Source organism: Onychomys torridus, chromosome 13, assembly GCF_903995425.1.
Source record: "Onychomys torridus chromosome 13, mOncTor1.1, whole genome shotgun sequence".
Lineage (NCBI taxonomy): Eukaryota > Metazoa > Chordata > Mammalia > Rodentia > Cricetidae > Onychomys > Onychomys torridus.
The window spans coordinates 64,279,390-64,720,094 of NC_050455.1; the positions used below are offsets into that span (position 1 = coordinate 64,279,390).

At 45.6% G+C, this 440,705-nt stretch overlaps 2 protein-coding genes and 1 long non-coding RNA gene across 5 annotated transcripts; 2 read left to right on the forward strand and 1 right to left on the reverse strand.

The window, feature by feature from the left end:
• Positions 1 to 2,444: 2,444 nt before the first annotated feature.
• Positions 2,445 to 258,604, forward strand: Zbtb7c (zinc finger and BTB domain containing 7C). Of its 2 annotated transcripts, XM_036205282.1 has the most exons (4): positions 2,445 to 2,661; positions 125,540 to 125,601; positions 248,134 to 249,360; positions 256,160 to 258,604. In XM_036205282.1, exons 3-4 carry the CDS (start codon positions 248,150 to 248,152, stop codon positions 256,809 to 256,811), a joined length of 1,863 nt encoding a protein of 620 aa, XP_036061175.1. In that variant the 5' UTR covers positions 2,445 to 2,661; positions 125,540 to 125,601; positions 248,134 to 248,149; the 3' UTR covers positions 256,812 to 258,604. The 2 variants fall into 2 exon arrangements, with proteins under 2 accessions (XP_036061175.1, XP_036061174.1); XM_036205281.1 differs by lacking the exons at positions 2,445 to 2,661; positions 125,540 to 125,601 and adding an exon at positions 170,939 to 171,224.
• LOC118595019 lies at positions 193,615 to 199,990 on the reverse strand. Its single transcript, XR_004946434.1, has 4 exons — positions 199,063 to 199,990; positions 198,366 to 198,767; positions 197,784 to 197,944; positions 193,615 to 194,143 (listed from the first exon to the last, which is right to left on the reverse strand). It is a non-coding gene; the product is annotated as an uncharacterized LOC118595019 (long non-coding RNA).
• A 92,310-nt stretch (positions 258,605 to 350,914) lies between the features above and the next one.
• On the forward strand, positions 350,915 to 429,154 carry Smad2 (SMAD family member 2). 2 transcript variants are annotated; one of them, XM_036204927.1, is made up of 11 exons: positions 350,915 to 351,007; positions 382,559 to 382,846; positions 410,405 to 410,494; positions 411,484 to 411,677; positions 412,411 to 412,545; positions 415,643 to 415,717; positions 421,973 to 422,026; positions 423,336 to 423,548; positions 425,387 to 425,524; positions 425,724 to 425,868; positions 428,004 to 429,154. In XM_036204927.1, the coding sequence occupies exons 2-11, from the start codon at positions 382,611 to 382,613 to the stop codon at positions 428,125 to 428,127; spliced, it is 1,404 nt and encodes a 467-aa protein (XP_036060820.1). In that variant the 5' UTR covers positions 350,915 to 351,007; positions 382,559 to 382,610; the 3' UTR covers positions 428,128 to 429,154. The 2 variants fall into 2 exon arrangements, with proteins under 2 accessions (XP_036060820.1, XP_036060821.1); XM_036204928.1 differs by lacking the exon at positions 410,405 to 410,494.
• Positions 429,155 to 440,705: the final 11,551 nt, after the last annotated feature.

Consider the following 440,705-nt stretch of genomic DNA (forward strand, 5'->3'; position numbering starts at 1 on the left):
TTAGGGTGAGCGGAAGTGGGGAGGCTGCTTACAAAGCGGGCGACAGACCTCCAAGGCCAGAGGATGGTGAGCTCTGGGGCTGAGCACGAGGCTGCCCTAGGTATCTCTCGCCCTTGGGAAAATTGCCTTTTCGTATGGTTGGGGGTGGACATTGCAATTTTTCTTTGAGGGTTAATTGTTTGGCTGACAGCACAGATAATTAGGAATGAGGATCCTGGAGAGAGGGTGACAGCACCATCTGCTGTGAATATGTTTCAGCCCCACCCCACAGGAGGGCCAGGACGTGCTGTTCCCGCACACATATGCACACACACACACCAGTCAGCAAAGATGTGGCTGTTCTGCTGTTTGCTGTCAGTCCAGCCAGATGATCTGGGTGACTGTGTCACCAGTGGGCCAGGATAATGACTTCCCCCCACGGCACCTGTGCACACAGTGGGGCTCATTTAGCAAGTAGCACTCCTACCAGGGGCTGAATTTTTTTGTTCCTTCTTGTGCTCTAATGTGTCGTGCCTGGTCCTCTGCTGGCTGGAGGCAGGCATAAGGGGCTGCACAAGCTACATGGAGGCGTTGTTGTTTGGGGACATCTTCCTGCCTCGGTCAGGATCTGCTGCCTGCCCTGGCTGGCTAGCCTCGGGCCTGGGCTGCTTGCTTCCAAGTCAGGCTAGCCATGGCTGTCATGGCTAGTGAAGCCACTTCAGAATTAAGCTGAGAAGCATTGTCTGGAGTAGGAGCCCTTTCTTCACATGGGCAGAGTCCTGTGGGCTTATCCTCCTCCTTTTCAGTTCTCATGAATAGATCACATATGTAGGAGAGCATGTGGGTGTATACATGCCTTCAAAGGGAAATAATAGTATCATCTTGCCTTCCAAAGCGGCTCTATGTCCACCATGCTGCTTGCTGCTTTTGAAGACGGTCCTCAGGTGCAGAGCTTTCGGGAGGTAGCTGGAAGCTGGTAGTTATGTAGCACTTAGTCATGGCCAGTTCTCTTTGGGCCTGAGATGCTCTTCTTGCCTCAGTATCTCTCCAGCTCATTTTCCCTGCTCCTCACCCTCACTCCTCTTCTTTTTGCTCTTCTTCTTAGACTTTCCTTTGGAGAAGGGACCAAAGGCACGTCTGTCTTACCTACTCCCTAATAGACGAGTGGCCTCTGGCTTCCCTCCCACTCAGCCCTCATTCTCTGTGGATAACTTGACACTTAGATGAAATTAACCTAGCACAGGGATGCTTCCCGGAAAAAAAATGATAAATAAAAGTTGGAAATGCCGGCCCTGACCTTCTCCAACTTACTGTGTGGTGCTGGGCAATCATCTCGACCTCTCTGCACTTCTGTTGCCTCATCTTTGAGATAACTCTTCACAAAACGACACAAAACAGGGTGCAAAAGCAATCTCTAGGGTGCAGCCATTACATTCGTGGGATGTAAGCTGCTGTCATCCTGCTTCAGTAGTCCATGTAGGCCAGAGGGAAGACCGTGTACTTCGGTTCCTTGGCTACCTGCTTCCTGTGCCTGGTGCTTCCTCTTCCGGAAGTGTTGGTCACCTGGGCTGCTGTTCTCCATTCACAGCCCCTTCTCAGCACCTGATCCATTGAGGCTGAGAGGACCCTTTGTGGATCTCAGCCATGTGGGCAGCAAGCTAGAATCCAGGCCTGATGAGAGGGTCAGGGCTGCAGCCAGTGTGGTCCCATTGTCCAGAGCAGGTGGCGTAGCTGCAGCTGGAGGCCTTCTGACTCCTTGCATAATAGAACCCATAGTCTTGGCCCTGAAATGTCAGGACTCAGTGGGACCAGTATCAGTGGCTTTGTCCCTTGTGCTGGGGGGGGGGGGGGGTGGGTGTATCTCGTTTCTTGTCTTGTCCTTTGAGTTAAAGGGCTGGAAAGACATTCATCATGAATCACAGGTAGGGTAGTCTTCCTGGAACTTCCAGCCTCCAGCAGCCCAAAGCCTTGCCCCAGGATTTGGCAAGGAGAGAAATGTCCTGTTCTCTGACCTTCCCACTGGCGGAGTGAGAGTATGCATTTCCTTCTTCTCACGGAACACTAGGACAGCTCAGGGGTCCTGTTGGTGTTCTGAATTGAAGCCTGAATGACAGCTAGCATGTGGATACCTGATTGAAAAGGAGTCTTTCAAGTGGGTAGAATGAAGTATGCAGAGGTAAGAAGTCAGGAATGATGGATGTGTGTGTGTGTGTGTGTGTGTGTGTGTGTGTGTGTGTGTGTGTGTGTGTACGTGTACGTGTACGTGTACATGCATGCTTCATGTGCTGAGCACTGTCAGGGGGGACTGGTATACATGGTATAACCAGATAAGGCTCTGTGGGATCTAATAGTAAAGAACAATAAGAGGCCGGCTAGAAGATCCCAGAACAGTTCACGTCTGGACTTGTATGTCTGGGCCTAATTGTGATGGAGACCTCTGTTCTCCTTGCAGGTACCCTCCCCCCCCCCCCCCCCGAAGAAGCTGGGAGCTCGAGTCTCCCCATCCCAGAGGATTAGGCCAGCCCGAAGAGGAAGAGAGAATGGCTTGGGGCTTACCCAGGGCTGAGCAGTGAGTCACAGCTTCTTGGACCTGGAGCTCCGACTGGGAGGCTATACTGTTGGAGTGACTCAAGAAGAATTGATGCTCTGGCCCCCAGCGACATGTACATGGTGTAATGACAGGTAATGAACCTGAAGCTGGGCTATCCTTTATCAATGATATGGCAGGTAGGGGAATACATCAGCCTGTATTCCACATACAATGTCAGCCTGGAGAAGATAACTGTGCAAACAAAGCCCGTGAAGCCTGATAAGATGATAGATGGACACCTTAGAGCTATTTGTTTTCACCCATGTGCTTGCTGAAGCCAGGTACCAGAAGATTTAGCATCAGCTGAGTTCACTTCCTAAACCATGTGGGAAGGCCTGGCACCGTGGTTATGCATGTAGCATATCTTATTTGAGGGATTCGGAGTGCAAATCAAGGAGTCACTGTTGTCATGTTGGAAACAGGGAGGTTGTGTCAGCAAGGAAATTGAAGTAGCAAAGGGCAAAGGAACTCTTATATACCCCGTGACGCATGAGGGGTAGACCTGGAGCTTTGCACCTTGGGACCACCTCATGTTTGGTTCAGATGCCTGGAGTTTTGGTACTGTTTGGTGTTGCTCGTGAAAAATAGAAGAGTGGACTGTGCCCAGCTGTTCCTTCAAGGCAGGAGGGGGAAGGCTGAAAGTGCCTGGGGAGGTCCTGTGTAGGGGTGTAGCAGGTTCTAGCCGCTTCTTTGGGTCTAGCTGTTAGTCCCAGGATTTAGGCAAGACAGGAAGCATCAGGCAGATCCCTAGGACCTAGAAGGCATGGCCTCTTGAAACTGGAAGGACAAGGGACCCATAGGGCTGGCTATGACCGAACTGCTACTACTGGTTGTCTGGTCTGTACCGCATGCACCAAGAGGGTGGCACTCTGGCAGCCTCCCCCATGGGGAACAAAGAAGGCTGAGACAGAAGCAAAAATAGCTTGAAGTCTTGGGAAATGACCTGGGGCAATGGGAGAAAGGCCAATGGCTAACAGCAGGAGGCCTGAGAGGGTGAGGCAAATTCCATCTAGCTCAGACTAGGGTTGAGGTCTTGGTCAAAGCCAAGGGCTGGGGAGGAGCAGAGCATTAAGACTCCTGGGTGGCCTTGTTTTAAATCAGTCAGAAAGAATACATTGAAGGAATTTAGCAAGCTAAGCCCCTCTCTAGAAAATGCATAGGCTACAAGCCACAGCTAGGGGTGCCCCGGACCCCTACCTACTGGAGGGAGTGGAAAGGAAAGGAACTTGCATGCTTGGAGCAGTGGGGCCTGGCTTTGCCTTGGGATGGGGGAGGCAGCTCCTCCCGTTCTGGGTTAAACAGGAGCATCATGGTCCACATTCTTGCTCTGGGTGGAGCAGCTGATCTACACATTTCAGACTGGGCTGGAGACTGGTGAGGGCTGAGAAGGGTGTTTCATAGGAGGAAAGTTGGGTATGAGTAGAGGCAGCAAAGGTCCTGCCCTGCAGGGGTGGGCTAGGATTCTGGTAGCATGCATTTTCAAGGATCACAGCTGCACCATACTGATTAACCAATATTTGCCAAGCACTTATTGTATTAGTTGCTTTTCAGTTGCTGAGACCAAGTAACTGACGGAAACAGCTTCAGATAGGAAGGTTTTAGTTTGGTTCGTGGCTTGAGGGGATGTAGTTCATCATGGTCTCAATGCTGCTTGTTATCTGTGTGAACGAGGAAGCAGAGAGCTTGGACTGGAACCAGAGCTAGGGTGCATGTTGTATTTTAAAAATGACCTGGTGGCGGCCTTGGTAGGTGAAACCAAGGGGCATGGTGGAAAGTCATTCACACTATGCAGTACTCACATGGAAAGTTTTATTATGGGGGGGAAGGGAGGGGAAGAAAGAGAAACAGGAAGGGTCTGAGGAGAGGAGGAGGAGGAGGAGGAAGAAGAAGAAGAAGAAGAAGAAGAAGAAGAAGAAGAAGAAGAAGAAGAAGAGAAAGAGAAAAGGAAGGGAGGTGGTGCACACTACTTCATGGACAGAGAGACAGAGAGACAGACAAAGACAGAGACAGAGACAGAGAGAGAGAGAGACAGAGGGGGGGAGAGGGGAGGGGTTTTCTCTTAAAGAGGAGTCTAAGTAAGATGACATTGTCAGGGCGCTGGACCAGACATGCTAACAGTATAAACCCCAAACCGCACCACTCTGGCCTTACATCAGCTGGCCTATCTCAAAGGTTCTATAGCCTCACAAACAGCACTGCAGCCCGGGACCAAGTCTTCAAACACTTGAGCCTATGGAGAACATTGAACATTCAACTGTTAACACCTCTCAAGTTACAGGCACTGAAGCCAGAGCCTCAGACGTCAAGATTAGTTAGGGTTTCTACTTCTCCAACAAAACACCATAGCCAAAAGCAACTTGGGGAAGGAGGGGCTTATCTCATCATATATATAACACACACACACACACACACATTAGTCCCTTATCCAGGGAAGTCAGGGTAGGAAATCAAGGCAGGAACTTGGAGGCAGGAGCTGATGCAGAGGCCATAGAGGGGTGCTGCTTACTGGCTTGCTTCTCTTGGTTCTTGGCTGGCTCAACTTTCTCTCTTTTCTTTCTTTCTTTCTTTCTTTCTTTCTTTCTTTCTTTCTTTCTTTCTTTCTTTCTTTCTTTCTCTCTCTCTCTCTCTCTCTCTCTCTCTCTCTCTCTCTCTCTCTCTCTCCTCTTTTTCTTTTTCTTTTCTTTTTTTTTTTTTTTGAGACAGGGTTTCTCTGTGTAGCTTTGGTGCCTGTTCTGGATCTCGCTCTGTAGACCAGGCTGGCTTCGAACTCACAGAGATCCACCTAGCTCTGCCTTCCAAGTGTGCCACTGCTGCCCAGCTCAACCTGCTTTCTTACACCCTCTAGGATCACAAGCCCAGGGGTGGCACCACCCACATCAATCACTAATTAAGAAAGTGCCCCCCTCCCCCAGGCTTGCCTACATGCTAATGTGCTGGGAACATTTGCTCATTTGAAGTTTCCTCTTCCCGAAAGACCCTAGCTTGTGTCAGATTGGCGTTGTGGCAATGGGCCAGAGGAGTTAGCACAGAACCTGGTCCAGGCCTTAAGTATCTCCAGACACTGTCTTCATATGAGGGAAACTTGGTCTTACTTTGGTGGCTCAGGAGAATTCAACAAACAGAATTTGCAAAGCATTTACCTGAGCATCTGGCCCCATAATAAGTCATCAATGCATTGAAATTATGTCATTATTGGGCTCTCATGGGGTAGCAGTGGGGCTTGGAGAATTTCACTCTACCTGCGGCTTCTGGTAGAGAACAGATTTACAAACCTGGCCATCAGAGGTGCTCCGGCCACAGGATGGGGGTCAAGGTAGAGCCTAGTACTCAGAATTGCGAAGCATGTTTTATGTGCTGCCACAGAAGCAGGGCTCAGAGCAAGACAGGAGTCAGGAGGGGCAGTTAGGAATTTGGAGAAATGTTGAGCAGAGAGAACAGTTTCAGAATTCTTGGAGAGTCTGCCTCCCTACATCCCATGTAGTTTCTCAGAAGGGGGGCCACAGAAGCCAAGTTAGGTCTGGAGATTGGGACCAGCCATGGGTATAAGCCATGGTAGTCACTTTAAATTTGTTAGTAGTCATTTTGTAAAATGGAAAAAATTAGCTAATGTCATTGATTGTAAGAATGTGTTTCACTGAACTCAGTATGACTAGACCGCCGTAACTTCAGCATGTAATCAATATACATTTACAAAGGAGATGTGTTAGTCTTCTTTCTACAGAGACTTTGACATACTGGACACATTTTATACTTACTGGTCCATCTCAGTTAGGACTGGCCACATTTCCAGAACTCAGTGGCCATATATGTCTGGTGGCTACTGGATTGCCCAAGACGGTAGTAGAATCTAGAATCTCTTTCCAAGGAGCAGCTGAAGGCCAGGTGGGTCCAGAGCCAAGCAAGAACAGAGTTTACCATTAGGTGGCTTTCCTACAAAAGATCTATAGTGTCTCTAGAGAAATTTGTGGAGGAGACAGGAGATGCCTTTTTTTTTTTTTTTTTTTTTTTTAAGATAGGGTCTATGTAGGCCTGTTTGGTCTAATTATGTAGCTTAAGAAGACCTTAAATTCCTAATCCTCCTGCCTCTGCCTCCCAAGTTTAAGATTTCAGGTGTAAGCCACTAAGCCTAGCTACAAGAAATGTCTCCAGTCACTTGCTAACAATGATGACTTGTGGTCTCAGGAGCCAGCTTGGCTCCGGGTTCTCCAGATCATTGCCTCAAGTCTCTGCCGTGTGTGAGCTCTAGACTGCCTTCAGGCAGGTTCTAAAATGCCCTGAAGCATTCAGAGCTCCATTGAGAGCAGCAGTAATCATTTCTATTGTGCCGGGTAGCCATGAGGACTAAATAAAATGGTGAGTAATTGCTGTGCGACACTTGGTGTCAAGAAAGAATTCTTTTTATTTTTGTCAATCAAATGTAAACAAATCTGAGTTCCTTTACGGGTTGAGGTTGGCAGACTTCCTAGCAGACGTCTCTGCAGTTCTGCCTCTGCCCTACCCTTGCATGAGAACCTTGGTATTTTGCGACTCAGGAAAATGGGGGGGGGGTAGGGGCAACCTTCCAGACCTTGGGGAAGCTTTGGCCCCCAGTGGCTATCTGGGGCAGCCTGTGTTCATCCTCTCTAGGGTGTCACCATCACCAGAGAACACCCAATATAGTGAAGGCTTCCAGCCAGTGCGGGGTCCAAGTCATCCTACTATCTTGAGGTCCCACGCAGCGATCCATCAGTGAGAATTTCCCATCAGTCTTTGCTCTTCCGCTTTAGTCTCAGCCTTTGAACCAAGGACTCAACCCCTCCCTCCACAGCCATAAAGATGCAGCTCCTTAGGATAAGAAAGCCCATATTTCATTGTCAAAAAATATGGCCGCTCTCTCTGGGAAACAGGGGACAAGGTACACTTACTATTCTGTGACTAGCATCTGCAGTTGCCCCTGGCACCCAGCAAGCGCAGAAAGCAGTAATTGCTGTGTTTTTATTAACACAGTGTCCTACATGTGTCGCTGGAACTCCTGCAAGGTCAAGTTCCCCTATGCACAGGCTCCATCCAAAGAATGCATTAAATAAAATTCGCCTTCTGGGGTTTTTCTGAGACTCACATGAGCTCCTGTGTAAGGAAGGCTTTTGTAGAAATAGTGTTTATGAGACTCTGGGTTCCTCCAAAGGTTGTCTGGCCTGAGAGCTGAGATGAACTGTCTGCCTTGATTCCGTGTCCCTGATTTGGAAGATGTCTCTTCTCTACCTTCTATTATCAGGCTATGCTTCAGGCCGTGTCCTCTCAGCAGAGTGCTCCACCTCCAGGGTGAGATCCTGTTAGTGGTGACTGGTGACTAACCAACCTCTTTACCTCCCCACCCTCCCCCACTAGGGGGTCTCTCTAGCCAGACGGATGTGGATTCGCTCAGATAGTTGTGGTTGTTCACAATCTGGCCTTCTGTTCAGAGCAAGGCTGTGGATCTGGGGGAGCCCTGAAGGTCTTCCTGCCTCTTTAGTGTGGGCTTGGGGCCTGTAGGCAGATAGGTGCCCTGCCTGGTGTGGAGGGGACAGGATCAGGGGGTCCAGGAAGGCAGAGTAGAAAGTAGCTGGGCATGGGCTGTAAGGGTGAGGCCTAAAGCAAATGGACACTTCCTAGGCCTCTGGCCCTGAACTGCACTCTCCAGGTTGAGCTCTCTGGACCATGGGTAGTGGAGTGAGGGGCCTCTGATGCTCCCTTGTGGTGGCATTTGTGTTATTTTAGAGTAGAGGTCCTCTACTACATCCCAGCAGGTCCTGCTTCCTGCTGTGCTTGATGGTCCCCAGCTTTTGAGTTGTTAAGAATCTTCTAAAACCTGCATTGTGGTGGCTTATGATCTGTTTTAGAAGGTAGTGTGGCATACTTGGGAGGCAGTGTGTGAGAGAGGGTGTCACAAAATCCAGCACACGCAGACAAGAGTGTTAGCCTGACTTCTTCGTTGACTGGCTCTGTGCAGGTCTCTGAACTGCTCTAGTTGTAAAATCCCTCACCATTAAGCAAATGTGAGGAAGTGTGGAGCTGTGATTTCACCCCGTGTCGAGGCGCACTTACATCTTGAAAGAAAGGGGTCTCATGGCCCAAGGCTGGGGAGAACTGTGGCAACCCCCTTTCCATGCTGGGTCTCCAGTACACTGCTCTCTGCCAAATCAATGGGTGGTGCTTCCTGGGGACCCACAGGGAGCAGCTACCCATGTGTTACCTCAGGCTTTGCAAAAGGGAGAGGCAGAAGCCACATTGCCCTTGACTGACAACCTTCATACATGTACTTAACAATTTTAATTTTTCATGATTCTTCTGATAAAAATAGTGCCCAACTAAAAACAAAAACATTTGTATTTTCCATCTCCTTAATTAGTTTCTAATTTGGGGGTGCTTATTAGCTTAAAAATCATCTCACTGAAATGGCCCTCAGATGAGGAAAGAAACATGCAATGCACAATCAATTCCAGAGAGATCTTCCTATTTAATTATGCTGATTGGCGCACTAGAGACCCCTGCAATATGAGCCTCTCAGAATAAGCTTGATTTGTGCGATTTGGTTTTTAAAATTTTGGGGATGCATATTTATCATGTTCAACCCTGTGTTGTTCTCCTTGAGATTCTGACTTATCTTTTGAAAGTGGGAAGAAGATCCAAGGGACTTTAGCTTGGACCTTCTCCATGGCCTTCCTTGGGAGGACCTAGCCTGCTGGAAACACCTACCTGTTCTCCCATTTGTCTGGCAGTCAAGAGGCAGGCTAGGGAAGAGTGGGCTGGTAGAACTGTGGAGCTGCATGGTGGAGGAAGTCTTCCATGAAATCATTAAAAAGGGCCAATCCTGCCATGTGGTGGTGGTGCACGCCTTTAATCCCAGCACTCGGGAGGCAGAGCCAGGAGGTTCTCTGTGTGTTTGAAGCCAGCCTGGTCTACAGAGAGAGATCCAGGACAGGCACCAAAACTACATAGAGAAACCCTGTCTTGAAAAACTAAAAAAAAAAAAAAAAAAAAAAAGCCAATCCTGAATCAAAGATGTTTCCAGAACAAAATTCTAGAATGCACTCTCTTCAAAGACACTACGGGACACCAGTTGATCAAAGAGAGTTGTCTCTCACCTTCCAAACTCATGGGCCAGTATCAGCTTTGCTGAAAATTGGGTAGCCAGATAGGGACTATAGTATCACCCAGGTATTAAAAATAAATCTTGAAAGAAAGAATTGGAGAGAGCTCTTCTGTGTACCCACAGCCTTCTAGCAAATGCTCAAATGTTCTGGGCCTCCGTCTTCCCATCGGTAAAATGAGTTTCAGATCACCTGTTCCCTACTTCACAAGAATGGCTTCCTACAGCAAAAAGCCCAGGATCAAAGGGTGAGTTGTGAGTGTATTTGGTGCTGATTCTAGAAGACGCTTTGATCTGCACACATTTGCTTGCAGGCTTGTATTGCCTGGCTCTGTGGTAGAGTGCCATCCTATATCGTGTGTCAGGCCCTGTGTGCAGGCTGCCATCCAATACAACCCAGAGGATGGTCATCAGTAGGTGCTACGCACTACCATGTGAGACAGTCAGACAAACTCCCTGCTTCTGGAGAGCTTGTGGTGGAGTTAGGCCTGCCATAGAATCAGCAGGAGGCCTGGAAAACCACTCTGATGTGGATAAATCAACAGTCCTGATTCGGAGCAAGTCAATAGCGCTCTTAGCTAGGATGGTCTGTGATGGTCACTTGGATGGGTGATATTGACTGGGAGCCACGTACGATTTCTGATAAGGATATCTCAGTTGCAGTACCACTCCTGCCTCATGCCTTGACACCCCACCCCCCCCCCCCCCCCCATCCCCATCTCCCCATCCCATCCCGCAGCCCAGTTTATAAAGTTTGCATGCATTCCTCCATGATAGGACTTGGACACCCAAGCCCTTCCTGTGCAGAGTACGGTTGAGGGTCTCTGTCTGGCCCTGCCAGCCTCTCCCATCCCCCACCCCCATTCTGTCTCCATCAGTTTCCCAATATGGTCTAGGGTTAAGCATCCATCCACACTGCCTCACTTCTGCCCTCTCTTTAAGCCATGGACACAGAGCAATGTAGTGTGGCTTGGACACTCAGCATCATCAAGCTACTCCTTAAGTGCCAGCAGATCACTCAAAGACAAAATCACTCAGGAGTCGGGTAGCATTGGTTTAAGTAGAAAAGGAAAGTAGGTGAGGCACTCAGACAGTGGGCTTGACTTCCTGGGTGCAGAGAGCTGCTTGGTGCACGGACTCTCCTGGCTCATGGAGTCACTAGCACTGGCCATTTCCAAACCCATGGTGTCCTTTCATTTGTATGGCAGAAATGAAAGCGAAGGCTATGGAGAAGGCCATGCCGAGGTGGGTATGCAGCAAGGTGGAACTGGCACTCTAGCCTATGCCTGGATTTACAGACCTGCCCTTGGTAGGACTGGATGGACAAATCTTAGCTCATGAGCTGGGAATTGTTGTCAGTACTGATGTTTTGGGATGAGACCTTCACAGCATCTGGCCCAAAGTTAGACCCACTTGTGAACCTACCAGAAACCAGAGAGCATGTGTGTTCTCAACTGTGATATGGGGGACCGTGTCTCCCTTCTGGCATTGTGGTGGTGGCCAGGCTCTTGGTTTCAGGACCCTCAGCTACATTCAGTCTTTGCTTCTTCCATTTCTGCCACCCAGAGACACAAGCCACTCTGGGCCTCAGTTTCCATCCCTGGGAACAGGAAGGAACCGACACCCTTTAACTGTTTAAGAGATTAAACAATGGACAGTGCATACTCAGGCTCTTCATGGAGTATGAAGAATTAGTTAAACATTAAAAAAACAGCTGCATGTCCATTCGTCTATGCAACCCCCATCCCCACCCCAGAAACTGCACCTAAAAGACAAAAGCTCAGAGTAGCAAATATGTGTCTGCCCACATTGTGGGCAGGTGGGAGAGACATTAGCAACTAAGTTCCTGGCCTAGCAGCCCCACCCTGTCCCCAGTGTGGCATGGAAGAGCTGGACCCTTGCTCTGCTTTTCCAACTGAGCAAGTTGCATAACCACCTTAAGAATAAAGGTGAAATGTCAATAACACACACAGGATCTAACAGGAAGTAAAGTGAAACCTTCCCATGTTGCTAAGACATGATTGACAAGTTAACAATATTTGTTAATTGATTCATGAGCAACCTGCCTTTCCAGCTGACTGATTATTCTGTTAGAGAGACACTCCTTGAGGAAGCCTCCCTGGCTCCCTGCTACCTTTGGAGGCAGTGGTCTCCCCACCCTTTGGATAACATCAGAGGGCTGCTGGGGCTGACACCAGCCATGCACTGACCCACTTACTGCAATGAAATTTGTGACTCAGCACTCACTTCAGGCTGTGACTGGCAGTTAATGGTTCCTCTTTAAGTGAACACTTGTCTGGAATCTTCCATCAGTCAATGGCTGACGTTTAGGAAGGGGGTGGTAGTATTGACTTGGCAGTTGTGGATGAGCTCTGGAGTACCAAATCTAGCTGCTTGCTTTTTCTTTTCCTTTACTCTGTCCATCTTTTTTCCCTCCCTCCCTCCCTCTCTGTGCTGGCTAGTTTTACATCAACTTGATACACGCTAGAGTCATTTAAGGGGGAACTGCAATTGAGAAAATGCCCCCACCAGATTGGCCTGAGAACAAGTCAGTAAGCGGCACTCTTCATGACATCTGCTTCAGTTCCTGCCTCCAGGTTCCTGCCTCGAGCTCCTGCCTGGACGTCCCTTCATGCTAGACTACAACTCTAAGCTGAAATAAACCCTTTTCTCCTCAAGTTGCTTTTGGTTATGTTGTTTTATTACAGCAATAGAAACCCTAACAAAGATACTTCCTCACTTCCTTGTCCCCTTACTGTGGTAGTTGGAATGTAATTGGCCCCCGTAAGCTCAGAGGGAGTGGCGCTATTAGGCCTGGCCTAGGTTGGAGGAAGCGTGTCACTGTGAAGGTGGGCTTTGAGGTCTCTTTTGCTCAAGTTTTGCTCAGTGTGACCCTAAGACCATTTCCTGCTGTCTACAAGATGTAGGACTCTCAGCTACTTCTCTGGCACCACATCTGCCTGCATGCTACCCTGTCTCATCATGATTATAATGGACTAAACCTCTGAACTGTAAGAAAGTTACCCCAATTAAATGTTTTCCTTTATAAGAATTACAGCAGTCACGGTGTCTCTTCACAGCAATAGCAACCCTAACTAAGACAGAAGTTGGTATTAGGGTATTGTTATGATTGGCCTGGCCATGTTTTTGTTTGGAAGAATTTGGACTTTGGTACTTTGTATTCGGAAATCAGTGGATACTTTAAGCTCTACTTAATGGGCCACACCAGTAGGAGGATGGAATACAGTGGTGCTGAGAGTTCTTTGAACTGTTGGGGGCTGGCTCAAAAGGTTTCAGAAAAGTTACATTCAAACTTACTATACTTGCCTACTCTATCCCCAACACTCTTCTATCTCACTCTTTTTTTAATTGAGTTAGAAAAGAAATCCAACATCATGATCCACTTTGAAGGCCACAGAGAGTAAGGGCACAAACACAGGCAGGCTGTGAGTCTGGAGAAAGCTCTTAGCCCCATTCACTGTAGGGTGCTAAGGAAGACAGTAACAGGTTCCCACTGGGCTTTGGGTCCTCTCATATGGGTTGGAAGAGGAGTTTCTCTTAAGCGTCCAACTGAAGGCCAGCCCAAAAGTGTGTAGAAAGCCTTCTGTCAGTCAGGAATATCTTTGCTCTGGTTACAGAAGTAAATTGCATACACAGAAGAAATTAAAAACCACACAATGATGTTTAACTGAGTGAAGGAACTTGCGTCCCTCCACAATCACCTAAGGTGATTTGGGGGTTACTATTTGATGTATATCCATATAAATCTGTTTTGGTATCTATCTGTATCACAGGTCTAGAAAATACTTCCATATTAAGCAAATGAGATATCTAGCTATATACTACAAAACTTGTATTTTTGCTTGATATTTATTTTAAAAACTGCTCACACACTTTACTCTAATTCTTTATAATAAGGCTTTCTATAACTGGATATAATTTATTAATAGGGTAGAATTAATTTAGCTCCTTGATGGATGTCTGGGTGATACATTAGATTCTAAGATTTACTGTTTGGCTCTTTTCCTACCTTGGAGGATCAAAGAAGAGGCTAGGGGATGGGAGGTATCTCCATTCTTAGAAGCCTCCACTCTCTCACCTTTCCAGATCCTTCTCAGGTAAGCATAGTGCTGAGCATGTATAAGCACTTGGTGCCACGTCAAAGCTAGTTGGAGTCTGGGAACGCAGTGAGGAGGCCCTGGGCAGGGAAGAAGCAGTGGGTGGAATGTATTGGGCAGGGGGGCTTTGAGAATGTAAACACATGCTTAGTGTATGTGGGATGCTCCTAGAGCCCAGGCCAGGAGCTGCACAAGCCAGATGTGGTCATGAGCAGATGTAGGCACAGCCCTATAGAGAAGTACGGGCCTGAAGCTGTGTGGGCCTCAGGTCAGTGAGCCTTTCTGGTCCTTCCAGAGGGGTGCAGGAAGACAAGGTTACCACGGATAAGCTGAGCACATGGCAGCACCCCCAGCTCCCTATGATCACTAACCTTGTTCTGCACCAATGTGAGGACGAGTTCCCTGGCAGGACACTGTTAACACCCTTGCTCCCAAGAAGACAGGAGAGAGAAAGTTGTGGCTTTTCACCTGCAATAATTTTCTGTCTCCTCGCGTTTAATTGAGTTAGAGTTCAAAATCAAAATGCTGGACCAGGCATGGCAGCGCCATGTGTGATCGATCCCAGCACTGGGAAGGCAGAAGCTGGAAGGTGGCGAGTTTGAGGCCAGCCTGGGCCACAGAGTAAGACTGTGTTTTAAACCGAGCGTTTTAAACCACACATCAGAAATGTTGTACTGCCCAAAGGTGTACGGGCACCTCCTTACCTCGGTTTTATTTCACCTTGTCTCTGTCCCTGCAGCGGCTATGGGTTACCATGTTTTATTTCACCTCGTCCCTGTCCCTGCAGCGGCTACGGGTTACCATTGGTGCTGCCTTGTGACTTACCCTCTAGTGTTTCCTTGTGCTATTAGAATGTAGAAATCTGAATGCATATTCCTAATTTTCATTTTTTCCACAGAGAATATAGCCTACTGAATACTCTATAGAGTATGTTGATTTTTATTTCCTTAACTATGTGCCCTGGGAATCTCTCCAAATTAGTATACACAGGATTTCTTTAGACCCTCTGTGTAGTATACGTAGGATTTCTTTAGACTCTGTGTGCAGTATACGTAGTATTTCTTTAGACCCTCTGTGTAGTAGTCCACAGTATGCATGCACCATATTTGTTGGTCATGTCCTGTTTTCTTTTCTTTTTGCTGTTAAAGTTATTTGTTTGATCTGGTATCCATCTCAACTGTTTTGTTTGTGGACATCTAATTACAAAGCAGCCTAAGTCCTTGCTAGAAGTAGGTAGAGTATACATTATCTCTCTATCTATAGGTATACATATAATATATCTAAGTGAATAATAAGTCTGATGTCACTGTCTCTGCCTGGGCCTTGTCTGTGTGTCCTGGCACCTGGGCGGCAGAGTGCTTTCTGCTCAAACCTTGATTCTGTGTGATCACATCCATTTGGCTGCAGACTGTGAAGCCCTGTCCTCACCAGGGCATGAAAAAGGGATATTTCACACACACTTCACATTAGCCCCACGATTGAGCGTCTGGGTGAATAAGAATCAATGCAACAGCCAATGCCACCCGAGCCCATTTAGAGTGGATTTAGAGTGGAATCTGCAGCCCCAACTTTGACTGCCACCTTGTCAGATGCCATGTGGTAACTGGAGTAACATCTTTCTTGTGCTGGCCCTTCCCAGGACTGTGGGCCTGTGCCTGTGCCACGGTGGGCCTTTCCCGTTCAGGGGATGTCTGAGCCTATCAGTGAGTTTCTTCCTGGTCGGTTAGTAGGTCATCAGCCAGTAGAGCAATTGGTCCTGTAGCCCCCATGCCATTTTCTAGAGCTATGCAAGCTCTGTGTCCTTGTGGGGGTACTCAGTATCGTCGCACATCTGAACCTGACTTGCAGCAAACAGCAAGGCCCCTCCAGCTTTAGCACGCCCCACCCACCCCCTGCACCCTCTCTCTAGTCAGTAAGGGCTTCTGGAGCCTGTACTACTTTTCAGACCTCATGTCTTCATGACATCCAGACTGCCACCACTTTCCCAGTCACCCAGCAGGCTTCCCATTGAGCTTTCAACCTACAAACCATGCTCGGCGTGCTTTCCCAGTGGAGATGCTAGGGCCCTGCTGCCTATAGGTGGAGGTGGAGGATGTCACCAGGGCTCACCAGCTCTGGCTCCTCTGTCAGCCTCTCCTCTAATCCTCTTCTTTTTGGCTTCTGGAACAGCAGTGCCTCCCTGCCTGGGGATGTGAGTGCTCTGTGCTTTCTGGGTAGTGACATCATTCTTTCTGCAGGTTAACCCTGGCCTACCACAGAGAACAGGACCAGCTTTTGCTTCCCTAGATATCGGCTTCATGTTAGGCCCTACTGAATGAGTTTCAGCATTATCACATTACTGAGACCATTTAGACTTCTGTAACGAGATGCCAAAATAATAGGTTTTGTTGTAGTCTTCCAGTTTGTGTGTGTGTGTGTGTGTGTGTGTGTGTGTGTGTGTGTGTGTGTGTTAAAGCACAGAGATTTGAATGTGTGTCTGTGCTTTCTATTTCTACTTTATCATGTATAACATAGCCTTCTCCTATTGAGCCAGGCCTGGGGCTCACACCTGTAATCCTGGCACTTGAGAGTCAGGTAGGAGACCTGCTGCAAGGTCCAGGCTAGCCTCTTTTAGTTCCGTGTCAGCCTGGGCTACACACAAAGAGAGACCTGACTCCAAAAACCAACCAAACCAAAAGCCAAGCAGCCTATTGTGTCTGCCACTCTGCAACTTACTTTGTCTTCTTGTCTAGATATCCTGGAAATCTCATCATATTAAAACATACCCTTGCCTCATAAACCACAGGAACTCTGCTCACAGTCTGAAAGGGAGAGCGGTCCAAAGTCAAGGAGCCAGCAGATTAGGTCGCCACTTCCTCCACAGGCAGCCCCTCTGGCTGTATCCCTCCCCCCACCCCCGGTGTCCTCTAGGCAGCCCTCTGGAGCCTTCTGTGAGGGCACTTGTCCCATGCACAAGGACTCTGCCCTCATGATAGAATCACCCTTGGAGTTCTCATCTCCTAATACCATTACTTATGGCTAGGATTTCAATGTATGACTTACAAGGGGACACAGACATGCAGACCATAGTGTCCTGGCTTTTAATAAATATCTCAAAGGCTGTTTACTGTCTTCCCTCACTAGAATGCAAACACCATATCCCTTTGGCGGCTGGACCCCAGACTCCCAGTACAGAGCCTGAATGTGGCAGGAGGAAGCAAGTATGGGCAAGCTGGGTCCTGAAGAGTGGGGATTATAGCTCCCCCAGTGAGGATCCCCTCACAGCAGCAACATAAAAAGAATGGCAAAGCAGTGGGACAGCAGAAAATTTCAGAGGCGGGGCTTGACTTTGAGGGCAGGAAAACAGACCCCATAGGTTAGTCCATGGGCTCTGGTGCCAGCTTGCCTCTTTCTGCTAAATGATCCTGAAGGATCTGCCTACCTTCTTGAAGCCCGCTTCTGTCTGAGAAACGGGGCCAGTTCCTCCGTTCTCTCTAGGAACACTGAGAATGGAGGATGTAAACCCAGGCAAAGCACTTAGCACCATGCTAGCTCTGAGAGCCAGACGGTGAGTCCCCAGAGGGCGACTTCCTGAAACAGCCACGTAGAGCTTGGTCTTCCATCCCTGCCAGCCACTGAGCTCTCAGCTGGGAAACAGCTCTTGCCCTCAGACCATTTCTAGTCACATGGCTATAGCACAGTGCTGCTCAGCCAAGGCCAAGTGCCCACCTTCCTCCAGGGAACATGTGATAGCTGCAGACATTTTCCAAGTGTCAGGGACCTACGGAGGGGGATGATATTGGCGTGGAGCAGAGGCGCTGCCTAGCATCCTCCCACACATGAAATACCCCCCTCCCCCCTACACACACAATGACACCCAAGCTGCCAGCGGGGGCTGAAGTTGAGCGGCCTTGCAGAAGGTTTAGAGCGGGCCTCCAGGTGAATGAAGTACACTGGAAACTAACCCAGTGGAGGGCAGGATAGTCTTAGCCCACACAGGAGAGAACATTCTCTCCTGTTTACAGCTCAGAGATGGAGATGTGGACCCACTGTCTGGCTCTCAGAGCCAGAAAGTAGCTGTTGGGAGCAAGAAGACGCTCTAACGGGGGTGGTCTAAGCAGACGGGGTGTTCTGGGCAACAAGAAGCATTCCTTTGAGTGACATCTTTGATGCCAGCATGCCCGCCCACTCCTGATCCAGGGGGCCTTTAAAGATGGAGTGGGGGTGCGGCAGAAGCAGAGGTGCTACTCCTCACAGGGCCAGCTAGATCCATGTGTGTAGGCAGCCCAGCTGCAGCGGCTCTTCTAGCGAGCATCCAGCATCCCAGTACTATAGCTGCCCTTGGGAGGTGTGAGGACTCTGGGTAAGGTGTAAATCACACTCCATCCAGCTTCTCCACCCCCAGCCCAGCACCATTTTCACCTAGAAAAAGTCTAATAAAAATGCATTCCATGTCCTACTCCTAAAGGAGCAAGAGCTGGGAGGAGCTGGGCCTGGGACTCAGACCGGTGTCGCTCTGATTATGTGAAGCTGAGCCTCAGGGCTTTTCAGGTCTCCGAAGATGCTCTCGGGGCCTCTGGAAGCAGTGGTTACCAGGTGTCTCTAAACCTGTCTCTAAGCCTGTAGGATGGCCCTGCAGAAAGTCTCTGGGTCCTAGCTATGGTGTGGATTAGGTGGCAAATATCCTGCCAGGCACTTCCTGCCTGCACAAGTGCAGTTAGCTCTTGCTAGGCTGGATAGGCTGCCCTTCCGTGGGAAAGACTACTCAGAGCGTTGCTTGGGAGAGCAAGTGGCTAGAGAGAGGCTTGAGGCCAGTGTATCATGACTGGTAGAGACAGGACACTAGAGCAGGCGTGTGAGCTGGGGTCCTTAGGCCTGCCTGTACATTAGAATCACCTGGGGTCTTTAAACAAACTCCAATGCCAGCCTGGTCCATGGATTCATTCCAGACAGCCCTGGCAGCAGTGGGTCTCTTGGTTTTTGCTGGGGCTGTCAGTAAGAGTCACAGAAACCTGATTGAAAGTCTTCCTGGACTCCAGCACATCGGGCATGTGCTTGGCTGTAACGAGGACCCCGGGGAACAATTGGAGCTTGAGGAGGAAACCCAGGGGCTCACAGACCAGGGCAGGGAAGACTTGTCATCCCTCTGGATACACAGATAGCCAGCATCTCTGGTCAGACTAGCCACAGGGACACACGGGATGTAGCACTACTCAAATGTGGCAGCCAGTGAAACTAGGGTCTAAAGCATAGTGCCAGCTGCCAGCATGCTTCCTGCACTTGTCAGGGGGCCCTTCAGGGTGGCACAGGACAGGGGAGGATGCAGGAGGTGTTCTGATGCCAAGTGGGTAGCTTTCCTTCTGTAGTTATTGAGATGGGATTTACTTTGGGGAGGGGCCTTCACTGAAACTGCTGGAGAGGGGCAGTGCATTGCAATGACATCCAGGGCTCGGCCATTTCCCTCCCCAGCTGTCACCTTTCACCTGGACTATTTCAGTCTCTATGGCATCTCGGCCTGTGCTGCAGCTTTCCTTCCCCAAGGCAGTAACCAGCTGTGCCTATGAGAACGTCCAGTGGCTGCCACTCTGTCACTCAGTAGAAGCTAGATGACCTGGTTCTGACTCCATCTCCCCTCCTGACCCATCTACCTACTTCCCTCACTCACTCCACTACAGTGCACAGACTGCCTCTGGTCCTCCAGCTCCTGTCCCAGGGGCCTCTGCCATGTCTTCTTGTATTTGCAGCTTGGACCAGAAATCTGTATAACCCCTCCTTTCCTTCCTTACCTCATGTCTTGGCTTGAACATCATGTTTCTGGTGATCCTTACTTGGCTATTTGCTCCCATCTCTAAAAATTGTCTTCATTTCTCTAAATAACATTACGTACCAACAGTTTTGTTTGTCCTCCTATGCTAGCATGTGAGCCCCAGGAAGGAAGGATTTGTGTGTGTGTGTGTGTGTGTGTGTGTGTGTGTGTGTGTGTGTGTGTGTGTAGGGGCGTTGATGAGTGTCCACAGTGCACATATGGAGGTCAGGGGACAACTTTGCACTGATAGGCTGGGGGCTCAGCCTGAGACCTTGGGCCTGGCTGCCTGGAGAGGGACCCGGCAGGCGCTTGTGTCCTTGACCCATGGGAAGAAGGCTCTGCTTAAGAGAGTTTGTTTTCCTCCACATCAGGACACAGGGACTACAGGGCTTCAGTAGAGCTGCACATATATTACATGTTGCCCATCCTGAACAAAGGCTGAACCTTTTGAGGAACAGCTAGCTATTGGCTGGCCTTTCCTGGCCCTGCAGCACCCCTTTTGGGGAGGGTAAGAATTGTTTTTCTTAATTTTAGAGACAAACAGAAACAACAAAGAGATGAAGAGCTGGACACAAGATTGGTTAAACTCTTGATGCCGTCCCTAGAGCAAAGGAACCTGCCCAGGGGAAGGAGATGTCTATGCAGCATGGTCACGGTCATACAAATAAATGAATGCTGGTAGCCTTACTCCCAATCCCAGGATCGGGCTTGCTTGGGCCAGGCTGAAGCAGAGGAAAAATGAGTCTACTATTCCAGTCTGAGACCTGTCTGACTGCCACACCTGTGTCTGTCTGTCCAAGGCTTGGAGCAGAGAGATCCAAAGAGCTTCTCCAGAAGCCAGCAGCCTGAAGACCAAGGGGGTGAGCAGGTCTCCAACAGAGATGAGTCATCTGGGGGAGGTGGGCAGGGCTGGGTTCGAGCAGGCCAGGAAAGGGGCTCCAGATCCATCTGGTGGGTGGGGGGAGAAGGGAAGCTTCCATCAACAGAGGGTGGCAGAGCTCAGAAGACAAGAAGTTAGGTTTCCACTGTTGGCCAGAAGCCCACCTTCCCCCTGCAGTTTCTCTTAAATGTCTGTGGACCTGGAAGCCTTCTAGTTGAGTATGTACATGCCTGTGTATATGCCCCCCCCCCCCGTGTGTGTGTGTGTGTGTGTGTGTGTGTGTGTGTGTGTGTGTGTGTGTGTGTGAAGGGGCTGCAGTCCTTTGGGAGTGTTTGTGCACTGAAATATGACTCCCTGAGACAAATGGTGAGAAGACAGGCAGGGAGTCCTTGGACATGGGAAAGGCTATCCAGTAGGCTTGACTTGGTGGCCTTCATTGTTCTTACACCCTAACCTACCTGGGTCAGTGGGATCAGAATGACTAGGGAATGACTCAGGAAGTTGGATGTTTCAGTGTCCCAGGTTTGAGAGCCATTAACATAATCACAGCCACCAACTTTCACCCCAGTGGCTGCCAGAACTGGGACACTGGCTGGTGCCACCTACAAAATGATGATGCCGTGGCTCATACTAACACTGTGATGTCCCAGGCAGGATTCACTGGGGTATATGTGTGGAACATCATGCATCTATGTGCTTAAGAGCAAGTTCTGTACCTGGCATCTTCTAGGCAGGACAGCAGGGCCTGGGGACAGGAAACACATAGAACATTTGAGGAGATCTCTCATTTCTGGAATTAGCTCTGTGTCAGGACAGCCAAGGGTCCTGGGTCAAAAAACTATTCATTGTCCTGTACCAGAGGTCTGGAATGAGCTGAGTACAAGATGACAGTCCTCTCTCTTCATTCAAGACCTTGGCCTCAGTGTGACATCCAGCTGGTGACAATGGCTTTAGCCAAACTCCTAGAAAGGCTGCATCTGTAGGATGTCTCCTGTGGACTAAACACGTTCACATTTGTTTCACCCAAGTCTCACAGAAACCAAAAGTAATAGGCAGACTTATCCATGTTTTTATGGACGGAGAAACTAGGGCCCAGAGAGGTCTGCCATCTTGCTTAAAGTCACACGGTGGGGACCCAATCTTCTGATATTTCAAAACCCTTCATACCTCTGATGTCTTCTGCAGAAGGGGGTCTGGGGTCCCTCTTCCTAAGGCCCCACTTGAAGGGAAGGTACATTTTATTCAAACACACACACACACACACTTTCTCTCTGTCCTGTCTGTGTGTGGGGGTTAATGTGTGAGAGTGTGAGTATACACTAGCCACAGTGCTTTCTCTTGAGCCTTTTTTTCTTTTTTTTTAAACAAGCTCTCATATATCCTAGGCTGCTCTTGATATCACTAGGTAGCTGGTGATGACCTTGAATTTGAATTCCTGATCCACCTGCCTCTACTCCTCCCTTACTCTCTACCTCCACCCCTGTCCCCAAGGCTGGTATTAAAGGTGTATACCACCATTTCCAGTTTATGCAGTGCTGGAGGTGAGCCAGAGCTTCGTGCATGCTGCGAAAACATTCTACCAACCTAGCTCCGTCCCTCGTCTCTGTTTTCCCTCCTAGCCTGTTTGTTTTGTGAAGATTTTTAGGAGCATTCTTTTGAAAACACTTCTTCTACACCATCTGCAAGAGAGGGAAAGAATGAGTGGGAGAGTGTTCTGCAGAGGCCCAGCAGGCAGTGTACGCTTCTGGGAAGGGAGTTGTCTGGGTGGGAAAAGACAGAGCCTTGGCCAGGGTGAATCTGGCTGATCCAGCCAACTCTCTTGCACTAGAGGGCAAGAAGTTCAGGGGTGTAAGAATGGGGTATTGCCTGGTGAGGGCTGGTCTGTGGCCTCCAGTGCGTAGGTGAACCCCAAAGTCTGTTCTTCATATGTAGGGTTGCCTCTATGTCAGTATAACTCTTTCTATTTTGGGTTCCACTGTGGGCCCAGACATGAAGCTAGGTCAGACCCTGGAGGTCATCTAGTCTACAGACTGCACAGCTAATAAGACAGGGTCTAACCCTGTGGCCCTTCCACTCTGACAGTCCTGCGGGTGATGGGTTTGGGGGCTACCCCCCCTTTACTTCCCACTCTACCCCAAATCGAGGAAACTGAGGCCCTAGATAGGAAGTAGATTTAATGTTCTCCAAGCTGGTGGGTGCAAACTGTTAAGTCCTGAGTGGAGCACCAGATCAGTGAAATTCACATTTGAACAGGATTGGTGGAGGGGAGGAGAAGAAAGTAAGATGACCCGGGTGTCAAACTCTCCTGTGGGATGGTTGGACTTCACTGAGAAGTGAGGCCCATGAGCCCCGTGTTTCACTCTCCTCTGGGGTCACAGAGGACTTGGGTAACTTTCCCGTGTCCTGTTAGGGTTTTGATTTTTCAGAAGTCCCTAAGTCCTGTGAGTCTAATTGAGACTCCCGTACCAGCCTACCCAGGCAAGGTTCTAAATGTTGCCAGCAACTGGGGCTTCCCTCCAGGTGAGCTCCCATCACACGCTCTAGTCAGAGGTGTCCCCACTCAACTGGCCTCTGAAATCACACACATTATGCCCTACTTTAATTGGCAGTCTTGAAGACATTCCCTAGGCAGATCCAGGCAGGCTTTGACAGGCAAGAAGAACCCAGGAGAGCATTACTATGCCCAGGGTCACCATACCCTTCATCAGGGACTCCTTTCATCCCAAGGGTCTGTGTGGACTAGTGAGAAGGGGGAACCGAGGGACTCAAGACCATTAACAACAGCTCAGCTCTCCCCTGCTTGTCCCACACAATGCCTGCCGCCTTCCTGTGAAGTCCTTGGAAAATGGCTCATTACGAGCGAAAGCCAAAGGCAGGGCAGGCACCTCAGGTGGTCTGCTGCATGCACCCTGCTCCTAGCTGTCTGTCTCTGGGAGATGGGGCCAGTCTGGTTGGGAGTGCCTTTTTGCTCCCCTTCTCTCATTTCCAAGGAAGCTCAGCGGGAGATGCTTTCCAGAAGGGCTGGGGCTTAGCCCTGATGGAAAACCCAGCTCTCCTGTACCAGATGCCTCCTGATTTCCTGCCTGCCCTAGTCTAGCAGCTGTTGGTACACCTGGCTGTGATTTGCAGCAACCACACCTTCTTGTCTCCCTGGGGCTCCCTGTGACTTTGTTCCTTCACTGGTGCTCACAGGCAGAGCCCCAGATGCAACAGGATCTCCAGTTACATTTGAATTCCAGGTGAGCCACACGGAAGAGTTGGTGTGGTCATTGCACGCTTACTACACAGGACAGATATACACTGAGAACCGGTGTGTCTTTTAGCTGAAATTCAAATGACACTGGATGTCTTGCATCTTTGTCCATTTAAACCTATTAAAGCCTGATTTACAGAGAAATCTCTCTGTGGCAGAGTTGAGCCCTAAAGAGGTGACAGCTGTGTTCTGTGGCTCCTAGGCCCTTCAAGGCCAGTTTTACTTGATGACATCCTGGGGACTATCATTATGGACATTCTGAATGCAGGTTCTGATGCAGGAGGTGAGTACAGGCAGAGCTTTTCTAACAAGCACAGCGGTCTGTGCTGCTGGACCAAGGAAACACAGGACAACAAATATCAGAATCACAGGTAATGGGGGAGCAGCTTAAAAGCCCTGCCTTGTGGTCTCTACCATACTCCATTGGCTTAATTTATTGGCTATAAGATGCTCAAATTAATTCCCCCACAGACCTGAGAATCATTGCCCTGGACTCTTCCCTGGTAACGTCTACTTCTCTCTGTTCTTACTGGCCTGAAGCCCCTGAGTTTTGCTAGGAACAGGGCAGACCCCCTCTCTAACTCCATGGGGCAGTGAGCATGCCAATGCTGCCCCCAGGAATGGGTCTGGGAATCAGGTAGCTTCCTTTTGAGTTCATGCTTTGGTACCATGTGATTCTGAATAAATCAGTTACGGACTCTAATCCTCAGATCCATTCTTAGAAGGGGATGGGGAAGTGGTAACTGTAACAAAAGGAGGAAAGACGTGGTGTGAGATGAATTTTGGGTCTGCAATGAGCCCTGGAAGTGTCACACGAGGACAATGAAAAAAGCCCATGCAACACCACCTCTGTGGTAAAGACTCAGACAGAATGGGTTAACATGTGCCCCTGACATCAGGGAAGAACTTGTCTTATTTTTAAAACCCAAGACCTTAGTCCAACACCAGCATTCTTCCCAATACACGTTGAACACTCAAAAGCACCACTGCTCCAACATGTGACTGAGACCGTCCTAGAAGCTAGAGGTGGCTAGGTCTGTCCTGGGGTGTGGTCCATGAGAAGTACTGGCTCTGGTGGTGTGCTTGCCATGCCTCAGGCTCTCTGCCAGCTCTGGTGCCCTGTCATCACTTGGTTTTCACCTGAGTGCAGAGAACTGAAGCCACTTGCCAGGAAGCAGCCAAGTCAGGGCTGGGAGCTAGGTGATCTGTCTCCGGAACATTGCCCCATGCTTTCTTACTAGAAAGAGCCACCTGAGTACCAAGGTGTGACATAGAAGGGCTGTCACTTAGATACAGCCTGGAGGAGTAGACGAGACTCGCAACTGTGAGGTGGCAGTGGTGGAGGTGAGAGAAACCTCCAGGGTGAGGCCAGTGCTGGGAAGGTGGGGCAGACAAATGGGCAAAGTGGCCTGGACAGTCTGAGCAATTCCGAGGCTGGGGTGCCAGGTGCATAAGCTGGGAGCTCTTTTTCTCTGCTTGAGCAGGAAAGGCTGTGTAGGTGTCAATGAGGGTAAGAGAATGCCTCCCTGGCTTCACAGAGGACATGCACACGCTGTCCTTGAGAGATGGATAGGATGGCAGCGGGTTAGAAATGACAGAGGAGGGACATGTACTGAGGGTTGAGCTTCTGGGCTTCAGATCAAAGCCAGCAAGTAATGGGCACCTCAGCAATGGCAGGTGGCTCACCAGAAAGAAATATTTGGGCCAAGGTGCAGATTTTCTTATTTATCATGTTAATGAAGGAAAATCTGAGTAAGTACAAATTTGTGATGAAAGGTTAGTTTTAAATGTCACGACTTAGAATCACCTGGGAACTGGGTTGAGTTTCAATTCAATAATTGTCTTCATTATGAGCACGTCTGGTGGGAGACTGCTTTGATTGTTAATTGATGTAGGAAAAACCCAGCCCATCAAGGGTGATACCATGTCATAGGCTGGGCCCTGAACTGGAGCCAAGAAAAGGATCAAGCAAGCAGGCAGCATGGAATCGTCCATTTCTCTCTGTCCTTGACTGTGGATGTGATGTGAGGAGCCCCTTGAGTTCCTGTTTGACATCCTGGACATGATAAGACTATAACCTAGAATTATAAGACAAATTGCTTTCGTTTTTATGGGGCAGGTCAGGGTGTTTTATCACAGCAAAAGGATAAAATTAGAACAGGCCCTAACATTATTAGCATCAGCCATGCTAATAACTGTTGAGCCAGTGAGATGGTCAACAGGTAAAGACATCTGCTGCCAAGCTTGATGACCTGAACTTGATTTCCGAGGAAGGAAAAATCTGACTCTTTCAAGTTATCCTTTGACCTCCACATGGGACACACACACACACACACACACACACACACACACACCACACTATATACTACATACACTGTACATCACACATATGTATATTACATACTACACACAGGCACACACAAATAAAATAAAATAAAATGTAATACTAAAGAAGGTCCCTAAAGAGGCCACATTCAGGGGCAGACACGGCTCGGTCCGAGAAGGGTTACTTTACTCCCTGGGATGGGACGGAGAGCTGAATTTCCTGGAAGCTGTTCCACCTCATGGAAGCTCACCCATGACTGGAGACTCTCTTGAGCTTTGCATGGTGTTGAGAGCATATCTAGCCTGTTTGGTAGGTGCCAGCAGCAAACCTACCTTCTGAGTTGGGCACAACCAAAAATGTTTCCAGACATGTCCAAATGTCCCACCAGAGGCAAATCTGTCCATGGAGAGCTGTTCTAGCAAACCATGGCTTTCTATTAGGCAGAAAAAGCTACACTTCATTCATTCATATTTTCATTTATTCACTCACTATTTACTTACAGGTATAAAGGCATGGTATAGTTTGCAGGTACTGGGAGATTTGTGGTAAGCAAGGGAGCTACCTGTTCCAAGCACTTCTCACCCAGGGAAAGATAAGTGAGAAGACAAGAGAGGGGCATCCATCACTCTTTGGCAATGCTACTGTGGGGTGCAGAGTGTGTCCTGGGAATTTGCTGTTTATGCCCGGCACTTCCTCTGGAGGGCATGAGGCATGGGGTTAGGCACAGCTTTCAGGGTACTGGCCTATGTTTGCCAGAGCCTCTAATTATTGGTGGGTGAACCTGGGAATGGTGAGCAAAGGCTGCCCATGGCACAGTCCACTGCCACAGCTGGCTGAAATGTACAAAAGTTTGTTGAACAGAGGACCAATTGTTTTGTGTTGACATTGGTGGTGTAGGAGCCTCCTGATGTGTCCCCCTAGGAAGGCTGAAGTATTGAGAACAAGCAGGTTGCTTGGGTAACTTCACATGGCACTTCTGTCGCTACAGCCTGAGTTGCCCAGAGCCTGGGACATAGAGAAGATCATCTCACTGTTTAGCAGTAGATATGTCTTAAAGGGAAATTCAGGAAAGAGTTTCCCTGCCTCAAACGAGGGCTGGGGTGGCCATGCCTTTCAGGGCCTTCTGAATGAAGATTACACACTATTCTTTGGAGGAAGTCTTTCCCGTCCTTACCTTCCTCAGCACTAAGAAAGAAAGGCTATGTGTCCCAGCCACAGCGGCTCCTCAGAAGCCTTGGACACAGCTCCTCTTTCAGCTTGGATCTGTTTCCTACCATTTCTGGTTTGGAAATCCCCCTCTGGGTGAATAGTCTGGAGAAGTGTGAAGCATGGTTTTTACTTGCTCAAGACTGGCCAGAAGTGCAAGCTCCTAAAATTGCTAATAGTCACAACACCAGAGCAAGAAACAAGACAGTGATTGTAAGAACAGTAGCGGGTACCCAGTGGGCACCAGGCTCGGAACCCTTCCAACCCTCACCGATCCTGATGAACACGTCTGTCCCATTGCACAAGTGAAGCCTGATACTGCACAGTATTACCTTCCAGTGGAGCCAGGATGCAGGATGTGGGTTTGAGAAGAAATGAGGACAATAAGCATAAGTCTGTCCTTTATTGAGAGGCTCACATTTCCCCAACACTTTTGGTAGTAACATCCATTATCTTTGTATGATAACTCCAGAGGCAGAACAGAGCTGCATGGAAATCTGGTACCCAGCTCCTGTCAAAGGATGGACTTTCTGGTCCTCCGAGAGCCCTATGTCTAGTAACTCCCTTACTCATGACGCTGTAAGTCACACCCGTGAAGAACAGCTCAAGCCGCTGTTCTTGGAGAAGCAGCCTTTCTCCAATTCTGTGCCTTTCTGGCCTTCTTGTATTTTATGAGTGGGATTGTGGATTCATCAGAGAGGAAGAGTGAGGAGAGAGCAGGAAGAACGATGAGAGGCAACCCTTAGGGCAGCAGTGGTTTTTAAAAAGATTGTAATTCTGATGAAAATTGCTGGAGATGATTGTGCAGTCCAAGCAGCATATGCAAATGATATGCAAATCACGCTGCCCTCCTGTTTTATAACCTGGAAATAGCCCATGGGAAAATGCTAATGGAGACTGGTGGTCTCCAGCCAGACACCCTGGGTGATCTCTAGGAGTCTGGACCTAATTAAAGAATGTTTTCCCAGCAGAAATCCTTAGTTTTACACCCTCTTCCTTCCTCCCTCATCTGTCCAGTCCTGTGGCCAAGCCTGAGGTGGGTATTCTAATTCCATGGAGACCTCACTTAAGAAGGTTCTGGAGTCTTCAGGTCCAGTTCTCCCATGGGGCTGCCAGCCCAGACTCACGTTGAAGGCAGAGACTATTTTAAGCACTGTTTTTCCAACTTTAGACCGTCAGGATCATGTGGAGTGGGGAAGACAGACAGACGCTCCACCCCAGAATAACAGATTTAGTTCTGGATGGGACTGAGGAATCTGAATTCCCATCCAGTTGCCAGCTGATCCTGCTGCTGGCCTGAAGACTGGGAGTTGAGAGCCAGTGGTCCAAAGCGAACAGGCCACGCTAACTGCGACCCGCTGGTACTGCCTGCTGCCAGTCTGGACACAAGTACCAAACGCTGAGTGAAGAGCTGGAAACCTAAGCTGAAGTCTGGGCTTGCCCCAGCACCCACGCTCCTGCTTACTGAAAATGCAGCGTTTTGTCTTGCCACTGATAGGAGCTCACTAATGGCTGAGTCAGGGCAGCTCCAGGGCCCACTGAAAAACCAAGCGTGGGGACGCTGCCCCAGAATGTGCTTAGAAACCCGGGGAGAAGCAAGGTGCTGCTGGTCACAAAGACTAGTCTGGAAAAGGAGAAAGTGGCCTGGAATGGCTCTTATGGGTGGTTTTCATGACAACTTGCCACCAATTCGAAGCACCTGAGTGGGGAGCCTCAGCTGAGGATGGTCCTGACGACCTTGACTGATGTGAGGAGGCCACCCTGGCTGTGAGCAACACCTTCAGGTAGTAGTCCAGACAGAGAGGATGGGAAGGAAGAGCGGCTTGCCTTTTGCTGGCTCAGAGTTGATTGGTTCAGTTGTTGTTGCTGCTGCTGATGCTGCTGCTTTCATTGAGCGCAGAATCAACATTTCCAAGCTTCATCCTGAGTAACAGGCTGTCATCACCCCCAAGTGAGAGATAGTAAATCTGGGACTACTCTGACTGTGAGACATTTGGCCTTCAGGACCAAGCACTAGGTTCTCAGTGCCTCAGGTGTAATGGGCTGTCATTACTATTTAAAAGCTAAACACTCACACACACACACACACACACACACACACACACACACATGCACACTTTTTTTTTTCTCCCTCCATCCTGTTGGTTCTGCTCCTCTGGTGTGTATAAGTCGAGGCCAGCCTACACATCAAATGGCTTAGAAGGCTCTGGCAACAATAAATATGACACTCAGTGCATGGGTTGGAAGGCCCAGCAGGTCTCATAGCCTGCAACTAGGCAGCTCATTTTTTGCATAGGCTCCAGCACCCCACCTAAGTAAGCCCTTTTCAAACAAGAAAGTTGGTTCTGAAATTCCAACCCGCCATCTTTGCAGGAACTGTTTGAACATCTTAGGATGACACCTTGAGAAGTAATTAGTTGTCCTGTGCCTTCTGGCGCAAGAGGAAAACACTGGTTCTTCTGGGCCACAAAAATGTGGCACCCAGAAGGGCCTTTGCTGTTCAGAAACCCCTCATTTTAGAGGGGTGGAAACTGAGGTCCTGCAGGCCCAGAATCTCCCCCCTGTCAGTTGAGACGGGCAGCCTGGCCTATTGTTGGCTGCTTACCATGTAATTAGTGGGATTTGGAGTAATTATAGGGAGTAAAGCCCCTCGTTTGCCTCTCATGCCAGGCCTGGGATTCCTGGGGAGGGTGGAGTGGGAGAGAAATGGAAGGTGGGAGGGAGGTGACAGATAGTTGGCAAATCATCCTTGTGGGGCCCCGCTCCTTGGAACCTGGTTTCCAGAGGATTCTGTTGTGAGATTCTCTCTGCTCCTGGTACCACTTCTGCTGGCCTCCGCAGTACCTCACTGTTGGTGTTCAGTGCAGGGTGCTGCAGAGCCTGCCCTTCTGCTGTGTTTTACAGTTCACACTATAGAAAAGGTTCTCTGCCCCTTCCGGTACCTAGAGACAGCTGCTGAGCTAGTGCTGGATGTTCAGTCCTGGGCGTCAGCACATTGGTTTTAAAGTTATGTGGAATTCTGTGTCAGCGCCAAGGGGCTGCCAGGCACCTGGATACGGACTGTTCAAATCAACAAGTCTTCCTTGGACAGTTTTCCTGTGCTAAGTGGGGAGAAAGTTCTAGAGATGGGTAGAGGTGGTGGTTGTGTGAGTGTGCAAGGTGACCCCAAACTGGATGGAATGGCAGACACAAGCCTGAAGAGATGGCTCGGGGGTTCAGAGAATGTGATGCTCTTGCAGAGGAGCCAGGTTAGGTTCCCAGTACCCACATGGTAGCTCACAACTGTCTGTACCCCAGTTCCAGGGGACTTCAGTCCTTCCCTGGCACCAGGCAGGCACATGGTACATATAAATGTATGCAGACACACACTCATACACATTGGTTGGGGGCCTGGAGAGAGAGTGTGGTTTACAGGCCCTGCTGCTCTTCCAGAGGACTAGAGTTTGGTTCCCAGCACCCACATCAGGCAGCACAAGACAGCCTGTGATTCTGACTCCATAGTATCTGAGGCTCTCTTCTGGCTTCCACAGGTACCTACCCCCTATATGTGGCATATACTCACATATACACAAAAATAAAAATATTTTTAAAATGATGGAAACTACATCTTATGCTATATATAAATAATGCTATATATGCTATATCTATATCTTATGCTATAGATATATATTAAAATTGTGATATATGTATATGTATATATGTGTATGTGTATATATATATATTTTAAAAGTCAGGGCCAGGTATAATATGCATGCCTATGATCTCAGCACAGGTGTACAAGTTGTCGGGCAGTCTACATACTAAGACCCTGTTTCAAAAAAAGTAAATAAAGCAACAAAATGTAACAAAACAAAATAAAGTTTCCTTTCTGGAAGTAGATGGTATTCTGGAAACTTCTCATCTGTTGCCAGGAAGCTGGAATGTGGAGGCTACTGCAACGTGGAGGGGTCAGGAGAAATGTTAGAGGCCTCAGGAAATGGCCAGGGAAGGCTGAGGGACAGGCTGAAGGGCCACCCACTTGTGTGCTCATTAAAGTCAGTGCCTGTGCACCCACGGGTGAGACTGTCCCTCAGATGTATTTCTTGCTAAAATGTAAGGCCTGGCCAGAGTAGGGACTGACCTCATTTGGATCTGTCTGGGATTATTTTGTTCACAGAAATTTATAGGTGTAGAACATTGGGTTGAACTCCTGATGGCATCACAGGCTTGGACTGAGTTTTCCTCTTTCTAGAACATGTTTCTTGGCCATTCTCTTTCAAGCCTTTAGTGAGTGAGACCTTGACTTTTAATATGTCCTTTGTGTTAGCCATTAATGCCTGTGCTACCCTGGGGGACAGAGGGAGAAGCCTGGCACATGACTTCAGCTCTCTGAGCCTTAACTCCTCTTGCTGAGCCAGACCCCAAGGAAGTTCAGAGCAGAGCGGATGGCGTGGTGGAGAGCCCCTCACCATGGGCTTACAGATGTCACGATTTGTGACTGGCAGCTCTGGGTGAAACTCTCACATGGGTCAGCACCTCCTGCCTTGGACCCAGCCACATGCTGTTATTAACATTTCTCTATGTTGATAGTCTGTCTGCTCAGACTGTATTGCTCCTGGAAGCTAGCACCCCTCTGTGTATCCATCATGTAGTAAGTGCTGTACTTACACCAGGCCTGTAGTAAGTGCCCAGTGAGATCCAGTTGACTCTGAAGAGTTTGTTGGCGAAACCAGAATCTGTGTTGGATTCCCAAGAACAGACCTCTCAGTGACCCAGAACATCCCTGCTGAAGTCTCTGAGCTGGGGACAGTTCTGGGGGTGGAGTTGAGGGGGGAGGCAGACAGTTTGTCCTGTGGGAGGTATCCAACAGCTATTTAACCTTTTCATTTGGGAACGGTAGCTCTGGCCTCCTCCCTCACATGATCTCAGGTCCTGATGCGGCACCCAGCAATGGCTGCTCAGATAATTACATGGACTTCAAATTGTTCACCACTTTATGTCCTCAAAGCAATTTCAGAATCAATTTGAGGTTTGACAAGGAGCTAGTGGCTGCCTCGAAGGCCTAGAATGACATGCTGGGTCTGCTTAGCACTTGTTATAATTCCAGTGGCAGGCCCTGTGCACCCGGGGGAGCAGGGGGCTGTCCCCTCTGCAGCTCAGGAGAGAAAAATCAATCCATCAATCAATGTGAGCACACCTAATTAAAGGTAACTAAGGTACTGGAAGCTTTGGTCCTCCCCACAGTATCCAGCCTGCCCAGCTCTAGTAGGAGACTGGCGTCTCACCCAGGCTCCAACACAGCCTGAGCCTCCAACACTGAATCCATCCATCAAGGTCCTCTTGTTAGGGTGGGGAGAGCTTCCCTGCTCTGGAGCACAGAACCCCTCCTTGTGATGTTAAGGTGAATTTAGGAGTTATTCTGACCTTAGTGCGCAAGTGGACATTTGGAAAAAAAAAAAGACTTAGGGTTACTTTTGTATGTGATTTAGGGGTATATCAGGCACACCATGCCCCCGGTGACCCGGACTGCAATGTTTATTTCAGAGACTCTAGCTTGTAATCTGTGTCTGCCTGTCCCTGTACACAGAGTAGAAAAGTGGAAGTGTTGGCTTTGGACCTAACTTGTTGGGATCTCCCCTGGCTGAGATCCTTCAATCTGTGCTACGGGGCTGGTCCCTGCTTTGATGTCATGACTTAGCATGTGGTGACAGCTTAGGACAGTCCCTGCCTAGGCTGAAACTGGGCTTCTTTTTTTTTAAATCACAAACCATATACCTAACAAGGGGACCGCAAAAAGATCCTTGATTTCACAAGAAATGAGATTAGTTTGGTGTCACCTGGGATGAGCTAACCCAGTCTCACAGAGCAGAGCGGGAAAGGAGGGATCTGGAGCCAAGGTCTTATCACCTGGAATTGGGACCAGGCACTACATATTTGTCCTTGTCTATCTGGCCTTGACTTGGTGGCTCCCTTCCTCCCAGGTACATGGGCTCTGATCTCCAAACTTCTTTCAAGCCTAGCTTCAAGCTCTCCTGCCCTCGCCTCTAAACTCAGAGCATAACCCCCTGTTGGGTAGCTGGTGTTTCAACAAGACCAACCTCTCCTACTTCAGGAATTAGTCTGTGGTGTCAGGAACCTGCTCCCCAGGTGCAGAAGTGTAGAAAAGTGAGACAGAGCTGGGGCCGGCTGCCACACCACATGGGAGACTTGACCTCCTAGTTCCCTACTTCTCACTGGCCGGTCCCTGGAGACCTTGGAGGCTAATGGAGCCCTCTGATCTTGTTACAGGGAGGCAGGGAGATTGAGGGATCCTGAGGATTGTGAACTCGCTATTGTTCTTCACCTTGTCTTTGGAAACTTTAGACTCACGTGTTTGCCCCATTTCCCTTTTCTCCATCCAGAAGTCAATGAGTGAAGTCATCAAGAGGCCAGGCCGCTGCTCCCCTCATGGGTACACATCAGTTTGGTTGCACTTGTAAGTGTCACAACTCAGTGACAGAGAAGGTGAGGAAGAGGCGGGAGCCCTGGCAGCTGACCTCCACTGTAATGAGAACCTCAATGGTCTCTCTATCTACCAACTTATTAAGGGGTTCTATGGGGAAAACAGACTCATGAATACAAGATAAAGTAAATCCAGTTGCAGAGTCCTTGGAAAGCTGGGGACCAATCACAAGTTGCTTTCTCCTCCTTTTTAAGTGGTCAAGTAGGCAGGTAAGAAGCACCACCTCTATTAGGCCAAACAGCCCAAGGTCATGGGTGGAGCAAATTCCCACCACACCTCCACTGCACAAAACTGCCAGCCCCACCAGCCTTCAGGTCCCTTCACTCATCATTTCTACCACTAATGGGCCTAAAACCTTTCAAAACCAGAAGCTCAGTGTGAACCACAGGCTCTGGGGTTGCAAAGAACGGCTTCTTCCCAACAAGTTTTCACCAGAGAACACAACAGCAGACTGAGCCAAAGAACAAAACTGTGAATAATGGTCCACAGATGCCTCCTGGGTTGTAGCTTTGTTGGGACTTACTCAGCCGCCACAGTGCTAGGAACCCACAGTGGAACATAGCTTTTGGAGAGAGACTTTTGTGGAAGGGTGGGTTAAGAACCCACTTGTTCAGATTGGAACATCCACATCCTGCCAATCCATGTGGGCTGATGGGGGTGGGGGTGGGGAGGCATTGATCTGCTGAGCTCTGTTGTCGAACATTGTGCAGAGATGAAAAATGATTATTTTGCCAACTGGTGAGAAGGAACTGCTTTCACTTAAGAGCAACCTTGATGGGTCATCTGGGTAAGAGATGAAGCCTAAGGCCATGAATGGAAAGAGAGGAAATCTACACGGAAAGGAAAGGATTTCTATCTAAATCCAACAGGGGCAGCAGTGGATGGAAGAGAGGGGACAAATCCTGTTTGGAGTTCCAGGCAATGGTCACCAGGATGGCATGCTGTGGGAGCTTCTCTTCTGTAGGTTGAATGCCCCAGGGCTCTCCCTTCCTGTAGCTCTGTCCTCCCAGTTTATCTGCCACACATCCAGCTGTGCCTGATGTGTGGGTGCAGGGAGCAGCTGATAGAAAGGGCTGCCTTTTCTTGGGTTAGAGCCGAATTGAAGGAGCAGCGTCAGTTCTGAAAGAAAGAAGGGGAATTCCTTGGGAGCCTTGAGACAGGTGGAGCTAAGCAGGGGAATTCTCAGGAATCTTAGAGCTGGGTATTGGTTTCCCCACAGGCTGCGTGTTGGAGTGTGGGTGGGTGAGAGCTGTTAAATGAATCCTTTGGGCATCATCCAGCAGCAGCAGGGCGCTCTCATTGGCTGACCCAGATGCTAGCTGGCCTCTGTGTTGGATGCTGTGGTCCTGAGGAGGACCTGTGAGCATGTCTCCTGGCTGCTTTGTCCCATCCTTTCGCATCTGAACAGGGGAGAATAATCCAGGGTAGAACTGCACCCCATAAGGCTACACGCCCTCAGAGCTGGTAGAAACCACCTAACAGCGCTTCTCTAACCTCCTTCTGCTCAGTCAGTCTCTGAGTTTCCATGACAGCTGGCAAAGCTGCCTCCACTCAGGCATTCCACCAGAGGTTCCCCGGGCTGGAGGCAGACCGCTCCACTCTCGGGAGCTGGGATTGCTGGCAAGTCCTTAGTGTGTGTGACTGAACTACATTCTGCACCTCTGCTGCCCCACCCCACACCACCCTGCCACCTTCTGCTCTCTGCTCTGCTTCCCTTTGTGTACAAAGAACAGCTCTCCTGGCGATGTCCATGGTCGCCTGCCTGTCCTTCAGGTTCATTCTGAACATCCCGTGGCTTCCCCCTTCTTCCTCTCTCATGGCTGCCCAACAGCAGACTGATAGTGACAGTCCTTGCTGACCAGGGAATAGCACTCTGGGGTCCTTAGAGGGCATTTGCATTTGGAGGTCAAGGATGCAATCTTTTCTGTCTGCTGGAAACTTGTTAAAAGCCAGGCCCAGACTGTGACCATTCACATCCTCTCAGAGGTATGGTCTCAGCCCGGGATAGCTTTCACACTGGAGGAAAGCTGACTGGCAAGCGTCTGGTCCACCCTTCCCTGGCCGTGGCTCTGTGGACTCGAGGTCAGCTCTCCCTGTGCCATTCCCAGCAGCTACCCAGGCTGGTTCTTTATGTGGGCAGAGCAGCCACAACTGAAAACGTGGTCTAAAAGGAAGTCAGGGTGACCTCCTCTACTTCCTTTCCCAAGATTTTTCTTTGTGCATTTAAATATATTTATACACAATATATTTAAATATATATGTATACATATTTATATTTGCTTTTATAACCAAACACCACAGCCTGGGTGATTCAGACTGAATGGGAGGTTTGACAGATCCTGGTTCTGGAGGCTGGGGAGTCTAAGTACATGGCAGCCATTCTGGTGAGGGCCCTTGTCATTGTGTTGTAACAGGATGGAGGACATCACCGAACAGACCAGCTCAGGTCTCTGTTTCTCTACCTCTAACACCACTGATTCCAGCAGGGCACTGTCACCTCCGTGACCTCGTCTAATTAGTCCCCAAAGGCTTCCCTCTGAGTACCATTAATATATGGATTGGAGGATTTAATTTTCAGCACATGAAGCTTCAGGGGCCACCTCCAATCCATAGTGATGTCTTCCATTATGTGAAGTCCCTCCTGGCACCACCCCACCTAGCTCTTTGTCTTTCGGGGACCTTGTGCCTGTCTGGGGAGTGCAAAGAGTATTCAGTTTCCATTTGGGGCCACAGGTCTGGCCCTGGCCCTGCCACTTCCCAACGGTGTAGTCTCAGAACTTCAGTGTTTTCAGATGCCCTGCTCTGACTACCTGTGGTTTCTACTTCAGGCAGAAAAGCCTGTTTTCCCTTTCTGGAGTCTGCGCGCTCCCTGCTGATCAGGCTCCATTCTTGGGGAGACTACTGTTTGCTACTCACTTACCAGGCAGACTTGACTGATATGCTAAGCTACTCGTCCCAACTCTGGCTTCGCTTTCACATCACATGGGAAGCCCTGGGCCTTTGCTTCCCCTCCCCAGCTCCTCCCAGACTGCCTGGTGGACTGCCTGGTGGACTGCCTGGTGGACTGCCTGGTGGACTGCCTGGTGGACTGCCTGGTGTAGTTAGACTGGGGTGGGGCTCCAGCATCTCTGTTTTCAAAGCTGTCCAGGTGACCTTAATGTGTTTCAAACTTGGAACCTTTTCAGAAATGTCTCTGTCTCCAGCTTTGCTGCTGCAGTAAGAGCCTCACTAAGGCAACAGTGGCCGCCAGGAGGGACATTGCAGGGCCAGATGCAAAACTTGACTGTCTGCTCTCACAAGCAGAAAGTACATGGCAGGTTTCCTGGGTACCCTACAACATTTAACTTTTGGGATGAGTCCATTTCACCCCTTCCGTGTGGTCTTTGAGGCTTCCCTCAGCCTACGTCTGTTTCCCATATGTGGCCAGCAAATCCATTTGGGAGGTAGATAGAGGATAAAACAAACAACAAAGATCTCCAATTCCAGATAGTATTGATGTGTCTAAGAGTAGACGAAGCAGCTACACTTTATCTTTGCTTCCCGGAAATTGCCAGGCTCTGCTCCCAGGGCCTTTGCTTGTGCTGTCTCTGCCTGGTGTCCTGCATCCTCCCTGTAGCCCCTCCCCTTCCCCTGGCTGGTTCCCATTACCAGGGGCAGGCAGACTGTTTCAGCCCCAGCCCCATCCTCCGCCACCCGCTCCTCTCTCCCACAGCTCTGGAGTCTTAACCAGAGCAGGGAGGCAAAGGAGAACCAAGCCTGGTTTGGACATGTAGCCTCCTGCGTCCTCTGTTTCTTCCCCTAATTTTCCTTGTTTCATCATGCAGGAAGAGGCCAAGGATGCTTTTTCCTGTTTACCTCATTGAGGGTTGTGAGGATCCTCTGCAAGGATAACTGACTACTTCTTAAAGAGGACTGACCAACACACGTCAGCCATTCTCTTTCTTCTCAGAGCTAGAGCAGGAAGGGGGCGGGGCAGAATGTGGTGACTTGGAGGACAGAGCAACCTTTAGTCTTTCCCTGTGGACACATAGCTCCCCACTCCCCCAGAAGTGTCTGGATAAGATGGCACCTCCTCGACCCAGGAGAACCTTCCTATCTTCTCTGCTCTCCCCTTGCCCCTTCATCCCAGTGCCAAGCAATGGCTTTCCATCTCCAGTATTCTGCTCCTCTGCAGGCTGTCCTGGACCTCAGTTCCTGTTCAGTTGCCCTGCTTGTTGAGTGGGATGGGGAGATGGCCTCCTTGTTCCTCAGACACATCTGCCTAATTCTGGATTCCCTAGACACAGGACAAAAACATGTCACAGCAACAATACACACACACACACACACACACACACACACACACACACACACACAACCACTGCTTTTTGCTTCTGGAAAGAACCTAAGAGCTTAAGAGTGAGTCAGTATTGCCAAGGAGGGATCCAGGAACCGGAGTGCTGGTGGGGATGAGGTCAGTACAAAAAGCTGTGCAAAAGAAACACTCCTCCCCACCTGTGAAGGCTGGCTCTGCTCAGGGATGCTGCCACTCTCAGGGAAGCAAGAGGTCAGCCTCCTAGATACCCTGACTCCCTGGCTCTGGGTCTCAGCTGCCTCATTTGACAGTGTTCACTGAAATTATATCTGAAGCACTGTCAGCTGAGTAGTGTGATATGGCATTGGTCTGGGCCATCAACAGGGTGGGAGCACTTCAGTGACAGAAACCTAGGCAAAGTAGCATTGAGTGTGGCTCATGTGGCCCTATGAACTGGAGTCTCAGTGTGGTGGTGAAGGTCAGGATGAATGAGCTTGTGTGGAAATAGCCCGGGACCACTCCAGGGACCCCTGGCCACCACACTGATACCCACTGCCATCTCTACCCACCAGGAAAGATTGGTGTCCTGGATGGCAAGAACCATGGCCAGCTCTGTACTCAGCTCCAGTTTCAGGCATCAGTCACTGCTACCTAGATACTAGGACATTTGGTGGCTCATAGAGACAAGGGAGAGTTTATGTTTCCTAGATGTTGACACCGACCGCACCCAAAGGAAGGCATGCACTTTCTACAGGACCATATCCATATCCCAGGCAGCAGAGCCTGACCCAACCCAGTGACATTTCATCCTGTTAGTGAGCTTGTAAACAGAAGAAGAATTCATGAAGTCCAGCTTTCTGCCTTCCTGCAGGACATTAGCAGCATTGATTTTTAGCCGTGATGTATGCCATTTGCAATGACTTCTGATGGGAAGAAACAATACTGTTTGGAACCTGGGAGGTTTAGCATATCCAGTGACTGCCCAGTGGGGCAGCAATGCCAAGCCATGCTCTCAAGCACCTTGTCATTAGGTGACAGGGTTGACTAGGCAGCCTGCTGTCTGCCAGTAACAGCAGCCCTTCCCAGCCTAGAATGATTTCCTTGGGGACCAGGGACATGGAAAGAGGAAGGGACAAGAAGAGACAATAAACAGCAGGTTGTGGTAGAGCTCTGGGCAGGAGAAACAGGAATCTGGGTCCCCAACCAGACCAGTAACATTTTATTTCTAAAAGAAACCAGCCAGAGGGAAATGCACCATCATCATATTAAGCCACAGTGATGACGGGCAGGATTGCCAATGCTACTTCTCTTACTCAGGATTTGTCAACACAGTTGGAATATTTTAGGATTAAGCAAAAAATGTAAGAAAAAGAAACAAGGTGTGAAACCATGTGTCTAGCTGGGCATTCAACATGTGGGCAGATAACGTCATATCCTTCAAAGGCCCCACATGTAGAGCAGAGACAAGCTACACCTGTCATTCTTTGTGCTTTTCTGGTTTGCTCATGTTCTTCCAAGGCCTTTAAAAATAACACTAGTGTCTTCCAATGTGTAGGACAAAGGAGAGAAAAACAAGAGACCTCAGGGGTCAGCGAGAAGCAGGCAGAGGTTTGTGAGTGTAGGAACTCAGCTTGGGTACTCGACAGTGACATCGGGCAGATGCTTCAAAGTTCCGTCATTGAGGAACACCTTCTGTGGCCCGTGCTTCTCTGTGTAAGAACAGGGAGAACAATGCCCAGGGCAGGCATGCCTTCTGCCCCTTCCTTCAGCAAGCTGACCATGGAGGAGCCCACATCTGGGGTGCCTGCTTCTTACTAAGCTGCCACCGCTGCCGTCTAAAGTGAGGAGGAGAGGAAATAGCAGAGGTAAATGAGGAAGTCACAGATCCTATGGGAGAGATCTAGGCTGAAATCTTGGCAGCTAATAACTCAGCTAGCATGGAGCTGGGATGGGTTGCTCAGTCCTTCCCTATGCTAGGAGACAGCTTGAACAATGTGTTCAAGCTGGAGCTGGAGGTGGTGAAGCGCTTAATTGCAGGGGGTTGGGGGTGGGGACGGGGACCTGGGAAGACCAGGATGTGAGACAAGCATGTACCTGTGTGTGTGTGTGTGTGTGTGTGTGTGTGTGTGTGTGTGTGTGTGTGTGGTTCCTGCTTCACCTGGAGGTGGTGTTGGTGGTGGGAGCAGTTGAAGCTGGTCCCTCTCAGCAGATGCAAAGCTTAAGTTTAGCAGGTCCTTTTACAAGGCCTTGCTTGCTGTACCCAGCGCAGCAGGAGCTCCATAGACGCCTGGGAATTGTGTTCTTTCTCAGCACCCACACCCGAGGAGCAAGCCTAGGGCTTCTGTCAAGGGATCTCTGTGGAGGCCCATGTTGTAATGTGATCCAAGAGAAAGCCACCTGGGAATGGGCTTTGGAGTGGGAGTGGACACAGAATTAATTTAATTAAGTCCTGCTTTGGGGACCAAGCTAAATTTAGCAGTTGCATTGGCTGCTGGTTTCACTCGGTCCCTGCAACTCCCTCCAGTCTGCCTGCTTCTGCAGGTGATTAATTCCTACTCCAGGCTGGCCTGTGTGTGCATATGCGCACACACACACACACACACACACACACACACACACACACACACCCCTGCAGACTGCCTGGGCCCCTCTGCGGCCTCTGCTTTGTTCCCTCCCTGGTCTCCTGGGGCAGTGCACTCTGAAATAGGAATGACTGCTGCCTTCTCCAGAGAGCTGAACGCAGCGGCAGCCTAATGACTCCTGCAGTGGCCCAGCACACCCATTCCGGAGCCAAGCACCTCACCGAGGAACCATGGTCACCCTGGGCCCAGATCCCAAGCTACCTTCCCTTCATTGTTCTCAGAGGAGTCTTAAAGACAGGTTGAAAGCATGCTGTGCTCTGGACCTCAGTGACTGGTACTGGTGTCGCTTGTGGCTTAGAGGAGGAGATGGAAGAGTGGTATCTCTGCCACACCTCACGGTCAAGGCTGCCTTCTGCCCCTTCAGCATTCACACTTGGCTTTTTCAAACTTTTTCTACTGTTACTGTTGCCCCTCTTCAGACCATACTAAAACGTGTTAGACTCTCCATCAGTTGAAACAGTCTCAATAATAAGACTGGATAAGAGACGAGCACGTCATAGACACCAAGTGGTGATTTAGGGTGACTGTGTGTTTGGGTTCACCCAAATTCATGCATTGAAGCAGGAACCCCCAGTGCCAGGGTAATTGGAAGTGGGGCTCTTAGAAGTGATTGATTGTGGGGCTGAGCAGGGTGGAGGCCCTACCTGCCAGGAGCTAGCTGTAGGAACAGGAGGTGTCTCCTGGCTCAGGGTTGAGTCAGCACAGGGCCTGCCACTCAGGGAATGACAGGTGTCCCTAGGAGCAGAGCTGCTTGGGTGAGGTGGTAAGTGTTCCCTCACATATTACTGCGGTCCACTGGCCAGTTCTGGTGTTAGCTGGGGCCCTCTGGAAGGCAGGCACCTAAATTCAGGCTCTTATCTTCCAGGTCCCTTTAGGGGCTGGTGCTTTGAGGGTCACAGAGACTGCAGGCCATGGCAGAAAGCTTTGGAGGCAAGGAAGGACCAGACTCAAACATCTATCTGTCCTTATTAGTAGTTTGCCAGGGCAAGTGGCTTAGCCTCTTGGGTCTCATTTTTTTCCCACTACAAAATGGGACAATGGTACTGTCTCCCTGTTTACAATCATGTATGTACAATGACTGAAGTATTGTAAGTGCTTATGGATGGTAGCATGGTTTTTTTTAATGTTTTCTTTTAAAAGACCTGTCTTTCTGTCTTGTCTGTCTACCTACCTATTGATCAGTGTGTGTGTGTGTGTGTGTGTGTGTGTGTGTGTGTGTGTGTGTGTGAGAGAGAGAGAGAGAGAGAGAGAGAGAGAGAGAGAGAGAGATCAGAGGACAGCTTAGGGGAGTTGGTTCTCTCCTTCTACTATATGGCTTCCTAGGATGGAACCCAGCTTGTCAGGCTCAGCAGTAAGCACCTTTACCTACTCAGCCAATGCATGGTTCAGCATGTTTATTTTTCAATTTGTTTAAATAGTTGTTTAAATTCTCTCTCTGTCTCTGTCTCTCTCTATATATATGCATATATATATGCATATGTGGGTACCCACAGAGGTCAGAGTCATTAGATCCCCTGGAGCTGGAGTTACAGGTAGTTGTGAGCCTCATGTGGATGCTTGGAACTGAACTCAGGTCTTCTGAAAGAGCAGTACAGTCTTTGTAACTAAACCATCTCTTCAAGCCATCTAATTTTAAACTTTATTTAGTGTGTGTGTGTGTGTGTGTGTGTGTGTGTGTGTGTGTGTATTTGGAGGTCAGAGGTCAACTTCTGGGAGTCGGTTCTCTCCTACCATTGTAGGTGCTGGGGCTCACAACTGGGTTGTCAGGCTTATGTGGTCTGTGTTTTTACTCACTGAGATGACTTGCTGGCCCAGGTGGCAATCATTTGGAAGAGGCTGCTTTTTCCATTAGAGTTTTTGGTAACAGAGGTCTGCATCCTATGTGGACAGGTTCTGGAAGCCTTGATAGATTTCCCCTAACTGCTAACCACCATCTTCTATCTTCCCCTCCCCCATGCCACCCTCCTCAGTCAAGGGCACTGGAGGATGGCCGGTGATGATAATGGCTGTGGTTACATAATTGTTCCATATTTTGATTACTTACAGGTCTGCAAATAAAAATTACGTCAAAGCACTTTTTAGATCTGTACTGCCACAGAAGCATTAGTGTAGTTGCACAGCAGATAGGCCAGATGCTGCCTGCCCAGGGGATGAGGAGGCCTTGGGACCATGAGCCTGAGTCCTGTGAAGTATTTCCCTTGGGGCCTTACCGTGCCGGGACACCTTGTCACCTCTGAGCCCACATGGGCTTGAACCTTCCAGAGCAAGAAGCATTTTTGTGTGGATGGAGCCTTCTTCATCGGCTCGTGAGCCCAGGCCAGCTGAGTAAAGAAGACACAACTGTTAATTTCTCCTCCCCAGAGGCCTAACACCTTCCCGCAGGAGCCATGCTGCCCTCCCTCAGGCTATGAGATGCCTCACCTCAAGGTGAGAGGATCTGGGAGGTTCTGTTGCTATCAAGTTTGCCTCATGCGTGGTCCAGACCCAAGACTGCAGAAGCTAGTTAATAAGTGAGGTCTTCTCAGACAAGCCCTACAAGTCCAGCCACAGACTATTCTCAGTGGAGGCATATTCACACTGGAGATGGTTGTGCATTCAGCCAAGGAGAATTGCTGTGGTGACAGAGCTAGTGCATACCCTGGTGGCAGTAGGCACCCATCTCTTTTAGCTTTCAAGCCAGGAGCTATGACTTGAGACGCCTCTCCTGAGACAGTCTGGAGATTGTTCCTTCTGCATGTTCTAGGAGGGAATAAATTCTTGATACATTGGTTTGGCAGGGAAGTCTGACCTCCAGCGGTTGCTTCTCCACATAGAACCTAAGAGAAGAGGGGATGCCCTGGTTTTGCCAAGTTGTCCTGTCTGTAGTCACATAGAATTTGTAGGAGGAGAATCTGGCCAGAAGCCCCACCCCTGAGGAAGTCTTGAATTCTTATTCAAAGAGCATAGGCTCATCCCCAGAAATAACCAGGTAGGTCTGCAGCAAGGGCCTCTGAGAGCCATCTGGCTCTCCTTTGCACACCACCATTGCCCACCGACCCCCCCCCCCAAACAGGAGCCTGTCACACCTCTCAAACTTGAGTGGCCCCAGAGAGAGACCCTGTCACAGTGTGGAGCCTTACAGAAAGCAAGATGGAACTGTTTCCTGAGGCCCAGTTACCAAGCCGTTGTACTACAGAGTCAGTCACCTTCCTGCCAAATATATAGCATGGCAGTGGTGGGGTGGGGTGGGGTGGGGTAGGTAAAATAGTATCATCATGGTTCTGGCTTAGGTCTCCTCTCTGCCCCTTTAGTCTCTAGCTGTCATCCATTGAGCATGCACTGTGAGCTAATTACTATATAAATTACACACACACACACACACACACACACACACACACACACTTCTTTTTTGATAGTAGGTCTTTCTATATAACCAGGCTGGCTTTGAACTCACAATCTTCCTACCTCAATCTTCTGAGTGATGGGATTGCCAAGTGAGTGATCCTTTGAAGGTACATAACCACCCTATAAGAAGGATAGTAGCCTAAATGTTGCAACCATTTTAACCAATCATTGAACCAACCTTTAGCAAGCATAGGTGACCAAGGCTTGTACTGCTACCATCCCCATCCACATTGCCACCTAGCCATCAACTCCATGTGCTTTAACTAATGAGTGATGCTGTGCTGTGTGATTCCCACACTGTTACCCATTGTCTTAGTTAGGGTTTCTGTTGCTGTGAAGAGACACCATAATCATGACAACTCTTATAAAGGAAAACATTTAACTGGGGCTGGCTTATGTTTCAGAGGTTTAGACCATTATCCTCATGGTGGAAAGCATGGCAGCATGCATGCAGACACGGTACTGGAGAAGGGGCTGAGAGTTCTACATCATGATCCACAGGCAACAGGAAGAGAGAGACAGCCGTGGGCCTGGTGTGGGCTTTTGAAACTCCAAAGCTCACACCCAGTGGCATACTTCCTCTAACAAGGCCACACTTACTCCAGTAAGGCCACATGTCCTAATCCTTTCAAATGATGGCATATGAGCCTATGGGGGCCATTTTTGTTCAGACACCACATTCCACACCCTGGCCCCTATAGGCATAACATAATGTAAAATGCATTTACTCCAACTTCAAAAGTCCCCGTAGTCTCTAACAGTCACAACACTGTTTAAAAGTCCAAAGTCTTTTTTTTTTTTTTTTGATACTCATGGCAATCTCTTAACTGTAACCCCCTATAAAATCAAAATTAAAAAGCAGACCACATACTTGTACATACAGTGGCACAGGATTTACATTATCATTCCAAAAGGGAGGGAAAGGCACATAGTGAGGAAGTACTGGACCAAAACAAGACCAAAAACCAGCTGGGCAAACCGGAAACTCTGCATCTCCATGTCTGATGTCAAAATGCTCTTCAGATCTCCAACTCCATTCAGCTTTGTTGAATCATCTTACTGGCCTGAACATGTTCCTCTTATCACTATTGTAACCCCTGAATTTAATACATGCCTGGCACTTAGTAACTGTTCATAAATATTTTTTAGTAAATACATACATAAAAACACAATTATGTTTTATGAAATTAAAAATCACACCATATTTATCTTCTGTTAGGAGTTTAATTTTCTTTGCTTAGCTAAGAGTTCTTCCATGTTGGCATATGTGAATCTGCCTTATTCTTTTTCCCTGCTACATAATATTCTATGGCTCATTCAATGTCTGTCTTGTTGTTGGGCCCTGAGATTGTGTCTAATTCTTTTGTCGTTACAATCTTGAGATTAATATCCTTGAACTCATCTGCTAGGGTACAAATCTGAGAGATTAGAAGAAAGAACATGTGCTGTGGGATGTTCTGTATGTCAAATGTGTTGCTCTGATTGGTTAAATAAATAAAGTGCTGATTGGCCAGTAGCCAGATAGGGTAGACAGGACAAGGAAGAGGAGAAAGCTGGGAACAGGAAGGCTGGGAGGAGACACTGCCAGCCGCCTCCATGAGAAGCAACATGTAAAGACACCGGTAAGCCACAAGCCATGTGGCAAAGTATAGACTAACAGAAATGGGTTAATTTAAGATTTTAAAAAAGTAGATATCAAGAAGCCTGCTACAGCCATACAGTTTGTAAGCAATATAAGTTTCTGTGTGCTTTCTTGGTTGGGTCTGAGCGACTATGGGACTGGCAGGTAAGAGAAATTTGTCCTGACTGTGGGCCAGGCAGGAAAACTCTAACTACAAATGGCACCCAACGTGTTGGCAAGAATTTCCACCTAAAACCTAAAAAAAAAATTCTAAAATGGAGCTAAAAACAGCTTCCTAATTGTCTCTCTCAAGTTAGCGGCAGCCTGCCTGTTTGAGCTACTATGGCGGGTTCCTGGCGTGTGCGTCTGACCTGCAGTGTGGCGGGAATGAGGAATCTACAAGTGATACTTTACTCTGCCACATGGTGGATTTAGCCTTTGCAAGTTTAAAAAAAAAAAAAAAAAAAGGTTTCTGGGCTATGCACTGCTTTGATAGAACTGCTTCTGATAGTTGATGTTACACATGGCTCTAGACCCAGAGCTGGCTGTAAACTGTACCACCGCCATGTTGGGAAGCTGAGGTGGGCGGAGCCAGCAGCCACAGCGGTGTTTCAGTCTTACAAAAATGGATATTACACAGAGAATCTGGTTTGTCTTGTCTTTGGGATTTTTAACTACAAAAAAAGATTTGATCATAAAAGCTGTTGAGTTAAACAAATATGTAAATTTTAAAGGTACCTTGACTTCAAAATTTGGATATAAGGATATGTTGCTTTGGAAAAGAGTCTCTGCTTTTGTTTCCACAAAAAGCCAGAGGCAATGGATTTGTTCCAGATTAAGATACATCAGGTTTGATCAGCCAAGACCACCTGAAAGGTCTCCGATGACACCATGGCCCAGATGATCCGACATCCAGAATGGTTTCAAGGCTCAGAGGTTTACCCTCACGGACTACTCCATAATCCTAAAATTTTCTTTGTGTCCCCATAAGATACAGCGCCCCCCTTCAGCAGGAAGTAGTAAGAGAAACTACGCCCAAATTCCCAACTGGCTTTGGAGGTGGAATTGGCTCACTCCTTCTCTAAACCCAGGCATATTGTTAAAAAAAACAAAGGTTAAGAGATTCTTGTGTCCCAAATCAGAAGAGCCCTCTGATGTGGGACAGAGAAAAACCAATAGTTTTATTTAAAGCAGGTTGATTATAAATGCGATCTCTTTCTAAAGAAGAAAAGGGGGGCTGGAGAGATGGCTCAGAGGTTAAGAGTGCCAACTGCTCTTCCAAAGGTCCTGAGTTCAATTCCCAGCACCCACATGGTGGATCACAACCATCTGTAATGAGATCTGGTGCCCTCTTCTGTGAACATAATAAATAAATATTAAAAAAAGAAAAGGGAATATGATATAGATATAATAGTCTAAAAGGGTAGATTAAGGAACTTACTTCTAAAGAACAACAACTCATTTAAAATGTTTTACATTGGTATAGATTTTAGTCTATTGATAGAAACTTAAGGTTAATTTTGTTATACTGTGTGTATATTTCTACTCTTGTTTAAGGTATTATGTTTGTACAGCTCATTTAAAATTGTAATGGATAATTAAAAATAGATTAATAACTGGCCATCTATGATAATCATACTCAGCCATGTTAGTTACATCTTCTAGGTATACACAGAGATATTTCAGATAGACAGGTAATCTTCAAACACTTCAAAGGTCTACAGAATATGGCATTTAAAATATTTTTAAAATTTAGACTTTCTGGACAGTGAGACATGTCTGCTCCTGGCAGCACCAATTTACTTCAGAGAGGAGGATGGCCACTGAAAACACTTCATATGGAGTTTATCTTCACCTTGGCAAAAATAGCCATTTGGGCAAGAAACTGTTCTTGCCTGGACTGCTTGATCGACTGGATGTGCAGGACCCATAGAAAGGTGACCACTAAACTTTGCTTGACAAAATGGTCCTTCAGGTTCCTGCTTCGCAGAGGAAACTGCCAGACATTCTACAGGTCAATGAGAGAAGTGACCGAGAGACTCTAGCCCTGTGGGCTGAAGACAAATGCCCCAACTTTACAAAGGAACATTAGATGACTGTCCAGGCTGCCAGCTGTCTCTGTCTACTCTTGCAAGACTCCCAAAAAATGCTTGCATCCTTCTCCCAGTTCTCAGGTAATATTATATCCTTCTGAGGCCTTTGATATAGTTGAAGACTAGATAGTTATAATTTCCTCAGTTATGATAAAAGATAAGTAGATATAAAACCTTAGACTCACAAATATAAGGTAGATAAGATATCTTCTTTAATATTGTAACTGTAATTCTTGCTTGATAATTATTTTATTATCTGAAATTTTACTATATAAAAGTTAAAACCTTGCTTTTTAAAAAAAAAGAAAAGGGGAAGTGCTGTGGGATGTTCTGTATGTCAAATGTGTTGTTCTGATTGGTAAAAATAAATAAAGTGCTGATTGGCCAGTAGCCAGGCAGGAAGGATAGGGTAGGCGGGACAAGGAAGAGGAGAAGGCTGGGAACAGGAAGGCTGGGAGGAGACACTGCTAGCTGCTGCCATGAAAAGCAACATGTAAAGACACCGGTAAGCCACAAGCCATGTGGCAAAGTATAGACTAACAGAAATGGGTTAATTTAAGATAAAAAAGTAGATAACAAGAAGCCTCCCACGGCCATGCAGTTTGTAAGCAATATAAGTTTCTGTGTGCTTTCTTGGTTGGGTCTGAGTGACTATGGGACTGGCGGGTAAGAGAAATTTGTCCTGACTGTGGGCCAGGCAGGAAAACTCTAACTACAAACATGTCTAGGAGTGACTTTGCTAGGTCTTAGAAAGCACAGTTTTCTCCTTATTAAGTTACACTGCCCAGCTGCTGTTCAGAATCTTAAATCCGGTTACATCCTGAAAGAATGAGTGAGCTCACTTACCCAGTCAGTGTCTGGTCCCATCTGGTCATGGGAGTGGAGTTGCTTTCTGTGTATCCTTGCATTTGCCTGATCGCTCAGTGAAGTTCAGTGAAGTTCAGCTAACAATCTCCAGTTTCCAATTTCAGTGAATGTTTAGTCTTCTACTATTAGATGATGTCTTTTAAGATGATACTCTTTTAAAGATTAAGACTTTCTCGGGTATATAAAAATGTAGTTGATTTCTTTGTATATCGACCTCTGTCTTAGTTTGTGGAGGCCACAATAACAAAATACTGTAAATGGGGTGTTGACGAACAAAAGAAATTGCTTCCTTATAATTGTGGAGGTGGGGAAGTCGATCCCAGTGCTGGCAGGTCCAGTGTCTGGTGAGTACTTTCTGGCTCACGGCCTCTTCTCTAAGCTGTGTGCTGATGTGGCAGAGGGGCCATTGGGCTCCCTTGGCCTCCTTGATGAGGCACTAACTCCTCAGGAGGGCTCCCCCTCCATGACATGATTGTTCCCTCCTAACAGCATCGTGTAACATTGTGGGGGGGTAGGGTCTCTGAATCTGAGGAGGATATAGCATCAGTCCATGGTGCTCTTGTCATGTTTGTCCTTCATCCTCACATTCATTCTAGCCTGGTGCTCTGTGTTCTTTTAGATAGCAGAGTGGGGATGGGGAGGTGGTGGTTCCATAGGAAAGTGCTTGTTGTCAAAGCACAAGGACCAGAGTCCAAGTCCCTAGAACCCATGGAAATGTCAGGTGGGTGTGGCACTTAGGATTCCAGCTAGGGAGTCTAGCCATATCATCAAATTCTGTGTGTGATTGAGAGACCCTGCCTCAATGAGTCAGGTAGAAGAGCAATTGGAGATGCTTTCTGACATTTCCTTCAGATCTCCACATGCATGAGGAGGGTTAGAGGGGGAGAGAAAGAGGTGAAAATGATGTAAATATAGTGCTCATATATGAAATTTACAAATAGATAGCACCTAAGCTATTATACAGACAACAAAACAGGTTTGTTTTTTTTTTTACCAAAAATATGTTAAACTCTCCATATATATATCATATTAAAACAATTTGAGGGAAGAGGGAAGAAAACGCTTACGTGCCATTGGTAAGAGACACTCAGAATTTAATGACACAGAATCAGACAGCTTCAAGTGCAGACACCCTCCAATGCAGACGTGAGAACAGCTGGTGCCGCGTGGCATTGGATATTGTCGATTACAGGAGAATGTTGAAAAGGACAGAAAGGCAAGCCTGCCAGGACACCTATAATCAGGGTGGTAATTTGCCTATAACAGAAATGGTCTCTGGGTAAGAGAGGAGACACAGAAAGAATGAGGAGGGGAAAGGACAAATCCACAGTTACTTCAGGAGATTTGAAAGCACACTTGACGGAAATACACCAAGAGATACAAACTGCTAGTCTCAGAAAGCATAAAGAAATGAGTGATACACACGCAGGAGCAGGTGCGTCCGGGACCTGGCCCCTCACAGTGGGAACTGCACCTTCTTCTCAGGCATGCATCTGCAGCGCTGGAAAGCACGTCTGCTCCCCCCACCCTTGTTTACCGCATGCATGGAAACACAATCCTGATGCTGCCGCCGAGCCTGCTCACTGGAGCCTCCTTTGTGGCTGAGCATGTCCAGGCGTGGCCTCCTGGAGAACTTGTACACTCATTTTCCAGATGTGCAAGCTGATGAGAGACACTCACCGGTTTTTGTTTGTTTGTTTTTGAAGCCAACAGTGGAGCTGATTCAAATGTGTGTACTCCGTTATCAGCTCAGTGGCTTTGCTCATTGCATTAGGTGTAACTCATTCATACTCTCTGACTAGAATGAGGTCCTGAGAACAGACCCTCAGCCAGGCTTCTTACTACCCCATGCCTAGCAAGGAAAGACTCCAGTGCGTTCTTGTGGGGTGAGTGCTGGATTGATTGGTTCATTTCTGAGAGGGTGTTATATCTACTTCTAAGTTACTGTGATCGTGCCAAAAGTGGTGCGTGTTGACTATAGGGAAGGGGGGAGAAAGATGAAAATCTCCCATAATGTTCTCATTAAATATTTTATTAAAATGTATTTTAGTGGCTGCACAATAAGAATACCTGTGCTCACTATGTAGCCTATTTCCAAATTGTCCCTATAACAAATAATTCGGCTACAAATGCCACTGTAGCCTCATTATTTCTTGAAGACAAATTCTTAGAGCTAGAATTACTAGGTCAAAGGCCATGGCATTTTTAAAGGTTTTGATAAATATTTCCAGCTTCCCTTCCATAAAGTTTAATTTGCATTCTGAATGCAAACGAGCATTAATTTCTGTACACGCTCATTAATACTACTCTTTCCCTTCTTCCCTCTTTGGTCCACATTTTACTGTGGTACTATATACACAGTAAAGAAAACCTGTCACAGGTGAACGGCCCTGCGCATTTACAAGTCGGCCTCTGTATCCTACAGCGCAGACTTTCAGCAACACAGAACCTACCCTGGTGACCCACTGGTCATTACCACATTATCCACGGTAGCCACCACCCCAGCTCAGCTCCCAGCTCAGCCTTGCCTATGTTTGAACTTTATACACACTTTGTAAAACCATATAGCATCGGTCTGTGGTGTCTGTCTTACTTAGTTTACTTAATGCTGTATCTGGGCATTCACCAATATCCCTGTGTGTGGTTGTGATTCATGTGTTCTCATCCCTGTGTTGTGTTTTGCTTCACTATAATTTAGTCCACACACTTTAGGTGGCTCTTGGATCACTTTCTGAGTTACACATATAACACTTGGCCATGACATGGATATTCTTGAAGATGTGTGGCAGTGAGTGGTCCTAAGCATTTCCTTATGTGCCCAGAACAGACACTGCTGAGTCAGAACATGGAGCCTCTAACCAAATTGCTACCTCAGAAAACTGACAGTCATGTTAAAGAACAAGGGCTAACAGAGTTTCAGTCTGTCTAGTTCAGCAGTTCTCAACCTGTGGGGTCAAGACACAGGCACTGCAGTGTGTCTTTTGTGGGGACTTTGCTCCAAGTGAATATCTGTGGGCCTGGGTAGATTGTGAGAAGGGAGAGCAAACACTGAAGTAAGTATTATATAGGTGGTGAGTTGACACTGAGGGAGGGCTTTTGAGCGGGTGTGCACCTTCACGGAGGAACACGTTAGACACGTATGGGGCAGTGAATGCAGAAAGGCACTGGCTAGGATTTGGGAGCCCAGGGAGGGGAGTTAGTATTCTCAATGACAGGCAGGTCCCAGGATCCTTTGTGCCCCATGGACTGCCCTACAGGGTGCTTCCAATTCTACACATGCATCTCCTGCCTGCCCCTCTGCTGCTGCTACATCATCATCCCTTAAGAAGTGCTCGCCAGCTCTGCTCCTACATTGCAGCACTTGCCAACAATATTCTAACTAGGGATGAACTCTTTGGGGCAAGAGCTGGGTAGGTCCTATTTATCAACCTGTCCTAGCTCTAAAGCATCACCTGGTAACAAACACTGTAGACCAGTCAATGTCTTCATGCATCACACCAACTTCTCCTCTGCCAAACTCTTTGAATGACTCCCATCTTCTCGCTCCTCAGCTGTTTGGCTTCCTTCATCCCCATTCTGTGCCCAACAAAAACACTGTGTGGGATAAATGTGTCCCTGTTTTCTTTATCTTTTTCTTTTTTCATACACTAACATGGTATGAATGGTATGAATGGAGTAGGGTTAAGGGGCTTGGAGCATCCCAGCCAGTAGATCTGTCAGCCTGTCAATTCAGACTGCAGAGGGATCCACTGGGGTCTGTGAGGGCTGGCTATACAGGATTTCCTTCCGGGGCATTCCTCCAGATGCAGTTTGCTCAGAATAGTCCGTCTGTGTCCTGAGGAGAGGAAAGGGTGGACACAGCCTTCGGTGCTGGGTTGATGTTGAAGGCCCCCCCCCCCCCCCCCCGCATGTATGACATCCGTGACGGTGTGCCCAGAGCCCTGCTCCCCCGCCTGGTATGTTTAAGGACTCCAACCATTCACTTGTTCCAAGTGAGATTCTCCAACTGATGAATTCAAAACAACACAACACAGAAACAATCCCGAAATAAAATCAAAACCCAAATTCCCTGCAGCAGAGAGCAGACAGATTGGTTCAGGAGCATTGCTACATACGAAGGTTTTCATGGTGCCCTGCCTAAAGCAACCATTTACTATTGAGTGGGCCAGGAATTCGGGCAGGAGGCTATGGAGACAACTTTTTCTCTTGGACTACTCACTCCCTTATCCTCAAAGAAGACACTGATACCAGTAGAAAGGGGTTTGATTTTTTTTTTAATTGTGTGTATCTATTTTTATGATTAAAATTATAAATTCTAGAACTTCCTTGTTCTAAGGGTTTCAAAATGTAGCCCTTAAGAGATGCCTTCTGTTAGCCATCCTTAATCCTTCCATAAGGAAACTTGCAGAGTCACTGCAGAGGAGGCCCTCTTACAGAGTAGCTCAGCAGCCAGGATTGTCCTCAGCTATCAGCTATGCATACAGAAAACTCACACCTTGCACACTTGTTAAATGGCCCATAAATGGTTCTAACCTTCCTTAGAACAGCTGTGAAATTTAAGTTATCAAACTATAAGGTAAATGGCTCTTTATACTCCTTTGGGACCAAAAGATCTTGTTGTAAACCTAAGAACACCCCCGCCACCTTATTTGGCCATCACACAACAAACAATGAGAGTGAGACAGAAGGGCTAAGCTGCTTTCACAAGGCACGGGGAACTTACAGCAGGAGAGTTCTCAGAGGTTCTGTTTTGTTTGTTGGTTTGGGTGTTTTGCCCCTACATGTGTATGTGCACCACATGCATTCCAGGAGTCTGTGGAGGCCAGAGAGGGTATAGGGTTCCCTGGAACTGCTATGTGGGTGCTGGGAATTGAACCAGGATCCTTTTGAAGACCAGCCAGTGCTCTTAACTGCCTAGCCATCTGTCAGGCCCATCACTTCAATTTTTCAAATCCAAGCCTGTCTCAGCGACCTATATCATGATGCTCATTGCTATTTCTGACCTCTGCTCAGACCTCCTCCAGATCCTCAAATCCCCTCTGTCCTTCTCCTCAGTTTCCTGCCATGAATCTACTTTTAGGATCCTGTACCTAAATGTTCCCCAAATTGAGTCTCCAAAACCAAACTTTCACCCAGTGGGTGAACACGGGTATGTTGGTTATTGGGCTCTGCTCTCTTTGGCTGGCACCATCACAGTCTGCCACAGGTGGAATTTTGCATTGCAGGGCTTTTGGAGTCCATTGTGGGTGAATGTCACATCATTCAGTGCTGAGGGAAGAAAGGGGAGGCTTGAGGCTGTGTGCACCTCCGAACCACTCTGTGCTTCTACCTGCTTCTGGGGTGTGCTGAACAGTCATAAGTCACTTAGTGCAGGAAAACACACCAAACGCTGGAGGGAGAATGTGTTTGCTGCGTGTTGTGTCGCTTTAGATAGACAAAGAGGTATAGATGGAGTGAGAGACCGCAGTGTGGTGATCTTCGGTCTGTCAGAGGGAGCCCTGGGGTCCTGAGAAAATTTCTAGACTTCTTGGGCTTTGGATTTTGCATCTTTAACTTGAAGATTTGAACTCAGTCCATTCTGTCAAATGATGGGTCAGGTATTGTGAAAGATGTTCTGTCCATATCATGAGCTGGGTTATGTCTTGCCCACAAGGAACTGCTATGAATGTTCTCTGTAGTCATGGGAATTCCCCAGCCCATGCACATGTGGCTTTAACAAGCAACATGGGCTTTGTATAACCAGGACGAACAACTCTGGCTTCAAGTCAGAGATGGCGAGGCCTGAGAGTGAAGTGAAATTCATGACCAACAATCATGAACATCTTGATTGTAACTGATTTTCAGGGAAAGGATAGTGGCCTCGGTCACGGCAGTGATAGGGGAATGGAGTTGACACAAATGGAGATCACTAAGATACATCTTAGAGGCAGGCTCTCCCCCACCCCCACCCCCACCCCCCGGAATGAATTGGATGTTAACTATAATGGGGAGGAGTGGAACTGGGAAGGAAACAGGGTGTCAGAGATGCTCCTGGACCTACTCCTGTGTGGGCCACACGGCACTAAGAAGATTGGAATGGAACACATTTGTTGGCAGTATTCAGTTAGGAGTTTCTTGAGCATTGTCTTGGAGAGAAACCACTCTTACCAGAGGTCAAAGTAGAGGTGATACCTTTTGTGAAACAGCAATAGCCTTCTGCTATTAAATGATGCCTCTGTACAAAAACAGGATTCAAGTTCAATGTACCAGGTTTTCCAGTTAAATTCTCATTGCTTGGCAACTGGAACAGCCACCCAAGTTGAGACCAAGAACACTGGGGTTCAAAGAGCTAATCTGGAGCAGCAAAAAAGCAGATTAGGGGTCCCAAGGAATAACTACTGAGTCGTCACTATCTCTAAGGAACCACAGGAGCTAAGACAAGCTATTTGTTGAAATTCTTGGCCTGTCTACTTCACACATGTATCACCACAGATGGGTGGATATGTACAGCAGAATATTATTTTAAGGTGTGTTACTTTTGTTTATGTGCATTTGTTTAACTTTGTGAAGCTGTGTTACTGTGCCTGTCTAATACATCTGATGGTCTAATAAAGAACTGGCCAATAGCAAAGCAGGAGAAAGGATAGGCAGGGCTGGCAGGCAGAGAGAATATATAGAAGGAGGAATCTGGGAGAAGAGGGATCCAGGAGCCAGAGAATGGTGAGAACTCCAGGGGCTAGCCACCCAGCTACACAACCAACGATGGAGTAGGAAATAAAGAAAGGTATACGGGAATAGAAAAGGAAAAGCCCAGAGGCAAAAGATAGTCAGAATAAGTTTAAAAAAAAAAAAGGCTGGCAAGAATCAAGGCAAGCTAAGGCCGGGCATTCATAAGTAAGAAAAAGACTATGATTTATTTGGGAGTTGGGTGATGGGTAACCCCAAAAGAGTAGAAACCCCTAAGCAACAGATATGTTGTAGAAATAGAACATGCTGGGGCTGGAAAGATGGCTCAGAGGTTAAGAGCATTGACTGCTCTTCTAGAGGTCCTGAGTTCAATTCCCAGCAACTACATGGTGGCTCACAACCATCAATAATGAGACCTGATGCCCTCTTCTGGTGAGCAGGCAAACATGCAGACAGAGCAATGTATACATAATAAATAAAATAAAAAATCTTTCCAAAAAAAGAAAAAAGAAACAGAACATGCCATGAAGCTTACAGAAAATGCCATTTTATGCCCATTGTAATGTGGGTTACTAGCAAGGTAACAGTAGGAAGTGGGTTGTTTCCTTTTCAGAACAGTTTTAATATTCTCCATTAGCATAATATTACTTATAATAAAAAGGGGGAAATATGAAAAATGGAAATAAGGAGGAAATTCATGCACATGTTTTACTACTCTGAGAAAATGATTCTTAATATTTTGGTATATTTCCTGCAGGAACATATTAATGTGACTTCAGTCCACATGCTATGAGCTGTAAGAAATCCATCTTAACATTTTGGCAGCATTCCACTCAGGTCCCTCCCTACTGAGAAACAAAGTATGATAGCTGTTATCCAGTCTCCGTTTATCCATGCCCTTCCCTTCCAATCTCTCCTTTCCTCTTAGAATATAATACCTACTGTGTAGTTTTTAATAAACTGAATGTAATATGGTATTTTCTTGTTGCCTTAATTGGGGTAAAAAATACCCCTCCATTTGGGGGTAAAGTTATCAAATAGATCCTGCTGATCACAGCATGCTAATTTTACATTCATCTATGGGATTTTTCTAGGACAGTTACTTCTTCTTGGCTTAAATGCTAATCTCTAGGCTAATTACATGTCTTATTATGAAGTTTGCTAATAAGCTTTGATATATAGTAGAATCAATCTTTGGGTTTTGTACTTTTCAAAATTGTCATAACAATTCTTGGTTTCTTGAGTTTTATGATCAATGATGCATACCACAAAAAATTTTCATAAAAATTTACTAAAGTTGAGATATAACTTACATACCATAAATTTCACTCTTTAATGTACACTCCAGGGGCTTTCAATATTTCACAAAGTTCTGCAACTACTGCTACAAATTCCAGAACATTTTCACCACCCCCTAGAAAAAAACTTACACCCTTTAACAGTCCATTCCCAACACCCTCCTCTCACCATGCCAAAGAGTGTGGCGAAGCCCTCATCTTTTGTTTTCTTAGATTTCTCTTTTCTCTACATTTTAAAGTGAAATTGCACATATATAGATTTGATGTAACATAAGATTTTTGTGTTTAGATTATTTCACCTAGAATAAAGTTTTCAAGACTCATCCATATTGGATCATGAATCAGTACTTTGCTCCATTTTTATGGCTGAATAATTCTCCATTGTGGAAATATGACATATTTTGCTTACCCACCCAACAGTTAATGTACAATGGGGTTGTTTCTACTTGGCAGTTATTGTGAATCATGCTACTGTGAACATTGATGTACCAGCTTTTATATGAACATTTTTTTATAAGTATTAGGTATATTCCTAGGAGTCAAATTCCTGGGTCCTTTGGAGATCCTAAAACTGCCCAACTGTTTCCCAAAGGGGCCATGGCATTTTATATTCTATATTCTAGTAGATGTGAGGTGGTAACCTCCATAGCATTTCAATCTAATCTCATTGGCTTCTAAATTGGTTTGTGGAGATTAGAACCTTAGTATTGAGTCTTCTCATCTGTAAGCCTGGAATGTATCAATGTAGCTTTCCATTTGGACCAGTTTTCTTATGGCCATTCTGATCATGGTATTGAATTATCTCCTCCTCCTCCTTCATCTTTCCTCTTCTCTTCTTCCTCCTCCTCCTCTTCCTTTTCCTCTTCCTTCTCCCCTACTCCTCCTTCTGGTTAGGTTTAGGTGTGTATTAGCCAGGAGTCTCCAGAAAAACAGAATAAGATACACACAGGATACACCCCCCCACAGACATAGACACACAGACACACACACCTCACACACACACAGACAGACAGACAGACACACACACACTCCCCCCCCCCACACACACACATACACATACACGATTGCTTGGGATAGAGATTAGCCACTATGTAAAGATATTGTGAAACCTACTATGGTTCTCTGTGGCTATGATAAAACATTGACCAAAAACAAACAAACAAACAAACAAAAAACAAAAACAAAAAAAACAACTTAAGGGAAGAAATAATTTATTTCATCTTGTAAGATCTGTTTACCTGATCACAGTCCATCAATGAGGGAAACCAAGGCAGGAACTCAGGCAGAGCAGGAACCCAGAGGTAGGAACTAAAGTGGAGACCATAGAGGAACACTGTTTACTGGCTTGCTCCCTATGGTTTGTTCAGCCTGCTTTCTTACATCACCCAGGCACTGCCAATGGTGAGCTGGCCCTTCCCACATCAACCATTAGTCAAGAAAATGCCCCCACAGACTCTGCTTTGAGTATGCCCAAGATGCTTTAGCCCAAACTCCATTAGTGCACAATTTGGCAAAGTTCCTGGTGCTGGACTCTTTCTCAGTGGGAACTTAAGCTTGTCTACCTCTTCATCCTCCTCCCCACTTCCAGCATGGTACTGATCTATACAACAGGGTCTGAAATGTCTATATCCTTTCCAAATCCTTATCTCAAACCTAAGGTGATGGTTTTAAGAGACAGAACCTGGGGTTGGGGATTTAGCTCAGTGGTAGAGCACTTGCCTAGCAAGCGCAAGGCCCTGGGTTTGATCCTCAGCTCCCCCCCCTCAAAAAAAAGAGACAGGACCTGGCTTGATGCAACGGCTCAACAGGAAAAGACTCTTGCTTGCACATCTGGCAACTTGATGTCAATCTTTAGGACCCATGAAAAGATGGAGGAAGAAACTGACTCCACATAGTTGTCTTTTACCTCCAGGTACACCCCCCCCCATCACACATACATATACACACAGAGATAATAAATTTCAAAACTTTTTTTAAAGATCTGGGACCTTATGGAGATGTTTAGGTCATGAGGGTGGAGCCTTCATGAATGAATTAGTGTCTTCATTATTTAACAGACCTGAGGGAGCCCGTTTGTTCTTCTATATCTGAAACAGAGAATGGATCTTCATCAGACAGTAGATCTGCTGCTCTACCTTGCTCTTGAACTCCCCAGCTTCCAGAACCATGAGCAATAAGCGTGTTGTTTTCAAGGTGTTTTGTTAAAACATCCCAACAGATTAGGACAATATGCATGTGTACATAGACAGATAACATAGAGATATTCATATATTAATATTAATTTTGTAAACTGAAGTTTTCAGAAAAACAAACAAAACCCATATGGGTGGTAAAGATTCTACTGGGTTGATTGTCCAATTGGAATTTCTGTAGCTATAGATAGTTGTATGTTGGAGGCCTGAAGCCAAGATGTCTTGGGTTATCATCAGCTATCTTAGCAGCCATTCACTGCCTGTCTCTGAGCATATCACATATATATATATATGAGTATATATGTCATGTAATATCCTGTGATGTGTTGCCTGTTGGCATGTATTAACAGATCACTAGCTTCCAGCAAGCCCCAGACTAAGAATGTCCTTGGGTGGCATCTGAATCCTCACCAGAGTTCATCCACTGCATTGTCATCCACTTACCCAAAGTTTCCACCAATGTCTTTGAAAAATGCCTATTGGCTTATGATTTTCTTTGTAACTAACTTAACAAAACTGATCATATTGGAACACAGCATTTGGAATAGTCTGAACCTACTTCCCCAGACCATGGTCACTCAGATTTGGCTCTAGAATAACTTACTTAGTATTCTCTTTGAGGTAAGGGGTGTGGTTTTGCATGGATAATGTCTATGTCCATGTTATTTACATCTGTGTATCTTCATCAGGAAGACATTTCTGCCATGACCTAACCGCAAGCAGCTCCCTTTGAATCTTCCTCTAGGTTGACTTTGAACTTAGCCAGCTGAGTCCAATTTTAGCAGGAAATCTTGCTCAACTGGATTATCAAGACTCCCCCACCCTGATGTCTAAACCAAGGCCTGCCTCTAGGCAGGGATCTTGTTGCACTGGGTTAGCAAAACTCTCACCCTTGATATCTAATCGAGTTCTTAGATGTTTCTACCCAGAGCAGCCCCCTCCTTCTGCTCCTTGACTATAAGCATCCAGCTGTTTTTTTTTTTAAATCACATTTAGAATTGAACTCAGATCTATGCAGAAGTCTCTTCACCCATTGCATTAACTTGAATAAAATCTGTCGACACTTTTTACATTAATTTAGTTATCTATATTAATCCATTTCTTTATTTTGTGTGGGCATGCAAGCACACACATACCATGGGTCATGTGTGGAAGTCAGAGGGTTCTGGGGACTGAACTAAGGTCACTGGTCTTGAGGCCAAGTGCCGCTGAGTCATCTCACTGGCCCCGGCATGCCATTTTTATGGCAGTGCAGATTTTTTTTTTTCTTTTACAGCCTTGTAGAGCTGCATCTACATGGTGAATGAGGTAGTGAATGGGGAATATGGGTTGGGAGAATTACTCGTAGTGCTGTCAAACATGTCCTGTTAGACTTTAAAATGGACTGCTTAAGGGAATCCAGGACGTACTAATCCCAAATACTCCACTCTAAACTTGTTCTCCCCTCCTTCTGGAGAAACGTTTTGTGAAATGCTGTGTCCAGTTGCTAGAGATGCTTCTGTGCCCACTTGCCTGAAGGCCTGTGGAGAACGCTCGCATTTCATGCTACATGTGATACAGAGACGCGTAGAGGCTGGAAACTGAAGGACCTGTTACCTCACTTAATTAGGGTGCTGTAAAGAATGCCACAAACTGGATTACTTATAAACGAAAACTGTTTTTCATAGTTCTTTAGACTGGGAGATCCAAGGTCAAGGGGCCAATAAATTTGTTGTCTGGTAAGCAAGCAAAATAAACAAACAAAAAAGTTGTTTGCTGGTTTATAGGAAGCTGTCCTGTGGTGGCAAAGGTGGTCTCTCTTATAAGGCCATGAATTCATCCAGAGCAGCCCCCTCCTGCTGCTCCTTGACTGTAAGCTTCCAGCTGTTTTCGTTGCAATTAGAATTGAGCTCAGATCTATGCAGATGTCTCTTCACCCATTGCATTAACTTGAATAAATCTGCTTTGCTCCATCCTCAAATGCAGATCACCTCCCAGATGGCGACACTCACCCAACACCATCACTTACTCACACCATCACCTTGATGGTTATGAATTCAACAGAAAAATATTGGGGAGGACACCTTCAGCTTACAGACCTATGAACCTGAAAACTCCAAAATGATGTATTCAGAGATGCCTAAGGAAAGATGCCAGGATGGGTCTTGAGAGTGGAGGAGCCCGATTTCCCTCCCTTCCTCTAGGATTGACTGTCATATTGATGAAAATGAAGGTCCTGTTGCAAAAACACTTTGCTGGTGGAATAAAATGCATTCCTGTTTGCGCACACCCTGGCTGAGGGTGCTGGGATGGGCTCCACCTTGCTCCTGCTAAACGGAATTGTTGAGGAGCCTAGGTCTAGTCATAAGCGCTTGCTTTGTTGGCTGGGAGGAACTGCTGCCAGGGATCACTCTGTCATTGATGTTGAGAGGACCTGGGCCAAAAAGGAAAAGCTGTTACTGCCATAGAGTACCCATGATGCTTAGGGATTGACCAGCGATAAAGGGTCTGGGCTAGAAGGAGAAGACCTTGTGCACTGAAGTAATCTGACCCACTGTAGAAACTGTCATGAGCCAAGGAGCTGGGTTGTTCACTGCAGCTTTGAAAAATGGAAAATAACTTAAGTCATGTGAATATTCATCGGGAGAAGAACAATTAAGCTGTGGAATACTATGTAACTATTTAAAGGAATGAAGCAAAGAGCATTGGATAGAATGAAAGATCTCAACTGCAGAGTCCGTGACCCCTTTTATAACATAGAATTTATGGTACTTCTCTGCTAGTCTTAAGTAAAACTCATGAATGCATATAAATCTATCTACACACAATTCTTAAAAATTATCCCACCCATCAAAGCCTTCTGTATATAAAAGAGAGAACTTAAAAGGAAGATTATAACAAAATCATATGTATCTAATTCTGTGGGTACTTAGGGAAGGCTAGCCTGAGACACAACAGAGTAGATGGTAGTTTGCCGTTAACATAGAATCATCCACTTAGTACCAATGCTGGGGTTGTATGAATAGCTTGGTTACTGACAGAAACATTGTGGTGATATTTCTTTTGGCATTGTGAATAATTCCTGCTAACTTATGAACAAAACAGAGGGCAATATCTCTAAGTGTGGGCACGCAAGGGGAGTCTCAACTGTGTGGAATTGGGGTGTGCTGCAGGACACTGAGTACTGGCATTCACAGGCGTCTAGGGTGACCTCCTTAAGACTCTCAGGCCCTGCTTCCTGTGTCTGAGAGAAGGTTGATTGCTGTGTGGAGAGAGGAAGGGGCTTCTATGGTCAAAGGCAGAATGAGGACTAGATTCTGAGGCTATTTGGGTGGCTCTTATTAATTACCTCCTGGGTGCTTTCCATTTGCCAAGGAGTGGGTAGGGAGGATGCTGGTCCTGGCACCCAAGGCCTGGGTGATGAGACCTCACTTGGCCAGACCACTAATGCCTTTCTGAGCATCAGCCTCTCTCAGTTTCTCTTATCTTTGAATATTTATTTTGAGATGTTCCCAGTCTTATAGAAACAGTAAAAATAGATAAAATACAGGACAGCAAATTTTCTCCTACTCCTAAGCCATTTGAGAGAAGGCTGCCAACCTGATGTCCCACCATCCCACAGTATTTGGGCATGTATTTCTTACAGACAAGGCGGTCTTCTACAGAACCTGGGGTCTTACATGGTCATCTTCCTGTTCCAGAATCTTTGCCAAATGTCTCACTAATGGTTAGAAGTCAAAGGACCCAGTTCAGAATGCCATGCATGGGGATGTTGCATCTTTGGTCTTCTGAAGTCTGAGCCTTCTCTGCCTTTCTCTGACTTCCATGACTGGGACACTTTTCCTGGTTGAGGATGTGTCTGATATTGGCCTGATAGGAGATACCCTTTAACAGGTCAACCACAGACAGGATGCTGTATTCTTCCATTGCCTGCTGTGTTAGACATGTAAGGGGCCTGCCGATTGCACCCCATTGCACTCACTGCACTCACTGCACCTCACCCAGGTCAGCACTGGCCTGCTTGTCTTGGTGTTCTGCAGGATGCTCTTACTTGACTCTCCTGTGGGTGACCATCATTACACTGTTCCAGAGAGGGCTCAGAGAGGTTCAGTGACCTGGAGGCTTCAGTAACAATCAGGGGTAGACATAAGACTTGAACTGAGGCATTTGGTGCCTGGAATATATTGACTATTGTCAGAGAGAAGAGGTGAAGCCAGCCTCTAATTAGAAGCGATTACAATAGGCGAAGAGAGTTCAGGATAGAGCTGAGCTGAACCTCAAGTACAAAGACAATCAGAATGTTTAGCCAAGGAGCAGGAGGAGTAGAAAGTCACTAAAAGGAGCTGTCAATGTGGGGGGTGGTGGTGGTGGTTCTTGTTAAACGAACTTAACAAGATTCTTGCGGAATGCAGGCTGGGGTGCTCAGAGATCAAGGGTAAAGACATTCTTGTTAAAACTGAAATGTTCTGTTGTAGCAAAGATGGGTGCTATGGTGCCCCGGTGGAGAAAATGGCTCAGAGCAGAGTTTGGTCAAGGCATCCTTCCTCACTGTCCCATTGAATACTTCTCTGTGTTTTGTATGTTTACATTTTAAACATACACACAAGTGTCCCTACTTGCTCAAGTCAGACAGTGATCAATATGCCCCTTTGAAAGATAGAAACTCAGAAGCCCAGTGATTTCTGAGAGGTGTGGTCAGCTATACCAGGCTGGGACCTGGCTGAGATCTCTTGGTTCCCCTCAGTGTAGAGGCTGAAACTGAGGTGGACTTGGCAAGGAAGTTGGGGATGAATAGGCCAGGCAAGTTTTAGCCAGGTCGGATTGTGGTGCTGAGGATAGTGAGTCAGATTACCAAGAGACATGAATGAAAATGTGGATTCTAGAACCCTCCTGGCCTGAAACATGAATGAGAACATGAACTTCAGTGCAGTCTCTGAGTCCAGCAAGCCTAGCCATCCTTGAAGATGACTTCCAGGAGCCCAATTCCAGAACCTGCATTCCCGATGTCTAATAACTTACTGTCCACAGTCCTCACCTTATGGCCTGCAGAGTTATGGGTGGGCAGAAGGAGTGAGCAGCTGGACAGGAGAGGTGTACACCTCCCCCATGCATCCCCACCCCTACCTCAGACCTTAGGGCCTGGACTAGTCAAGCAAGATGTGAATAGGAGACTCACTCCAGGACGCCTTTCAGGAGCTCAGAATTTAGGGACAGTTGTAAATTAGAACTCCTGAGCCTGAATGAGGATGGCAGACACCCTGCAGAGAGACAGGCTGGAGCCTCTGGGACTGCCAGGTAGGCCCCAGAATTAGACATTTGCATTGGCCCCGCCCTACTTCTAAGCCTATAAAGCCACCTCGGGATCCAGCTCCTGTCACAGAGTGAGGCACTCCCACTGAGTCTGGGTGAGCTAACACATCGCATCTCAAGCTTGATTTGGAGGTGAGGGTGGAAGATGCAGATGTCTTCCTTCCCCACCCAGCTGTTCTGCACCTCTGCAGACCTGCAGCTTGGCCCAAGTACAAATTGCATGATCCCCTCCTTCCCCCACTCAGGCATATATGCTGTGATGGGCTGTTTGCTCATTATGACGGCAACGCATTTGATCTGTGTATTCCAGAGAGCCGAGGACAGGGCTGCCTGTGTTTAACAGGAGCCCAGAGAAGATCACTCCACTCGCACTTGGGGGGCTGCATCCGAGTCACCACTTCCCTCCCAAGCCCTCCTGGTAGGGGAGCAGTTGTACTTCAGACCAGAACCATGTAGAACCCTGTGGAGGGAATGCTCCGTGTGGAAGAGGAAAGCTGAGAAAAATGACAGGGGAAACGGAGGCTGTTAAACTCCATGCCGTTAAAGGGACAGCTGCTCTAGCGTTGGAAGGAAGTATTTGAAGAAACAGTGACCTTGTGACCCTGGACTGTGACTCGAGGTGCTGCTCTCTCACAGCGCCAGCCCTTAATGCCTTTGAGTCGTTGAGGTTTTCACCAGGCTGGGAGGAAGTAAGAGAAGCGGATGGAGTTTTATTATACTGACTATGTTCATTTAAAGGGTCATTCTTTATGTTGTGCTTCTTTCTGTCTTTCCTACTCCTAGATAGCTCCGATGTCCTCTTTGCAGGACTCATCCTGATTTGTACATGTGATGTTCACAGTGACAATAAGCACCAGGTTTTAGTATAGCTTAGAAAATCTGGTAAACTAACATCAGAAATGCCATTTTCGTTTTACTGTGGTCAACATAATCCAGACGACCAAGACCTCTGGCTCTGGTTCATCCTGTTCTTCTGCTGTCCAGCAAGGGTAAATGTGATGCCCAGGTCACACAATAGTGTGCGGTACCACCAGGAACACAGCACAGGACCCCTCTCATCCTACCTTCTCCCACTGTTTCTTTGCTAGAGGAGGATCTCACTCTTCTTTGAGCTCCCCAAGAGGCTAAACTCCATGTCCGCCTATTTCTCATCTGCAGCCGCTGTCCCCACACTTGTGGTGGTGGCAGGGAGATAATGAATGGCAGAGAGTTTCTTAAGGATTGCTGGCTGCCCTGCTGGTGCCCTCACATACACAAGCCTGTGGAGGAGTGTCAGCCACATGAAGAGGCAGTTAGTCATATAGTCCCTGTGCGTGCACACCAGTTGGTGGGGGCTGGCTGGGTTAAGGGGACAGTGATGCCAGGGAGGTTGTTGCCATAGTGACACGGTGGCAGCCTTCCTCGTTTTCCTAATCCCAACCTCTGCAGCCAGCCTTTTGAAACCCTGCTTTCCAGAACATGGACAAGCTGTATCTACCTCTGTGACCCCAGGATTGTGTGTGACAGCCGGACCCCAGCCACTCAGGAGACCCCAGAAAGGCTCTGGCTTCATGTAGCTGGAGGGGGTGAGCCTGGCTGGGTCTGTGAAGACGTGCTGTGACACAGAGCTAGCTGTGTGAGGGGACATGTAGTGGGTGTTCCTTTCTTTGTTTTCTTGATTTATCCTAGCTTTACTCATGAAGGTGATTTGATTCTGGTCATTTAAAAAAGCGACTCAGTTTTCTTCACCCAGTGATTCCAGCTCAGTTCTGATGGGGACTGATGCTGACCGGGCTGGCTAATGTTATATCTTATGAAGATTGGTTCATTAATTGACTGTAGAGATGTCACCCACGCAGGAAGGTATTAGCAATCATCAGCTTTAACAGTGCTGACTCAGCAAGGCAGGGCTGCACATTTCTGTTTGTTCCTTTGGGGTGAAACTTCAGCAGTGGATTACTAGGTTATAATGCACAAATATCTATACGGGTCTTGAAGTGTTTGATAAATATTTCTTTCATATATTATACTAGATTTTAATGTCATTCACCACTTATGAATGTTCCAATTTCTTCATAATCCTATTAGTGTTTGAGTTATGAATTCCATTTTGGTACTAATTTATAAGTATAAATGCTGTATTATTGCTGAAGTTTGCATTTGGGGGACTTGAGTCATTTACTTTGCATATCTTTGATTACAAATCTATTCTATATAATTTGCCTATTTGTGTACTTGGCTTCTCTTGCTGACTTTTATTAATCATCTTTATTGTCATTAAGGAGAAACATGGCTATGAATCACCTCTTTCCCGGTGCTCACAGCACAGGTGGTCCATCCATGTGGGCACACTACTCACCCCTCAGGACTCTGCTATGGAAAGCAGAACCTGGAATGGGGACAGAGAGGTCATTCTGAAGATGCCAGAGAGCTCAACTTCTTGCATTTACTCATGTTTTTAAAGACCTTCCATTCTCCCTCACCTCTGTAGGTGGGGGTGAAGACAGCAATGACCATGGAGTGGAGCTGCCCTTGGGCTGATGTCATCATGGGGTGTGTGTGTGTGTGTGTGTGTGTGTGTGTGTGTGTGTGTGTGCATGGCTAGCTGACTGATGACACGGGCCTGCCTGTGATGGTTGCCAGGAGAGAAGTGGAGTGATATTGGAGGCCCAGAAGAGAAGGGATTCATGGAAGTCAAGAACATGGAGGAGAGACCAAAGAATGGGCAAGATCAAGCCAGATGGAGAGACTAGAGGTGCCTGCTAGGTGGGGGAAGCATCCTCCAGCATAGTGGTGAGGCACTGAATCAGCACACGGATCCCACTGGAGCTGGAGCCATGCTAGGCTAGGGAGGACGCTGAGCTAGACCAAATGAAGGTTAACCGTGAGTGGCTTTCCAGAGATGGGCGCGGATACCTGTGGCTACCAGGTGGATGGCTGGTAAGGAGGAGCCATCAGGTCTCACCAGAGGTTTTGAACTGCTACATCTAGGTTGGGGATATATTGTAAGCCAGCCATTCATAGTGTAAAGACCAGGTGTGAGTGACACAGGATTGGCTTGGAGGAGGGATTCCAGCATCAGAAGAGCTGAATGGGAATAGGTCTCCGTGAGTCTGGAGTATCCCTGCAGCCAGCCTCTAATTTTACAGTATGTTGTCCTAGGAGAAAGCAGTTTTCTTTGCAGTGGTCTATCCTGTTGTTCTGGCAGTGCTGGGCCATTATTATGCACTGTGGCAATAAAGATCACCGTGATAATCACAATACGACATTTGTTCAGTCTCTTAACTTGAGCATAAAGAAGACTACCGATCTGGAGCGAGTGCCAGATCTGGCCTATCTACCCCATCATCACTTAATAACGATTATGGAGCCTCCCTGGGCACACAGTGCCCTGCCCAGCACTTGTGATATTAAATCTACCTAGAAGCAGGGTATAATAATGCTGACCCCGCAGGGATGTTCCAAGAATTAATTCCTGTGGGCTCTTCATTCCCCTCTTCTTCAACACATTCAATCTTAGGAACCCAAGGGCTGGTGACGTTTATGCCATGAATTAAGAGATTCTGCCATTGCCCCTGGAACTCTTCATTACGGTCCCGAGTCGATCAATGGCAAAGAGGAATACTATTTATTAGTTAAGTGGATGCTATTGAATTCTTAATTTAAGTGGCTTTTAATTCAGTGTTTTACTCGCTGTCCTTCACGTTGCCCTTGCTCATACAAATTTGCCCATTAGAGCCCTGTGTGGGACCATGCTGCTGCCTTCCATCATGATTTGGGGGGTTTTGTTGTTGATATTTTTGGTTTTTCCTGGAGAATGGTTTTCATTTGGGAGAGTGATGCAGGATTCTCAGTGTGGGCCGAAGCCAGCCCGCCAGGCAGGATCAGGCCTGACAGCTCTTTTCTGTCAGGAAGTAGATAGTCTGGAAGGCATGAGCCGCAGCAGCCTTCCAGACCAGGTACCACAGCCCAGCCGGCATTCTTTGGCACTCCTACTGTGTTTGGTTAAGTTGCAAATTTCACGACAACTGTCCCACTCAGACACAAGGCACAGATACAAAGGCAGAATGCACGGAATATCTATCTAACCAAGAGGATGCCCAGCCTGGCTCCAGGGCAGGTACAGTTGTTGATCCTTATCCTGACCTTTCATTTACAAGACATCCAAGGGTAGCAAGGAACAACTATCTACTCCCCAATGCAGTATACATTGCTTTAAACAGCTTTATCCAAGTGCAGGTGAAATATAACACATTGTACATGGTTAAAACAGACAATTTGGTAAGCCTGTCTGACATATACACTGTGGTATCATCACCATAATAAAAATGAACATGGCCCTAGTTTGCTTGTCCCTTCTTGCAATTCTAGCTTCCCACTCCTAACCCATCCCAGGGGCAGGGGATGTTCTGTGACATAGCTACTTTGTCACTACACATTATTTCTATCTTCTAAATTTTATGCAAATATAATTACACAGTATAATATTCCTTTATGTAATTTTTCTCCCTCAACTTAAGTTCTGTGAAATTCATCCACATTGTCATATTTCACTCATTCTTGGTGCTGAGAAGTTGTTCTCTGGCATGGGCATACGTAACTGCTTATCTTTTTTTTAAAGATTTATTTATTTATTATATATACAGTGTTCTGTCCGCATGTATGCCTGCAGGCCAGAAGAGGGCACCAGATCTCATTACAGATGGTTGTGAGCCACCATGTGGTTGCTGGGAATTGAACTCAGGACCTTTGGAAGTCAGTCATGCTCTTAACCTCTGAGCCATCTCTCCAGCCTGTAACTGCTTATCTTTAGCCTGTTGATGGATATTAAAATTGGTTCCCATCCTTGCCAATTTCAAGCAAAATTTCTATGAATGTCCATGCATGAGTCTCAGTGTGGATATATCCTTTAATTTCTTTTGGCTATAGATCTAAGAATGGAGTGGCTGCACTATGCAGTCTATGTGTCTTCAACTTATGAACTGCTTTCTCAGATCATTATGCCATCACCACCCACCAACAATGGATGAGCGTTTCTAGTCACCTCCACCCTCCTCAACACTTGCCATTCTGTTTTCTTCATTCTAGATGCTCTAATTATTATGCATTGAGTTCTTTTGGCTGGTGCTGGATTGTCTCTGCAAAGCCCAAGCTTCCCTTGGATTGATGACTCTAGTGTCTCAGCATTCTGAGTGCTGTCATTATGGTTTTATTTACACCTCTCTTTTCTCTGCTAATGATGTTAATATCATTCCACACACTTGGCATTCATGTATCTTTTTTATTTTTGCAAAGTGCCTCTCTAAGTTTTCTGCCTGTTTAGAGAGGAGATTTGATTTCTTGTTATCCAGTGTCGGGAGCTATCCATCTACAAGTTCTGAACAGATAGGAGTTGCAAATGTTTCCCAGTTCTGTGGTTTCTTTCGAATCTGTTAATAATGCCTTCCATACTTCTAAATTTTGGTAAAGTCCTGTCTATGATCATACCACCCTGAGCATGCTCGATCTTCTCTGAACTTTGGGAAAGCCCAGTGTTTTATTCATAATGCTGTTAGAGTCATTTTAAATAATCTTTCCCTAACTCCAGGAATGAAATATTTTTCCTATATTTTGGACTAGATCCCATATCACCTTGGATTTTAGATTTAGGGTAGTGCTTCATTTTTGGGGTTTAAAAGATATGATACAAGCATACATCAAAGTTCATTTTGTGTGTGTATGCAGATATGTAAATTTTTCCAGCACCATTTGTCAGAAAGACTGTCCCCATCCCCCTGAGTTGTTCTTACGCTTTAAAAAAATGGGTCGTTGAGTCATGACTGGTTGTATTCATAGGCACACTATCCTGTTGTGTTGCTTGTCTGTCTTTGTGCTGTTACTGACCTGTGTGAGGGCTGTAGCCGTGACTGTCTGTGACATTACTGACCTGTGTGAGGGCTGTAGCCGTGACTGTCCGTGACATTACTGACCTGTGTGAGGGCTGTAGCCGTGACTGTCTGTGACATTACTGACCTGTGTGAGGGCTGTAGCCGTGACTGTCCGTGACATTACTGACCTGTGTGAGGGCTGTAGCTGTGACTGTCCGTCTTTATGCAGTACTAACCTGAGTTGAGTACTGTAGCTATGTACACTTTGAAATCAGACACCACAAGTTCTGGTTTGGATTATTCTGGGTCTTTTTCTTTTTCCATCTAAACCTTAGGTTTACCAAAAGAAGATGAGAAAGAAGCTGCCATTGCCTTCTGGCGATTTTGACAGGGATTTCATTGAGTTTATAGATCCATTTGGGGAGAATTGATGACGGTCATCTTCTATCCCATGAACACAATGTGTCTCCGTCTGATTAGACCATTATTTCCATAAGTACTGTTTCATATTTCTCCAAGCAGGTTTTACACACAGTGCCACATTTATTACTAAGCTGTTCATGTTTTGATGCTGTCTGTCCTAAAAGATGGCATTATTTTTTAAATTTCCACTCCAGTAGCTTGTTGCCTGGACCTAAAATTACAATTGAAGTTTGTATATTGATCGCATCTTATAAAGCTGTCACATTTCTCTTCTTCATTCTAGTAGCTTTTTTATGGATTCTATTGTGTTTTCTAAATAGACAGTGATGTTAGCCATGAAGCCAGCCAGCTGTACCTTCCTCACCGCAGTCTGGGTGATTTTTATTATTTCTCTTGTTATACTTCCTGAAATGGTCAAGACAATGTTGAATAAAAGTGTTGATCATGGATACCCTTGGCTCTGTGACTGATAAGAGAGGCATTTAGCTGTGTACTATTAAGTACACCAGGTCAGTAGATAGAAATGTGTTAGCCAGTAAGTACAGGTGTGTTTGTAGATGCTCTACAGCAGGTCACAAAGTTGTATTCTAGTCTACGTTTAGTGATAGATTTCCTTTTCATTATTGTACATTATATTTTACTTATCAGCATTTGTGTGTGTGTGTGTGTGTGTGTGTGTGTGTGTGTGTGTGTGTGTGTGAGTGACAGGGGCAATACATGTCACAGCATGAGTGTGGAAGTCAGAGGACAATATTTTGGAATCAGTTCTTCCCTTCTAGGGGTCTGGGAATTGAACTCAGGCTGTCAGGTTTGCACAGCAAGTGGTTTACCTGTTCAGCCATCTTGCCAGTCTGACACAATTGTTTTTCCTTCACCAGCAGTGAATGAATTTTTGGTCAAGTGCGTTTTCTGCATCTGCTTCAATGATCATAAACTATAGTCCTGAAGTTTGGATATTAAATGCCTCTTCCCCCAAAAGGCCCATGGATAAAGGTTTGGTCTCCAGAGAGGAAGTGGAGCCTCTAGGAGATGGGGTCTAGTGGAAGATGGGGATGATAGAACTCCAGTCTCTTCTTTGCTCTGGGCATGGCATGAGTAGCTTTGGTCTGCCACGTGCTTTTCCTAAGATGTGCTGCCTAACCACCTGCCTAGGACAGCAGAGCCGTCAATCATAAACCGAAGTCTCCACAATGCAATACAAAATAAGCCTTTCTCTCCAAGCTGAGATCCTCGGGTATTTGTTACAGTCATGGCAGGCTGACTGACACAGGCTGTTAATAAGTTAGCTTTCTGATTTTTAATGCTAAACCACCTTGCTGTCCCTAGGTAAATAACCCTTGGTCAATATTGTTGAATTCAATCAATCAAGTTTTATTGACAGTTTCTAAACCGTATTCATGGAGGATATTTTTCTGTAGTTTTCTTTTGGTAATTCACCTCATGGAATATACTAGAAAGAATTCTCTTCTGCTCTCTGGAAGAATATGTAAAATTGTTATAAAGTCTTTTTATTTATTTATTTGTTTATTTATTTGTTTATTTATTTATTTATTTATTTATTTATTTATTTCCTGGAACTCACTCGGTAGCCCAGGCTGGCCTCGAAATCACAGAGATCCGCCTGGCTCTGCCTCCCGTGTGCTGGGATTAAAGGCGGGCACCACCAACGCCTGGCTAAAGTCTTTTTTAAATGATAGAATTTACCAATGAAGCCATCTGGACCTAGACTTTTTTTAATGGAACTGGTTTCAAATACAGATTTAATTTCCATAATAGGTACATGACTATTACCATTATCATTTTCTTTAGCTTTTCTCCAAGGTTTCAAAGCTCTGTTACTAGGCATCTAATGGTTTTGGAGGAGGGTTTGTATATCTGCTGATGAGTAGGGTTTTTTTTTTATCATTATGAAATTCCCTTTTTTTCTTGGTAATATTTTTGACCTGTAGTCTACCTTGTCTAAAATGAATGCAGTTATATCATCTTTTGGTTAGTTGTAGCATGGTACACATTTTTGATCACCTGATTACTTCTTTAAAAGTGGGCTTATGTAAGTAGAAATAGAAAAATAGTTGAGTCTTTTTATTCAGTCTAACAATCAGTACATTTTAGTTGCAGTGTTTGGAGTATTTATACTTAATGTGATTATTGTTTTTTTCCATGTAAATTCATCATCCATTGTTATTGTCAGTCCCCTTGCTTCTTTTCTCCCTTCTTCACATTATTTTTTATGATGCATTTCATTTATTTATTCATTTATAGCTGTAACTCTTTGCCTTGTAATAGTTGCTTTCAGTTTTATAGCATAAATCTTTAAAAATTATAGCGTACCTTCAAATAAAAGTGTATTACTTGATATGTAGTATAGAAACTTTAGAACAGTACATTTCCACTTCTCTCTTCCTGACCTTTGTGCTAATGCAGTTATACATTTTAAGATATAATTTTCATCTTACACTGTTATTGTTTTATATACATACTCAATTATATTTTGAAATATAGATATATTGAGCTGGCGAGATGGCTTAGTAAGTAAATGTGCCTGCTGCCAAGCCTGATGACCTGAGTTCAATATCTGTTATCCACATGGTGGAAGGACAGACATGAATCTCAACAGCTGTCCACTGTGACCTCCACACACGAGATGCGGCACCTACACAAACTAAATCAATGAATGCAAGTGAGTAGATTAAATGTCGGTACAAATGTGATCTGTAGCCCTTCTGTTGCTACAGTGGCTCTGGGTAGGGCTGTGTTTCTGCCTGATGTCATTTTCTCCACTTCAAGCACCTACTATTATGTTTCTTATAGAATGAGTCTGCTTCCAGCATATGTGTGTGTGTGAGTGTGTGTGTGTGAGTGTGTGTGTGTGTGTTGCATATGTGTTTATGTGTTCATGTGTGTGCACGTGTATATGTACGAGTGTGTGAATATGTGTGCCTGTGAGTTTGTGGGTGGAAGCCAGAGGTTACTGTACAGTGTATATTGCTCTCCACCTTATCTTTGGAGACGGGGTCTCTCACCAAGCCTGGAGTTTGCTGCTTTGGCTAGTCTGGCTGTCAGGCAGGCTCCAGCATCCTGTTTCTAATTCCCCAGGTGCATGTAGACACCCTCGTATTCTTTTTTTCCTTTAACTTGGGGGCTAAGGATCCAAACTCAGATCCTCATGCCTATCTGGGGAGCACTGTACTGACTGAGCCATCTCTCTGGTTCTTCCCCAACTTTTATATGACTGAAAAAGTCACTATTTCACTTTTGCTTTTGGAAAACATTTTACTGTGTAGACAATTCTAGGTTGACCATTTTTATTAAAGATTTTGCCCATGTTATTTTTATGAAAAATCTGTTATAATCTTTGTGTTTGTTATTCTGAATATATTTTTTCTTTTGACTGCTCTTAAGACATTTGTCTTTATTGATTTTAAACAACTAGATTACTGTGTCTTGATATACTTTTGTCTCTTGTAGTTTGGGATTGCTGAGCTCCATGGACTTGTGAATGTGTTGATTTGAGAATTTTCTAAATCAAGGGTAGTTATTTTCTGGCTATTATATTTTCACATACTTTTCCTTATATTCTATCACTCTTCCTCTGGAGACTTCACACACACACACACACACACACACACACACACACACACATACACACACACATATACACACACATGAGTGTACAACACACACACATGATTGTATAACACACATACACACATGAGTATACAACACACACACACACACACACACACACACCACTGCCATTAGTTATCACTGCTACTCTGTACTTTTTTTCCATTCTTTTTTTTCTTCTGTGTGATTATTTCTAGAAAACTCCTATGACTATGTGTCCATGCGTTTAAACTATTTTTAAAAAGATCTAGTCTGGATTCTGTTCAGTGTGGTTTTTGTTTTAAACATGGTGCTTTCCATCTCCAGAAGTTTGACTTTTTTCCTTTTCACATCTTACATTCTATACCTTAACTTTTTGAACATATGGCTATAGCTTTATTGTTCTCCTCCCTGGTGGTTCTAACATCTGTATTAGTTCCCAGTCAGTATACCTGGCATCATAGGAAGCAAAATGTGCTCTGACCTTTGCTAAGTTTTAAAAAGCATTTTAAAGGCATTTTCTTATTTTTCCCTGAAGCATCTCTGGCACATGAAGGTTTTTCTAAAACTCTCTTTAAAAAATGTTTATATTGGTTCTTTGAGAATGTCATGTATTCATACATTGTATTTTGATCACATTGACTACCAGTAGTCCCCCGACTTTTCCCAGATCCATCCCCACCTCCTCCCAACTTTATGCACTCTTTTTCTTTTTTAAATAACCCAGTGAGTCCAGTCTGTGCCGCCTGTATACTAATGGGCGGGGCCATCCACTAGAGACTGACCTACCAGGGGCCACCCCTTAAAGAAAACTGACTCCTCTCTCCCAGCAGCTATCAGCTCCTCATGAGCCCCTCCCCACTCCATGCTAGATTACTGATTGGCTCGATCTTGTCCAGGTATTGTGCAGGCAGCCATAACTATTGTGACTTCGTGAGTATAGAGGTCCTGTCATGTCCAGAGACACTGTTACACTCCAGTCCCCCACCTCTTCTGTGGCTCCTGTAATTTTTTTTCTCCCTCTCTTCCAAGATGTTCCCTGACCCTTGGGGATGTGTGTGGGGGGGGAGGGGTACATGATATAGATTTCCATATAGATGAGCAATATACACTTAGTCTCTGTACTTTGGTCAGTTATGAGTTTCTACATTAATCACTGTCCACTGTACAAAGAAATTTCTCTGATGATGTCTGAGAACTGCATTAACCTATGAGTATAGAGATAATGAATTTAGAGGACCGCTTGATACAGTGTCTGTTTAGCAAAATGGCAGCAGTAGGTTCGTCCCTATGGCCTATGAACTCCCTAGCCATGGGTTCTTGGCCAGATTCATAGTGCCAGGCATGCTGCTGTGGAGCATGGCTAAGATCCATTAAGAAAGCAGGTGGTTACCCCCACAACGCTTGTGCTACTATAGTACCAAGGTACATATCTTGCCAAGACAGTCATTTTTGTATGTTCCAATATCATAGGGTTCCAAGTGGGCAAGACTATCGATGACTTTTCTTCCCCAAAAACCTAATAGTATCTTTTGGTATTACAGAAGTTAGCCATGGGGTGGGGAAGGATTTCTGGTCAGTACTAACTTGATTTTGTCCCATGACCAACATGCATAGTGTCTTCAGCAATGGGATATTAGATAGTTCAAAACAAAACAAAACAAAAAACCCTCCTACTTATTAGATGAGGTAACTGATGCCTAGAGAGAGGACATGAGTTTTTCAGTGCCATAAAAAGATTCAACAGTGGGCTGGAGAGATTGCTCAGACAATAAAGCCTAGGCTCACTGTTGGGAAATATTATTTAAGGTGTGTTACTTTTGTTTGTGTGGTATTTGTTTAACTCTGTGAAGCTGTGTTACTGTGCCTGTGTAAAACATCTGATGGTCTAATAAGAGCTGAACGGCCAATAGCAAGGCAGGAGAAAGGATAAGCGGGGCTGGCAGGCAGAGAGAATATATAGAGGGAGAAATCTGAGAGGAGAAAAAGAAGAAGTAGCCAGAGAGGGAGGAGGGCTCCAGGGGCCAGCCATCCAGCTACACAGCAAGCCACAGAGTAAGAGTAAGATTTACAGAAGTAAGAGAACAGGAAAAGCCCAGAGGCAAAAGGCAGATGGGATAATTTAAGTTAAGAAAAGCTGGCTAGAAACTAAGCCAAGCTAAGGCCAGCCATTGATAATTAAGAATAAGCCTCCATATATGATTTATTTGGGAGCTGGGTAGTAGGACCCTGACCCCCAAAAGACCAAAAAGAGTAAAATACCAAGAACAACAGCTCACAACCAAAAAAGAGTCAATAGTAAGAAGTAGAAGTAAAATATTTTGAAGACAATGTGTCTCATTCTCTGAGTAACTTTCCCCTTTCACATTAACTGCAGTGGGCTGTGTTTCCACAGTGCAAGTAAGTGGAAAGTCAAGAAAAGGAGTAACGTTCTGAAACCCACACAGCTAAAACCAAGTTTTGGCTCCATAGTTGAACCCAAAGCCAGTACATAGAGCCATATAGTGCTCTATAATTCAATCTCCCAATCTTCCTGGCTAAGAGTAAGTGTCATTTTTAGTGGTGTGGGTGCGGGTGTATGTGATGTGGTATGGTATATTCATGTGTGTGCCCACATGGGCATGCATGCAGAGGCTAGAGGATATTGGGTGTGTTCTACCACCCTCTACCTTATTCCCTTGAGGCAAGTCTCTCGTTGAATCTGAAATTCACCATCTTGGCTCGCCAGCAAACTCATGGGGTCCAGCACCTAGGTTTCAGGCACACATGGCCATGCCTAGCCTCTACATGGGTGCTAGGGATATGAACTCAGTCTCCATGTTTGCACAGTGCCTTAGTTAGGTTTCTGTTGCTGTGATAAAGACCATGACTAAAAGCAACCTGGGGAAGAAAGGGTTTGTTTTAGTGTACAGATTACAGTCTATCATGAAGGGAAGTCAGGACAGGAACTCAGGATAGGGGATGGACCCTACCTTGTCAATCATTTATTAAGAAAGTACCTGCAGACTTGCCTGTCAGCTAATTTGATGGAGGCATTTTCTCGGTTGAGGTTCTTTCTTCCCAGATGACCAGTATCAAGTTGACAATAAACTAACCAGCACACACACTGTCACTCTTACCCACTGAACCATCTTCCTGGTTCCTCAGTTGGTTTTAAAATTTTACTTTTTCCCTTTATAAATTTTTCACTTAAACATTTCATGTATCAGTAGCAATGTTAAGCTCTAAATTAAAATGTGAATAAAAAACACACATCTCTCCCTCCAAATCCCTCCCCTAACATGAAAATTAAAGAAGAATAGGAACAAATGCTACACGTTCTTCCATGCACTGTAATAGGTTGTGGGTATTTTCAGATGTTTGGTTCTTAAGCCTGCATCATGGTCTTACTTCAAGCAGGTCATAAGAAAAGAGGTTTAAGCGGCCGACTCAGAGGTTGCCTCCACAGGAAAATTATACAGAGACACAGTCTGATTAGATAATCACCATTACACTGCCTGCAAAACCAGGATTGTTTCAAAATCATTAGCTCTTCCTTGCTGACAGTCAGCTGAGTGGGTGGGTAACTGGCTTCCCAGAAGAGGTCTTAATCTTATTAAAGTTTATCAGAAAATTGCTTACGCATTTATCAACACTAATTTATTTTCAGAAAGATGTTGGGAATTACATCATGCAGAGAGGCAGTGTCCCCCAGGTTTGGGACCATTGCCTTATCAGCCACGTGTTCAAGAGAGAGGGACAGAGGAACTGACACAGCATGTTACTCCCTCAATTCTCACACAGTTCTATGAGACAGGAGTTTTACTAACCCCACGTTACAGAAAAATGGTTTCCTTTCTGTTGCTGTGACAAATGCCATGACCAAAATTCAACTTAAGGGAGAATGTATTGAAACTACACTTCCAGGTCACAGTTCATCACTGAAGGAAGTCAGTGTGGGAACTCAAGGCAGGCTTGTTTGCTATGCCACACAGCACTACCAAGGAACTCACCTCATAGCCAAGAGTTTGTAGCAGGAACCATAGGGGATACTACTTACAAGCTGGCTGGCTCACTGGCACGTATTTAGCTGGATTTTGACCACCTGCTTGAGGAATCATACTGCCCATGATGGACCCCTACGTCAATTAAGTTAGCAATTGAAGGCATCCTCCCACAGACATTGCCACAGGCCAGCCTGACCTAGGCTTCACTTGGGACCTTCCTTCATTTGGGACTCCCTTGAATTTGACTCTAGACTGTGTTAAGTTGAAGCTACTGCGACATTGTTCAAGATCCTAGAGCTAGGATGTAGCCATGTTCAATGAAATGGGTTACAACAGTTTAATTTAAAGATCTTAATTGGCCTTATTAGCCATTCCAGACTGTGACAACACTTCATTCCTTAGCATAGAATAATTGTTCCCACAAGCCAAGCAGTAGCTGGTTTTATAAACAAAAAGCGATTAAAGATGAGTGTGTCACAAAATGAGAAGCAGATCAGGTGTCTCAAAGTTTCTCTCCTTGTAAGAGAGAGACAGGGAGACAGACAGTAAGAAAATATCCCATCTTGTTAGAGTGAGGACCCTTTGTGTTGGGATTGAGGTAGAGGGAGCGTCATTGGCATGTCAGGGGGCCAGTTTGACTTCTGATTTCTAGGCAGGTCAAACTCTGGAGTTTGTTTACATAGAACTGAAACATGGATAACACTGTGTTGGTTTTTAGTTTGGTTTCTTGGGGTCCTTCGCAAGAACTTAGGTCTGATTAACTTCAGAAAAGTCCCCAGGATGTCATAGGATAGGTTCAAGGCTCTGCCCTAGGTGGAGCACAGAGAGGAAAGCTTCTGGGCAGATGGTACCCACACACTCTGTGTGATTAGGATCTCTGGCTCTGGGTCTTGAAATTCCCAGAAAATCCATTATGGGCTGTGACTTTGGCTCTAGTGGTGGCTCTTTCACATTCCAGATAGGTTTCCAGACCACGTTCTGCTCTGGGCCAGGGTGCCCGCCTCACCTGGGAGCTCTGGGAACAAAGGCAAGCATAGACATGAGCTCAGCTGGCAGGGGCAGAGGGAGGCCTGGCTCCAGCCTGACTGTCCTGTTGTTGGACGGACATCTCTGCATCTTTGCACTAAGCACATCACTCAGCAGAGGAAGAATCTGAAGTAAGGGTAAGGGGTCAGTCCCACATTTAAGTGCAAATAAGAACAAGAATCACGTGGATTTCACCGGAATGAGTCCAAAAGGGGAGTTTGTACAGTTCCCCACAAAACCAACCCTGCTCTTAGCTGCACGAGCTTCTGGGTGAGAACTTCAGGAAAACATTTAGAAATATGTCACCGGCAAAATTACTCTACTCCCAATCCAACTACAACACAATTTTTATGTATTATCTCTTCTACACTTCTATACAGGCTAGGAATTTTGTCCAAGGCACAAACCTGCTATCTTGCATTTGGCTTGTTTTCAATGACCAGTGGATCATAAACATTTTTCATGTTTCTGCATAATTATCATTTTAATGACCACATAATATTCCATTGTGCAGAGGTAGTGTAATTTATTAAGCCATTCCCCTTAATGTTGCCCATTTATATGTTTTCAGTTTGGGCCGTTTATAGATAACACTGCAGTGAGCATCTTTCTGTAAATAGTGTCTGGCTGCTGCTGAATTTCCACAGGAATAATTCTTAATAGAGGAATTGCTAGGACACAGACATGTATATGGCTCCTTTCTGTACTGCCGAATCACTTTCCAAAAATATTTTTTAATACAGTGTCATCACTCTGGAATGAATCTGCTGGTTTTATTTCAACTTCAGCAGCAGTTAGCAGGAACGTTTCCTCCTAATCTAACAAAGTGGTGTTGAATTGGCTGTCATCGCAGTCCTGTGTTTGCTAGTACCAGCTGCTGTCTTACCAGGTGTTTGCTTATGTCATGTGTGGTTTTCTATGTGTTATCTGTTTATCTAATGTAGTACTGATTGTCTTCTTATAAATGTAAATAGGCTCTCTGTAAGTCATTAATATTAATCATTTTTGTCCCATTGGTTCAGGTGTTTAGTTTGCCGTCCATTCTTAGGTCTCCATTTTCACTATAGGGAGGCTTTATTCTGCCACGTGTGGGGGTTGTCTCTGAGAATACTAAAAAAAAATTTTTTTGAAAAGGAGAGAAGGCGGTTCTCCTCAGGTCTTTGAAGCATGTAACATGCTCATCATTCAGTCCTTCACTGATACACTGCCTTTTGTGGGCAGATATCTTTCCAGACCCCCAGGACAGAATCTTCTTGGAGATGATACGCTCACGAGAAAACAAACAATAAACAAAAAACATAACTCAGATGTCAGCAAGGAATCCTGCATAGAAAAATGAAGCAGGGGCAGAGGACAGGGAATGACAAAGGAATGATTTAGTCCTCAGGAAAGGGACATTTGTGAGGAAAGACAGGGAGAGCCTCTCCCAGAAGGTGACACAGAGCCAGGACATTGAAGGAGGTGACAGGGGAACATGGGGCTGAGATGGGAACATATGTGGCCTGTTGAGAAATAAGGGAAGTCCTGTGGCTGGACTGAATGGATGAGTTGGAGGGTCAGTCACCAGGTGATGGGAGGCCAGGGACACAGGACACCTCAGGAGGCAGACAGCATGGGGGAGATATGATCTATTTCATGGTCTAACTAGATCACTCGATAGTTTTATATTTGAATCATTTTCTAGGAATATAATCATGTCATATGCAAGAGATAATGTTGCCTCTTTTTCAGTATTTATTCCCCTCCTACTGTCTTTAATGTTTTGACAAGAGCATTCAAGAAAATGTAAAATAATTACATCTTTATTAATAATTTCAATAACAATGATAATAGTAGGCATCTTTATGTGCTCTGAATTTAGAGCAATTATTACTAATTTAAAGTCGGATGCTTTATGATATTAATGAAAGTTCCTTTAATCCTACTTCTTAAAGTTTTATAGGGAACGATAGTTGAAGTCTATAAAATACCTCTTAAGTATGCAGTAAAATTGTAAGATGCTCTTACTGTTTAGCATCTGAATGTGGTGTAGCATATTATAATGGTAGAAATTTCTATCCTTGCTGATAACCCCAGGGTAATGCTGTTTCTGTCCTGGTATGATTTTAATGGTTTTTTTTTTTTATTTAGTTTTGTTTTGTTTTGTTTTTATTCAGAGGGGTGAGGTGTGTGCCATAGCACACACATGGAGGACACAGAACAACTTGTAGAAGTTGGTTCTCTCCTTGCACTATGTGGGCTCCAGTATCAAATGTAGGTCATCACGCTTGGGGGCAAGTGCCTGTACGCACTAGCTCACAGTGTTTTCTCTTATCATCTGTACTCAGGCCAGCCCCTTCATTACTGTTCTGATTGTTTTGTCTGTCTTAAGAGTTGACACATTTAATTGCTTATTTATTTGTGTGGTGCTAGGGATCAGTCACAGGAATTTCACCTTCAGGACAGCTACTGAACCACCACGTTACACCCCAGTTCTAGTTTTTGTTTCTAAAAGGTATGTCTCCATAGTTCAAGGGATCACATAGCTTAATAAAACTTATTATGAAAAATAGCAATTTCCCACCTTTCACCGGTTTCCCTTTTTAACTGTTTTCCTGTTTTAGAGTCAGCTTTCCTATCTCTAAGAAGTTGGCCAACTAGGTTTTCATTTTTCAGCTGGAAACATGGTAGTTTATTGACTCTCCTTCCCTACATCTACACAAGAAGCTCACCACCACCACCACCACCACCACCCCTGCTCGCATTATCCCATCCTTGCATCCCAATCCAAGTCAGGTGGCAAGTGTTTGTATAATTAAACATCAGCCATCCCTTGCCTGTCAGAGTTGTACTTGATTCCTTTCATGTGTAAGTTTTTGTTTCGAAAATTCATGATCGCCATGCTTTTTGTCTCTAAGTTGTTGCTTTGCTTTGATTTCTGTAGATTTTCTTCCCCTGTGTATTTATCATTGATTCAGCCTAGAATTCCTTTAACTAAATACGTACCTTTCTAGTACTTTCTAACAGGCCAGGTAATGTGCCAATTTCAGCTGCTTTTGAAATCTCCCTGGAAACTTCTTCCATTCTTGTCCGATGGCTGTGATGTAAGGCTGTCAGCCGGGGGCGGGGATGGGGGAGTGGGGGGTTGGAGGGTGAGGGGTGGGGGGTGGGGGCGGAGGGGGTGGGGGGTGCATCTTTCGACATCATCCAAGGATTCCCTTTCCCACTTATATCTCCAGTTTCCTGGCTCTTTCACATTTTCCTTTCTTAGCTTGCTCTCTTTTTGGATGGAATACATCCTCCTGTAGTCTCACGAGTAATGATGCATGGTACCTTTTCTTTCCCTCTATTACTTTGTTTAGCTATTTTTTACTCTTAGGCACATATCACTAGAGAAGTACATGGGGGCTGAATAATAAGTATAATGGCATAGATGTATAAAAATGTCTTAATGTAAATCATTATTTTGTATGCTGGCTTAAAATAATAAAAAGGAAAATTAAAAGAAGTACAATAATATGGCCAGTTTAATATAAACACTCAAATAACCGTCAATAAAATGGACATTATTGGGCACTCCAGAACCCTCCCCCCTTATTTTTATGGTGACAATTTTCTCACTTTATTTTAACTGAGTGTGTTTTCATCTTTATTACATATTTGTCTTGTTTTGAACCCATTACAATAGAATTGTTATATTTTATATGTATTCCTTTAGCTCTTATGTTGGTGAGAATCACCCATGCGGTTGTGTGTTCTTGGAGTTCATTTTCATTGCTTATTCCATTGGGTGACTATTTGAGAATCAACACTAATTTAAAAAAAAAAAAATCTCTACTCTTGACCAGCTCTTTCCAGATTGGGGCAAACCAAGCAAGCTGTTGTAAATCTGAGCACGTTTTCTGGTCTCCATGTACACATGTCACCCTTTCATACACCATGTCAGCCAACTTCTCTCACTCTGGTGAAATTCCTGAGGTACTTGAAGAAAAAAAGGTGGGGGTTTGTTTGGTTTTTCTTCTTATTCCCTGGTGGTTTCATAGGCTTCAGGAATGGTTACTTGACTATCTTGGGTCTGAGACACAGTAAACGTTGTAGTAAAGAGGACGGTGGAGCAAAGCTTCTTGCTTCTTGGTGGCCAGGAAATCAAAGACAGAGAAGCATAGCCATGACCTGCTTTCTCCAACCATACGCCACCTTCTAATGCAGCCTGCTGGGCTATGAACCATTAGTTCATTAGTTGCTGATGTTGCTGCTGACCCAGTCACTTCTCAGTCCCCTCCACCAGCTAGGAGCCGAACCCTCAGCACATGAACATTTGCGAACATTCCATGTTCAAACCACAAAATATGCCCTGCTTCTCACTAGACAGCTTTAAACTGCTTTTTAACCGAAGTGGTTTTATCAAATGTCACTCACAGAAGCAGGGAGACAGTATCCGAATTACAGTCTGTGCTGTTCCCCCTTCTTGTCAGCGTTGGTATTGCAAGGGCCGTCTCTGCTGGCTGTCATAATAATATATTCAGCCTAGTTTCGGCTTACATTTCCTGGATGTTGAGAATGCATATCTTCTCTCACATCTGCTGTCTGTTTGAATGTGTGCTGGCCTCCTGCTTTCCCTAGCCATTCTGGTGTGAAGTCTCAGTTCTCCATCTCTGAAGTGTTCTTTGGGTCCACCAGTCATCTTGGGTGGGGCCCATGTGTCCTTTGCCTATTTGTAATTGCTATGACTCCTGATGACTTCTGGTCTGTGCTATGTGGCAGACAGATGACCCTGTCAGATTCCATTGCCCAGTTTTCTTGATCATTTGACTTTTGGCTAAATTTGGCCAATGCAAGATACTAACAGATTGGGGAACTTGCGATGGGAGAAATCATAATAGTTCGCTCTTTGCTTCGAGTATCATTTCCTGCTGTGTCTGTGGCTTTTCCAAACCTGCAGTTCTAGCTGATGGAGTAGTGCTGGCCTCTGAACTCCCAGTAGCATAGTCTTAACCTGTTCTCCTCCATCCTTTGGGTTGGGTCCATTAGAATGTCACTATTCTCCAGTCTCAGCAATCAGCTGCTTGGCTTTTCAGTCCTAATACTTTTGCAACTAATTCCTATGTAACTCCCTCTCAGAAGCTATCTGGCCCAGGCTTTGTGTCTATGCCTGGCCCCTAACTGAAACAGACTTTCTTGCCCAAACTTGGCGATCAAAGGATTGTCACCACGTCGCTGCCGATAGGATATAGGTGAAGTCCTTTTAATTTTCGTGATCTGATTCAACCTTAGCTTGGCACTTAATCCTCGATCTTCATGAATCGACCTGCTGCTCTTCTTCAGCTGGTCTCCTGCTCCAGGTTAAGTCAGGCCACACCCCCGCCACCCCAGTAATGCTCTTTTTATGTTCCAAGGCTCAACCCAACCACAATTTCTTTGAAGTCTTCCTTCAAGTTAAACAAAATCCTGAAATTCTGTTCCCTGAGGCTAGAGGGGGTTGGAGGTGGTGCCTTTGTTGGCTTCTGGAGTGATAAGTTTGTTTCTCTAAGGTCCCTACACCTGCAGAACAAAGATTTATGAAACCTCTCTCACAGGCAAAGGTCTGTTTCAAATTTGTGGCAGTAAGCATTCATTTGTGAGTTTAAGTGCCGTGGCGCAGTTGACATTGGCCTTACAGCAAAGTGTGGATTTACTCAACCAGAGTGATTTTCCAGTGGACTCTTTATAACTTGGCCATAGGAATGGGGATTGATGGGAAAACATAGGCATGGATGCAGAAATGAGGAAGTCATTCTGAATGGAGCTCAGAGGAAGAAAAAAAAATGAGAAACTATAGGACAGGCTAGCAGATAGCAAAGGCTGAAAAAGGGAAAGCTAACACTTGTTAGGGAAAGAGAAGAGTGAGAGCAGATGGGATAGCGTTAGAGAGCATGACATAAGATCCCCAGGATCGAGGGAAGATGTGTGACCCCCGATTACAGAACTAACACGAATTCCAAGAAGATGTTGTAATTGTAAATTACAATTAATTGCAATTTGTAAACTGTAAAACCTGAAAGTCAGACATTACTGAATTCAAATTTAAATTGATAAACCTCCCTAAGTTCAGAAACAAATATTTTATAGAAGTTGACAGAATAAAGTCTTGCTCCTTAAGCCTCCCCCTCTCCCCCCCAAAAAAAAAACTTGAAAGTGAATTTTATAATATTTAATGCTAGAAAGCTTTTAAACCAGCCAGGGAGGAAAAGACAGTAAAATAAATAAAATGGACAGAGCTGGCTTCTTCACAGCAACTGTGGCAGCTAGAAGACAACTTCAAAATGCTGATGGTATTTCATCTTGGAATTTTATACAACTATGAATAATGTAGAAATACGTACTTGAATGAACAAAACCTCAGAGTTCATATTAGAAGGTAGTCATCAAAGGATCCCTCAGACCTGTGCTTCAGAGAGGAGCCTCACTGCAGAGGGCCACAAAAAGGCCAGAGAGAATGAGGAGCAGAGACCTTGGGAAGCAAATGGTTAACTGTATAGCAAAGGCTTCTCAAACATCTTTTGACTTGCAACTCCCTATTGCCCAAGAAGATGTTACAGTGCCCCAGATACAGAAGACTAGAAAGTGAGTATACTAGTAATAAATGATAAGGAAACTTACTTTTAAAAAATTCTTTGTCATTCATATAATTTTACCATTTGTTAAAGAGAAAAAAATTGCACACTAATGAGATGGAAGTAGTTCGCTTTTATGTACAGAGTGAAATCTTAGCTGAGTATTTGCTACTTCAGGATTTAGTTTCTTCAGTGTTTTTCAGTGTTCACTATACTTTTGATTTTACCATTGCCGGTTCTCAGTGCATGTCACACGTAATTGTGTAATAGAAAATGGCAGAAGTGTGGTGACAGCCATTTCAGAAATTGTTGGATATTCTGTCCTAATTTGAAATTCATTTAATGATTTTTGGGTGTGTGTGAAACTCAAACCAGAAAATCAAATAGCAATTAAAAGCTTTTTTTTGAAATTAAAATATAATTACACCATTTAGCCCCCTTCCCTTTTCTCTCTCCAACCCCCATGTACCCACATTCTCTTAAACTCATGGTCTCTTTTTCCTTCATTGCTCTTTTATGTGTCTATCTAGATATTCATAAATATATAAATACAACCTGCTCAGTCCATACAACATTATCTGGTATGTATATTATATAATTTTTAAAATCAAACATTTAACACAATGCAACCTAAATATACACTACTCTCATGCTTACTGAATGAGGAAGTACTGTAGGAAAATATCAAGAGTCTTTGTTTTCTTTAATAAACCATTATGCTTTTAAAAGAGCAAAAACTTGTACACGCAGCAATTCATAATAGACAAGCCTAGAATCTGAGCTGAGGCACTTCAGGCGGCCTTCAGTGGCTCAGTGTGACGTGTCAGCCTGCACATGTGTGTGCACACGTGTGTGTGCCCAGAACCAAGGCTGCAGTAAAGCCACAGGACACAACATGGGTGAGCACTGCCTGACACACCTCAGATTCATTATGCATATGATTTTGAAATTATTTTTGCTTGTTTTACATTCAAAATTCTTCAAACTGTTATCAGTTTTTCTTCTCAGCTCCATAGGGACAGTTACTCCCTATGGAGTTGTGACCCACAGTTTAGTAAGTTTAATAAGCTAATAAACGATATTAACTTTATAAAAAGCATTGATATTAATGGTTAGTGATAGAGAGATATATTAAACTGAGAGTCGGAAAGAGACAGAGAGAAATCCAGGGTCCAGGCATTAAAACAAGGAAAAATGAACAAGTCCACCTTTGACAGAACACACCAAAACATAAAGCAAATTCAACACGTGAAAGTCATGATACTTAATGTAGTGGCCACATATCCACCACTGGAGAATGTATGTCCTTCTCTAATGCACATAAGCAATTCCCAAGACCAGCCTTATGTCAGGTCTTTATGAAAACACATCATGTAATGAGCGCACAGTGTGCCGCCATTTGTATTTAGAAGGTAAACATAGGGAACCAGGTTGCCAAAGTGTGTACATGCTCAGAGGACCTAACTACAGATTGACAACACCTTCTTCTGAGGCAGAAGACTAGGAACTAGGTTGGACAAAGGCCTATTTCTCATATGTGTGTTTTTAATTTTTTCTGTCAGCATACCTTAGTTTTTATTGAAAGGATGAATTACAAAAATGGGCATCTGTAAAAAGAATCATTAAAACAATAGATATATATGACAAAACAACATGTCGTCAATGTCAGTGTCTGCACAGTAGACCACTGTAAGCCCAGAGAGAATCAGTGTGTGGATGAACTAGCTACGGAGGACTTCAGAAAGAATGGATTGTGGCAGTTTAGCGGGAAGGGGAAGACGTTCTGGGTGATTAAACCTCTGGAGTTGGTATGTTGCTCAGTCAGTAGATTGCTTGCCTAGCATTGACGAACCCCTAGATTTGATCCTAGCACCATGTAAAACTGAATTGTGGTGGCACACACCTGTAATCTCATCCCTTGGGAGGTGGAGGCAGGAGGATCAGAAGTTCAGGGTCATCGTCAGGTATACAGTGAGTTTGAGGCCAGCTTAGGTTCTATGAAATCCTACTTAGAAAACTAAAACAGAAAAAAAAAAATCCCCTTGGGAGCAATCCATTTTAGGAATTGACTGTCATCAATGGTCCTGGACACTCTCTGGCAAAGTTTTCTCTAGAAAGGAGGAGAATTGATGTCTCAGTGTGAATCAGAAATATCCCCCAAAACTCAAGTGCTTGGATGCTTTGCACCCAGCTAGTGGAATGCTAGGGATCCTTTGAGGACAGAGGCATAGATGGTAGATGTGGCTCACTAGACAAGGGGCTTTGAGAGTATAGCCCTTGTCTTAACAACAAGTAACTAATACAGCGGACATAATGCCCAGTGTGAAAGTAGCAAGCCAACTATTCTCAGAGAAAACCCAACCACACTTGAGAGTCTCTGAAATGTGTTTCCTGGTGTTGCTGTTGGCATCCCCAGATGTGGCCCTCTGCAGAGGAACTGGCTGCTGTTCCTGGTAGATAAGGTTGGGTCTGATCCATAGCCTCCTTGGAGCGGTCCTCCTGCCTAGATGGGGCCTGAAGAGGCAGCCACACCCCTAGCCTGAGAATGAAGAGCTCTCTCTACACTGCTGTACTGAGAGCCTCGGTAGCTGCTCATCACTCCTCTTCTTCAGCTCTCCTCCCTGCTCTGGAGGTGACCTCCATTGCCAGATCCCCATGCCATCCCTCTCTGGTCTGGCAAATTCAGTTCCCTCCAATTAACATGGGCTGGTACTAATTACAAATAAATCAGCTGTCCGAGACATATTGGCAATTCACAGGTTATGCAATGGGGGAATTAGAGAGAACTCTTAAGCAGCTGTGTAGTCCTTTGGATTTATTTCATAGGGCAAACAGAGGAATAGAGGATAGGAACACAGGCTGGGGCCGGGGTGGGGGAGGGGAATCCAGTCAGTGAGAGGAAATACGGCACCCCTCTGTTCAGTCCTGACAGCCTCTAGACCCTTGTCCTCAAGCAGCTTCAGGTGGGTGGTTTTGCTACCTTGAGGTAGCTATTCTGGCAATATAGCTGGGACCAGTCAGCTGAGACCCAGGGGTGTGCTTCCAAGCCCTCCTCAGGTTGGCCAAGCCCTCCTCAGGTTGGTGCACGGTAAAGCCTGCCAGAGGGAATGTTGATTCCGCAGTTAGGTTCCCTTTATTGCTAATCTGCACAAAGAAATGTTAATGATTTTAATTGCAGGGTTGGGTTAATGCATCATGTAAATGATTTTATTTAGAAAGTGCAAACTAATCCTCCTTGCCGAAAGGGTTTAACCCCCCCCCCCCCCAGAACCCTCCCAGGAGCTTGCCTGTCCTCTCTGGGATAGGAGGTGGGGGTAGCCCATGTCAGGACTGCTTCCTGCTTCCACTGAGCCTGCCTGCTACATGCACTCTTCATGTGGAGGCCACCCGGGGCCTAGTTCCTCCACCTCCCCTTGTCTACCTCAGTGTGTGGACTGAAGGTCAGTGAGGGAGATAGGAATCCCCCCCACACACACACACACTGTTGGATCTGGATCCCCCAAGTTACCCCAGCTCCTGCCTGTCGGCTCTAAAGCAGTTCCCTCCAACCAGGCTGATTAGTCCATCATTTGTTCCAACCTGAAAATAAAGACAGATAAAGGGAAATATTCCGGGAGCAACGCCAAGCTGAAGACATTAAATTATTAAGCGATCTCTATCTGAGTAATGGATTTATGGCCTTTAACAACTTAAAAAGAAATACAATGTTTTTCAATACCCTCTTTTAGGGAACTTCTTATAAATGAACTGTCCATTTTATTAGTATTAAAGGAAATAGGGATTGAATTGGAGCTTCCAGGGAGGATGATTATCCACAGCTTTCTCCTTAGAGCTGGGGAAATTAACCATGTGGAATAATCCACACAGCTTTTTTGTTTGTTTGTTTTTTGTTTTCTAAAGGGCACTTTATAAGCAATTGTACAGTAAATTGGAAAATGTACAACTATCCATCAAGGCAAATCTTGGGAATAAAATAATTAGAAACCACACAGCCGTGGCCAGGGAAGATGAGCGCTAAAATTAGACTTTGTGTGGCCCTGTTTGATGTCACCCAAGTGGATCCTGGTGGAGTCCTGGTGGAGTCCGGCAAGCCTCAGACAGGCCAGGAGTTTGTGGAGAGCTGTCCCATAGACATGTGAGGCCTGGGAGCACTTCGAGTCTGGTGTGTGGGAGAAGCACATTGGTTTCACTGGAATCTGGCGGCCGCCCTGGTTTTCCCTTCCCTTCTGATCCCGGCTGCCTGCACCTCAGTCCTCCTCCTTGTCTTCTGCTTGTCTTTCCAGATGGTTTGAAGCTCTGTGGTTGCTACCCCAGAGCCAGATGGACTCCTTCCGTGGGGGTCAGGGGACAAACGAGGACGAGAAAATATCCTCCTCGTGCTGAAGTCTAGTGTGTGAGAGAAGATGTGAGCGTGGGGGTGGGTGGGGGAGGTGAGCACGAGCGCACAGGTGTGTGTGAGAGACAGAGAGGGAAATAAATTCTGAGCTAAAAGGCATATGGGCTTGACTTCACAGAGCCTCCTTACTGTTGGCGTCCAAGAAGGGTTGTGGGCAGATGTGCCGGGGGGATGGGGTAGCGACCAGTGTGGCTTCTCCTCTTTCTGCCACAGTCTCCGCCCTTGGCAGCTGCTCTCCAGCCAGTGGGTGGGGTGGGGCACTGAGAAGGGGTCCTGCTGGGGAGAAGGAGGCAGAAGTGAGGGCAAGGAGAGGGCTCAAAGGATCTTCCCCTCCCATGAGCATCCAGGCTCCAGGCCCACAGCCTTTCCCCAGGCAAGGATCAAGCGCAGTCTGCATAGTCCTGTTGGAGACAGCTGGGGAAAGTATTCGCTCTCAGAGCGACTCTCTGCAAGTCATGTGCTGCCGGATCCAGCCACTAGTCAGAGCTGATGTAGTCCATGCCTCCTGTGGTACAGGCAAGGGGGTGAGGGGTGTTCCTGCCATCATCGGGCCATGGCTGCTCTGCATTGTCAGAGAGAGTGGCTGCTTCTGTCATCAAGGCCCTCCTTCCCACACAGGCTGGTTTCCCGGCTCAGGGGCTGGAGTACTGACAACATTCCCCACCCATTTAACTTTACCTGAGACCATCTTCTTGTTCAAGGTTCAGATGCACCTTTTTGTGCTTCTCCATCCTCTCTACTTGGTATCCATTTCCTCCCAACCATGGCTTTATTGCTGAACCGTTGTGATGGGCTTTTCATTCCACAAGAAGCAGATGCCTTTACTTACCCTTCAGGATGTTTCCCTGAGACTCCTGCCCTCTACTCAAAAGTGGGGGGGGTGGAGAGAGAGAAAAGACTCGTTTTTGTCTGCAAAGATGCTAAATTGTGACGTTACAGTACCCCACTGTGACATCACAATGCTGAATTGTGACATCATAATCATTGTGCCATCAAATGTGACATAATTGTGACATTTCAATGTTCCATTTTGATCCCACAATGCTGAATAGTGATATCACAATGTGCTTTGTGCTACTATAATGCTCTATTTTGATGTCATAATGCTGAATAATGACATCATAATGTTCTTTGTTCCACTATAATGCTCTATTTTGATGTCACAGTGATGAATAGTGACATCACAAAGTGATACCACCGTGCTCAATCATGACATCACAATGCTGGACTATGACATACAATTTTCACTGGACCACCAGATGATCCATTATATCATCACAGTGGTACACTATGACATCACAGTGCTCCATTTTTATCATCACAATGCCCCATTTTAATGTCATATTGCTGAATAGTGATGTCACAATCTCATACTTCCTAGGTTGCTCATTCCTTTTCTTCCCCTCATGTCCCAAATTTCCCTTTAGTCCCCAGGGCAGAGATTACTGCCAGGATTTCTGCTGCAAGCTCTTCTGGGCAAGCAGGACTCAGTTCAATCAGACTTCCGCTTCACCAGAATCTGAAAGAATCAAACAAACTGTAAAAATTGGTCAGCTTGTTTCCTATTTTCGATTTTGGTCCATTCTAATAATGGCAGTGACAATAATCACCAACTAACATACAGGAAAACACCATGGCTTTCAGGATCATTTGCATTTCCTGTGCCAAAAGAGAAACTAGAAGCAAAGAGATGGAAGAAAATCAAGTAATCTAATCTAGTGTCCGTGGAGGCCAGGAGAGACAGGAATACACTCCCTCCTTTAGAACTTTAGAGAAGAGATGTAAATGGAAAAAAGTGTATCTACTTCTTCCCTGCTCCCCTCAGGCACATCTACCTGCAAGGATTACTGGGAGAAGGCAGGTGAAGGTGCTCTTCAGGGTCCAGCCATAGGAGATGTCTGTCAGGCATTCCTGGTAAGCACACTGGCATCTCTCTTCTCTGATTGTAAGCAGGGTGCAGTGACCTGTTAGTTCCAAGACACTTGTCCAGCCACTCCTGGTCCAGAGAACTTTCTCAGCTGCTTCTTGGGATGGCTATTCTTGAGGCTAAAGGCAGTGAGGGTGAACTGTCACTGGCTTTAGTGCCTCAAGTAGAGGACTGTCCCCTCACCAGACACACACACACACACACACACACACACACACACACACACACACACACACATACACACAGAGTCTGCCAAGTTGGAAACAGTAGAGCTACTCCAGAGAACATATCCTGACCACGCCACAGATGAGTCCCCTTGGAGGATGCAAAACTATTTCAGGCATAGTTCCCTGCAGGCACTTCCATTTGCAGATGGAGTCAGCAAATAATAGGAGAGAGAATACCCCAACCAGACATTTTATACCACCAAATAAAACCTCCAATGCCAGGAGTGGGTTACATCTTATTGATTTGTTGGCCAAAGGGGTCCCATGGAAACCCCCAAACATCACACGCTATTGCCAAGGCCATTGGCTGTTCCCTATAGCCTGATGGTAAAGACCTATCCTACTGCTGATGATAGCACTTACTTCCATCATCAAACATAGAGAAGCTGAGCTGGTGCCTAACTAGAAGCCTCACCTCCAATAACTTTCTTACAGTTTTGAGGCAGGGTCTCATGTAGCCCAGGCTTGATTCAGACTCACTATGGAGCCGGCTTTTCCTAAGGAAACAGGGAGCTCTGTGCACAGGGCTAGGTGTGAAGTCAAAGGCTGATGTCTAGCTGGACACTCCTAGGTCTCAGGAGGTGCTCTGAGTGGCTGCAGCTGAGGTATATCCCATCAGGACCCTAAGGACAGGCCAGTACAGATGCCTAAATGCTAACATTCCTTCCTTTTGTTTATTGTAAAAAGGTGAGGCATTAGAAAGGGGTAGCAGGTGAGATGGGAATGAGGGCGCCATGTTCTCAAGACTGCTTCCTGCTGATCTGGGTGTGTGTGTGTGTGTCGATCATCTTTGGGGGATCTGAGAAAACTAGGGTGCTGGCCACATCCTTGGGTTAGCTGGCTGATTCACTTCCCTGTCCAGACTCTGAGAAACCATCCGGCACTGCTTGGACCTGGCAAGATGCTGTTCAGATGGATCCAAGTTGACTCCTGGAGCTCACAAGAAATCATGAGGTCACCAGCAAAGATGGAGGAAAGCCACGTGGTTAATAGTTACATGCACTTACACACAGAACTAAACAGGAATTGAGTAAATAGAAAGGGAGAACTGGTATGTGCTGTGCAAGATGAAGCTGGCTTCTTCATCTCTGGTTCGCACATTGCAGCAAACAGAACATTGAGGGGGGGGGAGCGCAGACAGACATAAGCAGGTTATAACAAAGAAAAGGGAAGAAAATGGAGAATTCTTTCTCAGTTCCCCAACTGCCTGGTCCAAAGAATGGTCAGTGGGTCTCCAAAAGACATCCCAAGGGGAGCAAGGAGGTATACGACACAGTTCCCAAGGATGAGGCAGAGAAAAGGTCCAAAAGCCTGTTCTGTCATCCCAATGATTCAGGGAGGATCAGATTAGGTGGGGACAAGCTGTTCAGTGTACCATCATGCAAGAATAGGTGCTGAGGACTAAGAGCCCAAGAGAGACACAGTTGCCTGGTACCAGGACTTAGAGAAAAGCCAGAAGGCGAGAAGAGGACTGTGCTTGAGAAATGAAGCCTCACATCTAGGGGAATGGTCAGAGGCGGGTGGCCCCACCAGAGACCCAATTGTTGGTATTAAGTGGAAGGCAAAGCTATTGGTGAATGAGAAAGCAGATTTATCGAAGGTGGAAGAGAGAGGATCAGAAAACAGATTTGTGGCAGGTGAAAGAGAGCAGAGCTGCTGTGGGTGGAGCAGGTGGGTAGAGTCCTAGCGTGAAGTGGGTACCTTTGGCAGGCGCTGCCAAGGTATGCCACTAAGCAAACACACCACACACAATAGAGTTAGTGCAAGAAGTTTGAGGGAGGGGGGAGCAAAGAGTGAAAGGCTGCATCAGAGTAGGGACTTGAGAAGAGAAAGCTTGAAAGCAGGGTACCCCTTTCTGTCCATCAGATCACTGGCAGAAGTTACAAAGGTCCTGTGAAATACCAAGATATGGGGTGCCGGAAAGCAGCCATTTTATAGGACCAAGTCTGACTGTAAAGGTGGACAAGTTAAGCCCTTAAATCAGGTGCTAGATATGGAGTTAGGCACATTTTCCATGAGCGATGTAGAGAAGGTCTAAGGGCTGGAATCTCTAGCATCCCAGAGATTCAGTGAGGACTGATGAGGAGATACAAGCTGCTCAGTGGATCGTCATCTAAAACAGCAGGGGCTGATGGGCTAGGAACCCTAGTGAGATACAGTTGCTGGTACCAGGACTTCGAGAAAAGCCAGAAGGCAAGGACTGTGCTCGAGAAACAAAGCCTCATTCATGGGAAATGGTTAAAAGCAGGGGCCTTACCAATCGTCGGTGTTAAATGGAGAGTCCCAGCGATCTGTTAGGTAGGAAAGTAGGGCTGTTGCAGGCAGACCAGGTTCCAGAGTCCCAGTATGTTTCAGACTGCTGGGAAAGCCTTCCCATATGAGGAGCCAATGTTGTATTTTTAAAAACGGCATGCCGGGAAGAAGTCATACCATACAACAGGGCCCATATAGGAGGTTTATTGATGGGAGGGGAGAGAAGGGGACAGAAACCTGTCCCTGGGGATAAAGAAGAGAAAGAGAAAGGAGATGGGAGGTAGGCAAAGATGGCCTCTTAGAAGGAAATGTAGCGAATGCACACTGGAGGTGCTCTTAGTGGCTGCAACTGAGGTGTATGCTGACAGGGCCTAAGGGCAGGCCAGTACAGATACCTAAATGCTAACAGGGACTCCATGTGCCTGTGTTCCCTGGGGGCAATCTTGCTCCTCACATCTGTAGGGTGGCAGGCCTGGTCACGGTCTGAGACATCGAAGACCCACACCTTTCCCCCACAATGCTGGCACTGGAACGCAGCTTGGCAGGTACACATGGATAGAGTCCTTCTATTCCTCTTCTCTGCACTCAGGGTCTGTCCCTGGTTTGAGTATGCCCCAAATGCTCTCCAGGCCATGCCCACTGAAAGTGGACTGTCCAGTCTTGACTTCAAGCATCTTCCATATTCAACTATGTGAGCTTGTGGAGGGCAGAGCCTCTGCTTTCTGGTCCAAGTGCGAATTTAGTGTCCTCCAAGATGTTCAGCCAGAGGTGACGACTTGGCCAGCAAGGCTGTGGGCTCTGCACTACATGCATGGATGACAAGTTAGTGGGACAAAGATTGGCTGGCGTTCCAGGGCCAGCCTGTCTTCCTGGGGAAAATTGGGGCCATCTTCATTGTTCCATGTGGCTTTCATCTGGACCATTTGCCACCTCATCCTGACCAGTCTGCATTTCCATCTCCTCAGCCATCTGCCCTCCACTCTGATCCCAGTTACCCTGCAGGGACCTGTTCACCCACCCTCCAACTTCATTAATCGAATTCACTCTGCTGAGGATGGAGACACTGCTCTCTGTGCCCCTTGATCAGATGTCCCCCTTCCCTACCCTGTAGTCATGTCCATTTGCCATTTGAGGCTCCGCAGGTGCCCTGTTGAAATGTAGATGCTAGTAGCCCATGTCAGCTACAATTTGTAAACATAGCTCTGTAACCTGCTGCCCAGGGCCTGAGCCATTTCTCTCCTGTTTACAACTATGTGACCTGAGAAGGAACTTACACATTAGTGTCCCCAGCTGGAACACAGGAGGGTCATAGTCCCTGCCTCACAGAGAGGCAGCTGGGAACAATGATGATCTTTGCAGGTGTTTGAATTTGGGCCCTGTGCAGCATTGAATCTCATGGGTGTTTTGGATGGTCATGGTCATCACTATTTTCTCTGGCTAACTGAGGTGGAAATTTTGATGAGAGTGAGTTGGCAGTTTGGGGGATAAGAACAGTAGTGTGTGTAGTGTGTGCTGTGTGGAGAGATTTGGCATGGCGACTTAAGAACTGGTCCTGATGCAACAAGCCACCGGTTGTAGATGGCTTACTTAATGCTTTGGCTGCTACATTTGTGAGATGGAAATGTGAGAAGTTATATCCTAGGCTCCCTCATTCAGATTAGGGACTTTGATGTGGAGGGTCCTGTGCAGGAGATCCTGTACTCATGGAGATTGTTGGAAGGTAGGAGCCTGTTGACATGAAGAGCAAGTGATGGGGGCTGGAGAGAGATGGCGGCAGTTATGAGTACTTGCTCCACAATTGTGCTTCTGGCATGCATATGTTAAGCTGAACATCCCTATGAATGCCTGTAATCCTAGTTCCCAAGTGGGTAGAGACAGGAGGATCACTGCAACTTGGTTTCCAGTCTACCCAAGAAGGCAAGAGCCCCAGAGTCAGGGAGAGGCCCTGCCTAAAGGAATCAGCAGAGAGTGATGGAGGAAGACACCTATGCCCTCTTCTAGCCTCCTTGTACACACACACACACACACACACACACACACACGTAAATAAATCCATTAAAAAAGATTAAGCAATGACTGTGAGCAGGACTATGGGATTGGGATTGGGTTTAGCACAGATCTTGGGGAAGATTAACTGTCATTTTATACTGAATTCATATATATATGAATATATGAATATATATATATATATATATATATATATATATATATATATACATATATGACATTCTGAGTTTTAAGTGTGTGTGTGTGTTTGAGAAGATGTAAAAGGTGTAGAGATGGGTGGAGGAGATGATTATACAGCAATCTATATGCACTTAATGCTACAGAATTTAGAGTATACTTTAGAATGGTTAAAATGATAAAAATTTCCTGCTACATATACTTCATAATGAAAATAGGCATCTAAATCCAGCAAAAGCACATGGTTTTGCACCCTGTCTCTTTACTATTGACTAAAATACGCTGCCTTCTTTTGGGATTTGGCATAAGTTAAAGTGTTTGCTTCGTTTCTGCTAAGAGTAATGACATGCTAATGAGTGCAGGGTGTTCTAAAAACATAGAGGTGTTATTGAGAAAATACAATAGCAGCCATTCGCTCTCCCTATGCATGTGGGAGAAGCCATCCAGGGATCTCCTCTACGATGGAGGGGGGTGGCGGTAAAGGAAAGGATGGTAAGAGAGAGCGCTAGAGGGGAGAAAGAAAGACAGATACTCCATATTTTATCTCATTTGTAAACTATAGCTTTAACTGCACAGATACATGTGTAGGGGGTGAGCAAAAGGGAAGGTGTGTGGGGAAGGAATGGGTCTAGAGAGGAGAAGGGCTGGGTTTATTTGCACCATGTGTATCTTCCATGCCAGTGGAGGCCAGAGGGTGTCAGGTCTTCTGGATCTGGAGTGACAAGTAGTTGTGAGCTTGAGGTGAGTGCTAAGAATCAAACCTGGGCCCACTGCAAAAGTGGTAAGTGTTTCTAACTGCTGGCCGTCTTTCCAGCTAGGAAAAATGGGGAGTGGATCCACCTCAGTGTTGCCACGGGGCATTTTGTTTCCTCAGGAGTGATTAGGGTCCCATTGGGATTCTCCTGCAGTGAGCTGTTCTGGTCAAGTTAATTTCTTGGCATTGAGTGTCTTGGGGGATGAGAAAACCAATCAGCTGTGTAGCCAGGAATTAACCATCCCTAGGGGGCCGCTCAGTGGTTAAGAGTTCTTGTTGCTCTTGCAGAGGACTCAGGTTCAGTTCTCAGAACCCATATGGTAACTCACAACCATCTGTAACTCCAGTCCCAGGGGGTTTGATAACCTCTTCTGTCCTCTGTGGGCATCAAGCATATACATAGTACACATACATACATACATGCAGGCAAAACACTCATACACACAAAAAAATTGGATGGTGATGATGATGATGATGATGATGATGATGATGATGATGATGATGATGTAGCCTGCAAGGCTGAGGACAATGGCATTTAGAGTCATGTCTGGGCTGTATAGTGCCCTGACCTGTGTTCTGTTCCTCTATCACATCACCTTTATTCCTTTCCAAAGGCTTTGGAATTGTCTCCTCCTGCTGAGAAAGATCAGACCTCTGTCCCAATGTCACCAGCCTCTCCTAAAAACAGGAAGAGTGGCTGGCTTGGCCTACCCAGTGTTCTGTTATGTTTGTGCAGCACTTTACCTTCTCCTGGATGCTGTTATTGCTGCCCCACTCCCACCCCTGGAACCACACTGGGCCGGGCAAGCATGTCCCACTCCCTCTGGCTCCTTGACACCGGGAAGGGAATATGTTCTCTAGATAATGGGATACTGGGCCCGCTGAGAACAGTGGGCAAGCAGAGTATGCAAACCATGGGGATCATGGAACAAAGAAGCAGCCTTGGTCTTCTGAGGGGGAAAGATATGCCCCGTAAGTCTGAGTCAGGTCTTAAGGGGGTCCTTGTGATGCCCTCACACTTGCTGTTGGTCTAGCCTAGAGGCACAGCAAGGAAGATTGGTAGATTCCTTGAACTTGGCCTGTGATCCTTTGCTCCTCTCTGGCATTGACTCTCCTTTCCAAATTCACCCCTTCAAGACCCAGCAGGATCTCCTTGTCCACAGTGACACTCCGCTCTGGCCTCCTTCCTGTCCTTTGCACCAGCTCCTCAGCTATTAATTATTAACCTACTTGGGCCATTTTGTCTCTTGGCTTGGACTTTTAAAAATTAATAAAATTTGCTGGGCAGTGGTGGCACATGCCTTTAATCCCAGCACATGGGAGGCAGAAGCAGGCGGATCTCTGTGAAATCAAGGCCAGCCTGGTCTGCAGAGTGAGATCCAAGACAGGCACCAAAGCTACACAGAGAAACCCTGTCTTGAAAATTAATAAAATTTATCTTTTGAGTGCACTTTTTATGTTTATAGGAAAATTGAGCAGAAGGTGCAGAAGTTTTTCTGTAGATCTCCTGCCTTCACTCCCTCTCCCCTCCCCCCACCATCACTTCCTCATCATCATTTCCCATCAGGCAGTGCACGTGTTTCGATCAATGGGCCTACGTAGGTTCTTCATCATTACTTGATTGCCATGGGCTACACTGGGGCACGTTCTGTGTGTTGACCATTCTGTGAGTTTGAACAGTGTGTTTGAAACAAGCTAGGGTTATCTGGAAAGAAGGGATCTTAACTGAGAAAATATCTCATTATGTTTGGCCTGTAGGCGAGTCTGTAGAACAGTTTCTCGGTTGATGACTAGTGGGATGGTGGGGGAACCCAGCTTATTGTAGGTGGTGCCACTCCTGGGAGGTTATAAGAAAGCAGGCTGAGCAAGCCATGGGGAGTAAACCAGTACATGGCACTACTCCATGACCTCTGTATTAGTTCTTGCCTCAAAGTTCCTGCCTTGGGTTCCTTCCCTCTGATGCCACTGGGTGATAGACTACAAGCTGTAAAATGGAATAAACTCCTTCCTCCCCAAGATGCTTTGGGTCATGGCGTTTCAACACAGCAAAAGAAAAGCTAAGACACATGCACTATCATGGTATTGTTATAGTATCATAAATACATAGTGCCTTCACCTAGTCATCCTTCCCGAACCCCTGCCAATTACAAATATTTTTACTGTTTCCTTAGTTTTCTGTTTCCCATAGTGCCATTTAGTTGGACTCATACAGTATTTTGACTTTTCAGACTGGCTTCTTTCACCTAGCAATACCCATGAAGTTTCCTGCATGTTTTTTCCTGGCTTCCTAGCTCACTTCTTTTCAGCACTGAGTAATATTCTTCAGTCTATATGTCTTGTAGCTTACGTCCCCTTCATCTACTGAAGGACATCTTGGTTACTTCCAAGTTTGGAAGTTATAAATAAGTTGCTAAAATGTTCATGTGCAGATTTTTGTGTGTACGTAAGTTTTTGGTTATCTGCATAAATGAGCTGACTCAGATAATAAAAGAGTATTTAGTTTAACAAGGAACTGCCAAACTATCTTTCAAAGTGATTTTGTCATTTTCCATTCATGTGTGTGTGTTATATGTAGGTGTTCATGTGAAAATGTGCACTGTGTGTACAGATGGGTATTGATGTGTGTATAAAGGACAAAGGTTGGTGTTGGTGTCTTTCTTGATCATTCTCTACCTTATTCTTTGAGACAGGGTCTCTTACTGAACTTGGAGCCCATTGGTTTGGCTAGATGGCACAGTGATATCCAGGGATCCACCTCTTTCTGCCCTCCTAGCAATGGGATTATAGACATAGACAACTGTGCCTGACTTTTATGTGAATGCTGGGATTCCAAAATCAGATCCTCACGCTTGTGTGGCAGCCACCTTCCTGACTAAACCCCACCTCCCCACCCCCACCCCCAGCCTCCATTTTGCATTCTTGCCAGCAGCAGATGACAGTTTGCATTGTTCCACATCCTCACCATGATTCCACACTGTGAGTACTTTGATTTGACGCCATTTCTGTGTGTCTATGTTACATTTCATTTTTGTTTTGATTTCTAATTCTCTAGTGACATATGGTGTTGTGCATCTTTTTCATATGCTTTCTTGAGTTATAATTTGGATTTGGAATGTTCTATTGAAACTCATGTGTTGAAGGTTTGTTCCCCAATGCAGCAGTGTTCAAAGGTAGGGTCACTGGATCACAAGGGCTCTAACCTTATCATTGGGTTCATCTATTGATGAATTTATAGTTGAGTGGGCCCTTGATGAGTGAGAAACTGTAGGAAACAGGTTGTAGTTGGAGGAAATAGGTCACTAGGGGTATGCCCAGTACATGTGCATACTCTTGCAGGCTCGCCTCCCTCCCCAAACCTTTCCTCCTAGACTGTCATGAGGTAAGCTGCTTTGCTCCACCATCGGCTCTTCATTGTGGAGATCAGCTTCACCACAGACCCAGAAGCAACAGAGCCACATGACTATAGGCTAAATACACGAGTCAAAATAAATTTACATTGCTTCTCTTGTGATTTGTCACAGTGAGGGAAAGCTGACTAACATGCTTACCATCTGCATATCTTCCTTGGCGAGGTGTTTCTTCATTTCTTTTGCCTGTTTTTATTGGATTGTTAATTTCTTATCGTGGACTTTTAAGAATTCTTTGTGTGTGTTGGATAATAATCTTTATCAAAATGTCATTACGGTACTTTCTTCCAGTCTGTAGCTTGTCTTCTCAATCACGTGGCAGTGGTGTTCAGAGAGCAGAAGTTTTCATTTGAACTTCACCTTTCAGTCATTTCCTTCAAGTGCCGAACCTTTGGTACTGTAAGGAGACGTCACTACCATACCCAAGTTCATCACGGTTTTCTCAGTTATACTGTGCGGTTTTATGATCTTACATGTTGCTTTCATGCCTAGGATCTGTTTTGATTTGGGGGAAGATTGTAAGCTCCACGTCTAGAGTTATCATCAGCATCACTTGCAGATGAGCTCTGATTCTGCATTGTACTGCCTTGGCTCTTTTGTCAAAACAGTTCATTTAAGTGTGCCTGTTTCCAAGCTCTCTGTTCTGTTCCACCGATCTATCTGCCAATGGTCTCATTGATATCACACTGCTGTAACTTTATCAATATCACTAACTTTATAGCAAGATTTAAAATTGGATAGTTTCAGTCCCCCAATAACTTTCCTTTCTTCAATACTGAGTTGATTATTTTTGGTCTCTCTGTATAAACGTCATAGATTTATTTATTTATTTCTGTGAAAGTGAGTCAAGAGATGGTTTCAATCTGTACCAAAGATTGGCCCTATATTTTTGTTGTGAGCCTAGCCTTTAATGGCTGAGCCATCTCTCCAGCCCCAGATTGGCCCTAAACTCACAGTAATTCTCTTGCTTCAATCTCCCAGTGTTGGGATTATAGATATGACCCACCACACCCACCCATTATTTACTTAATTTTCTGTGCTAACCCAGGACTTCATGAATGCTAGAAAGTCTCTCTCACTGGGATCTAATCTTCTACAAGTTTTTGTTTTTTCTTAAATGGCTCAGTTGAGATACAGTTCGCTACAGTGGTAGTTTTTCATCTGGGACTGCCAGCCTGCAAATAATGACACAGAGACTTATTATTAATTAGGAATGCTTGGCCTTAGCTTAGGCTTTCCCCAATTAGCTCTTATAACTTAATTAATCTGTTTTTATTAATCTACGTTTTATAGCAGCCTTACTTTGGGGCCACCAACCAGCTCCCAAATCATGATACAGAGGACTTATTATTAGTAATAAATGTTCACCCTTGCTTAAGTTCTTTTCTTGTTAGCTCTTATAACTTAACCTGTTTCTCTTCATCTAGGTTTTACTTTGGGGCATTCTCTCTCATTCTCTCTCTCTCTCTCTCTCTCTCTCTCTCTCTCTCTCTCCCCCTCCCTCCCTCTGTCCTATTTCCCTGCTTCTCATGTCTGTCTGTCTGTCAGCTGCCTGGCCCTGGGAGTGTCCCTTTCCTTCTCCCTCGTTCTCTACTCCTTCTTCTCTCTTGAGATTTCTCCTCCTACTTCTTCTCTCGGCCCACCAGCCCCACCTATCCCTCTCTTGCCTACCTATTGGCTGTTCAGCTTTTTACTAAACCAATCAAGTGCCTTAGGCAGTCAGGATGAAACAAATGCAATACATCATTACATAATTAATAAATATACAGCACAAATAAATGTAACACCTCTTTACATCATTAATAAAGGCAGCACAAACAAATGTAACACATCTTTAACAAAGGCAGAAGAAACAAATGTAACACATATTTGCCTAGTTAAAATAATATTTCACAACAATATTCTACCATGTGGCTTGCTCACCTCTCCTCTGTACCATATATCCAACTTCTTCAGTGTCTTCTGGCATCTCCATGTGCCTAGATTCAACTCCCCGAGTTCCACTCTTTCCCTGGAAGTCCTGCCTGTTCTCTCCTGCCTAGCTATTGGCCATTTAATTCTATATTAAACCAATCAGAAGGTGTCTTAGGCAGAGACATATCTTTATAGTGTAAACGAATATTCTACAACATTCCCCCTTTTTTGTCTAAAAAGGAAAAGTTTTGACTCTAACACAGTAAAACTATATACAATAAGAACAATTACCAGGTAAGAATTACATTCATAATTTCTACTCCATTTGTATTTGGCATATTTAGAGAAAATACTCTATTGTCTATCCTATCTTGATGAATCCAAAGTTTTATATCTAAACCACTTTCTATCATAATGTTTATTACAACCTAAAAATATCTTTTTAGACCATAAAACATTTTCTTAGATTAAACAACTTAAGATTTTATGTCTCTCAACTTTTGTAAGCTTTACAACTTTTTTTGTAAGTTTCTTTTTTTAATTTGGTAACAAAGGAAATGGTATAATTATCTAATCTTCAATCCCATCAGAGACCCAAGAAAGATACAATATTACCTGAATAAACAAGAAGTGTAGAGCAAATAACTTTCAAAACAATAGAAATGAGAGAAACAGCTAGCTGCCTGGACAATCACCCAAGGTTGCTTTGCAACATTGGGGCACCTATCTCTGGCCTATGGGCTTAGAATAGCTGATAGACTTTTCTGTGAGGCAGAAATTTGAAGGACTATCTTATCTTGTCTTGGCAAAGTTTGGAAGTTGCCTTCTTTTGTGTCTGGTTTGTCTAATTTGGCAAGGACAGTTTCTTTGTCGAGTGGCTACCTTTGTCACAAATAGAAACAAACTCCATATGGAGGTTCTTCAATGCCCAACATCCTTTTTTGAAGTAGATTGGTGCTGTCAGAAGCAAACATATCTCACTGTCATGAAAACCCTTATGTCATTAAAACATCTTAAATGTCATATCCTGTAGGTCTCTGAAGTGTTTGAAGACCATCTATCTTTCTAAAATGTATATCTGACCTTGAAAACATACCTAAAATGACAAGTTTGATTGTTTTATATGTGTGTGTATATGTGTGTTTATGTATGTATATAAAGATAATATATATAACTATATATATATATATATAATTATATATATATATTTGGTTTTTTGAGACAGGGTTTCTCTGTGTAGCTTTGTGCCTTTCCTGGAACTCACTCTGTAGCCCAGGCTGGCCTTGAACTCACAGGCATATGCCACCACTGCCCAGCTTGTCTTTTTTTGTTTTATTTTATATTTTTTAATTATCATAAACAGTCTATAATAATTGTATTTAAGGACTAGAACTTTATATTACATTTTAGAATGAGCTGGATAGGAAAAACACATTAAACAAGAGTAGAAACATATATACAGTTAGTTAAAACAAAACCTTAAATTTGTATCAATATGTAAAAATCCATACCAATGTAAAATATTTAAGACTAGTAGTTGCTTTTTTAATTTAAAAGTAGATTTGATATTCTACCTTTTAATCCTATCATTCCTATATTCTCCCCTTTTTAGAAGGAGATCACTTAACCTAATCCCCTTTGCTTAGTTTCTTCCCTGAACATGACCAATAATAACTTTCAACCAACCCCCCTAAATGATAAACATCCATAATCCATCAAATTACCAAAATCACCCATCCCACTTCTTGGGAATGTGGGTATCATGTTCTTTAGACTGCTTCCTGTTGTCTGGGGGCAATAGCATCTTTGGGGGACCCTGAGAAAATTGAGATAATTGTCAGGTCCTGGGGGAGCTAGCTGTATCATCCATTGTCCAGTCTCTGTGTAATGGGAAAGTGTAGAACTTATCTGAAGTCTTGGTGAGAGTAGTCTGTGAGGTGGGACCCTTTGAATTTGTTCTGGATGCAGATTTTTGAGGAATCTGTAACGGAAGTATTTTGAGAGGCTGGATTACCTAGGCTACTTGTCTTCATTAGTGTCTGGTTCTTTGTTCTGAAAACATACAAACTTTTAAAAAGTAACATATCTATATTAACACAAGTATGTGCAGTGTGCACAAATCAGTTAAAGATGATTCTCTGTTTTATGTTGAGCACAAAAAAAGGCATCTATCAACTTTATAAGTCTGGACTATATATCCAACCAAACTGTTATGAACACTCTGTAGCCAATAAGATTTATCATGTTTCACCCCATCTCAGCTGTTCCCAGTATATATGTAACCCATCTTGTAGTTTTTTATTTTATTTTATTTTTTTGTTTCTTCCTTCTTGTTTGTATTCAAGATTTTCAGGAGGTCTCTCCCAATTGAATCTGATCTTTATTAATTTTGAAGACAGCCATAGCTTTTGTTTCCTGTAGAAACAAAGGCATTATCTCTGTCCCAATGCAACACATTTCTTGACTTCCATTATGAAGTTAAGATATTTTTTAAAAATATGGGTTTGTTTAATTTAGCAGTTTTTTTCTACAACCCAATGTCTCTCAGCATTTACCCTTTGCTCATCAACATCCAAAAAATTTAAAATCAACAAAGCAACATACAGGATCCAGGCATCCTATGTATTTCCCATCCTATGTTGCTTATTATCTTTTATATTACTTTACTATTTCTTTAAAGACTTCATTATTTTAAACTATTTGTTTGTTTGTTTATTGATTGATTGATTATGACTGTCTATACTCATTTTTTTCCTTTAGCACCTAAGCACATTTTTAAGCACACTGTAACCTGTTCGGAGGTTTTCTTGGCCTAGACCTGGCTTTACTAAGAGCCTGCAGCATTCTCTGACTGTGTGAGACAAAGCTTAATCTGCTAGGTGGCTACTAGGCCCTCTGCTGCATGACTCTGGTGTATGGCTCTGCCCATCCCCTTGGTTCCCTGAGAGCCTAGCTTCACCTCAGCAGGTCCTGGTGAGAGCCACATTTACTGCCCCAGCTCTGGGAAGTTGCTGAGCCAACGGCAGCTGATTGTTGTGAGTGCTCATGGAAAGGCCCAAGTGGCTACTGCAAAGGCACTGCATGGTGTGACTTCTCCATCCCTGTGGTCATGCCGCACATGGAGCACCAAATGTAGTAGTACTTTCTCATCAGGGAGCACCAGCCTGCAAATAACAACATGGAGACTTATTATTAAGAAAGCTTGGCTTTAGCTTAGGCTTTTCCCAACTAGCTCTTATAGCTTAATTAGCCTGTTTTTATTAATACTATGTTCTGCCACATGACTTGGTTACCCCTCCTCTGTACCATTGTCCAACTTCTTTAGTGTCTTCTGGCATCTCCACACACCTAAATTCCTCTCCCCAAGTTCCTCTTTCCCTAGAAGTCCCATCTATTCAGTCCTGCCTAGCTATTGGCCATTTAGCTCTTTATTAAACCAATCAGAAGGTGTCTTAGGCAGAGACACATCTTTACAGTGTAAACAAATATACCACAATAGTACATGGCATAAAATTTGCCCACCTAAAACATATAATTTAATAGCTTTTTAGTGCATTCATAAAATTAGACAACTGACATTTATCTAATTCCAGAACATTTGAGACATCCCCAAACACACCACATTCTTGATAGAAACCATTTCCCATTCTCTTCTCCTTCTAGCCTTGACAACCATTTATTTTACTTTTTGCCCCTCTAGATTTGTCTATTCTGGATAATTCATATAAATGGAATTATATGGCTTATGGCCTCTTGTGATTTACTTTTTCATTCTGTGTAATGTTTCACATAATCCATATTGTAGTATGTTCCAAGTTTTAATTTTATGGCTAGACAATTTTCCATTGTATGACATTTTTAAATTTCATTTATTACTTTTAGCTTTTCAGTGTTGTTGTGATAGTATATACAAGCTTATAGGTAGACATATAATTCCTTTGGGGGTGTTTCTATCTACCTAGGAGTTCAGTCACTGAACATGTGATGGCTCTGTGTTTAACCCAGGGCTTCATGCCTGCTCGGTGTAGCACTGTAACCATCAGACTATCTTTGACAGTGACCACACCATTTTATAGTCCCATCAGCAGTGTATGAGGGCTCCAATTTCTCTACTTTGTCCACTTTTGCTATTCACTGGCTTGTAGATTCTAGATATCTTTTTTTTTTTCTTTTTGGTTTTTCAAGACAGGATTTCTCTGTGTAGTTTTGGTGCCTATCCTGGATCTTGCTTGGTAGACCAGGCTCCTCTTGAACTTACAGAGATCTGCTTGCCTCTGCCTCCTGAGTGCTGGGATTAAAGGCATGCGCCACCACCACCCTGCAATCCTAGATACCTTAATGGGTGCATGGGACAGCTTACTGTGGGTTTAGTTTCCATTGTCTTGGTGCCAAATGATGTTAAGCATCTTTGTATGTATTTACTGGCTTTTTCGAAGAAATATTTATTCAAATTCTTTATCATGTTGAAAAGTTGGATTGTCTTTATGATCTCCTATTCTGTAGGCTGTTTCCTTCTCTGCCTCCTTTCTTTCCTTAAAAAAAAACCTATTTATTCAGTGTGCATGTGTGTATGAGTGTATGCATGTGTTGTATATGCAGGATGTGAAAGCCAGAGGAAGACATTGGGGGTCCTACTTTATCATTCTTCACCTTATTTTCTGGAGACAGGCTCTTCCAATGAACCTGAAACTTGTCATTTGGACTTTTGGCTGTACCAGCAGCCAGCAAGTCCTGGCAATCCTCCTACCTTTGCCCTCCCCACTGTACCAGGGTTATGGGTACCTACATGCCCATTTCTGGCTTTTTATATAGGTGCTGGGCATCTAAACATGGATCCTCCTGCTTGCAGAGCAAGTGCTCTACTTACCAGGCTGTCTCTCCAGCTGTCTTCCTGTCTTTTTCATAGCATCTTTCTTATGTAGCTCAGACTGGCCTGAATTCCTACCTCTGCATCCCAAGTTCAAGGCTTATAGGTGGAAGTGGCCAGGCTGCCTGCCTCTCACCTTCTTGATGGTACCGATTGAAACAAATATTTTAACATTTGAAGAGATCCACTATGCTTCTGGTGACATGTGACTTGGGTGTTTTAAATAAATGTTGTGTGATCTTTCAGCAATGTCATATTTTGTTAGTTTGGCTGCTGCTTTAAGCACCTGGCAGAATCTATGTACAACCTGTGTGCTTTCTGACACTGACATCAGGACCTGGCGGCTTGATTTGCAGTTGACTTGCTCTCTAATCAAGATGCAAAACTTAGAGGCTCCAGAGACCGGATGCTTCTGAGGCCTCTTTTCACTTGTTCATTCCTATTTCCAGCCCGAGGCCTGAGCAACAGGTGCCTGGAGCATCAACTGCCACCTCTGCATCAGAGAGCATTGAACGATCCCCATTGGCTGGGGCCTCTTCCTTCTTGCTCCATAATATCCATCTCTCTAGAAATACATCCAGGGGAGTGTTTTAAATTTTTCCGTATGGGCAACAGCTGCTGTTTTTGCAGGCTGTCATCTATTTCATTGTTATTTTTCCGACTTTATTTTTAAACAGTATAATGTGGAGCGCCGCAACACTGCTCACAGGACAGATGGAGAGCACATCCAAACAGACTACAAAGCCGCCCTAACGGAAGACACAGGGGTGGGAGAGGAAAGCCAGACTGCCAGATTGCAGGCAAACAAGTGTCAGTAAATCACACATGAAATGGGGAGGGAAGACCAAATAAGGAAGTGGTACCGGAAGTGATCCTTTTTCAACCTCAAGTCTTAAAATGAAGTGGGTGAGGTAAGGTCCACAGGGTCTCCAGAGCCGGCCAGGGAGCCAGAATGTGGCCAATGAGAAGCGCTGACCAAACTCTGTGGGGGCAGTCGACACATTCTGCCTGGTATTGGTGGAGATGCCCAGGAGCTTGCAAGTTAATAAGCTGCAAAGCCACAGCACTCTTGCTCAGTAAGGCCCCACCCAGGCCAGGGGTCAGCAGAGATGTGTCTCTGCCCTATCCCCTGGGGAATAAGAAGTTGAGGTAACTGAGTCTGTACATCTCCGTTTTTCAAAAGGAAAATAAAATTCACTTCACCAGCTTCTTCTGCTGTAGTCCAGACTTGATGCAAAGCAGGGACAGACTGCTGTGGTCCCCAGTGTCTGTCTGTGGTCAGGTCCCTATGGAGGCAGCTTAGCACCATGGCCCAGGGAACCCACTCTCACCTCTTTGTCACCTCAGAGTGGGTGGATATTGGTGAAGTTGCCATAGTATTTGGGGAGCTGCCCCTTGGGCATTATTAGCCTTGTGATTAGAATTCTGTTCTGTTCCAAGACTCCTGAGCACAAGGCAGGCCATGGAGGCCAGCTGTCTACCCTCATTGAAATCTGCTGGTGTGGTATTTGTCTATCCTGTCCCTAATTGTGACCCTGTCTATCCTCATTAAACCCTCCAACATATATACCTTTTTGATAAAGTGTCCAAATCTTCAATGTTTAACACACTGAATTTGTACATAGATAAACATTCTCAGAATCAAACCATAACCATGTTCTAAATTGGACTTGCCATTCCAGACAGCTCCCTCTTGCCTCTTAGAAGTCAATCCCCTCTCCATAGTGACTATCCTGACTTCTTTACGAAACAACAGCTTCTGTTTTGAACATGCTATAAGTGGGGTCCCATCATATTCATCTGTTTTGTATTTCCCTGACAACACACCCTTAAGACATATACATACACACTGTAGACCATGCTGGGGCTCACTCTTCTTACTACAGGATTCATGGTGTGCAACCATGACACATTTTTTTTTCTGCCAGTTCTATTGTTGATGGACATTTGGGTCACATCTCACTCGAGACTCTTGTGCTAAAAGCTCCCATGAAGACATTTACTGATGGTTTTCTTATGTGTGTACGTAAATATCTTTCCTACTGCTTCATACATGTGGACTTGCTGGGTTGTATGTGGCACACGTCTCTAGGGCTTCTATAAGTGATGCCAAATATGCTTTGAAGTAGGTGTGTTGATTGACACTCTTCCTGGGAGTTAGAGAGTCCCAGGTGCTGCACACCCTCACCAGCCTTGATACTTTAGTTTGCTTTTTTGGCCACGGCGTGCTATGTCACTGTGGCCCCGCTGTTTTGTGTCTGCACAGTTGTATGCTTATGGGGCACTCTGCTATCCTCTTTTGTGAAAAGCCTGTTCAAACATTCCCTGTTTTTAAATCAACGGCTGTTTGACGTCTTTCTTGGTATCTCTGGATGAGTTCTTTGCCATCAACATTTTCTCACTGCCTGGCTTTCTTTTATTTTTTTAATCTTGTCTTTTAATGAACAGACATTCTTAATTTAAATGAAGCCCAATTTATCAGTCTTTTTGCTGATAGCTAATGCTTTTCCTGGGCTGCTAAGGGACTTTCTCTCCCATTCAAGGTCTTGGATATATTCTCCAAGGTTTCTCTTGCAGCTTTATTATCTTGTTTAGGCTTACATTCCCTCTCAAATTAATTTTTCTTGAGCATAAAGTAGAGCTCAATGTTTAATGTAGACATCCAACTGGCTCAGCACTGCTCACTGCAAACCCATCCTTTCCCGCTGGAGTGAGGTGGAGCCTTCATTCTAAGTCACCATGAATGTGTCTATTTCTGTGTCTTCTTCCAGAAGTCCCTTGTCTGCCCATTCTGTAGCTTTATGGCAGAAGTATTGTCATCTGATCATGTCGGCTCTGTTCTTGGTTACCACCTTAGGTAACCCATGTCCTTTGAAGTGTCATATAGTTTTAGAATCATGTGTCAGATCCTCCACACATGTACAGACACATGCACGTGCACCCTGGCATAAATCTGGGGTTTTGATAAGCATTACACTGAATCTACAGATCAGATTGGAGGAAATAGACATATTATCACCACTTTCAACCTGTGAAATTATATTTCCATCATTTATTTAAGTCGTTGATTTATCACGGTGTTGTTTCGTATTTCTCAGTGAAAGCTGTGCCCATATTTCATTGGATTTATTGCTTGAGTGTTTACTAAGAGAATGTGATGAAAAGTGGCATTTTTTTCAGTTTTATCTTCCATGTGTTTGTCACTACTTGTCTTAGTTATTGTCCTTGTTGCTATGACAGGATCCTTGACAAAAGCAATGTAAGGAAGGAGACATTTACTCTGGCTGAGTGCCATGGCGGTACAGCCCATCTTAGCGAGGAAGGTATGGTGGCTGGAATGGGTCGACTCATGGTGACCAGAGCTTATCGTGGCAGCTTGTCACACAACACCAGTCAGGAAGCAGATAGCTCATCTGGCATCAGAGGTGAGCTATCCTTCAAGGTTGCACTTGGAAGCCTCTGTAAGCTAGGATCTGTGTTCCAAAGTTCCCATCCACAACCTTCCCAAATAGTGGCATTAGCTGGGGGCCTAGTGTTCGAACACAAGAGCCTGGGGATATGGCAGGGATGGGGTAAAGGTGTCCTGGGAGTAGAAAGAGGTACCAGCCTTTCTAAATTTTGCTCTCAGAGGGCTTGACAGTCCTCCATGGTCTGCTGAAGGGTCATAGACAGGCACAGTAAGGGTGGGGCCTGGCAACATAAAAGACCAAATGGACATAGACTTTGGCAGACTTAGGGGCAGTCTGCAGCCCCCTATGGATGTAAGGCAGGGGTTATCCTATCCTTGAACTTCCTCCTCTGTCTTGAGATGTAGGTGCCAGCCCCAAGGAACTCCAGGTCATTGAATACCCTTGATCTTCTGGGGGCAGAGGCTGCAGGAGAGAGTGCTACTGGAGGAACCAGGTTCTGCTTTGGGTTCTTAGTCTTGTTGATAAGAGAATTTAGAAACAGACACCAAGGGAACCTTGAGAACAATTTTATTAGAGTTTGGGAGAAAAGCAACAGGGCAGGCAGGCTGGAAATCCCAGCATCCTCCAGGAAGAGGGAGAGGGGGAGAAAATCATGCCTTTTAAAAACAGGCTGGAGGTCAGTAAAACAGTGAGAAAGCCCAGAGTCTTAGAGAAAGCATGTTTGGGCGTTTGGTCCGCATCTGAAAAAGTCATAAAGAGGAGGCAACGGAAGGCTATGTCTAGAGCTGAGTTCAGAGGGTTCCGAGCCTAGGACAAAGGATCGCACCGGATACACATGCCTAGAGATAGAATCAGTTTATGATGAAAGGGAAAGCCAGGCACTCCCGAGGTGGAAGTGGGCTACTGAGACAGGGGAAATCCCTGAGATGTAGAAGACATTTACGCTCCACCGGCCCTTCTCAGGTTCGTACAGCCTGGACTTGGCTGGCCCTTGCTCCATTCTTTACACGCGGCCTAGGTGAGGAGGTGCTCCAGTCTTCTCTGTCAGCTGGCTTCTGTCACCTGTTCATCCTGATGACTCCGTCTCTAGTCTCTACTCTGTCGCCACCAGAGGGTATCCAGCAAGTCATTTTCCACGCTGACCAGGCAGTGCTGATGCCAACCGTCCTGCCATCTGTCCCCTTCCAAGGCCTGAGCTTGGCAGGAGCAAGGAGAGATGGAAGGAAGCACTCAGTCACCAAGGGCTCCTGGAGGGACACACCCTCCACTACTGAGGGCCTGACAGAGGGTCCCACTCACTCCAGTGCAGCTAATCTCATCCCACACCTACTCCTGGCCCAGCTCCTTTCTCTGCCCAAGCCAGGCAGGCCTCTCTCACCTGCAATGTCCTGAATGGTCTCTCTGCCTCTGTAAACACTGCTCAGCCTTCTGCACTGCCGACTTGTGTCTAAGTGGAGGACAAAGTTTCCTCCCGCCCCCATTCCTGGGCACTTACAGAGGGGTCCAACGCCCTAGTGAGGTAAGGAAGTGCCTCCAGCTCTCAGCTCTCCTCTGACCTGCTGTGTGTGAACCGTGGTGAACTTCTAGGAAGAATAGAAGAGGGTGCTAATGTGTCGTCTCAGAAGGCGCAGGGCCTGGGGTTAGAGAACCACTTCTCATTTATGCTGTGGTTGTGTGTCTGCAGGTGCCATATTCAATTATTTGCCTTTTCATGTGTCTGGGATATTTCAGAACAATCTTTTCTTAAAGGAAGAGGTGCTCAGGGCCACCTTTGATGGCGGGGAGAGAAGCCTGGGAAAGGCATGCCTCTTAAGGATATGTAAAAGGAGGACAGGATTCTAGCAACGAGATGGAAGGAAGTATGTGGAAATCTGAATCCTGAGTCCCTGGGACCCCAGGGGCTTACCAGAGCATGGTCAGGCCAGGCCAGAGCCAGGGTGTCATCGTGGGCATGGGCAACAGAAAAACGTATCAGCTTTACAAGGCCGCAAGAGAATCCCCTCCTATGTGGTTCAGCAGCTCCCCAAGTTTCAACCCCCAGCTATGGCTTTGTTTCCAAAGTTTTTTTCAGGGGAAGGGTGGGAATTCCCTTCATGAGAATTGTTCTCATGTTTAAAGCCTAATTCAGGCATAGAAGACCCGTGGGTTCTCCGAGTCTGGCTTCTGAAGGATGGGGACCTTAGCTGTCCCTGGGAACCGAGGACACTTACGGGGAAGTGGTCACTGGAATTGACTAGAATAGCGATGCTTTTCTTGGCTCGTGAGACTTGGGGTGTTTGGATGCTTGTCTCCAACCTGGCCTGGGAAGGAGCCTGCGCCTGCCCAGGTGCAAAGCCCTCACCATGCATTGCTGTGCCCTGGATCTGCTCTGGGCTTGCAGAGGTGAGTCCTGATACGCACTACTGTTCTCTGCCTCTTGCCACTGTAGAGTCACACACTGATAATTCTCCCCCAGCATCTGGCACCACATCTGCCTTCAGACAATGGGAGGGGACTTTCCCACAGAGGCCCCACCCACTTTCTATGGAAGAGTTTTGCAATGTCCCTCAGGGTGCTCTAAATCCACCTGCTGCACCACCCCCACCTCCACTCCCACCCGCCAAGTGGCTGGGACCACGGGCACCTGTCCCTGCACCTGACTTATGCCCCTACTTTCGTTGCTCCTATACAGAATCTGGGCTCAGCTGAGACTAAATCCTGAGGCTTTGGATCATGCCTCTGCAGGGACATGACATGTCTACTGCTTATCTGACTGAGGTGGTTTTGCAAACAATAATTCATTTCCTGCTGAAGGACACCTTTCTGCTGGGGGATTCATCGGGTCTCATTTTCTTTCTTTTCTTTTCTTTCTTTTTTTTTTCTTCTTCTCATATATTACATCCAGACTGCAGTTTCCCCTTCCTGCTCGGGCTCACCCTACCCCCCTCCCCCGTCTCCCCCAGATCCACCCTTCCTCTGTCTCCCCTCAGAAAAGAGCAGGCCTCCCAGGGACATCAACCAAACATGGTAGATTCTATCAAATCACAGCTGGATGGGGTCTTGTCTTCTTTATGAGGAAATGGTGATAGCAGGCCAGGGATCCCAGGTGTGTGGGGTCAGATGTCCCATCTGTGTCCTGCTTGGGGAGGCACATGGGTCGGTGTTGGTTAGCTTTGCCTTCTTCATCTTGCTGGGGTATGGTTGCACACACAACAGCCACACATGGCTAGTTATGGAGTTTCTGACATAGGACCATGAACGTGACCAGTCCAGGGATGTGATCCACCTCTGACCTGTTCACTTGAGGGTTTCTTGGGGGACACTGCAGGTCCAGGGTGTCCCTCTTTGCTGTGGATGAGTCCCTGATGACAGTACTTGGTTAAGCTGGTAGAAGTGTGGCTGTGGGCTGGCAATGCCCGTGGTGCATGCTAGAAGGCTCTGCCTGCCTCATAGAAGGCAGTGTGCGTCCTGAGGAAAGGAGAGGCCTATGGACTTCAAATGTCACGAACTGGATGGCCAGTCAGAAATGGGCAGCATAGCATGTGACAAACCCTAACAAGAGCTCCCAAAGGCTCATGGAAGTCTTCAGCTTTAATGTGGGGAAGTGGTCATAGGCACTCGTCTTTGGCTTTTTTCCCCCTTTTTATCTTTTTTTTTTAAAACAAAGTTTTTCAAAATATAGTCCAAGCTTTGAACTTGAGATCCTCTTGCCAATCTCTGGTGGAGAGATTGCTGTGCTAACCATGCCTGCCTGACTGTGTCTCATTCTTTTTTTTTTTTTTTTTTTTTTGAGACAGGATTTCTCTGTGGTTTTGGTGCCTGTCCTGGATCTTCCTCTGTAGACCAGGCTGTCCTCGAACTCACAGAGATCTGCCTGGCTCTGCCTCCCGAGTGCTGGGATTAAAGGCGTGCGCCACCACCACACGGCTCTGTGTCTCATTCTTAAACATGTTTGATGGTCAAGGACCACCTGATAGTTTCAGAAATAAGAAAAGGCAGAGATGGAGGCAGGGAGGGAGGAGAAAGCAAATGAACAGGGAAGTCACCATCCAAGGCTGGAGGAAAACTTCCAAACTGCAATGGGGGTCTCCCCAGAGGTACCAGAAGATGTTGTTGCCATGAAATGAGACCAGAGGTCATAAAAGGGTTATTAAAAGTCCATGGACAGATGATAGGGACATGCACACAGAAAGGCAGACGTTCAAGTTGCCGTGGAAGGTTTGTGAGTTGGAACTGAAGGATTCTGTCAGAACATGACGGTACCAATGTGGAGACAGGAAAAGAAAAACTGAGTAAAGGTCAGTGCAGTGTGGCCAGCTGGAGGAGCCCTGTCCTGAAGAAGAAAGACACACATGGGAAGTATCAGAGATGTTTTAGAAGAGGCCCCAGGCCTGGCTTCCAGATTGCCTGGGCAGACCTGCCAAGAGACACCTAGAAGACCAGAGGGCAGTGCCTTCAACCTGTCTGGCCTGCTCTATCCTGGCTGTTCACTTCCAAACCAAGGCACCAGGCAGAGAGCAGGAGAAGCAAGCCATTGCAGACAGAGTGGTCTCAATGTGGTGTGCCCACCAGTCCTTCCCAAGGCTACACCAGGAAGATGAGTACTGGATACAAGAGTGGAGGGTGTGGTAATCAGACACGCTCACCTCCCCAACTCAGAGCCCATGAAAAAGGCAGGTTTCAGGGCAAAAGGCCCTTCCAGTTACACATGGTGTGTAAGCTGCCTGCGAATCAGCAGCCCAAGGTGGCAAGAGGGCCCTGGATTCCATGGACACCGGGATAACCACTTGGCCTTCATGAGCAAGAGGAGATTGAGAGAGCAGTAGAGAGTATACACCGTGGCAAGTGGGGCTCCTGTAGCCACTTCCTTTGTGGTGCTTGGGGGAACAGCACCAGAAACTGGCGTTCAGAGGTCTGGCGGAGAATTCCCTGGTGAAGGTGCCCGAGGCAAAGCAACACTTAGTCAAGATAGAGTGAAGGATGGGAACACCAGATTGGACGGCTCCAGAAAATCCCCAAGGAGCTGACTGATTCCAAAGGGATTTTACAGGCCTCGGGGCAGCTTCTGTAGGAGTAGGTGCTTATAGAACCATTTTTAATGCTAGAGAAAATGTAAGTGTTACAAGGAAGGAAACATTTCATGGGACTCACCCACCGGCAGTACCTGCATGGGTGCACTACTGTGAACATCGCTGGCTGATTTCATGAAAACATGGGAAATGGCATAGTCAGGAACCATTTGACTGAGGTAGGGTAGGGATAAAATGGAGAGAAGGCACGCTGCCGTGGTGGGACACTGAGGGTGATGTGAGACAACTTGGAACTGGAACCCACCATGTTGTGATCTGTACCGTGTCCCCTCTGTCTTGCTCCGGCAAGAGCAAATTGTTGTCCAAGCTACTGTTCTGTGGCATTTTGTTATAGCATCCCTAGCTGACAAATACACTATGTTATATAGAAATAGTCCAGCCAAGAGCACAAGGCATAGCTAGAACAGTTGAGAGAGGTCACCTCTAGGATTGGGGTTCAGTGTGGGGAGAGCTAGAGTAAAGGCTACCTATTTTCATTAATTTTTGCTGCTTTCTATTTTTCAAAGCATTCGTATGCATTTGGATGTTAACTAAGTCGCTAAAAATGGGGGTAGGGTGGGGAAGGCATTTTATTGACTTAGGTGGATGAGAAATGCAAAAGCAGAATTATGAAGTCTTCAGTTCCTTTTTTCTGTGGCCTCTTCAGTGTGGTCCCCGAGGCTCCTGTTGATAACAAAAAGGCTGTCACAGTTCCAGCCCTTGCAGGCCCCTCCCACATTATCAGTGATGGCGTCTTCTCCAGAAGCCCCTAGAAAATATGTCTTTGAATCTCATGATAAACTTAAGATGAACTGATTGGTCTAACTTAACCATGACCTACCCCTGGAGCACACTGGCTACAAGGGGGTGAGGGAAGGTAACTGAGAGGGACATTACGATGATCTGACTGAGAGGAAAGGAGGAGAAATGGTCGGCGGCTTCAAACAGCAAGTCCACTGTGGACGTGTTCTGGTGAGCATTTCCCTCCCCCAGGAGCTGCCAGTGCCTGGCAACACTGGCTGGTTGGTGCGCTGGTTAGAAGGCAGTTAGGCTGACTGTGTAATCCATGAGCCAAGGAGAGCTTCTCATATGAAGAAAATGACTCTGTTGGGGGTGAGGAGGCATAGTGTCCCACAGGATAAGGGATTTGGGAATTTGAAGAACTAAAAACCCAGAGGAGCCCATAGCAGCATTTTAGAAGAAGTGTGTAATGCTGGGCATAACTTGGACATCTAGACGGCAAGACTGAAGGACTTGTGGATGGCTCACTTGACCTCCTCCCTCCCAACTCTTACTGAATACACCTGGAATGGCGTGAGTGGAGAGTCCTCTGGGAGAGATACCCACTGGTCAAGAGAGGGCTGCATCACGCTGTCATTTGTCACTGAAGCTGCGGAGTTCATTGGAAAGACCCTGGCAGATAGTTTCCTGGGGGTGGCTCTTTAGTGAGGCAGGGCTGGGCAGAGTGCACAGGGAGGGGGGGGAGCCCTCTCAGCAAGCACAGCTGGAGCTGGGAGGAGGGTTCCCCAGGTACAAGGAGGCCCCAGAGAATTAACCTTCATCTCAGCTGCAATGAACCACCTTGCCAGATCTACCAGCATCCCCCACTCCCCGTGACTGATACCTCCAGCTGGAGGAGCGCTCGGATCAGGCAGGCTGCTATCCAAAACTTGCCCACGTCTGCTCCCAGCAGCTGAGCCCAGGGCCTCCCTGGAACAGCTGGCCTGGCGCCCAAACCTGTTTATGCCAGTGAAACTTGCTATTGTAATTATGCAATTTAATTAAATAGTATACAAATCACTTAAATACTGCTGCAAAAGAAAAGTTGCTTCTGTGAAAACTGAATTGAAGCTTTGAAGAGAATGAAAAAAAAACTGGTCATTTAAAAAATAGATACATATTGTTGAGTTAGAGGTAAAATAATGAAAGCTTGGGGAGATGTTAAAAAAAAAAACTTGGACTTTTTATTCACATTTTTTTTTTTTTGGTTTAGTTTCTGTTTTTCGTGCGACTGGTTCTCATGTAGCCCAGGCTGGCCTCCAACTTTCTATGTAACTGAGGGTGACTTTGAAGTTCTGATCTTTGTTGTACCGCCCGAGTGCTGGGATTCCAGATGTGAAGTACCATGCTCAGTTTACCAGATGCTTGAACCCTGGCCCTCGTGCAATGCTAGGCAAGCACTCTACCAACCGAGATTGACTCCAGGTGACTTTGTAAGAATATGTAATCCTTCATCCCACTAGAAAATAGAATACTGAAATCAGAAACTGTAGGCAATACTGTTTGAGTGTCCCTTACTTATAAAAGATGACAGGCATGATGCGATCCAGGAGACACAAGGTTAGTTAGAGGCATCATCAATCTGGAGAGCTCGGTTATTGGCTGTGGAGTGTCCTTGTTGGGCTCGGTGTTAAGAGGCTTCAGGTGACTGACCAGCTGTACCAGCTAGCCACTGACTTTTACCCATTGGGTTCAGCCTAGTATGAGTAAACCTCCTCCAAGCCACATGGGGTTAGCTGGGTAGGCTCCTTAGTACTGGCTGAATTGGAAGTAGACGCAGGGAAGCAGGAAGCAGAGGGTGGCTTCTGCCTAGCCCAGTTCCTCTGCCTCTCCTAGAGGTTTCCTTGGGTCCAAAAGCCAGCCCCACATCATCCTTCCCCAGATGGTTAGCAGAGGTGGAGTGGTGACTTCATAGACTCCCGGATCTGCCTGCTTAGAGCTGAAGCCTGTGTGCCCTCTGCTCCTGAGACCTGGTGACCCATAGTTTTAACTGTGGCTCTTTCCACCTCTGCATCTCTACTCAGCAGCTCTGCTTGTACCCACATTTGGATCTTCCCCATCCTTCCCCACTCTAGAGCCTATCTGCTACCTCAGAAACTCGGGGTCAGGAAGAGAGGAACAAGCATTCCAGAGGCCAAATGCTAGTCCGTTTCCTCTTGATCTGCGGGAGAGATGGCCACACGTGTTCAGAAACCCATGCTCATGAGACGGGGGTGCTCATAGAGTATTCTAGAAATGTATTCAGGTAGCATTAGGGAGAGCCTTTGGAGTATACCGAGGCAGGCCGTGTTTCTTCTGGGCCGGTGACAGTACTGGTGACTTCATGATGGTTTCCACTGACACACCATCTCCTGTTTGGAGGACAGAATGGCAGCCCCAGGAAGAGCCCTGAGCTTTTCCAGGTCCCAGAGGTGGGTGGTACTGGTGGGGGCCACACATGGATGGTTGGCATAGCTAAGCCACCTTTTACCTGCTACCCTGGGTGGCCTTCACCAGTGTCCCCTCGCACTCTGAGAAGTGGCCCGCTATATGCATATGTGATCCCCTTCTGAAACTACACTGCATGTTGGGTAGAATCCAGTTCTGAGGGGTCAGGTAAGGTGGGCACTTCAAAGCAGCTGTCTCCCAGCAACACTTCAGCACCTCAGCTGGAGGAGCCCTGCCCTCTCTACCCCTGTGTGTGCCCTAGGCTCCTCTTCACTCGGATGGATCCTAAAGTGTAGGGTTCGGAAAACGCGGCTTTCCCTTCCACCTGGAAGGATGCTTTTGCTCTGAGAGGAAAAGTGATTGACTGTCACACCGGACACCAAGTGGAGATAGAACTTTCTGGAAAGTAGGTTGAGATGGAGGAAGGAGTAACAGGACACAGACCCTGGGAAATGAGACAAAGATAAAAAAAAGGTCAGAGAGATCACCAAAGCCAGAGCTGCTTGGACCCACATCACCCAACACATCTCGTGCTGTGTGAGCTCAGAGTAGCCAGGCAGCTTCCCCCCACCCAGCCCGATGCCTCCTCTGCAGTCCCACAGGCCACGGGACCAGGCAGGGCTAGGGTCACCGCCAGGGGACCCCACAGTCATGATCATAAACAGCATTCCTTGGAGACCTGGACTTGGACACAGAGAGCCTGCTGGGCTGCTTGAGTGAGCAGGACTCCTCAAACCTCACCCGGCAGGGGAAACATGGAGATGGGCTGGCCCGGGAGACACATGATGTTACTGCACGTAAGTAACTTCCTTCCTTCGTATCCAAACTTTTCCTTTCCCAAACTTAAACTGCCATTCAGTGTGATAACACTGACTACCCCTTGCTTGCTGGCAGGGATCGATGGGGTGTGGGAGGGTCTAAATAGTCTTTCCTCTTTCTCTCAACAGCCCCAGGCCTCATCTGCTGGGATTCAGTTTTACTCAGTCCAGGAATACACCTCTCTGAGGCCAGAAAAAAATGGGGTGTGCGTGACTGAGCAGAAAGCAGGGTCGGGGGGCACCCTGACCAGGGATCGTAGATTACACCTTTGTTCCTTAAACAGTCTGCCTGCCCCTTGCCTCCACTCCCACACCTAGGTTCTGTTGTTGATCTAGCTCTGTTAGCTGTTCCTTTCTCAGGGCCATTTTAAGATTCCAGGCCAAAGTCATTGAGACTCTAAAGAGCCATCATCACCCAAAGCAAGGATAGAAGGAGGACTCAGTGGCCTGAGAGGGCCATGCCCAGCCCCTCTCCACCACATACCACCCTCATTGATTCAGAAGGAACCAAACCAGCCTCACACCACGTGGACTATGTGGGATGGCTTAGACCCCAGCGTTCCCTTTACAGCCACTTGGGTAGAAGGCCCCCATGTATGCAAAATTTGAGATGAAGTCCAGAGGACACCCAGTAGGCCTCTTTCTCCTCACTTCTTGCCCAACTTCCCAGAGTTAAGATGGTGAACAGAGGCCAGGGCTTTCAAACCACCATCCACTGGGCTCATGAGCTCCCAGTAGCATCCCTCTTGGTGCATTTGCTCTGTGGGTTTTGACAAATATGAACATACAGAAAAGGTCTCACTGTCCCTGAAACCCTCTGTACCCTCTATGTTCCTCCCTCCCTCCCACAGTCCCTAGTAACCATGACCTTTGGGTTTGCTCCCTTTCCCAGAATGCAGCGCAGTTGCCTTCTGGTTAGGTTAGCTCCTTTATGCTTCTCAGCTTCTTCCTTGTCTTCTCACAGCTGATAGCTCATTTCTCATCAGCAGATATGAGTCTGCTGTCTGGACTGGCTACATATCTATCCATCTGCTTCCTGAAGGGTGTGTGGGTGTCTTCTGTATAAAGAAACATTGGCATGCAGGTCTTTCTGCGGGTGCACATTTCCAGCTCATGTGGTGGGTGCCTGAGACTGTGGCTGCTGATCTCGCCTCTGCGGGAACTATGGGAGTGGCTACTGAAAGTCTAATGCACAGAGACGTTAAATAACTTACCCAAGGTCACACAAATGGCTAGTGGCAGTTGTCTGGTCTAAACCACAAGATGTCACAGCTTCTGGAGCTGCAGACCCTGCCATAGGGACAGTTGTCTAAGAGAACTTCTGTGGCCTCTGGCACTCCACACTTGTTCCTAAATGGTGTGTGCCTGTGTTATGCACCTTCTAGCATCAAAGGCACGCTTGTCCCTGCTGATCAGCTGCTAACGCTTGTCACGGGAGGGGAAAATCAGCAGAACATGGCTTGAATTTGAACTCACCACCCAAGTCCGTGGCGGTGAGCTTGTGAATGGAGCTCTGGTCTGGTCTTCAGTGTGGCTTGGAGCTTTTGTCCTCATTGTGCTGAGGGGATTTTAGGAGCTGAGTGGGGAGGGGGAGGGATTTGCCAGACTCCTCTGAGCACGGATTTCTCTCCTCTAAAAAAAAAAAAAAAAATCCAACAGCAACTCCAAAACAATACCAGTTTTGTGTTGCATGCCAATTGTCTGTGTTCTGCCATTTCCTTAAGGACACAGATGTCAAATTTGCACTGGTTGACCCCCAGACTCCACACAGTCTTCCCAGGACAGGGGTCTTCAGGACAGGCTAAAGGGTGGGGGGCCCAGGCTGTGTCTTCAGGGGGCTCTGCACCATGCCCAGCCCTGGAAAGGCACATCTTGTTTCTCTTGGAAAGGGCCAATGAGGCAAAGGTCATGGCACAAGCTTTCTGAGAGGAGTGTGGCTAGAACCTGCCTTCTTATGACTGCATCCCTGGCAGGAAGCAGGCCTTGGACTCAATGAACGGGCTGAAGCTAATTCACCTGCCTGGAAGGTGCACGGGACCAGACTAAACCACAGAGCATCGGCCAAATGGTAGCTAAGTTAACATCAGTGTTAACTCCACTCTTCATCTCTCTTTAATTTACAGTGCATCTTACTGCCACTGAAAGCCACGAGTGTTCCAGAAGTAGAAACCTGCGTGTTTGTGACAGACACAGGCTTCCCATCCTTCCCTTTGTCTGTCTGCACCAGGACAGAGGGAAGCAATTACAATGACCAGGAAACAGAGCCATGAGAGAAAACCACAGTCATCAGCCCCGTCTCTCTCTCCCTGGGATGGCAGACTGCAGCCAGAGCTCTCTGTTCACTTCCATTTCATCTGGCCTGTCTGGGAGAGGCTGAGCATCAGTTCTGCTGCAGCCAGCCTTGACAGACAGGGCCACTGGTTACAGAGCCAAGGGCTGGAGGGCTGGAGCCTAGACGATGCCCTTTGGCCTGTTTCCAGCCATTCCTGGAGATTCAGGAAAACAAGTCATTAGTCTGGAGGACTTTAATGATCAAATGGGAGCCAGGAGAAGCGAGGTCATAAGCTTGAAAGCACCAGGGCCAGTGTCCGGGAAGACAGTGAAATGACTGCAAACCTTGTCTTGTCCAAAGAGGGACATGGCTGGCACCTTGTCCCCAGATAGTGGTGTCTAGCACTAGGGCAATGTCGGGTTAGAGTGTGTAGCTTGGAAGGTTACTAGCCGCCTTCGTCATTCTCATTTCCAGCCATAATTTTATTATCTGTTTGAGTTGGAAGCATCTTCTGGATCATGCCCCATTTATCGACAGGGAGGCAGAGAAAGCTTGTCCAGAGCAGTGGTCGGTCTCCTCCCATCTCTCCTTAGAATCCCTCCTCCTTCTTCTTCCTTCTTTTTTCTCCCCCTGTAACACTCTGTTTTAAGGATTATAGCACCTTCCAGGAAAAAAAAAATCTAGGACACTGAAAAAAATTACCTATACTGTTTATTCATTCTAGCCTGGAGAAGCCATTCGCTGTAGTGACCCTTCCAAATTAATCAGACCTGTAAATACTCATCTGCGGGCTGCCTGGGGAGAAGCACCTTCTTCCAGCCACTGGTGGCAGCTGCTAGCGGGTTCTACCTGGAGTCCTGAGTTTCAGGGCTGCTCAGCACAGCCTGCAGACCTGCTCCATGCCAGGCATCCCCTCAAAAGGAGGCAGAGGAGCCCAGGAGCTCTTGGAATGGGGATGTGTGGTCCTGAGGCAGGCACAGGCCCTTGGTTTTGGTCCAGGGCTTCCCTGGGAGGGGCACCACTCAGACTAGAATGCAAAGCAAGACTGATGCAGTCAGTGCAGGCTGCAGCAAACAGCAACACTGGAGGGGTCTGGAATCTGGAAGACTCCTGACGGATGTGGGATTTGATGTGAGCCCAGAAGAGTGGGCCGAGGTACAGAGGGCAGGCAAAGGGGAAATGCACTGGGACCCTGTCCTTAGGGAAGTGGTTCTCAACCTTCTTAAGGCTGCAACCCTTTAATATAGTTCCTCATGTTGTGGTGACCTCCTGCCATAAAATTATTTTCATTGTTACTTCATAACTGTATTTTTGATACTGTTATGAATCATAATGTAAATGTCCATGCCTTCCAATGGTCTTAGGTGACCCCTATGAAAAGGTCATTCCACTCCCAAAGGGTCACGACCCACAGGTTGAGAACCACTTCCTCAGAGGGCCGCAGATGCTCTATGCAGATGTGCAGAAGGACTCAGCCTCTCAGCAGGTAGGCCCTGGGTGCAGCCTCATGGCACAGGCCCATGCTTGTCAGCTGCCCTGAGCAGTGTGGCCACCACTACCATGTTCAAGCTCGAGAAGGACATGGGCCACTCTGATTTCCAAGATGAAGATTGACTCAAGCCCTGAAGAACCTCATGAGCTCTGCACCAGTGTTACAGATGGATTTTCCAAAATTGAAACAGAATGTGTGTGTGTGTGTGTTACTTAGCATTTTAGTCACTTTTGGGTGTGCAGTTCAATGGCATTAAGTTTGTCATTAAGTACATTGCTGTGTATTCATCCCCATTAGAGCTCGCTCTCCTCTTCCTTACCTGGGACTCTGCTCATACTGCCGCTACTAGCTCGGCCATTCCTGTCAACCCTCCCTCATGCCCTCCCCACACTTCCCCATACCTTTTGTCTCAACAAATGGAACTAGTCTGGACTTGTCAAGGAAAGGGAATTATGCAGAAATGGTCTTTCTGTGACTGGCCTTGGGGTTTTTTCCACAGTATAGATGTATAAGAATTTCTTTCTTTTTGAGGGGTGAATGATATTCTCCATATGACTGTACCTTCCACATTTTATTATTCACTCGGTAAATGTGTTAGAGACTTGGGCTGCCTCTGTCTTTGGCTATTGGGAATGAGTCTGTTTTGAACATGGCGCACAATGGCATTCAAGCGGTCAACCTGAGCTCCGGCTGTGACTCCAAAGGGCCTTCCTTCACTTCTCACCCTGAAATACATCAGTTGTGTGGTATTTGTCTCCTTTACCAAGTTCTTCCTTTACCTTCTAAAATGTATTTAAGTGTGACATGGTCTAGTCCCAGCACCTCAGAGGCAGGGGCAGGAAGTGTACCCAGGAGTTTGAGGCCAGCCTGACCTGCATAGTGAGTTCCAGGCTAAAGGCTAAACAGTGCTACAGTGAGACTCTGTCTCCAAAAAAAAGAGAGAGGAGGGGGGGAGGGGGAGAGGGGAGAGGGGGGGAGAGAGAGAGAGAAAGGAAATGGTATTTAGCCATGTTTGAAAAAATCCAAGAAAATTCACTTTCAAGCTTCTTTTCCTCTGAAATCGTCCCTCCCCTGTTCCCCCCAAAATTGAGGTGCAAGTCAGCAGAACCAGAGGGCACCCCGTCTTGAGGCCTCCCTACCTCCTCGCATTAATTGCCCAAACTTACATTACAACGCATTTCAGCAGTGACACGCTCAGGCAGAAGGCAGGAGAATTCACAGTTCAGGTTAGCGTCGTCATTAACTCAAGTCTTTGGTGTCAACTCCCTCCCACAGCGGAGCGTCCCTGCGTGGCCTCGCAGTCAACCTCCCCGATGCATTTTCTGGCCTTTGTTGGTTTGTGTCAGCTCTTGAACATTATTTAAATGTAGTTTGGGGTCCATGAATGCAATTACCATTGTGTTATTATTCAGAGGCAGATTGTTAAGATGCAGGCAGCTGTACAAGGAGATGCCCTGTGCTGTGAGGTCCAATTTAGGAGGGCCTTCTGAGCCCGCGCGCACCGTTGCTAGGCAACCCCATGCTACAGAAGTGGAGGCCTCGCTGGCTCCGGAGTGGGAAGAAGCCCAGTGCCTTCAGGGAATTGGAGGCAGTGGTCAATCGTAGACTGGCAGGGCGCCGGGAGCGGGAGGAGGCGGCGTGGGCAGAGCCTACAGGCCTGCAGGGGTGGGGGCGCCCACCCAACAGAACATGGTGTTCCCAGGGAGGGGAGGGGAGTGCTGCAGGAAGGAACGTGTGGAGAAGGTGTGGAGCCTGAGGCCAGCCAGGAAAGCTTGAAGGATATCCAGAGCAGATGCTAATGCGCTTCTCCCTGCCTGTCCCTCTCTTTGCAGGAAATGAGCGGGTTTGCAGAAAAACTGGTGGCCTGAGATTGAAGCCTAAGGAGTCGGTGCTTGTGAGTATGAATTTTGCTTGTTGAGTTTTGTGGTTTTAACAATGTTTCTGGGAATTGGGCAGTTTCCCTGCTAAGGGCAGGAACTGTGTGACCTGGGTGGAACTGACTTTGGATTCTTCTGGAAGGTCCCTCTTACTGGGCAGGGCTGGTCCCAAGCACATAAGGCATCAAGTTGAAAGAGGATGCCCTGAACCCTGCTCTGCCCTCTAAGTAGAGAACACCCCTGGGGGCTTCCCAGACTGAACTCCGTGGCTGTGGATCTGTGAGTGGGCAGTGTGGGACTACCCCGCCACACCGAGAAGCTGGGTCTGCCCTGTGCTAAGTTTGCTGTTTGGGTGTCCCTGTTGGAACACTTCTTTCACACGCCACAGAACAGTGTGCTCAACCCAGAGCAGCGAGTCAAACTAATCCTGTCATCAGTGTGGGAAGACATGCATGAGACAAAGAACCTTCTAGAAGGGCACATGGACCTGCTCTGGCTCCCGTGGCACAGAAAGAGACTCCAGTGATGGGGAGTGGTCAGGGAGAACCCTCTGGGGAACGGCAGCCTTAATATGGGCTGTAGGGGAGGGAGGAAGGCAGAGCAGAGGCCTCACCAGGGAATACATTGAGGCCTTTGTGAAGGGCAGCACAGGCCGAGAGGGGTCTGATGGGTGGAGGAGAGGTTGCTGAGGTTGGGCAAGGTGCTGAGGGCCCAGAATGGCTCCGTGAAGGGTCTAGATGTGAATGAAGAACCAGCATGCAGTGAAGTATCCCTCACCTGTGTAAATAAAAGTAAATTTCGCCCAGTTTGTCTGCTGTTCCATTATGTGCAGATAACTGTGTGGATTTTTTTTTTTTTAAACAAAACTTGAGACTGACCTTGAGATCAGCACATATTAACACTGGATAGATACAGGAAACCCATGTTTGAGATCTTCCCTAGGCCTTAGAACATGTCTCTCAAATACACACAGAGCCATCTGTAGACAGCCGCAACTAAGGGCCACTACCACCCATGAAGCCAGCACTGGGGACACACTAAGCTTTAAGTGGACTGTCACCAAGATTGTGCTTGTTCTCCTGGAGAGCCAATGGTGCCCAGACTGAGGGACAACTGAAATCTATGTATCTAACAAATGCAAGCTAGCAGGAGGGACTGGCTATTTGGAAATGCCAATAAAAGTATTTACAGAGCATTAGCTGTTTACACACATTTTACAGTCTTGCCTCTCAAGAGTGTCACAGGGATTCCAGGTATTCCTCTTGTAAAACTAGAAAAACTGATACTGGCTAAAAATGTGCGCAGGTTCACTGAGCTGATATGGAGCACTTCTGAAACATTCACCCCAACCTGCTGCTGCAGGAAACTGGATCTCTCTGATTAAGAAGCAGGTCCAGCTGGGGCTGCCTGTAACCCCATTGGAGAAGCAGAGTAATGATGATCGCATGGTCCCCAGGTCCTATTGTCTGGATTCTCTTCTTTCTAAGGCAAGTGTATTGTGTCTCTGGCTTTCAAAGGCAATACATTAGCCCAGTGGTCTCTGATAGGAAGGATGGACAGTGGTTATTCTGCTGTCCCCAAAGCAGAAGGCCACGTGCACATCTAACACTAGGTGCTAGTCTATTAACATGAGAGGGCTCCATATGCAGCTATTGGTGAACAACCTGTTAGAGTTTCCTGGGAATGGAGCCTGAGATGGTATGAGGCCGATGTGACACATTAATAGAGAACACTTGCCAGGGAGACAGGGCAGCAAGGGTGAGAGCCAGGCTCTCATCAAGGATATATGCTAGGGTGAGTCTCCTCGGTTCCATATACAGCACTGTGGTGATGTATGGGTTGGAGACAAGGCTCAGGACTTATATATCCCATTACTCCTCAGCCATTTATAGAGTGTGACCACTTCTGTGACATCACCTGAGTAAAGAGCCAGGAGTCCAGAGACTTTCCCAGTCAAAAGCCTCGTGCTATACACTCAGCAGCTGGGTAGGCATTTGCTGGAAGGTAAAGAGCACCTGGGCCTGACACTCGTGGCATCTACTTCCATGCCTAATTAGCATCTCTGTTGTAAAGACAGCCACGTGTCACAGACACTTGACTTGGCAGTCATCTTGACTACCACTACTTTTGTGTTTTAGAAGCATACGCTGGAGATAATGTGAGATAGTGATACTGAAGAAGCAGCCTCTAATAGTGATGTTTATCTGTACTGAAAATGTGTGTTTTTATTAACTGAAGTCTTATTCTTGATTGGTGATAGTCTCGTGGTTCTTAATTGGAAAGTACTAGAAGGTCTCCAGTAAGCAGCCCCTTCCCAATCCCTAGCCCCCAGCCTCTATTCTCCTAGAGATACCCAATGTTATTACAGTTGTGTGTTGCTTTTCACATCGACAACAGCATGATTTAGGCGCCCAAGTCTGGTTACTTTAGCGCCATATTGAGCAATACCACCTTCTTGTGACTTGGACTCAGCCATTGGAGCTATTTCAGAAGGGCCAAACTGAAATGACCCTTTTCTTTGGAGAGGAAACTGTTCTCTCTGGAGGATGCCTCAAATTATACATGCTTTGTAGATGTTCCAAACTCCTTAGAATTTCTTCTGTGATAAGTGATATGACAAGTGATATGCGGTATGACAGTCACTCTCTAATTGCAATAATTGTTTAAAGCAAACCATACAGTTTGAGAATGCTGTACTAAAGCTCTTGGAATTCCCAACCCTTTAGAATAACGTATTATTTCTCCAAACTCATTATTTAGTGCAAATCACTGAGGCATTGCTGCACACATTACCTGCCGTCGTTTGCGTCTTGTTTAATGGCTTCCTGTTGTTCCCAGAGTGCACAGGGATGAACTGCATTGTCGGCACCTTGTGATTTCCTTGGGTGAGGTGATTTGAGCTTAGTCTGGAGGCACAGTTGGTCAGGGATGGGGTGGGCTCCTTTACTTCCCTGTGGTAGGAAGCTCTAACATAGTATTGAGGCCATCTGTCAGCAAAATGGCCCAGATCTCCACCATGTGATGGGCTAATATGAGAAACCTGTATAGCCCTGTCACAGCTGGACTGGTTCGTGTGTCCTTATTCCTACACCACTGGATCCCAGACCCTTTGCTCACTGCACACCTGTCTTCTGAATTAGGTCTGATGGGTTTGGGCTAATGCTTATGAATACTCACATAGCAGTTACTTGTGTTCTTGTTGATCTAGCCTGTGTGTTTCTCCCTTGCAGTCAAACTCTCTGCTCTTAGTTCACCCCCCACCCCTGGTATATTCTCTAAATTACAAGAAATCTTCTAACTTGAACATGGCCTGTCCTAGCCCCAAGAGGGATTTTGGTGGCACCCCCTTAAAGACTTGAAAAAAAAATCTCATTTCCGTCCAAGAAATTGAATCATTATCTAGATTGAAATAATATCTTTCCTCAACCTGCAACAAGATAAAGGATCAAATTGGTGGAGTTTCCTTATCACTGCAGTTTGCAGGACACAGAATAATGGCCTGTTACTGCCTCTGGCGGGTGGGTTCTGTAATACAGAGCCCATGGTGGCTCCTGACCTGCTTTGCATGGCTCAGTGTCCATGGCGATGTAAGACAATGCCGTTAATGACAAGTGCCATTATATGAAAAGGAGTAGTGTGGGGCCCAGAACAGCCTGAGCAATGTTCTACCCTATGGTAGCTGTACCCTGGCAGACAGCACTCGTGTATGTGGGAGCCAGCAAAAAAAAGGTGCACATTCTTATTCTTCCAGAGTGTGGGTGTGCCAAAGCCCTAGGCTAAGCTTCGAGAGCTGCAGTTGGAGTGAAGAGGTGACAATCTGAGAAGGTGGACTAGACCGTGCTTACACTGGTAGACAGACCAGCTGTGGACAGACCACCTACGGACATCCCAGGGAGAGAGCCGAAAGATAGTCAGGCTTCCGATCTCATTCACCGCTGTTATGGGCCAGCTCTGATCCCTTGCACTTCAAGCTCCTCCTTTTTCAGAGGAGGGTGGCACCAAGGAGGGCATCAGGAGAAAGAGTCGAAGTCATGTTTACACGTAGTCCATGCTCCTGGCTGTTCCCCTCCGCCCTTCCTGCTCCACTAGCTGAAGAGGCTTTGCCAATCCCAGGGCTAGTCCTGCAGGTGTCAAAACGTGGATGCAAGCAAGGACGCTTTTCTCACACTGCTCAGCCCCATGCACTCCTGCATCCAAAAATAAGTTCCTAGCCAGGTGGTGGTGCACACACCTTTAATCCCAGCACTCAGGAGGCAAAAAACAGGTGGATCTCTGTGAGTTCAAGGCCAGCCTGGTCTACAAAGTGAGTTCCGGGACAGCCAGGGCCACACAGAGAAACCTTGTCTAAAAAAAAAAAAAAAAAAAAAAAAAAAAAAAAAAAATTTAAAAAGAGAGAAGAAAAGCTTCCTTAGCATCTGTGAATAAGGCCAGACTTTCTCATCCGGCTGGCCCCATGGCCTGGCCTCCCTCTGACAGTATGGAAGTGGTTAAGGAACACCAGTGTCCGACTGTGGAGGGCTTTCCTTGCACCAGCACTGTTCTAATGCGTTTGCAGACTTGATCCATGCATGCAACTGTGTACTTTAGAAGTGTTTAGCATCCGCCTTTAATGGCAGAGGCACAGAAAGGCTAATTAACTTTTCCCGAGAGTCACTAAGTGGTAGAGTAGGATCTGAATGAAGCCGAGTGGTCTGCTTGAAACCTTTTCAGACTCAAACTATCAGGGCTAAACAATGTGAAACCACCGGGGCTCTCATCAGACCCTCCACCATAATCCTATTGCAGAGAACAACAATAATAACAGTCAGGGAACAAGAATAACAGCCACGTGTCTGTGATGTCCCAGGAGGCCACAGCGGCGAGAGGTTGAAGGATGATCTGTCTAGTCAAGGTGCCTACTCATGGGTGCGGGTAGCTGAGGTATAGCCTTTAGATTGTGTCTTCTGAGGCTATTCTCAGCTAGCCTGCCCACCCTCTGACCCAACGCCCAGCTTCCTGCAGATATCACCTCTCAAGGCCCTCGGGGCTGTGCTACCTAGCTGCCTGGGTCTCCTGGGAAAGGACACCATCCTCCAGCCTCACCCGGTGTCCCTTCCTTCCCCTTCCTCCCCAGCCAGGTGTAAGTGACATGAAAGTGCCTATCAGCAGAATCTTGTCTTCAAGAGAAGTGCTGGCCTGTCAGCGAGCATGCCTGATTGCCATGGTAATCACCAGCAGAATGGAATGATTTCATAATACATTTTCATCTGAAACAGGAACAGGTGTGCGGGGCGGGGGTGTGTGTGGAGAATCAACATTGATCAACAAGACCAGTCTAGGGAGATTAATAGCGAACTTAGGGTTGCTCAGGGAAATGAAGGGAAGAGAGACATATGCTGGCTTGTAGTCAGTATCCTTCCAGCTTGACCTCTGACCTTTCCTTGACCCTCACTCTGTTCCTATCACCCAGATCTCTGAGACTTTCTGTTCTTCTTTGTGCTTTTCTGTCTTCACTGTCCTCACCATGCTTGCCCCCCACACACCCCATCCATCCCACCTCCCTGAGAAGCAGCCCTAGGCCCACCAGCCTGACCCTGGGAGTCCCGCCTCTACCAGCTACCTGCAGCCTCGTGACAACACTTGCTCCTCAGCTCACTGAAAAATCCCCTAACATGCATGTGTCTAGTCTGTGACCCAGGCCACCTGGCACAAAGCCCTGCTCAGCCATCCTCACTTGGGGAACCCTCATGAGCTAGTCGCTCCACAGGACCAGCAAAGCCCTTCACTGGCCACGGCCTTACAATCATCCTATGACCTAGTGATGGCCTGGGCTCCAAATGGGAAAAGCTGATTCTTCACACTGGACTGTAATTTATCTGCATTATGTCATGCCTTACAGAGACAGGGCTGCAAAGGAGAGCCAGAACACTGTCCAGCAGTTTTGATTTTTAAACAAGGTCTCTGGTCTCTATCTACTTATTTCTAAATCACTGCTGGCCTTGGATGTGAGAGTCCACCCTCCTGGGACCAGGAAGGCCATCCTGGCTGCTCTCTTGCTGCCTTGAGGGGCTCCAGTACCGAGCAAGTTGGAGGCCACCTCACTGGTGAGTCCTGGCACAGTGGGGCATGCTGTTAGCTCCACTGTTTTGTCTTGGAGCTGACAGTGTCTCTGGCACAGGGCAGGAGACAGAATGGGCCTGACAGTACCATCCCATCAAAGGCCCTCTCTGCTTTCAAACAGATAATGCAGCAGAGAAGTTTCCAGGCCTGCTCTAAGGACACGGCAGGCACTAGCTAATATCTTGATTTTAATAGATGAATAATAAGAAGCTCCAAGTGTCTCTCAGAACCAATTTTGAAGGACATGCTCAGCCACGTGCCCACACCCTTGTTGAATCTGATTCCTAAAGCACTCCCAACCAAGAGTTTGGCCCAGAAGAAAGGTTTTCCTCCCCCACCTTTGCTCTCTTGTCAATCTTTGCGGCTTCCCGGTGAACAGTAAGTCATGAAAAGATGAAGTCGGAAAGCAGTGCTCCTCAGAGGGAGGCCTGGAGTGGCAGCCTGGGCATTTGTTGGGTAGCACACACTGTCTTCCATGTGGATCTCCTCACCTAGGCTGCTGCACAGATATCCACATATTCCTATGGGAAGGAGTGGACATCCACAGGTGTCCGTCTGCGTCAGGGCATCAGGAACCCAATGGCATGCTCAGAGTGGACTCTATGAAAGGAGTTGAGGTCAGAGACCAGTGAAGGTGTGGAGGGATTCATGAGACCCAGGAAAGCCACCAGGAGTTAAAATGGGGTTCTGTCTGTCCTGGGACAGAAGAGGTGAGCAGGGAGAGGCATACTGCCAGGAGTGTCAGGAAGGGTATGAGGAGGAGCCTCCTTCCCTGGGCTGTGGTGTCTAATCCAAGAACAGAGCCAGCCGGAAGAAAGTGAGACAAGGCATTAAACATCTTACCCTCGCTCTGGCCTCTGCTGCTTTCTTCCTTATTGCGAATCAACAGGAAGCTCCCATGATTGTGGCCTGCCTTTGGGGGCAAAGTGTCTACTGGAGGAGGGTGATGAGCAGGGCAGAAGGACACAGGGAATACAGCCCAACATACCTGCCCCTAAATGATGGGCCAGAAGACACCATACCCAGAGGCCTCAGCAGGGCAAGCCTGGCCTAGGACCAATTTAAAGGCCTCCAGGAGAACTCCAGGCCCCCAAAGAGAGAGAAGAGAGCAAGCAAGCCTGTTTTCAGGTGATCGTACCTGCCCCTTCTTTTTAGGAGGAACTTGGGAGCAATGGTACTGGTACAGTACCATGGTGCTTCTCTTGGGAGAAGCAGTGGGGTATCAATGAATCCAAACTGGAATGCCTCATTGTGTCCTTCCATGAAGGAGCCCATAGTGAGGATTCAAGTACCCTTGCAGAGGCCCACAGAGGCCAGGGCAGCCTTGAAGCAAATCAACCCCCCCAAAAAAGCATGTTGCCAGTGGGAACCAGTGTAGGTCAAGGCCAGAGTGCAAGGGCCTGCATTCCTAAGGGTTGGCAGAGGCCCACAGCCCCAAAATGGAGCTTTGCCAGGTGGAAGCCGGCCAAAGGCCATCCCTGAACAGGTCCTTGTTCTGGGATCCCAAGTGCTTCTGGGAAAGGTAGACAATTCTCAACTATGACCATGAACACATCTGATGAAACGCAATGCTGCCAAGTAAAATCTGGCAGTGGGTGGGGCCACCCTTCCTTGACCTGGCCTGAGCTCGGTACTTGCAGGTATGATGGCTTTTTAAAAATTGCCCAAGTGCCCTTAAGTGAGCATCACCCCACAGAAGTAGGGGCAGAGACCCCGAGAGTGGCCATTTCTCCAAGGCCACATGTCCAACCAGACTAGCTCAAATCTAGAACTGTCCCCTAGCTGAGGACAGCCTGCTCCTAAATGAAGGAGTGCCTTACTAAGGTTGGGACATACATATATATATATTTTTTTTTTATTGAGCTGAGGACCGATCCCAGGGCCTTGTGCTTGCTAGGCAAGCGCTTTACCACTGAGCTAAATCCTCAACCCACATTTATATATTTTTAAACCTAGAAATAATTTAAGTTACAGAAGAATGGGCTAAAAATAAGAATAGTCCCTTTGTATCCTTATGTCCCAGATGTTTACTGTGTCGTCTATATCATGTCTACCATTTACACACACACACACACACACACACTTGGATGTACAATCATGCATAATTTCTAGACCATAGGAGGATATGGTAAATATGCCACAGCCCTTCATAGCCCTAACCTGCCCAGCATGTGTGTGTAATAGAAGGCCCATCCCCTGCTGAATGAAGCCACACTTAGTGTGGACATACACTCTTGCCTAACCCGCCAGGTACTTCATTATTGTCAGATAATACTTTTTTGTTTTGTTTTGTTTTTGTTTTTCGAGACAGGGTTTCTCTGTGTAGCTTTGCGCCTTTCCTGAGACTCACTTGGTAGCCCAGGCTGGCCTCGAACTCACAGAGATCTGCCTGGCACTGCCTCCTGAGTGCTGGGATTAAAGGCGTGCGCCACCACCACCTGGCCAACATTTTTATAGACTTTGTTTTTTATGACATTGACATCTTTGAAGACTATGACGCCCTCACTTTTGATCAATGAAATTCCCCCATTTAATCTAATGTTTCTTTGTGATTAGATCCAGGTTGTGTTTTGGGTCAGAATCCTGCACAGCTCCCATCTTTCTGGGTGATTTTGTTTGTGTGTTTGTTTTGAGACAGTGTCTTTCCATGCAGCCCAGGCTGGCCACAGAATCTCAATCCTCCTGCCTCTGCCTCCCAGCACAGGCCCTCTTCTTGGAGAATGCCATGTAGACACACTCAGGAGCCTTCTTCCTGCTGAGGATGACTTTGGCTCCCTTTCTAGCTATCATCCAATTTCCCATTATGTAACTCTTGCCTTCTCCCATTTCTCATTGCGATAGGATGAGGCAGCAGTCTGCCGGAAGTCATTCTCTCCTACGTCCATTCACCCACACATTTCCAGTTTGCCCTGGATTTCCAGTTCCTAGTTTTCCTCCTTTCTTACCCAAAGGGTAGTACATCGGATGTACTTTTTTAAATCTTCATTCATTCAGTAGTAGCTGGTGGACCACACTTCACACTAGTTCCCAGAGGGCTTCCTCACTGTCTCTCAGCTGTGAACTCCTCCACTGTGGGTAGATACTCTGGCTTATTCGCTGCGCTCTTACGTGTGACAACATAGGCAGTGTGTCCTGCGCACTGCACTGAGATATTAAGCCACCATGCCTGTGACAGGTCTCTTCTGTTTGGAATGTACCTTCAGGGTCTGTTTCTAGGAATCAGATTGTGGTTTTCTCAGTGTCCCTTGATCTCCCCCAGAGCGGTGCCGTCCTGCATCCTCACCCACCTGCTTCTCTCCAACAAGAAGTGCCACCCATTCCTGGAACTTTGGCCAATCTCCTGACCATGAAACAGCATCTTACTGTTGTTTTGACTTTCATCTCCCTATGAATGGAAGTTGAATGTATTTTCCTATGTTTAAGGATGATTTTAATATCTTTTTTGTGTAAATTTTCTGCTTGTATCTTTTGCCCATTTTCCTTTGCTTACCTATGTCTTACATCACTTTTTATTAGATTACAATGAATTAGATTTCATCATCACATTTTTTTTCAAACAAAATCCAGGCTTATTGTTTATTCCCCCACTTTCTTCCCCTCTCCCGGCTTTCTCTTGTACCCCCCCCCCCCACCTCTCAGAAGCTGCCTTCCATTTTTGTGACATGACCTTTTGCCCTTCCCAGCCTTTCTGGACACCTCCCGACCCCCTCACAGGATCCCCTACCTAGCTTCACAGTCTATGCCAACCCTCACAAACTCTTATTTACATACTTGTAAACATAGAAGAAGCAGCATGCCACTTTGCCTTTCCAAGACTACTTTTAGCCATTTTCCACCAGGCTTTCAGATCTCTGCTTCTAATGAAAATGTTTCACTTTTTAAATATTAAAATATGGTGGTATTATTCTCTCCGCTTCCAGTTCCTCCCTCAAATCTCTCTTATGTAGCACCCACCCCCTGAAATAATTTGTCTCTTTTTGTGTTCCTCTCTCCCCCCCACACACACATACCCCTACTTAACCTAAGTATGTAAATACAACCTTCTCAGAAACCTTTTATACATATTAGTATTAAGCCTTTGTCTACGATGTCTGTGTCAAATGTTTTCTCTTGGTTTATCATTTTCCTTTAGTTTTACTTTCCATGGGGCTTGGTGTGCATGCCCCCCCCCACCGTGTGTGTGTGTGTGTGTGTGTGTGTGTGTGTGTGTGTGTGTGTGTGAGAGAGAGAGAGAGAGAGAGAGAGAGAGAGAGATTCAATCTTTTCTTACCTCTGTATTTGTAGTTACAGTGGAGAAACCTCATCATGTACCCAAGCCATAGAAGAATTTATCTACATACAAACACAGTTTTTAGTAGCTACATATTTCACTGAAAAGATAAACCATAATTTTAAGATCAATTCTAAAAGATGGATTTGTAGCCTCAAAATTCAGTGTAGAGACGCTGAAGCCCGAACATTTTTGGCTTTAGGAAAAGGACAGAGGAAGCATGGTCCCTGCCCTGCAGACATGGGTACTTGGCACAAGAAAGCGAGCTACATGGGGTAAACATAACCCCTGTTGCCATCCAGTGGCAGGCGCATTTGGAGGAGGGAGAAGTCCTTTGGATGGTGAGAAACACAAGGACAGGTCAGGGATAAGGCAATGTTTAAGGAGTGACTCCCTCTGAAAGCCTTGCCTGAGTGGGGCAGCTACCCAGGGGTGGGGCAGCTACCAGCAGGTGAGCTTTATACAGGCTGTGAAATGTGGAAGGGCAGAGGAGAGTCCGTGAATAACAATGAGACAGCAGACTGAGCAGCCAGGACGGCAGGCATTGGCCAAGTCAGGAGGTCAGGAGTGAGGGAATAGTGTGGTGCTGAAAAGATGGGTGGGAGGTACCTGGACTTCATCCCAAAGGCTGTGGGAAATCACTGCAAACTGAAGAAAGGAATTAGACCCTGGTGGGGAGAGACGGGAACGAAAGTAGCCTCTTCCCAGAGCTGATGTCAAAATTAAATAAGATAATGATTGAAACCATTTCCGTCGCCGTTAGACTTGCTTAGAGAGCTTCGACAATTTGTTCTTGTGTTTTGCGGGACCTACTGATTTTCTTAATCTAATTTCAAGTCCAATGCCCATGACACTCACCTATTCACATCACAAGGCTGGACAAGAAAGCTAATACAAGGGCTGGAGAGAGGGCAGGGGACCAGTGATAGAGCTCTTGCCTGGCATTCCCAGGACTCGAAGCAAAGTTAAGATCAACTCAGGTCTAGAAACACCTCGGGAGCAGGGGCCTTGGTCAAGGACTAGAGAAAGCTGGAGTTGGCAGGAGGGGTCTCAAACACATTTTGCAGAAGCAGGAGCTTGGGACTAAAGCATGGGGACTCTCACAGAAAGTCAGTGGCCTGCAATCAGTTCAGCCTTTGTTCACAAGCAGCCTCTTCCTTCCTCTGTCTGTGTCGGAGGCCTTGCTAGACAGCCTTGAGAATGGGAACTTCTCCTTGTACAGGGCTGACCCATCTCCACAATAGAGAACAAGGGAAGAGCTGGGAGCTGGCAGAGGAGCCAGGGATTCTGGTGCTTTCTGTACCCAAGGCTGTCCCTGAGGGAGGGTTACCCAAGACCCCAGGGATTCATTGATCCTCTCCCCCAACTCGGGGGAGGGACCTAGTAAATAGCCCAGTGAAGGCCTTTCTCTGTGGCCCCATGGGTCATGTCAATCAAGTGTGTGAGAAAAATAATAAGTCTCAGCAATGTGGCCACTGTGTCCTTTCGAGCTGGCTTATCTGCTCCCCTGGCTCCTGCTGATGAAGGCCAAGAGGTTGCAGAATCTTCCAGAAGCTTAGTGGAGGGGGGAAGGGCAGATGAAGACTGTACTCTCACCCTCATGCCCCCTTCAATCCTGCAGCTCCAGATGAGAATTAAACATCCTGGCATATTTCTCACACCCACCTCCAGTCTCCCCACCCTACCCTGCAGCCAGCCAGACCAGAAGCTGCGGAACTGGCTATGTTGATTTATTTCCTGGGTGCTGGGAAGGCTCATCCCACCAGGGGCTCTTCACTAAGGCAACACTTCAGACCCCTTTGCCAGCTTCTCCAGTCCCACCCTGTCCTAGGCATGGCTCTGCAGCCTGTCCCAAATGCCAGTCAAACTCCAGAGGAGAGCAGCCAACCCTCTCCCTCTGCAATGCCCCCTGCATGGATGTAGCACTCTGTCTCCTTTGTGTCAAAGGTAGTTGTGGAGTGGGACAGCGCTTACTCCACTTTGAACCTCAGCCACAAATGAAGAGAGTCGTTCTGGACAGGAAGGAGTGACCTTGAACTCTGGCCTGACTCTTGCTGATTGGCCTCAGGGGAGCCATGTACCCTGCCTGAGCCTCTATTTCCTCATTCACTACAGGGTCCACTGGCATCCGACTTGCAGGGCCCCTGCACCAGACAAAGCAGGAAGTGCCTGGACCAGCAGCTGCTGCCAGCTGACTACAGCAAGGCATCCTTGTCTTTCACTCACCAAGGAGGGCTATGCACCTGTGCTCCAGGGCAGACCAGGGGGGCAAGCTGACACTTGAGGGCCACTTTTAGACCTCTGTAAGAGCTATCCAGCTGGCCGGGGCTAGTCTGTGGTAATGATTACAGTGTCTCTGTCATCACACTTAACCATCTCCCCTGTCACAAGGAGAGTGACTTGTCCCAGTCCTTATAGCCATGATTTTAGGATGAGTGCCCAGAAGTTGTTGAAAGACATTTCTGAGACATTGATCACAGAGAGGCAGGGCCCTCTTAAGTAGGGGGGCATGGGGCACTGTGGGAAAGGGAATCTAGAGGTACCTGTTGCTATGTTCTCAAGTTCTCGAGATCCCCACTGCACAAGATATGCCAGAGTGACCCGCGTCGTCCTCCTTGGGGGTGGGTATATCCAGCATGGGAAAGAGGCTACAAGGGCTGCTTTCTTCCCTTGTTTAGTGTGTGGCCAAGCCTGAGAGCCTTGGACATTGAAGCTCCATGGGCTCAGGCAGGGACAGAGAAAGTGCCAGGGAGATCTGTTGCCACAGAGATTTGGGAGAAAAGAATGGAACACCCCCTACACACACACACACACACACACACACACACACACACACACACACACACACATCCCATGTTCTTATGCTCCACCCCCAGCTGGGCACTGAGTTCCATGTCAAGAGCAGTCTGTGTGCTGAGTCAGGACGGGAAGACAGCTGCCCTAGGAATGCAGTGCTTGGGCCAAGGGATGCACCACACTCCTGTGGCATGCCCGGAAAGCAGCAAAAGGAAGTCCCTAGAGCCACATCATATCTTCTATCTTCCTTCTGTCATCTGTTAGGACAGAGAATGGCCATGGGATGGGAGGGGAGGTGAACTGGGGCAGAAAACCCTGGAAGGTACCTGTGGAGGCGTTAAACTGTGCGTGGATACATGGGAACCACATTAACCGGCTCCCTCTAAGCAAGAGAACAGCCCTGTCCTCCCAACCCATCCGCTAAGATGCAAGAGAACAGGTCTAAAAGTGGTCATCTCTGTGTCTGCCCCTTGGCCAGCTCTCCCAGTAGGATGTCTGTCTTCATCTTGCTGTCTCTCTGATGCTTTTGACCCAACACTTCTCTGTGAAGATGAAGCTCAGCAGCCTCTGCTCTTATCGAAGCAAGCCTGAACGCTAGAAATGTTGTCATCTCCTCCTGACCTGGGAGCTGTGATGAAAAGTCCCTGTTCACCCCTGACGGACCAAGACATCCCCCAAATTGAAGGCTAGTAGATTCTGTTTGAGCCAGGATGCTCACAGTAATCCAGTTCATTACGGATGTCACAGCCAAGCCCAGGTCTGTTGACTCCCAGGCAAAGCCCCCAGACACTCCATCACACAGGCACCCATGATGGCTGGCCGCTGTCTTTCTCAGGTTTGCTGGGGGAAGGAGTCTTTGGGTGAGCCATGCTCACATGGGGCTCTCAATGACTAGGGGATGAAATGGCTGGTCAGTTGAATTGTGGCAAAGGTTAAGATAGTTGTCAAGTGAGAAGAGAGATAGAGTCAGGAAACAGAGTCTCTTCCCCCCCCCCCTCTTCCTCACCACAGGGAAGACAGACAGTTCATTTTCCCCAAAGGGCATTCTGAGGAAAAGCAGGTACAGAGTGGGCATTTTCCTGGCTAACAGAAGACTCCATGAGCCAGTGTATTTGGCTGCCTTATCTCTTTCCATTATAACCATGACAAAGATTGGCTTCCCAAACTATCTGGGTCACTAGAGTCCTGTAGAGCTGTAGCAAGTCCCTAGCCCCCCTGACGCTTGCCATCCTCATTCGTACGTCTCACCCCTTCAGTGTATAGATACTATTCCGTGGCTTCTATGGGTGAGACAATTGACCAAATACTACAAGTCTACAGATGAGACCATAACCTTGGTCCAGCACTTCAGCCTTGGGTCCCCTGTCCCTTTAGTGACACTCCAGAGACACTCCAGCTCATGCCCATGTAGGTAGCAGGGTTTTTTTTTTTTGTTTTTTGTTTTTTGTTTTTTGTTTGTGTGTGTGTGTGTGTGTGTGTGTGTGTGTGTGTGTGTGTGTGTGTGTGTTTGGCAGGGGAGCAAGCAGTTCTATAAGAGCAGGGCCAGGCTCTCTCTGAAGTGTGCCCAATGGTTTGGTAGGGACATGTCCCAGGTGCACAGGATAAGTCCGATTTATTGCAGAGGAGACTGACAGACGGACGTAGAAGTGTGCTTCTAGAACTTGGGTGAGCAGAGATTCAAATCAAGCTGCCTGGCAGGAGAGCCCTCTCCCTTATTCCTCTCCTTTCTAATTTTTACTCTGTGCCTGGTTCCCAGTCCTCAGGTAGCCACCTGGACAGCAGATCCTGGGGTGCAGGTAGATCCCAAAGAGGCAGGTACAGAACCCTGGGCCAGTGGCAACACTCACCATGGCTGCTTGGGGACTACCTGCCAATTCCCTCCTCTGCTCTCAGGTCCACAGCAGAGGAGATACAAAGTCTGTTTCTGATCAGTGTCCAGCATCGGCAAGGATGGGGGAGAAAGTGTACTAAGTCCTCTGAGGGATGTCAGGAGGGGGTGGTCAGAGACCACTTTCATTTTTGGTGCACAGGTCACAAGACCAATACCATTCTTGATTTGGTTCCATTAAAATATTAATGGAAATTAATATTCCTAAATAATAGGAAGCTGTTCCACACAGGGAAAATGATTTGCCTGAGGTCTCACAGGCCAGGTAATGTGATCCAGAACAGTCAGTCACCTGTCCCCATCCCCCCTTTTTCATATGCACTTAACAGTTATTTTCATATTTTAAAACATCAAAAATAAGCAGTTAAATAATTGTCATGGTTCAGATGGAAGCCTCAAACATGCCGTGAGCAGTCTACCACTGAGCCACACCCCCATCTCCTAGTTTAAGAATCAGCAGGCATTTATATTTGTTTCCTCATTGGTTTTTAAAAGTTTCTTACTTATCAATTTCAACCTTTATCTGCCATATTTAACATCTCCTCTGTTTTGAGCCCAGATGTGTTGTAATTGTCACACCATAGTTTTTCCCTATGAGCTACACATTTGCCATGGCAGATCTATAAACTTCAGGAGGCTGTCCTGTCCTGAAGGAAGGAGGCTGTCCTGCAGCAGCCTTCACACAGGAGGTCCGCACATCTTATCAGAGTGACCCTCACCCCTGTTCATGTCTTGTGCCAGGCTCTGCCCTGGCTTCCCGAGGGTCTGGGCTTAATGATATGCTCAGTGAAGCGAATCCTGACCATGACAGCTTCTGGGTATGTTTTCCTAGTCACTGAGGTCAGCTCACAGGCAGACCTGGTTTCTTTTTGAGTGGTGCTCTTCACTCCCCTCCCTCCTGAAACCCTATGATGTGGGCGGCACCTTTATCTGCCTGTGGCTGCTTCTGTGAGAAACTTTTCCCCAAGCTGAACACAGAAAATTATCTCTTCAAACATACCATTCAGTGTGATTTTTATGAGCTCTGCAGTAATTGCCCTCACATCTACTCAAAGGAACCTTGAACCCCGGCTGCTGCCGTGTTCCAAAGGATGAGAGATGCGTGGGTGACCAGAAAAGGACTTTCCATCCTCTTGGGGCTCATGCTTACTTATTGGTAAGGCTGGAAGGACTGCTTCAAAAAGCATCTTAGGCGCACAAATCTAGAGTCTGTTATCAGCCCCTTCCCTTCCTCCCCCTTCCCTCCCCGCCTTCCCTCCCTCCAGCTCAATCCAGCTGTTAGTCAGTGGTTCCTGACCAACCAAGCAGGGAACTTTGGTATTAGATCTGTACTGAGTCACAGGTCTTGGGTCCTCTTTTGTCTTAGTGCCTCATGCTCTCAGGGTGTGCCCGGGATGTGTGTGTGTGTGTGTGTGTGTGTGTGTGTGTGCAGGGCTAGGTAACAGTTAACTTTGATGGAGCCCCCATCAAGGAGGAGCTGGAAGGAGGAAGGCACTCAGCCAAAGGCTCAGAATAGCCGGCCCCTGGCGTCAAGGGCTGAAAAGGGCAGAGGAAATGGGTAGGCCAGCCCCTGGGAGGGGAAGCAGGAGCATGGACTTGTGGCTGTGGCCTGCAGCACAGCTCAGGTCCATGAGAGTATGTGAAGGGAGTTAGAGTTCAGGAATAATACATGTGAGGCTTGTGAGACTAGAAGAAGGCTCTAGGTGTTTCCTCTGGCCAACGCAGGATGGTCACAGTGCTACCTCCAAATAGTCAGTTGTGGATCTTGGCACAGGATCTTAGTGTTGCTAGAAGGGTGGGTTGGAGATCATCAGGCTGGGCAGGAATTTGTGCCGGCTCAGCCTGGACCTTGAAGTGGGGGGCATGGCTCATGATGAACGAGAAAGGAAACAGCAAAAGCTGTTTCTGCGTCATGGGTCCAGTACTGACCATACAAGCTAGCCACCTTCTTGCTCAGTATACCGGAGGCACTCAGTGTAACTGGCTTCCCTGAGTTTCAGAGGGCTTGTTCTACTGCGGACAGCAGCTTTCAGGCCCACTTAAGCAAAACCATCACTCAGTGCCGCAGGCAGTACAGTCAGCACCAGGCTGTCCCTGGCCTGTGTCAGCTTGGTGCCCGTGCCCTAGGAGTGCTGCGTCTTCCCACCCGAGACTCCCTCTTCTTCATCTGCTCCTTCGCCGTCATTCCTGTTGCTATGACTCTGGACAAAACCACTTCTTGTCTTCGAGGAAGCAGGGACTTCCAGATCCCACCCTTGGCCCTCTCAGGATGGTGTTTCTCAAGGTGGCTTCCCTGATGGGGAGGTTTGATTTGGTTCCTGGGTCTGTTTGGCAGGTGAGACACTAAGGGCCTGAGAGACTGGGGACTCCTGCTGTAGCAGAACCTGGTGTGTTGAAACAAAGCACTTACATGGACCATCTAGCACTGATACTGTGTGCATCCACTTACATGGACCATCTAAGACAGTGGGCTCATAGGGATGGAGGGTATCACTGATACTGTGTGCATCCACTTACATGGACCATCTAAGACAGTGGGCTCATAGGGATGGAGGATATCACCAATGCTGTGTGTGTCTGCTTACATGGACCATCTAGGACAGTGGGCTCATAGGGATGGAGGGTATCCAATGCTGTGTGTGTCTGCTTATATGGACCATCTAGGACAGTGGGCTCATAGGGATGGAGGGTATCACTGATGCTGTGTACATCCACTTACATGGACCATCTAGGACAGTGGGCTCATAGGGATGGAGGGTATCACTGATGCTGTGTACATCCACTTACATGGACCATCTAGGACAGTGGGCTCATAGGGATGGAGGATATTACCAATGCTGTGTGTCTGCTTACATGGACCATCTAGGACAGTGGGCTCATAGGGATGGAGGGTATCCAATGCTGTGTGTGTCTGCTTATATGGACATCTAGGACAGTGGGCTCATAGTGGGCTCATAGGGATGGAGGTGTCACTGATGCTGTGTGTGTCTGCTTATATGGACCATCTAGGACAGTGGGCTCATAGGGATGGAGGATATCACCAATGCTGTGTGTGTCTGCTTATATGGACCATCTAGGACAGTGGGCTCATAGGGATGGAGGGTATCAGAAGCAACGAAGGCCAGGGAACGGGGAAGTGAAGGCACGGCTTAACAGATAGAGCCTGTTGGGAGTGATGAGTTGCAGGAGTGATGACAGTCATATAACACTGTAAGTGAACTCAATGGCATTGAGTTGTACACTTAGAGTGGTCCAAATAGCAATGTTTAAATCTTTATATTTACCACAGTTTTAAAGTTATTATCCTAAAAAGAGGCAAAGAGTAGAGGTCCAAAATTATGGGGGAAAGCCAGGCATGTACATGCCTATAATCCCAGCACTTAGGAGGCAGAGGCACAAGGACTGAGTTCAAGTATTACCTGAACTACATGGCAAGACCCTTTCTCAAAAGCTGTTTTGGGTAGTGTTTCTATTGCTGTGAGAAACACCCCAACCAAAAGCCACTTGGGGAGAAAGGGTCTAACCAGGTCACAGTCCATCATGGAAGGAAGTCAAGGCAGGAACTGAAGCAGAGACCGTGGAGGAACACTTCTTAATGGCTTATTCCCCATGTCTTGCTCAGCCTGCCTTCTTAAAGCAGTCAGAACACCCCCTCTGCCCCACCCAGGCATGGCACTGCCCACGGTAAGTGGGGTTCCTCCCACGTCAATCACCGATCAAGAGAATGCACCACAGGCCAGTCCGGTGAGGGGGCACATTTTCTCAGTTGAGGTTCCTCTTCCAAAATGACTCTAGCTTGTGTCAAGTCGACATAAAACTAGCCAGCACAGCAAGAGATGGAGGCGAGTACACTGGAGAGATCATGTTGTTGGTAATTTTCAAAAGAAAAGGACACCTGTGTTTGAGTCCAGACCCCACCCAGCACTAGCTTTGTGTCCTGGGCGGGCCACCCACCTCCCTTTACCAGTTTCATTACCTGTAAAATGAACCTGCTAAGGGGCTGAAGAGGAACCACAGTCATACACCAGGCCTGGAACAGCACAAACGCCTCCAAGAAGAGCTGCTGTCTTGGTTGATGACTGTGCCACTCATTGATGCTAAACATTAATGTTCACAGACTTACGGAGGAGATGTGTGCTGGCCGGCATCCAGGGCTCTATTTTGAGGCCAGAGCATTTGGTAGTGAGATTTGGTAAGGAATAGGACTGGACTTTGAAAGTTCGCCGTACAAAGATGGAACACGGGCCTTGCCTCCTCAGGTGGCCAGGCAGGTTAAGTAAGGCAGAGTAGATCAAGGACCTTGTAGGCCACTGTTGTAGGTCACTCAACAGAGCGACTCCCCCAGCCCCAGAGACTCAGGTCTCTAAAGGTTAACTTAGCCCTAAACACAGGAGTGACTGGAACCTACAAGGGTCCCAGGGAGCTAGAGCTGGGCACCAGCAGAGGGCAACCTACTCTGTCGAAATTGCTTTGTGACAAGGGACAAGAGCTTTATCATGCTAGTTTACAAAATCCTTCCTCTGTACAGTGCAGGGTTGGCCAGTGACCCTTGCACCCCAGCATGGGGCCCCTAGCAGTGAGGAGATGCTGTCACAAGAGGTAATGACACCACTGTGAATCGCACGGCAGCCTGTGGAACTCTCACGTGTGAAGTAGCAGGAAGCCGTCCTGGGTCCTCTACCAAGTGGGTGGCCTAGCCAAGTTAGTCTATCTTTCTGTGCCTTAGTATTTTCCTCTTTAAAATAAAGACAAGCTGGGCATGGTGGCATATGCTTGTAATCCTAGCCTCAAGAGACGGAGGTAGGAGGCCAACCAGAGCTGCAGACAGACACCCAGTCCCCAAGTAAAAGGTCAGTGATTCCACCTGGGGCTGTGATGAGGACCGAGTGAAGTAAAGAGTGTAGAGTCATGTGAGTCCTGCCTGGAAGTGGGGGTGAGGCGGGTAGAAAGCACTTGGCCAGAGCCAAGCTAGGCAAACGGAAAGATGGGGGTGTTCCAGCTGGTGGGTGGACAAGTCCATGTGTGTGCGGGAATGTGAGTGCTGGTGTAATTCTCTGTGCATGAGTGCATGTAAGCTAGAAGCGTAACCAAGGCAGATCCCTGAGTGAGGGGTCTGGGTCTTGGGCTTCCTCCCACTGCAAGCCCCTCATTTTTGGTTGAGTGGTAGCCACCTGTCCCTTTGCCTATGCCTGTGACTGGAACACGCCTGCCTGCCTACAAGCACAGAAGCAGGCCCTTGTGCAGAATCTGGGGTGTGATTAATTTAATTATTTCAAAAGCCCCTTTGGTATTTCATGAGGGTCATGCCCCTAGCTGTGGGCTTGAATACAACTGCCGCAGGTTTCAATAAAATCAATTAATTTAATTTGATTTGGTTTTATGTACTTGGAGCTGGTACCTCTTGAACTCAGTATGAAAATTATTGCAGAATAAAAATGCATATCAGGACTCGGAGCCCTGTGCCCTTGGATTCTCTTCGTAGAGCCCTGCAGCGATGATCACAAGGCTAATGCCCCTCAACTGGCAAGGGCTGCTGTCCACTGCCCACCATTACCATCCTCCAGAGGGTGGTTGCTGGCTGCTCAGGGTGCCTCTCTCACTTTCCGAAGCACCTCCCGCAGTAGAATGAGTGCACCCTAAGTGGTGCCTTCTCCCCTACATTCCTCCAGCTCTGACAGCAGTACACTTTCAGGAAGTGAGGAGGGCTGTAGCTCAGCATCCCTACCAACATCTCCAATACAGGGTCTTCCAAGCTCCCCTCAGAAAGCCACCACCCAGGGCAGCAAACAGCTTCTGTCATAGTCTGCGGAAGGCAGAGATTTCCCACAGGGCTGATGTTCCAACTGTCCTTTCATTCCTTTGCCAGGATGAGAGGTGGCAATGTGTTGGGGGGCCAGGGCAACAAAGCAGAAGCAGAAACAGCCGTCACTGATGAGGGACATCACCATTCCTTCATGGGCCCAGTGCCTGCTACCACCTAGCTTTGGTGGGAGGACACTTGAAGGGCTCAGCCCCGGTCATCCCCCGAGGACATCTGAGATCTGCCTTCAGCTTTCCCACTGACCACAGAGCTCGGTCTCCTTCCCATTCCAGTAAAGCAGCCGGGAACCTGTGCTTCCCATCTCCGCCTTCTTTCCAGCCCTGCTTATTTTCTGAAAGACACATACTGTGTGCTGAATGCTTCCCTGGACCATCCCCACACGATCTCATTTAACCCAAGCTTTGGCTCTGCAAGATTTTCATCACTGTGCAGGCAGGAGAAATACATTTCTCAAGGCTGCACTCAGGTGCAACCCCACACCTAACTGCAAGATTTGCAGCACCCCAAGTGGCCTCCTATGCAAACACAGCCGGGGCCTCACGGTTCAGCATCTTCGACCCCTTCTGACCAAGATCCAAGGGCAGGAAAGGGGTCACGGTGACTATTACTAGTGAACTCACAAAATCCCTGAAGGCATGATTATCTCCATTTCACAGACGCAACAACTGAGGCTGAGAGAAGCAACAACATGCCCAAGTCACTCTGAAAATAACTGAGCTGGGCTTCAGCCTCGCCAGACTCTCTGTAGTCACAACGCTTCACCTCTTGTGCCCAAAGCACAGAGGCCCCGCCAGGTGGCGGCGTCTGGGCCTCGGGGGTCACCCAATGATAGCGGCAGCCTGGCTGGCGGTCTGCGGGCCGGAGCCTGTCCTCGGTTCCCCCGGGTCAATGCAGGTCCCCCGTTCCTGGGCAGCGCTGGCCTCTCCAGCCCAGACAGCAGGCAGGAGAGGCGCCGAGCCCGGGTCCCCCAGGGAAGGGGCGGGTGAGAGGTCGAGGGCGTGGTGGGGCTGCGGAGGAGAGGCCGGAGGCTGGCGGGATCGGCGGGAGGGTCCGGGCGTCGGGGAGCGCCGGGAGGGCCCGGAAACGCACGCTGGGCACGGAGGAGAGGGGAGCGCGGGCCAGAGGGTGGGGCAGGTCAGAGGAGGTGTGGCATGGGGAGGTGGGCGGGTCCAGGAGACGGAAGAGGGGTTAGAGCTAGGTGGGGGCGTGGCGTGGCGGAGAGGGGGCGAGGTCACGACTGAGGGTGGGGCAAAGGGCGGGGCCAGAGGAGGCGGACTTGGGGAAGGGCCTGAGAACACGTGCTCAGTCCCGGGGTTGGTGGCAGCTATCTTAACATCGTGTTCCCCGGTCTGCTTTCTCAGGGTTTCAGCCAAAGGGCCTGGCTGAGAGAAGGCGGCGGGCTGGTCTGGACAGGCAGGGTAGCTGAAGGGGCATGGGAGGGGTGCTGCCCCGCACTCTCTACTCTTCCGGCCTGAAGAATCCTCTGTGAGTCCGCCCAGTTGGTTGTACAGTTTCCCCACTGCTGGCTCCACCCTGTCTTCTGAGCCTCCCTCCCTTCCTTCCCTCTCGGGGTTACATCCTCTACTGCATGAACTCAGCCAAAGGCAAACACTGTGTCCTCCACTCCCAGTGTGCCGCCTGCTGGCACACCCCTTGACTTTCTTTCCCTGCCCAGCTCCCTGGGTCCTCTGGAACTGAATTCAAGGTTTTCTAACTTGAATTCATCCTGAGAGGCCCTTCTTTCTTGCGGCCTCCTCGGGGCTACTACCTCCCTTCCAGCATCAGGCTCTTAGCCTCTGCCTGGCCAGCACAGAGGATTCCCATCTGAGCCTGGTGGGACCAGCATCCTTCCCTGGCTGTCCACCTTGGTCATACAGAGCCTTCAAATCAGAGATAATTCAACTCCAATGTTATCTCTCTTGAATGGTGGAATCCCAGAGTAGGAGCCTAGATTGGAGAGTGGGGAGCAGTTAGTTATTTGAGGCAAGGAAAACCTTTCATGGATGCCTTCTGTCACACGAAGAAAGCTACCGTATAACTCATAAACTCCCTGCTGTCCCTGTGTCTCTCTGTATGGCTAGCTCAACGTCTCATTCATAGCAAAGCTGCATTTCCAGACATCAAACTTCCCTGTGACCTGGGGGACATTGGTGCATACCTCACTTGCTTTTTGCGTGCTTGGAGTTTCTTGAGCAAGATGGTCACTATCTACACCTACACCACATCAGATGTTATTCAACAGATTAAATAATCAGGATCTTTAACAGAGCTGGGCCACAGGCATCAGCAGCCAAGCCCATGGTTTTGTAAGTGGAGCACTTGAATCTCAGAGGGAAGTGACCCGTGGGCACACTGCTTGCTAGTGACAGAGTTGGAACCCTATCCAGCTTCTTAGCTGCTGCCCTACCATGCCTCTTTACTATACCATTGCTTTACTTTTAGGGCATCTCCATGCTAGGGGTAGAGCATGACAAAGCTCATGCTCAGGGAATACTGATGATGTAACCATACTAGCTCTCAACAAGATGGTTGGCCTACTATTATTTTGGGAAGAAGTGAGAAGACCCTGGGCTGCCCAGAGGTGCCTGGAATCCTAGCCCCTTCTCATCCACAGTGGCAACAAAATGTTTCTCCAGGGCAACCAGCCAGTGGTGACTGTTAGCAGAGCCTGGCATCACCTTCCTTCCCTTCAGACCCAGTCACTGTGCTGAGGACAGTGTAGATGGAAGGGGAGTCTAAGTGTGAGCCAAATTGGCAACTTCAGATTGGAACGGTTAACATGGCGACTTTTCCATTCATTATGCTCAACCAATATCTGAACAAGTTGCACAAGACTGGGACATGTCTGCTCCTGTAGGGGTGCTTGTCATCCTGCAGGCCTGCCAGGCATTGTACTGGGGGACCGTGGCTCCAGAGAGCTGAACTTTTGGGGACTAGAGGCCCTGGCTGTCATCTCTGGATTGTTCTAGGAACCTGCTGTCCCACATGCCTGTGGGTTCTACCGTAGCTGTTAGTGAGCCCTGCTCCGGTCCACACATGGGAAGGGGCAGCATCCAGGAAAAGTACAGCAGGAGAGCTGCCAGTCACCCAGGCCACTGTTGTGACTTTTAATAAAGTATTTAGAGAGGAATGGGGCTGAAATGAGTGAGTCTAATATGTCTGTTGATGGGAAAAGATCACGGACTCAGACACCAGTCATCTGGACCCCAAGGTCACTGAGCTTCTGACATCTATCTTTGTATTGTCCTTGACCATAGAGTTCAGATGAATAAATTACCAATACTCTTGTGATTTGGAGCAGGAGGAAGGCACATGGGTAACTTGCTCATGAAGAGAGATTTTGATCGGAAGTAATTTGTCTCTATTCATATTCATAAGCCTTTTATTTATAAACATTCACTGGACATCCTGTATCTGCCCAGCCCTGGGCTGCATAACCTATGATGGTTACTTTAGTCCATACTTCATAAGAATCTAAGAGGTAGCATTGATTGTTCTTTCCATTTTATGGTCAAAGTAACTGAGGCCAGTATGTGGAAGGCCTCTAGATTTTACACCAGGGAAGTCTGGCTCTACAATATATACATATGGATTTTCAAGACAGGGTTTCTCTGTGTAACAATCCAACTGTCCTGGCATCTGCTTTGTAGACCAGGCTGGCCTGGAACTTACAGAGATCTGCCTACCTCTGCCTCCTGAGGGCTGGGATTAAAGGTGTGCCACTACCACCCAGCATGTGCATATATTTTATATGTTAGGAAAACGAAGGGTAAAAAATAATAATAATTTATGACTACCTCCTCCAGAATTTTCAGACCCATTTGGGAGAGATGGATGCAGGGCCTGGCATTTAGGAAACACTCACTAACTGAGCCAATTAGTTACATCGAGCTATAGGCTACACTTGTTGAGGACCGGTTAGGTCCCTCTTATCCCCTGCCCACCCCACAATGTTTGTGCCTAATACAGAACCTCGGGATGAGGCTAGGGTGTAGTTCACTTGGTAGAGTGCCTTCCAAGCATGCATGAATCCCCGAGTTTGAACCTCAGGACCCCATAAACCTGGCATGCTGGTGCACAGTCCCAGCAGTCAGAAGATGGGGGCGAAGAGATAAGAGATTCAAGATCGTCCTCAGTTATATAGCAACTTCATGGCCAACTTGGGATACAGGAGACCTGACAGAGAGATAAAGGGGTGGAGGTAGGTGGGGGACTGTAGCATGAGGGTACAGTATATGAGAGGCTTACCTCAGGGAGAAAGGTTGCTGATTTGAAACCCCACACTGCTTTCTAATTGGCTGATCGAAAGCAGATGTAGGGCTGAGAAAGAAGGGAGTAGAGGCTTTGGCTGAGTCCTCCTCTCTTTCCCCTGAAGAGCTCGCACTATAGAGGACGCCTTGTGAACGTTCTCCTAGCTTCCTGCTAACCCCTAGTCTGCCTGCTTCCCTGAAGCTACATGTTGGCCCCAAACCATCATTAATATAGGTGTTTTCAGAAGCCTCAGCTGGATGGACAGGGCAGTAACATGGGGAAGACCATGTGCGATATTCTCCTTTGCTTATCATCTTCCTTTTTTGCAGCCTGCTCCCCTCTGAGCCCACCGAGGCAGAGCCAGAGACGCCAAGACACTCTCTGCACTTGTTGAATGAATGAACACCCCAGTGTACTGCCAAGTCAGTAATAAAAATTGAGAAAGTCTTGCAAAAAAGAAGCCAGGGGCCAGGAGAAGTCAGGCTCAACGGCAATAATTAATAACTCTGCCCAGAAATGAACAGCCTGGGCTTGACAGATGAGGCATGTGATCCAGCTAAAGATCCTGGTTATTTGAGCTTAATGTGAGTGGTGGCAGCTTCAACCAAGGAGTTCCGGCCTTCGAGAAAGCATAGGTTCGGCCATGTAACATGCCCCCTTTGCCCTGTCCATGTCCACAGGCATAGAGAATGTCCCTGGTTTGCTACCTAACTTCTGAGGACTTTGCCAAACTAATGGATGAGAGAGCCAAAAAATTTCAAGTCCATCTGCCTCTCTCAGCCCTCCAGACCCAGGAGCTAGTGAGGACCAGGAAAGCCCTTTCCCAGGGACATGCACTCATAGACGCAAGACTAAGGCTAGAAGCAGGATTTTTGTTTGTTTGTTTGTTTGTTTGTTTGTTTCACGCCACAATTGATACCCTGCTCCTAAGGTTTTAGGTCTAGGACTTCAGAAACCACTGGCCTGTTAAAGCCAAAATGATGAGAAAGCTAGCCAGAGATTGTTTGCCTGATTCCTTTGCAGCCCTCCCCAAAGGCAAACCAGCGGTCACTTCTGATGGGACTCTTGGCAGGAACTAAAACAAATCCACCAAGAGCAGTAAGAAGAAGTAAGAGGAAGAGAAGGGACCCTGCTGGGAGCCAGAGTTTGCCCAGTGTTAACCTGGGCATATTTAATGTATCAGCTTGTCTGGCCCAGATACCTTTTTGTTCTTGTTGGGCGTGGGCTTAGCCAGCCTGTGTGTTCCTCCTTGGCAAAGTTCTAAGAGAGGAAACAGAGACTGTTCCAGAACACTAGGGAGAATTTCCAGGTTCCTGCTGCCTGCATCCCTTGGGCTTTAGCCCCTCTCCACCCTGCACTGACTGCCTTGACCAGTATTGAGTGGGATTCTCCTGCAGCATGGGGATATATTTAGGACCTTGCCATTGGCCCCCTTTGGTGTAGGGGCTGGGAGTTTCTGCATCTGGCACTCTGATGTAGCACTCTGTATATGTCAAAGGGCTATTCTTGATGCTTTCCACATACTGGCTTGTGTGATTTAGCCAGCAGCTGTTATAGATGAGGAAAAGAGATAGAGGGGGGCTAAAGAACTTGCCACAGGCCACATAGTGAGAGTTGACAGAGCTAGGCAGAGTCCCACTCCAGAGTTTGGCAGTTTGGGGAACGGCCAAACCCTTGTCACATGACAGTTCAGTTCACCAATCCCAGGTTCAGTCTCCACCTCTGTACAACCAGGATGCTAAGTCACTGTTTGTCAACACCCAGGATAGTCACTTTGGGAAACATGGAGGGCTTCAGACAGGAGGACCGGGTCTTGTCTTACTTAGCTCTTGGCTTGGATAGGTCCACCCCACTGCTGACTCATCTCGGTAGAGAGAACCCCTTTTCCCCATGGTTGAACTAAAACCGAACATATTGTATATGTGTTATTGATATGATGTTTATGTGAAACATTTTGTTACTAATGAACACTTCTGCTTATTAAAAAGCTCCCCTCTGTTAGCACCCTCAGTTTACTGCCAAAGACCACATTGGGGAAGCCAGACAAAACCCTCCATGCTTGCCCACAGTTCTTTGCCCCACTGTTTGAAATTACACCTGACTGCCCTGGATCTCCAGTTAACTTTCAGCTAACATCTTGCTCTTCATTCTGAAAGTGAGTTATCCAACCCCAAGTCTCTTGAGTGACAGTTCGGTCCTTTGCCTGCCATCTTGCAGCAGGAGAGTCCCCTAAAGGTGTGAGGTTTTCTTCCCTGATACTCTTTCTTCCTGTTATCCCACATCATTCCTGCTGCAGATGATAGAGGATCTTAAAGGAGATCTAGACCTTACACTGCAATCTGATGTCCCTTCTAGGTGCCTTAACATCTCCCAGTTGAAGCCAGGAGAGGGACACACAGAACCATGGTATATGCCCACCCCCTCACACACATATAATAGATGGGTGTAATTTGGGCTCAGAAAAGGTCGTACATGTTTTGGATGGTCCCCATGTTTGTGTGACGTCTTTGAGTATCCATTCAGAATTATTGGCCAATGGTAACAGCTTCAGTCAAAGCATCCCATAGACCTGAGCAGTGTAGGAGGCATTTTTTGTTTTTGTTTTTGTTTTGTTTTGTTTTGTTTTGGCCAGAGCTGAGGACCAAATACAGGGCCTTGCGCTTGCTAGGCAAGTGCTCTACCACTGAGCTAAATCCCCAACCCCAGTAGGAGGCATTTTTAAGGAGACAATAAAGTAACAGGATAAGCAACCCTTCTATATGTTTCATACTTTACCTTTCAATGTAATTTGATCTGCACAGAGATTTGTCCTTTTGATAGACTGGTACATGGTGAGTGAGAGGTCCTAGAGACTAAGGAGGCAGAGCCCCATAGGCTAACACAACCTCCTCCTCAAGACTCAGTCTGTAGACATTGAGGACTTGTGGGTGTTCTTCATGCTTACCTCAAGCCTAGCTCCATCTGATCTGCTTTCCCTTACCTCATTTGCTTCCTGAGTTCTGATGTCTCCCTTAAACTGCAGTCATATTTGGGTGCCGGTCCCAGTCACTTTCAGATGAAGGTGGGGTGTAACTGCACACATCCCTCCCAGGCTTCTGTGCATCATTTCATAGATCTCTACAGAGGAGACTGATTAGACACAGGTGTCTTTTGTAACCTTGCCACATCCCACTTCCTTGGGAGTATAGTGAGGGGATACAGGGTCTCCCAGGAGCCTAGTGACTGTGACAGCCCGAGCATGCTGTTTTCCCCCACCTCATTAGGATCACACAGCTGGATGAAAAAGGGTGATCTAAAAATCTGGTTTTGCAGGGCATGGTACCACACACCTCTAACTGCAGCGCTCTAGAGACAGGGACAAGAGGATCAACAATTCAAGGCTAGTCTTGGCTATGTAGCAAGTTCAAGGCTACATAGCCTGGACTGCATGAGACCTTGTTTCAAAAGAACAAAACAAACAAAAGCCTGTTTATCAGGGCTACAGTTTATACTAAGCTTGTGACTATCCCCTTGACCAGAAGAGTCTGAGTTGTCCACACCATGCAAATATCCTAGTGACAAGAAAGCACTAATTAAAATTTCAATGAAATAAAGTCCCATGTAATCCAGTAAAGAACATGTGCATTCCAGGGAAACTCAGTCCCCTGGCTTGCCAAGAACCTGAAGGAGAATCAAACAATTTTGAAGCTCCGGAAGAGGCCATGGAACACAAGTCTTAACACACAATCTCCTGAGACCCATTGACCAGGATGTCAAGTGCAGGGCTAGGTGCTTCTATCTTATGCACAATCCTAACATACTTAGCTTCCGGATTTCTGAGTCTTCATGGCACCAAGTGGCAAATGGGAGTGGAGGTAGATGCCTGCTGAGGAAAAGCCATTTGGTATCAGCTCTTGCCTCATTTGGGATCCCTGAGAGGCTGCTTTGGTGAGGGCTGCAATAGGGTAAGGGTGTAAGGGTTCATGGGTTTTCTATTATGCAAACTTCTTCAGATCTGGTAAGCAATTCTCCTGAAGAGAGCAGGACTTGAATGTTTAACAGGATAGCTCAGAGGACCACCACCGGTTTAAGCTGCCCAAGGCACCTGAAGATAAGATGGCAATGGGAAACATAGGGATAGAGGATGAGAGAAGTGCATCATGGGTTAACGGCCATCATAGAGTCGTAACTGAAAAAACAAAAACAAAAAACAAAAAACAAAACAACAAAAAAAAAACACAAGATAAGAAACATGCAAGGTTTCTTTCAAGATTAAGAAGCAGTTTTCATTTCATTTCAAAAGTGAAAGAAAACACAGCCATGGGATGACTGTGGAGTGAGCCTCTAAGAGCCAACAGGGAGATTATTATGGCAGAAAGGCTGGTGTGGGGTCAGCCTGATTTCTGGGTCACAGTCAGGACTATAACTACTCTCCCAGGCCACACCCCAACCCCATCCTGCCCCCTTAGCATGAATCTATAGCTCAGTACCTCCACCCATGAACTACCTTCCTTACCTGGGTCCCCAAAGGTCACTGGGTCATTTGGAAAGGGCTACTCTTACCTCACTTGGACTTGGATCCATTCCCAAACTACTTCACTGTACCTATTCAGATGGACTCGGGACCCAGGTCACACACCTGGAATCATGCCAGCTTTGACCCCTGCCTGACTTCTTGGAGCACTGGCTGCATGCTCTGACACTGAGGACTGTAGCAGTAACTGTCTTGTTAAATAAGAAACACAGAGCCAATTGCAGAGTTAAAAAGCCAAGAGGTCAGAGCAATAGCTGAGAGCTGAAAACCTTACCCTTCACGGCTGCTCTGTCTTTCCTATCCACAAGAGACCTACTTCTGTGTGTTTTTTCTTTTTTTATAGACTTTCTGTTCTGCTTTCTCATTGGTTGTAAACCCAACCATATGACCTCCTTGTCATTGCGTGTCTGTACAGACCTCCAGGTCTTCTATGGTTGGTATTGAGATTAAAGGCCTGTGTCGCCATGCTGGCTGTATCCTTGAACACACAGAGATTCGCCTAGCTCTGCCTCCCAAGTGCTGGGATTAAAGGCATGCACCACCATCACCCAGCTTCTGTTATGGCTTGCTCTGACCCCAAGGCAACTTTATTAATATACAAATAAAATCACATTTCAGCACAAATAAAATATCACTACAGAGGACCTCACAGATTCTGGGTCCAGCTTGGCTTCTAGAGTTGGCAAGACCTACCCAGGCTGCCCTGTCCACTCATATCTGCCGATTCTGTCCTCTGGGTGCTGTCCCTACTGCCTGCTGTACTTCATGGCTTATAGGCCCTAGGGCTTCAAAAGTCAAGGTCAAATTCTGCGAAAGAAAAGAAGCTTTAGAGCCACTGATTTTAGCCAAAGGATCAGACTTGTCTTCATAGGCGCATATAACGAAGCAGGGAGCTCTGACCTCAAACCGTAGTCCAGAGGATACAGTGCATACCTGCGTGTATTCTGCAGTGAGTGGCTCATTGAGACCCAGCTCCATGGCCAATGCCACTTTCATGAAAGGTTTGGGAACTGCAGCTGTGTATTTAGGTCATCCTCAATATTTTAATGACTCCCAACACGTATCCTGTACTCATCCAAGTTTCCCTTCCCCTCCTCTGCCTCTTTCCTGACTCCTTGCCCTCCCTCCCTGTCCTTCCTTTCCCTTTGCTATGGCAGGGAGCTTTTCCATGCCCCCGTCATCCAAAGGAAATTCAGCAAGGAAGCTAACCCTTGCATCTCTAGGTCCTTTGCTCACTAAGAGGCCAGAAAGCAGAAAGAAGATGGGTACAGTCAAGCCCCACCCCTTTGCTAGCTGACTTCAGGTAGGCTCTCTGGGCCTCCTTTTACCTCTTTACCCCATCAGTGAAACGATAACCTCAGAAACTTGCTAAACGGGTGGCATTAGGAAAATGACTCATCTAGATGGCCAACAAATCAGAAGTATTGGCATACTTGTATGAACTACCAGGCAGAGTAGTTTTAAGTGCATGCACAGCACTGTCTTTGCAAAAGCAAATGGAGCTGTAGGCCTAAGACATTCAGAACCCAGCCCTGTTATGGAAGACAAAGATGGAGCTGATTTAGACCACAAGATATCTCCTCTATAGCAAGGGCGCCCAAGTACCAACCTTGCTGTGGACCAATCCAACGAGCTCCCAGTACAACTGTTACACTTCCCGCTGTTTGCTTTGGGGCAAATGACATGACACCTCTGGGCCTCCGTTCCCTCCCTTGTAAAATAGAAGCTCTAGGACTGCTCAACCTGCCTGGGCTCCAATAAGAATAAACAAGATAATACTTGTAAGGCGATTCGCATGGCGTCCGACCGCTCAATAAGGGATTCTTGTCAAATGTGTCCCATCTTACGCAAGAGACAGTTCTGGAGAAGTTGTGAAACCAAATCCCATTTTCCCACAAAGTGACCTCATCACTACAAGGAGGCTTTAATCTTTACCTCCCATCATCCTTGGAGGGCAATGGCTCTGGACATCTCTGCAACAGGGACCTGAATCTTCCCTGGTTCCATGTCACCTACTCATGCAGTGGAAAAGCAGAGCACATGGGTGGTAGACATGGTGATTCCTTGCTGCCCCTATATGTCATGAGTAGGTTTGTTTGTCTTATTAACGTGACATCTTGTTCATATTGATGTTCATCTTGCTCTCATGGAAACCTTTTAACCTATCTGGCCTATCATCTGTCTGAGAAAGACCCTCTCTTTCTGACATGGGAAATATGTATATAATGCATGTAATAGTTACACTTGTAGCTGGCTTCCATCCTTTCACCAGAAGGGTCTTCTTGAAGTTTTAGGAGTTGATAAACTTAAAATCTAATGTATTACATGAACTGTTTCTTCCAGACAAAGAAACATGCTCCATACTCAGTTCCACTGATTAGGTAGGTTTGCAGGAGCCCTTGCAGCCTGCCACGGCACACTGGCAAGGAACCTGATAAACCAGAGTCAAGGCCCATGATTGATAGCCACGTCCCAATAATGGTTATTCAGGAATATATTTGTTCTTACCTTTCCCCAGTATTTAGACTCCACAGTGTGACACCGTCACCTGGTTCCACCCATCCTCCCATACATTGTCCCGTGTATGCACACATGGTTCTGATCAGGCTGGTGGGGTGGCTGACCTTTGTCCCTCTTGGCTGCCACCTCATCTTTGTCCCACTGATTCTCCACTCTCAGGAACACTACCCACAACCATTATTTGTTTCCAATTCACAGCGCAGATGCGCATAACCTCCCCCTGTCTGACCAGAGGAAGAAACATGAAAGATGGGCAGAGCAGAGAGGCCTTGCCCTCCAAGCAGAAATGCCAGGAGGAGCAAGGAGCTGTAAGCTGCCAACACAGGAGGTTGTGTTCAAGGCAGGAGCTGAAAGAGTGCCTAGGACCCAGACTGATGGTCAGCCTTGATACTTTCCTCCAGCCTGGTGGGAGATTGGAGAAGTAGAACTAGCGAACTCCCTGGCCCATGAAGTCCCCAGGTACCATCCCAACCATGGCATTGCCTAGGTATAGTTCAGCTAAACTCAATTACCCGCCAACACTGTTTCATCCACAACCCCTGGGAAACCTCTGAGAATACAGATTTGGGGTTCAAATTCCAATTCCGTGGGCCCATGTGGGTCCCAGGAATCTACATCCTACCCATGTGTCCAGAAGAATCGGCTATGGCTCCAAGAGATGCTGGTGCCTCTATTGCTGCATGGCATGGCCACTAACTGCACTGTTCTCTCCTCGGTGAAACTTGTTTAAACGCATGTCTCCATAAACCTGCTGGACAGAAAGCTGTTGCTTCTCTGTTAGCAGATGCCCCCAAACAGCATCCACAGCCTCAAGCAAGGGCCTTGACTCATGTTCTCCTTCTGCTGTGATTAGCAAAGCCTGCCTTCTACTTTGCTTTGGTTTCTCCTATTGCATTAAGAACCCCAAAATAGCCAGTTCCCCGTGATTGCGGCTGATTTCAGAGTTGGTGAATGTGGGCTGAGTTCAGATCCTGGCTCAAAGTTGTCCTTATGTAAAAAAGAAAATAATATACTGACTTTATGGGGTTGTTGTTGACTATAAAAAATAATAATAACATATGCAACGCTCCAAGCACAGTTACACAGCAGTCATGATTATTTTCCTGTCTCTGGGGGTGAACAATTGTCTTTTCTTTCATGTGGTTTTTTCAGGAAGCCAAGTACACTGTTTTGATCTTGTAGTGGTCGTTTAGTTCTGCTCTGTCCTTCTATCTATCCTAGAGGGCTAACCCGAGACTATAGAAAGTGTCTAGCTGCAATTCAGATTCCCATCCCATTGGCCTTGCAGTAAGACCAGGGTCATTTCACAGAGCCACTACATCCTCCAATTTGTCTGGCCTTGTGGAGGGATTGTAGACAGCTCAGCCACACGCAGTATCTTACACTAACCAGCTAACCAGCATAATGGGTGAGTCCAGTCTCTGCCTGAGTACGTGGGAGCCACCCAGAGCACATGCTCCATTTGGTGTGGATGCCACAGAGAAAGTACAGGTAAATATCCTTGTCCTGTTCAGCAATGAGCTACCCAGACAACTACTGGTCCTTCTATCAACCATGCCTCCTCACCTGTACCTGCACCCATGAGTGTGCGTGTACACACACACACACACACACACACACACACACACACATACATACACACACCTTCCCTTTTAACCCCACAGCTGATGAAGGACAGATGCCGCTAGACTATAAGGGTGTACTAGTGTTGAATTACAAAATTACCTTCCATAATTGCTCTCTACTTTTTAACAAAAACCATCAGTGTAAGATTATTCTTGTTTATTAAATAAGTCTGGTCTCATATGATTTGGCCAGATTGTGAACATGGGTGAAGCAAGAATGGTAACTGATAACTTGTGATTTTTTTTTTTTTTTTTTGAGTTTGCTAAGCGGGAAGTTAACCTATGGACTCTGAGGCTGCACCTTGACAAGCTTCTCATTGCTGGGAAGTAAGCCAGTAACTTGCCAGTAACTTACTACCAATGTGCCCATGGGAGAGATGTGTGTGTGTATGTATGTACACTTACATATGTGTGTGTGTGTGTGTGTGTGTGTGTGTATCTCACCTCTTTCTCCTTCTCTCTCTCTCTCTCTCTCTCTCTCTCTCTCTCTCTCTCTCTCCACACACACACCCCATTAAATATCCAAATATCCTAAAATTCCTGGGCTACTCAGAAGTGACCTTTGTTATGCATATACAAGCCAGGTTCTGGGTTGATTTTCCCCAAGAGGGCTCTGAAAGCACTGACTCTATGAAGTCACCCTTAGGTCCTTGGAACCCCTGGTCATATCTCACACCACATCCTCAAATGTGACAGTCCAGCCAGTCTTATATACAACCAATGTTTCTAATCACGTCCTGTTACAAAGAGAGCTAATTCTTACTGAATGTGTACCCATAGTGGAAAACACTCGGAATTACGGACAGATCAGACACAAGGAAAAGGTGGATGTTTCATCATCTAAACAGCTGGTTCTGGATAGCTCAATGCAAAAGGAGAAGGGGCTCCTCCAAAGCAGCGGTAACACAATGAGCAATGCCAGCCCTCATCCTTCATCACTCTGCTCAGTCTCCTCATCACTCCTGGGTTTGCTTCCCTGGGGTTAATGGGATTATGGATACAGTAGCCACTGTCCTACAAGTCTGAAGTCCTGATTTGCTCTAGTGGTAGGGCTCACAGTTCCTTAAGGACAACAACCAGAAGCCTGGACTCCAGAGAACCTACCACATGGGGCTCTGCCTACCACAGTTCTTCCCTTTGGGGCTCTGAGAAATTCCCTTTCTGCTGAAGACAGAGAACTCTGGAAGCCGTTGGTGGCAATGCCTTTCAGAGAAGACACAGTAAAGCGGAAGTTTTCCACATGAAACAGCAGAGTTAAGAGGGTCAAGGTCAAAGATCTGATGGGAATTCATTTGCTAGGAAGTCTGGTTACTTCAATGGCATGGTGTTTGAAAACAGTTTTCAAAGTTATGGCTGATGACATTATCCCAGGCACGTCACAAACAAGGGTTGTTCTGAACAAGGCTACATCTGAAGCCTTTATGCAGCTTCCAAAATGTTTCCACTAATGCCATTTACCCACATACAGACGCCACACAAGAAAAATGAAATATCTTCTTGTATTTGATAATATTTTTCATGCAAGTTAACTCATCAGATAAACGATTGTTGTTACTGTTTTGAGACAAGATCTGACAGTGTAGCACAGACTGCCCTAATACTCACTGTATAGTCTAGGCTAGCCTCAAATTGATAGCCATCCTCCTGCCTCAGACTCTCAGTGCTGGGATTACCGGTGGGAACCACCAAACCTGACTCTTAATTGTCTTTTAGCATGTCTTTTCTTATTTTTTTTTAACAAGGTGAGAGAAAATATCCTTTAAAATCAAATTAATGTCAGTATTTCATTCAGGATTTGAAATAGATAATCATCTATCACATGCCAGGATTTTGTAGCAAACTAGAAAATTTATAAGTACATTATCTCACATTTTTATGAGATATACTGTTTCACAGCACAACTGCTATGTGGTATAAAGAGTATTTTTCTGGACATATTCAATCTATAGAGCCTTCCTGTACTATATAAAAGTGAGGGCCTCCAAGGGCATAGAAACGTAAGCTTGAGCTTAGTGACTCGGGTGCCTCAGTAGTTTGTCTTACTTAGAAGTAACCTAGGCCCTTAATGAAGATCTGTTACTTGATTTAATTTAGCATAGATCTAAGGTAGCACGTTACTAAGAAGATTTTGAAAACTATTTCAACCAACCTACAACATAATTATTATTGGAAAGTCTATTCATAAAATGTTTATCCCACTTACAGTCAGTACACATGTTCATAGTGGCTAGGCTTTGGTTGTTCATGAAAACTGTATAAGACATTAAACAGAGCTGTCTATTAATTTAGGTTATTTCCCTCTTAGCTGTTTTTCTTTTTTAATAGCACATGCATGTTAGTATATATATATATAGAGAGAGAGAGAGTATGAAAGAACAAAAAGAACATTAAATTCAAAATATATGCTTGTATCATACTTAATGCATTGCTAGTTTTATGAAACCAGCAATATTAAAATTGTCTTATTTACAAAAAGTTTGCCTAAATTACATGAACTTGGAAAACATTTGAATAAACTCGTATGCTTGAGAGTTTTAGGAATATTTATTTAATCTCTATAAACACAATAGTATGTTCCAAGACTCCCACTGAATTCCTACAAACCAATATACTATTTTTCCTATCTTTGCATGCTTTTATAAAGTTTAATTTGTAAATTAGTCACAGGAAGAGATTAGCAACAACAATAGCTAATAATAAAACAGAACAATCATAAATAAAACTCAGGTAAACGCAGTCTCTAGTCTCAACATACTTTCCTGTATTATGCTGTGATGATGGAGGCCTGAAATACAACACCTACATGATAGGATGAGCTGAGGTGAACAGCACAGTTTGTTCAATATGTGTTGTAACGTTAGGCTGCTGTTTACCTCCATGATCCCCAGGACATCATTCTGTATGGCATGATGAAATCTCATGCCTTCCCATTTGTCATGCCAAGGATGTGAATCCTCCCTCCATCCAGTGTATCCCACATGTGTATGCTACCCACCCACTGGTTACTTAGTAGCGCTCTCAAATACCAAATCAAGTGTTACAGTATCACAGTATTTGTGCTCAAATAACCCCCAACACAAAATATATTTTAAAATTCAATGACTTGTTCCTTTCTGGAATTCTTCATTTGATATTTTTGGATTCAAGTTGACTGTCATTAGCTAAAACTGTAGAGAGTGAACCCACAGACAAAAGGAGACAAGTACACTTAATATCTAAGCCAGTTTGAATACAGCTAGCTGTCTTAGAGGGTTTTATAAGTTAATTTGATAGTACCACCTGGAGGTAAAGGGTACCGCATATGTATGGTGTGCACACCTGAATACATAAACAGACACAAACAGATACAATAGTTCTGCTTCTTAAGTCTCAACTGTAAGTCGTGCAAATGTAGCATGTAAACTCCTTGGTTTGCACACTCGAGCTGGCCCTCGACTTCGCTCCCTTTCCTGTTCATCAGAGTTGGTTCCTGACAGATGGAAGGAGCTAAGGTTATATGCTTAGTACTCAATAGGAAGGCCAGAGCATGCGACCAATATTTATGGAGGAGACCTGCAGGATTGTCTTTTACCCTGACATACAGTTGCTTATGGTCCCGTCAGGAAGGTCAAGAGTCTAAAGTTCAAGTGACTGTGAGAAGTTGAAGGGGCTGAAGTGGGAGGAATAACAGAGATGGAGGAAGGAGGGGCTCACAGGGGAACATATGGCCAGGCTGGGGGAGTCAAGGGGAGACTGAAGGAGTAACAGGAGGAAGAAGACCTCCAAAAGAAGCCATTAAACTTCAAAAGTCTCCTGATCTAATTATGCCAACAAAAGGGGTGGAGCTAGCGCTGTAGTGGTGGGGCTGGAGCGTGAGGTCGGCAGGGCTGGGGTGGGGTCAACCTAGAAGTTCACCTACTGGGACCTCCCAAACCAAGAAGCTCTGGCCTCTGGCTCTAACGGGTCTGCAGTTTGCCCCTGACTCTTAACACAGCTCCTGGACTCAGTGCCTCACAAAAGAGCCGGAAGTTCCTGCTCTGGAGTCAGGAATAAATCACCAGAAGAGAATCAAAGGTATTTCCATCCAGAAAGATTTGTTTCAAACAAGAACCTTTCTGCCAAAGAAGTTTGGAGTTCTACCTTAGCCTGGGAGAGCATTTTCAGAAACTTAAGGATAAAAATGTACCCTGAATGTGCCTCATAGGACTGTTGCCTGGAACTCTGTATTAGATCAGGAGTGGGTCTCTCTGGTCACTCCATCAAAGTAGAAACTTGGGGTGCTTGATGCGAATCTGAGGGTCAGAACTGAATGTAACTTTTAAAAGAACAATTATTCATACAGTTGCTAAAACGGCTAAGAAAACTTTTATAGGGGACATTTGCAATAGGCAGGTCAAGGAAACCCTTATTGGGGCTATTGCAATAGGACAGGTCTTCTGTCTTTACTTAACTGTAGTGGAGCCAGGGCTGAACAGGTGAGACACTGGGCTCAGCTCTGAACGGTAGGACACAAAGGGAGAGTATGCGGGAGTGGCTGTGGGTAGAAAATAATAAGAGAAAGCATCAAATTCTTGCTGAATGAACTTAGGACTCTCCCAGAAGGCAGCCAGAGTGTTTTCATATCAGGAATGGGTAGACAGCATTCTCTCCAGATTTAACAGGTTTTTGTTGAAACTGGCCTAGGCAGACCCAAGACTGAGTTTCAGGACATGGCCTAGTACAGAAGGCTTGGAGGACTGTGTCTAAAACTTGGCTAAGGATAGACTCTTCACACCCAGGGAATATTTCTTATGTCCAAAGGATCCAAGAAACCTAACTGGGCAATGGGAATTCACAGATGCAAAGGACCCAGAGAGGACAGATTTCGCCATGTCTACCCAAGGGAGTGTGGGTCAAGGCCGGAGAGCAGCTGGACCCATAGGGAGTCTGTCTTACACAACAAATATTCACTTAATGTTAAACAAATTCACAGCTTTGTCTAGGTTGAAGTTCTTTGTTCATATGTTTTCTTAATTTTCTATGTACAAATGTTCCCTTAAAAAAAATATTGTCTGTAAGAAGCAGATTTAAGCCTCCTCTGCTGGGGGAAGAGGGCTGGTAACAGGAACACTGGGCAGGGAGTCAGGCCTACTCCCAGGGTGACCTTGAATAAGTCACCTCCCCACCCTCCATCCTATTTCCTCACTGTATATAGGCGTTATAATTCCGGCTCTTCTGGTGTCTCGGGGTGAGGATCAGCTGAGGTGAAAGGTTTTGTGCTGAGTGCAGAGTGGCCTGCTGAGTTCGTAGTAGACACTCACGTGTTTATTGTCCCTCTGCAGGAAGGTCGGCTCTGGGAGGCGGCCAGCAGAGAGGTTTGTTTTGTCATCTTAGAGCCAAAGCCGAAGCCCAGGTGGGAAATGGAGAACAAGGTAGTGTATACCTGTGAAAGGAAGGGAAAGAGGGGGGAAGGGGGAGATGGGGGAGTAGAAGGAAGAGTGAGGTGGAGAAAGAAGGGAAGCCCACCCACCCCCAGCTGATGTCCCCTCTCCCTACCATGGCCCCACCTTGGCCAGGATCTGACCTAGCCTCCTCCTCCCCTCTGCTACCAGCCTGCTCTGGTAGTGACAGGCCCAGCCCCACCCCATCCAGGCTTAGCTCAAGCTCCTGGTTGGCACCCTTTCCTCCTGCTGCCCTGAGTGTCACATACAATCTAAGAGGAAGTCAGACCTTGGGCAGAGGCCTAGGACACTGCTCTCCCTCCCTGCTACCCACACAGTCAGCCAGGGTCGGAGCCCAGCCTTGTCCCGGTGGCCTAGTCCCAGCTCCACAGAGTTCTTTACTTCACTTTCCCAAGGGCAAACACTCCAGCATCTATGCTTAATCAGCACCTCCCCTCTGAAGCTCCCTGGCCCCAGACAAGCACCAGCTGGCCCAGGAACAAGAAGTGAGAGGCAGTCTCCAAAGACATTCAGTCCTTCCCTTTGGGGCCACAGTCTCCCACTCTCATCTTCCAACTCCCACCGGTTGGGACAGCTAATGGCCAGCCAGCCCCAGGGATCTATTTCTCTGGATAATTGCTGGGTGCATGGAGGAATGAAGGAGTTTGGGGAGCTTGGCAATGACTGGGTCTGCTACTGAAACGCAGTGGCCCGAGAGTGTACATCAGCAGCTGGCAGATTCTGATACCCTGGGTGGCCACATGCAGGACTGTTGAAGTAAAACTGAAACTGTCCATGGCTTCCTCTCTGGTCTTGATGACAAACAGCAGTGGCGTCTTATTTCAAGTTGACATTTAATACACTTGAGTAAGCTCTGGTTGTGGATCAGAGGGATAGCACAGGAGCCCTCAGAGACCATCGAAGCTTCAGAGTCAAAGTCTTGACTTGTTAGCGTAGAACCCTTGAGAAGCTACCAAGAGAAAGGCTAGTAGGGACGTCTGGGTGGATCTTTGTGGGAAGGGACATAATCACCCTATTACTCCTACTCCTGGGCTTCTGTTTTCCTCAAACTTTGGTTAAATAGTTGTGCTCCTGACAAGTTCAAGGTGGGCTGTTGTCAAGTGCAGACTGTTCGTAAGAGAGGAAGAAGGGAGGCCAGCTGCTCATGCTGCCGCAGATATCCACCTCTCTCATTTTGGGTGACCTTGCTTCAGTTCCTTAACTTTTCTCTAACATGGAAAAACGCCATATACATTTTTAATAGGCTCCGAATCTCAATCTCACTTCAAGTTTTCCTTCTTGTTGCCGATAGGCTCCTTTTTCTGCCATTCACTTTTTAATCTGGACCTTGGTTTCCTCATCTGCAAAGGGATGCAGGTCCTTTTAGGACTATTGTCAAAGACTGTTGGAAAAGCCCAAAAAAGGACTGAGGATGTGACTCGGTGGTAGACCAGTTGTCTAGAATGCAGAGCGCCCTTAGATTTGATCTCTGGCACTACCAAATAATAATAGTAACAACAACAATAACAATAATAAAGATAGCAGGTGTAGAACACTACTGAGAAGCTAAAGTGAACATATTCTGTCTGTGTGTATTCCAGTTGTCAACACCATAAATCTGGACCCTCAAAGCCAGTGTACTGGGAGCAAATGGTGATTGGGAAGGCAATCATCATGCTGCGTCTATCTCCAGAGGAGCTCAGTTTCCCAGCGTGAGTGGCTTGTCAGCAGTGGGGGTAGGCTAGCATTGCAGACAATCACTAAGTCCTGTATCAGGGATATGATAATGCTTTTCAGTCCTTCAGTCCCTTCAAATTGCCTTGGACAAAAAGTCCAGGGTCTAAACAAAGAGAAGTCAGGCCCTGCCACAGCCAGACCCAGAGCACTGTAGCCAGGATACTTCATGTTCATCATCCCCTTCCACTAGTTCTCTCAGGATGAGTAAGTCTGGATGTGGAACATCTGTGTCAGAAGCATCACACTCAGCATCACATCTGGGGTCCTTATTTACAGAGGGTGAGGCTGAGGACCTGGAGAGGCACATGCTATCACCAAGGGTGCAGAGCATCCTCAGCGGCACACAGCTCACCCATGGCAAAAGCCAGATCAGATCCAGAGCTGTGCTTCCCAGGCGATGAGTTTTCTTAAACAGCAGCTGTCACACACAGCAATCCCGTGCCGACCACATGCCAGGCCTGAAAGATACCAGGTCCTGGACCTCAGGGAACATCCGTTCTAAAGGAGGGATGGTAAAAGAATGCAGTCAGCTGAAGCATCCCGTAAAATAAAGTATATCAGTGACATGATGGTTTGATCAAAGGCTTTGGACAGGGGACAGGGGTTTAGCTGTGTGGTCTGGAAAGCCCTGTTTGAGGGGGTGACATTTCTGTGAGACCTGAGGTGGAGGAAAGCATTTCAGGTTAAGAAATGAAAGCCAAGGAAAGGGAATGTGACTTGCCTGCCTATGACAGGAGTATGGGGCAGCAGGGCGGTGGTTTGGAGAGAGCAGCTGGGATTTCAAAGTGCCTTGCGGGCTTCATACACAGCCCAGAGAGGAATGCAAGTGTCCTGTACATGAGCTGATTTTTTAAAATAGTGCTAGTGACTGAACCTGGAACCTCATACATATGAGACAAACATTCTGCTATTGACAGCCCAGGACTGGATTCACATTTCAATCAGATTCTGTGGACAGTCATGTGGCATGGGGCTAAGGAGCAAGGCAGGGATGGTTCAGAGAGATAGGCTAAAATGTGTCTACAGAAGTCAATGTGAGGGTTGGCGGGGGACACTGGGCATGCAAAGGGGTAATGGAAGACATTTGCAATCTGTTATGGAAATGGACTAGCTGGTGGGTGATTGACTATAGGCAAAGCAGGGGCCACGAAGGAAGAGACAGCAAAGTTGACTTTCCCCAGCTTGAGTGACACCAGTTCCCTGTGACAAGAGCATTCTCCAGAGCTACAGCCAAGTCTAACCCTTCTGTCTAATAATACCCTCTGGGGTCAGTAAGAGACATTGTCCTCATGTTCAGCAGGTGGAGAAACTGAGGCATGCATGGGCCAAGCCCAGTTCTACAGAAAACAAACAATATATCTAGACAAAGATCAAAGACTTGAACTCCAGGGCAGCCCTTTGGGCACCAGAGCCTTGAAGACCAAGGTGTGGTGACCCGTTTCATTATGTATCATGCAGTGTGACCTTGAGCAAGTTCTAAGACCTTGTGGGGCCCCAGTTTCCTCGTCAATATGATGGCAAAGCAATAGGAATGCCTGGTGGATTGATGTGAAGACTGAATGAGGGAGTAGACCCTTGACAAATGCTCTGTTGCTTCACCATGGGCCCAGCTCAGGTATGTGTCTTGCTCCTATGTCTGCACATATGGACACTGTGCTCCTGTGTGGCCCACACATAGCAGCTGTCTATGTTACCACATCATGGTGACAACCAGGCCCTGCCTGGGGTTCCTATCAGGACAGTAGCTCACTTGATTGCGGGACGTCTACATGTCCCAAGCCATGCCTGTGACTGAGGTAGGAAGGAGCCCTTATGTCACTGTATTGTGAAGAGAGATGAATTGAGGGCCAGCAAGAATCAGCATGTCTGTGAATCCAGCCTGCTTGCTGGCGCTTTGGCTAACCTGACCTGGGATGATGGGACAGGAGTCAAGGGTCATGGGGCTAGCTGATGGAGGGCAGGAGGGAGAGAACAGAAGAGCTGAGTGAGTAAGAGGGAGGGGACCATGGAGAGCCTGAAGGAGGAAGGGACAAGCCTAGAAGGAAATGGGCAATCATAGGTCTAGTCTGCCCTGCCCAGAGCCCCTTCCGTGGGTGGTTTGGGAGCCTCCCTATGCCCCTCTGCCTACCAGCTCTCTCTGACTTGCCTTTATTTATGTTCCTGTTCCCAGGAGGCAGCTGGCAAAGAGTAAGGCTAAAGGAGTGGTGTTCCCCCACCCCCTTTTTTTGCCCAAAGCTATTCCAAAGGGAGTGTCCCAGCAGGGCGCACACAGTGATTAAGAGGGAGGGAGGCATGACACCGACCGTCCACTACAGGACCCAGCGGGTAGACTGGACATTGGCCAGCTCTCCTCCTGGCTCTTGGCTGTAAATTCAGTGGCCCTGGCACCACCCAGACACTCCTTTCAGAGCTGGCTGGAATCCTGTGAGGAAGGGCTGCTTGGGACAGGCTGGGCCGGTCATTTTCCCTCTTCTATCCCTCCCCATGTCAGCCCTCCTGTATCCCCTTGCCCACACCCTCCTTGCATACCCCTGCTTCATCTGGCTTTGGGAAAAAAAATGCTCCAAACCTCCCCCTCTCTTCTCCAGAAAGCAGGCCCTACCCTGCACTGAAGCTGTATCCATGAACTGGCTTTACCCCATAGACCCCCCATCTGCTGTTTGACCTACTAAGAGGACCCTCTGAGCCAGGCCAGCTGTCTGCTTGCCCAGGACTCCACCTCCAGGCTTCACTCCCCAACTCTCCTCCTACATAGCCTCCTTCTCACAGCTGCATAAACTTCTGGCCTGCCTGTGCGCATAGGCCTGTCTTCTTGTCGCCATGGTCCCTTGGCACTCTGTAGAAGTCACACCCTGTTCCTCAGGGGATGATGTCTTATGCACTTTGCCCCACACTTTCCCATCCCCCACCAGGTGCTTTATCTGCCCAAGATATCTATCTGCCCAAGAGTGCCCCCACTGCACCCCATTGCACTGTCCTGTCTACTGCTGCTGAGGCGAATTCCTTGGGTACATATACAACAAGCATTTCTGGATGGGTACCAGCTCCATCGGGATCTTGTTTTGGCCCATTTACCTGCCCATGTCTGGGAATGGAGCACAGTTCCCCTGGTTATTTATTTATGTAACCAGTGACTATGTGGGCAAACGTGTCATTCTTTGGTTTTCTTCTGGGAGTGTGTTGTTTTGATGACGATAGACTCATTTGATCTCGTAGTTGAGACTAGCTACCTGCTCGGATGATGTGCCCCTTCGTCCCCTCAGCACCCAATTCCTCATTCTGCTCTAGCCCCCTCCCTCACAGCGCCTCTGGGTTCTTCTGCTAATGCTTGGAGAAGCTAGCAAGTTCATTCCAGGCTATTTGGGAACCCGTGTGTCCCGAGCACTCTGGCTTTTATCAGAACTACAGAGAGACCCTTTCTATATGCCTGCCTGGATGGGTTCTGCACAGGACACACTCCAAGAAGACATGAATTTAACGTGGATTTCAGGCAGGAGTGACCTGATGACAGTCCTATTTTAGTGGGACCATCTTCTGGGGAGGGGGTGCTGCTCTTCAGCTCACGGTACCAGTGCTAATTCTTTGTGGGTTACTGTCCCTTGGCTGCTGGACATGAGAGGGCTTCTGGCCTGCCTGTGGAAGAGTGACATGAAAGGCCAAGCATCCCAGGGTCTCCTGTGGTTCACACATCTGTTCAACAAAGACTCCCTCCCTGGCTCCTCCCCCATTCCCAAGAACAGCCAGCTGTTCAAGAGTTAATAGCCATTTCCCCCAGGTGACTAGACAGCTCCAGAGGAAGGAGCCCTCAGGAGTCAGCCAGCCAGAGCCTCCCAGATGGCAGTTTGCAAAAAGGGTGTGGTGTGGCAGGCTGGGGAGAGGGTGCTGGGCCACACCTCTGTGATGGTGGCTGGCCCACCCCAAGTGGGATGGCATTGAGTCAGACTGTGAAGTGAGTGTTTGTTGATGGGGAAAGGAGGTAGTGGGTGCTCCTTCCTTAGGCCTCATGACCCCACCCAGGCCAGACCCCACGACCTCCTAGGATCTGCAGTTCTATGCTTACCACTGGCACACACACCCCCCCATACGTTTTTTGTGGTTTGAGTGATTGCTATACAGTGTTTGATTTGGTTAAGTTACAATCACGACCCTTTAAGGATAAAACATATAATTCTAGTAATTTTATTGGGCTCAGGTTTCAGGCAAATGGAAACAAAATTGCCTCTAAAAATAAAACACAGACACAGAGAATTGAATAAAACAATAATAATAAAATGCCTCCCTTGCCTGGAGATAAGTGGTAAGGCTTTTGTGAAATATTAGAGAAAAGGAGGGGGGGTTGGACCCGGGAGAAGAGAGGAGGAAAGAAAAACTCCCTGGCTTTCATTTCCTTCTGTTTCACCTTCCCTGAAGGGTTGATTTACGTATTCTAAAGAAATACAGAAAAAGCCACGGGAGCAATTGGTCCTTGTCCCGCGTTTAACAGTACAGGTGGACGAAAGGGGCCGGCTGCCAAATACTTCTGGTTGGAGGGAGGGGTAGGAGTGCTCGCTCCAAACCACTCCTGGAATGGCTTAACTCGCCCAGCGCAAATCAATGACAACCTCTGCCCGGCAGCCGCAGGCTCCCGGAGCAGCGCTGCCGCGTGGACTTCCCAGCCTCGGACCCTGGTGGAGCTCAGGACACGGCCCCGGGCACGACCTCGACTTCCCCAGGGTGGCCAGGTGGGTCTGCGGAGGCCTTGGCCGGGGATGGGGATGTGATCCGGGCTCCGGGGCGCAGGGGCCGCGGGGAGAAGGTGTGAGGGAGCCCGGCGGAGAGCCCGGGGGGGGGGGGGGGGGGGGGCTCGGCAGGCGCCTGGCTCGGCAGGGACCCGGTAGCCCGGGAGGCGCCTCCGGGCACGGAGAGGCTCCTGCCGCTGCTGGCAGGCGCGGCGGCTGAGTCGGTTTCTCACCCTAGCCTTGCTGGATGAGGGTGCGGAGGTGTGAGGCCCCAACCTGGGACAGAACCTGGGGAACTCTGCGGCACCAACCGTGGCCTCCCTTCCGGGCAGCCTCCTTAGAGACCGCTAAAGGCGGTTGCAAATAAGACCAGTTTAAACTGCACACCCGCGTCCAGGGTGTGTGTGTGGAGGGGGGGGGGGGAGCGAGTTGGTCTGTCCGACTCTCAGATGCAAAACTTAAGGAACAAAACCGTGGCAATTTGGCAGAACTCTTGGTCCCCAGACGTGATCAGAAAAATAAGACGTCCTTAAGCATAGCGAAGGAAGTGCTATCACGGTCCTGGAGCTTGAATCTGGAGCTGAAGGAGAGGAGGAACCTCCCTGCCCTCCATCCTGAGTGGGCAGATGGTGAAAACTCTCTGGTCTAGTGAGTCAAGCTGGGGTCTTGCAGCTCTGGCGGTGTGGCAACCAGGAGTGAGTGCAGGGAAACCTACTCACAAGTCGTCCCGCCCGCCCCCTGCCCCCCCCCCCCCCCCCCGCATCTTTCCCACTTCTGTCGTCCTTGCAATACCTGGGTCCCCAGGGACTGAGGCGGGATGCAAGAAAGAGTGGCCCACCATCCAGCCCAGCCCTGCTTGGAGCTTCTCAGAGCAGGTCCTGTAGTTTTCATGCCTCGTGGTGAGGATTCCCAGGCGGCAGACTCTCACCCTGGCTTCTACCACCCCGGCCTGTGGCTGCCTGGCGCACAGACAGGCAAGGGGCAGCTGCCCTCTTGGTGGAGCAGCTGGTCCTGGCTCTGTGCAGTTCCGGTGCTGGCTGGGGTGATGCCACTTCCAACCTCCTTAAGTGCGGGATTTTAGAATGTAAAGGAAGTGATCGAAGCAGTGTGGCAGTTTTCTCCAGACTCCATAGGCTTTTGGAAGGGTCTGGAGGATGGGAGTGGATGTGTTGTGGGGATGCATGAGGGATAGGGGTGAACTTGCAGAGGTTCAAGGTTTAGCTCCGCTCCTACCCGTTTTCACTAAGTTCGCAAGAGCCCCCTCTGGGTGGAGTCCCAGGAATTAAAAGCAGCCTGGGTACTGCCACCGTGACCCCTTAAAGCCCACTGTGACCCCTTAAAGCCACTCTTCCAAAAAGCTGTTTCTCTCTGATTGGTATGGCATTCCTATGGTGCTGTTCCCCAAGCTCCCCCAAACCACCACCACCCCCATCCACTCCATTTTACAGGTGAGAAGGATGGGAGAGGTCCTCCAAAATCACACTGGAGACGGCAGAGGAGTCCAGAGCCCCTTACTCAGAACAGTGGGCATCTGTACCAACCAGGTCCTAGAGACACCACCCTCCCCGCCATGGAGGTGGCACATTTGGTATAAGTGGTAGACTAAGACATTGTGGAGCCCTGCTGAGAGAGACACGGAGTTCTGGAGTTGGATTCTCCCATCCCCCCCTCCATGGCATAGGATGAGACCTTGTGTCACTCTACGTGAAACCCAGAGGAGGAAAGGCTCTTCACTGACTGCCAGAGGACTTCGGGAAAGATTTCAGAAAGCAGAGGACACGGGGCCAGGGACTCTAAGTAGGAAGACCTAGACAGCCCAGGCCTGCGGGTTGCCAGAGCAGGAGCCTTGGCCTGCCTGGTCAGGTTCAGTGTTGAAGATAAAGCAGAGACTGGAGGCCAAGGGAAGAGGTGGAGCTCAGAGAGACACACTGTGCCAGAGAGCGCTCGTTCACACTCTGTCTTGTGGACAATTCAGTTCAGCCCCACTGGATCAGAATCATCAGACCCACTTCGCAGATGAGGGAACTAAGTCAGGCTCACAAGCGTTAAGTAACCTAGCTGTCCATGAGCCTGAATTCAGAGCTACCCATCATACCCTCCATCTTTTAGACTCTTAGGTCATAATTGAGGAGATTGTTTCAGTTACAGAACAACATAAAATAGTATGTAAATGTTACAGATAGAATTAATTTATTTTTTTGAAAACTATGTTCCTTTTCCAGTCAGACCAATTCAATAGCTATTGTACTGTGTGCTGTATGGCTCTGGGCACTATGATAAATTCTGAGCTGCCCTCAGTAAATGAAATCAGCCAGACCCTGACCTCTGTCAGTGGGAGTTGTAACAGGAATGCCGGGCTCTCACTGGGAATTGGCTGACTAAGTAAGGCCGGGGGTGGGAAGATGTCATGGGAGGCCTGAGTGAAAAGGAGAAATGGGAGAAGGCAGGGAGGAAGGTGGTAATAGGCGCCGGACTCACAACTGTCCCCATACAGCAGTCACAGGTACTTGTCTCTGGCCCAAAGAGTGCACACAAGCATGATCAGCACTGTCCTGAATGCCCAGCAAGATGACTGAGCCTTGGCTGTTTGCTGGTTTCAGGCTTAAAGTCGTGGGTTCTGAATCGAGCCTGTAGTTTTGACACAGGAGAAGCAGCCCTGTCCAACTTCTGAGAGGACTGGCCTCGCTCTCTGGAGCAGCGCCAGGCTGGCTAAGAACACTCCTGATGTACCAGTCACATTCCGCAGTAGCCAGGATGGTATATCCCATGCTCTCAGGGCTCACATGCCGTTCTAAGACCTTGACCTTACCATAAGACACGAGCGTGCCCACCATCACAGGACTTGGTAGCTTATGCTAGCCTACCCTGGAGGTTTAAGGGCTCCACCGAAAAGATCACTGTATCAACTGTATTGCCCGACACTCTGCCCTCTTTGTTAGCTGACCGGACATATCTGTCCTAATAGAATGATGTCCCATGGAAGACACAGAAGCCATACATGTTTCAGGATCTGGTCTGTTGACTCTCCTTCCATCTCAAATGGCATGATAACTACCTCAAACGTTAGCTGTCACTTCTGGGAGGACCACAAGCTGATAGATATCAATCATCACTCCTGCCTGGCTGGGTGACGCTCTAGGCTCTTGCCTCTGTGGAATTCACAGTACTCTAGCCAGGATGATAGCTGTTTTTTTTTTTTCTTTCTTCTTCTTTTTCCTGAAGGGGAAAAAAAAAATCTGAGCTTGAGGTTACTGGATCAGATTGCATTCTGTTTTGATATCCCACAGTCAGAATATAGGCATTTTCTTCCTAGTACCGAGATGGTGGTCGACTTGATGAGCGCCGGCTGGCTGTCCTGTGTTTACAGCAATTACACAGGTGTATAATTGCACAGGGATGTTTGTTGGCTCAGCCCTGCTCAGCGGTGCAGCCCCACAGGTTGGGCCAGAGAGAGGGCTGTTCAGTTTGTTTTCCTTTGGCTGGGAACTGAGGAGATGAATAGAGGGAGGGAGCTGGTTGAGAGATTGTTGCCAAGAGCAATTTGGAGTCTCCTTCGTATTAGTCAGAGAGATGTTTTCCTTTCTGAAGCCACCACATAGCAACTTCCACGAAGGGCTCTGCGCGCGTGTGTGTGTGTGTGTGTGTGTGTGTGTGTGTGTGTGTGTGTGAGCGTTAGCTTTTGTTTTGGTTTTTAACTTGCTAGACTTCTCATGACTAGGCAAAAAAGAAAACCGAAGAAAAGAGGAAAAAATAACAGCTTGGAGGATGGAGTGATGAAACCAGCCTTTGATACCATACATCCTACCTGTCATTACTTAATAAATCTGAATACGGATCGACCCTGATGTATTAGGATGGAGTGCAATCAGTAATTCCTTTGAAGAGAGAAATGATCCTTGTGGATGACATTGGGGATTGAAGCATGATTTCTGTATCCCTCTGTGGGGCTTGATCCTGGCTTTAGACAAGGAGGGATTCTGGTGGCCTTTGTTTTTGCTCCATTTGGAAGGTCCTGGGCCTGGTGCGGATCCAGCTGGGATCACCTTTCTATCCTACCCTCATGTGACAGGGATACTCAGGGAGCAGGGCACAGGGAAGCCTGCCCAGCACAGCCTGCTGGTCCTAGGACAGGAGCCTGGGGACAAACAGTAATCCAGTAGTCAATAAGCAATCCAGCCACAGAACAATTAGTGTAGAACAACTCTGAGATTCCAAACCGGAAAAGTAGCTTAAGAAGGTGTGCGATCTCTGTGGGCTTTTCCAAGTTACATACAAACTAAATGCAGCCAAACACATGACCCTCCCAGAGCTATCATGTGACTTGCCTTGACCTTCAGCAGTGTCTGTGCTGCTACACATGTGTAGGAAGTTACACATGTATGACTCCCACTGATTTTTGTCTATGGAGCTTCTCCATTCTTTTACATTGTTTTTTATTTTAGTATGTGTGTGTATGTGCGTGCGTGCGTGCATGCGTGCGTGTGTGCGTGCGTGTGTGTGTGTGTTCATGAGGGGGGATACAGATATATATGTTGGAGAGCACACGTGTTGGTAAGATGACAACCTGGGGAGTCAATTCTCCCCTTCTACCATGCAGGTTTCTGGGATGAACCTCAGGCTATCAGGCTGTCAGGAAACCCTCTCCTGATGAACCATCATGCTGGGTTTCTGACAGAGAATTCTACTCAGTGATCTAGAGATACCCAGTTACCCCAGTGGTCTCTGTGAAGTTGCTAGTGCAGGCTGCAGCAGAAGGGACAGTGGGCCCAGCTCCTGTGAATGCTTGCCTTCCTTTGACATGAGAGAAGCGTAGCAGAGGCCACCTTTAGAAGGCAGAATGGAAACAAGAATTTGTCTAGAGGATTGTTTTGTTTTAGATTTGGGGGCTGAATTGTGGACGGGTTTGTCTGGTTTTTAAACATTCATCTATTTTATTTTTATGTGTACGACTGTTTTGCCTATACAGAAGAAGTCATCAGATCCCCTAGAGCTGGAGTTATGGATGGTTATGAACCACCATGTGAGTCCTGGGAACCAAACCTGAGTCCTCTGTCAGAGCAACAAGTATTCTTAACTGCTGAGCCATCTTTCAGCACGTTTGTTTTTGGTGTTGAGACAGAGACTCATGTAGCCCACGCTTGTCTCAACTTCCCTACATAGCTGAGGATGTCCTTGAACTCCTAATCCTCCTGTCTCAGCTTTGAAATACCAGGATTACAGATGTGCTTTTGTTTTTTGAATAGTAATTTCATTAAATTGTAGTTCACATACATACACTTTATTCATGTAAGGTATACACATCACTTCTTTATAAAAGGGGTCATGCAACTATTACTATAATCAACTTTAGAGTATTTTTATCACACCAAAAAGAAGTGCTGTACCCATTAGCAGTCACTGCCCACTTCATGTGAGTAGTCTATCCTCTGTTTCTCTAGACTTATTTGTTCTGGACATTATTATAGATGGAATGATATCATATGTGATCTTTTGTGATTTCTTTAGTTCATTCAATGCTCTTCAGAGGCATCTACTTGGGAGCGTGCCTCAAAACTTGATATCTTTTTCATTGTCAAATGGTATTTCTGCCAGGGATCTATCACATTTTGTTTGTCTTCTCTCCAGCTGAAGGATATTTGGATTGTTTTCATGTTCTTATAAAGAAAACTTCTGTGATCATCGGTGTATGAGCTTTTGTGTGGCCCTCGGTTTCATTCTCTTGGGTATATTTCTAGAAGTGGGATTTCTGGTCACATAACAACCCTGTTTAAGTATTGGGAAACTTCTGGGCTGTTTGTCATGGCTGTAGTATTGCACATTGCTATTAGCAGTGTAAAAAGGCTTCTGTTTCTCCACAACCTCGTCAATACTGCTGTATAATATTGTTCAACTAGTCTTCCTATTTCCTCTGTTCCATCTTGCTTTGTTTTCTGAGATGGGGAGAGTGGTGCTATATAGCACAGGCTGGCCTTGGACTCTTTCCTCAACCTCCTGAGTCTTGGGATCATAGATGGGTGCTTCCCTCCATTCCTGGAGGCCATCCTATTTACTAAGGGTTTCTTTGTCTAAGGAAGCAATATCCTTAAGTCTGGAGTGAGCTCAGTCACATTCGCCATAGTTATCATGAGAACCATTTGCCCTCTGGGAAGTCCTACTTATCTGAACTCATACCAAGTTTCCCCTCTCAATTTCTATGTAACAATTCTGTAATTTCTGTGTGGCTAGGTGCTCTGTTGTCAGTGGCATCTAAGGTCTGCATTGATATAATTTTTGCAATTGCTAGGATTATGGAAAGACTAACACTCTTGCAACAGAAGTTACTGGGACCTGTGGTATAGGGGGACTCACTTTACTTGAATACTACCAAAGATTGCAAAAACCTGCCTTTCATCCAAGCATGCCGAGTGCAGGTTGTTAGACATTCTGTGGCTTTGTGAGCCAAACCTCAGCACTAGAAGGGGATTCCAGTAGCTCCCTGGGGGAGTCACTATGTTAGAATTTGACTAGTGTGGCCCAAGAATAAGCTGGAGCAGGCTTTGTACCTTCAAACCAGCGCGTGGTTCCCCAGCCCCCAGACTTGAGCATGCATTGTTCTCATCTCAAGGCCTGAGAAAGAGAACCAATGAAGAACCAGTGGCAGCCAGGCTGCAGGTGATGGTGACGAAGTTTAAGAACCCACAGTCTCTCCCTACCTTGGCCCCCTCCACTTCAATGTAGATTAGGCTCTTCTTTCTCCAGATCCACACAGCTGACTCAAGTAGAGCAGTTCAGGGCAAGCCTGGCCCAGTACAACATTTAATTCCTGAAAGGAGTTTCTGCCACTTTGAGCAACTCAGGGTCCTTGAATGGAAAGAAGCCTCTGACGTTTAGCTTCGACCATTCCAGGTGTCACGTTCTCAGACGATAATTGTTCCAAATTCTTGGAGCAGGAGTTACGAAATGGAACTTACGTGCTCAGAGTCACGCTCTCTGAGGACAGGGACCAGATGCCCAGATTGTCTACTGTAGCTGCTCTGGCTGGTCTGGGGGAGGGGAGGGGGTGAAAACATCTGGGGTATGACAGAATTGGACTTGGTGCCACTTTCTGCTCTGTCCCCTCCCCCCGTGAAATCCTACCCACTTCCTTGGAAAGCCTCAGAACTTTCCCTGCCTTATTTTACTAATAAATCTGATAGCAGCCTAGAGCGCCGTTCATTCATTCCTCAACCATTTCCCAACCCTGTCCTATGAATAGCAAATCAACCAAAGCTCAGTTTCTGCCCTCGGATAATGTACCAGCACATTTTAAGCCGAGGGCCATCCTGAGACTGATTTTAGACATCCCTGACTTAGATGCATGAGAGCCAGGGAGACCTGAATTCCCGGCGCAGGGAAGGCAGCTCTGCCTGTAAACCTGTCTTCGAGCTCTGCTCCCCACCCTTCCTCACTGTGGCTTGGCCCTAGGCAGATTGCTCAAAAAGAGCCTCTGCCTGTTGCAATGTGTTAGCCCCTCTGCATAATTGCGCAGTAAACACTGATGTGCAAACATCTCTGCGCTAAGTTCCCCTGGTACAAAACGCAGGGTGGTATAGCTGGGTTGTATGGCTGTGCTATTTTTAGCTGATCTCCATAGTAGCTGGACCAGTTGACACTCCCATCAGCAGTGCCTAGACATCGTTCATGGTTGTTATTTGTTTCCTGGATCTTAGACATTAGACTGGGGGTGGGGGAGGGGTATAATCTTCAAATAGTTTAAATGTGTGTTTCCTAATGGCTAGGATGTTGAACACTTTTAAAAATATGTATTGGTCATTTATGCTTCTTAAAATATAATTCCCAGCCGGGTGGTGATGGCGCATACCTTTAATTCCAGTACTCAGGAGGCAGAGGCAGGTGCATCTCTGTGAGTTGCTAGCCTGGTCTACAAGGCAAGTTCCAGGACAGCCAGGGCTGTTACACAGAGAAATCCTATCTCGGGGAAAAAAAAAAATTATATATATATTTCCCACTAACTTTCAGAAGCCCTCACTTACTACATTTTTGATGTGTGTGTGTGTGTGTGTGTGTGTGTGTGTGTGTGTGTGTGTGTACTGTATAGTTCATGTGTGGGGCCAAGGGACAATTTGTAAGAGTCAGTTCTCTCTTTCTACCACATGGATCCCAGGAATTGAACTCAGGTCATCAGGCTTGGCACCAAGCACCTTTCCCCACTGAGCCATGTCACCAGCCCCCATTTATGTTCCCTCTTTTGAGAACTGTCTGATCAACATATTAGCCCATTTAGTGATTAGAAGATTTGGTGATGGTCAGTTTTTTCCCCAGTTCTTTATCTATTCTATATATTAAAGTTGAATTGGCAAGGACTTTTCTCCCATTTTTCCAGCTGTCTCTTCACTCAGGTGTTATTTGCTGTCTAGAGACTGTTTAACTACAGTACTACCATCTATCAGTTCTTGGTGTTCCTTCCTCCAGTACCAGTGTCCTTTTCTGCCTACACCTATATCTTAACGTGGTCCCTTTAGCAGTGTCAGTATTTCAGACCTTATATTAAGTCATTGATTAATTCTGAGCTGATTTTTTGTGTAGGGTGAGGTATATTTTTCTACCTTTTGCTTGTGGATGTCAGTGTTCCCCACCCTCTTTGTTGAAGAGGCTTTTTATCTGATGTATATCTTTGATACAGTTATCAAAAGTTTGGTGGCTGGAGCTGGGTAGGCTTATTTCTCAATCCTCGTCCACTGGCTACATGTCTACTTTTGTGTTGGAATCATGCTCCCTCTGTCCTTGGGGCTCTGTGGTATACATTGAAATTTGACATTGGAAGTTGGAAACATGGTCCTCTCTGTGTAGGATGGCTGTTGCTATCTAGGGTGTGTTGCATTTTCATAGGTGTTTTAGAATTTTTCTCTAATTTGATGAAGAATGTTATTGGAATATCCATGGGGATTGTATTGAATCTGTATATTTGATTATACAGCTACTTTTTTTTAACCACATTAATTCTGTCACACAACAGTGTCTTCTTCCACTTTCATCCTTTATTGTCTTTCAGTTTTAATTGTAAAGGATTTTCATCTCCTTAGGTTTATTTCTAGACATTTTGTTTTAGTTTTTGAAACTATTGTGAATGAGAGTTTCTTCCTGAATTTCTCAGCATGTTCCTTTATTGTTACATAGAAAGGTTATTGACCTTTGGGCGATTTTGTATTCGGCTGCTCTGCAAATGTTGATCAGCTCTGGTGTTTTCTGGTTGAATCTTGCAGGTTCTTTAAGCGCGGGATCGTGTCCACCCGGTCAAACCCTGAGGACATTTGACTCCTCCATTCTTTCCTGTAGCCCTTTCTCATGGCTGCCTTGAAATCTTCAAGTGCTGCCTTGAGCAAGGGTGGAGAAAGTGGGCACTCTTGTCTTGTTCCATATTTTAGAGGAAATCTTTCAGTTCCCCCTATTTGCTGTAATGTTGGCTCTGGGTTTGTCTTGTGCGGCCTCTCTTATGTTGATCATGGCCCTCTGTTCCTAATTTCTTCAGGGGTTTTTCATGAAGGGATGTCGAACTCTGTCAAATGCCTGTTCTGTGTCAATTGCAATGATTGTGATTTCTGTCTTTAAGCCTCCTTCCATGCTGTATTATTGCATATGTGTTTCTGCACTGATTTGTATATGTTGAACCACCCTTGCATCCCTGGGGTGAAACCAAGCTGGTCATGATGGATGATCTTCTTGTATCTATCTAAGGATAAATGGATAATGAAAATGCGGTACCTGTATACAATGGAATTTTATTCAGCCATAAGAAAAATTAAAGGATGACATTTGCAGGGAAAAGAGTGGAACTGGAAATTACTGTGTTAAATGAAACAAGCCAGACTCAGAAAGACAAGTGCCACGTTTTCTTTCATATGTGGGCCACAGATTTTAATTTTTCTATTTTCATATATATATATATGAATGAGAGTGGAGGCTATAAAACTAGAAAGTGGCCCTTGAGAGGGGAAGCAGAAGAGCTCGTAGGGGAGAAGCTAAGGCGGGAAGGGGATAGAAACAGGGTGGGGGAGTAGAGATAGAGGACCAAAAAGAAGAAAGTATGCATGAGACTAGTTTTTAAAGAGTGCTCCTACAATTCTGATCTCGGCCTCGCCAACTCCTCGCTCCCCTGCTGGGCCACGTGGTGGAGGAGGGAAGAGCTCTGAGCTCTGAGCTTCAGCCTTGGCTCTCACCCTGTTACCCTGACTGGACAATTCACAGGACAGCTGTGCTCCGAGGACTGAAATAATCAGCATTTATGAAAGCCCTTGAAGGGGGGCCTCAGGGAGGAGGTAAAGAAGGGTCGCATTTCTACTTTCCAACAAGGGAGAGCCAGGTGAGGAAACCCGAGGCAGCTTCTTATGCCCCAGCTGAGCCCTGCCCTCCCTTCCTGGGAATGCACACGGGACTGCAGCTTTGAGAGGGTGGGAGACGTCTTTCTCTTTTTAATGAAGGACGAGCCTTGAAGGTTCATTTGAATAGGGATTAATGTCCCCACGGCCTGGACCTGCCGAGAAGGAGAAATTCTAGAAGGGTAGAGGTTGTAGTAACAGGAAATGGACTTGGCCCGTTTCCAACTGATGAGGAGGTCTCACGTTTGTCAGCTTTGAAAGGAACATGTCTGGGGTAGTTCTCTGGGCACAGCTGCTGCCCTCTGCAGTGTGTGTGTGTGTGTGTGTGTGTGTGTGTGTGTGTGTGTGTGTGTGTGTGTGTCTCCTGACTGAATGCCTAAACTCTAGTTGAGGTGACTAGCTTATCTAAAGGTAACTAGGTAAGGGAAACGCTGGGAAGTGGGAAGCCACCCTGAGTGTTCTTGGCCCTGGTTTGCTTTTGTGTTTCAGCGCAGGGTTGTACTCTACAGCCTGAGCAGGAGAATCCTCCTGAGTCCTCCCTAATGCCCCCCAGCGCTTGTACCTCCGTGCCGGCCTCAGCCCTTGTTTTTGTTTGTTTTGTTTTTTTGTTTGTTTGTTTGTTTGGTTGGTTGGTTTGTCTTATTTTATTTACGTATATATGCGTGTGTTCACATACGTATGTGAACATGTGTGTGGGTGTCCATGAGGATCAGAAGAGGACATTGGATCCCCTGGAACTGGAGTTATAAGGAGTTGTGAACCACCTCATATGGACACTGAGAGCCAAATTCTGGTCCTTTGCAAGAACAGCAAGTGCTCTAGACCGCTAAGCCGTTTTTCCAGCTGCTGGCCCTTGGTTTTGTCTGATTTTTCTCTCCCCTTAGCATCTTCCTGGGGTCCCAGAAGCAGGCATTAACACAAACTGTTTACCCAGCTTTCCCTCCACTGTTGCACTGCCCTCCACCCCACAGGCACCTGCCAACCCCAGCATTATTCTCTCTTCCACAGTTACCCTCTACATGCTCTTGACAGACTCTATACGCCCTGGCTCTGATGAACCCACTTGGTTCTAGGAAAACCCCGCTATTCCCCCTCCCGGTTCAGACTGTGTGGTGTTAAAAGAATAAACTGGCTGGTCCACCCTCCTCTGCTCTCCAGTAAGGAGAACAGAAGCAGATGCTCTGGGCAGTACGGGACCAGCCATGCCTCTGAGGAGGGAACCCTGGACCCACGTGAGTCACAGGACGTGGGAATGGCTTGTGAGGCCTGTGTTCGGGATCAGCGGCAGGAGGCTGAGTGGCAGGCAAGGAGGATGGGGGACCCCAGTGAGGGCGCTGGACAGGACAGCAGTTGGTGGACCTGGCCAGGAGGGCCAGGAATAGCTGAAGGGACAAACTGTACTGTAGGAGCAGTGGCTTCCTCTTCTGTGCAGTGGGCTTCTTCCAGGTACGTGGGGTGTGGCTGCAGGCAGGTAGGGGTCCAGCAGAGCCTCACAGCTGCTCCCATTCCAGGGCTAGGGCCTTGGGAAGGGAGGCCTCAGTGGGTGGGGTGTTCTAGCCTGCTGCCTCTTCCCACTCCCTTCTCTCCTTGCCGAGCGGCAGCTTCCCACCCTGCTCCCTGCTCCTCCTTCCCCACTCCCACGGTGTAGCCTCTGAGTGAACCTGGCCTCTAGCTCCTGGAAGCTTGTCCAATAACAAGGACATGGAGGAGCTCTACAAACACAGGCGGAGGAGGGGGCGGGGCACTGGGCAGCCTGAGCACTGACTGGGAGGAGAGGCCCAGTGGGCCTGGCTGGAGGGGATCTGTGGAGAGGACACAGGGGGTCCTGGAAGGAGAGGTGCAAACTTCTAGGCCTTCCCACTGCCAACAGGGCCATCACGGGAGGGACCTGGTCAGTTCAGTGGAGACAGAGCAGCACCCCCAATTGTCCAGGCCTCTCTTGGCCCAGGGGGCCACGGGTGCAGGGCTCGGCCCTGTCTTCTCAGTGGCTGCCATCTGTCTAGACAGGTAAGATTGAAAAGGAAGCGTGAGTCTACACAGTCTGCTCGCCCTCAGCTGACTGGTCCACGAAGGAGTGCTGTCCAACCGGATAGAGCTTAAGGAGGTGCTCTGAGATGTGATGATGATGATGATCAAGGCCAAATGACACCGGCTCTTAGCCCATAGACTCCGGTCAGGGCCTGATTCCAGACTCTGCTCTGTCATTAATAGGCTCTGTGACCTCAACCACTAGATTGAGCTGTCTTTAGCTGTCTATTTGAGCTGTCTAAGCTGAGGTTTCCCTATTTGCGAGGAGAGCGAAGCCCCTCGGGGGGGGGGGGGGGGACTCTCAATGCCGTGACCTGTGAAGCACACCCTCTGCATGGTACCCTTCATTGTTTGGAAGGAGCTTGCTACACTGAGCACATCATGCCCACTGCTCTCCCTTGACCCTCCCCGTTCCTATCCGCTGCTCTTCCTTCCCCCCAGCCTTTCCCATCACTTTCTCTTTGCCTGAAGGTGACTCCCCTCACCTGTAGCCAGACAGGAGGGTATATGTCCCCTCCTCTGCGTCCTAGTGCTGGAATGTTCGGCTTCTCTCAAGTGTTCACCTCAGGAGCAGTTCCCAAGGGTCGCTGCTTCTGGCTGCTCAGCTCCGAAGACTCAATGTGGAGCTGTGTCCCCTCCCATCACAGGTCTCTCAGAGCGACCCATGAAACCCAGAGTAATGTAAGCATCCCGTGGAATTCTCTTAAGAAAGCTAGACTGGTCACCATGGACCACTCAAGCAGGGGTTCCTGGGAATGTGAAGCTGGTAAGGGTTCTCACTTAGACAGCATCCCCCAGGGGCCTCAAACTGTTCGAAATTCTGGAAGACAAGGGGGCTTAAGCTCACAATCAGTCCTGGGTGATTGAATTCAGGAGGGGTTGGGGGTCACACCGGTGGGCTCAGAGCATAGCTCTAATGTGATGGACAACACTCAGTTGCATTCAGGTCTAAGGTGTTGAGGATACTGTGTGTTTAAGGCAGAGTTATTCTATCTGTGTGACCAGAACCCCCCTGGATCTGACTAACAAACCTAGATCAGCACTTCGGCTTTTGAAACATTAATGAAGAATTATGTAGTAATGAGCTTCTCAAAGTCATTATTGCCGGGGACTAAATCAGAAAAGGTAATACTGGAGGGCGGGGGATCAGCGTGAGAGGCAAAAAAGGAAATAGAAAACATTAGCACCGGAACGCAGACTTTGGAAATGCTATCCTTTGATAAGAATCAAATGTTATAAAAATAACGGATCACCAAAGACTAATCGGGCCAAATGCGTGGTGCTGCCACGGCCTGATTGCGGGTGCATGTGCGTTCTGATCACAGCTTAGCAGCTGCCTGCGTTTCCTCTGCTCTTGGCAGTACCCAGGGAAGGAGTTACAGGATGTGCCACATTCTTAGAGTGCACAGCCTCCTCCTGTCCTGCTTCCATCTCTCCTTTGGCAGGGCTGCTGCCCTGAGTCACCTGATCTGCCAGGGCCACCAAATGAAGTGACTGTAGCATTTCCCTGGACACCATTGCCACCATGATAGTGCGTGCCATCAACCATTGTCTGCCTGAGGCTATTTCCTGATGATCCCCGTAGTGGCCATTGCTGCTCACAGAGAGGCTGGGAGAGGGGGTGACATCGAGGGTCCTTCTCCCAACTAGTGCTTAAAATCCTCCAGTCTTGTGTCCCCAAGAGGTGCCTTTGCTGCCCTAGTTTCTTACTCTTCCCTGGGCTGGCTCAGCCCTTCACATACCAAGAATGCCGTCAGAAGGTGAATGCCCTCCTTAATCCTAAAACCATTTGTGAGTCCTCTGCATCGCTGTGTCAGAAGACCCAGGACACCCAGATTCACACCCCAGCTCCAGCTGGCTTCTCTCTAGTAAAGACTACTTGAATCAGTAATAAGATAGACAATAAATCAGTAGTAAAAGTATCCAAAAGGGTAATTAGCAACATATTGTGGGTCTCAAGAGTTGGCTGTGCTTAGTTGCTCTCTAGACAGTGGTGCCAGACTCTATTCCAGGCTGTGCCATTGATTTCAAGGGTATGTGCACCCTGTGTCTCTTGGATCTCCCCTGGGACACCCATTCCCATTTCAACACCTGTTCCCAATCCCTCTCATCCCAGTCTCACAGGTCACAGTCAGGAGTACAGACCTCAGGCTTTGCTTGGACTCTTTCATCAAGCCAGAGCATGTGATGGTTCTAGATAGAGGTCACCTTGCCCCAAAGTAAGTGATGGCAATTAAAGGGACCAGTCTACCTGGAGAAGCAGAGACATGGCACCCAGCCTGTGATCCCCAGGTTGTAGGGCTAATCTGACAACTAGGCTGATTCCTTGTAGACAGATTTGCTTTAATCAGTGTTTCTCCTGGCTCACTGAATTCTGCAGGGAAGAAACCATAGCACTGTCTCCAAGCTACATCACTTCCTGTCCATCAGCGATCCCAAAGCTGAGCCACAAACATAAAAAGTAAAAGGAACAACTCTTCCTATTAATAAATGAGGCTGCAATGGACACGTGTTTTTTGTTTGTTTTGTTTTGTTTTTTTTACAGATTCATTAAAAACAAAAACAAAAACAAAAACAAAAACAAAAACAAAAAACATATGTTAGCATTCCAGCATAAGCTGTATTTTAAGGATGTGTCTTGAAACCCTTATTTCCATGTCAGCCATTCTTACAGAGCTTAGATTTGGAGCTACAGAAACTGTGATACTTTGAATGAGAATGGCCCCTACTGGCTCTTGTATTTGAACTCTTAGTCATCAGAGAGTGGCACTATTTGAGAAGGATTAGGAGGTGTGGCCTTGTTGGAGGAAGTGTTTCACTGGAGGTGGGCTTTGAGGTTTCAAAAGCTCACACCAGGCCAAGAATCTATCTGCCTACTGATTGGCTCTCAGTTACTGCTCCAGAGCCATGAGGGCTGCCATGCTCCCTACCATGATGATAATGGACTGTCTGAAACTGTAAGCAAGCCCCCAATTAAATGCTTTCTTTTATAAGGGTTGCCTTGGCCATAGTGTCTCTTCACAGCAATAGGACACTAAGATAGAAGCCCCAGGTGTTCCTGTGTGAATTGTTTTTCCAATACTGTGTTCCCTCTTTCTCAAAGGTTGGGGGTCTCTGGCAACAGACCAGGAAACAGTGTAATATATGGGATGTTTGAGGGATCGACTCATGCACAGAGCAGGGGGCACAAGCAGGAGAGGCCAAGGAGAAAGTGCAGTGGTACTCACAAATTCAACCAACCCCGTGGTGACCTCTGGAACAGTTATGGCCCCTCAGGTTCTTCCCAATCTGGGCCAAAATGCCCAGGCCTTTATAGAGTCTCCAATGCCTTCTGCAGTTATTAGATATGATCAGTTCATGGGAAGGTGTTACTTTGGGTTAGGTGGCATTCTTCCTTGGGGCTGTCCTGACCACTGACTTCCCTCCTAGCAGCTGGAATTGTGCCTGGGTCCCTCCTTTCCGTGGCCTCTGCAGTCTGTCTGTTTCCTCATCAGTTTCTTACCTCCCTGGAGGCAGGAAACAGCCTATACTTTCTCCCTCTGCTTGCCTTTTGGTTTTCAGCCTGCAGCTGAAAACTTGGTAGGTAACCACGCAGCAGCTAGTGATCCAGGTGAAGGCATAGCATGGACTCCAGGCTCTCCAGGCCTGGCGACAGATGACATAGGCACCCACAACTGCCAGAAATGAGAAGTTTAGGTATCAGCCTTTTCCAGACAGAGCCCCAGAGATAGGCTCCCCAGAACTCTGGATCCATATCCTCCCCTGGTTTTTCTGGGGGTGGTGGTCAGGGATTAGAGTGTGTGGGGAATACAAAACCCATTCCCACCCATTTGTTTGTTCCTTCCCTTAACTCCCAAGTACCCACAGTATTGCTGTGCAAAGCTGTAGACTGCAGCAGGACTGTGCAGGCCACTTGCCTGGAATCCTGGAACCCCACCCTCTTGCCAACCCAGAGAGCACTGGATCTTTCTGTCTGACCTCTGGTTCCCACAGCTTCCTCTCCCTTGAGGGTCTCTCCTCTCCTCCCTGTTCCAGCTCCACCCTTGTGCCCTTTGCTGCCCATTTCAGGCATTTCATGGAGCTGCTGAAGCATGTTCAGTCAGTCCAATCCCGATAGTCGCAGCTCCTTGGTTTCTTCCCTGCAGAGTCTGCTGTGGCTGTGTGACACTGGGATTTCAATGGTGCCACTGGTTGCCAGGCCTCCAACACGAGGAGCTTACACAGTCAGGACAGAATATTCAGTCCTTCCCCCCGACTTCCTACATGCCCAGCTGCACAGCTCTGTGCCTATAAAATACAGATAAAGCAACCATTTCATCTTTATAGAAAATGGGGGGGGGGAATAATTTACAATCGGTGTATGTATCTAGAAAAGATAGCAGTAACGTAAGTTGTCCTTGTACAATCAGTTCAACGTCAGGCACCATTAAAAGGGTCAGACAGGGTAGGTGTGGTCATACATGCTATAATCCCCAAACTTGAGAGGCTGAGGTGGGGGGAACCTCAAGTTTGAGGCCGGTCTGAACCATATTGTGAGTTTCAGAGCAACATGGGTTACACAGCACGCCTATGTCTCAACACTCTAGAACATTATAAATGAACAGCCGTTGCACATTACAAAGTGGCCGTTTGCAGAGGAGACAAGCTGGGAACGGTACAGCCTCCGCGGCTGTGCCTACACCAGCGTGGCCATCAGTCCTACTGGGCTTGGTTTCCAAGGTCTCCTGAATAGGCTTGCTCACAGCAGCGTTAAGAGAGAGCTTGGGGTGAGTCCAGCTCAGCTTGCCCAGCTACAGGGAGCCTGGCACCTCCTCTGCTCCTGCAGAAAGCCTCCAGTTATGCGTCAAGTCCTCGGGGACAGAAGGGTCTCCAAGGCCCCCCAGTACTGGCCAGCCCCAGCTTTAATGCTTCACCCCTATCTTCCCTCCTAGCTGTGTTAAAGGGGGAGGTTTCTGGTATACACATCTTTCAAATTGCCATTCAGTTTTTGTTGGCGGTTGCTTTTATTTATTGAGACAGGCTCTTGGTATGGAGCCTAAGTTGGTCTTAAACCCTCGATCTTCTTGCCTCAGCTTCCCAAGTGTTGGGATTTAAATTTTCCTTTTAACTTTTAAAGAGGGCTGTAAGGGCAATTTTAAAGTGGTAGAAGGTAGTAGAGAACTCAAGCTACTCATTTAAAGCAGCCAGAAAGTCCTCCTGCCCCTGATTCTGATGACAGTGGCAGGGCACTGGTGACCTGGGAAGATGCAAAAACATCCATGTCTAAGAGCTGCTCATGTCCTGTTTTTTGCTACCAAGTGGCTGGTCCACCTCCACCTTCACCCAGCAAAGTTGGATCTGGATGATGGCCCAGCTCATGGCCTGGATCTGTCTATTGGAGGCAGGAAGTACAGGAGTCAGTATGAGAAGTGGCTGCCTTCCCTATAGCAGAAAGCAGCCCCAGGAGGACTGAGCAGAGACCAGAGAGGTGTTCCTGGCTCTCCCGGACCCCCGAAAGCCACGAGTACCACAACCCCACTCTCCTAAGCCTGGTGTTTCGGAGAAGCAAGTGTGTGCAGGCTGGCAGTGCTTCTTCCCAGCATGCTCAGCGGGGTCAGGGGAGGACTGATGTTCAGGCTGAGTTCGTAATGCTGGAAGTTGGAGTTGTACAGACTTACCTCTGCAGGCACTGGTCTGGAGCCTTTTTCTAGCTCCATCCACCATCATCCTGTAGCATCTTGTCCTATAGCCTGCCACCCAGGTTCTTGTATCCATTCTCCACCTCCTCTGCCGTTTCCTTCAGGTCCAGCACCCTCGGCTGCCACCTAACTCTTGCCTCCCACGTTCTGCTTTGAGCTCTCCCACACATTCTTTTCCCCACAGAACACAGCTTGTGTATTAAAAATTAAAAGGCAAATATGTCACTTGCAGCTCCAAACTCCTCAGTGGTGCCCCAGAGTAATTAAATTCAATTCTCAGTTCTTTACTGTGCGCTAAGGTCTCAAGACAGAGGAACCTACCCAGGGACCAGCAGCTTGGGCCCCATTTGGGAGTCTATTATACATGTAACATCTCAGGCTCCACCCCCAAAGCTCCAGCATCAAAAACCCTGTGCTATCTGCACATGAGAGTTTGAGAGACAGCAGCCTGAGGGAACCTCACGACCTCCTAACCTGCCCCTTTGACTTCACTTACGACCAGTACAATCCAGATTTGGAAGACTTTCTCTGAGCACCCAGCTGGAGGATCCCCTACCAAGTCCTGTTATTCTTGTCTTATCTCCTTCCAGGTGTGTATGCCGTGGAGGGGTGCTGTGTACTAGTTGGCTCCTCGTGGCTTGCTCAACCTGCTTTCTTATACCATCCAGGTCCACCTACCCAAGAGTTGAACAGCACTCGATGGACTGGGCCCTCCCACATGAATCATTAATCATAGAGTGCCTTATAGACTCGTCTACAGGCCAATCTTACGGAGGCATTTTCTCAATTAAGATTTCTTCTTTGCACATAACATCTAGGTTTGTGTCGAAATAACAATAGCCAACCAGCACAGCCCATCAGTGAGCTAGATCATTACCTCCAATGTGTCCTTAGATGTCTTAGCATGAATGCAAGCTTCATGACACAGGACTGGGATAACAATCATTGTCACCTGTGTTCTCCCATCCCATAACAGTCCTGGAGAGCAGGTTGGACACAAGCAAGCTGCATGTTTCTTAAGGGACCTGTTATATGCCTAAGCAAGATGCCTGAGCTCTCTGAATGTAAAGTCAGGCAAGAGGGATCTGCCTGATACACATGAGGCTAGTTTAAAATATGAAAACTAAATACAAATGGGAAGTGGTCCCCATTCTCCAGGTTTACTTAGTGATAAATAGGAAGAAGGGGGGTGTCTGGTGCATCCTGAGCAGCATCATGTAGAAGGTATGTTTTCTGGAATGTGGGGCTAACAATGGGATGAGCCTTACCATGCTGGGCTGGTGGCAATATTCTGGATCGTTCTTTCCTGGTGAAAACTGTCTTCAAAGATTAAAATCGGGGAATATATTTCATGTCCTTAGTTCAGATGGAGACAAGGCCACAAGAGAAGAAATACCTTAATAGTGGAGCCATGACTCTCTAAGGATACCACCTAGTCCAGCAATGGCTGCTGGTCCTGTTAATGAGGAACTTTTCAGAAATGCAGAATCTCAGGCCCCACCTTTGGACCTGCTGATTCAGAGACTCTAAGGTATGATGTAGCAGCTTCGAGTGTGTGTTGTGTATGCATGTGTGCATGTGTTAAGTGCACACATATACAGGTGTGCATGCAAGTAAATGCCAGAGATTAACACGGGGCATCTACCTCAGCAGCACTCCGTCCACCAGGCTCCATCTTGTTTTCTGGGACAGGGATGTCACTGTACCCAGAGCTCACCAATTTGGCCAGCTGTTCTCGAAGCTCCAGCGATCCACCTGTCTCCTCTCCCTCAGCTCTGGGGTTACAGGCATGTGCCATTATGCTCAGCTTTTTATGTGGGGGCTAGGGATTTGAACTCACGTCCTCAGGCTTGTGTGACAAGCACTTTATCCCGAGCCCCAACTGCTCTGTTTTAACAGCTCTCCTGGATAATTTTGTGCATCCTGGAGTTGGGGAGATGGATCTGATCAAAGTATGCACATCTCTTTTCTACTGATAATTTATAGAAAACTAAGAAAGTCAGAAGGCAAGAAAAGATGAAAGCATCAGGAATTCTCATACTAGAAATAACTCCCATTCACACTATTAGTACTCTGGTGTGTCTTCTAGCAAACTTTTAAAAATCATACATATTTTTCTCTTTAAAAGAATTGGAATTACTTTGGCCCCTAAGCTACATTTATCCTAGCACTTTATCTTCAAGCTAGTCATTTCCAGGAAATCACTTTGATGGCTACTGGCTACATACTATTCACGTGTGAAATGTAATAGCTATATATTTAGATTACTTCCTAATTCCCGTATAATATAGATGGCATGAGAACAAGTACTCTATTCTGGCCTGTGCACTGATTATTGTATTAGACAAAGACAAGTCAAAGACCAAATAGTCTAGGTTTCTTAATAAACATTTTATCATTAAGAAAAAATTAAAACTTACGCACTTACAGCATCTATGGCAAAAAAAAAAAAAAAAAAAAAAAAAAAAAAAAAAAAACTTTCCACATAAAAAGAACTTTTAGAAGCTTAGACTAGGGCCCTGTATTTTAGGGACATAAAAAGGAAGTGATGGGTTAGAAATGTAGCAAGTGACTCTCAACTGTGCAGATATGAACAGCAGTGCAAATATGTCAAATGACCAGTGTGTATATGAGAAAAGGGTGCAGTCTAAACTCCAGGATCCCCCCTTTTATAAACCCCCTTCAAAGCCCTGCTCTCCAGACTGATATAGGACTATAAGAGTTTGACAGACAACTCTTTATAGGATGCATTTGGACCTGGCCTGGCATCGGAGTGATGCTGGGCCAGCTCTATGGGATTCCTCTGAGAGCTGGGCCCTGGGCTGCCTGGCCTGGGCAGGATATATAAAAAAGTCAGGAGCCCAGTGAGAGCAGAAAGGGCTGAGAATGTGGAGTTCTGGACCCCTAGCAATTTGGTTGTGTTAGAAAGATTAGTTCCACATGACAGGCAGATAGTGATCTGCTCCATGTTGTCAGCAGCAGAGGAGGTAATGAGAGAAACAGACTCCTCCATCTCCCCCTGACACACACGCTTCCAGCACTGTTCGCTCCTTACCCACTAACCATGTCATAGGCTCCATGGCCCTTTTTGGGGTCTGTTCCCATCCAGCCCACAAAGGGAGCAGATCAGGGACTTACCCTGACTGAGTCTAAGTATGCATAAAGCATAAAAGCTGTACACCCGGAGAGGGCCTAGCTCAAGGCTTCCAGCAGCTAACAGCTAGAGGGGAGGGGTCCAGAGGGGACAGCAGAGGTCCTGGTGACAGGTGTACAGGACAGGTGCAGGCAATAAGGGAATGGTCCAACCATCCACGGGACCTACCGGCAGCCAGCACCTGGCTGCTCCCAGTGCAACTGGCTTAGAGATAATGGCAACAGAAGGTCACAGAGCCACAGCTGCCTCTGAACCTGCCTGAGGTCAGATTGTGTGGGGCATGGTGCTGTGAATTGTGGAGGAGCACAGCTGGCTGACCCTATACAAAGACTGTTGATAGATTCGTTTACTTATGGAGCCAATGTATGTGCAGCAAGTATTCTATCCCATGCAAGTCCAAAGGCAACCAGTGTCTATGACTGCCCTCCAGGAGGGCGCAGACCAGACAGGACAGCATGAAGCTGTTGACCAGGGCATGCTAAGAACCGTTCTGCTCAATAGAGTGGTGGCCTCCCCTTCTTCCACCCAGTGACCCCAGGGAACATCATCCATACTGATGTCCTGTGGAGGGAGGATATGAGAACAAACATGTTTCTAGAGCTTTAAAAAATATCATCTGTATACATGTGAAAATATACATGTAAAAGAAATTTATATATATATATATATATATATATATATATATATATAGAGAGAGAGAGAGAGAGAGAGAGAGAGAACAACAAATGTAGCCAATGATTCTCAACTATGCAGATGTGGACAGCAATGCAAATATGTCAAATAACCTGTTCATGTATGAGTAAAGGGTGCAATCCAAACTCCAGGACTCCCCCATTTTTATAACATGCCTCTTTGACGCTATCCAGACCCATACAGAGATCATGGAACTCTGCATGTGTACATGTATAAGTCCATATGTACATACATAAATACATACAAAGGTCACCAGAAGCCAAATGGAGAATTAGTACTTAAGCAATACCAGGTCTTTGTCTGGGTGATAAAAGGTTAGAAATAGGTAGTAGTAATTGTGTGTGTGTGTGTGTGTGTGTTTATTTAAATTTTTTAATTAAAATTAATATCCTTAAAAGTGACTAAAATAGGAAATTTTATTACACATATTTAATTTATTTCTATGCCCAGTCTTTGGACTGGACATAAATCAAATCAAACTGCATTCTGTAGTCAGCTTTTCTCGGTGGGTGTCATTTCTTCAGTTCATCTGTGGTAGGGCATCAGGCTGTCCTCCATACCGAGTAGCATCTCACCATTTGAACTAAACCACAGCCTACTCACCCTTTATCTTTTAAATGAGTGACATCAGAGATATTTCCAGGGCTTTTGCTCTTAAAAACAGGGCTTCTGGGAACATTGGTTTCTGTTCTCCCAGAACACACGCCCAGGAGTTTTTCTGTTCTGCATCAGGAGTTGGGTTGCTGGGAAAGAGGCTGTGCACATGTTCAACTTCATAGCACAATTCCAGGTTGTTTTCCATAGGCCAGTACCATGGTCATCTTGAAGCTATCCATCAGGTCTGGGTTATGCCATGTCCTCATCAAGAGCATCAAGTCTTTTCTTGAGCTCCAAATCTGCCATCCATGAGTTTATAGCATACCCATTGTTGTGGTGGCCATCGTCAAGGATAGAACTGTTTCCTCCAGGCCAAGTGACCCAAGATCTCAAAAGTGGGACAACACAACCCTTGCTCTGTAGACAAGAAAACAAAAACTCAGAGTGAAGGCAGACCTGGTATCTGGTCAGGGTGTCCCATCAGCCACCTGGTGTACTAGCAACAACCTGCTTCGTGGAATGTGTGTCCTGCTAACAGAGGGGAGAGCCCCGCTTCAAACAGTTAGCAAGCAGAGTTACTGGTACCACTTGCCTGTGGCTGAGTTCACACTGCTGGTAGCCAGAAAACCTCTTGAGATGAATCTGTGTCTAAGGCTGATCTGGGATGAGTTCATTGTTTGCACATGTCCTAGAGGAAATTCTAGACTTGGGAATTTCCTCGGCATTCCCCTTGACTTAGAGCGAAGTGAAAATGGCCACACCCCAGTACCTCTAATGAGGCCAAGTGACCTAGGCCAGCTGGGACACCTAATGGCTGGTCCCTTTCCTCTAGCTGCTGCTGAACAGAGTAAGTTCCAAGCTGGCCAGAAGCCAGTTTCACTCCTGTCTTACCTTTTCTTGGTTTTCCCAGTAACTAAGCACCAGAGCTGGAATCTGGTGGAGTTTCACTTTCTCAGGCACATCTATAGCCCGAAGAAGAGGTAACCATCTCTACTTAACAGATGGAATAACTATTTGTTTTTTTTTGGGGGGGGGGTTCCTGTTGTTAGAGGGTCTCACAAATGAGTCTACTGGCCAGCAGTTCCAAAGACTAGACCGTCGTCTTGTCACATCCCATCCTACAACAAAATGCCCATCCCAAAGACAGGGACGCACCCAAGGCTGTCAAGAGTCAGGACCTGCCAACTTGGGGTTCGGTGGGCAGATTTGTCTATGTTGTACTGACAACCCTGTGTTTCTCCCTCGGATCCTCTGAGTCTCCTGCGGGCACCCAGCATTTGGTCCCACACAGTTACAGAGTTCGAAATCATGGTCACTGAAGGGCACATGTCATTAATAAAATTTTAAGCAGAAGAAGAGGGAAAAGTAACCCCAAAACTTAGAAATGCACCCCCATGGCCCTGTTAGCACTTGTTTTTTTCTCTACTTTTCCCTCTGTTACCTAACAAATGGGGTGTTTTACTACATGGACACTTCCCAAACATTTTTTCCACTCAACCATTTATAGGTTACCTTCTCCCATGAAAAATCTGGGCATAATTTTAAACTGTTTTAAGTTAGAAAAGTGACACACTGGCCATTGTAAAAATGAGAAAAGAAGGAAGCAAAGGAGGAAAGATGGAGGGATAAACAAGAAATGAAAATTAAACTTACAATCTTATAGTTCTTCTGAATTATATACATACACATACATCATTACATATATATATACACACACACACATACATACATTACATCTTTTTTTAAACATAATTTTTTTGTTGATTCTTTGAGAATTTCACATCGTGCACCCCAATCCCACTCATTTCCCTCCATATCCACCTTCACCCTTGTAGTGCCCCCACAATGTCTCTTTTTGAAAACAAATGGGCCAGCTGGAGAGATGGCTCAGAGGATAAGAGCACTGGCTGTTCTTCCAGAGGTCCTGAGTTCAATTCCCAGCACCCACATGGTGGCTCACAACCATCTGTAATAAGCTCTGGCGCCCTCTTCTGGCCTGCAGAGATACATGTAAACAGAACACTGAATACATAATAAATAAATAAATCTTTAAAAAATAAATAAATAAAAAGTAAAAATAAATGGGCATTATTTTGTACACATTGTGCTTAGACATGTCACAACCTAACCCAGCATATTGATATGTCAATAAGACACTGAACTATGTTGTTTTAATGGCCACAAGTCATTTCACTGTATAAATGTACAGTCCCACACTTTCTATTTAACTAATGTGTCTTTTTGTTGAACATTTAAATTTTCTCCACAACATAGCAACACTGAGGTTAATGCTATGTAACAAAACCATTGCATACGCTGAACTATTTGGATAAACAAATATAGAATTGTTTGCTCAAAGAAAATGTAACTAATCATTTTGAGGTCTTAAGCTACTTAATTGCCTAGGCCCCCCCCCCCAAAAAAAATGCTGTGTTTATTTTTCCCCCTCTCTTGGTGTGTCCTCCTGCTCCCTAAGATGGCCATGTCTGAGTTTCTACTGAGGAGTGTGTGTGTGAGGGGGCTCAGCCTCGGGCCCCTGTTAAGCTGAACTGCCTCTGGGGTGACCTCACACTCAGCAGAATGACAAGAACCAGAGAATGCCTCCCAAAGCCCTTTGTTGCCCTCCACACTTGAGGGCTCCTGGTTTCTCCCCTCAGCCTCCCTCCTCTAGATAACAGCATCAGGACTGCCCTATGTTGCTGCTCACTGTGATGTACCAAGTGTTTAGACATCGCAGGAGTGGGTAGTGTCTAAAGAATCTTGAAGTTATCTACATTGACTTTTAAAATTTGGAACTAATTGTTCTTTTCACAAATACATCATGAGTGCATTCCACTCCTTAGAAAAAAAAACTAAAGCATAAGGAGCAACTCTTCCCTGACATTATCTCTAGTCCAAATGTTCTTCTTTGCATGACTGTGGGACCATGGTCATTTCCAAGCCTGTGGGACCATGGTCAGTTTCTATGTATGTAGGACCATGGTCATGTTCTGTGTATGTGGGACCATGGTCATGTTTTACACCTGTGGAACCATAGTCATTTTCAATACCTGTGGGACCATGGTCATTTTCTGTGCATATAAGACTGTGATTTCTTGTTGAATTAGAGTGTGCTTTTATTCTGACCCAAGTTCACAAACATTGTGTGCTATGGGGCTGTGGAAGGTGCTGAGGTCACAAGCAGGAGGAATGAGACATAGCCTTGGCCTTGGTGGAAATGGGGGGAGGAAACTAATGCTGAAAACCCACAGCTGGAGGCCAGTTTGCCACCCAGGCAGTTCAGATGGTCCTGTAACTGGTGGAAAGTTATTGTGCAGTCTTCCACACAGCCTACACATTGGCTGTCATCTGTCCACCTGAGCAAAGGAAGAGAGCCTCACTGCAGTTTTGGGATCGCAGAATCTGCTATTCCCTTCTCCCAGGCTCCAGCTGAGTCTGGGCAGAAAGAGCGACGGCTTGCCTACCTATAGCAACTTATTTGTTGCCCAGGAGAGAACTGTGAATTCCAAGAAAGCCACACGATGAAACAAATTAGCTCTTAGGGATTCTGATTGGAATGAAGTGATTAAGAATCGCAATTAATAATTCGATACCGACAAGGAGCTTGATGGCAAGGAACCATCAGGTGCAATTGTTTCATGGTCTCGCTGCCTTTCTAGGGGCCTGTGACTTAAGCTTTCCTCTAAATGTACTAATTAGGCAATTAACTCCCCAAAGATCACTTAGGAGTGAAGACTGAGTAAGACACACCTTTACAGCACAGCTCTCTGAACAGTTGAGGGGCAGGGGATTGCTGAAGTATGGATGACAGATGCCGACATGGTCAGGAGTCTCTGGACATCCTTGATGCGACTTTCCCCTCTCTGATCAGTTCCTACTAGTGTGTAAAGTGCATGTGTGCAATGACCACTCCTCAGCCGTGGTAGAAATGGCGCTGGGCCGACAATGATGCTGATGCTAACAAATGTCTTGGGGACCAAGCCTCCAATACAGAGGCCTCTGGGGACAGCTCCAGACCACAGCCAGTATGCAGAGTAGAAAGGAGTGATAAGCTTACCTGGTCTTTGTCTTTGCGACTGTGTCAAGTCACTTCACCTCACCGTGCCTCAGTTTCCTCACAGTTGAATGGGTCCTTCTCCCATTCCCGTTCCATACTGACTGAGCCCCTTTATGAGTACAAGTTCCTGAGGATTGTCCCTGCTAGGGGAAGATTCTGGGCTACCCAGGTTGCGGGAAAGGTAGAGAAGGGTTTATGAGCAGGGCTGCTGTTAGTTCAACTTCACTAGGAAGGTCTTCTTCTGACAGAGTGCAGCACGTTTTTCCCCTTTTCGTAAGTTACGTTTATTTGAGTCCACTAACAATAAACCATGCTATAAGCCCTGCTCCCACCCTCCCAGGCCTGCTCCCACCCTCCCAGGCCTGCTCCCACCCTCCCAGGCCTGCTCCCACCCTCCCAGGCCTGCTCCCACCCTCCCAGGCCTGCTCCCACCCTCCCAAGGCCTGCTCCCACCCTCCCAGGCCTGCTCCCACCCTCCCAGGCCTGCTCCCACCCTCCCAGGCCTGCTCCCACCCTCCCAGGCCTGCTCCCACCCTCCCAGGCCTGCTCCCACCCTCCCAGGCACTGTCTCAAACAGCCTACCCTGTATCTTCTCTTCCACTGGTCTTCCTATGCCTGTGCTGTTTTGTGTGTTTGTTTGCTGCAACACATAAGTGATTATTCCGCTTACAAATTCTGTGTCTCGCCCTTTAGTTCATCTTTGCTCTTTGTTTTTTGGGTGTTGTTGTTGTTGTTGCTGCTGCTGCTGTTGTTGTTGTTTTTGTAAGGGAATGTGGCAGTCAGAGGTCTCCCGAGGATCCAACTCAGGTTGTCCGGCTTGCAGCGCGTTTACTGACTGAACTATCTCACCAAAAGTATTTTTCATAAGCACTGCTTTTCAGGACGGAAGTTGCCTCGGATCTTTCCAGGTCTAGAAAGGGGCAGGCTCCAGGGAGGCCATGCACATTGCGAAACCAAGAATGGTCGGGGCTGGCAGAGGCCCCTCTATTGGGAGGACACAAGACTTGAGTTCCCTCCCCTTTCCTTTCTCCCCTTGGCCCCCTGACAGCTCACTCCCTCTCCCCATGGCCAGGTTCCCAGTGGTGGACTTGCTTCTCCCCTCCTCCACCATGAGACATCCCAGTGTGCGATGTACCCCCTTCCTCTCCAGAAAGCCTACTCACTCCAGTACCCTCTAAAAATGTGTCCCGCTGGGCACACGCCCGCCTGGCTGCTTCCACCCTTACACCACCACCACCCACCCACCCTGCCCTCCCAACTATTTTACACAGATATTTACCGGGTCCTGTAGTTCACAGATCCATGTCCCTGAGGCACTCAAGGCAGAGCACAGAGAAGGACAAAAGAGGACCCTTTCTACCATCCAGTCAGTCCAAGAAAGCAAGCTTGGAGAGGCAGACCTCTGGGTGTCCCTGAGCCTAACCCCAGGAGATTTCCCACAGGTGACAGCTCACCATCCCAGGCCTCCTGCACCTTCTTCCCTACCTCCGTCCCCTTCTTTCTGCTAGGTTTCTGATGCCTCTGACCTCGCCTTTCCAGACAACCTCCTGCCTCCACTCCATACTGCAAACTCTTCCATCTTCCTACTCCATCTTCCCCAAAGAAGAAAACACACCCCTTCTCCAATCCCAACTGCTGGACTTTTCATCCCTAGGGCACCCGGATAAACCGCACAGGGAAGGGTACCAGGGCTTTCGAGTCAGACACCTGTGACCATAAGTGTCACCTCACGCCCCAGCTCCAGCCACCACTCAAAGGAAACATCCTGCTGGAATTTCCCATGCTCTGTCAAATATTTGAGGGGTGAGGCTAGGCATGAAAGACCCTGGGGAGGGGTAGTCTATTGAGAACAAGGGAGATAGGGACTAACAAGATAGCTCAGCCAGCTAAGGTTTTTCTCATAGTGGCTGCTAGGTCCAGGTTAGGCCTCGACTCTCCTGAGTACCTGTGGTCCTGGGCTAGACTGTCTGGGTACCTGAGCAAAACTTATGACTCCGAACTGTTCTTGTGTGAACATACCTCCCCCTCTGTGAGGAGGGGACCTGTCAGGAGGGCTCCCACACAAGTGGGACTCGCCACCTTGGATCTCCCGAGTGGCTCCTGACAGCCTCATTCTAGGAAAGACCTCCCCGAGCTCTCTCTCCCTTTTCTCTGCCACGTGGAGGGTGTCAGCACTCATAGGAATGCTCCCTAAGGATCCAGGGGCAACCTCTGGACTCCCTGTGTCGGTCCCCCCTCTCCCCTCCTCAGTGACTTTTCCCCCTCTCCTCTCCTCCCTTCTTCCACTCCTCCTTTCTCCATCCCTTCGAGCGGTTCTGCCCGCCTCCCCCTGCCTAACCCATCTCCACCGCCTCCTCCCTCTTCTGCCCTGGCCTCTGCCCTTCTTCTGCTCGGTTCCTCCCTACATCCTCCCCCTCCCCTTCCTGGCTCTACCCCTTAGGTGAACTGTGGTATTCTGCTATTTAGATTCCCCTCCTTTCCTGGTTCAGCTGAAGCTCTGATGCCAATTAAATCACCTTCACCCAGCAGATAGTTCCGGGCAGTCTGACACTTGCTGGGTTTCGCTGGTTTCTGCAGGACTGCATTATGTAACCGGTTCCTGGTCCTCCCCTCCTCCCCTGCTTCCCCCCCCCCCCCACCGCCCAGCTCCCAGCCCCTGCTGTGTAGGGGTGGGAGTTCAAGGAGATCCCATCCCCCACTGCTCCAAAACCCCTTCCCTGTCCCTCCCCAAGGCCAGAGTGGCTTTGTTCCAAGCTGGTGGCCGCCCATCTCTGCAGTTTGAAGCAGTTTTATAGATATAATTGATGTACAATAAACCTCTGCATTTCAAGTGTGGTTTGATAGGTTCTGGCTCATGGAGATTCCTTGGAAACCATCGCTACCATCAGCTGGTGAGCCAAGCCTACAGAGTTCTCCTCCTGCCTCTTCCCACCCCCTACACCCTCACACCCCCACACCCCCCCACACCTCCACCCCCTACATCCCTACACTCTCACACCCCTACACCCCTATATCCCCACACCCCCACAACCCCTACACCCTCAAACCCCCACACTCCCCACACCCCCACACCCCTACATGCCCACACCCCCACACCCTCACAGCCCCACACCCCCACACCCTCACAGCCCCACACCCCTACACCCCCCACCACCCCCCACCCCTTATACCCCCACATGCCCACACCCCACCTGACTCCCCTGCCTGGGCAGTGGTTTCAAATCTTCTGCTTTAAGGTTGTTCTCACTTTCTTGCCTATACAACTTACCCTTCCTATCCCTTCCTTCTCTCAGCAGGCTTCTGGCCTCCCACTTCTCTGACAGTTGGCTCTCTTGGAGGGACCAGCTTTACATGGCTGCTTGCCAAGCTGGCATCTACAGAGACTCTCGGGGCTATCACCCTCCTGCCTCATCTCCTTCGCCACGCCACTTACGACACTGCTTCAAGCTCCCTTAGAGGGGATGCACAGTCTGCATCCCCAGGGGATAAGGCAGCTTTGGGCCTTTCTGAAGGCTAGAGGCCAAGAGGCCAAGAGGATTCCTGTCCAGGCAACTGGCTCAAAGCCAAGGCAATGAACCACTGGGTGGGGGGTGGGGGTGGGGGGGTTCCTGAGCCTGCTTCCTCAGCCCTTCCCAGAGTGTTGCAGCAGCCACCAAGGCCAGCTTCCCGGGTGGACTGGAGGAAGCAGGAAGCTCCTGGGGTCTAGGTCCCTGCTCCTTACCTGCCGGACATTAACAGCCTTACCAGTTGCTAAAACCTTTCTTGTGTGACCAGAACCTGGCTCAGGCCCAGGATGGGTTATCAGGACTTTTAATCATAATAGTATTATTTGGTTCTAAAACATGAAACCACAGAAACGATTGTTTTGTTTTGTTTTGTTTTGTTTTTTGGATTTTTCAAGACAGGGTTTCTCTGTGTAGTTTTGGTGCCTGTCCTTTTCATTCAGCCTGCCTTTTAAATGAGTGCCTAGCCTAGTACAATAGAAATGAGATGCTTGGCTGGGGTCGCTGGTGGGACCTCTCCCAGCTGGCCAGCTCAGCCAGTTATTGCAATGCTGTGAACCAGTTGTTCCAAACTGCCGTGCTTACAAATACCTGGGCCAGGAGTGTGTACCCCAGGAACAGGCCCCGGACCCTCCTCACCTTTTATTCTAGTGGGTTAACTTTCACTAGCACACCAGGATTGGGGCTCAAAAGCCTCTGGGATGACCAGGAGTACACCGCCACACTGGCCGCTCCCTAGAGCAGTCCCCTCCCTACCTCGAGAGTCTAGAAAGTGGGAGTGGGGTTTCTGCAGTCATCCCACTGGGGGCCACTGCTAGTATCAAGTAGATAAGGACCATGGATGATAAATGTTTTTACCATGGTCCGTCACGTGCCCCAAATGCTAACACCCTAGGTGCAATAGTGCTTGTGTGGGTAGCATTGAGACTCTCAGCCAAGCTTCCAACTTTGGAAATGAAGGTCAGAGATCCAAATCAATTCCGAGTACATTAGGCCTTCTGTGGCCATGGCAAAGATGAATGACATATGGCTCTGCCTGGTACCACTTTGCTTTCTGATGGTCTGTCCGTGGAGGCCACAGGAACCAAGATCACCCATAGCCTGAATTCCATTCCCTCCTCCTGCCTTGCCCTGGTTACCTTCCATCCTGAATTTGTTTGGAATCACATAGGACACTCGCTTTGAGCATGTTGGTGAGGGGTTTCCAGAGAGGTTTAGCTGGGGAAGGGAGACCCACACTGAACATTGGCAGTGTTAGCCCATAGTCCAGTGTGTGCATGGATGTGGTGGTGGTGGTGGAACCCCCAGACTGAATCAAAAGGACAGAGTGAGATAAGCACCAGCGTTCATCTCTCTGCTTCCCAGCTGTGCCGGCTGCCTCACACTCCTGCCACAGATGAGCGGCTCTCACTGCCTACAAATGCCGAGCTGAAGGAAACCTTCCTTAGCTTGTTTTTGTTACAGATTTTTGTCACAGCAATGGGAAAAGTAACTGATAAACTCCTCAGCAGCAGAACTGGAGAGCAAAAGAAGGGCCACCGTCTGAGCTTAGCCTTGAGGCAGGTGGACCTGTGCAAGCAGGGGCCTTCCAGCATGAGAAGAGCTAGGGGAGTGTGCTCAGCTGGTCAGACTCAATCATCCTGAAGCAGTGGGCAGGGGCTCCTCTTCTGGCCATGCCCGGCCTCCTGGAACTCCAGGGCTCCTGCACAGGAAGGTAGGTTCCTTGGGACTGCCTGACCAAGGATGTCACACAGAGGGAGAGAACCTGAGTCCAGGCCTGCCGTGCTTCCTCTTCTGCCTGGGAGCACCTGCGGCTCCAGACGAGTTATTTAGACTCTCCGTGCCTCAGTTTCCTCATCTGTGACCTGGGCAGTAGTAGCTCCGTGATGAGATCACACATGTTAACTGTAACGATTAGAGCCTGGCACAAAGTAAATGTTCATTGATGGCTATTGATGGGGAAAACCAAAGCATAGGTGAGCTCTGAGGTAGTGTCCTTTCCAAAGTGAGAAAGGAGATAAGGTTTAGGATGGAAAGAGACAACAGTAAACTAGTTTATAATCCAATTTAAACTATTTATTATATATTGTAATGATATTTTGGATATATTGGCTTAAGTAAAATAAGTTAACTTTAAATTTCCATGTTTATTCTGACTTCTTTAATGTGACTTCTCGCATATTTGGGCTCACATCCTCTTTCTTGCGGACGATACTGGTCTGGATCAATAAAGAGGAGCAAAGATACCAAAGTCTTGGCTATTCCACCTGGGAAGGCTAAGGATGGACTCTGGAGTTGAGTGGGTGGGCTGCAAGATGGTGGTTGTTGGAATCTGATGAAGGACTGCTGGGAAGGAGGGTTGAGTTCATTCAGATGGTTCATTCAGAGAGGCCAGGGCCTAGGAGGCATCTGCTCACTGGATCTGTCCAAGGCAGCAAAGAGGAACCGATGAGGGTCAAGGACACTGTCCATGATGGACAAGAAAGCCAGAGCCCCCAGGACCACTGTCCTTCCTTAGTCCCCAGCAGGACTGGGATGGTTCCAGCCCTACAGCCCTCTAGGCAGGTCCCCTCTCCCTCTGCTGTTCCCTCCTCCTAGGGCTCCAGCTTGATTTGCGACCTTGTTTTCCAAAGGCAAGCCTGACTTCCCTCCCCCATTCCCCACGGGGTTGCATCCGCCTCCATTACCGAACCCTGTGACAAGAAATGCGGCCCCCTTATTAAAATAATGTAATGTCTAACTAAAATAGAAACCCCAGATAACAGTTTTTGATGTTTTAATGACTGGGCTCATTAGACAGACTTCCCACTTAAAGTGTCTGTCTAGCAATTAAGGCTAAAAAAAATCATAAATGATGACCACACCTTTTGTGGCTTAATGGTTACTCTGAAGGCTGGTCTTATTATCTCGGTGATACAGTCTGTGATAAAGAAGAATTTAAGATACTCTCCCAAGATTTATTTCCCCATTAGCAAGCTCGAGGAGGAAGGTTAAGAGTACTCTTAAGGTCAGAACTGGAAGGGAGCGAGTGAATAATAAGATGCCTAGAATTTTCCTCCAGTGAAACCAGCCTCCTCCTCAACCCATGGGGAGGTCCCTCTCACTGAGGGGGGCTTAACTTTTGCCTGTCACGGGAAAGTCTGTGAATTGTTACTCCAAGTGACCCCGAGCAGTTTATTTAGCTAATTGTCAAGCATGCGGGCTGAACTGTAGAATCACCTTCTTCCACGTAAATGATTTCCAACACTAATCTGCTGACGCTGGCGGAACAGGGGAAGGGAGAGCTTGATGAGAAAAACCTGGGAGATAGCATCCAACTCCCCCAAACCAACGTCCCAGGGGGAGTGTGCTGATGGAAAGGAGAGAGGGGAGGCAACAAGGGAGATGTCTTGCCAAATCTGTGGTGGTAGTAGTGGGGAGGTGTGTGTGTGTGCAGCCATGCACGCTCATGCTCACACTTGGTCCTTCTCCTGGGATGGTGCTGGGCTCAGCCATTTGAAAAGACACTTGTCAAGGCTACAGCTATAAGGTCAAAGGCGATGGGGATAACCTTAGGTGAAATGTGTTCAGAAATAGCTCTTGGGGTGCACTGGTTACCTTGTTATTATGTTTCCCCCAGGTGATGAATGACATTTACACTACTGGGGTAATGGAGCCTTGGTACCTGTCCTAGTGGGTGGAGGACAGCTGATGGATGCATATGGATGAATGGATGGTTGGGGGGGGGGGGGTGACAAACAGCTTCTTTATCCAAGAAGCCAATTCAGAGGACCCTGCCAGGAATACCTGACCTCTCTCCCTACCCTACCCTGCAGAAGCAGTTAGGTGGGAATGCTCTGTGGGTTTAATGTTGGGAACCACAATAAAGTAGCCACACCCAGTCTCTCAGATGAATCTGTCACCCTGAAACCTCTCCTGAGCTCCTGGTAGGGCAGACTGGGCAGGCAGGCATGGAGGTTCTCAAAGGTATTGAGGGGCATGATACCGGGAGGGGGCCAGGTTTAAGGTCAGAAAGGAAGCCCGCTTCAATGCAATATTCAAGGCGGGCTCCATTGGGCTGGCTCTAGGTGTGGGTTGCCAGGAAGAGCCTACAGGGAAGGTAGCATGGACCACTGGAGGTATGTGTGTTTTTATCTCTGGTTGCACCCATATTATTTATTTATTAAGAACCTCCTATGTGTCAGGCACTAGACTAGAATAAATTGTGTGAAAGATAAGAAAACAAACCTCGAATTTCTTTTCTTTGGAGAACACAGACACCTCATCCTAAAACCATTCACTGGAGTGCAACTGTAGGCACTCGGTTATTCTTGGCAAAAGTCCTATGCAAAGGAAATTGTTACAAACGCCATTTTACTGATGAGGTAACTGAGTCAGAGTATACGAGGCTGTTTTTGCATGCAAGAGAAAGCAAAACAAAATGGTACGGGCTATAGCACGCAATGATCCCATCCGTCAAGGCCAGACTCGGCTACCGGGGCAGCAGGTTCAGCATTCTGGTGTGGTTGCCTCCCAGCTCTGCTTTCCACGTGGATGGATCGTTTTTCACTCTGTGCTCCACAAAAGATGGCAAAAGACAGCATCAGAGACAACCTCTCAGGCTCTCCCATTCAAAGTCCTGTAGGGGGCGGGAAAAAAAACCACTACTTTTGGAGTTGTTTAAAACCAAACCTTGGGGAGTGGGGTGGGGGGAGCTGTGGCTGATCCTGATTGGCTATTTAAGGTCACATGTCTGTCTCTGAACCAACTCCTGTAGAAAGAGAATGGAACTCTGGACTTTTACCCAGTCACAGGCTTTACCCTAGAACCAGGTATGGAAAACCTGGTTTCACAAAACACAATCAGGAGCTGAGGATAGAAAGTGGAGCGGCTTCTGGGTAGTCAAAACACAGCCTCCGCTAGAGAGGGACCACGGGTTACAGAGCCAAGCCTGGAAACCCAAGACGACCCGAATGGTTTGGCTCTTCCCCAAGCCCCACAGAAACTGGGAAGCAGAGAGAGAACCAGCAGCGGAGCTCCGGCCAAGCCAGCTCTTGCGTTTGTTCGTATCCCTTTTCAAGTGGATCCTTCTAGAATTTAGATCCTAAACAACAGTAAGAAAAACGTCCCAAGATCTAGAGTCAGCTTGGTAAAATGTGGCTAAGAGACATTGAGGTGAATTGTGGGCCCATTCCCAAAGAGTGCAGTGACCCATACCCGCCTCTGGTGTCTCCCTCAGCCCTGATGTGTACCCTGTCCATCACTGAATTCCACACTTAGAAGGGCCCATCAGATTGAATCCCTCCCTCCCATGTGCTTCTACTGTACCCTCTGTCCTCTCACTGCAGACTCTGGACTAGTCAGTAGTTTATAGAGGTTTTTATTTGGTTTTTAACTTGCCTGCTAACTTAGCTCAATTGGTAGTGACTGCCAGATGAAGGATTCTGAGGCTTAGCAGGACGGCTGCTGTGATTGATTAGTGATGCCTGCTGAGAGCCAGGGTGATGACACATGTATTGTATTTGTTAAGAAGCTTTTCTCTGCAAGTATAGAGCATCGGGACTCAAACCAGCTTAAGCTGAAAATGCCATTTATTATACGGACACAGAGGTTTGTTATGGGTCTTAAAAGCAGGAAATTCACCAAAGCGAGGGGCAGAGACTTGAGCCAGGAAAGCTTGGTGACCAATTATTTCCTCAATATGCTCAGGGGCCATATGCTCCTAGCTTCTTTACCCCTACCTCTCTATAGACAATGCTGTCTTGGTTTTCCTTGTGCATGAGAGAATGCACAGGGCATTCAGGACCCATGTTTACAAAGCAACCAAGTCAAGCATGTGCAGACAGAGTCTCAGCTGGCCTTTGCCAGTGACCCACCTCTGAGCCAATTCACCTGGGGTAGCAAATGAGGTTAACTGACAAGGAGAGGAACACTTCACCGGGAGAGCGAGAACTATAAAAGAGAGCTGGATTAGTTACTTTTTTATTGCTGTGATAAAATGCCACCACCAAAAGCAACTTATAGAAGAGAAAGTTTATCTTGGGCTACAGTTCCAGAAGGAGAGTCCATAATGGCCTGGGAAGTATGGATGTGGGTGGCAGGGGGCAGGAAGCTGAGAGATCACATCTCAGTTGTGCACAGAAAACACAGAGAGAGTAGGAAGTGGCTGGGGTGAGGATGTAGATTCCCAAATTCTGCCCCTCCTCCCCTCCCTCCACAGTGATTTACCTCCTCCAGCAAGGCTGTACCACCTAAAGGTTCCATTATCTCTCTACACATCACCACCCACTGAGGACCAGGTGTTCAGATATGGGAGCCTATGGGGGACATTTCTCATTTAAACCACGAGAGCCATCAGGGGGTGAATCTCCCACAGGAGACTCCTTTGTGTGTGTTCTGTCTATTTGCTGACCATTCCTCATTAGTAGCCTTGGTGGAAAGGCCAGTAGCAACAGTAGTAATGATGGCAGCAGGAGCAACATCCAGAAGTAAAAACAACTCAGGTCCTGTGAGGGGCTTGTGGTCTAAGAGAGGCAAGTGACCCGTACCCAACCATGCAGTTTGATAACTAGTGAGAAATTGCTGGAGCTGTGCGGGGGTTCACTACGTTGACCTAGGCATCGTCCTTGCCCTCTCCTCACCCATTCCTCTCCAACCCTACACAAGATCAGACAGTATTTACTCACAGGCTTCACAGTCTTGTTGGAACTTGGACTTTTGGCCATTGGTGGAAATGTGACGTCACCTGTCACTTCCCCACTCTTTGTTGCCAATGCAGCGGTGTTGTCTGAGACACACGCAGCAGTGTGGCACCTCAGTGACGTCAGCTGGCCCCAGCCCACTCTGCCATCTTCTGCTAACACTCTCACATCCTTATTATTATTTGAAAAGAAAGCATGAAGTTGTACAGGAGCACAGGAAGCCACCAGTGGCCCCTGGAGCCACATTTCCTAAGTGTCCTGCCCAGGCAGCATATTTGTTGTCTGGGACTTTTTCCTTGAGCAATTCAGCACTTTCATTCCAAGTTACCTCGGGGATGGGGAGGGGTGTGGGGGGGGAGCTAGGGAGATGGCTCAGTGGATAAATCATTTGCTATTGCAACTTGAGGACTAGAGTTCAGATCCCAAAACCCAAGTTAAAGTTGAGCAGTCATGGGAGCCATCAGCAGCCCCAGCACCCAGGAGGCAGACAGCAGATTCCAAGCTGGCTACCTGGAATTGGAGAGCTCCAGCTTCAGAGAGAGACCAATAGAAGACGTCACTCAAAATCAACGTCAGGCCTACACACATATGCATGCACACTTGCACATGTAAACACTGACATACTTGAAACAAGAATACATACACTCATACACTGGCAATAAAAAATAAAACCCTTCCCCCAGAGTCAAGTGCAGTGGCATACTTCTATAATCCCAGCACTGGTAAGCCTGAGGTAGGGAGATCTAGAATGAAATTAGCCTTGGCTCCATAGTGAGACCCTGCCTCAAAAACAAACAAACAAACAAACAACAATAACAACAACAACAACAACTTATCTCAATTCATCCTCCCTTGTTCAGGAGGAAATCAGTTTCCCTTCATCTACCCCCTTCCTCCCTCCCTCCCTCCCTTCCTCCTTCCCTCCCTCCCTTCCTTCTTTCCTTCTTCCTTGTCTACTTTCTGGCTTTCCAACCTTTCCCTGGACGTTTGCAATTGTCCCTTTCTTCTTTTTATTTTCTGGATAAAGGAAGGTGACCATATGCACCTTCCCAACCTGAAGCAAACATCTGTAAAAGGACAGAGGACATTCATGGGACCAGGATCATGAGACCTGATAAAGGCAGAGCTCCCGGAGCTAGACCGATGGTGATAGACATCTCTGTTCTTGAACAGAGCCTGGGTGCTCGCGGGAGCAACCTTAGTGCCTCAGGGTTGGCCTGGGGAAAGGGTTTCCACAGCTGCTTACCAGCTGGAAACCATGGGATTCCCACATCTGGCTCCTCAACAAGAAGCAAGGGCAGGAGGAGCCAGCCATCTGCCCTGCAGCTGTGGGTTCCAGGACATCTTGGTGAGGTGTAGCCATCTGTCCATTCCTTCACCAGATAACCCTTCTTATGATCCCTGTACCAGGGCTGCCCTGACAGGCTGCTCTCTGAATCCTGCCTCCTTTAGCATCCACCACTAGACCCCAGGCAGGATAGGGATGCAGGACCGACTATACATGGCTTTATATCCACAGACCTTTGCTCACTTCTCAATAAGATGCCACGTTGTGCTTGCCGGGGAAGTGCCTCCAAGTAAACATGATCATTCAAGGACTGCTGGTTTCTTCCAGACCTCAGCATATACCCGAGACCCAATGCACAGCAGTTTGAGAGCACAGGGGACATCTCTTCCCTTACTTAGCTAGCGAAAGTTAAAATGTAGCCACTACCAGGAGGGATCTGGGGTGGGGGTGGATTTTGACACCAAACTCACCTGCCCCAGAGAAAGCGAGATAATCCAGAAATGCCTTGCAGGCTGGAAGAGCTCTGCAGTCTGGGTGAACTATATGTCCTTCCTCCTGAACAGAGCAGCTGACACTCCTGGGCTGAGCCTTTAATCACCTTGACTGCAGTTTCCCTAGAGCTGTAGCCAGGTGGAGGAATTCCGCACCATGCTCCTTTCTTCATTTCAGGGTGTTCAATTTTAATGAAACACATATGAGGTCGGGGAACAGAAGTCACTTAAGAAGTAACTGCATATGCAAACCACTGCGTAGCTCACATAACTGGAAACGCAGTAAAACCTTGATTAAGCACCCCCAAGTAACCAGGCCTCTGAATTACCTGGGATGTAGTTTTTAGAATTCTGCTTTTAGTGGGGAAAGTATCTGAATGACGTGGGAGGGTGTATCTTCTCTCAAGATTTTATTTTCGGAACTGAGAACCCCCAGTACTGCGAAACCCTTAACCTAGGACCTCACACCTTAGGCAAGCGCTCTCCAACTGAGCTCTGTCCCCAGCCCCTTTAAAATATGTATTTGCTTTCTACCAGTGCTGCCAACTGTGGCCCTCCCCATTCCAGGTCACGGACAGCCCTGGGTCACAGAGCAAAAAGGAATATGCAAGGCAGGTGAAGCAGAGCCTACAGGCTCAGCAGCAGCCCAGACGTTAACTCAGGACTGTCCAGGGCCAGCTTGCCCACTGCAACTTTCCGTTTCTAGTTGGCCAGAAAGAGCAGAACAGAGACAATGGCATGGGGTGGTTGAGAGGTCAGACAGCAGGGTGTGACTGTGGCTGTGCCACAGTCGGAGCCAGAGAACGCTGGCACTCTCAATGCCGAGACCTTTTCTGGGCCTTTGTCTGTAGCTGAGACAAGGCACATGGGTGCCGTCAGCTACAAAGTACACCCCGGCCCAGCTGACAGCCTACTCCTCAGAACTGAATGTGTGTGCTCCCTAGAAAAAAGGCTTGGTTTGGGGGCTCCACAGAGCGAGGGAAGCTTAGTGTTTAGATATAAGGGGAAAATAAATAAACAAGGTTGCTGGTGCAAAAAGTACTTTTATATTTGAAGACAGGGTCTCACTAAGTTATCCAGGCTGGCCTTGAACTTGTTTTTTAGCTCAGGTTTTGAACTTGCCATCCTCCTGCCTCAGCTTCCTGAAGGTGGCTTAGATAACAGGCTTGTGCCACCAGGCTCAGCTGATCTTCGGTTTTTAAAAAACTCCTTCTGAAGTGGTCCTGTAACCTATCATCTATTCCACCCCCCTCTCCCTCTTCCTCTCCACATGGCAGCGTGGGGATAAAGAGTGATAGCCTGGCATACAGTGTCAGCTCAGTTTCCTCGCTGTACAAAAGAGGGCCCTGAGACCCCACGAGGTGCAGACAGTTGCTCCAAGACAGCTGTGGCCACAGCTGTAATAAGCCTATAGGATGCTACTCAAATGCTACAGCTGTTGCATGCAGCCACTCCCAATCTTGGCTGCATCATTTGGGGAGAGCTGTAACAATTGGCATAAGTGCCCAGGACTGGTGAGTATGGCTAATACAGATTTATTTATCTTATGCGTAAGAGTGTTTTTACCTGCATAACTGTTAACGAACCACTATCCTGGACAGTAGCACCCACACGGCAGCTCACAACTGTCTGTAACTCCACTTCTAGAGTATCCATCCCTGTCTTCTGACCTCCACAGGCACCAGACACACACAGTGCACAAATATACACTCAGGCAAAATACTTACACACATAAAATAAATAAATCTAAATTAGCCACATTCGCCAGCCATGGCAATGTATACCCAGAGCCCTGGCATTGAAGGCTGAATAGAATTATTGTGAGTTCAAGGCCAGTTGGGGATACATCAATCAATCAATCAATCAATCAATCAATCAATCAATAAAAATAAGCCAGCTAGGCACCCTTTGAATTTGGGTTATCATAAGCAAGCACCCTATTGACTTAAATTTTTCTTTTAAAAACTGAGAAGCCATCTAGAGGACCTTCCCAAAGCAGTTTGCTGTCTCCACCTTCCTGAGCTCCAAGTTGTCTCTGGCCCATTTTTCCTTCTTCATCATCCTCCAGGCCAGCCTTACCCCAGCAGCCATTCCCATCCCAGTCGTGGGGTTCCAAGAACACAGCCCCCTCCCTGCTCTGGCCTCAAATATTCGCTTTTCCTTGCTGAGTGTCTTAAATTCCACTCTGAGTCATTTTGGACTTTTTGGATTTCAGGAGATCTGGGACAGGCCTGTGCTTGTTGCCCCCAGATGCCCTCACATTTCCCCCTGCTCTGTAGCCTGGGGCCTTCCCTGCCAGCTGTACAGCCCTTGCCAGTGGGCTTCTAGCTCAGTATGAGGACAAGAGAAAGGCAACTGGGTAGCAGCATGCCTAGTAAGTGAAGTGCCGTCCAGCATCCAATCTGTGCTCAGTGGAGATGGGCTGTGCTCCATAAGCCTTTCTGTAACTAGCACTACTCTGCAAATATCTGACAAGCCAGGCTTTGTCTGCCTGATCCCAAAGTGTCATCTAAAGCAAGGACCAGAAACCCAAACCAGGCAGGTGGAGGGGTGTGTGCATGCCTTTAATCCCAGCACTTGAAAGGCAGAAGCGGGTGGAGTTCTGAGTTCAAGGCCAACTTGGTCTGCATAGTGAGTTCCAGGACAGCCAGTGCTACATAGTGAGACCTACATAGTTGTCCCAAAACAAGACGAACAAAAGAAATCAAAGCGACCTGGTGGCACATCCATGTAAGAAAGCAAAAGCAGGAGAATCCTGAGTTTGAGACCAGCCTGGGCCACATCATGAGAGCCTCTCTCAAAAATACTAGAGCAGAAATCAAAGCTGCCTCTACACTTTACACAGGCTATTTAGCAGAGAGCTGGTAAGCCTAGATGGTACCATCAGTCTTTGGGTGAGTCAAGACCTCCTATCTGTATATAGATCTAGGGGCTGGGGTACTCCGCTGTGGTTTCTGCATGAGCCTCTGTGTAAAGAATCTTCTGGGGTTCCTAGAACGGATTGGTCGAAATGATGCCAGAACTTAGAGGCATGTGCAAAGCATATTTTAATTAAAGAATCCATCCAGGTCTCTGGTTCGCTTCCCAGTATTTTATTATCTCATCCGCTCCCAATTCAGCAGTGAAGTTTGCTAGTAACTCGCTTTTGAATCTGCCCACTTAGTTTGCATGAAATCTCCTAGCACTCTCTGTGAGTGCTTCTGTCTCATCTGTTTCCATTGTAACAAGAATGGCGAACATGAACAGGTCCAGTGCTGTTTGCTCCTTCCTAGGTGTCTAGCTCAGCTGTTGGGTGCAGGTGCCTGAGCAAGCCCAGTAGTGTCTGGTATCTAGAATGTGTTTAGTGGGGTTTCTAGGCAGAGCTGGCCAGTGCCACTAGTCCAGCAAGTACAGGCGGCTCTCCTGTAACTCTGGCTGGTGACCGGAGTCAACTGTAGAGAAGTGAGCATGGAGCTGATTGGATGCATGGCTGTCTCATGGCTGCAGCATCAATAGGTGAGTGATTCCACAATGACTCCACCCGCCACCATTATATGAGTGACAGCCACACACACCTCTTTGCTCAGGCTTCTTCTTCCGGTAGCTATGCCTTACCACCCAGGCCTGGAGGACTTGGAGGCCTAGGCAGGCACTGGTATAATGTGAACATCTGAGCCCTAGACTATATATACCAAGAGGGATAAGTGGAGATCACCAAGTATCCTTGGGTTTCCAGAAGGTCCACAGAGGGTGTGGTAGCTGAGTCCACCCGTACAGACTGAATCAGAGCACAAGAAAAGTCCTCAGATTCTTGTTTGGAAGGTGAGGCCTGTGGCCAGCCAGACCCTGTGCTGGAACTGACCTGAATGCCTCTTCCTTGGGGACTAGCTTTCATGATACCTGAAGGCACCATGCAAGCTTCAACTATGATGCCTATGAACTACAATGGCCCGCATGGCATGATAATCCTAAGTGTGCCACAATGGCACACATACCTTTCTAGTAACCAACGGCTCTCTAATTGAACTTAAGACCTGCTCAACAAGAGGAGAATTGGTTTGCTACTGGAAATCTAGCCAACTATCCAGGGATAACAAAGTCACGGGTCTACCCCACGGGGTGGAGAGGCAGTAGTGCTGGAAGTTGGGTGGGTCTAATTCTAATTATAGAGAGAAGGCTGTCCCTCTGGCTTGGGGAAGGCATGGATAGGAAACATCCACCCACAGCCAATGGTCTGGGTGATCAGCCTTTTTGGAAATGAAGGCTTAGAAGGGACCATGGAGATCAAAAGCCAGCCAAGAAGCCAGGCCTAGGTCCTGCAGAGCGTTCACAGTCTCAAACTCTCTCCACTCCCCTGGTTCCACGGCTTATCTTCTGTCTTCTATCTCCCACTAGGAGACTCCTCCCTGAGCATGCTCAGCCCATCCTAGAGCTTTGGGCATAGAGAACTAACTGAAAAGAGACTTGGTCCTCTCGTCCTACCTAACTTGTCTATGAGGCTAGTTCAGCATGATTCATGTGGGGACTGTGACCATTCTGGAAAGTTCAGGCTTGCACTTGGGACCTTATAGGTCCATTATAAGGATTTCTCTTTGATACTGTTGAGACCCGCCCCCTCAGGATTAGTCATCAGAACCAAAGCATCTGTGGATTGCTACTGTTGAACACACATGCCCATTCCCCTGTCTCAGCACCCACACTTCATCAGTATGCAGCACCAGCCATACATGGGACTGACTTAGGGCATGCTGCCACCTTGCCTTTGGCTTTTATGACCTGAGAAAACCCAGAGACACATCCTTCCTCTCATGTTTTCTCCGGGAGGGCTGGGGGAGGGTGCAGAGCGGGGTGGTGTTCCCAGCACTCTGGGTCTCATGCAATGGGAACATTTCTGAGCAGCAGCTGTTGGTGGAGGGTAATAAAGGTCAGTGGTAAAGCCTGGGAAGATCTCCGGAGTGGAGTAGGAGGATTCCTCTATGCAGTGCTCCCAGGTTTGTGTCACTGTCAAACACAACTTTGCACTCAAGATTTGAGTGCGGGTCTCTAGAGTGAGTGTGTCACTGGGATTCTGGGTAGCACATTTTATGGGCAGCTTGAGCAGGGGGGAGCATTACTCATGAATCCAGGCATGGAAAATGAGGGGAATTCCGAGAATGAATCAAGATTTTCCTAGCACCATTTACCCCCCTTTTCTGTCCTTATATAGGACTTTTGGATGTGACATGGCATCAGATCCGTGATGGCAGCAGGCACACTTACAAAGCTAATGGCATAGAGATGCCATTGTAATGAAGCAAGGGATAGTTGTCCAGATGGCCCTGTTGGTCCCAGGGTGATCTAGTTCCTTACTGTTTGAATGATCACATGGTGTCCTGCTGTAAGACAGCTCTGTCACTGTCAGCCTCCTACCATTGTTTAAGTATCTCCTTGGACCTATGCAGCCTACGCCAAGCTTAGGGATGCCCAGCTCACCACTCAGTGTACTGGCCCCACCCACACTTGGGCTCAGAGCTGAATCATGGGATCACTCCTGACAGTCTTGTGATGAGAGAAACACCTACCTTACAGAGCTCCAGGATTGTGACTCTCAAGTACCCCAATGCTCAAGAAATCTTTTCTTTAAACTATGCCCCAGCATCAAGACCTCACCTCCAGAGAGTCTGACTCATTAGGTGGGTGGATACATTCTTGTTTTAATTGAGGGGTTTTTGTTTGCTTGCTTTTACTTTTCTATAGTGAAGAACAAGTGAGGAGCACAAATCTTTACCACTTTTCTACTCCAAGTGTGGCCCTTGAAGGGACAGTATCTGCCTGAACTGGGAGCTGATAGAAACATGAAGCCCCACCCCATTACCCAGTCAGTGTGCAAGTAGGGAGGTCCTGGGTTCCATGTGCACAGTCTTCTTGCCATGAGACAGTCATCTACGGAGCCAGGGGAGTCTGGAATTCTGAGCCCTTATCTCTGAACCTGGCTCTTAAGTCTGGGCAGGAGAAGGGTTCCTTGCTAAAGAAGCATCCAGATGATTCTAATGAGTTGGAATAATGGATTTAAAGCTCTTTTTTTTTTTCTTCTCTGGAGAATGTGCACACTGTCAAGTGAACTGTGTTTTCAATCTGTTGTTCTTGCATCCAAATATTTTCTGCTAAGGCTCCTGTTGCCTGCCAAAGTCAAGTCACACCCCTTGGCCTGGCATTAGAGAAGCTCCATTCATCATCATCATCATCATCTTCTCCTCCTCCTCCAATTCCTTCTCCTCCTCCTCCTCCTCTCCTCTTCCTCCTTTTTCTTCTTCAAGACATGGTCACATTCTGTAAATCACTCTGTTGCCTAGGCTAGCTTGGAACTCACAGCAGTCCTCCTGCCTCAGCTGCCCAAACGCTAGGATTAAGGACATTAGTCAATGTCCAGCTCTTTTTCTGCCTGAAAGTTATCTGTCCCTAAGTGTTGCCTATCTCCAAAGGCCATTTTTTTTCTGTCAGCCCCACAATGTGTCCCCACTTCAGGCTCATGAAGGACCAACTTAGGATTGTATCACTCCCTTGGTGGGAATGAGTCCTGTAAATAACAGGATGTGACCCTATGGGGCAGTAGATGGAAACATAGGCTGTGGAACCTGGCCTCTTTCCCTGAGCATGGATTCTTTGAGCTCTGTTAGAGTGTGATCACAAGAAGTCACAGATCACAACCTTGTATCTTCCCTGCCACCACTTCTAGCTTCTTGTCAGGGTTAGTCGGGAGTCTATTGCTGTGAAGAGACACACATGACTATCGCAACTCTCAGAAAGCATTGAACTGGGGGCTTACCTACCATTTCAGAGATTAGTCCATTATCATCATAGCAGGGAGCATGTCAGCATACAGACAGGCATGTTCCTGGAGCTGAGAGCTTTATATCCTGATCTGCAGGCAGGCAGGCAGGCAGGCAGGTAGACAGACAGCGAGACAGAGAGACAGACAGAGAGAGACAGAGACAGAGAGAGAGACTGGACCTAGCATGGGCTTTTGAAACCTCAAAGCCCACCCCCAGTGACACACTTCCTCCAACAAGGCCACACCTCCTAATCCTTCTAATCCTTTCAAACAGTTCCACTCCCTGGTGACTAAGCATTCAAATATGGGAGCCTGTTGGGGCCATTTTATTCAAACCACCACACTTCCTAGCATTTAGCCCTGCAGCCTCTGCTCAGATCATTTCCATCAGTCTCTGACTGAAGGTGGGTTTCAGGGTGAAGCCCTGATGAGGATGCTGATGGTGTCCATCCCACAGACCAATATACTTTCAAATTCATATAAATCTACAGTTCGAGTCTCTTCAGAAAGTACCAGCTTAAAATACAAAAGGGAAAGAATAAAGTAAAATGGGGGAAAGTTAAAGCTGTTTCAGAAGAAGTAAGAAAAAAAACAGGAAAGCACACGCTCTGGGACTCATCAGTTGTTGACCCGGGCTCCCATGTCAGCAAGCAACAGAGAGTGTCACAGCTCAAGCTGCTTTGAGTCTAATTGGAGAAGGGACAGAGTGAATAAAAACATAGTCCCTGTGGGTATGAAAGACATGCGTCCTGTGCTCCAGGGGCAGCAGGAAGTGTGTTCCAACGAGTCATGGTGTCCACTCCTCCGAGTCCCCTTCACATAGAAAAGCCAGTGTTTCCCCGGCCACCTGTACACACCGGAGCACTCTAAACCTTCTTGTTTTGTTATGTAATTAAAGTATCCTCTTTGCCTTGGACTCCGCACCCGGAAGCATAGTAGACCCCTCATAACAAAGTCCAGGCTGAGTGGCCGGCACCAGGAGACCTCAGGTTGGACCCAAGTTCTGACATTAGTTATTTGATAATCCTGCATGGGTCACTTAATATTTCTGACCCTCCACATTTTTATCTGAAAAATAGAGATAATTTGAGGTCTTCCCTCTTTTTTTTTTTTTTTTTCAGAATAGTTAGGAGGAGCTCTTTAAAAAACACATTAATGCATTAGCACCATGCTGCACGTGGAATCGGCACCTAACAAATGGAGAAGATTACTATTATATTATTATTTGAAAACTTGGGGATAACACCGCACACTCTAACACAGTTGTGAGTTTAAACAAGATGGGAAATATGTGTTTGCAAAGCTGAAATCCTGTCACGTTAGCCCAGTGTCATAGACTCTTGGGATAGTAGAGGAAAGGCATGTGGGGAGCCTAGCTTCTGGAATTCAGTTCCAGCTCCAGTTTACTGTGTGATCTTGAGTCCTCCCCGCTTTTTCTCTTCTTTTCTCTTCTTTAATTATTTCATGGGTATGGGTGTTTTGCTGGCATGTATGTCTGTCTATGCAACAAGTGCATGCAGTGCCCACAGAGGCCAGAAGAGGGCGCTGGATCCTCTGGAACTGGACTCGCAAACCGTTGTTAGCAAACATGTGGGTGCTGGGAATGGAACCCAGGTGATCTACAAGAGCAGAAAGTCCTCTTAATCACTGAACCATCTCTCCAGCACCTCTGAGTCTATCTCTTAATCGAGCTGTGTCTCATGGTAGCTGCTTTGTGAAGTTAGTGTGAGGATTCAGTGAGAAAGCACCTCAGGGTCAGGGCTGGCCCCTGGCTGAGAGCTCAACAGGAGCTTGCTTGCTGAGGCCCCCATGTACTGAGCAGCAGCGAGATGCAGAACAAAGGCAAAAACAGGAAGGAAAACTGTAAGATAAATGAGGGGCTAAGGCGTTTTCCTCCATGTCCTGATGGGACCCATTGAGAGTCACTGAGCAAGAACAACACAATCCCGGTCATTGGCTCGGGGAATAAGTCCGTTAGCACTGAAGAGCAGAGAGGTGTGGGGACCAAGAGGAGGCAGCCTCTGCATGGTCTAGACCACAGACCTGCCCCCCTTCGGAACCAGAGTCACCGTATGTGCAGGTGGAGAAAGCAAGGAGGGACCACTGAGGGACCTGGGCATTCCTGAAGGATATGGCAGAAAGGCTGTGTGATCCTTGATACTTGCCACTAGGAAACAATTGCAGGCATATGAGGCTGTCCCTGAGGTGACCCCGAAGAGACCAGCCACCTTATGTTGTGTTTAAAGGTTACCCTCAGCCAACGCTATTCACAGTGTGTTGTGTGCGATCATGTTTCCCACACCCTCAGCTTCTGAATGCTTCGGGACCATATATGATATTGAATTGAAGAAAATAAGATCCCAAACCGGGTTGGTAGAATAGGCTCTTTATAACTTCCTCATAAGAAGGGACGATGGGGTTTCCTGCTGCAGGCACATTTACAGCCAGAGGAACTTCTTGTCTTTCATTTTTTCAGGGCTCTGAAATGTTTTCACTACTAGATTGGGTAGTAAACCCTGTTAGGACAAATTCTATTACCGAGAAGTGTTCAGTCCTAATAGAGAGATTTCCATGTCAGCAGTCGGCCTGTGGAGTGGGGCTCTATTAGAGGGGTCGGAGGCAAACTCTGCCCCGTGGTCCCTCCTCCCCTCTCTGGCTCCAATGTGACCTTCCATGGAGAGAAGTGTGTGTGTGTGTGTGTGTGTGTGTGTGTGTGTGTGTGTGTGATACAGGTGAGGGAGGGAGGCTCAGGAACAGGGGCTAAAGAGAGGATGGACAGATGCTGACAGGCAGGAAAGCAGGGTAGAGGCATGGCGCTTCAGAGTTCCAGTCGCTCATGTTAGCTCTGGAGAGCCGATCCAAACCCCGTTGTGCAAGATAGTATTTACAGACTACAAGTGTTATGCTCTTATGGGCCATCTGATTGATCCAGCAGGCAACAACCTCCAGCTTAAAAAGAAAAAAAAAGAAAGAAAAGAAAAGAAAAATAGAATAGAATAGAATAGAAACCATCCAAGTGCATCACAGGCAGAGTGAAAATTGGTCAATAAAACACCGTCCAGGGCTGGGCAAATAGCTCAGTTGGTAAAAAATGCTTGCTGTGCGGGAATGGAGCCTGAGTTTGGATCCCCAGCACCTACCTAAAGTCGCACAGAGACAGCAAGTGTCCTATTCCAGCACTGGTGCAGTAGAGAGCAGATCCCTCGAGTTCACTAGTTAGACAGGCTAGCCAGCTCTGGGTTCAGGGAGAGAGACCCAGTCTCAAAACACAAGATAGAAAATGTTAACTGAGGAACACACTTAACCACTGACTTCTGTGCCCATGCACAGAGATATACATGTGCACACACACATAAATACACACTCACATAATCACACGGATTTGTGCACACACACACACAACTATAAATAGGAATAAAAAAGTTCTTCCAGTTTTCTGTATGTGGAGATTTCTATACCAGTCATGAAGAAAAATGTTCTACTGTGTCTTGGTTGGCCCACCTTTGGGAGTTTCCTGTCATTGTCACCTACAGTTGGATTTTAGGAACCCTGAGATTCAGTGAGGCAAAGGTACCCAACTTGTGAAATTCAAATCCAGGACCAGGGCCTGGTTTCTAGGTCAGCCCTCATTCCTCCAGCCTCTTTTGCTGTTAGATCCCTTTCAAGATGGGGATGGGACTGTTGTGACCACATTGTGAGACCCCCGAGCAAGACCACCACAGAGCCGATGCAAAACACACAGGGGTTTATTAATAACAAGCAAACCCAGGCTTGGTCTGTGTCCAACACTCAGACGCAGCAGGTGGAGGAGGGTGGGCCCTGAGCTCTCAGGGTGAGGGGTTTTTAAAGGGAAAAACTGCAAGCAGGGTGGTACAAGCCTTTGCATCATATGATTGGGTGAGGGTGTGTAACCTTTGAACTTACTGGTTGGGGCTTACAGTTTGCATTTTTGGGCAGGCCTGGATAAGTCTCAGGCTTTGTCCTTGAGCTGCCATGAAGGCTGGCTGGCCTAGCACATTCACATTGACCCATGCACGCACGTAGCTCTAAGTTGGTGAGGGGTCCCAGACAGTAAACAACTGGCTGAACCTTGAGCACATGCAGAAAGGGAGCTACCACAAGGACTATGTCTTTTGTTCATGGTCCTCCCAGAAACTGCTTGCTCAAGTCTCAGGAAACTGAAATTGAAGCCTGATCTCTGAGAGAAGACTGAGCAGCCTGTTATGGCGTCTGCTTGGTCCTTTCAGGGTGGAGATGGGATGAGGTGGGATGGGGATGTGGCTCCACAGCCAAAGCTACCTGCTCTGGAAATTGTCTCAGTCACTCAATCAAGTGGCTTGTGCTCACCCACTAAAGCTATTGTAAAGATACTGAAACACGTGAAAGCTTGGCATCTCTGTCCTGTGCCTGAGGGACAGTTGTACCATCTGGCTGGTCTTGCTGTTCCATTGCAAGGAGGTTAAGTAGGGTACTTGTTAGTTATTTTGGCGCTTTTGCCCCGCAAGGAACACGTCCCGAACACAACAAATCCACAGAAGAGCTGTTTATTAATGTAGGATAGAAGAGATGTGACAGGCCTTTGGGAAACACACACACGTGGACAAGAGAAAAGGAAGAGAGGAGAAGAAGAGAAGAGGGACCTGTGCAAAATGGTGCTGGCTTTTTAAAAGAGAGGACCGCGCATGCGTACAGGACTGCCTGTGGCAACTCCACGCATGTGCATAGATTACATGGCTGCCATAGATTACATGGCTGCGTGCGCTTTATGCAGCCATGCAAAGCCACGGAGTCCTAGTCACTCGAGATGTTTTGACTTGGAAATGGCTATTTTGAACCGGAAATAACTAGGCGGTCCGCCAGGCAAGCCCAACCGTGTGGGCATGTTGTGACTTCCTATCAGTACTAGTAGCTAATCTCCGGCTGAGGAAGAAATAGAGTCCTTTCCCTCCATCCCCTAGAGGCTACATGCATGAGGTCCAGGGGTTCCTGTAGTGTCCCATAAAGTAGACAACCTGACACCAAGAAAGTGCAGTGATTCAGATGGCCCAGCCAAAGGGCTTGAGCCCACACCTCCTCCCAGTGTGAGACATATTTGTGATCTTATGGGCCTGGGATGAGTCAGGCTGCCCTCTCCTGGGTCACCGGAACTCCAGAGAGCCAATCACTTTCACCCTCTGTTTAGGTGAGGGACGTGGTCACGTAGCCCAGAAGGGACAGTCAGGAAGAGTGGCAAGCACCCAGGTCCGGTGGGGACCCGAGGTCATCTCATTTCCTCTGAGCTCATTTATCCTTACCCTTTGGGCTGCCAGGTGCTTTGAACCCCGGAGCGGCACCTCCCTCTTCAGAACAGATAATACAAAACAGAACAGGGTGCAAATGTTTGCTTTCTTTCATTCACTCTACAAATACTTGGCGCTTGCCATGCTCTGGCCATGCAGAACCCTCCCAAGGATACTGAGTCGTGATTTACCTGAGGCGGAAACACAATGAGCCCCTGGGTGCTGGCTTCCGGTTTCACCGGGTCACCCAGCAAGTGTTTGTTGAATTTGCCCAGCAGGTGTGAGGAAGGGGAAGGGCGGGCGAGAGGGCATTTCTGGGCCTGTGTGCCAGGCCCCTCTTAGAGCCTGGAGATGGATTATGTGTTCACTCTAGAAGGAAAGCTAGACTCCAGAGAGCAGGCATTGAGGAGGATGGGCGTCGCCAGCCATACTTCTGGTTTCTGCAGGTGCTGAGGGATTAGCCATGGGGTAGGTGGGCCCCCCGAAGGCCTTCTATTGCCATTCAAATGGCAGAAAGGACAAAACTAAGGCTTGGGAAAGCATTAAGGAGCCACCTGCCCCTCTGCAGCCTGGAGCGGGCCTGAGTGTTCCCAGTCCCCCTGTGTGGGCCATCAGGGAAATCCACTCAGAACTGCAGCTTCTAAGCCCAGACTCAGCCAAAACACACAGTGTGGTAAGAGAGGCTGTTTGGGGTTCTCTGTAAGTCCGCACATCAGAAGATCTTGTGGAGGAGGTTCTGGAAGGTTCTTTCTCTTTAGACTAGCTGCTGCCACTTCTGTCTTGCTTCATGTTGGGTTCCCGAAGAGAAATCCTTTGTCCCATAGACAGAAATGCAGGAAGAGGCTGTGAGAGCTCCTCTGGGGCTTAAGGTATTTTGTCTCCGATGGTGCAAGATGGAACTTGGAAGGCAGAGATGTTGGTGGGGTGAGCCAAAGCCTGCTGAGTAGGCTATCCAGCCTGCGGCCTGTGGCCTCACACGTGCCTGTCTATGCACTATACACGTGTGTGCTTCCTCTTGACCATGCCCACCACACTGCAGAGTCGTAGGGGTCAGGATAGAGACAGCAGAGGGCTGGGGATGAGGCCAGACCCCTTTCCTCTCCCATACCTGTGCTGACTCCTTCCTCTTGGGACACTTTAAAGGAGGACTATTTTGATGCTGGCAAGGATATGGGTTTAATTAATAAGAGGGGTCGAAAGGTCAAGGGAAATCTGAGACTAATGAAAACAGGATCGTATATATACTGTGTGGCCCATCAGAAAATCACCGCTGGACAAGGAGGACTTTGACAGCAAGAGGACTTGGAGTCTTTTGAGCCCAAGTGCCCTGGCTCCATCTTCTTCTGTTTTGGGGGTGAAGAGCTCCGTGTTTGCCGTGAGGCATGTGTAGGAGAAATGCCATCACTCTCCTGCCCCTTCCAGGTGGTTCAGGGGGGGCTAAAAACAAAATAAGGTCACAAACCTTCCTAACAGGCCTCCTCTTGACACAAGGATGTCTGCGAGGCATCCCCAAGGCATTGGGTGTGTGTGCTAGAGTACTCTAAACCACAGTGCTCTGCATGGGTCACCCCAGTACCCAGGGTTTCTCCCCTGTGATATGATAGGTATATGCTATCCACTAAGCCCCTACTACCTACCAGTCCTCTGCTGGGGTGGGGGGTGGGCACGAGAACCGCTAACACAAGGAAGACCCATGCTCCTGAAAGCTTATGTTCCTCAGAACAGAGTCCCACAGATAAAGAGGTGGCCGCTCAGAAGGCTGACACAGGTGGAGGATGATTCTGGAAAAGGCTGAGGTGAATGATGCCTGGGTACTTCCTGCAGCTGGGGTCTGGCAGGCTGCACAGAGCCTTGGCCTAAGGAGCCAATGTTTCTGCTGGAGACAAAGCAGAGAGGCAAGGACAGCTGAGGAGAGGGGCTGGGGTATGAGTTACCACAGTGCAGTCTGGAAACCCAGCAGAGTTGGACAGGGACCGAAACTCCCACACCAGACCTTTTCTGCCAGCCGCTGGCTTTTAGAGAAAGGTGGTGGGGAGCAGGGCTCAAAACCAGGGCAGCTCGGCTGCAGCCAGGCTTAGCCCCAGATAAAAAGAGTAGCACAGTCTACCAGCCAGTGCAAGGGAGCAGGGCAGGGGAGGGAGGGAGGAGAGCAGGGGAGGGAGGGAGCAGGGCAGGGGAAGGAGGGAGGAGAGCAGGGGAGGGAGGGAGCAGGGTAGGGGAGGGAAAGACCTTCTCCTATTCGGATTTGGGCCCTGTTGTAATTCTTGGGCCTTAAAAGCCAACTGCCAAGATCCTGTCGGTACCTGCCAGCCCCCGTGCCTGTCTCAGCCCCATGCCAGTCCCAGCCCTGTGCCTGTCCCAGCCCCGAGGACTCTTCTGTTTGCATTGTTTCCTGTACCCCACACCCAAGCCCAAGAATAAAGATAGCCAGCCCTGCCCACCCTGCCCGCCCTCCCCACCCGGTGACTCAGGCTGGGTGCCTGGTGGCAGCAGCTCTGCTCTCTGGCCTCCTGCTCAGTTGCCTGCATCTGCTCTCGATTTGCTGCCCGAGTCTCTGTGACCTCAACGAGGGTGATTCTCCCTCCCTGGATTTAAAAGAAGTGATACCTTTCTCCCCCTACTGTGGTATACAGATTATTATAGCGTCTGCCTGTTTCAGGGGTCTGAGGAGGAAAGTGAACTCGGACAAGGCCAGTTTAATTGCGATGTACAGCTGCCTGAGGTCCCCTGTCCACTCTGGCCAGTCCTGAGCCAAACCAGTTTTCCATGGCCAAGCTGGGCCTGGTTTCCACATGGGTTCCTGTCAGGAAGTCCCTCCGCCCAGTGTGTGCTGTTAAATAGGATCATTTTCATCCCTTTTCCTCTTATAAACCTTCCTTTCAGGTCATCCTGAAGGGAGAGTGGGGATGTGGCAGGGGCTAGGGGGCGGCTGCAGGCTCCAGTCCCAAAAGGGAAATGCCTGGCAGCAGCCTGGCCTGGGTCAAATACCCAGGGCCCTAGTCCAAAGACAATGCCTAGAGCCACTTCCTTCTTGCAGAGTGTGCCAGCTGACCCCCCCCCCCAATCATCTAGTACCACCTCCTTTCTCTTCCCCACAGGAGGGGTAGGGTAATGGGAAGAACGGCCCATCCTAAAAATACTTCCCACCTTCTCCCATCCTAAAAATACTTCTACCACATATTCCCCACAGAGAACGAATTCTCTCTTCCCCTCTTCAAGTCCTGTTTGTCTGTCCCAGGCCTCCATGCTGATGGGCCCACTTCTTTCCAGCTGTGCCCTTGGCTCGGTTCCACACGGATAGGCCAGCCTTCCTCTCCTCCTCTTCCCTCCGCTGCCTCTGATCCTGGACCAGCAAGTTGACCCCGCCCACCCCCATGAGCTACACTGTGTATTCATTGTGGCTTGGATTGTTCACTGCTGCAAGTCTGACAATGCTGGGCACACAGGGCATGTGCTGAGTGATGGGCAAGGCGTGTCCCTTTCTGCCTCTGTGATGACTTTGATGTCCCTGGAAGTTACCTGGGCTCCTCTCTCTGCTACACAGGAGCACTGATGCCTTGGGTGAGTTGCTTCAGCTCCACAAGCCTCTGCTGCCCTGCCTGGGTAATAGCTTTATGATTCCAGGATCCTCCAGGCTGCATCTAAAGCCTGTGCACAGAGGGCTTGGGGAACACCCGAGGTATCTCTGTCTTCCATTTCTGTTGCACATGCTGGATCTAATTCTCTCCTCGTTTCCAGCCACTCAGACACAGGCCTTGTTGTTGGCGTCCTTTCCGAGAGAAGGGCTTTATTCAAACATATTAGCAAACCTGTAATAAAGCTATGAAAGAGCAGGGACACTTGTTGGCTTTATATAATCCCTCACAAAAGATTGAATGTAAAATCTCATTGTGAACCTCATTGTGAACCTGGGGTGAACTTGTAGCTGGGAAGGTGGGTGGCAGGGTCTCCCCCTGGCCCCGTTTGAAGTTTTATTTCATTTTTATTTCCACATATGATTGTACATATTTATGGGACCATGGTGCCATGCTTTCAACCCTTGCACACCCTGGGGAATGGTCATATCAGATATTTAGAATGTCCATCTTCACCATTTATCATTTTTATGGGGAAACACTGAAAACCGTCTTTTCTAGTTGTTTTGGTATACACAGAATAACATTGTTGACTCTAATCATACTTTCTGACTTGTGCCTTTGGTACAGTGGTACCCTATATCCTGCTTATGTCAAGGTCAGGGCAGAGCTTTCCTTGGGACCCCATTCTCGGTGTGTTAAGAGCCTTACACTTTGCACTCTGGTAGAAGTAGAGTTCAAGATGATATATGTGCAGCACAGAGCCTGGCCCCCGACAGCAGAGGATACAATAAATGGCTTACTTCCTGGTACTTCCATTGACCACAGGCAGAGAGCCCTCTCAGCTTCTGGCAGTGTCTCATGTGGACAGGCTGCTCTCAGTCTGGAGAAGACAGGGCAGGAAGGTGAAAGGTCTTGGGCACCACTGTAGGGAGTGCCCTCAAGCTGATGCCCACAAGCTCATCCTGCTGGTGGTGTGATGAGAACCAGTGGAGGGAAGACCAGATCCAGAGGCAGTGGCAGCTCCTGGGCCCTGCACAAGGCTGGGAGGTGAGGCACCAAGGATGGGAAGGGCATCTGATGGAGGCAGGGCAGAGTTGGGCAAGGCCAGAGGAGTGCCACCCACAGAGACACCTGGACAGGGCCCAGCTGGCTGACAATGGAACAGTGTGGGCACAGATTTAGTCAGGCAACAGAAATGCATGGGCCCTGTCTCTAACTTCTGTGGATATTCTAAATGAAATACATGTGTCCAAAGCTTAAAAGCTAAGATGGACAAATAAGAGAAAACATTCAACGTTTGTTCGTCTTTCTGAGTCTGGGATACCTCATTCATGATGATTGTTTCTAGCTCCGTTCATTTACCTTCCAGTTTCATAATTTCATTTTACTTAACAGCCAAATAATATTCTACCACATTTTCACTACCCATCAGTTGATGGAGACCTAGGCTGTTGTTACCAAGTTCTGGCTATTATGATTAGAGCAGCAATGAACGTGGATGAGCAGGCATCATTGTAGTAGGATGTAGATTGCTCTGGGTATATCCAAGAGTGTTATAGCTGACTTTGATGGTAGATATAGTCTCACCTTTTTGAGGAACCTTCACACTGATCCCATAGTGGCTGTACCAGTTTGCACTCCCACTCACAATGGATGAGTGTTCGCTTTCTCCCACATCCTGGCCAGTATGTGCTGTCATTTGTTTTATTAATCTTGGCCATTCTAACTGGCGTAAGTTGAAATCTCAAAGTCATTTTAAATTGAATTTCCCTGATGGCTAAAGACATTGACGCCTTTATTAAGTGTTCCATCTTTTTTGAGAACTCTCTGTATAGTTCTAGACCCCATTTTAAAAACTGGATAATTTGTTTTCTATATGTTCAGATTATTTTTTAGTTTTTATACATACTAGATATTAACACTCTGTCAGATGTATGATCAGTGAAGCTTTTTCCCCAATTCTGTAGGCTGCCTTTTTGTTCTAATGATGGTGACCTTTGCTGTACAGAAGTCATTTAGCTTTATGAGGTCCCATTTATTTTGGTCTTCATTCCTGTGCTACTGGAGTGCTGTTCAGAAAGTCCTTTCCTATGCCTATGAGTTCAAGCCTATTACCTACTTTCTCTTCTATGGGATTTAGGGTATCTAGTCATGAGATCATTGATCGACTTGGAGTTGAGTTTTGTACAGGGTGACAAATATGGTTCTATTATTATTCTGGTCCAGTTTGACCAGCACCATTTGTTGAAGATGCTGTCTTTTCTTCTGTGTGTATTTTTTTTTTTACTTATTTATGAAAAATTGGGTATCCATAGGTATGTGGAGGTATGTCTTGCTCTTTGGTTCTATTCCATTGCTAAATGTAAATGTTAATCTCCTCTTTATAATAACAAAACACTTTACAGCTATATCTGTTTGAATCGGACCAAATAACTGGGTGCCAAGCTAAGTTAGTACAGAAAACCGACCATTACAGCCTTAGATGCACAAACAGAAGCAGGTTACCAGGCCATCTGTTGGTCCCTTGCCACTTCAGCCCCTATGAATGGACATTCAAGGCAAAACCTAACTCAGAAAGGCTACTCTTTCCAAGTCATACATGCTGGCAAAGAACTGAGCTAGGTTTTAAATTTGGCCCTCGACTTTCAGTGGCTGCTCCTTCCTGTCCCCCACAAGGCTAAAGGAGAAGGACCCTTCTTCATCAAACATGTGACCATGCCCAGATACCAACCTGCATCCTCACCCCTTATCCTCCTAGAAACAGGAGGGAGACTCTAAGTTGACTCTGTCTCTGAGTAGAATGAAGAATTTGAGGCCTCCATATGGTTGCCAACTCCCTAGATTGATACCCAGGTCCTGCCAGCGTCTATAATTTTGTAGCTCCTTCATTTATGCTTGGATTCACACCCTTGATGCTATAAACTACACATATGTTCTCCACATACTCATCTCTTGCTCCACATTAAATAGGATGTGCGAAGTCAATTTTTCTTTAAATCAAAACCCAGTTGTATTTATTGGTCTTGTTTGTAACACATCACCCCCACTCCCCAGGAGCTTGTCAGCATTCCCATCCATAGAGATGTGCATGGGATGTGCTACTGTCTCAAAAAACAAAACAAGCAAATAACAACAAAAATCCCAAACCAGTCAAAGCAACCACAAAAGCAAAGTGAGGGGACCAGAATATGCAGAGTTAAACAGAGTTTGGTGGGCCCTTTATTGAGGGCTTGCTTGGGGGTAGGGTATGCATTTCAGACAGGGATCTGAAATTGAGGTGTGCATTCAGTTCTTGGTAGCCAATGGGGCTTAAACTATGGCTGCTCAATGCTGCTTCAGATTCACAGCCCTGGTGTCCGTGTGCAGCTGGCCGGGCCCAGTGATGAGCTTGTGAACTCACTGTGAGGAGTGAGGGTGATAGAAGCCTGTCCCTCAGTGGGAAGCTAAGTATTATTACTTCCTACCGTGAGAGCCCAATGAGGCCCCTTCCAAGCTGAAAGACGTGCCTGGTACTTGGGTAAGGGGACTGTGTGGGAAGAATGTCACTTAAAGCTCAAGTATTAGATGTCACTGCAGGGTCCACTCTGTCCTCTTTTGCTCCCCTTCACAGAGAGGCTGGCCATGACTCTGGCCAGCCTCTCTCTCTGACCTCACATGTGGCCTGTGATATGTCTGGGGGGCCCAGGTCTAAATGTTTCCATGGCCTTCTAAGGAGACAAGCCATTGATCTGATAAACTCCCATGTTTGAGTCTGAGGTCAGCCCAGAAATCCTGGACTAATTTAAGTGCAGGGTGTCCTGTTCAGCTCTCTCCTGCTGAGAATTCCCAGTGGCCAGAAGGCAGGCTGGGTAGCCTCAAGTCTGGCTGCTAGAAGGCTGGGTTGGGTGGAGCTCAGAAAGACACCCTGCAGTTACCTCATCTAGCACCACCTACACATGGATGGAGCCGATCCTGATTCTCCTTCCCAAGGGATTGGGCCACCTCCTCATCTTCCTGCCTAGGTTGCTCAAATTTCCAAGATAATTACCCAACCTTGTGTTGACATTGACTCGGAAAGACCTACTTAAGAGGACTGTATTGCCAGAGATTGATATCACACCTGTCACCGTCCTTATTAAGGAACACTTAGGATGGTGCCACATGCTAGAGACCAGGAAAGTTCTCAGAGGTCCCTCAGGATCGCTGCTGTGAAGGTCCTCACCTTCCTCTGCATAAGCTCCAGAGGGTCAAAGGATAATGCTGAGTCTGGTCACCCCGCAGCCCCAGAGAGCACCTATGGACCCCATCCAGTCCCGGCTTCGGCCATCCATGTTTTAGCCATGTTGTCACCCTGCCTTTCTCTCTTCTGTCCCCCTTTGTCCCTGCTTCCCTTTGCTCACCCTTCTCCGTATTTCAGTTCCACTCACCTCCCTCATCCCTTCTCCCCATTCCCATCACATTCTGCCTTCCCACCTTTGTCCTCTTGGGAGCAGACAGGGGGCTGCCCCCTCATAGCTAAGGTGGAAAGGGCCAGAGCTGAGTAATATAGATGACAGCAGTTTTTGGACATCAAGTGGGGCAGGTAGTAATTCAAGGTGTGGGCTTCAAAAAGCCCACTGTGTTTCATGGAAGTAGAGTCATGTGATCCTTAAAGGCCAAGAAGGTGGGTGGTGTGGATAAGAAGGTAGAAACCATCTTGGGTGACCAACTGTTACAGCTTGCCCTAAATGGAGATTTGTGGAATGTGGGACTTTCAATGTACAAGCCAGGAGAGTCCTGGGAACATGGAGGCTTGATCTCATCTCTAAATTTGACAAGTGAGACGGAGAGGAGGTAAAGGTGGCGTCTTTAGAGCCCTTTCTGGGGCACTGGGAGGCAGAGACACCAATTTCTCCCACCTCTTATTGCCTGGGCAAACTCTCTCAATAAAGAGCTGAGCAGGACAGACAGCAAGGCCCTGGAGGAAGTGGTGTGGTCTCTGGGCCAGCGCAAGCATCCTGGTGAGAGTGAGGAGAACATGATGTACTTTCTACAGTCTTCCTCTGAGCCTCTACATCTTCAGCTGTGAAAGGTCCCATCCCACTGCACCACCACCAGACCACCTGATGTTTGCAGTCAGTATCCTCAGTTCTCTCAGCCATCACTTCTTTTCTCTATGGAGATCCTGGGATGGCTCAGGCCTTGATCTGCTGCAGTGACCTTAATTCTTGCAGCCTCATCCTTGGTGTAGGAAAATGGGAGTGAAGATCGCCATCCCTTAGTATCCACGTGAGGACAGAGATAATAAAAACAAAAGAGCCAGAATCACTACCTGGCACATAGTAGGTGCTCAAGAAACTATGGTTCTGTGCCCTCCCAGGTCCCAGGGTTCGATTCCCTTCTGAGTTGTCCCTCACATCTCAAACTCCGAATGCAATAATGCTGAGGCTTTGTCTTCTGCAGTTTAAGTGACCCAGGGGTCAGCCACTGTCCTGAAATATTAAATAGAAACATCCAGAAATGAATAATTCATACATTTTCAATAACTTTTATTATAACACATTGTTATAGTTATTCTCACGTATTGGTATTATTGCTCATCTCTCACTTGACTAACTTCGAACCTGAACTCTAGTACAGGTCTATGCACATAGGAAAAACTGAGTGTGGGCGCACCTCCCACAGTCCTGGCATCCTGGGTGGGTCTGGGCTCATATCCCCCAGGATAAAGGGAATACTGTGCTGAGGAACAAAGTGGAATGTTCCACAGTGGCTGCTTTGGAATTATCACCACATTGAAGCATTGTTGGGCCCCAAAGGCTTCCGAAAAAAATCCTTTCCCTCCTGATTTACAAAGTGTTTAATGGGAAGAATTAGACTCTTGGGTTAGTTGGTTGCTTGCTTTCTTGTAAAGATTTAGCCCATGTTTAATACATGCTCTGGTTTAGCTTGTCACTTGTCTTACCACAAGTGGGCAGATGGACGGTGTGTGTTGGGCTCAGCCTTCTTGGAAGGGTAACACCAATGCCACACTTACTAGTTCCTCAATATTATTCCCCCCAGTCCTTTCCTCCTCACTGCAGCAGAGGGGACTAAGTGTGCTCAGCCACTCAGTCCCCAGACGCTGGTACCGGCTAAGGAGAAGCCACAGATCCTGGACTGGAACAGCCTGTGCTCCTTCTTGAGGCAGACACAGAGAAGCCATTTTTTTAGACTCTTCTCCTGTGGGCCCCCTGCTTTTGATAGAGGGAAGGACAGGAAGCTGAAGGATAGAGAACTAGTTCCACCAGGCTTCCTAGAGGAAGCGATCCCTGGGCAGGTCTTAAGGGGTGAACAAGTGTTGGTATAGGAGTTGAGCGTTGAGCAGAGACTGCATTTTCCCTGGCACGACAGAACAAGTAATGTTAAAGTCGTAGAAACTGGGTCTTCTGGTGATCGAAGAAACCAGCAGAAGGCGAGCAAACTAGCAGGCAAGTTGAGCATGGGACGCTCTGGGAGCCAGAGGCTAAGGAGAGAAGGACAGGTAGTGTTTGAGACACAACCTGGCAACAATGGGCAGCTAACTGGGCAACAAAAGCACGGTTGGCAGATGTGAGGGTGACTGTCCCCAGCTGTGGTCCTTCTGTCCTTTCTTTGAAGAGCTGGAGTATGTTTGTGTATTCCTGACCACCCCCCTTCTCCCTTCTGCCTTCCCCTCTGGCAAAGACTCCCCAGAAGATCTAAAAATTCATTTCATCCAACCCAAATCAGAGGGCGGATGAGCTGGCACTTTATTTCCCTGGGATAAAATGGTCTTGTGGGAGAGGATGGGCTCCAAACTAATTGCGTCTGTGGTCACCTCCACCCACCCGGCCGAGCTGGGCCTAAGCTGCCTCCGTTCAGAAGTCATCATGCAACACAGCTCCCCTCCCGGCTTTCACTGTGTTCCTCACCCTAGAAACATCTCCCACCAGCTTATGAATGAACTAGAGCCCAAGCAGGAAGGGGCGCGTTCTCCTGCATTTTGTCTTTAGGGAAAAGGCCTGGGCTGGGAGGTGTGTCTAGGGATGTAGCAGGTGACTCCATGTGGTGCTGCGCCAGGGCTCTTCTGGAAGCTGTAGTAACCCTACCCCCCACTCCACCCCACCTCACCCCCTTCACCCAGCACTTTCCTTGATTCTTGGGTTCCTAGATTGTTGTGTAGGGTTAAGCATACTATCTATTTAGAACTGACCATCAGGAAAGCCGAAAGGGGGCTTGTCAGTCTGGCTTTAAAAAAAAAAAAAAAAAAAAAACTATTTTTGGAAAGGGTGTGGAGTAAGTAAACAAATCATGAAAAGCACTGGCTATAATAGCAGCCCTCCCTGGGTCCTCCTCTCCCTTCTGCTCTACGTGTGAGAATATTTGGAACTTCTCACATGGGCATGCTTGAGTGTGATAGTGAGTTTCGTGTCTTAGGTGTGAGTTTGTAGGTGCCCTATGTGTGAGCAAATGCAACACATTGTTCACATACTGCGCTGCTCCATTTTCTGTTTCTATAGCAAACTACCTGAGTCTGGGTACTTTATTAAAAAAGAGGTTTATTTGGTTCACAGTTCTGGAGCCTCAAGAGCATAGTGCTAGCATTTGATTAGCTCTGGTCAGTCCCTCTGACTATATCACAATATGGCATCATTGTCAGGCCAGAGTCATGATGAGTCAGGAATTCAGAGAGACTTAGGGACTTTCTTTCTTTGGAATAACCCGCTGTCATAGGATTGAGCTGGAGTCTCTCAAGAGCTACATTAATTTCTGCAGAGAATTGCACCCCAGGTGACCTAGCCTAATCACCTCACTCTAGGCTCTACCTCAAAGGTGCCAGCACTTCAGTGCCTCCACACTGGAGATCAAGGTCCCATCATGTGGACATTTAGCAATCTGACTCAAGCTGCAGCAATGGTTACAGAGCACTGGACAAGCAAGCGTGTGTGTTTGCATGTACAGGGCCTCTCTAGAATACACCTTCTTTTCACACACAGTAAGCTGGCAAGTCAGCAAGAATGTCCCCCAGCTCCCCCAGCATGATGGGACATAGAATATACACAAAGCACAGCTGTCTTTGCTGTCTTATCAGAGGCAAGATTAAACACACAAAAAATGTAGATGAGACAGTAGATGAACAAGTAAAGTATCCCTGCCTCCTGGAATTGAGTTAATTAGTGTATATTGTATATTGTTAGCTATTGCTGTGTAACAAAATGCCCCTAAACCTTAGCTACCTAAAACAACAGTAAGTATTTATAGTCAAGAATTCAGTTCAGCTATAGAGTTCTGGCTTAGGACTCCCAATAAGTTTGGAATCTAGAGATTGAGGCTATAGTCATACTGAGTCTGCAGGCCCTGCAGGGACAGAGGACTCATTGTCATGAGGGCCCAGTCATTCATGTAGCTGGCCAGTTGATGCTTGTTGACAGTAAAAAGCCTCAGTTCTTCTCCATTGTGTTACTTAAGGATCACCAGGCATGGTAACAGGCTCCTCCACAAAGAGTTCCAAGAGAAAGCTTAATAGCAGTGGCAGTTCTTTCATAAGCTAGCTGTGGAAGTTCCCCTCCATCACTTCTCCAGGGATGCACAGCCCATTCCAGATATACTATGGGAGGAACCCACACAAGGCAGGAACATCAGGAGGTAAAAATTGCTGGGCACCACAGAGGTTGGCTGCCCTGAAACAGAGTCATCTGGAGAAGAGGGGAGAGCATCAGGAAAGAAGAGAGGCTGACTCACCCTGGATCTTGCTGAGATAGATAGAATAGAAGGGAATGAGGGGGAGATGTTCAGTGGTTAAGAACACTTGATGCTCTTGCAGAGGACAGAGATTCAGTTCCCAGCACCCTCATGGCAGCTCACAACCATCAATAACTCCAGCTCCAGGTGATCTGATGCCCTCTTCTGGCTTCTGTGGGCACTGCACCCGTGTGGTGCTAATACATACATGCAGGCAAACACTCATACATTTTAAAAAAGAAATATTTTTAAGATAGATGTGGGACTGAAAAATGTAACTGAATCTAAGAAACAGACACCCAGAGCAAAATGGATATGGTGTGCTTGAGGACAGTTCAGAGACCTACTTTTTTTTTTTTTAAGACAGACATAACATTGAAACTGGATTTGGGATAACTGAAATAATGGAATGCCTTCAAGAGACTCATGGGAAATAGTTGGGAATACAGCATCCAGCAGAGTCACTTCAACTTTAGAGCTCAGTAGCCACATCTGTAAAGCAGGGGCAACGAGTAGTCATGTCCCACAGGTGGGTCACTGGAGGACAGTAAGGCTTTCATCATTGCAGTGGTCATCAGAAGCCAAGCCCTCCTCCTGGGACCTTGAAGATCAGATGGTGTTAAAACATTCTCATGGCTCCTCTCTTACCTGTGCCCTTTATAGCTACATAATAAATGTGTGACCAAAAAATAAGCCCTTGAGTCTGGGATCCTGTGCTGGGGGCAGCCATATCTGCATGGCCCACCTGTCCTCCAGGCACAGGGCTGCTGCTTGAGTAGTAGACAGGTACTGGGGAGAGCATGGGCACCCTAATGTCCTCTTAGGTTGAATCCTACAGGGCGTGCTCATGGCCAGAGCCTGGTTTACCACAGATATCTCCTCTGGTACCTGCAGATAGCCAGTCATTCACTAGAGTTAGCAGAAAAGACAAGACAGAGCCAACCAATGAAGATCAGATGCTGAAAAAATAAAACAGAACCAAACCTCTACAGATGACTCACTGGTTTGTGGAAGGAGAATCTACATTATTCGACAATTTTAATAGCAATGGCTTTAAAATCCAAATACGACCAAAGAGCAGATAGAGGATAATGGATTTGCCTTTTGTCGCCTCACTGGAAGCTTTCCACGCCCCCTAAACACCGCTAGCAGTCAGATGAAGCCATGCATTCATAAGCTAGTACCTATGTGTGAGCGTCTTTCTCTCGCTGAATTGACAGTGAGCCATGGGCTGAGCACCATGCTTTGTAGTTAGAGAAAATACAAGTTATGTACCACATGTGTGCAGGTACCCCAAAGGCTGGAAGAGGCCGGAAGATCTTCAGAGTTGGATGTACAGGCAGTTGTGAATGGCCAGACATGGTTCTGTAACAGAACACTGGATCCTCTGCAAGAGTAGTATGGACTCTTAGCCACTGAGCTCTTCGTACAGTCCTGATCATTATTTTTTATTTTTTTTGCTCTTGGATACTGAGTGATTCTGAGCATTTCCTCCCACATTTGAAGATTACTTGTTTTTGTTTTCCTATGCTTCTGTGTTAAATCCACACTAAAGCAAAATTTGAAGTTCTGTCTTTACAGCATGTTTGATTTTTATGTATATGAGTTCACGTGGATTCATGCTTTTCCACTAGCTTCTCCCTGTTCTTACACTGTCCTCCCCCGTGGCTTCTCTGTGACAGTCTAGTGTTCCTGTTCCTATTAAGCATCTGTTTCAAAATCATCTTGGCTTGTCTTAAATGTTTATTTTTCTATATGAACTTTAGAAAGGGCTTATCTAATTTCAATAGAAATCCTGATTGATATCATTGTTAGGATCATATTGCACTTCAGGAGTGATTTAGGGTGAACTTCTATCCAAGAACATGATGTATCTTTCTATTAACTAAACAGATCTTTGCAAAGCACTCCAGTCTTGTTTGGAACTTTCTTGCTGTTGACCCTGCACATTTCTTTTGACCATTTTCCTAGGCGGTGTTTCTGGTTTGGGTACCGAGTGAGTGGAGTTGCTATGCATTTGCTCCTGCCTGCCGTTAGCATAGGAAAGTACCCAGTCACATCTGCAGGTCATGGTTTGCCAGCTCATCTCTAACTTCGTCACCTCGTATTTCTTCTTCAACATTTCTGATTTTGAGACATCATGGGGAAGCCGCTGCCCTAGGTGAAAGGAAGTGCTGCACCATTCTAACTCATGGATGACTTGGATCAGGCAGGTTTCTTTGGGTGGGATGGGCTAGGGAAAATTCCATGCCTGCAGAATATTTTCACTGTGATTTATGACTGTCCGAGGATCAAAATTCTCAGAGAAAATGGGTTGGCGGTGGTGGGGAATGAGGTAGGAGTGTGTGCATCGGGGGCGGCCTCTGTATGATGGCAGCTCTCTAGATTCCAGTCCCTACTGTGGAATGTCAGTCAGAGAGAAGACCGACATCAGGCATTCAACTCAGCACCAACCTTGCTGTATGCTGTCATGCATCTCCATGACCATGACCAAGGAAACCTGCCTAGACAGCCGCATGTGACTAGTCAGCTCTTGTACCCCTGATTGTGGGTCCTGCCTACTGGGTTCCTTATTGTCTCCTATTGGTCTGTAATATTTTGCTATGGGTTAGCCTTCTCTAACCTATCTGTGCAGCAGTTGGATATTTTGTAGAGCATCTCACATAATAAAATTGGTCATTGACTGGAGACAGTAGAGTGTCCAGCTTTAGAAAGGGTTCCCAGCACCAAATAGCCCTCATTGAGCAAGGGTAGAAATTACAGCCCAGGGAAGACTAGGCCTGAATATAAATAGGAAGAGGAAATACTTGGACTTCTTGGGGCAATAAAAGTTCTATATAATAATATTACACATAACTGTGCAATTAAGCCTGGAAATTGCAAGCTTCCAGTGTGTTCTTTCCCAGCCAAATACTAGGCGGTTCTCGTGGTAGAGGGCATTTACTTAGAAGTAAAATGCAAGTTTGGAGCAAATCTGAGGTTTCATTTCCTTTGGAAAACACAGGCCGGGTTGGACCTTATGACCATCCATCTTCGCCTCTCATTTGGGTCTTGTCTCCAAATTGAGATGACAGTAGCAGGGGGCAGGCGTGTTTTTCAAGAGATGAGGTGTAGCCAAGACATCTCACACCTGTGGCAGGCTGGGGCCATGATTCTGCCCTCTTTTCCTCCCACAGCTGTAGCCACCCAAGGGGCACTCCCTGGCCAGATCCTGCATGAAGTCTAGGGCAAAGGAAGGGCAGGGAAGGCTATGAGTAATGGGAGCAGCTGCCTGGGCGGGAAGACTCGACTCCATGCTTGGCTGCCCTTCCCTCCCCTGGCCTGCCTGTCGCCCATCCCTTCCTCAAATGCCGTGCAGTGCCAGCCACATCCCTCCTCTCCAGAACCTTCTGTGGCCTCTTTAATAGAGTCCAGATGTTTGGAGGATGCCCTCATCCCCCAGCCTCACTTTCCAATCCCTAACTCCCACTGTGGTAGCCTGTTGCTGTCCAAATACTTCTTTCTGCCTAGACCTGTATCTTGCTGAACTCACCCACTTTCCGCCTTTGTGCATATAACACTCCAGAGTACCTGCTCTTCCTTTCTCCATGTGCCATGCTTGCTCTGCCCCTGTGCCTCATCTTGCTTATGCTTTTCCCCTTCTGGAATGTTCTGCTCCCCTGTCCCAAGCCCTGGCTACCTGAGGGCTTCATGCCTCTGATGTGGTTCCCTGGCAGAGGCCCTACCCTCTGCCTAAAGCCCCAGCATGAAGAGGCAGCCTGGCCACCTGCATAGGAAATGCAGAACCTATCTTCAAGTCCCAGTTTATCTTCAATGCCTCATTTGAATAAATATGTCCCTAGTGACAGCAATTACCTTAAAGAGGTTTTGGTAAGGATGAGATCCCAAGTATATGGCCAGCACCAAGCCAGCGTGTGATACCTCCTGGTCCTTGGTTGGAGTCCATGTAAGTGGGAGGAGCCTCTGAATAAAGCCCTGCCTCCCAGAATCCTGCCACACCCTGCCACACACACCTTCAGTCAGCGTGGGGTTGGGGTGCTGTTGTCCCTTGGGCTTGTTTACTGAAAGAAGCCGTTTCCCCAGGTTCTTCGACCACTCTTGGCCACTATGAAGAGGAGAGAAGATGAACTCAGAGTGCACTTCCTCACCCTTCCTCCAGGCAGAGGAGGGATATAGGTAGTCTTTATATCACTAGTGGAGCCCCAGAGATGGTGTGGTCAAACGACACCCCACCTTGGCGGTATACTTGCACTCATCTGAACGTCCTGTATGTGTTCACACTTAGAGTTCCATGTGACCTGCCCGAGTTCCTGATAGACCTAGTGTGAGGGAAACGGTAAAGTCTATCAGGAAACCCACATTCAGGTACAGAAACACCCACCACCATCACCCCACATCTAAAGTTGAGCTGGTCATGAATTTGCAATGAAAGGATCCACCTTGTAAACAACATGGTGGGTTATCTGGAGGGTGCCACAGGACCACCCATCGAATGGGCAACCTGGACCTTACCACCTCCTAAATTAACAAAGAAGAAGCTGGAGCTCCAAGAGGGACTTGGCTGGTCCAAAGTCACAGCCTTAATCTGATGCAGAGCAGATCTGGGATCATTAACTATGGTTCCTCCCCAAAAGGCATCGGCCCTTCTCTGTTAAGTGCACCCCTGGACTTACAACTTCGCCTCCTCATGCCCTCTGACTTCCTCTGCTCTGGCTGTGACACACTTGTCACACTCTCCCTTCTGGCCAGTGTAAAGTCCCCTGCCCTCCACACTGGGAGCCTTGATGCAAAGATGGAGGAGACAGACAGGAGAGGTCCAGGTGGCTGGACAGCTAGCTACACCACCTTCTAGAACAGACAGAAATGTATCCTGGGGTGGGTCAGTATCACACAACCAGGATGACTTGGGACTGTTTATAGATATGGGTGATTTGTTTCATTATCTACATTTTCTGTAACTTAATAAGGCTTAAGAAGCCTCCCGGGGAGTCTTGTGGCTCAGGAACTCACCCAAAATAAGCACGAGGGGTGGATTCTTTATTCTGGACGTAAAGAAATCTGTGTGCAATTTTCCTCAGAGAAAACAAGTCGCCCCTCCACCCTACCCCACCCTGTAATCAGTAAAGGTTGAATAAGTCATTTAAAAAGCTCAGATTGAAGATTTAATATGGCAAGGCAAGGCAGGTGGGGAGGCAAGACAGGTGGTGGCGATGGTGGGGTGTGGATAGAAGGGAGGTACAGGTGGACCCAGTGGACAGAGGCCGGCATCTGTGATCCCTGTTGTTGTTCATTCCGTGACCTTACAGGAGCGTGGTTCTCCTCAGTCATTCTCTCGTCTCTGTCTGTCTCTACCCCTTTTCTCTTTTTGAGGCAGGATTGCACACTGGCTTGGATGCTCAGTGCAGTGCAAACTGGCCTGGAACCTAAGATCCTTTCACCTCTACTTCCCAAGTGCAAGGATTACAGGAACTTACATGTCTTATCAGAAAATAATCCTCTATCCAAAGAGGTCCCAGGAAAATCCACAAGAAGCATGGAGAACTGCAGCTCTCTTGTGTGAATCTTGACAATCCTTAACTTTGGGATTAACAGAGAACAGGAAACAAGGATTGAGTGCCTCTCCCGGGAGGTAAACCTAAGGTCTTCATGTGAAATCTGCATATGGTTGCGGTGGGAACCTAGTAGTACCTGATTCCCAGGTCTTGGCTCTACTATAGCCCTGGGCATGGCAAGGGAAAAAGGGGAGTACCGTATACAATGGGGAGGGTTTATAAGGAAATGTGGATGGCTATGTCTTTTCAGCGGAAGAAACCTCTGAGCCCACTGCAGAGAACCCCTAAGGGGATGCACGGGCCCAGCTGAGCTGGGGGCTGGTGGCTCTAGGCATGTCCTGGCAGGGTGGTAGAGCAGGTGTGTCTGGCTTCACTCAGTGTGGGCACTCTGCCCAGGGTGCTTGCAACAGGTGGGGCACAGAATAGAAGTTGAAGTAACCCTGCCCAGCCTCCCAGCCCACATGTCTGGCCCCAGCCTCTGGGGCATTGGAGGCTCAGGGGCATTCTGGGGCTAAGGGGTGTAGCTGCTCTGTTTGGGGAATCTCCCAAAGACAGGGTGAGGCACACCCAGGACAGATGGCTCAAGCCAGGATTCTCCACCCTCCTTCCCACCTAGCCTATCCCCTACTTGAGTGCCTGAAGACCACAGAGAGTAAAGACCCACTCCAAGGATACATTTGTCACTGTCCAAACTCATTCCTGGGTCTACAGAGGAAATCTACATTCCACCTGCCCCTGCAGAGCACCCACCACCTCCACTACAGTCACTAATCCCACCAGGTGGCTGTCGTGCTCCAGGCCTGGGCATGGAGGAGCTAGGGGCCGGAGACAGGGTGGGTAGAGGAAGCCTACTGCCTGGGCCACCTGCCAGGGGATTTGGCAGAGGAAAACATGATCCTGAGGCCCAGGTTTGCTGAGCTGAGCAGCACTCAGGGAGGTGCCTGCATTGCAGATCATAGTAACAGAATTGTCCCCCAAAGTTACGCCACCAAGGCAGCTATGGAGGCCAAGAAAGCAGTGGCAGGCCACTCTTTTCTAGCTGTGTGACTCCCGAATCCCATCAAATGGGGATCACAATCCAATAGAAAATAAGACAAGAATCAATAAAAAAAAAGATAGCTTATGAGTGGCAGACAAGGCTGTGTTCAAATGTCAGGTGTCTCAAGGCAGAGTGCCGGGGTCGTCCTGCCTCCGTTAATGACATCCTAACTGTCTCCTTTGTTTCTCTGAGCCAGTCTTTTAATTTATTAACTTTAATATGGTGGTTTTATTCTTTGAGAATTTCATACATCATGACAATTCATTTTTATCAAATTCCCTCCATTCCTTCTCCTAACTCTTTCTGGATCACTTTCTAGCTCCCATCCCCTCCCAACTTTGTGTCCTCCCCCACTTTTTTAAAAAATAACCTACCAGGTCCAATGTGTGCTGCCCATAAAGTCATCGATGTGGGGCTATCCATTAGAGCATGGTCAACCTACCGGGGCCACACCCTTAAAGAGAACCTCTTCCTATAGGCATCACCTGTCAGAGCTCCTCAGTTAGAGGTGGGAGCTCCTGAGCCCCTCCCCACACAGTGCTGAGCTGATCTCTTCATGCAGCATCTACTCAGCCATGGCTTGGCGGTGTCCTAGGAATGATGCAGACACAGAAGTAACACAGTCTGCCCTACGAATCATCTTGGGGTCAAGAGGCCTTACAAATAACTCAGTGTCCCTGCTGCCCTAGGCCAGCTTTTTCCCTTACACCACACAGTGGGATCTGTACACTCACTCCCGTATTTCCACGATTAACGAACCAATGGTAGCAGTTGGTGCCATATGCTCCTTTCCGGGAATCCCAACAAGGGTCCTCTGTTAGTTATTGCAGTCTAACAGGGGCCATACAGGCTTATGCATTAAAGCACCCCACTTCTGGTTCTCTCAGAAGCTAAAACTTGCCCTGTGCTCCTGAGCCTAGGCTCCCTGGTGTGCCTTATTTTAATCATCTATAAAACGGGCATGTTTGTCTAGGCCCTGCCTGCCTTGTTGGATTAGGAGTCCCTGAGATAAGAAATAGGTTATGAAGCCTGGTGCATGCTGGAGATGATATGGGAGCTCATAGAGGCTTTTCTCAGATGATCTTGTAGAGAGGTACCTTAAGAGCATAGGCCTCCACAAAGCTATGAAGGTATGTTGGCTCCTGGTCTGGTCCCATCTGGCCAAGACCCCTGTTTGGGGTACTTGTCCTTTCTGGATTCCACTGGGCAGATGCTGGCAGAAGACCGGCAATGCTCCAGAAGGCAGGTGTGCCTCCCTGGTTCCACACAGCCATGCTGGATGAGACACAGCCCCTGTATTGTAGGAGGAAACCACTCCAGGAGGAGCGTTGAAGTCCCAGAGCCTATCCACCATGGAGCCATGATATGAATCAGACCAGGCCAACTCAGAGCAGAGTGAGCTCCTCTAAGTACAAGCTGGCTGAGAACCTCAGGATCAAGATTAAACACGTTTTTTTCTAGAAACCCAAAACCTTCCAGATTCAAATGAAGTAGGTTATTGTGGGGTCCCATAAAATCCCCTCTATCCCCCACTGCTTAGATAAGGCCTGGCTCCTGGAAAGATTTCTGATCAAGCACCCACAGGGGCCCATGCCTTTCTGTCCACACCTCTCAGTTTCACAGGGCTCTGAGACTCCTACCCCCACTGTTAGTCACCTACAAGTGTGGGCCTCAGCCATTGAATGCATATCCCTCAGGTCTGCCTCAAATCAAACCCTTGAGCAAAAGAGAGCCACCCTTCCAAGAGAAGTTCAGATTTTGCTGATTCCATACTAGACTTGGTAGGCAGAAGCATGGCAAAGGCCAGAGGCATGTACTTGCAACATGACTGGGTTCAAATCGTGCTGACACTTGCCCCCTCTGTGGCCTCAGGCCCATCCTCCATATAGCTGTTCCTTTATCTGTGCATTGTGAATGATGCTAAGAACACACACCTTTAGCCGTTGTGCAGTTGAGGAAGGATTAGAGGATGACTCAGGTCTGACAGAGACGAGATAAATGGTAGCCATGGTGTGACTGTCGGTGCTGGCTACCAGGGATGCCTTTGGCCTCTTGGAAGGGAGACTAAGAAGCACAGTGCGCTCTCTCGCTCTCTCTCTCTCTCTCTCTCTCTCTCTCTCTCTCTCTCTCTCTCTCTGAGTAAACACTCACTTGGCAGTTGAATACCTGTTACTTGGGCCCACCTGAATTATAGAACCAGTGTGGCAGAGAGCAAGGGCCTGCTACATTAGGCCTGGTGATCATAGCTAATTACCTAGAATGGTAATCAGACCTAATTCCTTTTTCTGCCATACCCGAGCTCCCCTCCCACTCTCCCTTTATTCCTAATCTACGTTGCCATTTCCTTCCCACTGGAAGGTTCCAGTCCTTGTCAAGCCGCTGCTTGCTGCTGGGAGTTTGCATGCACGTGCCCTTGTTTGCCTTGTGTGTTATTCTTGGCTTTGGTCTTCACCCTGGCTTGGGTGAGGGGAATGGAGGGAAGGGATGGAAAGCTAAGGCGGGGAAGTGGGGGAAGGGAAGGGCGTGGCATCTGCTCTGGGGCGTGGCTGTCACGAGGCCTGAGCACTTCAGGGTCAGGCTGGCCAGGTGGAACTCCCAGGAGTTTCTTCCCAAAGAGACAGCGAAACAGCCATAGGAGGTACCCCCCATCTGCTTCCTGAACACAATGCTCCCCTCCTCCTCACCCTGAGGTTAGTCTTCAGTCTAGAAAAAACACCCCTGAGCTACCATGATTCCATCCCTTCCCCCAGGAACGGAACAGAGATCAGGAAGCAACACACAGAGAGAAGTAGCTGAGGGAACAGCTGCCTTCAAGTCAAGGTCACCAGCCTGTTGACCCCTTCCGAAGCTTTTCATGGTCACATCTGTTATCAGATCACTCATGGCCATCCCATGATGCAATGAGAAGTGGAGAGGCCTCCTACAGCCACCTAACCATAGCTTCATGTTCGTGAGTTCTGATCCCAAAGGAGACATGGCTCAAAAAGCTTGGCCATGTGGGAGCCACTTCCTGTAGCAGCTGGGGGCTTAGACCTACTCACCACACTGTGACGCAGCAGCATACCTGGTCACAGGCTCTGGCTGCTCCAAGAAGGCAGAGGAGGGCATTCTCCCTGAGAACTGATGAATTTGTATGACCAACCAATATAGTCTTCAAACAGTCAAGACAGAATTTAATAACACTGTATGAGAAAGTGATAAATCTCCAATTATTGTGAGGGATATGCCTATGCATTTTATCACATATTTACCTATTATACACAATTTTAATATGAATACAGAACATTTTGTAGGGCCATAAATGTAACTCAGTGGTAGGGCACTTACTTGCCCAGCATGTCCCAGGCTCTGGTTCAGTTCTTAATACAGCCACAAAACAAAACAAAAAGGGGGGGATTGAACAATAATTAATGTCTAAACCAGACAGTATAAGTATTTTCAAGTACACATGAAACATTTGCAAGATTGTTTGTGCTCTGGAATGGAATGAACTTGAAGGCATCCCTGAGCATTAGTAAGTTCATTAGTTAAGTCCTTAGGAAACAGGGAACTAGGGTTCTCTTGAGTGAGTGTTCATCCTCCAGCCTTCCATCAACCCTGGCTTTGGCTTAGAGGAAAGGCCGTCCATCCTTCTGAGGCTCGGGACCCAGTTACTCCAAGGGTGGCTTTATGGGAATTAGAGCATGTCAGTTGCTCACTAAATTCACTCTTGTGTGGACTTCTTGACACTGACACATACGATTGTCGTCTACCAGAAAACATCAGAATAAAAGCCCCAGACCTATAATAGAACGAACAGTGGTCCTCGATCAGTTATCTACTTCCATGGAACGAACGGCTGCGAAATGGAGCGGCCACGGTGGGAGCGAACGTTGATTGTTTTGCATCTGCTGTGGGTCATAGCTTCAGTAGTGACTCTGCTTCTGTCTCTCATGAGGCTGTGTGCGGTCCAGCTGTCACCTGGGCTGCCGTCGTCGTCGAAGGTCCAACAGGGACTGGAAGGACCACTCTCAAGTCGGCTCACTCACTGTCACAAAGCTGTCAGAGAGCACTGGTTGTTCCCAGGAAGCCTCCGTCCCTTGCCGCATAGCCCCTTTTTTGGTGGTGTTTGCACATCCTCCCAACATGGCCGCCTTCCTAGAGTGACCCAAGAGAGCAAAGCTGAAATAGCAATATCTTTCAGGACCTCCGTCAGAGGTCAGTTGTCAGCCAAACCTGCCCAAATCCTCTTGAAATACTACGGTACCATGACAAACCTCCACAGCACTAATTCCAGCACTGATAAGGACAACCCTTACCACAGATTCTTACTACAGGCATACATGCCAGCAGTGTGGTAAGCATTTAATGCTTCTACCTGCTCTGGTGTAGCAGAGATGTCCTGACATACTTAAGGGACAGTACAGAGACAGCTAAACTAAATGACAGGATCAGCACAATGCTGAAGATCAGAAACTAGAGAGGCCCCGTGCCAGATTTGAGGGATGGAGTTGGGGGTCACATGCATGGGACACTGGAGTGCGCGGCTGTACCTTGGACATTGGTGATGTTCCATGTTCTGCCAGGAACAGATCGTGAGCAAATGTTTGGGGGACAAAAGTGGGAGCCATGCCTGGGGAGTGGAGATGCAGGGGGCTCTTTGGAGCACAGTGGAGGGGAGTGTGGTGGCAACCTGTCCTTCCACAGCTGGGTCCAGAAGGCGAACCAACTGTGGTCCAATTGATAGAGTGTTTGCCTAGCATGCATGCAGCCCTGAATTCAACCCCCGGCGCCCTGTAAAACTGGGCATAATAGCACATGCCTGAGATCCCAGTACATGGGAGGTGGAAGCTGGAGAATTCAAAGCCAGTGTGGGTTACAGAGGACTCTGTTAAAAAAAAAAAAAAAAAAAAAATGGGTGGGAGGGGCTTTGAAAGCCTGGTGAAGATTCATCTCCCATTCCTTCCCTCTGTTCCTCTTTCCCTGGCAGAGCCTTGCCAAAAACTACCTGGAAGGATCCACTGGAAACACCTGGCAGGCTGTCTAGAGAGCTAGCAGGTGTCTTTCCAGGGATCGGGAGAAGCCCCTCCCCTCGACTGTGAGAAAGGCAGAGGTTGGAAAGGGCCCACGTTCCTGAAGCTGCTCCAGACGGCCCACCCTCCCTAGAAGACAGCACCTCTCGCCCCTGCCACGCCCGGGACTTCCTCCATTTCAAATATCCCTCAGGTCTCTGAATGTGACAGCAGAGACACTGTCCATGCTTGGTTACCTTTGCTGGGTGGTTAAAACAGACCCCGGGAGGCCCCACTGCGGCTGCCGATCTTAGCACCTCTCCTCTGTGTGATTGTCTCTGCCTGCTCAGTACTCCTCATCGGTGACATAGAAGTCATGATGACACTCAGAAGGAAGATGGTGGGCCTGGGTCCTCATCTGAAAAACCCGTTGTTAAGCTCTGGCCAGATGGTCCTGTGTGTCTGAAGCAGGGAGCTGGGACTCAGGGACAGGTGTCCTCAGTTCCCCTTGCTCAGGCACAGGTCACACCTCCACATGGTCAAAAGGCCGTTACCTTCAGCGCAGCCTTGAGGTTTCCACTTTATAAGCCATGCCTCAGAGGCCTGCCCTGCAGGTTCCATTCAAACTGCCTACAATCCACCCTCCTTCAGCAGGGTGGCCTTGAAAGACACACCCAGTATTCAGCCACATAGACTATCCTAGATTGTTTTCTATCACTTGCTTTTTTTAAAATTAAATTTCTCTTTTGAGATAGTTTCACATATGTTTGTAAGAGATAACACGGTACCCTTTGTACGGCTTCCCTTCATGGTGCACTTCCATAGTATTACTTCCGATACACTGATGCTGCTATGGATAGGACACAGAACACTCCAGCACACAAGGTCCACCCCACCCCCCAGTGCTCCTTCACAGCCATGCCCTCCCCTTCCACACCAGAACTCCCCTCACCCATTCTCCGCGTCTGAGAAGTGGCAGTTTCAAGGGTGCTGTATAGGAAGCCTGTGTTTGGGCTCTGTTCACTCATTATGACTCCCTGGAGACCCATCCAAGCTGCTGAGTGTATCGGGGTATCAGAGCGCTCCTTTTCCTTGCTGAGTGGGGCTCCGAGAAACTGATGCTCTATAGTATGCCCAGCCACCCACCTAATGAGGGGTATCTGTGTGGGCTCCAGTTCAGGGTGATTACCAGACACTCTCAGTTTTCACTTCTCTGGGGTAAATGTGCCACCGCCAGATCGGGTGGTCGTTGGGTAGCTAGCACTTTAAAAACGCAGTTCATTGCAGAGAGGGTGGACTGCTCTGCCTTCCCAGGCAATGTGTGAGCAATCCATTCCCCCTGGCCCAGCCTTATCTGGTTTTGGAGTTGTCGTTATTTTTCATTTTAGCCTGGAGACTTGAGTTTGATCCCTGGAACCACGTAAAAGTAGAAAGGGAGTCAATATAATTGTCCTCTGACCTCCACATAAACTCCATGGCATGTACATCTATGCATACAAACAGTAATAATAATAATAATAATAATAATAATAATAATAATAATAATAAAGTTATATTTAATATGCTTGACCTTCTGCCAAAGCCTGCCCTGGACATTCTCAGAGCACCTACATTAGCCTACAGCTAAGCCAAATCAACTTTATAATAAAAATACCAACCATCTCATAGCTTGTTGAATTGCCATACAGAAAGAGGATACACAGAATGGCTGTAAAGTGTCCTTTACACCACCATTGAGTCAAAAGCCCTATATCAGATCATCGTAAGTCAGGGACCATCCATACTGTCAAGAAGGCCCAGCCACTGTCTCTTGCAGGCTTTAAAGAGCTGTGAGCTTAACCCATCAGACACGACAAAGTCATCGACAGAGTGCTTGCATCTGTGTTGACTTTAAATACCTGCTTCCAAGAGAAACAGCTTACATATATGGGATGCTGGCAAAAGAATTGCTGAACTGCACATGAAAGCAACTCTGTCAGGCACAGTGAAGCCAGAAGCAAGCTCAGGAGACAAACCATATGCCACCATGCCCCTATTCACTCACTGAAAATGGGCCACAAAGTTGGGCTGAGGCTTCCTGGTACCGTATGTAAAATATGAGAATGTCTGACCACCTGGGGACTTGTGAGCCTCTCCCAGCAGAAGCACTAAGCTGTTTCCATGTGAGGGCAGGATGCAGAGGTCCCCCCCCCCCCCCCCCCCCCCCCGTGTTTCATGATGCCCATCATCCCGGCATTCTCCGTGTCCATATTAACGAAGCAGAATTCTGTGAATCAAGCCCACGGAGGTCTCTGTGGCATTTCCTAAGCAGCTGATGCACACCGCCTGGTAAGATGCTAACTCCAAGATTCTTAAGGTGCAGAAACCCCAGCCTGAGCTGGCTTGTGACCTACAGGTAAGGCTTGGTCCTCAACCTGCTGTGTTCATTAACTGGTCTCCCTTTCTGTGTGTCCCTGCAGGGCTCTGGCTGAGAACATGGCCAATGACATTGATGAGCTTATTGGCATCCCTTTCCCCAACCACAGCAGCGAGGTGCTGTGCAGCCTCAATGAGCAGCGGCATGCGGGGCTGCTGTGTGACGTGCTGCTGGTGGTTCAGGAGCAGGAATACCGAACACACCGCTCAGTGTTGGCTGCTTGCAGCAAATATTTCAAGAAGCTCTTCACAGCTGGGAGCCTGGCCAGCCAGCCCTATGTCTATGAGATTGACTTTGTCCAGCCTGAGGCTCTGGCCGCCATCCTGGAGTTTGCCTACACCTCCACACTTACCATCACCGCCTCCAATGTCAAGCACATCCTCAATGCTGCCAGGATGTTGGAGATCCAGTGCATTGTGAATGTGTGCCTGGAGATCATGGAGCCTGGTGGCAATGGTGGTGAGGAGGATGACAAGGAGGAGGATGATGAAGATGAAGATGACGATGAGGAGGAGGATGAAGAAGAGGAAGAAGAAGAGGAAGAGGAGGAGGAAGAGGATGACACAGAGGACTTTGCTGACCAGGAAAACTTGCCTGACCCCCAGGACATCAACTGCCCCCAAAGCCCCTCCAAGACGGACCATCTCACAGAGAAGGCCTACTCAGACACACCCAGAGACTTCCCCGACTCCTTCCAGCCTGACAGCCCTGGCCATCTGGGAGTGATACGGGACTTCTCCATTGAATCTTTGCTGAGGGAGAACTTGTACCCCAAAGCCAACATCCCTGACAGAAAACCCTCCTTATCTCCATTTGCCCCAGAATTCTTCCCACACCTCTGGCCAGGGGACTTTGGTGCCTTTGCCCAGCTGCCTGAGCAGCCCATGGACAGTGGGCCACTGGATCTAGTCATCAAGAACCGCAAAATCAAGGAGGAGGAGAAGGAGGAACTAGCCCCACCCCCTCCCCCTCCCTTCCCTAGTGACTTCTTCAAGGACATGTTTCCTGACCTGCCTGGTGGGCCCCTGGGCCCCATCAAGGCAGAGAATGACTATGGTGCCTATCTCAGCTTCCTGAGTGCCACCCACCTGGGGAGCCTCTTCCCACCCTGGCCGCTGGTGGAAGAGCGCAAGCTGAAGCCCAAGGCCTCCCAGCAGTGCCCCATCTGCCACAAGGTCATCATGGGGGCTGGGAAGCTGCCTCGGCACATGAGGACCCACACCGGGGAGAAGCCGTACATGTGCAGCATCTGCGAGGTCCGCTTTACCAGGTGCGAGCTGAGCTGCAGGAGGAAGCTGGCAGGCAGCAGGGGGCGGGGCCAGAGGGGGGGGTGAGAGGAGAGAGGGATGTGGAGGTCTGGGGATGGAGAGGGAGCGCGCACACACTGAGCTCACTGCTAAGCATCACCTGATGCAATGATTTCAACCCCCCTCTTAGGAACTAAACTGTTTTCTCATAATACAGTGTTAGGGTGAAGCCTGAGACATAGAAACAGGTCAGAGCAGGGCTGTTCTGGGGAGAATTGAGGAGCCAGGCAGGTCCTGTGGAGGGGAGGCCCTCCCTGCACTCCATAGGAGAAGCAACAAACCTGTGTGTTTGGGCCAGTGTTTCCCAGACACTGCTCATGGCTAGCTGGCTGCTCCTAGGTGCAGCTGGACAATCACAAAGATGGGCCTGGAACCCCAGACCTTCCACAACAATAAAGTCTATGAATAGGACACTGCAGGAACCCCCACAGACCCTTTCCAGTCTCCTGACAGGATGGGCTTCTTATCACATTCTCCTCCTTATTTCTCCACATTGCCAGAAGGATAACTTGAGATCTGAAATCATCACATCAAAAGCCTGCCATCTTTCAGAAGCATCATCCCATTCAGCAAATGTGTGCTATATACCATTTTGTACCATGACTTTTGTAGTCAAAGCAATAGGTAGGGAGATATGGGGTCACAAGCGTCCTCTGTTAGGTTTCAAAAGCTGCTTTTCTTTTTTGTTAATCTGGCCTGTTGCTACCATCAGTGTCCCTGGTGTAAGGCAGATCTTCTCAGCTAGGTTCCTTCCACAGTGGAAGAGTTCTGATGAGTGGCTTTCACATCATTTCAGTGTGTCTGAAGTGGACAAAGCCTGTTTATTGGTAACTGTCTTACAGCCATGGCTTATTGAAGTCACTGTGGACTTCAAAGAACTTGCCTTAACGGACCCATTTATTCTAATAGTGTTTCTTGGAATTTTATTCCTTTGAGTTTTCATAGTAAGCATAAGGTTTTGGCCTTGGTAGATGGAGTGGATTTTTTGAGTCATGCCCATGTCAGCCTAGTGGCTTTTCCGGGAGAAAGCAAGATGAGCCCTATAAAGTGACAAGGGCCACTGTCACCGATGGCCGGACACTCTATTTGAAATAGCTGAGGAAGGACCTGAGAATGCGTTCAGGTGACCTTGGCATTGCTGAAATGGCTCAGCAGGCAATCCGGTGACTGCTTTGAAGGACAACACCGAGGGTTTCCAAGCTAGTTCTGGGATGGGAACCACAGACAGAACCTGTCCTGGGTTCTTCCAGGGGGCCCTGGAGGGAAAATCTCACCCTGGTTTTATGGTTGTATGCCCTGCCTCTTGGCAGATGGTTACAGCAGCCCTGAATTGCTGATGTCAGGGCACTGTGTTCCTGTTATCTCAGGGCAGCTGCAATCCAAATTCCCAGAGTCAGCTCGGCCTGGCTGTCCCTGATATGTCCCAGAAATCCTGTTAAGTTACGTTGTCCCCGCTCCCCTCTTCTCCCGAATTCATTTGGCTCCACAGAGCCAGCCGGCCTAAAACACCTGGGCAAGGCTTAGCTAAAGAGTGGAACAACAGAGAAATAAGCCAGAGTTCACGTGAAGCTAAGTTCAAGTGTGATTCACCCAGCATCAGCAGGGTCTTTGCTCCTCCCTGAGAGTCCAGCCCCCAGGGGAAGATGTCGACAACACAGACCAAATGGGATGGACAGCTGGATCCCAGCCCAGCCATGTTCTCCTGCCCTAACCTCCTGTGCCTGGCCCTGCACAGAATGACCTAAGGAACAGCAGCTCTCCCTTCAAGGGACTCAGGGGACCCACACTGAGCTACTGGGAGCCCAAGTCCCCTTCTTTCTTCCTCCCCGCCCCTCCCTCTGATTTCTCACAAGACAGCCTTCTCAGTGGTCTGTGCAGGTCTACGCCAGTCTACAGGCCCTGCCTTTCCTAGGCAAAATGTTAAACTGTTCGGTCCCTGCAAACAGACTTTAAGCCCTCCGGACACTAGAGCAATCTCCAGGGGGAGATTCCTGGGTTCGGGCAACAATGCTGTTTTGTATAGAAGAATGAAATTCCAGAATGTTCCCTCCCAACGAATTCCTGAAGGCCACTTTGTGTGGCCTCTGTGTATGCGGGCCCCTACCCCTCCAGGTCAGCTCAGCCCTAGAGAGTTTCTGGTTATCAGGCTCCAGCCCTGCCCTCCCCAGTCACTCCTCCTCCTTTGCGAGATGACAGCCATCTGGGATCTGGGCCTGTCTGTAGCAACTACATTCCAGCCCCCATCTCACCTCCCCTCTCTTGGTTCCCACTCCCCTGACCCTTCTGAACAAGATCAGACAGGCTTTGGGGGCTGCTCTCCAAGGTCAGGGGCAGGAACTGCAGAGGAGATGTTGCTGGAATCCAGACTCCCATCAGGGACTTGTTCTCATCGTGGACTGAGACTGTCGTGCTGATCACTCCCCCATCACATTCTTCAGAGCCACTGGCCCTTTACTTGCCGCCCTCCCCAGATCTACCCTGAAAGAATCCTTTCCTGTCCAGCCAACAGCCATCCATCCAGAGCCCCGGCCTCGACCTGCCAGGTTGAGGTTTTCCTGCGGTCCTCTCTACAGCCAGTTCCCTTACAGCCCTTCCATGAGGATAGGCTCTGGGGCTGAACCCCTGGCCATCATTCATTACACCTTCCCCTCCTCCCCACGTGGAGGCTCTTCTGCAGTGTGGTTGCCTCCAGACCTGGAATTCCCAGAGTTCCTTGCAAGCTAAGCCATTCCTTTGTACTGAAATCCAAACAGGCTGAGAGACTCTGGCCTCAGGCCTTCCTCCCCACAGCTAAGCTCCTGAGTCCATGGGACCTTGTCTCTCTCCTCAGTGTTGGGCAGAACTTAGGTTTTCTGGCTCACCTCAGGCCTCACATGGATGTAAGAAGGGCCTGCCCTTCTCCATCATAAAAGGCTCTGTTGTCTATATGCCACTTTCTAGAATGCCTACACTTCATGGGAACGTCATTCCCTTTGACTTCTATAGTGTTACCTAAGGTAGAGGTCTCCAAGCAAAACCCCTGCCACCCCCAAGTCCTATCTGCTGCCTTCATTCTGTGGGTCTCCAAGAGGAGGGACTTCCCACACCCTGCTATGACCTAGTCCTCGTGATCACTGTTTCAGCTAGTCTTACTCCTTGTCCCACCCTTGGTTACCAGAGTCTGGAGAGGGGACACCTCAGATGAGCCCTGAAACAGAGGACAGATAAGGACAGGTTCTGCTGACTTGGTGGGTGTCACCTGACCTCACCCTGCAGCTGACCTCTGAGCAATTTGTTTCCCCAATGGCAACCGTTACTACCAGGCTCTGGGCTCCAAGAAGGCCTCAGGTCCTCTCCTTTCCCTTGCCAGCTCTTGGCCATAGGCCATGAGGTCCTGCCTGTGCTTCTCCCAGCCCTTGGCCAGGAACTCCTAGAGAGTAGGGCTATCCTGTGTTCATCTCGTGTCCCTCAGGCTACCCATAGCTCCTCATTCAAATGCCTTAACATGGCAGCCAGCAGGAGACGGAGACAAGAGATCCCATGGAGGACAAGGGACAAGCCATCCAGGCAAAGATTAGGTACCACTGGCTCCCCAAGAACTATGGTACCGCCAGTTTCTGCAGAATCGCTCACCAGTAGTCCCAACTCTGTCCAGCTACTGCGTCAGCTGGAGGCTGATGCCCTTCTCCCAGGCATCAGCAAGGCCCGGCCTGGGCTTTCTCTGCTTTCTTTTTAGTGAAACCCTCTCAACAGCTCTGAGGACCTTGATAAGTTCACAAAATGTCATCAGCATTGGTGACAGGGAGAGTCACATCAGACCATCAAGCCACAAGAATTCTGGGTGGACAGTGGCGAGAGACTTCAGACTGACTGGGCGTCTCCCAGAGGCTGGAGCCCAGCCCTGAGCCACAACCTTGACTTTTACTAGGGACAAGCTCATAAGGCCCCAAGCAGTCTTCCTTACTGTGAGCCTCCCTTTGGGCTGGCAGTGGTGCTCTGGGCTGGGTCTCCAAAGCAGGGAAATGGAACAAGGTAACAGGAAAGGAGAGGAGAGCCCGAGAGGGTAGCCATCGTCGGGGCTGCTCTCATCGGGAAGCTCTTGGTGACAAAATGGCACAGCAGGTAAAGGCACTTGCCACCAAAGCCAAGCCTGAAGAATTCAGTTTGAGCCTCAGAGCCCATATGATAAAAAGAGAACTGGATCTGGCCTCCACATGCTTACCATAGCACAGGAATGATCACCCAAGAGTGTACGCATTTGTGTGCATACATGTACACACACACACACACACACACACACACACACACACACACACATACACACTAAATGTAACAAAAAATTGTGTTCACAGAGACTGAGGAATTGTTAACCAGCATTCCATGTCACTGGCCAGTCAACAAAGGAATGACCACCACCAGCTCCTCAGCTTGCAGTAGGCCATAGCACTTTGAAAAGAGCTTCCAGTAGTCATCAAGGTCATCAGGAAGCCTAGGGTTGGACCAGCCTCTGCCTCTGGCCAGCTGTGTGCCTTCACCAGTCTCCTGCCATCTCCTGCCATCTCCAGGCCATGGTTCCCAAGGTGTCCCTTGAGATCATAAAGCAGGTGCTCCCTAAGACTGCTTCCAGCTCCCAGATTCCATTCACAGCAGAGAGGAGGGAGCTGGGAGCCTTTCCTGCTTGTCTGCCCTCAGTGCCTGGAGGGATTGGTCTTCCATGGGTTCCAGAGAGACCAGGGGGGATAGATGGCCCACTGTGAGCACACCGCCATGTTGATGATTGGCATGGAGGCTGTTCCTTATCGTATCCCTTCCCTCACACACCAGGACTTCTGTGTTCTTGCACATGAGTTTTCTGCCTCCTGTGTCCCACAGCTCCTGGCATTGGGAGACAGCACATCCATGCCACCTCTAAACAGGTGTCCTCCCTTGCCAGCAAATAGAGGGCCTAGCAGGGCCACAGACATGATGATGAGAGTCTAGGTCCCCCACGGGGGGACATGCAAACAGACCACCAACCGGAAGAGCAGCTGACTCTTGTCTGGTTCAGGGCTTGGGTTTAGATTTGTCCTTTTTTCCCTTAGTGCTGAGAATTGAACCCAGGACCTTGGGCATACTAGGCCTTGCCTTCTCTGGTCACTCCGTCTTTGTTCCTCAGGTGACCTGCCTTGAGAAAGAGTGTTCAGGTCACAAGTGTCTCAGGTCTTGATAATGGCTCTCATGCTTGCTCAGGAGAGATCCACTAGCCAGGTGCGCCCTGTGCCCCCTTCATGCTGAACACTCAGCCGCCTAGGTTGAAGACGCACTGGGCCTATGCTGCTGGTGGCTGGGAAGTCGCACCAGGTAACTGTGCATGTCAGGGTTGCTGGAGGTTGTAGAAGGGAGGAAAGTCCGATGTGAAGAAACTTGGAGCACCACACCCCTTTCTCCTCTGCCTCCCCTGCTAGCCTTGCTCCCCACCTCCCAGGCTCCCAGCCCCAGGGAGTACAGAATGGAGGAGGCTGTGCACACATAACGTACGTACACACACACACACACACACACACACACACACACACACACACACACACACACACACACACACACACACACACACACCCTACCTGGCAGTGCCCACAAGGACTTTTTCCTTCTTGCACCCACCCGGAGAACTGTTTTCTAAATGAGATCTCATGCGACCTCTAGTGGCCAGAATTCACCCTGCTGTCCAGGGTTATATTGCGGGTGGTTTAAATCTGGACGCTTTAGGGAGGACGCTTTGGACTCCACATCTGCTCTGACCTCAAAGCCCAGCCTGGAATTACAGCAGAGGCCACACCCAAGCCCCACCTGCAAGAGGTGGTGGAGACAGCACACAGTGCTCCTGGCCCCTAGCCACTTGGGGAGAGCTGTAGAGGACGTGCTACAGCCCACTCCCCCCCCCCCCCCCCCCAGCCAGGCCGAAATGCTCCCTACACTGGTGTCCCGGGTGCTCAGTCCAGAAGATCGGTTTCCCTTTCGGGACCACCAGGAGGGCCTTGAACTCCCGCCCCCTCAAGCACACCCGGAGTCTCTAAGCAACCCTAGACAATGGGCATCATGTCTGCCCTTGCTTCAGCTTTGCCTGGAGAGTTTACCTAACTTGCCTAAGGTCACCCAGCAAGTGGATGTGGGGCCTGCAGCTGGAGCCCCACCCCATCCCATGCCTTGCCTCTGAATAATACTTCTAACCCCAGAGTTCTCCCCCAGATCAGGCTTCATTCTTACTGCACCTGGCTCTTTCATAAGCCCTGAAACCACTGCAAAGACAGAGCCCAGGGCTTAGGTAAGAAACCGCCACACCAGAGGAGGTTTCAGCAAGGTGTGCCAGGCTTCTGGAGTCTCCAGAAGAGTGCCGAGGACAAGGGCTGGCTGGTGTGGGACTAGAGGCTTAGGATGAGCCTAGAGGCAGAGATCAGAGCGCATCTTGCTTCAGAAAGCCCTTCACCCTTGCAGGGCTGAGACCAGAATGCTGACGCATATCTCCCGCGGGACTGTCTTCCAGGATGTGAGACGGGCCCCCTAATAATCAGTGGGAGCTTCTCACTCAGAACCTGTGTGTAAAGGGAGTAGTGGGATGTCTTTCAGAACATTTCTTTGTCCTGCTTTAACCCAGAGGTGAGGCAGGTGTTTGGGCAGAAGTCGAAGGCCGGGCTTAGGACGAATCCCGCTCCTGGGTCCCGAAGCCAGTTCTGAAGTAGGAAACAAGTGTGAGGAGTGGGCGCCTGCATCCCACTCAGGGACTAAATCCTGACTTCTGTATTGCAGGCAGGACAAGTTGAAGATCCACATGCGGAAGCACACGGGGGAGCGGCCCTATCTGTGCATTCACTGCAACGCCAAGTTCGTGCACAACTACGACCTCAAGAACCACATGCGCATCCACACGGGCGTGCGGCCCTACCAGTGCGAGTTCTGCTACAAGAGTTTCACGCGCTCCGACCACCTACACCGCCACATCAAGCGACAGAGCTGTCGCATGGCACGGCCCCGGCGCGGCCGCAAGCCCGCCGCCTGGAGGGCCGCCAGCCTGCTCTTCGGGCCGGGTGGCCCCACGCCCGACAAGGCGGCCTTCGTGATGCCACCCACTCTGGGTGACGTGGGGGGCCACCTGGGCGGCGCGGCGGTGTGCCTCCCGGGCCCCAGCCCTGCCAAGCACTTCCTAGCGGCACCCAAGGGCGCCCTGAGCCTGCAGGAGCTGGAGCGGCAGTTCGAGGAGACGCAGATGAAGCTGTTCGGACGTGCGCAGCTCGAGGCCGAGAGGAACGCAGGCGGCCTCCTGGCCCTGGCACTGGCCGAGAACGTGGCCGCCACGCGGCCCTACTTCCCGCTCCCGGACCCGTGGGCAGCCGGCCTGGCCAGCCTCCCTGGGCTCACTGGCCTCAACCACGTGGCCTCCATGTCTGAAGCCAACAACTAGGCTGGCCCTGGTCCACCCCAGTCCAAGACCCTGTCTCAAGTCCCTCTTTTAGGCCCGCCCTGCCCCACCCAGTGGCTCTGAACTTTCTAGTTTGCAAACACAATGGGAACAGGAGAAAATACATTTTAGCTGCGATGCTCTTTTTCCCCCCCGGCCTTTGCGGGCAGCACCTCCCTTTTGCTGGAGTCTGAGATGGACATCTCTTCCCTAAGGGTTGGGAGCCCCAGCCTCTCCCTGGCTGTCTCTGATGCACGTAGAAACACACAGGGTGCTGTGTCTCAGAACCCCCCCCCCCCCCCCCGCGCGCTGGTGCCAGGAGCACTTTGCAGTGTGGGGGGCGGGGGCGGGGCGAGGCTGTGAGGAGGGAGCCAGAAGGCATGCCAGGAGGAGCCAGCATGAGGACTGTGTCCTGGCCAGGCACCTTGGTTGAGCCATACTGCCCTATGGGGGAGTCCCTTCCAATGCGGCTTTAGTCAGAGTCAGGTTTCAGTTCAGAAGTCCCAGATTCAATTGAGCAATGCTTCCCAGCCATGGGGAAAGACCATCCCACTGGGCAGACAGGCCTCCAGGAGCTAGAAGCTGACATGGAGAGAGACCATTTTAAATGGGCTTGTCCTGTGACCTTGGGCAGGTCAACCCTCTGTGCCTCAGAGTCACTGCTGTGAAAGGGGGTGGTAACATTCCCCTCCCCCTCTTCCATACACATTCACATCTGTTCCTAAAAGAGAGAGAGAGAGAAAAAAGTCCCTGGAAAGGTAGCAGATTGGCTCCCCCAGAGTCACTGGGAGACGGTCTATCTTACTGGACTTGGCTACATTGCCTCCACACGAAAATCAGCATTTTACATGAGATGTGTAGGAGAACTAGACAGGGACAACAGAGAGATGACTTTCGATACCCAGAGGCAATTCCAGGAACCCCAAATTCTGCCCCCTTTCTGACAGGCCACTGTCATATCTGGACACCCCTGGAACAACAATCAGCATTTGCCCACCCCCACCTGTCCCCGAGTTCAGTCTCCTTGAGCTAATACTCAAGTGATGGGGCTAGTTTCGAACAGCCACCACCTACCTGCCTCCCCCATCTCTGCAAGCGTCATAGCATCCAGGGCTCATCTGTTTGTTTGGCGGGGGGAGCCCAGGCCTGGAGTTTGCTGGTGACACCCTTCTACTGTGTTTGACTCACTGATCCCCCTTTCCATATTTGACCTAGGGTTCCAGTGCAAAGAGGTGGGATCCTTCGGGTTGTGGTACCCTCTGTGTATCAGGTCACATGGTAATAGCAAGACAACTTTGCTGGCCCATGCCTTCTTGAGTTTGCATTGGTTTCTTGACATCCCAGGGAGGAGAATCCACCTGCTTGGAAGGCTTAGGCCTGGAGTCCCAGGGCCCCAAGCTGTGGGTACGTGAGACTCAGTTCTTCCAATTCTGATTGCCTTGGCTTTATCCTGTACAAACACAAACAAAAAGGCCAGAGAAGACAGTGGACTCCATCCCTCCCGAAGCTCCCGAGAGAGACACCACAGTCCATCTGGGAGGAGTTTCCTCAGATACCCCATCCTCATCATCAGATCCTGGGGCTGCTGCCTCATAGATCCCTGTCACAGTACAGACTTGTTTCTGGACCCATCCGCCAATATGCACACTCTGACCCCTCAGCCAAGGGACTGCCGCTGACCCAGACTCAGCCGACAGAGGAACCCAGGGGAAGGCAGTACTGTCAGGCTTTTGTTTTGATTTTGTAAAGGTAACGACTTCTTATAAGACTTCTTATAAACTCACTTTTTCAGATGATCGCTTAGCATCTTTTGTCGTTTGTTTGTTTTTCTGGGCTGCCATTTGGAGCTGTACATTGTAAAATATCCAAAGATGTTGAGTACTGTATCAAGCACTTGAAACAAATGGCTTTTGGGGGGAGGGGTGGTTGAGTTTTGTTTTAAACTTTTTTTTTTTTTTAATGTTTCTGACTTCCCTGTCTGTCTGTGGGAGAACTTTGGAATTTTTTCTATTTATAACTCTTTTTATGTGACACCTCTATGTATAATGACACACAACAGTTTGCCTTAGTGATTCAAGGGACAATCTTCCATAACTTTGGTTGCACGCTGCATCCTGCCCAGAAATGCTCAGCTAATTTTCTGGCCTATTTATTAAATAATATTAACTGATTTGATTATACTAAGAGTGGCACTTCTCTGAGATGTGGCTGCTGGATGTTCACAGGACAGCAAACAAGCTGTACAGTCTACAGAAGTTCCTTGCTTATTCAGACCCCTGGGCATGACTATTTGAATGTCAAAGACACCTATACAAAACACAAACCTTTGACTCTTTTTTTTTTAATGTTCTTTTTCACGTGTATGGGTTTTAACTACATGTATATCTGTGTACCATGTGCATACCTGGTATGCAAGGAGGCCAGCAGAGGGCACCAGATCCCCTGAAACCAGAGTTAAAGATGGTTGTGAGCAGCCATGTGGGTGTTCCGAATCAAACCTGCATCCTCTGGACCAACTGCTGAACCATCTCTTTTGGCTCTAATTACTTAAAGATAATAGGAGGTTTAATTTTATTTTTTGAGGAAGAGGCTCGCTATGTATCCCAGACTAGCCTTGAACTTACCATCCTCTTGCCTCGGCCTTCCGTACCTGAAGTGTTTGGAGTCAAAGTGAGCTGTTTGTCTAATGCCACAGCTCAGACTGGCTTTCCACTTTCCATCCTCATTTCAGGGGGGGGGGGTGGGGAGAAAGGCCAACACTCAATTCCCCAGGCACCAGAGTCTTAGCACAAGGTGGATGTGTACACACAAGCATGTAGAGATGCAGCCTGTGGTGTGTGACAGGGACAGTCCTGAGGATGCTGACTGGCAGTCCATCTGGTCCTACCAGTTCTCTGGCTTGGGGCCCATTGCTTCTCTTCCTCCTTTCACCCAAGCCTCTTCCAACCAGAGCCCCTGGATCCTGCCAGAGAGAAGGAATGATCGTCCTTAAACGAGTTCTCCCCGGTGCAGACCACAGAGCCAGGGCTTAGATTCCTTCAGTAAACGGCATTATGCACAAACGAGGGGTTAGCCCAGAGTCCTTTCTCCGCTTTCCCTCCCCTCTGTGGATGTGGTAGGCACTTGCCAGGCAGCAGTTCCCAGGACTGGGGAAAGGATCTGGTCTGGGGGTTGAAGCCATTCTCCTCTGAGCTGCATGTTCCCAGGCTGATCACCTCCCCACGCTGGTTCTCACCATCAGGACTCTTGGTAAAGGAACGTTCCCAAGCTCTCTACCCAAACAGCCCTCACTGAGCAGAGGACCCAGCCCTGCCTTCCTAACAAAAGACTGAAAGCTGACGAACTAGCCTGACATCCTTCCTGTAAGGGTAGAGTGCCTGCCTCTAAAGTCACCTGGCGGTGACATTTGACACCTCTACACTCTGATACATGCAGGCATTTATTTTAGCACAAAAATAATGTCCAAGCTGTTTGTCAGGCAAATGGCTTGCTTCTTCGCAGACTCTCCTGGGGACATCAAAATCGTCCTTGGCTACCCTGCAGTGTTGGGAGGTCAGTCCAGAGCGGAGGGCAGGAATGGGCTCCATGTTCCTAGGAATTCAGGCATTCTGGGATGGTTCAGTCCTGTTCATGTAATCAGACTACTAATGGATGTAAATCATGGTGGAGACAGAGTACAGATTAGGGCCCAGTGACTCCCTCCTCCTGGAAGTACATCTTCTAGCCTGTCCATGCAGGAATTCCACCGAGCGGCTCGGCTCCAGGCTAGTTCCAAGAGAGCTGGTGGGCTGGCCGCCAAGAACCTTCAGGGAGGGAAGAGTCCTCTGAGGACAAGCCAAGGAGCATGCACCTTCAGCTGGAGAAGGACGTTTAGAGAAGGCACCAGAACGGGCCCCAGGGCTGCAGTGGGTAGAGGGGGACCATTGTGACAAGAGTGTGGCCAGCTTGAGCCAATGAGAAAGAGACTAGGTGTCCAAACAGAAGTTAGCTTCCTAAACCTGGAGCTATCTGGAGAGGCATGAGGCCACTTGTGAGGAGTGGGCTCGGAACCTGGCACCATCCGTTTCAGGGATGCTGAGGTGGGGAATCCAGCAGAGGAGGAGAAAACTCCCACTTCGGCCCCTTCCATCTGGTTTGTGAGCTGTGGTATCACACGGAAGGACTGCTGCCACAGAAAGTGGTACACGTGCCAAATAAACATAGGGACAATTTCACAAAGTTTCCTTGGTCCAGGGCTGCTGGAACATCCCTGGACTGGTGCCCCTCAACAAGTTGAGGCTGGAGAAAAGTGAGTGGGCCCACATGCTGTCACCTTGGTCTCCTCCCCCTGAGCCTAGGGCTTTCTCCATCCTCTCCCTTCCCTCTTGACCGCTTTTCCTCCTAGTTGGTCCTTCAAGGTCGCCACAGAGCAGTTCGGTGCACACTAGGGGCCCGAGCGCTTCCAGGGTGACATTTGCTCTGGGGGTCGGGTAGAGAGAGAGCTGGGACTTGGTGGGGAATGCAGAAGCCCAGTGTGGGGCCTTGGCCAGGAACCTGGCTGGTCCTCTAAGGAGGGTATGCACGGGTTGCCGGTGGAGCAGAAGAAACGGGATTGGCCTGGGACGGTTCTGCAGTGAAGTTTGGTGATCAGTGATACCCCACTCCCAGCCCCACCGTGCTCTCCTCCCCTTTACTCCAGGGCCCTCCCTACTGAGACTACTCCCAGGATGTGGCAGCCCTAGAATTCTCCAGGCTGGGCGCTGGAGTCGCCGGCGCCGGCGTGGCTCTCGAGCTCCCCCTACCGGTCCTTTCCGGCGCTGCTCCTGCTCACACGCAAATTAAAACGAAGGTAGTTTAGATCCTTCTAGGGCTCAGGGGTGCTGAAGACCAGTCAACAACTGAGTTTCCGTACAAGAATGGAACGACTCCCTGGGAAAACTGTGCTCCTTTTCCTCCTGTCTACATCCTGGGGCAGAGGATTCCAAGAGCCAGACTGCCCACTGACCTAAACCAAAAACTTGGATCAAAAACAGTTCTGACCAGAACATCAAAAGCATTGGAAAACATCAAAAACAAACAAACAACTGACAATTGAGCATTTTAACAACAGCTAGTCCTGCACCAAACCCAGCCCCCATTCTCTCTCTCTCTCTCTCTCTCTCTCTCTCTCTCTCTCTCTCTTCTCTCTCTCTCTCTCTCTCTCTCTCTCTCTCTCTCTCTCTCTCTCACACACACACACACACACACACACTGGATCACCAAATGTCTTAGTTAGGTTTCTGCTGCTGTGATAAAGACTATACAAAAGGCCAACTTGGGGAAGAAGGGATTTACTTCACCTTCTGCTTCCAGGTCACACAGTCCATCGCTGAGTGAAATCAGGGCAGGGACTCAAGGCAGGAACCTGGAGGCAGGAACTGAAGCAGAGACCATGGAAGGACACTGCTTACTGGTTTGCTCCTTGTGACTTAGCTCACCCTGGTATTTACACAACCTAGGACCACCTGGCCTGAGATGGCAGCGCCCACAGTGAGCTGGGCCCTCCCACATCAGTCATTGATCAAGAGAATGTATCATAGGCTTGCCTACAGGCCAGTCTTCTGAAGGTGTTCCCTCAATTTAGATTCCCCCTTCCCAGACATGTTTAGGATTGTGTCAGCTTGACAAAAACCAACCAGCACACCAGAGAAGCCATGTCCAGGATGATGTTACTCCTCATAACAGTAGGGGACCCAAAGTGCATGACAGAAATGGGCACAGCCATTTACCCGACAGGCTTCCCAGCTGGACTGTCATCCATGGCTAACACTCTGCATCCTTGTAGCTCCAGTCTTTAGCCATGAGCTCTGACCTAGAATGCAAAGCAAAAGGCCAAGCCAGTGGGTTTCTAGAATGAGGAAGGAAGGCAGATTGAGCCAGACTCATGTTTGTCTAAAAATTAATTAAGTGAAGCATGAAAGGACTGTCCAGGTACCTGGGTGCCTTTTGCTAGCTCAGCAGACTCACCTCCAATGGTCGACTGGTTCCTAGCTTTTGAGGCCGGAAGGAAACATTATCTCCATTTCTGCTCATTGGGATTCCTAATCAAACACCAACCTATCTATAAAAGGCATTCATTAGAGGAAATTAGATCTCTGGCAGGATTTCCACAGGGTCAGAGGGTCAGGATAGCAGAGCTGCCAGGATCGGCTGTGTTACATACCACCGCCACACTGGAAGGGTGCCATGCCTGGACAGATTTGCACGTGTGTTACTTAACGAACACGTATGTCACGATGGTTTCTAGCAGAGGGCAGTGGAGCGATTTGAAAGCATGTCCCTGTCCAGTCTGTGCTTGGTCTCCACAGCCCCACACTGCACTGTACACTCACTCCAACAGGGTTTTGATGGTTGCTGCTGTGTGCCACACACCCAGCAGCTCACAGGGAACTGTGCCCTGAGGCCTGCTGCCATAGACCCACTGCACCGCTCTAGAAACAGATCCCACACTCCACAACTCTTCACTCGGTCCTCCTGCTGATTCCCTGCTTAGGACAGTCCAGGCTGGGGCCCCTTACAGGAAATGCCAGGCCCGACACAGGCCTATGAGAGGCTGAAGACCTGGCTTCCATCTTGGAGAATGGTTCACGCAGTGGGCTCCCCCAAACGTCAGTCTTATCAACCCAGAGTGGCTTCAAAACATGTCACAGCTCCACACAGTTTCTGACTCACAAGAGGCCTAAGGCTCGACTGACTGATGGTGGGGACAAGGCCTCATAGTGAACTTTGACACAGACAAGAGTGGTCCTGGATCACCCACTCCCTGACCACTGAGCCTTCTCTATGGAAGTCAGAGGCCAGAACAGGGCAAGGCTACTGGGCATCTAATTAGACAGAGTTCACTGCTGTTTTCTCTCCTGGCACCTCGGCCCTCTGCAGGTCTTGACAAATGTTCACCACAGCCCTGCCTGCATCATGCAACACTGCCTCAGCGGCAAGCTCTGGGTAACAAGAACAAGATGGTCCACATCTCACTGTTCCTCAGCAGACATGGCCGAGGAAGCTTTCCTGTTACACCAGGCCCTTCCCTTTAGGGTGAAGACGTCTGAGAATCCTCTCCATTCAACCACCTCTCTCTTCAAAGCCAGGTTTCCTAATTCAGTTGGCCCTGCAGAACCAGGTGTTTTAAATTTAAAAGGCATTTATTTTCCAATCTCCACACCAATCCTCTAGAAGCCATACCCTAAAATGGAAACGTGTCATCTTATTTCCCAGTGCCTGGATGTCCTGAGCAGGTAAGAAGCCCCTGAGGGGTTAGAAGTGAAGGGGTGAGAAGGCCCGAAGGTCATAGCAAAATATGTCAAAGGGGTCCTGAGAGGAGGCACCATCCATCCCAGTCCAGGTCTTCTCTGGGGGAGTTGGCAGACTGACCCATACATGAGTCATGGAGTCTTCTGCTCACCTGCTCTTCTCCTTTGTGAGTGACAGCCACCTGGGGGGTTCTGTGGGCTCTTCATGGGAACACACGGAACCCAGCCCTCCAACCACCTGGTAGTCCTGGATCAGTGTGGACTCTCTTCCCACCCGTTAATAGCATTTAAACTAATAGCGCCCATGTCTTTTCCTTGCCTTCCTTGGCTGATTTTCTCTTAGCTTTAGAATGGGAAAGGAAGGAGGGAAAAGGAGAAGGATGGAGTGGTTCACTTTCAGGCCCTCTGCCTGGGTCCCACTTCCCCAGACAGCCTGTGCCAAGGGGCAGCTGGCAGCCATGTACCAGGCAGGGTGCACAGAGCGTGGAGTTGGGGAGCAGAGGTTCATGTGCAAGGCTGCTCACGGCATCTGACAGAACCAGGGTTGACAGTGGCCAAGGGCTAGGGCCGCAGGCAAGCTCTCCTCATCTCTGCATCTGTCCCAGAACTTGGAGGATCCTGGGGATTCAAAACAGAGCCTGGTTTGTACTTATTTCTTCAGGAAGGTCTACATGCCTACATGGGAAGACAGAACAGCTCCATCATAAACAGCCTGTTGGTGTAACTAACACATTTAAAGAGTTTAAGTCAGGCCTGCTGTTACCACCTGGGACAGAGAGGCAGGAAGATCAGAAGTTCAAGGTCAGTATGGGTTACTCAGCAAGTTCATCATGTGGATTCCTTTTGTCTCCTTGTCCAGGTCCTGTGAATGTTCAAGATTGGGAACAAACCATGGTATCTACATGAGTCTGTAGGAAAGCTGAGAGTTATAGAAATCTGGTTGGAGTGATGGGCATTTACATTCTTGCTTTAGGTAAAATGTACTGAAGGAGCTGGGGCCAGGAGAGGTCATTCCCCTCACCCCTGTCCTGCACCCATACTGTACTGGGCCTCCATTTGCCAACACTCGACATTTATAGAAAATGCCATACTTTCCCTGACCATGTTCAACTAGAAGGAAGTCTCATTTTCAGTTATCTTAACTGTCCAATCTGGTAAAATATCTTTCTAGTACAATCTTTTTTTTTTTTTTTTTTTGTATGTGGAGCTGAGGATCAAACCCCGGGGCCTTGCGCTTGCTAGGCAAGCACTCTACCACTGAGCTAAATCCCCAACTCTGGTAAAATATCAAAGTCACTCTCTTATGGCCTCCAGGGTGTTGCTCTCCAGTCTTTCACACAGCAAGCCAAAAGCAGGCCCAGGTGTGTGCAGTGGTCACAGGAGCAGGCCTTGAGTCACTCTTTGTACCAAGTCCTCCCATGTGCAAAGAAGAGGGACACAGAAGGTCAAGGCAGCAGGCACAGGTGACAGCACCATGGAGGGGCACATGCCCAAATGCAGACTTGTTCTCTACCCACTGGGACACCCAGCCCTGCACTATCCCATCTGGCTGAGTTTCCACCACACCTCTGGTGTCATCTGTCTCCACAAGCAAGTCAGAGTCCTCGTGGAAATGGCATGAGTGGATCTACCTCTAGCTCATTCATCCCTTGCACCCTGTGGTCTGCTCCCAGAATCCCCTTGCCTGAAAGCAGGTCTTGGCTGGTGAGGAGTCCTCACCAGAGTGAGTGCTGGTCACTTGCAGGGAGCAGATGACAGAAGAGGACCCTAAAGACCAGCTTCTACAAGTTCTGCTGAGTGACCAGTTGGGAAATCAAGATATTCTGACCTTTAAACTTCTTTTCCCTAGAGCAAGGCCTGGGTGAAACTTAATTAAAGCCTCTAATTTTTCTTTACTTGGACATCAAAGACTGCCTGGTCTTTGTGGTGAAGCATACATAATAAAGAGTCCCATACAGCACTGCATGTGGGGTCTGGAAGCCTGGGGGCTCACTGTCTCCCCTCCAGCTCCTTCCCCCATTGGTCAAGCCTCTTAGACACAAGCAAAGCAGACTAATTGGAAGAAGAAAGGGGACATGTTTCCGGGTGTCGTGGCATATACCTGTAAAGCACCAAAGAAGTGAGGCAGGAGAATGGCCAATTTCACACCAGCCTGAGCTACATAGAGAGACATTTACTGAAAGGGGGCAGGGGACTTATTTAAAGATCACTGAAGCTGGGTGGGATGACAGAAATGCACAGGGCTCAGAAAACAGGTGGCTGCTGTGAGATAATGCTCTTGTACTCTGTAAAGATTTGCCACTTGAATTTGGTTTAATAAAACACTGATTGGCCAGTAGCCAGGCAGGAAGTATAGGCAGGACAACTAGACTAGGAGGATTCTGGGAAAAAGAAGGGCAGAGTCAGGAGTCCTCAGCCAGATGTAGAGGAAGAGAGATGAGAATGCCACACTGAGAAAAGGTACCAAGCCACATGGCTAAACATAGATAAGAATTATGGGTTAAATTACATTAATTTAAACGTAAGAGCTAGTTAGTAATAAGCCTGAGCTACCAGCCAAACATTTATAAGTAATATTAAGCTTCCAAGCCAATTATTTGGGAAGCGGCTGCTGGGTATTTGGGGACAGGCAGGCAGGAGAGAAACTCCCAGCAGTGTGAGTAGGAAGCAGCCCCTGGCACCAGCAGCAGCAGTTCATCCACTGCATAGCTACTACCTAATCCATGCAGCACTCTCTCCAGAATTCCCTGGAAACACACACAAATGGCCAAGGCCACGTGCAGATGTCCTAAATGCAGCTGCATGAGGCTGGAAATGCATGCTCCTGGGCCTCTTAGTTTCTGTGTCACATTTGCAGGTATTTTCACACATAGAAATATGCTGCATATAGGACAGCCAAAGGGGAATAGACATGGACCATGTTCAGCACACTTGTTTGTTTGGTTTGTTTTGGTTTTTGAGACAGGGTTTCTCTGTGTAGTTTTGGTGCCTGCTCTGGATCTTGTTCTGTAGACTAGGCTAGCTTCAAACTCACAGAGATCCACCTGGCTCTGCCTCCCAAGTGCTGGGATTAAAGGCGTGCGCCACCACCACCCAGCTATGGTTAGCACACTTTGAAAAAAAGTCACATTCTACGACTGTCATCATCACAAGGAAGTTGCCATGATGGCATAGGAAGCCAGTGACAATGTCTCACCATTGGTGTGGACTTTGTTTTTCGAAGACTTTTATTTGTGATTTGCAAAGTTTCCTTCATCATTTATTATGCTCCATCTTTAAAAAAAAAATGCTGCTAAGGATAGCCTGATGAGGCACAAATTAGGTGGCTGGTTTCCCAACCTTTTTCTGCACCAATTCTCTGGGTGACCCTAAGAAAGCTGCTTCTTCCACCCTGAACCTGTGCTGTATCATCTGAGGAATGATGGGGTCGTAAGAGGAGCCTCCAAACTTCCTTTCACTCTCCTAAGAAAGGGGGACTTATTTAAAGTTTGTCTGCTCCAAGCAACCTTTGGCAGAGGTCCCATCTCCGAACCTAGGACCACTGTTTTCTCTCTCCAGGACTGAGGCGACCCAAGGGGCAGCAGGTTGTAAATACTGTTGAGAATGCCTCCATCCCAGTTCACAGGACTTTCTGAAAACACCCTCTGCGCTGCTTTTCCAAGCAGTGCACAGATTGCTTCAACTTCAGGTTGCCTACATGCAGGCATGGTGCACACATTCTCCTGGGTCATCCTCATGGAGCTGCCTGTGAGGTAACCTGGGTGAACAGCTTTCTTTCTCATAAGGGGCGTTTTAACTGCAGACACAGAACTGGTGGTCCTGGGGCTTTCTTTCTGCTCACACTTGACTTTTTACTTTGTTCACTACATCAGACCTGTCTGTAGACATACCCTGCCTCATCACCTGTCTAAGGGTCAGGAACAAGCACTTGTCTAGAGTGGCAAGTCCCAGAGTCTACCCCCAAATCTCTACTATGGAATCATGGGGAAACAGGGCAGCTGGAATGGGAGTGGGATCTGACGTAAAGAGCCTTTGAAGTGAAAAGATTCTATGTCTGGTTGCAGGTTTTTCTGAAGTATCTTTGGAAGGCGCCAATGTTGCTACCTTGATTTACAAAATGCTGCCAGCTTCCCAGCAGGTCCTGGCAGGTCCCAGCAGGTCCCAGCAGCCCTACAGATGCTCCAGGGCAAGGCTTTGGAAGCCTGCACAAGGTAATCAAAGGGGAAGGGAACTGGGATATGTGAACCTGCACAGTGAGCCATGTGTGTCTTTTCGGGACTATTCTTTCCCGGGTCCCACAGCAGCATTCTTAGCAGTAACAACATAAAAAAAAAAAAAAAGTGCCCACACCCTACACATACTACATTACACAAAACGCAGACCCTCGTAGCATTTCATACCAAAGAGGCTCCTTTACGGGTATTTAGAAATCAACCCAGGCCAGTTTCAGAAGACTGTGATGCTCTCGGACTGGGCCTCAGAACACCTGAAAGATGGGGATGCTGAATGTCCAGGTGCAGACTGTGTCCTTGGGACACCAGATCACCTTGCAGTGGGTCTGGAAAGGGACAGTCAGGTGAAAAGTGTGTTCCATGTAGAAGGCATGACAGACAGAGGTAAGGAATAGTGAGAGAATCCAGTCACTTGCAAGTGAGGGAAAATGAAAGCCATTCTTGCTTCTGTCTGTCAAGTACCTGGGAACACCCGAGAAAGACAAGAGTCTGTGTTTTAGCACCAAGGATGCCTAGGGATCTTCAGAGAGAATGGAGAGTCTCCTCTGCCTGCCCCCAGCCTCCTAACTGGTTACAGCACTGAAAGGATTTAGGAAACCTAGAAAAACCTATTTTTTAAAAAGTGTCTTTAAGGCATCAGAAAGCAATTGAAGTAGAAAGAATTTGTGGAGCATAATTCAAAAATAAGTCAAGAAAGGCAAGTGCAGACTTGCAAGTAATTTGTCAACACACGAAGACATGGAGCCAAGCTTCCCATGAGCTCCAGAGGCAGGGAGCATACAGCTGGAGTTTAGACACCAGAAGTAAAATCAGTAGCTATGTGAGAGGGAAGGTTAATTTGTTTCATGTTGTAAACTTCAAGTATATGCAATTAAATGTGGTTTTAAAGGATCCCCCAGCTGGAGCAGGCCCTCTGGACAAGTGAGACAATTGAATAGCTTGAACTGTTTGGGAGGCATCCAGGCTGTGGGACCCGGACCTGTCCTTAGTGCATGAGCTGGATGTTTGAAACCTTGGGCTTACACAGGGACACTTTGCTCAGCCTGGAAGGAGGGGACTGGACCTGCCTGTACTGAATCCACTGGGTTTAAATGAATCCCCAAGGGAGTCTTGGTCCTGGAGGAGATGGGAATGGAGGGGAGGGGCTGGGGGAAGGTGGGGGCGGAGGCGGGAGGGGGGAGGACAGGGGAACCCATGGCTGATGTGTAAAATTAAAACACATAATAATAGTAATAATAATAATAATAATAATAACTTATAAAAAATAATAATAAAAAGAAAAATAGAAAAGAAACACACAGAGTACAAGTTTGGAAATGACTAGAAACAGACTTTAGCATAATTGTGATTAATATATTCTTGAAATTAAATAAGGTAGAGAATGTTGGCAGAAACTTGGAAGCATTAAAGAAAAGTTCAATCTGTAACTACAATATAAGAAATTAAGATTTTAGTGGATGGGCTTAGCAATAGATTACATTAGCCAAAAGAAGATTAATGAGTGGTAAAACACAGAGAAGAACATGTGTGCCTAAAAGGCAGAATCTAAGGAACAGAACACATACAAAAGTATGTGCTGAGGTGCTCAAGAGATGGCTCAGAGGTTCAGAGCACTCAGCAGTCTGGCAGAGGACCCGGGCTGGGTTCCCAGCACCTGTAAGGCAGCTCACAACTGCCTGAAATTTCAGTTTTGTGGGAGCCTTCTTCTGGCTCCTGCATGCATGTGGTATATATAAACTTACACAAGCAAACACACACACACACACACACACACACACACACACACACACACACACACACACGATTTGCAGCTGGAAGTTTCTCCAGTCCCACCCAGCTCTGAGGTCCCATGTTTTTCAGGTCCCACATGGCCCCATGGTCCTGCAACCACTTATAAAATAATCACTCAGAGGCTTATATTAATTGCCAACTGTATGGCCTATGGCAAGCTTCTTTCTAGCTAATTCTTTCATCTTAAGTTAACTCATTTCTATTCATCTATATTTTGCTATATGGCCATGGCTTTACCTGGGTCCTTTTACATGTCGTTCCTTGGACGGTGGTTTGACATCTCCCCTTACTCTCCTTTCTTCTCTTACTATCTCTCTTGGATTTTCCTGCCTGGCTCGATCCTGCCCTGCCATAGGCCAATGCAACTTTATTTACTAACCAACGGGAACAGCATATATTCACAGCATATAGAAAGATAACCCACAGCAACAATTAAATAGATAAATAAATAGTTTTTAAAGTATATGCTGAAAAGATTTAGCATGTACATAACTTATACCCTGCATAAGAGGAGAAAAAGGAAGAGGTGAGAAGTGATGACCACTGAGACCCACCCTGAACTAAATAAGGATGTGAGAAACTCTGAGCAAGCCAGGAGAGATGAGAACAAACACATATCCATAGCTGGGTGCATCTACGCTGCTGACAACCACAGGGCAAGTCTTTGGAACACTCAGAGAGAAAAAAGAAGCAACAATAATACACAGACTTTGTGGTATCAAGTAGTCATTAAGTAGTACTTAGTAGTAAGAATTAAGTAGTCAGCCACCAACAAACTAACGTCTTCATAACACTGTAAAATCCAACAACCAACTCAGGTGTGGGGATATTTTTGTTTGTTTTTGTTTATGTTTTTGAGAAAGTGTCTCACTATATAGCATAGACTAGGTGTCTTAGGGTTTCTGTTGCTGCGATGAAACACCATGACCAAAAAGCAAGTTGGGGAACAAAGGGTTTATTCTGCTTATACTTCCATATTGCTGTTATCATCACCAAAGGAAGTCAGGACAGGAACCTGGAGGCAGGAGCTGATGCAGAGGCCACGGCAGGGTGCTACTTACTGGCTTGTGTCATCCATTGAGGTAAATTGCCTTTCTGTTCTGCCTTCTCATTGGCTCTAAGCCCAGCCATATCACTTCCTCGTCACTGCCTGTCTATACAGACCTCCAGGTCTCTATGGTTGGTACTAGGATTAAAGGCTTGTGTCACCATGCTTGGCTGTGTCCTTGACCACATAGACTCTGCCTGCCATGTGATCAGATTAAGGGCGTGTGCTACCACCGCCTGACTTCTGTTTATGGCTGACTATGACCTCTGATCTCCAGGCAACTTTATTTATTAACACACAAATAAAATATCACCACAGTTCATAACTGTCCCAAACTGGAAGCAGTCAGTGACAGAATGGATAAATAAAAATGGCAATAAATACAGAAGGCATTAAAAAACCCACAAGAACACAAGTTCCTTGGGCATTATGCTAGTGTCTCTCAAGTAGACCCGGGTCTCAGGTGCACCATGAATGAACCTGCAGTGCCAGCTTGTTCTTACAAGCATGTTTCCATTCACAAGCTCCAAAATTATCCCTATCCATCAGGAGAGAAATTGAGGCTTAGAAAAACGGGAGGCATGGCCCATACCCATTGGGAAGTAAGTTAAGAGAACTCCCACCTGGGCACTCTTGTTGAGGACATTGCCCTCCCTGACAGAGGCCTCTCTCCTCTAAGCAGCCCCTTTCCAAGCCACCACAGTAGACAGAAGTAGAGGGCAGCTCCCTGTTGGTTGGTTGATCAGTTAGCTTCTGCCACACTAGGGACTGGACCCAGGGTCCTCTTGTGTGAGGTCAGTTCTTTACTGCTGACTTGTATCTCCATTCTCTCTTACTTTGTGTTTTGAGACAGCATCAGGAAGTCACCCAAGATGGCCTTCAACTTTCTGTGTAGCTCAGGTGGGCTTCGAACTTGTGACCATCTTTCCTCCTGGATAGCAGCTGGGGCCCACTAGAAGTCAACTTGTTAAGTCAGTCTGTCTCAAAGAACACTCAGGAGATATACTCCAACATTTGCTTTATTTCCTCCACAATATCCAGTGTCTCCACCCTAAGCCAGCTCATCCCAACCCACCCTCCATATCATGCAACATAAGCCCTCCTCTGCTGCCCTGAGAAACCACATAGCCATGTGGACCCAAGGTCAAGTCAACTGGAGCCATGATGGCCAGCATGGAGAGCACTCTCTGTTGCTCGACCACCCACCTACCCACATCCTATCAAGCCCTGCCTGGCTCCTTTGCAGTCTCAGGGTGCTAACAGGGACATTTTAGCTAGAAAGGCAGGCCTCACAACCACACACATGTCACATCAGAGCTGGCTGTTCAGGGATTTGTCTCCATTTGTTCCAGGACATTCTCTCACCCTGGAAACTCCTTTCTCCGTAGCCTTCTCCAGCCTTCCTGGAAGGACCCTGCTACAAGCTCACGCATCTACCTCCATCCTACCTCCTCTCGTTGTCTGTTTCTTCCCCGCCCTACACCCAACACAAAAGCACTTCAGAGGCCTTGACAGTGGAATTCATTGTCAAGCCATACTGGACACCTACTGAGGCGGGACCCTAACAGTCCTAGAACCCAGAACCCTACTGCAACTTCAGAATATTAAAACTACTACTAGAGAGGCCTTAGCTCAGGGACCAAGTCCCCATCCTGGGTTATATACCTTCTCTTCCTGCTATGTCTCTCCTCATGGGTCAAGAACCTATTGGGCAGGGTTGCCAGATAAAATAAAGGTTACCCGATTAGAGTTGAACTTTGGGTCAGCAAATCACTGGAAGGGGTAACTATGCTTTTGGCATATGATTAAACTTGAAAGTTTTCACTGTTTATCAAAATTCAAAACTGAGCATCCTGTGTTTTAACTGGTTGAACCTAGTCAATGGGCACGCCCACCCAGAACTCTGGTCTTCCTTTCTTTATCATGTACTGGGTTCCCAGGAGTGGGAACACACTTGCCCAGCCTCTGCAGGCCTCTCTACCAATAGTTGTCAGGTCCCAGCAGGGGCTCTGAAATGGGAATGGAGTTTGGGGTGAGGATGCCCCTGTTCCCTAGAAGTCTCACTTAGTAAGTTCAGAGCCCACGGCGGGGAGAAGATGGACAGAGCTGGAGTCAAGGTAGCCCTGCCAGCGGCACACGGTGGCTCTTCTTTCAAGCACTGCTTGACATGTTTTCTCTACCTCCCAGATGCAGAGGCAGCCAGGAGGGGCAGTGGGGCCTCTCAGAGGAGATCTCTGGGAAGTCCCCATGCCTGTTGGACAGGACAGTTTTGTGCTGAGGAGTCTGGGCATCCTTGGTCTGCTGTCCCGTCTTCGCTGGCTTTACCCAGGAGGTATCGCAGATCAGTGTGCAAGCAGAGAGCCTGGGTGGTCACAGGATTAGGGCCCTGCCTGGGCCTGGGTAATTATTTCTGAATCTCAGTTTCTTCTAATGTAAATTAGGAAGTTCATCCACCTTGATGGGTATGGAAATTAGGTATTGATCCTGCAAAACTAGACAGGGTGTGTAAGGACCGGAGTTAGGGCTGAGAGAGGAGAGTGTTCGTAGGGCAGTGGAAATGCTCCGTGATTACTGCAATGGTCAATACTGGCACCACACATTTGTCGAGTTCCATGAAATCCAGAACACCCACATGGAAGATATGGGTGCCAATGTGTCTGTGAGGGTTCGTGGGCACTAATGGACCACTGTGTGGATGTTGATGGTTCTAGGCTACTGGTGCATGACGACCTGGATGACACAGACCCTCAGTGCTTTCCATTCATTCTTGTGTGAACCTAAAAAAAAGCTGGAAAAAAAAAAGTTTTAAACGCGCTTAGTAAGCGCTTTAAAAGACATTCTTTGAGTGCCTACTATGTATCAGTTTCTAGATACTCAATAAGAGTAAAACAGGTGTAGCTTGTAAAACACAGAGAGTTGGGAATCTAGGAGGTGACAAGAAATCCCCCAAAAGAGAACATGAACCACGCGTCAGTCGCTAGGACAGAAAGGGACCTCCCTGTGTGAACTGTGGCCGAACTCCGGGAGAAAGATAAGCAGACCCTGGGCCCCAGCGCCTCCGCGTGACCGTCTTGGGCATTGCGTCCGCGAGAAACAAAGCGGCTCTGCGCGGCGGGGCGGGGCCGGGACCCCCAAAGGATCCACTCTGCAAAGAAAGCCACTGAGCTCTGGACACGCTCCTGGAGATTACTGCGAGTGGCAGAAGAAAAGGTACGACGAGACGCCCGGTCCTTTGGGAAAGGCTACCAGCCCGAGCACCGTCCAGCCCCGGCGCTGAGCTGGGGAGATGCTCGCCCGAGTAGGAGAGCGAGACCAAAGGCCACTGTCGTGGGGCTGGGGCTGCGGCGTATAGTAAACCACTGAGCATCGCTTTACTGGTCCAGAGCCTCACGCCCCTGGCAGGAGCCTCATCAAGTTTGGTGCTTCTGTGTTTCCTGGTCCAGCTGGTAAAGGCCGCCTTTGCTCGGCAGCACCACCTTAGGGCCAAAGGAGGAAATGCAAGCAACGCCTATGAAACAAAACCAGAGCCACCAACCTTGGCAAGGACGGGAACCCTGGTGAGGACAGGCAATGGTGCTGCCACTGTCCTTTGCTCTGATCCCGAACTAGCCAAGGATCCTTCTTCTGCACCCTGAGCCTGGCTAAGACCAAGCAGGATAGCTCATCAAGGCCCCACTAGGGGGTCGAGAATGCTGGGGGGGTGGGGAGAGCGAACAGACCCTCTGAATCTAGACTCTCCTTCCCCAACACACGGCCTATAGTACAGTTCATCTCTGTTCTAAGGTCTAAATCAATCCCTATTCCACCTTCCAAGGCGAGCTCCACGAAGGACTCGTTCAGAGGCTGCCTGGGAGCACCTCTCTTTTCCTCAGAAACAGACGCTCAAGAGTGGCCTTATAAATACCACTTCTTGCCTCCCCCACCACACCCCACACACATGTGTGGGCAGCCAGGCACTAGCCATCCTTTGGAAAGGTGTAAATGCCATCTACTCAGTCTAGTCCTTGGTCACAGATTTCACCTTGGCCAACCCTGCCCCCACCCAACATTTTTCTCTAGGATGCTGAGGATGGAAGACCCCTGGGTGAGTATTTCATGCCTTCCTATCCCACTGAGAGGGTTTTCCAAAAGTCTCTATGCTCATGGTAAACCCACAGCAGGTCTCAAGCCTGCCCCTCTCTGACTCCAAGCTCCCAGCCTCAAACACAGCCTCTTCCTCTGGTGACTGTTGAGAAAATTGTCAAACACCTTGAGTGTGAACCTGCTGTGGCTGTCACTCCTCAGTGACATGGGACCAGCTGCCTGCAAGAGTCTTTAACAGCTAACTAAATACAGGGGCTGTGGCCACGTGTGACACTTCTGTGTACACTTAGACACCAGGGTTTGGAAATCACTCCCTAGTGACCTGCTTGCTTTCTTAGGAAGATCCATTTTGGTTTCCATATTCTAGACTAGGACAAACCAGATAGGAAAATACTATAGACTCTGGGAGCCATACAGACTCTCCCCCTTAATGAAGGCTGTCACAGAGGATATGTGAATGAACAAATGTATAAAACTTTATTCGTAAAAAGCAGGCAGCCAGCTATATCTGTAGTTTAGCTTGGGTTAAGGCCTATAATTTGTACTTTGGCATCATGATTCAATTGACTGGATGAGGTAAGTGTAAAGACTTCAGTCTGGCTTCAGAAGATCTAGATGTTAAGGCCAGACCCATGTCTCATAGTTGGGTAACCCTGAATCTGTTTTCTCACCTCTTAAAGTGGGAATAATTATGAATGTAGAGGATGGCAAAGATCACTGAAGACCCCGTAGGCCTCTGATATGAGCTGAAATTTACTGTAAAGACCTTAAAGCCCCAGACCATTTTTATAAACTCTGGAATGCTCTATACCTACAAATTGCCCTGTGTGAATTCGAGGACCACCTGATGTCTCAGCCATCAGAGGAAGGGTGCCAATGGTCCCGGCAGGTCTGGAGACCTGTGCTTGACTTTGGAGACTCCTATTTGGATGGATGGCTTGCAGGTGCCATTGCCTACTGTCCTGCATCTTTGAAAAGCCTGCCACAAGCCGAGCACCTTCGCAGGTCTTCACCCATCCTGTTCCTTCAGTGTCTAGCCTTTCAACTCCAGCTGGCTAATTGCAGCTACGAAGCAGAAGTTCCTGCCAGCCAGAGACTGGGCAAAGCAGGGTCTGTGCTGATATAGCCAACCTCAGGCACAGGACCAAGCTACCTTCTGTCCCCGTGAACATTTGCACTACTCCACTGTAATGGATGTAAGGATGCTCAAGGACTGAACCACCTCTTTGCACCATTTCTCTGTGCCGGCGCCCAGGCTAGAACTCCAGAGGCCCTGTTCACACCAGCTCTTTCTGGAAAAGCTAGATGGATGAACCCCTCCTTGTCCCAAGGCCTGGCCCTTGGAGCTGCGGGATTCAGACGCCATGGGTATTTAGGTGCCTCTCCAGGGGCATCTGTGTCATTTCCTGATGACCTTCAAGTAGCAGAGGTTGTAGGTGGGACAGGCTCTCAGATGACCCGCCTTGCTGAGAGGCTGGGAGTAGCATCCCTGGAAGGTGCCAGGCGGCTGCCCTGGAACTCATGCTCTCATAACTCTGCCCTTTGCCTTTTGCATCAAGGGCCCTGCATTCCCAGTGAGTTATGACCATCGGTTCTGAACTGACAAGCTGTACAGAGGACATTAGCCCAGGGGAGGAAGTGGTAACTTTGCCAGCCAACAGCATCATTCTGCAAAGGGATCTTCCCCAGCTACCAGGACAGGTGGCTTCCCATGTCAATAGATATTAATGCATTGGCTGTTTCCCCCTTTCTGCCATTCCACACACTCTGTATCCATGGAACAGCTGCTTGAACCCTCCAGGAAGGACCCCAGCTGGGCAAAGGCTCAGGGTTATTAGCAGAGCCTCAAGGACCTGAGGCTTCCCAAAATGAAGGCAGTGGCTCTGTCCTCTGCTCCCGGGGCCAAGCACAAGGCCCACAGGGAAGACAGGAAAAGGTTATGTCAAGAACAGCCTTCTCTGCCTGGACCTGCTTGCTCTGCTGCTCCAGGAGAAGGTAGCTGAATGTGTCAGCTACCCAGGGAGCCAGCAGTGTCCAGCCCCAGGGCCTGGATACAATGACCTCATCAGGCATTTCCAGCTTTTATGATCTGCCAAGAGGCCATCAAATGATGTAGGCTGACCTCTTGGGCAGTGGGTGGTGATCTCATGCCCACTGGAATGAATGTCACTGCCGTTCCCATGCTCTTGGCCAGACCGCAGGCCACTAGGCCCAGACCAGGGCACATAGCAGGGACCAAAGGGGGAAGAGTGGTCCGGATGCAGAGGACAAGTCAGCAGATAAACTGAGGTGTCATCCAAGAGACTGGTAACTGGGAAACAAAAGTGCTCAGGCCTAGACTACAAGAGGATGCTGGGCTTCTATGTGTAAATATCAGTGGGACCTCTATCTGGCTCCCCAAGTGGGCCCCCTGGCGAGGGGCACCATCAGTGCTGCTCATTGCCCATTTACTTACCTCAGCTTCGGGCTCTGACACAGTCTCTCCCATCCCATATACCTTTCCCACACAGCCAGTGTCTCTCTGCACAAACATGGTGTGTACTGCGGACAGTTCTGTAGTGTTGGCTTTGGACACTTGATAATGGAAGGACCTTGGACAGTTTCCTATCCTGATGCTTGGGTGCTCTTCCTCCTGCCTAGACAAACTGTCTGCATCCTCCCCAGCAAGCACCTAGCCCCAAGGATCCAGCCACAAACTCTCTTGCCTTGCTGCATTCTTCCTGCAAGGGGTGGCTGGTCCCTCTACTGCTTTAGATGTTTGCATGAAAGAAAAAGTGTCTTCAGACTCTCTGCCTCAACGTAAAACAAGAAGCAGCTGCATCCATGAAGAAAGGGGAGGAGAAGAGGAAGAAAAGGAGGTGGGAGAGGGGAGGGAGAGGGAAGAGGAGAAGGAAGGAGAAGGGGAAGGAGGAAGAGAAGAGGAGCAGGAAGGGGTTGCTGAGGAGGAGAAAGGGAGGGGAAAGAATGACTGGAGGAGGAGAAAAAGAAAGTGGAAGAGAATGGAGGGAGTAACCAAATTGTTAGAAGGTCTCATTAATAAAAACAAACCCAGAGCCAGGTATTGGGGTGAACGCTGAAAGGTCAGAGAAGCAGAACAAGCCACAGCTGACCTCACCTCACCAATTCCCCAGCTGATCTCGTTTCCTCAGACTGGAAGCCTCTGAGTCCTCATCCTAATGAATCTCAGCTGAACTGCTGCTCCAAAGCCTGAAAGCTCAACCAGTCTCTAATTCCAGGTCCTCACGCCTTATATACCTTTCAGCTTCCTGCCATCATTTCCTGAGATGAAAGGCCTGTGTCATCATGCCTGGTTGTTCCCAGTGTGGCTTTGAACTCACAGAGATCCAGACAGACCTCTGCCTCCTGAATGCTAGGATTAAAGGCGTGTGCTACCACTGCCTAAACCTATGTTTAATATAGTCGCTGTTCTATTCTCTGACTCCCAGATAAGTTTATTGGGGTTCACAATGTATCAGCCACAGAAGGAAGAAAAAACCAATACCTACTGAGTATCAAGATCACTGTGGGACCACATCCACCTAAGAGGTGGGCACTGTATAATTTGTTTGTCTGGTTTTGTTTGTTCTTATGTGTAGCCCTGTCTGTCCTGAAACAGACCAGGCTGGCCTCAAACTCAGAGATCTGCCTGCCTCTGCCTCCCAAATGCTAGGAATAAAGGCGTGCGCCGCCACTGCCCAGCTCACTATAATGAGCCTATGATCCAGGTCACATGCACTGAGTAACTTGTGCTTGTCCATGTGCCGCCCTTGCCTAGGAGTGACAGCTAATGACATTATTTGTCCTAGTTTTTCACTCTGTGTTACCCATATTAATTCTTCCTGTTACTCTGTTGGGGAAGTTCAGAAAACACTCTGAATAAGAATGGTCCCCATTGGCTCACTTGAATGTTTGGTCACCAGGGAGTGGAACTGTCTGATAGGATTAGAAGGCATGGCCTTGTTAGAGGAAGCGTGTCACTGGGGGTAGGCTTTGAAGTTCAAAAACTCATACCAGGCCCAGTGTCTTTTCTTCTTGTTGCCTGTGGATCAGGACGCAGAACTCTAAACTACTCCAACACTATGTCTGCCTGAATGTCACCATGCTTGCCAATGATGCTAAATGGACTAAACCCTGAAACCATAAATCAGCCTCCAATTAAATGTTTTCTTTTCCAATGGTTATGGTGGCTCTTCACAACAATAGAGCACTGACTAAGATAATACTGGAGTAATAACTGGTAACAAGTACCAGGAATGATACTGGGCTAAAGGATGGTGGCCTGGTTTCTGGTCCAAGCTCCACCAGCTGCAGAATGTATACATTTAGGTGAGATCATAGTATCTCTGTAGGACTCCGACTTCTATATCTGGAAAATGACAGGTGGGGAAAGTTCAGTCTAGTTCCCCTTTAAGTCCTGACTCAATAAGACATGGCAATCTGACTACACACCCATACATAAAACATTAGAGAGCACCGGTTTGGCTATGCCATCCATTACCCATCCCTTTCAGACAGCTTGAAGGGAACCGCTCGGAACAGATTAGCGATTCAAGCAAACAACTGTGAAATCCCCAGGAGAGCCAGATGCACTTAATCCAGGGCTGGTTATCGGGTCATTTCTGACTCATAGCTCTTGTCTGGTCTTAATTTGCTTGTTAATAGCATGTCCTTGTTCTGCCCTACTTCCCCACTTCCCACTATTGTCCATGCTCTGTTCCTCAGAGGAATTAAGATCACCAAATGTCGCTCTTCTATGAAGAGATGGCTCAGCCCAGCCTCTCTTTGGTTACTGGTCTCCTCATGCCAGGCTGGTCCCTGAATCTCCCACCCACCCACTGCTTCAATCAAGACACATACATTGTAGGAAACATCACTGAGTGAACAGGATACAAGTTTTATTATCTCCTTTGAAGCCAAGTATTGTCCTATTGAGGGGAACTTTGGAGTTTAAGGTCACTGTCCTAGGTGGCCTTTCCTGTGGCTGTCACCGGTCCATTTCTTACTTGACTCTCATTGTAATGTCAAAGCAAAAATCAAATGAACTAACTATACCTATTGTGTTTGAGGTTTTTATGATGTGTAAGCCTTGGCGACCACAAGAGTGTGCTGAAGTGGGAGCTGGTAATACTGCTAGTGAGAGGCCCAGCAGCTATGTCTCTTTGGAAGGCAGCTTGATACCACAAGTCAGTTCAAAACCAGGAGGATGGCAGAGAGAATGGCAGCAAGCAGTATTCCTCCATGGTGGCTGCTTTGAGTCCCCGCTTAAGTTGCTAAACATTGTTCATATTTGGCTTTATATCCTAGATTTTTTTAAAGCATTAATAAGCTGCACTCTAATATTTGTATAGGTCCACACAGAAATTTTGAAACCCAATTGTTGTAGATAATAGAGTATCCTGAATTCCCTCAGCAATGGCTACTGGGAAGTGTAAGTAAATAACAAAAAAGGTCCAAAACATGCACTCTTGCATTTGAGTCCATGGTTGGTTGGTTGGTTTTGTTTTGTTATGCTAGAAAGCTAAGTACAGAGAAGAAATAATCACAGGACAGAAACATGGAGCTAGAAGGCAGCTCAGAAGAACGTCTTTGTAATTGAAAAGTGTTGGCTACAAAGCAGATGTCCAAGAACAAGAGACTCAATAGATAAATGATGCATTTAATAAGGGAATACTCTATGCTCATTAAAATTCATTAATTTTAATGGCAAGAAAGATGGCTCATGATACTCTATTATCTACAAGAATTGGGTTTCAAAATTTCTGTGTGGACCTATACAAATATTAGAGTGCAGCTTATTAATGCTTTAAAAAAAATCTAGGATATAAAGCCAAATATGAACAATGTTTAGTTCTGCATGGTGGGATAATATATGTTTCTTTTCTTTTTGTAACTATTAAAATTTAGCTTTCTTAACCAGGAAAAAATATTTACACATAAAACACGCACTTAAGAAAAAAGAAAGACTGGGCATATGTGATAAATAGTTCTGACCTGGCTGGTTACTCCAGCAGAAGTACTTTCTGCTTCTCAATCTTCAAGTGAAAGGTCTCAGGAATTTCACATGGTAGTGGGTGGTGCTATCTGTCATTTCAGCAGTTACTCTTAGTTACAAGCCTGTTCCCCTCCAGCACGCCACACCCCAGGTCTGATGAAAGAGCTAAGTCTGCATGTCTTTTTCAGGTCTATTCAGTGTCATCATTCTGGTTACTTGAAACTGGCTGAGATTTGATAATTTATGCCCTAGAAACTGTCAAAAGTTCCAGAGAGTGTGGTTATATATTGTGTACCCCAATAAAGCTTGCCAGAGGATCAGAGGATAGAGCCAGCCACTAGATTAGCCATAGAGGCCAGGTGGTGGTGGCACATATCCTTAATGCTATCACTCAGAGGCAGAGATCCATCTGGATCTCTGTGAGTTCAAGGCCACACTGGAAACAGAGCCAGGCAATGGTGGCACACACCTTTAACCCCAGTACTGGGAAGCACACATGCCTTTAATCCCAGAAAGTGACAGCAGGGTGGAGAAAGGTATCTAAGGCTTGAGGAAACAGGAACTAAAGCAGTTCAGCTGAGACCCTTTCGGGTGAAGACCAAAGGATTTCAGTCTGAGGACACAGGATCGGCTGAGGAGTTGGTGAGGTGAGGTTGACTGTGGCTTGTTCTGCTTCTCTGATCTTTCAGCTTTTATCTCCATAACTGGTACTGGGTTTTTTTTTATTATAAGACCATCTAAGAGTCTAACAACAAGAGAGCTCAAGCAGAGCCAAAAGAGCAAGAACAATGCTAGAAGGATCATCGTACCCGACTTTGAGTTAGACTGCTGAGCCATAGCATGTGACCGGCACAGAAACAGACACATGATCACTGGAATGAAATAGAGGGCCCTGAGATGAACAGCGATAGTCATCTGATATATGACAAAGATAAAAACAAAAAACAAAACAAAACAAAAAACTATGCATTTGAGAAAAGACCATCTCTTTAACAAATGGCATTGGGGGAACTGAGTATCCATGTGTAGCAGGATAAAAATAGAGCCCTATCTCTCACCCTGTACAAAAGTCAAGTCCAAAAGGACCCAAGACTTTAAAGTGGGCCCTAATACTATGAAACCGTTAGAGGACAATAAGTACAATAACTATATACAAATATATGCAGGCAAGAATTACATGAAAAATGTCCATTTGCATTTGACAAATTCAGAGAAAATACTCCATTATCTATGCTATCTTGGTGAATACAAAGTTTTGTACCTAATTTACTTTCTATCCTAACTTGCATTACCAACCCAAAACTATCTTTTTATGTCTCTCAACCTTTCTAGTCTTCACCTCCATCAGGGACTTGAGAAAGATATATTACCTGAGTAAACAGGATGTATAGAGCGAAGAACTTTCAAAACCAAGAAATAACAGAAACAGCTGATTGCCTGGAAAGTCCCCCAAGGGTCTTCTATAATACTGAGGCATCTGTCTTCAGCGTAAAGGCCTAGACTATCCGACAGACTTTTAAAACGGGAATTTTGAAGGACTGTCCTGTCTCGTCTTGGCCAAGTTCAGCAGTCACTTTCTTTTCTGTCCTGCTTGTCCAATTTGGGCAGCATACTGTCAGCAGTCAAGGCAAAGGAAGTTTCTTGCCAAGTGGCTAAATTTTGCCACAAAGAAAGTAAACTCTATATGGAGTTTCTTCAGTGCCTATCATCTTCTCTGAAGTACACTTCTCCTCTGAAGGAGCAGACATGTCTCATTATCATAAAAAAGAACCTTACATTATTAAAACCTCTTAAATGCCATATTCTGTAGATATTTGAAGTATTTGAAGACCTCTGTATATCTAAGATATATCTCTATTTGACCTTGGAAGCATACCTAACATGACTACAAGTTTGATTGTAATAGGTGACTAAATATTAACCTGTATTTATTTATTATCCTAAATAGCTTGTAATAATAACTTTCAAGGACTAGAAATTTATATTACATTGTTAAATGAGCTGTATAGTACAATACTTTAAACAAGAGTAGAAACATATGTACAGAATGTTCTAACAAAAATAACCTTAAATTTGTACCAATATACAAAAATCCATACCAATGTAAAATATTTAAGACTAGTAGTTGGTTTTTTGGTTGTTTAAAAGTAGATTCAATAATCTACCCTTTTATCCTATCATTTCTATATCCCTTGCCTTTTTCTTCTCAGAACAAGATCCCTGAATCTAATCTCCTTTGTTCAGCTTTTTTTCTCACCATTACCAATAACAACTTGTAACCAACACCCTCCAAACCATGATAAATATCCATAACCCACTGAATGACCAAAAACCACCCACCTCACTTCTTGGGAATGTTGGCATCATGTTTTTAAAATTACTTCCTGTTGTCTGGGGGTGATGGCATCTTTAGAAAACCTTGAAAAAAAATGGGATAATTGTCAAGTCCTGGGAGAGGTAGCTGTATCATTTTTTGTCCAGTTTCTGTGTAATGGGAAAGTGCAGGGCTTATCTCAAGTCCTGGCTAGAGTAGTCTGTGAGGCTGGACCATCTCAGCTAGCCACCTTGAAATTGTCCTGAGCAGTTTGTAGTCCAAAGCCAATTTTGGGGTGGCATTTGTCAGCTTAGAAGAGTTACCACCATGCAGATGAAATTATTGCAAAAAACCATCCTCCTTTTGGAGACTTCCAAAGGTCACTGTTAGGCATGGCCATGGTTCACTGCAGAAAACTTAAAATTTTAAATGTCACATACAGAAGATTTCAAAGAGGTTAAAGGACCATAATTTGTTATGTACATCCAGAGTACAAAAACTTAATTCCTACTTACCTGACTCAAACCCAAAATCGTGTATAGGAAGCTAGATGAAGCCCTTTTTTAGAATTAGTTAGTACTCTATGTGACCATTAATATCATGACAAAAAGCTTAACATATATATTAGATTTTATAAATTTTGAAATAATATTTATACTTTAAATTTTAAAGAGTCAAAATAAAACCAAAGAATTATGAAATTAGTGGCAATAGAACAGTCCCTTAATTTTGGTTTTTCTTCTATCCCATATCAGGTGGCTCTTCTGACATGAGACAGATATTTTGGTTTTCCTTTAACAAGCATGCTTGGATTTAGAGAAGGAGAGAGCCATGTTCCCACTCCAAAGCCAGCTTTAATTTTTAATTGAACTGGGACTACAACAGACCATTTGTATGATGTGTCTGTAAAGAACAGCAGAAACAAACATTTGGGAAGATTTATGAAATTTTATCCTGCTGGAAATGTGTTATATCACTAGGCCAATTTACTCTTTTTCTTGGGACATTTTCTCTGAATGACTTGTCCTTTTTGTCTAGTGGTCTAAATTCCTTAGCTGGTTGCTTTCATTCTCCTGGAAAGACAAAAACAAAACCCTGCCCCAGCCCTAACTTTGGGGAATTTCCCTCTTGACAAGTTATATCTGAACAAACGACAAGCATTTGTTAGTCATATAAGTTAGTTTAGATTGAATGGTCACGCTGCTTGATGAACTATCACCTCTTCTAATCAAGAGGTATTATGTTCTAATCAAACCTTTATCAATTTTGTAGAATGTCATTTATTCATATTTTTAACTTTGGCCTTTGATCATTTATAGAAGCTTGCCAAAATATTTGCCTTATGGTTTTTCCTGAAATTTTTGTTTTATCTTCTAAAGCTATTCTATCATCCTGAGCAGTGTGGTTTTTTACAGTGAGCATGAGGTCCTTTAATTGCTATGGTGAGGAGTTCCCCCCACAATGACAGGGAATGACTGAACCAAATTTGACATGAGGGCAAAGGGTTACCTTGTCGATCTGCATTCATTGGTTCAATGGTGGCTTTTGCCGAGCATCTTCTGCATATTCCAGAAGGGAGGGGACTTCTGTTTAGGTATTCCTAGAAAAAAAAAATTGTTTCTAGGAATGCCCTGCCTACAATCCCTTTTTAGGTGACATTTTTATCACTATTAAAACATCTGACATTTCTATTTTTCTTCAAGCCTCTGAAAATCACCTCTCCTATCCAAGCATCATCATGGTGATGAGGTTCAATATTAACTGTATCTCAGGTCCATTCCTCTATGTGTGTTGATCTTACCTTTAAAGGCCTAATTACACTTTTGCATTGTGAATTAGCATTTCAAAAGCCAAAGATTCAATTATTGTTTGTCTAGCTTCTAGATTTGGTATCATCCTATTTATAGCTGAAGTCAATCTTTGTAAAAAAAAAAAAAAAAAGAAAGAAAAAAATCAGTGAAGGTTTCTTTTGAACCGTGTATAACCTTAGTAAATGACTCAGTTCTCTTTCAGACTTCTTCAACTCTATCCCAAGCATTCAAAGCTGCTGCTGCATGATGTAGAGCCAAGGTGTGGTCATCATATACATCAGCATAATCACTGTAAGAAGATGATTTTGGGAAATTTCCATACCTCTAGCCTTACTTCATTGTTCATGGTCATAGTGTCTCATCTTTCCACCAGGTCCTCCACTGTAATTGAGGACCAGATTCCAATACTGTTTTAACCAGGTCTTTCTAGTCTTGTGGGACAAATTTGTTACTAGTTGGCCATGAATTTAACATCTGCCTCAAAAAAGGTGAATACATACCATATGAGACTATCGCTTTCTTAAATCTCCTCAAATCTAACATTTTCACAAGAATCCAGTCAGCTCTTACATAGCCTTGGGGATACCTGTCATTTGGCAATTGTTCATATATGGTGACTGGATAAATTAAGTTGTTTTTTTTTTTTTTTATAAACTTGGGCTGTTCCTTTTTAATTTCATTCTGTAATGATGAGGTTCGTTCTTCCTTAAATTCCTCTGTCTTTGTCTGAACATCTCTATTATCTGTTTTAATAAGTTTTTCTAAGGCTTCTAACTTATCAGTCAAAATTGCATTATTTTCTTTAGTAATTAGTTATAGGGCTTGCATATTATCAGTCAATTTCTCATATTTGGCACTGATACCAACCAGCTTTTTAGGGATAAAACAAGAATTACCAAACCGAAAATGATTATAATTAACATTATGTAAATCACAGCTAAGTCAATTATCCTCTCATTTAATTGTTCCATTTTTAAATCGCCCATTGTGGAATCATACAGAGACCAAACTGCCTCCATTATAATAGTATTTCGCATTTTTTAACGTGGGAAAAAACTCTCTCTCTCTCTCTCTCTCTCTCTCTCTCTCTCTCTCTCTCTCTTTCTCTCTTTCTCTCTTAACTAATTCCTCCCTTTAAAAAGTCCCAGTGGTCTCACCCAGTCTGCTGCTGCTGATGGTGGAGTGTGAGGCTGACTGTTGCTGCATAACATCTGGAGGAGAATACAGGTGATGCACAGCCTGGCTGAGGTGCCACTGATCACATGGCAGCAGCCTGAGAAGGGGGTCCGGGGAAAGCCCACAACGCATGGGAAAAAGGAGCCAAGGAGCCAACCATCTGAAAGACAGACATGGAGGCACCTACTGGAACAGTACATGTGACGGACAGGAATTGAAAGCATAGAGCTGCCTGAAGGCAGAACTGGTCACTGGTGAGGGGCTGACTCCAACAGCGTTTGGAGCCCAAGTCCCTGTAGAGTTTGAGTTTGTGGAGATTGCTGTAGAGAGGCTGCAACAGGAAAATCCCAGACTCACTCAGAGGGCTTGGGGAAGAAAAGGAAAAGCTAGCCGGGGGTGCAGTGACTCTGGCTTGTGCAGCTCCGGCATGCAGCTCTGGCGGGTGCTGGTGGCTGCAAAGCCAGGGGCAAGTGGCTATTTTGTGAATTCATGCCTCAAAAGTTGGATGCCAGATGAAGTATTAATCTAATTAATCTTATCAAGAGTCAGATATTGAGGTAAGATCCTGAAAGATCAGGAAACAGGGAGCAGCCACAGTCGCCTTCTACCTCTACCATTCCTCTGTCCAAGAGGGCCAAGATCCTCTCTCAGCCCTGCCTTACCACTTCCTGTCTCTTCTCTGTCTACAGTCCTCCAAACCTCTATGGTCAGCTTGTGGCTAGGTCTGCCCTGTTACTCCAAACAATCTTTATTTGTCAGAACACAATCAAAATATCACACAACCCCTACCTTCTAGACAGAAAGATCACAGAAAGCATTAATGTTTTATCCCATCTTTTCTCCACCTTTCCATGAGAGAGATGCCTATTACTACGAAAGCCCTCTATACTGAAAGACTCTGTGATGTGAAGCCCACTCTCCATACACACCTGTTATAATTTAAATGATATGGAAATACCAAGCATCAACATGTTTAATGCCCTTTTGGCATTGAATAATCAGTCTAGCCTAGCCTGGCCTCAAGCAGAGGCACACATTTTTATTCAAGGCTTCCCAAGCAAATCTTGGCAGCTCAGGTTCCCAGGCACATCCTTTGTACTCATTCCAAGGGGGTGGTGAGTACAGAGGATCTGTTCTGATGTCAGACACTTGCCTGGGGCAGCAATCCAGTAGACAACTGTAGTCTTGGTTTGATATGCCACAGAATAGAAAGGACTTTGGGACATGAATTTTCCCAATGCTAAGAAGAGAGAACCTCAAAGCAAGCCCGGCCCTTTATCCAGCCAGGTATGTCTGGGCTTCCTTCCCTCAGCCTTCCCTAAGCCATATATGGTGCTGTAATCTGGGGATCTGTCCTTTTCCAGCAGTTACCTCTTGGCTGTTAGGGAGGGACCCTCACCTCCCAGGAAAGGGAGTTGTCTTTTAATCAGCACTAACACAAGAGAGCAATCACATAAATAACATGCATAAAAATAAAAACCCTACTTGGCTCTGCCATGCACGGCATGTTCCAGGAGCAGCAGATTTGCTCCTCTAATTTGCTTTGGCTGCAATTAATATTAAAACGAGGTGGCAGGGAGTAGGGACAGATCCTGGTTTCAATGATATGTCACAGCAGAAAACTGAGAGCAGTCAGCAACTGGAGCTGAGCTGTATGACTATGAATGGCTGACTGAGGAGCTATTGATATCGTAGAGGCTTCCCCATAAAACCATCCAACCTTCTTAACCCAGACAGGGCATTAGTTAAGGCTACTCTTGCCATGATAAAGTATCATGACCAAAGCAACTTGGGAAAGAAAGGATTTATATGCCTTGCCTTCCACAGCACTTTTCAACACTGAAGGAAGTCAGGACAGGAACTCAGAGCAGGAACCTGGAGGCAGGAGCTGATAGAGATGGAGGGGCGCTACATACTGGTTTGTTCCTCATGGCTTGCTTAGCCTGCTTTCTTATAGAACCCAGGACCACCAGCCCAGGGATGGCACCACCCACAATGTAAGCACCTCTTCCCATCAATCACTAATTAAGAAAATGCCCTACAGACCTGCCTGTAGCCCAATCTTATAGAGGCATTTTCTCAATTGAGGTTCCCTCCTCTTTGATGACTCTAGCTTGTGTCAAGTTGACATAAAAACTAGCCAGCACAGCCAGCACCCCACCCAGACTGACCCTCAAAGGCTCCGTGCTGTCCCCTAGCCGGGCACAAAGGAGAAACCACAGGCCACAGAGGAGTTCAGCCCAGCACAGTCACAGCATCCCTCCACCCAGAATCTCCAAGTCAGGATGTGTGTATTGCAAGCCTTGATCCTACTCTCCACTGCTCAAGAAGACAGAAACACCAGCACAGAAGAAGCAAGGGAGGGGGGGGGCAGATGTCATTTTTGTGACAAGATGCTAAACTTTATTCTACAAGAGAAAATTATCCTTATACTTTTAGCACAGCCTCTCTATCATGCCCCCACCCCCATATCCAGCCCTATCCTAAAGGTCTCTAGAGGCTCTGCTAAGAGTTCTCTTCATCAGCATAAACTCAGGTAATGTTGGAAGAGGCTCACTATGAATAACGAAGTATGCTAATGTCACTCAGGAAATTCCAAGGGTTTTAGAAATCTCTGTGCCAGGAAACTGGGCAAAGATCAAATGTATCTTTGATTCCAAGCCAACTTACTTACTGGTTCCCCTGGAGGCCCCTCCTTAATAAGTTATGGGCACATGAGTCTTCCTGCCAATCATCTGCTACCATACAAATCCACCCAGGACATAGACTAAATGAAACCAAGCTAACAGCAGCCTCAAGGCTGCCTGGAGGTCCTTGTTCATTCAGTCATTCAAAAATGCGTTGAGTTTTCAAGCAGCATGCTATGCTCTACACATGCACTGCGAACCACCAGACATGCTCCCTGCTCTCAGAGGACTTATACTCCAGCTAGGAAGATTGGCACACCCACATGGCTACTGATCTGTGTGCTGGGTTACCTGATAAGCCACACTCATGGCAATGGAAAGCCATGGGCAGGCTTTGCAGAGAAGCACCAAGGATGACACTTGAGATGAGGGGGTTGTACTTTTCTTTTTCTTTCTTATTAGTGTATGAGAGAGAGAGACAGACAGACAGACAGACAGAAAGATAGAGACAGGCAGAGAGGGAGAGAGAGAGAGAGAGAGAGAGAGAGAGAGAGAGAGAGAGAGAGAAACATGGGTGCTGGTGCCTGTGGTGGTATATTGTGTGCCCTAATAAAATTTAACTGAAGATCAGAGAACAGAACAAACCACTAGATTAAACATAGAGACCAGGCAGTGGTGGCACACGCCTTTAATCCTAGCACTGGAGAGGCAGAGATCCATCTGGATCTCTGTGAGTTCAAACCCTGGACTACATGAGATTGACTCAGTCTAGGAGAGAAACAGAGTCATGCAGTGGTGGCACACACCTTTAATCCCAGCACTTGAGATCTCCCACTATTAATCCCAGCACTAGGAAGGAAGTGATGACTGGGTGGAGAAAGGTACGTAAAGCATGAAGAGACAGGAACTGAAGCTTTTTCAGGCCGAGGAGTTGGTGAAGTAAGAGGTGGTGGCTGTGGCTTGTTCCTTTGTCTCTCTGAACTTCAGGCAAATTTTATTAGGGTGCACAGTATATCACCGCGGTGCCACTGCACTCGTGAGGGGATGAGAGAACGACTTGGTTCTCTCCTTCCACCCTTCCCTGGGTCCTCAGGCTCCCACTCCGGTTGTCAGGCTTGCAGAGCAAGCACCTTTACCTGTGAGCCATCTTGTCTGCTCCAGAGTTTTGCTTCTCAGGAGGAGCCCTCAGGCTAGAAAGACAATTGTGCCAGCTGCCATGGTCCGGATGTGAATGGTTCCCAAAAGGTGTCTGGGCTGAAGGCTTAGTCCTCAGCTGGCAGACACAGATCTAAACCCGGAGAGGTGATTGAATGGAGAGGGCACCTCCTTCCTCGATGCATGAATCCCTTGACGGGCTCACAAGCCAATGGCAGTTTCGGAGGTGATAGAAGCTAAGAGGTGGGGCCTAGTTAGAGGAGGCAGGTCATCAGAGGTAGATCCTGAAAGGTACATCTTTGAATGACATATCGTTCCTATCTCACCCCTCTTTCTGCCTAGCATGAGGGGAACAGCTTTCCTCTGACATGCATTTCTACCACGATAATTCCACCTTGCCACTAGACCTAAAAGCAATGGAGCCGCCTGACCATGCACTGAAACCCACGGGTCAAACTGAATCCTGCTTCCCTGACATTGTTCGGCTAGGCATTGTCATAGTGATGAAAACTCTGACTGACAGGTCAGGAGGGGCTACACAAAGTCACTTAAAAGGCTCCTTTAGTGGCTTAGGGTCCCAAGGATGGCTGGGGCTAGACAGTGGTCACATGTTTGACAGAGATGACAGAGGAAGAAAAGAACCAGGGGGTTAATCACTAAACCAGGAGCCAAGAGCCGTTCATAACATGCTAGGGACGCATCTCTGTGGTAGATACCTGCCTGGTAGTCACAAAACCTGAGATTTGATTCCCAGCACCAAAACAAAAGCCCTCCGTGAGGAAGATAATCAAACAGTAGATCTAACCACAGCCCAGAGCACCTCTAGGGCAACTGGAGGTCAGAAGTGATCCTGTTCAACCAAAGTTGGAGGTCAGGAAGGCTTCAGAGAAGAGACTTGCACACCTCTATGGGACAGAAAGCAATTGGCTCAGCCTAAAGGCTTGCCTACACTCAAAAGCCTTGGGGTGGGGCCACAGGTAGGTGGAGGAGCAGGACCTGAGTGATGTGACATGGAAGACAGCTAAGAATTTTCCCCAAGACACTTCATGTTGGGGATGAGGGAGTCCTAACTGCACAATAAGGAGTTCTCCAAGTACCTATGACCTATGACCTCTCTACTTGAAAGGTGGATGATCCCAGCAGGCCTCCTCTAGGGAGGGTGTGGCTTCCATGCAGGAACAGGGGACTGCAGTCAGGAGCTGCAGATATCAGGGCCTAACTAGAGAGGCATCTGTTGAGTCCCTCTCATTCCTGGGGAATCTGACAAAGAGGTCTTCCCAGATCTCACCATTCCAAAGTCATGGAAGAAGAATCCAAAGGTCTGCCCTTGCAAATGGAACAAGAGACCAGGGCCTGGTCAATGCCTGCTGTCTGAAGGGGAGAGTCCTCTCAGGAACCACAGGGTGTTATGGAATATTATTTTAACTAGGCAAAGGTGTGTTACATTTGTTTCTTCTGCATTTGTTTAATTATGTAAAGAAGTGTTGCTGTTTCACCTTGCCTGCCTCAGGCACCTGATAGGTCTAATAAAGAGCTGAACAGCCAATACCTAGGCAGAGAAAGGATAGGCGGGGCTGGCAGGCAGAGAATAAAAAGGAGGAGACATCAAGCCATGAGAAGAACAAGAGAAGAAGAGAGAAGAGAATGAGGAGAAAGAGAGAAACATGCCCGGCCAAGAAGCCAGGCAGCCGCCACCAGCTAGACTTAAGAAGCAGTAAAAGTAAGCTATTCAGAAAGAAAGAAAAGTAAAAAGCCCTGAGGCAAAAGGTAGATAAAGAGGTTAAGTTAAAAGAGCTAGCCAGAAATGAGCCTAAGCTAGGCCGAGCATTCAAAACTAATAATAAATCTCTGTGTCATGATTTGGGAGCTGGCCCCAAAGAAAAAGCCTGTTTTAGCAGAGGGCATACCCACACCCCTCTCCAGACACATGATGGGGTATGAAGGCCAGAGACATAACTTCCTTCTCCCTGGGTGCTCTGCCTTTAGCGCCCTGTCACCTACACATTTAACATACAGGTTTACACAACCCGAACTTTCACCAGCAATTGAAAAGCTCGCTCAGCCTGTGGTTGGGCTTCAGGGAATTCAGCTCCAGGAAGATCTGTTGAGTAACTGTTGCAGGCCCGGCTCAGGGATGCGCGCTCTGTGGGCAGCCGGTTTGTTTAGAGATTGTTGAGATAGATGCGGGGCCTCCCTTCTTGGTAATGCTCACAGCATCCCTCCATGGCAGCTGTTAAAATCCCGGTGTACGGGTGAGGAAAAGCTGAGCTCTACCAGAGACATAACCTGTCCAAGATCACAGTCATGGCAGTGCCACAACTATGCACGCAATCTAACTTCTAGAACCTTCTCTTTCTCCTCCCTCCCTCCAGTGACCTAGTCCCTGCCTTTAAACTTTTTGGTCTCACCAGAGAGAGAGAAAATAACAGGCGTGAAACAGTAACTAACATCAGCGGCAGCAAAGCTACATTCAAGAGGAGTTGAAGGAAAGAGCCAGCTCGTGTTTGGAACCCCACATTTCTCGTCACGTTTCCTTCTCCAATATCTGGTGAGAAATGATAAATAGTATCCTCTCTCTATCAATACCACTCAATGAAAGAGCTCCTAAACAAATACAGCCATGTGTCATTTCATGGTGTGATGCCTTGTCAGAAGTGAGTTCGGCTGTTCTGTCATTGGTCATTGATTCAGCATCAAAGGGCTAACCTATACACCTCTGGATGGTAATAGTCACTCCTGGTGGCTTCTCCATACAACTGAGAATTATAGCAAAGATGGCGTAGGAGGGTGCTGCCTGTGTCCCACAGCATGCTGTTGACTGGGGACTGTTTTTACTTGGGGGTTGTTTGTTTTTGTTTTGTAAGAAGGAGCACACTCTGCGATAAGCATACATAGTATAATGTCATAAATGCACAACCTGCTAGCACCCATGCTGGTCACATTATCTAGTATTACATACCATATGCAACTGTAGGTGCTGTTCACTATGACTGGCAGTTCAGTACACTTGTTGGCATGAATATTACTATTAGATATTTATTTAATATGTAATAGAAATACTACTAATAAAATGTGTCAGCACTATGCCACGTGCTGTGATATCACAGTAGAGATGTCACCAACCTTCATTCTACCCCTTCAGGACCATTGCTGAACACACTCTGAAATAAGCATACATGGTATAATGTCATTGACTAGACCATCGTTATATCTGTCACATACACACACAATGGCACTGGCATTGCTTTAAAGCTGGAGGTGGGGCACACCTAAGTTCCCAGCTACTTGGAAAGCTGCAGGGATCCTGTGTTCAAGACCAGCAGTTCAAGAGCAGCCTGGGCAACATAGAGCACATCTCAGAAAACAAAACAGGAGTGTGATGGTGTGTGCCTGCAATTCTAGCACTCAGGAGGCTAGGGCAAGGGGACTGTCTCAAGTTCAAGGCCAGCATGGGCTACACAACAAAACCTTGTCTCTCAAAACAAAGTAAAAACCTCCATGAGGCATTGTAACACTATTATTTTTAATTGAATTTCAATTTTTTGGATGCCATCTAAAAATCTGAGCTCTTGCCTCCCGCAGAGAGAGATTAATACCAGGATAGTCCTATGTTGCCTTGGAGACGTCTGCAGGACCATCCTCCATTCCATCAACCACACCTCTTCGATTTCACAAGCTTCCCCAGACCTCCCAGCCCATTCGCCTGTGCTGTGCTGGCCCGCCCTCTGTCAGTCTGCCCTCTCCTTCCCTTTGGCTCACCACTGTGGGCTTGTTAACACACAGCATTTTTCTTGAATAGTCGCCCATTTTCACAGATTCTCGGCCATCCTCCTGCCCCCCCCACCCCGCTTCCTTTCTCCAGAAAGCATCTCTTGGGCTTCATTTTCTCTCCTCTCCCCCCTTTACCCACCATTTATGTCTCTTCCTCTCCTCTTCTTCCCTCCTTTCTACCGTCGCCTCTGTCTTTGGGTTTGAAACCTCCAGAAGTGTGAAGTCAAGGCTGATAAACTAGCTGCTGGGCTACTAATGTTCTTCCTCTAAAGCACTGGTTCTCAACCTGTGGGTCATGACCCTTGAGGTCACATATTGGACATCTTGCATATCAAATATTTAAAGTAGATTCATAGCAGTAGCAAAGTTACAGTTATGAAGTAGCCATGAAATAATTTTATGGTTGGGGGTCACCACAATATGAGGAACTGTAATAAATGGTCACAGCATTAGGAAAGTTGAGCACCCCTACTCTAGAGAAAGGCACATTTGGAGTCTTGAAAAGAAATTAGACAGGATAAAGAGCCAAAGCCATCAGCCATGGAGACCTTGGGTCCTGCTGCTGCTGCTGCCTTTAGCATAAGCATCAGCTGCAGCCTCTACTGGGGAGTCTGCTGGCTTGTTCCTGGACACCTTCTGGGAAGTGCCAGAGTTCGGGACCATGGGACACAGACTGCTTTACTTCTCTCAGGGGTGAAATATCCAAAAACCGTTTCCTCCTCAATAAGCTGATTCCTGTGACTAAAATGCCATTTCCACCAATGAGTTGAATGATTTCTATTTGAGAACACATATCCCCGTGTCACTGAAACAAGTTACTCTCATTGTGGCTGAAAACTGGTAGCCCAGAAACATTTTTATCATCCTGCAATGGGCTGGCATGCAGAAAAAGGAAAAAAGCGTGCTAACCAGTATCTGGGGCCCACAGACTTGGATTTCACTCTCCCCTTCACTACTTGATCACCAGTGGAACCCTAGGCAAGTGCTCTTAATGCTTTGTCTAAAATGAGGGTTGAAACCACCCCCTCATGAAGCCACGTGAGGAGAACCAGGAAGCACATGACATGGGTGTAGGCAGCACGGTAGCTAATTTCATACGTCAGTTTGACGTCTTGGTATTTGTCAAACAGTCTGAGTATCTCTGTGAGGAGGCTTTGGGATTTCAGCTAGGTGAGTCTGAGTAAAGCACATTGCCCTACTTTGTGTAAGTGGGCCTCACCCAACCAGTCAAAGCTGGACATAACAAAAGAATCCAGCCTTATCCAGCAACAGAGGGCTCCAGGCAAACAGCCTTTGAAAGTCACCTGTATCATCAGTTCTTCCCAATTCTAGAGTAGGTCAAATATCCATGACGTCCCACTGAGTTTGAGCTTGCCAGCCTCCGTGTTCACCTGAGCCACTTCCTTCCAATATCCATTCCTGTCTACAAACGGCCTCCCTGTTGGTTCTAATTCAACACCCATTTCATAGAAAGTATCCAACAAGACTGCGGTTTTTGATTTTGAAATCCTCATGGGCACCATCTTTTCTGTAGTGGTGGCCAAAGAGGGGGAGGGGAGGGCCTGGTTGGAAGAGAAGAAACCTCGCATTCTATGTGACAGACCCGGCCTCCTTACTAGTAACCTGTGGCCCCCAGGTGATGAAGTCATAACAAAGTACCAATTTACAGGAAGCTCTTCTACTACACCCAGAATGCAGCACCAACTCTGCTTGGATTCGGCATGCTTGATTGATGGGAGGGTGCACACAGGAACAGGGGGTGTGAGACAGCCTAGGAAGGAGCTCTGCAAGGATGTCTCAGCTCGGGCAATCTCAGCTTGATCCTTGGGGAGCTTCAGAGCACAGACTTCACGGTGAACTTCTTGTCACCATGAGGTAGTAGCAAGACAAACCAACCACGCTCCTTGAGACTGAAACCCCTCAGTGTGGAACAAACATCATTGTTGGGGATGCAGCTTTTCAATTCCAAGCCAGTAAGTTATGTCTCTGAGCTGTCCCTTACCAGGAAGGAGCCAAGGCCAGTTGGTGCTAGTCCTTCCAGGGATGGGCTCTAGGGAAGGTTATGTACACCAGCCCAGAAAAGGGATTTGGAAGGCAGGCAAGGGGTGGGCATCTGATTGCATTCATTGGGCAGGCAAAATCCAGTGAAGAATCTCTCTGTTGCATCCTGTAGAGCCCGGAGGCCCTGATGGCTGCATTTCTTGCCCCTTCTAGAGCCCCCTAAAGGCCTCGGCTCAAGCTAGCCTGGAGTCTGATTTGGATAACACCTGACCGACTCCCTCCAGCCTCTGTTGGCTTCCTGCTTGTTTGTGACTCAATTAAATTAACACACTGCTTTCCCTGCCCAGACTCTTTCTGCTGCCTGGATTTTAGCATATGTCACTCAGGGTGGCTCAGCTTCTCCAGATGGCTGTGAGCACGCTCCACAGACCTAATGCCAGCTCACGGCCAGGGAGTCCCAAAGACTCAGACACAGAAGCATACCGGAGAGAGGAGAAAACCGGGTTAAGCAGGAGAGGAAAAGAAAGAAGAAAGGAACAGAGGTGTCAGGTAAGGCGCAGAGACAGCTAATATTCTTCCCCCTAGGGACACCAGCAGCTTCTAAGGACCCCATTCTCCTGTGGAGAAAGCCCTCAACTCCAGAAGATTGGTAGGGACATCAAATAGCCTCAAGTTTATTTGGAACCTGAGGCCTGAGTGTGGTGGTTCTCAAAGTACATTCTCTGGAACACAAGCAGGAACGTTTTGGAACTTATAAGAAACCCAGGCTCAGTCTCACCCCAGACCCTCAGAATCAGACTCCTTGATGGGCACAGCAATCTGTATTGTTGGTTTATTTAATGTATTCGGATGTTTTACCCACGTTTATGTCTGTGTACCATGTGCATGCCTGGTACCCAAGGAGGCCTGCAGAGGGCATCAGATGTTCAAGGACTGGAGTTACATCAGTCATGAGCTACCAATGTGGGAGTTAGGGATCCAACCTGGGTCCACCCAGTGCCCTTAACCACTGAGCCATTTGTCCAGCCCCAGAGATCTGTTTTAAGCAAGCTTCTCAGATCTGATGCCCACTCAAGTGTGAGAGCCTCTCCTTGGTGTTCAGTCCTCCCTCAGGGACATCACAGAGGTGATTGTGTTCTGGGTCAACTGGAGTTGACCATCCGCCAGGTCAACTGCAGGATGTTATCAAGCTCAACACAGAAATGAAAATGGCAACCAGGAGAAAGGGGTGCTTCAAGATTCCAAGGATTCTTCAGCTGGCCTGTGACAGCTCAAAGTGACAGGCTTTAAGTTCCCATCGTGAAAGGCCAGAATGGAGAGGAGACACTAAAGGGAGGGCAGCCTGACCCCCAACTACTTTGGGGATTAAATGGTGTCAGGTCCAGGATCAGAAGAGGGAGGGGAGTGAGGAGGAAAAAGAGAAGGAACATGGGGAGGAGGACGGGAGGGGGGAGCTGGGGAATAGGTACCCAGCCAGTCTGGGGGTGTCCAAAAGACCATCATCATTGTCCAGCAAGAATGCTGCTCTTCTGGATTCTGGACCAGGGAGATAGGCTGGTGAGAGGCCAGGGACCAGTTCAACAGGAATGGAAATCAAGCTTATCCCATGTATCTGGCATTGGGGTTGGGTAGATAACAGAGAAAGTACTACCCATGCCACTGGAAACACCTGTCTTGCCTAGACCATGCAGCAGCCACCCGAGTCCAGCCTGTAACTATGCCAATTGGTGTGGCTCCCACTGCCCCACTGGCTGATACACCAAGGGAAGTCTAGATGGAGGGATGGCATGGCAGGTCCTGCAAGATCAGCTGTACGAAGCTTACATATTGCCCGAGTATTCAGCAGTGACCCATCAGGACTGGCAGCAGGACAGAGGGACTGCCATCATGCTAGGCACCCTGCCTGAAGCTCTCAATAAGCCCCTGCCTTCAGCAATATGACATATCTAACTTCTGTACTTGACGCAACATGCAGCTGAAGCCTGCCCCACCCCCATCCAACCCCCAATTAAACAATCTTTGTGGAGTCTCCAGCTAGGAGGTAGAGGATGGGAGACAAGGCAAATAGGTAGCAGATTCCGGCTCTCCCAGTCACAGCTGTGTCAGAAGGGTAGCTAGTGTGAGCTGAGTGCTTAGCTGTCTCCTGTTCATCAGGCCAGTTTCGCCTTTGACCTTGAGAGGCCGCTTCAGCTCTTCTCACTGTTGGCCTCCTCCAGACGTCCTCAAACGCCATTGTACTAACTTCTACTTGAAAACAGCAACAACCCAACAAAGACATGTCAGAGGCGTGGCTAATTTTTCCTCCTGGAACCTCCAAGCCCCAGCTCTTGCCTTTTTGTTGATATGTCTGGACATTGCAAATCAGCCTCCTTCAGCTGTAAAGCCTTGAGTCGAAGGACCCCAGCTGTGGTAGTCTGAATGTAATTGGTCCCTATGAGCTCACTGGGCATGGCACTATTAAGAGGTGTGGCTTTGTTGGAGGAAGTGTGTCACTGTGGAGGTGGGCTTTGAGGTCTCATATATGCTCAAGTTTTGCTCAGAGTGAGACAGACCACTTCCTGTTGCCTGCAAGATATAGGACTCTCAGCTACCTCTCCAGCACCACATCTGCTTGCACATGGCCATGCCCCGCCATGATGATAATGGCCTGAACCTCTGAACTGTAAGTGGGCCACCCGAATGAAATGTTTTCCTTTGTAAGAGCTGATGTGGTCATGGCGTCTCTTCACAGTAGACAATAAAAACCCCAACTAAGACCCTAGTACATTAGGAAAAGTAGTTCTTTCTTCACTTTCAATTTCAATGGAAGGACTATACTGGGCTTTTTTTCTCCTTGTATCTCTATGCGATTGAAAGTTTTGTTGTTTTAATCAAAGAGCAAGTGTGTCATTTGAGTGTTTTAAGAATAATAAGGAAAAAAAAACCAAAATAATTTACAAAAAGCAATTACTTGGACCAAACTTTCTTTTTTGCTTATTTTATTTCTATGTGTGGTAGTGTTGGACTTCCAAAGGAAGAAATGAATTCCTCCCTGGGGCTTTGAGCCCCATTCTCAGAGTTCACTATCTCCTGCTCTTTGCTTACCATTGGCAGCTGAGCAGCAACCACGATTGATTTTTTTCCATCTCAGTTGTCAAATGAGGTGGTGGTGGAGATTAAGGAGGATTAAGTGATTATGTTAAAGAATATGTCCTCCAGTGCCCAGTATGTTCAGAATTGAAACAGGGATTGAAGTTAATAGGATGTTTCTATGAAATCTGGTAATTATTTGAGTGAGTTCCCAAGTAATTCCGTAGGAAACAGCTCCAGTTTACTTAAGGACGCTTGCACATCTCAATGTCCTGAATTGACAGAAATCACTTCAGAATGACCCAAATCTTCTTGTTAAAAGCAAAACAGATACAGCTTGCCTCATCCTGGAAGAAAGAAAAGGAGAAGCCAACTCCAGTGATGTCTTATCTTCCATCCCCATTCTCACCTCTCCCCTGGAATGGGACATTAACCCCTCCTTTCTTAGACAAAGCTTAGAGGCCATGCACACCTAAGGCGTACCATGAGAAGACCATGGACGACCCTAGCTGCAGAAATTGGAGTGAAGGAGGTTTGTGGAGACTGGGGGGAACGGGGGAGTGAACCAGGAGGATGGTCTAAGAGGATGGAAGCATAGGAACCAGGCTAGGGAGACAGTGTGCAGACCCTGCCTAAGCAACTTCTGCCTGGTTCCTCCTTGTAGTTTCATGGTTTGGGTAGTGTGAAGACTGGACATATAGACAGTCACAGAACTGGGAGTCAGTCTGACTGCCTGTTAGAGGCTAAGGCCCAGGAGGAGAGAGCTGGATCTCACATGGGTTCAGAGTGGTTCTGGGTGAGCGAAATCAGCATCAGGGAGTGAGTGGACCTGGAAATGGAGACCTGCTGGGCCTGTCACAAACACCCTGAATCCACATTGTCCAGTGTCTGAACAAGGGGAGTTCTGGGACAAACCCTATACCCCAAGGAGATGGGAGATGCTGCACTGCACCCTCCCCCTCCCACCCCCAGGAGCCAGGAGAAAAGTATAGTATCAAAAAGCCTAGACCGTTTTTTTAGGGCTCAGGTGTGTTTGATTTGAGGCCCAGCACCCAATGCTAAAGGGAAGGACTAAAGTACAGTCAGGTTAGAGAATTGAAGTGGGTTCTAGGGGTTACCCTGAAGGCAGGGCTGCTAGATAAGATACCAGGATCAGCCTGGGAGCCAGGGCAGACAATCAGGAAACGGCCAGTCAGTCCATGGACCCCCTAGGAGTTGCATTTGGCTTTCTTTGTTAAATCTTGTCAACCCTTGCTGTAGGAAACATGTGGGTGATTTTTATTTCCTTCTTGGACTTCGGATTTGCTATCTCATGGACAGGTATTGTTTTGGTATCATGGAGGAAAATCCCAATCCACATACTCTAATTCCTGAGTAAGTCTTACTGTCAGGTCTGGAGACAGGGAGGGACCCTAGAATGGCATGAACTGACTGCAGCACCCTTTCGAGGTCCACAGTCCCAGACGGCAGCAGCTCTGTCTATGCCCTCATAACAGCATCAATTCCTGTCACCTCCAATCTCCATGAAACTCCAGGTTCCCTTTCTCCCCTCCCTCCCTCCCTCCCTCCCTCCCTCCCTCCCTCCCTCCCTCCCTCCCGGGTAAATCCATTAACCACCTTGTAACCTTGAGGCCCTGGGTCTTATAGATCTTGCCTGTCTATCAAGCCTGTCCTGGGAGAAAAGAGGCCTCAGCTCCTTTGTCTGCTGATCTTTCAGATTATTCACTCCCACATCTTTCCCGTTCTAGCCAGGGAACCCTTGGGCATCCTTACTAAGAGATTTTGTATCCAGCCCAGCCCTCAGTTTGGAGGGGGATGGGTTCTATGACCTTAATAATACCAAAATCCATGGATAGTCACATCTCTGCTTGTGGGTATTTACAAGTGAACCTGCACATACTCTGTTGGACACTTTAATCCATCTGTAGATCTGGGGAGAATGCCTAAAACAGTTCTAATGTAATATAAATATGAGTTGCATTTTTATTTGTACTAGTTTTTATTACTGCATTGTTCTTTTTTATTGGCCTTTTTTTTTTTTTCAACATTTTGGACTCAAGATTAGTTAGTCAGTAGATACAGAACCTGTGGCTGTGGAGAGCCAATTGCAAAATCATGCAGAAAGCAAAATTCATAATCTTATACCAATGTCAAATCCTTGCTAACTTTTAACCTGTTAAAAAACTTAATAGAAGTTTGCTTTTAAAAAATACATATATAAGCATATACATTGGTATGCAAATATTTACCTTGAGAGCTTCGTAAAATATTTAAAACCCGAGAGTATTATCTGAGCACTCATCTGCATTGCACTCTTTAGTGCTAATTATAAACAACCCAGTCTGGCCCTTGTCTTTAATGGCTTTATAAGTGCTAGGCTTGCCTTTCCAATTAGACTCTAAACTGTCTTTTGCGTCTCTAATATCTCTCAGAGCACCTGCTATAGAGTGGGCCTTGGTAAAAGTTTAATGATATGTCTGACTCCATGGGGCTTGGGTCTTCTGTTTGCTGCTTCTTCCTGCAGCTCCCACTCAGGTCCCATCCACCAACCATTAGAAACAACCACTTTCCCTAAACTCTCACTGTGCTTCTCACCCATCACCTTTTAACATTGATATCCCCCATGGACAAATTACACACCAGTTAATTGGAGCATCATTCAGCATCACACTTTGCCTTTTAAGTACAACCAGAATAAATCTCCAACCTACCTTGAAATGGGGTATGGTCAGTGTAAGCTCCCGCTGTCTCGGAGTGTTAATGTTTTCGAACATCATTGTCAACGTAACTTGAGCAGCAGGTGTGGTCATGATGCCATTCAAAGTAACGAGAGAGATCTTCCTCTAACTACAAAGCCAATGCAAACATTAAAAATGCAGAAAAGCACGCAGGGAAGAAGTGAAAATGTAGCTTTTTAAATTAAATATTTGTTTTGTTTTGTTTTTAATCACATGTATATATGTATATCTATGTGTGCAGGTGCTACCAGAGGTTGAAAGAGAGCATTGGATTCCCCTAGAGCTGGAGTTACAGGCAGTTGTGAGTGCTAAGAACCAAACTCCGGTCCTCTGCAGGAGCAGCAAGTGCTTTTAACCAGTATGGCTCTTAACTTCATGTTCCAATACACAACACTGAACTTCTACTTCTTCCCACTATCATTCTGTATATATATGCCCAGCATCTTACCATGTATGGACTGTACACATATGTGTGTGTAAATCTATCCAAGTGCACATAGACAGCTTCATATGACAAACATCTTCCTTTTCCTTTAAAGCAGTGCTGAGCAAACATTTTCCCTGGCCAAACACACTTACAGTGAGTGCTTGTTTCCAGTTTTTCTGTTATAATGGTCAATAGCCCTGTGTGCAATTCCAGGAGTTGGAAGGCAGAGATGGGTGCATCTTGAGTTCAGGGCCAGTCTGTACTATACAGGGAGACAAGATTCTTTTAAGAAGTAAAAGCGTTTAAAGTTCTTGGTCATTACCTTGTTCTTCCATGCTGTGCATGTTTAGGGGAAGACTCTGGAGAATTGAAGCTGTTAGTAATGCAGATTTATAAGGCTTTAAATATTTACGTAAGCCATTATCCCAAAACATTATGTTGTTTACACTGACCATGGGATTTCTAACAAGGATGAAGAGGGGGCTTTTCCAGCCCCTCACTGGGAATGGAAGGCAACAATGGCTTCTTCTGTAGGCTTTCCAATGTGGTAGTGTTTGTAGCCACCAAACCCCACCCCAGCCGTTCTTTTAAGTGCATTCATTCATTCATCCAACAAAACTTGAGAGTCTATGCTGTAGCAGACCATGTGGGTCAGTGGTTCTCAACCTTCCTAACGCTGAGACCCTTTAATACAGACCCCCAACCATAAAATTATCTTTGTTGCTACTTCATGACTATAATTTTGCTACTGTTATGAATTGTAATGTAAGTATCTGATATGCAGGATGTCTGATATGAGACCCCTGTGAAAGGATTGCTCAGCTTCCCCAAAGGGGTCTCGACCCACAGGTTGAGAACTACCGCTTTAAGGATTCTAAGTATAGGGAATAAGTAGTAATGCCATTCATGCAGTCACTTATTTAACGAACAATTAATCAGTGCTTACTGTGCTAGGGGCTGGCTGTAATGCCCAGAATGAAGCAAAGCTGGCCTATCTTTGCTGTAGTACCATTGATTATGATCAGTCTCAGTTTGATGTAGTCTCAGGTCTGGATGCTGGCAACATACAGAAAGGGAAAACAAACAAGCAAAGCAAGCTTAGGAGCAAGTTTCTCTACCTCAGAAAGTACCTTTGGAACCCTTTACGGGGTTGACACTGATCCGAACCCACACAACCAGCTCTGCAGTAAGTGCTGTGGGACAGGGGTAGGGTGGCCCGTGCCCTTGATGACTTTCCCTCTACCCCAGAGACAACAAGCCTGAATCACAGCGCAGACACACACGTGGAAACTTTGGGAGAGTGTGCACGTGTGTCCAGTGTTGGTGAGGTTGGTGGTGGAAGGCCTACAGAAACTCAGGAGAGGACCTGTGTTGTTGGTGGCTTTCAAGATGCACCTAGGGCCCTCGGGTGAGCTTTATTTAGTCCAGTCCCCTGGTTTCAAGCTGCATGTACTGGTGCCCAAGACCCAAAGGCAGAGAGCAGGATGTATACCCTTCCCATGCAGGGCCAAGGGAAGAAGAAATCACTCAGAAGAGCAACAGTTTGGGGGCTCCTGGCTTTTGGGTTGAATGCCTGAGGGTATGGCAGTTCCTAGGTCACACGTGGCATCCAGGGCGGTGAGTGTAGCCTCCCCCCACCCCCCCCCAGGCTTGCAGGGGAAGTCTTGTTATTGCTTATGGTTGGGCCTAAGAGGCCACACAGAGGATGTTGGCTTTATTACCTGCATATAAAACAAATATGACAGCATTAATTAGAGCCAACCCAGCTGAAGGGGCTGATTGGAGTGTTGTTCCCTTCCACCTGGCGAGAAAGGAGAAGAAATAGAAAAGGGCCTGTTTTATGCTTGTATTAGTTACTTTTTGTTGTTTCTATGATTAGATATCTGACAAGAAAAAAAAAAAAAAGCATGTGTGTGTATATGTGTTTGGGTGTGCTTGCCCATGTGTGCACACATGGAGGTCAGAGGTCAACGCAGGGTCTACCTCTGTCATTCTCCATCTTCGTTTTCAGACAGGACCTTCCACTGAACCTGGCTTGCCTACAAGTCCCTGGGATCCACCTATCCTTGTGTCCCAGCACTGGCATTGCAGACAAACTCCATTGCTGCTGGGCTCTTCGGTGAGCGCTGGGATCTAGTCCAGGGTCCCTGTCCTTCTGCAGGAAGCCTTTACCCACTGAGCCATGCCCCAAGTCCCTCCCTGTTTTTAGATATTTATTCTTTTAATCCTGTATGTGTGTTTGGGCATGTGAGTGTAGCTAGTGCCTTCAGAGAACAGAAAAGCATGTTGCATGTCCTGGAGCTGGAATTACAGGCTCTTGCGAACCTCCCACGGTGGGCACGGGGAACAGGTGAGGTCCTCTGAGCCATCTCTCCAGGACCTATGCTCTCTTCTTGCCTGGCACCCCAGCCCATAGGATAGTGTCCACATTTAGGAGAAGTCTCGCTGCTTCAAGTGGTTCTGTCCCAGAACACCACCACCCCTTCCCCCGAACAGACACACTTAAGGATGTGTTTAACGGGTGTCTTACATGGTCCCTCATCTAATCAAGTTGACAAAATTAATTCTTTAGATATTCTGCTTTTATTTGAATTCATATACATATATGCAATTCACAATATTTACATACACACTTATTAATATCAATTACACTTACTTTCTCTTGTAAAAACAACCATCTCCAGTTTTCTTCTAGCTAACAGAAGCCCGTTGTTCACTACCTCAAATGTCTCTCTTTCTAGAAGTGACCCCTTCTAACTACTGATTGCTTCTGGGTTTACACATGTGCCAGGAGGAAACATCCCCATCCTGTGTGTGTTGCTACTTCCCTTCATGGGTAACTGATGATTTCCTGTGGTGGATGAGCCTCAGCACTCCCCCTCTCCTTGGTCCCCTTCCTCCTTCCTAGTCCGCTAACACTGCTTTGGGGCAGATAGCTGTTGAAGTTCCACGGCATTACAGTGAGGTGAACATTCTCCGTGGCTGGCCCATTTGCTACACCCTGGTTACTTTTACATCCTTTTTGTGTCTACTGGAATCACTGTCTCTTTCTCTTTGTATGTGATTGTTTGGGTTTCAGCAATCCAACCCCAATGTTCTCTGTAGCGATCTGTCTTCTCCCATGAAGATCGCATGCACCGATTTTTCTAGCAATTTCATCTTTGTGAGAAGGCCCCCCAGAGACCCCCAGACCTCCAGACTGAACTAGGTTGTTTCCGCCACAGGCCCCTCATCACTCGAGACTGCTCTATTCAATAGTATCTGGCCCCGGGTTCTCCCCCACCGTTCCAGTTGGTGTTTGGTTTCCTGGGTTCCCAGTTTGTCTTCTCCTGAGGTAGCCCCCTCATTCTGGTGAAGCGCATCCTTGAGTGACCTTCAGAGAATAGCGCAGGAGGGATAAACTCTCAGGTTTCGGTTAGAAGGGAACATCGTGGTTCCTTGTCTAGCCGGGCAATGTCTGGAAACTTTTCTCTAGGATTCTGAATGTCTGTCTTCTTTCCTTCGGTGCTGTTGTCCGGCAGTCTCCTGCCTTCCTGATTCTTGGTCACAGCGTATCTCACTTTTGTCTTTTTCCTGGTGATGGCAAGATCCACTCGAATCTAGTGTTCTGAAGTTTCTAGTTGTATGGCTCTGTGAGTCCCTTAGGACACTCATGGGCTTCCCATGACGAAAAGAGTGTTAGGTGTGGGAATTTTTACAGCACTTTAAAAAATAAAAGATTTATTTTATTATTTTTATTTATGTGTAGGTGTCAGCATCTATGTGCCTGTATATAGATAGATGTCTGCTCAGAAGCCTGAAGAGGGCTTGGGATTCCCTGGATGGAGAGGTTTGTGAGCTGCCCAGTGTGGGTGTGGCTGGAAACTAAACTCCAGTCCTCTCAAACAGTATCGAGTGTCCTTGACCACTGAGCTGTGGTTCCAGGCCTTGACAGAATCATTTCATTGACTCTTCTTCTCCTTTATGTCCTCCTTTTCCTCACTTCCTGGAGCTTCTATACTTTGTTCTTAGAAATCCTGGACTGGCTTAGGCACCTTATCTTTATTTTTGTTCAAATCATAACTTTTTTTTCACTTTGTTCTCTGAAAGAGCTCTTCAATTCTAACTTCCTAGTTTTCAGATTTACTCTCTTAATTTGAAATGCCAAGAATTCTTTATGTGGGCATGTATGTATACATAAGCATACTTTAATATGATATTATGTATTTCCATGTAGATATATGTCTATAACCATGTAAACATCAGTTATGGGTTTAGGGTGGCGATGTTTCTTGTTCTAAGTAGCAAAGTCCCTTTTAAAAGCCCATTTTCTGCTTGTTTTGTGTCTATTGTTCATATTAGGAGATTTCCTTCTGATAAATCTTGTCTGTCTTGGAGAAACTGTCTATGTATATGCGTGTATGCATGCTCATTTGTGTTTGTTACGGGAGTGAGGTGCACTTGTGTATGCATGTGTGGGAGCTTGAGAAAGTCTAATGTCTTCCTCAGGAATGTAGTCAGCTTTCTCTGAAATAGTCTCTTTCACCAATCAGGCTGTGCTGTCTGGCAGGAAGCCCCATGGATCCCCCTGCTTCTGCCTTCTCAGCACATTTTCACATGGGTGCTGAGGACTGAACTCCGGTCCTCACACTTGTGACAAAGTTATTATTACTGATTGAGCTATCTCCCCAGCCTGATGTCTCTATCTATAGTAAAAAACAAACAAACAAAAACCAAACCCAGACATCTGTCCTAGTGTATGCACAGTGTGTCATTGCACACAGTGTTATTTACTTTACAAGCGTGTTTAAAAAAAAAAAAATCCCAAGCTAATACTGTGCAACAGCAATGCACCAGCCCCACTTTAAGAGGGTATAAATAATACACATGTTATTTAAGTCCAGGAGACAAAGAAACTTACTGCACACTCAGGGCAGCAGGGCACTTCTCAACTTGGTGAGTCTGGCCCTTTCCCTTGTGGAACTGCATATCAGTGCCCTTAAGTCCTTCCTTTGGGGCCATCATATCATCAGAGGAGACTATACCAAGTTTCTGCCTAAAGAGTGACAGTCTGACTAATGGATTGCTGGGGGTGGGGGAACCTCAGAATCCCCTGTCTTCTGGAGCCCTGGACCTCAGAATCCCCTGTCTTCTGGAACCCCAGACCTCAGAATCCCTTGTCTTCTGGAGCCCCTGCCTCCCCCAGGCTTCCATCTTTGGTATTGCCCTCAATCAGCATCTTCCAGATTAGGAGAGAGGCAGCTACCCAGTTACAGATACACAGGGGGAAGATGGAGACTGCTTCCCAACCAGGCCTCCAGCTACTCCTTCTAATTTTATCTCTCCTCGCCCTCACCTCCACTTCTAGAAGTGCCTGGTGCTGCCAACTCTAGAGCCTTCTGGGGATTCTGGCTTACAAATTGAGTTGGTTTCCCACATTCTGTACTATTGGCTTAGGCTTCCATTTTCTCTCCGTTTTCTGGGCCTGCGAAGTAAATTGCCCCTTATCTAGTTGCATCGAGGGTTTCCAGTTTTACTGCTGTTTTCCACTCTCCAATTTTCCCTACTGATGTGGGTTTGTGCCTTTAAAAACCCCTTTCCTGGCACTCTAATGGGGTTTCAGTAAGGAATGGAGTCAGATGTTTTCATCTTTACACAAATCTCCCGGCTGCCCAACTTCTCCCTTTCCCGTTTCCAACTATCTGTTCTTCTACCTAGAAATTCCCATGGTGAGGACAGAAAGCAGAAAAGCACACCTTCAGCAGTCCCCTGGAAAGCACAGCCTTCAGGAAAGGGGAAGGGGGTGAGCTGGGGTGTGGCTTAGGCAGAGTGCTTGCCTGAAAAGGGCCGGAATAAGATGTGCATTCCAGCAGCATATTGAGTGTGATTCTCCGACCTGGAGGGGCTGAATAAAGTCTTCGCTTTTGAGATGACACTAAAAACAGTATTTCTTCCTTGAGGGTTAGCCCCCACTTAAGAACTTTATTTCTGAGTTTCCGGGGGTGGGGGTGGGTGAGAGTTAACCTTTGATCTGAGGGGGCATGAGCCTAGGTGCAACATGAAAAGTTGTACTATGCAGATATAATGTCCACAGTGACACACCATGCTTGCACTCCACAGGTTGAAGGACCTTTTAGGACGGGCCTGTGGCCAGGTGTCTTTCTTTATAAGCCTTCTGTAAATGCCCATTTGTAAGCTTTCTCCTGTTTTGTTTTGTTTTTTAATAATGTGGATTATAAAATAAGATCCTTTAGGATGGGGGTGTGTATCTCTGTGGCTAAAGAGCTTGCCTCCATGCACAACCCCTGGGTTTCTATCTCTGACATGAAAATAAATAAATAAATAAAGTGTATTGGTTGGCACAGTGAGAGCAACATTGCTTCACTCCCTTTGCAGCAGACTTGGAAGGACTTTAAGAGGTACAAGCTTCTCCACCTCATACAAGTCCTACCAAGTCTGGCTGTTGGGAGCAGTTGCAGGGATGGGATTCAGAGAGTTCAGGACCTTCCGGAAAAGAATGACAGGCAACGCTGAACTAACGCCCGCCCCCAGCCCCCAGCCCCCAGCCCCTGGCTTCCTAGCCCTCTTTTCTACCCTGCATCCTATCCTCTTTTCTTTGCTTTCTGTCTCACCCACTTTACTAAACGTGTAAACTTTGGATCTTGTCAGTGTCCCCAAGACAAATGATGCTTTTTCAGCTTTAGATGAATATTGGTTGGATGGATGAAAAAATGAAGAACCAAGGGGGACTCAGAAGCGCCCCTCCACCCCAGGAGAAAAAACCAAGCGCTCTGTGTTAGAGTGTGAGAAGCTGTGTTTTGGGATCACAGAGGCACAGGGTTAGGCTGGATGCTGAGAGTTGGCAGAGTGAGCGGCTTCAAAGGCCATGGATGCGTTCCTGACCCTAACCATTGGCCAACGCTACCATGCCCCAACTCCTATTGCTTCACTGTAGGGAATTTTCCAGGACTTGTGATTGCTGGGATGGTGTGGCTCCCTGCCTTTCTTCTCAGTGTTAATCTTACCAAACACCACAAGGGACCCTTATCTCCTAAGCAAACACACACACAGCCCTTACCCGACCCCTGGAAAGAACTGGCCTGTGACTTTGCTCCCTAGCACAAACACTGCTGTTCCAGCCCTCTTTCACCTGCTGCCCAATTTCACAGGGACAACTTGTGGTTAGCTTGGTGATGTGGCAGGAGAGGTAGGGACAGTGGTCAAGGGACAGCATGAAAGAAGCAGTTTGACCCAGAACTCTGAGGCTAGAGATCTGAGCATGGGGAATGTCATGCTATGGGGCCACAGCTGCTGCCAGATACACGGAGAATGCCAGTGAGGGCAGAGGTGACACAAACCAGATCACTTCCTCCTGATGTGGCCACCAGACTTTTCACTTACTGCCCTTAAGTTCTCGGTGACACCCTGCCTCTCTGGCACCATCCCGAGGTGCCTAAGAAGGACATGGGACTTGATATGTCCTCCACGGTGGGTCAGGGCCTGAGGACTTGGGACAGAGGCTGGGGAGATGTGAAGGATTTTTAAGATAAGACAATCCTTCATGCCTGAGTGACTCTTGGTAGTTGTAATAAGGTGGTGGGGTGAGCAGGGAGCAGCTTCTACCAGCTGTTGCATGGGAAAGAGAATGGAGGCTCCCCCTTCCCCCATTCTAATCCTTTGGAGACATTTTCCAAGGTAGTGTCACCCAAAGGTGGCCCCCAAGATCCTTGCCAGGTCTGTGCCCTGAGAGTGTGTGGCTCAGATACATGACAGGGATGAAAAGATTCTGTGGTTCTAAGCAAACTCTCTGGGACAGCCCTGCCATCACTGGGAGCCCTTTCAGTCAGATCATCCACTGTTGGCCCCAAGGAAGCTGCTGCCATAGAGGGCAGTGGGCAGCGGGCAGCCCTTGGGACTTCTAGGCTCTCAAACCTACAACCACAAGGAACTGAATTCTCCCAACAGCCAGGGCTGAGAAGAAGCCTGGGATGAGATGGAAGCCTGGGCCAGCCAAGTGGTTTCTACCTGGTGATACCTGGAGGGGAGGACCTGAGCGAGCCCTCAACACTGTGGACTTCTACTGACTTCCGGCACAACCAACCCTCCCATTCATAACTGGGTTGTGTGTGCAAAGCCACTGCATTATGCTAACGTGATGCCAAAGAGAAAACCAATACAGCATTAAGCATGCACAAGGACTTGGATTTTGTCCCTAGCACCACAGAGAAGGGAGAGAGAGAGAGAGAGAGAGAGAGAGAGAGAGAGAGAGAGAGAGAGAAAGGAAAGGAGAAAGTGGGGGAGAGAGGAAGGAAGGAAGGAAGGAAGGGAGGGAGGGAGGGAGGGAGGGAGGGAGGGAGGGAGGGTTGTGTAGCTGTTGTCCTAGTTCTTGTGTCATCCATCCCCCTCCCCCATTAAGTCTTCCATTTTGAGGGAACTTCCTTAAGACAGATGTTTTCAGAGAGGTGAAACAACAGCATTGTTCTAAGTAGAGATGAAACACAGCTGGGAAGCTCTTTAAGACAGGAACTGGACAATGCAAAGTAGCTTCAGGAAGTTCCTGAAATTGACTAAATTCACTAAGTCCCTCCCTCCTCAAGAGAAAACTGGTAAGACTCACTCTCTGACAAGCCAAGCTACAAAGAGGATTTGGAGACAAGGCAAGCAGCCTGGAAGAAGCAGAGAACAGTTAAACTGTCTAGAAGAAACAAAAAAACAGTTAAGCTGCCTGGAAGAGGCTCAGACCAACAGAGCCACCTGGAAAGGAAACTCCCAAACCTGTTGAGCTGCCTATTGGCTGTGCAGTATGCTCTAGGTTCCCAGCTTTGTGAGCTGTCACCCATGCTAGGGTGGGCTTTGGTGATACAGCTGACTTTTGAGTCATCTCTGCTCCTATAAGTAACCCGCCACTCATATTCCTGTAAGTAATCCCAATAAAACTGAATGGTTCACTAAGTTGGACTTCGGTATATCCATCCATTGGTCTGTTGTGGACTCCCTATCTGGGGTGAGTTAGACATGTATGCTGTATCTACCCAAGAAAAATCTTTCACACATCAGGAAAGAAAGAAGGAAAAGAAGGGGGGAAATTGATATGGTGCTACATATTTATAATCTCAGAATTTGATAGTCTGAAGCCAGAGGATTGCTAAGAGTCTGAGGCTAGCCTGAGCTCCACAGTAAATTCTAGGATAGCCTGTGCTACAGAATGAGACTCTGCATCAACATACCATTCCCACTCGCACACAAAAGGAAACAGCTAAAATGACTCCTCTTTAAAGTTCATTTTAATTGAAGTATTTTAACCACAGCTGGGTGTAGTAGGGAGGAAGTAGTCAATGTATCTATTGGACTCAAGCTAACCTACTGGTGTTTGGACCACAGGACCACTAACTAACTGGGTGAACATGGACAGGTTACCTAGCCTCTCTGCATGCCATCTTACCCATGCTAACCTCACGAGGCATAGTGGAGAATTAAATGCTCTGCTGTCTATCACACACCTAGAAAATAGCCCAGGGCATAGCAAGTGCTGAGGAAGTGTTAATCTCAAGGTTACTCTTGGCTCACAAATGTGATGGGAGCTTGGACACCAAAAGCTTGGGCTGAGCAATGCATATGTGATATGCTGTGTCATATTGTTCCTTCTGGACCCCTGAACAGGCTGCTCTTGTCATCTCCTATCATCTTAGTTATCAAGTCACACATCTGTCCTGTGTATTTATTTTCAGACAGAACCTCACTGTGTAGCCCAATCTGGCCTTCAACTCAAAATCCTCCTGCTTCAGCCTTGAGAGAGCCAAGATTATGGTGTGCCACAACACAACCAGTTAGAACATACGTTTGGAGGATCTATGCACCTCAACAGAATCTTTCCTCTGAAGCTATAATGTTCAGAATGCCCTGGAGACAACTGCTGGACAGTCTGTGCTCCAAAGACAACATGTGATAAGAAGCCTCCACTGTCACAGAGGAGCAGTGTCCATTTGAGGGGTATTTGGGGTACCCACCACAGCCAATCCGTACATCTTCCCCACTGTTCTGTTCTGTTCCATCTTTGAGGCTAATGAGTTTCTGACTTACCATATCACCACAGGCAAGCTGCTGCACCATGTCCCTGATAAGGGACACTTGCAGTTTAGTACAAACTCATCAAGAAGTCACTGTTTGCTTGTTATTTTTGCAAGGAAAGAAGAACCAAGGCATGTGGCTGAGAGAAGTTTCAGAAGTTGGGAAACCTATGCCCTGAGGCCATTTCTGTCTGTCCATCCCTGGTAGACAGGTGACTCAGTATTCCAAGAGGACTGTCTCCCCAAAAGTGGCATCTCTACTCCCTGAAACCCATCAGGACAAAGTAAATTGTCAACGATGACATCACAAGAAAGTGACCACTGTCTTACACCAAATATTAAAAAAAAAAAAAAAAAAAAAAACACTAAACAAAACGAAAACATACTCATTCACACACATGTGCATGTATCACTCAACACACATGCTGGGTAGATCCGGCATTATTCTAAAAGTCAGGAGCTCTGCTGTCAGCTGTAAAGAAAGCTGAGCCAAAAAGAAAAGGAAGAGGAGCACCAAGGCCTAAAATCATGTCTTCTAGTTGACAAGATGGTCAGAAATGAAACTTACTGTTCATCAGGGCTCTGTAGTGAAGAAATTAACCTTGCCTGAGAAAGAACTGGCCTTTGGTCTTCTAGTGGGAAGGAAGCTCTAAAGCTCTTGGAATGTTAGGACTGAGAGGAATGTTTTTGTTTGTCTGGGAGCCCTGGGCCACTCCAGATAGGAAGAGCTAAGGATTTATGTCACATGGTATCAGCACAGCATATAGACAACTGGAAACTGGGGCCAGCCATGAAGTCAGCCATGCCTGTTCAGTGACAGGGCTCTAATAACGGTGTACACTGAGGCTGGGACAAGCTGCTCTGGTTGTCTAGAACCGGTGTGTGTGTCAGGCATTGCTGCTGGGAGAAGCAGCACCATCTCTAACCTCTTTGGGAAAGCATAAGCAGAATTCTGTGTTGGGAACTCTCCTGCCCAAGGGCCCAGATGCAGCTCCCTGGTTAATTTTAACCTGTGTCCTTTCTATAACTCATAACTGTGGGTATAGCCATGAATGAACTATCCAACTTAAAGGTTGTCTTGGGAACTCTCAAACCTGTGACTGTAGTGTTGTATGGTGGACTGTTCCTTATGTTATGAGGACCCTTTCCATAGATATGGAGGAAGAGACATGGAGATATGGAGCAGGGACACTGGAGGAGAAGAGGATATGATGCCAGGGCTGGGGATCTATTTTCATGACAGAGAATGACTTGGAGGAGGGCTCCAAAGGCTCTCTTCTTTCTATCTCACTCTGATTACTTCATTTAAATAAACCCTGAAGATGCCCTGGAGCTCTCAAGGCAGGGGACCACCAAGCCAAGAGAGCTCCTCTTCCAGAGGTAAGCAAGGAAGATGTTCCGGCTGTTTCCCAGGCCTACCTCTGCCCATGACTCCCCCAGGCACATGTCACTATGTTAGTGACTTGCCTTTGAATTCATTTAAAACAGTTTTGGGGAGAGAGAAAAGAGAGAGAGAGAGAGAACAGTAGTTCAGGATGGGACATGAACAGCATTCTTGAGCAAATATGCTGGAATAGAAGGTTCCATCAAAAACTAATAACATCTTGCCACCCTCTGCCCAAGGTTTCCTGGGTATCAGTACCACAACAAGAAAAGGACTGGAGAGTGTATGTCAGGTCAAACAATTCCTAAGAGACTTGGCTTCAGTCAGATATATGGGATATATTTGGATAAAAATTCTGTAAAGTTGGACATATAAAGTTTTATAAAACATTCTCAAAAAACAGTATAGGATGATTTAAAAAAAACAGAATCTATTGAATTTTGATCATGTACCAGACATGATTCAGTGTTTTGTATGCAACAACCACTTGAAACCTACAATATTGTTTCCATGTTATATACAAAATACTTTTCTCAAGTTCACAGTCAGTAGTAGATCTGAATATCAACCCTATCTGTGTAAACTCTTAACTTGTATGTATCTTACTGGAAACATGGTTGTATCTAAAAGAAACATTTGATAAAATGGGCAACTTTAAACAAGCAAACTCTCCTCTTTTTTCAACCTCTGGGGGTGTGTGTGTGTGTTGTATGGGTGTGTGCATGTATATCTGAGTGTGCTTGACCATGCCAGGGGCAAAGAACCTAGGCTGTCCAGGTATTCAGGATCTGTGTGTCTCCACCTCCTGAGAGCAGGGCACAGGCGTCATTTGAACACGTTCCTTTACCCTTCCCTTCTCAGCCAATCTTCAGTCAAGACTGTCTCCCTCCCTCCTCCTCTGCTCCATGATTTCCTCTCAAATATACATTTCTCTCCTCCACTTTCTCTGTACTGGCCCAATAGAAATCAATGGCAATAGTAAGAGGTTTTCTGGTTGTTTTGGGGTTTGTCTTTGTTTTATATTATTTTGTGTTGTTTTTACCCTTCTTTTATTTGTCCTTTGACTCATACTCAAAGTAACTTATACATCAGTGTTCATATTAGCAGTGACCCTTTGCTTCCTAAAATGATTGGCATTTAAGGGGGACTGATTTTTTATTGCTCTAGAACTGTTCTTTCTTTGTGGGCTTATCCTCTGACAATGCTTGGCTTTCAAGAGAATGTTCTAACAGCATAAGGTTAGGCCTGGTGCCCAGATAACTGTCTGAGAAAAAAACCAAACACTACCTAGTCCCTCCTGAGCAGTATTATCATTCCCTTTGAAAGAATAAGAATAATTTAAAATACATAAATAGTACAGTCAGTCAACAACATACCTCCAGATCAAGACAGCAATAATTCTTCCATAAATTAAGAATCCCACAATTATGGCCTCCAATAAGAGTACATTAGATGAACTCACAGACAAATCAAAGAAGATAATAAACATTTGAGCAAATCATAAGAGAAAACAAATAAATACCTGAATGAAATAATCTGATACAAGACATAAAAAAGAACTCAATAAAGATAGAAATATTGAAGAAAAACAAATTAAAATGCTAAAAATGAATAACATCATAGGTCAAATAGAAAAGTTCCATGGAAAGTCTCCATCAATAGAATGCATCAAGAAGAGGACAGAATGTTTGAGCTTGATGACAAGATGAATAAATTTGACCACTCTACCATGGATAAAAACATACTAATAAGAAGTATGACTGGAGATTTTAAGATATCCAAGAAACTGTAAAAAAAAAAAAAAAAAAAAAAAAAAAGACCACATTTTAAAACCACAGTCATTAAAGAACAAGAATTTTGTTCTAAAAGCATAGAAAACATTTTTAACAAAAGTAAAGAAAAAAGTTTCCCAAAATTAGGGAAAGATGACAATCTGAGTACAGGAGGCACTTAGGACACTAAACTCACAAGACCAGAAAGGAGGTTCCTCTTGACACATTATAATTCAACTACTCAACATGCAGAGCAATGTATGTTGAGAAGAGATAGGCAGATCCTGGGAGCTAAATGGTGAGCTTCTGTTTCCATGAAAGACCCTGTCTCAAGGCAATAGAGCAGAAAGCAATAGAGGAGGATACTCCATGTCCTGCTCTGTTTCCACATGTGCATATACACCAGTACACTCACATGCATGCACCACACACATCCCTCAACACATACATAAATATCTCAGTACATGCATACTCCACCAGACACACATCATCTCACACACATACCTGCACATTCAAGTACATAACACACACACACACACACACACACACACACACACACAGACAGAGAGAGAGAGAGAGAGAGAGAGAGAGAGAGAGAGAGAGAATATTGAAAGTGGCAAGAGAGAAATACCAAGTCGCATATAAAGGCAAGCCCATCACAATAACAGCAATTTTCTCAACAGAAACTTTAAAAACAAAGAGGGTTCAAAATGATATATTTCAAGTTCTGAGAGACCACAGCTGTTAACTCAGACTACTATATACCCAATAAAGCTCTCATGATTGAAGAAGAAAGATAAACTTTCCATGATAAAAACAGGCTAAAGGGATTTGTGACCAGTGGGCCATCTCTACAGAACATACTTGAAAGAAACCTTTGAATGAAGAAAAAGAAAAATACATCTGTGAGGCCACAGGAAAGAATATATCAGGCTTCAGTTGTAATGAAGCAAGAGAAGAATATGAAAACAACAAACACTACAAAAGCATCAGAATGACAGGCATTAAAACACACCTTTCCATGATAATGCTGAGTACAAATGGTTTAACTCCCTAAGGAAAAGACACAGATCAGCCAGGATATTCCGGCACTCAGGAGGCAGAGGTGGGCAGATCTCTGAGTTTGAGGCCAGCTTGGTCTACACAGTGAGTCCCAATCCAGTCAGGGCTACGTAGTGAGACCCTTTCAAACAGAACGGAACCAGACCAGCTGGTAGGATCCCTTTTGCTTCAAGGAAATGCACCACACAGAACAAAAAGATGCTACCCAAGGGTGAAAAGATGGTAAAGGGTATTCCAAGTTAATGGAGCCAGCAAACAAGCAGGTGTCACTGTTCTAATACCTGGCAAAATAGACTTCAAACCAGAACAAGATAGGGAGCTAAAGAAGGTCACTTCATGATGACTAAGGGAACAATCCATCAGGGGCCATTATAATTCTAAGCATATATGCACTGGACATGGATGCACCTGATTTCATAAAACAAATACTGCTGAAGTAAAATCACAAATTAACACCAGCACAATGATAACAGTGTCATCGGTACCCTGCTTTCATCAGTTGACAGCCAGTCTGGGGAAAAATAAATGGATAAATACCTGGATCAAATGGCACTTTATATCAAATGGACTTAATAAATATCTATATAGAACATTCTGTCCAAACACTGCCTAATACACACTTTACTCAGCAACCCATGGAACTTTCTCTAAAATAGATTGTATACTGGGACACAAAGTAAGTCTTAACAAATACAGGAAAATGGAAACAATGGTTTACAGTCTATCTGATAACAGTGGGATAGAATCTACAATTCAGCTTACAAAGATGAAGCCACACACTGTTGATGATGAATGGATCATTGAAGAAATCAAGAAGGGAATTAAGAAAAGTACCTAGATTTGAGAGAAAATGAAGACTCAACATAACAGAATCTATGGGATACAATGACTATAGCCTTAAAAGGGGACCTTATAGCTCTAAGTGCCAACATTAAGAAATCAGAGAAGGGGCTGGAGAGATGGCTCAGTGGTTAAGAGCACTGACTACTCTTCCAGAGGACCTGGGTTCAATTCCCAGCATGGCAGCTCACAACTGTCTGGAACTCCAGGATCTAACATCCCCACACAGACATGCATACAGGCAAAACACCAATAAAATAAAAATACAAAAATTTTAAAAAAGAGTCACAGAGTAACAAATAGCCATGTAATGATTTCCCTTAGGGTCTTGGAAAAATAAAAACAAGCCAAACCTAAAACCAGAAGACAAAAAGAAATAATTAAGATCAGTACAGAAATTAATGAAAAGGAAATAACAAAATACAGCACAAAGAATAAATGAAATAATTAGTTCTTCAAAAAGATAAGCAAATCAACAAACACTTAGCCAAACTACCTAAAACAGAAAGAAGATCTAAACTGGTAAAATTAGAGATGAAAGGGGGGGGACTTTAAACAGACAACAATGAAATGATTGAGACACACCTTAAAACCTAGTTCTACTAAATTAGAAAATTTTTAAGAAATAAATGAATTTCTAGAAGCTTATCACCTGCCAAAATTAAATCAAAATGAGATGAATGTTTTCAACAGATCTATAATGAGTAGTAAAATTCAAGCAGTAATAGTAATTTTGAAAATGTACAGACTAAAGCAAGTCCAGGCTCAGATAGATTTTCTAGTGAATTCTACCAGAGCATCAGCAATGCTTCTCAAACTCTTCCATTAGATAGAAAAGGAATGGACACTGCCAAGCTGGGTTAGCAAAGAGTATCCAGACACCAAACCAGATCAAACCACAATTTCACAAGAGAAAATTACTGCCCCCATGAACACAGATTCTCCAAATCCCTGCCATGAACACATTCTCAATAAAATACTTACAAATCAAACCCAAGAATATACCAACAAATCATTCATCACGATCAAACTGGCTTCATTCTAGAGAGGAAGGGGTGGCTCAACATATACAAATCGATAAATTGATGCATCACATAAATGGATGCAAGGAAACAAATCACACGATCATTTTAATAGATGCAAAAAAGACTTGACATGATCCAAATCTCTTCACAATGGAAGTCCTAAGATGGGGCCGGAGAGAAGTCTCACTGGTTAAGAGCACTGGCTGCTCTTCCTGAGGACTTGGGTTCAATTCCCAACACCCACACAGCAGCTCAGAATTGTCTGTAACTCCAGTTCCAGGGGACCTGGAACCCTCACACAGACATAAACACCAATGCATACAAAAAATAATTTAAAAAAAAAAACAGCTGGGTGGTGGTGGGAGACAGAGCCAGGCAGATCTCTATGAGTTCAAGGTCAGCCTGGTCTATAGAGCAAGATCCAGGACAGGCACCAAAACTACACAGAGAAACCCTGTCTTGAAAAACTAAAACAAACAAACAAAAAGGTCATAAGAAGCTGGGAATCACATCTGAACATAACAAGGGCTACATACAACAGCTCTACAGCTAGCATTAGACTAACTCAAAGCATTTCCCCTGCAATCAGGAAGAAGACAAGAGTGTCCTCTTTCTCCACTCATGTTCACCACAGAGCTGGGAAGTCTTAGAACAATAAGACAAGGAAACCAAAAGGTTACAAACAGGAAAGAAGTAGTCAAAGAACCCTTACTTGTAGGTGACATGGTCCTATATGTAAGAGGCCCTCAGGGCTCCACCAGGACATTCCTAGCACTTACAAACCCTTTCAGCAAAGTGGCAAGACACAAAAGTAACACAAAAATTTCCTTCCTGTATACCAATAACAAACATGCTGATGAAGGAATCAAGAAAACAATCTCATTCCCAACTATCCAACCCCCACATACTCTTTCCCCCAAAACACAGAATAAACATAACCGAGGAAGTAAAAGACCTCTATAACAAAAAACGTTAAAACGCTCCAAGGAGAAATTGAAGACAATAGAAAATGGAAAGACCCTCCATGCTTGCGGCTTAGAAGAATCAATACTCTGAATATGGAGAGCCTACAAAAAAAAAATCTATATATTCAACACATTCCCATCAAAATACCAATGATATTCTCCAGAAAAATGAGGGGGGAATCTTAGAATTCATTTAGAAGCACAGAGGCCTCAGATAGTCAAAATAATGCTTGCCAAAAAGAGCAATGGTGAGCATATATCATTGTACCTGCTTTCAAGTTAGATGTTTTTATTGTTTGTTTTTATTTACTCGTATGTATGTGTGCCTCCCAGTTTATATGTATGCAATGCCCATGGAGGCCAGAAGATGGCATCAGATAACCCGGAACTAGAGTTACAATTGGTTGTGAGCCAACTGATGTGGGTACTGGGAACTGAACTCAAATCCTCTGCAAGAGTAATAAGTTCGCTTAACTGCCTAGCCATCTCTTCTGCACCACAATTTCAAGTTATACTATAGAGACATAATAATAAATACAGCAGGCACTGATTCAAAACAGACATGTAGATTGATGGGTCAGATGAGAAGACGCAGACATAAACCCATGCAGCTATAGCCACTTGCTTTTTAACAGCTATGCTGTGGTGGTTTGCATGAGAAATGTCCCCCACAGGCTCATGCATGTGAACACATGATCTCCAGTTGGTGGAGCTGGGAGGTTATAGACCCACTAGGAGGCGATGCCTTGCTGGAGGAAGTACATCACTCCTGTTCTCTCTCTGCTTCCTGCATGTATGATCAACCAGCTTCCAGCTCCTCCTCTCCTCTTCCTCCCCCCTCCTCCTCCCTCTCCCCCCTCCTCCTCCCTCCTCCCCTTCTTCTCCTCCTCCTCTCCCCATTCCTCCTGTGCTCTCTCGGTTGCCACATCTTCCTGACCATGATGGACTCTATCCCTCTGGAACTAGAAACTAAAATAAATCCTTGCTTCCCCAAGTTCCTTTTTGGTATGGTATTTCATCACAGCCACAGAAAAGTAACCGGTACAGATGCCAAAAGTACTCACCAAAGAAAAGACAATTTCTTTACCAAATTTTGGTGCTGGGGAAACAGGTAAGGAATTTTTGAATAAGATTCCAGTAACTGGAGGCTAGAAAGATGGCTCAGTAGTTAAGAGCATTAACTATTCTTTAGAGCACTAGGATTCAATTCCTTCCCAGCACCCATATGGCAAGTCACAAGGGTCAGTAGTTCCAGTCCCAGGGGACGACACCCTCCCTCTTCTGAGCCTCTCTGAGCAGTGCACACACATGGAACAGACATATTCAGACAAACACACACAAAACAAAATCTAAAAGAAATTTAGCTGAGCAGTGGTGGCACATACCTTTTATCCCAGCACTCAGGAGGCAGAGGCAGGCAGATGGATCTTTGTGAGTTTGAGGCCAGCCTGGTCTACAGAGTGAGTTCCAGGACAACCAGGGCTACACAGAGAAAAAACAAACAAACAAACAAACAAACAAACAAAAAAGAATCCAGTCACTCAGGAAATAACGCTAATTAACTACTAACAAACAAGATCTCACAAGATTAAAAGGAGTCTGGGCAGCAAAGGAAACTATTAGCCATGGGAAGAGAGACTGGAATGGTAGAAACTCTGATCTAACTATTTCATAGGCGATTAACACCAAATACACAAAGAACTCGGGAGGTGAACAACAAGAAAGCAAACAATCTAAAGAAATGGGCTAAATAGAGACCAGGAACTCAACAGAAAGTTCTCAAAAGAAGAAATACAAATGCCCAGTACACAGCTGTGGGTATGGGGGAAGTGCCTATGGAATCCACACTCAGACTCCTTCTGACCTCATCAGGATGGCTGTTATCAAAAAAGCCAATGACAACAAACACTGACAAGACTGAGGAGAAGGAGGAGCCTGTATTCCACGTGGGAGAGTGAACTGGTGCAACCACTATGGAAATCAGTGTGGAAGGTTCTCAAAAAGCTAAAACCAGAGCTACCGTTGACCCAGATCTACTCTCTGGGCACATACCCAAAGAACTCTACATCCTTCTATGGAGACACCTGCTCATACCTGTTCCTTGCTGCTCTATTGTAATAGTAAGGAAACAAATCAGCCTAGATGTCAATCAACCAATCAATGAATAATGAAAGTGTGGTACACATATACAATGGAATTTTATTCAGCCATAAGGAAAAAATGAAATCATGAAATCTGCAGGAAAATAGATGGAACTGGGAAATTCTATATCAAGTGAGGTAACCCTGGCTCTGCATGTTCTCTCTCACATCTGGACCTTAGCCTCAGATTTTATATATTTTTTGATGTGTGTACAGAGGCCAGGAAGCTAGAAAGAGACCCATGAGAGGAGAAAAGATGCCTCAGGGGGAAGAGGAGGGGAGGGGATAGAACACATGTGATTTGAAAGTGGAAGGAAGTACACAGGAGCTGAAAGAGTCTGACCAAGGATGTGGAGGAGGGCCAAACAAAAATTAAGTATGTCTGGAAGTGCCATGAAGAAACCTTCTATTTTATAAGCTAATTCTAAAAAATGTTTAACTTCCAAAATAATCTTTCTTGCAACACACTTAAAACATAAGGCATTAATTTCTATTTTTCTATAAACTATTAACTCAATAATTCTTTTAAAGTCCCTCAGATTCTACAGATATAACCCTCATTTCTATCTGTTCCTTTGCCCACAGACAATAGCCAGTGTCATCTCGGGCAAGGGGAATGGGCACGTTCACATCTGCTATTAGCATAACTTCTTAGGAAGAGGACTTGTCGGATCCATTGAACTTAAAAACACTTACACCCATTGGCAGAAGACTGCTTGGCAGCACTGTCTGTAGTGTCACAAAATTGAACACAACTGAAAACCATGTACTGATATGGCACCGATGAAACAGACTCAAGGACATTTATTAACCCAACCAAATGTGGATCGCCTGTCATCTGACGAAGCTTGAGTGTCCCTGTGAGGAAATGGAGAGCCAATAACTCACCAGGGATCCACACAAGGTCTTTACTACATGCCCTGAAGGAAACAAACATGGTGTCTTCAGAGCACTGGTTGGTGAACTATATGTAGACCAGGGGTGAGTCTGGCCTGCCTCTTCTTTTTGTTTGCCTTGGAAACTCACAGGATTTTTATACTTTTAAATTATTGGGGGAAGATGATAAATATTATTTTACAGCCTGTGCAAATTATGTGAAATTTCAAATCTCAGGGTCCATAAATCAAATCTAATCGGCATGCAGCTACCTAGGGCTGTCTGTTTGCTGCTCATCTGGCTGCTTTGCATGGCTGTTGTAGAGTTTGGTCATTTCTACAGATTATCTGTTCCACACAGCCAAAAAATGTTCGCCATCTCGCCCTGTGCTGTTGAAGTTAGCTAATCCTTGACTTAAAGAAATGAAAATGTTATATCTATACAAAAAATATTTGTAGAACCAATATATATATATATATCAAGCCCAATGTACCAAAGCCCAATTCCCATGAACTGATAAATGGATAAATACAATGGAGTATATCCATATGATAGAATATTATTTAACCATTAAAAGGACTGTAGTAATGATGCAAGCTCAACATGGATAAACATTGAGGGCCCACTAAGTGAAAGAAGCTTGCCTGTAAAGATTCTGTATCATATGATTCCATTTATATAAAATAGAAAAAGTGAAATATATAAATAGACTGTAGGTCAGTGACGAGTTATCTAGGCTCGAGGGCTGAAGTAGGCATGGGACTGACTGCTAATGGAGATCATGAACATTTTCTAAAACTGATCATGGTGACTCTGTGGATATACTCAACACCACTGAACCTCACACATTTTGGTAGGCAAATTGTATGGTGGTGAATGCCATCACAATGCAGGAAAGAATGGAGGTGGTGGGCGCGGTTGAGGAGAATTCTAGATCGTTTTGGGAGAGGTCTCCCTAAGGATGCAATGCTTAAATGAAGACTTCCAAGACGAGAAAAGTCAGGAGAAGGATGTTCATTTAAAGAGAACAAAAGCTGAAGTGCTGAAGCGGAAAGACTTGTCTAGTTGGAGAAACAAGACTGAGTGTGGCCGCAGTTGCCCCTCCTACTGAGACAATGAGAGGTCATAAAATAGAGGGTGAGATTGCTCATCCTGTGCACTCACACAGGGCTTAGAGGGGGGAGGGGATGACACATCTGAAATGCAGCAGGGAGAGGCACTGCCCTGTGAAACAGGGCAGGCACAATCTGGTACATGCTGCAGATGAGCTGGCGCCTGTATGGATAGCAAAGTCCATTGAAGGAAGAAGAGGAAGAAGCATGTATGTGTGGTGAGGGACAAAGATGGTTTTGCCTCTCCTCCCCAGCCTCCCCTAACACTCTGCATAACCACAATATATGATCCAATCCAGAAAGTTAACACTGGCATAATGCTTTTGGTTAAACCTCAGACTGCAAGATTCACCAGCTTCAGTTATGTCTCACTTCAGGGTGAGAACCAAGACTCCATACTATCTTGGTTACTTCTGAGTTGCCAATCTGCAATTGCACCTTGGTCTCCTGCAATCTCTACCAGCTGAACAGAACTATTCTGGAAAAGACCAGGATGTGACAAAGGAAAGGAATATGCCTTGGAGGATGACTGAATTTTGCTATGGAAAATATGCTATGGTTTGGATGTGTCTCCCCCTGACCTAGAGTATATGCTACAAAACATCCACTGTGCAACTGTGCTGGGAGGTGGGGCTTCATGGGAGGCGGGGCTTCATGGGAGGCAGGGCTTCATGGGAGGTGGGGCTTCATGGGAGGTGTTTAGGTCATGAGGGTAGGAGTCCTCATAAAAAGGTTAATGCCAAGCCAGACAGTGGTGGTGCATGCCTTTAATCCCAGGACTTGGGAGGCAGAGCCAGGCAGATCTCTGTGAGTTCAAGGCCAGCCTGGGTTACAGAGCGAGATCCAGGACAGGCACCAAAACTACACAGAGAAACCCTGTCTCGAAAAATAAAATTAAAAAAAAAAAAAAAAAAAAAGAAAGAGAGAGAGAGAGAGAGAGAGAGAGAGAAAGAAAAGAAAAGAAAGAAAGAAAGAAGAAAAGGTTAATGCCCATTATTACAGGGCTTGAGGTCACAAATTCCACCTTTCAGTCTCTCTCAGCCAAAGGAAACCTTGTGCCATATTCTGCAGCCACCAGAAGGCCCTTACCAGAAGCCAAACAAATGCTGGTACCATGCTCTTGGACTTTCCAGGATCAGGAACCGAATACATTTCTATTCCTTAATAATTTCTCTGTCTGTCATCCAGTGACAGCAGCACAGAACGAATGGACTGAGACAACTGTGTCTTGTACCCCATTATATACAAGCAGGTATCAAGAAGGCATTTAAAGCCAGGGACAGCAATATAAATAGCATGACCCATCCACTTTTCAAAGTGACATATATTCATGTTATTATATGTATTTGTATATTCATGAAATAACCCTGGAAGGATATCAAAAAGATTGACTTTGTCTGGGAACAGAAACTGAGTGGTTGAGTATGTGAGACTTATTTGTTTTGTAGGGGTGCCCCTGCCTTGCTTTCTTTCAAATTCATGGCCTCTTTTTTTTATAATTGTTGCTACACACACACACACACACACACACACACACACACACACACACCTTTCATGGAATATGTTTGCCTTACCTACCAAGACGATGATGATGATGATGATGATGATGATGATGATGATAAACCTACCTGCATTATTGGAAAACCCCACTTAAGGGCAGGTGCATGGAAGCCCTAAAAAGAGCAGCCTCTGGGAATCTCCCGGAGGAGAAAACCTGCAGTTAAACACAGGCAGCCCTGCCCCAGTTTAGAAACCATTTATGGTGAGTCCCACGGGAGAAGAGATTAGCAAGTGGATTATAAAGATGGAAGTGGGGTCATAATAACTGTTGAATGGGTAGTCCTATTATCTAGGGTTGTATTTTCCCCGAATGGTCTAGAACTGAAGGTGAGCAGTTCTGAAGCTGGGTTTTGTCTTCACCGTGTTATTTTCTAGCTATGAGCTTGGGAAAGAAACTTCCATTCCCTGGGGCCTCACAGAGAAGCAACAAGCTCACAACGTTTACTGTTTCCTTTCTGCCTGACCCTGGGTGTTCCTGTACCAAACCACGGAGCGGTGAAAGGCTGGCAGGGGAACCGGAGAGAATGTCAAGGAAACCACAGCAGAGGTGGGCGAAGCCTCGGGGGAATTATCATATCCTGTTTGTTGCGGGAGCTTCGCCAGCCTCTTCACTCCGTGACTCACGGGATCCTCCCAGAACCCCTCACCGCAACACAGATGGCGCCAGGGACTGGGGAGAGCCTCACAGGGCTGTAAATCTCGGCGGCACTAATCCCAGTCAGCATGTGCTTAATTAGGCAAGGGTGTGTTGGACTTCCGCGCACAGATAATTGACATTTGCGCAGGAGATGCCTGGATTTTGTCTTTAAAAATGATGAAATATACATGTCTGGAATTTTTATGGTGCACTTCCCTTTACAGAAAATAAGTTTAACCATGATGCTAACCTTCTCATCTTATCTAATAAAAGTATTTATTGCTCCTTTTATTGCAAAGGTAATGCATGCTTTTATACACAGGTAATTTCATATACCTTTTATGGAAAACACAGAGCACTCTGACAGGAAAAGTAAGATCCATGAAATGCCAGGTGTGGTGGTACACACTTGTAATCCCAGCGCTCTGAAGGCTGAGGCAGGAGGATCACAAGTTTGAAGGCAAGCTATGCAGGGCGAGCCTGTCTCAAAAACAAAAGGTAAAAGCAAAACCAAACAAAAAACAACAAACAAAAACTTCTGGAAGGAAGAGAAAAGGAGAGAAAAGCCGGATTAATCTGAGCACTGGGACCCTGAGGCAGGGGGATGGCAATTGAAGGGAAGAAGGGAGGACGGAGGTTGTCAGTAAGGTTGCAGACTTCACTATATTACAAAAATGTAGTATTCCTGAGGCTTAGCATTGAACTGATTAAATATGGACATTCCATCAACATACCCTCCCAAGCCCCTTCAGATTACATAGTGGAGAGCCCTGGCACTTCCCAGTGAACGGTACCCCTGCCTCCTTTGATTTAAGTCTAACTACTTCTCAGCAGCCAGTGTGTCCCCACCCCCCCCCCCTATACAGTGCCAGCTTCATGGGAACTCAGTCTAAACCTGGTCCATTTGGAGGGTACTTGGCTTCTTTGGACTGACTATGTTGGCGTTCACTGTGGAGTGTTCTGAACTCACCAGTTTAGCCCCACTGGTTTGTGCCAGGCTCCTGACCTCAGCACAGCATATTTCCTCCTGGACACTTGGCTTCAAGTGGATCCTTTGCTAGGTACAGGAAGGCCACAGAGAACCAGAAGCTCATGGCCCGTGCAACCACCCAGCTCCTGCCAAACTGCCTCGGTCTTTTCAGGGCTCAAAGTACTGCCAAGCAGTGTATTGATGTGCTGGGCTTCCCCCAAACTTCTCTGAAGGCTGGACCCCTTTCCTGGCATATGGTGGGAGAAAACAATGGGGGTCCTGGCACCTGACCTTCTTGACCCAATCAGTTGTTCTCCTTGTTCTTCCCATGGGGGCAAGATGGGTCTGCTTCCGACTTGCCACTGCTGCTGAGCACCTCCCCCTAGCTCTCAGGTTGTGGTCAGTCCTCATGGTTCTACCACCATAGGCAGAGCCACTTCCAGAGTGAGGGACTGCCGGCTCTGAGTCATCCTGGACCAGGCCTAACACCGGGCTTCAGGAATTGACCTGTCTTCCTTTTCCTGATTAAATCTGTCTCCCGAGTCTTTTCCCATGCTACCAAACCCCGTTGTGGATATCAAAAGCAAATTATGGGCTCTTTCTTTCTGTTACAGTAAGACATCTAATCTGCTGTCTATCACCTCTCCCTGTACCATCAACTCCTCTATAATTTCATAGGCAGATTAAGGCAAAGTCAACACACAGAACAAAAACTCAGTATTCCTCTAGTTATAGCACTTTTTCTGTATAATTTTGTGGGAGCAGTTAGTAAGAGTAAACAGCCTGTAAGCCATGCTTGCACATTGTATTTTCTTACTGATTTGTAATAGCTCTCTATGTGAGAAGCCTATTTACTCCTTGCATTGATATACTTTTTTGTTTGTTTGTTTGTTTTTGGGACATGGCTTCTCTGTGGAACCCCGGCTGTCCTGCTCTGTAGACCAGGCTGGCCTTGAACTCAGAAAGATCTGCCTGCCTCTGCCACCTGAGTGCTGAGATTAAAGTCATGTGCCACTACACCCAGATTCAACATACCTTTATTCTATAGGTGTTTTTTTATTTTTAAAGTGTGTTTTATGTAGATAGGCCATTCATACAATTTTGTTTCTTTTATACTTAGAAAATGAACTCCAAGGCTATTTCCACGTGTGTTTGTTATCTTTTCTATCATATCTTGATAACACTACAGCTTTTTTTATTTACTTTTTCCCTCTCGTCTACTGGGGATTTATTTTAGATTATTAAGGATGGTAAAAAGCAAGCTTGCTCAGTTCTAAATTGCTCCTTTCTCAGAATCCTTGATCACTTTCTAGGAACTAATACATCACTATCTGCAGAGCAGCTGGGTCACTTTATGCTTTTTGCCGCTTAACCTTTCCAGAATGGCAAGGACGCAGATCGCTTGTGTCTAAAGAGTGGTTTCCTTCTGAGCAACGGCTTTAGAAAACTGGCAATGAGTCTAAGGATGCTTACATTGCCGGAAAGTTCTTTGCTAATTTCCTTTGGAGACTGTTTTTGGAAGCAGCTTTTGGGCCACATAGGAAACCAGTCTTTCAAGTTAATAGCGCTTTCTCGGACCCCAAATTACATCCTGCGGCTTGATTATACCCCTTTTCCCAGGTAATGTGGTTCAAATGGCTCTGTCCTGTTTCCAAAGAGGAAATACACTTTGAAGCATGCTGAAGACAGGGGATAAGCTGGGCCTCTGTTCTACAGGTTTGTTTAAGTTAGCCTTCTAACAGTTATGTTTGGTGGCAGGGACAGGGTGCACACATACAAAGGAGGTTCCACTTTTTTGGCTCCTCATTATGACTGTAACCATGAGTCTTTGGGAGGAAGATAGGCTTGGAAAGACAACGGCCTCTAAACATGCTCCATAGACAAGAAGGCCCCTTCCTGCTGCCTCCATGAAGACCAGCAGTGGATCTCGGTGCCCTGGGAGGTGGATTCGCCACTGAGGCTAGTGAGTGGTTGTTGAAACAGACTGAACTCTCGACGCTGGTAGCAGAGCCCATGCCCATGATTCTGTTGAATTTTTTTCCTAAAGCCCTACACCCTTCTAACCACACCAACTAAAGGAAAGAAATGCCAAAATGGATATCCCTCTGGATTTTATACATCTCCCAATTTTCTAATTGCTACAGCTACTGCCAAGAACACACACTAAATCATGCCCCATAGGGAGAGGTCTCAGAACACACCACAGGATAGGACTGCAAATTTCAGTGATTACAAACAATTAAAGTGGGCAGCCAACATGTAATTTTCTTTTTAGGCATGGACAGAGAATAAGAAATGACTTACTGGGCTAGAATGGAGAGGAACAGAACTGTTTCCCTTTGTGTAAAAATCATACTTGATCAACTTGAGATTAAAGCTAATGTGCCCTCCCCTATTTGCTTTTAAAATTGAGGGACGCAGAAATTAGTGAAATTAAATTCACAGCTGCATTAGCTGTGAATAACAAAAACATGCTTTGTGATTTTGCATAAGCAAAAACCAGGGATATTTCAGCTTGTAGGCAAAAACAGAGTTGAACATCCCAATAATGGGAGAGTCAGATTTACCATGGGTTCTTGAGAATGACTGGAGCTTTGGCTCCAATACGACAGCATCATTCTTTCTTATACATTTTAGCTTCTTTCCATAGATGGTCTTCCTTCTGTCTTGCTACAGACCTGCCTTTTCCATGTCAGAGTGGGTGTCTAGGTTGAACTGTTTTAATTCTAGACACACTTCTTGCTCTGTTGGTTCTAGTCTGCATTTAAAAGCCTTGCTGGTAGAGTGAGCGCTGAAACTCTAGGACACCACTGGTAGTTATACAACTACACACACACACACACACACACACACACACACACACACACACATATTTTTGAGACAGGGTTTCTCTGTGTAGTTTTGGTACCTGTCTTAGATCTCACTCTGTACACTAGGCTGGCCTCGAACTCTCAGAGATCCACCTGGCTCTGCTTCCGAGTGCTGGGATTAAAGGTGTGCGCCACTGCCACCTGGCCACTATCAACTATATTAATGTCAACAATCGCCCCATGGATTGGCCTAATGGGTCTTGAGGAAGGGCCCATTTTCTAAGTTACACAAAAGTATCATTGGGTAGTCCTAGACAGGGACATTTAGATTTGTACAGGTTGGGCAAGGAGCCTGTCCCTAGACCAATCACCGATAAAATTAAGGCTGTGTGACAATATTAGCACCTCTGCAGAATCCCTGCGTGTTAAAAAAGAGCCACTACTAGAGAAGGACTAAGCAAACTGTTCTGAGCATGCAAACTGCTACCTGCACATTTCCCTCTGCTTGGGGAGCTGGGTGTTCATTTCTTTTTCCCTGGAGGAATTTCTGGCTTTCGCTCATCTTCTTGCTAATCTGAAACTCTGATAGGATAACAACTCAGGTTCTATACATTCTCAGAGCAGGGGCAAACCTGAATATCGTTGTCCTTTAAGCAAACAGTCACAAGACTACACCCGTTCATGAAGTAGTTAGCCTGAGTATGGGACTGATTGGCCTGTGCTCCGTGACGTCTGTACCATTCATGTAAGATGCTTTGGCCTGTGCCAATTCCACTGGGAAGAGACCCACAGCAGTGGATTTGGACAGGCTCGTCCTAACTCTACCACTGGTTAGACGGCCATCTTACAGCACATACTTCAACTCTATATTTTTGTACACTCTTCTGAAACTTGGTGAAATCAAACATACCAATCAAAATATCAAACATATCCATGTTGCAAAGGTGCTGTGAAACTCAGAGAGTAAAATGAATGAATGTGTTTCTAGCATAGGAAGTGCAACAGGTTGTATTAAAAATCAGGCCAACCTTGGACTTTGTTCAATAACTTGACTTCCACCGTCAGAAAAGGAGGGGCACTTCCTATTGGTTGTTGACTCTGAACAGGACCCCCAGCCGCAGACTTTGCGCGTCTCTCAGCTGTCCCTTGCTAGAGAATGGAATGGTGATGTGACCATTGGTGAGAGGATTAAAGCAGGAGTTACTGAATTAAACAATCCCATATTACATTCAAGATGTGGCCTGAGGGGAGACTAATGGTTTTCTACTAACCAAGCATAATTATTCCTGCTGTCATTGTGGTACACAGGAATACATTTTCTAATCAAATTATTTGTCCAGAAATAAATTCTTATGTATTTTTATTTTATTTTAGACAGGATCTCACAATGAAGCCTTGGTTGGCCTTGAACTCACTTTGTAAACTGGACTGGCCAAAAATACCTGCCTGCCTCTGCCTGCTGAGAGCTGGGATCAAAGGCACGTGCCTCCATGTCTAGCTCATGCTATTTTATTCGTATTCATTTTACTATTAGCCATGGTTAGCATTTACTGGGTCCTAAGCAACATTCGTAATGAGTGTGCCATACCATGTTTCACGTGCCATCCCAATTGTTTTTCTCAGCAACTTCATTTGATAAGGGCCATTATTACTCCAGTTTAATAAAGCAGGGAAAAAAAGAAAGAAAATGATGTAGTTAGAATTGAGATCCACATATTTCTGACCAAAGCATGTGCTTGCATGGCTACTGAATGAAGCAATCCCTGGTAAATTGTTGCTGGCAGGAGCCACCATGTTGCCACATTTAAGGCAGGTTCTACACCACTGTCTTTGTAACTTTTACATTTATCACGTGTGTAAAAACAGAAATGTGTTTACGTGCCAGGTTCTCTGCTAAGTTCCTTCTGGACATCAGTTGACTCCTTGATCCTCAATACAAGACCCTAAAGGTAAACCTTCAGTGTGGTGAGGCAAACACTTATGTGGCTCAGTCCAGTCAGGGACTTTTATTTTGAATTGTCCCTTCTCTAGTAAGTCTTGCTTTATGAAGGGCGGGCGCCTCTAGGCTCCTGCTCTTGAATTTAGAATTTGTGAGGTTTGGACTTAGTTCTTGGGATTACCTCAAAACCCAAAGCCAAAGCATATGGATTTTCACTCTAATGTCCTTTCCAAGGTCCTGTTAATGTCCATATTTCTTGGTACTGTTATTCAACTTTTCATTATCCATTCTAAATTTTGGCTGCTTTACACAACAGTTTCTAAAAGAGGCAGGTAAACTGAGTGATGGTGGCACACACCTTTAATCCCAGGACTTGGGAGGCAGAGGCAGGAGGATCTCTGAGTTTGAGTCCAGCCTGTTCCACAGAATGAGTTTCTGGATAGCCAGGGCTACACAGAGAAACCCTCTCTTGAAAAACCTAAAATAAATAAAGAGCTAAATATAAAAGAGGCAGGTAAATGTTTCACATTGTGACCATAGCTGTGCCGGTTTATCCTTGTTAATCAGTTTCCTTTTTGGTTTTTGTTGCTGTTCTTTTTAGGTGATTTATTTTTTTCCAGTAATTCTTTTTTTTTCTTCCTTTTTCCGGAGCTGAGAACTGAACCCAAGGCCTTGCACTTGCTAGGCAAGTGCTCTACCACTGAGCTAAATCCCCAACCTAGTAATTCTTTTACTGAAAAATATCTGAAAAGTAAGCGTGGATTTCATCTGCTTTTTCCTATTTAACACTTACAATGTCCTTTCAAGCTCTTGTATCATGTTTAATTCTGGCAAATTTCAGTTACCACTTCAATTATTTATTATTATTTACTTACCATTTTTTTTCTGGAACTCTTAATAGATATGTAGTCTCTCCGTTAATCTCCACATATCTTTATTATTCTTCAATTATCTAAATGCATTTTGCGCTGCATTCTGAATGCCTGGTGACATTGTGATTCAGTTCACTAATTTACTCTTCAACAGTGTCTGTCTGTGGCCTATTCAATATTTAGTATTAACTTGCACATTTTTATTGCTATATTTTTAATAAATATTTGTCTTATGTATGGTTCTTATTTCTGAGGATACGGAATCTGTTTTGTAATTCATCTTTTAAAATGAACTTTAAGTTGGGCCCCGTAGCCTTAGGCCTATAATTCTGCTCACTTGGGAGGGCTGAGGCAGGAAGATCATAACTTCAAGGTAGACTTGGACCATTTAGTCAGACCCCGTTTCAAAAGACAGAGTAAAAGGAAGAAGAGCCGGAGTGGAGTGCCGTAGAGGTGGAGATGGGAGGGTCTTGCTTCTTTAGCACTGCCAAAAGGATTGTTGGAGTCTAACACACTCCTTTGCTCTTTCCCAGCCTAGCTCTGCAATTCGTTTCTAATGAAGCAAATTTGTATATCAGTTGCTGGTTTTGACCATGTTCCTTCTTTGGGTTATCATTGCTTTCTTCAAATGATCTATGATATTTTGTCTTTAGCTCATTTTGAGAGGGATGTTTATTTATCTTTGGTTTTGACTCTATTTACTGCTTAGCAGGTTTGGGGGTTTCTCTCCATCCGCACCCAGCAGCTCATATGGATTCAGCATCCCTGCTGTGGTCTGTGTGTTCCTGGTGCTTCAGATGGAGGCGGAGGGCCAGCAGGGTCCTGGTGGCTCTTGGTTATTGGCTATGTTCCCATAGCCAATATCCATCTTATCTTCCTCAGTCTGCCTCTTGCTTCCATCAAACCAGCAACCTTACACAGAACCCAAAACAGTTTTCTTTTGAAGCATCCTTTCTTGTTCAGGTAAAAGTATTCTTAGCTTCAATACATCATCCAGTCTGGGGCCATTTGGCCCCCATTACTCTGCAGGAGCTGAATTCACTATGGATGCTGCCTGGGGTCCGGGAACCCAGGCAGTCACGACTTTGTGCCCTATTTACTATTTGAGTGTAGTGTTCTGTTGCGGGGCCACGGCACTTTTGATTTTGCCTTTGAAGTGAGTTGTACTAGTTTCCATGAGGTAGAGTGAAGGAGGTGCTTCCGGATTCATTTTCCCCCGCCAGGAAGTTTCACACCACCAGGATTCTCTTCCCTTCTCATCTCCACCCCCAACTTGGTGTTCCCTAACTGCTTTCTCTCTGTGAACAACACAGATGGCTATAAAGGACCACAGGCTGCAGCCAAAGAGAAAAAGGCCTCCTTCCATGGTGAGATTACGACAACCCCTGGTAAACTCTTCTGGTGGTGAGTTTACCCTTGACCTTTGGCCTCTCAGTTCCTTGACCCCCTCACCTCCACTGATCTTACCTGCTGTCCCACCAAAATTTCAATTCCATATTTTTATAGTGAAGGATCACCCAGAGAGGAGACCTTCCTCAGACTGAATATTAGTATGTATATTTTGCTATATGCCATAAATGCAGATGTGTTATGAAACACATAGCAAAACAGTAAAATAAAAGTATTACATGTTAATTCCCTTGAGTGGAAAGATAGGAATATTGAAATCTAAGAAGAATACAATTCCATACTCGTGTATGCAGAGCACAAGGGTCCACATTGGTCTGTTCTAGTTTGCTTTTCTTTTGCTGTGATAGAATCCATGACCAAAGCAACATGGGGAGGAAAGGGCTGATTTTATTTCAGCTTTGACTTTCAGGTCACACTCTAGTATTAAAGAGAGCCAGGGCAGGAACTCAAAGCAGGAGCCTGGAGGCAGGACTTGAAGCAGAACCCATGGAGGAACTCTCCTTACTCACTAATTCTCTCCCTTAAGCTCAGATAGTTTTCTTATCCATCCCAGGACCAAGTGCCTAGGGATGGTGCCACCCAGAGTGGGCTAGCCCTCCCACCTCCATCATCAATCAAGATAAAGCCCTATGCAGTGGTTCTGGACCTTCCTAATGCTGCAACCCTTTAATACAGTTCCTTTTGTTGTGGTGACTCCAGGTCATAAAATTATTTTGTTGCTATTTCATAACTGTAACCTTGTTACTGTTGTGAACCATAATGTAAATATCTGGTATGAGACCCTTTCCAAGGAGGACATGGCCCACAGGTTGAGAACCACTGACCTATGGACATGGCCACAGGCCAGTCTGATTGAAGCAGTTGTTCAGTTGAAGTTCCCTCTTCCCAGGTGCTAAGTTGTACCTGTTGATGATAAAAACTATGGCCTGCATAGTTGCCTAGGAGCGTCTAGGCAACCAGAGTGAGTAAACAATGGACTGTTTAGTTCTTTCTTCTTGCAAAGAAAATCCTTCCTACTTCTTTAAGAGAAGTAAACTTTATTTTCAAAAGATTTTATTTTTAGTTATGTGTACCTATGTGTGTCAGTGGAAGCCTGAAGGTGCTGGATCCCCTGGAACTGGACTTATGGGCTGTTGACAGTCACTTGATGTGAGAACTAGGAACCAAACCTGGATCTTCCGCAAGAGCAGCCCCTGCTCTTAACCGCTAAGCCATCTCTCTATCTCCAAGAAGTAAGTTTTTCTGACAGGAAATTCTAAAGTACAGTGAAATGTCCTCAGCACGGGGCACAAGGAGTTGAGGTCGTTGATGCCTTCAGACCCTCGCTTGCTCAGTGAGCAATGAGACAGTCAGAGGGCCTCCTGAAGGCCCAGGCACAGTGCCCGTCCACTGGCAAAGGGCAGAGCTCAGGTAAACTCAGGCATTCATCTGAACAAGATACACTTCACTCTCTGGGTACTTCATCCTCTTTGGCATCTGAAAGAGGCTCCTGTCTGAACCTTGTGTTAGATTACTTGGACCGAAAGGTGAGAGGTGAATTTCCTTATTAGTCATTTTATTGTTGCTGCAGACGAGACAGATGATAGGAATATGCAATTCAAAAAAGTGGGACGGGGGTAGGGCTGGGGGTGGGGATTAACAATTTATTGGAACTTAAAAAACAAACAAACAAACAAACAAAACCCAAACTGAAAAGTTGTGGAGGAAGTGGAAATCTGCCTGTGGAGCCCCCTGACTGTAGGAAGTTTCATACCACCAGGATCTTCTTCCGGTCTCATCTCCTCCTCAAACTTTGCTTTCTCTCTGTGGGAGAGCACGGAAGGCTAAGAGCTAGAAGCTGCAGCTGAAGAGAAGAATCCTGATCAGGGGATCGGGTTATAACAATCCCTCTAATGGGGAGGTTGTCTTTGGCCTTGGCTTCTCTTCCTTGATCCTCACCCACACTGATCTTCCCCTCTGCTTTACTAAGCCCCATGGTCACCCTATAGTAGTTCAATAATAGTAGCGCCCCCCCCCTCCCATGTGAAATGTCCCACTCCAGTCTATTCCCAGGATCCTAACTCCACATTCTTGGGCTTTCCTGTGTCCTCCAATCTGTAACTAAACTGCCACTTCCCACCAGCACACACAAGCTTCGTACTCTCCTGGCCTTGTTCAGAAGCTGTGGTCTATCACTGTCCTGGTTTATTACCTCACAGCTGACCCGAGACAAGAGTTGAGGAGAGTAATTGTTCATGTGTGGGGTGATCTCAGGAGGCATTGGTGAGGTGTGTGAGGTCAGACAGGGAAGGAACACAAAATACTATGTTCAGAGAGTGCTTCACCTGTCGCTGCTGAAGGTTACTCTCAGAGGCAACTCCCAGTGCCTTCAGCCTGTAATGAATGCACACCAACAGGAAACGGGTTGAAAACCGCAGGTTGACACAAGAAACTCACATGCATTGGTACTGGAAACCTAAAGGGCAAGCTGGGGTATGGATGGCCAGTATGATCACTATTGTGGAGGCACGTTTGCCCCAGTAATGTTCCAGTCCTGTTGCACATTATCTCTGCCTAGGCTGAGCGACTGTGGCCGGAGGAAGGCAGACCTTCTGACTAGTCTCTCATATTAAGATGTCTACCACTGTCCAGTGAATCTTCAGGTAATATTTTTAGCTAAATCAATTTCATATTTCCTCATCTCTTGTCAAACTTTCAAACCTCCTCCTCATATTTATACTTCTTGCTCCTTTCAAGGAGCCAATAAATGCTTCAAGAAGAGCGCTCCTGCCAGGCATTGGTTGGTGCGTATCTTTAATCCCAGCAGAGGCAGGTGGGGGGTCTCTGTGAGTTCGAGGATAGCCTGATCTACAGAGTGAGTTCAAGGGCAGCCAGGGCTACACAGAGAAACCCTGTCTCAAACAACAACAACAACAAAAAGAAAGCTTCCATATTTCTCCCCAATGTGTCTAAACACCTAACAGCTCAGGCACTCTGCCTTCTCAAGTCATCACAGCTCAGCACTTCACATTTTTTTCATGGATGATGCCTTCAGCTCCTTTGCTTCAACTTCAGTGAGCAAAGAGACAGTCAGAGGCCCTTCCCAAGAAGCCTCCAGGCACAATGCTAGTCAGCTGGCAAAGGGTAGGTAGAATTCAGGTAAACACAGGCATTCATCTTGATGAGATGTTCTTTAATTCTCTCAGTACTTCATCCTCTTTGGCATTTAAAAGAGCTCCATGTCTGAACCTTGTACTAGATTACTTAAACCACAAGGTGACAGATGAATTTCCTGATTAGTCATTTTATCCTTGTTGCTGATGACAGGAATGCCCTTTACACTTCCTGGGTTTTCTGCTATGAAAATTGAATGCCATGGACAACTGTCTATCTGTTGATAGACCACACGTGTATGTGCTCTGTGCACAGCATGGATACAGCCCAGTGTCGCCCTCACTGAGAACATATGCAGCACCAAACCATCAACACTGCTTTGTCCCTACTCACTGTTCCCACTCCCTAACTCTAGGACGCATCTCAGTGCGGTGTACCCATTCTCCCACACCGTCAGTCTCCTTTCCTACCAGATCACTCCTTTCATCCTCCGAAAACCTTGTATGTTCCATATTATTAAAGCCCTCCCTCAGGGAAGGTGAGATGGACCAGTGGGTAAAGTCATCTGCCTTGAAAACCAACTGGAGTTCATCCCCTCGACCCACTTAAAGGTGGAAGGAGAGAACCAGTTAACAGTTGTCCTCTGAACCCTGTCATGCATGTACACATGCAGACACATACACCCCAAACAAACAAGAACCCCCAAATAACCTGATTTATACTAGTATTTCCCTTCATTTGACTGTCCCATTTCTGTATGTCTAGTCTCTTTAAAAAAATAATATCAGAAGACTATGTACAGATTGCTGGCCAGCAGGCAACATCACCCACTTGATGGGTGAGTGCAGATGTGTCCAGATGATTCCAGCCACACAACTTTGGTCTCAGCAGTGCTTTGCATTGGCTTCCAAAGAGCCACAGTGGACATGCAGAGAAGACCCACTGCTGTAAGCACTCTACCACTGAGCTGACCTCCAGCCCTTACCACTCCGTTGTTTAAGAGTCCTAACCCTGTCTCAATAACAACAACAACAACAACAACAACAACAACGGGTTGTCAGGTGCTAGAGATTCCACCTACTGCTGCTCAGCTGAGCTGGGTGGTTGATCACATGCCTGCACTTGTGTGCACGTCAGGTTTCACTCTCATCAGAGATGTTAGCTGATCTTGGGCAAATGGCTTGTCCTCCCCGGGGACTTCTGTGATTCAGGAGGAAAATATCTTCTTATGGGATTATTAGAAAATTAAACATGTCAAATGAGCTTTAAGTGTCTTGAACCCACCAACGTTCTCTTATGTTTTTACCCAAGAGTGAAAACATACAATCATGTCAAGATATGTACACATGTACTGAAAAGGGATCAACGGGAAACTCTTGGGTTGAAAACTGCAGACTGACGCAGAAATTAACATATATTGGTATTGGAACTGTAAAGACAAGCTGGGGTATGGATGGTCTGTGTGATCACTTCTGAGGTCTGTGTGATCACTTCTGAGGAGGCACCTTGTCCGAGTAAATGTTCATAGCTGCTTTATTTGAAAGAGAAAGAAATGAAAACAGTCTAAACATTGACAATGCGTAAGTAAAACTGTAACATGTTCATACAATACTATGCAACAATGAAAAGAAATGAACATTTGGCAAATAAACACATATAGGAATGAGCCTTGAAAATTAACGGCAAGTGACAGATGCTGACCATCCTCTTCCAGCCTTCCTCCCTAATACTTCCTACATTACCAGTTGAGCGGGAAGTTCGAGGGCACAGTACCTACTCTCCTTTGTATTCTTCACTACTCACTGAATGGCACATTGCTTATCGAGTGGCATGCTACTGTGTGTGTACGTGTTGTGAGTGTGGTGCATGTACCCATGGGTGGGCACAACTGTGTGTGTGAACACACACACACACACACACACACACACACACACACACACACACGGAGAGGGAGAGGGAGAGGGGGAGATCAGAGTTTGATATTGGGGTATCTTCCCCCCTCCCCCTCCTGAACCTTGCCATTTGGTTTAAACTACATGGCCAGCAAGCTTCTGAGATGCTCTTGTTTCAGTCTCCCAGTGCTGGGGTTACAGGCACATGTGGCCATGTCCAGCTTTATATGTGGGTGCTTGGGATTTGAACTCAGATCCTCATGCCTCCACAGTAAGCACTCTTGCCTACTAAGTCCTCTCCCTAGCCCCACAGAGCCTTGTTATACTCTCATGGTTCTTTCCTGAGCTCAATGAGAAGATAGATTTCCAAAGCAAAAGAAGTTAAGGACCTTCTTGGTTGAAGTGCCCCTGGGTTAGGACTCTTAAACAACAGAGTGGTAAGGGCTGGAGGTTAGCTCAGTGGTAGAGTGCTTACAGCAGACAAGAGGCCCTTGGTTGGGTCCCTAGCACCACACACAGAAAAAATACATAGATAGTAGAAATGTACATAGTACAGAGATACTATATAGTACTACAGTATATATATAATATATATATATATTATATTTGTGTAATAAAGGCAGTATAGTTTTCAAAGTATACAGTGCTACAGTACCCATACTGTGTAGTGTATACACAGTATATATAAAATACATAAAGGGTCGTGTGCTAATGACTGAGACTTCAAGTTATTTTTTGGTACCTGTTCTTTGAAAGAAGCAATTCATTGAAGCTGTCCTATATAAAATATCGTCCCCTCCCTGCTTTGTCCATATGTCCCTGCTTTACTATTAATCCTTGACAGTGAACTGAACACTAGGTAACATCCTGTAGCCTTAGGGGTCAGAGAACTCTCACTCATGCATTTGTTTGATAATGCAATTAAAACATAAAAAGCTGGGACCAAATGGGAGCTGTGAGAAAGAGACAAACACACTGATTCTCCTATGGGAGAATCACTGGGAGGTGAGCGATCCGTGAATCCCCGTCCCTGTGTTTGTCTCCGAGGCCCAAGCACTCAGTGAATGTTGAATTCTGCTCAAACTTTCTCCATCAAGCAGAGGAGCATTCCATTACCTTGGCAATCAAACCCTTAATGGGGGGGGGGGGGTTGGGGGCTCTTTGTTCAGCTTCTTTTCTCTACACCCGCCTCCTGTCCAGACCTGCACCTCATGTTGGGCCTCTGTCTATGTGTTTTCTGGCTCTTTCCCTGACTAACTCTAGTATTTTTTGAGCTGCAGTTGCCTGCCCTGACCACCAAGACCAGGTGAACTAACTGTCTCTTCTAACAGAATGACACATCGTTGAGGACAGGGACCATGTCCTACTCATTGACTTCTCAACAGAGTGCAAAGCCGAGATAGAGCAGGCTTTCAAAAATATTTGCTAAAGAGGCTGGGGAGAGCAACATGGCCCCTTGGCATCTTTTAGACCAAGTCATTAAAATGCCATTAACCAGACAATTGTTTCATTAGTTTCGTGAACCAGTGTGTGTATCCGTGTGTGTGCAAGAGTGTGTGTAATATATATCTAAGCTACTACTACAGCAGTGAGCTGTGATATCCATACCTAGTCTATTACAAAAAAAATTGGCAGTGTTCTGGGCATTATACTTAGAGAATCAGAAGGGCAGGGGCATTTCCTATTAAAATCACTATTTTAAAAGTACTACAAGACTGAGAACATAGCTCTGAAGTCTCATACAGGCTTTGAATTTAATCCCTAGTATGTGGGGGGGGGCAGGAGAGAAACATACAGGAATTCTTAGGGCAGCCTTTTCCATAAGAGACATAAAGTGGAGAAACCCTGAAAGTCATGATGATTCCATAAATTTGGTGTTTGTGTAATCAAATATTATTTGGTTATGAAAAGGACACACTATAAGAATGGACCTTGAAAATACTATACCAAGTGAAAGAAGCCACACCTCCCACCCCACCCCATGGCCCCATTTATATTAACCATTCAGAATAGATAACTTCATAAAAATAAAAAAAAAAACAACAACAGATAGTTGGCCAAAGTTGAGGATTGAGTGTTTGTAGAATGGGTTTGATGAAGATATGAAATTGTGGGGCTACCTCTGTGATACACTAAAACGTTAAACATATTGAACGATTATGTTTCATGGTAGGAAAAATAAATCTCAATAAAGCTTTTTTATATTTTTTCAATTTTTATAGAAGCTAGGCACATGGTGCTCATTTGTAATCCCAGCAAATGGTAGGCTGATCCCTCAGGAGGGCAGCCCCAAGTTCCCAAGTTCAAGGCTAGCCTGAGTCATACCGCAAGACCCTGCTCAAGTTAAATCAAAGTAAACCAACCCACAGTGGCTGTGTCCTTTGGCTGGCTTCAGGTGTTAATCTGACTGGGGGTGGTGAGGAAATAGAGAACAGACAGACACACAGACATGTGCACAGAGAAGCTGGGATCAGGTGGGCTGGGCTCTCTGATGGAGAAACCTCAGGAACCTGAGAGCGCAGGTGTTTATTATATGCAGTTAAACAGGGCGGGTTATTGCACACAGCTGAAGAAGAGGGTACGGTTATTAGGCACTGATAAACAAGGAAAGGCTTCAAGGAAGCAGGTTTGGCTCATCTCAGGAGGAGTGGTCTGAAGAGGGGGTCTCCAGGCTGAGGTCTGGCAGGAGAGAGCTATGGCGGACATTTTCTGCACACTATTGACATCTGCACACAGATCAGAGGAAGGCTTTGCCATCCTTCTGAACCATACTTGGGGGCAGGGGGGCTCTGCCATTTCCCATGGGGTTGAGGTTGTAGAGTCCTTGGCAGGGTTGTGTCCCTGTCAGCAATACACACCTTGGTTCATTCAGGGCTTCCTCAGCTCTCCACACAAAGCAAAAGGAGCAGAGAATATTTGTTGCAATAAACCTGAAAATGTGTGAGAATACTTTAAAATCATTTTAATGTGTGCTCCTTAGTGATAAACTACATCTCTAAAGCCTGGGTCTTGGAAACCTTATGCATACAGAAGAGAAAGGCCCAGGATGATGCTAAAGATGTCAGCAAAGTGGATGTTGCCTGATGAGCTTGGGAGGAAACTGCAAAGGAGGTGAGTAAAAGGGGGTCAAAGACACAGCACAAGTGCACAGCAAGAGTTCACTGTAAAATGTCAACTGTGGAGAGCACACTCCAGACACACAGTAGGTTCATGCCACTCCTCTTTGGCTAGCTGCACCAAGCAGGAAGCCTTCATCTCCAGCATCATAGTAGTTGTATGTGCTGGGCAGAGGCTGAGCTGTGGCTCAGGATGAGGCTCCAGTTCTGTTCTCTTCTCTGTTCACATTCCAGCCACTGTACACCAGGCCCTGCACCTAAGTCTGTGAGGCCAAGTTCCAAGACACAGATTCCACCTCAAAGCTCTCACTCTTGAGGGAAAGACAGAGGGAGGAAAAGATACATACACTACTAAAGAGAACTGTGTGACAAGGAGGAAGGGCCCTCACCCATCTGCAGGAGTAAGGAAAACCTGGAACTGTATAGCTTCCATGTCAGCTTTTTACTGTTTGCACACATCCACTCCATCACTGTATAAGTCAACAGTCCCTAATGCGCTCACTAAGGACCAGCCAGTGTGTTTAAGGGAGGAGAGGTTTGTTTTGGCTCACAGTTTGGGAGACTGCAGAGTGCATGATGGCTGGGATTGTGTACATGGTAGTGGGAGCTTGTGGTATGCTTGCTACATCTCAGCAGATCAGGATAGAGAGAGCAAAGTTGCAAGGGAGGTTTGCCTGCAAGCCTCAAATGCAGGTGCAGTCATATTTGGAGAGGGGGCTTTTGTAGAGGAAGTGATTGATCATGGCATCTCTTACTTCAATGAATTAATGCAATGAAGTGGTCATAAATTATGGAATATTTGGATGATGGAAACTTCAGGAGGTGTAGCCTTGCTGGAGGAAGGAGGTCACAGAGATGATGGAGACTAGGAGGCAGGGCCCAGCTGGAGGAAGAAGGTAACTGGGATGATGGGTGACTAGGAGGCAGGGCCCAGCTGGAGGAGGGAGGTCACTGAGATGATGGAGACTAGGAGGCGGGGCCCAGCTGGAGGAGAGAGGTCAATGAGGGTGTACTCATAAAGGTGAGATCTTGTTCCTGCCCCTTCTCTATCCAGCTTACCCTTTTTCTTTTTGCTCTCTGGCTGTCAGGAGGTGAACAGCTTTGCTTCAAATGCTCCTACTATGATGCTCTGCCTCACCACAAACTCAGAATGGGGTTATGTGGTGATATATTGTGTTACAGGGCCAGTTGACATGGACTAAAACCTCTGAAATCTTTAGCCAAAACAAATCTTTCCTCCTTAAATTGACTTTCTGAGGCATTTTGCTACAAGGATGAAAAGCTGAAACAGTAGACATTTCTCACTTGCATGCTCCCTAGCACCTGACTATATTTCATTTGTTTGTAGAGTTTATAATGACCACTGGAGAGAAGCGGTTCCTGATTATGAAACAGAAGCCCCTAAATGTCAGCTGCTTACTTTTCCAACTCTTCCTGTGGAGCAGAGCACCGATCACAGCCTATGGTCGGCCAATCTAATGGGTCTGCTTACCCATTGTAAGAGAGCTCTCAGATTACACTAAGGTGTTGTAGTTTTGTCCTGGAAAATAAAGTCATAACATCAGATTTGCATTTAGACAATATACTAATATTTTAAAAAGGTTGGCAGCTGGGGTGAGAATGAACTGGAGTTAAGATTCGTGTCAGGAAGTGAAGGAGCTACAGCAGTATTTCCACTCTATGATGACAGTGGGAACCAGCAGAGAGCCTGAAGAGATTTGGGAGATACTATGGTAATAGAGACAACAGGAATTCTGCTTTTATTGTGATATGAAGGAGTTAAGGAAGAAGGCTGATCACAGATGACTCTAAGGATTCTAAGTATAGGGAGTAAGTGGTGATGTCATCATTCAGTCACTTATTCAACAAACAATCAGTGCTTATTGTGGTAGGGGCTAGCTGTAATGCCCAGAATGAAGCAAAGCTAGACTATCTTTGCTGCAGCACCAATGACTGGGATAAGTCTCAGTTTGATATAGTCTCTATTATGTTGCTCCATCCCATCACCAACACAAGACTTAGATAAGTCCTTTATGCTCTAATTGCTAAGACCAACCAGCTTTATGAATCTGGCTTCTTTCTGCTACTTCTAGATTCTAAGGCAAGGGACCTGGCTTTCTAAGTTGCTACTGAAAAACATGCATAACACAGCTGGAATCTCAGGGAAAGTTAACTCACTGTGGGATGAACTTTGGCCAACTGGGTATATAGCATCTCTTTCTTCTTCTTCAGATGTCCCAAAGCATGACTACTCCATCATGATTACTTGGAGATGTCCTGTTTGGATGGGCTGTGGCACTTGTAGAGAGAAAGGCTGTTATTTCTTCAAGGTTCATCCTGGATCACTGTTGGTACAAAACTGTATCACAATGCATTGTTCTCCAGTCTTTCTTGGCTTTTCATCTCACTACTGATGTCCTGGACTCATACCTCCTAAATAAAGCACCAGGACCTATACCATGTCTCAGGCTGTTTTCTAGGGAACTGAGCCAAGATACAAAGTTAGGGCAAAAAATAATCAGTTTAGTTTTGGTATACTGAGTCTGAGTGAAACTGAGTAAAATTACATATACATTCAAAAATATTTAAGGGTAACTATGTGTAACAGAGTTAAGGCTGCTACAAGTGAACCAGATAGACATGCTTAAGGACCCTGTGGTGACAGGAGATGTGGCTTTACACCAATGGGAGGGTGGCAAAAGACAGATCAGCCCCTAAATGGACATGATGATTGCAGATACTGATGAGTTTTAAAGAAAAACAAAACAAAGACATAACATGATTAGAGTGTGTCTTTGGTGTGTGTTGATGTGGAGGTATTCTGACATAGGCTGGGTAGTGAAACACAGTGGGAGCAGATGGAAAAAGCCTCTAGAAAGAGAAGACAGACTTCTGCAGAAGTATCTAGAATATATATGGAAATTGAATATATTTGTCTGTCACTAGGGGTTTGGGTGAGGGTAGGAGATTGGCTTCTATTTTCACTGAGAATTAGCATGAGAGAGCATATGCACAAAATGTATGGGAGCAGGAAGACTGGAGAAGGTGAAATTCAGGACAGTTGTGTGGCAGCATGGGTGTGAGGGACTGTTCAGAGGTGGTGGAGGAAAATGAAGAAAACTATGTGAGTGATCATAGCACTGTGTTCCTAGAACTCTGGGGGAAGCCTGGGCCTCAGTTTCCTTGCTGGCAGAGTAAGAACATTAAATCAGACTCCATGGTTACATGGAGACAAGAAATAGCTGACATGGAGTCTCTTTGTAGCCTGAAATCCATCACTGCAGTCTTTAGGACTCAACAATAATTGGTTCTTTTCTACCATTAATTACATTTGGGCCCCTCATCAGCTAATACAATCACCAGATCCTCCAGCAAAATGTCTTTTTCATAGCTAAGGAGTATTTACAATAAGGACAAACAATTGAAGCTCATTAATTCAGTCATCAGGACACTGATTACGTATCTATTCTCAATTACAGCCAACCAAGTTAAGTAAGTTCTTCGTGAGAGCAATTACACTACCATGACTGACTCCTCAAGAGTATTAGACCTTCATACACTTACTCTGCCTAACAGCAGCCTGGCTCAGCCAATATGGTCACACAGACTATTATAATTGAGGCATAAGGCCCTATTGTTGACATCTGACTAGCATATTATTCTCCTTCACAAAGAACTTTAAACAATTTGTATATTGTTCTCAGTGTTTAGATGTTGGCTTTTGTTTAGCTTTTTCCAAACATGTAGAACTCTGATAATGTTCAATGTACTGGAACTGTACTGCAATTTTCCAAGTAACATTTCAACAATCATTTGTGAGTTATCTAATGACCAATTAATCTAATAATCATTTGTGGATTTAAATATGTAAATGAGAATAATGTAATAGATGCCCAGAGAATGAGAACTAGAACTTGTTTTACCATACTATTTTTCTATCAACCAAAGTAAATTTGTCTTACAATTTCTCATTTGCAAAAACCCTACCTCTATGTCTTACTTTTCTTCCTTTTATTGAAAATAGATTTCTTTTCTCATATAACATATCCTGATTATGGTCTCCCCTCCCTCTTCTCCTCCCAATGCCCCCTCTCATCTACATCCACCCTCTTTCTGTCTCTTGTTAGAAAACAAACAGGCTTCTACGGGATAATAATAAAATCAAACCAAACAAACAAATCATAATAGGACAAGAGAAGGCAGCAGAAGGGAAACAGCCCAAGGAGAGACACAAACCAGATGCAGACAGAGACCCACGTGTTTACACACTCAGAGACCCTGTAAAAACACTAAACTGGAAGCCACAGTATACACAAAGGACCTGAAGGATAAAAAAGAGAGAGACGAAAATAAAATGCTTAAAAATCAATCAATCAATCAATCCCTGTCATGATAGACATGAGACACGGAACCTCCAAAGATGCCACTGAGTTCATTTTCTGTTGGCATCTGCTGCTGGGCATGCAGCCCACCTGTAAGAGTAGTTTGTCTTCCCAGTGAGACTTCCTTGGAGAAAACTAAACTGTCATTTGTAAGTGGTTATCAACTGGAAATAGTGTCTGGGTTAGGGTTGGGGCATGTGTCCACTTCTCTTTCCAGCTCTAGGCTCCCATCTGGTGCAGACCCATGCAGGTCCTGTGCACACTGCCTCAGTCTCTGTGAGTTCATATGTGTGTCAGTCCTGTCGACTTAGAAGGCCTTGTTTCCTCCATCCCCTCTCGTTCTAACTCTCTTTCTGCCTCCTCTTTCTCAGGGTTCCCTGAACCCTGAGGGAAGGATTTGATGGAGACACCCTGTGTAGGGCTGAATGTTCCAAGGTCTCTCATTCTCTGCATAATATCTGGCTGTGGGTCTCTGCATTTGTTCTCATCTGCTGCAGAAGCTTCTCTGATGATGGCTGAGCGAGACACTGGTCTGCGAGTAGAGCAGATGTCATCAGGGGTCATTTTGTCACTCCATTTCTCTAGTAGGACAGCGGTACTTGGTTTTCCTCCAGGTCCCTGGGCTGTCTAGTCCCAGATTCTTGGTCACCCAGGCAGTGCTGGGTATGGCTTCCATCTTGTGGAGTGGGCCTTAAGTCAAACCAGATGTTGGTTGGTTACTCCACAGCTTCGGGCCACCACTGCACTGGCGTATCTTGCAGGCAGGACAGCACTGTAGATCAAAGTGTTGATAGCTGTACTGGCTGTTTCCAGTTCTCCTTGGTACCATACAGAGTACCTTCCAGTATCAAGAACACTAGCCAGTAGGGTGAAGGCTCTGGTAGGCACCAGCTTTCTCTTTCAACAAAAGCCACTTTGTCTTATAATTTCTAATTCTCAAAAACTTTACTGTTAGCTCTCTCTTTTTTTAGAGAGGGAGTTTGGCCAAAGAATGAGAATATTCCATGATCAGCCAATACTTTTACAGTAGGTGCATAACAAATGCCTGATGAACACCTGTTGAATTTAATATTTTCCTTTTATATTCCCATAGCTGTCTCTGGCATTTCCCATTAGATACTAAACACTTTCTAGCAAAACCTAGCACATAAATAAAGGCCTTCTGCATTCTCTCCCTTCTCTCTCTGGTGTGTGTAGGTATTTGTAAACATCGTCAATACAAATTCACTTAAAGCATGAAGACTCATTGTATTGATATACAAATCTGGCTGTGATTGAATATCCTCATAAATTTTCAAACCACATACAGTTGTTATTTATAACTTTTGCTCGGGTTATCTCATTCAGTCCATATTGTTTCAGTTTCAAAAAACTATCTTTTCTTATGTGATAATGTTCATTTCTACTCAGTCTCACCAGAAGCAGCACACATCAATCTTGACAAGATATCCAACAGTTACACAGAGAACTACAAAGAAGGACGGCACCAACTGTACAGTGCAGGCCTGTGATACACCTGCCTGATATAAAAACACTGTATCTTACCTTGTATCACTCATTGGCATGTTGGTAAGGTGTGAGGAGGCAACTGGGAAGCAGATGTTTTGACATTCGGAAGTTTACAATCTAGATGTGCAGACAAAGTAAGCACATATGAGAAGTTAAGAAACTCCCATTACTGTATGAATAAATCATCGAACAAAACATTAATCCAGGTAAGGTCATGGTATGTGTGTGAATCTGTATTGAGTAACAAAGAAAGTACACAAGTAATTCAACTTTGAGCTGAGTAGACCAGAGGGGATTTAGAGATTTATAGGCAAGAGATGAACATGAGTCGGATCTTTGGAAAAACTAATGCACAGGTTATTACTTTTTCAACCAAACTATAGAAGAATTGACAATGAAATTTAATTTTTTTTTTTTTTTACTCACGACTCTCAGGCCTTTTCCAGAAATAGCTATAATTTTTCTTATGTCTTTTAAACGCACTTTGAGTTGATTTAGGCTCAACTGATTTTATACTGGCATGAGTAATGAAGGGTTAATCTTGCTGTCCATTCATCTAAAAAAAAAAAAAAACCAGACTCATTCAATATAACTTATACAACAGGGACCTACTTATAGATCTTCAGGTACCCTAGTGGATTGCCAAGCTGATTGTTGCCATGGTAATCCTTGCTCCATGTGCCTTCCGCTTCTCTTGACCCACTTTGGTTTAGATGCATTTCTAACCGAGGGGATAGCAGGCATGCTCCCATTTCAATTCCCTTGGAGACTGTACTAGTAGCCAGGCTGGCCCTATTCTTTCCTTCAGTCCTCTAGGTCCTCTAGGGCAGTGGTTCTCAACCTTCCTAATGCTGAGACCTACAATACAGTTCCTCATGTGTGGTGACCCCCAACCACAAAAGTATTCCGTTGCTCCTTCATAATTGTAATTTGGCTACTGTTATGACTCGTAATGTAGATATCTGATATGCAGGATATGATACTGTTGAAAACCACTGCTCTAGATCTTGGAAGGCTTTCTAAATGGAGGAGTTAGGATCTCAAAGGCTGACACTTTGGAAGATGGTTTAACTCCAACTCAAGAAGCATATTCTAGAATCTGTGAAGCCCTGCTTTCCCCTTGACAATCACCCTTGTGACCCCCAAATCCACATAGACTCACACAATTACATTTTGTGATTCGAGACCACTTTTACCAGGCCGTTCTGTATTAGAGCTGCTGATTTCTATCAGTATAAAGAAGGGTGCAAGTCAGAACCAGTTTTCCTACTTCCAACTTGAACATCATTTGCCTTAACCACACACCCAGGTGGCCTTGGAAGGTTGAGACAAGAAATCTCCTTAAGTGGTGCCTCCCAAACTTAACTTTTATTTTGGTGGTGCTAGGGGTTAAAGTCAGAACCTACCATGGGCCAGACAAGTGCTCTACCAGTGAAGCACATCCTCTGCCCACAAACTGTTAAAATGAGGGTTATGTGGCCTTCGTCTAAAACTTAACAGAAGAAACACCCAAAACCCTCTGTAAAGGTGAATTTCTGCTAAATCCATGTTAGCACAAATATCTGTTCACAAACAAAAGTAGTTAATGGTCCTTAGTTTTCCTTTAGTTTCCAAGTCTTGTACTCTTCATGTTTATATTTGTGATTTCATCAGCATAGAACCATGTAAATTGGTGTTATCATTGCAAGTGAGTACCACTTTGTCAAAAGCCTTGGATTTGGATTAGAGGTGCATTCAAAACTATGCGTGGCTTATATCTGGGATGCTTCACAACTTTCCAATAAGAATAATGGTGGAGGTTCTGAAAGCCTATTTTAAAAAACTTGTAAGTCTCAAGGCATGACCAAGTAACTCAAGGTCCAAATGAAGGCCTTCTGGAATGCCCTCACATATGAGAAGAGGGCTTATTTCACTCTTAACAGCTTCAAGCTCCTGGACTGCTTTGGATTACTAGCGATGCTCGCTGGATTAACTGGAATCTCCCAGGAAACCTATGAAGGGGTAGGTAGGTATATGGGAGCGCCACAAACAGCCCAGGAAACTGTTTTCTGGTATTGTCTTTACCATTAGCAACCCGAGACACTTCAAATTTGGGTTTTTTATGCACCCTGGCCCAAACAGGTGCTTAACACTGGAGGTGATTATTTGGGGTTCAATCTTTCATCTGTCAGGGTTGAGTTAAAAAATCGAGATTACCGATGAACCTGGTTATGCAGCCGTGGGCAGTCTTAAATTTGCGGACTTGTTTGTTCCCTAGGTAAAGGTGAAAAGTTGGGGCCTAGGAACAGGGGCCCAGGGAAGGGAAAATGAGCTAGGGACAGCAAATTCAAGAGCACACAGCCAGGGGCTCACACTTTACAGTGAGCATTCGAAACATGTATCATTAATACTTCTACTTCAGAAGGACCCAAGGATCGGGTTGGAGAAAAAGACCTACCCCTAGCCCCAGCCTCCGACAAGTACACTGTAACTCCTCCCGGTGTTTTGCCCCCAACCCCCGCCACGAGGCCCCGCCCACTCATTTGCATAGGGCGCGCCCCTCTGCGGCCAGCGCTCCGGTTACTCCCGAGCTCTGCCGGCCCAGCGGCTGGGACCCGGCTGGGGGCGGGCCCGGGCCCGAGCACGTGTCCACTCCGGCCTCACGACGGAGGTGGGCGAGGGCTTAGCCGCGGCGCTCCACCCAGAGGCGCCGGGGCGGGGGTCTGCGGGCGTGGCAGGCTGCGCGGCCTTCCGCGCTGCTCCACGAGAGCCCCGTGGGAGCGCGCCGGACACGAACTCAAGCGCAACCGCGGGCGTGCCACCCCACCCGGCCGCGCCTCGCCTCACGCTCGACGGGGAAGGCGGGACCAATCAGCGAGCGACGTCTCCCTTCCGATTCCAGGCCCCCGACACGCTGCTCACACCCCGGGCTCCCCGTTCGCTGATTGGCTGCGCGTGCCGCCGGTCGGGCCGGAGGCGGGAGGCGGCGGCCCGCGCCTGCCCGCGCCCCGCTCGGCCCCCGGCCCTGCCCGCGGCGCCCGGCCTCCTTCCGTCCCTGCCGTGCTCCCTCCGTCTTCCGTGCGCGTCCTGCTCCGCCGGCGTGCCTCACGCCTAACGGGCGGCCGCGGGCGCCAATCAGCGGGCGGCAGGGTGCCAGCCCGGGGCTGCGCCGGCGAATCGGCGGGGCCCGCGGCTCGGGGAGGGAGGCGGGGCTACCGCGCGCGGCGGCGGCGGCGGTGGCGGCGGCGGCGAAGGAGCAGGTCGCCAGCCTGCAGCTCGCGAGCGCTGTGCTAGCCGCCCGAAGGTAGGTGCGCGGCGGCCGCGGCCGGGGCGGAGGGCGGCGGCGCGGGGTGCAGGCAAGGCCGGGGCGCGGGGACGCGCCGAGTAGAGCTGGCGGCGTCCTCCCTCCCTCCCTCCCTCCCCCCCTCCCCACCCGTCCGCCGGCCGCGGCGAGCGCGGGCCTGGGGGCGGGGCGGGGGCCCGCGGCGCAGTTCCGCCTGCGCGCGCCCACTCCTCCGGCAGCGCGGAGCCCGTCGGAAGAGGAAGGAACAAAAGGTCCGAGGCTCGGCTCGGACGGGGCGGGACCTGGCGCTGGGTGCAGGTAAAGCCGGGGCACCGGGAGCACCGGGCAGGGGTGTGCGGGGCCGGGTCACGTGGCCGTCCGTGTGGGGTGTGGCGGGCCGTGGCGCGCGGGCTGGGGTCGGCGCCGTGGGCAGGGCCGTGAGCCCCCGCCCCGCCCAGCCTGGCTGCGGCCCGCTTCAGTCCCGGCGCGCGGCCACACTCGCGGTTTGCGTTGCAGAAGGGCCCGGGAGCCGACTTATGGGCGTGTGGTACTTTGCTTCCACTTTTTCCTTTTTTTTTTTTTTCTCTCTCCTGTAGCCTTTGTTAACCATAACAGTCGCGGGTTCCGAGTCGCTGTGTGTGTACTCACAAACACGCTCGTGGCTGAGACTCTCGGGCTCATCCTCCACGCACTTGGGAAAGTTGCTCCGTGGGTGCAGCCTATTAGTTTCTAATCACACGCCTTTCGGAAGCATGCTAATTGATTGCACATATTTCAGACTTGGTTTTCACAATCGGTGCTTGGATTATTTTGTTTTAGGGATACTGTCCTTGGGCCAGGTACTTTTGTCTTCTCACCCTTGCGTGTTATGGTTTCCTTGTGCACCTAAACAAAAGAAAAACAGAAATCGAGGTTGATTTTGTTATTCTTTGCTTTCGCTCTTAAAGGCAAGTACTACCTGTTTGTTGTCAGACCAATTAGAAAAAAAATGCCAAGGTGAAAATATTTCAGCAGTAACATTCCGCCTTATTGTCAGGTCTTGTTGGAGTATTCTAAATGGTAATGTTGAAAACTAATGAAACGACATATGTAAATAAATGAATCATCGGGGCAAATTTACCTGAAGATCGTCTTTTTAAAAATGGTACCCTGCCTAATACGTCAGTTTCCAAAGTCCCTTTTAGTTTTCTCTGATTGTAACACTGATAAAGATGTTTCTCTTGAGCCTAATGTAAGAATACATTTGCTGCCGTGCTGGAAATACCTTTCCTATTAGTTTACTTTGATCCCTGTAAAAAGCAATTTTCCCTTTTACAGAGAAGTGTTAAGTAGTTAAAACGAAGTTGGAATAGTTTCAGTTCATGAGTTAGTGAAGCAGATGGAATCTAGACATGGGAGAAGTATTATATTAAGGTTTTTTTTTTCCCCCTTCCATTTAACTATGAAACAACTGCATAAAGAATTTTTTTCTACTAGGTCATTTGGCAAATGTTTATGTGAAATTCATAAAGTAACATTGCTGTTATTTTTAAAATGTTCTGTTTTTGCATAAACTTATCTGTAGTGGTAAGAAAAATTCTTCCAATCTATGGACATTTCTAAATTGAGTGTCCACTTAGATGCTTAATGTTAAAATCCAGTTGGCTTAATTGAGTTTAAGGTTGCTCACTGGCCGAGCTTAATTACTGCCCTGTGATTACAAACATCACTTGTGTTCCTTAGCAAGACACTGCTCTCAAAGCTTGGTGTCTCCTATTTTGTAGCTACCCTTCAAATGACTCCATGTTGTAGGTGTTCAGCACAGTTTGGTTTTTCAGGGTTCCAAGGTACTAGTCACTAAACAGCTATTCAGTCTATATGGTTCATAAAGTAATAGTCTTGGGAGAAACTGCAGAGTAATTTCCTGTTTGTGGCCTGCATGTTAGGCTTGGTTATGTGTTTGAACTCTTGGTAAGAATATTGGGGCTGCTTTTGTACACAGCCCTTTCGTTCAGGTGATCAGAGGTGCTAAATGAGGAGAGCAAGTGGTCTCTTCTCATTTTATACTGTAGATGCTAAATGAGGAGAGCAATGGTCCCTTCTCATTTTTATACTATAGATACTGAATGAGGAGAGCAATGGTCCCTTCTCATTTTATACTATAGATACTAAATGAGGAGAGCAACTGGTCCCTTCTCATCTTGATGCCGTAGATAACAGACTGTAGCTGTGATCTCAGGAGGCTGTGAGTGAACAAAAAGGCTAACCCGGTTTAGCTTCATGAACTGGTGGTTAAGGACCTTTTATGTTTTTATATTCTGATATATTAGATTTGACTTTTGGGCCTGTTTTCCTTCTTGCTGCTGGGTTTTGGTTCTGTTGGTTTAATGCTCTGGACTTCAAAAGCCATCTTTGCAGCAACTTTTTTTTTTTTTCTTTTTTATACAGGTGCTTTTGTAGTGCATGTAGGAGCTGTATATAGTGCAGTCTGGCAGATGGAGGTTTATTCATATTCTTGGGACAAGAATCCTTTTTAGGGGGTGGAGAGAGGCATATCGTTTTAGATGCTTTGTCTGAGTAGAAGCACAAGAGACATTTTTAGGCCCTTGGTTCCTGTGAGTGCAAAGATGTTTTCCAGTAAGTATTGCAAAGGTGTGTCAGAAATTGACCATAAAGAATTCAGTATCTATCACTCTATTGGACAAGTAACATTCGCTCACTTACACACAGACTTTCTCTGTGACTAGTCACACTAGTATTCCATAGTGGAATTAGGAAAGAAAGAACTCGTGTCTTATGGCCAAGGCCCCAGAGTAAGAAAATGAATTATATTAGAGTATGAGTTGAGGAGCCTGAGTATTTGATACATTCATTCACAGGAGGTTCTTGAAGTATACTTGTGTTGCTTTCTATCAAGGGTGAAGGATGACACTAGGGGAGATGGGATATATTAGCTCCTGTGTCCCTAAGAACAATATCTTTTTTGGGGTGGGGGTAGTGTCTGCCACTTTTTGCAGTTCATTCAAACCGAAGATATGGCTGATCTTTCAGGAACATGCTTGTTGAACAGATGTACAGTTGCTAAGCTTAATTTGGTCACAATTTGATTAACTATTGCCCTGTAGTTAAGAAAGTAGTTAAAGAAAGAAAAGGAACTTGAGTCATTTGGGTTTCAGCGAAAGGAATATTGTATGCAAATGGTTAAGCCAAGAATACCGATTGGACAGCATTGTCATGTAGTGGAATGGCCTTGGAGTTTGGACTCATAGCCCTGGGCTGGTATTTGGTTTCTCTCTTGTAGTATTGGGTAAATTAAACTCCCAAGTCTTGGTTTCCTTATTAAAGTGGAAGGAGTCGCTTTTGCCTCTTGTGATTGTTATAAAATTAGTTAGAGAACTGAGAGAGAACATTCTTTGAGACAGGATTCTCTCAATTTAACATTCTTGTTCTTTAGTTAGTTATCTGGGCTCTTCTTAATGCAGATGATCTGCTAGTAGTATTATCCCTGACCTCCTATAAATTGGGACGAGAAACAGACATTGACCAACGAGACCTTCAGCCTAATTGTCGAAGTCTGTACCTTAAAGCATAGGGGGATCCTTTCAGGTCCTTAGTTAGAACCTGTTGGTATTTACTAAAATGTTTTTAACAAAGTTATCTGTCATCTAAGTCCACAAACTGAAACTAGTAGATTATGGGTAGTGTGGGAGGCTTAACAGGGTGTGGTGGGGGTAGATAATAGGTTGGGGGCACTTCTAACTTACTGTCTTTGTTAAGAGAAAACAGATAACAGCCTGGAGGGGATAATAAAGATAATCTTCAGGACCCAGAAGAGTACCCCAAGCTCTCGACTAGTATGTCAGGGACTGTTCAGAGCAGGGCCAGACCTGAAAGCCTAGCAGTAAATGTTTATCAGTTAACTGAAATTTGGTTTGGGGGAAGACCTGTTAAAGACCCTCTTATCTACTTAATATACTTAGATGATTATTCAGGATGCTCTACAGATAGGGTAGAGCATTGTGCTATAGCCAAGGAAAGACTTCATGAAAGATCCACAAGTACCTTGTATTCAAGGGCTCTAAATTTAGACTGAAGTCTTTCTCAAGTAAGGTGCCCTTAGGGATACAGCGGCAATCATATTGGAGAGAAGTCCATCCTTTCTGATAGCCTGCTGGTGTCAGGTGAGAGTTCTCACTCAGGCTTTGAGAGACAGTGTGCTAGAAATTCCTGGACAGAGCAAATGTGAACAATGCACTCACCTCTGCTCAGGGTTTCTTGTTTCTTAATATTACGACCTTTGAGTTTGAAAAAAAAAAAAAAAAAACCAAAAAACTTATGAGGCAGGGCCTCACTATGTAGATCATACTTTCTCAGACTGGCCTCAAATTCTATGTAGATCAGGCTGGCCTTGAACTCAGTGATCCTTCCAGAAGACTCAGCCTATCAGGTGCTGAGATTACAGGTGTAAGCCAATATGCCTGATGACTTTGATTATTTATTTGGGTCCTCCTTCCTATCTCAGGGTTATTTTTCTAAATATCCAATAATTTGTTGGTGACCTTTTAATAAGGCAGCCTTGCCTGATTTAGCTGTAGTAAAGAAACTAGTATTTTTCATTATTTTCATTATTGCTTGTCCCTGATCAGCTTTGGTTATTTTCTGTAATGTTGTAACGGTGATGCCTTTAGTTATGATTCTAGATTTATGTCGCTAAACATGGCTCTTAATTCACTTCAGTCATTTATATGTGAAGAACAGAGTTTTGTCAAGCCGGTTGGAGTCAGGCATCGCCTCTAGTTTGGCCAGGTGGCTAGCCATGTTAGAGTGATTTGTGAGCTGTCATCTTGCCTCAGTCCTGCAGTGTGAGCGGTCTACTGTAGTTCAGTCAGTTTCGCTTAGTCGTAGCTAAATCCACTCATAGGACAGGTGCCTGGGATTTGATGTGTCTTTGTGTTTGTTTTTAAAATACCCTTTCATAGTTTTACACAAGCATAATCTTTGAAAATACCCGCCCCAGCCTTATTCCCCTCCACCTCCCACCACACCCCTTCTCATCATATTCCTTTTCTATTTCCATGCTCTTTGACCTGTTGTTATTTAGTAGAAGTGTTTGCATGAACATGGGGTGTGGTTATTTACTTGAAAAGGAAAGGTATGACTTAATAGTGACTATGCCACTGAGGAATATGACTCCTCTTCCTCCAGCACCATTGACTGCTTATAGCTATGGAACCTTATGAGCCCTCCTGTCCTTAATGGAATCTTGATGGGACCAGTCTTGTACAGGTAACCACGGCAGCTGTGAGTTCATGATTACAGTAGTCACCATGGCCAGAAGATGATGTTTCACATCTTTTGGCTCTTACATTTTTCTGCTCCCTCTTCCATTGATGTCTCCTAAGCCTTGGAGGAGTGTGATATAGATGTCTTGTGTAGGGCTGAATACTCGTCTCTTATTCTTATTCTCTTATTCTCTTTGACTGGTTATGGTATTTGCATCAACCAGCACCACTCCCTGCAGAACCTAGTTTGTAACTATTTAGAAGACACACGTTTATAGTATCAGGAAGTATTTGGTCATCTCCATAAGTCATGCCACTATCACACCTGTGGGCACATCTTGCCTAGCAGGTTGATACCTCAAAAGAATTGGAGCTAGGTCAAACAGTTGATTTTTCTCTCCCTTTCAGTACTATAAAAGCTAGCTGGCAGTGGGAATCTTCCAGCTCAGTTATAGCTTGATTTCTTTATGTGCTGAAATCAAAGTGTAATATCTTGGGCAATAGGGTAATCATCTAGTTCTGGTGGTCAACCAAGAGAAATGACAATAATACGCATGCATGCACGCACTCACGCACGCATGCACGCGTGCACAGCGCGCACACATTGCAGGGGCTGGGGAGTGGGATCTCCCTCATGACAACTCATGGAAAGGTATCTTACAGCCTGGCATTGGGGATTTATTTCATTTAATGACACATGACTTTCAGGAGCAGCATTATCCACCTGTGCAGAGTACCTCCTTCAAATTCTTATTTTATTTTATTTTTAAATTGTCTTTCAAAATAGTAGGTTTCCACATGACTCTTTCATACATCATTCATTTGGTTAATCCTCTCCCCGCCTCTTCATGCCCCCCCCCCATTTCCTTTCTAGTTTCCTGGCCTCTACAGACACTGTCTTTTATCACTGTACCCATAAAAAAATCCTGAACAAATTCTAAATTTGTTGTTAAAATTTGGAAATTAATGTGAAATTTTTACTGGTTTTTCTAGATTCACAGTTCTTGAAAAATGTGGAATTTCATTGGCCATAAGTCTATAAAGTCTGTAAGTAGAAACTTTTGTGCAGTTGCAGCTGAAGGAAGAGCTACGTTTCTTTGAGTTACCTGCAAAACCCAGGCTTCTTTTCCTTTTTTGGGTGGGATACTTTCTTGTAGGTTTAATATGTTCAGGGAGAAAGAATATTCTGTGAAAAATATCCAAAATAAAGTGTTTGTTGTTGTTGTTTTAAAGTAGTAATAAAAGTAGGAATCGGGGGAGTGGGCAGTGGCAAAGCCCTACCTGTTCTTGCCCACTCCCTCATTCTTGCTCACAGACACATTTGAAGCTTGCTTGGGGAGCAAGAGTTTTAGAGAAGCTGGGCTGTGTGTGTGACAGGTAGCAGCCAACTCTGGTGCCACTTTAGCACTTGAGATACAGATGATGTGGCCGAGGAACTGAAGTTAAATTGTATATTGTTTTAATTTTTTTAAAAGATTTATTTATTTATTTATTATGTATACAGGGGAAGGTGCCAGATCTCATTACAGATGGTTGTGAGCCACCATGTGGGTGCTGGGAATTGAACTCAGGACCTCTGGAAGAGCAGTCGGTGCAGATGGCTCTGAGCCATCTTTCCAGCCCTATTGTTTTAATTTAACTTTAGATGCCATGTTATAGGCATTGGCTGCTGTATTTGACATCACAGGTAAAGACCACATTTACCATTGTAGAAAGTTCCATTGGCACCAGCTACTCTAGATGTACTGAATTGATTGCAGCCAACAGGCACTGCCACATGATTGATGTGGGTACTAGGTGATGCTTCAAGAGTTAGAGAAGACTGACTCAGGAACTGGAAAGGCCATTAAGAGAACATGGCACTCTGCTGACTTGCATTTGGGCCTGTGCAGTCTTGTGCTGGTGTGCATTTATGATCTGGGATGCTCACAAGCTGATGATAGAGATGCAGCTTTCACACAGCCTATTAAAGGTATAAATTTGCCTGGCTAGGAACAGGTTGTCTACACAGAGCTCACTCTCTGTGTCAGGTGGATCTTTATGGAACTAAATGGAGTAGCTTGTCTACATAGAGCTTGGCCCTTGTGTGAGGTGGATTCACTGAACTAACTGCCTGCTTCATGGGTTAAATCCAGACACACGTGTTCTTAACAGTCCATAAAGTTGCACATTTGAATGTTTTCTACTTGTTTAAAAGGCACATTACCTGCCATCCTCCATGGGGCTGACTTAGGTCCTTCTTGACTAGTTTAAAGCTTTGGGAGGAACCTTGTTACTAAGAGAATTGAAAATCTGGTTTTCATTTTTTTAACTGTATGTTTTAAATGGGGTGTAATAGTGGGGATTGAATCTACTAAGTAAACATTACCTCTAAGCTATATCCTCCGCTCTATGTTTTAATTTTAAAACTCCTTATTATTACTTTAATTACCAGTGATTTCTTTGATTAACACAGGAAATTTCAGGTCATTGGTGATGTTTTTCTCTGCTTAATGTGCTGTGTTTAAATATAGATTGCCAACAGTCTAAAATAGTGGGGTGTTTGTTTTGTTTTGTTTTGTTTTGTTTTTTTGTATTTCTGTTGGAGCTTTTGGTATCCTATAAGGCAGTCATCATTGTCTTTTCAATTTTTTACATCTGTTTTATTTATTCTTGTGTATGGTGTGCCAACCAAGGTGCTTATGTGGAGGTCAGAGAAGAGTTATGGAGTTGATTCTCTCTCCACCTTTTGTAGGTTCTGTAGGAAGAATTAAGGTCATTGAGCTTGCATTGGCAACCCCGCCTCAGTTTTTATTTTATTTTTTTATGTGTAGGGTTTTTTGTCTTAGTCCTGCTAGACAGGGTCTCTGTTGAACCTGGAGCTTTCTGTTTCACACTTAGGCTGGTGGCAGGCAAGCCCTGGTACCTCCCGTCTCTGCTCCCTCTACCTTTTTACAGGGCTGCTGGGGGGCAAACTCAGGTCCTCAAGCCTGTGCTACATGTCAGCGCTCTGACCCATTGAGCCATTTCCCCATCCCGGGTTCTGTTGTGGGAAACTTCAAGTATGTATTAGGGTACTTTATATTCCTTGGCCATTTCAAAGGTACTTGAAATCTCTCTTCCTTTCATAGCTCTTTGAAAGAGCAATTTGTATTTGCTCTCTCTCTCTCTCTCTGACTCTCATACATGCACGCACACCAGTGACTATGATTAGAGCTTCTTACATGCTAGCTGGACAAGTGCTCTGTCACTGAGCTACCTCTCTAGCCCTACATTTGCTTTCTGTATTTAACTCCTGCTTCTGTTCTCCATTTCAACTTTGGCATGGAGTTTTCTTGCCAGATTCTCTCCTATTCTCTTAGATGAAGTGTCAGGTTTCGTAGTCTTCTCAAATGGTTGTGCTACTTCCACCACCGTTTGCTGTAATGAACTATTTTATCCAAATACTGTTTGTTTGTTGACTTTCCCAGCCCAGGAGAGAAACTTGAGATCTTCCTGACTCAGCCTTTTAGTGCTGGGATCAAAGGTATGTGTGATCATACCCACTCTGGGTTTCCTGTGGTGACATAAACAAATGTGCTAGAAAAGACACAGGTTAGGACCATTTCTTCCACTGCAAATACACAGAAGTGTCAGAGAAAATGACTCCATAGTTTCTCCTGTGTTTAGTTGAGAAAGGGAGAGATGGTAGGAAAAGTTAAGTAAAACATCAAGCTGCTTTGGTGTAATTGAAACATTTGCTTCTAGGAGGAGCTAGGAAACACTAGTTTGCATCTAGATTTTAATGTCCCAGGAAGGTGAAGCAGAATAAATGTAAAAGAAACTACAGCCACAGTTAGATGTGGCATGATGGGAGTGTGTTAGTCTATCTTGACAATCAGAGAATACATAGTAAGTCTTTGCCACTCATCTGCCTTTGCAAGGCAAATAGTGCTACCAAACTTCTGTTCATCTGTAAGCACACATGGACAGATAATGCCTTTTAGCGTATATGGTCAAATATTATAACTGAAAGTTCATCTTGTAGATTGTTTTATGTCAGTACATAATGAATGCCTTTTGTTCTGGTTTTGTTAACATCCTGGCTTTTATACAGTTTACATATTGTGTGTGTGTTGTATTCACATTCACACTTGTACATGCACACATATGTCATGGTGTACTTGTGGAGGTCACAAGACAACTTAGAGAAATTGGTTCTTCAACATAAGTATTTTGGGGACTAACTCAGGTCATCAGGCTTGGCGGCAAGTACCTTTACCCTCTGAAGGTGTATGATATTCTTGCATCCATATTTCACCAGAACTCTGTTGGTGGACATTTACATTACTTTTAGTCTTGTGATATTAGAAACAGTATTGCAGCAGATACCTTACCTCATTAAGTGCCTGTAGAGCTATGTCTCTTAGATTTAGAGTAATGGGCCAAGAATATCTGTCTTAGGGAAGGATAATTTTATCATCTTTTTGCATCGGTAATAGTTATACATATAGTCCAAAAATCAAAAGCACCAACAGGAAATTGAAGTGCAAAGTAATTTCTCTCTTATCTCCTACCTGCAGTTTTGTTTTCCAGAAATGCCCCTATTATTATATTATTACTAGTTTCTTACATATTTTGGAGCTGTTCTGTCTGGTATGATAGCCTTTAACTATGTGTGGCTCAACAGCTCTTCAAATGGTTCGTCTGAATTGTGATGGACTGTAAGGCTAGGATATGCAGTGTTTAGGGTTCTAACAGCGCACAACATAGACTGTAGACGATCTCAGCATTTTTAATAACTACTACATAACAGTAATTACAAAGAATGCTTCCAGCCGTACAAGTGGCTGGAAGGGGAAAGAGTGGCCAAGGCAGAACCAGGCTCAGTTGGTATGAGATTTGGCAGTGGTTTTGTGACCACAGCACCAAAGGTACATGCACAACTGGAAAGGTAAGTTGGGCTTTATGACAGTTTAAAAGCTTTTGTGCATCAAAGAACATAAAATGTGAAGATAATTCTCACAATGAGAGATTATATTTGGAAATAGTATATCTTATAAAGGTTTAGTATCTGGAGTATTTATTTAAAGAATTCTAGACAAAAGAACTAAAAAGTAGATAGAGGACTCAAATGGACATTTCTTTGAAGATGTCCAAATGGGTCCAGGCATTTGAAAATGCATTCACTAGCACTGATCAGACCACAGTGAGAGTCATTCCACTTCTGGGAGAATAGAAGTTCAGGTTGGGAGAAATTGTTCAGTCACCTTGGTGCTGTGTTGAGAAAAGCAGAGCCATTCACATCCTTTTCTGCACTCAGCTTCCAGCTTTGTCCTCAGCATTGTGAGGTTTCCTGTCACCAGCTGTGGTCCAGCTGTGGTGGGAGGTGGACTTTGACTCTTTGCTGGACTGCAGTTGTGATGGCCCCTTCTATGTGGAAACACCTACGTTGTAGTTGTGGGGTTTTTCCTCGGTTTCCTTGGGATCCTCTCTATTACCTCTGTTGTCTTTCGGGAACTCCTGTTTGCATCTGAGAACTGCTCCTCCGGTTTTCTTCCCCATTTTTGTCTTCCTCTCCGTCGCTCCCTCAGTGGACGCTGCCTTTGCTCCAGCCTGCTGTTCTTACTGCTCTGTCTGGAGTGATTGTTTTCCTGCTCTGTGTGACGCCAGTGTTCTTGAAGCTAGCTCCTCGCTTCTGTTGTTATTTGCCGTTTTTCTTCAGGTAGTCAATGCTTGTATATATGCTTCTCCAAGAAGTCGGGGTCTGAAAAGCTGTACAGAAACTGGAGACATGGGGGGAGACTTATCTCCTTAAAGTTTTCAGGAGAGAGTTGAGTAGGCTGTTGTTGGTAAGCTCTCACTATCAGTATGTGTGTGTCTTCTGAGGTTGATTGATAGTCTCTTCAAGAGTATTAAGAATCTGACCAACAAGGTAGAAGTCTGGCTGTTGATGTTTAAGAGCCAGGACCCAACAGAGAACAGGGCTTGAGAAAGTCCTTAGTGTATACTTGAGTATTTACTCTGTTCAGTGATACCTTGCCAATTCCTGGTCAGGACTTGTTTTACGCCACTGAACAGTGAGACAGAAAAGCAGTTGGTTAAAGAGGTTGGGGAGTTATTCTAGGGATCAAATTCCCTAAGGATCAGTTCTCATCCAGCCCTGTCAGTTTTATCTTCTCCCTCCTGACCCCCAGTTTCAGCTTGTGAGTTAGCCTGTTGTTTCTTAGCGTCTCCTACAGATGACTTAGAGTTAATAGTTTCTAAGTTATTTACAGTTAGTAGTATTTGTCCATTTTTCACCTATGAGTTGTGTTCCCCTTTCCTTATCTATTTTTCCCTATTCTCATGAGCATTTTTTTCTTTTTAAAATTCACTTATTATTTTTAAGGGGAAGGATAGGGACTTTTAGCTGTGTTGCATTAGACTGGTCTTGAACTTGTGGGCTTAAGAGATCATCCTTTGCAGCCTCTCTAATAGCTGAAATTTGGTATGTACCACTATACCTGAATCCTTTATTATTATTTATAATTTAAAATTGCTTTTATTATGCCTTTTAATAAGCTACTGTCTTTGCCTGTAATCCACTGATAAGTTCAGGTTTCCCATTCAAACATTTTTAAGAGTCACCCTTTGAAGAATTAAAATAGAATATATAAGATAAGTCTGTGAGGATGAGCAGATAGAAATGAAGAAAAAAATTGATCATAAGGGAGTAATGGAGAAAAAAGTGAATAAATACTTAGAAATGAGAAAACATGAAATGGTAGAAATTAGTACGTCTGTAAGCCTGTGTTGTACTAGTTACTTTCCTCCTGCTGTGATAACTCCGTGACCAATGCAGCCCCAAGAAGAAAGGACTTCTGACTACTGCAGAAGGGTTTATGGTTCCAGAAAGATAAGAGTGTACCACCGTCATGTGGGTGGAGTGGAGGTGTGGCAGCAACCGGCACGATGGCCAGAGCAGCGGTGGGAGCATCTTGAGAAGCAAGTAGAAAGCAGAGAGCAAACAAGGAATGGTGTGTGGCTTCTGAAGTGTCAAAGCTGTCCCGGTGACACACTTCTTAGCCAAGCCATACTTCCTACACCTACCCAGGCACCACCACTGATGGGGGAACCAAGTAACCAAATGCCTGAGGCTATGGGGGACATTTCATTCAAACCACCATACTCTGGTAGGTAATTTTAGGTTATATTTACAGATGAAAGAAAATGGACCTTAAAAAAATTCAACTAAATATTTTTTTAGGAATAAATTGAAAGTCTTAGATGCTTGGGATGAATAGTGTTAATTGGGTTTTTATTTTGTTTTAGAATATGTACATATACATAAAGATGTCAGGATGGGGCACAAGTCTGAGTATGAAATTTGTGTTCATATATACCCTGTACATGTAGCACAAAACTAGTTTTGTACACTATTTTTAGTGAGTTTACATTTTGACTGCAACCAAACATATGAGGTCATGGGTGCGGAATTCTGCATTTGTGGTGTCATGTTGGACTAAAAAATTTCACATTTTGGATTATGACTTTGATTTGGAGATAGATTTCTGAACGTATGGTTGCATAATTTACTAGTAAAAGGAAAAGGGTTTCTAAGTAATCTATAAAGTAAGTTAGAATTAGAAGGATAAACATTTTATGATAGGAAATTTTAACATACCTCAGTAATTTAAGAAAAGATAGATTCTTAAAAAGTTTACCAAGGGAGGCCAGACGGTGGTGGTGCATGCCTTTAGTGCCAGCACTTGGGAGGCAGAGGTAGGCGGATCTCTGCGAGTTGAAGGCCAGCCTGGTCTACAGAGCAAGTTCCAGGAAAGGCGCAAAGCTACACAGAGAAACCCTGTTTTGGAAAAAAAAAAGTTACCAAGGGTCCGGGAGTATAGCTCACATTCTAGATTAAGCCGTCATTCGTCTGACTTAAAAACAAGTCAGAACAACAAAAGTATATAGGTTTGGAGTGGGGCAGCTAGCAAACATTTCACAATGACAGAATAGGTGGTTTTCTCCAGTAATCATGGACTTGTGTTAGACTCCAAAGCAAGGGTTCAGAAATTCTTTCCTAAATCACATTCTTTGGTTCCAGTACAATTAAGCCAGCAACATAACAGTCCCCTAATCCATAGTTGATAATAAAATACAAACTTCAAAAACGGTAGGGTCTGCCTACCACAGTGTCCATGTGGAGTTCATTTTCTTTACGATGACCTGGGTATTACAGGCTTGTTTGACAATACACCTATATCCACTGAACCTTCTTGTCACCCATAAAACACATACTTCTGAATAGATGGTGTGAGGAACCCCTCAGTGAAAATTAGAAACCATTTAGAAGGGAATGGTGAGAGTGCTGTTTCCCTAACCTGAGGAAGGACTAGTCATGTATGTGGTCCAGTTAGAGTGCTTGGGGTGTGTGTGAAAGATCTGCTCTCTTGGATACTCCAACAAACCAAAAGTCTCGTGGTCCGCAGTGCAATTAGTTCTGTGAGAAACTTAGGAGCCTAAGAATTTGTAGTAAAATGAACACGGTAGAAGTTGGAGGTAAATGTAAGTATTAACTCAATAAAAAACATAATTAGTTGGAGTTTGCCTTAAATGTAAGAATGATTGAACACTAGCAAATTTGTAAATGGAACTCATTGCATTGACAAAATTATCACAGCAATGGAGAGTACCATAGGAAGCTCATGATGGATGACAGGAGGAAATTGTAAAACCAGCGCTTAAAACAAAAATATTTAAAAAACTAGGAAGATGAGATTAAAATGTGTTAAACCTGTGAATTTGTATAACTGATAAAGTGGCTATTTAGTGTACAGATGACATCAATAAACAGCTGCATGGATGGGGAAGGCAGATTGAAGGAAGGTGAGAACCTTCTTGGATGAAAGGCTTTGTTGAGTGAGATGGTAGATACAAATTTATCAAACCACATCTTTTAACATTTCTATTTTATATACAAATTATGCCTCAGTAAAATTAATTTTAAAAACTGTAAATATCAATGTGTTTTTATTCTTGTAACATACAATTTAAACTTAAAAAGCATGCCATTTAAAATGATAACACAAATTATAAAATACCTAGGAGCAAATGTAACTCCCAATTCAAATTATAGGAAGAAGCGCTTGCACTTATAGGGAGAAACAGTATCATAAAGCTGTCAGTTTTCTTCCAGTAATTTGTGAATTCAGTGTCATCACAATTAGCATCTTAGCAGGTGAAAGAGCATTCATTTATAGATATCTGGGCATAGTAATATGTAGCTTCATGATTGATGCACTGTAGTATTTGCCTCGGGTTTAGATACCAAAGAAAACCAAAAAGCCAAGAAACACAGTGTCATATACTGTCAGAGAAACCTTAGAAGTCATGGTGCTGGTGCACTTTGTGGTCTGTATCAAGAAGGGAAGACACTGTACCTGTAAATGTATTCCAAATCGGCTACTGGAGGTGAAATGTTAATGCGTTAGATTCTTAGAATGTAACACCACATGGGATGATGTGAATGATAGAAATAATATATATCACCAAATAACATTTAAAATAGCTGATACATCTTACCACACTAATGTGAAATGTTAAAATATACAAAAGACCTTCAAAAATCACTTGCTGCCTAAAGATGTGATGTAGCAGAATTGTTAGAAGTTCTTATTAATAAAATCAAACTCAGGCCAGTCATTGGGGTGAATGCTGGAAGATCAGAGAAGCAGAACAAGCTACAGCTTCCTCACCTCGTCAGTTCCTCTGCTGGTCTTGTTTCCTCAGATTGCAAGCTTCTGAGTCCTCATCCAAATGAATCTCAGCTGCACTGTGCTGCTCAAAGCCTAAAAGCTAATGCTTAACCAGCCATATGCTGCTAGTTTCTGGTCTTCGCCTTATATATCTTTCTCTTTCTGCTGTCACTCCCTGGGATTAAAGGCTCGCTTTCTGAGATTAAAGGCGTGAGTCACCATGCTTGGCTGTATACTTGAACAAATGGATTTCTGCCTCTGGAATGCTAGGATTAAAGGCGTGTGCTACCATTGCCTATCCTCATGTTTGATATTGTGGCTGTTCTGTCTCTGACCACAGATAAGTTTATTAGAACACAATACCACCACAATGTATAAAGCTTATGTAGTTGAATATATGTGATTGCTGTGAATTAAGAGAAAAGATAGTGAATATGAACAAGGGGTTGCTAGGAATAGAACCCCAAACAGCAGTGGCGAAGATGTCCCCAAAGTCTTTATCATGACCCCTGTATATAAAACCCATCCTACGACTAAAATTAGAAGGTCCAGACAAGTGTCAAGTATTGGTGATAATTGAATAGGCTCATAATTCTTTGGAGAAGTAGCAATTGGTATAACTACATTAGCAAAGTGGAGTACAGCATGCGGGAAAATGTCTCTAAAGAGTGTGTGCATGAATGAACATTAGGTTGCAGTGTGAAGTGTGCTTGCCGTGGCACTCTTGGTTAAAGAGTTTTAAAGTGATTGCACTAGGAGAGCGTTCACATAGTGTAGAAAAGCATATATGGTGGACTCCTAAGAGTGGAAAACTGCAGCTAAGTAATTGCAAAGAGGACATTCACCATTGGCCTTGAGTCATACAATGCCTTACTGTATTCAGCTGGAGTGAGTGAACTAGGATATAGGGTTTTTTTTTTATATGTGTAGGTCAGCACAAGTAGTTACAACATTGACTGAAGAAAGTCAGTTGACCAGAGTGGGGTTCAACATAAACTTACAAAGCATACAAAGTTTTAGATATACTTACAAAATTTTAGATATACAATGTGGCAAAACCCGTAAGTGAACAGTTGCAGACAGGAGGAGAAGCATCTGGAGGGGAATGGAAGTAGTAAGGTATATGTAGAGCTTCTTTACTGTATTTGCCATGCCTTATAGTTGATTACTATACAGTCCTAACATTCCACAGTGGGTCAGAAGGATAGAGGTATTTAATATGAAGTGGGTGAACTCTGATACTGACACATGTTAATCTGCTCTGCCTAGAGTAAGCCTTACTGTTTTTAACATCCCGTCTCAATAATAAAGATACTTGGAGGAGTGAGTAAATTTAGCAAAATGTATAAGACCTTTGTGGAAGAAATTATTGACATTTTGATGGATAATTGACTCTAAAATAACTGCAAATATCATATTTTCATACACAGATGTATTCACAAATTAATTACACTTCTGATCTTCTATAGGATTTTTGTATGGAACTTGTGTATTCCAGGAGATAATATATCAGAGGATGAAAAAAACATCCTAGTCATTTGGAGATTTTTTTTTTTTTTTTTAAGAATGCATATTCTCTCGTATCATTTACATCAAAAGTGGTTTAAAAAAAGAACAGTTGAAGACTGCATAGAAGAAGAATCATAGTTAAATAAAATATGTAGCTAATGCTGTTTGTAAAACTTGGAGGATTATCAATAATTAGAAGATCTTGTTAGAAACTCGATAGTCAGATCTTACTTACTTAATTGAAACTTTCCAGTGAGTAATCTTGGGATCTTAGATTTAGAAAGATACTGTGTAAACTGTCTTTAACTGTCAAGACTGTCTTTCTGTGTTTTCAAAACCTATGTTATATAACTATCATTTGTTGCTGGAATTAGAAACAGATACTGTCTGAACATAGTATTTAGTTCTTGCAGATACTAGAAGACAAAATCAAAGCCCTCCATGTCAGTGCGCTTGCTGCCATACTTTTGAAAAAACCTTTCTATTCTATAAATGACTCATTCACGTTTTTGTGATATGATTATAAGTTGAGTTTTATTTTCTGTTCCATTTGTATTCAACTTGGAACAAATTGTCATGTCTTGTCAATTTATTTTCAATGCATTTAGATTTCAAGCAGTGGCTAAATACTTGTTATTTTTAAAGTACAATAAATGACCATCTAGTATTGTAATAAATATTGCTGAAAATGTTATGATATAATGTAAGAATCATCCAGAGAGATGTCAGTCAGCCTAGTTACCATGACAGGGAAAGTTAATGCTGGTAACTAAGTGTTTGCTTGGTTCCAGATTGGTCATAATTGATCCTGTAAGATAAAGGACGCTTATATGTGGCAGCACAGATCATGTTATTTAGATAACCCAGGACAGGTTTATATTTAAGGTTTTTCATTTCCATAAAGTGATTTTATAGGAGAAAATTGAAATCTGCAAGGTCACATCTTCACTCCTCACTACAGTGCAGTGGGGAATCTGCTAGAGTCTTCCTGATACTAAAGAGAATCTCTTGCATTCTTGCTGGACCAGGTCAAGAAGTTTACTTTTTATTTGTTTTTAGCCTAAATTCTTGTGTGTAGAATAATTGAACCAAGACTATAGAAACTTTTAAGGTAAAGTAATATGAGAAATCCACGGAGTCTGCTTAAAGGGCAAAGGAATTTATTCTGGGAGAAAAAGTCACTGTACAGAGCAGAATTGTTGCAGGTTCTCGATTGCTGGGGCACAGCCTCACGAGGTTCCGCAAACGAGCCCACCAGGAAGAGAAGAGAATGGCTGTATAAATCTTCAGTCTTCAGTGTAGCTGAGAGGCCATACATGCCCCAGGGGCATGTACTTCAAGGTCTAGGCAGGTAGAGCAGTTAGTTACCTGCTGTGTCTCTAGGGCTGTGCTTCAGGGTCATAGAACAAATATTTACTACATCTCTCTCTTTTGTCTAAATAGGAAAGTTCTAACCTAATATAAAACTATGTACAGTAGGAACAATGATCAAGTATTGTCTGGGAGAGGGGAAAAAGTAATAACCTAAACAAAAATGGAAGTACAACCAGCAAGAACAACATCAAACGAGACACATACTAAAATCCAGATATGTTCAGAACATAGGTAAATGGCATGTTACAGAGATTACTGCAAAAGCTGTCCTATTCTAAAAAGAAAATCTAACTTGAGGATTTGAAATGTTCTTAGCTAAGATACAAGAGGATTATAACTGTAACCATCTAGTCTTCAATCCCATCAAAGACCAGAAGGGGCCAGATAATACCTGAGAAAACAGGAGATGCAAGCAAGCAATTTCCAGAAGATGGTGAGAATAGACAGAGTCAGCTGGCAGCCTGAACATTCACCTAAAGTTTCTCAGCACTGTTGGGGCATCCATTATACCTACAGGCCTATAATATCTGACAGACCATTTTCAGAAGCAGGAATTTTAAAAGACCATCTTACCCTATCTTGGCAAGGTTCAGTAGTTGCTTTTCCTTGGGTTCTGCTCGTCTGGAAAGGACAGTGTTCATACTGTCAGTAGTTGAGGCAAGGGCAGTTCTTTGCCCTTTGTGCCAAAAAGAAGAGCAATGGAGTGTCTTAGAAGCCCAACATTCTCTTGGGAGTAGATCAGTGCTGCCAGGAGCAATCATGTTTCACATCAACAGGATTCTAAGTTATCAAAACATTTAAATGCCATATTCTCTAGGTCTATGAAGTATTTGAAGATTACCTATCCATCTGACATATGTTTCTGTAAATCTGGAAAACCTAACTAACATAACTATAGATATGACAAGCATGAGTGACTATTAATCTGTAAGTCTTATCTACCTAAATAACTTAAGGACTAAGACTTCACATGAACAAATTATCTTAAATATGAAAAAGTTTACTTTTCTATCAATATACAAGAATCCATTGTGAAAATTATCTAAGACAGTTTGCTGAATTAGTTTACTAATAGATGCAATAATCTTCTTTAATATCCTATACTTATCTATCCCCCTTTTTTTCTCTTTTCCAAACAATTCGGAGCCTAAATTTTATTGTTCCACCCTCAACCCTATAACAACTTACTCATCAACCCTGAGAAAATGAAAACTTTTGGGAGAGGGGGCATTGTTTTCTTAAAATTGCTTCCTGCTATTTAGGGGGTGATCATATTTCTGTGGGGTCCTGTAAGAAAGGTAAATGGTTAAATCTCAATAAGACTAGCTGTAAAGTTTGTCTCTCATAGTAATGGGTAAAATCAGAGGTTCTGGCTGTAAGTGTAATATGATAGAATTGTCCTGAAGAGTTTTCAGTCCAAAGCTGATTGATGATTGAATAATGTTCTTGGATACAGTGGTATCATTCTAGACTGGGTAGAGTCATTGTTTTCTTCCTTCTAGAGAATTAAGAAATTGATATTGGAAAGACTTATTTTTCACTGTGGAAAACTTGAACTTTATTAATATCAAAATGGAAAGTTTAGATTTGGGATGATTCAAGGAAGGATTCCCAGAAATCCAGAATAAGCATGGAAAGAAATAGAATCTTGACAACAATGGTCCTTAGATTATTAGATTTCTTTTGTCTCACACCAGTCGGCTCTTCCTATATGAGATAGAACCTCCTATTTTTTTTTTTAGCAATATACTTGGGTTTAGAGGAGAGAGATATTGTTTCTTGAAGATGCATATTTTTATCCTGTAAAGACAAAAAACAGAACCTGCCCTGACCCTTACTTGTTGATTTTTTCTTACAACTTGTAGAATTGTCACATTTCATCATCAAGGGATTTCTCATATTCAAATAAAATTTTTATTAATTTTGTTGGCATTCGTAGCTTTTCTTCTGCAGAAACAAGCAAAACTCCTTCCCCAACATAGGACATATCCTAGTTTCCATTCCAAGGTCAGCACATCTTTGAAGTAAACCAATTGATTTAGCTTAGGAGTTTTTTCTGTTGTCCATTGTTTCTCTGAAGCTGTTTCCCTTTCTCATCAGCATTGAGAAAATTTAAGATTATTAAAGCATTATATAATCTATTTCCTCTTTCAGTTTATTTAGTATATCCTTAAAAGTTCACAATTAGATCTTTCTGTGACTACTTGACCTGTGGGATTGTGTGGTATACCTGTAGTATGCTTTGTATTGTAATAAGCAAAAAATTGTTTCATCTTATTTGGGACATATGCTGGAGCATTGTCAGTCTTAACTTGTACAGGTATTCCCAGGATGATCATAACTTCTAATAGGTGTGTAATTACAGAATCAGCCTTTTCGTAACTCATAGGAGTTGTCCATTTTAATCCTGAATAGGTGTCAATGTATGGTGTACATATTTATCTTCCAAATTCTGTAAAATGAAACATATCCGTCTGCCAAATTTCATTTCTTTGTGTATCTTTTAAGGTTGCTTTTAAATAATGGAGTTTGGTTATAGAAAGAACAAGTAGGAAATTTTTTTATAGTTTCTTTGGCTTATTGCCAAGTGATGGAAAAGTCCTTCCAGCCTTTGCTATTTACGTGGTATTTCTTACAAAATTCTGAGGCTTCTAGCACATTTCCTATTAATCACTGATTGATCTTGTCATTACTGTTCTAGAGGGCCTGGCAGGCCTGTATGGGCTCTAATGTTATATATATATAACTTATGTTCCCCATTTCTGATGCTTTCCTGTAATTGTATAAATAGTGAGGTTAATTCTGTATTATCAGGAATAAATTCAGTTTCGATATGTAAAACAACTCTCTCTGAATATTGAGAGTCAGTTACTAAGAGGTTCCATAAAGTTCATTAGTACCATAAGAACGGTATATAGTTCTGCCATTTGTATAGAATTAGAGGGGCTTTGAACCATTTTATTTAAATCTCTTGATTTATATCCTGCCTTATTTGCATCAGTATATCCTGATTTATTTGCATCAGTATATAATGGGGGGATGCCAGAGATTGGTTTTTGCCATACAATGTGAGGAAGAACCTATTCGGTTCTTTTTATGAGTTCTATTCTCTTGCTTTTGGGATAACAGTTGTTAATCTCTCCCAAAAATTTACTGCAGGCTTTTTGCCAGTATTCATTGTCTTTCCATAAAGAGGCGTTAGTTAAAGGTACTACAATTTCTGGTGGGTCCATTCCTATCAGTTGATGAAGTCTTAATTTTCCTTTTAGAATCAAATCAGAGATCTTTTCCACATATTAATAGCTCTCAGATCTATCCGCCTTCTCCATTTACCAGATTTCTTTTTAATAACAAATACAGAAGAATTCCAAGGGCTGGTTAAATTCCATTTAACTGCTCCTGAACCAACTGTTCAAGGCTTGTAGTTTCTCCTGTGTCATAGGCCATTGTCCAACCCAGACAGGTTTATCAGGTAGCCATTTTAAAGGTAGGTCCGTTGGCACTTCTGAGAGTTCAACGGAGGTTGCTCTGTTTATTTACAGCCTGAATGGTTGGTGGCTGGTTTTTTTTTTTTTTTTTTTTTTATATATAGTGTCTTATAATATTATTCCCAGAGACATATATTGGTCTACATTCTTTTTCTGAGATTGGAGGAATTTTTATTTGAGTATTCCATTGCTGTAACAGATCTAAGCCCCCAAGATTCACATTATCCACATATGGCTTCAGCCTTCTCTGTCCTTCTGGCTCTGTGCAGTCAACCCATCTCATACTTTGTTTTACCTGAAATAGCTTCCAGTCCCTAGAAATTGAACATCTATCTCTTGAAGAGGCCAATTCAGATGCCATGATTTTGGCATAATTATAGTCACGTCCACACCTGTGTCCACTAAGCCTTCTAAAATAATGTTATTAATTTGCACTCTAAGCTTTGGTCTTTGTTTATGGAAATATGCCAAAGTACTTGTTTCATAGTGTTTTGGAATTTTTGAGCTATCTATCAAAGCTGTTCTGTCATCTAGCGCGGTCTCATTCTTTACATTAGGCACTGGGTTATTTAATTGTCCCAGGCAAGAATTTCCTCCACAGTAACTGGATATGATTGGATCGAGTTCAGTTTGGGGGCCGACGAGAGGTCCCCTGAGGCATTTCCTACCAGTAAAGGGTTGCCTCATATGTCTCTTGTTGATCTGCATTCATTGGTCCAGTGTTGGCCTTTGCTGCATCTTCTACATAATCCAGAAGGTTAGGGTCTCCTGTTTGGGTTATTTATAGAAGAAGCATTGCTTTTAGGAGTGCCCTCTGTACAGCTCCTTCTTATATGACTTGATTTGTCGCAGTTCAGATATTTGGTATTTTGATGGCTCCTTCCACCTTTGGAAATCGCTTCTTCTATCCAAGCCTTATCACCATAGTTAAGATACCGTTTGTGTGTTAGATCCATTCCTCTATGGATGCTGATCTAATCTTTGAAGACGCAAGTGTCCTTTTGAATTCTATATTAGCATTATCCAAAGCCAAAGATTGAACTAATACTTGTCTTAATTCTTGGTCTGATATTGTCTTGTTTATAGTTTTGGTCAGGTCAGTCTGTGTAAAAAATTAGTAACTGTTGTTCTTTTGACCCCTGGAAGACCTTTGTATAAAGTTCACTTGGTTTCCCTGGTTCTGGAATCTTTTCCCAAGCATTTAAGGCTATTGTGCGACATATGGATAATGTATGCTCATCAAAGATAGATTGTGCATTTATATCATTGAAGCGGTCCTCACCAAGAATTTGGTCTTGGGAGATCTCAAAACCTCTAATCTTACCTTGCTGCTCAAGGGTCTTAGCTTCTTCTCTTAGCCAGCTTTTCCATTGTAACTGCTGGCTATATTCTAACGCAGCAGGTGTCAACTGATTGCAATTATCAGGCCTCCTGTTTCTAGATGACCACGTATTTAACATCTGTTTCCCATGTTGAGTATATATACCATAGGTAACCAGCGTCCTTGATATTCTTTAAATCTCTCACATGAATAGGCTGCCATATATATTCTACATACCCTTCAGGATACTTCTCAGTTGCTGGCTTTTCACAAACAGTTGCAGAGTAGATCATACCATGAGGAGTTGTTACCTTTGGTAAGTCATTTCTAGTTTTTGTTTTGTTTTGTTTTGTTTCAAGACAGGGTTTCTCTGTGTAGCTTTGTATCTTTCCTGGAACTCACTCTGTAGACCCGGCTGGCCTCGAACTCACAGAGATTCGCCTGCTGGCACTAAAGGTGTGTGCCACCACTGCCTGAGTTTTGTAAGGCACTGGTGATGTTATGACCTCCCTAGCCTTGACCTTCTGCTTATTCGTTTCTTTATCATTTCTGACAGACTCCTCCAAAGCTTGAAATCGATTAACTACAACTTTCTTGAAATCAATTGACTACAGCTTTCTGTACAGTCTGAACCTCCTCTGTTGTGAATGATTCCAGTGACTTCATGAATCAATTTTTTATGTTCATTATAAACATGATTCCAAAGACTATTCTATCAATTAATGATGATCTTTCCTCCTTAGAAATTAACTGAATGGCATTAAGATTGCTCTGAATATTTACTATTTTATCCATTGAGTATTCACATTTATTATCAATAGAATTAAATATGGTTATCTAGTTATTATTAGTGGACTGAAGTTCTTGTGGTGAGTTAGCAGATTCCACAGAAAGAATTCTTCTGTTTAAGTTCTCATTACCACTTTGCAAAGTCTATATCAGTTGCATTAATGTCTCAGTTTTGGTGTTGTTATTAAGCCAGTTTTTCAGTGATATGATATGAATCACGATGCTAATCACCATTATAGCAAACATTGTATGCATCCCAGGAAAGTCAAATATGTCTTGTAAAATTTCATTCATAGTATAAGCAAAGAAGTTTTTTAATTCCTAAATAGTTACATTATCCACCATTTTGTGAGAAATACTTAAAATTTGTAAAGAAAAAATTATTAATCAGTTTAAGGTATAAATTTATCGAATAATTTTACCTCAGATAAGATCTCAAGAGATTGTCCTGAACATCCAGATATTCCAGATGTCCCAGTTCCTGTGGTGGTTTTTGGGTGTAGTAGCGATGTTTAGCCAGCAGGTGTCATGGGTGTAGCGCTAAAGCAGGTCTGATGTGAGCTCCTGTGAATCAAAACTTAATTCCAGGCACCCCTACTGTGAATTCTGGGCAGAGCTGCCGGGATCTCAACAAATGAGACAGTAGACCAAACAATGGTGGTGGAAGCAGGTGGGTGGACGGACAGCCGTGGAGGATGCTGAATGGTGGCGACAGAGGCTAGACTCAGCGGGGGCATCGGGGAGGGTGCCACCCGAGGGAGTAGGATGGCTGTGGGGGCAAGCTTCGGCCGGGCTATGCGTCCTGTGTTCCTGCGCTCAGTTCGCTCACTTGCTTGCCCTCTCCTTCCTCCTCAGCAGCTGCAAGGTTAGCACAAGGCAATAGTGGCGGTAGTAGTTTCAGAATACGGAATTGGTAGCAGCTACACCAAACAGTTTTAAAAGTAAAGTAACAGTCTGCCGTCAGTCTCTTATCAGGTGTGTGTGTGGGGGGGAACTGATGACGGGACTGGACTGTGACCCGATTGTAGGCAGCTACAAGCACAGACCTAGGAAGACGCTTAGGGTGGGCACCTTTCTCTCTGACATGGTGCTCTTCCGCCGCTGAATGTGTGTTTCTGGCAGTGGTTACAAGAACTGGTGCCATGTGAGCCACCTGACCTGGGAGTGCCTGGCTCACAGGCCGAGTTAGCTGCCTGGCCTACAGACTCCCCACAAGGCCGCTGTATGCAAGTGGTCACCTGAACAGGGGCCAGGCAGCTCCTGAGGGGTTTGGGCTGTGTGCGGGCTCTGCAGGGCAGAGAAACTCAGCAGGTACCTGCAAGTAGGTACCTGCTCAGATCCACGTGGTTGGGCGCCAGATAATGTGAGAAATCCATGGAGTCTGCTTAAAGGACAAAGGAATTTATTCTGGGAGAAAAACTCACTGTACAGAGCAGAATTGTCGCAGATTCGGGATTGCTGGGGCACAGCCTCATGAGGTTCCGGTCACCTCAGTCAGTCCCACAAATGAGCCCACCAGGGAGAGAGGAAAATGGAGGCATAAGTGCCTCCCAGGTCTTCAGTGTAGCCGAGAGGCCCTGCACGCCCCAGGGGCATGTACTTCAAGGTCTAGGCAGGTAGAGCAGTTAGTTACCTACTGTGTATCTAGGGCTGTGCTTCAGGGTCATAGAACAGATAGCCACTACAGCAAAGTCTTAGAATTTTCTTTCTCTGCCAGTTTTTCACAAGGCACATGGATCAGTCACTAACCCTGGAAAAGGATTTGTCCTAAAAGATCTCAGTAGCCACAGTAAGCTGATGGCCTCAAGACAAGCCTTGGGTTCAGCTGGTCTGCAATTGATCTGCTAAGCTTGGTTCACCTGTCAGTGTGCCTTGTCTAGGCCTTCCAGCTCTGCTGTAGTTTATGTGGCTCTAGCCATGTGAGTGGCACATCTGCTTGTTTAACAGTATGTATAAACTGATCCTGGTGCCTTTCTCCTGAGATTTGTACCCCCCCCCCCCCCATTCCCAATGGTGTTGAATGCACCAGTGTATACTACCTGCCAGACCAGGAAGCAGGCCACATACCTTTGAATCATAAATGCCTACCCACATCCAGCTGGTCATTGATTAGTCCATGTGAATTGTCTCTGGAGTTGCAGTCTTTTTGGTGCTGGCTTGAACCCCTCTTACGTTCTGTCACAGTGCTTCCAGTACCCACATTCTAATGCTTAGCTCCTAAAGTGTTTCCTGACATCAGAAGACATGCTGGGCTCTCAGCCTGTGGGCTGTCTGCTTGAGACTTCTGCTCTGGTGTCACTTCCGTGCTGCCTCTCCCGTCCAGAGGTTGAAGTGATCATGTTCGGTGTGCTAGAAAGAGATTGTGTCACATGGCGTTGCATAGTTCGTTTCCGCAGAGCATACCATACTCTACAGTGCAGTAGGAATTCAACAGGACCAGAGTACACCCTTTGCTTCCTGCTACTGTCTTTGAGGATCCATTAGCTAGTTTTTCCTTCTGAGGGAAATGAATATGATATTTAGTTTGATCATGAAAGTTTTTTTTTTTTTTTTAGGCAGCCTATGTTCTTTATTGAATATCTGCTTTAAGAGTGATCTTTTAAAAAGTGGAAAGTTTCTGAGATAATGCTTAATATATTTTTTAACTTTTTTTAGTGTAGCTTGATTATGACAGTCATAGCCAATTGCCTTAAATGCATTTGTCTTGCTTGTTAATTATTTGGGCTTTCAGGTTTGTTTTCAAAACAATAAACAAAAATTTTCCCCATGCCTCTTGCAAATATGTGCCTCCCTGTACTTGCTCAGCCTATAACAAGTTGTGGGAAGACACTCTGAGGCTTGTACGTTTTGGAGAATTAGTTTCTTCCCTCTTGGTGTTCGGGTTATAGTGTGTACTGCTGTTGTGAAGCTATTGAGAAGGCTTTAAAGGCATTTATTTAATTCATTTATCAGCTTCCTGGTGCATTTGTTCAGATACTATTGCCCTTTTAATTGATTGATAATTGATTTCTGTTTCACTTACAATACCCATCAGAAAGTATGCATAGTTTTCAGTTCTGTAGGTTTGACTAGCTGTGTGCTCAGGTGACTGACAAGAGAAAGTGTTCCTGCCTTGGGAGGGTACTTGGTGCTTTTGTGGACATTGTCATTCTGTTCTCCATTGCCTTGGACTCATTATTTTGACTTTTGTCACTAAATTAGTTCTAAATGGATCAAACTATGTATATATGGTGCTTTTGAGATTTATCCATGTTTTGTACTGTAAATAGTTTGCTAGTTTTGTGCCTGAGCAGTATCTTGTTTGAATATACCACATTTCAAAATGTTAAAGTAGGCTCCCACCTTTAATCCCAGCACTTGGGAGGCAGAGCCAGGCAGATCTCTATGAGTTCGAGGCCAGCCTGGTCTACAGAGCAAGATCCAGTCAGGCACCAAAACTACACAGAGCAACCCTGTCTTGAAAAACCAAAATTTAAAAAAAAAAAAAAAGTTTTGATAATTTCCAGTTTGGGGCTATAATGAATTATGGTTGTGAACATTATTTTTTATTTGAGTATATGTATATGTGCCTACATGAGTTTATGTGCACCACGTACTTGCAGGTGCCATGGAAACCAGAGGGCATCAGATCCCCTGGAACTGGTGGTTGTAAGCTACTGGATAAGGGTGCTGGGAGCTGAACCTGAGTCCTCTGAGAGGAGTAATTGCTGTTAACCCCTGAGCCATCTCTCTAGCCCCCCTTACTCTTAGCATCCTTTTGTTTTGTTTTGTTTTAATTTTTGTTTTTTGTTTGGTTTGTTTGTTTGAGATAGGGTTTTTCTGTATCCCCAGCTGCCCTGGAACTCACTTTGTAGATCAGGAAGGATAGTCTCGAACTCACAGAAATCTGCCTGCCTCTGACTCTTGAGTGTTGGGATTAAAGGCGTGCGCCATCACTACCTGGCTTATTATGAGCATTCTTAACACAGCACTCTCCCCTCCCCATCTCTGTCCACCAGTGAATTTTGACAAGCTAGCCTTGAATTTGTAATCTTCCTGCCTCAGCCACTCGAGTTCAGATTACAGGCCTGTTTGTACAGGCCATTTCTCCAAAATGAGCATGGTTTCATATTTCTTAGAATATGCTGTGGAGAGCTTGTAAGAGGACAGCTTGCAGGTGTGGTTGTCCTCCTTCCACGTGGGTTCTGGGGATAGAATTCAGGTCATAGACCTCCGTTTTCCTTTTCCTTGACTCTGCCTCTGAGAGGACGATGTTGTTGGGGGAAAGTGTTGCTTAAGTCTTCAGGAAGGCAGTGTGCCATTTTTACTTATATCAGCAGTGCAAGGGTGTCCAGTTGTTCCCACAGACATACAGGTCCCAGGCACCAGAGCCTGTGAATGTTACTTTATATAGCAAAATGGACTGGATAGACATAGTAAATCTGGGTGGACATTAAGTATGATCAAAAGGCACGCAGCTGAAAAGGCTAGGAAGTGAACTTGTTTTGAAAGCTCTAGAACCAGCCAGCCATGCAGACACCTTGGTTGAGTCTTTCGGTGCTGTTTGAAGGCAGTGAGTGCATGAGGATTTGTTATGGCACCAATTGGTTTCTAAGGTAATCTGTGTTCTCACCAACACTTGGCACTGTCAGAAAAATTTAGAACCATCCTAAGTGATATGAAGTCTATTTCATTTTGGTTTTAATTTGCATTTTTCCGACAGTGGTGGTATTAAATATCACCTAGTATGATATTTTACTCTTTGATTAAATGTTTATAAATTTGTTCCTCTCTTATTTAACAAACTATTTTCTTTGATTATTAATTTTATGTACTCTAAATTATAGTCCTTTGTCAACTATATGTACTGTAAAACCTCCCCAGTCTATGACTTGCCCACTGACCTTTCAGTGGAACTTTGTGTAAGTGTTCTTTAACTTTGATGGTTTACTTTATAGGAATTGATGGTTGGTGCTTTCTAAGTTTTTAAAGTCATGAAAATATTCTTATCTCCTCCAAGAGCTAAAGATTCTGCTTAGCCACAAAGAATGACATGAGGAAGTGGTGGATGCTTTTCATTTACATACTGGAAAGTTGTTGGAAAGTAGACTAAACTTGGTGCCTTAGTGGAAAGTGGGCTATAAATCTTTAGGCTCTTCTGGACGACCTTGTAAGCTAGTACATACATAACCTCTCCCTCGGTGCTTACTCTATAGTTTAGGTTCCCTTAATTGTGTTTATTTTTTCAAGTCTTGAAATAAGGGAATATAGGTCATTTAGTTTCCTTTTTCTTTCTATTCTACATATTTTTTATTTCCATGTGAGTTTTTAGTTTTTGCCCCCTTGAGCTGTAGGTAATTAAACAAAGCTTCACCCATGCTCTAAGTGCTCTACCCACTGAACTGCACCTGGCTCCGCTCATCATGCTGAGACATTTCAAATTGAGAAGACTAGACATTAACTAAGCATAATTAGCATTTCTTCCTGGATGTTCTGGGATCCCCACCCTGCACACACCTTTGTGGTTCAGTTTGGATACTTTAATTTGGCCTGTCTTCAAGTTCACTGTGTGAACTGATAAAGATTGACTTTAGAAAATAAGCTTGGTACAAAAATCTAGTTACAGAATAGTAGTGTACATAATATATAGGGATGATAAGTTTAGAGTGAGTACAGTTGTATGGTTTGTGTTTTATAGCTGTAAAACAACACAGACTAGAAAAAACCAGAGGAATGGTTTGCATGACTGAAGAAACTAATACAGTGGGCAGACACTTGTTATGTAGTGTGACTTTGGAAATGTATATACATTTACTTGATGAATATAAAATTAGGAAAAAGAATAATCCATAAGAAGTGGAAGGAATACAGAAATGGATCTAACTATCTCACGTTGCTAACACCTCTAGAGAAAGCGGTTATTTTAGGCAACTTCCTAAGGCACTTTCTAGATTGTTCTCAGTAGATAGAGCTGCAAATAAATCTTAAACTTTTGTCTAATAATCTCAGTTTTAGAAATTATATTGGTATTATTTCAAACTTCTTTCTATATATAGTAAGATAATACAAGTGACTGTATTTATCCAAAACCAACATTTCCAGTGTTAGAGACAAGGACATGAGAGTAAACCAGTTATAGTGCACTAAATGGACCCCACCCCCAACCTCACCCTGCCTGTGAATGTAATTTCATTTGGATGAAAGGCTTTTATAAGATACACTTATGGATCTTAAGATGAGATTGTGCTTGATGGACCCCAAGCGCAGTGGTAAGTGTCCTTAATGTGGGAGTCTGTGGGAGTCCAGCCCCGACCTGCTCCTGCCTTTTGAAGGGTTCTTAGGTGGAGGAGAGAGGGATGAGAAAATATCAGTCAGATAAGCCTGGATGATGAGGAGAGAGACACAGGATAGCTTCGGGAGGGCCTGGGTTAATACCCAATCACCCAGAGGTTTATTCAAAAGGGCTTTTTATAATATGCCAGGGGAGAGGCAAAAGGCCTCCCGCTTGCAAGATCAAAGCAGTGTACAGCCATGTATAGACTCTTCCAAATACCTGGTAACCACGCCGTGGTCAAATCATTACATTAGGCAGCCCTGCTGGGTAAAACAAGCTCAGATTCTCTGACCCTGAGTAATTTCTCACTAGATAGCCTCTGTGGGCCTCCATTCCCTTATAAAGGTTTATGGTAATGCTTTGACAGCAGCCCCAGGGAACTAATAGAAATAATAGACATTAAAATGAAATACTTAAGCATTTAACCTGATTTAGCTTAAAGTAAATGTGTTTTAGGATAAACACACAGCCCTCCCTAGCTGATGAGGAAATGTTCCTTTTAAAGAATTATAGCTAATAATGGATGAAATAGAGAAAGTAACCCTAATAAATACATCTTGCTACTGGTTATTAAAGGGTGATCATACTGCGTGGAAGGGTGATAGAAATTCTTAGCCTGCAAACTGGTGCAGTTTGTCACTAGCTGCTGCAGCAGGTAGAACATTGTTGGCTTACAGAGAAATAATGTGATACAGACCACACAGTGTCTGTTGTTGGAGGTTGAGATAAAATCTTAAGTATGTATAGCTCACTTCCTGTTGTATGGCTAGAAGGATAAATTAGTGACACCACAAGGAAAACAGAGTATAAACTCACAGAGCTGTTACTTCCTGAATCAGTTAGAGGACTCGGGAGGTAAGCTATCCAAGTGAACTGCATCATCTGTTTTGCACCTGAACTAAAAAACAACCATAAGATGGAATTTCCCTTTGAACCAGCCAGGCAAATGATGGGTAATGAGGATTCTAGGCTTTGATAAGGACCAAGAGGCGGATCTCTGTACTTTTCTTATGGGTACCAAATTACAGAGTTGAAATAACTATGGGAGACTTGCTTTTTGTTGTTGTTGTTGTTAAAGGAAAAGTAAGATAGTATCTCAATCATTGTAACAAGTGGGAGAAGTATCTTACTATTTCTAAAAGTAAATAATATTGTGTAAAAAAAAAAAAAGTGTTCCGACAGTCTTACAGACATCTGTATTTGTTGTAGGAAGCAAAATTGTGCTTTGTTTTGTATCTCTTACTAGATAAAAGAGAAAATGGGTGTTAGGAATAGGTAGAATTAAAGCAGACAGGGTTGAATAGAGCCTTTTACCCACAAGTTTGTTCATTTTTCTTTATTCTTAATGAAAATGTGAAACTATGAACAGTTGGTTTGTATGTATTTTATTTTTAAGTCTCCCCCACCCCTAAGCCTGTTGATGTTAGGCAAGTATTCTATCACTCTATTATATATACTTCAAGCCTTGAATTTTGCTAGATCTTTTGAGGATAGACCAAAGTCCTAAAAATGTGGGAAAAATTTGGTCTTTGTGAAAATATTTTAGTCAAGTGTTAATTTGAAAAAATTAAGGAGAAATTGCATTATTAAAATTGTCCAGAGCCTTGATAAAGATTTTATTTGCAAAATTATATTTGCCCAAGATTTGAGTCATCCCGATTTTGGAAGGATCTGTTACCACAATTCAGCATTTCCATGAGTATGAACTTCAGATGGAAGAATTTGAATTTCTGCTCTGTGCTATGGCTTACTTCTATAGCGTGTTGAAATCACTACTTTTAAGTTAGTTTTAAAATTAATGTTTCAATGTCTTTTCTAGGGTATATTTGCCTGGCTGTTTCTGAGTGTGGATTGTAACCTTCGGTAAGAAGATGTCGTCCATCTTGCCATTCACTCCGCCAGTGGTGAAGAGACTTCTGGGATGGAAAAAGTCAGCCAGTGGGTCTGGAGGAGCAGGTGGTGGAGAGCAGAATGGACAGGAGGAAAAGTGGTGTGAGAAAGCAGTGAAAAGTCTGGTGAAAAAGCTCAAGAAGACAGGACGGTTAGACGAGCTTGAGAAAGCCATCACCACTCAGAATTGCAATACTAAATGTGTTACCATACCAAGGTAAGCGAGGCCAGGGAACCTGGGGAAAGCGGCGGGATTGCTGGTACTTCAGTCATCTGTACATAGTGATCATTAAACTATAGTTATTTTGTTTGGGTAGTTAAATCTTGTTTATTTTACCATTTATTTTCCCGAGTGAGGTGTAATCAAGCAACATTGAAATATATTGTTTTATTTCCGTTACTTGAAGTTGTATGCTATTCCCATCTCTGATTGAAAGTTGAATAAAGAGTCATTCAATGGAAATTCAACAAATACCCAAAATGGTGACTGACAAGTACTGGCTGGTAGTTTCATCAGGCCTTGGTCAATCAGTAAATAGTTAAAAGCGCTGCTGTCTCGTGATGAGACACACACTTAAGCAGGGATTGTAGGTGAGGCCAAGTCTGCTGCGTTGTAGTTTGAACTCATCTCAGAGGCCAGCCTTGTCCATTAGAAGGACCTGTTTCTCATGAAGTTGAAAGTTTGAGTAGAATTTCCATCATTTTATAGGTAGGTACCGTAGTTAGGAGGGTTGTGGCAGGTCGTTTGAGAGTGTGTTCCAGAGCTTTGTGTGTACATTACAGCTGCATGTGTGTATCCCAAAGACAGAATGTTCTGAGTGATGGCAATGCCATAGGTAAGGGCTGGCTTTGCTGGTTTCCAGTGAGCTGTGAGAAGTATACACCCAGGAAGAGCAGGCTTCTACTTAGCAGATATAGTAGACTTTTCTACCTTGTTTGATAGACTAGCCATTTTTACTTTGTTTTATGTATATCTTGAGTTACCTTTCTTGGTTTGTTCTTTTGTTTTTACAAATGCTCATGAGGTGCTTGTTGTGGGTAAGGTATTATTTTTAGACAAATGAGGATGTAGTGGTGTGCAAATAGAAAGCTCCTAAGGGAGATTGACTTATAAATAAGGGAGCATAATTGGAGGAAGCACTGAACTCAGAAGAAAGTGCAGGGTGGGATGAAGAGCATGTGAAGTAGGGGTTACAGAGCTGCTTTGGCTGGAGAGGGGAGGTCTGAGCTGGTCTCCAGGGGAAAGGACCAGTGTAAAGATTCCAAGGCAGGGAGAACAAAATCCAGGGTTTTAGGGAGCTTGGGGAGTTTGAATGTTTGACTAAATAACATAAAGAGCAAATAAGGACTGTTTTGTTTTGTTAACTGCATTTTTAAAAGTTTTAAAACAGGTCTGTATCTTACCAAGCTATCCTGGCCAGTAGAAAGTGCTGAGGGTGAGAGGGGTGGCAGTGCTGTGCAGGGGTGTGGCGGGGGAGGGAGAGGGGTGTATTAGGGTGAATGGAAGTGTGGAGAAGAGCTGTAATGCAGTGGTAGTCTAGTGCAGGATGAACAGAATTGGACAGACATGGCTCTGCTGATACTCAGAAGGACTGTAATTGGCCTGTGTTTTGGAAGTGGAGATCCCAGGACGAAAGGCAAATCAGCTAAAATTAAGTCAAGCTTTACTTGTTCATTTTTCATTGTGTGGTTGGTGGTGTTTCAGTTTGTAAATATTTTAAGTGTCTACTGCTTGGCTCATATGTGCTGGATATGCTATTGAATTGCTTACTTCCTGGTGAGGAAGGCAAACTTGAGTAATTCAGCAGGTGTAGTATTTATTAGGAAAGAAGTGCACCCAGGGACCTCTGTCCAAAGGAAGCCAGGGAAGCCTTCTCCTAGGGAGTGTGTGTGGGGAAGAGTAGAAATTAGTCAGGAGAAACCAGGTTCAGCAGGAGTAGAAGTTGGGTATTGGGACAGGTAAAGGGATGCTCATTCCTGGTGAGTTGATGTCCTTAGAAGTGTAAACTGAGGGACTAGTGATGGTGATTCTGAAGCTAGCAAGACTCCACACCATGCTGTACTTGAGCATGACTCATTCAGAAGGATGGAGTTGTTGAAAAGTCTTAAATTTAAGAGACCCTGGGTTGGGGATTTGATTTAGCTCAGTGGTAGAGTGCTTGCCTAGCAAGCACAAGGCCCTGGGTTCGATCCTCCACTCAAAAAAAGAAAAAAAAAATTAAGAGAACCAGAATTGTTGAAAAGTCTTAAATTCAGGAGACCCAGATGGCGGCTTTATTTTGTTTGTCTTTACACTTTTGTTTTTTTAAATGGTGCTGGGGATTGAACAAATACAGGGTCTGCACATGGTAGGCAAAATACTCTACCACTGAACGCTATCTGTCACTCTTAGTTTTTCTCTATCTCCCAGGAGAGCCTTGAACTTGAGATATTCCTGCTTCAGCCTCCAGGATGCTAGGGTTGTAGAAGTGTGTTGCACATCTGATTTGGCAGCTTAATTTTAAGAACTGCATGCGAGCTTATTCCCCATGTGGATACATGGAGGCTGGAGGCTGTTTTGAGACACTCTTGCTGTACCTGAAGCTGTTTGAGTAAGTAGGTGGGTCGTGAGGCTGTCTGGAGTGGAGGTAGGATCACCTAGTGGGTAATCAGTGGATACATCCAAGGCCCCATTGCTGTTGGAGTGAGGTGGGCCAAAGTGGAACTCCTGAAGTAGCAGATAACAGTTACAGGTAGCTATGTGGGGCTTTACCCTTGAGGTCACCTTAGTAACAGCTTCCGTTCTTTTCCATTCTACTTAGAGTCTCTCTCTCTCTCTCTCTCTCTCTTTTTTTTTTTTTGTTTTGAGCGGAGGATCGAACCCAGGGCCTTGTGCTTGCTAAGCAAGTGCTCTACCACTGAGCTAGATCCCCAACCCTTAGAGTCTCTTTTTTGAGACTTTCTATTTTAGCTCTTTTTCATTATTGAAATATACTCTTACCCAATTGAAGATTACCTTGGTTTTACTGGTAAGATTTCTTTGAATTTTGGAAGCTTATTTGATTTACCATGCTTTTTAAAAAATAATGGTTTTATTCCTTGAGAGTTTTATACAGTGTATTTTGATCATGTTCTCCTCTCCCAAATCCTGCCAAACCTACACCCCCCATGCCACCCCTCCACACTGGCTTCCAACTTTATCCTCTTTAACAAAAAGATAAAGCACCAGTGATTCTAGTTGGTGCTGCCTGTACACTCATGAGTGTGGGCCATGTACTTAAACAAGCTTGCTCCACCAGAGACCACACCCTTGAAGAAAGTTGACTTTCCCTTTTCTAGAAGCCATCAGTCAATAGTTCCTCCATAGGGGTGGGAACTTGTGAACCCATTCCCACTCGGTGCTAGAATGTTAGCTGCCTTGATCTTGTACAGGTCCTGTTTGGGGTATTTAAGCTATGTGAATTCATGAATGTAGTAGACCTGTCATGGTTAGAAGACACTTATAATCTAGTCCTCCCAACTCCCTCTTCCACGGTGGTCCTTGAGACTTGGGGTGGGTGTGATAATACTGATGTTCCTTTTATGGCTGACTATACTGACTGCTTGTAAGTTTCTTTGTTAAAAACCAGTGTCTTCCCCCCCCCCCAAAAAAAAGGCTCTGACGAGAGTTGAGTGGCACTAGTCTATGGGTATAGAGATAGAAATTTAGAGGACAGTTTATATTATGTCCATTGAGTAGATTGATAGTAGTAGGTTCACCCCTAGAGCCTGTGAGCTCCCCAGCCATAGGTTTTGGCCAGATTTCCGGTACCAGGTGTGTGTTTCTTGTGTGGAACAGGCCTTCAATTCACTCAGAAAGCTGTTGGCTGTCTAGTCACGCTCCTGCCACTATTGCACTGTGGGCAAATCTTCCCCTGGCTGTCGTTACTATAGTTCACAGGATGTACAACTGGCCAAGACTGGTGATGCCTTCCTGCACTATAAAAGCTAGCCAACAGGAAAGAAGCTCCCTGGTCAGTCCCAGCATGATTTCTCCATGCCCTGTGACAGTTGTGCTTTTTTCAAATGTAGTATTGTTTGTATGGATTGTTACTGATCAAAAAACTATAGCTTCTTACATAGTAGTTTGGTGTATATTTTAAAACTTTGTAGTAAAAGTAAAAAAAATTAAGTCAATTATTAGTCATATCTTAACTATTAAATATCTTTAAACAGGTTTTAATTGAAATTCAGTCACCTCATTTATGTAGTGTAAAAGGTGGGAGGTGAGAGTTGGGAAGATAATCTAAGTTATGTAAATTTATGAGTGTTGTGGGTAATCTAAGACCAATTTAAACAATTGTTTAAAATGTGATACAAAATGTATTTAACCACATTCACTTAAAATTGCAAGTAAGTTTTTAATAAAATAAATACCTTAAAATTTTACAAGCCTAAAATTACAAGATCAATTGGTGGAGAACATGTTGGCTTAGAATGTAGCAAGTGTTTACAGCTCAAATATCTGTTTTGTTGACTTGGAGCAGTTTCCCCCTTTGTGCCCTTTGCCCCACTAATGTTAGAGGGGGATTAAAATTGCCCAGAACAGCCCTAGCTTTCTGTCCTCCTGTTTGCCCCACCTCCAGCTGCCTCAGACGGTTGGAAGCTGGAAAGATAGCAGCAGTAGTTGTCTTTCTTACCATGCATGATGTGCAGCGGAGCAGATGGCACAGAGCAACTTACGTGGAACTGGACCTGGCAGCCTGGGCCAAGCAACACATTGCAGGAAATCCTCCTGTCTCTGCATTTTTAAGACCAGAGAAAGGGAGAAAGCTGTCATAAAATCAGAATGGGAATTGAGTCAGAGAAGAAACTAAAAACTTTTAGTATGTTTTAGCTACACTAAAATAAAGCAAAATCAGAACTTCTGATGGGAATGGAGTTATAAAATTAGAAGCAAGTTACTGTAGGACCTAAAATAACCATTCTATAGTAGCCATAGCCATTATGCATGTGTGTGTGTGGGAACACAGAATTTGTTTTTCCAAGCTTAAGTTGGAAGAGCTTTGGTCAATGTAATCACTTTTTTAGTCTTTCATCCTGAGGAAACAGTTAAGGGAACAGTGAAAGATTTCTTGTGTTCTTGCAATGGTTTTTACTATAAGAAAGAATTTTTTGAAATCCTCTTAGTTTCTTTGATTCTGATAATAAAGAAAATTTATCCAACTTGTTTTATGCCACAGTTGCATAAGGATGGTAAAACAGAAAGCTCTACTGGTCTCACTTGTGAACACATGCAAAGTTACAGGTACTAACTACAATTCATTAGTTTAGTCAAACAAAACCCAGATAATTAGTACAGGACAAGGTCAAGTTTTTCACACACTGTAGGATGCTGCTATGACAGGAAATATCCTAAGATGACACACACTTCAGTTTAAGAAAGACTTAGGCATCATCTTGATGAACCAAGAAAACTTTTTAGCTGGAGTTTTCTCCTGTCCTGCCTTGCCCGTGGTCAAGACAAATCTGTCTCACCCACCAGTCCTGCAGCCACTTAGACCCAAGTAAACACACAGAGGCTTATATTAATTAAACTGTATAGCCTAATGGCTCAGGCTTCTTGCTAGATCTTACATCTTAAGTTAACCCATTTCTATAAATATATAAGTTGCCATGTGGTTTGTGGTTTACCGATACTTTACATCTTACTTGTCATGGCTGTGACAGCCTTCCACTTCCCCAGAATTCTCCTCTCTGCTCCTCCCACCTATACTATACTTCCTGCCTGGCTACTGGCCAATCAGCATTTTATTTATCAATCAGAGCAACACATTGACAGCATACATAAAGACATCCCCAGCAACTTTCTGTTAGACTCACTGTTTATAATGAGAAACTAAAACAGTAGTTTGATTAAAAAAATGTATTTAAAAATGCTGTGTTTAATCACAAAAGTTTTAAAAAAAGAGATAAACAAGTTTTTAATGGTGGTTATAGATGGGCAAGAAATGGTCTGTAATCTTTTAATGTTATATGTAAAAGTTAATACAGTTAAAATGTTTAAATAGGATTTAGGGCAATTTAATTCTTATCTCCTTAAACTACCTCTTGTCCACTTCTGCGTTTTTTTTCTCTGTGCTAGTCCAGTTTTAGTTCATGTGCTGCTGAAGTTAGTAACTTATTTGGTGTTCTTTGAAGCGGTTTTTCCGTTAAAAGGCAGTTTTGAACTGGACCTGGTGGCCTGCAGTCTCAGTGCTTAGAGGCTTATAAGATGGTGAATCCCACTAAGTCTGGGCTACACAGCAAGACCCTGTCTCAAGAAAAAGAAAACAAAACCCAATTAAAAAAATAAAAAGACAAGTTTATTGTTTTCTTAGGATTCTTTTACACACAACACACACATCCTGCCTCCATAAGTCTGTTACTTAGAAACATGGAAGCAGTTTGTGTACATGGTTGAAAATCAGCCTAGAATATACTATTGGGAAAAAAGCCTCACACCATCTTCTCTTTCACCCAGTTTTCCTCCCATTGAAGGTTATATTGCTGGCTAGGCTGATGTACCTTCAGAATAGTAAGTTTCTAGTGTGGTCATTAATACTTGGTTTTTCTTTTGTATCTTCTAAACCTTTAAACATCAGAGTAATCAAAAAGACTTTGTTCAGATTGTCAACTTTTTTTTCTGGCTTCCTATTCATAAGTTTTTACTTGTCAGGGCCAAACTAGGATAGTTAGAGGGAAGTCATTTGGAACCTAAGCTATAGTATTCTTTCATTCTTAAACATGGGTGTCTGCTTCAGAAGAGGCTAATTCTTTCTCCCATTTATGCATTGTGGGAATAAGTGTGGTTCTGTATGGAGCACTGATGGGGGAGTTCTGCATGTGCCTTTGATTGCCTGGTTTTGAGTTAGCTTACTCAGTACTGAGCTGTGGATCCTAGCAGAGTGGGTGTGACTTTTACTTTACTGCTTCCTTGTGTGGGAAGGAAATGGTTTGGTGTGAGTACTTCCACAGTCCAGTTTCTGGCCCATTGAAATAGTGTGAACGTTGTAAACTATAAAGCATTGGCCATGAGTAGAGGTTATTTGAAACAGTCACACATAGTCTACGTCTTCAGCTTCCTTTTATGTTTTTCAAAAGAATGTGCATTAAATTATGGACATTTAATTGTATTACCCATCCTGCTTAGAAAAAATTTTGGTAAGGCAACATTGTATTATGTATAATTTAGTTAATTCAAATGTATAGTTTATTGTAAAACCAATGAGATCAATGACACTATAAATTCAAGAGTAGAACTTTGAGGTTATAAATAATGATACCTTTTTATCAGTCTTAGCATGCAATTACAGTTTTTATATATTCTGTTTATAAATTGTGAAAGGGCCTGGGTTGTGGTTAAAGATCCTGTAAAATGCTTTGAAAGGCACTTGTAAGACTCTTGATGGTTTTCAGGTGCCAACATTTATGGTTTTAGGGTTTTCAAGGGGATCTCTTGTTATAACACATTCAGAGCCCTTTTGTATATATAATACATTCAGTCATGGAACTTTTGAATTGTGTGTGTGTGTGTGTGTACGTACACACACATGTACAGGCACTCCACAGTGTTTGTGTGGAGGTTAGAGGAGAACCTCAGATGGCGTTCTTGCCTTCCACCTTATATGAGACAGATTTTCTTGGTTTTTCCATGGTGGCTACCAGGCTAGCTGGGTCACAAGTTTTTAGGGAGTTTCTTGTTTTTGTCTGAAATTAGAGATACTCACACTGTGTCTGGATTGTCCATGGATTCTGAGAATTCTAACTCAAGCCCACATGTTCTTGCAACAAGTGCTCTTGCCCACTGAGCCGTTGCCCACACTGGATTTTGTTTTATATTATTATTTTTATCATTCACTTCATCAGAGAAAACACACCAGCTCTAGGACCTTTTTTTTTTTTTTTTATAAAAATTAGTGAATTATGCCCAGGTTAAACAGCCCCTGTAATATTAGTTTCTAACATCTGGGGCAAAAAAGCAAGATCTTTCTTGTGCCATAATTTATTGTGTTGGCTTCAGGGAGAAATTCATTCTAGCTAAAGTAGTACTGATTACCATTTTGTTTTCTTAATAGCCTTAATCTGTTTCCAGTTTTAACTGGAGCTGTTTGAGTTTGCCCACACTATTCCTGTATGGCTAGCTGCATTCTGGGAAGATCATCAGCATTCAGGACAGCCTTTAAGAGTAGTTTACACTCTTTTCTCCCTGTCTGTAGGAGAGTGCTGAGGGGCTTGTGTAGTCACTGCCGACAACACAGGTGAGCACATTTCCATGGGAAGCACAGTGGTGGAATAGGAAGACACTTAGGTTCTCCTGCGTTACCTTCAGTCTTCTCTGTTCTTGGGCTAAAATTACATGATGTCTCTTCTGTTGTGCAAGTCTTGGCACTCTTTTTCCTTCACTCCTTTTGACTTGTGATTTTTTTCTGTTGACAAACCTATTAGTTACTGATCTTATTTTTTATTTGTGGTAGATGGTACCAGTCTATAGTTAAGTCTATCTAATAAGTTCTTCAGATGAGCCTCAGTTTTAGTGTTTTATATGGAGTCTAGGTATCTATTGTAATTTTTGTCATTTTGTCTTTTTCTTGATATATTTATAATAGTTACATTAAAGTGTTTTCCAGCTCTTAATTTCTGGATCATCTTATTTGTCTACTAATACTGCCTGATTATTCTTTAAATTATCACTCAAATTTTCCTGACTCTTCGTATGTCATGTAAATTTGGTTGTATCTCCTTGTCACATAGCATAAAGACATTCAAATACAGAAGACTTTATAATTGGTACAAATGTTGATTTCACGACAGTGATTTACCACTGTAAGGTAGATGGTGAGAGAGGCTGATTGAACCACATTGGATCTGGTTGCATTTTAACATGGTGTAGGTCTGCGTTGGCTTACACCTCATCTACAAACAGTGCTCTCCTGGGGTTTTGATAGAAAACCTGACGGGCTCTCATCTGGACCCTCCAACTCTAGCCAGCTTACTTTTGCCCCGTTGTGCTCCAAATTTAGTTCTTTGTCTTCAGCATTTAAGACTATTAAACATCTTGAAGAGCGACTTGTGATGTCAAGAATTGTACTGTGTTCTTTTCCTCAGAAGGGATTTTCCCCTGGACTGGGGTTGGGGAGACATGGAAGTTCAGTGACTTCCAAAGCTTCCTCCCTTCACAGTTTTAGATCATTTGGATTCTATTACTCCACGTGCTCTCCATGGTCTCTGAACAGGTTTGTTTTCCTTTTTCTTTCTTCTCTTTGTTAGAAAAGGAATATTGAGCAGAGCTGGAACATTGGCCCCTGTCTCCTGCTTCTATCTCACCTGTAAGCAGGACTGTAGCAATGTTAAGATGGAAGTCACCACAAACCTGAGGACAGTGGATTGTAATCCATGTTCACAGTTGAAGCATCCCGACATCCTGTAGGGCTTGCACAAAGGATTTCCTGAGACAAGTATTGTTACACACACGCGCGCGCACACACACACACACACACACACACACACACACACTTTTCAGTCTCAGAATGTGTGTGTGTGTCTTTGTGTGCATGTGTATGTCATGGCACAGGTGTGATGGTCAGAGGACAATTTGAAGGAAGTAGTTCTTTCTTTTAACCATGTGGAAACCTAGGTGTTAAGTTAAGGTCATCAGGCTTGGCAGCAAGCCCCCCTTTACCCATGAGCCATCTTGATTGCTTAAGCATTGCTATACTTCAACCCCTCACTCACTTGTAGACCATGTAAAATAGAACTTGAGTATTGGTGAAATTATTAAGGCCACTCCACGTAGTTAAAAGGGAGGTTTATTTTGTGGGGTAACTTACAAATGAAGGGATAGGTTGTAGGGTCTGGCAAAGGTATAGCGCAGTCTGGCGGTGTTCTCTGGAGAACTCTGCTCAGTCTACCTCCAGCGACCAGCGTCATCCCAGAACCAAGAGAGACCTCCTCTGGATCCTGGGTCTTCCGCTTCCTCCTCCGCCCCACCTGTGGGCGTGACCATTACCGAAGCCTCAATGGGGGTTGGAACTAGGCCAATGCTGGGATGGCTACCCAGTACACTTGAGTGGAGAGAGTAGGATCTGTGATAGTATTTCTCCTGTCCTTCAAATGGAAGGTCTTGAGAATGATTTCTTACGTGTCTGCTGAGGTTTGAGAGATGCATAGAACAGTACCTGACTTCTTAGGGATGCTTAAAAAGTGAGAGGCCATCCAGAACTGTTCTTTATAGCATTGTAGTAAAGAAAGGTCATGATGAAAGTGGCATGCCTTTCTGGGTATGATGGGTCAGTGGTGCAAGAGTTATCCCAGGGACAGATAAGACAGCAAGATAGTGAAAGTTATGTTGAAAAGAAGTAGAGAACCCAACTGTTGGGTCTGCATGATCTAGTCATAGCGGCCTGAAAACTTAGTTCCTTAGCAAATATGTGGAGGGAAGAGAATCAGCATTAGAGGTGGTTGACTTCTGCAAGGTGTCACCTCCTCCTTGTCAAATCAGAGCCCTCGTGACACCTGGACAGTCCTGGGGGGAGGTGGAGTATAATTAAATGTGGCAGAATTTTTAATTTCTAAAGGTATTTGCCATGCATACTTGTCTGGACATGACTAGAAACTTGTGATACTTTAAGGAATATAGTTTGACATGAGCTTGTTGGGGACAGTAGTACTGGGCAATGGGAGGAGAGCTCTCACTGGGGCCAGTGTGTCCCACATGTTGTCTTCCTCTGGAAATAAGAGTTCCATGTTGGTGGTTGGGGACAAAGGGAAACATGAGGTTGGAGGGACATTACAAGCATTTGTATTTTGTAATCATTTTAAATTGGGATTTCCTTTTATTACCATCATTCTGCCGGGGTGGTGTGGTGTGTGTGTGTGTGTGTGTGTGTGTGTGTGTGTGTGCGTGCGTGTGTGTGTGTGTGTGTGTGTGTGTGTAGGTAGGTAGGTAGGTATATGGAGAACAGAAGTGACAGTGGAGGTCTTCCTGAATCACTGTCGACCTTATTTTTGAGGCACATCTCACTGCTTCGTAGCTCACTGATTTCAGGAAGACTTGGCCTATCAGCAAGTCACAGAATGACCTGTCTGCCTTTCCAGCACTGGGATTCCAGGCATCTGCTGCTATGTCTATCTTGTTCCTTGGTGCCAGAGGCTAAACTCAAGTCTTTTCGTGCTTGTGTGGCAAGCATTTCACCAACTAAGCCGCCTCCTCACCCTGGTTTAGTCTTTATTACTAAGAGCCCTGCTTTGTGGTTGTTAAAGGATTACAAGAAGTATCATTTTGAAACTCCTAGATGCTGAAATGAGACTTGAAACATGTTTGAAGACACTGGTTGAATCAGTCATCTTGGCCTTTTTCTTTTAAAACTACCCTTTAGGCTCTTACTTGTATTTCAGAGAATATAATTTCTCCTAACTTTGCTAGAGTGATAGGGGATGGGGAAGGGTGTTAATGGAAGGTTATTTTCATTTATGTTGAGGATAGATTCTAAACAAAGGTTTATGATGAAAAAGCAAATTAAAAGAGTTTTCTCATGCCAAGCATGCTTCATGTCTTTAATCCCAGCACTCCAGAGGCAGAGGCAGGTGGATCTTTGTGAGTTTGAAACCAGCCTGGTTTACATAGTGTGTCCAGGCCAGCTAGAACTACATAATGAGGCATTGTCTCAAATAAATAAAAAAGTTTTCCCCTATTGCTTGTATATGGTAGCTTATGGCATTTGCACTACTAGGTATAAATAGAAAGTAGTCTACACATTACCTAAACATTTGCTTGCTACATGTGAAAAACCCTTGCTATATAAATGGGAATTAATTTTTATTTGGTGGTGTGCTAATATTTGAATATTGGTTGTTACATTATAAAGACAAAAAGACATTTTAAAACTATTTATTTGTAGGGGAGTAGTAGGTATGTGGAAGTCAGAGAACAATTAACAAAAGTTAGTTCTTGCCTTCCACTGTGTGGGTCCCAGAGTTTGAACTCAGGTCATCTGGCTTGGCTGCAAGCTAGCTGCTTTACCCATGAGCTAACTCTCAGGCCCATAAATGACTTCTTTACAACAAAATAAAAGCATTGCAAAAATCTGTGCCTTCATTGTTACAAGATTCCATTTTTATAGTCAAACCTGTCTTATGTCTGGAATATATTCCAGATTTTTCTGCATCTAATTTGAAAGATTAAAATGATGTGTTGTTTATTAGGATTTTTTTCCATTTGGGATACTGTTTTTTGAATTGTTAAAGACTATATGTGAGAATAAAATTAGAAAATCCATATGCTGTATTATTAAAGTCTTTGTCCTCTTTTCAGCATTAGCTATATTTTTTTTAAGGTTCTTTTTTTTTTTTTTTAAAGTAAAAAGTTCATAATTTTTTGAGTGGCTTGAAATAGTCCCACAGACCCTTTTTAGACTTGATATTACATGATTTCAGTGGCCAAGGATGTTGTATATCTGTGGTAGTTTTCAAAGATAGGGAACATCTAGGAGGATCTCAAGTAGCATTGTGAAAACACTTAGAGGTAGATGTAAAAAATATGGGGGTGGGGGGGGTGCATTACAGTTTACCTTTCAGGTTCTTCCATGTCTAAGAAGGCCTGTGCCAAACCAAAGAAGGATGCAGGTGTTTATTTAACCATAACTTGACAAGGACGTTACTAAAGGAGTTATTGGTTAGAACAGAACAAATTGTTGGCATGCACTCAAGTGATATGCAATAAAAGGAAAATGCATCATAATTTGACTAATCTATACTGCGCTAATTGCAATATCAGTATGTGACTTCTGATATTTAATTGTAATTCACTGAATTAACATCAGAGAAACCTGAAGGTTAAGGTCAAAAGCATCTTAACAAAATTCATAGTCCATTTATACTCCCAGCAGCTTGGAGTCTCTTATCTGAATTACAGAAGACCTTAATTTCTCTAAGATCAGTAACTAGACAAAAACACCTGTTCTTGTGTTTCAGTTCATTACTTTAGTGAAAGAACTAATCAGTTCAGTGAGTTAATGAAAAGTCTAGAAAACAAAGGTGAAGGAGTGGATCACCATTCTTTCTGTGGCATGATTGCTAACGTAGAAAAAGCAAGTGAGTAAATCCAGTGAAGCTTCCTTTGCAGACTCATTGTCTATCTGAAGCCAGTAGCGTTTTATAAATACCAGCTCCAACAAGTGGAAGGGTGATCATAAGAAAATCATTGCATTAGTAAAATTCCTAGGAATATAGTTCGCTTACAAGAGGAAAGATCTAAGGTCTCTCCATGACATTCCAAAGCTTTGCCTAGAGGACTCAAAGGAAAGGAAGAAGAATGGGTTCTCAGCACGGTCAGTCTATCTTCCGTTAGACTGACCTGTGTCACATAACAGCTGTATGAACTGAAGCAGCCTGAGGTCATAGAGAAACAAGAACAGACACATTTTAGATAGCATTTGCAGTTGGTAAAAGAGAAGATGAATGGAATGATAGATTTTGCTTTTATCCACACAAAATATGCATAGTAGCTAAAATTCCAGTGCAGAACCCACTGTATCTCTGACAACACTGGACACACCAGCACTGAAAATTGAGAGCCAGCAAGGGATGAGCTACACAGGGAAACCCTACGTGTTTTTAAATGTGTGTGTGGTGGGGGGGGGGGGCAGGCAGATGTACAGCAAGCCTGCTGAAGAGTAAAGAAATAGATTATTTGTTTGTTGATTATTTACTAGTTTTTTCAAGACAGGGTTTCTCTGTGTAACAGCCTTACCTGTCCTAGAACTCGCTTTGTAGACCATTGCCTGCCTCTGCCTCCGCCTCCCTAGTGCCAGCAAGCCGGGCTGAGGTAGATTGTTTACAGGAAATGGGAGAAAGTGATTAGACTTGCTTACAGAGCGTGTCATTGGTTCCAGCCTACCGAAGCAGAAATTAATGGTGAAAGAACGTGACTAAACCTAGCATCTCTATCACATACTCCACCAGATCTTGCTCACAGTCCTAAATACTCAACTTCTGAGAAAGAAAACGTGTCCCCTTCTTGTGAGGTGGCCAACCTAGACACAACTCAGATGTTCAAACTACCAGATGGTAAGTTGACAGATTAATCATGTTTCTTAGTTGAGACCCTCAGTAATATTAAATTAATGGCTTCAAAACTTAGAGTTTGCTATTGGCATATAAAGAAATTAGTGGTGTAAAATATAGGGAAACTGAGGGCTGGAGAAATGTTTGAATATAGAAGGAGTGTTTGAATATAGATAGCAGTGCAGGGTGGTCCAATAAGGAAAGGAGAGTCTTTGAAAAGGGAGCCCTTGAACAGTTGGATATCTGAATGGAAGAAAGAGCTTGGTCTCCTCTTATACTGTCTCAGAAAATCCTAGGTAAATCATTGTTCTCATCCAGGAGTTAAAACTAGAAAACGTGTTTAAGAAAACGTAGGGAGTGCTGGGCGGTGGTGGTGCATGCCTTTTATCCCAGAATTTGGGAGGCAGAGACAGGTGGATCTCTGGGTTCGAGGCCAGCCTGGTCTACAGAGTGAGTTCCAGGAAAGGCACCAAAACTACACAGAGAAACCCTGTCTCAAAAATCCGAAAAAAGAAAACATAAGGAGTTACTACATTTTATATCTGTGGCTTGGGAGTGAGTAGGCTCTTTCTTTAAAGGGCACTGACTTCAAGAGGAAGTTATGCCCGATTGTGTTGGTGTTTACAGCAGCTCACCAGAAGAGTGTTTTAGAATAGGCCAGAGTGAGAGAGAAATACTTGTGAAACATATATTTGAAAGAAGATTATATGCAGAGTTTATAAGGAATTCTGTAATTCATTAGTGAAATATGAGTGACACAGGTTTTATATTGGCAAATTTCAATGATATGTCACAGAAGATACAAAGGACCAGTTGGGACAGGGAACCACAGTGTCATTCATTAGTCACTGGAAAACTACAGCTGAAATGGTAAGGAATACCACAATACAGTCATCAGGATAATTAAATAGACTCTACCTGGAACTCTCAGATGATAAAGCACATCCACTCAAGAAGAAGAACTATCCATTTTCAGTAAAGCCAAGCATGCATCTGGTAGTATCTCAAGAGTTCTAGACCCAACACCAGTTGGAAACTCTGTGTCCACAACAGATGTGTTCTACAGCTTGGATATTTGTAGCAGCTTTAGTCCTGATAGTGACAGCCTGGCCACAGGTTGGGTATATAGCGATCAGCAAACAATGACTACAAACACTGGTTTATTCAGCAAACACACATAGAAAGATTTGTGTGCCACATTAGCACAGATGACTCTCAGAATCATTGTGCAGCTTGAGTCAGGCCGACCCCAAAGAGTGTACAGTGTAGAATTCTGTTTCTAGTACATTCTGGAAGACTCGAAATTTAAGGTGAGAAAATGAATTTAGCAGTTGCCACAGAAGTAGGAAATAGAGGGGTAAAAGTTAATTGAGAAAGGGACATGAGGAATAGGTTTAAAAGGTTGAAAATGACACAATTTATAAAACCCAAAGTATTTTCTAAAACTAAAAAAAAAAATAAACTGTGTCATTAAGGTTTGTGCTATACATTATACATTTACAAGTGAGCCAAGGAAACATAGTTATTGTGTTGATGAAGTCTATATTGATTTGAGATGTCTAACATGTCTTTTCTCCTCTATTGAGTTTTGTTAGTGTGCTAGGCACATTAGAATATAGAGAAGGGTTGGGGATTTAGCTCAGTGGTAGAGTAGAGCGCTTGCCACAAGGCCCTGGGTTCAGTCCTCAGCTCTGGCAAAAAAAAAAAAAAGATTTGCCAGGCAGTGGTGGCACATGTCTTTAATCCCAGCACCAGGAGGCAGAGCCAGGAGGATCTCTGTGACTTCGAGGCCAGCCTGGTCTACAAAGCGAGTTCCAGGAAAGGCGCAAAGCTACACAGAGAAACCCTATTTCAAAACCAAAAAAAAAAAAAAAAAAGAATATAGAGAAAACCTCCTTATTGTGTCCTTCAGGTGCTTACATTCTAAGAGGAAAACGTACGTGGGTGTGTGTTTGTGAAGATGGCAATTTTGTTGGTGTTTTCTGTAAAAAGAGGAAATACTCTGTACAGGGAGGGAGCTTTAGGCATTACTTAACCTCATTATTTAGAGTAGAAACGAAGGAGAGGGAAAACAACCAAATCGTCACAGTAGAAGGAGAGAGAGTTTGTGGGGAGCAAGCAGAGGAAGCAGGGTCCTTAGAGTGGAGCGAGAACATCACGGGGCCTTCTTTTCTCAAGTATATATATGGCCAACAAGGGGGAATGGTGGGTGATAAAGCGAGGCCCACAGAGGTGAGTAATCTGTACCTGACAAACAGAAGGAAGAATCAAAATTGAGGACAGGCTATAAGAATTTCAAGAAACCTTTTAAGAGACAAGGTTTCTTATGACCCAGGTGGCCTTGTACTCACTGTATTGAGGATGGGACTCTGAATTCCAGGTCCTCCTTCCTCTATCTTCCAAGTGTGGGGTCATAGGCACATGCCACGGCACACTCATTTTATGCAGTGCTGGGAATTGAACCTAGGGCTTGGTACATACTAGGCAGGCAATCCACCAGCTACCATGTCCTCCACTGCCTAGAAATTCTTAAAAGCCAAATCACAGAACTTAGAGTTAATGTTATTCAGTGTCGTAATGGGCCAAGCCCTGGCTGTCCTAGAACTCACTCTGTAGACCGGGCTGTTCTGGAACTCAGAAATTACCTGCCTCTGCCTCCCAAATGCTGGGATTAAAGGCATTTAGTGCCACTGTGCTTTGTCTATAATGTAGCTTCTTGAACTATAAAATGGAATTTTATATTTTAATGGAATATATTTCTTTCTTTCTTTCTTTTTTTTTTTTTAATCAGTGAAGACCTAGTCATTGTTCACCTGTGTTCTTTGCTAATATGTTAAAACACGATTCCAAAGCTCCTTTCTTGGTGCAGTGGAAGGAACAAGAAAAGTCTATGGTGAGGACTGGGAAGGAAGCATAGGCAAGCACAAGGATGTGAGTTCCATCCAGGCACCTGATGGGAATGGGCAGAGACAGGTGACTCACTGTCAGCCAGCCTAGCCAACTAGGCGAGTTCCAGGCCAGCAAGCAGCTGTCATGAAAATAAGGTGAATGTGCCTGGGGAGATGGCTCAGTGGTTAAAAGCACCTGGCTGTTGACGCTTGATGACCTGAGTTCAGACCCCACAGCCCACATAAACATCAGTGTAGTAGCAGTGGGGCCTGCCATCCCTGCATCTATCTCTATTGGGAGGCTGGAGGTGAGACAGAATTTCCAGAAGCTCATGGGCCAGATCAGGTAGTGTCTGAGATACCCTTTCATTAAAAAAAAAAAAAAAAAAGTCCAGAAGACAGACACCTGGATGTCCCTCGGGTGACCTGTCTTCTGGCCTGCATGCACACAACTTTCTAGAGGTAGGTGTCTTTCATTGTGTAGGGTAGTGGCAGGTAGAGTTTAGTTGTGGAAGCCTTTTGTTACTGTGACCATCGTTGATTCCTGAGTTTATCTAAAATATACTTTGAGATATTTAAAAACGAAAGGACTAGTTTGTCATCAGTAGAAGTAGTAGTGGCTTCTTAGTTACAGAGTCTCCCCTACAAATCCATGTTATGAGAGTATGTCACTCATCATAAGATAAAGTCTCGAGTGAAGCTTGTTTTGTTGAGGCCCTTCTCTAATTGATTAACCATTTAATTTTGTTCAATTCTCAACCTGCTTTAATTTTTCAAAGTGGTATCCTATATCCTTACCCACTTTGATATGCAGAAGAAGCATTCTCTTTAGACAAAGAAGGTTATAAAAAAATAAATTGCTCAAACAATGGTTGTTAGTTATAGTTGTAAATCATATAAATAATGTGAATGGTAAAACTAGTTTAAAGACTTCCTGGGTTCCAGAGAATGTGTCTTCTTTTGCCCAAAGTAACGTGCTTTCCTTCCTTCCTTCCTTCCTTCCTTCCTTCCTTCCTTCCTTCCTTCCTTCTCCTTTTTTTTTTTTTTTTTGGTTTCCCCCTTCCTCCCTTTCCAAGTCCCCCCAGAGATCCACCTGCCTGTATTTCCTGAGCGATGGGTACATGGCCTGACCATCCTGGTTTGTGCTTTCTCCTTTCTTTTCCTTCTGTAGTACTAGAAATTAAACCCAAGATACTTACACATGCTAGATAGGCATGTTACAACTGAGCTATATCCTTAGCCCTTTGAGTTTTAAAATTGGACCTCACTATGTAACTCAAGTGTGCTTTGAATTTGCTTTGTAGCCTAGGCAGGCCTCAAATGTAACCCAGGCTAGCCTGCAACCTGTGATTAATATTTGTGCTGGTATAGCTAGTTTGTACTGGGAGGGTCTATACCAAGTGAGTGCTCTCTTGAACTGAGTTTTTACTGTCTTTTATTTTCTAATAACATGTATATGCATACATAAACATGTCCTTTATGTAAAAAGTATATTAACACAAGCATGTTCATGGATATTTAAAATGAAGTACAAAACATTTGTTAATAAAATTATATTCTAGGATATAACTTGTAAATTATATGTCAGATTTTAAATTTTAAACTGAGCTTCAAATGCGAGTTTATTATTTTAGGTGAAAGAATATGTGTGCATGCGTGTGTGTGCATGCGTGTATGTGTGTGTGTGTGTGTGTGTGTGTGTGTGTGTGTGTGTGTGTAGGGGTTGGTATATGAGCACACATGCCATGGTGTGAGTGTCAGACAACCTTCAGGAGTCAGTTCTTCCCTTCTCCTGGGCTGGAGCAGGATCTGCTGTTGCTCTGCCGCACTGCGTGCTCCAGGCTAGCTGACCTGCCATCGTCTCCACCTCTCTTGTCACTTCAGGGTGCTGCCATTACTTACTGCACACCACCAGAGCTGGCTTTTAGATATGTGGTCTAGGGCTTGAACTCAGGTTGTCAGGCTTTTTTGGCAAGTGCTTTAACTGCTGAACCAGGGAAACAGGCCCAAGTTTAAGTATGTTAGTTATGGTACTTCCTGTGAATGGGATTAACAGGGCAATTTGACAAGGATTTCTTCTAAGTTTATTGCTAAATAATTTCATGAATATAGTGATAACTATTATGTTTGTATGCTGATGAATACGGTTGTCATATTTGTGCCCTTAGGGTTTTAATAAATGTTTCATTTCTCTTCTCCACACCCTTTTTATTCAGGGTGAATAGAGTAGCAAGAAAGCTATATAATCCATCTGTGGTAATCTGCCCTAGAGAAACTGTTCCATACAAAGAACTATGCAGCTTTGCATAAGATGCAAACAAAAGTGTGCTTGTTCCTCTGTCTTCATAGTAACGCAAGACATCATTGTAAATGGGCTATGGTCTATTACATCATATGTCACATTTTTATAACATTCTTTGTAAGTTCCATTAGTAAACAGTATTACATTTAGTCAGAAGTTATTAGAACATTTTCTTCTGGTATAATTGAAGTTACACAGTCAAATAAACTAGGAAGTGTAGAATTAATGTGTTTGGGGTATTGGTGTCATTGTTAGAGAGATCACAAATTTTCAACCCCCTAGTCCCACCAAACAGACAGAAACAACAACAAACAAGCCTGTTCTTTTGGACACTTTATTTCACATTGCAGGTCTGTTCTTTCCCGACACTTTCTTTCACATTGCAGGTCTGTTCTCTCCGGACACTTTATTTCACATTGCAGGTCTGTTCTCTCCGGACACTTTCTTTCACATTGCAGGTCTGTTTCTTTCAGACACTTTATTTTCAGACCTTTTGCTGTCTGTAGTGTTTGCAAACCCTTCGTTCTTGTATAGCAGGTTCTGTGTTTCACGTTGATTTCCACTAATACTGTTTGAATGCATAGAAATGTAATTTGTTGCTGCTGCTGTTTTTGAAAAATAGGTCTTACTATATATCCCAGCCAGGCTTGAACTGGATCTATATCCTGTCTCAGTCTCTCAAGTGCTGAGATTGTAGGTCATCATTTCTGGCTCTTATTTTTTTTTAACCTCATAAAATTTTCATATGTGAAGTGCATGTAACAGGTGTTCACACATACTAGGTTTGGCCAGTAAATACGCCAGTGTGCCATGTAGGATCTGTCAGTTACCTGGGCAGTTCTTTCCCAATGGTTCTGCCACTAAGCAATGTTTGAATTGACTTTGTCAGTTCAGTGTATTGTCCCTTGTAGAATTTCATGTAAATGGAATCAATTCGGTATCTAGTCTTAAATGTTGAGCCTCTTGTGATCCACAGAGTATTTCTCAGGTTCATTGGTATATCACTGTTATTGCTATTCAGAATCCCTTATGTGGATGAGTGATAGAGTGCTTCCCTAGTGCACCAGTTGAATACAGTTAGCATGTGGATTCAATCTCTAATAACACGCAGATTGACACAGGTGCAAACCTCACATTTGACTTCTTTGGGTTTTCATACACTTTGGATTAATTTCATCAACTGCAGTGTCACAAAAATGTTTTGTGAACAATAACGACTAATACATTGGAAAGATAAAGGCCATGTTAAAATGAGACATCACAATATGGAGTCACTTCACCTATGAATACAGTGTATATTTACAGGTTTTTCTTTAAGTGTCTCAGTGTTGTGTTTTGTTTGTTTGTTTGTTTGTTTTTTAGTTGTTACTCTAAACAAGTTTTACATATCTTATTGAATCCTTTTCTAAGTATTTTACATTTTTATACTTAATTTGTTACTGGGATAATGGGAATACAGTGGATTTTTATCATTTGCTCATATATCCTACAACATTGCTCAGTTTACCAGTGAATTGTAGAGGTTCTTTGTACATAGAAATCGCTCTAGTTCCAAGAAAGCAGTTAATATTTCTTCCTTTTCTGTAGTTTTGTTTTTAATTTTTCTTTCTTTGTTATACTGGATAGAACCTCCAGTGCAGTGCTGATGAGTCACACATTGTTTTCTATACAAATTAAAAACACCAATTGATTGTTGTTGTTTTTTGTTTTGTTTATGAGTGGGAATTGAACCCAGGGCCTTCCTATTTGAGCACTGGGGATTGAACCTAGGCCAGCTTCCCTCCTTCACTCAGGACCAGCATTTCTACCACCAAGCTATGTCCATAGCCTGCCTTTTACTTCTCACGAAGTTGCCAAGGCAGGCATTCAAGTGGGAATCCTCCTGCCTCAGCCTGAGTAACTGGCATTATACAGGCCTGCACTACCAAGCCCAGTTCAAAATAGCTTGTTTTAATGTGTAAATTTGTCTTTACAGCATCTCTTGGCTGTCCACCCACCTCCCCAAACATTTTTATATCGTGACATCATCATTTAAAATATTTTAAAATTTATTTTGTTATTTCTTCTTTCCCTTAGAGGTTATTTAGAAGCAATTTTTTTGTTTGTTTTTTGAGACTGGGTTTCTCTGTGTAGCTTTGCGCCTTTCCTGGATCTCTCTCTGTAGACCAAGCTGGCCTTGAACTCACAAACCGCCTGGTTTTGCCTCCCGAGTGCTGTGATTAAAGGCGTGCGCCACCACCGCCTGGCTTGGTTTTGTTTGTTTGTTTTTGAGACAGGATTTCTCTGTAGTTTTGGAGCCTGTCCTAGACGAGCTCTGTAGCCCAGGCTGGCCTCGAACTCACAGAGATGTGCCTGCCTCTGCCTCCTGAGTGCTGGGATTACAGGTGTGCACCACCACCTCCCGGCTTAGATGCGTATTGTTTGTTCTAAAATTCATTGACTTTTTATGGCCCCAGTATGTGAGTTTTTTAAGAAAAATACTTTTATGGACACTTGAGAATTTGTTAATACTGTACGAATCTTCTGTGACTTACAGATGGGTAGGGATGTGTCTGTTCGTCTGTCTGTCTGTGTCTCTGTGTACTATCTATTTAAAGAATAACTGAGATTGTTCCAGTGTTGATTTCTCACTGATCTGTCAGGTTTTGCTTCCTGTATTTTGTTATCCCCCTTTTCTTCCTGTGGTACCTAGTAGGTGTGGAACTGTGGTCTCCTGCAGGCTAGACAACACCCTGTCTCTGAGCTGTATCCCCGGTTTCTCTTGAAACCGATTTAGATACTTCCAGGGTCCTTCGTATTTTATCTTTGGTCATAGTCTTAGGTCTTATTGCTATTAGGGAATTTGGGGCTACCTCCTGGATTCTAAGTCTTGTCAGTAAGAGAACTTAAAGGTACACTTGGAAACAAGCTCAAGGACAATTTTATTAGAATTTCAGAGAGGACCAGGACAGGAAAACTTCCCTGGCAATTACCAGGAAGAGAGAGAGAGGAAGAGAGAAGCTATTCCCTTTAAGGTCAAAGAAAGCAATGGGTTTGGGCAAAGCAACCACATGAAATTGGAAGAGGCAGGGCCTTCAGAGAAAGTGAAAGCCCTGAGTATCCAGGAAAACACGCTCAGACTGTGGCCAGTACCTGAGAGAAAGAGGTGGGAAAGAAGGAAAGGGGAAAGGCACACCCCTGGGTAACTTAGGAAAGTGTGTGTGCGTCCTGGGCACTCCGCGGGGGAGCATTGCAAGTGGTTGCATAGAGGACGGGTGTCTTGGGATGACAAGTACATTATTCCAAAAAAGGAATGATTCCCCCCCAAAGATGTATTTATTTGTATTCTATGTATATGAGTGTTTTGCCTGCATGTGTGTATACCGTGTACGTGCCCACAGCATTCAGAAGATGGCGTCTGTCCCCCTGGAGCTTCAGTTAGAGGTGATTGTACGCTACCGTATGTGTACCAGAAACTGAACCCAAGCCTTCTGTAAGAGCACCAAGAACTCTTAACCATTGAGCTATCTCTCTAGCCCCTTCTTCCATCTCTTTATCATGTCCTCAGATAAATTAGCTTTCTTTGAATGAACTTCTGGCCAGGTGAATGACAAGCCTAACTGCATTTTAACTCTTAAGAGAAAAGACAATAGTCTGTGCTATTGTAATATTTGAAGTAGATCGGAATGATGTGTTACTGCCCAGGGATACATGGACTCTTAATTTGTCCAGGAGGTTAACGAGAGGCAATTTCAATGTTTGCCTTTCTAATATTACAGGGAAATGGGAGGTTGGGGGAAGATGTCCCAACCTCAGTGCCCCCCAAAGCTGTTAACCCTACAACACTCCCCCTCAAGAGTTGAGACCCTAAATCATTAGAAACCAGACCAGGGACCACCATCCCCAAATAGTTTTACAGCATTCCTGGCTTTAGGCCAGGACAAGGTATTTCCAGAATATTTCCAGCTTCCCTACCAAGGGCAGGAATTGGGTCCTCTCGCTAAACTGCCTGCACTTGTCTGTGTTCTGTCAACCGTTGTTTCTGATATTACTCTACCTTTTCCTTAATTAAACATTGTGCCTGTGTAGGTGGCTTTCTATCATAACTGTTCTTTATTTAAGTACATGATTTTGTATGGATACTTTGTTTTTGTGTGACAGTTCTCTACCTTTCTTTGGAGGAGGTGTTTTGAAGTCAAGTTACTGTTGCTGTAACTAGATGTAAATCTCATTGGGCTCTGTTTTCTATTACTCTTTGTGGCTTTTTGTGTTTTCCTCTGTCAGGCCTCTTTGGAGTTATTTTTCTTATCATTTCAGTTTTTCCTGTATTCCTTTAGGTATAAGTTGTCTTAATTTTTTCTGGTTGCTTTTTAGACTGTAATAATCCTCTTTAGTTTTATAATGCCGCTGCTTTCTACACTTCTGTCTGTCTACTGTTTACTGCTGTCTAGAACTTACATCTGTGTGTTCTGTCAGTTGCAAATTTTTCTTGATTCCCTCTATTTCTTAGAAATTATGAGAAAATAACACCATCTTTTACATTTACCTATTTATGTTTTCAGCTCCTTTAATTTTTTTTCATGATTTTGGGTTTTCTTTTGTTGTAATTTTTTTAAATCCTGTACTTTCCTTAAGTATTTATTCTCTGCAGAGTCTGTAGAAACAAGTTGATTTGTTTTTGCTGTTGTTGTTTCCTTAGCACAAATTTGTGTCTTGACTTCTTTTGCAAAGGCCACTTTGCTGCTTTATGGACTTGTGGGTTAGAAGTTCTTTTCTCTCACTTCTATAAAGATGTTCCATTGTCTTCCACCTTTGATTGTTTCTTCGGAGACATTGTGCTTCTGCCTCTGTATGTAATGGATTGTTCTGCACTGGCTGCTACCAGAATCAAGTAGACAGGATTTTAAAGGCAGCAAGAACTGGTGTGATTTTGTAGTTTCCACAGGGAGGGAAGATATGACTTCAGTTTTGACTTCTGGAGAGATGACTGAGCAGTAAAGGAAGAAGAGTAGGGCCCCAGGCAGAGCCTAAGATGTGGGCTATGAGAGAGAGAGGAGATGGGCCATTGGGTGTCAGCTCAGAGAGGCTCCTCCATGTGCTAACTTGACACCTGCTCAGATCAGGGACTGGCTTCTTCTGGAGTAGGTAGGGGTGGGAACCTTCGGAGGAATTGCCTGCCTGGGGGTCTTTGAGAGAAGCTCAAAGAGTTGGAAAAGATTTGTACCAGAAGGGTTCTAAGAGAAGACAGTGGCCTGCCATAACATGTTGGGTAGTTAGTTTAAATTCTTTGGTGTTCACTAGGCCTCTTGGGTGTTTAAGTTCAGTGTTTTTTTTATTAAATTGAAAATGTTTTAAGACTTGAAAATGTTTCAACCAATTTCCCTCTAGACATTAATTTATTTCAGTCTGTTGTATTCTCTTATGTAACTGCACACATTATTGAGACTTCATTTTGTTTTTGAAGTTTTTTTATTTTACTATTTTTGGTTAGGTAGTTTATACTAATGTATACATTCACTGATATATTCTTTGGCCATTGGGTTCTTTATTTCAGAGTTGGTAATTTTCATTTTTAGCATTTCTGTAGTTTACATTTGTTGAGATTCCTGCTCTGCTCATTAATTTCATGAGCATATTCATAATAATTACTTTAAAGCTCACATCCCCCTGTTCTGTTGCTGTTGGTGTGACTTTTAGTCATATACTAGTTATGTGAAGTAGCAGTGTAATGTTGCCCACCCTCTGAGGAGTTGGGGTTTCTGTCTTAGAAACGGCTATTTGGTAGCTGCAGAATCTAGACTTCCCTTCTCCTGGCGGCAATGGCTGGGTTCTCATTCTCTGAGCTTTTCCAAATGCTGGTTTCCTAAACCCCCAAGGTCTGTCCATATGTGTCAGTCAGGGATTCATGCATAGGTCATAATTTGAAGGTTCCTCCCCTGTGGCTCCTATATTTACAGTTGTGTGAGAGTTCCAGTTATCCTGAGTTACTGAGGCTGGGGACTGCCCTCAAGTACAAAGTCTTGGAAATGCAGCTCTCATTCAGTGCAGCATTCCTCACCTGCAAGTTGACACTTTTCAGTTTGCATGCTTCTGGTCTTTCTATTTTGTTGTAAAATGCTTTTATATTTCAAAGCTGTGATTGGAGGAAAATTGACCTGATTGAAGCTCCTGAACTTGCTGGGAGCAGAGTCTGCTCTGCTTTAGTATGTTCTTGTGTCCATGTGCTTTTGAGCTGAGGGGATTTGTGATAGAGGATCAGTCTCTCCTCAGCATTCTTGTAGCTCTTATTTATTGTGTGTTATGCTTGGAGAGTTTTATGTCTGAATCATAAAATCTATAGATTAGGGGTATGTTTCTCTTTATGTGCTTTTGTATTTTGTTATGTTAAAGTTGTTTCTTTAATAATTACACATGCTCTAGTTGCTTTGTACATGTTGTTACAAAGTAGATCCGTTTTAGAGTGTTCTGGCTGGGTGTGGTGATATGCAACCATAATCCCAGCCCTTGGAAGGCTGAAGCAGGCTTGTTTGTTTCAAGATAGCTGAGCTACATATAAACAGACAAGCAAACCTTTTACCAGCTAGAATTAATGTTGGAATAAGCTTTCCAGTCTGAGGGAATGGAGCAGATGGGGGGTGGCATGCTGGCAGTCAGGGCTGAGCTGGACTGAGGTCTGCATCTGTCTGCATCTGGTTCTTGTTCTACCCACTGCTCTTTCCCCTTCGGTTTATTTCGGGCCAGTAGAACATAGCTGAAGTGCTTTGTGCCCTAGATTCTGATTCTCATGTTCTCAGAGGAACCTGCGTGGAATGTTCTTCCTAATACCATGACAGAATAGCCTCCAATTATGCTGTTATTTTCCTTGTATTGCTTTCAAGAAAGAATCAACCCTCTACTGTTCATTTCAGTTCCAAGTCGCAAGAGGAAGGTCTAAATTACTCTCATTTCTTTTGTTTAGCAGTTTGTACTATTAAAAAGTGAGACTGTCTGAAACATAACAGGGCAGCTCAGGAAAATTTCTAAGTATGCTCTTTTTTTCTGGCCCCCCTCTCTCTCCTCCCCCCCCCACTCTTTCTCTCCCCCTTTCCCACCAACTGTTCAATTCCAGTTACTGTGTACTCTAAGTCAGGGGTGTCCTGCAGCCAACGAGCTGTTTTAAGGGGCCCTGGGTCAGTCTAGACCAGTGGTTCTCAACCTGTAGGTCATAACTCCTTGAGGGGGCGTCGAAAGACCCTTTCATAGGATTGGTCTCAGACCATCGGGAAACACATATTTACATTATGATCCATAATAGTAGCAAAGTTACCGTTGAGAAGTAACAACAAAATTATTTTATGATGGGGGTGGGGATGTCACTGCCACCCGAGGAACTGTACGGAGGGTTGCAGCATTAGGAGGGTTGAAAAACACTCCTCAGTGTCCCTAGCCTCAGGAGAGCCTGTGCTTGCCCATCGCCTGGTGCTGATCCACTTATCTCACTAATGATGGCAAATGTGAAACTTAACCAGTTGTTTATTTTTAAAGGTTGTTAGAAATGTTTTTTTCTCAAATTTTGTTGACTTTGGTAATATGTGTGAAGTGGAATTGAATCTCAAAAATTATGTTTGACTGATTTAAAAAGTACAGCTTCATTCGTAGGCAAGAGACAAGGCCATCAAAACTCCATTCTGAAAGTTCCCTTTAAATTCTTCCCTTTGCCCACAGGCCAGTAGTTACTTTGAGATGAAGTAGTAGTTCAAGGGAAGTAGGGTGGATTATCTTGACTGTTCTAAAAAGGTGTGAAAAGAAATTTAAAATGTGTTTATTTGAATGACTTTCGTTTATCTGCTGTGCCCTTTATAAACGATGGCAAGAAAGCAATCAGAGCCTTCAGTAAAACTGAACCTCTTTGAGTAGTACAGGTAGACAACCTGGAGTCTTCGCTGTGGGGAGATCTGCTTTGTTTATTTTACTTACTTATTTTTGAGACAGGGTCTCGTAGACCAGGCTGGCTTTGAATTTACTCAAAATTCTAGCCTAGGCAAGCATTGAACTCCTTTCCTCCTGCTGCTACCCTCCAAGTGCTGGGGTTATAGATGTGCTCTACCACACCCAAATGATGAATGTTTATTTTCAGTGGGACTTTTTCTGTGCTAAAAGTACCAATTGACAACTATTTTTAATTGAAGTGGGTTTGTTGTTGCTGTTGTTTTTTAAACCGAGTAATGAAATGAAGCTTTGTTAATGGGGTTGATGGCATAGAATGAACTCTTGGAGTAGAGGAAATTGGAAAGGACATTATAGGTATAATTTCATTAGGTTAGCGAGCATTGGTGTTCACATATAAAAACATAATCATAACTTATCTGGAGTCACATGTTCCATTTTATTGGCTTCCTTCATATAGAAAATATAGTGGCCAGCAGTGACTCATAGTGGGTGAACCCACGTATATTTTCTGGGTGAAGGAAGTATTCTGTACATTCTCCATGCTTTGCATCATGGTACTTTGAATAACCATGCTTCCATGTTCACATCAACTTTTTGTTTTTCACTTTATGCACAGCACTTGCTCTGAAATTTGGGGACTGAGTACACCAAACACGGTAGATCAGTGGGATACAACAGGCCTTTACAGCTTCTCTGAACAAACCAGGTGAATATTCTGCCCTCTGTGGAACCCCAGAGACTTGTGGGAGGGTGTGCTTTGGAAGACCTCGATGGGGTTGCTTAGTGTAACTTTTGCCTAGGATGTTAACTTACTGTAAATGAGGCATAGCATGTAAAATATCTGCTTGCCAGTATTAAAAATATTTTAAATGTTTCAGATGATGTTTTGGTCAATGCAATTTTAGTTTTGAATCTTTAAATGATGTGTCCCATAAAGAATAAGACCTTTTTATATCTATATACCCATTGTAGTCCAAGATTAGACAAAATTGTTATTGACCTAATTTTTAAGTAAATACATGACTAGTTTTTCCTAAATTTCTTGTTAATCTCATCTTTATACTGGTATTTGATGAACCGCTTATATCACAATTAACAGTAGGCTAACTTGTTTTTCTGTCATCTTTTTTTTAAAATCACTTCATTCTTTTTTAAGCACATTGGTATTTGTCCATTCCATCTCACATTCATCACCATCTGCATTTCGGTGTGAGCTTCATCAATAAGCCTCTGATATGAAAAATCACACTTAAGTAACAAGTTACATTAGTCCGAGTAAGTTCCTGTCACGTCATTGTTGATAGTTATCACCATTCTCATACTACCTCCTTTTTTTGACAACCAGTTACTTCAGAATGAATGCCTTTGAGAGTCTAGCTTATTATAAAAATAGACACTGATGAAGTCTTCAAGTATAACCACACTATAATGACACTTTGTAGATCCCTTGCCATGAGGCTAGCCTTCCATTGGCATGTGAGTTGTTATATGCACACCAATAGGAGACAGCAGCTCGTGCCACTGCTGGCTCGATTGGCCAAGCCAGAGGGCACTGTTCTTCCTGGATATCACTAAAGCTAACTTGATGGCCGAACTGTCCTGCATTGTGCTCTTAGCATATTAATTTATCCCCTGTGATGACACCTAGTCTCTCCTTTTCAAACTGCCCTCCTCTTTCCCCTTGCTTCTGAATAGGTCTCTTGATGGCCGTCTTCAGGTTTCACATCGGAAAGGGTTGCCACATGTCATATATTGTCGGTTATGGCGTTGGCCGGACCTTCACAGTCACCATGAGCTCAAGGCGATTGAAAACTGCGAATATGCTTTTAATCTGAAAAAAGACGAAGTGTGTGTAAATCCTTACCACTACCAGAGAGTTGAAACTCCAGGTAGGAAAACTGTGGGTGGGTTTGGGGTTTTGTTTTACTGTTTTTAAACTAAAAGCCTGACTGAAGGCTAGTATTCCTTGTGCCTCAGGCAAATTTTAATGTAAAATTGTAATAAACTACCTTAAGTTGAGTATATTATTTGGTAGGAGTTTTAAATGCTTTCTTATTTTTTAAACTTTTATGGAAAAACTATCTTGGAAAAGGGACATGTCCATTTCTTGGAAATGTACTCTGTTGGACATCCAGGTACGTATCCAGGAAATCCCCCAGACTTGCTCTCTGCTGAGAGTTGTCTGTCTTTAGTGCCTGCTGCCAACATTCCTCTGACTGCTGTCAGAAGCACCTGAATGACAATGTTTTAGAGAAGTAATAGAGTGAAGTTTATAGTAGGACTTTGGATTTAGTGAGCTAAAAAAAAAATCCTATATTTTTAGAAAAATGATTAAATCTGACTTTAGTGATGACTTTTCTCTCACCATTTCTAATGGGATTCTGTAAATTCTTATGGTAATATAGTATCGACAGGGTCACAGAAACCTTAATTTGGAAACTTGAATGGTGAATTCTATAAATCAATTCCATGATGAGATTTGTCAGGTCCTTAGTGTCATAATTGCGGATCGGTGTGCCAAGACTTGGAGAACTGAAGCTGCCGCCCTCTGCCTTGCAGACTGTGAGTAAAGAGCCTCCCTTTCCCACACTTGCTGCTAACTCAGCTCTCTTTAACTTGCAGTTTTACCTCCAGTATTAGTGCCTCGGCACACGGAGATCCTGACCGAACTGCCGCCTCTGGATGACTATACCCACTCCATTCCAGAAAACACTAACTTTCCAGCAGGAATTGAGCCACAGAGTAATTATATCCCAGGTATTTTTGCCTTGAAAACCTCTTTAAACTTAGGTAAATAGCAGTCTTGTAACAAATGCCAAGTGTTGCTAATGTGGTTTCAATTTTCAGAATGTTCTTGACTCTGGATGGAGAAGTCTGGTTTGTTGGGTGATGATTTTGTGCAGTGTCCATGTCCAACACATTAAACAGTTTATTTGATAGAAGGTTTACTTTTTGTTTTACTTTCTTTTGCAGTGACTTTAAATAACATACTATGAGAAGTAGGAAGAAGATCCTAGTAAGTGTGTCCTAGCTACCTAAGTAGAGAAAAGTGCAGAGCGCAAGCACAGTGTATCCCTGACCAACATAGAACCGCCCATCTAAACAGTCCTTAAGAAACACTTAGTACATGTAATACTTTCGCTGTATAGACAAACAACACATTGAAATAGAGAGAGCACTTGATTATGTTTCTCCTGGGCCTTAGTTAATTCTGCTAAAAAAATGAGTGAATTCAGCTACATGGTCCTCAAATTCTACTGTTAAAACTGTTTGTGGAGTGTGTGGGGAACGTGTGCACATGTGGGAGAGGAGGGACGGCTCTGGGTTCAGGTGTCCCTTTCCACCTGTGCATGAATGCCCGGGATTGATGAGGTTGGCAGGCTTGTGTGGCAGTCACTGTACTCTGAGCCGTTTCACTGGAGCTCACCTCTGCTCTGCTCTTGTTTTATGTGGCCCAGTAATATTGCTCAGTTCAGTGCCAGCTCCTATAGTTTGACTGTTTTCTAGCAAAAACAACTTACTCTTTGTTTTCAGAAACTAAGCAGGAATTACTTGTATTCTGAATTTTTAATGTCTCAGTGCCTCATCCATATCCTCATCTTTTTCTGATTTTTTTCCTATTCCAACTTTTATTTTATACAATAGAAACATGTGGGGAATCAAAGACTTATATTTGGTATATTACATTATGAAAATGATGTTTGTTCATTGAAAGTCATTTTTAAGTCATTCAGAAAAATGAGTTTCATTTGTTTTAATAGCTCATTTAAGTATTGATGTATTTCAAAAGACTGGATTGAAGGGCATCCCTGTCCTGTGCTGCCCTGCCTCTAGCCCTCAGGTGCTAGTATGTAGAAACTTTTTGTGACATTAGTAAGGAAGAGGAGAAAAGATTATAGGACAGTGGAGTAAGGTGAGGGAAGAGAGGAATCACAAAGTGAAACCTTTCCTTTTGGGAGTATCTCTATGAAGTGGCTAGGAGTGGAATGGGAGGGAAGGAGGGAGGGAGAGAGAAAGGGAGGGAGGGAGGGGGAGAGAGAGAGAGAGAGAGAGAGAGAGAGAGAGAGAGAGTGAGAGTGTGTGTGTGTGTGTGTGTGTGTGTGTGTGTGTGTGTGTGTGTGTGTGTGGAAGTGAGGCATTAAAGTCTTTGATGCTGCAGCTGTTGTTACTCCATAATGCTAACAATTAAAATGTGAGTGTGTCACAGTCTTCTGAGACACACACCAGAGATTACCTGCAATGTTATCTAGAATGCTTATTCGCCTAATGTTAAGGGATTTAGGCTTTTTTTGTCTTTATTCTTTTAACTATTTAGATGTTAGTGTTTTATAGAGTAGCAAATTAGAAGTAAAATACACCAGTTGTTTTTCTGGACACTGAGGCTCTCCAGCTCCCAGTGACAGCAAAACCCAAGAATTTACTTCTGTTCCATTTCAGAATAATTTCTTCCAAGTTTTTATTTTCATTATTTTAAATTATTCATAAATATGTGTGTATGTGCATGTGAGTGCAGGTGTTCACAGGAAAGGGTTGTCAGCTTCCCTGGAGTTGAGTCACCTGACATAGTGCTGGACCTGACTTCCGGTTCCTTACAAGAAAAATACCTGCTCTTAACTTCTGAGCCATCACTCCAGTCCCTCAAAAGAACCTTGCATTATTTTAATGTTAATAGCTTATCAGTTGATAAGATAAATAATAATGGAGGATGATAAAGAAATATAGAATGAGGTAAAGTGTCTTAATATTGAACTTTTCCATCTTAGACCTTTGAAACACTGATGTCCAGACTGGCAGAGCTCAGCTTTTTAAATTTTCTTAGTTTTAATCTTTAAAATTAATATGAATTATTTTTATTTTCATTCCTTATTGTTTGTATCTATGAAGATACTTTGTTTTCAAAATTTCAGTATAAACGTTTGATATACTGACTTCTCAATGAGAATTTGGGAGAGTACAGTTTGTTTTTAAGACAGACTTATCTTACTATGTTGACCAGGTTGGCCTTGAACTTATAGAGATCCTCCCACCTCTGCCTCCCAAGTGCTAGGATTAAAAGCATCCTTCCCCTTGAATAATGTCAATCTTTTTTTATGTTGTTGTCTACATTATTTTGAGTTACTGTTAAAAATTGAAAATGATACACTGTTGAAAAATTTTTGAACTTTTCCCCTTAAAATCACAAATGATAAAATTGTATACATGGTATACATGTTATTGTCTTCGAAATTGACTCAGTTATATAGGTGCCTCCTGAATGTAAACATTTTATTCAGAAAATGTGTTAGAATCTTGATATTTTTAGCAGGTGCTTTGTCTGGTTTTCTGCTTTAGTCATTTAGAATTGTTAAGCAGTTAGAAATACCAGCAGGGGTGGTGGGAGCTTTTTCAGGTAGTGTTCAGGATAGGTCAACACTGAGTCATATTACTGTACAGTTGAGTGTCATCTGAGATGCCAGCTGTAGGTATATCAGTCTTCTCACAAGTATCCATCCTTGTGTGGTGTCTACTAGTTAAAAAAACTAAGAGTACTAATAATGTCTTTGAATCCTACTGAGAGGCATCTTTGAAGTTAGGTTTTTGGCTGTTCCAGAATATGTGCACATGAACCAGATGGTAAATAATGTTTAAGAAAATATGCCAGGAAAATGGGTTTTGTTACAGAACTGCTTTAGGGATTTACCTTCAAGTCATGGATTAGACCCTCAATTGCAAACCCAGTTTCGCTTTTTATAATGATGTATATGTGTGCACATATATGCATACTTTCTTGGTTTTCTCATTGCTTGTATTTGGTAGCAGGGAGAAAAAGCTGAAATCAAATCAGCTATGTTTGATTTGTTCTAAACTTTTGTAGAAACACCACCACCTGGATATATCAGTGAAGATGGAGAAACAAGTGATCAACAGTTGAACCAAAGTATGGACACAGGTAAATATGAATGTCTCAGTATTCAGTCATTGAGTTGGCTTTCTGTGATCTCAGAGCATATCACTAGATTGAACTAAACCACAGATCAAGAATTTTTAGGAATAAAACTTGATTCTAGAACCTAATAAGATGGCTCAGTGGCTAAAGGTGTTTGCTACCCTGACAACCTGAGTTTAATCCTTAGAATCCACAGAGTAGGAGAGAATCAACTCCCATAGTTGTCTCTTGACCACCACACATGCACCATGGAACGCACATGACCACACAGTAGCACACTATTGATTCAGGAGTAGTATGTGCTGGCACTTAGAGAAGTTGAGAAATGTACCCAAAAAGCGAACCTCCCATCTTGACAGTATCTGAGCTGTCAGATGGGCATTGTTGACATAAAAATGAACATGCACCAGTCTGCACAGTAGATTGATGTTTCTCTTACCAGATTAAGTGAAAACTTGAAAGTACTCAATGCCTTTTTCCCCAAGTATTCTATACTTCTGTTAAAAGTTTTAATTACCTCATGAATAAATACCTTTCATAAAGACCACAGTCATCCTAGTAACCTGTATTTGAGAACAGAAGGGGGCCTGAGTTCTGAATTGATAGTAATCCATTTGCACAAAGTATCTTGTTCTGATCTAAATTTGACTAATATCTGATAATGAACTATTGTTTTAGCATATAGTAATGAGTATTACGTACCTCAAAACTTTAAGCTATTTGTCAAATAATAAACTCTATCCCAGGGGAACCAAGTAAGGTACCCTTGAAAATGCTTTGATGTCTTGGTCTAGTGTGGTTTATTCAGCCTGTCTGACCGTAAGGATTACTTAGTGTCTCAGTCACTGTTCTGTTGCTGTGAAGACACACCATGGCCACGGCAGCTCTCCTAAGAGAGTTTAATTAGGGGCTGGCTTGCAGGTCCAGAGGCTTAGTCCATAGGCATCATGGCAGGAAGCCTGGCTGCAATGCAGGCAGGTCCTGGAGCAGTAGCTGAGAGCTACATCCTGATTCATAGGCAGAGAGTGTCCAGCAAGACCACACCTCCTAATCCTTCTAATCCTTTTAAGTAGTGCCACTCTCTGGTGACTGAGCCGATGAGGGACAATTCTTACTCAAACCACCACAGTTAGGAATCCACATTGGCCTGAAATTTACTGCGTAGCCCAGGCTGGCCTCTGACTCAGATTGTCTTGCCATCGCCTCCGAGTGGTTGAATTACAGGCTTGAGCTACCTTCTCTAGCCTATCTAAATTATTTTTAAATGGATTAATTTTGGAGGAGAAAGGGGAGAGCTTTGAATCGATTCTGTTGTATGACCCCTTCCATCTGTTAGATGCCTCTGCTGTAGCCAGTATTTAGTCTGACTGTAGGAGTGGTAGATAGGAAGTAGATGATAATCTAATGATCATTGGATGTAGCACTTTACATATGTTAATGCACTTGATACTTGGATTTTCAAATATGTATTCTTCAGTGAACAGTATCTTTGCACTGTGGTAGGTAGCATATAAAGTTGTCGAACATCATACATTACAAGTGGAACAGTATTTCACACTTCCAGATATCTGTATTAAGAACATGACTGTAACAACTATTAGTGAGGTTGTGGAAAAACTGAAGTGTTCATATATTGTTGATAAGAATGTAAATTATTGTAACCATTTTAGGAAAGTTGGTTCTTCAAACATTAAATACGAGATTACTGTGTAGTCCCATTGTTTCACTCCTAGATCTATACCCATGAAAATCTAAACAGATCCACGTAAAACTTGCAAGAATGTCTGTGTTGTAAACAATATACATTTCATTTCACAAATGGAAACAACACAGATGTCTACCACATTTTAAATGGCTGAACGTGAGGTATGTCCATACAGTAGAAGTATGGCCCTGCTAAGCCATTCAATTTGTGGTACTGTGTTGTATGAGTTATAGTTGACTAATATAAAACTAATAAGGTTTTGAGGATGAATTACTAATATTAGTAACATAATATTAGTTTGTTAACTTTGTAGGTACTTAATATATTCTACTTTTTAATTTTTTTTTTTTTTTTTTTTGAGCTTTGAGACAGGACCTGAGTCTACAGGATGGTCTGAAACTCACCAGACTAGTCCCAAATTCACAGACACCATCCTGCCTCGGCCTCCAAAATTGCTAGGATTACAGACATGTACCACCATGCCAGGCCATGTTGCATTTTCAAAGCATACATAAAATTTTGAGATGAAAGGATGGAATTAAGTAACTAGAAAACAACCTATAATTTTTCTCTTACAAGTCAGTTCTATACTTGCCACATGGAGGTGAGAGGAGATGAACAACTGAGAGTTGTCCTCTGACCTTCCCACATGCACCACAGCATACATGTCACACACAATAATGTTTTGAAGTAAAATAACAGTAGTTGTGTATTATGATTGCAGAATGAATACATGAATAATTCTCTATTAAGGAGACTGTTAACTGAATATTTTATATATGTTCTTTATCTGATTGAAAAAGTTCTACTCATTAATGCATTGATTGTGGTGATAGAAAATTCTAGCATCTCCTGCATACAGGGCCGGCCAGCCTGTTACGTCTCTCTGTACTCTCAGTTCAACTCCTGTGTTCTGGGAGATGGAGTCTCCAGAGTGGTTTTTCTAATGACAGTGTTAATTGTGTGTGTCTGTCTGTCTCACTATAGCTGTAGCTAGGGGGGTTAGTTCTAGGTCCTCTATTTGCTTACTGTAGTCTGGGTATCTGTTGTGTCCTTTCATAATTGTGGCTCTGTAGTACAACCAACATACTCAACATGCAATACTGAGCGTGGTTCTTTGGTGCTTATTCGGATGAATTGTAACCTTAAATCCTCCACACAGAAGAGTGACCTTGGGTGCTTATAGCAACTTGATCCATAATTTAAAATTTTTTGAATAAATAATAAAAAAAAGAAAAAATTTTTTTTAATAAAACCAAGATGTTGATAAATTGTGGTATGTCTGGACAGTCTCATGTGACTCAGCATGAGGAAGAAATGACAGCATATGGTCAAACTTATGACACATATACTAAATGAAAAATGATGATCTGTACAGGCCATACATATACTATGCGGTTCCAACTGCCTGACATTCTGAAAAGGCAAACCTTCTGAGAACAGGAAAGAGTTTAAGGTTATAGAGAAAGAAGAATTGAGTAGGTAAAGCCATAGGCAGTGAGGCTGATCTCTGTGATAGTAAAAATGGAGGGATATGTATTATGCAGTTGTCAAAACCTACAGATAATAAGCACAAGAGTGGGCCTTGTAAACTGGCCTTTGATAACAGTACTTCTAAGTATGTTTACCGAGTGTAGCGTGTCTACCATTGGGGTATGAGATCATGGATAGAGTGGCAAGTATATATGAGACCTTTTTGCACTTGTACTCAATGTTGCTGTGGCCCTAAAAATACTCTCAAAAGGAAATTGAGGGTTTTTTTGTTTTGTTTTGTTTTAATTTTGTTTTGTTTTTGTAGTGAAGTTTTAGCATCACCTTTAAAGATACACTAACTGAGGAAAATGTTTACAAATGCATGGGATTTCTAGGAACTGGTTTAAATTTTAAAATGTAGAAGCCAAAAAAAGAATTAATAGAAAGAAAGTAGGTGAAAATAAGAATGTACTACTTAAAAAAATTTTAAAAACTGATAAAAGAATCGTTCTTTTAAGGCTGTTAATTTGACTGATACCACCACACAGTGATAGTGCAAAAAAATACAAGTTCATTAGTTCTTGGTAGGACTCAACATTTTGGTAGTGAACCTTGACATTTATAAAAACACAATGCTCCCTTTCTGAGAACTTATCCTACAAACATACATGAACGTGTAAGCAAAGGATACACCAGCATTCCTCTAGCTGCTTTAGCGCCAGATAGGCGCTTCTTGTCTTATAGCCAGACTCCAGCAGCATTTATAATATGAGTAATTCATTGATCATTTTCTAAAAAGAAAATCTTTAGTCACACCTTACAGAATGAAACAGCAAGCTTACTGGTTACTTCTGAAGAGTTGTATAGCTTTGTCAGTGTTAGAAGATAGGAATGATTGGGCAGCCCCTCAGTCTCCAGTTATTTATATCTGTTTCAGGAAATACCGTGGACTTCAGTTCATTGTTCTAAGCATATTTTGACCTTTCTCATTTGTACCTGTTGTGATTTGCCAGTGTTCTTTTCAAAATGAAGGAAGAACATGATTGTGTAATAAATTGTTTTCTAAAAAAATAGTGCTTGCCAGTTCTCGCTGTCTGGTCAGTGTCTGGTGACTGCAGCTTTACCTGTGTCCCATGCTATTGTATGTGTTGTTGTAGGGTGAATGCGGCAGAGTGCTGCTCTCTGCCCTCCCTTGGTCTCAGTCTGTACATTGGCAGCTGGGAGCTGCATGTGGAGCACAATCCTTTTGAAACTTTGCCTGGATATGTAGAAGATGCAGTTTATGGAGTTGGTGGTGTTTGTGCTTGTAGTAAGGGGATTTAACATTGACGACAAATGCAGTTTAAATTCTGCTTCTTTGGCTTTCCCCCCTCAATTGGTGCATTTGTGCCTTGTATTTTCTGGATTAGATTTAGAATATTTACACAGAACAGAAAAAAATTGAACATTTTTCTAAGAAAATAGATTTAGTACAGCCAATTTCAATAAATACTAAAGTTAACTTCACAGACTAGAGAAATCTCTCAGATTTGTTAGCTGAAATTTACAGAATCAACTGAATTCTTAAGGAGTGTGCTGTGACAATAACCACTGAGATTGTTGCAGAGCATAGAAAATGACGTTGCTGCCAGAGTCTGTCACAGACCTTTTAGCTGTCTCGTGTGTTCACTAATTCTTGTGAGTCTTTCACAAGGTTGGTGCAGGAGTTCGGAGTAAGTGATGGATCTTTTTAGCTCCAACCAAGCCAGGTGTCCTGCTTAGTGGAAACCCTAGACACGATACAGACAAGTGTAGCCATCTCAAAGCTGTTTATTAAACTGGGGCAGGAGCCCCAATAAATGTTGCATTCTTAGAATCAAGTCACCAAACAAATGACCGATGATGACAATGTTCTGCAACCCTGACTGGGATATTACGAACTCCTGCAGGTCGGTAAATGATCAGTGCAGGAGGAGAGTGAGCAAAAGTAGATGTCACAAAACTGAATTAAAATAGAAATAAACTTAAGAGATAGGTAAATGGAAATGTCCATTTAAGTCAGCCTCTTAGCCTGGCATGGTGGCACACATCTTGAATCCCAGCACTTAGGAGGCAGAGGCAGGTGGATCTCTGTGAGTTCAAAGTCACTGGTCTACAATAGTGAGTTCCAGGACAGTGAGAGCTACATAATGAGATCCTGTCTCCAAATGAAATAAAAGGACAAGGTCTCTTGTAGCCCACCTGTGCTGGTTTTCACCTTGTTCTGTAGATGAAGCTGGCCTTAAACTCCTGATCTTCTGCTTCCGCCTCCTGGGAGGTGGGATTACAGGCACGCACCACCATCATGCCTTAAATCTGTGCTTGTGCAGACCATGTTTTCATATGTTGTCAGTTATGCCTTGGTGGTATTAAATGGGAATGTTTGCTGGTACAACCTTTGTGGATGATAATTTAGCCAGGATCTGTCAAAATTGCAAAGGCACTAACCCTTTGACCTGGTACTTACTGGGACTAATCAAAGGTTCTTAAACAAGCATCTGTCATTAGGGTACCATGATGTAACGTTAGGCTGTCGACTGATAGAGGTAGATAGAGCAATATAGAAACATCAGCACAAATGGCTTCTAGTGAGATAGCTCATACAGATGTCTACAACTGTTAACTGTTTATCGTGAAAAGGGAGTGACACAAAGCAGAAGTATATTTGCTGATCTATTTTATAAAATATTTCTGGAGGATTGGGGATTTAGCTCAGTGGTAGAGCGCTTGAGGCTCTGGGTTCGATCCCTAGCTCAAAAGTATATTTCTGGAAAGATAAACAAAAAGCTGTCAGTAGTAGGTTTCTCTGGGTGGGTGACCTGGGTGGTGAGAATACAAGTCAGTTTATGCCGCTAGAAAGAAACAGAAGTTATTCAGTGCTTAACTTTTGTACCTAATGTGTTGCAGCCCCTTGAGTTAAACTAAAATAAGTCATGTATTTTTAATCCTTGGGGCATACTTATCTGTGAACTTATTATTGATGAAAAAGTCAGAACTATTATATTATTACTTGATCATAAGTTCTGGAGAAATGTCAGTGTCCTTTTCTTCCTCTGATTTAGGCTCCCCAGCTGAGCTGTCTCCTACCACTCTCTCGCCTGTCAATCACAGCTTGGGTGAGTTGCTGTTACTTCCTACTGTTTTCACTGGATTAAGGAAAGTCCTCTCTGGAAATTACTTTTTGTATATATCCAAAAAAAAAAAAAAATCAGGTGGTTTATATCAGTGATGTAGGAAGGATTAATATAATGTGTTGGTACTGCTTTCTGTTGGCAGGAGTTTATGAGACAGTCTGAGTGATTAAAACTATGTTCTTTATGAAGTTGTACAAGATTTTGATGGATGGTTATTTAGGATGTATCTTACAAATTGTCATTTTTTTTTTCCTCTTGTGATCTTCCCTATGATACATCTCAGTCAAAATTACAGAAGTTAATTGCATGTGATACTCATTTTCTGTTAGTGAATTGTCCAGTGGTACCATTTGCTGGGGGTGGGGGGTTGGCTCTTTTCAGGGGGGCACCCAAAAATTACCCACAGAGGCTTATAATCAATTATGAATGCCTGGCCTTAGCTTGGCTTAGTTTCTGGCCGGCTTTCCTTAACTTATCCCAGCTTCCTTTGGCCTCTGGGCTTTTCTGGTTCTCTGACTTGTGTCAATCTTACTCTTACCCTGTGGCTTGCTGTGTAGCTGGGTGGCTGGTCCCTGGAGCCCTCCTCATTTTCTTGATGCTAGCTCTCCAGTCCCTCTTCCCAGATTTCTCCTTGTATTTATACTCTGCCTGCCAGCCCTGCCTGTCCTTTCTCCTGTCTTGCTATTGGCTGTTCAGGTCTTTATTAGACCATCAGGTGTTTTAGACAGGCACGTCACACAGCTTCAGAGTTAAACAAATACAACATAAGCAGAAGTAACACACCTTAAATACTATTCTCTACAGCCGTACCTGTTTTCACCTGCACACTTGTCCTTCACTCTCGTCCTAGCGTGTAGGGGCAGACAGTGCCAGGGACTGTTGGGATTCTCCCACTGTAAGCGCTCTTCTGTGTGGCTTTCGACTTCACTCAGCTTTGTATTTTGTCCTGTCCACAATCACCTTCTTGATGCATTGTAGAAATCATCCAAGTACGGCAGGCGGACCTATGGTCTGTTTTCTGTGGTTTTGTTTTGTGTTTAAACAAGAGCTAGATGAATGCTAATAAAACAAATAATCCAACATAAATTAACTTTATGAGGTGGGGAAATTTTCAAAAATTGTGTATCTGGTGTCATCTGTGGAAACAGTTTATGAGACACTGGAAATCTGGTCTACTCTGATTAAACCAATGTAGATGCTCACAGTGACTTCTGAGTCGCTGCTGTCTGTCTGCTGGCATGGAGGGTGCTCATGTTGAGTTGTTCATGCAACATTTCTTCCTTTACTTCAGATTTACAGCCAGTTACTTACTCGGAACCTGCATTTTGGTGTTCAATAGCATATTATGAACTAAACCAGAGGGTTGGAGAGACCTTCCACGCATCCCAGCCCTCGCTTACTGTAGATGGCTTTACAGATCCATCAAACTCAGAGAGGTTCTGCTTAGGGCTGCTCTCCAACGTTAACCGGAATGCTACTGTAGAAATGACAAGAAGGCATATAGGTATGTTTGGTCTTCTGTGTGTGGGGGCGGGGACTCACTTTACTCATAATGTGGACAATATGTGGTATTACATCAAAAGCTTGTATGAAAAAGCCCAACTTTGTCTCCATCTGTGAATCCCTTTAATAAGGTTTTGGTGATTCTTAATCTGCAAACTTTGGTCTTTGAATTTTTTACTTTTAATTTGGCACTCTTGATAATGAAAAGTGTTAAAATGACTAACTTACTGAGTCTCTTTTTGTCCAAAGAGACAGACAGACAGACAGACAGACAATGTTCAGTCTCAGTCGGGGGCTTCAGAATAGAAGGAGGATTTCCGACAGCTCCAGTAGCATCTTGGCACTGTGTGAGGTCAGCGCTGCTCTCCCAGTCACACTGAGATGCTACCTGCTGCTTCTCCACAGCAGAGGGGCATCCGGATGGAGGATTCGTGGCCTAGGATTGGGAAGAGATGAAGTGTGGGCCTGAGAACCCAGACAGTAAAGAAACTTGTCAGACTGAAATATTACCACTTGATCCGGATTTAAGTTTGAAAATGGTTATTTCTCGTGGATCTTGTTTGCATTAATAGATTTAAGTTTAAAAGATGAATACATTTTCTCTCAGTTTTGAATCTAATGGAGTAAGTTTCCATGATTATAATCCACATATACCCAAATTTTTTGGGAACCTTAGTGTCTTGTTTTTAACCAGTGAGGCAAAAAGTGTAGAGCTACAGATTTTGAGCGTTGTCTGATCACTTCTTTACCTTCAGCTTTCTTTTGTCTGTTTTGGGTTAACTAACCATTTCCTCCTGTGAAAAACGATGTTGGTTACCAAAGGTTGATGTTGATTCTGTGAAATGATAACGGCCAGGGAATGTGTTGTTGGCTTCATGTGTATTTCTCAAATCCTGTTACATTAGGTCATCTTGCATCCAGGTACCACTGCAGATAAAGGCTGGGAGCAGTCCCCTGACTTTACCTACATAGTTTTAATTTTCTGTTTTGTGTTTTAATTAGACCTTTGTATTTTAAAGAAAACTAGTGGTTTCCCCTGCCCTTACTCATGTATCCTGACAAAATTTTAGTTCACTGTAATTTTAGATTATCTGTTACATTTTTTAAACTTTTGGTTGTTAGTTTATCATGGGATTAGTCTGAAAAGTCTAACTTGGTACTTCATATTCCTCGTACTTCATATTCCTCCCGCCCACCCCTGTGTTGGGAATTTAATCTAGGACCATGTTACCCTGGCATACTGCCCTCTGGGTGTATCGTCCAGCTGGATCCTTATCCGTTCTTGATTGCTAAATGCTCGGTTGACGTCTCCCAATTCCCAGTCTTACACAGTAGGAGGGCGGCAGCTGTGTTCACCCTCTCCCCAGCTTGCAGGTTGCACCACTGGTTATTCCCTCTGCTGCCACCCCACTGCTGTCTGCGACTGCACTACAAAGTAGACGTTTGTGGAGCAAGGTGGACAGGATGTTGTTGAGTCTTTCCTTAACCTCATGGGCTCTTTAAGGAAAAATTTCCCAGACATTAGTTAATTTCTTCAAAATTAACTCAATTTTAAAACGAATTTTAAAGCAGCAGGTAATTTGTACAAAACTGTCTCACTATTGTGTACTTTTTCTATACTGTTGAAATGTTTTTCATGAGTGTTACTTTGAAAAAAATCAAAATTATTGTTATAAGTTCTTGGGGAAAATGCTGTGGTGTATTTCAGAATTACAATTTAGAAAAGCATGGCTGTAAGAAAAGGTTATGGGAATACTTTAGAATTCCTTCTAGATGATTCTCTCAGAAACACTGAAAAGAGTAGGTGTTCTGGAACTAACCATGTGTATTTTATTTTAGGAAGGGGAGTGCGCTTGTATTACATAGGTGGGGAAGTTTTTGCTGAGTGCCTAAGTGATAGTGCAATCTTTGTGCAGAGCCCCAACTGTAACCAGAGATACGGCTGGCACCCTGCAACAGTATGTAAAATTCCACCAGGTATGGATGCACCCATGTAAATAAACCTGTCATACCAGCTTGCTTCATTAACCTTTCTAGTTGCTAATGATTTTAGGAGTTAGGAACTCCTAATTAAATTAAATTAGGATTTGCATGCTCATTCTAAAACATAGATTCTCTTTAAAATTATTTTGTAATAATCACAGTGTTTTTATATTTTACTATTTCTCAATTCTAGGCTGTAACCTGAAGATCTTCAACAACCAAGAATTTGCTGCTCTTCTGGCTCAGTCTGTTAATCAGGGTTTTGAAGCCGTTTATCAGCTAACTCGAATGTGCACCATAAGAATGAGTTTTGTGAAGGGGTGGGGAGCAGAATACCGGTATGAATTCCATGCTCAATTTCTAGTTTCTTTACAGTGATTATTTATATTCCCTTTTACATCTTCTGTAGTTCATTTCTATCTGTTTTCAACAGATCTTTATGTAAAATATAGAAGAAAGAGGGTTAAGGAGTTGGTAGAATACTTGAGTATTGTGCATGAGGTGCTGGATTCAATCTTTAGAAACACATAAACCAGGTACTGTGACATGTCTGGGAGTTCAAGGCCATGCTAGGCTATCTGAGACCCTTAGATAAGAAAGTTGGAGGCCTGAAGATAAGAAATTGGAAAATGCTGCGCTGGTATTATAGAAGATATGATTCAATTGTGTGCAAACATGCATTTTAACATAATGTATAATGTTAATTAAGTAACCATAAAAGGGTATATTTGAAAGGTTAGTGTCCGTTTATAAAATCAGAGGTGTCTTTCCTTTGTACTCAAAGCTTTCTGCTTAGAATGGCTTGTGCTCTAGATTCTAGAAGATGCATGTAGAATTCAGGAGATGGGAGAGGACAGTGTGAGAAACTAATTCTGATAGCAGAGTAGCAGTTTGATTAGAAATAGAATAGAAATAAAACTGGACAGTTAAGTTGAGATCTGCTGAGTTGTGGTGTCCCTCACCTGTGGTCTCACTGTGCATTCTCCCAGTCAGCAGATGTTAGTGTACTGTACCTCCCAGCCTGCTGCCCATGCAGGCATAACAGAACTTCTCAGGCATGGAAATTCAGATGCCTATTCCTTAAAGTTGGCTAGAGCAGACTGAAAATCAAGGATCTAGTGAGGCAGTGATACCATGTGTTTGTTTCAGAGCACTATATACATGCTTGGATATATATTGTGCCCCCCCCCCCGTGTTTTTAATTATATGTATATATCTTGTGTATATATGGATCTATGCGTGTGTGAGTGCAGGTGCCTGTGAAATAGAGGTGTTAGCTGAATTTACAGGTGTAAGCTGGAGTTACAGGTGTTTATGAGTTGCCAGATGCCAGTGATGGGAACTGAACTCAGTCCTCTAAAAGAGCAGGTGCACACTTGTTAACTGCCTAGCCATCTCCTTGGACATCCAGTCCTAAATGCTATTGGGCATGAATTGTTTACAACTGGAGAGCTGATGATAACCTTTTATCATGACTTAAGTATGTCTTGTTGAAGAAGCAAAAGTAAATGTATTGACTGATACTTTGTAGAAAATAAGATAGAGCTAAATCCAATGTCTAAGACTAGAGCAGCAGAATGTTCTGTGATCCAGGGAATAGGCAATGGCCCCTTTGTTAAAGTACCAGAAGGTTTTAGTTTTGCTTTTTCAACAAGAAGCCTGAGGGATGTTGCTGACAAGGGTGTTGCTCATTATGTGTCTAAAGAAAAGTTAGCTCCAGGTCTTTAACATTGTGTGGCAAGGATTTAGCTTGAGTCAGCAGACTTTTAAATTTGAATCTTTTTTTTGTTGTTGTTGTTTTTGGACTTAGACTTCATTTGATAATGTAAGAGTAGGGTGATCAAATGTGTCCATTTCCTTGAGGCAATCTTTCCTGGTTTACAGCTCTCCTCTTAACCTCACTAATAGTAGTACCTACATTCTCTCTCATAAGCACCCCTGAGTATGCTAATTTAACTTCAGAAGGAAAGGGTGTTTTTGTAAATCTTTCAAAAAGATGAAATTCTAAGGGGATGGCTCAGTTGGTAAAAGCCCTTGTTATGGAAGAATAAGGACTTGAGGCTGATCTCTAGCACTGAGAAGACATGGCTGTGTGTGTCTGTAACCTCAGAATGGGATGGTATTAGGGGGACACATGGATCCTAGAAACTTGCTGGTCAGCCATTCTAGCCAGCATAGGGAGGTTCAGATTCAGTGAGTGACCCTAACTCAAGGGGACAACTGGGGAGGACATCCACACATACAACCCTTTTGGCCTCTGCATGCACCTGTCCACATACATGTGCATACATGTGCCACACATGAATAAATATAGTTTTTGACACAGGACAAAACTCATTAGATAATTTTAGCAGTAAAAATTATTTTTAAACTAATAATTAGATATATAAAATTAATAGTTATTCTAAAAAAATGATTTTTATTATATACAGCCTTTTAATTTCCTAATTGTTTTTTGTGTTCTTTCAAATAGGAGGCAGACAGTAACAAGTACTCCTTGCTGGATTGAACTTCATCTGAATGGCCCTTTGCAGTGGTTGGACAAAGTATTAACTCAGATGGGATCCCCTTCAGTGCGATGCTCGAGCATGTCATAAAGTCCAGCACCAGTCAAGTCCATCAAAAGACTTCATGTAACAACTCTTCTGTCATAGTATTTGTGTATGATCCCGTGGACTCTTTGCTATCCAAAAATTCCAGAGTGAAAACAGCACTTGAGGTCTCACCAGTTAAAGCACCTTGTGGAATCTGTTTCCTATGTTTGAATATTAGATGGGAAAATTAGTGTCTAGAAATGCCCTCCCCTAAGGGGGAAGAGATGACTTAAAAGACTCAGTGATGTCTTGCTGGGCATAAGACAGTGTCCCAAAGGTTATTAATAACAGTAGTAGTTATGTGTACAGGTAATGTATCGAGACCCAGTATTGCAGTACTATGCTGTTTGTATACATTTTTAGTTTGCATAACTGAGGTGTGTGTGCTGCTTCTTGGTCTAGGCAAGCCTTTATAAAGTCACAGTACCTAATCTGTTGTCCCCACTTCTCCGTTATTTTTGTGTCTTTTTTAATATATAATATATATATATATATATATATATTAAGATTTTCAAATTATCATTTAGAAGCAGATTTTCCTTGTAGAAACTAATTTTTCTGCCTTTTACCAAAAATAAACAAACTTGGGGGAAGAAAAGCGGATTAACTTGGAAATCCTTGACCTTAATGTATCCATTGGATCTTAGCAATCATTCTTTCTGTGTGTTTATTTCCTGCTGAATTTCATTAGAAGGAAACCTTACTGGAAACTTCTGGAGTCTTCATCCCATTTCTGTTCTGATATAAAACAGTATAGTATAATGTCACTGTGGTGAGCAGCTGCACAGATGCCTGCTGGAGTAGTTAATCCTGGGTCCAGTGAAGGCTTGTGGAGAGTAAGTCTTGTCCTAGAACCAGACTTCAGCAGATGATAATGGACTTGTGTAAGCTGTTGGTCTATTGATGACTGTCATCTCAACACATGCACAGGTGGTGGTGTAATTATTTTCAGGGCTATTCTAGAATCACCTCAGTATGTGTTTCCTTCTTCCAAAGCCAGTCTAATAATAAAGAATCTTTCTGTAAGGCAGCTGACCTTCTGCCTCCTTTCACTTAACTACCAGATTGTATTACAAAAAGGACCTTTGGCAAATGTACTTGCTTTTGCAAATACATAGAGTGACACTGAGATGTGGTCAGTAGATAGGGGCCATCTGCTTTTAAAGTGTATTGTATGTAATTTATAAATAGAATGTTCTATTACCTAATTTCAAAGTTTTAATGATTGGGAGCTAAGCTGTTTATCAAGATTTTTAGCCTGTAGTTACCTGCAGCCTGAGCTGTTCTTGACCAACCCTGGGTATGTGGTCACTGACCTTTTCTGCTCTGCACTAAGGGGATTCCGGCTGTTCTGCCGCACACAACAGTCATTCATGTCCAGTCTTGACTCCCTTCTTGTTTGCAGCTCCATACAAATGGAAAATACTTCCTGATCTCCTTTTTGTAAATTTTCATATTTTTGCAGACAAATACCTTTGGTACTTACTCTTTGAAACCATAATCACATGTATGTACAGGTATCATTTTTGATGCTTTTCAACATTTGGTTTTCTATTTGATATTTCCCATTTTCCTATATTTGTGTGTGTATGTATATGTTCATGTAAATTTGGTATAGTAATTTTTTTATTCAAATATTTATTGTTCACCTGTTAATGTGCCATGAACTTTATTAACCTTTGGGTAAAGGTGAACAAGATAGCTCTAGTTCCTGCCTTTGCTGAGACAGCAGTTGACTTAACCTGTGCTCAAGTGTCTGTGTAGGAGGTAAACAGGGTACTGTCTAGAGAATGGCAGACAGGATGCTTCTGGTAGGACATTGGGAAGACATCTGGGAAAGCGGCGCTTGAGCTAACACCTAACACAAGGACGGAGCCATGTGAAGAGCTGAGGGAGATCGGAGATCAGCACTGCTGGGACAGCATCAAACCCAAAGGCCCAGGCTCACAGAGACTCACTATTAGACATGGTAATTCTATGCATACCTGCACACACCCAATCGTAAAGATGAGAATGGGTCTTCAGTGATCATTTGTTGACGTGGCACTGCTTTGGGATAGGCTGCTTGTCATCTCGCTATAGTCTAATCCTCAGATCTCTGTTGTGGAAATCTACTTACACCAGGTCAGTGCCACCTTAACAGCTCTTTTATGTAAAGATTCACCAGTATGGAAAGCTACTGTTTGCTCTGGACTTGTTGCTGCACACTGATTATCACTGCTTCTGCTGCCCATCTTGTGACAGAGGAAATATCCTGAGCATCATTGCTTCTGAGCCTGGTGGAGATAAGCACTGTAAACTGCCCTCATTGGATGTTTTCACAGACTGAAAACCTTGTGCTGTCGGGGGACAGTTGTGGCTGCAGAGGGCAGCTTTGAAAGTAGTGGGAGGTTATCAGACATGCTAACAGAGGGATGCCAACAGTGCACACAGCTCTGTGATTTGGGTTCAAGTGTAGGTTTTCTGTGCAGTGTGAAAGGTTTTCCCTTGAGACGTCCTGGTGTTGTGGAGCATGGATGTCACAGTGGAAGTCCTCATGTGAAGTGGTCAGTGCTCATGTTTGCTTTCCGCTGAGTGCTGTGGGCTTGCGTCACACTTTGTCTACCACGGTCTAGGTTTTGTTGATTTCCCCCACTTTGGTAGGGCTGGGATTTGTTCCAGATGATACCTGAGACCTCCTCTGGGTTGATTTGTCTTGATTTACGTTATCTGCATTATTTAGCATCTCGGCTCCACAGTAATTTGAAATCTGTTTTAACCAGGTTAGAAAATTTAACTGGATTAGGCCAGTCTTTGAAATACACTGAATTGGGCTCTGATTTAAAGATGCTTTCCTGCTAGAGTCTGAGCCACACCAGCTAACACTGACTACATTATGGTATACATTAGTCAGTCAGCCTCCCTCCCTCGAGTCGGGCTTAGTCCTGTGGGAGTTCCTGTTGCCTTCAGGGCCTATCACTTTGCCAGAAGGAATCTGCATGTGTTTTCTTGAGAGCTTAATCTTCTAATTCTGTACTTTTTTCTGTATTCTAGATGTATTTGCAGGTTGTTTAGTATCTAGGGTGGGTTTTTTAAAACCGTAAACAATATGCAATGTAGTGTAGTAGTCTAATTGGTTTGTTTTTAAGCTGTCAGATTCCCCTTCATTTCTTTACCTTCACGTTTGTTGTGCCTTTGTGATCAGTTCATCCAGACTGAGGCCCCGAGTGAAAGCAATCACGTTAGCAGGCTTTGCTAGTTGAAATCAAAGAAAGCAGATGCTCTTCCAAGAGCTGCCCACATGTGTCCAAGATTGTTAAGTACTTGGAAGAGTTAAGGGTCCTTTTTGCTGGAGGGTAGCTGGGCTGGTAATGGGGTATAAAGTACCATGAGACAATCTAGGATGGCCCTATTTGTCCCCTCAGTGCAACTTTCTCAAGTGTGTCTTCACAGGGCAAGCCAAGGGCCTTTCTTACGGTGGCTTAAGGCTTTGGTGACCTGATACACCCGCTCCTCATTCGTCTCTTCACGTCAGGTGCCACACTTGCCCCACCCCAGGCTCCCTTGATCCGGCCTCCCGTCAGCTGAGGTCTTTTGTGTCCACATCACTCCCCCGCCCCTTAGGACTGTGCACATCTGCAGGAAGCTAGCAGTCCTTGATCTGCTGTGCTAACCATGCAAGTGGCTCTGGAATTTTGCACCGTTAAATGACAAGCAACAAATTTTCAGATATTATTTATTATAATTTAGATGGTAACAGCATCTCATTCTTGTTTGGGGGCATTCTGAAGTGTCAGTTTTAGTACAGTCGGTGATGATGGTGTGTGGTCTTCAGAGAGACAGATCCCTGCTGTTAGTTCCTTTTCTCTTTTCAAGTCTCCTTGATTGTTTCATTTGTTCAGTCTACCTTTTATCTGAGGAGATTGGGAGACAGATTATTTCTTGGAACGTAATTTATGTACTTGCAGCCAGAAAATACTGAGTTAATCTCATGAATGCTTCTGTGATAAGACCTGGTTTCATGTTTGTGTGACTTCTTGATAGAGATTTTTATCTTGGGCAGTATAGCTAGCATGATATATATATATATATATATATATATATATATATAGATAGATAGATAGATAGATAGATAGATAGATATATATATATATATATATATATATATATATATATATATATATATATAAGAGCTGCCTCAAACCTTTTAAGTTTTCATATATATGTATGAATGTATACACACATATACCCTCAGAAAAAACGAACAGTGGTGTCATCTTAACAATGATGAGTGGTTGCATTGTTTAAATCTCAGATCCCAGTAAAGACATTCCTCATTTGCTTGTAGACATTATCCTCTGTTATCCATTATTACTCCATCCGTGTATTTAAAATGAAGTCTACCACAGTCCAATTTGACAGTTCAGCTGGTATGCTGATGTTTAGGTACTGTGGTAAAAGTCATGGCAAGTTCATTACCACCCGTAAAGCTTTCTTAGTCCTCTTCCCTAATCTGTACACCCAGTGCTGAGGGTTGACTTTAGAATAATGTGGCAGCTTGTTCATTTGTTTCTCCCATGAGACTGCTGCTGCAGAGACAGGAATTGTATCACTACGAGGTCAAGCTCTCTGTACCTAGTGCTCGCCTAAATGAAGGTGGTTCAGGCCTGACTGTCCAGCCTGTGGTCAATAGAAGTGATTTTCTAAGGCTTCTGGGCCTCTGTACACTAACACCTCAGTGTCCTTGGCTTGCTCCTGTGAGTCATAGAGTGGACCCAGAGTCTCACAAATGCTTGAGATGTAGGATCCCTGGGAAGAAGGGATGGTAGAAGTGAGATGGGCTCAGTAATGCTATACATGGGATGATGAACTTTTTTTATTTTGTTTTGTTTTGTTTTTTGAGAAAAATAATGACCTGCCTTTTCTTTCTCTTTTTAGTTTTTTTTAATGATTTATTTTTATTTCATGCACATTGGTTTGCCTGTATGAGGGTGTTGGATCCCTTGGAACTAGACTGGAGTTACACACAGTTGTGAACTGCCATGTGGGTGCTGGGAATTGAATCCGGGTCCTCTGGAAGAGCAGCCAGTGCTCTTAACCACTGAGCCATCTCTCCAACCCCCAACCTTCTGCCTTCTTAAAAAACAACAACAACAACAACATCAAAAACTCTAAAAAAATTTTTGGTTCACTATTTTTGGGTGGAAGATAAGAATTTGCTCCCCAGTTCTGACTTAATCATTAAACAATCAAATCCACAATGTAATTTTTTAAGAACAAATGTAAAGCTTTAGAGTTATGGAAAACACACTGATGATTCCACTTCCCTTCCAGCTGTGGCTTTAAGGTTCCTGGCTGGTCACAGTGTTAGTCACTCGATGACTGCCATTAATAAAGGCTGTACTAAGTTGTACCCTTTGCAGTATTATAGCAGAGGGTTGGCTTTGGGAGCGAGAACATGTCTCTCTGCCACTCTCAGTGTTGACATCTGAGGACAGATGTGGCTCAGAAACAGGCTGCAGAGGGACAGTGCTTGGGTGGTGCGTGTTTACCCTCACCTCAGGAGTGTAGTCCATAGAAGTTTACAGGTAGTGGTTTCAATCAGGAGAAGAATTAAATGTAGCATTTGGGTAACATGCATGAATTCTTAATTTAAAAGTAACCAATTTTTGGAAAGCACTAGGTTCAACCTCTGGCCTGTGAATTTACCCACGTTTGTGTACACATGCATACCCAACCTATTTCTTGGCAAAATGCAGATTGGACACACATTTGACCAGCTTTACCTCAAACTCCATTTATGCTTTTCTTGATCCTAATGTTTAAGGCATAAGTATTTGACTCTTTTTTTATTGGTGGCAGCGATCTATAAAACTCTAAACTTCTTAGTGGGCTAAACCAAGAGAACCCACAGTAACTAGGGCTGCAGCTTTGCAGGAAGCCAAATCGAAAAGCACCAGAGAGTGCTGGTGCTCCCTGCCCCCAAGGCCAGGCTTCCTGAGAGCACAGTACACAGCAGCATGACTTGCGATCTTTGCTAGTACTGTCCGTTGGCTGTCTTCATGCATGAAACAAGAATGTGGGAATGGCTGGCCTTGAAGGTTTTCACATGTTAAAAGGATATAAGGAGGTACGAGAAACTGGAATATTAATTTAGCTCAGAAAATCTCAGCATACGCTAAGATACTATGTAACTGGACAGGGCAGGAGACTCTTAGGACGTCTTGTCTGAAAATGAGTTTCAAGACTATAAAGTCTGGTGTACTACTGCTAGATGTTAACTAACCTTAAGATAGTTCTGGGTTTCTAGCAGTTTAGCCAGTTTGGAGGAAGTAGCTGTTAGCAAGAGAACTAAAAGCCTGATGTCCTTAAGGAGCCTTATGTACTTGGAAATTCTTTTCTCTAGGTGTGCTTAGGGAAGGTGACCAGCTCTGCCATGCCCCAGACAAGTGTCCCAGATGTGCAAGGCTTGGTGCTAAACCAAAGTAAGTCCCAGGGGTCCTGGGAAGAGTTGTCCACCTTAGGTATCCTCAGGATTTATTCTCATATTAATGTCATTAAAAGTGATACTGCAGTGGGTTGCCTCATGACTGTCAATATTTCCAGGATTGACCTATGTGCCCTCTAATCACTTATTACTATGAATGCAATCTAAGATTTCCAATAAATAACAAAAGTAGCAAACAGAGTTGGTTGGAAAAGAGAAATGGAAACAGAAAAATGTAAAGAGGCAACTAGACAACTATGGATCTGTGTAGGTGTGAGTACATTTTGTGTCCTTATGAGGTGTAACATGGAAACAATGTAAGTATAGATTTCCTCTCATTGGGGAAAACATGGTCTTTGATGCTTGGGCTGTTCCCAGTCTGTCCTGCTCAAGAAGCCAGAATGTAATACTGTGTTTCTTTTTGGTGAATGTTGTCTTAAAATTACTTAAATGTGTCAGCCAAAAGCAGGTGAAATAATTAGTGTCTTGACAGAGTTTGCTCTCAAGTCTTACGTCCTCCTGCTCTCAAGGTGCTTGCCAGCTAGACTGAGCGTGGGATCCAAGGGTTTTCTAAGATGCTGTAGACTTGGTGTAATGTAGTATGGCCGACGTGAATCCTGTGCTGTTTTCTGGTAATCCTCCGTGGCTGATCTCTACGCACTGTGATGGAGATGTTAAGTGTGTTACTTGTAAGCCTTCTCCTTAACATTGTCAGACAATGACGTGGGGTTTGTTTTTTTAATTGAACAATGAGCTGAGGCTTTATTACAGGTGGTTTCAAGTTAAAATTGTGAAATACTTATTTCCCATCCACACCAAATATTTAGTCTATTTAATGTATTAAAGAAAAGTTCTGCTTAAGAAAATGTTGCCTAAATGTTCTGTGATTTCTGGTCAATTTTTATACAGCTCTGTGTGCATTCCCTTTCTACCTTTGCTCTCTACCTGTGTGAACAGTACTGTTGCCATTGGAAGGTGGTCAGTTTTCCTAGAATTAAAAGAAACATTGGAGTTATTTTCCATGTCATGGGATCAGATTTGTTTTGTTTTTGGTATAAGGTGGTTTTTTTCCTGAGGTGATTATATTTTGGTATCTACTGTCTAAACTGTGTGAATACAAAAAAGTGTGGATTTTACATACACAGGTGTGATCTTAAGAGTATGTGTGTATATATATTTTTTAATTGTGACACAAACTTACCTTGTCCCTTTCTCAGAGGTTGGTCCTGCTTACCCAAAATACACTGCACAGTACTAGTTACACATTTTAATATCAGTTTGCCTGTGGCAAATTGGTGATCATAGGTAACATTTACATTTTAAACAAAAATGGTGAAATTCAAGTTCACCCTGAAAGTACACTTAACCAAAAAAAAAAAACCAAAAACATAACTCTGTGTGTCTGTCTGTCTGTCTGTCTGTGTGCGAATGCTCAGGTTTCTGTTTTGTTTTTTTTAAAGACCTCCCTCATTGAAAAGTACTAGAGATGCTAATCTTATATCATGATAATGATGGAGTAAATGAGAAGCATTCTGGTTGAGCCATATTTCCAGTGGCTGAGTCTGTGTTTCTCACTTGGGGACATTGTGCACGTCATTTTAACCATACTTTAGGTCAAGAAAACGGGCCCGAAAAGCTGAGGTGCACAACTTTGTTTGGCATTGAACAGCCCAAGCATTAATATAGTTCAACCCTTTTTTATTGGGGGAAAACTTATACTGGTTTACTATTAAAATTGCTGTAGTCACCGGGCGGCGGTGGCACATGCCTTTAATCCCAGCACTTGGAAGGCAGAGGCAGGCGGATCTCTTGAGTTCAAGGCCAGCCTGGTCTACAGAGTGAGTTCCAGGACATGCACCGAAACTACACAGAGAAACCCTGTCCCGGGGAAAAAAATTGCTGTAGCATCTAACTATTAACAGTGTAAAAGATACTTGCTAATCTTGCAACAGCTCTTGAGGTAACATGACTGTGGAGTGACCCTCCCAACCTTAGGACCCCTGTTGACCAGCCTTCTGTACTGCTGGTTCCCTGGAGACCATGTGGCCATGTTGTGTATAAAGGGGCAGAAGAACATGGAGAACCATTAAGCTATATATTTGGGCGCTTTCTACTTGCACATCCCTCCTTTCTGCCATGTAAATTGAATTCCTTCAGTATAGGAAGCCAGAAGTATGCATAGGTTGATGTCATCTGGTGAAACTATTGTTGAATACCACACATGTCCAAGAGGTGGGGTGAAGACTGCATTAGCTGTTAGGCATATACTAGGGGGTCTGGCAAGAGGACTCAATAGGTAACAGCCTCTCCTGTGCAAACCTAGACCTGAACTCGTTCTGTCCCCAACTCATGAAGGTGAAAAGAACTGACGACCGTTGTCCTCTGACTGCCGCATGTGCCCACACTTAGACCACACAGAGAATAAGAACTGGGGAGCACTGTGGTTTTACCCCTTCCCTTCCGCCATTCCTCTGGGCTCCTTCCCATCATCTCATGGGCTCCAGCTTCATTTTTGACAGACTTATTTTCACCAAAATAATATAAAAGTCCTCCTACAATTGAGAAGGTCACAGATTGGAATCTCTTCTTCAGTGAATAGTTGTGTGGATATTTGTAAAAATCCTTTAACTGACCATTTTGTTGAAAAAAAGGTTCATGCCACATTGCACATATTAGGACTATAGTATTTGCATTCTTAAACACATTTACTCTTTTTTTTTGGGGGGGGGGGAGCTGAGGATCGAACTCAGGGCCTTGTGCTTGCTAGGCAAGCGCTCTACCACTGAGCTAAATCCCCAACCCTCTCTTAAACACATTTAATAGACATCAAGGTCATTGAGTCTGGCTTCAACTAGTACAAGGGTAAATCAGTGATAGACCAACCATTTTTCTGGTGAAGCTTGGGGGTAGAATGTTAGCATAATAGTAAGTAGAATTTGAGATTGTAACCTGGCAAGTGGTTTTGGGGTTTTTTTGTTGTTGTTTTGTCTCTCTCTGCCTCATAATACTGTTTATTACTATAAAAGTTGTAAAATTGAAAAGAGATGTGATCCCAGAGCAAAGAAAAGGTATTTCTGAACAACACATGGTTCAGGAAGTAGATTGTGAGTGCATTGTTAAGGAATCATTCAATTTAGGAAGTGACTTGAAGTTGGTCAGCATGAGGTCTTGGAACAAACCTTGTACAGTGACCATGCAAGAAACTCAGACATTACTTACTAAGCGGCCATTGGAGGTGCTGAGCACAAGACTAAGGCCACAAGCTACCATAAAGACCACAGACGGCTCATTAGTTTGTGAGCTGAGACTGCGGCTGAGCAGTCAGGAACAAGACCATGAGGGACGTCAGCTGAGGATGGGGTGCTCTGGGGTGCAGTATGCTACATTACACCTGTAGCCTCTATGCATGTGAAAGTGCTAATTGTTGATTTGCATGGCTAAAATTTGTTAGGGAACTCTGAGATTGAGTGCTGCCTGTGTGTTTGATGGTAGCAAATTGCCAGTCTTTAACCAGTTGCCTAACAGCAGTTTGCTATGGAGGCCATGCTTGGTGAACTTCAGCTTGAGGTTTATGTCCTCTGCTTTAAAATGTACATTTTCACGAGAGATCTTGTCTCCATTGGCTTGTTATTGGCTGTATTTAATCGCACTGCATCATGTAAGTGACATGTTTGTGCATATGACTCACTTTTAAGCGGTTATTTGCATAAAAATAGGCTTCAGTGGAAAAGTGAAGATTAAAATGAGCCCGTTTACCATTGGAATAAAATGTTTTAGTAGGAATGTCTAGCTTGCCAGTTTCTGTTGGAAGTTTTACCTAGTTACTTCATTTCAACTTTGAAGCCAAGCTCTTGTGTATGGCATTTTAGAACACTCTTGGTCATCCATGAACACATTCTGTAAGGAACTGAATTTTGTAGAATTAATTGAATGCTTTCATCTGTAACAGAATTAGTGGCCTGTAAAGCACTGTGGTGTCTTGCAATGCTCTGCAGTTGTTAAAGGAGGAACTTTATTACAGGCTACCTGCTAAGGGGAGCAAGAGGCATAGAAAAATACTATTTCCAAAGTGAAAATCACTGATAACGGTACATTTTAATTTTTAATTAAAGCATTTTATCCCCCATCCTGTTATTCTACTTCCCCACTATTTAAGGTTGAAATGAAACCAAATACAGCTGAATAAAATTAGCTAGACTTTAAATTTTGGTGCTCAGCATTTGTAACAATTTATGCATAGCATAGTACAGTTTTATTTGCCAGAATGTCAACCTCCTCCTCTGACCGGTCGGCTTCCACTTTTTTACAGTTGTTACCCCCCCCCCCCTTAATTAAAGCCTTAGAAAAACCCATTACCATAAAATACGGAATCGCTGATACTTGCTAAGTACAGAAATGACAGGAGAGTGAGATTACCATCAAAAGTGAACGGGTGTTTGTGTGTCCCAAACTTTCCCAGTTTAATATCTGACCATTGCAACAGTGCATGGTGTGTCTTTACTCCATCGTGGCCACTGAGGGTAGCAATTCTTATATGCTTGATACAGTGACTGGTTGGGAAGGTTTGAACATAAAGTCCTTCAAGTTTATGGGTCTTGGTGGGTGGATCTGTATGATTTACAAATGTTCTGAGTGTTTCTCAACAGAAACAGCAGCATCTAAAGGCTGTTTAACCAAGAACACAGGATGGAATGCTTGAAGAAAATCATGCTGTAATGATCACTATCTTCAATGATTGTACGAATCTCAACAGCCTGCTTCAGCCTTCAGAGCTTTAGAATATTGTGATGGTTGAAGTGTGGTCCTGATTAGTCTTAATAAAATCCTGGAGTCAAATACTGAGGGTGAAAGCTGAAAGATCAGAGAAGCAGAGCAGCAGCCACTAGAAACTTCTTACCTCTTTTAGACTGGTTCAATCTCGTGAAGCCTGGGGTAGCCTTGAACTCCTGATCCTCCTGCTCCCTTCTTCCAAATTCTGGGATTAAAGATGTGTGGCACCACTGCCTGGCCTCTATGGTTATCTAGTGGCTAGCTCTGCTCTCTGATCTCCAGGCAAACTTTATTTATCAGAACACAAAATAGCATACAACAGATAGTTGTAAGCCTTGGTTGACATTTCCCATGTAGTTTAAAAAGAAACTTAGGATCAGAGGTCTGATTGTGCCTATTTCTGTGATTAAATTGTTTCATTACTGTCTTCAATTTCCCTGTTTCCTTAATTCTCTCATAGTGGGGTATTGATTTTGAAAATGGTTAAGGCGGTAAAATAAGTATTCAAACTCTGAACACAGCATGGAGTCAGTGTACTAGTCACTGAATCTTCACTGTAAAATGAGGGGAGACAGTCACTGAATGCCAAACTTGGAAGAAGGTATTGCAACCACAAAACCTCATAGCAAACATCAGTTATGCAGCAGCATTCTGCTTATGGGCAAGGCCTGTGATTACCCTGGGTGGCTAGAACAGTCTTGCCTACTTGGCCATACTATGGCCTCGGTTAGTAGGGCGTTGCATTTTCCCTTGTATACTTTGTCCTCTGTCACTAGTGCACTCTTGGGGATGGGTGACCACACCCAGTCCACAGGGCCATCAAGTCTACATGATCCATGCTGACCAGCACTGGTCAAATGTGAGACAGGTCAGGTACACAGCAGAAAGTGACCACACCCAGTCCACAGGGCCATCAAGTCTACATGATCCATGCTGACCAGCACTGGTCAAATGTGAGACAGGTCAGGTACACAGCAGAAAGTGCCACATTTCTGAGTTGAACAAAGAGTGGAGAAAGTCACAAAGAATGTGGAAGTTGGGGCCTTGCATTGCACGAATTCTAAATGATCTTAGTAAAAACCCGGAGCCAGATGTTGGGTATATATATGCTAAAGGAACAGAGAGACAAACAAGCCACAGCCACTTCTCACCTCAACAACTCAGCCGATCCTATCTCCATGAATCCTCAGACTGAATGCTTGCTCCTGAGTCCTCCTCAGAAAGGCCTTGTATACTTGCTCCACCCAGCCATAACTTCCTGTTTCAACCTTTCTAGTACTGGGATTAATGGCATGCGTGATTCCCAAACACTGGTAGCAAAGGCGTGAGATCTCAAGTACTGGGG

What these genes read in the sequence shown, in the direction of transcription:
- Zbtb7c (XM_036205281.1), top strand. Translation starts at nt 171,097, where the DNA reads ATGACAACCTCTGCCCGGCAGCCGCAGGCTCCCGGAGCAGCGCTGCCG. An exon ending in GACTTCCCCAGGGTGGCCAG is followed by an intron (nt 171,225 to 248,133) that starts GTGGGTCTGCGG and finishes GTGTCCCTGCAG; the next exon opens with GGCTCTGGCTGAGAACATGG. An exon ending in TGCGAGGTCCGCTTTACCAG is followed by an intron (nt 249,361 to 256,159) that starts GTGCGAGCTGAG and finishes TCTGTATTGCAG; the next exon opens with GCAGGACAAGTTGAAGATCC.
- Smad2 (XM_036204927.1), top strand. Translation starts at nt 382,611, where the DNA reads ATGTCGTCCATCTTGCCATTCACTCCGCCAGTGGTGAAGAGACTTCTG. An exon ending in AAATGTGTTACCATACCAAG is followed by an intron (nt 382,847 to 410,404) that starts GTAAGCGAGGCC and finishes CTTTATGCACAG; the next exon opens with CACTTGCTCTGAAATTTGGG. An exon ending in AGTATGTAAAATTCCACCAG is followed by an intron (nt 425,525 to 425,723) that starts GTATGGATGCAC and finishes TCTCAATTCTAG; the next exon opens with GCTGTAACCTGAAGATCTTC.